This window comes from Pleurodeles waltl, chromosome 5 (assembly GCF_031143425.1).
Source record: "Pleurodeles waltl isolate 20211129_DDA chromosome 5, aPleWal1.hap1.20221129, whole genome shotgun sequence".
Taxonomy (NCBI): Eukaryota; Metazoa; Chordata; class Amphibia; order Caudata; family Salamandridae; genus Pleurodeles; species Pleurodeles waltl.
The window spans coordinates 1760795385-1761372100 of record NC_090444.1 but is presented as its reverse complement, the minus strand read 5'-3'; the positions used below and the strand labels follow the sequence as shown (position 1 = coordinate 1761372100).

Genomic DNA, 576716 nt, shown 5'->3' with positions numbered 1-576716 from the left:
CCCACATGGCTTAATTTCTACTGCGTCACACATGCCTAGGCCTTGCATCGACACTCATACAAGCCATTCAATGCATAGAGAATCGTGTACTGTGCAAGCTGTGGGAACTTACCTGTGGGTTGATTGACTCTGTGCTCGCTGTTGTCCTTCCTAGGCACCGTCCGCTGGGACTTGCGAGGAGATGGAGGAATGTTCCCGTGTACAGACCGCTGGTGGACCTGTCGACAATGGAGGAACGACATGTCATTCTGACATACAGGCTTGACCGAGCCACTATACATGAACTGTGTGCCCAGCTGGAGGCAGACCTGATGTCACCCATCCGCCAACCCACAGGGATCCCCCCTCTAGTGCAGGTGCTGTCAGTACTCCATTTCTTAGCAAGTGGGTCATTTCAAACAACAGTGGCCATTTCATCAGGGATGTCTCAGCCTATGTTTTCCAAGGTGTTGTCCAGAGTGTTGTCTGCCCTGCTCAAACACATGCGGAGATACATCGTTTTCCCTGAGGTGGGGGATTTGCCTACAGTGAAGGGTGATTTCTATGCCCTTGGACATATTCCCAACATCATTGGTGCCATTGATGGGACACATGTGGCTTTGGTACCCCCCAGTGAAAGTGAACAGGTGTACAGGAACAGAAAAAGTTATCATTCCATGAATGTCCAGGTGGTCTGTTTGGCTGACCAGTACATCTCCCATGTAAATGCCAAGATCCCTGGGTCAGTGCATGACGCGTACATCATGCGAAATACCAGCATCCCTTATGTGATGGAACAACTACAGAGACACCGTGTGTGGCTAATTGGTGACTCAGGTTACCCCAACCTGTCGTGGTTACTGACCCCAGTGAGGAATCCCAGGACAAGGGCAGAGGAACGCTACAATGAGGCCCATGGGCGAACTAGGAGGATTATAGAAAGAACCTTCGGCCTCCTGAAGGCCAGGTTTAGGTGCCTGCATATGACAGGTGGATCCCTAATGTACTCACCAAAGAAGGTGTGCCAGATCATCGTGGCCTACTGTATGCTTCACAACCTGGCATTGCGACGCCAGGTGCCTTTTCTGCAGGAGGATGGTCCAGATGGTGGTGTTGTAGCAGCTGTGGAGCCTGCGGAGAGTGAAGAGGAGGAAGACGAAGAGGACGACACAGACAACAGGGACACAGTGATACAGCAGTATTTTCAATAACACACAGGTAAGAATCAACACCGGCATTTTACATTTACTTACAGTCTCCTGCCTCTCTACTGTCTGTCCTTTTCACCCAGTGTATGCTAACAGAGTTGTGACTTTCCCTTCCAATTTCAGAGATGTGGGCCCCACTGCGTGACCTCTGCTTTGTTTGCCCATGGACTACAGCTGTATGACAGTGGTATGTTGTCATCACAATGTAACTGGTCATTTTGGCACGTTTATGTCTAATACATATTTTCAAAAAAACAGGCAGACTCCAGATTATTTGTGTGCAATAAGTGTGTTTATTACAGTGCTCAATTTTGGGACATGGTTGAAAATCGGTGATGGGTGATGGTGGAAGAATGTCCATGGCAGAGTCCAGATTCTCAGTCTCACAGGTGCATTGTCCATATGCCTGTGGAAGGTGGAGCAGGGGCAGTTTAAGGTTGGACAGGGTGACAATGTTGGACAGTGGGATGACATCAGGGGGTATCCTTTCCTGGCGGGGGTCTTGGCATCCTACTCTGTCTTCTTCCTAGATCTCAGGCCGCGCTTGCGGGGTGGTTCTTCTTCTGCAGGAGGTGGGGTTCTGGTGGCCGGTTGTTTCTGTGTCGGGGCCTCCTGTCCACTAGCGCCGGCGGAGGTGGTAGCCTGTTCCTGGTCCATGCTAGTGACAGGGGCCCTTTGTGGTGCCACATGGTCCCGCAATGTGGTGACAATCTGGTTGAGAGCCACAACGATGGTACCCATTGCGGAACTAATGTTTCTCAGTTCTTCCCTGAACCCCATAAACTGTTCCTCCTGCAGTACCTGGATCTCCTGGAACCTGGCCAGGACCGTCGCCATCGTCTCCTGGGAGTGGTGGTATGCTCCCATGATGGAGGAGAGGGCCTCGTGGAGAGTGGGTTCCCTGGGCCTGTCCCCCCCCTGTCGCACAGCAGCCCTCCCAGTTGCCCTGTTTCCCTGGGCCTCTGTCCCCTGGACCGTGTGCCCACTACCACTGCCCCCAGGTCCCTGTTGTTGTTGGGGTGGTGGGTCAACCTGGGTGCCCTGTAGTGGTGGACACACCGCTGATTGACGTGTCCTGGAGACAGAGGCATGGGCCCGCTGGGTGGGTGCTGTGCTGGTGTTCCCAGAGGGGGGTAGGTCTGCTGTAGCCTGTGGCTGTCTGAGGGGAACCGACTGTCCCGAGGTCCCCGATGGGCCGGGCTGGTCATCTGGGTCCAGGGAGACAGAGCTGCTGTCATCACTGGGGGCCTCTTCTGGGAGTGGGATGGACGTTTCTAGACCCTCCTGGGCGGTGTGGTGGCGTTCGGGTCCTGTAGGGGTATAAGAGTATGGTTATTGCTTCTGTGTGTGCCATAGCGTGCAATGGGGTGGTGCCCGTGTACCCCAGTGCTGGCATTCCTTTGTGGGGGCTGTTGTGACGGCGGTTTGTGGGGGAGATGGGTATGTGCAGTGGGCATGCTTAGGTGATGGCTGTCGATGGTTTGTGGTGGCATGCAGGGTTTGGTGTTGGGATGGGTGGGTTGTGATGGTGAGACATTAGCAATGAGGATGTGTGATGGTGGTGGGGGGGAGGGTGGGGGTATGAGTTGGCATGCTGGTGGGGTGGGGGGGATGAAGTAGTGAAGATGAGACTTACCAGAGTCCATTTCTCCAGATACTCCTGCGAGGCCCTCAGGATGCAGGATGTTCAAGACCTGTTCCTCCCATGTTGTAAATTCTGGGGGTTGAGGTGGGGGTCCGCCGCCAGTCCGCTGCACCGCGATGTTGTGCCTGGATACCATGGAACGCACCTTCCCCCGTAGGTCGTTCCACCGCTTCCTGATGTCGTCCCGATTTCGTGGATGCTGTCCCACAGCGTTGACCCTGTCCACTATTCTGCTCCATAGCTCCATCTTCCTGGCAATGGTGGTGTGCTGCACCTGTGTCCCGAAGAGCTGGGGCTCTACCCGAACTATTTCCTCCACCATGACCCTGAGTTCTGCGTCTGAGAACCTGGGGTGTCTTTGGGGTGCCATGGGGTGGTGTGGATGAGGTGTGGGGTGGTGTTTGCGGTGATGAGTGTAGTGGTGTGTGGTGTTTTGTGCGTGGTTGTTGTGTGGGTGATGGTGTAGTGTGCCTCTGTGTGATGGTGTTCTCTATTCTGTGCTGTCTCTCTCTGGGCTTCTTCTCTGATTTGTGGTCGTAGGGGTTTGTGGGTGATGTGGGTGTGTGTTTTATAGTTAATTGGGTGTGTGGGAGTGTTGTGTGTATGTGTCTCAGGTGTGTGTATTTCAAATTGTCCAATGTGGCTGTGTTTTGGAGCTGTATGTGTATTTTGAGCGTGGCGGTGTGTACCGCCAATGGAATACCGCAGTTGAAAGACCGCCACGTGGATTCGTGTGTCGTAATGGCATGGGTGTTTTTCTGTTGGCGTGACGGTGGAGGTTTGGTCTTCGCCAGTTTAACGCTGGCCGTTGGTGTGGCGGACTTTTGTTGATGTCGGGTTTTTGGCGGTTTGCCTCTTGAGGGTCAGAATGACCGTGGCGGTTTACTGCGACCGCGGCGGTGTTGTGGCGGCCTTCTGACCGGCGGTAAGCGCCTTTTACCGCGGAGGTCAGAATGACCCCCTATATCCTTTATGTATTGTACCACTCACAGTCACATATACACCATGCACGCACTGCACAGTACTGCATTATCCCTGGCACACATACATCCAGTGTATGTACTCCACACGTGCACTACGCAGTACTGCACACCAAATAGATGTTGGCCAAGAGTGAAGTAAGCACACAGCAGTGGAACATCAAATGAGTGAGCCTGTAGACGTCAGTGACACAGGTAAGAAGGACCTGTTCACTCCTACTGATCACTACAAAAGTATGCTGCCACACCGCACGTGTGCTGCTAAAGTCCTGGTAAGAAAAGTAGCCTTTCAACACTATGAGGGTAGCGCTTTGAGTGCCCCTTTCAGTCCAAAAAGACCGAAATCCATTAGACTGGCCTATGTAATGTCGCCTTTTCATAATCAGTGTTTGCATATGACTACAAAAATCAGCATTAGGAAACCAGACATCCATACAATTGGGGCACTCAGGGCAGAGGTCCTAGAAGGGGGGCTATGGAGTGGTGGAGCAACCAGAGCATACATCTATTATTCCCAACAGCACAAAATCATCTGAAGTCACCTCCCCTTTGCAGAGTCATGAGTGCAATTTTCCATTCAGAGATCTCACAAGTTTAAGATGATGTTCTGCTTTTGTTTAGTGCTCAGAAGTGACCTCTTGATTGTGTTAACAATGCAAAAACAACAAAGAAATTAAATTACACATGGTAATGTGAAAAAACAAATGCCTATTGTAAAATCACTTGTATCATTCTACGTATTAAGGGGTAGTTCAGATTTTAAGTTATGTTTTGTTTTTGGTGTTTTTATTGTGTGCTAATCACCCATGAGGGTAGCCAGGTGCTCTGTAGCAGGTGTGTGAGGCCAGCCCTAGGGGCTTACTTGAAAAGCCAGGTCATCAGCCTCTTGCAAACGTATAGAAGAGAGGAGGAGGCTCTGATGTTTTGTAAGAGGTTGTTCCAGGCCAAAGGCCAGGTAAGAGAAGGTGTGGCCCCCTGCTCTGCTTTTGTGTAGGCGTGGGGTGTGTGCTAGTGAGACACCCGCAGAGCAGAGGTGTCTGGAAGGTTGATGGAAGTGAATGCAGCTGTTCAGAAGGCAGGGCCTGTGTTTTGGAAAGTTTTGTAGGTGTGGGAGAGGCGTTTAAAGTTAACATACTTGTGTATCAGAAGCCAGTGGAGTTCCCTAAGGTGTGGTGTGCATGTGGGCTCGGTATGGGAGGTTGAAAAACTAGTGTGGCTGCTGTGTTTTGGACGGTTTGCAGTCTTCTTGGGAGCTGCTTGGTAAGCCCAGTGTACAGGGTGTTTTAATAGCCTAATTTGTTGGTGATGAGGGCTTGGTTGATGGGCTTCCTGGTTTTGTCTAGTAGCTACTTTAAAGATACTGAAGAAAATCTTCGTGTGTTGAAGTAGTTTTAGACCACTGTGTTGAATGGGGCAGTCTTGCCCAGTTTGTTGTCTATGATGTTTCTGAGGTTTCTCGCTTGAGAGCAGGTCATGGGTCCAAAGTGCTGTGGGCCACCAGGTGGAGTCCCTATGGCGAGGCATTCTTACCGAATACTACCCCTTGGTCTTCTCCAAGTTCAGTTTGATATAACCGGATTTGATCCAGGTGGCTACTTCTATCATGCATGTGGTGAACTTGTTTGTGGTGTTGAGTGTTTTGTCAGAGAGGGACAGTATCAGTTGTGTGTCATCAGCATGAGTGAGTATGCTTATGTTGTGAGCTTGTATAATGTTGGCCAGAGCAGTCGTGTAGATGTTGAAGAGCGTTGGGCTGAGTGTGGAGCCTCGTGGGACTCTGCAAATAAGATCACATGTTTCAGAGGCATAAGGGGGCATGTTGACAGTTCGGGTTCTTTCAGTGAGGAAGGATTAGATTCATTCGAGGTCAAGTCCCTGGATGCCTACTTCATAGTGTGGTTGCATTGCACAGGAGCGGGGCGGGAGACAGCATCGAAGGCTGGTGATAGATCTCATTCAGATGTTATTGTTGCTGCTATAAGAGCAGTTTCCATGCCCTGATTGGATCTGAATCCTGATTGTGTGGTGTTGAGACGCTGGTGACTGGCAAGATGGATGGAGAGGTATTTGTTGTTTTTTTCAGTGCTTTGGCTGGTTAGGGAAAGAAGGAAATTGATTGGCAATTGCCAAGTTTAGTTGGGTCAGATGAGTGTTTCTTTAGGAGGGCGTTGACAGCTGCATGCTTCCGTGATTCCAGGAAGGTGGCTCTACTGATGGAGGTGTTGAGGCTAGGGGAGAGGGCCTCGCTGATAGGGGTAGCTTCTTTGTCAAAAGTGTGGTGGAGGCAGGAGTCCACCAGGGTCGCAGAGTGAATGGTCTTCATGATTCTTGTGGTTTCCTCTGTGCTAATGGCTCTCGCTCTATGCAAGGGGGATATCTGAATTTCCAGTGAATGGGGTCTGCGGAAAGATCACAGTGGATAGCCCTTTTCTCACTTTACCTCTATCCCAGGCCCGTAATATTGCTCGCAAGATAGGGGAGATATAAACACTTGGTGTACAGTGTTTCTTTGGCAGCCATGGGATCTTCCAAATATGTACTCCGGCCACAGCTTGGTCAATAAAACACCAATGCTTCTCAGTGTATGCCCTGACCATTCTAACATGTAGCGCAGTTGGGCTGCTTGGTAGTAGCTCAACAAGTGTGGGATTCCCAACCCACCCCCCCGGCCTGTGGCAGATATGCTTGGGCCTTTCCCATTCAGGCTTTCTTGTCAACCCATATATAGTCCCAGATGTGTGTTTGTAGTTTGTCCAGTAGGTTAGGGGGCAGTTGCAGGGGTAGAGTTTGCAAAATACAGATCAGTTTAGGCAAGAGCATCATCTTGACTGCAGCCAAGCGTCCCAGCCAAGAGAGGCCATATGCTTTCCACCCAGTTAAGGCTATGTGAGCAGTCTGCAGAATTGCATTATAATTATACTCTATTGTAGCGTCTAATGTGCGGAGGATCTGCAGACCTATATTTTTAATCCCATGTGTTGCTCAGGAGAAAGTTAGGAAGGCCTCCAAAAAAGCCCTATCTGCCTCTGGTATGGTAAGATTCAGAATGGATGATTTGTGTAGGTTAGTTTTGAAACTGGAGACTTCACCAAAGGCTGCCAACTCCTCCATGACAGCCAGGAGGGAAGTCCGTGGCTGGGATAGATGAAACAGCACATCATCTGCATATAAGGCCAGCTTATGTGTTCTACCACCCATAGGAATGCATGTTATGTTCGGATGTTGTCGTATGCGTTCAGCAAGGGGTTCTATATATAAGGCAAACAGTAAGGGCGAGAGGGGGCAGCCCTGTTGCGTGCCCCTAGAGACAGGGAATTGTCGAGAAAGGGTTCCATTCATGATCACCATGTACGCCGGCGGTGACGGTACGCACTGCCGCGGACGTCACCGCCATTTTCTCTCTGTTCACTCACTTGCTACCTAACCTTCAACAGGAGAGGACCTGCACTGCAAGTGCTGCTGTGACCTGTGCCTGGAAGCGACAATGGCTCATGTGTCTGGGGAAAGGGCCCCTGCCTTCACTGCCGAGGAGTTGGAGAAACTGGTGAATGGGGTCCTACCCCAGTACCCTTTACTCTATGGTCCTACAGACAAACAGGTGAGTACACTGTGAGCATGATGTGTGGGCCATGAATGTATGGATTGCTGTGTGTATGTAAGCCACATGTTGGGGGGGGCAGAGGCATCCTGGCCAGAGTGCAGCATGTAAGGTGGTCAATGTATGTGCATCAGGGCATGGGAGGGATCTGGTGGGCCATGAGTCTGACGATCCAGACGGTTGACTAATTCCCTTTTCTGCTGTCTTTTCCATGCAGGTCAGTGCCCATCCGAAAAAGGGTATTTGGCATACCATCGCCAAGGAGGTGCGTACCCTTGGGGTCTTTGACAGGTTGAGCACCCACAGTCGCAAAAGGTAGGAGGACCTGCGTCGCTGGGCAAAGAAGACGGCAGAGGCCCAGCTGGGGCTGGCCTCCCAATGAGGAAGGGGTGCCCATCGCACCATGACCCCCCTGATGTTCCGCATCCTGGCGGTTACCTATCCGGAGTTGGATGGGCACTTGAGGGCATCACAGCAGCCGCAAGGGGGTGAGTACAGATTCTGAATCCAGACTTTGCACACGTTAAGAGTTACCTGGGTGGGGGATGTGGGCTATGGGTGCCCCTAGGCCAGGGCGAAGATGGCAGGGTAGGTCCCTTGTTGGGCAAGCTCTGAAGCACTCCTACCCCAATAGTGTTAGTGGGCATCTACTACTGGGCAGGGTCCTGTGGGTTTCAGGTGTGCAGCTAATGGCATTAGGCATTGTACCCCGTGGGCTGGTGACTATCTTAGTAACTGGTAGTGCATGGCCTAGTGCATAGGGCTGCTCCCTGTGTGTTGTGTACGCCAACAGTGGTGTTGTTGCTGGCATTGACCATGTGTATTTTCTGTCCCTCCCCCCCTTTTTGTTTTGTCACCCTGTCCTTGTGTGCATTAGCATCATCTGGTGGAGGAGCAGAGGCACCGGCGACGGAGGGAGCTGCATCCCACATGGGCCTAGAGGCCAAATCCACCGAGGGTGAGGGCACCAGTCGGACGGTGGGCGAGGGGAGCACCACAACGGGGACAGGAGGGGAGACCACAGACAGCGACTCCTCCTCCGATGGAAACTCCCTGGCGGACACTTCTGTGGCCACCCCAACAATAGGTACAGCTGCCACCCCCTGAACCAGCACTGCCCTCCCAGCAGCCCCTCAGCATGTTTCCCGTGCCAGCTCACCCAGGAGGGTGGGCATCTCCTTCGCCCCAGGCACCTCAGGCCCTGCCCTAGTCAGCCCTGCTGCCCTCAGTGAGGAGGCTATTGACCTCCTGAGATCCCTCACTGTTGGGCAGTCAACCATACTGAATGCCATCCAGGGTGTCGAGGGGCATTTGCAATAAACAAATGCATACCCGGAGGGTATTCACCCTGGCGTGGCGGCCCAACAGAGAGCATTTCAGGCTCTGGCCTCCTCCCTGATGGCAGCCCTTGTCCCTGTATCTAGCCTCCCTCTCCAACTTCCTCTACCCAGACCCAATCCCCTCAACCCCAGCCTATCCCAAGCACACATTCAGACCAGCATTCACCAAAATCACCACCCAAAAGTGGCTCAGGCAAACATAAGCACCACACTTCATCTCACAGACACTCACACAAGCACCATACCCATGCAGACACACCAACATCCACTGCCTCCACTGTGTACCCCCCTTCTCTTCGTCCACCTCCCTTCCAGTAGCGTCTCCACTCACACCTGCATGCACTACATCCTCATCCACTACCTCCATCACCAGCACCCCATCAGAACACACCCCTCACGAGCAGTCACCACCCCCACAACCATGCACACGTCCCCTGTGTCCTCTCCCAGTGTGTCTGTGACCCCTTCCCCAAAGAACACAAACGCAAGCACCCACCCAACAGCCATCCACCTCCCAACAGCATCCAGCCCATGCACCTGCACCCAAACTCAGCAGACAGACACCTCCTACAACCACTAACTCTTCCTCCACTCCCCAACCCTCTCCCTCTTCCCACCCCAGTGTGTCTAAAAAGCTTTTCCTGGCAAACATTGACCTCTTCCCTACCCCCCGCCCCCTGTCCTTCCCCTCGGGCCAGGGTGTCCAGAACTCAGGCCAGCACCTCAGCCACCAAGTCGCCCTCTGCTGTGGTACCTGCAACTCACAGAGGCTCAAAGTGGGCACCCATCAGCCTAGCCAGTGTGCCATCAACCCCTGCAAAGGACAAAAGCATTCCACCACCTGCCAAGGTGAAGAAGGGGCCAGCATGCAGAAAGAGCAAGGAGCACGAACCACCCAGCAAGTTCTCCTCAAAAACACCAGCTGCCAGAGCCAAGGTCACACCACCATCTGCCAAGGTGAAGAAGTGGCAGAAACACCAGGCAAGGCACTTCAGCCGTCGGAGGCCACTGGTGAAGGCCTGGTGGCTACCAGCACAACCGCCAGCCCTCCCACCTGCACCGCGGCCAGCACTGCCAGCAGCCCCACTGCAAGCTCAGCCACAAGCCCCGCTGCATGCACCGACGCAAGCACCGCCACCTGCCCTGCCGCTAGCACTACGACTGTCAGCAGCAACAGCCCCAGTGGACAACCGTCTGAGGCTCCAGGAGAAAGGCTGAAGCCTCCCTCCACCACTGGCAGCACCGGCACCTGCACCTCGGCAAGCACCACCATAGGCACTGCCGCAGGCCCCTCTGCAAGCACCGCCACCTGCCCGCTGACAGTAGGGCCACTACCAGCAGCAGCAGCCCCAGTGGGCAGCCATCCGAGGCTGCAGGAGAAGGGCTGGAGCCTCCCACCACCACTGGCAGCACCCCCACCAGCACCAGCACTACCACAAGTTTGCAGCCTTTGCAGCCGCAGGATGTAATCTAGCCCTGCCTCCAAGGACTCTCATGCCACCTGTTCCATGCAAATCTCGTGCCTCAGACACCCAGGTGAGGGAATGTGAACAGCCACACCCCAAGTGTTTCTTCACTGGGCACAATGCCCCCTCCAGAACCAGCGGAGATATGCATCCACTTACCCTATCCTTGGCAGGATGAAGCAGACTGGGCACAAAGCCCCCTCCAGAACCAATGGAGAAAGGCAGCCACTCACCCCCTCCTTGGCAGGATGAAGCAGACTGGGTACAAAGCCCCCTCCAGAACCAGTGGAGAAAGGCATCCACTCACCCCCTCCTTGGCAGGATGAAGCAGACTGGGCACAAAGCCCCCTCCAGAACCAGTGGACAAAGGCATCCACTCACCCAATCCTTGGCAGGATGAAGCAGACTAGGCACAAAGTCCCCTTCAGAACCAGTGGAGGTATGCATCCACTCACCCTATCCTTGGCAGGATGAAGCAGACTGGGCACAAAGCCCCCTCCAGAACCAGTGGAGAAAGGCATCCACTCACCCAATCCTTGGCAGGATGAAGCAGACTGGGCACAAAGCCCCCTCCAGAACCAGTGGAGAAAGGCATCCACTTACCCCTTCCTTGGCAGGATGAAGCGGACTGGGCACAAAGCCCCCTCCAGAACCAGTGGAGTAGACATCCACTAGAGAGACTGTGCCTTTGCACTCCCCAGGACCAAGCAGTGGGCAAACCAGCCACTTGAGAGACTGTGGCCTTGCACTCCCCAGGACCAAGTAGTGGGAAAATCACCCACTTGAGAGACTGTGGCTTTGCACTCCCAGGACCAAGCAGTGGGCAAATCACCCACTTGAGAGACTGTGGCTTTGCACTTCCCAGGACCAAGCAGTGGCTAAACCAGCCACTTGAGAGGCTGTGGCCTTGCACTCCCCAGGACCAAGCAGTGGGCAGACCACCCACTTGAGAGACTGTGGCTTTGCACTCCTCAGGACCAGGCAGTGGGCAAACCACTCACTTGAGAGACTGTGGCTTTGGTCTCCCCAGGGCCAGGCAGTGGGCAAACTACCCACTTGAGAGACTGTGGCTTTGCACTCCTGAGGACCTCGCAGTGGGCATGGAGCCTCCTCAAAGAGCAGTGGCGTTCTATCATCTTCCAGCTGAGGTGCCCCCCCTTCCCCGTCCCCCTGAGGTGCCTCTGTGTTTACGACCTGATGCCCCTGCAGTGTTCTCTCCGTATTGAGGCAGGAGTCAAGTGTGGGTTTGGCCCATGATTTGTGGCCCTGTGGCCCACAGACATTTTGCATGGACAATGTACAGCCTTATGTACATATTGTATATTTTTGTAAATACTGTTTCTCAAATTGTCACGTATATCTGCCTATTTCTAATATATCAATGATTTAACTCTATTCCTTTTGTCCTTGCGTACTGCCAGGGGGTTACGTGGTGTGTAAGTGTAATGTTGCTGCATGTGTTTGCGTGTGTGGTGTTGGGGGTGTGGGTGGGGGTGTTGCGTGTTGTGTGTGTCACTCTTCCCCCCTTTCTCCCCTATGTAGTAGGTGCAGCACTCACCGTGGTCGTCGCCGCCGCCTTTCGTATTCCTGGTATGAGGAGGTAGACCAGCATGGGCAGGACCTGTAGCTCAGGCTCCATGGCGTCCTGGTTCTTCGTTGAGTGCCGAGAGGTGAGTGTTTTCCCTTACAATTCCTGTTTCGCTGTGCTTTTGATGGCGTTGGTACCACCCCGGAAAAGCTGGCGTATAGGTGGGTTGTGATGTGGTGGGCGATACATTGTCTTCCGCCTGGCTGTTGTCGGTGACCGCTGTGGTGTTTGTTGCTACCGCCGTGGCGGTCAGAGTGGTAAAGTGGCTGGCTGTGTTGGCAGTTTCCGCCGTGGTCGTGATCCCATTTTGTTTACTGCTGCTTTAACACCGACCGCCAGGGTTGTAATGAGGGCCATAGTGTGAGAAAGAAGGCACGAAGAAAGAATAAAAAATGCACAGAAAGTCTCAGTAAGAGAGGGAAAAGGCATAAAGAGTGTGATGAGTGGCACAAAAGTCCCAGAAAGTGAGAGACCGGGATATGATCTACAGCAGGAGGGTGAGAGGTGAGGCGGGTACCTCAAGGCGCTGGAGCTGGGTCCACAAGGGCCTTGACTGGTCAGAAGACTAGTCGAAGGCAAGTCCGGGGAGGCTGGGCCTATGCACATGCTTTTAAGTGGCATAAAGTGATAAGATTTTATAGTGTAAATGTCTTATTAGGTTATTTAAAGAACACCTACAACCGACTACAGCCATACAGGGTGGCAGCAAACTTCTCAGACTAATCATAACATTTTCATTCCAAACAGGGTTATATTAGAAATCCAATCAGTAACTTCCAAATGTTGATAACACATGAACCACTGAACCAAAGTCATGTAAACCGCTGCTAGAGGGACAAGGACATAGAAAGAAACTGACACCAGGGTTTTCCCAAAAAATAATTGAACACCACAATTTCTCCATCTCCTTTGCACTGAGCAAAAAACAGGGCTGGTTATCCTCGACAATCTGACATACTTAGGAAGGTACCACAATCTGGAAACAGATCCCAAAATCTTTGGATTGCTGTTTCCTCCACCATTTACCATCTTGAGAAACTCCAAAGATTTTGCCGCTTCTGGTTGAAATAATAGGAATACCTTGTTTCCATGCATTATTTTCTATCTCTGGTGCATTTTTTTCTGTCACGCCAGAGACAGAAGAAGCCTGAGCACCAAACCAAAGTAATCCTCTATGGTCGATTAGAATTTCGCTTTCTTGGGCAAAAATTCGGGACTGTGGTGTCAAAACATCCAATAAACTAGGTAGAGGACTTCCTTTTTCATTTCTTCCACTTTCAAGACTGTTTCCTTCAGCCCATCGATGTGTAGCGCTGCCAAAGCCATTTCATATGATGTGCAACACGCCTTACATTTCCTAAAGTTGCTCTCTCACCTTGATGGTAGCGCCACTAATGTCCAAACACAATTCCTTGCTTGGGAAAACCTATACCTCTTCCCCAGAGTTTTGCTGTGCTAACATTCTCAAATTTCAACAACATCTAGGCATTCCAGTATTTTGTTTACTTCTCGCTGACGTCAGTACTGCACAGTACTTAAGTTCTGTTATTTGGGAGACAACTTATTATAGTTTTTGCATCCCAACCTTCAATGTAGTAATCTTGTCTTCTCAGAAGCCCAGCTAGTGTTTAGCCTCTCTCACTGGAGATTTCACTCGCGTTTTCTTTTCACAGACTTTTGGTCTCCTATCCATTTTGCAGAACCTATTTTTTAGCCTCTTCGTAGATACCAACAATGCTTTTCATCATTTAGTTAAGTCCTCTGGATCCTTTTGCAACACTACAACCATATCTGCTTGTATCGTGGGCCTTCTATTAAAGAAGCGTTTTAGGCCAGGGGCTTCACCTGTATGTTGACTAGCCACTGCTTGAAGCCTTTTCTGTGTCTTCTCCATCCCAGTGCACACTATCCCTTAATCACCTCAAGAGCAAGGAAAAGTCGTACCTCGTCCACGTCGGTATCTTTCTACTAGGCCTTTCCTGAGTAACAAGCCAAAATGCCTCTCCACACTGTCTCAGCTGGGGACTGGTGAGAGACCCCTGCAAGACTAGGCCCTTCCCTTGGTCCCAACCAAATGGAACTTATTTTGTTTCCCACTTGTGGCCCACTTTTTACTATTTCACGGTCTCTGTCCTCTTTCACACAGGGCGTCGAGTTTCGTTCCATCAGTAACTGGGCCGCCATGTTGGATCACCGTTCAAGCAGGTGTGGGTAGTCCTTTCGCAGCACTTGCTGAACCCCATGCAGGGAACATGCTCGAAGGCCTCTCTGGTTCCACTTCACCTGGGCTCGCCAGCGGCCGGGACCTCACTCACAGCCGATGCGAGCCAGATATCTGCAGCCCACTTTGTTTGCCCCACTGTAAGGAAATGCCTCCTTGGCATGGTTACCCCTGACTTTTTGCCTTTGCTGATGCCAAGTTTTGATTGAAAGTGTGCTGGGACCCTGCTAGCCAGGCCCCAGCACCACTGTTCTTTCCCTAAACTGTACCTTTGCTTCCACAATTGGCACAGCCCTGTCACTCAGATAAGTCCCTTGTAACTGGTACCCCTGGTACCAAGGGCCCTGATGCCAGGGAAGGTCTCTAAGGGATGCAGCATGTCTTATGCCACCCTGGTGACCCCTCACTCAGCACATGCACACTGCCTCACAGCTTGTGGGTGCCGGTGGGGAGAAAATGACTAAGTCGACATGGCACTTCCCTCAGAGTGCCATGCCAACCTCACACTGCCTGTGGCATAAGTAAGTCACCCCTCTAGCAGGCCTTACAGCCCTAATGCAGGGTGCACTATACCACAGGTGAGGGCATATGTGCCTGAGCACTATGCCCCTGCAGTGTCTAAGCAAAACCTTAGACGTTGTAAGTGCAGGATAGCCATAAGAGTATATGGTCTGGGAGTTTCTCAAACATGAACTCCACAGTTCCATAATGGCTCCACTGAAATCTGGGAAGTTTGGTATCAAACCTCTCAGCACAATAAATGCACACTGATGCCAGTGTGGAATTTATTGTAACATGCACCCAGAGGGCATCTCAGAGATGCCCCCGAATACCAACCTGACTTCTAGTGTGGGGCTGACCAGTTTCTGCCAGCCTGCCACAACCAGACGAGTTGCTGGCCACATGGGGAGAGTGCCTTTGTCATTCTGTGGCCAGGAACAAAGCCTGCACTGGGTGGAGGTGCTTCACACCCCCCCCCCTGCAGGAACTGTAACACCTGGCGGTGAGCCTCAAAGGCTCACCCCCTTTGTTACAGCGCCCCAGGGCATCCCAGCTAGTGGAGATGCCCGCCCCTCCGGCCACTGCCCCCACTTTTGGCAGCAAGGCTGGAGGAGATAACTAGAAAAACAAGGAGGAGTCACCAACCAGTCAGGACAGCCCCTAAGGTGCCCTGAGCTGAGGTGACCCCTGCCTTTAGAAATCCTCCATCTTAGTTTTGGAGGATTCCCCCAATAGGATTAGGGATGTGTCCCCCTCCCCGCAGGGAGGAGGCACAAAGAGGGTGTAGCCACCCTCCAGGACAGTAGCCATTGGCTACTGCCCTCCCAGACCTAAACACCCCCCTAAATTGAGTATTTAGGGGCACCCAAGAACCCAGGAAATCAGATTTGTGCAACCTGAACTAAAGAAGAAGGACTGCTGACCTACCGACCTATCTCCTGAGTCGAAAACCTGCAACCGGCGACGCATCCAACAGGGACCAGCGACCTCTGAAGCCTCAGAGGACTGCCCTGACCCCCAGGATCAAGAAACTCCCATGAGCAGCGGCTCTGCTCAAACAACCTGCAACAAACTTGCAACTTTTCTTTAACTTCAAAGACCTCACTCTTCCCGCCGGAAGCGTGAGACTTCACACTCTGCACCCGACGCCCCGAGCTCGAGATCGAGAGAACCAACACCACAGGGAGGACACCCCGGCGATTGCGACCCAGTGAGTAGCCCGAGACGACCCCCTTGGACCTCCACAGCGACGCCTGCAGAGAGAATCCAGTGGCTCCCCCTGACCGCTACTGCCTGTAACAAGGGACCCGATGCCTGGACCAAGCACTGCACCCTCAGCCCCCACGACCTGAAGGAACCGAATCTCAGTGCAGGAGTGACCCCCAGGCGACCCTCTGCCTAGCCCAGGTGGTGGCTGGCCCAAGAAGCCCCCCTGTGCCTGCCTGCACCGATAGAGTGACCCCTGGGTCCCTCCATTGAAACCTATTCAAAACCCGACGCCTGCTTTGCACACTGCACCCAGCCCCCCCATGCCACTGAGGGTGTGTTTTGTGTGCCTACTTGTGTCCCCCCCAGTGCTCTACAACCCCCCCCCTCTTCTGCCCCCCGAGGACGCGGGTACTTACCTGATGGCAGACTGGAACTGGAGCGCCCCTGTTCTCCATAGGCGCCTATTTGTTTTGAGCACCATTTGACCTCTGCACCTGACCGGCCCTGAGCTGCTGGTGTGGTAACTTTGGGGTTGCCTTGAACCCCCAACGGTGGGCTGCCTATGCCCAGGAACTGAGACTTGTAAGTGTCTTACTTACCTCACAATCTAACCAATACTTACCTATCCCAGGAACTGTTGATTTTCGCACTGTGTACTTTTAAAATAGCTTATTGCCATTTTAACAAAAACTGTATATGTTATTGCTCTAATTCAAAGTTCCTAACTTACCTGTGTGGAGTACCTTGCATTTTATGTATTTACTTCAAATCTTGAACTTGTGGTTCTAAAAATAAATTAAGAAAATAGATTTTTCTATATTAAAACTATTGGTCTGGAGTTAAGTCTTTGAGTGTGTGTTCCTTATTTATTGCCTGTGTGTGTACAACAAATGCTTAACACTACCCTCTGATAAGCCGACCACACTACCATAAAATAGAGCATTAGACGTATCTAATTTTGCCACTATCTTACCTCTAAGGGGAACCCTTGGACTCTGTGCACACTATTTCTTACTTTGAAATAGTATATACAGAGCCAACTTCCTACACCCGCCACCGTGACAAGAGCGTAAAAATCGTCTTTTTCAATTAGTGAAGCAAACAATTTGCGGCTTTTTGTTTAAAATGCTAATAATGCGCAGCCGGAATTGGCTTTGAGTTGCAGCTGTGCACGACTCTCCTGCAGCTTATTAACATGCAAATCTACTCTACTCCTTTCCAGGTTCTTTTTGAAAGCAGGTTGCACCTGGCGGTTGTGACCTGAGCTGAAAGATAAAAGTGTTTCCTTTGTCTAATTCTTGCTCTCTCATGGTCGTTTTTTCCTGTGGTACACATTGGAAAGGGACAAATCATCACTCAAGCCCCCGCCCCAGCTTCTGGTTATTTTAACTGTAATGCTGCACCATTAGCTTGTTTATGGTTTTCATCTGCACGCAAGGTATTTTTATGACAAATATCTAGTAAATATGTAATTTTAAGTCGGAGTTAAGCAGTTACACTTTTTATAAATATGAGGTTTTTAGATGTGACCTGTGCTCTTGGGAGATTTTTATGTGCCATGCAGGAAGACTCATTGAACGATGATTAGTGTTTTAATGTCAGGTTCATCATGGAGGTGGATTACTACCTCTTTTAATATTTCGTCCTTTTACATTTAGTTCTGTTTTAAAAGCACTTTTAATCGTATTTTGTATGTAATTCCAATCTGTTTAAAAGACCAAGAACTAAATGAACATACTTTTGACTGGCTCACTGACTGACTGGTATGTCACTCCAGATTTAACAGGCTCAATTCATGACATACTGGAAGATCCCAGGCTCCAGGGCCCCTACAACTTGGCACGTGTGCTGATATCACTTGACACAGGGCTGCACCATTTGCAATGTTTCTTTTGTGTAATTGGTTGCAGGTGTTTGGCACTGGCACTTATTTATAGGGAGCAAGACTTCTTTTACATCATCAGACTTTGACCCAGAACAGGAAAGAAAGGCAACAAACAATAACAAAGACCAATAGCATATTTTGAAGTGGGTGGCTTGGTGACAGATGAGGACCGTGTCCGTGCTCCATTTGTCATAGCCCCTCTGACCCAATGTAGTGATCAGAATATCCGTCACTTAAACTATATCCTAAATGGCTATGGAGCGAGTGTTAGATAGAGATGGCCCTTCTTAGCGGATTTCCCTGAAATGTTTTGCTTTTTCCTCCCGGTCTTTTGCTGACTACATTTGCGTGGTCTTAGGAGTCTGGGCACTTTCCCACTGTACTGCAGTGGGAAACCGACATGCACTGCCTACACATGCTAGGAGGGGGCACTTACGAGACTGATTCAGGGCCTGTACCCTGGAGGGCCCTGTAAAAAAGGGACACCGCATACTCGGGGCGGGTACAGCCCTGGCTAATAGTGGGATGTTTCACTGAATGTGCCACCTACTAGAATAGCCTTTGAAGCATGTAGCAGACCTGCAAATGCACGCCTGTGGAGGTGCAGTTGCATTTGGGCTTAGGCTGGCACTGCTAACGTCATAGCCAATCCTAAGCGGACCCTCCGCTACCCGTAGAGCACCCCCTGAATGAAAGTGCATGTGGTAGGCAGAGACTGGGTAAGTAAAAATAGGTGTCCCATGCTTGGTAGGGAAGAACCACAACGTGGTTCTCCCTTCCTAAGAGGGTCAGCTCTTTCCATAGGTTTTTGCTGATTCCCTTCCCGGTGGCCTTAGGGCCCTGAGGCCCTTCCCCCTGTCAATACAGTGTGGAAGTGGACGCACCTTTCTACATATCCGAAAAAGTGGCACTGGCTAGGGTGTGCGCCAAACATGTGCTGGGACTGTCATGGCAGACCTAGGTGTGCACTTGCCGCGATGGCGTGTTTAAATATGTATCCAGCCTATCATAACAGGCTTGGGTGTGTGCACTAGCAACTATGGTGCTTTAAACCTGTATCCAGCCTGTAGTAGCAGGCCTGTGCGTGAACACTAGCACCTAGTGGGTCTTAACTATGTATTCAGCCTGTCATATCAGGCCTAGGTGTGTGCACTAGCCCCTATGGTGCTTTAAACATGTAACTTGCATGACTTAGCAGGCCTGGGTGTGCACTTGCACCTTTGGGCTTTTAAACATGTGGCCAGCCGGCCAATGCAGGCTTGTACGTGGGCAAGGGTACATATGCCTAGAGAATAAAGATTACCCATATGTGTTTTCACTGCGTAGGAGAGCTGCTCTGCCCATAGGTTAACATGGGAGATGTGGATTGCAGCAGAGCAGCCTCATGTTGTTTACTATCATTGGATTTGTCTTGACAAACCCCATGTTATGGTAAAGTTGGTTTTGTCTATAATGATGGAAAAATGCCACTTCTGGAAATTGGACATTTCTCTGCTCTAAAACGCTTCGTGTGATTTTTAATTTAACTGAAGTCCACGCTAGGGAGTGGAGGAGCACATCTGTATATAAAAAAAGCTATAAAACTTGTGCACACAACTGGGAGCACGACCTTTGCCATTTTTGGGCCTGGCTGGATAGATTTGAGGGAGAGGATCTGACACTTGGCTTCTCAGAGTCATATCACGGCCCCACTAAAGATTAAGATCTGCATTCATCAGCCCCAATGGCAGACAGGACTGAAATTTAGGGGACACAGCTGTGGTTAAAAGGGAACCCTCTGAACCTCCCCCAACTTCAAAGGCACTCTACAGTATACTGGTACCCCACTGCAGCAAAGTAGAGCTACATTTGCAGGAACATGGTGCAAACTGCCAGAAGAACCTTGTGTGCAAAAGGAGTAATTACTGCCCTAGGAACAGACCACACACTCTTCCTGCATCTTGGCTGGCCTGGGCAAACTGGTTGCTGCTGTATGGCACTCTGAAGTCTGCTGTCCAAGGGCTTGTTGGCTTGCCCCCTGTCCTCTGGTAGAGGTCTCAGGGACATCAAATGCCTCCGTGAGAGATCTACACCTTCTACCTGTACCATCTAGAGATCAGCTCCCTCTTATGTACCTACATCGCCTGCTGGACGTCACCTGGCAGCAGTGGTGTGGAACCAATTATTGAACCTGGAGACTGGATTTGACTGGTGCGGAGCCTTCAAAGTACTGCCCACATGCATGGAGTGTGGACCTTCATTGCGAGGGGACAACATGCATAAGTGCCTGGTCGGGAGTGAGCAGATTCACTGGTTGCGGGACCCTGCGTGGCCCGCCTTTGTCAAGTGTGCTGCATTGCTCTTGTGCAAAACCTGACTGCATGCTCATCATGTGCGGTGTCCAATTTACTGGCTGCTACCCTCGAATATGGGGGCATACGTGGAGCAGTGTCACATTCTACCTCATGAGGCACCGCTGAACTTGCATCTTCGTGTGTGTGCCCGGAATTGTCTGGTTCAACTCAAGTCATTGCACACCAGACATTGTGGCACATTCCAGGGAGGTACAGCATTGGTAACTTTTCACATGTGATCATATTTGTCTGGTGCAATTCAAGTCATCATGCACCAGATGTTGTGCCTCCTTCCAGGGAGGCATGGATTTGGTAACTCTTTGTGTGCAACCAGGACTGTCCAGGGCAACTCAAGTCATTGCACTCCAGACGTTGTGCCTTCTACCAGGTAGGCGTGGATTTGGTAACTATCTATATATTGGACTGCCTGTCTAGGCTCAGCACCACTGTGAACAACGTGTGTCCCAAATTGACACTCCCCCCGTGTTTCACAGACCTGGGTCCACTTCAGAAGGCATGGTGCGGAGATCTCTGAGTGAACTCCCTGAGTTGTGGCCAGATCTCTATTTGTCGAATATTGTCTGATCAGCGATTTTCCCTTTGCTTCCCCCTCACCTTTCCCTCGGGATCCTGAAAAACTGTAATTGTGGCCACAAGGGACCTAGTATCCTGGGAAAGGGCGCTATCATCTCCAGCCTCTGAGGGGGCGGGTATTAGGAGGAAGGTATGGACTCCAGGGGGGTCTGCAAGTGCAGTGATCACTAGCGTGTCAGATATCAGTGCACCTCTTTAGGGTGTTTGGAGCGAGTGTGAATGAGTGTGTGTTATAGGAGCCTGCCTGATATCCGTGGCACCACATAGCCGCCTGTGATTGACTACACCGTACAGCGGTATGGCGTACACATTGTTTTTTGGTCTGAAGACCATCACAGTTGACATTGGGTTTTACCTGAGTGGCCTAAGCCGCAGAACTATCTAAAAGTGCTGCTGTTTGCTGTATGTACACATTGCTACTACCGTTGTGAACCACAGTGCATCCTCGGATCGTGTGACATTGAATCGGGGAAATCGCTAGGGTGGGTCTTGTGCTGACAAGGTGTTGGCAATGGATGAGTATGCTGGGAAGGAAAGTATTATTTTTCTCACGTGTACATACTGCTACTGTCATTTTAACACAGTTGGGCCTAGTACTGCTAGTGATATTTCTAAATGTGATTTATGCACAGATTTACATGATGTTCATGTTGTGTTATTTTTTTTCTTTTGGGGAAATGTATTTATTCACCTTTTAAACAGAGCAGCGCAACAGCGTTGTGTAATACAACATGGCAGGTTAGGAGCGCATAATCACAACCACATTTGCAGAGAGATATCCGGAATTCCTTAATGACCAAAGTAGCTGACACAAAAAAGGAAAAACAGGGTAAAGATGGGTGGGGGGGGGGATTGTGGCACCAGGGCATCTAGAGGGAAGTCCCAGAAGCCCCTCACAGCTAGTACATCAGTCCATATAGGGGGGGGAGACCAACGGTTCAGTTAACACCAGCCGCAGCACACACCTCACTCCTATATGTCTCTAGTCCGTGCCCATCTATGCGCCTCGGGATCTCGCCAGAGTAGCCACAGTTATTTGTACAGCTTTTTCCAACCCTCCCCTCGCATTCCACTCACACAGATCCCTGAGCTGTAGCACCTGGTGGGCCTTCATCATCATCAGAGTTACGCAAGATCCCAGTAGCCTGGTCATCAGTGTCTCCCTTCATGGCCTCACATTCCAGACGCTCAATCATACTGTTCCAAGCCTCCAAATCCCGCTCAGCATGCTCATCTATCCGGACCCTGCGGAGTCTATACTCCTCTACGCCATTGCCCATTCCACTAGATCCGTCATCCATTTATTGCAGTTCGGGGGGATGGGCAGGCCCAATGAATAGCAATGCGCCGATTCACCAGTATCAACCCCAGTTGTGCAAACTGGCATGCCATTTTGCAACCTTTTTGGGGGCGAGGCAACATTCCTAGCAAACAGTGCTGCATCGTAATCTCCACTTTAACTGCTGTGATAGCTCTTAGCACTCACACTGTATCATACCAAAATGGCTGCAAGGACCTGCACGTCCATGTGACAAGTCCAAACGTGGCTGGGAAGGCACCACAGTTGTCGCAATGCCCCGGAAATATTCTATGTAGACGCTGCGGTGTCAGACACGCCCTATGTAAATAATAGAATTGCTCCAGTTTAAATCTGGCATTACTGGACCCTTCCTGCACCATCGCACATGCCCTGTTCCATTTACCATCCACCAGCTCAAGGTCTGTAAGCCACTTCGCACACGCCGCCAACACGTCTATCTCTTTTTAGGGCTGCATACGCTCGGGAAACGAGACCTCGAGCAGAGCCCAGATCCAGCAACATCCTCATCAGATGGGTCTCGGGGAAGGGGGATTCCTCCAGGAAGGAGGTCCAAATCTCCCAAGCTGTATTCGATATATTGGCATAGTGTAAGAACTGTCCCTGTCCAACTCTGAAGTGAGTCCCTGCCTTCTCCAAGGTGACAAAGGAGCCATTCTGGTAAATATCCTCTGCACTGTTACAGCCATCTGTTCACTATCTCATGAAGTCCAGTGCATCCACGACACACCCAAAAGGGAGTAGACATCAAATTGGAAGAAGGTGTGCATAAGGTGCTCATTGGATCACTCGGGTGACCGCCCGCTCCCATATCCAATCTACCTGCGAGACCACAAAAGAAGTGTCCTCTGGGAGCCTGAAGCCACTTATAAGTAGTGTTGGGAGCTCAGATATATGCACCGAGCAGTCCAGTCGTTTTTTCCAGCTAGGATTATCATCGCACCATAGGGCCGCGTATTGTAACAAATCTGCCATATAATATAAATGGAGATCTGGCACCCCCAGCCCACTGTCCGCCAGATCTAGTTTTAGTACCTCAAGATGGTTTCTGCACCTCTCACCCACCCAGATCAGGGATGACAGCAGCCAATCAATCTAGCAAAACAGTGCCAGTGGCAGTTCACAGAAGGAATTCTGCATAACGTACAGGCAGCAAGGTAACTGTACTATTTTACTGACTGCTACCCTGCCCATGACTGACAGTGGGAGCGTGGTCCAGAATTGGACAGGGACTCGGAGTCCATCCATCACTCTGCCCATGTTCAAACTATATTGCAAATGGTTGGAGTGAGTCACTCGCATACCTAGATATTGAAACGCCTCGATCTCCCATGTCAGGCCCACGTGCGGGAGTTCCGGCACTGCTAGGTCATCCAGTGATGCCATGTGATAGAGCACCGTCTTAAGCTGGTTGACCCAGAAGTCCAGAAACCGCTCCAAAGTCGCCCATAAGGCCCAATAGCAGAGGGACCGACCACTCCGGATCAGTTACATACACCAAAGCATTGTCTGCATATAAAGATATAGCATGCACTCCAGCCCCCACCTTCATACCCCACGCTCGGAGTCTAGCCCTAAGCTGCACTGCCAATGGCTCCATGGCTAACGCAAATAGGAGTGGAGACAATGGGCAACACTGTCTTGTACCCCTCTCTATATTGAGGGGGTCAGACACCGTACAGCAGGTGTACCCATAACAGGAAGCTCGGCCCAATCCCCATTTGGCGCATCACTTCCCATAAATAATCCCACAACAGGGTTTCAAATGCCTTTTCAATGTCAAAGGCTACTAAAGCAGCCCGCATCGCTGAGCCTCAAGTTTCCTACATTACATGAGAGAGTCTCCATAGGTTTATATGCGTACCCCTCCCAGGTACAAATCCACACTGATCTTCATGCACCAGGTGCATAATCACTCAGCGCAATCACATTGCCAGTACTTTAGCAAGTAATTTTACATTGACATTTAACATAGACAACAGTCAATAGGAACCGGGGTCAGCCAGATCCTTCCCCTGCTTTGGTATCATGACTATTGATGCCTCTCTCATGTGCACCAGCAATGCACCCTCCAGATCCTTCCCCTGCTTTGGTATCATGACTATTGATGCCTCTCTCATGTGCACCAGCAATGCACCCTCCCTATGTTCCTAACAAAGTGTCTCCAGTAGGCTAGGGAGAAGAGAGGTCCGGTACACCTGGAAAAACTCAGCCAAGAGACTGTCTGGTCCCAGTGACTTTCCGCGGGGCATCGCCCGCAGCGCATGCTGTAGCTCTTCTCCAGGTCACCAGCCTGTGCCTGTGCAACCTTGGGAGCTGTAGGCTAGCCAAGTACTCACCCACCAGGGAACCATCTGCACGCATTGGTGAGGCATATATGTCCCTTAAGTGATCTCATAAACAATGAATTGACCCGTGCCTGCCCCAGTATCATATCTCCAGCAGGCCCACAAAGCAACAGAATCAATGGCAGGGGTCTCTCATGTTTGAGCAGCCACGCTAACATGCGCCCGAGCGTTTGCCCTCCAGATGTAGCCGCTGTCTATGATCCTTGCGTACCAGGTTATCTACTCTATTCCACGTGACCTCTATCCGCCTGTGCACCTCTAGGAGTCCCGCTTCATCCACAGCACCGTCTTCCTCCCGACTCTGCAACAGAGCAACAGCCCCCTCCTGCTGCGTAAGCATGCTCACTCCCAGCATAACTACCTTCAAGGCCTCCCATTACATTTTGCACATCTGAGCCGTGTTCCAGTTCTCCCTAATATATCCCTGTAGCACTGCCCTTGCATCTAACCTAAAATCAGGATCCCCATGCGTCTCAGGTCGCAGATGCCACAGGGGAACAGCCAGTCTAGAACCGCAGTTCTCACACTCCAGCATTAGTGGGGAATGATCCGATAGCAATCGCACTGGATACGCTGCCCGCCGGACAGTCAAGGTGCCATCATTTGCTAGCAGAATGAGGTCCACCCTGCTATATGCTCCATGGGCAGGCGTGTAACACATGTTGTGTTAATGTGTGTGTTGAATACAAAACTTTATTTACATACAGCTCGTGTGAAGTCTCTTTTGTGATGCTCAGTGTACTTGTTGTATGGTAGTGCTGTGCTTGTGCTTCACACATTGCCCATGTAATAAGGCTGACTGCTCGGTGCCAAGCTACTCCAGGGTGAGCGCAGGTTATACAGTGAGTGTATTCACCCACCCCTGACAGCAGTGGTAGGTTCTGCCTGGCTAGTGCCTTGCATAAGCCAACCAGAATGTGCCACCTCCAACAACGAGAGAGGTAAGCGAGCCCAGCACTCATTTGTCTGCTTTACCAGATGGGACATTTTACCCCTCAACTCTCAATTCATTTGGTCATCTGTCCCTTTCCCACCCACCTCTCTCTTCTCTCCATCCCTTCTTTCCTTTCAAGCTCCCTTGTTTTACCTGTTCCATCACCCACAGCTTCACCACACTTTTCTTGTAGAGCACTCGCTGTTTATGACTTGTTTGGAGGCCAGTGTCTTGATCCTAGTCACATGAGCCCTAAACAACTTGTTAAAGATTTTAGGTATACACACTGCCCAGTGGCAGCCACCCCTGCCTACGCTGCTAAAGTCAGAAGGGGGGGATGGGTGGGGGAGGGCAGATTCATGATGCTCCTGCCCTAGTTCCTTTGCCCCCACCATTACAGCTGTAGAATGCAGCCCAGTGCAAGGCTGCAACACATTAACAAAAGCACAGACAACAGACCTTGCCACACACAATAATATATCTAAATAGCCTGCATGTTTGCTTAAAATTTGACCTATGACTTTCCTTTTGACATTTGTTCCAACTTGCGTCTTTGAGGAATGTATGATATTATCAAACATGCCTTACCCACACATATGTCTTTACCAAGCATGATAAGTATATTTCTGATGGATACAACTACCTGTGGATTCCTCACCTTATGAATTCTCCCATGTGCCAACATCCGACGGAAAATCTTCTTCCCAGCTCTCCACGTCGATGAGGACGTCACAATTGGTTGAGGTCCTCTGGTTTTTCTTCTGATGTGCAGACTGCTTTATTGGATTTGCCCGTTGATGGAGAAAAACTTTTTGGTGATAAAGCTTACTCTGCCCTTGAGCGCTTCAAAGATAGTCGGGCCATGGAGAAGTCTTTGGGTCTGCAAACCTCCTCTGCTACCCCTTTCAGGTCCTTTTGCAGGTTCAGGGGGTTTGGGCGTGGAGCCATTTACCGTGGGAGACCCCAGTCCACAGTCCAACAGCCTACCAGCCTCCCCTATCGATCCTTTAGAGGGAGGGGGAGGGTTCGGACAAGAGGGGCCACCCAGCACCACCCTGCATCATCCTCTTCCTCTGGAGGACAACAACAAGGGAAGCAGCCCTAGTTTTCTCCCCATTTTCCACCACACTTCTCCTGTAGGGGGAAGATTACGTCTTTTTCTCCACGAGTGGGAGTTAATTACATCAGACTCCTGGGTTCTGAACATTGTGAGAAAAGGATATGCTCTACCTTTTCAGGAGTTTCCCCATCCTGTCCCTCCCCGTCCCTCATTTTGTTCAGAAGACCATCTCCTGTTGTTGCAGCAGGAGGTTCAGATCCTGTTGTCAAAAGGTGCGGTGGAGTTGGTTCCGGAGCAGGAAAGGGGTCAGGGTTGTTATAAAAGATACTTCCTGATCCCCAAGAAGGACGGTTGTTTGAGACCAATCTTAGACCTAAGGACTTTGAATTGGTTCCTCAAACAGGAAAAATTCAAGATGCTGACTCTGGCACAGGTACTTCTGGCATTGAAAAAAGCAGACTGGATGGTGTCTGTCGACTTGCAGGATGCTTACTTTCATATCCCTACACTCAAATCACGCAGGAAGTATCTCTGTTTTGTGGTGGGGTCGCAACACTACCAGTTTGCCACTCCTTCCGTTTGGTCTTACTTCAGAACCTCGAGTCTTCACGAAGGTGATGGCAGTGGTGGCAGCAAGTCTCAGAAGGAAGGGGATTTCGGTATTCCCTTACCTGGACAATTGGTTGATCAAAGCCAAGTCTCCAGAGCTTGTGTTGTGTCACTTGCAGATGACAACTCAGTTGTTGTTCAGTCTGGGTTTTACGATAAATGTACCCAAGTCTCACCTGGAGCCCTCTCAACGCCTCCTGTTCATAGGGGCAGTACTGGATACTACATTGAATCGTGCCTATCCTCCGCCTCAGCAGATTCAGGACATCCAGGCATTGATTCCAACAGAGTGGTTGTTCCAATCCTCAAGGTCTTACGTCTGCTCTGTCTGTTCGCTCCTTGCATTCTGTTGGTCACTCATGCACATTGGCACATGAGGGCTCTCCAATGGTGCCTTGCAGGCACTGGTTTCAACACAAAGGGGATCTTGAGGAGTCGATAACGATCTCCAGAGATGCTGCAGCAGATCTACGATGGTGGGCTGTGGATGGCAAACTTTCTCAACGAAAGCTGTTTTCTCAGCCAACTCCAGTGGCCATAGTCATGACGGATGCTTCCACTCTAGGGTGGGGAGCTCATCTGGGGGACCTGGAGATCAAGGGTCGTTGGTCTCCAGTGGATCAGACTTTTCATATCAATCTGTTAGAATTGCAGGAGATATGTCTGGCTCTCAAGGCCTTCCTCCCGTCCCTTCGCGGTCAGTCAGTTCAGGTCCTGACGGACAACACTACTGCGATGTGGTATATAAACAAACAGGGAGGAGTAGCGTCGTATCTTCTCTGCAGAGAAGCTCTCCGACTCTGGTCTTGGCTTCGGGACCATTGGATTTGCTTGGTAGCGAATCATCTGGCCGGGGTGCTCAACGTACGTGCGGACACTCTCAGTCGACATTTTTCGGCCGATCATGAGAGGCGTCCCCATCCGGATCTGGTCCTATACATCTTTCAGATGTGGGGTTTTCCAAGGATACATCTGTTTGCCATTAGGGAGAACACGCACGGCCCGTCATTCTGGAGCCTCCAGTATCCGGTGCAAGGAGCTTTGGTGGATGCGTTTCAGATTTCTTGGTGCAACAGTTGCTTTACTCATTTCCCCCCATACCCTTGATTCACCGGGTTCTGAGGAAGATTCGCCAAGACTGGGCTCAGGTCATTTTAATAGCCCCGGATTGTCCAAGAAGGGTGTGGTACACATGCCTTCTCCAACTCTTGCTGTGCCCTCTGCTCCATCTCCCTCTCAGGGCAGACCTCCTCTCACAGTCGCTGGGGCAGGTTCTACACCCCCACCTCCAGAGCCTGCACCTGCATGCCTGGAGATTGAACGGGGCAACCTGAGTTCTTTTTCTCTCCCACTAGATGTAGTGGGTGTTATTTTATTGGTCAGGCGACACTCCAGTCAAAGCTAGAGTAATTACTCTGCGTATTGACAAGAAATACAAACCTGCTCCTATGGACCCTGATTATATCACACACCAAGTTCCTCCAGACTCAATGGTAGTGAGTGCGGATAGAAAGAGGGCTAATAGCCAATCATCAGGGGATGTTCTTCCCCCTGATAAGGAGAGTAGGAAATATGATGCTGCTGGCAAGAGAGTGGCCACACAGGCGGCCAACCAATGGGGAATTGCAAACTCGCAAGCCCTGCTAGTGAGATACGATAGAGCCCACTGGGACGAGATGCAAGAACTCCTACAGCACCTCCCAAAGGAACATCAGAAAAGGGCACAGCAGACTGTAGAGGAGGGTCAGGCTATTAGCAATAATCAGATACGGTCTGCCCTTGATGCTGCAGATACAGCAGCCAGAAGTGTCAATACTGCCATTACTGTAAGACGACATGCATGGCTACGTTCTTCTGGTTTTAAACCAGAAATCCAGAAGGCAGTACTCAACATGCCTTTTGATAAAATGCATTTGTTTGGCCCTGAAGTTGATACAGCCATAGAAAAACTGAGGAAAGACTCAGACACTGCCAAAGCAATGGGCGCATTACACACAACACCGTATAGAGGCTCCTTCCGCAGGCAAGATTTTAGAGGACGATTCAAGCCACAATCCACAGAGGGTTCTACCTCCCAGGCAAAGCAAGGACAACAGCAGCAACAATACCAGAGAGGGGGATTTAGAGGGTCTTACAGAGGCTAATATTTTAGAAACAGAGGAAAATTCCAAACCTCAAAACAAGCCACTACATCATCTAAACAGCGACTTATTTATCACCCCTCAACCCCACACCTCTCCTGTGGGGGGAAGTCTGCAGCAATTCCACTCTCATTGGCAAAACATCACCACAGACCATTGGGTGTTATCAATTATCCGTAAGTGCTATTGCCTAGAATTGATTTCTACCCCTCCAAACATTCTTCCATGTTACCACAGGCTGTCCCCAGAACACAATGTTCTATTACAACAAGAAGTGCAATCGCTACTACTAAAACAAGCAATATAATTGGTCCCACATTCTCAATAAGGAACAGGAGTATACTCACTATATTTCCTTATTCCCAAAAAGGATAGCACTCTCAGGCCCATCCTAGACCTCAGATCTCTAAATCTATATATCCTGTCAGAACACTTTCACATGGTAACTCTGGAGGATGTCATTCCTCTACTACAAAAACAAGATTACATGACTGCATTAGACCTCAAAGGTGCACATTTCCATATACCCATCTATCCAGCTCATAGAAAATACCTCAGGTTTGTCATAGGAGGAAAACATTATCAGTGCAAAGTTCTACCATTTGGCATAACAACAGCTCCAAGGGTATTCACAAAATGTCTAGCAGTAGTAGCAGCCTACCTAAGAAGACAACACATACATGTCTTTCAATATCTAGACGATTGACTAATAAAATCAAGCAATTTTATACAATGCCAACAACACACTCAATATGTAATAGAGACCTTACATGCACTAGGGTTCACTCTCAACTACCAAAAATCTCATCTTCAGCCAGCATAGGTACAACCTTACCTAGGTGCTGTTTTAAATACGCAAAGAGCCCTAGCAGATCCAAATGCACAAAGGATACAAGCTTTCCAAAATCTCATACCACAAATACAGCCAAATCAACAATACACTGTAATATTTTACATGAGAATCCTAGGAATGATGGCATCCTGCATAGCAATAGTACCACATACAAGACTCAACACAAGGATACTACAACAGTGCCTCTCACAACAATGGTCTCAAGCACAGGGTCAATTGCAAGATCTAGTGTTGGTGGACCGCCAAACCCACAAGTCCCTTCAATGGTGGAATCTCAGCAATTTAATGAAGGGGCGGTCATTTCAAGACCCTGTGCCTCAGACCACAATAACAACAGATGCATCAATGATAGGTTGGGGAGCTCATCTCAACAGCCTTACCATTCAAGGGGAATGGGATTCGAAACAGAGACATTTTCACATAAACCATTTAAAATTATTAGCTGTGTTTCAAACCCTTCTCAAACACAACATTGTTCTGATAAAAACAGACAATATGATGACCATGTTGTACCTCAAAAAACAAGGTGGTACACATTCATCTCAACAGTCCCTTTTAGCCCAGACAATATGGAAAAGGGCAATCCACAATCACATTAATTTATTAGCACAATACATTCCAGGAATACACAATCAGCTGGCTGATCTCTTAAGCAGGACCCACCAACAGACACACGAATGGGAAATTCACTTTCAAGTATTTCAAAAGTACTTTCAAAAGTGGGGAACACCAGAAAAAGACTTATTTGCAACAAGCGAAAACGCAAAATGCCAAACTTTGCATCCAGACACCCACATCCTCTACCCAAGGGCAATGCTCTATGGATCAACTGGTCAGGGATATTTGCTTTTCCCCCTCTCCCACTACTTCCCTTTCTGGTCAACAAACTACATCAGACATCTCTCACCATGATACTCATAGCCCCAACGTAGGCACGACAACATTGGTACACCACACTTCTAGACCTGTCGGTAGTACCTCACTCCAAACTTCCAAACAGACCGGATTTGTTACCACAACAAAAAAGGTCAAATCAGGCATCCAAACCCCAGTGCTCTCAACTTAGCGATTTGGCTCCTGAAGTCATAGAATTTGGATACCTAAAACTTCCATTAGAATGCATGGAAGTGCTCAAGCAGGCACATAAACCTACCACTAGACATTGTTATGCTAACAAATAGAAAGGATTTGTTTATTTCTGTCAATCTAAAAATACTGATCCACTTACAGCATCAATACATGCTATCTACTTCATCTGCAGAAATCAAATCTAGCTTTCTCATCCATTAAAATCCATCTTACTGCAATATCCGCATACTTGCAGACTATTCAACACACCTCTCTATTCAGAGTTCCAGTTATAAAAGCCTTCATGGAAGGATTAAAATGTATTATTCCACCTAAAACTCCACCTGTTCCTACTTGGAATCTAAATATCGTACTCACCAGACTCATGGGCCCACCTTTTGAACCCATGCATTCTTGTGAAATTCAATTTTTGACATGGAAGGTTGCCTTCCTAGTAGCTATTACTTCATTACAAATTTCTGCCAAAAGTGGTATCACCTTTTCACATAAATAACAGCGGAATTGCCAGTCTTCTTTCCACAGCCAGACTCCGTTGCAGAAAAAGCCCTTCATACTCTTGATCTCAAAAGAGCTCTAATGTACTATATAGATAGAACTAAAGAATTTAGGAAACAAATCAACTTTTTGTTGCTTTTCAACAACCACATAAAGGCAATCCTATCTCTAAACAAGGATTAGCAAGATGGATTGTTAAATGCATACAAACATGTTACATGAAGGCAAAAAGACAACTTTTGATCACACCTAGAGCACATTCCACTAGAAAGAAAGGTGTGTCTATGGAATTCTTAGGAAACATACCAATGGCAGACATATGTAAAGCTGCCCCATGGTCTACTCCTCATACATTCACGAAACATTATTGTGTAGATGTATTTTCAAAGCAACAGGCCAATGTTAGACAAGCTGTCTTGAGAACATTATTTCAAACAACTTCAACTCCTACAGGCTAGCCACCGCAATTTTTGGGGAGAGTAACTGCTTTGTAGTCTATGCATAGCATGTGTATCTGCAGATAATGTCACTTATCCAGTGTACATCTGTTCGTGGCATGTAGTGCTGCAGATTCACATGCACCCTCCCCTCCTCCCTGGAAGCCTGTAGTCATTGCAGTTTTATTATTTGTACATATGTAGATACATTTATATTTACTTTCTAATTTTTTGAACATTTATATTCTTACACTCTATCACTCCTTCCTACACCCTTTTGCAGGAAAACAATCTAACAATGGAGTCGATGCCCATGCTCAGTATCACCGAGAGGCGGAGTCACTCAATCCTGTCACTCAAAAAAAGACTTCTTTGAAGAAAAACAACTTGTAACACTCCGAGCCCAACACCGGATGGCGGAATAATGCATAGCATGTGAATCTGCAGCACTACATGCCAAGAACAGATATACACTGGTTTAGTGGCATTTTCCATTATATATATATATATATATATATATCTATATATATATATATATATAGATATATATATATATATATATATATTTGTACAACGTGCTCCAAACAAACCCCCTGCCTGGTGGAGGTGGAGCGTGAAACTGGTGGGAGCAAGCTGGTCTAACAGTATCTTACAAACCAAACAAATAACGATTACTCAGGAACAGGTATACCAAACGCCAAGTGATTTATAGAGGCAACTGATGATGCGTTTCCCCCACCAGGGCTTCGATCAGTTCATTTGTTTTCAGTAATATTATCAATAATGTCACAGAACATGTCATGAGTGTTGTAATATGCAAGGTCATAAGAAGTGCATGGTGATGGTGTGCGTTATAGTTACTTGAAATAACTATTATTGTTGAAGTTCAGTGTTTTTTGTAGTTTAAAACATTAACGCTTAAACTGACATTTTCACCTAACTATAATATCACTTTAACCTTTAACCTTCAGTGAATTTCTATTGTTTTTCAATTAAATGTAAAGTAATATTTTATTACCATACGTAAGGTGTGCGCCCAACCCCCCCACCACACATGGCCTTTGCCTGTTTGCTGCCGCCCTCTTTTTGTAATAAAGATTTTTGGGGACATGCTAGAGTCTGCTGAAATAATGCACACCACATGAGCTTGCGTGATACTTGCTTGGGAAACACCCCAATTTTTTTTTTTAATTTGGACCCAGGGAGGGCCCTTCTGGGACCTCACCCACAAGGAGATCAGGATACCTACCCTGCAACCTATTCCTTTTTTATTATTTTTTATTTTCAGGCCACGGGACAGTGTCCCTGTGTCCTGTAATGGCAGCTGCAACGTTTCTCTTCATGTTGTGGTCAGTCAGTCAGAGCGCGAGCTCCCACTGGAGTTCACAGGAGCCTTTTGCTCCTGTGGGAGCAAGGAGGCCAAGGAGAAACAAAAAAAAAAAAAACCTCTGTCAATCAGATTGCTTTATCATTTGTGATCATTGGACTCTTGCGAGCCTCCCACAAACCCAACTGTCCAGATATACAAAGTTTTTGAAGCTTTATTTCTCAAAAATTATTGAATGGATTTACAACAAATTACAAAAAGCATGCTTTGTGGACCAAGATTTAGTTTTCTGTCAAATTTGGTATAATTCTGTTCAGCTGATTTTGATGTATCACTGTTTAATTTTCCTATGGAAAATTGCCTGGGGAAATTGCGTTTTGGGAGCCCCTTTTTTTCTCTGCCACCGCTTGACTAATCACCCTGAAATTTTCCGGGAAGACACTGAGGTGGATGAAGTTTTTTTTAAAAAAGTTTTGTGAAGATTCGTCAAGTATCATCAACATTATTAGTAAACCAAAAAATACTCTTCCTGTGGTAACTAGGACCACCATTGTGTCAAGGAAAAAAATACATATGTGACCCAATGGCAGTCGCTACAGGGTAGTTATAGTTAGGCCAGCATTTCCATAGGAATGCCTTTTTAACTTGGGCCCTCTTTGATGAATCGCCCCAAAACACAAAATCCCCATGCATTTTCCACATACTTCTGTAGGCAGGGCTACATCAAGTTTGGCAGGAAGCTAGATCTTGATCTGCAGATTGTGTTGATTGTGATTTGGTGTAAATCTATTCAGTCATTTTGAAGTTCAAAAATATTTGTTTAAATAGATGGTTGGGTTTTAGAGACTCTTACAAGAGTCCTTCAAACCCAGTTAAAAAAAGTAGAGTGTTCTGATTGTCCAAGGGTGATTTTTTTTTTTTCGTTTGGGCCATCTGGCTCCCACGGAGTGAAACTGCTGCTGTTGCAAGTGCTATAATGGATTGCCAGCAACATGAGAAAAATGTTGCTTGCAGCCATTGCACGGCTCCGGGATTTAGTCCCCTGTCCTGAGCTTGTATTAGAAATAGATGATATAAGAGGGCAGGATGGGGGTCGTGGCCAAGCCGTTGTTAATGGCGGATGCGAGCTGAAGAAGCTCCGCTTCCCGCCCGGGTTATCCGGTGCCATCAGGGGGGTCCGGCATCGGTGGGGCCCCGGGCTGAGTTGGGGATGAGTGCCGACTCTTCAGAGCGACGTGCGGAGGATCTGTTCCGGGTCCTCGTGGATCTGCGGCCTGCGGCCTGGGACCTGCGGCGCTCGGCCGGGCCGTGGGAGCGGACGCACCGCGCGGCGCTGGGCGCGCTAAGGCTGCACCCGGCCACAGGAGCAGGCTTGGGGCGAGATCCCCACAGCATTGGTGCCCCATCGGGGGCAAAGAAAAGCCCGTAAACGTGACGGCCGCGTGGTTTGGGGTGCGGGCCTGCGGTATTGGGCGCCTAGGCGCTGCAGGGGGGGGCCGGCCCTGCTGATCTCGCGCCCTGTATTGCAGGCCTGTCTCCGCCTTTGGAGTTTGTCTGGGGCCCCTGGGGGCTGGCATTGGGGCCCGGTGACCTGGTGGCCGGCGGAAGAAAACAGGCACTGGTGGTTGCTGGGCTGCTCGTGCTGCTGCGCGGTGCTGGCCTGGACGCGCAGGCAAGCGGGCCCAGCTTGCTTCAAGGACTGGCGCAGTGCCGAACGGATCGGCTTTGGAGGACACCGGGTGGCGGAGTGGTCGCTGGCTGCGAAGGTAACGGCAGGGAGTTGTCCCCCTCTGGTGCCTGGTGCTGAGGAGCCTGGTTCATGCGGTAACTTATGGTGTGGTGCTGGGGGTGGACCCGGAGTGTCCATTTTGCTGCGGGACTGTTGTATCGGTCGCAGTGGACCCTTGGCCTGATATCTCTGCGCCAGCTGCATACATCAAAGCATCTGAGCTGCTGAAGCCGGTGGCGTGACGACTGGTGAGAGATCGGGAATTGGTTGGAACCCTCAGCGGCCTTGATCATGGCGGGGACGGGCCGTCTTCGCTCTGGCACTGGAACTGGGAGGTCGCAGGACACTGCGGCGCAAGATAGCCAGAAGTTGGATGCTGTGCTGGCTTCGGTGGAGCGCATTGGAGACTCGTTGGAGCGGGCTCGCACATCATTGGAAGCCAAGATAGACAAGGTGGCCAGCGACCTTGTCCTCCTACGCGCTGACCACCGCAAGCTGGCGGACAAAACAGGTACGATAGAGGCACGAGTGGATGAGCTGGCGCCGGTAGAGTCCTGTTTGGAGTCTGCGGTGGGGGATGCTTTGACATGTGTGGCGGAGCTGGAGCGTTGTGTGGAAGATGCGGAGGGGCGCACCAGGAGAAACAACATATGGGTGGTTGGATTGGTGGAAGGTGCAGAGGGCCAAGATGCAGTGGCATACTCTGAGAACTGGCTTCGGGGGCTGGTGCCGGTGGACACGCTAACACCTTTTTTTTTGGTGGAGCGGGCGCATCGGATCCCCACGCAGCTAAGGCCTCCGGGAAGTGGCCCTCGTCCTTTTATAATTCGCCTACTCCACTATGCGGACAGAGATATCATACTTAAAACTGTGAGATCCTCCCCGCCGCCTCAAGTGGACGATGCGCAAATACTGCTGTTCCCGGACTACACTCTGGCAGTACAAAAGGATCGGGCCTCCTACATGCCCTTGAAGCGTAAACTCAGAGCTCTGGGCCTGGATTACTCTGTATTATTCACCACCAAACTCCGCATTGTGGCTGAGAATAAGTCGCACTTCCTCACCACGCCAGAGGCGGCATGGGAGTGGTTGGAGTCAACGGGCCGCGCCTTGGGTTGTGCAGTGGAGCGGAATGTGCCCGCATCGAGGAGCAGGCGCAGTAGGGCCAGGTGTGGCCGCAGGGGCGGTGATGCGCCCACGGAGGCCGCGACCCATGCTACTGACCCAGAACAGCTCATGCAGGAGTGGCGGGAGGTGATACACTCTGCTGCGGCCATTAGTGCCTCCCCTGCGGCATCAGAATCGGAAACTGAAATTTCGCAGCCTCCCAGTGACCGACCTGCCACGCCGAATAGACTCTCGGAGTTGGGCTTTGCAAAGTGCCCGCCTGTAACGCCTGCCACTGCAGACAAACTTTTTTAAGCGCTGCAGGAGTTGAGCTAGCTGACGGGGCACTGATGTGGCCATCTATTTGGAGTATGGGACTGCCTGAACTATAATGAGAATGTATTGCTTATTATGTGCTGATGGCAGGCCCGGTTGCCGGGCGTGGGTCGCTGTCCCGGGCGGGCCGGGCAAGCCGTTACTGGTATTGTAACTGTCTCCGATTGTTGTTAATAACTGTGGCCAGACGCTGGCTCCCCCCCCCTTTGTTATGCACTACAGCCGGGTTGTCTGGTTTGAGAAGGGTTTGTTACCTTGTCTAACGGAGAGTTAGAATGTGTGATTGCGATGTTTAATGTTTAAGTTGTTGGGTTTGGGCGGAGACCAGTTGTTTATCTGCTCTGATGGTATTGGTTTTGTTTTGGTTATGCTGGAAGCTACATACAGAGCGCCTGCTCGGGTGTTGGGAATCTGCTACTACTAGCGCCGTGCTGTGCGTGAAGGTGGGATGGGCGAGGGGTGGGTGTGCTAGGCTCTTAGGACCATATTTATACTTTTCTTAGCGCCGCATTTGCGTCATTTTTTTTACAGAAAAGTAGCACAAACTTGCAAAATACAATTGTATTTTGTAAGTTTGCGCCGTTTTTGCGTCAAAAAGCGGCGCAAAAAAAGTATAAATATGGGCCTTAGTGTCATGAATCCATACACCGCCATCACTTGGAATGTGCGGGGCATACATACCCCTAAGCGTAGGTACTCTATATATTCATATCTTAAAAGGCACTCAGTGTATCTAGCTTTTCTGCTGGAGACCCATTTGGCACACTCGGAGAGCTCCCACGCCTGCAGATGCGCTGGAGAGGGCAACTATACGCAACAGGTCACTCCACTCACGCCAGGGGTGCCCTGGTCTGGATTAGGGCGGGTGTCCCCTTTGTAGCGGAGGAGCAGATCATAGACTCGCAGGGGAGATTCGCCCTGGTTCGTGGGAGGCTAGCGGGCCGGGCCATAGTGCTAGGCTCCATCTATGCCCCGAATGTAGATCAGGCTTCCTTTTTGCATAATCTGTCTCAGCACCTGGCAGGTTGGAGTGACTTCCCTTGGTTGCTGGCGGGGGATTTTAACAGTGTGCTAGACATTAACTTAGACCGTTCCTTCCCCCCACTGCCTACGTCTCCGGTTGTGGCAGCCGCACGTGGTTTAGTGACTTGGACGCAGCACTGACAATTGATAGATATATGGCGGCAGCGGCATGCTGCAGACAGAGTTTACTCGTATTATTCTGCCCTGCACTCCCTGCATGTGCGCCTGGACAGGATGCTTTGCACGCTGAATCTGACCCCTGTGATCGTAGACATAGATTACCTGGGGCGTACGCATTCGGATCACAACCCGCAGCTTATGCGTCTGAGTTGGAACTCTTCTCCCTCAGCTGTCCCCACCTGGAAACTTAGGCCGGAGCTTTTAGAGGACGCTGCCTTTAGGGCGTCACTGGACACGGCAATCCCAGAATTCTTTTTAGCATAATGATGGTACTGCCTCGACTGGCTTGCTGGAGTGGGATGCCTTTAAGGTCTTCATTCGAGGGCATTGTCTGGGGACTCAATGGAGTTTGCGCCGCTCAATTGAACGTGACCTGATTCGGATAGAACGGGACTCGCTGCGACCAGAGAGAGAGAAAGCTAGAAGCCCCGCAGAGGAGGCACTGTTGTCCGAGGCCCATGCCAAGCGTCTGTCACTACTTGAACGGCTGCACTGTCTGAATTACACTGCACACTCAGCGAGAACGCATGCCTCGGCAGACAAGTCAGGCAGGCTCTTGGCCTGGCTGGTCCGACGCGATTGCGAGAATGGCCCGGTTATGGAGGTTCGCTCGCAGGCTGGGGGTCTGTTGCATACACCTGGGGAAATACATTCTGAGTTTATGCGGCATTACCGGGTGCTGTATGCCTCAAGAGTGCTTCCGGCTGAGTGGTCTTGTAGCGAGTTTCTTGCTGGAGTGGAACTCCCACGTCTGAAGGAGGACTAGGTGAGGGCGCTGGAGGAGCCTCTTGATTTTGATGAGATAAAGACCAGTATTCGTGAGCTGGCATCAGGTAAAACGCCGGGCCCAGATGGACTACCGGCTGACTTTTACAATGTTTTTACTTCAATTCTGGCACCTAGGTTACTCCGCGTGTATGAGGAGGCAGTTCAGAGAGGATGTTTGGCGACATCTCAGAGAGAGGCGTTGCTGGTGTCCCTTCCCAAGCCTGGTAAGGACCCGGTGGAGTTGGGCTCGTACCGGCCACTGGCGATGCTTAATACTGACTATAAAATTCTGGCCAAAGCACTAGCAATGCGTCTTGCGCCGATAACGCTGGACCTGGTACACCCGGATCAGAACGGGTTTGTGCCGGCAAGGGATACGTCACACAATATCAAACGGCTGTTTCGCGTCATGCAATATGAGAGACGGGATTGGCCGTGGGTGGGATGTCTTGTCCTGGATTTGGAGAAGGCCTTTGATTCCCTAGAATGGTCCTATCTGTTCAAGGTCTTGCAGCGGTTTGGAGTTGGGCCCCACTTCACTCGGATGATTAAGCTGTTATATACTAAACCACGGGTCCAGGTTAAGATGGGAGGCATAGTATCAGAACCGGTTAGTGTGTGCAGAGGTACGAGGCAGGGTTGCCCCCTTTCCCCATTGCTGTTTTCCCTCGCCATGGAGCCCCTGGCAGCGGGCCTGCGTGATAAGGGAGCTGAATGGGGTATTACCCTGGGGGATGGCCTACATGTGGCATCGTTGTATGCTGATGATCTTCTGTTGTATTTTAGGGATGTTGCGCGGATCCCCCACAGAGGTTGGGACACTATTGCAGCGATTTGCTTCGTTGTCTGGCCTCAGGGTCAATTGGTCCAAATCATGCCTCTTCCCTTTTGACTCTATGCTTCCGAACCCAGAGCTTTGTCTTGCTGGGAGTATTGTCCTATGGCAGCCGTACACATTCCGGTATCTGGGTGTCCGTATTTATCACCGGGAGGGAGACCTAGTTGATAGCAACCTTAAGAGAACGGTGTCTTCGATCAAATCCCAAATGGCTTTCTGGCAGACGCTGCCGCTGTCGGTGGCAGGTAGGATAGCGCTCCTAAAAATGATAGTCTTACTGCGCCTATTATATTACTTTTCTAACCTTCCGCACTACATCCCCCCCAGCTTTTTTAGGAGTCAGGAATCAACGTTAAGGGAATTTAGCTGTACTTGCCGTTGGAGAGAGGTGGCCTGGCGGTTCCTAATTTAGAGCATTACTACCTGGCCTCCCAGCTCCAATGGGTGTCCAAATGGCTGGCAGGCCTTCATCTTGCGGATACGGCGTCCACGCAAGGCTCTTGGTCCCTAATGCAGGTATCGCACTTATTTCATCCACTTGCATGCGTGAAACTGCCGGAACAATTATTATCGCAGGTCCCTCCGCCTCACTGGGGGGAGGTAGTCCCATTCGCTCCAGCCTTGGCGTTGTTGGGTACTCCGCATGGCCCTAAGATCACGTCGGGCTCCGAGTTGCGTGCGTGGCATGAGGCGGAGTTGTATACACTAGGTGATCTCTACGAGGATGGCAGGCTACTTTCGTTTTCTAGGCTTCAGGAGTCGGGGCTGCCTGCAGGGCAGTTTTTGCTATATAACTTGTTGTTGAGGGCCTTGATGTCCAGGTGGGGTGATGTGTCGGTGGCCCCTCCCACGCACTTGCTGATACAGTACATACAGGTGATGGGGCAGGGGCGGCACCTGATTAGATGGTTTACTGACGTGCTGCGGGTGCATACAGTCCTAGAATGCAATACACTGCGTGCGGCTTGGGAAGGGGAGGCGGGCATCTCGGTTACGGATGCGCAGTGGAAGTTAGCCCTCTCTGGCCACACCAACATACCCCACAACTCTAGATTTAGTTTGATCCAATTCTATATCATTCACAGGGCCTACCTCACTCCGGCCCGAGTGAACAGATATTTTGCTCGTCAAGATGCAGCTTGCCCCTGTTGCTCTTATATAAATGCAGACATGATACATATGCTATGGTCCAGCCCATCCTTGGGCTGCTCCTGGAGGGCAGTGGTGGGTCGCCTCTCAGAGTGTACGTCGCGGTTGGTTCCGTTCACCTGGGAGGCGTGTGTGCTGGGCCTTTTTCCCAGAGGCGAGCGGCATAGAGCTGCGGTGCGATTCACAGACCTCGGCCTGGTAACGGCCAAGCGTCTGATAACTCGTAGGTGGAAATCGTCTGACCCACCGGCTGAACAGGCCTGAAATATTCATTTGAGGTATGGGCAGGAGTGGAGGGAGTGGCGTTGAAAAGAGAAGACGTGCTGGGGCTGCGCAAATATCCGCTGTTGGATAGCTGGGAAGAGATGTTACTATGCTTGCGGAGTATGAGTGGGGGCCCGGCTGCGGAGGTACCAGTCTAACTGTTGAGGTGGATGTGCGCCTGCTGAGGGAGAGGGGCGATGTGATGGGGGGGTTGATGCCTGATTGCTTGGTTTAGTGCCTAGCTTGTAGTCGGAGTTAGAGATTAAAAGGGCGTTATGGATCTGTGGCCTGTGAGCTCCCGTCCTCCACTGATATGATCGGATGATGCAGAGAGGTTCCCATGCCAATTGTAGCTCGTTTGAATTGCAATCAACTGACTGTATAAATAGTACTCCAGCAGTTGTTACTGTTTGCACTGTTATTTGCGATCTGTTTACGCTATATGCCTACCGGCAAGAAACAAACACATTCAAATGTAGGTAGGAATGAGCTGATCTTCTGGAATGGTTTGCAGAGTTATGGAACTGCCTGTCTTCCTTTCAAGGACTTGAAAGCTTCCAGCTTCTAACATATGACCCCTCTTTCTGTGACTTAACCCCTTTGCTGCCAGGTTTTTTCCCCCTCCTGTGCTGAGCCTTTTTTTGGCCATTTGGGGCAGTTTGCGCTTAGGCCCTCATAACGTTTTGTTCACATAAGCATAAGGGCTGCAGAAGGCAGCGCGTGGTTTTTTCCCTGAAAATGGCATCAACAAATGGTTTGCGGTGGCAAGATCACCATCTTCCCAGCTTTCAGGAACAGGCAGACTTGAATTGGAAAACCCCATTTTTCAATACAATTTTGACATTTTACTGGGACATACCCCATTTTTACTATTTTTGTGCTTTAAGCCTCCTTCCAGTTAGTGACCAAAATGAGTAAGAAACCAATGCTGGATCCCAGAAAGCTAAACATTTCTGAAACGTAGACCAAATTCTGTATTCAGCAAGGGGTCATTTGTGTAGATCCTACAAGTGTTTCTTACAGAAAATAACAGCTGAAATAAAGAAATATTGAAATTGAGGTGAAAAAAACAGCATTTTTCTCCACGTTTTACTCTCTAACTTTTTCCTGCGATGTCAGATTTTTGAAAGCAATATACTGTTACGTCAGCTGGACTCTTCTGGTTGCGGGGATATATAGGGCTTGTAGGTTCAAGAACTCTAGGTACCCAGAGCCAATAAATGAGCTACACCTTGCAATGGGTTTTTATTCTATACCGGGTATACAGCAATTCATTTGCTGAAATATAAAAAGTGAAAAATAGGTATCAAGAAAACCTTTGTATTTCCAAAATGGCCACAAGATAAGGTGTTGAGAAGCAGTGGTTATTTTCACATCTCTGAATTCTGGGGTGCCTATACTAGCATGTGAATTACAGGGCATTTCTCAAATAGACGTTTTTTGTACACACTGCCTTACATTTGGAAGGAAAAAATGTAGAGAAAGACAAGGGGCAATAACACTTGTTTTGCTATTCTGTGTTTCCCCAAGTCTCCCGATAAAAATTGTACCTCACTTGTGTGGGTAGGCCTACCGCCCACAAAAGGAAATGGCTCAAAACACAACGTGGACACATCACATTTTTTCACAGAAAACAGAGGTGTTTTTTGCAAAGTGCCTAGCTGTGGATTTTGGCCTCTAGCTCAGCCGGCACCTGGGGAAACCTAGCAAACCAGCGCATTTTTTAAAACTAGACACCTAGGGGAATCCAAGATGGGGTGACTTGTGGGGCTCTGACCAGGTTCTGTTACCCAGAATCTTTTGCAAACCTCAACATTTGACCAAAAAAACACCTTTTCCTCTCATTTCGGTGACAGAAAGTTCTGGCATCAGAGAGAAGCCACAAATACACTTTCCACCCAGCGTTCCCCCAAGTCTCCCGATAAAAATGGTACCTCACTTGTGTGGGTGGGCCTAGCGCCCACGAAAGGAAATGCCCTGAAACACTATCTGGACAAATCAAAATTATCAAATACAAAACTACCTGTTTTTTACAGGGGGGCACCTGCGTTTTTGGTCCTGTGCTCAGCAGCCTTCTAGGGAAACCTACCAAACCCAGACATTTATGAAAACTAGACACCCGAGGGTTTCCAGTGAGGTGTGACTTGCGTGGATCCCCCAATGTTTTCTTACCCAGAATCCTCAGCAAACCTCAAATTTAGCTAACAAAATCTCATTTTTACCACATTTCTGTGTGGGATTGCTGCACTGGGACACATTTCATACCACCCAATGTTCCCCTCAGTCTCCCGGTAAAAATGATACCTCATTTGTGTAGGTGGGCCAAGTGCTTGTTAAAGGGAAGAGCCAAAAACATGTCGGTATTGAGGGGGAACAAAGGGGGTCCAAAAGGGCAGTTTGCAAAAAAACATTTTTAGGCTGACAAGTGCAGCAGAATTTTTATCAGTATAGATGAGACAATGCTGGGTGGTGGAATTTTGTGGGTTCCTGCAGATTCCGGAAGGTTCCATCACAAAAACGTGGGAAAAATGTGTGATTTCCAGCAAAGTTCGAGGTTTGCAGGGGATTGTGGGTACAAAAATGGTGCGGGGTGCATGTGAAACACACCACCCTGGAATCACCCAGATGTTTAGTTTGTAGATGTGTCTAGGTCTTGTGGATTTTTCTACATGGCAGCGTCCCAAATCCATAAAGTACAGCCCTCACCATTCCAAGTGGGACGATTTTGAGAGTAAGCCAAGTTCTCATGGCCTAAATGTGAAACTAAAACCCAAAATCATCAAATGTCTTCTTGCTTGCTGTGGGATAAGATGTTTTTGAGTGCAGGGGAGAGCTGAAAGACTGTTACCCCCTTCAGTTGAGGTGGGGGGCGTAACCAGGCCCATACTGGTTGGTAGCCACCACCCCAATATTTTTTTTTTTTTTTTAATTCCCTGGCATCTAGTAGACTTTCTGCCTCCCCGGGGAGTGGATCAGGGGTAATTGCCCAATCTGTCCACTAGTGGGCAGAACAACTTTGGCCCCATTTATTTGGGGTGGGAGTATGGCCATAGCCCCACCCTCTTATTTTTGGAAAAAAAACTTCCCTGGCCTCTGGAGGGCTTTCTGCCCCCCTTGGGGCAGATGGGCCTTCCAAAAATAGGCCCATCTGCCCCCAATGGGGAGCAGATATGGCCAATAGTAATGTGCCCCCATGGGGAGCGACCCTTACCCAAGGGGATTTCTCCCTAAAGAAAACACATGCATGCACACACACCAATCCCTGGTGCCTAAGTGGTTTCTGCCCCCATGGGGACAGATTGACTTAACAAAAATTGGCCGATCTGCCCCCAAGGGGGGTAGAAATGGTCTAAATACAATTATCCCCCCAGGGGAGCGACCCTTGACTAATGGGTCGCTCCCCATCTCTAAAAAACAAACAAACAAAAAAAAAAAACACACAAAAAAAATTTGCCCTGGCGCCTAGAGGTTTCTGCCCCCCCTGGGGGCAGATCGGCCTAATAACAATAGGCCGATCTGCCCCCAGGGAGGGCAGAAATGGCCTAAAATAAATTTGCCCCCCGTCTCCCCCATCCCGCCCCGGGTAGCGACCCTTGCCTACGGGGGCGCTCCCCGTGCGTGACATTGGCGCAAAAAAAAAAATCCCCGGGTGCCTAGTTGTTTCTGCCCCCCTTCGGGGCAGATTGACCTAAAATCGTCCGATCTGCCCATACAATTTGCCCCCCAGGGGAGCGACCCTTGCCTAATGGGTCGCTCCCCATCTCTAAAAAAACAAACAAACAAAAAGAAAAACACAAAAAGAAATTAGCCCTGGCGCCTAGAGGTTTCTGCCCCCCCCCGGGGGCAGATCGGCCTAATACCAATAGGCCGATCTGCCCCCGGGGGGGCAGAAATGGCCTAAAATAAATTTGCCCTCCTGAGGGGAGCGACCCTTGTCTACGGGGTCGCTCCCCTTGCGTGACATTGATGCAAAAAAAAAGATCCCCGGTGCTTAGTGGTTTCTGCCCCCCTTGGGGACAGATTGACCTAAAATCAGCCGATCTGCCCCCAAAAGGGGCAGAAATGGCCTAAATACAATTTGCCCCTCCATGGGAACGACTGTTGCCTAAGGGGTCGCTCACCATCTGTAAAACAACAACAAAAATCCCCGGTGCCTAGTGGTTTCTGCTCCCCCTTGGGGGCAGATCGGCCTAATTAAAATAGGCTGATCTGCCCCCCAGGGGGGCAGAAATGGCCTAAAATAAATTTGCCCCCCAGCGGAACGACCCTTGCCTAAGGGGTAGCTCCCCTTGCGTGAAAATCACAAAGAAAAAAAAACCTCCCTGGTGTCTAGTGGTTTGTGTCCCCCTTGGGGGCAGATTGGCCTCATAAAAATAGGCCAATCTGCCCCCAAGGGGGGCAGAAATGGCCTAAATATACTTTGCCCCCTAGGGGAGCGACCCTTGCCTAAGGGGTCGCTCCCCACCTCTAAAAAAAAAAAAAAAAAAAAAATGATCCCTGGTGCCCAGAGGTTTCTGCCCCCGGGGGGGCAGAAAAGGCCTTAAATAAAATTGCCCCCCCTGGGAGCAACCCTTGCCCAAGGGGTCACTCCCTCATGCCAATTTCCTTAAAAAAAGTAAATCCTGGTGTCTAGTGGGTGTTTTAGCAGCCGGATTGCTTGCAATCTGGCTGCTAAGACTCTTTTTTGAGACTTCAAAGTTGGCTGGAGGTCTGGTTATAACTTGATCTGACACCTACCTTTTTTCGAATGTGCGTATACAAGTGAGTTGTAATTGCACAAAGCTGTTATCCAGGCGCTGTTGAGAGTTCAATGTTATGATATGACAAAATGCTAATAAACAGATTTGTGAAAAAAAAAAAAAAGAGGGCAGGATAGGGATGCCCCATGGGAGGGACCCACATACCCCTCGCCTAATTTTTGCTGCAATCCCGTGGGACTCCTATGGGATCACAGCAAAAAGAAAACCAAAATGGTGGCTTGGGCCCGCATTGTTTACTTAAGAGGAGGGGCATGCATGCCCTCTTTTGAGCCAATTTTGGCCCCGGGATCTCCATCTCCTGGGGCCCAATTTAATTAATTTGGGGAGAGAGGCCCATGGCCCTCCTCCCTGAACCATATTTAGCTCCAGGGACCCATACCCCAGCCCAATCTATTAATATGGGAAATGGGCATGTGACCTCCCCACCCCCTCCCAAGCTGTATTCGGCCCCAGAAACCCCATCCCCGCTGCCCAGTGTATTAATATGGAGAGGAGGGTGCATGCCCCCCCTCCCCAACCATTGGAGAACCCATCCTCTGGGGTCGGCTCACTTGCTGTGTCCCGAGGAGTCCTCCCCCAGGACACCCCAGTTTCCCTCCCCGCACCAGTGCAGGGAAATTTGTGTTTTCTCCCACCTGGCGGGAGCAGTTTTAAAACTTCCACACAAAGTCTACTACCAATGTGCAGGAACTTTAAAAATGCTCCTGCCAGCTAAGAGCAGACTTGAAATATGTTTCCCTGCATACATTGATGCAGGCAGGGAAAAAAATAAGCAGATTGCTCCCACCTGGAGGGAGCAACATAACTAGCTGCTCCCTGCGGGTGGGAGCAATGATGGCTCCCGCTGCATGCAGGGAGTCAGCTAGGGCTGTGGAGGCCCTGGGGCTCCCCCTGCGGCTCCCAACATGTGCATGGTGGTTGTCCTGGTTGGGCACCAGGGCACTCGCCTTATCAAAAAGGAGGCCCTGGTGGATGGGGTATGCGGGGCCAAAATAGGCTTGGATAGGTGAGAGTTGCACAACCCCTGTCCCCTTTTAAAAAAGAATGCCCCTCGGGATGGGATCCCCCAGGCCTGAGAAAGATCAAGGAGGGGAACTACACGGCTCCCCTTCTCTTTAAAATAAAAATTAAAAAAATACAGCCTTGGGGTATTGGGTCCGCAGAGCCTAATGAGGCTCAGGGATGTAGGCCACGTGGCCCCCTCCCCTTTAAAATACATAAATAAAATAAAAGATGTAATAGAACATGTCATGAGTGATGTAATATGTGAGGTCATATACAATGCATGGCAGGGTGCAAGTTGTAGTTAGCTCGGCTAAGTATAGCTGGTGATGTTCTGTGTTTTTTGGAGTTCAGAACATTAATGTTGTCACTGACATATTCATCTAACTATAAGATTGCTTTAACCTTTTTTTCCAGTGAATTTCAAAAACATTTTTCTAAAACAAAAAAAAAACGTATCTTTTTATCACTCCTAACTATAACTTTACTTTAACCTTTGTTTTTTTCAGCGAATTATATATATATATATATATATATGTATATATATATAGATATATATATTGATATTGATATATATATATCCAGCACACAACCTCTGTCGATGGGGGCCCCCAACCCTGCAGGGTGGCTTCTGGATGGGGACAGAGCATCCCACTGAATTAAATTAAAAAACACAGCACCAAAGCCCGATTCCTGGAACCATCCAAGTGTTTATTCAATAGTGGAAAAGGCAGCATGCTCATTACTCCTAACACATTTTGGCTTCCGTATTCAGCCTTGTTCATAGGTGAGCAGGGTTGCGCTCTACCATACTCAATGACTTTTTATATCCATATTAACATGTGGCTTACTGATGAAAGTCATACAATTACCATAATGCACCAGAAATATCACCAAATGTCTCCTTTTACCGTGGTGCAATATTCATAAAGCTTAATAGCATCAAAAGGCCTCCACAGTCATATTATACATTTTCTGATGGATACAACTACCTGTGGATTCCTCACCTATTGAATACTCCCCTTGCGCCAGCATCCGACGGAAATCTTCTTCCTAGCTTCTGCATGTCGACGAGGACGTCACAATTGCCCACACGACGCCGTCTGACGTCATACAGGCAATAAGAGGTCCTCGCCGACGTGCCGACGTCAGTTCCCTTTTTTCTGTGCCATTCGAACGACGGTTATTCTTCGAGGGAGCTACTGTTACTACTCAACGTAGTTACAGTTATTTTTGCTGTTTTCTCTTTGAGACAAGATAAAATGTTGCAAAGAAAATCTGGATTCAAACCCTGCAAAGAGTGCGGTGGCAAAATGTCGGTTACGGACCCACATTTTGACTGTTTGTGGTGTCTTAGCTCCGACCACGACGTTGACAAATGTGACTCTTGTCAACGAATGAATCCAAAGGCCTTAAAAGAGCGTGAGGCAAAGCTCTTTTTGTCAAAATCGAAGAAAAAAGAGAAAAGACATCATCGCAAGTCATCTTCTCTGAAGTCACATCGGCGTCATCGTGACTCCCGGCGCCGTCGAGAATCTAGACGCTGGTCGAGTAGGGAGAGATTGCGTTCGAGGTCGCCTTCAACTCGACACCAGAAGACATGGGAAGTGAGTCCCACCATCTCGCCCCAACCGCAGACTCCATTGGCATCTCCGACATCTCCGACTACGCCGACGTCGCCTGTGAATCCTCCTTCTGTATTCAAGGTTCCTCAGCGTCAGGAGTTTTCTCCAGCTTTACAGACGTCGGGACCGGCGTTGATATCGCCTCCAACCCAGGCTCCTCAGTACCCGGCTTTCCCGGCCCCTGGAGCCGACAGTTCTGCATTATTGAATGCGATGTTCTAGATTTTTCAGCAGATGGCTCCAGGTGGTGGACCGGCTGGTCCTTCGAGCCCTTTGGCCTTCAATATGGGTGCTCCGGCTCCCTTACGACCGGCACCTTTTATGCCCTTCCTTCCCATGGGAAATGCGGGCTCGGCGTCGGCGCCTATGGCGTCAGCATCTCAGCCGGTGACACAGAGTAGACCTGTGGCTCCGGCACCGGAACAGTCTCCTGTCCGCCGGTCTCCTCGTTCGGCACCGAAGAAATACATGGCGCCAATGGATCCGGCGTCTGATGGATCCGAGGATCGGCGTCAAGCTTCGACGTCTGCTGAAGCCATGTCGACGCCGAGGATTGAGGAAAGATTACACTCGAGTAGGCTTGCTCTTCGCCTCCTTGAGGAGCAAGAATATCGGAGACAGGCGTTAGAGGAAGGAGAGATTGAGGAATCTCGAGGAGACCTCCATGGGTTAGACACAGCCAGTGGTCTGGACACCTCTCCAGAATGGGACTTGTCATCACCTGGAGAGTATAAGGAGGAGGCTGCAACATTTCATTCAGTCATCAAGAAAGCAGTTGATTTTTAGACCTCCCTTTGCCGGTGTCTGAGCCTAAGCCTAATATTTTAATGGAAGTGTTGCATCCTGCTTCAACTACTGCAGAGCCACTTCTGCCTTTTAATGAGGCTCTATTGGATCCAATCCTGGAAATTTGGAAGAAGCCGGTGTCATCTTCGGCAGTGAACAGATCTGTGGCTCGAAGATATCGAGTGGCTCCTGCTGACCCAGGCTTCCTCTCGAGGCACCCAACTCCTGAAAGCCTGGTGGTTCAAGCTTCATGTTCAGCCCGGTCTGCCCCAAGATCATTTCCAGCTGTGCCCTCGGACAGAGACTCAAAGAAGATGGACCTTTCATCAAAAAAGGCTTTTTCGTCATGTAGCATGGCTTTAAAATCCACTAATGCTACCTGTATTTTAGGGAGATACATTTACGCCCTGATGGAAGAAATAAAGTCGTCTCATACTGAGGTGCCCCAAGAGGTTATGAGCCTAGTTTCTGATGCTCAAGCAGCGGCAACCCAAGTTATTCAATCTGGACTAGATACGACTGACTCTGTAGCCAGGGCTTTGGGTACTGCTGTTGCTACAAGAAGGCAAGCCTGGCTTTGTAGCTCTGGTTTCTCGTCCGATGTACAGTCAACCCTCTTGGACCTTCCCTTCGATGGCGATAAACTTTTTGGCTCCAAAGCGGACTCTGCACTAGAGAGGTTTAAGGAGAGTAGGGCCACGGCGAAGTCTTTAGGCTTGCAGGCCTCCTCTTCTGTTTCCTCCAGACTTTTTAGGAGGTTTCTAGGGTTTGGTCGTGGTTCCTCTTCCTCCTTTCGAGGGAGATTTCAGCAACAACCCGCCTCTGCTCTCTCCTATAGATCTTACAGGGGGAGGGGTAGGGTCCGAACCAGGGGAGCCACCCAGCAGCACTCTGCCTCTTCCTCTTCCTCTGGAGGGGTGCAGCATGGGAAGCAGCCTTAGCCTTCCAGCAATTGCTTCTCACACCACTCCTGTAGGGGGAAGGTTATTGAACTTTCTCCGCAATTGGGAGGTTATAACATCAGACTCCTGGGTCATCAGCATTGTGGGGAAAGGCTATGCCCTTCCATTTCAGGAGTTTCCTCCCCCCCCATCCCGCCCCGCCCATCCTACTGTTCAGAAGAGCATCTCCTGTTACTAGAACAGGAGGTTCAAGTCCTCCTTTCAAAAGGTGCAGTGGAGTTGGTTCCAGAGCAGGAGAGGGGCCAGGGTTGTTACTCAAGATACTTCCTGATCCCCAAGAAGAATGGTCGGTTGAGGCCAATCCTGGACCTGAGGATCTTGAATTGGTTCCTCAAACAGGAGAAGTTCAAGATGCTGACCCTAGCTCAGGTGCTTTTGGCGATGAACGATGGAGATTGGATGGTGTCTGTCGACTTACAGGATGCTTACTTTCATATCCCGATACTCAAGTCGCACAGGAAGTATCTCCGGTTTGTAGTGGGGTCGCAGCATTATCAGTTTGCGGTCCTTCCATTTGGTCTTACTTCAGCACCCCGAGTCTTCACAAAGATGATGTCGGTGGTTGCGGCAGAGCTCAGAAGGAAGGGGATAGCAGTATTCCCTTACCTGGACGACTGGTTGATCAAAGCCAAGTCTCCGGAGCTCGTGTTGCATCACCTTCAGTCGACAACCCAGTTGTTGTTCGACCTGGGTTTTTCAGTGAATGTGCCCAAATCTCACCTAGAGCCCTCTCAGCGCCTCCTGTTCATAGGGGCAGTACTGGATACAACATTGAGTCGCGCCTTTCCTCCGCCTCAGCGGATTCAGGACATTCAGCCATTGGTTCCAATGTTTCAAAGTGGAGCGGTCATTCCGGTCCTCAAGGTCCTACGCCTGCTCGGTCTTTTTGCTTCTTGCATTCTGCTGGTCACTCACGCTCGCTGGCACATGAGGGCTCTTCAGTGGTGCATCCGGAAGCAGTGGTCTCAACACAAAGGGGATCTCGAGGGTTCGGTGAAGATCTCCAGAGATGCTGCCACGGATTTAAAATGGTGGATTGCGGACGGCAATCTTTCCCGAGGAAGGCCGTTCTCGCAAACTCCGCCGGTGGCCACAGTAATAACAGATGCTTCCACTCTAGGGTGGGGAGCTCATCTGGGGGACCTGGAGATCAAAGGTCTTTGGTCTCCAGTAGAACAGATGTTTCATATAAATCTGTTGGAGTTGCGGGCTATACGTCTTGCACTCAAGGCCTTCCTCCCATCCCTTCGCGGTCAGTCGGTTCAGGTCCTGACGGACAATACTACCGCGATGTGGTATATAAACAAACAGGGAGGAGTAGGGTCGTATCTTCTCTGCAGAGAAGCTCTACGGCTTTGGTCCTGGGCAAAGGACCATCAGATTTGCTTGGTAGCAAATCATCTGGCCGGAGTCTTGAACGTGCGTGCAGACAGTCTCAGTCGTAATTTCTCGACCGATCACGAGTGGCGTCTCCATCCGAATCAAGTCCGTCTAATCTTCCAGATGTGGGGGTTCCCTCGGATAGATCTGTTTGCCACTCGGGAGAACTCGCACTGCCCGTTACTCTGCAGCCTCCAGTATCCGGTGCAAGGAACGTTGGGGGACGCGTTCCAGATGACCTGGTGTGACCAGTTGCTTTACGCGTTTCCCCCCATGCCCTTGATTCCTCAGGTTTTGAGGAAAATTCGCCAGGAACGGGCCCAAGTCATCTTATTAGCTCCGGATTGGCCCAGGAGGGTATGGTATTCGGACCTTCTCCAGCTCTCTCTGTGCCCTCCGCTCCGTCTCCCTGTCAGGGCAGACCACCTCTCACAGTCGCAGGGGCAGGTTCTACACCCCCACCTCTAGAGCCTGCACTTTCATGCCTAGAGACTGAACGGGGCAACCTGAGTTCCTTTTCTGTCCCACCTGACGTAGTGAATGTTATTTTATCGGCCAGGCGACACTCCACTAAATCTATCTACGCTAATAGGTGGGCTAAATTTGTGAATTGGTGTGGAGAGAAGCAAATTGACCCTTTACGTGCCCATTTATCGGATATCTTGTCTTTTGCGTTGTCCCTGGCACAGAGGGGTTGTGCAGTGGCTACAGTCAAGGGATATTTATCTGCCCTGTCAGCCTTTCTATGTCTTCCGGACCAGCCTTCTCTATTTAAATCCCCTATAGTACTAAGATTTTTAAAAGGTCTTGTTAACAAATTTCCTCCCACTCCTTTCATTATGCCTCAGAGGGATCTAAACCTAGTCTTGACTTTTCTTATGGGTTCTCCGTTTGAGCCTATGCATTCTTGCCCTTTAAGGTTATTGGTTCTAAAGACTGTTTTCCTTGTTGCAATTACTTCCGCAAGAAGAGTGAGTGAGCTGCAGGCTCTATCCGTTAAACCCCCTTACACTTCTTTTTATGGGGATAAGGTGGTGTTGAGGACCAAGGCTGCTTTCCTACCGAAGGTTGTTTCACCCTTCATATGGCCCAAACAATTACTCTTTCCTCGTTTTATCCTCCGCCTCATCCTTCGAAAGAAGAAGAAAGACTACACCGCTTAGACCCGAGGAGAGCGTTGAGCTTCTATGTGAACAGAACGAAGGATTTCAGGTTGGAGGATCAACTCTTCATCGGGTACGTGGGAAAGAGGAGAGGAAGGGCAGTCCACAAGAGAACACTCTCCACGTGGGTCATTCTTTGCATTAAACCGTGTTACTCTCTAGCAAAGAAGGAACCCCCTGATGGAATAAGAGCTCATTCCACCAGAGCTAAGTCGGCCTCTTCGGCCTTGGCTAGGGGTGTTCCTGTGGTCGACATCTGCAAGGCCGCAACTTGGTCATCCCTCCATACTTTTGCGAAGCATTACTGCTTGGATTCTGAGGTTAGGAGGGATGGCCATTTTGCACGGTCAGTGCTGCAGGATTTTTTGGTTTGACCATTCAGGCACCCTCCACCGAGTGCGGTACTGCTTTGGGACTCTATTCAATAGGTGAGGAATCCACAGGTAGTTGTATCCATCAGAAGAACGAGTTACTTACCTTCGGTAACAACTTTTCTGGTGGATACATTAGCTACCTGTGGATTCCTCACAGTCCCACCCGCCTCCCCGTTGCCTGTCTGGTCTAACCAAGTTGTTCTTGGGTGTGCTCCTCTTGGTACTTGAGGGCTTGTACATATACTGTATATATTTATTTATGTATTTAAAAAAAAAAAAAATCTTGAGTTTTTGGAATGATGTGTTTATCTTGAATATTATTAAATATTGTTATTTGATTGATTGTCTCAATGGCCTATTAGTCTCAGGCTCGTAAAAAATGTTGGTACTGACGTCGGCACGTCGGCGAGGACCTCTTATTGCCTGTATGACGTCAGACGGCGTCGCGTGGGCAATCGTGACGTCCTCGTCGACGTGCAGAAGCTAGGAAGAAGATTTCCGTCGGATGCTGGCGCAAGGGGAGTATTCAATAGGTGAGGAATCCACAGGTAGCTAATGTATCCACCAGAAAAGTCGTTACCAAAGGTAAGCAACTCGTTCATCTAGCCCAGTGCATTAATTCCTGAAAATTACCCTTACCACCCTACAGCACCACCCCCTAAATCTTAAAATTACCCTTACCATCATTTACCACCACCTACCCGAACCCTAAAAGGACTGTTTCCCCTCTTTGGGGCACAGTTGTACCATCCCCCAAAGAAGATAATAGAAGATCTGTTCTAAAGCTTTTACTCCACCTGGAACCTACTGTTCGGTTCCTTCACGTGCGCTTCTCACACATTCAAAACACTGTTGCAGTTTCGGACGTCAGCATCAATAGTTCTCACTTCGTCTGTGTTTGGGGTCCGAGTATGTCATCAGAACCCCTGCCTGCCTTGACGCCGAATATAAGAACTCATGAAACGACATGGAATCCCTCGGGGCCAACTACATGAATTTATTGTTCCACAAGTCTCTGAAGATCCATACGAGCTGGACGCAGGCCTTTCTTCTTCCCTTCTTGGCACACACCTTCCTGTAGACCCGAGTCTATTCACAATTTTTATTTCAATTTCCTCCCTCAGGGGATAGGCAACAATACTGCACTGCGTCCAGCGTCGGGGACTCGAGACCTATCGGGACTGCCTCACGACTCTAACAAAATGTATTCACAGGCACAGGAAATCTTGTTTACACTCTGGAATCATAAATTATACTTGTATTTTGCACATTAAAGATTTATAGGTAGCGTAGCTGCTGAGTGTTGAAACGTAGCACGGAACGGTATTGTATTTGGCTTTCCTTGATGATGTTAAGTGATTCGTTTTTAGAAGGCAGGTCACTTTGACCTTGATAGAGTGTTCCAGGAAAACGTTTAGAATTCTTTCATTGTGTATTTGTCGTACCTGGTACTTCCACAAACACAGACGAAGGACCATTCCCTAGTCTGTGTCTGTGTCCCTTGATGCTGGCTCCCTCTAAAGTAAGAGTTTCAAAATGTGTTCTAGAACTGCCTTAATGACCCCTGACTGATACCTAAAGTAAATAAAGACAGAGGTACCATATTAAAAATGAAAACAGACAATTTCATTTAAAGTACTATGTTAGTATCATGCCCGAGTCTCTGCAGAAAGTTAAAAAGTGAACAAATGGATGGTATTAAAAAAATATACATATATTGTTTATTTCAGGTATAAAAATCCATAAAACGCAATACACCATAGAATACAAGATTTAAGAATAAAAACAATATAATCATTAATATGTACGTTATTGACGATATATACCAGCCATAGCATACAGAGTGAACATACATTGGCACATGGTAAACAGGACACAAGGCAGCACGAAGTACAAATGAATAAGACTAAGGTTTAAATAAAAACACGAACATAAAATTGGCAGCCAATTAGACAGGGGAGAGCCCATGGAAATAATAAAACAGTGAAAGAAAAGTGCACCAGTAGTAAAAACACAAGACAATAAAAATGCCCTGTTGGGTCACACCAATACTTCATTACTGGACGCCACGGATACAGACAAGCCAAGCTGGGTGGAAAAACGTGGTCACTGCAACCACAATCACCTCTCCGGTGTCAAATCGTAAAGTGCGCAGTGCAGGCACATACTGCCAGAAGCCCAAAGATTTGCACAACGGTATTAACCATTGCTCGTATGGCAGGCATAAGTGGGGAAAAAAAGGCAAAATGATACAGAGTTTCTTCTGCTAAGTTACATGAGGGGCACTTCACACAAAAGCTGTTCACCGGGAGAACCCAATACCTCCATTTTAAATAGAGTTGTAGTGGGGTAGAGCCAAATAGAGTGTCAAACAACAATTAATAAGCAGGTTTAATCTTTATATCCAGGAACATGTCTGTCAGGCTCCCTGCTTTGACACATGTCAGCTCCCTGAACCATAAGGTCTCCTTTAAACGATCTTTGATCATGCAGCTAGAAATTAAATTAGGTGTACCAGGCGAGTCCCAAAGAAAGGACAGACCCCTTACCTAAAGGAAAGACTTGACATAGGCAACCCAGGTGATCTTCTCACACTCCCGAGATTTTACAAGTGCCCTAATCAAAACTCTATAGGTTTCCAGTTCATCTATGGTCAAAGTCTATGCCAGTACATAATGGGTCTGGACATGGTAGTATGGTTAATTGGATAAAGACCCATATTTAGGAGCTGGGGACGGTGATGGGAACTCTGCAGAAGATTAAGAATGTTCCTCACAAACCTATTTTTTAATTTGCAAAGATCATCAGACCCAGTGTGTCCTGAAAACAAATAGATGGTATTTTACTTTGGGAAAGGTGGCAATCCTAGTGAGCTATCAAATACCTGGGCATGCTGCCTTGTTGCGCAACTCTGGCGTACTTCAATCTTCTGCTGCTCCCCCGGAGAAAGGAACAGACATGATCTTAAAGACATTGAATGTATTTCTACTATCCTCTTTAAGGTCGAAATGCTATGGCATCCTTTCCACATTGTGTCAGCACAACCTCAGAGAAACGCAACATGCTCAAAACAAATGCAGCGCAGGCTGCAGGTGTTGCCCCTCGAGGGCCATGAGTGGTGGCAGCTACCAATGTCACATTCTCTTATCAGTGTAGCGTTCATTCCTTTGAGCTTCTCTACTACAGACGCCAGCTCTAAAGACTCGCAGGATCATTTAAACCTAAGCAAGTAGCTTGGCTGCCTGCTGTGTTACAAGATCTCAGCCTTTCTGGCTGGAATCTCATTCCCTTGCCTGGATCCGCCAGTATGGTAGTTATAAAAAGGCAAAGAAGTGGGGGTTGTTTCTGAAAAACAAATGGCCCTGACACTCTGGGAGTTTTTTCCACAGGATGCGTGGGGATTAATTTGTGTTTTTTTCTTTGTTTTTAACTAGCAGTGCTTTTTATGGAGGCCCTGAAGAGGAAACATGTATGTCAGATTGATTAACAGCCCTGTGGCAGATGGGCTTAATCACTTTACTAATGGCATTCAGGAAAGGTCTCAGCATGGACAGCCAGAATAGAAAATAAAACGGCTCCAATTTTGTTTAACAAACTTGCTGCTTGAACATACGTTTTACTTCCAGATGAGTCTCCATCACCTGAAGCCTTTTGCTTCACCCATCTCTAACTGAGGTAGGCAGACCGTGAGTTTAGCGAGGTAGCACTAGGCTAATTTATGGCAGGGTTCCTGCTCATCAGAACTCTAGTCCAAAGATGCCTTCCATACCATTAAATCTGGACTCCAGTTACAGGATGGTTGTGCTAAGTATATCTCATTCTGCATGCATTACAGCACTGGTTTTACCAATCTTTTGCAACATCTCCATCATTGTGTTGAGAGGGTGTTATGGGTTGAGGGAGTCATCTGTACTTGAGCATACCCCTTGATGTCCTTTCTGGAAAATATCTAACTTCTTTGACTCTAATCTCTTTTCTAGACCCAGACAACATTTGGTATACAAAGTGATTTTTGTAAGCTGTATAAACACCGATCGTCACCAGTCTGCCATCTGCGTGTCTCCTTTAGTCTCCTCATGAACCCTTCTACCACCAGGAAGCCCACAGTGTCAGCCATACTGCCTATCTGATTTCAAAACGGAAGCAACTGCATACAATACTGCTCACTTCTCTGGCTGCTTGTGTCCAAGATTGTGACCCCCACCAAATCAGCCTGCTGAAACACCAGCGACTGCAGAGTTCTGCCATGGGCCTTTGGTATCCACCAACGCAACTGGCTACCTCTGCACAGTTGCAAGCCACATAGAGAAAGATCTGGCAAACACTGGGCACGGGAGAGATCCTATTACTATGATAAGAATGTTGGGAAAGTCCTAAAACCAGCACTCGTCATTCCTTTCCTCCAAACAGAATTCAGTGGTGCAGTCCATAAACAGTCAGTGATCGCACCAGTAATTTCTGCGGCACTCCCTTCACGGCTACATCAGCATCTTCCTGTCCCCTTCCCCCACAGCATCTGTCTTGCTCAATTCAAAGTCACCTTGCCCCATCAAGATATTATTCATGGTCTGCTTATAATATTCTACCAAAACAACCATCAGAGGATGATACATAAAAGCTGTTGTATGTTTCACAAAGCCATTCCTGGTTTGAGCCCGAATTGTTTTCTTCAGAAGCTTGTTTTCATACATTTATTCAGATCTTAGTCTCCTGTAAATACATACAAATCTCAATAAGTGGCACTATAGAATTTTAAAATACTTTGTTCAAAATTACAGCTTTTCTTTATCCATATTAAACTTTGAGGCAGTGCACACCCAAGGTCTAAAAAAAAATATGTCTGTTAAAAAGCTTTTTGAAGCTTTACACATCTATTATCATATTTTAAACACATAGGTTTAAGAAAACAACACCTTCAATTCAGTGCATGAGGAAAAACTAAAAAGGATGTGAGCACTTGAACGTTTACCTCTAATAACGCACCAAAAACACCTATTATTTTGTTGTGAACTCTTTGTTGCAGCTGGAATTGAACAGCAAGGATTCAAATTTATGGTGCATTTGAAAACTTCCTGCCTAATATGATATAGAAGATATTTGACCTCCCCCTCGCCCAACGAGAGAAAATGTTATTTGGTCCCATGATCTAAATATATCTTTTTTCTTTTGTTGTTTTAAGGTTGACTAACAACTATCAGTTCCGCTTTAGATTTAATAGGGTTGCTAGATAATCGAATCTTAAGAAGAGTACCTCCTTACAACAGTGATCTGCTTCCTTATGTCCACAGCCCAGTTTAACTCCCTAGTGACCATTTTCTTTAAACAATACATCAGTACTTTAGTTTGGAATGACAAAGCTAGTTTCTGCCAGAACTTTAGCAACTCAGTCTCATATCGGGACTCATACTAGGCACCCTGCGGTGCAGGGATACTCAATCCATGATCTGTTACTTGCTGAAAAGCCTTCTGCTATTTCTCTGTGCGGCCATACATTTAACTTGGGCGTTGATTTTAAAAGGGTTTTACAACTAAATGTCCGGCCTGCGGATACTTTTTCATTCCTCCGGACGGCACCTAACTGGGAACACCAGTGAATCCCTTATCTGTGAATGGGAGTCAGCACACTGCTCTGCGGGGCATCACTATCTCAGCATGCTTGAGTAATAGTAGACCTTTATTGAAGCATGCTTTTGATATTTATAACTGACTTTCAGAGGGCTAGTTGGATCTATCGTTTCTTACTGAAACATAGCTTTCCCACCCAGGTTCCTAATTCAGTACATTAAAGGGACAGATAAAAAGGACTGCGGTGTGGCTGTAGTGCACCGGGATACTTTTCTGTGAACAATAACTAAATTGTCGAATATTGGGATCATAGAAGGACTTTCCTATTACTCTAGATCCCTCTTTTACGGTGTTGGGTGCCCTGATTTACAGACCACCTAATTGTCTTAATTGTTCCAATGATTCCCTTGGTTTACTTGTGGACATAGTAGGTCAACTCTTCATACCTCACTAGAATTTTTTGTTTGATGGTGGGAGATGTTAGGTTAAACATAGATGATTCAAGCTGTTCAGTGGGCAAATATTTTTGACTACTTTAGAGGGATTTAATTTTGAACAACGTGGGCATGGCCCCACTGATATGTCCGGACATACTATGGATCTTATTTTCTCTCACTCCCTTAATGTTTATATCAGCCCTGCCCTCAAGCTAATGTGGTCCCACCATTTCCTGCTACCTTTTAAGATTGTCACCAACCTACCTAAGAAGCATCAGATGTTATTTCAGAAAGCCATAACCATGGCGTTATATTGCACAACCACTGCTACATGAGGCTTTCAAACCTATCTCGCTCAAACTATTGGGCTCCTTTGACTCCAATTTAGAAAATGTGAATAACTGGTTATCCACAGCCTTAGATCTCACTGTCCTAATAAAAATAGAATGAGACCGAGACCGTCAGCCCCTTGGGTTTCTGCTGCTTTAAAAGAAGAAAGGTTGCAATGTAAACTTTGTGCGTAAATGGAGGAAATCCTATTATGGGGAAGTTAAATATGTGTTTATGAGAGCCTTGATGAACTTTCCTGCAAGGCATGCAAGGATTTTATCTCCTCAATTGCCTCTGCCTTGAATAAACCGCAGGAACTCTTCAAGATTGTTACCTCCTATCTGTCTCCCAATGCAATTCAAACCCATCTTACTCTTTCAGCTAACTTATGTGAGGGGGTCTCTGACTTTTTAATAAAATCAAAATTTAGGATCATTTTCCCCACTCAGGTGGCACTGCCATCTACCCTGGATGTGAGTTTTTCTTCTATCCACTTTTGAACTTCCTTCCTTGGAAGACTCATCCTCTGTACTGGCCAACTGTAAACCTTGCTCGCCTCTTGACCAATGTCCTTCTGACATCCCCGAATTGGCCACTATGCTTGTTAATCCCATTCTGAAGAAGCTGATGAATTCCTCCTTGGAGTCCGTTGAAGTGCTGAGAAGCTGGAAGCAGGCCCTCTTGCTCCCCTTGCTAAAGAAACCCAATGCCGACCCCAGGGTGCTCAGTACCTTCAGACCACTTTCTCTCTTACTGCCAGTAGCAAACATGCTGGAGAAGTTAGTCAACAGACAACTCTCACATTTTCTGGAGTTAAAGCACCTTCTACATGATACTCAATCTCGCTTCAGTTCAGTGTATAGCACAGAGTCCACCCTCTTGGAGGTTTCAGAATTCATAAAGGACAATCTTGATGAGAATGTTGTGGCAATGGTAGTCCTACGGGATCTATCATCAACATCTCACTCCATTTTTTTAAACAGGCTGAGGGTTATTGGAGTCAAGGCGTTGGCCTGGCTTAAGTCATATCTTGAAGGCAGGACACAAGTAGTATTTCTTTCCTCTTTTACCTCAGACAGTAAACCACGACTGTGGGGTGCCTCAAGACTCTTCTTTTAGCCCTAACCTTTTTGATGTTCACTTGGCAGTTCCTGCCAATCTTGTGGAATCCTGGGGCTTGCAGGTGATTTCTTATCTTGATTGTAGTCAGTTTCCCCTGTCCTTTCAGGATAATGATGTTAAGGCTTTTAATTATTTTAAGCTTTGTCTGAAATATCTCTGTGAGTGGATGAGTGACAACTGCCATCAACTGAACTCCAGTTAAAAATAAGTCCTCTTCTTTGGCGCCAGATATTATCCAGACTCCCATAACTGGTGGTCTTTGGAGCTCAGTGCCCCCTCTCCTCGTACCATCTTCGAGTGTGAGAAATTTAGGCTTTAAATTTCACTGCCACCTGTCTTCTCAACCGTAGGTAAAAGGTATATCTGCAAGTTGTTTTGCTGTTCTGAAATCACTCAGGAGGATGCTCCATCTGGCACACGAGGTCCCCTTAAGTCTAGTTGTCCACTCTCTGGTTACTTCCAAGTTAGACTATGCAAACAGCCTATATCTGGGCCTGCCATCTTACTTGTTGCATCAACTGCAAATTATTCAAAATGCTGCAGTTCGTCTTATCTTGAAGGTTTCAGTGTGTCTATCAGTGTCTGCCTACTTGTGCCAGCTGCATTGGTTGCCCATTGCTAAACGAATTAAATTGTTGCCTATCAAGCCTCTGAGCAGAAAGGCCCTTGGTACCCAAGAAGAAGGCTTAAAGCCTATAGCCAATGCAGATGGGATTGCTTTTCGATTCGACCCCTCTGAACCTACTTTTTGTAAAACTTGAAAACATTTCTTTTTAACACTTAGACTCTGTGTTTTGTGCTATGTTCCAGGTCCTTCTCGGAACCATACTGCTAGCGCTGGGATGCCTTCTCTGAAGCAACTGCGCGCTTTACTAATCCTATTGTATTATATAATTGTGGAAAGGGACAACATGTAACTGAGTTCATCACTGCCCACTGTGTGGTCATCTGTTGAGCTGCACATACCCAAAATGCACAGATGCAATTTATAACACACCAATACATCTGTGAAGTGTGCAATGACCCATAAGGGCATCCGTGTCCTAGGTTGTGATGGCAAGACAACGAGTCGGAAAGCTAGACAAACATGAACAGATAAAGGTTGATTAATTAGAAAATAGCCTGTTTTTAATGACTACCGTAACTGAAAATTATTGTTTTGGAAGAAAATTTTGTTGTTTAACAGCCAGTTAAAAGAACACCCTCCGGAACTTAGCACTTCCCAAAAGGTAATATTAGTGTCCTGTGGAAAATGGTGCTACACACTCTTGCACTGTGGGTGAAAACAGCTTTAGTATCGGAGTTCAATGAATTGTGAATCTTGTCTACAGTGCATAATGACTTGGATGGCCACATCATCGAGCAAGATGAAAACACCCTTTGAAGGATTTATTTTAAATTGAGGCTGTTTATACCTCAGCAATTTTCATACTAGTCTTTCTCTGGCTGATATTAATTTTCATTTCATACCTCTCCGTTTAAATGAGCTGGGCATTCTAATATCCATATAATAGGCAGCAATGTTTTGAAACATTAATATATATATACATATATATATATATATATATATATATATATATATATATACACACACATACATATACACACACAACAGGTAAATAGGACTATTGCCTGGCGCAAATGCTCCCAAAAGCACAGGTTACCTTCCAGTTTACATAGAGGTAAATTAACCAACTCATCAGTAGTTTGTCAGGAGGTACGAATTTCAAAGTTTTATTCTTCCTTTCTTGAAAAAAAAAAACATTGTGTTCGCCTGCTAGCTGTATTTATTTTTTTACATCTTATCTTTTTTATAATCACTTAACCATTTTTTATTGATATCCACAGACAATACTTAAATAGGTAACGTGTCTTGTGACTATGTCGCTTTTTCAGGGCTTAAAAATATATACATAAGCACAATTATATAATACTTAACATAGATAAAATTCCATACAACTTGCACACAAGTTATACTAGTCCATTCAAAACATATACAACATTAAAAATATAAATACTATGTATATTGTGTGATTCCTTTTTGTCATAACCCTCATCCAAGTCAAAATTTAAATCTTGATCACATATTTTCAGTGATTAATGTTCTCCGGGCAATAGTGGTCCCACACGTAACTTATGATCAATCTTCTAAACCTATCATGACTCAATATGAAACACATACCTTCATATTTCTACAGGCCTTGACCTGACAATTAAACATGTTTATTTTGTGCTTCTTGAATGATTTTCAAAAAAATCCCTATTCATTAAAACTATACAGGTTACTCCATAGTTCATTTAAGTTCCGATATCGTGGTGTCTAATTTATTATATGGCCGCCAATGATCTGTGCACAACTAGCAGCTATAACCGGAATATGGATTCTTGATAATTATCCCATATCATACTCCTTAGCACAACTTCTCTGCCCAAGTGCTCTGTCGAGTTAGCCGTTCCACATTGATTAGTTTATTTGACACTGACTGGACAAAATAGATGAAGATACAAATAGGTTTCTTGGATCTTTTCTGTCCATGGAAATTAAATCACTGAACCCCCAATTCAGGGCATCTGGGAAAAAAAATACAATTACTTCATTATCTGATCAGTTTCGATTGGTTTAAATCATCTGATTAATTTGTTAGTCAAATTCATCAAAAATAATGTGAGCCATTCTGGAATGCAAACTTTTATTACCTGACAGTTTTTTTTGCTACACATTTCACTCTCCATGCTAAGGATATACACATATTGCATAAAGTATATAAGGAAAAACATTTTAGTTTATTTCAATTTATTTAAAAGATTGCTATTTAGTTATTGCTGTCTATTTCAATTTGACCATTATCTAGTTAGGAATAAATGATTGCTCCATAGTTTGAACTTACCACAGCAAAAAATAGTCATGGCCTGTGCTCGATTGCAAAGTTCCATAAATACGAGCCGCCATCTAGTTAATCCTTTTTATAGTCTCTCTTGGCCAGTTAAATCAGCGACCATGGGGTCAGACACAGCAGTTAACGGAATATTCTTCTGTTTGTCTCAATATCCCCATGTTAGAAAGAGGCTGGATTCCTTTCTTTTTTAGCCCAAAACAAGATAATGGGATTATACTTCAAACTTTCTCTAATACATTTCCAAGCACAATGTGTGCCACATGGCAGGCAAGAACCCTGGTAAGCACATGAAGCTTGACAAAGTTTGAGGAGGGCACTTGAAGTGTATAAGAGCACTGGTTGAAGGTATTCCACATATGCTATGGTGCTTAGGGGTCAGTGACCAGAGGAGATGGTGCAGCTTCTTCAAGCACTGTGGTCAAGGCAATGGGCAGAGGTCTTGTGACACTGCACAGCACTCGCTAAATTAAATGGAGACTTTCCTTTCCAGTGAGAGTCAGACAGTGCTAGAAGATGGTGTGGTTTTTGGGTGCATAGCATTGCAACTTGCTCATGAGAGAGCTTTACCAATGTCTTGGATTCCAAACCTAAATGTCAGGGTGGAGATGGAATGGTGTCTTACCTATAATCCCAATTCTCTCTCAAGGGAATCTCCATTGGAATCATAAGCTTTAAATAGTCCTGCACATGTGCGGGGATCCCAGAACACTTCTTTTAAATGTGTGTTAATTGTAGATGCTCGCTCACCTTTCTTCAGTAAGGCCTGGAAAAATACTTAAGACATGAATAGTTTGCAGCCTAGAATAAAAGGCTACAATTGCCAATTTCTTTAAATTGTATTTAAAAAAAAGGTAAACCTGTGTGTGTGTGTGTGTGTGTGTGTGTGATGTACAAGTCAAATTGGCTAGAAAAAGTAATTTGACTAGTTTAATCTTTTTCACAAACCTTTCTTAAAACAAAGCTGAAGAACAGTGTAGCCTCATGAGCTGCTTTTATGTAACTGTGAAAACAGCGCCTGCGCCTTTAAGGGCCGAGAGACAGACCACCAGTCTCCCATCATGCCCAGCAGGTGTCAGTTGCTTCAGTTCTTTTTGCTGAGATGTGACAGGGTCAGATAGATCTTATCATCTCTGTCATTTCCACTGGGGAGTAGTGGGGTGCTTTTGACTTCAGAGGAGATTCCCCCAAGAGAGAACTGGCATTACATGTACAAAATCATCCCTTCTCTCTCAGGGGATCTCCATTGATTGTCATAAACTTTGAATAAATTAGCAACCTCGTCCCCACCAAACAGCAGTGGAAAAGACAGAGAAACCAATCAACTGACCAGTCTAAGCAAACACATTTATCAGGGAGGCCAGTCCTACTTGAGCATATGCTCTAGCATCAGAATCCAAATAATAGTGTTTGGTAAAAGTGTGACCAGATCACCATGTAGCTGCTTTACAGATGTCAGCAGTAGGAATATTTCTCATTACAGCTGCTGCAGCAGCTTTCCCTCTAATGGACTGAACTTTAGGTCTACCAGAGAGAACCTTATTTGCCTTCTGACAGCATATCAGAATGCAAGAGACTATCCATCGGGATCTGGACTGTTTGGACATGGCTAAACTTGGCCCATAGTTTACAAACAATTCATCAGACTTACGGATATCCTTTGTTTTATCCAGACAAAACTAAGACTCACCTAGATCTCTAGATATCTAGAGAATGAAGAGACCTTTCAGCTGGTGTAGAAAGGTGCTGTAAGAAGGTAGCTAAAGAAATGGTCTGATTAATGTGAAAATCTGAAAAAAAAAATGTTTGTGAGAACATAACACCTGAAGATCGCTAACCCTAGGTGCTGATATGATCGCTATGAGGAAGCAGCTTTTCAAGAGAGATGCTGCAAAGAGGCTTTATGAATAGGCTAAAAAAGGGCCTGTATGAGTCATGAATTGACTATATTCTGTTCCCATGGAGGAGATAGACTCCTTATGGGAGGAAGAACACTTTTCAAACCCTCTAAAAATCCTTGATAACAGAATTTGTGAAAAAAAGAGGTCTGTGAAGGACAATTTCTGTAGGCAGTAATGGTCACCAAATGAACTTTTATGGAAGAGAATTGTAAGCCTGATTAGACCAGATAAAACAAGTATGAACACCACATACAAAACCTCATCCATTTCAATGTATATGAAGAATGTGTTGATGGACGTTTTCCCTCCTTGACAATTTTCATACAGTCTTGTGGCAGATTCAAATGCCCATATTTCAATAGCTCAGGAGCCATGCTGCCAAACTCAAAGAGGAGAGATTGGGGTTAACAGTTTGGCCTCCAAATCTTTCACGAAGGTCCGATCTGCACCGCAGCCTCGTGCATGGATGATCTGACATGCGGAGAAGTCTTTAGAACCACCATTGTCGGGGCCACTCTGGAGCCATCAAGATCATTCTGGCCCTTGAGTAAGACAGTTTGATGAGAACTGCTGGAATTAGGAGGATCAGAGGAAAGGTGTAGAGAAATGTGCCAGACCAGTCAATCCATAGGGCATTCCCCAGTGTGCCTGACTGGAAGTACCTTGAGGCAAAGCCTGGAAATTTTTTGTTTTCTGCGTTGGCGAATAGGTCTTTGTGGAGTGCCCCACATGCTGAAAATGCTTCGCATGATGTTGTTGTGAAGGGCCCATTCATGGTTTTCCTGAAGGACTCTGCTTAGAGAGTCTGCTTGAACATTTTGAACACCTGGGAGATGGGTTGCAGTGATTCGCAGGTCTCTGGCTATCAGCCAGTTCCAAATTGTCTGGGCTTTGTGAGACAGTGGTCTGGACCTTATTCCCCCTTGCTTGTTGAGTTAGTACTTGGGTGCTATGTTGTCTGTCTGAACAAGCAGGAATTGCACCTTGAAGGATGGGAGAAAAGCACTTAACACTAAGTGAGCTGCTGGCAGCTTGAAGAAATTGATGTGATAAGCCATCTGCCTCGAAGACCATTTTCCCTGGATTTGTAGGTGATCCATATGCACTCCTCAACCTGACAGAGAGGCATCTCCTACTATTGTCTGAGATGGAACATCCTGATGAAACAGCATCCCTTGAAGTAGGTTTGTTGGAGAACACTACCATTTCAGGGACTGTTTTGGCTTGGGAGAAGTGTGATCTTGTCCTCCCCACTGCTTGAATATTGATCCCACTGTTCCTCCACTCTTGAAGGGGACTCATGTGAGGACAGGCATTCGGCGTCAGAAAAATGCACAAAGCCATTGAGCCAAGGAGAGATGACACTGTTCTCACTGTGGGATGACAGACTTTCATGAGAGAGTGACACTGACGGATTGATAACAGTCTCTCCTCTGAAGGATATATTCTTGCTTGTAGTGTGTCAATGGTAGCCCCTAGGTCAGCAGTTCCCAACCTGTGGTCCGCTGCCCCCCAAGGGTCCTTGACACATTCCCATGGGATCCGCAGACCTGAGCCGTCAGGAAGCCACTGCTTCAGCTCGGGCCTGTGACATAAACATGTGCGTGTTTTTAGATTTGTTACTTCCTTTGTGCAACAGTTTTAAAAGCACTGCAAAGTTCCTTGTACATTCATCAGCTTTCAGACAAAAAAAAAAGTGTCAAGATAACTCTGGTGATTAATGTACCTGCTTGAGAGAGATGGGAGTTTTGTCTAGTGTCAGTTTTGACTCATCTAAGGTAGAGCAGATGATTAATAGGCCTGCTGCAAAGAATGTGTATCATGCAAAGAACAGTATTTTATGTGCATAGCATAGTAGGTTACTGCTTTTGTCACAGAGCTTATTTTGTTACTGTGCAGTTCATAAGTTACAATCATAACCTAGCACAGTGAGCTATGAACTGCCATCAAAGAGCTGCATGCAAACTACATGGCACGAGTCTTTCATTTTCCATATGCTGCTAAAAAAAGGTTTGCTTGCTTAGGAATACATTCTTATTATTAAAGTCAACGCTATCCACTATGTTATGTTCTGAATCCTGAGTTTGTGCTTCTCCATACCAAGCACTCTTAAAAAATGTCTACCAGGTTGGATGACATCTGAATCCTACACCTTGTAGTTTCCTGTAAAGTGCTCCAGCACCCTACACTGGTATGAGCGGTGCATTAAAACAAATGAATTACATATGATAGAGAGGCTATGGAGAAATGAGAGGCCCTTGTGGTTTTACTTCCTTTCCCTGTCACATATTTATGTGAAAAAGCTTTCTGAGATCTCATGTACCTAACAAATAAAAACAGAAATTGTATGGGAAATGTAGAATCTGACGTGGGGATTCAGCTTTCCTAAATAAAACTAAACATTGAAAAGTTAGTTGCCAAGGTGCAGCGCCAACCTTCCCATTAAAATTGTTCGATGTTTGAATATCTTTTCAATCTAAAATTATTATATCTTGAGTAATTTGAGTATTTGTTTGGTGTGTAGTAGTTTGTGTATGTTTTGCAAATTACTGTTTTAATATTTGAAATTTAAATTGTACAAATTGCTTGCGGGTCCCCGGTGTCCAGTAGTGATTCAGTGGGGGTCCTCAGGAGTCAAAAGTTTGGGAACCACTGCCCTAGGTAATGCAGAGACTGGACTGGAGAAGATGTTGACTTTCCGTGATTGACAAGTAGCCCTAGTTGATGGGGTACATTGACTGTCAGCTGATAATGGGCTTGAGCCTCTTGTCAAGTTGACGTCTTGGTAAGCCAGTTGTCTAAGTATAGATAGACAAATATTCTGAGTTTCCTGAGATGCGCTGCAACCACTGCCATATATTTGGAGAAATGTTCTGGGGCTGATTTGAGGCCAATGGGAAGTACCTTGTATTGGGCTGACTGCATTCTGGAGTGTGAGGCAGGGTGCTCCCTTTCTGTTTTTTCTGTTTAAGAAGGCTCCCTTGAGCCAACGAGCTCTGGTTAAAGCACCTGCGTGCCAGTGAGGGGTACACAAACCTGAGAGGACGTTTGGCAGCATTTCCAGCAACCCCACAGACAAAGCTGCTCTCTGCTGATGAAGGACTTACCCAGAAACATGTGTCCAGAGATTTACAGCACTTGCTGCACCTACTAAGGTGAAAAACTTTAGTTTACTTTATGGATAAAAAACGAACTTGTACTGCATTTGCCATGATGCACTGGGGCTGACTGCATGCTGGAGTGTGAGGCAGGGTGCTCCCTGTCTGGTCTTTCTAACTTGTATTGGTAGTGATCATGACCCACTACAAATCTCAGGATCTTGCAGTGTTTTTCTGGCTATCAGAACATGAAATTATGCAACCTGAATGCCTATCTAGCAAAGCCAGTCTTTTTGATAGATTTGGAGATCAATTTGATGAAGGGAAAGCATTCAAAACATTTCCTTTCGGATCTTTTTGTTGGTGAGTCTGAGATGCAATATTGTCCTGAATTCGTTCTTGGGCCCTTCTTTTTCATCAAGAAATACTGGGAACAAATTCCCAGGCTTCGTTGTTTGTGAGGAATGATCGCCACAGCTTGCTTGTGCAGTAGAATGTTGACTTGTGATCTTAACATCTGCAGATGTTGGTTAAATGGTTTTGGTGGAATATTTGGTGGAGTGCTGGTAAACCTGGGACAAAATACATTATTTACAATATTCAAAACCCAGGTGTCTGTTGTGATGGATTGCCATTGAGAAATACGTCCCCCTACCGGAGTGGGTAACGGACGGAAGAGAGGGAAGGAACGACTCATTGTTTGGAGCCTGCTGAAGTCTGTCCTTCTTGGGCAGGTGCATGGATAGCCCTTCCTTTAAGTGGACAATGCTGTTGGAAAGGTCTTTGCTGTTGTTGCTGATGTTGACCTTGCAACCAGTGAGGGGTTTGAACCCTCTGTGGGTAAAAACGTCAGTTGTATGGCAGACAAGAGTGAGTGCATTGTTTTTTACGCTTTTCAAGGCCTACTGCTTTTAGAGCCTCCATTTCTGATTTTATCCTTGCCATTTCATTGTTGGTATTGCTACAGAATAAAAGGCAGATTAAGGATTCATTGCTGGGATTCCTGTTTCAAAGCCATTAAACAAAGCCAAGAATGCCAGGGCAATATCCATGTGCTGCTAGTAATGAAGTATCTTCAAAAACACTGATGACCTAATTGGAGACCTTCATGCCCTTAATGACTACCTCAAGAAAATTTTCCCTTCGATCTCTTGGGAGATGTTCGGCAAAATGCTGCAAAGAGTCCCATAGGGCTCTGTCATACCTCCCTAGCAGAGTAGATGCACTTGCTGCCTTCATTGCAGTGGCCGCTGTATCGCACATCGTGTGACCTACGAAATCCAGTTTTTTACCTTCCTTGTATGGAGGAACTTTAGAGGATGGAGCAATAGAATGCACCTTTTTTGCAGCTAGAGTTACCACAGAGAAAGGTGGTAGTTCGCAGCAGAGAAACAATGGGTCCTACTTCAGAGGTCTATACTTTTTCTGGAGCCTGGACAGAGCAGATTTTGTTGCAGCTGGCATAAGGAATAGTTCCATTCCATTCAATTTTGACGCTCCCCTTAATAGCACCTCCTAAAAGGTGTTTATGTCATCTATCGGAGAGACCCTTAGTTGGGCAGAATCAGACAAAGTAGGGGAATATCTTCCCGCACTGAATGAGGAAGTGTGGCTGTAAGATCGTCTTGAAGAAGAGTGCAGAGTGATGATAGTGAGCACCCTCTGGATCTCTGCCGAGATCTGGAATAAGGATCTCCAGGTTTTGGAGATGGAATAACTGGTATCATGGGCAAGGGTGCTTCCACAGGTGCATGAAGAAGTGCTGGTGAAGTGGATGGCGGCAGCGATGGGAGAGCTGGCGGCTGAGCGGGAGAGTCTGGAACTACTGCAGGCGACGATGGGGAATATGCCCTGCCGTCCTCAGAGTCTGGAGTTTATGGTAGAAGTTGAGGTCTTGTTTTTTTCTTACCTTTGGAATGTCTTGACGTCTACAGACTTCTCAAAGTCGAATGTCTCGACCTCAACAAACTTCTCGACTTCATAGACCTCGACCTCCGATGCATAGGTGCTAAAAGTTGTCTCCTCTTCAACCCAGCTCTAAATGGCAAACATGTAGGAACCCTACCTTGTCTTGACATCGATGCCCTCGACATTGACCTGGAACACTGTCTTTTTAGCTGGTGCTTCTCTTTTTCGATCTCCCATGTCTGGAGTCCGCAGAGGAAGATGGAAGAGCCCTGGTAGGGGACTGACCCTCTCCTGGCTCCCTTGATGTCCACCTTCAGAGTGCGCCTGCTTCACTCCTCTGTTCCATGAAGGTGAACTTTCTCCCTTTCCCTCAGGGTGCACCTGGAAATGTTCCTGCAGTGTGAGCACTTGTCAGGATGTGACTGTCAGGATGGCAGATGATGCAGACATCATGAGTGTTTGACGTGGCCTTCTTACTTCCACAGGCAAGACACTTGTCAAATAAAGATGGCATTTTATTTGACTAAAGACACCTATTTTCTGTCAGAAAAAAATAACTAGTCAAATTACTTTTTTTCCAGCCAGTTTTTTATATATGTGTAAATATATATATATGCCATTGTAGTATTTTATTCTAGGCTGCAAACTATTCATGTCTTAAAGTATTTCTCCAGGCCTTACTAAAGAAAGGCGAACATCTACCCTTAACACAGATTTTAAAGAAGTGCTCCAGGATCCCGCAAGTGGGCAGGACTATTTTTAAAAAGCTTATGACTATCAATGGAGATCTCTTGAAAGAGAAGCTAACTATATGAACTTCAGCCTCATGAAGGAGGATAGTAGACAGATGTTTGATTGGGGCAGGTCTGAAGACATAAAACAAAGACTACAAAAGGTCTTGTGGTTTATTTAGAAAAAGAAGGGGGGGCATCCCCAGGGACTTGGCGATAGAAATGAGACTGTTCGAAAGACTTGAGGGTAACCTGCCGATTTGTCCAGCTGTGATGTTAAAATATGACATTTATTGACAGGGTTACTTGGCATTTTAGGAGTTCATATTAGTTTACATCCTTAAAAAATGTACTTTGTTTTCCACTAAATGTGCGTTTCTTTAGTTTGACCATTATTTGTTTTTTAAGTTTTGCGTATTAACCCATGCTATATACATTGATAATGCATGTATCGGGTTAGTAAGTTTCTGTGTAATTTGACTTCTGTTTGGGAATTGCAGTTTATGTTAATGGTTGTGGTGTAATGGATGCTTAGTACTCTGTGACAGGTTGAGAAGTTTAAATAATGCACTTGTAGGTTGTTGTGGGAGGGCTGTGTGAGCATATTTTTCTGATTCCGTATGGAAGCTAGTTAGCAATTGTAAAGGAGGGTGAAGTACCCATCTGTGTGTTGTTGTGTAGATACATACTGGTTGTGTGTATCCCAGTGTTGTGGAGGTGGCGAAGAATAGAGAATAGTGTAGTACACTTGTGTGTTGTCATGATTTACGAATGGAATAGTTGACCAACGCGTTCAACAGGAGGTCGAGTACATTTGTGATTTTTTTTTTGTAGTGCACTTTATTCAGTTTGGGTAATATGGAGTCAGTTAGTGGTGTGTTTGAATGGTAGTGTCATGTAGTTATAGTGTCTTGTGGGTGAGTACTTATCTACCAACATGGTCTGGTGTTAATTATGGTAGTGCTCGACTGCTCTAGTGTTTGATTGTTGTGCTGTCAATTTTTAAGAATGCATTTACAGGAGGCTTTCATCACTGTGTTTGAAAGACATCCATACTTTTTCAGGTGCAGTCTCGAGAGGATTGTGTACTGAGTGTAGATTAAGTGGTCTCCTCAGCCTGCCCTTGGTCATTTTGGTTTGGCCAGCTAGCATGACTGGGTGCTGGGCATAGTGGGGTGCTGGGCTACACTTTTATGAGTGGGTGTGCAGTTGGTAATATGTGTTGTCCTGGGTTTGTGTGTGTTGCTTGTGGAAGATGAAAGGGTGAGCGTTTGTCCGCATAGTACATAATGGGATGTGTACGAGTGTAGTTGTGATGACTGGTTTATGCTGGATTCTGGTCAAGGGAGTTTTGAGGTAAGGCGATGTAAGGTTAAACTTTCCATTTTTGTTTTGTTTTTGCCTTGAATGTAAGGACTTGGAGATGATGGAGAAATCCTTTGTCAAAGGAAGCTGGTGGGTTCCATATCCTGACTGTTGCGTGACTGTCAGTGACTACATTTCCTGCATGCATAAATATTCTATGGTGTCACTGAGTATGCAGATGTGGTAGTAGGGCCTCATGTTTGAAGAGGGTGCAAGACTTTTATGTTTTGAACACCTGTGCAGTGACAGTCATAAATTTGTTTTCTTTTTTACATGATTGATGGGAAGCCTCATGTCTTGATCCGTTGCAGAGTTTCTGTAAAAACCATTTATTTTCTTAGTGTGTCTGCATGGATATTGGAGAATTTAACGTACAAGTTACTTACCTTTGGTAACAATGTATGTGGTACAGACATATTGTAGTTGCAGATTCCTTACCTTTGAGTTTTCCCAGGCGTTAGACTGGATCTGGAGAATTTTTCTTCGAGCAGTACCTCTGCACGCCGTTAGGTGGCATCGGTCGACTCTGTGGGCATTGTGATGATGTTGCGGTTGTATATAGGTGCCACCCCGGCACGCTGACATCAGTTTCTTTTCACGACTTTCCACGCCAGTAGCACGGAGCCATGAAAAACACTGAGAATGGTACGCCAAAACTAGGGCCCTTAGAGGGAAGTACCTGTCCCTAGAAATAAGTTTGCAGTGTGGGGAGGATGGGCGGGTCGGGAAGGAATCTGCAACTAAAATATGTCTCTACCAGATATATCGTTACCGAAGGCAAGTAACTTGTACATCTGATAGAGACTTCTAGTTGCATATTCCTTAACTTTTGAATAGATACCCGAGCAATACCATCCCCGGTGGTGGGCTGCGAACTAAGATCACACCAAAAAATCCAGCCGGACCTAACAGCCAAAATAGCCGTCCCTGCTGACCTGACTGTCCAGGAAATAGTGCTTGGTGAACGTATGTAAGGACGCGCACATTGGGGCCTGACAGATATCCAGGACTGGAACTCCACATGCTAATGCTGTGGTAGCAGCAGTTGCTCTGGTAGCGTGAGCGTGCAAACTCTCAGGGGGTTGCTTTTTCGCCAAAGCGTAGCACATCGTGATGCAGAGGACTACCCATCGTGAGATGGTCCTCTTCTGCAACGCCTTCCCTTTCTTTGTATCCACATATCCCACAAAGAGTGATCATCCACCTGGAAATATTTGGTACAATCTAGATAGAACGCCAACGCTATTTTTAGGTCCAGATAGTGGAGTCTCTCCTCCTCATGAGAGGGATGAGGGTGTGTGTAAAAAGTAGGCAAGGTGATAGATTGGCCTAATTGAAAAGGCGTTACCACTTTTGGAAGAAAGGAAGCCCTGGTATGAAGCACCACTTTGTCAGGATGCACTGCTAGGAATGGTGGCTTTGAAGAAAGAGCCTGAAGCTCACTTACTCTGCGAGCAGAGGTGAAAGCTGTTTTAAGGGTTAAGAGTCGTAAATGAAAGCTGTGGAGTGGCTCGAAAGGGGCGCACATGGGGTATGTGAGGACCAAGTCCATATCCCACTGGGGCATGATGAAAGGGACGGGAGAAAACATATGAGTGAGGCCTTTAAGAAAACTCCCAACAATGGGAGATTTGAAAAGAGAAGGTTAGTCTGGTAGCCTTAAGAAGGCAGAGATGGCAGACAAATATCCCTTGAGGTTGCCCAGAGCAGAGCTCTGCTGGGCAAGTGAGAGAATAAAGAGGAGAACCTCTGAGAAAGGTGTCGAAAGTGGATCAACAGATTTGTTGATACACCATGCCACAAATTTCTTCCAACAAAGGGTGTATACCGTTTTGGTGGAGGAATGCCTGGCTGCCAAGATGACATTGCAGACTTCGGGTGGAAGGTCATAAGCCGTCAACTGTCGCCACTCAATCTCCACACAAGGAGGGGGGGACTGGACAGGTTCAGGTGGATAACCGTCCCCTGCTGCTGTGACAGAAGATGCTCCCGAAGGGGCAGTCTAATCAGAGGATCAAGAGCTTGGGATACCAGACTCTTTGTGCCCAGTCTGGAGCTACTAAGATTACTTGGGCCCAGACTTGCCTGCTCTTCTTCAGAACTCTGGGCAGAAGTGGTATTACAGGAAGGCGTACAGGAGGCCTGAGTTCCACTTGTGACGAAAAGTGTCGCTGAGCGAGTGCTGCCTTGGAAACTCCAACGCGCGAAAAAGCTGACATTGCACGATATCCAGAAGCGAAGAGCCTCTTGACAAAAGGGTCCACAAACCCATTCCGCCCTGCTTGTTGCAATACCACATGGCAGTGATGTTGTCAGTGAACACCTGCACCACTTTCCCTTTGAGAGAGGGAAGAAATACTTTCAATGCAAGTCGTATCACCCAGAGCTCCAAAAGGTTGATGTGGAACCCGGACTCCGCCGGAGACCAGAGGCCTCTGATTTCTGCCTCTCCCATGTGGCCGCCCCATCCCAGGAGTGATGCATCTATCACTACTGTGAGATCTGCTTGGGGAAGGGAGAGGGATCTGCCATCGACCCACTCTGGTCTCGACAACCACCACTTCAGGCCTTTCGCAGTTCCCTCCGAGATGGGAACCATGTCAGAGAGATTCCCCTGATGCTGTGCTCACTGGATCTTCAGGTCCCACTGCAGAGCACGCATATGCCATCTGGCATGTTGAACAAGCAGGATGCAGGAGGCCATGAGGCTCAGCAGCCTCTGAGTTATTCTCACTGAAATTCAGAATAGAGGCTGAAACATCGGTATCATAGGACTATCGAATATCCTGGACTCGCTTTTCAGGAGGATAAGCCTCAAACTGCTCTGTGTCCAGAACAGCTCAGATGAAAGGGAGCATCTGAGAGAGTCAGGTGTGACCTCGGAAAGTTGATAGTGAACCCCAGCGAATGCAGGTGGTTTGCTGTAGTCTAGAAGTGGAAGATGACTTTCTGGGGCGTGTCCGCCTTTAAAAGCCAGTCGTAGGGTAAGACTGGGACCCCTAGCCTGCGCAGATGAGCTGCAACCACTACCATCATTTTCGTGAACACGCGAGGGGCACTGTAAGGCCAAAGGGGAGCACGGTGAACTAAGAGTGCTCGTGACCTACCACAAATCGTAGGTAACGTCTGTTGGCTGGCAGGACGGGAATATGGAAATAGGCGTCCTATAAGTCTAATGCAACAATCCAGTCTCCAGGGTCAGGGCAGAAAGGACCTGAGCCAGGGTTAATATCTTGAACTTCTTCTTGAGGAAGAGATTGAGGGACCGGAGGTCTAGGATAGGGCTAAGACCCTTGTACTTTTGGGCACCAGAAAGTAGCAGGAATAGCAACCATGACCTATTTCTGGTGCAGGGACCCTCTCTATAGCTCCCTTGGCCAGGAGAGCCTTGACGTCCTCGAGGAGAAGTGCCAAATGATCCTCCGACAGATGGAATGATGGTGGCATGGCTGGAGGAGAAGTCTCAAAGGGGAGGGAGTAGCCTCTTCGGATGATCTATAGAACCTCCCTGTCCGTGGTAATGGATTCCCAGTGGGGTAGATGATGGCAAATTCTGCCGCCAACTGGTCCTGGTTTCCCAACAGACTAGGAAGGTTTGGAGGCAGAGGAGGGGGTGGACTGCGCGGCCCGCTGACTCCCTGACCCACGAGGTCAGTGGATCCCGCGTTCACACAGGGGCTGTGCAGCATGCGTGGGTTGGTGGCCCGGTGGAAACTGATGCGGTTGGGTGCCCCTTCCGTAGCCACAAACAGAGGTGGACTGAGGAGGGCGAGGAGCTGCTGCCCAGGAATCCTTAAAGCGTTTGAATACTGAGTCCACCTTGTCTCCGAAGAGACGAGTGCCATCAAAGGGCATGTCCATCAAAGATTGCTGGACATCCCCCGAAAAGCCAGATGCCCTCAATCAAGCGAGGCATCTCAGTGCCACCATTGATGCAACCAATCCCTCTAGTGAGTTGGAAGTATCCGGTCCACAACGGATCATGAACATGGCTGTGTCTCTCCAATCTGTCATGGCTTGAGAGAGAACGTTCAGGCCTCTTACGGAACTTGGGGCAGCACTTGTGCGATGGTATTCCAGAGAGTATTGGAATAGCAGCCCAAAAGTCATGCGGTGTTCACGGACCACATCGCTAGACTGGCAGAAGAAAACATCATCTTCCCTAAGCTGTCCAGTCTTTTTGATTCCCTGTGCGGGGGAGTGGTAGGGAATGCGCCAGCGGATGAAGAAGCCTGTATGACAAGGCTCTCAGGCATAAGGTGTTGGGTAAGGAAATTTAGGTCATTCAGCGCAGGTCGATGGCGGCGGCAATCATCCTATTCACAGGAGCCCCTGTGCTGGGTTGGGACCAGGTACCCAGTAGGACGTCCATGAGTGCTTCATTTTAAAGGGAAGAAAGGGTTCCAAGTTGGAGGCCCCAGGCTGAAGCACTTCGGTCAGGAGGTTAGGCCTGACCTCCACAGAAGGAAGTTCGAGGTTCAAAACCTAAGCTGCCCTTCTCACCACCACAGAATAAGACGCTCCCTCCTTCATAGCCACGGTACGGCAAGAGAATATGCCAGTGTCAGGGGAGGTGTCCAACCGACTGGCATCACCCAAATCCTGTACCCAGCCCAGTTCAGGATCAAGCTGGTCTTCTAAAGGGTCCAGAGACCCCTCTACACTATCCCTGTATCCATACCCATAGTAATAGGGTTCAGGATCAACCATGGGCACAGCATGGACCATGGAAAATGGAATCAGCATTGAGTGACATTGTTACAGCTCGTTGGGAAAGAGTATAGGGTCAACGTCGATTGTGGGCCCAATCGGCGCCAGGAGCGTTGAAGTCTGACCCGACGCCGGGGTAGGTCGCGTTGCCATGACCAGCATCAGGATGGATCGGAAAGCGGATCCTGAGGTGCCCTCCGGAGTTGGGAACAAAGTCGCCGACTTTGAACCCAAGGGGGCCCTCACCGACTCACCTGGGCCCGAAGGTGCAAAGGCTGGGATGGGCTGCCCAAATATGAGGCGCATGGCCTCATAGAACTCCTTTAGTTGGGCAGGGGTAGCCCCGGCTCACGGAAATTCGAGGGGACGCAGAGCGAACCCAGACTGAGGCTCAGAAAATGGAGGCCTAGAGCATCGATGCTCTTCCTGCGGCGCATCATGCGAGCGACGGGGCTAAGTCAAAGAACGTTTCGCTGCCTTCTTTCCCTAATGTCCAGATGACTTGGATGAAGAAAAATGGTTGTGATTTCACAACCGGTCTCCGGAACTTCCTCTTGAACGGGACTGGGAATGACGTGGAGTCGAGTGCCGGGCCACCATGAGCTTCAGGGACTGCTACCTCAAAGCTTTCAGGTTCATGGCCCGGCACTCGGAGCACTACTTCGGGTCGTGGTCGCACTCCAAACACCAGAGGCACACGAGGTGCGGATCAGTCACAGACATCATGCAGTGACAGGAGTTGCAGGGCTTAAATCCGGTCTTATGGGACTATCCCTTGATGCATCAAAACTTGTCAAAAACGAATTCGACAAAATGTTGCAGTTAGTCAAAAAATGACTGGGATAGCTCTTCTTTGGCTCTGCACATAGGCTGGCGCGGAAGGAAAAGAACTGATGTCCCAGTCATATACAGGCGCCACCCCGGTGCGCTGACATCATCACGACAACCATGACGGCCACGGAGTCGACCAACGCCACCTAATGGCGCCCAGGGGTACTGCTTGAAGAAAAATTCTCCGGATCCAGTCTGATGCCTGGGGAAGTTCAAAGGTAAGGAATCTGCAACTAGAAGTCTTTATCAGATAGGTTGTTTTCTGTGAATGTGCAAGCTAGACATGTTAGAGATTGAGTAATTGTGAAGGATTGTTCCTGTATTTTATATGCAAGGGAATGGCTGTTCTTTGTTGTGTGAGATGTCTAGTATCCTGTGTTCCAAATTCCTTTATGGCTGTCTCAGTGTCAGGAATACAGAGAGTGAGTGATGTAATAGAATGTTGGTATGTGGTGTACAGTGGAAGCTAAGGGACAGCTGGAGGTAGAAAGGAGCCTGCCAGGACCTATGTGCTGGTGCTGTAACCTAAGGGCATAACATGAAATATAGAATTTACCGGGGGCGTGGCCAAGATGGCAACCAGAGCAGCAGCATAATCTGCAGCTCCGATCCCCGACGAACAAAATCTCCTGTTAAATAAGCGATTCCCGATTTACATCGGTGGATCGCATGTCTCCCTGCTGACCTGGCGCCGCTGGAGGTGCCCCGACAGTGATTGTCTGCACGGAGGCTCCGTTGAGCCGGACGGAGGGATGCGGGGCCCGAATCAGGCCGATCGGAGGTGGGGCCTGAGGTGTGGCTGCAGGCCGTTGCGCACGGAGGCACCTATCTGTTGGAGCGGAGACAGAGTGCGGCCTTCGGTTACCCTATGCCGCTCAGGCTGCCATCAGAAGCCCTGCGCTCCGTTCTGGGGCATGGACGGAGCTGAGCGGGCCGCGGGCTGCTGAGTAGAGGTGCCACGTTGTGCGGCCAGCTAGTCGCCGGCACACATCGGGCTGTGTGGCTCTGTCGACGCCGGCCCTGGGGGCCCGCGGCTCGGTGCGCTCCCTTGCGGGGGCTGTCAACCACATGATTTAAGGTGGGAGCGTGAAATATAGAGTCGCTGTGCTACTGACACGCCCCATAAGTCGTGGAGCCTGTATGAGAGCCGGGTCTGTGACCTGAATGAGAGTGGCCCCAGGCCTCTGACCCTGCAGCTGCCCCTACTATGCACCAGGATTACATTCAGCCCCCGGAGCGCTACCCGGAGTTCTGGGCATTACCTCACACCCCTGGGAGTAGGCTGAACTCCACATCCCGAGGTCTGTGCTTGCCGCGATATGTTGAGCGGTCACTGTGTGGGAATATGTGAAGAGGTATGATCGCGGGTACCTGCTGCAACTGTGAGTAAGCAGGCACAAAACTCTGAGCACCGAACGTTCTCTTTCCTGCACCAGTGATCTACGGGGATGCAATTTGGGTGGTTTTAATCAGAAGATTGCCATTAGGGAGCCTCTTTCACTGCTGTAAAGACCAAATGGGCAAACCGAAAATGGTGAAAGCACCTTCTGGGGCTAGGGATGCCCCAGACGCGGAGCAGGATACGACTGTCCAGGTGTTGCGGCAGATGGAACTCACTTTGCGCAACCACACTTTGCAGTTTGAGAAGGTGTTGCAGGCTATTGTTGAAACCAAGACTACCCTGGAAACAAATATTGGTGAAGTGGCAGCAGATGTCGAGCTGCTCAGGGCCGACCAACACGTGCTGGCGGACTGGGTCTCGGAGACGGAGAAAGACCTGGTTGGACTAGCTCCGACGGTCCAGGCACTACAAGAAAAGGTACTACGCTTGTCATCAGAGGTGGCCGGACCGAGCCGATGATGCCGAAGGTAGATCTAGGCGGAACAATATCCGCCTGGTGGGGTTTCCAGCGAGAGCAGAGGGTCCCTGTGCTGAACTATTTACAGAAAAATGGCTAACAGAAACTGTATTGTGGGACAAAATCCCTAAATTCTTTTTGATTGAACGAGCTCACAGAGTCCCGTGCAGATCACCACCGCCGGGAGCGCATCCTCGCCCCATAATAGCCAGGTTACTTAATTATCGGGACAGAGACCTCATACTTCAGACGTTTCGTAAGATGGGCCCCGTAGCACTTTAAGAATGCATCAATCACGGCTTACCCAGACTTCACTGCGGACCTCCAGAAAAAATTGAGCTCCTTCTACCAAATAAAAGAGCGTTTTCGTGAACATAACTTTAAATATGCTCTCTTGTTCCCCACCAAACTGCATGTCCAAGACGGGCCCAAAGTGCATGTCATCACCTCCTGTAGGAAAGTACCATCTTGCCTGGCATGTTACCCCCATATTTCACTGTACAGGGAGTGCAGAATTATTAGGCAAGTTGTATTTTTGAGGATTAATTTTATTATTGAACAACAACCATGTTCTCAATGAACCCAAAAAACTCATTAATATCAAAGCTGAATATTTTTGGAAGTAGTTTTTAGTTTGTTTTTAGTTTTAGCTATGTTAGGGGGATATCTGTGTGTGCAGGTGACTATCACTGTGCATAATTATTAGGCAACTTAACAAAAAAATATATATACCCATTTCAATTATTTATCATTACCAGTGAAACCAATATAACATCTCAACATTCACAAATATACATTTCTGACATTCAAAAACAAAACAAAAACAAATCAGTGACCAATATAGCCACCTTTCTTTGCAAGGACACTCAAAAGCCTGCCATCCATGGATTCTGTCAGTGTTTTGATCTGTTCACCATCAACATTGCGTGCAGCAGCAACCACAGCCTCCCAGACACTGTTCAGAGAGGTGTACTGTTTTCCCTCCTTGTAAATCTCACATTTGATGATGGACCACAGGTTCTCAATGGGGTTCAGATCAGGTGAACAAGGAGGCCATGTCATTAGATTTCCTTCTTTTATACCCTTTCTTGCCAGCCACGCTGTGGAATACTTGGACGCTTGTGATGGAGCATTGTCCTGCATGAAAATCATGTTTTTCTTGAAGGATGCAGACTTCTTCCTGTACCACTGCTTGAAGAAGGTGTCTTCCAGGAACTGGCAGTAGGACTGGGAGTTGAGCTTGACTCCATCCTCAACCCGAAAAGGCCCCACAAGCTCATCTTTGATGATACCAGCCCAAACCAGTACTCCACCTCCACCTTGCTGGCGTCTGAGTCGGACTGGAGCTCTCTGCCCTTTACCAATCCAGCCACGGGCCCATCCATCTGGCCCATCAAGACTCACTCTCATTTCATCAGTCCATAAAACCTTAGAAAAATCAGTCTTGAGATATTTCTTGGCCCAGTCTTGACGTTTCAGCTTGTGTGTCTTGTTCAGTGGTGGTCGTCTTTCAGCCTTTCTTACCTTGGCCATGTCTCTGAGTATTGCACACCTTGTGCTTTTGGGCACTCCAGTGATGTCGCAGCTCTGAAATATGGCCAAACTGGTGGCAAGTGGCATCGTGGCAGCTGCACGCTTGACTTTTCTCAGTTCATGGGCAGTTATTTTGCGCCTTGGTTTTTCCACACGCTTCTTGCGACCCTGTTGACTATTTTGAATGAAACGCTTGATTGTTCGATGATCACGCTTCAGAAGCTTTGCAATTTTAAGAGTGCTGCATCCCTCTGCAAGATATCTCACTATTTTTGACTTTTCTGAGCCTGTCAAGTCCTTCTTTTGACCCATTTTGCCAAAGGAAAGGAAGTTGCCTAATAATTATGCACACCTGATATAGGGTGTTGATGTCATTAGACCACACCCCTTCTCATTACAGAGATGCACATCACCTAATATGCTTAATTGGTAGTAGGCTTTCGATCCTATACAGCTTGGAGTAAGACAACATGCATAAAGAGGATGATGTGGTCAAAATACTCATTTGCCTAATAATTCTGCACTCCCTGTATATATGTTGTTTTAGTTGTATGTGTCACTGGGACCCTGCCAGCCAGGGCCCCAGTGCTCATAAGTGTGCCCTGTATGTGTTACCTGTGTTATGACTAACTGTCTCACTGAGGCTCTGCTAATCAGAACCTCAGTGGTTATGCTCTCTCATTTCTTTCCAAATTGTCACTAACAGGCTAGTGACCAATTTTACCAATTTACATTGGCATACTGGAACACCCTTATAATTCCCTAGTATATGGTACTGAGGTACCCAGGGTATTGGGGTTCCAGGAGATCCCTATGGGCTGCAGCATTTCTTTTGCCACCCATAGGGAACTCTGACAATTCTTACACAGGCCTGCCACTGCAGCCTGAGTGAAATAACGTCCACGTTATTTCACAGCCATTTTACACTGCACTTAAGTAACTTATAAGTCACCTATATGTCTAACCTTTATCTGGTAAAGGTTGGGTGCTAAGTTACTTAGTGTGTGGGCACCCTGGCACTTGCCAAGGTGCCCCCACATTGTTCAGGGCCAATTCCCCGGACTTTGTGAGTGCGGGGACACCATTACACGCGTGCACTATACATAGGTCACTACCTATGTATAGCTTCACAATGGTAACTCCGAATATGGCCATGTAACATGTCTAAGATCATGGAATTGCCCCCCCAATGCCATCCTGGTATTGGGGAGACAATCCCATGATTCCCCGGGTCTCTAGCACAGACCCGGGTACTGCCAAACTACCTTTCCCGGGGTTTCACTGCAGCTGCTGCCAACCCCTCAGACAGGTTTCTTCCCTCCTGGGGTCCAGCCAGGCTTGGCCCAGGAAGGCAGAACAAAGGACTTCCTCAGAGAGAGGGTGTTACACCCTCTCCCTTTGGAATAAGGTGTCAGGGCTGGGGAGGAGTAGCCTCCCCCAGGCTCTGGAAATGCTTTGATGGGCACAGATGGTGCCCATCTCTGCATAAGCCAGTCTACACCGGTTCAGGGATCCCCCAGCCCTGCTCGGGCGCGAAACTGGACAAAGGAAAGGGGAGTGACCACTCCCCTGACCTGCACCTCCCCTGGGAGGTGCCCTGAGCTACTCCAGTGTGCTCCAGACCTCTGCCATCTTGGAAACAGAGGTGCTGCTGGCACACTGGACTGCTCTGAGTGGCCAGTGCCAGCAGGTGACGTCAGAGACCCCTTCTGATAGGCTCCTTCAGGTGTTGCTAGCCTATCCTCTCTCCTAAGTAGCCAAACCTCCTTTTCTGGCTATTTAGGGTCTCTGCTTTGGGGAATTCTTTAGATAACGAATGCAAGAGCTCATCAGAGTTCCTCTGCATCTCTCTCTTCACCTTCTGCCAAGGAATCGACTGCTGACCGCGCTGGAAGCCTGCAAAACTGCAACAAAGTAGCAAAGACGACTACTGCGACCTGGGACATCCATCCTCCAAAGGGGAAGTTTCTAGCCCTTGTCGTTCTTGCAGAATCCACAGCTTCTACCATCCGGTGGCAGCTTCTTTGCACCCACAGCTGGCATTTCCTGGGCATCTGCCCACTCCCGACTTGATCGTGACTCTTGGACTTGGTCCCCTTGTTCCACATGTACTCTCGTCAGGAAATCCATTGTTGTTGCATTGCTGGTGTTATTGTTTCTGGCAAAATTCCCCTATCACGACTTCTGTGCTCTTTGGGGAACTTAGGTGCACTTTGCACCCACTTTTCAGGGTCTTGGGGTGGGCTATTTTTCTAACCCTCGCTGTTTTCTTACAGTCCCAGTGACCCTCTACAAGGTCACATAGGTTTGGGGTCCATTCGTGGTTCGCATTCCACTTCTAGAGTATATGGTTTGTGTTGCCCCTATCCCTATGTGCCCCCATTGCATTCTATTGTGACTATACATTGTTTGCACTGTTTTCTATTGCTATTACGGCATATTTTGGTATTGTGTACATATATCTTGTGTATATTTGCTATCCCCATACTGAGGGTACTCACTGAGATACTTTGGCATATTGTCATAAAAATAAAGTACCTTTATTTTTAGTATATCTGTGTATTGTGTTTTCTTATGATATTGTGCAAGTGACACTAGTGGTACTGTAGGAGCTTCACTCGTCTCCTAGTTCAGCCTAAGCTGCTCTGCTAAGCTACCTTTTCTATCAGCCTAAGCTGCTAGACACCCCTCTACACTAATAAGGGATACCTGGGCCTGGTGCAAGGTGTAAGTACCCCTTGGTACTCACTACAAGCCAGTCGAGCCTCCTACACCTCCCCAGATGATGCATGGACCTGGCTTGACACCAAGGGTCTTGCCCGATCTGTGCACCCGGAAAACGAGGAGGCAGGATGGACATCTCCCAAGGAGAAACGCATACGCCGACTGCGCTCCAGGATCAAACCAACTGTGGAACAGGTGGCGGAGGAACGTTCTTGTCTACTGAGAGAAACAACACGATTTGTGGCGGACTGCCTAGTGGAGACATTGGAACATGGTAATACTGACCCAGAACATGAAACCCATTCTGATTCTGCAGACTCCCTCCCGGGTCTGCTTCTCACCCCGCGATCGGCGGACGACATTTAATCTGTGGGTTGCTGTGGCTGACTGTCTAGGTGCTGAGCATCTGTGGCCTCCACGCGATTGGCCAAGCTGCCATTGGAGATCATACCAAGATGCGGAGCGCGGGGAGTGGCACATGATTTGGGGCCTTCCTCGACGGTGTGCTACGAGGCAGGTTGAGCAAGTCCATCCGTTGGGCTGGGAATGGACGCCTCTAAAACTGATCTACATCACCCATGCCCCGCTCCATATGGACCGGTTCGACCCTATACCTGCTTGCAGGACCTGTTCTGTTTTTTGCACACTTAGTGCTACTGTTTATCAGTGTTGCTTTTGTCTGTTCTCCATGGGGTTCTCTCTTTGTATTTGCATGGGACTATTATATCACTGCCACACAATACACTTATTACGGAGGGTTGTGAGAACAAAGTGGGACCTTTGCACCTCCCCACCGTTCTACTTTCCTGCATTCCCATGATTATACAAGGTCAATTGCATACACCAAGATATAACGTGCTCACATGGAATGTAAGGGGGATGGCAAACCCACGCAGGCGACAGCGTATACATGCCTACTTGAAACGTCACCAGATACATTTTGCCCTGCTCCAGGAAACACACGTGTCAGACACCACCCTGGGTAAAACTTGGACGAATTGGAGGGGACAACTGTTGGGCACGGGGCCCTCATCCCTTGCCTGCGGGGTAGCGATCTGGATCGTTCCGGGGGTACCATTTGTGGTTGCCTACACGCGGATTGATCCTGATGGCAGGTATGTGGTAGTGGAGGGAAGCCTAGATGGTACACCACTGGCACTGGTTGTGCTGTATGCTCCCAACATTAATCACCCTGGGTTTCTGCACACATTATCAACAGGCCTGTTTCGTGATCCAACAGTAGATAGCATCTGGGGCGTGGACTTTAACTGTGTCATGGATGTCCATATAGATAGGTCCTTCCCGCCACTTCCGACTGCGCCGAGCGGTCACATTTCGCGCGAGCTGACATCTTGGAAATCGACAAACGGGCTGTGTGATGTCTGGTGACTGCGACATCCAACACAGCGCAAATATTCCTTTTACTCCCCCCGTCCACGCTCCAGAAACTGCAACTTTTGGAAACAAAGAAGCAACTTTTAAAGACCACACGTTTCCCGCTGGAAGCGTGAGACTTTCCACTCTGCACCCGACGCCCCCGGCTCGACCTGCAGAAAACTAACACTACAGGGAGGACTCCCCGGCGACTGCAAGCCCCCACAGCGACGCCTGCAGAGGAAATCCAGAGGCTCCCCCTGACTGCGACTGCCTGCTTCAAGGAACCCGACGCCTGGAAGCCACACTGCACCCGCAGCCCCCAGGTCCTGAAGGAACCGAACTCCAGTGCAGGAGCGACCCTCTGCCTAGCCTAGGTGGTGGCTACCCCGAGTAGCCCCACCTGTGCCTGCCTGCATCGTTGAAGAGACCCCTGGATCTCCCCATTGATTCCTATTGAAAACCCGATGCCTGTTTGCACTCTGCACCTGGCTGCCCCTGTGCCGCTGTGGGTGTACTTTCTGTGCCTGCTTGTGTCCCCCCGGTGCCCTACAAAACCCCCCTGGTCTGCCCTCCGAAGTCGCGGGTACTTACCTGTTGGCAAACTGGAACCGGGGCACCCCTATTTCCATTGAAGCCTATGTGTTTTGGGCACCACTTTGACCTCTGCACCTGACCGGCCCTGAGCTGCTGGTGTGGTAACTTTGGAGTTGCCTTGAACCCCCAACGGTGGGCTACCTTGGTCCCAACTTTGAACCCTGTAAGTGTTTTACTTACCTGTGAACTTAACAATTACTTACCTCCCCCATGAACTGTTGATGTTTGCACTGTCCACTTTTAAAATAGCTTATTGCCATTTTTGCCAAAACTGTACATGCTATTGTGATTATTCAAAGTTCCTAATATACCTGAGTGAAATACCTTTCATTTAAAGTATTGTTTGTAAATCTTGAACCTGTGGTTCTTAAAATAAACTAAGAAAATATATTTTTCTATATAAAAACCTATTGGCTTGGAATTGCCTTTGAGTGTGTGTTCCTCATTTATTGCCTGTGTGTGTACAACAAATGCTTAACACTACCCTCTGATAAGCCTACTGCTCGACCACACTACCACAAAATAGAGCATTAGAATTATCTCTTTTTGCCACTATCTTACCTCTAAGGGGAACCCTTGGACTCGGTGCACACTATTTCTTACTTTGAAATAGTATATACAGAGCCAACTTCCTAATACTCCAAACCGGTTTTCCATGTCCAGCCTGGGAAGGATATAAGCAGAACAGACACTGCCCAATTAACCACAAAGAAGCATAAGTGCTCGCATTTATGTACACACAACAACTTACAGTTGTTTGCTTAAAAAAAAAATTGAAGACACCAAAGACATCAACGTATTATCTTAGATATGAATCAATAAAAAAAAAATCTGCCATAAAATTAGTTCATCCCCTTTGGTGCTATGGACGTGCTGATCACATCCATATCACTACTTCTCAGGTGCTAAGGATACGTCTAGCGTGTTCAAGCATCTACCCGCAGTGTACCTGCTGGCACTACCCCCACCACATACCTCTACCAATGATAGTTGTGAAGGTGCTTTCGCTGCCAACCAGGATCCCACATCTGGAGAGATCACGATGTCAGCATGCACACAGCGCTCCAATGTCGTCATTACTTGCCGGCGACGCAACAGCGATCATCAAGTTTTCACACTTGAAAGCCAAAATGAGTCTCATTGCTTCGGAGTGGCCTCGACAGTGGTGGTCAAGGATCTACTTCACCTCTCAGTGTCCCCATACAGAATGCAGACTGGATATTCTTTTTGAGGCCAGATTCAACATCCCAACCTTCAGTCTCTGAATTTGGCTGCATGGCTCCTGAATTCATACAATATGGCCACCTAAACTTTCCTCAGGAATGTATAGATGTGCTGAGAGAAGCTTAGAGATCATCCACTACGACTTTTGACTCCTCCAAATGGAAGAGATTCCGCATCTGGTGTTCTCAGAACAATTTTAATCCTCTTATGTAGGAAGTTGGCTCTGTATATACTATCTCAAAGTGAGAGATAGTGTGCATAGAGTCCAAGGGCTCCCCTTGGAGGTTGATAGTGGCAAAATTAGATAATACTAATGCTCTATTTTGTGGTAGTGTGGTCGAGCAGTAGGCTTATCAGAGGGTAGTGATAAGCATTTGTTGTACACATACAGGCAATAAATGAGAACACACACAGTCTTAACTCCAGGCCAATAGGTTTTTATATAGAAAAATATTATTTTCTTAATTTATTTTAGAACCACAAGACTCAGAATTTAGGTAAGTACATAAATTGTAAGGTATTCACACAGGTAAGTATCGAACTTTGAATTAAAACAGCAATGTACACAGTTTTGGCAAAAATGGCAATAAGCTATTTTAAAAGTGGACACTACAAAAATCAACAGTTCCTGGGGGTAATAGTTTCTCAAGTAAGTAAAGCACTTACAGGTTCAGTCTCCTGGGCATAGGCAGCCCACAGTTGGGGGTTCAAGTCAACCCCAAACACCCAGAACCAGCAACACAGGGCTGGTCAGGTGCAGAGGTCAAGTAGGGCCCAATTAACATAGGTGCCTATGGAGAACAGGGGTGCTCTGGTTCCAGTGTGCTAGCAGGTAAGTACCTGCGTCCTCGTGGAGCAGACCAGGGGGGTTTTGTAGAGCACTGGGGCGGTCCCAAACAGGCACACAAAATACACCCTCAGCGGCACTGGGGCGGCCGGGTGCAGTGTGCAAAGTAGGTGTTGGGTTGTAGATAGGAACCAATGGAGAGACCCGGGGGTTCCTCTGGCGATGCAGGCAGGGCACAGGGGGGCTTCTAGGGCCAGCCACCAACTGGGCTAGGATGAGGGCTGCCTGCTGGTCAGTCCTGCACCGGTAGTTGGCTCCTCTCGGTTCTGGGGGCTGCGGGTGCAGTGCTTCTTCCAGGCATTGGCTGGGGATGCATGGATTTCGACTCAGGGTGTCCACGTCGTTGGGGTCGCCTGGGGGTCCTCTCTGCGGTGCTGGTTTCTCTGGACACAGACCGGTGGCATCGGGTGCAGAGTGTGAAGACTCACTTTTCCAGAGTGAGGCTGGAGTCTTCTTTAAAGTTGTTTTCTCTGTTGTAGTAATGGACAGAGCCACTGTCCTCTGGAGTTTCTTGGTCCTTTAGGTGCAGGTCAGTCCTCTGAGGTCGCTGGTCCAGTTGGATGCGTTGCTGTGCAGGTTCTTTGAGTCTGGAGACAGGCCGGTAGGACTAGGGCCAAGTCAGTCATCATCTCTGCGGGGCTTTCAGATCAGCAGTCCTTCTTTCTTCAGGTTGCAGGAATCTGGTTTCCTGGGTTCAGGGTCGCCCCTAAATACTCAATTTAGGGGTGTGTTTAGGTCTGGGGGCAGTAGCCAACGGCTACTGTCCTTGATGGTAGCTACACCCTCTCTGTGCCTCCTCCCTGTGGGGAGGGGGGGTACATCCCTAATCCTATTGGGGGGAATCCTCCAAAGCAAGATGGAGGATTTCCTAAGGCAGGGGTCACCTACACTCAGGACACCTTAGGGGCTGTCCTGGCTGGAGGCTGACTCCTCCTTGTTATTCTCATTATCGCCTCAGGACTTGCCACCAAACGTGGGGGCTGTGTCCGGGGGGTGGGCATCTCCACTAGCTGGAGTGCCTGGGGCATTGTAACATGAAGCCTGGGCCTTTGAGGCTCACTGCTAGGTGTTACAATTCCTGCAGGGGGAGGTGTGAAGCACCTCCACCCAGTGCAGGCTTTGTTTCTGGCCGAGAGAACACAAAGGCTCTCACCCCAAGGGGTCAGAAACTCGTCTCAGTGGCAGGCTGGCACAGACCAGTCAGTCCTGCATTGAAGGATTGGGTAAAATACAGGAGGCATCTCTGTGTGCATTTTTTTTTAATCCAATACTGGTATCAGTGTGGGTTTATTATTCTGGGAAGTTTGATACCAAACTTCCCAGTATTCAGTGGAGCCATTATGGAACTGTGGAGACCGTTCTGACAAACTCCCAGATTGTATACTTAATATGGCCACACTGTACTTACAATGTCTAAGAATAGACTTAGACACTGTAGGGACATATTGCTCATGCAGCTATGCCCTCACCTGTGGTATAGTGCACCCTGCCTTAGGGCTTTAAGGCCTGCTAGAGGGGTGACTTACCAATGCTACAGGCAGTATTTTGTGTGCATGGCATCCTGAGGGGGATGCCATGTCGACTTTGCCTTTTTCTCCCCACCAACACACACAATCTGCAATGGCAGTGTGCATGTGTTAAGTGAGAGGTCCCTTAGGGTGGCACAACACATGCTGCAGCCCTTAGGGACCTTTCCTGGTCACAGGGCCCTTGGTATCACTGGTACCTTTTACAAGGGACTTATCTGTGTGCCAGAGGTGTGCCAATTGTGAAAATAATGGTACATTTTAGTGAAAGAACACTGGTGCCTGGTTAGCAGGGTCCCAGCACACTTCTTAATCAAGTCAGCATCAATATCAGGCACAAAGTGGGGGGTAACTGCAACAGGGAGCCATTTTCCTATATCTTACTTGTCAGGAAGAGTCTGTTCCATACCTTCTCCATCTCACTAGAACAAAATTGACATTTTCCTCAATCAGAATGTATCTTGCAGCAATCACAACTTATCAAAATGTCCTTCACAAATGTCCTTTTCAGAATGTCTGTCATCCAAGATTTTAGGCATTAAGAAGACATATACTCGCTTCAGGAAATCTTCTCCTCCTTTGTCGCCTTGCGTGTCCTCCCTTCGAAACCATTCATAAGGCTTCTCTCGAACACCTATCTTGGAAGGTTTCCTTCTTGGTAGCCATTACTTCATCTCACAGAGTTAGCGAGATAGAGACTCTCTGTCCGCATGAACCTTACACAGTATAACAATGCAACAGGGTAGTGGTAAGGACCATTCTAAATTCCTAAGTAAGGTAGTCTTGGATTACCATGTCAATCTGACTATCACTTTACCTACATTCTTTCAGAACACTTCTCCTGCTGAGAGGTCTCTCCACACTAGATGTTAGGAGAGTTTAGAAGTTTTATCTAGATAGGACAAAATCCTTAAGAAAATCAAAGCAACTCTTTGTCAATTATGGTCCTCTACAGACAGGACATGAAACTTCCAATCAATACTTATCTAGATGGATTGTCTCCTGCATAATCCTTTGTTATCAAAAAGCATGCAAAACCGTATCTGGAAGACCTAGGACCCACTCCACCAAATGTATATAAGCTACTGCTGATTTGCTTAGGAACATCCCAATTGAAGAGATTTGCAAAGCTGCAACTTTGTGATCAGTTCACAAATTTATGAGACACTATTGTCTCCATTCAGACACTAAATCTGATGCCCAAGTGGGGCAAGCAACTATAAAGAATTTATTTACCTAATTATACTTTTCTCATTTTTTACGTCTTCCTTTGCGGGAATTTTGGAGGATAAGCTAGCAAACCTATTCAGGTCTTATGATTATTAATGAAGACCCCTTAAGAGAGAATAAATGGTTTCTCACCTGTAATCGTAGAACTCTCTCAGGGGAATTTCTATTGAAATCATAAGCAACCCTCCCTCCTCCCTGACGGAAGAAATATTATATGTATAACCCTATACTGGTAATGTGCTTGTCAAAAAGAACCAAGTAAACTGCCACCTACAAGGCCTGATGGAAGTCAGGAGGCCCTTAAAAGCGCAGTGTCCTATTTGTATTGTTTCAGTGCTGCAGCCTATACAGGCTACTTTGCTATGTATTTACTCCTTATCTTAATTTAAAGAGTAAAAATTGTCAAGGACATTTTTAAAAAGTCACTTTTCCTTTGCTTAAGTTATTTTGAGGGGTATGACCCTTTTTTCCTTAAAAATTTTAAATTAACTCAATAATGACTGGCAATGTGGCCTGAAAGCATGTCTGTCACATGTGTTTCTTAGCCTTTCTGAAGGCAAAGTAGATGTGACATTGAAAGAACTGCTATGGGGTCCCCACATGTGAGCAGGGCTATTCTATGCTTATGATTTCAATAAACAGAGATTCCCCTTAGAGAGAACTGGCATTACAGACGAGAAGCCATTCCTTTTTTTAGAATGTTTATTTCAAATGTATATCATTGCTCTGCTTAAATGGTTTTTGTTTTACCGTTGTAATAATTTTAGCATATTTAGTTTAAGTTTCACTGTCTTTCAAATTCATGTGTCCAAGATCCACATTGTGTTGTCTTGCGTTTTGTGTTGCTGTGTCAGTGCAGTGTAGGTGCAATTGATACACCATCTAGCTGGTTTTTATTTGACATAGTGTGTTTATAGTGGTCTGTTTTTTGTAAATGTTTTATTAGTGGAGTATTATGGCTGTTTGCAGCTGATTGCCCAGCAGACTGTTGGTTTGCTTTTTGAATCGGTCTCCGACCATGGCTCTGAGATCGACTCTGCATCAAAAGCATAGGACTAAGTGCAAGATACTGGCAGTAAATTTTCTGTGTGTCAGGAAACATCTGATGATGAATCCACGATTGACGCTGATGAAGTGCCTCATTTAAAGGAAGCCGTTGATATGCCTGTAGGGCAGCATAAGCAAGCTGGATTGCTAAGGAACCCATCATTGTCTTTATGTTGGTCCATTAGTCCGTTGAGGGCAACTGCTATTTTAACACTGAGCATGAGTCAAGATTGGTATTTGCTTCTGCAACAGATGCTGCATTTTGTGGATAATGCTACAGCTTTGCTGCAACATCGCCCTGTTTATGACCATCTCGTCAAGATTCTCTGTCCTGACCAATTAGTTGATGGTTTCTCAGATATCCATGTTCCATGGTCAGGATAGATCTGTGGCCGAGTCTCTGGTCCTGTTTAAGGGATGTTTGGTTTTCAAACAGTACACATTCAGCAAGAGAGCATTTTATGGTATTAAGCTGTGTATGTTGTGTGAAAGTGCCACTGGATTTGGGTACAATATCTGGCTGATTACTATTAGGGAATCCTGAATTCCCCCCTAACTCCTCCCTCCCAATTATCCTTCCACTTTTGGAGTAGTGAAAAAAGTGTGGGAACTTGCCTGAACATGTTTTACAATGATAACCATTTATTCATTGACACTTTCTACGAAGGATTGTAATTATTTAATGAATTGTTCCAAGTGGGCACTGTGGCACATGGCACAATCCGCCCTTACCGCAAATGTTATCCTAAAGAGCTTGTGCATAAGAAACTTCAAAGGGAACAGATAAGTGCCTTGAATATCAATGAACTTCTTGCTTTAATACATCCACATGCTCACAACTGTTCATTATGAAAGTACATCACCTGTAACTTTTCGGGGTCAGGCAGCAGGCATGCACAAACCAGTGTGCACTCTGAACTACAACAATCACATGGGAGATGCAGATAGTGTAGGCTGGAGCCTTACAATGCTGCTCGAAATTCATACATCTGGTACAAGAAGTTGTCTGTTCATTTGTTTCATTTGGCATCCTTCAATGCTTATGTTATTTTCAAAGATTGTTCTCCAGATTCCAAGATGGCTTTTGAACTGTTTCAGCAGTCTGTAATAGGCAGTCTTGTTGCAGTACGGAAAGCAAGTGTTCCTAGAACCTGAGTGGTTGATTATCAGAAGATTTGAGATGTCATCAGTGACGTCATCAATGATGTCATAGAACATAACATATCATGAGTGATGTTATATGTGAGGTCATAAACTGTGCAGAGCGAGGGCGCAAATTATAGTAAGCACTGCTAACTATACCTGGTGAATTTCTGTGTTTTATTTTTAGTTCAAAAAGTAAATGTTACCACTGAGATGTTCACCTAACTGTGACATTACTTTAACATTTGTTTTTTTCAGTGAATTCCTAAGTAGTTTTTTTAACACACTTTCATCACACCTAACTATAACACTTTAGCCTTTGGTTTTTCAGTGAATTTCTAGTTTTTTTTTTTTTAACAAAGTAATACTTCATTACCCTACGTAAACGCAACCCAATGTAGCACACAGCTGTCAACCATGGGGGTAGGCTCCTGAGGCCTCTAATGGGCTTGGGAAAGGAGCCATTCAGCTCCCTCCCCTTCATGAACACAGCCCGGCATCCATATTGTATTTTTTTATCCTGCTACAGTCTTGCAGGATTGCAGCATTTTTTGCGGTTTTTTCTTTAATTCTTTTTTGGCCCCAGGGGTGGGGTCCCTCTGTTTTCTCCACATGGGGCAAAGGGGGGCTCAGGGTATTCCTAGCCTGCCCCCATATATCTTTTTGTTTGCTTGTTTTTAAGAACTTAAGGACAGGGAACTAAGTCCCTGAGGCCTAGAATGGCTGCCAGCAATATTTTTCTCATGCTGCTGGCAGCCAATCGGGGCGCTCGCTCTCATGAGAGTCTCACCCACACAGGAGCAAGATAGTCCAAGGGATATATAACCATCCATGGACCAGTCTTGACGCTCTATTTTTAAATTGGCACTCCCAAGAGAGTCTTGGAGACTCTTGCGAGCCCAACGCCAAAATATACAATTATTTTTTACCTTTAATTTCACAAAAACGACTTAACCGATTTATACCACATCACAAAAAAGCACAATCTGCAGACCAGGATCTAGCTCCTGTCGAGTTTGGTGTAATTCCGTTCAGCTGTTTTTGCTGTAGCCCTGTCCTAAGATATATATGTATATATCATTAGTACACTACGTATAAGCCACAAGTGTTGTTTCCTTGCTGAAAAATGGCACAAAACTTGTACTCCGAGTTCTACTTGACTATATCTCTAATCAGTTTATGAGTTTAAGAGCTTGATTCTTTTTAATGCAATAACCTTCACAGTGGGGATGAAGCAATAGAAGGGACAAGGCAGGAAGAACAACAAAAGATAAATAGTTGTGCTATTCTATATCTGTCTGAAACTCCACATCATCTACCATGTACAAGGTTTTGACTGTTCAACCAAGAAAGGAAAGAAGGTTTTTCAGCCTCAACTTTATGCCCTAGACATAGTGCCAACATCCAATCAGTAAGACACAGTCACACCTGTCATACTGCTAGGAATTCTCTATAGCTTTGGGATCTGGAACTTCGAGCTTCCAATTATAAGCTTATTTAAGAGGGTGTTTTTCACAATTAGCAAATATGTATGCTAAGGCAGTTAAAGGGTCAACTTGATTTGCTCTTTGGAAGTCACTGATTTATAAGGAAGAGTTGGGAAATTAAGAGCAACTGAATGGGTACATATACACAACCATTTTAAAATGATTTGCACCATTAACATAAATGCAGAAAAACAATTTTTCATTGCTTGTGTAACTGAATGCAGAGCGAGTGGGTTGTGCTTCAATTTTTAAAAATGTTGTAGTGAACCGATACAGGAGGCAAACATTTTTGTACAGGTTCTTGTAAGCAGCAGAACATTACAGAAGCAGATGACATTGTGGAAACCAGATTTGCTGCAATTTTATGTTAGTACCACAATGCATGCAACAGTTCTCAAATAGCTTCTATGACATAATATGAGCAACAAAAATATTGCAACACAAAATTTCGATGTTAAATATTGAGTTTACATAATTACAATGTAAACTACAAAACATTGTCTACAAAATGTAGTATTAAATATCGAGACTATACAGGTAATGATGTATATATTTTAAAGTCATTTGAAATATAAAGTAGACTTTATACATACATAGTACAACTGTACTGTAAAAATAAAGGGAATGTATTTAAAAATATATATAATTTAACAAATTTAAATGAAGAAATAAATGGATAATAAATACTATAACTACAAGTAAATAAATTACATATTTAATAGCCTAATTACCCAGTCAATTTTTTTATTTTTTTTAAAAACATGAACATTTACAAACTATCTAATTAACCCACTGAAAAAAATGATAATTTTTTAATATAAAATTATATAACAAATGTACATAATTACTAACCTAATTAAGCTATTTATGTAACAAATTGAAAAAACATGTGTGTAAAAAATGAATATATTTAATTATCTTCTCACCCTGCTCTCCTACAAACCAAATAATCCGCCAGTAATTGGAAAAAAAAATAAACCCAAAACATGATGTTCGAAATATTACTAAAACAATGGAACTAGCAAAAAATGACAAACAACTAAAATAAACATATTAACCGATTCTGTTCTCATTCATCCTGTCTGGATCATCAGAGGCGAGGACCATCCCTAGCGCAAACATTTATCACATTTGTTCTGCATTTCACTTCCATCAGATTTTATGGGAAAATTAAACCATATTTATGATAATTGAAATTACCCTGAGGGTAGGGGTGATGTGTTCACGTTCTGGTGTTCTCAAGACCTACAGCAATATCACAACACATAAACAGGGTTGTTTATTTCTACAGTTTTGCATGCAATTTTATACAGCCTCCACAATATTCCAAGAGCCCAGCATGAACCTGCCAGATGTAAAATGTCCAATTGTCGATTCTCCATTCCTTTTGTGCGACTCTCATCTTCTTTTCCATCATCTGCATACCTCCTCTCTCTGAGCATGGCCTACTGTAACTCACAAGCATGTGTACCTTAATCCCTACAATCTCAGCAAATTGCTCACACTACATCTCAAAGATCACAATTTCTCCTTTTAAACTCATAACCCTACAACCTAAAAGCAACCTCATAACCTTACAACCTAAAAACAACATGAAGCTCATCTATCACTAAAGCATGAATACACAGAGCCCCCTCTCCCACTAAAGATCACACCTAAATCCTATTAAATTAAACTACCACATAGAAACAGGAGTAAGTGCATGGCATGGTTTCCTTGAGAGCGCAAGCCCAATCATAATAACCAACAATAACAAAAGAGAAAGAAAAACTACGAACTCTGGGTTCTGGAGTAGCATGCTTCCTGGCATGATGCCCTACATCATCTTGTCAGGGGTAGTAAGTGCTATGTAAATGCAATACAATGTGTAACCACACTAGAACTAACACATTAATTCTCAGTAGTTGGGCAGTCAATTTAATTTAGTTCATCACTGCAGGTCCCAACAAGCAACATACTACAACCACGTCTTGGTATCTCACAATGACAATCAAATATGGGATGATATTAATAAAGGCCATCCTAAAAGATCTCTCCACCATTTCTCCTTTTAATTTATACCTACTCAGGACCATGAACTGTAAATAAAATATCTCAGAATGGACGGGCCATTGAAATAACAAGCTAAGTGGACTATGGGCATAAGAAAATACTATGAAGTGATCTGCAGAACCGTTCAAAGCAGCCAGCTTACTGAAAATCATGAACTATATGCCAACCTTTCCACTTTTTCATCTAGCACACTGGTAAGCGCTGCATCCCATAACATGTTAACTGTGGTCATCACAAATGACATGGAACCACTTCCCACACAGGATCAAAACAAAGACAGCACATTTCCACCCTCACACCCTATATGGTGTAGCCTGCTACCCATGCAAGCAAGCACCTCAGCGCCCCACATGGGGGTAAGTAAGCACTATATAAACAATAAAGTAATTAAAACACAAAATTATAAAACATTACAAGATAATGAATATACAATATATGCAGCTGTATTTAAAAAACGGTATTAAACACCAAAACGGTATTCTTACCTACAATATTCTATACTACGAGATTATTTTCACTGTGATACTTTTTGACAATATTTGTGTCAGATGATATTTTGAGAGGATACTGATGTTGTGTAATTTCAAATGTCCCATTTAGTTCCAAAGTACCTCTGTCCTACGAAAACCTTGGCCTTTTTTTCTTTTTTTTAAACAGTCACTTGCCCATGCACTTACTGATATTAGGAAGGATTTGGATATATTATGTCTATTTCATTGTACTGCAGGCTTACCACACGTATGCCGTGGATTAACATATTTGAATAAATCGCATTTCATTTCTTCAAATTTTACCTCTGATTTTAGATTCTGTCTTGGATATTTTCATCTACAAGCCAATTTCCATTTAATTTCTGTCAAGAAACTGCTGCCTACTTCATATGTCCTTGTATCATTAGTAGCTGATACCAGCAGCGGAATAAGACCGAAAGCTCACCTACATTTTCCATTTCATTGCCTGGCCAACGCTGCACATTTTCCTAAAACTTTGCTTTCAGGTGTGTGACTGCCACCAGGATGAAGTCTATGAGAAACAAATCTAAATTCAGATCAAACTCCTTCATCTTCATTATTTTAAAACCACGCACCAAAGAGGTACCTGGAGGACAGAACACTGCAGAAATGAACTAACACTTATCCCATACTTCAGTAGATAATAATTGAACAGCAAACACTACAAAACGAAAGAGACATAACCGGTTTTATTTTTAACTGCTTTTGTATAAAACACAAGTCGTTGACAGAGAATGTACTTTACCAAATATAAAGTGAAACAGTGTAACGAAGTCAGTTTTCAAAATACAACAGGCCAATTGAAAAAGAGGTTTATGCGTTTTGCTTCCTAGACATACCTAAGACTTTGGTGCCAAGTAAAACGGTAATATAAGAGGAGAGAATGGGCTAAAACCAGTAAGCAATTTCAATGAAAAGCCAATCAAATCTTGTATGATGACCAAGCTACAGAGCACACCTGGGGCCTAGAGGTATCAGTCGCATGAGAGGTGCCAATGTGTCCGTAAAACAGACCTTTCCACCCTCCAGAAATCAAGCTTGTGCCCAATTTGTGGTATGTGCGAATATACAGGACAACAGTAGGACTGATGCTGGCCAATGAAATATTTATTTTTTAATTTAGGGTTTCACATTCACCACGACGGCGCTCTGTGGATGTTTCCGTTGACACTAATTGTTCCTTATTTATTTTTTTCAGACTTTTTTGCTTTCTTCTTCTTCTTTTGCTCCGTTTGTGTTTCTGTAAAACCACATTCTTCAACGGCCACTTCATCAGATGATACGTTTTCAGAGGTCTCCATCCCAGCATCTCTTCTCAAGTGTTTCTTTTTGTGTGTCTTTTTCTTTTTCTGTGTGTAGTCTCCATAGGTAGGCTGTTCTATATTGTTGTCATCCTCTGGTTCTTCTTTGCAGTAAGAACTCTGCTCTTTGTTTCTTTTTTGTCTCTTTTTCTTTGAGTGGCCTTCCTGACGGGGCTGTTCTACATTGTCATCTTCTGGTTCTTTGCAGTAGGAACTCTGCTCTTCATTGCCTTTTTGTTTCTTTTTCTGTGTGTGGTTTTCGTGCCTGGGCTGTTCTATATTATTGTCATCCTCTGGTTCTTTGCAGTAAGAACTCTGCTCATCATTTACTTTTCGTTTCTTTTTCTTTTTCTCTGTGGTCTCGTCATAACTGGGTTGTTCTACATTGTCATCCTCCGGCTCTGGTTTGCAGTAGGAAATCTGCTCTTTATTCTTTTTTCGTTTCTTTTTCTTTGTGTGGTCTTCACGACTGGGCTGTTCTACATTGTCATCCTCCAGTTCTTCTTTGCAGTAGGAACTATGCTCTTTATTCATTTTTCGTTTCTTTTTCTTTGTGTGGTTTTCATGACTGGGCTGTTCTAGTTTGTCAAACTCCGGTTCTTCTTTGCTGTAAGAACTCTGTTCTTCATTCTCTTTTCGTTTCTTTTTCTTTTTTTGTGTGTGGTCTTCATAAGTGAACTGTTCCACGTTGTCATCCTTTGGTTCTTCTTTGCAACAAGAACTTTGCTCTTCATTCCCTTTTCGTTTCTTTTTGGATTTTGAAGAGGGCTCTTCAGAGGACTGTGCCTCTGCGGTGTTGTCTGGTACTTCCCCTGCTGGCTTGGCCCCTTCTTTCATCTGTGACTTCTTGAGCTGTGCCATACGCTTGGCGAAGTACTCGGCCACGGACAGCGTGCTGGTCACAGTGTTCCCTATGGCTTCTGGGACTTGGTCGCTGAGCGGACTGCCATTCTGCTTTACATCATCATCATCATCATCATCATCATCATCCCGAGAGTCAGCACTTGTATCCACCTAAGGAAGAAATTGTTAAAATATTAGTCGGGCAGTGGGAAATTTCATCAAATACTTTATCCTTTAAAACACACATGGTAAGTTTAAGGATTGTAAATATTTGTGTTATATTTTTAATATTTTGATTAACTTCAGAAACTAAAGTTACACATTTTTGTATTCTATTATACGGCTGTTGCTTTTTGAAAAAGTGCTTCCCATAACCATTCTGGCATCAGAGGACCTAGCACCAATCTTTCAAACCTGAACAGGACTGATCTGTAGACTTTTTAAAATATATGTACATAATGCAGTGATTTCTCTGCAAAATGGTCCACTATCACTGGCATTCTGAAATACCATAACATAGCACTGTACCCAAGACCACTGGAATTATGCGATTTTGATGCTGTGGCGTTTTATGCATAGGTATAGATTTACTGTATTTGCCACATAATCCACCATCTGCTGCATAATTTGCAGATTTTAACAAAAAAAATGTTTCTAGCCCAAATGGATCAAAGGTTCTAAATATGCAGCAACACATGGTGCTGCACAGTGGAAGGCTGTTTGTAAAGAGCGCTCATCTTTCTGTTGCTTATTGCTGTATTCAAGCGTCAGACTGGTATAATGAGGTGAACATTTGCCTAGATAGTATTAATGAGTACAAATGACATAATAATGAGGTAATATCACAAAATGTGCTGCACTAAGCCACATACCTTGCCATTTCTTGTCACACAATTTAGTAAACTCTGCCACAAGATTTGGTCCTCCCCTGCCACATAATGCCTGAGCCCTGATTACAGCCCTCTGACAAGGACTAATGAGGTTGGCAAACACCTTCTCCTAGAGGTAAAGGACCTTTAAAGAACCAGCCTGAGGCCGCAGGGCTAGAATGCTATTAGAATTGCATTGTAGTGTGGCATTTATATAGCGCTTCATACCACAGGTGAGGGCAAAGTAGGACAAGGAAGGCAGGACGCCCCAGAGGGAAAAGGAACTGGGAAGTAAAGAGGAGGAAGCGGCGATCCATATACGGTCAGCAAAAACACAAATGCTCTCCACTGCCATGAGTGCTGCACACAAGATTCACCACAGCACTGGGCTAGAAGTGGGATGAAAAGTGTGTGCTCGGAGGGCGTGTCCAAGAGGGGCATGACCTATGTACTTAAGGCCGTGGTGTAAACACTTAACCATTTCTGTGATTGCCGGTGTTTTGGTGCCTTGCCTCTGAGCTTTCTGTAATTAGATCCAGATATATAATACAGGTGACATACACCTAAAACCAGCCAGGGCTATTGGTTTTGTCAATGGTTGTTACCTGTTTATAGATGCGTAACAATTATTTTGTTGTAAATAATAATGACAATATTTCAATTCTGAAATTGAAACTGAATTAAACATTACTGAGGACTGTGGAGGGGCAGTGGTCTACAGAATGTTTTAATCACTCCTATTATGTTCACTCAGTCTTAGACAGAAAAGCCTTTTTACTCTGCAGATCCCCACCTGCCATCTCACACTGCATCTCTTACCTCTCCAGCACCCTCTTTTCACTCTCTCCATAATGCACTTCGTAGCATCTCCTTACCTCATCACCCCCAAACACACCACCCACCCACTGGCCTGGAAGGACTGCAGTTTCTTTTACTTTGGCCTTGTCAATATTTTGACAACTACCTACAAGATTGCAGAAAATCACAACTGCAACTGGAATATGTGCCCTTTGTGCTGTGGGCTCTGCACAGAGGTCAGGGACAGGGCGGTGCCACCCCACCTGGTTCTCTTTGGGTTGGGGAGCAGTGTTTGCAAGTATATTATGATCTTAGAAGCATCTGCTGCAGTGTTCTTGACCTCCGGCCATTTTCAGGCAAGAATAAAAATGTCAAGATAACTAGTGATTAATGTTCTGCCTGGAGAGAGAGCGAAATTTCCAGAGGCACTGTTAATCCGCGCGGAGGGGCCACTGTGGGGGGCACCAACCGACATTGTCACACAGGGTGCCACCAGCGCTAAGGCCGGCCCTGGTCTGGGATCGGATGACCATGCACTCTGAACACCTTTCTTCGACCTACTGACTCCAAGGTCACCCTATGCAGTCCAGACGTACAAGAAGGGCAGCGTCCTCCAAGCAGACTAGAAGAATGTCAACTTCGAACTGAAACGTTTGTTTCTCTTTGTTGCTAACACGGAGTCCAATTTCAACGGTGGTTTCTTTGCTGCCGCGCAGAGCGTGACTCTAATTGTTTTAATACATTTACTTAAATTCTCCACACTCTGCCCAGACTTTACCTTTTTATTATTAAAACACGCACTTCCGACTCGTAGCCCGGGTACGGATCGCCTCCTGTAACCCGAAGGGAGTCAACGCTAGGGTCACAGTGACTCGGAACTTTTCTGGTGCACTCACACAGACGAACAGCCTCCCAAACAGCACAAAAATACCCCCCTCCGCACATGCCACTCGTACTCCGGGGCACCTCTGCCACCCGTGGCCTCCTGTGCCCCCTTCTTGCGTCCAAGCACCGGCTGCCTTGCGGCACCGTCTGCACACTGCTCGAAGCCACTTACTGGCATCGTCGTATCGCAAGACAGTGGCGTAACAAAGGCCCCCGCGCCGCAGGGGGCCCCCTCAGCAGAGAACCCGGCCTGAGTGAGTCCAGAAGGGGGGCCCTCCATGTCTTTTGAAGGGGGGATCTCTCCAGTTTCGTTATGCCACTATCGCAAAACGGAAACGATGAGAAGGTTTCTGCTTCACCAAGAAGCAGAGAAAGGCTGGAGAACAAGCGCAAACATTACTCACCGAGGCGAAGGCCACGGACTGCCAAGTGACACCCGCATCTACAAGATGTCCGCAGAGCACAACAGCCAATTGGAACTGCTACCGACTGTAATTAAAACACGTCTTTCTACTACACTAAAAACTATAATAATGATAATATAGATTTTTTTTAAATTAATTCTAGTAATTTTATATTCAAAGACTGATACCGCGATCTGCCGCTATTAATAACGCGGTTGTTAGTCAGTCACTTTTGGCAGCGTCCTCGAGCGGCCGTTTCGGCGCCCATAACTAATACTCTGGCGCAATCTTTAACTAGTGCCACCTTTCCGAAAGTTTATAAATATTCCAGCTGGCTTCTCCTCCTGCCTGGACTCTTCAGCATAAGCCAGGGGACTGAAATAGTGGAAGGTGGCATGAAACAATAAGGGGGATAGGGACGGAAACGTAAGGCTTGACTTCAAATGTGGTAATGGAAAGCACCTTGTGGGCAGCAGACGCTGCGTCAATAAACGCAATCAGATACGTTAAAATAGTGCTGTGCGATTTTACAGCTAGGTCAGATGTCCCATGGATGGACTGGACTTCCAAGCAGCAGTCGCGCACATGCATGAGCAAGAAGCCTGTGGACCTTCAACTGACTGGTCAATGTTTGATGACTTCACATCTGCAGAGCAGGAAGTCACAGCCACTATAGATGGGTATAGGGTTTGGTTAAGGAAATCCTGTAGCGACAGCAGTATTGGTCAGCCCTTGGTGACATATCTGTGAATTCCAGAGCACATGAGTGATCAGATCAACAAGACGACGAGAAAATACCGAAAACAGCGATTAAGATACAGCACGTGAGGTCCTGCACAACAACTGACTTCTGCTTCTCATCCACTCAAGCAGTTCGTTCTTTGAATGAAAGTGAGTTCATACAGGATACACATCTCCAGAGATTCCATGAAGTGGGGCGATTAGATTTATTTTAAGAATAGTTGAGAAATAAGTAGTGAAAAAGTCTACCTAAGATACAGCCATTTCCAATTCTTGGGACGGTTGAGGGGGTCGGCTCAGATATCTCTGGTGGACTTGTAGATCAGGGCACCATATGGAGTCAGTACTAGCTTATAGCCATTTCCTTGTTGATTTGGAAGAAGGCAAGGGAGGTACTGGAACTGAAGTCCACCTCACCCCCCTTCATAAGTTCAGAGATCCTTGAACATTGCAGTAAGTGTAAGACTTTAATAGTAAGCTGCTTGTCTGAGTGGCACAGCTTGCGAAGACACAGGAAAGAGTGGTTGTGTATTGCCACTGCCCTCTCAGCATTGATGCTGGTTCACAATTCTCCTGGCAGCCCCATACACTGCATTGGTATTTGAGAAGGTCCTTGACTGTCAGATACATTATTAGATGCAAGTCTAGTCTAGTCTAGTCCAGTGTATACACAACTGCATGACTTTGAATCACTGCACAGGTAGGTCCTACCGAAGCCTAAGTGCAGCTTGGGTGGAAATAACCTGTTAGATGCCACCAAGGTCCTCTGGATATACTACAGCAGTTCTTTGGCCTCTCTATATTATGACCTCCAGGGGGTGGGAAGGCAATCATACTGTCCCATCTAGTGCTGTTGAGGAATTCTTATGAGTTTCTCTAATCATGTCCTTTTACCAGTCTCATTTAAGAGGTAGTTCAAGATTATGGTTGTTTATTTGTCTCACCGTTATCTAATGTGCATTTTTTTTGCTTTAAGCAGAAGTATGCTACCTGAGACAAGCACACAAACTATAACCGTTTTAGGACGTCACTTTTAAAAAAGAGGATTACTACACTAAACACATCACCAAGGCTGATATGTACCGAACCGTTTAAAAGTCAAATCTTCAGATGCTCAAAGACGACCACTAAAAAGCCAAATTTGTCTTCTCTTTTTAGGCACTTTTCATATTAAACTCACATGATGAGAGTTCCTTTTATTACTAATGCTTTGCATTAGCATATGGTAAAATAATGAAATCGGTATACTTCAAGAAAAGAAACAATAGAATGAAAAAACTAAGAGGAAGAGCTAGTATTAAAAACACATACCAAAGTGAATAGACCAACATAAAGATTACATTTTCATACACAACACATAGTGTAAGAGCAAACTGTCATTCTGGGCCTAGTGAGGGTTCGAATATTCTTGTCTGGCAAAAAGATATCCCTATTCTAAACGTATCCTGGAAGCCTTTAATCACGTAATGAAGGCTGTCAGATGTTGCCAACCAATGCGTTCCTTAAACCCACTAGAATATATGAATATGTTTTACATTTCCAGTCGTGGTTAACTTGTATCCCTGGGCTCTGCAATTTGACTTTCCTATCAGTTGAAAGGGGATTTTGTTGAAAAAGGAGGATTTTTTACCTCACTACAAACCTGGTTTCCATTACCACGTTGATCTGATGACTTGCTAAGTCCCAAAAGGATTTTACAGAGGCGCATGTAGCAAAGATGTGCTATGGTTTAGCGGATACTGAATCATAAGAATTCCCAGATCAATGAGGTACCATTAAGAAATGTTGTGCAGTGGGCACAATATGTTTTGGTTGCAAGTGCTGAGCAATGCAAGCAAACCTGGACAATGTTCTAAAGATCCAGGCCATGTCACGCCTTGAATAACATGTAATGTACTCATGGTGCAAACCTTTCCCAGTAACTAATGGAAGGCACACACTGATAGAGAAATACGAGTTTGTAGCCACTATTTTGAATCATATGACCAGTTTTTTTGGTACCAGGCAAAAGCATGTATGAGTCCTACTCCAAAAATATTAATGAAAGAACCTTTTTTAGACCAGAGAGGAAAGGCCATGCTGCAACCTGGGAAATATGCTAAGAGTGAATCTGCTGTTTCACTGAGCATGTCATTTTGAATGTAGAGCAAGCAGATTTGAACTCTACTTTGTAAGTTTCCAGTTTTCTAATTTGAAGAAGCGCTTTAATATCATGGTCTAGAGCGCTACTTCAAGTACTTTCTTCGGTCACAAAATAAGTCTCTCAGTATTTTTTTCCACCCAATTGTCCATTTCTTGTTACCCACAGTGCTCAACCACTTCCATCTTTGAGTTGTGAAGCAGAACACGATTGTGTCTAGGACATAATGAATCTGATGTCATATCTAATCTTCTCTGTTACATTGTATTAGTTTCTTCTTATCAATGGAAATCAATCTGTGGTGTGCAGGCACTACTGAATTTAATAGCTTCACAAGAGATAAATAAATGCTGTATGCAAAATTATCCTTCATGACATCATACCGCATACAAATTTGAATTCTGCTTTAGCTCAGAACTTTGTGTGGAACCTGTTACATTTCAACACAGCTGTCTTCCTGTGAACCAGCAACATGATTGTCAAGGCGCCACACTGCCACCTATCAACTTACACTTTACCCAAGTCACAAAACTGCAAGTTAATACAGGAAATGCACAAAACAGAAAGGCCTGAAATACCCCACGACTTCAGAGGTCCCTGACCTCGAGATGAAAGCTCGTCTATGCACTGCAGAACCTCTGAAGCATCAAGCTCCTTGATCAAATAACAAAAGCACACCTTCTCTCCAATTAAGGGACAAGTAGAATCCAAATTCCTACCGCTTGCCTCATACAGGTTTCAGGAAAAAAAAACTTCTCTCCCTTGTAATTTGTTATATAAATTCCAGTTCTGACAGTGTAATTACTCTTAGTAACTACAAATATTCAAAACCGTTTCTAAATGCCATGTTGCTGGGCATAAACTCTTGTTTGGCTAGTTCAATGACGCCAGAAACAAGAGCCCTGGTAGCAAACTCCTATATTGATAAGAATTTTAATAAGCATGGGCCACTGCACATGGAGCCAGTAGGGCATGGAGACAGGCGAGGTGGTGCCAACCTTACAAACCTATGCAGTTCAAGGAAAGCTAATGCAAAGACATCAATCATCCAGAGGGCACACTTGGTGCCAGCGTTCTGCCTCCCGCGGGTGGAACTCCACCCCACAGAGCCTGTCGAATGGTGGTAGGAGCCAGCCAGAAGAGTGAATCACCTGATCTCGGATACACAACAGGAAGCATAGAGGGTTTCATCTCCAGAGACAAAACCCCCTTCGGTGGCAACGCCAGTAACACTGGAATGATAAGAGTGATCTCTACTGTGGCTAGTTACCACAGAGCTGGTAGCAAGTATTTGCAGAGTCACAGGAAAAGGCCACAATCTCTCTTGCCACTTTCTTCTTTTGCTTTCCAAACCTCCGCATAACTGTTGCACGAGTAACAATCTTGAGGCACGCAAAATCCAATGCAGCCACAGTTTTCATAAGGATCGCAAATGTAATGCTACTTTGGCCAGGATGTGGTTAAAAAGCTTTCTTAATCTTCTGAAATTCAGCGCCATTTAGACATCTGGACTGGAATCGCAAATCTGACAGGTAGGCCTACAAAAGATGTGCACTGGCTTGGTTTTCAAACTATTAGGTGTAAAATATTAGCGTTATCCTCAACGTATAGCACAGCAGAGTGCGAGCGTGCCCATCCACATGGTTGCCACTTTGATCCATTTTAGCAAAATGACACATCCTTGTCTCCAAATTTTTAAATCCTTTGGTGTGTATTGTCCCATTAGATCTACACATTCGACCACACTGATCATGAAAGGTCTTGATGGAGGCTGTTGCACCCTGACTCCACGGCACAAGGTACTTCAAACACAGTAATGATCACAATTAGTACATCTCTTTAGGAGATGTGAGTGTTTTTGCCACAACTGTAGAAATAAATCTAAAAAAACAAGATTTAATAATGCAGTACTTGAGGAGATGCAAACATCTCGTGAAAGAACTGTGCAACTGCACATCTACAGAGACTTTGAAAGAGTAAAATGAGACTGTTGAGACAAAGCCATGTAAAATTCTAATTAATTTGTAACAATCTGAATCTGGATGTTTAAAACCAGATAATTTGGCATAGTAGGAGAAAAAGGGGACTTGTACATCTTGTCTATTAAGTTTATAGCGGGATTATCCCTGCCTTTTTTCTTTTTCATTCATCTCCTTGAATTCTGCACAGCTTCCCTTCTACAGCCTAACACACCCTTCCCCACTCAGGTAGGCTGCTGTGTGATGTACCTTGAGAACTGGGTATATCATTGGCCAGATGCTCCCTTTTGCTTCTTCTTCATTTATGTTATTTCCAGAGCTCCGGCCTTCATTCATTCTGTAATCATTGCCAAAGTCTTCGATCTTGGAACGGGTTGGAGCCAAAAATAGCCTTATGTACCACAATGTGTGGCATAAAAGTAATCAATCATGAGAAACATATCTGACTGGATTCTAGAAAGGGTAGTGCATGCAGATAAGCATAACAAAAAAATAACTCATGTTGTCGCTCAAAAGGCCCGATTGTGGAGCCCAAGGAGAGCAGAAGTGGCTGATATAAGTTATACACCTGGCCAGTGGAATTCTGTAATTGTGCAGTCACTGCCTTTTTTTGCATAAATATAAATTTGCTGGATTTGCAAAAGAACAATGGATTAAACCCAGATTTGTGACGGGGGGGTGAGTGTATGAAAAGTTTCAGTACTCCGTCAATCATCCTTTTGTGTTGCTAAAGTTGCCCTAAGTGGAAAGGGTATGCTCAGATGTGGGTCCCGTGCTCACTGTGCCACTGGATTCAGGCTAGCCTAGCTGATGAAGGGTGATACCCTGAAACTAGTCCTATGATGCTTGTTTCCGGTCCATGGAGGACCTGGCCTGGCAGTTCGGGCTGGAATGTTCCAATGGGGAAACCGGGTCAAGACTGATTTGCATATGGTTGGGTCCAAACTGGGGTGGAATGGTGAGCAAAAAGAATAACGGATTAAAACCAAATCTGTGACGAGGGGTTTGAAAAGTTTCAGCACTCCATCCATCATCTTCTGTGTTGCTGAATTATGTAATTCTACAGTCGCCATCATATGCTGCAAAATCTGCAGATTCTTTAACAAAAAAAAGTTTCTAGCTCAGACGGATCAAAAGTGACTAGAAATCATGGATATGTGATCATGCACAATGGAAAGCCCTTTGCAAAGGTTAACTCATTGTCTCAAAGGGACTTACTTCTGTATTTGGTCTAGTCAACTGGTACTGATGAGGTGAAATATTTTCCCACAGTATTACAATGTGAAAAAATACAAAGTAATGAAATAATACTATGAAAAAAGTGGCAAATTATGCTGCATAATTTGCTTTTTCTTGCTGTATAATTTAGTAAACACTGTTGCATAATATGGTACATACCTGCCACATAAACCTGGTGATACACTGCACACAGCAACTCAAAGAACCAGTTTAGAGTCCCTTTTTAGATTTCGCCTGGACAGCGCCTGTGCTGTGCTTGCAAAGCCTTATGTTACTAAAAAAAAATACTTTAAAGGGACTTAGAACCTGCCCCTTACTTACCTGTTCATTCAAACGTTGCTTGAATTTATTTGCTTTTTATTGGCTAGCAGGTCACTTCCTGCTCTTCTGTTCTGCTTTTGCCATTGCGTGGAGCAAGTGCACCTTCCGGTTTTTGGTGATTGGTTACTTGTTAGTGTTTGTATGCGAAAAGATGAACTGAGTGAAAGTCAATTTGCGTTGAAATGTGTGCAAACATGTCGGCCATCTTGCAATGGAGTATCGAGTGCAGATGTAAAGCAAGCAGCGAGGGGGCTCATTACTTTGTGTTTTTCATTACTTAATAATTACATTTCTGGTGAATAACAGTTGTAAATATTAAAATTATTTGTGTGTTCGTTTCTTAAATTACCACTCACTCATTTTTAAAGAGAAGTTATTTGTTTAGTTGGGCGATGTTTTATTTTGAATTGTTATTCTCTCAGTGACTTATTAACATGCAGTCACAAGTGCAGTTACCTTGTAGGCAATAGGGTCATTATTTGAATGGTGCAGTGGCACTGGTGACCGAAGGTGTCAGAACCCCTCTAAACATAGATTATTGCTTCATTTTACTACAAAAAAGGCTCTTCCAAATGCAGTTTCCTTGCAGGCACTAGAGTCATGATATTAGTGGTGTAAAGGTGCAGTGACACCGGGGCCAACAGATCTAGGAACCCCTCTAAACACCAAATATTGCTATATTTTACTACTAAACCGGAAGTCACAAGTGCAGTTTCCTTGAAGGCACTAGGGTCATGATTTGAATGGTGAAGCAGGTGCAGTGGCACCGGAACCAACAGTTGTTAACTCCTCTAAGTACCAAATATTACAATATTTTACTATTGAACAAGCAGTCACAAGTTCAGTTATCTTGCAGGCACTAGGACCATGATTTGAATGGTGCAGCAGGTGCAGCGGCACCAGGGCCAAAAGTTGTTATAGCTTCTCTAAACACAAACTATTGCTATGTTTTATTACTGAACGGGCAGTCACAAGGGTAACTTGCAGTTAAAAGAGGCATGATTTGAATGGTGCAGCAGGTGCAGTGGCATTTTACTAACTACACATTACTATCCTCTAATACAACACCATATTAAATAAGGTAAAAATTATGAGTTTGGAACCCTGGATATTAATTCAACATACATCACAACATAAACAACTAGTAACAGTTTATCAAATTTAAAACAAACATTATAACCTTTTTCTAATATTTATAATCCAGTTAGTAAGGTAGAATACAAAAGAAAAAAACAAAGACGAAACCTATTGGCTTTACTAATGCTTGTTTTTATTGCTACCTGAGAAAATTTCTCCCTTCAGTGGTAATTTCTGTGCATCCAAGTTTTGGTTACTGACTTTTGCTCTCTTTTCTAGCAGTAGTAGTTTTAAATGTTTTTTAGCGCAAGGCTTTGCTTTGGAGATGGCGGCTTGGAGAACATTTGTAGGGCTACAAGGTCCAGAGAACTCCGTCAAGTTCATCTGTTTCCTCTGAGCATGAGAGGTCGCGAGCTGGCTCGGTCACTGAGGCCAAGAGCCAAGTTGTAGAGTCATTAGACCAGACTACTACAAAGTAAGGGCAACCATAATCAAATAAACAAAATCTTCAGATACAAAGAGTTCCTAATGGACTGGTCCTTTTTGAAATTTTAAGAAGACTGCTTAGCAATCATCCCCATAAAGTTACAATAAGATATTGCCTGCCCAAGATGCAGAGTACAACATGGGGTTTAAAGGATAAAGGAAGAGAGAACGAAGTTGTTTGTGGTACTGTGAGTAGAGCAAGCATTGACAAAGCCAATAGATCTTGCCAACAAGAGCTATTGGCTTTGCCAGTGCCTTTTAGCCATGTTGTACAGCAGTGCAACTGCTATGCAGCATGGCTACAAGTCATTATTATTATTATTATTTTTTTTAAGCAAATGACACGGCCAGTACTGGCCAAGTCGCCGCGTTTTTCTTTTCTTATGGCGGGTGGGCAAGATGGACAATGGGAGGGAGGGTGACGAGGATGCGGCAACACTGACAACAATAGGGAGAGTGGGACAGAAAGGGCAACAGGGCAAAAGGGCGGGCTACAAGCCCCTTGTTGTATACAATATCTCTCACATGCCAGAGCACATGCGCTTTTGCAGGCCAGACCTAAAAATGTCTTGGCCCCATTTGCAGACCACAGACTTTCTGAATTCCGGTAAACACAGGCTTTTCTGTTGAACAAATTCTGGATGAACAAACTCTTAAAATGAAGAATTCACTTTTAGCTTCCACAGTGATTTTTGTTGTGTGAATCCTAGGACGAAGGGCCTGGCTCACGTTTGCATTAGGTAGATTAAAAGAAAACTAATCTTCCCTTTGCAATTCTAAAGTATTTCTTAAATTGCTGGAAAGCCATGAGTAAATCTGCTCACTCCCAATGCTTCTTTAGATGAAACCCCCAGAATTTACACATGTAGCTTTCTGATGGATACAACTACCTGTGGATTCCTCACCTAATTAATACTCCCATGGCGCCAGCATTCGACAGAAATCTTCTTCCTAGCTTCTGCACGTCAACGAGGACGTCACATTTGCCCACGCGACGCCGTCTGTCGTCATACAGGCAATAAGAGGTCCTCGCCGACGTCAGTTCCCTTTTTTCCGTGCCATTCGAAACGGTTATCTTCGAGGGAGCTACTGTTGCTTTCGAAGTTACAGTGTGTTTTTCTGCTGCATGTTTTTTCTCTGAGGTTACTATGTCTCAGAGGAAGTCTGGTTTCAAGCCCTGTCGGGAGTGTGGGGGCAAGATGTCCGTCACTGACCCACATTCGGACTGCTTGTGGTGCTTAAGTTCCGACCACGACGTGGCCACATGTGATTCATGTCAACAATGAATCCGAAAGCCCTGAAGGAACGTGAAGCCAAACTCTTTATGGCAAAGTCGAAGAGAAAGGAGAAGAATCATCATAGAAAGTCCTCCTCGCCGAAGTCTCATCAGCGTCATCGAGACTCCCGGCGCCGTCGGGACTCACGGCGCCATTCGAGCAAGGAGAGGTCTCGATCGAGGTCGCCGTCAGCTCGGCGTCGGAAGACTTGGGAGGTCAGTGCCACAGTCACTCCACATCCATCGACGCCGTTGCCTTCTCCGGCTTCGCCTGGGCAGACGTCTTCAGTGATTGAGGTGCCACAGCCTCAGGTGTTCTCTCCGGCGTCGCAGACGTCGAGGCCGGCGTCGGGGTCGCCTTCGATCCAGGCACCCCAGTATCCGGCTTTCCCGGCCCCTGGAGCCGATAATACCGCATTTTTAAATGCAATGTTCACCATCTTCCAGCAGATGGCTCCAGGCAGTGCTCCGACTGGTCCTTCGGGCCCGTTGGCTTTCAGCTTGGGTGCTCCGGCGCCGCTACGGCCAGCACCCTTCATGCCCTTTCTCCCCTTGGAGAATGTGGGCTCGGCGCCGGTGTCAGCTCCGGTGGCTCCAAAGGTTTCGGCCCCGGAGGTTTCGGCTCCATCGACTTCGGGGTTTCAGCCAGTGACCCCGACAGGACCATCTCAGACTCCGAGACGCACCTCTCTTCATCCGGCTCCTAGCTCGGCGTCGAAGCTTCCTGTGGCGCCTGACATGGCGTCGGATGGATCCGGCAATCAGCGTCGTTCCTCGACTTCGGCAGATACCATGTCGACTCCGCGTATTGAGGAGAGGTTACATTCTAGGAGACATGCTCTCAGTCTCTTGGAGGAACAGGAATATCAATGGGTCCTGGAGGAAGGAGAAATTGAGGATTCTGGCGAAGGTCTTCATGGACTGGATACAGCTAGTGGCCTTGATTCTTCCCCTGAGTGGGACTTGTCATCTCCAGGGGAGTATACTGAGGAGGCAGCCACTTTTCATGCTGTAGTAAGGAAGGCGGCCAACTTCCTCGAACTACCTTTGCCGGTGGCTGAGGCGAAACAAAATTTACTAACTGAGGTCTTACATCCGGCCTCTACTGCGGCAGAGCCTCTTACCATTCAACGAGGCTTTGCTTGAACCGGTATTGGAGGTCTGGAAGAAGCCGGTATCTTCCTCGGCTGTTAATAGGTCTGTGGCCAGGAGGTATCGGGCTGCACCATCTGACCCTGGTTTTCTGTCCAGACACCCTACGCCAGAGAGCTTGGTGGTCCAGGCTTCCTGTTCTGCTAGATCTGCGCCTGGATCTTTTCCAACTGTGCCGGGGGACAGAGACTCCAAGAAGTTGGACTCACAGTTGAAGAAAGTATTTTAGTCTTGTAGCATGGCGCTGAAGTCCACCAACGCAACATGTATCTTGGGGAGGTACATCTATGCTCTTATGGACGAGATAACATCGCATACAGAGCTTCCTCAAGGACTCTTGAATATCGTGTCGGATGCTCAAGCTGCTGTAACCCACGTTATCCAATCTGGGTTGGATACAACTGACTCAGTGGCTAGAGCGATGGGCACGGCGGTGGTTGCGAGGAGACAGGCTTGGCTTCGCAACTCCGGGTTCTCTTTGGACGTGCAGTCGACCCTGTTGGACCTCCCGTTTGATGGGGACAAACTTTTTGGTACCAAAGCGGTTTCGGCCTTGGAGAGGTTTAAAGAGAGCAGGGCCACGGCCAAGTCATTAGGACTGCAAGCCGCTTCTTCTGCCTCCTCCAGGTTTTTTTAGGAGGTTTCGAGGATTTGGTCGTGGCTCATCCTCCTCTTCCTTTCGGGGGAGATTCCAACAACCTACCTCTTCTCTCACCTTTAGACCAATTAGAGGGAGGGGTAGAGTCCGTACCAGGGGAGCCTCTCAGCAGCACTCTGCCTCTTCCTCGTCCTCTGGAGGGGTGCAGCAGGGGAAGCAGCCTTAGGCTTCCACCAATTCCCACTCACTCCTCTCCTGTAGGGGGAAGGTTACTGCATTTTCTTCACAAGTGGGAAGTTATCACATCAGACACCTGGGTTACCAGCATTGTGGGAAAAGGCTACACCCTTCCCTTTCGGGAGTTTCCGCCCCCCATCCCGCCCGCCCATCTTATTGTTCAAAAGAACACCTCCTGTTGTTAGAACAGGAGGTTCAAGTCCTCCTTTCAAAGGGCGCGGTGGAGTTGGTTCCAGAGCAGGAAAAGGGTCAAGGTTGCTACTCAAGGTACTTCCTGATTCCCAAGAAGGATGGTCGATTGCGACCAATCCTGGACCTGAGGATTTTGAATTGGTTCCTCAAACAGGAAAAGTTCAAGATGCTGACCCTAGCTCAGGTGCTTTTGGCGTTGAACAAGGGAGATTGGATGGTGTCTGTCGACTTGCAGGATGCTTAATTTCACATCCCGATTCTCAAGTCGCACAGAAAGTATCTCCGTTTTGTGGTGGGGGTCGCAGCACTATCAGTTTGCGGTCCTCCCGTTTGGTCTTACTTCAGCACCTCGAGTCTTCACGAAGGTGATGTCGGTGGTTGCGGCAGAGCTCAGAAGGAAGGGGATAGCAGTATTCCCTTACCTAGACGACTGGTTGATCAAAGCCAAGTCCCAGGAGCTTGTGTTGCATCATCTACAGTCAACAACCCAGTTGTTGTTCGATCTGGGCTTTTCGGTGAACGTGCCCAAGTCTCACCTAGAGCACTCTCAACGCCTCCTGTTCATAGGGGCAGTATTGGATACAACATTGGATCGAGCCTTTCCTCCGCCTCAGCGGATTCAAGATATTCAGGAGTTGGTTCCAATGTTTCGAAGTGGAGCGGTCGTTCCAGTCCTCAAGGGCCTTCATCTGCTCGGTCTGTTTGCTTCCTGCATACTGTTGGTCGCGCATGCTCGCTGGCACATGAGGGCTCTTCAGTGGTGCCTTCGAAGGCAGTGGTCTCAACACAAAGGAGATCTCGAAGGTTCTGTCAAGATCTCCAGAGATGCTGCTACGGACTTGAAGTGGTGGATTGCGGGCGACAATCTTTCCCAAGGAAGGCCGTTCACGCAGTCGCCACCAGTGACCACAGTCATAACGGATGCTTCCACTCTAGGGTGGGGAGCTCATCTGGGGGATCTGGAGATCAAAGGGCTTTGGTCTACAGAGGAACAGATTTTTCATATCAATCTGTTGGAGTTGCGGGCTGTACGTCTGGCTCTCAAGGCCTTCCTCCCATCCCTTCGCGGTCAGTCGGTTCAGGTCCTGACGGACAATACTACCGCAATGTGGTATATAAACAAACAGGGAGGAGTAGGGTCGTACCTTCTCTGCAGAGAAGCTCTTCGACTATGGTCCTGGGCAAGGGACCATCAGATTTGCTTGGTAGCAAATCATCTGGCCGGAGTCTTGAATGTACGTGTGGACGGTCTCAGTCGCCATTTCTCGGCCGACCACGAGTGGCGTCTCCATCCAGATCAAGTCCGTCTAATCTTCCAGTTGTGGGGGGGTTCCTCGGATAGATCTGTTTGCCACCCGGGAGAACTTGCACTGTCCGTTATTCTGCAGCCTCCAGTATCCGGTGCAGGGGGCTTTGGGGGATGCGTTTCAGAGAACCTGGTGCGACCAGTTGCTTTACGCGTTTCCCCCCATACCCTTGATTCCTCGAGTGTTGAGGAAAATTCGCCAAGACCGGGCCCAAGTCATCTTAATAGCTCCGGATTGGCCAAGGAGGGTGTGGTATTCCGACCTTCTCCAACTCTCACTGTGCCCTCCGCTCCGTCTCCCTCTCAGGGCAGACCTCCTCTCGCAGTCGCAGGGGCAGGTTTTACACCCCAACCTCCAGAGTCTGCACCTACATGCCTGGAGATTGGACGGGGCAACCTGAGTTCCTTCTCTCTCCCACCTGATGTAGTGGATGTTATCTTAGTGGCCAGGCGACACTCCACTAAAACTATCTACGCTAATAGGTGGTCTAAATTTGTGTTATGGTGTGGAGAGAGACAGATTGATCCCTTACGTGCTCATTTGTCAGATGTTTTATCTTTTGCTTTGTCTTTAGCGCAGAAAGGTTGTGCAGTGGCTACTATTAAAGGTTACTTGTCTGCCTTGTCAGCCTTCATTTGTCTTCCAGACCAACCATCGTTATTTAAATCTCCTATAGTACTTAGATTCTTGAAGGGCCTTATGAATAAATACCCTCCAAAACCTTTCATTATGCCTCAATGGGATTTGTCCTTTGTCCTAACTTTCCTTATGGGGTCCCCTTTTGAGCCTATGCATTCTTGCCCCTTAAGGTTCTTAGTTATTAAAACAGTTTTCCTGGTGGCCATAACATCTGCAAGGAGAGTGAGTGAGTTGCAGGCTTTATCGGTAAAACACCCTTATACAACTTTTTATGGGGATAAGGTGGTGTTGAGGACCAAGGCTGCTTTCCTTCCGAAGGTTGTTTCACCCTTCCATTTGGCCCAGACAATTACTCTGTCCACGTTCTATCCTCCGCCTCATCCTTCAAAGGAAGAAGAGAGACTTCATCGCTTGGACCCAAAGAGGGCATTAAGCTTCTTCATAGACAGAACGAAGGATTTCAGGCTGGATGATCAGCTTTTCATCGGATACGTGGGCAAGAGGAGAGGAAAGGCAGTCCACAAGAGAACACTCTCCAGGTGGGTTGTTCTTTGCATTAAAATTTGTAACTCTTTAGCAAAGAAGGATCCTCCTGATGGTATTAGAGCACATTCCACCAGGGCTAAGTCTGCCACTTCGGCCTTGGCTAGGGGTGTTCCTGTGGTCGACATCTGCAAGGCCGCAACTTGGTCGTCCCTTCACACTTTTGCGAAGCATTACTGCTTGGACTCGGAGGTTAGAAGGGACGGACATTTTGCACGGTCAGTGCTGCAGGATTTCTTGGTTTGACCATACAGGCACCCACCACCGGGCACGGTACTGCTTTGGGACTCTATTCATTAGGTGAGGAATCCACAGGTAGTTGTATCCATCAGAAGAACGAGTTACTTACCTTCGGTAACGACTTTTCTGGTGGATACATTAGCTACCTGTGGATTCCTCACGGTCCCACCCGCCTCCCTGGTTGCCTTTTTGGTCTTACCAAGTAATCCTTAAGTGTGCTCCTCTTGGTCTTTAGGACTGCAATAGATTATGTATATATGGATATTTGTATATATATATTTATTTTTGTATATATATATTTAGTGTATATATGTATTTATTTAAAAAAAAAAAAAAAAGGTTATATTAAATCTATAGCCATCTTCTTGCAATGATGTGTAGTTTACAATGTTATGAGATGTTGCCTTTATCTTTCATTGCATTGGATTATTGTTCTCAGGCACATAAAAAATGTTGGTACTGACGTCGGCGAAGACCTCTTATTGCCTGTATGACGTCAGACAGCGTTGCGTGGGCAAATGTGATGTCCTCGTCGACGTGCAGAAGCTAGGAAGAAGATTTCCGTTGAATGCTGGCGCCATGGGAGTATTCATTAGGTGAGGAATCCACAGGTAGCTAATGTATCCACCAGGAAAGTCGTTACTGAAGGTAAGTAACTCGTTCATCTAGTCATTGCCAATTTTCCCTATATTGCATTACAAGAGAGCATGGTCCGCGATCGGTGTTCCGTTTAGTATTGGGCACCTTTAAAATAAAAGCTTCTAAATCCTTTTTGAGTCATATGAAACTGGATGAAAGGAAAATGCGCTTTCCATATTAGGACAGGGGGCAGCACGTGCATTTCATGGGACAGTTGTGTGAAGTACAGCGCTGTGGCTTGTAACATTCATTCAGACTTCAGTAAATAGATTCAGCAAGGGAGGGGCAAAAGAGAAATATTTAAAAGATAACACCAAATGGAGGGAACAACGTTATGAATTCATTTTGATCGTTTCCTCGGTTCCAGTTCCTGTGATCACTTTGCCGCATTCAGTCTGTCGTTGTCACAACACGTGCAATCTGTGTAGAAGTTCCCATTAGGATATGTCGTGTTCGTGGCGGGTACAAAAGTTTCTATACCTTTCTACCATAAGACACGTCACGATGCCATTTTAGGCGACTGACCCTTTCACCTGTACACACACACACGCCCTTTTCACACGTGCTGCTGCCTCTCACCCAACACGTGCCGAAACCTGCAGCATTAAGCTCAGAGGCGCTGTGTCCGGGCTGTCAGTCTGTTTTATGGCTGCCGCGGTGACAGTCAGACAAACCTGCTCTCCCACACCAGGCCTTCCTCGGTGCCAAGCAGGCAGACGCCGCGAGGAGGTCGGTAGCTGGCATAATCCCTCTCTCTGCCAAGAGTGTTTGTACAAGAATCCAATCCTTCAGGTTGGGCAGGAGGTGGAAGAGAGGAAGTCTCTGTGCCTTCCACGAGGACCACGTCACACGCCAAGCAAGCGCTGGACTCGCCATGACCTCCACCACACCTAGCATTACAGAGCCTGGCTTACCACTGGAAACCCTTAGGAACACAACCTATACTCTTGCTGCTTTACGGCCTAGAAAATCACTTTTTTGCATCACGGACCAGCAGAATGCAGACTGTCCAATCAGGGCTGCACACCTCTACTCTTTTTGTTTTAATGTGTCAGAATTCAAAGAAGGAAAATACTGGGCACTTCACTGTACCTCAACCTACAGGTGTCAGGGTGGGACCATCACTCAACCCAAAGCAGGCATCTCCTAGTTGTAAGAATTATACAGCGCTTCACAGGCTAAGTAAAGCGCACAAGTGCAAGAAACACAAACTGGGGGTCATGCCAAACAAACAAAGATTAGAACAGAAACGTCTTCAAAGTGTTTCTCAAGCAGAGGAAATCGTCTTTCAGATTCATATTTGTTGGAAACTCTTTCCACAACTTAGGCATGGGTCTTGAGAAAGCCTTCCTTCCAGATCTTATCCTATTTACAGTAGACACCTGAATCAGAGTCTGATAGCTGGGTCTTAATGATCTGATTGATCGGCCTGGTTTAGGCCAATCTGTCAGGTACCGTGGGTATTTCTATGTCTGGAAACTGAATATAACTCTGCACCAGACCTGGAACTAGTGCATATCCTGTCCACAACAAAGGGCACAAAGAAGGACTTCTATGGACATGACCTCCAAATAAACTACACTAACCTGGATGCTGGAAGAAAAGAAGACAGAAAAAGTAATAACTGTAATAAAGCCTCAAATGCCCTATGATGAAAAAGAGAGTCCCACAAGTTAGTTGAATTAGGAAAGTGTTCTTTAGGGGGCAAAATAACTCACTCACCCAGGGGCGGCATGCTTTATTATCACAAGACATCAGTATGGGTTTCTACCCTGATCAATAAGTGGATCTCTTGTGGGTGGTACAAAGTACTGGGTAATCAGTGTACTAGTGTGGGGGTGTAACTAAGTGATATGGGGTGTGGTGGGGGCTTAAACTCCTGGTGGACCAAATCGCCTTTATTAAAGACCCTGGTGGGATACAGTTAAATGGTATAGGCAAATTATTCAACCCATATTAGGAAGGTGGACATGTTTTAGCCTTATAAAATTCCCAATACAGCGCAATGGGCTTTCATCTGGACAAAACATCGATAATTATGCACTTAGTAAGGTGTCTGTTGTGATGTGAACTTAATATAGTGGAGAGGATGTGGTGTTACGAACAGAGTTGCTGACTTTGGAACTGGGAAACTAGGTTAGTCTCAGTGTTGGCTCAACACCCCTTGATTCTGGGCAAATGACTTAACTTCCTGTGCCTAAAAAACATGAGCGTGTCCTGGTGTAATGTAACTGGTGCTCATGTAAGGCATTCCAATACTTTTGGTTTGACTACTCACAATAAGAAAAATATATGCATATATAACCAAGTACTCCAGTTTTCCTTGATTGCTTGAAGTAGTGTAGACCTTAAGATATAAAAACAGTTAGAGTAAGAGGCCGTTGCATACTTCCCTCAGGAAACCATTAGAAGGAAGTGTATTGTCCAAAACCAAGGCACTTGCTGTTTTGGTTTGTATACACCTATACACAAAATTAGCCGGTGTGCTGATGTTAGTTACCATCCATTGTTCCCCAGCTCTTCAGATGCAAGCAGGGATGAGACCAAAAAGATAAAAATTATAGGGGTTTTCCACAAAAACGTTTTTTTAAAAGCTATGACCAGACACGACCCATTCTCCTCAGCACAGGAAGGAGGGCAGACAGTGAGAATCTCTGGGAAGATAGAACATCCACTAGAAATAAACATACAAAGGACAGGCATGGCAAATTGGCCTTCATCGTGAGATCAGGATTCAGATAGTCAACAGATGTGAAAATATAGCCCGATTTTAGAGTTGTAGTATGTCAGATGTCCAACAAAAAACTACTCCCCCACCACCTGAACATGGCTGTGGAGGTCCTCTGCACCCTCACTGAGTGTTCCTTACTGTCCACTGGGAAATCTTTTAGTCAGGGCAAAGCAGTTGTTAATGCAAAAGATGATCCAATGGAAAATGACCTGTTTCTGGGTGGCTTGGCTGGCAAAGCTGTTAAATAGCTCATCATCAGCACATAATTGTCTGCCAAGCCGCCCCCAGAGGATCTAATATCTCTTCATCTTTCGATTCCCATAAGATAAAAGTAGGCTTTAGTATCTCTGTAAAAGGCTAAGTGTGTTGCCCTTGACCAAAAGCAGGTACTCCAGCATGTCCAGCACTCTCTGGAAAAACAGCTGAAAAGCCCCCCTCTCCCCCAGAAGAAGCAGCCGTGGGCAGACAATGTCCAGTTTTGGAGAATTGTTCAAAAGCTGGTGTTTTGCAAGTAAAGACTATTATTTCTATAATGATGTGGCAGCAGATTATCTCCATAACTGTCCTCAGGTATGACATCCGAATGGTGTAACAGAGTCTGAACCAATTATTGTCTCATCTTGGCAAATTTCTGAGCTGTGGACAGTTTCTCAGCCAGAGGGGAATCCACAAAAGAAGTCTGAACTCACTTTTGTGTCTTAGACAGGATCTTCCCTGGGGAAGGCGTGGAGCTAGCAGTTCATCATGAGGTCTTGAGGGCACCATGGAGGCCAGGGTCGCCTCAGAGGGCGAAAGAGGGGCTCTGAAGATTTGTAGCATGGCAGTACCAGAAACCCTGGTCACATCTTCTCAAGGACTGACAATTGAACAAAAGACAACACAGAGTCCGAGAATAGCACTACCAATTGCAGAAGCAGTCCCAGGAATAGGAGCACCACCTTTTTAAAAATGTTTTTGTACTTCTTTAGAGGAAATCAATAAGGGGATCTTACCTGGGAGAGGTATCCAAGAGCAAGGTTTTATTTTGCAGCTCTCAGCCATACAAAGCCTTACTTCTTTCTTTGATATCCTTGTATTGAAAAAAGGGTATATTGTCATACTTAAAAAATGTGTTGTGGGTCCAGAAACTAGAAGCAAAAGTTACTTACCTTCGGTAAGGATGTTACTGGTGGATACATAATCTTTCTGGCTATTCTTCACTGTACGAAATTGGGATACTGGTCGAGGGGGTGAAACCCTACTCAAGCAGCAACCACAATTCTTCTCAGAGTGAAACACAGGCAACACCCCAAATTAACCTGTACTTAACCTTTTGGTAGCCTGGCACAAAGCAGTCTGGTTTAACTTAGAAGCAATGAATAAAGTACGTATACAGCACTTCAAAAAGCAATGAAGTGAAAACACAACACAAGAAAAATCCCAAACCAATTTAGAAAATAAAGTAAAATTAAATACATTATTTGAGACCGAACGAACAAAGATCCAATCAGTAGAACCAGAAATATGTAATTTTAAAGGTTTCGGTGAAAACAGTGCTTCAAAGCACAACGCACCAACTGTGTTTATCTGGTCGCACCAGACCAGGACAAAGTTACAAGTTCAGGCAGACTGCAACAGGCAATGGACTAGATACATGGACCAAGGTAGGCCAACTGAACAAAGGTTCTTGGTTACAGAGTGCTCAGATCCTAGGTCAAGGATGCCTTGTGCAGCGGTGGTTCTGAGGGGGTTGCGGGAAGCGATGCAAGGACCTGTGTTGGAGATGCATTGCGCAGCAGCAGTTCCGATGAAGTTGTTAATGAGGATTGCAGTGTGAGGTTCTGCGTCATCATCGAGGACGCTGTAGATGACGTCTTGCGATGCAAAGTGCTGCATTGGAGATTCTTTGTGTATCGGTGGTTCAGAGAAGTTGTGGGCTGCAATGCGAGGTCCTGAGTCAGGGGATGCGCTGCGCAGCGGCAGTTCAGATGCAGAGGTGCAAGGACCTGCATTGTGCTTCACTGGTCCTGTCCAAGAGACCACAGCTGGGCTGGCAGAGCACCTTCAGTCCCAATTCCAAGGGTAAAGAACTGGAGTAGCACCACTTGGAGGGCAAGACTCACAGCAGGCAGTGTCAAGGTACTGGGTTCAGGGTGGTTGGAGCCTTTTCTCTCCCTGAGGCTCTGATCAGGAGGCCAGTCAGTTAGCCCTTGAAGTCACTCTGGTGATCCTAGGTTCATGATGTAGGTCCAGTCCTCCTTACTCAGGCAGCAGAGTAGCAGTCCTTCTCTTGCAGAGTAGCACATCAGTCTATTCAGAGTCTTCCACAGCTACAGAGGTGTACTGAAGAGTTGGATTTGAGGGTCCAACAGTTATACTTGGCGCCAACTTTGAAGTAGAAGGTTTTGAAGGCTTCTACTCGCAGGGGTGTTTGGAATTTCCTGCCTCCTTGTCCTGACCCCAGCTTGTCTGGGGCACAAAAGACTAGTGTCAAACTCTTTGTGAGTGTGTTAGGGCAAAGGCCTCGTGATGTGCAAATGTGGTAGGCGACAGCCCCTCCCCTCTATCAAGTAAGAGATGGCCTATCCTGCCAACACCTATTTCCCCTCTATATCACTATCAGGAAGCAATACATAAGACCAACTGCCAACTACACCGAGCCATGTGACTCAAGTTCAGGCTGAAGGCAACAAATGGTTGGGACAAGAAAATGCCAGCTTTCTAAAAGTGGCAATTCTAGAATGGTGACTTAAAATTTTACTTTACCATAAAAGAGGATTTTAAATTACAATTCCCTGGACAACAAACGTGATATTTAGCCCTGATCCCAAACAAATGTTGCATGGGCTGTCTAGGGCCTACTTTAAGAGTGACTCACATGTACAAAAAATAAATAAAAAGGGAGTTTGGGGGGGGGTTAGTCTTTTCAGAGAGATTATTTGCCCTGGCAGTTTATAACTGCATACAAGTTGCTAGGGCAGGCTTGAGCCATGTTTTGAGGGGTTACTTAAGTGGGTGGCACAATGAGTGCTGTGGGCTAACAGGATGATCGTCTCCACATGGATACTGGGATTCACTTGGTGTGTTTTATGTGCAAAAAACATTGAGTATTTATGTATTTGTATGCATTTGGTGTTCCTTATAGTAATTATTGACTGGGCTTTGGCTGTAGCCACTTGGCCTTTCCGAGGGAGCCAGGAAATGCAGCATAGATTTGGGTCAGTGGTCATACGATGTGATGATACCAACAACATATGCTTTGGTGAGGAAGAACTGTCCACCCCCTGGAGGACCAATGCGCCTATGCACTATGTTGGACTGCTTATTGCTGGCAAGTACCACTGGAATGGGAAACATTGCAGCCACTGCACTACACAGTCAGATACTCACTGATGGCAGGAAAATTGTGTGGTCTACTAATTTGCCAATTCTCTGCTGTTCCACTTGGTTAAGCTCTGTCTACGACTCCACCTTCAGGTGTTTCTGAAGTTCCTGCTGTGCTGCTGGCCGGAGAAGTCCATTTCCCCCAGCCAGTGGGACCGTCTTCACTACAAGACTTCCACTTGCCTTTGTGTCACCCATTGGTTCACTCACAGCTAACAGCAGAGGTGACCATCACCTGTTACTACTTGGGCATGAGCATATCCACCACCACCTCCAACTGCCTTAGTCCAGTGAGGAAACATCCACCCTCTAACGCAGAGTACAGAAAAAGAAAGACTCCCCAGCAGGCTGCTCCAGTTTGTGAAATGCTCTTATCAGTGCCTAGCTTTAGTGCCAATGAACCTGAGTCCACGAAAGCACTGACAGGAACATGTTTGAACACTGATGAGCAGGCACAACAAACTGTGCACTATGTAGTATATTTTTACTCAAGTATGTGCACAGCAGGTATTTTGCAAAAAAATAATGTAATCATTTTGGTAATTATGTGAGGTGGGAGACTTTCCACCTCAAGGAATAATCACATCTCTTGTCAGAGTGAACCCTCATAGCCACTAAATTAACATGAATTCAACCGCCTGGTAGCTATGCAACAGAGCAGACGCGCGTAAGTTAGGGCAATGTGTAAAGTAATTACGCAGTACCAAAACAGTAATAAAGTCAAAACACCAAGCATTAACAATTCCAAACCAAACAAGAAAAATAGAGAAAAATGTAATAAACAAACTGACACAAAAACTACTAAATTCATTAAGTGGACAATAGATATGAATTCTGAACATTTTAAGCAGAAATAGCTCCAACAAAAAGTAAAGCCAATCAATGGTTGTGATGAACCAAAACCAATGTGCAATTTCAGGCTAACTGCAAAGGAAGCTGGGATGGGTCCACCAAATGGATTGGTCCTGGTGAAAGTCTGGAAGACCAAAAGTTTGAAACTGGGCCCGGGGGACACATTTTCAAGAATTCCCAACTTTCTTCCGGTGCCCCAACTTACCACAGGAGCACACTTCTGTACCCCTCAGGATCTCATGGGAGACACTTGGAGATTCACAGGGTGTCAGACAGAAGTCATCAGCAGGTCAAGTTGCCACTGGTTTGATGAGTACTTCTGCGCAAATGTCTCCTGCAGGTTGCTGTGTCGCTGTAGCCATACAGGGGGTCAGTCAACTTTTTTTGTCCTGGGTACAAAGTGAAGCAGGTCCAGTCCTTCAGGACTCCTCTCAGGTCACAGATGACAGTCTTCTTCTGTACTACCGCAGGTCCATAACATGTTCTGTCCAGGAGTTTTGAGATGGCACATTTATGCCTGGCACCAGCCTTGTGAATTACAAAGAATACATAAGGCCGTTATGCAAGAGTTATTTTTAAGTCAAAGAGTTATTTTGACAGGGGGCACTGCAGGTTTTACACTGCAGTAGTCAAGCTACAGAGAGTGGGACTTTAACTATGTTTGCACTGGGTGGGTGGCACAATAGATGTTATGTTATATTGATTTGCATAGTGCACTAATCACCAGACATGGTTACTAAGCGCTTGTGCATGTGTGTAGTTTGTTGTCCCCAAAGTGCTTATAGGAAGAGCCAAGTCTTCAGCTTCTTGCGGAATGTAGGAATTGAAGAGGAGGCTCTGCTGTATAGAGGGAGGTTGTTCCATGTCTTGAGAGCGATAAAATAGAATGAGCAGTTTTTATTTTGTGGATGTGGGGAATGTATGAGAGTTAGAGTGATGTAGAGCAAAGGTGGGTTTCTAAAAGTGTATACGGCTGTTCAGGTATTCTGGTCCTGTGTTGGGTTGGACTTTGCCTTTATGCGTGAGAAGTTTGAATTGGCTGCACTTGTGAATGGGAAGCAATTGAAGCTTCCTGAGGTACATTGTGATGTGGGTTTAGTATGGGAGGTCAAGTACGGGTCTTCCAGCTGTGTTCTGGATGGTCTGGAGTCTGTGTAGGAGTTGTTTGGAGATTCCGGCATACAGCGTGTAGCCGTAGTTCAGCCTGCTGGTGATGAGTGTTTGCATGACGGTCCATCTGGTGTTCTGAGGCAACCATTTGAAAAATTTTTGCAGCATGCATAGGATGTGGAAGCAGGGGGGTTACCTTCCGTTTACATGAGCCATCATGTTGAGCTTTACGTCTAGGATGATTCCTAGATTTTTTGCATGACTCGTGGGTATGAGTGTTGCACCTAGTTCCAACAGCCACCAGGTGGAGTCCCATGGGGAGATCTTGTTGCTGAAGACCAGTACTTCCATCTGGTCAGAGTTCAGCTGCAGGCAGCTGATTCGTATCCAGTCTGCTATCGTGGTCATGCAGTTGAATATATATTTAAAAAGTAAGTAGGACATGTGTTTTTAAGTTCTACATGTTCTAGTAGTGAAAAACTCCTATAAGGTCTATCTCCATGATGGGATACCATTGGATTACCTTATTACATTTAATAAGTGCTAACTTTTGATTGGGAACAGATGGGGGGTATCAAGTTTTGACTAAAATGACTACAATTACTGGTAAAGTCGGATTTTAAGTCACAATTCTGGAAATACTTTTAGAAAGCTGGTATTTTCTTGTGCTAACGATTTGGTGCCTATTGCCGGTATCCCATGACTATAAACAGCTTAGCTGTTGGACATTGTGTATTCCTCCCAGACAGTGAGACAAAGGAGGGGCTAGATGCTGGCAGGATGGGTGGTGCAGAGTTATTCCCTGCCCCACTTACATTGAAAAGGGCTGCCTCCACCAAACACACAAATGGCCCTGATACTTGTCCTTTGTAACACCAGACTACTTGGAGCCTTGGCAGGGAAAGGGATGGACTTTCTAGAACCAGATGTGGGGTTAAGCCAATATTTCACCCCTACTTCAAAGGCTGGCACTAACTGTAAATATTGGACCTCCTAAACCTCCTCTTCAGTACAGTCCTGGACCTGTGGACTACAGAAGGACGACTGCCCAGCAGCTTGAGGACTGTCTTGTTCTTCAAAAGGTCTGCCTTGCTGCTTGAGGCCTGCTTTGTTATCTAGAGGACAGTCCTGGTGCTTTGCTTCTATGTTAAGCCTGACTGTTTCAAGCTACCAGAGGGTTAAGCACAGGTTAATTTAGTGACTTTTGTACTTCACGGCAGCAAGAACTGTTCTTGTTGCTTGCGTAGGGTTTTCACCTCTCTCAACCAATAACCTGATTTCTTACACTTCTCTATCTCCATTTTTTGGAGGCCTCTGCCTGCTGTCTGGGAAGAAAGTCTGGGCCTAATCCCAGGCTTACCTGTGGGACTCCAAGGATCAGTTGATTGATCTCCTGTTCTGAGCTACAGGAACACAACAAGCTCCAGAGACCTCTCTGCAACTTATCAGCTGACCTGCTACAACTGGTCCTGCCTGGATCTGCATTAGCACCTGCCTGACCCCTGCTGGGCTCTGCTGGAGTAAGCCCCTTATCCCCTAGAGGTGCCTCTTCCAGGTCTTGGCTGGCATCAGAGTGCACTCCTCTGAAGAAAGGAGAAATAAAGACATTTTGGGGTCTTCGCAATCGCACATAAGCCTGTCCACGCTGAGACTCGGCTGCCCGTGATGACCACTAATGCAAAGCTACGGTAAGTCCAACTTTTCCCGCTACAGTGACTGCCAGAAATGACCGGCAATGTGGGATCTGCACATTGTGCTTCAGCAATAATATCTAGTGGTGACCGCCAATGTGAAGCTCCAGCAACAACCATCTGCAATGCCTGACTGGATCTTTGCACTACAGTGATAACTATCCATGATGTCAGGCCTGCACTTCACACTACAATGACAACCATCTGCAATGCATTCCCTGCTCCTCGAGTCCTCCTCCACCACGAACTGGACACTTTGCTCCGGACTTTTAGAAGGTAACTTTTTCAGTGTGACTTACCCAGTTCCCATATGCGGTCTGCACACCACCATGGTTGACCTGAACTTGGAAATTTTGTCCGGTTTAGCAAGATTAGATGACCGTGAATGGCGCTTTGTACTTTAAAGCACTATACTTACCTAAAAAATTGTAATTGAATACCTCCGGTGCTACTGATTGGATTTTTGTCGTTCTGGTATTCTTTTATGTATTAAAATTTAATCTATTTTTCTAAATTGGTTTGGGATTTTCCTTGAATTTTGTTTTCACTTTATTACTGTTTCTGTCCAATAAAAATACCTTACACATTGCCTCAACTTTTAGACTGATTGCTTGTGTTAGGGTGCACTGCTTGTGTTTGTTAAGCCTGGCTGATTTGTCAAGAATAGTAGATCACACATTTACCATCCATGAATCCCTAAAGATACTTAAAACAAGTCAGCTACCAGAGGGATAAGCACAGGTTAATTTAGTGGGTTTTGTGGTTCACCCGGCAAGGATTGTGTTTGTTGCTTCAGTAGGGTTTTCACCTTCCTCAACCAATAACCCAATTTCTTACACTGCTCTATCTCCATTTATTGTATGTTCTTTCGATGTATTCCGGGTATAAGGCTGTAAATAGAATGACTAAAAGCACATTGTTTTGCTACAATTTATTACTTTAGTTGCAATCCATCCACAGATGTACTGAATCAAATACCAAACATTATTCCACTGGGTGTGTACAAGACCGTCACAACTAGCTATAGGCCAAGTATCAGTAATGCCAGTCCTAAGGAGAAATTGAGACTAAGCACCTGATTTAGATATTGATGGACAAATAACTCTGTCACAACAGTGACAGATATCCCATTCGCAGAAATCTAAATCCCATAGGTTACAATGGGATTTAGATTTCGGTGGATGGGAAATCCATCACTGTTGTGATGGAGTAACTTGTCCGTCAATATCTAAATCAGGCCCTAAACGTTTATTGAATTCATTGTAGTACAAGCACCCTTTACCTTAGTATTCGTTTTATATTCAAGTAGATTCATGAAAGATTTGCTCACGTTCCCAAATTCACCACATAGTGAGCTTGACCTTTTCCATATTCAGCCATTATAGAATTACATAACATGGCCAAAGTGTCAATTTCTGTAAACGTCCTTTTTTTCTCTGACATGGACTCTTACTCGTGAGCCCAAGCAGCTGTCACACATGTTTATTTTACACTCGCAGAGATAGAGCAGTTTGTTAGCACAGACAGATGCTGGTAAAAATATTTAGAATAAACATATCTTTCTCAAAGGCCATCATACAACCAATACATTTAGGGTGGAGGTATTAGGGCTGGGATCTGGTAGGCAGCCACTGATCTGCCTGAGCACTGGAGGTTGTTTTGTGACGGAAGATGCTAGTGGGGGTTAATTTGAGACATTTCATGAGGACAAAGCATTTGCCAATGTACAGAGTTTCTTGTCCTTAGTTTGGAGGGTGGGGGTGTATATGATGTTCAGATAACCAGTAGGCTATCCTAAATTCTGGGTATTCTTTTTCTAAACTGCAAAACTGGGGCAGCTGGTTCTGGAATACTTGTGAGCAAGAGAAAAATGTGTATTTCGGGCAGGCAGTGATGCTACAGAAATGGGTGATTTTAGAACTCACACTGAAATTTAAGTAGACAACTACAGCATCCATTAGGCAAGCGTGACTTCAAAATTAGAGGAGTCAAAGAGATGATCACGAAGGTGAGGCACAAACTGTAAAACTGGTGGGATAAGAAATATATTCAGGGTCAAAAGCACTCTTTCTTGGGCAGAAAATCAGACACCCTATCCTGTCGCATTTGTTAAACGTATTTGACCAATTATTCCAATTTTCTGCCAGCAAATCTCAGTAGATTTAAGGTTGCAAAGATAAGATATTTGGAACACAACCATTCTAATCCCTCCACAAAACGATCTATGGAAGATCAGGATAAAACTGCTTCGTGTCAAGAATCCTACAGTACACATTAAAAGGCTCTTTCATCATAGTAGAGGGGAAACCGCTACCAATAGACTGGAATGAAAATGACTGCACAGGAAATGTAGCTGAAATGTTTGGGATAAAGGTAGAATGAATTTATTAGCTCTGGGGAATAATTATGGTAAATGCGTTTCCTGTTTTTCATGCTATAAGAACTATAGTTGCAGGGACAGGCCAACAAGTGAAATACAAGTTATTTTACAAGGAAACATGAACAATGAATAAAGTTTAAGACCAGAGAATAAACAGTCTGCCCTCACAGGATGTGTGGAAGGGGTGGCAACGCACTGTCTGTCAAACAACTTACCTAAATAATTTTTTGTGTTACAAAGCTGCGCCAGGGTTTCCAAACTTGAGTTTAGGTTTATACTATATGCCCACTTTTTTTCCAAACACTTTTAGCAGACTTGCAATAAACACTATAATACTTGGAAGAAACAACTGAAGAAATCTGCAGTGACACGGAGTTCATAGGTTTCAGTCCTAGCATTGTCATCTTGGGTGAAGTGAAAAACAAAAAAGTACATACATTAAGATTCTATGGTTTTAGACATGACTAACGTTCATCTAGTCCTCACTATGCCTAACAGCAGATAATTCTAGACTCATGTGACAACTCGCACAAATGTCCCTTTACATCATTTATAACACAAAATATCAGCCAACATTCAGTAGTCTTGTTTGAAAAAGTATATGTACTTTCTTTGCTTCCATATCAGCTAGATCCAGGTGCTGCCCATATTAGAGGGTGCATCTGTTGAGGTTGTAAACCCTCAGTCTCCTAACATTTGTTTGTAGCCTCAGACTTTATTTTGTATCCTGGTTTTGACATTGTTTTCTTATAATGCCTTCTTGCTCCTTCTGTACCACGCTTGCTGGTAAGTTGTGTGTTTTTCCACTCCGTTTGTGCTTCCAATCTGCTTTATGTATAACTTCTGGTGGAGTATTCTCACCATAGGATTTATGGGCAGGACGTTTGCATTCCTTTCTTCTACCAGCCCCTGCTTAGAAGTCAAGAGTGATAGCTTAATTTCTCCAAGAAACAAACATTAGATCAGGAGTCTCCAACCTTTTTTTATTACAAGAGCTATTTAAGTTCAATTAAAATCTTTAGGAGCTACTAACAATATTAGTATTTAAATAGCAACCACAGACAAGATTTCATCAGTAGCCACCATATTCAACATTATTAGCTAGGATCACCCCAGTCCATAAGGAATGGTTGCTGGAAGTAATGTTAAAAAAAGGCTTTGTCAATATGGAGTGCCTCTACATGGGTAAAACGTAAGTCGTTGCTGCAGTACCCCTTGCACAACAACAATAATAATAATAGTAACTCTCCCTAGTATTGGAGAAGCCTGATGTAGGTGAACTGCAAACGGATTTGTTCTTGCAAATAGTCACCAAACTAATCAGTTGTGCTGACAGGAGATGTGTGTTGTGCTAGTGAAGTGACATTGTTAAAGGAGGGGTGGTGTGAGGGTGCATGTGTGTGTCTCTGTAGCTTACATTTCTGTGGAGAACTCTCACTCCTTACTTAAAGCTAGAATTGATTTTGTGTGTGTGATTTTCCTCTCAGTGTGGAAGTCTCTCTCCAGATCCCACAGTCATTGGCAGGGGAGGAGGAGACACTGCATCTTATACCCAAAATATGAACTTAGAATAACAAGAAAACACAACTGCTTAACTTGCACTCCAAGCCTTGAAATAAAGAAGATAGTGATATTTAAAAAAAAAAAAAAAACACTGGGTCAGGCTTCTCAAACGAGTAGCTTGTGAGCTACTGGTAGCTCTCAAGCTACCTGTGAGTAGCTCTCCTGTGTGTAGACCAGCCTTCCAAATTAGAAGCTTTTGCTTGGTGGAAGTAATATATGTATACCAAAATGAAAAAGGGTATTTACATGACGAAAATATGTTTATTTCCAATATATAAAGATGGTATTTGAATGAAATCATGCAGCATTGGGTGACTTATTCACTAATATTATTTCCTTGGTATTGTTAACCTAGTGCCAGGGGCAGTGGAGCAGTGGCTGTTCCGTTTCACTAATGTAGAGATATTCTAAATTGATAAAAACCTTTTTGCATTACTGCTGGTAATCCTGCACTGAGATGCTCATGCCAGGTAATGTTGCATTAAGTGCCACTAATGTAATCAGTGTTGTGTACAACACTGTTAATATTAGTAGCTTAGGGTGATATTCTTAGAACATAAGTCGCTCTTATGCCTGAAAAGGTTGTAGACCCCTGGGTACAAGATAGAATAAGCTCACAGTATTTACTGGATAAGGGAGATCGGAATTGTAGGCTATGCGACAAAGTAACAGGCATATTTTAATGGGCATGACTGCAGAGTGTTGGCGAGGAGTATGCTTAAGTTATGAAATAGGCAAAATCTAAATATATGAATACGTGGTCAATTCAACATCAAATGAGGTCTGTGTCGGGATGGAAAAGTTGCTTGAGGGAAGTAAAACATCTGATGCACATTTAGTGAGGGGCAGTCGTAAGGTGTGAAATAACAGGTGATTGTTTTTAAAGCAGTATATTTTTCTGCACGGGATTTGAATGTTTCCTGTTGTATTTTAAACTGAGATTTCGGTATTCTTTAAACCATTAAGTAAAAATAAATATAAAATTACATCACGGCCAGTCACTTCTAAATCTACATTCCAGAAAGCAGGAAACCGTATTCTCGAGGCAGTGTGATAGAAAGATATGGCGTGCCATGAGGAAACGAAGGGCATCAGTGCTGAACTCAGACAGCCTGCTAGCAAGTCACCTTTCCTGTCCTAAAAGTCGTGTCCAGCAGAAGCGCGACGCGAACACCATGAAACGCACGATTCGTCTTGTTTAATAAAAACGCAAATTATCTAGGAGGACCGACATTCTTACAACAGTCACTGGTGAGAGTTTTACCGAAAAATATTTATCAAAACATAAAACATCACATCTGGAAAAAAAACGTGAACACAAGGTGTAGAAGAGCGCGGGTGAAGCTCTCGGCCTCAGGTAAATGTTTGCCGCCCAACACTGAGAGAAAGTAATCTCTTGCAGGGAGCACTTGAGTGTCTTTGAAGAAGCACTCCAGCGCGCCTGCTTTCTGCCCCGTCAGCGCTCACAGTGCAAACATGCCGAAAGGTGCCGTTTCTATGGCAACGGCTTCGAGGGTAACCAAGAATTAGCGGCCGAAGTCACGCAGGCTGGCTCCGCTTCCCGCCTTAGCCCGAGGCACCGCCCCCTGCAGCCGGCCGCCCTTGCACACCAGCAGCCTCTCAGCGGGGTGAATGACGGCTCACCGGGGCGGGCAGGGTGCAGCGGAAATCGGTTAGAACCGCTCACGTTATGTGGCACGTGCTTACCCCCAAATGATGTCACGTAAACGCGGAAAGCATACATAACACTTAGGGGCACACTCAGACTGTAGTGAATATTGCTTAATTTATTTATTTGAGGCCTAGAGAGTGTTTGGAACTGAAGGAACACTCAAGAACTAGTAATAGTAATGCTTGCTGCTATCCCTTATACTAAGTAGGATCATGTTGCCTACGACACTTCTGTCTATCCTTTTATATTACAAAATGGGCTTATTTCACTTCATTTACGTGGCCCAAAGGGACTTCCTTCTATTCATTTATGTGGTCCAAATAGACTTTGTATCCCTTATATTGCCCAAATGGGTCATTCTATCCACTTATAGGACATAACGGAATTTATTTCCATCACCAATGTGCTCAAGGTGACTTCCTTCATTCCACTTATAAGGCCTAAAAGTCTTCTTTCTTTCCACTATGTGGCCACAAAGGGGCTACCTTCTGTACATTTAGAGATGGACTGTTGAAACGACTGTACTATCATTAAAACGTTCCTCAATCTCCAGGAAAGCTTTACGTGGCTGATGAACAGACCGATATAGCCAGGAGGGGTTCCACAGCGGTATGCGTACAGCGCCTTGAGACCCTAACGGGTGAGTAGTGCGCTATACAAGTACGAAGTTTACAATATACTGTGGAAACGTAATGTGCTGATGTGTCTTCAGCTCTTCTGCTGGAATCAGTCTATTGTGGTTTATGAGGAAAATCCTGCTTATTTAAACCTGCAACACCATATGTACTGGTTAACATAAACTAGGAACTTGCATTCTAAATGTGGTGTTCTGGCCTCTGAGATAGGTCGTACATTTATTTATGTGTAGTATTTTGTGGCAAATTAGTAATAGTTTGAAGACAATTGGGGAAATCTGAAGGCATATTAAGAAAGATATTTTGATGGTTTATTTTTTGTTGCCAGTTAAAGTAGCAGTACCAACAAATCAAAGATAGCCTTTTGAGGCAATTTCTATGTTGCACTAGCTCCTTACATTACTGACAGGAAGCTCTTCAGGACAAACCTAATAAGCGGGCGGGGGGCTTGGAGGGAATGATTGCTTTAAGGTAACAAACATTTAATTTAGTTGCAGTACCCAGAAAGTATCTCTCCTCTGAAAAAGCTGCATCACAGCCCAAAACTGATTTATACAGTAAGAAAATTAGTTAACATCACCTTCAGTGATTGCTCCTTCTGTGCGGAACAGATGTTAAGGCAGGAGTGGTGCAAACAGAGTGACTAACAGGCCAACAACATTTCTCGCAGCAACATAATTAATGCTTTTTCCCGAAATCCCCAGAAAATATCATGTAGACAGGAAGATGACAAGATCCGGATAAAGGAAGGAATGGGGGATATAATGCTTTCTGGAAGACCTTTGGACCTGAAGTTGAGCATGCAGAATCCTGCCTGCAAGATTGGCAGACTTCATGAGTTACGAAGCAGGCATGGATCAAAGGAAAATGTTTGAAACAAGCCTCTAGGACACCGCCAAGGAGCAGAGAGTGAAATCCAAATATAGCGGTGTGCAAAGGCATTGTAGCAAAACAAACGATAAGCAGAAAAGCAAGACAATTTTGCAAAATGGCCAGAACATCTGAAGAAAGCACAAGCCAAATCAAGCTTTAAGTTCTACAAAAGGCGAAAAAACAGCTTCACTGTGCCTAGGGTGAGTTAGACCATAAGTTATTATGCTATTTTCTGTGTTACTCTTTTGAACTACCACTACAACCTTAGACATGCATACCTGAAGTTTTAGCATCAACTTGGGGCATAAACTGGTGGGTAACTTCGGGGAGGGGCACTTGGGATGGAATATCCCCAAACTAAATACATTCTTGGCTTGGTAGGAGGGGCTTGGAGCCCTGCTATCTCTGTGGGGCTGCTATCTCTGTGTGGTTGCTCCTGTCAGGACCCAGGAATGAAAGACAAAACAGTGACCTCTGATGTAAATGGGAGAGAGTGGGAGAGCTAGATACCCCTCTAGTGGCTGATTTTCAAAATGTGAACCAAGATAACCAATAACCCACACCAGCTTCCCTGCTTGTCCAAATTGTGTCATCATAGGCACATATTTCATTTCATTTCACAGAGCCTCTTTTTTCTTTATTAGTTCATGATGTGCACTGTAAAAGCGCTTTTTATACTTCATTTAACAGACTGTAAGGTTGTGCCGTCTGTAATAAGAATCTAAGCCACGTGTTGGGCTTGTGTGACTATTGACTTGCCTCTTAGTTCTCTAATGGCATTGTCGTTTGGGGAGAGGGGTGAGCCATGAATGTTTCTAAAAACTATCACTGTTAATGGAAGTCTGGCTACGCAGTGTTATAATCTGATGTACTAAGGTGAAACTCTTCAGCATGTTGACTGAGGCTTAGTACATGGGGCCATCAGACACTTGATAAAGTGATTTGTAAAAGGCAAGGACTGGAAGCATGGTTCCCTATCCACATGCACTAATTTGATAACTCTACCATCAAAGGCTTCTTGTAGGAGAGACAAAGAATAATTTGTGCAGTAAAAATACATATAAAAATAATAAGTGATCCTGCAGCAGGGCCTCCAGGCTGTTGTGCTGAACGTGTCTATAGTCATGAGTTCTCAGGGAGAACTACTGAGGCCAGGTGAAGTGGGGGTGGGCACAGTTTCAGGTGGATGTTTATGGTGTGGGTCTGTGGGGCCTGAGTTGGGCCAGCTATGTCTGTGTTTTTTTCCTTCTCAGCATTCTCATTTCGCTAAGAGATTTTAACTTGTTCACTTTTTGGATCATGCGTTTAAATATATATAGTGACTGGTTTAGCAAAACAATCAGTAAATCTGTAACCCACAAAAGTAATCCATCAATGGGTGCACATTTAGTAATTTTTGGAATACACAAACATTGGCAGTAGAAAGGTTGGCAAGCTGCACCAGTCTCAAGTTTCCAGGTGTACTCAAACACCCAAAAGGTGATGGGATGAAGGCTCGCTAATAGTCAAGTGACAACTGCTCGGGTAGCATTCCAACCCATCGTATGTTGCCCAGTGTGCCACTCTAGACATAAGCACACCTAATGCAAATCAGTGCTGGCCCTGTTCCTCATGGAAAGAGTCCACCTCGAACCAGGGTCATCTCACCCCTCCACACTGTAGGACACTGCTTTTTTTAGTTGGGAAATTTGAGATTCATACCACTCGAATCTCACTGACTAAGCTACACCCCTGAGCATAAGCCCCTAAATCACACCGATTGGTAGCCCTTCCGTTTCCGTGAGATGTGAATCCCATCTCTGTAGCCTAATCAATTCAGTCCTATGTTACTCAACTAGTGCACGTTAAAAAGACACCTTCTGCACAATGACCCGAAAACAAACACACATTTCAGAACACTATTGAACATAGAAAATACAAAACATCTCAAGTTGTAAAACCAAGACAGACTTGTTGTGGGCTGGCCAAGGAACTTTAGGGTGTGAAGCTCTTAGAAGAGGTCACCTGGCCACGTCCTCCTCAAGAGGCTGAACTCATCACTGTCAATCTTCTGCCTCCCGTCTTCTCTCAGGTTTCTTCACAATCCCAGCATCCTTATCACACTCGGGTCTCAGCACTATACCATTCGTTCTTAATTTCTCTATTTTGCAAACAGTTGTATCCTCTTGTTTCGTTTGTTGAACAGGGTGTTGCAATGTGATGACGCTTTCATTCACAGCCTTGCGCCTCATGCTCTGCGCTAAATAAATCATACGGATTCCAGAGCCTTGAAGACATATGCATTACATGTGACCACTCTGTTCTACAACAAAATTTAATTAAGATAACACCGTGTACAAAAAAATAGGCCTGGACTCAAAAAACTCCACTGCGCTACGCCAAGTTCCACAAGTGGTAGAATGCGTTAGGTCGCGATGTTTGCACTGATTTTTAGCGCCAGCTGTTTGTCCTGCCCTGTAAAATCAGCATGAACAGCACCCCGCACAGCGTAAAAAGGTGCTTCTTTATTTTCGAGTAGATTTTCTACTCGAGTGGCAGCTTCTTTAACGTGAACTGATGGTTTCTCAATGCAAGTGGTAGCGACCATTTGCAACCACCCGCGTTGAGAAATCTCGCCTGGCGGTGGTCTGTAGTAAGATTTTCCTCGATCGCGATCATCAGCTATAGTTGGCGAGGAATGCATTTCTGCTCTGCTAAGTTTTTTGCAACTCACCGCTCTAAACGGCGCGCAGAATTGAAAAACTCTGCCAACTCCACAAGTGGAGCAGAGTTCACCGCCCACCCCTACAAAAACGGTGGGTTCAGACCTGGTGTGGACGTTCACTGAATCACCCAGACTATCCAACTCAAAAACATTTTATCCAATGAGGGTTCGTAGCTTTGTAGCTCTGAAACTCGTACCTCTGGAAGAGGCATTTCTCGGAAACCAAAAACGTTAACCTGGCCGCGTGAAGGACCGCGATTGTGTTGTATATTCTGCTGCTGTTAATGCTCCTCTCTGTTCAAACCTGCTGATGTACTAGTGCTTTATTTCGCTTCTTGGAAAGCGCTCTGACGCTGCTTGGTCGGCGCTATATAAGAAGTACAATCAAGTTAATGAGGGCACGGTCCTTAAGCGACCAGGAGCCCTCTGTAAGCCGGCCGCAGTGCCCGGGCTCCCCCGACGCGGACAGGGAGCTCTGGGCCCGCAGAGAGCGGGGCGGTGCCCGGGCTCCCCCGGCTGTCGGGAGACGGCCCGTTTACGTCTCCTGTCCCAGCACAGGAAGAGGATGCACTCTCGGAGCCATGTGCGCCCTGAGATAAGAACACGGATTTCAGTACTCGAGCCTTATCAGCCCTTCCTGCCTCTGCGCTGGGCAGACCTGGCCTCGGCGGGCAGTCAGTGACCGGTGCCTCCTCCGAGCACCCCGGGAGCTCCCAGGACCCTTCTTCCGAGTGCACACCTCGATACATCCACCGCGCTCCAGACCCTGGTTCTAGATGTGTTTTTGCCACCAGGTGACGTGTGGTATGTTCTCTCCGAACAGCACGAACTGTTTTTGTGTGTTATTCACACACTGTGATATGCAGACGGGAGTAACTGCCCTCCTTCGACGTTTCAAGATATGCCCCGGGCCACCAATATATATAACGGGATCATACGTGCCAACATTTCACAAGCGGAAAGAGGGAGATTAAAAAAAATAATAATCAGGAGGCTGTATTTCCCCCACTGATTTCTAGAAGCACAGAGAGCAAAAATTAAGCCATTTTTTGGGTACAAAAATCGAGGCTCCCGTCTGACTCGGGTCTACTGAAATGTCTTGAATGGGATGCACCCGGAGAAAATTTAGAACCGGATTAAGCGTGAAGTCTGCAGCAACTAAAGTACTTGACCCTGGGCGAAAAAAAAACCCAGAAGCATTTTTTCCCCGAAAATAAAGGCAGTACAATGTTTCTAGCAGCACAAAATGCTAAGATTTAGTATATGGAAATGTTTTTTTCATATTTCGCCTACAGAGAGCTTCGTCGAATGCCTATTAAGTACAATGCCAATGTTAAAAGTGTCGGCACATTATCATTGGTTGGCTTTCTTGTCGATTGTATTTGCTTGCGTCTTATTCCATAGCTTCTCTTCCTCCACTCGAGTTTCTCCCTCCCTGGGAGCACTGCTTCCGTACCACCCTTTTCATGCGATGGCTTACATTCGGGGAACTATTTTTTTCTTCTCCTTTTCCTTGCTCTCTCCCTTCTTCCCCCCTCCTCCCTGCACTCTTCCCGCTGCTCTCTCCTGCCCAGCTCATACGCTGCTCCCCCCACCACTCGGTGAAGCTACACTTTTTCACTCCTACCGCCTCTGTTACCCCATCCCTCTATTCATCTTTCGCCTAGGATGAGCAACAAAAATTCCCTTGCACCTCCACACTCCCTGTTTTACTACTACTATTTTTTTTTCGGAGGTTCAAGCATCAGCATTTTGAGGCCAGGCATCTCCTTTCAGCAGCTTTTCATTTTTTCTTTTATTGTACTTTAGCGGTCCAAGATCACCATATCCCATCTTGATACGGTATATTAAAAAAAAAAGTTTAAAATGGCAGCAGTAGCACATATGCACATTCCTGGCAAGCCATGAGTGAGTATACGTCATCACGCGCGGGTCAGTGGTACATTATGAGACATACATGCACTCGTGCACATATACATCTTCATTCTGGTGCTTTGTTGCAGATACTGTTCAGCAACACAATAACCATTAATTTTCTTTTAGCTGATCCTTGAAAGCATTGGCAAAAAAGGTCAAGCCAAAAGGTGAGACCTGTTGATTTTGTCCAATGCTTGACATAAGCTAACCATTCAAAAACTCAACATTTGTATATTTTTTTACCAACCAAAAGGACAACACGCATTTGTAACTGTCAGCAAGGTGCTAATAGATATCCTTTCGTATAGAGGCTGCCCCAAACTATGCAATAACGTTAAAGAATGCACTGTCTAGGTGTGTTAAATTAGCCTTGCCTGATTAGGAGTGGAGTCCAAAATTATATGAAATATACAAGTGGTGTTCTGCAAGTGGATGGTCAGGGTGTCTGGTGCGCATGACCCAGAGAAGCATGGAGCATACATGTAGACACATTACATTTGTCAAACCTTGGTACAATTAGAAGACTAATATACTTATGACTGTGCCTTGCCTTCAAAACTCTGCTAGTTGACCGCCCACCTGATTAATCTATAAACCAGTCTGCTTACAAAGAGGTTTGGGGAAGCCCCAAATTGGCTATCAGTCACTTCTAGAGTCCTTAAAGCTAACCACCATTAGCCATGGGTCCTACTGGGAACACAGCTAGACTCTGCTGTGCAAGAGCAATTGCGAGATGTTTGAAGTCAACTTTTAAAGGTTTTGATGCTTTCCAACTCATCACGCCTGTCAACATAAATAGCCCAATGGCCCATGTAGATGGATTTGAGCTTTCTGGTCACCAAAATGACATCCACTACTTAATCAGGCAAGAACAAAGATTTTTGCTGGTACCGCTTAAATTCCACATGTGCAGCCATAGGGATTAAGGACACTGGGATTGAGGTCCTGGCAATGTTGCTCAGGCAGCAGGTCTAGTCTGCAAACAAAAGGAAGGGGTTGCAGAGTGATGAGTTCAAACCAATTGTGTAGCAGATGCTCAGCTCAATCTTCCCACACCTTCTGCAGCATTTGTAAGAGAAGCATAATGGCGAAAAATACATACAGGTCTCCTGGGACCTGCATGGGAGCCGGCAGGGAAGCAGATGAAAACTCTGCTTCCAGCCAGCGGGAGTAGTTTGACAGCTCCCACTTGCTAGAAGCAGAGTTAGTGTTTGTTCTCACTTGGCGGGAGAGATAGCAGGAGCCGGCGGTCCCAGGGCCATTAATGGCTCCAGGAGAGGGGCCACATGCCCCCCCTTCTTTTTTGTGCATGGGCTGGCCCCAGAGAGGTAGTGGCCCCCAGGGCTTTATGTGGTCTGGAGGTGGGGGGGGAGGGTAGGGGATAAGGAGGGTTGCGAGCATAGTCCCCCCCCTCCCACTTTAAATAATGCACACTGCTCTGGGAAGGTGGTGGTCCCAAGAGCTGGTGGGATCTGCGTCCCCTGCATCAATATTTAGTTAGCCCCGGGGACATGGTGGTTTCCGGGCCATGTTTAAGCCCCAGGAGGGGAGTCACTGAGGCCCATCTCCTTTTGTTAATTAAAGCCCTGGGGAGGTGTTGGTCTCTGGGGCTCAAGGAGCTCAATGGAGAGGGGTCTGGACTCCCGACCCCCCATCCTTACTAACAATAAAGCCCCGGAGAGGTGGTGGCCCCAGGGGCTCATAAGAGCCTCAGAAGGGGGGCACAATGCACCCCTCCTTTATTTTTTAAAAATATATGGACATGCCCACGGGACCTAGCCCACCGGGTGGCTGTGTTGAAAACAAGCGCAGGAGTCCGCACTGTAAATATATATATTGCAGCAGATTCACAAATCTGCTGTGATTTTGAGGCAAACATTTAATTTAAAAAAATGCTTTTTTGTCTTGACAGGTTCACAGGGGACCTCAACATCAGGGATAGCAGGGGCAGGGTATTGCTACCCTGCCCCTTTTCTTTATTTTTATCCTTTTGTTTGAGGCTCAGCTGAGTTGGAGTCTCAAAATGGCTGCCAACACTTCCTGGTTGAAGTGTTGACAGTCAATCAGATCTCTGTATGAGATCGGGAGAATTCACAGTGTTTGTGTTTCTAAATTAACAAATTTGTTTTTCTTTTAAATTCTCAAAAACTACTGAACGGATTTACACCAAATAACAAAAAGGGAGCTTTCTGGACCAAAAGCTACCTTCCTGCCAAATTTGGTGTAATTCCATCCAGTGGTTCGGTCTGTAGCCGGGTTCAAAATCCCTATGGCAAACTGCATGGGGAAAGTGTTTTACCCTGCCTCAACTTTTTCTCAGCCACCGCTTGACATATCACCCCAAAACTTTCAAGAAAGCAGCTGAACTGACTTTTGTAGTAGTTTTACAAATTTTGTGAAGATTTGTGCAACAGCGCCAAAGGTAATGACAGAACAAAAAAATGCTTTTCCTGTGGAAACTAGGGGAGAGAGAGATGTGCAGTATTATGTAAGTAGAATGTGTTATCTACTCTGGGTCTTCAGGTAAAGAAGTTGGAATGTTGGAGGGCAGTTCAAGAGCTGATGTGTCCAGAAGCAGATCAGGAGATCTACTGTGAACAGAAGCTGGTATGAATAAAGGAGCAATTTACCCAATACTGTATGCAATAATTACTACAGTTGGCCAAAGGCCCTATGTAGTCATGCACCCCTATGGGCATCCCAGCCAAGCGTGGAGACATCTGCAAGCACACAAGACTGAAAAGAGAGCCCACCAAAAGGTTGGAGAGGTCTATCAGTCAGTACAGATCCAGATGAACAGAATGGAAGATCTGCATTTGAGACACAAGACGCACCGGACGCTGGAACTATTGAAGAACCTTCATCTGTTATTTTGTGTGTGACTCCAAAATGACCCAAGAGGTCATGATGCAAAGCAGATGCAAGACCTGCAGCTCTGGGAAATATGTCTGAATCAGAAATCACAAATTAATCTCCAGATTATCCAGCATCTTTTGAAGCAGAAAAGGCTTTCATCCGTGCTGTGCCCACTACCAGTGCATGAATGTTGTCCTGTGCATGGAAGAGAGATTGGACTTGGCGGTACTGATGATAAAGCACAAGACAAGGTTGGGAGTCATCGTCTGCTGAAGGTGATCCCTGACCAGCACCAGGGACTCCATTTTTGCTGGACTGTTGTTCAAGTGCAAAAAGACATGGACTTTTGACTGTAGTAAGTGAAAACATCATAACTGCCATTACGTTGGTAAAGGCGCATTGAAACACTTGTCAATCCAAACAGTAGAACTGTGAACTGATAGAGCTGGGATCCCACCATGAACCCTATGTAACACCTGAGGGCAGAAAAAAACAAAAGATGGACATAGGCAAGTGGAAAATCCTGGTACTCTAACTAGTCACCAGCATTCAGAAAAAATAGGACTTGGTTCAGAACAAATCCAGAAACGGAAGGCCCAGAATTTGTCTCAGACACCCATCCTTCTTAGGGATGAAAACTTAAAGAGACCATAATCTAGTGTCCCTTTCTTCTAGAAGCACCTCTTGCATGGCACCCTATTTTTTTTTTTAGCAAGGCAAGGACTTTAGCGAGGTAGAACATAGCACTCCACCACCCCAGAAAGCGCCATCAGCAACATTAAATACGATCTTTAAACTCTTTACCGCCAACTACACCAAATTCAGCAGCACCACCACAGACTGTCACCCCCCCCATCCTATACTCTATCGTCTTCATCCTCCTTGATCACCTCAACTGCCATCTGGAGGACCTCACCAGTCCCAACACAACGAACCCCCTAGAGGACCTGTCCTTCTCCAGACTTACCCAGCAAGTGGCAGGCCCGCAAGCACCACTGGACACTATTTGGGCCCCATCTACATCACAATAGACAGTTCACAAAAGAACACCAATCACCTGGTCCAGCTACACTCTTGTCAACTTAAGCCTTCTCATTCCACATCACTGCAGAAGCTCCACTACTACATTTTCTATACCTCGCTGTCCCTATTCTTCAGCAGCGATCACCAACATCTATGACAACTTTGCGCCTCAACCTGACCCTTCCATCCTCACAGCCCTCCTGCACACCTAGAGGACCATACTGGCCAACTGGCATAGCCCTCACCGCAATCCTGAATAACTCAGTCACAGCAACCTAGCAGGATGTCCGGAAGCAAGCCACAGTACTCCCACCTACTCAAAAAATCAACAGCAGAATCCAAGACCCTAGCCAATTACTGTCCTATCTCGCTGCTATGTTACCTGGCAAAAGTCATGGAGAAGGTGATAAACAAATGCCTAGCCACCCACCTCAATAACAACCACCTCCACAATACCATTTGAAGCTGATTCAGGCTCAACCGCCACAGACTACAACTGGACTATCATGGATACAGGTGACACCATGGCCCTCTCCCGGCCTCATTCTTATCCAACGACTGTACAAAGCCAGCATCAAAGGACTCACTCTTCAGTGGATATGCTCCAGCTTTACAGGCCGCACCCAGTTGGTAAGCCTTGCCCCTTTTCCTTGGATGCCGTCAACCTAATCTGCAAAGTTCGACAAGGATCATTAGTCTGTCACACCTTGTTCAAGGCCTTCATAACCCTACTCAACAATGTCATCTGTGCCCTTGGAATCACATGCTACGCTGACAACACCCAGCTCATACAAGACACCAAATACCTGGACCAGGTTCTTTGCATGGCTGAAGTTGCTAGATGGATTAAAACCAACTGTCTCAAGCTCAACACAGACAAGACTCAAGTGATAATCTTCAGCAAAAACACCTTGCTGTAGGCCAAACTCAGACCCACACCATTGCCCAGTATTCCATGCAAAGTACCTAAGAATTGTAACCAATAAGCTCACCATGAACAGCCAAGTGAATGCTGTATCCATCGCTTGCTTCCACACACTCAAGATGTTCAAGAAGATCTTTAAATGGCTCTCCACTAACACTTGCAGAACCATTAAGCCCGCATCATCAGCAAGCTGGAGTACGGCAACAGGCTATATGCCAGAACCAACTCTCAGACCAGAAAACATTAGACCATACAAAACTCAGTGGCCAGGCACACCTTTAACCTCCCATTCTGTGCTCACAATGCCTGGCTCCTCAAAAAACTCTACTGGCTCCCAGTCCACAAAAGAGCACAAACATCACTCTTTAAATTTCTCTCACGCACATACCATATTGGCCCCACGTACCTTAATATCTGCATAAACGTCAACAAATCTAGCAGACACCTCTGCTCAGCTGGACTCCTACTTGCACCCCCCCCTTCCTGAATAGACAGAACCAGATCCGGTGGTCGTGCCTTCTCCAACCTCACTCCTAGAGCCTGGAATGATCTGTCCCTGCACATCAGAGCAGACTCCTCAGGACTTGAATTCTGCAAGGAACTGAAGGCCTGGCTTTTCACCTAGCCCCGACCTTGGCTCGGTGCAGATAGCTCCTGCTTTTGCTCCAGAATACCATTTCGGGTGAGTTGTGTGATATACAGCTACACACAACATAACATTAGCATAGAGTCCCAACAATATATCTTGATCATCTTTCAATTGGTGAAAATAATAAATAAAAAAAATCATTTCCACCAGATGATGATGATTATGATGATCTGAGGGGGTAGTCGGAGAGGTTTTGAAAAAGTAGAGCTGGCTGACGATGCTGCTGCTGTTGGTGGTGGTGGTTTCTTCCCCTAGATCCACCTCTACCCCGAAATACAGTCATAGCTGCTGGGATTTCTGGACATGCTCAAAAGAAGTACAATGTGAGAGCTTTCGCTTATCAGTTTTTAAAGTACACAGAAGAGTCTGTTTTCTCTTCAAGTAACACCTCACCCTGGAAGGGCATGTCCATGACTGTGACTTGGATATCTCTGGAAAATCTAGTGGAATTTGTCAGGTGTGGCTAACGAGTCCAGACTGCACTTCAAGATCTGTCAAAACCAATAGTGACAAAGTACGTAAAGGGCTTTTGCATATGGTCTAGCAAGCTGATCACTATCTGAATCACCAATTTCCACAAGGCATTCACATATTGACACAAGAGGCAGGTGCCATTAGGAGTGTAGAAGTTTAAGTTACCAGAAGCAAATACTTTTCGCCCGAAGAGTCAGGTTTCTTTGACATCCTATCAGAAGGTCCTGTAGGGAAGGCATTTGATCTATATTTCAACAACGACTTTGGTCTATCAGACTTTGATGACAGGCGAGAGAACAAAGTGGGCATTATAAAGCAGGCCTTTGACATCGGGTAATCTGTCTGAATTTATAGGCTGAAAAAGGGTTCTCTCATGCAGGCATGACAAAATCCAAGAGAACTTAATTGAAACAAAGGTTCCACCAATGCAGAAGAGTCATAATGCTAGACTTCAGCTCTGAAGATGGCAAGGTCTTTTACAAGGCTTCAGCTGCGTTTTGTGCTGCATTTGCAAATGAGTAGACTTGCTCTGAAATCGGGACAGAAGCGATAAAGATGTCACTTTCTGGTAAGGTAAATGCCCACCTGCATTTTTAAAGTTCAGATATAAGCTAACATCATGATTTTATCTGGGAAGAATGTTGTCAGCTTCCAATTCATCATCCTCTGTTCAGCAATAATCTTTATCAGGCATTGTGAGGGTGACTGATTTGAAAATATCCTCAGTCTTAGCACATCTAAGAGCCAGAGAGAGGTGCTCTACTAAGGGAACATCCTTTAGTTCACCTTAAAATTTTCCCTTGCCAAATGGATAATTACTCCGACACTGGCAGCTTCGAGAGCGGTGTCATGGTAAGCTTCCCAGGAAACATCTGCATTGGCTCCGAGGGATGCTCGGACAAAATGGTGGTCTGCGCGCCTTGGCAGGCTTTGACTTCTTTTCAGGTACCAGAACCCCTGGAGGTGCGGCACCGAGATCAGAGTCGTTGGCGATGCCATGTTTGTTAGAAAATGCTCCCCCTTGAGTAAGGCCAAGAGGATAGAAGGTATAAGTGCCAAGCTGAACAAATTTAGCATAGGACGCCAGAAGGCCTCGACCTGTGCAGGGTCAGAAGATAAACAGAGAAACTCCAGTCACATTTGTTTCAACATCGTCTTCTTGTTTGACGAAAAGGACAAGTCTGGCATCAGGGGAACAGTGTTGCGACTCAGAGAGAGAAGATGATTTCTCTTTCTTCTTCCCATGGTGCTTTTTTTTGTGGGAAGATCTTTTGGGAGATCATTTCCTGACAGGCGATGTACCTGAGGTGAAGGAGTTCGCTTAGGAGTCTTCCTTGGGGCTTTAGCCTTAAAGGGCTTGGTCTTTAACTTTCTGACTTCAAGCACACAGAGGCACAAGAGTCAGAGGGTGCTGCATCATGCTGAGATCCGAGACACCACTTGCAGTCATCATATGGACTCAAAAAGGACATCATCTTTTGGCTTTTAAGACAAGGCATCAAACATCAAAGTTTTTGAGCCATCTGACCTCGTTGCAATTTAATGCTGAGGAATTTCGCTGATGAGACAGAGAGAGCTTGAGACCTGCATCTATCAGTTACAAAAAACAGGAATTGACAGAAATTGCACCAGCTAAGCACCAGTGATGTTGTGGTGAATCCAATTTAGTTTTTATTGGGTCTCAGGAGGTGAGCTTAGCCTTTTGGCTTGCAGGCCTGTGCCCCTGTCACCTAATGACTTTTAACCTACTTAGCCTGCTCTGTTTTAGCCCATTTATTGCATTATTTCTTTCAAGATGGCTGCCATTGTTTATTATTGTAGAAATGTTTTGATTTGTATTATCAGTGCCACACTGTTAAGGTGTCATTATTAGTGACATAATCAAGTGGTGTACGTAGGTGTTAACATCATGTCCCTTTCTCACTTATGTGTGATAGGAAAATAATGTACACTTGTTGGAGTTTGTTTATATAATTGCCACCACAAGTCTGCCTCCTTATCAGTTGTCTGGGAATATACCTGCGTCAGGGGTACTACATGACCTCATAAATACATCTCACACAGACAATGTTATCAGATGGATTCGTTCCAGAGGCCATATACACTGCACGCCACCTTGTTGCAGAACTCAGCCTTGTGTCACCTCATTCCAAGGTAACGAGGGTTAGAGGGCGCTTCTCTTGGACATGGTACTGGCAGATTAGATTTATCATATCTAGCTCTCATTAGGTTAGAGATTAGGTGCTCTTTGCTAGGAATTTTACATTTCATGTTAATTGTAAGATGGTGGGGGTTATTGTATTCAAAACTCACAATTATGCTTCTTCTGTTCATTATCTTAATCATTGCAGCTCATGCTTTTTACCATAGATTGCAGTCTTTTCAATAAACCTATTGAAAACGTTCCTGTATCTCCTTCATTGCCTGTGTGTGACTGAGACTTGTTGTTAACATGAGAAAAGTATAACGTCTGTTCCACCACGACTCCCCTGAGATGTCGCAATCTAGAGTCCATGCGTAAGGCTGCCAGAAATCACCTTTTCCTGTTTGGGTTTTTGGTGAGGTACTGCTTGTGAGCCGGGAGGGTTAGGCCGACAGTTGAGACTTGTTGCAGGAGTGACTCAGTCGCCTACAAATAAAAGTGCTGTCTTCCCTAAACCAGCAGTCTTGCCTAGGAGTGAAAGTCCAACTACGCCATTGTCATGTCCAGACCCAGAGTTGCGGGTGGAGCCACATGTTGCCTCCTAGCAGCACTGGAGAGCTATTGCTTGGGAAAAGCTTTTCAAACCAGTCTAAAGCCCGAGGGGATAATTCAGACAGTGAGGAATCTGCAAGAAGGAGTAACCATGAGAAACATTTCAGTGGTGTATTAAATATATGGCACACAGTTTAATCCAGGATAAATTTATACTTTTCGGAGAATGATTCTACAAACAAAATAGATTATACTTTATGACACACGTTAAACATCTTAAAGGCCTTGCTCTGGTAAACATCTGTTTAATCAAATTCAAATACCTGCTTCTCACAGACCACTTCAAAATCTCTAGGCTTTTCCTCTGCACTACTATTGTACCTAGGGTTTTATAGGATTGTGCACTCTGGTGCGTAAAAATTGTTGCTGGACAGAAGCAACGTAAGCACATGGTCCCAGGCTTGCCAGATGCTACCTTTTTATTAAATACTGGATTAAGTTCAAACATCTCTGGATCACCCTTTTCAGAACACCCCACTTACAAAACTTTGCTTACCTACTGTTCAAGCTAAGATCCTCAACAAACTGCACTAAAACAGAGCTGCCACAGTCATGGCACTAGAATTAAAAAACACATTGTAGGAAGCTGGGGCTGTATATACCATATCAAAATTAAATATGCTATGCCAGGGGTTCCACAGAGGCTAAAGTACATAATACTAATGCTCTCTTTTGTGGTAGTGTGGTCGAGCAGTTAGGCTTATCAGTGGGTAGTGCAAAGCATTTGGTGTATGCACACAGGCAATAAAGAAAGCACACACTCAATGACTAACTCCAGGCCAATGGTTTTTACATAGCAAAAATATATTTTGTTACTTTATTTCTAGAACAACAAGATTCAGTTTGCAGGTACGTACAATTATAAGTATCAAACATATGTATCAATAAAACTTTGTTTCAATTTGGCAAGATATACGTTTTTCGAATAAATAGCAATAATCTGTTTCAAAAGTCGACACACTGCAAGTTTCAAAGACCATTCTAGGGGGGAAGAAAAGTTAGCACAGTTTCGGTGGTAAGTACAAGTCTTACAGTTCCAATCTCCGGGGGTTAGGATGTCCACAGGTTGTGGTTCAAGTTAACCCCAAACATCCAGCAACACAGGGCCGGCTTGCAGGTAAGTACCACGTCTTCGGGGGCAGACCTGGGGGGGTTTGGAGGAGCACCGGAAGGGGTGGGGGGCCGGGCACAGGTCAGCACCAAACACACACCCTCAGCAGCCAAGTGCAGGGTGCAAACACAGCTTTGTGCTCCCAATGCTCTACTGTAGGGGGGGCCCCCAGGGGTCACAAAAGAGGATGCAGGCTGAGTCCAGGGGGTCGGTTCCAGAAAACGAAGGCTTGGCAAGGAGGGTCGTCTGCTGCACGTCTCTGGACCAGTGGTCAGTTTCCCCAAGGCCAGGGGGCTGCAGGTGCAGTGGTACCTTTGGGCATCGGGTATCTTCGTCTGGTCCTCTCGCGGTCAGGGGGGTCCTCCGGATTTAGGCTGCAGGCATCATAGTGTTGGACAGGAGGGGGTCAACCCAGGGTGGACACTAGGTCAGAATCGCCTGAAGACCAGCTCTAGTCAGTTGGGAAACCTGGACACAGGCCGTGGGCGTTGGGTGCAGAGTGGGCAGGATTCACAGATCCGGGGCGCTTCTGGAGTCCTTTGTTGGTGTTTCTTTCTGGACAGGGCCGCTGTCCACAGGAGATCTTGGTCCTCTGGGGTGCAGGCAGTCCTCTTGAGGCTTTTAAGAAGTGACTGGTCCTGCAGGATGCATGCCTGTTGGCTGCAGGGCTTCAGAAGCTGGAAACAGGCTTGTAGGGCTGGGGCCAAGTCAGTTGGTGTCTTCAGTCTTCTCTGCTGGGGGTCGGCTTAGCAGTGCTTCTTCTTTTCTTCTTCTTCTTGAGGTCGCCAGGAAACTGATGAGCTAGGTTCAAGGAAGCCCTTAAATCCTAGATTTAGGGGCGTTACAGGGGTCAGAGGGCAGTAGCCAGTGGCTACTGTCCCAGAGGGTGACTACACCCTTCCGGTATCCACTCCCTTTGTGGAGGGGGACACAGATCTAACCCTATTGGTCCCTGTCCTCCAAAACAAGATGGAGGATTTTGCAAGGAGGGGGTCACCTCAGCTCTGGACACCTTAGGGGTGGTCCCAGCTGAAGTGATCACTTCTCCTTGTTGTCCCTTGTTTCCTTGACAGACTTGCCGCCAAAAGTGAGACTTTCGCCGCGGGGGCGCGCATCTCTACTAGCGGGAGTGCCCTGGCACTTTTTAACACGAGGCCTGAGCCTTTGAGGCTCACCGCCAGGTGCTACAGTTCCTGCAGGGGGGAGGTGTGAAGTGATAGGCTGGTACAGATTGATCAGTCCTGCACTAGACGTTTGGCTCAATTACAGGGGGCATTTTTCAATAAATCCAACACTGGCATCAGTGTGGGTTTATTGTGCTGGGAAGTTTGAAACCAAACGTCCCAGACTTCAGTGAAGCCATTATGAAGCTGTGGAGTTCGTAATGACAAACTCCCAGCCCATACACTTTATATGCCCACACTGCATATATCATTTCTGAGAATGGACTTAGACATTGTAGGGGCATATTGCTCAAGCAGCTTTGCCCTCACCTGTGGTACAGTGTACCCTGCCTTAGGCCTGCTAGAAGGGTGACTTACCTATGCCACAGGCAGTGGTTTGTAGGTATGGCACCCTGACATGGGTGCCATGTCGACTTTGTCTTTGTCTCCCCACCAGCACATACAAGCTGCAAAGGCAGTGTTCATGTGCTTGGTGAGGGTCTCCCGAGGGTGGCATAATACATGCTGCAGCCCTTGGGACCTTCCTTGGCCACAGGGCCTTTGACACCATAGGTACCTTTTACAAGGGACTTTACTGGGTGACAGGGGTGTGCTAATTGTGGAAGCAATGGTACAGATTCTGGGAAAGAACACTGGTGCTGGGGCCTGGTTAGGAAAGATCCCAGCACACTCTCAATCAAGTCAGCATCAACATCAGGCAAAAAGTGTGTGTGGTGGGGGGGTGGCCATGCCGAAAGAGACACTTTCCTACACACATACTTACCCAGATGGTGCCTCCTTGAAAATGGTAATACCTAGCTCTCTACCTTTCACCACCATCCCGAGCTCTGGCGCAGTCAGCCATTTTTCTTGTTATGTATTTGGGGTATCATATTGTACTACACAGTTAGAAGCTCTTTCAGAACTTGTGGCAGACAGGATGAGGGTGGCAAATGTCCAAGAAAGTTTGGGTGATGCAGTTTCCAGCGATCTCTGGCACATCATTAATCATGGAAAAGTTAGCAAAGTTTTGCAGAGCAAGGTTAACCAGTGGATCTGATTGCTGGTTTTATACTTGTTGCAATGGGAGAGGAATCAGAGGACTGGAGGGATTGTGAAAAGCCTTGAGAAATGAAAGTCAGCTAAAGGGTAAACTGGATGGTCTTTTGCATTTCGCCATATGGAGATGGGATGAGGGTAGAGATGAGCACATGGGGTGTGAAGAACAAGTTACGTACCTCTCTTATCTGGTAGAGACATATACAAGCCGCAGATTCCTGATCTTAGCATTCTCCCCCAGGCGTCAGACTGGAACCAGAAACATTTTCTTCAGCAGTACCTCTGCGTATTGCTAGTGGATGTCGTGCGACTATCAACGTTGTCCTCTGGATAGGACGTTGGAGTCCATATAGTCCTTCCCCCGACGCGCTGACGTCAGTTTCTTCTGTGACTTGAATCCACACAATAACGCAGAGCCACGAGAGAAACTGGCAATGGAACAGTGTATACACCAAAGAGGTGGATGTAAATTTGATGTTACAACCACCAAATTGAAAAGCATACCAAAAGAATGCCCTGAAGCGAGAATGAAGTCAGATAACACAGTTCGCAGGTTGGGCGGATGTGTGGGTCGATAAGGAAAGTGCAGCTAGTCTGTGTCTTTACCAGATAAGGTGTTACCGAAGCTAAGTAACTTGTTCATCTCATAGAGACAATCAGCTGCAGTTTCCTTATCTTAGAATTAGATACCAAAGCAATATCAATCCAGAAGGGAGGGCTGCAAACACATCCCACCCAAGTCTCGCAATAAACAACTGGTCAACTCAAGGAGTAGTAGACCAGATATGAGATAGACAAGGGTGAGAAGAAGTATGCAGCTCACTCAAAAAGAGTGGATGACCCACAGAATATTTCAAGAAGATATCATAAGTCAAGAGGGCCCAAAACAGACAATGAAAATGAAGCCATTGGTAGAGAAACACAACAGGTAAGAACAAGAAGTGCCCCAAACAAGTAATGAGGTGCAATTGCATCCCAATAGTGATTGCAATAGAAGGAACGGAACACCCATCAAGGGGTAACCGCAAAGGGTAAGAAAAAAGGGAAGCTACGCATACATGCTTCTTGCACCAACATGCACAGTGAAAACCTGCAAGAAGCAGGAAGCTTAATGCTGGAAGGGAGATAAACTGAACAAACAGAGTGTAAGTGTCAAGGAACACCAAAGGGGAAATATGCGCAGACACGAAACAGAACTGTGGGGCACACAGAGGCAGAAGACACAAACGTTTTGCCAATGGCATGCTATAAATGGGGACTGGAAAAAACCTGCAGAGGTACCCATGTAGAGGGATGGATATGTAAAGATTTGGATGTGTCCATACAAAAAGTTTCCAGAGACATGCATAGGACCAGGACAACACAGATGGTGTAACCTAAGGACACCACAGGAGGGATCGGAACCCTTGATCTGTAGGTGGAAATTACACCAAAGGCTCAAGACCTGAACCTTGAGCTACTGCTCCTGGTCCAAGATAAACAGAAAGAAAAGAGGTGAGCAAGAGCAACAACAAAAGAGGAAAAGAAAGAGGGGAGAGAGACTACACCCTGAAGAAAGAAAAAAACAGCCAAAGATGAAAATCAATGCCAGCACAACAAAGTAAGTAGAGGGTGGTAGAACCACCTGTTAATAGGAACTGACAGAAATCTTGGGATACATGAAAACAGCAACACATGGTAGAGAAAAACCTCTTGAGGAGATGCCAATCACAGATATTGCATAAGCAAGAACAATGATAATCCAACAAACAGAAGAAATCCATTGAAGAAGAATGGAAGGAAAAGCGGCAACATCCCAGAGGGACAACCAGCGTAGAAGAAAGCGATCCAAATGTGGACCAACAATGAAATATTGTAAAAAAGAAAGTATATGAAACTTCGTCCCCCAGAATGGGTTCTGGACAGCAGACTCTTAGAAGCCTACAAGGCCAAAAGGGAATAATCAGATCCGTAAATAACAGACCGAACACCAAAAAAAATGTGAGAAGTTAGGAAAATCTTCACCCGGCTGAAATAGCAAGGATTAAACAATGCAAAGATTGGAACCCTGCATGTAAAATGCCTGCATTAGGCGATCATAAACACACACACAAAGGGAAAGAACCCCCCCCCCCAACCAATGAGACGTGGACCAAAGGACAGAAATCCACACACAAGTAGATTAAGCCCAACTTACCAGAGTATTTTTTTTGGGGGGGGGGGGTACAATAACAGGCACAATAACCGTATGAAAAGAATAGGATTGAAGAACACCCCATGGGCGTGCTAAACACATCCCTCATGCAATGAATGGAGCGAAAGGGCAAGATCCAATTGTCAAACCAATGGTAGGATACAACCGTTCCCCTGCCCATAGTGGACTCCCCGAAAAGTGGAAGTAAATACTCAAATGGAATATATATATGTATATATACATACATACATAGAGACACAGCAAGAAAGGGACTATCCTCATGACCATCCCAAAAGATCAGAAGGAGAATGAAAGGAGGGCCCTATATGGGCAACAGATTATGCTCCTGACTTGGATCAAATAACAACCCAAAGAGAGGTATCTGGAGTATAAGCGGTACCCACAAGTCCAACAAAAGCAGACCATGGAAAATGGGCAAAAAAAAACATCTCCAATAGTACCAAGGAAAAAGGACACGTGCAAAAAAACAGCAGAAGAATCCTTAGTGACACAAGAAACCATACTGCTCCCATAGGAGCACTGAGCAAGTTCCCAGTAGGGAACAAATAAGCAGGAGTGTGTAGCTAAAAGCCTACACCAATTGCTCCAAAGAGCTGGGGCTGAACACGACTCACCATAGACAGCACAAATGAAAAGAGAGGCATGAGACCCAGACTTGGTCCGCAATAATAATAAAACCTGTCCACCTTAGGGGGAAGCAGCACAAAATGAACTTAAAGGGCATCGGCTGAATTGAAACACCTGTAGAGGAGTGGCCTGCTCCACCAGAAGCACTTAACCGTACTACTAAACAATAGCTCCGTGATGTATTAGAACATGAGGAGAACAAAGGAACTTGCAAGGAGCAGGAACCCCATACTGGGTGTCACATGACAACAACACCGCCACAAGGCAGTATAAAAAAGTGTAACAGAGGAAACAAGTGCAACTGCCCCTGAACAAGGAAACCAAGAAAAAGACTCTAGAGCAGTGGTTCCCAACCTGTGGTCCGGGGACCCCTGGAGGTCCGCAAAGCCTTCTCGGGGGGCCGCCACTGCTTACAAAATTAACAAATATTAACTAATATTGACATATTAGGTCTCATACTTCCAGTAATGACTCAGTGGGGGTCCCCGGATTCCAATGATGATTCAGTGGGGGTCCCCAAGTTCCATTAATGAGAAAGTGGGGGTCCACAAAAGTAAAAAGGTTGGGAACCACTGCTCTAGAGTATGAAGAGGACCTAACACTAAGTCCCACCATGAGCATCTCTAAAGTGGCTCAAGTCCAACTCGACATGCGCGCTAAAGAAGATGTGCCAACAAAGAGCATATCAAGCAACAAAGCTTGTACAGCTTCTGAGAAATTAGAAAACGTAACCATGCCCTTCTCTGCAGCGCTACTGAAGAAGCCATGATCCTTCCAACCACATCTGTGGTATCCGTACCACATTTAACACTAAGCTTGGCAGCCTGCTGACAATCCCTTACAAAGGACGTGAGAGCATTTCTAGCCTGGTCAGGCAGAGAAGGCAAAATATGCACCACTGAATCCCACAAAACGTGGGAGAAGCGATCAAGGACACATCAGTATTGGTGGAACGCAAAACCGAACTAGATGAGGCAAAAATCCTCCTACCAGAAGCGTCCAGCTACCTGGATTCTCGCTATGCTGTAACAGGAGGAATCTGAATAAAAATGTGTGCAGCCAAATCAGTTTGTACCACTGGAGTAGGTGGATGCAGCCGAAGGCATGACTGATCCTTCAGTGCTGGCGTGTGTCTATGTGAGATAGAGTGCTCCATAGGGGGACTAGGAACTGGTTTGGCCCAAACTCCCAAGAGGATATCATAAGGAGCCTCACAATAAGGAAGGACCGGCTCCAAAGAAGACTGGTCAGGATGTAAGACATCAAGCAAAGGATCCGTGGATAATTGCACAGTAGGAAGCTGTAAATGCAGCACTTCTTATCCATGCTTTAACATGTCTGCAAGAGAAGAACTAGCCTCTGAAGCCAACCCAGGAGATGATAGGAGGCTGGAAGCCGCGAGGAATCAAGACAGCTCGCATTGAACAAGTCAAGCAACCAATCAAATTGGTGAAGTGGAATGGTGCCAAATTTGGAGGCTGAGAATGAAAGCCAGGCCCCTCCAATTGAAGAACCATAAGTGAGGCTCAGAAAACATCACTGGAGGAACATCCGACTCCAACGGCGCCGGTTCCGGCGTTGGAGTCGATGTTGATTGACACCGGGAGGGAGAGACCTGGACCTCGGAAGGGGCGTCATCTGACTCTGGGGATACAACAATGGGGGCGCTGAGCGAAACTGCAGGCGCCACCACCGCCTAAGTCGGCGTCGGAAATGAGGAACCAAGCGCAGACAATGGGAGCCTGTGCATCAGCGCCGATCCGACTCCAGAGTCGAGTCGAGGGGCCCAACGTGTACCGAGGATGAAGTCGTCAGTAAGGACCCCGTCGGGGCACCCGCCACCTCCTTAGGACCCGAAAGCGCTCCAGAGGGAGGAATAGACCTAAAAATTGCATGCAAGGACAAATAATAATCCTGCATCTGGGCCAGAATCGCCCCGGTGCTGGGATAAGGCAGAAGGGACAGGGTCGACTCCTGTGCAGACTCGTCCTCAGAAGATCTGGGGGAGCCTCACAGGGGTGGTGAAGCCAGAGGAGGGCACGACTTCAAGTGAGGGCAACGATTACCTTGAGAAGTCGCCGGAACTGGAGACATCAAAGGAGAGGTTCGCGATTGACTCCTAAAGCGGTCTCCAGGGTGAGAAGTGGAAGATGAAGTACTACGACACCTACAAGAGTCCTGCGAAGACTGCGACACCTGCGCCGCCAGCAGCTTTATCCGCCGCTCTTGCAACGTTTTAGGCCTCAGCTGTTGAGAGGGTCGACACGCAGAGGTACTGCTGAAGAATTTTTTTTCGGATCAAGTCCGACGCCTGTGGGAGAATTCTAAGATAAGGAATCTTTGGCTTGTCTGTGTGTCTACCAGATAAGATGTTACCGAAGGTAAGTGACTTGTTCTTCACGCCCCCATGTGCTTATCTCTACCCCCATCCCATCTCCACAGGGTGAAATGCAAAATAACATCCAGTTTACACTTTAGCTGACTTTCTTGTCTCTATCAGATCAACAAGCATTCCGAGGTGTGGCGAGTAAAAGTTAGATGTACAGCTAATTAGCTGGTCATAGGCTCCTGGCTACCCATTTGGGGTGAGGTATGGGTGGCCAGTTCAGGAGACGTGGCAAGGGCCAAATGGCAAAACATCTTAATGCTTTGCACTGGCACTGCACTACTCGGGTGTGCACAGCCTCAAAATCAAGGCAGGGCTTGCCTCAAGTCTGCTTTTACTAGGAAGGGCACTTGGTCTTCACAAGCCCATTTCAGGTAAAGCTAACTGCCTTCATTTGGGCTAACAGTTACAGTGGCAACCAGCAGCTTTAGGGGGAGGGGGTTGGGCGGGAAGCACACGCACATCCATTAACAAAACTCCTAACATTCAGATATGCAAGCACGCACCAAACATTCATTTTAAAACATCACACACACACACACTTACCTTCAGTTTCGGAGGTCCCAGGAGGGTTGGGCCTCGTCACAGAGTAAGGTGGGATCAGTGAGACTACTGACCCCACCCCACTCTGTGATGAAGTGTCACTGATTGACACTTGCCCTGGGTGCTTTGTGGCTTAAACTTGAAGCGCCCAGGTCGAGGTCAATGGGTGACGCTTTCCTCGTCACCTAGGAGAGGGCCTCGAGGCACCTTTGCTGAGACGAGGTCACGCCCATAGGAGCTGTGACCTCCTCAGCCCAACAAAGTTCAGCTCAGGCAGCCAGGAGTCTCCGCAAATCGCGCATGTCTGCTCCTGGCTGCCTGACCTGAACATGAAGAGTGTCTGTCAGGCTGACCTTTGTTCAGCCTGACAGACACTCTTCAGGAGGGGCAAGAGGTGGGGGGGTGGCCCCTCCGCCCTAAAGGACGGGCCGCGCCTGAACAGTTATCTGGCTATTATTGGGAGGAGGGGGGACAGTGGGCATGATGTGGACAAAACAGCAGAGGAATGTTGGCAGGAGAGCAAAAATGGTGAGAGACTACTTAATTTCCTCTCCCACATTGCTGGTTTCAAAGTTTACGCGATACCCTGGGTCCCCAAGGCAGGACCAGTATGCAGAGCTTCTTTCTGGCATACCTTGAGTAGGCCAGTGCAAAACTACTCATGTTCCTCATACTCAAACAAGGATTCTACAACCAAACAAAAACAATCTTGGTTCACAATACCAAAAATGTCCCCTTCCATTTCTGGCCAGCCAGTTGATTTCATAGCATCTTTGCTTCTCCCAATGTGACTATACACTGATTCCACCATCCCACTGTTCAGGCGCTGATTAACAATGTTCTGAACTTTATTGCTGAATAATATTGTCTTCGTCAGCAGGCAGAGCAGAGATGAAAATATGTGACATAAATATAACAGATTTTTGTTTTAATAATTTTGGGCCTGTTAGAAAAACCTGCATGAAACTTTACAAAAATAAGGAGCCGTCAAGTGGAGTCAAGCAAATGGGGGTTCCAAAAGTTCAATTTCACATTTTATGTCCACATGGTTATTTACTGTTTGACGCAGAAAAAATGGCTGTACAGATTACACTAAACTTACCACAAAGTTCGACCTCAAAGATTGTGCTTTTGTTGGTTTGGGGTAAATCTGTTCAGCAGTTTTAGAAATTAGTGTTTCCTTAATGTGCTAGGGTTGAGCACGAAGAGTTTGGATTTCAGAGATATCTTGACAATTGGAAAGCCCTATTTTTGATTTGTCCTTAACTTTAGCATTGTTTGCCAAATTTGGTTGAAATTTGGCAAATGCTTAGCATTTTTATCTTACTCTTAATGTTATAATTTGTGCAGATTTGGTCAAATGTACTCACTTGCAAATAACTAAGGCATCATTTGAAAAATCCACATGAAATTCAACATATATTCAGCATGTTTAATCTTCTGTGTAAATGGCAAGTTTTGTGTGGCTCCTTCATAGCAATGGGGGGAGAGTTGAAAGGGAACACACATGATTTTGAGTGTGCTAACAACTTTGATAGTCTGCCAAATTTCATGCAGATTTATTATAGTCACTAAGCATGTTGGGCCAACTGCAAGAATCACAGGTTTCATGCAAATCCAAGAACAGGATAGCAAAGTTTAATGGCGAGGGGGCTCAAAATCATTTATTTTCTAATACCTTTTTGCACAGTTTTAAAAACATGCACAACACTTGGCAAATACCATGTTTAGCTTTCTAATGGGAGCAGAGGGGCACTTAAGGGCAGGTCAAAAAGTAACTGTTCCCATTATTTCTATAGCGGAGAAGTTTCCTATAGAATTACAAACACTGAAGGCAATTTTAGCAAACCTGTAATTCAACTAAAAACTTATACAAAGAATAGCAGTTGTGTGGTTTGTAGTAAATCTATCAGTAGTTTTCAAGAAGATCAGTGGCTTAACAGGGGCCCCTGCAGGGCAAGGGGACCCCGAGCTCCAGGAGGCCACCTCAGCACAGTACCTTGGCCTGAGGACTCCTGAGTGAGCCTGGAGAGGGCCCCCTTCATGTACTTTACGCAGGTGAAGAAAATAGCTTTACAAAATTGTCATCAGGCATTTCAAGTCTGTGATACTAAAAATAGTTTGCAAACCCGTTCAAACAGGGTCCACAAATAAAATGCCAGGCTAGGCTCTATGGCCTACTTATGCTATGCATGTCTGAAGACCATGCACAGCAGGGGCTGGCAGTCTGCAGCAGGGTCGCAAATTATTAGCAATTGGACACTTTTTTGCCCCTTCCTGGAAATGTGTCAACGGTTGATGGACTAATTTGAAATTCCACATATGGGCTAAAAATGTTAAGGCTCTCAAAATTTCTCCAAAGAAATTAGCAAATAAAATATTTTTTAACCCCAGCTTTAACCTTACCCTCTTTGTCAGATCTGCCTGAAACTTGAGATTCCTACTCTGAACTCCGCTTACTAACAGCCTATCAAATTTAAATGCCGATTAATAAACCAGTGCCAGGGTTATTTGCAAATAGACAGGTTCTTTTCAATCCACACTCCCCCATATTTAACTATGCCCCTCCTTGATAAATTTGCGTGAAACATGACTTATCAATAGTAAGCTAAACATGCCAAGGGCCTGCAAAATGTCATGCAAATCTGTGAAAAGGTACCGAAGTTTTTAGCATATCAAAGATACTGTAAAGGCCCTTACATCCGCTCCCCGTCCCTACCCGCCCCTGATGTGCATAAGACTTGGCATACCATTAGAAAAATAAGCATGCTAAAGTTTTGCCAAATTTCATGCTGCGTGTAAAACTGTATCACAGTTATTGGTGAATGAACACTTTTTTTCTCCCATTTTGTAAATGTGCCCCTACTTGATGAATCGGCACAAATTTGAAAAAGTAATAGTAAGCTAATCATGCTAACTGTCTAACAGATTTGTCAAACAGTACATATATAAGTATATAAGCAAATCATTGTTCATTACACTGGCAGTGATGGTGCCAGTGCAGTGATGTTCGAGTCAGAGGTTCCATAGGAAAGGCATTTTTTGTTTTCTTAAATAAATTAGGCTGCATTCTATGAATCTATCTGAACCTTTACAAAAAGGAAAGTTCATCCACTCTGGGTCTTGCAAGGCAGGTTTGTGCAGATCCGTCAAGTGCAGCCAAAAGAGGAGGGTCCCAAAAGCGCGATTTTCCATTTTTATTTCCATAGGCTCTTCAATATAGAAAAAAAGGCTGAACAGAATTGCCTCAAACTTTACACAAGATTAAAGTAAAAACTTCACTTAAGGATAATTCTTTTTTTCGTTTCTGTAAATCAGTTCAGTAGTTTTTGAGCAATCAGAGTTTAAAGAGGTGCTAGTGCTAGACATAAAGAGGTTACATTTTATTTTATGTATAGCTAGACAATTTGTGGATATTTGTGGCTCTGCTGATATACTCGAATCCAGAAATTGCATTCTTACTTGTAGGTCATGTTCTATTAGGTTTCAGTAGCACACTAAACTTGTACCATAAATGATTAACATTCGGCAGGTTCTTATAAATGTGATAATTATTTAAGTACAATTAAACGCAGAAAATTACTTTGTTAACACCACTGTGTTTTTTAAAAACATCTTTATTAAGATTTTCGTTTCCACATTCCATAACATAAAATAAAATGAACTTGTTTATGCCTGTAGGGGAAAAAGATAATGTATACATCTAGACGTACATGCTTTCCATATCAATATTATTGTAATTTTTGTAATTGTATTGATATTGCGCTTACTACCTCTGACGAGGCGTCGAAGTGCTTTTCGGCGAGTAGCACGCTACTCTGGAACCCAAGAGGAATTAGTGGTGGATTAGTATAGGGAACTATGAGAACAGTATTAGTATGAGTTAATTTGAGCGGAGGATATGTGAGTTTGTTAGTTGGATAGAATATATAATGGAGGGATAGAGGAGGGAAGAATCCAGAAGTGTTAATTTGGAGTTTATAGTAATAGGATGAGGCTTGGGAAGAGTAAAGGAGAGATGGAGGAGGGAAGAGTCTTTGGAAAGGGGTCAGGGAGATCACAGCAGTAGAAGGAGTTTTGGATGAGTCAAAGGTGAGATAAACAAGGGAGAAATTAGTAGGGTTTTTTGGGAGATCATAGAAGTAAACTGAGGTTTGGGGTGAGCTTGATGCGGTAGAAGAGTGAAGAGCTTAGGCAGGGTTATTTTGGAGATCAAAGTAGTAGAATGGGTTTGGGATGAGTCAGAGTGGGGGTGGAGGATAGATTGATAGAGACATAGGGTGATGGGGAAACAGTAAAGCTTACAAGAGTAAACTGTATTTTTTTTTTTTTCTCTTATTTACTTATTTTGATTTAATGTATTTATTCTTTCTCTAGTACAGTAGGACTAGAGTGATAAACATATGTATATACTTAGTAAGGGAATGTATGTGTAAGGAATATAATAATGGTTATAATAATATGAGATGTAAAGGTGTATTGTTTAAATACAGACTTTCAAGATTTGCAATATTTTATGTTAATTTATAAGTGTACTTTTCTAACATTCATTTATGTTTTTCAATGTTTCCATAACAAAATGATTGCTGATAAAATTGTTAAGATAACATTTGCTCATTGTGACAGAAAAAAAGAAAGCAGGGATTCATAAGTATGTAATATAACAACTTATCTAGGAGCTATGCAATGACCTATGAGCATGTTAAGCATAGAATAATATACACATAATTATGTATATACACACATATACACGTACACACATGCATACACACACATATGCACATATATACATTTAACCCTGAGTACATATACATTTGTTAAACAGGCTTAAAGAGTATGTGTATATTTAATATTATGAAATAGTAGCTATACATATTTCTTAAAGAACTATACATATCTAGAATAGACTATACATGTAATCAGATTATAAATATTTAACACTTACCTGTGTATGCAGTCCATTGCTGTTTGGATATGGTGGTAATGAGGGAAAGAGTAGTCGCCTGAAGACAAGATAGTTATCCGTGGATCTTATATTTGGGGGTAATGAATTTCATAGTTTGGCTGCTTGAAGAGAGAAGGATGTACCACCTATTGTATTTTTCTTGTATGGTGGTGTTTTAAGGCGGGGTGTCAATCTTGAGCGGGGGTTTCTTTGTTAAACGTATTTGGTTATTTTGTTTCTGATGAAAACCGGTCCTGTTCCATGTATTGCTTTGTGGGTGCTACAAAGCAGCTTGAAGGTGGATCTTCAGGTAACTGGTAACCAAAGTAGTGCTCTCAAGGCAGGGGTGATGTGGGCTTGTGGCTTTACATGTAATAGTAGGCTGGAAGATGAGTTCTGAATACACTGTAGTTTTTTCATAGTAGATAGAGATGATCCTTGGTAGAGGTTATTGGCGTAATCCAGTTTAGATAGTACAAGAGAGAGAGTAGCCTACACTTTGTGTGGAAATCTGAGGTGGGGAAAGATGCGTTGCAGAGTTTTCAAGGTCATGATTTGTCCATTGGGCATTCATTGTTAACTTGGAGTCCATGGTAATTCCAAGGTTTGTAATTTCCTTAGAAACTCGAGGAGCTGGTTCCCGATAGTCAGGCCAGGCCGACAGTGGGTCATAAGTTTTCCAGTTCCCACATGTGAGCATTTCAGTTTTTAAAGCATTCAGTTTGAGAGGGCTCCAAGTCATCCACTGATCAATGGATCTGAGGCAACTTAAGATTTGTGAGTTTTCAGTGTCTTTGGGGCATTCCAATTCAAGGAGTGTTTGTGTATCATCTGCATAGTTGTAGCATGTGAGTTGAAAATCATTGATCATTTCTGGTAATGACCGTGTAAATTTTGAACAGCATAGGTGAGAGGATTCATCCTTAGGGGCCCCTGCTTTTGTGAGGTAGGGTTTGGATGAGAAGGGAGGAGAATAGATATTAGTTCTGTTTTGAAGGTAGGATGTAAACCAGTTTAGAGCAGTCCCTTCTATGCCAGCTTCGTGGAGTCTTTGAATTAGGGTGTCATGGCCGACAGTATCAAAAGGCAGCTGAGAGGTCCAAGAGAAGTAGTGCAGCAACTCCATTGCGGTCAACAGTGTTTTTAAGATCATCCCAGATTGCTATGAGTGCTGATTCATTGCCTCTTCCTGGGCGAAATCCAGTTTGGTAATCTGAAAGTATGGATTTGTCGTCAGTGAATTGTGACATCTGGGCAAATGCTGTTCTTTATATCAGTTTGCCCAGGTAAGGTCCATTTGTAATTGGTCTGTAGTTGTTGGGGTCCTGCGGATCCAGGTTTGTTTTCTTTAATAATGGGTGTATGTGTGCCTTTTTCACGTCTTCAAGAAACGTTCCCAGAGGTAAAGAGTTATTGATGAATCTTCTTGCTGGTGTAGGGGCAGAAGCAGATAAAAGAATATTCTTGAAGATGTGTGGTGGACAAGGGTCAGAAGGGCAGCCGGAAGGCCTGCTTGCTTTGACCAAATCCACCGCTTTGGCCATCGCCAAGACCAACCTCCACAACGGACTTCATGCCATCACCAACTGGATGGAGATAAGCTGGCTCAAACTGAACTCTGATAAGACTGAGATCCTCCTCCTCGGCTCCAACCGATCAGCATGGGACGACTCCTGGTGGCCTGCCACACTAGGAGCTGCTCCAATTACCACCACCCACGCACGCAACCTCAGCTTCATACTGGACTCATCACTCACCATGACACAGCAAGTCAATGCCATCTCATCCTCATGTTTCAACACCTCTGCATGCTTCGCAAGACCTTCAGATGGATCCCCATCGAAACTAGAAGAACGGTCACCCACGCCCTCGTCAGCAGCAGACTGGACTACAGCAACGCACTCTACGCGGGAACAACGGCCAAGCTCCAGAGGAAACTTCAGCGCATTCAGAACGCCCCTGCACGCCTCATCCTCAACCTCCCACGCCACAAACACATCTCAGCCCACCTCAGAGACCTTCACTAGCTCCCCGTCAACAAGAGGATCATCTTCAAACTCCTGATCCACGCTCACAAGGCTCTCCACGACGCAGGCCCTTCCAACCTCAACAAGCGTCTCAGCTTCCACGTTCCCACTGGCCTGCTCCGCTCCGCCAACCTCGCCACCGTCTCCCCGCATCCACGGTAGCAGATCCTTCTCCCACCTCGCCCCCAAAACCTGGAACTCCCTCCCCGTCAACCTACGTCTGACCCAGGACCTCCTGACCTTCAGGAAACGTCTCAAAACCTAGCTATTAGAGCAGTAGCAACCCCCACCCCCAGCGAGTTGGGACCATAACGGGTGAGTAGCGTGCTTAACAAGTGATTGATTAATTTACTTTGTGATAGTTGCTTGAAGGAGTGCAGAGGCTGGGTTGGTTTACTCTTGGAGGGGATTTTAGGAACCGGCTTGGTGCTGATGGTTTTCTTTTGTTTTAAATACAAGTCCAATCCAATCCAATGTGTCTGCCTTGGTTGTGTAATAAATTGCCAGTTTGTTTGTGAAATCTTGAGTAATGAGATAACTTCCTTTCATGCATTTAGGTTTTCAAAATTCATTGAGAATTTTATAAAATTCTTTAGTTGCAGACTTAGCATTTCGAATTCTGTCTGAGTAGTACCTTTTTTTAGCTTTTTTGATTGATGATCTGTACATTCTGTTAACTTTGTGTAGCTGAAGTTTGTCTTGAATGTTGTTTGTTTTGTGCCAGGTTCGTTGTAGCCTTCTGATTTGTTGCGTTATCTTTTTTAGCCCTGTGTTTCTCCAAGGTGTTGATTTTCTTTTGTCCGGTTTTGTTTTTCTGAGTAGTATTAGGATATCAAAAGCTTCCTGTAGCCTCTCAAAGTTTCTGAACAGCATTTATTGTGTCCATATCTGTGTAGGCTGTTAGTTGTGTTTCTAAGTCTATTAAATTGAGTTTGTTGCATGGTCGATAGACGGATGTATGTAAGGTGCTATTGGGTGTGTTGATTTGGTGTTGTTTTATATTGTAGAGTTACTAAATGATGGTCTGACCATGTGATTGTTGTGATGCTTTGAATGGTAACTAGTTCAAGGTTTGCAAAAATAACATCTAGGATGTGTCTAGCGATGTGTGTAGGATTGTGTACAATCTGATGTAGGTTCAATGTGACTAGTCCAGTGGTGATAGCTTTTGGATGGGGCATACTGGGTTGGTCAAACCAAATGTTTAGGTCCCTAATAATGCATACATTGGCGTATAATGTTATAAGGTTTTCGACTGTCTAGAAAAGTGTCTGGGAATGATGAATTGTTAGGCAGAGGTCGTAAAGGAGGAGAAAGTTACAGGAGGAGGTTAGTGTAGGGTTGCATCTGGTGAGGAGGGCCTCACAACCTTGTATGGACATGTTGTCTGTTTTTGCTGAGATTTATTGCTTGTTTGAATTTAATAGCTAGTCTACCTCCTCTTTTCCTATAACGTTTTGTGTGATGGTTTGATAGCCTAGAGGAATGGCTTCATGCAACACTGGGGCCATGTCATCTCCCTACCATAATTCGGTTATGACTAGTAAGTCAGGTTGTGTGTCAGTGAGCAGGCTGTAGATGTGGTGCTTGTTTTTTTAGAGTGATCAAGCATTTATTGGCAGGCAGTTTAGAAAATGTGTTTGTGGTGGTGTCATTTTATTTTGAGAAAGTGGGCAGTATATTTTGAACTTGTAGCAGGTGTTGTTAGTTGTGATAACTGTGTGGGGGGCACAATAGTCTTGTTTTTCTATATAGTGTTCCTCATCCAGCAGGCTTAGAAGGCATTTTGTTGGGTCTGTGTGTGTTGGTGGTGGACTTGGTGGATGAGAGTGACATGATGAGTGTAGTTCTTTTTGTAGAGTAGCCTTGTTGTGTAATTGACAAGGGGGGCAAAGTTGTTAAGAGTGTCAAGTTGTTTATTTTGTTTTAGTGTGGAAGGAGTATGGGTTAGGGGTGGTGGAGGAGCATGTGGATAATAATGTAATGCTCTAAATTTTGCAATGGATGAGAGGTGGGTGAATCAATGTTGCTATGCTGGAGTGCTTGTTCTAGATGTTTGTGAAGAGTGAGAATTTAGGAGTAAAGATTGATCAGAATTCGTATTATTTGTGTAGTCATGAGGGTGGGATCGAAAGAATTATGAAAGTTTGTGTTATTCTGATGTGCTGATGTGTGTAGTTTGTTTTGTTTTTGTGGAGCAGTGAGAGGAGATATTGATGTAGTGGTTTTCTGTGAAGTATTTGTCTATGCATTAGTGCAGGTGAGTTGTATTAGAAAATTACAGGGGGTTGTTGATGTGTTTTGAAGAAGAGTTTATGAGGTGTGTAAGAGGGGATGCACGAGAATTAGGGCTGTTTGTGTTAGATTTGATCACTGGAAGAGGCCATATGTGTGGTGATATATTACATCCTGCCAGACTTGTTACAGTTATTTAGCACATACCTACATTACGTTGGTTATCGAGTGTCCCAGACCTTATAGCTATTGAGATTCCTTTAGCTCTAATTCTGTTTTCCATTCAAGGTGGACGTTCATCTGGTGTTAATTATAGATTTTTAGTGGGTAACTGCCAGAAGTCCAGATTTTCTACCTGTTTCTCATGTTGTCAGTTTCATGGGGATTGCTGCAAAGCAGGTGCCATTCTTAACAAAATGGCTGTAACTCTTTTGCATCTACCTTGCAGAGATGAAGAGGTGAAAAAGCTTTGTCAGGATTGTAATCTGTGACATTCTCGTTCTGTCAAGACTTCTGCAGTGGGTGCATTAACCAACTGACTTGAGTAGAGCTTAACACTAGGCGATAGCATGTGCTCTTGATAAACTCCACAGGGTCTTCCAACCAAGCACAAAGGTTAGTTCTGCGAAAGAAGATAGGGAAGGGTGTGGGCTCCAAAATTGTGGAAAAGGAGTCATGACTCCAGACCCAAGCATTCACGGCCTCAAGTTTGATAGCAAAAAACATCTAGCCTTTGGATGTAAATTGGGCCTCTTCAAATAGAGCTCAGTCAATGTGAACTCAATACAATGGTATTACAGCACTTTACATGAGCACCAGTTACATTACACAGGCACATATTCATTTTTGGTAGCAAGGGGAGATTAAGTGAATTGCCCAGAATCACGGGATGTTGAGCTGGTGTTGAGACTTGAACTGTGTTCCCCAACTCCAAGGTCACCAGCTCTTGCCTTTATGCCACATCCTGTCCCCTAGGGTTCTTAGTCAGGTGCGTGTTGGGCAGTCTGGGAATAACCTTTTTTTTTTTTAATATATAGCACTTGTTAATACAGGTTCTACCACTTCATAGTGCTGCAAAGCAGGTGCCATTCTTAACAAAATTGCAATAATTCATTTGTAGTTAAGCTGCCTCTTCTGTTATTCTCTTTGCAGACACAAATATATGGCTGCCCCCTTTTCTTTGTTTCTAACTCTTTTGATCCCCTCATTCTCTGGAATAAAGGCCACAAAGGTGCCTCTTTGTGGCTTGTTTGGTGCTATAAATGTTTATGTAAACACACTGAAAGAGTTGCATCTCTAGAGTTTCACAGCCAGTCTGTAGAAATGAGGCAAAAGCACTTCCAAGATGGCAGCCTTGTTGTGTCCTCTTTCCTGCTGCGACAGGCCTGGGACGGTTGCTGTGGCAAACATCCACTACACTCCAAACCAAAACACATAGGTAAAAGACATTGTCATTTACAACACCAATAGCTCTAACTCTTACAAATGTGAGACCTATTGCATTGCAATTGCTTGTTTGGGTCTGGTATTAACCAAGACATTTTGATAAAATGATATAAGCAATACACTTAGTTATAGGGACTAAGTATAGCCAGCATTTTTCCTCCACTGTTTTACTGTTTGATCACGTTTACATTCCATCCACTAGAACATACAGCATGACTCAGCTGGTAAGCCCACTTCAGCTATTGGCTAACTTCACAGAGGCTGATAGCATTCTGGTCTTTCACAAGGAGCACATCCAAAAACAACGTAGTTCCCTTAATGCTAGAGGCTGCTATGCAAATGAGTGTTTAAGAGCAAAACAGTTTTTTTTCTTTTATGTATTTTCTAATGTTGGCAAGGATCCAACAGCTTCACTAACAATGATGTTTTACAAAAGCAATGCCGAAACAAAACAAGCACTGACAAAGCCGAAAAAAACGCCCGACCTATTGGTTTTGCCATTGCCTGTTTTAAACGGGATTCCAACTGACAAAAACATTCTTATCGATGTAATACTTCAAGGTGACTATACACATGTAAGTCATCTTTCAATCCCTTTCAAATGAATTATCTTCCAAACTCAATTTCATACCATGACGTAACACTAAGGGCCAAGAAGAAAGACAGATTAAAACTTCCCTCAATAACTCACTTGACAGTCTAGTCATCAAACCAGTGGTCCTGAAAAATAGCGAAGCATTTTTAATTTCTGGAAATAAAGAACATTAACAGTGCAAGAATGACTGAAAACTGTTTGGAAAAAAGATGTGTAATGGAAGACAGATTTAATTAAGTTTTGAATAAAGTGCTCTTAGGAGAGACATTTTTAGACCTCTATAGACAGACAGGTTCTCACGGATCAAGCTTGACAATGTAGTTTCTTAAGGTTTTGCAAAGAGGCTTATGAAAATCTCTCATGCTCAAAATAGCCTGTCTGATGGGTTGCATTACTGTCGCCGAGCCCGTGATAAACAAGCTTGAACAAGACACGGAAAGAATATTTCGTTAATCTGTAATGATGGAATGTGACTGGTTTTTCCAGGGAAGACCTTAAGTGCCTATATCTGTCCTATACAAGTGTAAAAACATTTGTATAACTACGATGCATAACATTTAAACTTCGCCAATAGACCTATTAGACAGTAAGTATCTTTAACGAGGCGCCGCTCAAAACATTGCCATTAGCAAACAGTAGGAAAATATGGCATACTACATAGATCATTTAAAGATTTTAGCACGGCTATGTCTTCTTATTAACAACCATCTAAAAACTACGAACAAATAAGATCCCATGAAAAAGCTAGAAACAAATGCGTCTACTACAGAACAGACACCGTACTTATTTGCTATTACCGTGTTGCTTCGTTTAGCACAAGTGCATTCATTCATTCGGCATTGTAGGTTAAACCGGTTCGGTTTAGAGGAAAGACAGACATGAAACTAATTTCTGGGTGGAAAAAGCAATGGCACCAAGCAGTGCTAGTGGAGAGACTGGCATAGTGCGGAACCATAATCAATCAACCACTTACATGCATTACATCTATTCAACTGTGTGCCAAGGAAGAGTTTTACTATACTTTTCAGCTATGGCCAAATCCGCTTCACATGCTCACTGGTGTCAGAAGAGGTCTATCTTTTATGGTGAAGTATACATTTAGTTTTAGACTGGGTCATTAAATAGCCACACATAAGCAGGATCTAGATATGCTGCAGTAAGTATACAAAAAACGTCTTTCATAGTCAGGTGCAAACTACTTTAAATACAATTATGGCGGATACATTAACAACCCGAGGATACAATTTAAGGGATCAATAGCTGCACACAATCTTTAGTTTTTATGATATACAAAGTTTTTAATGTTATGAATGCTCCCTGCCACACGACCTTCTTTCGTCATAGAAACAAAAAGGGGACAATGCTGAATGCAATGTAGACCAGCTTTCCTTTGGAAAAAATGAAGAAAAAAACAGAAAAAAATCTCAGTCCTTTCAGCCCATGTGAGAATCTGCTGCAAGGGGTGATGGGCAGGGGAACAAGATGGGGTGGTGGGAGAGGGCCGCATGGAGCACAACGGGGAGGAAGGAAGGGCGCTAAAGGAAGGAATAAGTGTGGCAGGCAGGGGAGAACGAGGAGGGACCAGGAAGTGAAATGGAAGGGGGAGGGGGGGAAGAGGGAGTGGTTTAAGGAGGAGAACAAATAGCACAAAAAGGAGCACACAAGAGAAACAAGCATTTACAATGCAACGGGTCTCGCGTTTGCTCATGTTAAAGCTGATCGCGTTGTAAACTCTTAACCCGACTTTTCACCTATCGCCAAAAGTGCATTTATATACATAACCCGAAAAAGTGAAATCAAGTATGTAAAGCGCTCGACTTCTGCCAAGCGAGAACGTGCTCGTAAATTAGAGAAAAAGAAGTCCACGAGCCCGATGGAAAATAGTGAGCCTCGCATGTTTTCTGTACTTGGTCGCTGCACTCGAGGAGGGCTAGCCACCGGAAAAGGCATGACGTATGCGTGCCTTCGACTAATGAAAGCAAGCAGATTTTATTAGAGAAGCCCACAAACCAATAAAAAACACTGACGTGAAGTTGACAGGGCTCCGAGCCCTTTTCTAAATACAAAAGAGTCTCGCTGCGATACACATGCGCGAGCGCATGCAACGCAGGCTTGACCCTAAAAAGTGCGAGACACACGCAAGCGGGTGAAATAAGCCAGCAGGAGTGGAAAAAGGCCTGAAAATAGTTCCTCAAGCAATTCAATACAAGCGCTGCATTGAGGGCAGAAAGATACACTCTGACAAACGAGCATTAGGAGAGAGAGAAAAAGTAACCAGTTTGTGCCAAGAGCGGATTGACAAAGTGTGATGCCGAAAGCTAAAATAAAGCCAATGTGTGAAAGGAGCAGATTTAAGGCCCACGTTAGGAATATTGTAATCAAAGTGTTCGTTTGACACCTAAGCTGTCAACCCAGACCTGAAAACAGCTTTGTGAGTAGAGGCCTATCCTTAAACCAAGTCAACCCCGGCAGCACACTAGTTGAGTCAATACGCAGTGGCTTTCTACAGAGTGAAGGAGATGATGTATATTACTAAAAATCTCAAAAAAACCATAGAAAAAACATTATTAAAGGAGGGTTATGGCTAAGAACTCAGAAAACAAAATGTTAAGAAAACTGATAAAAATACTTAACAATGCTTTAGTTAAATGGATGTTGTGGTTAAAAGAAAACATTAAAATTCACCAGTTTTGGTAAACAATGCATAACTCTCCCAATGCCATGACTCATGACTATACAAGAAGTCATAGATTAGCCTCTGGTAAGGCTGCTTGTGAGCATAGGCAAGTCTTCATTTAGAGTAGTACACAAAGAGTTGGTATTAGCACAACATCTTCAAGGACATATTGTATGTATCTAGGTGGTAAGCCAATTAGCTTCTGAATGAACAAACCCGCTTTGTGTAAGATGCACTCCACAGCTGTGACTTCACCAGTGTTACTTTCGAAAACACCCTATGTATCACACGAACATTTAGGATATATTCAAAATTATCTGCCGGCCATGAACTTTAAAAAATAAAATAACTTTAAAAACATCTTTCACTGGGTGGGAGAAATAGGACAAAACTCTACACTGTGCACGAGAGAGGGGAACAGGGCATTGATACGCATTGTGCAAATTATGCATTAGCTCCTATAAGAATGTATTCAAGAAGGTGATAATCTTAGCACCTCTTTGACTACGGCACTGCCCTTTGGTTACATTTAATACGTTGTAACAGGAACTTGTTTTCTGGTATGCTGAGCAAATATATTCGGAGGCTTCAAAGCAGCCACTGTGAATTTTTATAATCACCAATGACATCACTACTATTTAAACATAGTTAGAAAACTATAACGAGCTTTTAAGTGGGAAGATCACCATACTATACTAAAAATAAAAATCACAATACCATGTAAGGGGGCATTTAATGGCAAGGAATGCAAATGGTCCCTTACAAACAAACCTATGAATTGACTTTTTTAAAAATATTTTGTTCAACTTTTTTGTCATCTACTTAACTACAGTTCTCTTTTGACAGTTACTTTAAATGAATTACAGCAAAGATGTGTGTTTGTGTGTATATAGTGCTGCATGCCTTTTACAAATCTTGATTGTTATACGTGCAGAAAATCCACCCTGGAAGCGAGTGCGTCCTGAGTCATCCAGTTTAGTCACAACTCCCCTGGAAGGGAAGCTGAGGCATGGCAGTCCCAGACAGGAGAGCCTGAGTGCCAGCCGAAGGAAAAGGGGAAACAGAGCCCTTAACAGAAGTGGCGATTCCTTCATGCACTGATCCTATCAATGGCAAGACTTGTCAGACACACGACTACACACAACGGGGGCGCAGTGAATCCAAATGTTGTGCAACTGGGACACTACTGAAAACCACTGTGGGTGAAACTGCCTCTGCGTTTAACCTTTTCCCGTGGAAAGAATCTTAAGCTTTGGCCGAGTTCCCTGCACAGCACACTTACTGGCTGCGCAGAGCGTGACAACTTCCTGTTTATCAGCGGGGACAGGAGCGACGGGGACTCGTTCAGGAAAGCCCTACCGTCAGTATTCCAACGCACGCGGGACAAAACATTACCTCACCGAGGAAATGAGCCATTTAAGGAGTTTCGTCCCTAGTTTGACTCATCATTTCCATGTTGTTGCAAGCAAGCGCCCCCCTTCAATCAGATGCTTATATCAATACACAATCACGATCTTTACTCCACAACTCAACAAGTGTACTAACGTGAGCACTGCACGAGACCTACTGTGACTAACGCGGTGAAGCGGGAAGACCTTCACAGCCGATAAGAGGCAAGAAATTCCCCGACAATCTGAAGCCGTAAACGAGTCATAGGGAACTTTCACAACCTGTGCTAGGGGAATAGGGGTAGTGGCAGACCTTCCAACTTTAACAATATTTTTTATAGTATGAGAGGGGCTAGATCTGGAGGGGAAGAAAGAGTTTTTAAGTCCATCACAACCTAGCCAACAATGGACGGGCAGGGCTTGGAGCACAGCACTGCCCGAGCCTACTTTTCCCCAACACCAAAGGCTGCTGCCGATGTCTCAGAAAAGTTGTAAGTCTCCCTTTGGACGTCAGCTCGCTGCAGGAGTTTCTAGCTCACGTTTTGCACACCATGTGATAAGGGCCCTTCACCAGAACACTATGAAGAGAGTTGGTCTGTAAGGGATTTACAGCCCGCTCTTGCAATCTGAGCAGTGCAGGAGCCTAGGAAAGACTCCCAATCTCTGGGTGGTATTAGAGGAATTGGAAACACTCGCAATCTGAGCGGTACAGGAGCCATAGGAAAGACTCTCAGTCTCTGGGTGGTATTAGAGGAATTGGAAACACTCGCAATCTGAGCGGTACAGGAGCCATAGGAAAGACTCTCAGTCTCTGGGTGGTATTAGAGGAATTGGAAACACTCGCAATCTGAGCGGTACAAGAGCCATAGGAAAGACTCTCAGTCTCTGGGTGGTATTGGAGGAATTGGAAACACTCGCAATCTGAGCGGTACAGGAGCCATAGGAAAGACTCTCAGTCTCTGGGTGGTATTAGAGGAATTGGAAACACTCGCAATCTGAGCGGTACAAGAGCCATAGGAAAGACTCTCAGTCTCTGGGTGGTATTGGAGGAATTGGAAACACTTGCAATCTGAGAGGTAAAGGAGCAATGGCCAGCACTCTTAATTTGAGGGTTGTAATGGATCTGTGGGCAACCCTCACAATCTGTGGGTGTTAATGTGGTCTAGGCAGACTCTCACAGTGTTTCAGTGGTAAAAGAGCCATAGGTAATACTTGCAATCTGTGGGAGTTAAAGGAGCAGTGGACAACACCTACAATGTGATAAAAGTGCTCATTGGAGAGTAGGTCACGTGGTAATGCGCATACACTAAAGTGCTATAGATTGCATGCAATATGTTGGGTCCATCAAACCATGGGCAACAGTTTCGATCAAAGGGAGGTAATGGACTTCAGTGCAACTCTTAATTTTTGTAGGGTAAAATGAGAATCCTGGGAATGAATATGTGAGCAGTCAGGGCCTTTGACAGCTTTTAGTGTCTTTGTCCTGCACTGAACCACTGGTAACAGTCACAATAACACAGCCTAGGACAACACTCACAACCTATGGGATACAAAGCCCTAGAAAACACATTTTGTGAGGGCTAAAAAGAAGACCTGTGGCCAGCACTTGCATTTAGTTGAGAACAATAGAGTTAAGGGGGAGTCTGAGATGGATTCATAATTGAGAGATCACTGATCTCTCATAAAAGGGGGACCATGGAGAGGGGATGCAGAATGCACTATAACCTCAGCTCACTAAAAGCATCCGGGAAGTGAATAAAAGAGGGAGACCAAGACAAAAAGTACTGAGAATGGAATATACTTAGGAAATATTCACTTAATTTGAGCTGATAAGGCAGGAACCTTTGAGATTGTTTTGGTCACAGCTGTTTACTTCATTTACTTACTGTTATATGACGCCTGACAGTGAGAGTTTTTAGAAACAGTTATGATAAACTATATGGCAAATTACTTCCACGTCATTATACTCCAGCAGCTTAAATGTGAATTAGGATGATTAAAGGATGTTAAAACACACCCATAAAATCATTCACTCCCATCCCAGTAAGTACGGCGGACTGTAGCCAGATGCATCACTTTGAGCACACAAAGGGTCAAGATGGAAGTAGTATTAGGTAGTATTCAGCTCACAGAGTACAGAATCCCATCAGAGACAGAATTCACAGTCCACCGAGTGGAGAGTCCAGTTAGAGGCAGCACAGCCAGGAGACTCCGATCAGAGGCAGCGTTCACAACCTATAGCCAAGCGCTACTGCGCATCAGCCTAAATAGGACAGACATCAGTAAACGCGAATTGGAAAACATGATGCCGAGGATGTACCCAAATAAATAGGATGCACTTAATATGCCAGAGATGGTCACTATTATTCCAGGGATACCAACCATTACGTAAAGGATGGCCATCATTATGACAGGGATTGGGGGGGGACTCTAATGCCAAGGATTTCTACAATATTACTAAGAAAGGACACCAAAACACCAAGGATGGCCACTGTATGCCAACAGCACCATCATGTCAGGGGTGGAGATCAAAGCACCAAGGAGGGACATATTTGGCTAAAGCACAATTATGCTAAGCATTGCCCCTCATCCCGCCAAGCCAGGCATATACATACCAAGGCTCTCAAACCTCTTCAAACCCCCAATTACCAACCTGCAAAATGGGGGTGCTTCCACAATATATGAAAGCACTGCTGCATACATTGTGGTCCTGGAAGACGGTGGGGAGCTTTGTGTGGTTGTAGGAAGTTGGCTCTGTATGCACTATTTCAAAGTAAGGAATAGTATGCACAGAGTCCAAGGGTTCCCCTTAGAGGTAAGATAGTGGCAAAAAGAGATAATACTAATGCTCTATTTTGTGGTAGTGTGGTCGAGCAGTAGGCTTATCAAAGGAGTAGTGTTAAGCATTTGTTGTACACACACCAGCAATAAATGAGGAACACACACTCAAAGACAATTCCAGGCCAATAGGTTTTTGTATAGAAAAATATATTTTCTTAGTTTATTTTAAGAATCACAGGTTCAAATTTTACAAGTAATACTTCAAATGAAAGGTATTGCAGGTAAGTACTTTAGGAACTTTGAATAATCACAATAGCATATATACTTTTCAAATAAATCACATATAGCTATTTTAAAACTAGACAGTGCAATTTTCAACAGTTCCTGGGGGAGGTAAGTATTTGTTAGTTTTCGTAGGTAAGTAAACCACCTACGGGGTTCAAGTTTGGGTCCAAGGTAGCCCACCGTTGGGGGTTCAGAGCAACCCCAAAGTTACCACACCAGCAGCTCAAGGCCGGTCAGGTGCAGAGGTCAAAGAGGTGCCCAAAACGCATAGGCTTCAATGGAGAAGGGGGTGCCCCGGTTCCAGTCTGCCAGCAGGTAAGTACCCGCGTCTTCGGAGGGCAGACCAGGGGGGTTTTGTAGGGCACCGGGGGGGACACAAGTTAGCACAGAAAGTACACCCTCAGCAGCACGGGGGCGGCCGGGTGCAGTGTGCAAACACGCGTCAGGTTTACAATGTAAATCAATGGGAGACCAAGGGGTCTCTTCAGCGATGCAGGCAGGCAAGGGGGTGGGGCTCCTCGGGGTAGCCACCACCTGGGCAAGGGAGAGGGCCTCCTGGGGGTCACTCCTGCACTGAAGTTCCGATCTTTCAGGTCCTGGGGGCTGCGGGTACAGAGTCTTTTCTAGGCGTTGGGATCTGGGAGTCAGGCAGTCGAGGTCAGGGGGAGCCTCGGGATTCCCTCTGCAGGCGTCGCTGTGGGGGGTCAGGGGGGGCAACTCTGGCTACTCACAGTCTCGTAGTCGCCGGGGAGTCCTCCCTGAAGTGTTGTTTCTCCACAAGTCGAGCCGGGGGCGTCGGGTGCAGAGTAGCAAGTCTCACGCTTCCGGCGGGAAACGCAGTTGTCTTGAAGTTGCTTCTTTGGAAACAAAGTTGCAGTCTTTGGTGAACAGGGCCGCTGTTCTCTGGAGTTTCTTGGTCCTTCTAGAGCAAGGCAGTCCTCTGAGGATTCAGAGGTCGCTGGTCCTGGGGAAAGCGTCGCTGGAGCAGTGTCTTTAGAAGGGAGGGAGACGGGCCGGTAGAGCTGGGGCCAAAGCAGTTGGTGTCTCCGTCTTCTCTGCAGGGTTTTTCAGCTCAGCAGTCCTCTTCTTCTTAGGTTGCAGGAATCTGAGTTCCTAGGTTCAGGGGAGCCCCTAAATACAGAATTTAGGGGTGTGTTTAGGTCTGGGAGGGCAGTAGCCAATGGCTACTGTCCTTGAGGGTGGCTACACCCTCTTTGTGCCTCTTCCCTGAGGGGAGGGGGGCACATCCCTAATCCTATTGGGGGAATCCTCCATCTGCAAGATGGAGGATTTCTAAAAGTCAGAGTCACCTCAGCTCAGGACACCTTAGGAGCTGTCCTGACTGGCCAGTGACTCCTCCTTGTTTTTCTCATTATCTCTCCTGGACTTGCCGCCAAAAGTGGGGGCTGTGTCCAGGAAGCGGGCATCTCCACTAGCTGGAGTGCCCTGGGGCATTGTAACACGAAGCGTGAGCCTTTGAAGCTCACTGCTAGGTGTTACAGTTCCTGCAGGGGGGAGGTGTGAAGCACCTTTACCCAGAGCAGGCTTTGTTTCTGTCTTCAGAGAGCACAAAGGCTCTCACTGCATGGGGTCAGAAACTCGTCTCTCAGCAGCAGGCTGGCAAAGACGAGTCAGTCCTGCACTGAACAATTGGGTAAAATACAGGGGGCATCTCTAAGATGCCATCTGTGTGCATTTTTTTTAATAAATCCAACACTGGCATCAGTGTGGGTTTATTATTCTGAGAAGTTTGGTACCAAACTTCCCAGTATTCAGTGTAGCCATTATGGAGCTGTGGAGTTCATTTTTGACAGACTCCCAGACCATATATTCTTATGGCTACCCTGCACTTACAATGTCTAAGGTGTTGCTTAGACGCTGTAGGGGCATAGTGCTCATGCACCTATGCCCTCACCCTGTGGTATAGTGCACCCTGCCTTAGGGCTGTAAGGCCTGCTAGAGGGGTGACTTACCTATGCCACAGGCAGTGTGAGGTTGGCATGGCACCCTGAGGGGAGTGCCATGTCGACTTAGTCATTTTCTCATCACCAGCACACACAAGCTGGCAAGCAGTGTGTCTGTGCTGAGTGAGGGGTCCCTAGGGTGGCATAAGACATGCTGCAGCCCTTAGGGACCTTCCCTGGCATCAGGGCCCTTGGTACCAGGGGTACCAGTTACAAGGGACTTACCTGGGTGCCAGGGATGTGCCAATTGTGGAGACAATGGTACATTTTAGGTGAAAGAACACTGGTGCTGGAGCCTGGTTAGCAGGGTCCCAGCACACTTCTCAGTCAAGTCAGCATCAGTATCAGGCAAAAAGTGGGGGGTAACTACAACAGGGAGCCATTTCTTTACAGTGGTCCATAAACTAATCACATAAAATTGTGATATATCTCATTAGGGTTCAGGAGTTAGAGTGCTGCAGCTTTCCCTTTTCTACCTCCTAAGCCCATAGAAGGCTTGGTTGACAATTCAAGAAAACTAGGGTACAGACGGGTTGCTGCAGGGGAGGGAGCACATACACATGCAGATAGTAATGGTTGCCATGCGTGCACTATGTCCCACATGGGTCCTAGCCTACCCCTATCATTGACAGGAAGAAGTAGTTACTTAACTTCTGCACCACTTTTTCTGTTAGAGACTAACTGCAGATTCCCGAGGCGTCAGACTAGATTCCGAAAATCGTGAGCGGAACCTCTGCGCACCAAATGGTGGTGTCGAGGGACACCACATTGAGCACGTCAGAAGCGACGTCATGGTGCCCCTATATGCCCCACACTAGTGCACTGACAGTTTCTCTCGTGACTATTTCCACTCCAAAAATCAGAACCATGTAAGAGCCAATGTTGAAAAAGTGTGCAGTGAGTAATGGGATCTTTTAGGTGAAAAGTGTAGTTTGCAGAGTAGGGAAGATGGGAGAGTTGGTGAGGAATCTGCAGTTAGATAAGAGTCTCTACAAATCAATCAATCAAGGCATTTATAGAGCGCGCTACTCACCCGTGAGGGCCTCAAGGCGCTGGGGGTGGGGGGTACTGCTGCTCGAAGAGCCAGGTCTTGAGGCGCTTCCTGAAGGCGAGGTGGTCCTGGGTAGTCCTGAGGTGGACAGGAAGGGAGTTCCATGTCTTGGCTGCCAGGTAGGAGAAGGATTTACCTCCGGCGGTGGCTCTGCGGATGCGAGGGACGGCAGCAAGAGCGAGGTTGGTAGAGCGAAGTTGACGGGTGGGCGTGTAGAAGGCGAGGCGACTGTTGAGGTATTCAGGGCCCTTGTTGTGGAGGGCTTTGTGTGCATGGGTGAGGAGCCTGAAGGTGGTCCTCTTGTTGACGGGGAGCCAGTGCAGGTGTCTCAGGTGGGCGGATATGTGGCTGTGGCGGGGTACGTCAAGGATGAGGCGTGCAGAGGTGTTTTGTATGCGCTGAAGATGTTTCTGAAGTTTTGCGGTGGTTCCTGCGTATAGGGTGTTCCCGTAGTCCAGGCAGCTTGTGACGAGGGCGTGGGTGACAGTCTTTCTGGTATCGGCGGGGATCCAGCGGAAGATCTTCTGGAGCATGTGAAGGGTGTGGAAGCAAGAGGATGAGACGGCGTTGACTTGCTTGGTCATGGTGAGAAGGGGGTCCAGGATGAATCCGAGGTTGCGTGCGTGGTCTGAGGGGGTAGGTGAGGTGCCCAGGGCCGCGGGCCACCAAGAGTCGTTCCAAGCGGACGGGGAGTTTCCGAGGATGCGGACCTCTGTTTTGTCTGAGTTCAGTTTCAGGCGGCTGAGCTTCATCCATTGTGCGACGTCTTTCATTCCATCCTGCAGGTTGGCTTTGGCGGTGGCTGGGTCTTTGGTGAGGGAGAGTATCAGCTGGGTGTCGTCGGCGTAGGAGATGATGTTGATGTTGTGTTTGCGAGCGATGTTGGCGAGGGGGCTCATGTAGATGTTGAAGAGAGTGGGGCTGAGTGAGGAGCCCTGTGGGACGCCGCAGATTATCTTGGTGGGTTCTGAGCGGAAGGGCGGGAGGTAGACTCTCTGTGTACGGTCCGAGAGGAACGAGATGATCCAGTTCAGGGCCTGCTCTTGGATACCAGTGGAGTGGAGGCGGGTTATTAGGGTGCGGTGGCAGACGGTGTCGAAGGCGGCCGAGAGGTCAAGGAGGATGAGGGCGGTTGTTTCTCCGTTGTCCATCAGGGTTCTGATGTCATCTGTGACTGCGATGAGGGCGGTTTCTGTGCTGTGGTTGGCCCTAAAGCCAGACTGGGAGGGGTCGAGCAAGTTGTAGTCTTTGAGGAAGTTGGTTAGTTGCTTGTTGACGGCCTTCTCGATGACCTTGGCCAGGAAGGGGAGGAGCGAGATGGGGTGGAAGTTCTTCAGGTCGTTGGGGTCCGCTGTAGGTTTCTTCAGGAGCACGTTGACTTCTGCGTGTTTCCAACTTTCGGGGAAGGTGGCCGTGGCAAGCGAGCTGTTGATGATGCTCTGGAGATAGGGGGCGATGATGGCGTCTGCTTTGTTGAAGATGTGGTGGGGGCATGGGTCCGATGGTGCGCCGGAGTGGATGGAGTTCATGGTGGTTCTTGTCTCTTGTTCTTGGTTCTTGTCAATCAGTTGACTTGTAGAATGCGACTTTTCACCCGAGAGGGTATGCAGGCCCTGGCAGCGTCCAGGGTCTCAGTCGAAGAGCCATGTTTTTAGGGTTCTAGGGAACTCCAATAGAGTAGGGGAGGTACTGAGGTGCAGGGGGAGGCTGTTTCAGGCATTGGCTGTGAGGTAGGAGCAGGAGCGTTGTCCTGCTCTAATGAGTTGCATGTGGGGGGGGGGGTATGGGCCAGCATGAGGGAGGCAGAGCTCAGTTGTCTGGAGGGCTTGTGGAATCTCCAGAGGTGATTGATGTAGGCGGGTCTGGAGTCGTGCAGGGCCTTGAACTTATGGGTAAGGAGCTTGAATTGGCATCTCTTGTGACCCAGGAGCTAATGGAGTTTTTTTGCGGTGGGGTGATGTGGGTGCGACGAGGGAGATCCAGGATGAGTCGCTGCAGTGCTGTGGATGGTCTGTATTCTTTGAACTAGATGTGCATTGATTCACACGTAGAGGGTGTTTATGTAGTCCAGTCGACTGTGTGACGAGGGCCTGGATGATGGTGCAGTGTTATGGAGAAGCAACTTGAAAATCTTACGTAACATGCACAGGATGAAGAACCAGAAGGATGACACTGCGTTGACTGGGAACCTCATGTTGAGTTTGCTTTCCAGGATGGTACCAAGATTCCTGGTAGGCTCAGCTGGTGTTGAAGTGGGCCCAAGTTCTGCGGCCCACTGGAAGGCATTCCAGGGGGAGTTGTTGCTGCCATAAATCAAGACTTCTGATTTGTGTTGAACTTGAGGCAGTTATTCCTCATCCAATTGGCGACACTGGTCATGAATTGGTGGAAGTTAGTTCTGGTAGTTATCAGAAAAGGCATTACAGAAAGAGGGTCTGCAAACTGTCTTAAACCAAAAAGTCCAGAAGGACCAAGCAGGTGAAATTCCCATCTCGACACACCTGACTGTCCAAGTAGCAGTGCTTCCTGAACATGTGGAGTGATGCCCACATAGAGCCTTGGCAGCTGTTGAGGACAGGTATCCCATGTGCCAACACAGTACTATAGGCCTTAGCCCTGGTTGAAAGGACCACCAAGTCCTCAGGAGGCTGCTTCTAAGCTAATGCGTAGCAGGTCTTAATGCAGAGCACAGTCCATCAAGAAATGGTCCGTTTCTGCACAGCCTTGCCTTCCAGCCTGCACAGCCTTCTTCACTCCAGTGAACCCGTTGAACAGCTGATTGTCCACCTGATGGTCTTTAGAGCAATCAGTGTAGAAAGAGAGAGGTCTCTTTAAGTCCAGGCGATGGAGTCTCTCTTCCTCTTTAGGAGGATGAGGTGGAGTGAAAAATGTAGGAACCGTGATGCTCTGACCAACCTGAAAGAGGATGACCACCTTCAGCAGGAAAAAGGCACGCGTCTGAAGGACAGTTTATCAGGGGAAAAACTGGTGTATGGAAGGTGAATAGACAGAGTTTGAAGCTTGCCGGCCATCCTAGCTGATGTAATGGCTACTAGAAAAACCACCTTGATGATCAAGAGCTGCGGAGAACGCTGTGTAGGGGCCCAAAAGGAGAATGAGAAATGTTAGGACTAGACTGAGGTCCATTGGGGCATCACGTAAGGGGTAGGAGGCAACAGATGTTGCACACCTTTCAGAAAACAAGTCACAACTGCTGATTTGTACAAGGAGGGATCCAGCAACCGCAGAAAAACCCAAATAGATTACACGTAACCTTTAACAGTGACCAGGGCAAGGCCATGCCGGGCTGAGGATAAAACAAACAGCAACACCTCCAACAGAGATGCAGAAAGGGGACCCACATGGCATAGGAAACACCAAGCCACAAACTTGTCCCAATGTTCAGACATGCAGTCTTAGTAGGGATGCCTGGCAGCCAAGACGAAATCACAGACCTTGAAAGTAAGGTCAAAAGCCCTCAACTGTCGGCACTCAATCTCCACGCATGAAGATGGAGATTGCACAGGTTCAGGTGCAGGACCCTTTGCTGTTGCTGTGACTGGAGAGCCTACTGAAGGGACAGCCTGACCGGAGGACTGATGCTTATGCTCAGGAGTTCGGGATACCATACTCTCCAAGCCCAATCTGGAGCCACCAGGATGACTTGGGCCAGGTTGGTCCTCATCTATGAGAACTCGGGGCAGGAGTTGTATTGGTGGAAAAACATACAGTACTCCCGAATTCCACAAGAAGCAAGAGCTACTTTCAAATCTCCAGTGTGCAGAAGTGCCGACATTGCACATTCTTGGCAGTGGCTAACAAATCAAGCCAATGTGCTCCCCACCTTTGGAAGAGATCTTCAGCCACCTCTGGATGTAGTCGCCGTTCATGATCCCAAAGGCATCGACAGCTGAGTTCTTCAGCCAGAGCGTTCAGGGAGCCTACCAGGTGCAGTACAGCCAGGAAGATGTCCTGGCGCTCCAGCCAAGTTACAAAGGCACAGAGGCCCCTGGCACAGGTATCACGACCCTCTGCAGCTGCCTGCTGCAAAATACCACATGGAGGTGGTGTTGTTCATGAACACGTGAACCAGGCTTCACTTGATAGATGGAAGGAAGGCTTTCAATGCCAAGCGGATAGACTCAACTCAAGCAGATTGATGTGGAGCTGAGCCTCCGCCGGAGACCAGAGTCCACTGATTTCCACCTCTTCCAGGTGGCCGTCCAAACCCAGAAGTGATACATTGGTCACCACTGTCAGCTATGGGTAGTGAAAGGAGAGGGTCATGCCACTGGAAGTCCATTAGCCACCACTGCAGATCTCTTGCACTGTCCTTCAAAATCTGGACCAGGTCAGAGAGATTCTCCTAATGTTATGCCCACTGGGATTTCAGATCCCACTGCAGAGCCTGCATATGTCAACTGATGTGCTTTACCAGCAGGGTGCAGGAGGCAATCAGACCCAGAAGCTTCAGGGTCAGTTTCACCCAAATCCAGTATTGAGGCTAAAACATCGGGATCATAGCCCGAATACCCTGGACTCTCTGCTCCAGGGGATAGGCACAGAATTGCACTGTATCCAGAATGGCGCTGATGAAAGAGAGAGTATGAGAAGGAGTCAGAAACGGGTATGGGTACAGCAGCGCCAGTGGTGTCAAGGGGATTGGGACATGGGTGGGCTTGTAGTGAGTACCTAGGGGTACTTGCACCTTGCACCAGGCCCAGTTATCCCTTATTAGTGTATAGGGTGTCTAGCAGCATGGGCTGATAGATAATGGTAGCTTAGCAGAGCAGCTTAGGCTGAACTAGGAGACGAGTGAAGCTCCTACAGTACCACTAGTGTCATATGCACAATATCATAAGGAAACACAATACACAGATATACTAAAAATAAAGGTACTTTATTTTTATGGCAATATGCCAAAAGTATCTCAGTGAGTAGCCTCAGTATGAGGATAGCAAATATACACAAGATATATGTACACAATACCAAAATATGCAGTAATAGTATTAGAAAACAGTGCAAACAATGTATAGTTACAATAGGATGCAATGGAGACACATAGGGATAGGGGCAACACAAACCATATACTCCAAAAGTGGAATGCGAACCACGAATGGACCCCAAACCTATGTGACCTTGTAGAGGGTCGCTGGGACTATTAGAAAATAGTAAGGGTTAGAAAAATAGCCCACCCCAAGACCCTGAAAAGTGAGTGCAAAGTGCACTAAAGTTCCCCAAAGGACATAGAAGTCGTGATAGGGGAATTCTGCAGGAAAGACACAAACCAACAATGCAACAACAATGGATTTCCAGTCGAAGGTACCTGTGGAACAAGGGGACCAAGTCCAAAAGTCACAAGCAAGTCGGAGATGGGCAGATGCCCAGGAAATGCCAGCTATGGGTGCAAAGAAGCTGCTACTGGACAGTAGAAGCTTAGGTTTCTGCAGGAACGACAAGGGCTAGAGACTTCCCCTTTGGAGGACGGATCCCTCACGCCGTGGAGAGTCGTGCAGAAGTGTTTTCCCGCCTAAAGACCGCCAACAAGCCTTGCTAGCTGCAAATCGTGCGGATAGTGTTTTTGGATGCTGCTGTGGCCCAGGAGGGACCAGGATGTCGCCAATTGCGTCAGGGGACAGAGGGGGCGTCAAGCAAGACAAGGAGCCCTCTCAGCAGCAGGCAGCACCCGCAGAAGTGCCAGAAACAGGCACTACGAGGATTCGTGAAACGGTGCTCACCCGAAGTCGCACAAAGGAGTCCCACGTCGCCGGAGAACAACTTAGAAGGTCGTGCAATGCAGGTTAGAGTGCCGTGGACCCAGGCTGGATTGTGCACAAAGGATTTCCGCCGGAAGTGCACGGAGGCCGGAGTAGCAGCAAAAGTTGCGGTTCCCAGCAATGCAGTCTGGCGTGGGGAGGCAAGGACTTACCTCCACCAAACTTGGACTGAAGAGTCACTGGACTGTGGGAGTCACTTGGACAGAGTTGCTGGATTCAAGGGACCTCGCTCGTCATGCTGAGAGGAGACCCAAGGTACCGGTGATGCAGTTCTTTGGTGCCTGCGGTTGCAGGGGGACGATTCCGTCGACCCACAGGAGATTTCTTCGGAGCTTCTAGTGCAGAGAGGAGGCAGACTACCCCCACAGCATGCACCACCAGGAAAACAGTCGAGAAGGCGGCAGGATCAGCGTTACAGAGTTGCAGTAGTCGTCTTTGCTACTATGTTGCAGTTTTGCAGGCTTCCAGCGCGGTCAGCAGTCGATTCCTTGGCAGAAGGTGAAGAGAGAGATGCAGAGGAACTCGGATGAGCTCTTGCATTCGTTATCTAAGGAATCCCAAGAGACAGAGACCCTAAATAGCCAGAAAAGAGGGTTTGGCTACCTAGGAGAGGGGATAGGCTAGCAACACCTGAAGGAGCCTATCAGAAGGAGTCTCTGACGTCACCTGATGGCACTGGCCACTCAGAGCAGTCCAGTGTGCCAGCAGCACCTCTGTTTCCAAGATGGCAGAGGTCTGGAGCACACTGGAGGAGCTCAGGGCACCTCCCAGGGGAGGTACAGGTCAGGGGAGTGGTCACTCCCCTTCCCTTTGTCCAGTTTCGCACCAGAGCAGGGCTAAGGGGTCCCTGAACCGGTGTAGACTGGCTTATGCAGAAATGGGCACCATGTGTGCCCATGAAAGCATTTCCAGAGGCTGGGGGAGGCTACTCCTCCCCTGCCTTCACTTTTCCAAAGGGAGAGGGTGTAACACCCTCTCTCAGAGGAAGTCCTTTGTTCTGCCATCCTGGGCCAGGCCTGGCTGGACCCCAGGAGGGCAGAAGCCTGTCTGAGGGGTTGGCAGCAGCAGCAGCTGCAGTGAAACCCCGGGAAAGGCAGTTTGGCAGTACCAGGGTCTGTGCTACAGACCACTGGGATCATGAGATTGTGTCAACTATGCCAGGATGGCATAGAGGGGGCAATTCCATGATCATAGACATATTACATGGCCATATTCGGAGTTACCATTGTGAAGCTACATATAGGTAGTGACCTATATGGAGTGCACACGTGTAATGGTGTCCCCGCACTCACAAAGTCCGGGGAATTGGCCCTGAACAATGTGGGGGCACCTTGGCTAGTGCCAGGGTGCCCTCACACTAAGTAACTTAGCACCCAACCTTTACCAGGTAAAGGTTAGACATATAGGTGACTAATAAGTTACTTAAGTGCAGTGTAAAATGGCTGTGAAATAACGTGGACGTTATTTCACTCAGGCTGCAGTGGCAGGCCTGTGTAAGAATTGTCAGAGCTCCCTATGGGTGGCAAAAGAAATGCTGCAGCCCATAGGGATATCTCCTGGAACCCCAATACCCTGGGTACCTCAGTACCATATACTAGGGAATTATAAGGGTGTTCCAGTAAGCCAATGTAAATTGGTAAAATTGGTCACTAGCCTGTTAGTGACAATTTGAAAGAAATGAGAGAGCATAACCACTGAGGTTCTGATTAGCAGAGCCTCAGTGAGACAGTTAGTCATAACACAGGTAACACATTCAGGCACACTTATGAGCACTGGGGCCCTGACTAGCAGGGTCCCAGTGACACATACAACTAAAACAACATATATACAGTGAAAAATGGGGGTAACATGCCAGGCAAGATGGTACTTTCCTACAGAAGTCATAGAACACTTCGACAATTTGTTCTTGTACTTCTTGAGCTTACCAGACCTGGAGAAAAAAGACTTAGTGGGAAGACAATCATCCGTGGGAGAGGTTTGGAGAATGGCCCCGAGATCTACTTCAGGAAAAGGACCAGGAACGGCACTGGGCCTTCTTCTGCCACACTGTTAGAAGCATTATCACTCACTAACAAATCACTTTGGGGGTGCATCGAGTTGAACTGGGCACAGGCCTTTGGGTCGTGACTGTCCCCAGGTAACAGAGACAAACCAAGTGGGGCTCAGACACGGACATCTGTTTGTGACATTCCTCCCAAGGTTTAAACCCTGAAGGTTTTGCATGGGACATATCACTAACACATTGGAGCAACTGCTGGAAAATAGCCCACAACAAAAGCCGAAAACTTTGGTTAAAAAATGACCGAGGTAGCTCTCCGGATTCAATGTCAGCGTGCCAGGGTGTCACATATATAGGCACCCCGACGATGTTGACACGGATCCAATCAATGCCACCTATCAGCTCACTGAGGTACTGCTCAAGATATTCCAGACTGAGTCTGATACCTAGGGAATATTCTAAGGTGAAGAATCTGTAATTAGGAGTCTCTATCAGAAACCAAATATTACAAGAGTCCATTTATATATGCCCAATATGCCCAAGCTGTCCCCAATGAGTCTCTGAAGTCACCCTCAACAGAATGTAGCTGGTGGCATGAGCATAAAATCTTGAACTGCAGAAGGGCTTGTACTCATTACAGAGCCACTGAGTAAAGACTTAGAGGACCGAGTTCAGGCCAAATGGCAGGATTTTGTACTGATAATGCTGGTTCCCTAAGGTAATCCTGAGAAACCATGTCAGCCTGCTAGATGGAGACATGAATGTATGTGTCCAGCAGTTTCACAGAGAACAGGTTATTTGACTGGGCAGCTACCAGCACAAGGGTCTGTGTCAGCATTTCTAACTTCTGGAGATCAAGGAACTGGTTGAAATTGTCTAAGGCCGGGGTTAAGTAAAGACCTACTTCTTTTTTCCTGAAAGATGAAATAGTAGCAGGAAGCATTTGTTATGTCCCTATTTTGATGGTGAGATGGACTGTCTAAGAGGAGGAGCCTCTTCCCTTCCTCCAGATCTATTTAGTAACCAACTGAGGCTGAGGTGGCCTTGGTGATGGCTGCTGATTAAACCGTAGAGCTTTGTAGAGCACAGCCATCTTGAACCATAAACAAGATCCTTGAGTTGGTAGTGATGTGGGTCCAGTAGTGGTAGTGAAACACCTTCATCCACGCTTTTCTTCAGCGTTACAGTCGTAAGGAAGTCTGTGGACATTACTGGTCACATCTGTGAGCTGATAAGTGTAAACGGTTTGCCCTCTGATGTAGTGATAACACTAGTCAGAATTTTGGGGTCTGGTCTAGGAGGTGGTTTGGAGTCTAGCTTTTACTAATAGCATAGAATTTTATTTGGTCATTACCACGCCTGTTCTGCATTGCAGCAGCACTTCATCACCTGAGAAAATAAGCAAGTTTTCCACTGAATGACAAACCAATGGCATCTGCTGCAGCTGTTGCCAGTCAGATAATGTAACTGTACATGCATTTACTCATTTGCTTTCATTCATTATCCAAGAGAAACAGAATAAAATAAAAAGTTGCACAAAGAAATGAGCACATGGCATGCGGCATATGGATTCAGTAATGGATAATTATATTATGTTGGACCAACAAACTGTGCAGAACTAGTTAATAGTTACATGCTGGCAACAGGTTGTCAGTAAGGTGCCCGCCCTCTGCTGACATTTTGTCATGAAAATACAGTAGACAGTTAACAAAAATTCCACAATCGGCTAAACTCCCTCCAGAATTTCATCCCTCTTGGGTTCCTTCATGGCCGTGGTCTCAACCTCCGACCATGACGTCATATAACAGTACATCCTCCCTTGTTGCGACATGCAACTAGTTACGTGGCGTTTCACAAGAGCCAAGACACTGCGATTACGTTTTCTTAATCATGCTCCTTTGACACCAGAAATAAACAGGATTTGCACTGAGGGAGATTATGAGCCGACAATGAATTAATCGTTCTATTTAGGACCAAAAACTCAATTGTCTCGGGTACTCCCAGAGTGAGTGAAGAAACGGGTCTCATCAGCCCCAATAGTGGGGTAATCACGACTGCTAGTGGGCTGTATTATGTGTAACACCTCAGGGGTCACGTAAGTAAAGTGTAGTATGTTTACTTTTTAAAGTCTAAATCTGGCATTGCTCATACCTTTTTGACATAGACGGCCACCTCTCCTGCTGTCAGTGTAATTTCGCCAATATCTGTACAAAACAACCCATACAGAGTGGGGGTAGGTCAACCACCCGGTCGACTACACTAGTTAAAGTGCTGGTTTCTTGAAGAATATTTGGGAAATATTCGTATGCTGCCTTCGCCGACCTCCTAGATCTAAAAAAAAAAAAAAGCCATGGGACTCTTTGAGAGTTAAGAATTCACCATTAGTAAATAAGTCTCCGAAATAAGTGCAGAACCCCTGCAGCCATTTAGGGAGGTTCATGTCTTTAAGCTGCTATCCTGACCAGCAAGTCACCAGAATGGTGCCAGCAGACCCAACGAAGCATCAGTAAGACCTTTTGAGGGCTACGGCTAGTGTACATATCTATAAACATCCATGAGTTTTACCCACAAAGAAACCAAGCACTGGCCTTCTGTCAACCTGCACGTCAAATGACCTTCTTTCAAACAGGCACAATCTCAAACACAAAATAAATAGGATCAGGTTTTCCACACTGGGCTTTCCATTCTTGCTGGTAAATAATGAAAACTTGCAATACTCATTATGCCTCCACTCATCCATGTTACTAGCGAGCTACTGGTGGTAACGTGGAAAGACAGCCACCAAAGAGTATTTGAAAACCACATTCCTATTGGGAATAGCGGGGTATAGTGACAAACATAGTCCTAAAATAATCGACAGACGAGGATCAATGTAAGACTATAAGCCTTACGGGCTGGAGTTCTGGTCCCACAGCACACAGCACAGACATGCAGAAGAGCCTAAATGCAGCAGGTATGCAAGGAAGGCAGTGGCAGTAAACAACTAACACCAGTCCTGGACGGTGTAAGCGGACTGCTCCAACAAGCAAGCACGTGTTAGAAAACCCTTTCCCGCTGCCCACTGTGTGCTACAGAGGGAGGATCCATATCGGTTATCTTTCTTGGTCAATCAACCCCGGCAAATTCAACAGCAGCAGTAGGTCTAGCCTCAGCAGAGATCACTCCCGGGTTATCGTTAAGGAACACATTGCTAGCATGACCGGGCTACCGTGAGCCTCTTGGAGGCTCCTGGGTGTAGGGAGCTTTTAACCGAGGCGTGCCACTCTTCTAAAGCTGCACAAAAGCTTGAGAAATGGTCCAAATTCCTTTGAGGAACAGAAAGACCATTTATCTAATGTAGTTATTCAGGGCAAATCCACCCCCTTTCAGCCCACGAGGGGAATGCAGCGCTACCAAGGAACATGAGTGACAATGATAAAGCAGTTACTGCAGATCTTCAAATGAATTCACCACTTGCCTCTCATAGCAGCTTGACGCGGGCCGAGTAACATGCCCTTCTAATTGGGAACTGGGCACAGATTCTGAGAAACACACTGGGGTTATAATTGTTCCTCGTCAGTTACTCCATCATACCCCCGCAGTCGCTTGCCTTTCCTGTTCAAAGGTTTCCAAAGCCACTTTTCTCAAATAACCTTCCGAGCGTTAATCTACAGGTTTGAACTGCCTGGAAAATTCAGGCGGATGAAAAACATGTACATTACATTTTTTGTTACCTGCTTAGAATCTGTCTAATGCAACATAGCACATACCAATTAATGCAATACCGATTAAAAACACATTTCATAAACCAGCCTGATGCTGTGCTTGACTAAAGGCAAATCTGAGAAGAGTAAAACATACAAAGGGCATGAGAATTCAGTCATGTAGCTAGCAGGAAATGAAGAAACCACAATGTTAAGTCCTGACACCTCATAGCCTGACATAATCCATCGGAGCACGTCAGACATTTGCTCCAAACTGTCACTAATTTCAGTACAATTTTACTTTCATCCTTCGAGTCCAGAAACACACTGTGTCTGATGGGACATAGTCTGGAAAATGAATTATCTGTTTTGCTCAACAAAAAAGCACATAGCTTGAAAAAAACAAAACATATGTGCAGCAAAGTTTGGTCGGTCTAAAGACTTTGCACCCCAGTACGTCTGCTCAGCTGTCAGTACATATCAATGAAGCGTATCCTAGGTGGAAATGGATCGTTTACAGGGAGTAGGTGTATTTGTCACTCTGGCAACTGGTACTTGCCTATACATCCCAGTCCTCCTCCCTCCAGATGTCAGAATCCAGCCAAAAGAGTTAGTGAGATTACAAGTAATCAAGACGAGAGTACACCGAGGAGGGTGTTGTCAGCTCACATATACAAGCTTAATCTAAGAGGGTCTGAGGAGTTGGGGGTGGGCCTTCTGGGTATATTCTGACTCAAAGTCAACCAGAAGGGCAGAATAGAGAGTGATACTTTACAGGTGGCATAATAAGCACTAGAGATAGAACCGCGTTGCCTCGCAACTTTCTTAGTGGGATGGTTCCCACTGGCATTGAAGTTTATTCGCCGATCCGGTTTCTCCACTTTTGTTGTGTTCCTCCACTTCCATGTGTGTCTTTTACCTTCTTCTTTAGTTACTGACCCGATTCCGAAAATAACGTAATCTTCCAGCTGTGATTTTGTGTGAGCTTTGCTACTATACAAGTTATTTCTAAACATCCTACATCCTCTTGTCTTCTAGCTGGTCCTCTCCTGGCGTTCCCGGTCCACCCTGTGGTCCTTAATAGCTTTTTCCCCCAGAGTAGTGGTTTTTAAACTTTCGGCTTCAGTAGACCCTAATGAACAACAAATGGAAGCCACTAACAAGACATTTCTACCATTTGAACCTCAGCAGTAACCCACAAAAAATACACAAACCAGTATGCACTACATAAACTCCACACGTCCACTTTCCTTTACAACTTCATATTTGAATATGAGTGCGCCTACTCAAAGGTATAATACCCAGTTATATTCACAAAACAATTGGTAACCATGTGAAACCAGAGCTCTACGCAGAAAAAGTGGGACAGAAGTAGTAACTGGATTGACACTGGCCTTGGACAGACTCAATAGACCTTGGTGTGGACAAAGCTGGAGATCATGCAGGATCTGATTGTCAGAAAGTGACAAAGACAGAGATTGCACAAAAACTGTAAGAACAGACATGCATTACGCCAGAGTACATGCTGCTTACTTGGAAGTGGTGCTCTGCCTGGGGAAGTATTTCGGCTTTGATGAGACTACTGGCTGGTCCCCTTTCCAGAACAATAACTGTAGGTGCTTGGAGTCTGTAGGTGCCTGACCACGTAAAGTCATGGAGGGGATTGGAAAGGCCTTTTGGGCAGTATACCAATGTATACATGCATAGATGACTGGAACGTAAAACACTGGCCCTTTAAGTGTGTGAAAGCATATGATTTCTATATATAAAGTCACACGGAACTCAAAATTGTTTTTAGTCAGGAGCTGATGACTAGCTCAGGTAGACTCCCGTTTGAGTGAGGACCCTGACTGTGCACATTCACATTTGCTCCGTCCTAAACTAGCAATCGGATTCTGACTAACATGTTTTTAAAATGATTAACACATATCTTTATTGATTTTATTCATACATATATTAAATACATTGGGGAGGCAATACAGTAGACTTCTATTAAGTATCATTGTTATTCAAAGAAGTCTACCCTTGAAGGAGGATCCATCTTTATATAGTTATTTATCTCAAAATGCCTACTTTTAATAACAGAAAATTATGGTAACTAGTCATTTGGGGCCACAGACCCCTGAATGGGCCCAAGCATACCCCCAGGAATCTACGGACCACAGGGCGAGAACCGCTGCCCTAGCGCATCAAGTAAGAACATTCAGAGCAAATACAGCTGTGGAGAGGGGTCCTTACTGTGTTGCAGAGACAGTATGATGCAATTTAACTTAATTCCTGTGTGTGTTGTCAGACCTTCTAATTCATGAAGAACTAGAGCGAGGGAGTTTCACCCTGATCCAACCATGAGTCCAGTGTGTACAGAAAGATATCCGCTATAATGCTCTCTCTCTCTGTCTCTCTCTCTTCCTAAATCCCATTAACCCCTAAGGACAGAGTGTTTGCTGCTGCTTGTAGTTCTAATGTGCCAGCACATTAGAACTCCTAAGAGAGGAGGATTATGATTTGAGATTCGGTCACAACTTTTCCCCACTGTTTCAGGGTTGTGACGCTACACTGTGAAGGTTTCTGAAAACAAATGAACCAATTAGGGGAGTCAGCTTCTGGAAGCCACCAGCCTCTAATAAATGAACACTGCTCCTTAATTTTCATAAGAGAAATATATAAAATGGTTATCCACAAGGATCATTTATACGTCTTTAGTTCTTTAGATCTTTTAGATCTTTAGTTGGTTATAGGTTCACAGTCTCTGCAAACCCTTCTGGAGCATTCTGAATGGACATTCCATTCAACTTGCCTTTGTCGCCACAATAGTAAAATACCCAGGAGAAAATGTGTCAACATATACAACCTGCAAGGTAATAAAGAGTTAAATGCCCTGGTGAATGCCTGACAATAATTGGTGGTGATGAGGATGCTGACTCCTACTTGTATGAAGGATGATGAATTGATGACTTAACACTACAGCAAGGATATAACATTTCATAAAGAAGAAGCCAGTTGAACTCTTATACATTTTAATCTATTTTTTAGTTGTTGGGCTCACGCAAACTGAGGGGCATTTAAGCTCGTAGCCAGCAACTCCACTGCTATCAAATATAAAATAAAATAAGGTGCACGGAGAGCAGTTAAACAAAAGGTTCTAAAAACACCTTCATGCACTTTGGGGTGGATTCAATGATGACATTTAAATCAAGTTTGTAGTCCATGCCAATGGTGTAGGCTGGTCTACTTCATTGTTGATGGTGCCTCAAACCAATGAAAATGTAATACTTTCTTTAAGTAAAGAAACTAATTCGAGCAGCTACAAACCACAAACTAACTCTTACAGGCAGTGCTTGGCTGAAACCGGGTCTGTTAAATATAATGTCTAAAAGATCTACATTCAGGCAAAAAGTCTATGTGATCACCAGTCGCCGGCCTGATGACATTGGTAATGAAAATAAAGAGGACAGATATGGGTGTCTGCTATTCTTAAAAAGCAGACTCAACGTACTCTTGAGCTGTAGGTCATTATAGTGTCTTTGACATTAGTGCTCACACTTTGATCCCCTTCCAAAATAATAAACCAACACAAACCAATTTCATGTACTGCCCAGAGTCGGAATCCCTTTCCTCAAATAAGAAAAATAAGATTTGTTCTTGTGTTGCACAGAAATTAGCACAATAGGTGTGAGCACTGATCATTCTCTACATTAGTTAAATTGTTGAAATCTCATTATTTTAAAACTTAATCTGTATGTCTTTACTACACACTCATGCTGAGAGCCGCTTTAGATAGTTTTAGACTGGGGAAAAGGCAATACGCGGGGGAGAGGCAAAGGTATTGTAAAAAGGCTATATTGTACAAGCTAAGCTCTTATTTCTATTCTCTAAAACTGTATATGAAGAAAAGAATTTACAAAACATTTCAATAGTTTGGGACATCGGAATAGTGGAGTAAAAAATGGACAAACGTGAAATTTTGTTTGCTTTGCATGTTAACCGAAAAAGAAAAAAATATTTTTCAAGTGAAAGACTCAAATCAGTGGGAAAATTAAATGAGGGGCTAGATGATCAGGGCCAAAAATGTACAGATCAAATTAGCTTTTGACATAGATAATGACAAAAAACAACAATTAAATTCTCTACAGGGAGGATGGGACAGCAAACCTCCTTTGATAATAAGTGTTGGAAACAGCCCTTTTTGCTGGGTTATACCCAAACTTTTTGTCTTTTTCCTCCTATTTTTTCGTGTCTGTTTTTGATGGTTTATTGTCTCTGCGCACTTTACCACTACTTATCAGTGCTAAAGTGCAAGTGCTTCCTTGGTAAACTGTACTGTTGATTGGTTTATCCATGATTGGCATATTTGATTTACTGGCAAGTCCCTAGTAAAGTGCACCAGAGGTGCCTAGGGCCTGTAAATCAAATGCTACTAGTGGGCCTGCAGCATTGATTGTGCCACCCACATAAGTAACCCAGTAAACATGGTTCAGACATGCCACTGCAGTGTGTGTGTGTGTGTGTGTGTGTGTGTGTGTGTGTGTGTGCAGTTTTAAACTGCCAATTCGACATGGCAAGTGTACTCACTTGCTAGGCCCAAACCTTCCCTTATGGTACATGTAAGGCACCCCTAAGATATGCCCTAGGTAGCCCCATGGGCAGGGTGCAGTGTATTGCAAAGAAAGAAAGGACATGTACTGGTGTGTTTTACATGTTCTAACAGTGAAATACTGCCAAATTCGGGTTTCACTGTTGCCAGGATTATCTCCCTCATAGGTTAACATGGGGGCTGCCTTTAAATAACTTTAAAGTGCAGATTCCCTTTGAGGGCAGATAGACATATGGAGTTTGGGTTCTCTGAACTCACAATTTAAAAATATTTTAGTGAAGTTGGTTTTTAGATTGTGAGTTTGAAAATGCCACTTTTAGAAGGTAGGCATTTTCCTGCTTAAACCATTCTGTGACTGCCTGTTTGTGGATTCCCCGTCTGGGTCAGTTTGACAGTTGGGCTGTTCACACCTCTCCTCTAGAAAGTGACACAAAGGGAGCTGGGGTGTAGCCTGCTTATCTTTATGAGCCCTTTATCTAAGCTAGAGTAGAGGGAGGAGTGGCCGCTTGCACCTGAAAGGACTGTGCCTACCCTCACACAATGCAGTCTCCAACCCTCTGGTGTGTGTATGGGGCCTGGCCTGGCCAAGGAAGGATCTTGCAAACACTTGAGACTTTGCTTGAACCTATGCCAATGAGAAGAGCTGAAGATCTGGAGGAGGAGTACTGTCCCTTTGCTGTGTTGCTTTGCTGGACTGGCCTGCAGTTGCTGCTTCTGCCTGAAAAGAGGGCACAGGGTGAACTTTGCTGTGTGCCCTGCTTGAGAAAGTTCTCCAAGGGCTTGCAGTAGAGCTTGCCTCCTGTTGGAAGTCTCAGGGACACCAAAGACTTCAGTTTCTCTACCTGCAGCACTGGGAACTGTGTGTTTTGTGCTGTTCAAGAGGAGAAACTACTGCGCCACCGCCAGCGAAGCCGCTGGCCTGCACCATGACCTGCCAACGCCGCAAGAAGCCGCACTGCCCGCTTCACACCGCGACCCTTGTCTTACCGACGCCATCATCGGATGACTTCACTGAGCCGTAGCACACACCACGACCTGTGGGCCCCCGCACTCCAGCATCGCCCGCTCACACCGCAGCGTAGGTATCCCCAATGCCGCCGCTCCTGCTTACACTTCTGCCGCTTCCTGCACCGTGGCCTGTGGACACCACTTGTGAGGAGTACAAAGCACAGTCCTGTCCCGCACCGCAGCCCCGGTCCACCGGCAACAGTACCATCGACTCCAGTGTCGTCACCAGGCATCTCTGCCTGCACCGTGGCCTGTGGACACCGCTCGTGAGGGTCACAAAGCACCATCTCGTCCACCACCACTGGCTTGGGCCTACTGACGACAGCGCTTCAGCAACAACGACACCACTGCCTGCACCGTGACCTGTGGACACCGCACGTCACACCACCCTGCTTTACACCGCAGCCCTGGTCTCACCGACGCCGCTGGACGACCATCACCGATCCGCTGCCTGCACTGTGACCTCTGGGCACTGCACGTCGCACCGTCCCGCTTCGCACTGCAACCCCGACACCATCCACACCAGCGCTCCTGACTTCATCAGCCTGGAGTTCAATCCACAACGCGTGTGATTTCGAGGGCTTGACGACCCAGGCACTGACTCCGGAACAGACACCTCAATGCCGCTCTCCGGAGCTCACTGCAAGGATCACGAGGCCCTGCAAATCCAAGGTACTGTTTGCGGGTCTTCCAGACACCGTAGCTTGCCTGTGACTCCGTGGCCGGCCTGAACTGTTGGTTTTGTTGATCACGACGCAGTGATATCCCCAGGTGGAGCTATTGACTTCAAGGAACTGTATTTTTGAGTAAATCTTGCAGAATTGATAATCTATTATTGTATGGTAGATTTTTATCGTATTTGGTTTCATCTAATATAGATAAATATTGGTTTTTTTCTCCAAAACTTGTGTGGTGTCCTTTTGTAGTGTTTTCATTTATTACTGTGTGTAATGTGCAAATGCTTTACACATTGCTCCGGAGATAAGCCTGACTGCTCATGCCAAGCTACCAAGGGGGTGAGCAGGGGTTATCTGAGCATGTATCTCCCTTATCCTGACTAGAGTGAGGGCCCCTACTTGGACAGAGTTCAAACTGACTGCCAACTAGAAACCCAATTTCTAACAACAAGGTATGGGGATTTAAGATGACCCAAATTCACCACTTTTAGAACACTTACCAGAGACAGTCACAGAACAAAGCTTGCTTGGCCTTCTTTGTCTAAGAGCTAAAACGTGGAATCAATTAGTTCCCACATTTTAACAACTTATTAACCACCAACTCTCGTGTTCCTGGAACGGTGACAGGTGCTTACTTCAACGCAGTGGCTACAGGAAGCATTGTAAACATTTTAGCATGATGTATCAAAACCTTAAAATCTACAGAAAACAGTTAAAAGCCTAAGATGTTATTGGCTTTGGTGCAATTTGGTTACCTTTTTTGGTGTCAGACAAAATGTCATATATATCTCCATAACATACCATAAGTCTATAACAAAATGGAACATATCAGAATTTGATTGGCAGCCAAACTGGACAAAAAGTCAACAGGACATGGGGTACCACATTTAGGTTTGGGGGGCGGGTCCCCTGTGTGTCATATGAGATGGTATTTTGCAGAAGAGCTTATTACTCTTTAGAAGAGTCCGGTAGTGACAGTCATTAGAAATAATGCTAGACTAACCTTTCAAATGCATGAAATTCTACATGTCTACAATTATGCTATAAAAGATTCAGAGTACTTAAGGAACTGCTCTGCCTTTTTTGTGATTTAAATTTTTATTGAATTCTAATACTGATGAATAAACCCTTCAATAGATCATTATGATCACTTTGAAGAATAATCAAGTAAATTAAAATAAGAGAAACAAACTTAATTGACAGACTATCTAGATTTGCTGCAATTACAAAACTGATATCTAGAAAAAGTATTCTTAAACTGAGAAAAAATGGAGATGAAATACACACTCAAGGAAGAAAATCAAACTACAAACAGCACAAGGAAAAACATTAAATCAAAGTACACTCCATTAAACATGGCCCAAGTATCTTCACACTTCTGTCTCTTCATTCATATCAAATACTGACTTATCCTGGACTGAAAACGCTGTCCTGCCAGAGTTCCAGTCCTGGGCAGCTGTGTTGATCCCAAATTCCTTGGGCACAAGAATGGTCCTTAATGCTGTGTTTGAGAAAGACTGTAAGCCTCGGGTACGAAGTACAGGCTCGGGTGATCTTGTCGGAGTGTTTCACAGAAGAATGCCAAATCATTTGAATGCCTCAGTCCTAAATTGCATCAAAATAATTTATACCCACACATGACTCACTCTTCATCAACTCCATGGCTGAGGGCAACTTTTGCCTATCAAGTGGTGCACCCTCATAGAAACCCACTTAGTTCACCGTAAGATTAGTAGAACTCATTCACCCTACTATTACTAATATTATTGCATTCTATTTACCATCTTCAATACGACAAATAATTCATGAGGCCAAAAATCTGGCAAAGGAGATATTAAGGACCACAAAACAAAAACGACCTCCGCTGCTCGTTTAGGCCCCCTTGACATACCACACAACTGGTGTCTAATCATTCAGAAATATTTATCAGATAAATCTGAAAACATCAAGCACTCAGCAGCAGCTTCCAGAAATATCAATCTTGTTAGTGGACCATCAGATAGGGTAGAGACTTTGAAAGAGGATACTCTACCCCTGATGCTCTGTCCTATCCTTTTATGAGATTGCTGAGGAGGAGGAAAAGGGATTATAAATAATGCAATTCTTACTGTGTGTCCCAAAGGTGTAGGCTCTTTAAGTGTAACTAAAGGGTGCAGCGAAGATCTGGCACATATCTTCATGAATTTTATAAATAAACCATTTGGAACAGGAGTGACTCTGAACTTTCTAAAATGGGCATGGTATTTCCACGTGGAGACATCATGTAAGAGATACTGGGGGGGGGGGGGGGGGGGGGGGGGGAGGGGTTGTGCTGCATGGATATTCATTTGTGCATGGAGGAGTCTTTGGGTATTTTATCATGGACTTCTATCAGTTTGGACTGTTAAGGTTTAAGGCTTATGGCCAGTTAAGCTTGGTTCCCCATGTGGTAACTATTGCCCTGGTTTCCAATAAACTGCCCCCTGTATTCTGTGAACTCTGTGTACCGTTGCTGAATGCTTCACAGTCGGTAAACCATCTTAAACAGCCCCTTACAGTTGAAAATTCTCAAACAATGTAGCAAGAATATCCTAAAACTAATATAATCGTAGCAAAATAACAGACATGGTGGTGTCCAAGAAGTCAATGGGAAAAGCAGCCCTGGATGTATGCATCCATTTTAACACACTCAAAGATGGCAATTTCTCTTAATGCTCCTGGATTTGACAGCTGCATCGTCACTCCTGACCACTCTACCCAATTAAATAGGATTTGTAATGTGGTGATGTGCAAACAGGATAGTGGTTCAGTTAATATCTGAGCAATGGGAGGCTAGAATACATGTAGTCCCCACAGTTCCTGTGAATTATGGCTTCCACAGGGCTCACATGTCAGAAGTTCTGTTTACATTTATTTCCAGCACATCCATCAGTTGTTGCTACCTTTGGGAGTCTGTTTCCATAATCATGCTGATGAAAGTCAGATACCTTTCCACCTGCAGACAGACTCAAAGCAGAACCTTATAATAGTAGGTGAATTCTTCTAGAAGATTCAGCCTTGGATTAACAATCATTGCCTCAGCGGGAATGAAATGAAAACAAAACTTTTGTTATGTCTATAAGCAATACTAAAGAAAGTACTACCCCCTACCAGAATATGAAAATAGTAAGCATAGTCAATACCCCTAAATATAGATTAAACACTTTTGGGGTAATTTTTGATTATAGTATGACCATCTAAAACGTTGGTCAATGCAAATATTGAATCATCTAATTCAGGCGTTTCCAACCTTTTCTGTAATAAGCGCTACTTAGGTTTCCAAGCAAATCACATGAGCCTATAATATTAGTGTTGTTATAGTAACCACATCAGACAAGATTACATGGCTACCCCATGCAAGATTACAAACAGTTATCACATTGGGCATTAGGTAGGGTTTCCAGCAGTGATATAAAACAAACTATCAATTTGGAATGCCTCTACATGGCTAATATGTGACCGCCATAACTGCAATGCTCCTGGCACCAAGGAAATGTTAGTAGTAAGTCACCCCAATGCCTGGGCACCAAGGTAATGATACTAATAATTCACCCCAATGCTGCATGACTAATCACTCACACATCAGCTTTAAGAAAAATGTTACTTACCCAGGAAGCATCTGTTCGTGGCATGCAGTGCTGTAGATTCACATGCTCTGCATACTCCTGTCATCTAGTGTTGGATACGGAGTGTTGCAAGTTGTTTTTCTTCAAAGAAGCATTTTCGAGCCACGGGATCAAGTGGGGACTCCTTCCCGGTGATACAACGCATGGGCATCAACTCCTTTGTTTGATTGTTTTCCCATAGGCGGATGAGAAAAGGAGTATAGAGGAAGTATAAAAAAGATGTGCATGCAAATGTAAATAAATATATGTACAACTATATACAAGTAAAAAGTAACAAAAACGGCCAGAGGCATGTGGGGAGGAGGACGGGTGCTTGTGAATCTACAGCACTACATGCCACAAACAGATGCTTACTGGGCAAGTAACATTTTCCGCTCGATAACAGATGTGGCTATAGATACACGTGCTCTGCATAGACTGTAAAGCAGTCCCTCCATGAAAGCGGTGGCTAGCCTCTGGGAGTTTCAGTTGACTGGAAAAGGTTTTCTTGGTACTGCTTGTCCTACATTGGCTTGCTGGCATGCAAGTATATCTACATAATAGTGTTTTGTAAATGAATGTGGTGGAGACCATGTAGCTTCCTTACAAATATCAGCTATGGATATATTGCCAAGGAAAGCCTTAGTGCTTCCTTTCTTCCTGGTAAAGTGTGCTCGGGGAGTGACAGTAAGTTGTTTTTTTATGTTAGCATAACAAGTCAATACATTTTACTATCCACCTAGCTATGCTACTTTTGGATGTTTGATTGCCTTTAGGAGGCAGTGAGAAAGCTACAAAGAGCTGTTTAGTCTTTCTAAACTCTTTAGTTTATCAATGTAGATCATTAATGCACGTTTAACGTCTAGATTGTGAAGGGCTCTTTCGCCAACTGAGTGAGGCTGCGGAAAGAAGACTGGTAACTAAATGGATTGATTAATGTGGAATTGAGAGATGATGTTAGGGAGGAACTTCGGATTAGTGTGAAGAACTACCTTGTCCCTATGAATTTGGAAGAATGGTTCTTCCAATGTTAGAGCCTGGAGCACACTAACACATCAGAGATGTCATAGCAACTAAAAAGGCCACTTTCAATGATAGATACTGAAGGGGATATGAGTCAAGTAGCTCAAAAGGAGTTTCCATGAGCCTGGTAAGGACTATATCAAGGTTCCATGATGGTGCAGGAGGCACTCTTGGAATGACCTGTTTTAAGGCCTTTCATGAATGCTTTTATCACTGGAATTCTAAACAGGGATGTATGTTGTCTGTTTTGTAAATATGCATTTATAGCTGCTGGATGTAAGCAATGGAGGTATAAGCTAAATTTGCTTTTTGTAGATGAAGCAAGTAGCAGACAATGTCTTTGACAGTAGCTTTAATGGGATTAATGTATTTGGTTTGACTGTTAAAACAGAACATTTCTACTATGCAGCATACCATGTTCTGGTACTAGGTATACAAGCTTCTCTGAGAATATCCATACATTTTGTAGGCAAATCTAAGTAACCCAACCCCTTGACCTCTGGAGCCATTTCGCATGGTTGAGAGATTTGGGGTCTGGATGCCTGACCTGACCTTGGTTTTGAGTGAGAAGGTCCGGCCTGTTGGAAAGCTTCTTCTGGGGGACTACTGAGGGGTCCAGTAGTGTGGTGAACCAGCGCTGCCACACCCATGTGGGAGCTTCATGGACCTTGTTGAGATATGTCTGCCTGATCCGTCTAACTAGAAATTGAATGAGAGGGAGAGGCGGAAAGGCGTAGGCAAATATCCCTGACCAGTTCATGCATAGAGCATTGCCCTTGCAATGTTTGATACAAAATCCAATATACAAAAGCTATAAATACTGTAAATCATGATTGCAGTCTTTAATTTGCAAACTAAACAACTGCTGGTGCCCAAATGTTTCTTAACAGGTCACTACCCTCTTCCACCACTGGCAAGTCCCACTGACTTCATGGAGAAAACAAGAGTGACCCTGCAAAATTAGACTAAACATGACATTTGAATGTCCACAAAATTATGCTCACAAGTAGAATTAGTTGCAGACTTTTTTGATGAGCATATCAAACGTTGGGCCACAACACTCTTTGGGCAGAACAACTCCATGCACATAAGTCTTTACAAGATAAAACTATTTATGATTCAGTCACACCAATACTGTTTGGTAGACGTGCGCAGACAGATTCCCTGCTACAAACTTAGGTATACTTTTTACTCCATTTTTAGTAACTGTTAAAAGTTGAGGGATGCCATTGGGAAAAAAACATCTTGCACGAGTTCTCTTTGTTCATAGAATGATGGGAGACATGTCACTGTCTCAACAAGCAATACAAGCTGCTAAACATTGTTCTACATGTCTCTCTCTACAAGGCACCAAGAGAAGGCTATGCAGACAGGCAGGCATGCATCTTACAAAGAATACAGATCAGTACGGCCTGTGGGACCAGCCAGCAGAAGTCCTGGTCGCCAGATTAAAACTTCACTGGCTTCCTAGACAGGCGAGAGTTACAGATAAACTGTTAATTTTGGTCCAAGTATGCAACAGCTTCTAGGTACTCTGTAAACAGACTTAGGATTTACCCGCGCTTCCTCCTAAGACTGTTACGTTCTAGAAGCAACTTCCTTTTCAGCTCATCCTCAAACCAAAAAAGTTTCTGCAAGCAGTTTCTGCTCAGACGTATGTTTTATGGAGTGGAGTGCTATAGCTCCTGGGAGATTTTCTTACACAAGCATCAGATGATGATGACCAATACAATATTTTATTTAAATTAACAACATTCATATTATAATACTTAGCGTACAGGCATACTCTGATTTTGATGTGCAATTTTTTTCTTGGTTGGATCACAGTTGTTTGCTTCAGAACACTTTGAAGTAGAATGGTGTGTCGCCTCATGCTCATGAACAGAGGATCCATTTCACACAGCAGCATACCTACCATGCCTGAGCTCAACAAACTAATGGAAACATTCAAAACCAATTTCATGGCAAAACAATTGGTCCTAGCAAAGCGTCACTTCCTGAACACATAGTGAATGGCACAGAAGCTGGATTTATCCGAACACAACTGCTAGCAGACTTGTGTGTTACTGTGGGTCCAGACAGCTGACCAGAGAACCTACAAAATCCTCTGAGCCCAGCCCTTCATCGGGACTGAGCTCACCCATGGACAGCAAATAGATCTGGGAGTGGTAGTGGGAAAGGAGTGCCAATGGGTAACTCACAAGTACTAACATTTCCAAAGAAATTTAACATGTTTGACTAAGGTGACTGATGCTGCTGGACTCAACGTTAGGCAAAATATGTCAAAAAACTGTCAAGTGAGACAGCACGCACAGGAGAAGCTACGGGAAACGAAAATCAGCATATTAGACATCAACAGAGATTTGATAAAAGCAGACTGCTTTCAACATGTAAGTGCATAAGCGCCTCAAGGAGATTATGTGCAAGTAAGATGGCTATTGGAGAAGGCCTCCTATTGTGTGGGTTTTGAAGGACTTTAACCCATGTTAAGATTCCACCCGGACAGTTTTGCACAGAACGCGTAGTCTTGCACTCAGCAGGATGGCTCTCCGTAATGCTGAGGAGTTTCTCTCACGCCATGCAGAAGATGAAGGAAATGGAAGGTGAGATTGTCTCAACCCCAGCAGGGAGTGTTCCATCACATGCAAATTCCCTGTCTGACCATCCTTGCATTCTTCCATTCCACACCCACCAAACCAGACTGAAAAAGTTTGAAACCAGATTTTGGTCTTTCAAACAAAGTGATTTTGATGGACTTTGTGCCTGTTTCTAACAATACTGGCAAATGCCGGAAACAGGACAACATTCGTACACATTGGACAGGCACTGGCAGTTGTATTTACTACATAACGTTCATCTAAATTGCTGACCAAAATAAAAAGGTAGTCCACCATATGGAAGGAGGTTGCATGCAGGGTGCACATGAATATGAACATACATCAGAATTTGCCTGGCTGAGCCACCAAACCTGAAATCTATCCAAGAGCCAGCAGGCAATGTGTAATGATGATCTCTTCATGAAGGGGAGAAAACACAGGTGCCCATGAAGAAAGCTTACAAATCTCTAGCGCTCTGGTGGATCTAATAACGGCATCAAAAACGACTGTTTGTATTGAATGGGGCCTGATCCCATTAAATATACAGATAAGTGTTAGTTCGTAGCCAAAAAATTAAGCACAATGCATCTACAGACCATATACATTTATTTGGCATTCTCTCACCATTGAAAAAAATATTGTGTGTAGGTAGTGCATCTATTTAAAGATGCAGAGATTAAATAAATAATAAGCTTTTCACTATTTTGCACAAACAAAAGTGGATGGATTCCTATCTCAGCTAATATAGCAAATAAACTTTATCCAACTGTGGACTTCTTAAAAACTTAAGGGTGTACAAGCCTTCTGAAAGGGTTTTCAGATCCATAATATATGTATAACAAGCTTACTAAGCAAAACATGATGGATTGCGAATGCAGGATTTTGCATCTGAAACGCATTACACAGTCTATGTAGACTGGAATCTTAATTGATGCAGTTAAAGTTATCAATCAATCAATCAAATGTTTTTAGAGCGCGCTAACCTCACCCATAGGGTCTCAAGGCGCTGTGGCGTATGCCTTCAGGGGTCAGTCAAAAAGCCAGGTCTTGGGGTCCTTACTGAATTGAGGTAGCGATGGCGACTGTCTGAGGTGGAAAGTTAAGGGGTGCCAACCTTTTGCTGCCAGGTAGGTGAAAGATCTTCCTCCAGCCAAGGACCTCTTAATGCGGGATATGTTGGCGAGCGACTGCTGGGAGGAGCAGAGAGGTCTTAAAGGGGAGTACCAGGTGAGGCAGTGGTTGAGGTAGTTGGGTCCGATGTTGTGGAGGGCTCTGTAGGCATGTATGAGGAGTTTTAAGTGGATCCTCTTCTCAATGTCATGTGTTCTTGGCAGGGGATATTCAGGACGAGTCTGGCAGAGGCGTTTTGGATTTGTTACAGCTTGCTCACGTTCTTCTTGGAGGCTCTGGCATAAAAGGGCATTGCCGAAGTCAAGTCTGCTTGTGATAAGAGCTTGTGTCACAGTTTTTCAGCAGTTTGTTGGTATCCATCTAAAGATGTTCCGTAGGAGTCGGAGGGTGTGGAAGCTGGTGGATGCGACGGAGTTGACCTGTCTGGCCATGGTGATCGCTGAGTCAAGGATGACACCGAGGTTTTGTGCGTGGTCTGTGGCGGTGGGTGGGCTGCCGAGTGTTGAGGGCCACCAGGAGTCACCCCAGGCTGAGGAGGAAGGTCCCAGGATGAGGATCTCGGTCTTGTTGAAGTTCAGCATGAGGCAGCTCTCCTTTATCCAGGAGGCAACTGCTTCCATCCCATCTTTGAAATCCTTCTTGGCTGTTGAGGTGGTTTCGGTCAGGGAGATGATCAGCTGGGTGTTGTCAGCATAGGAGACAATGTTCATACCGTGGTTCATGACGATTGGGCCGAATGGGGTCCTGTAGATGTTGAACAACTCAACGAGGATCCATGGGGTAATCGACAGCTGATTCTGTATGTTCTGACAGGTGTGGCGGGAGCCTAACTTTCTGTGTTCTGCCTGTCAGGAAAGAGTGTATCCATTAAAAGGCCTTGCCGCGTATGCCTGCTGTGTGGAGTCTGGTGCATAGGTTGCGGTGGGACACTATCAAAAGCGGTAGAAAGATCTAGTAGGATAAGGGCTGCGGTTTGGCCGCGGTCGAGAAGGGAGCAGATGTCAAGCAGAGCGGTCTCGGTGCTGTGGTTAGTTCTGAATCCTGATTGTGAGATGTCCAGGGTATTGTCCCCGATGAGTTGACGGGGCTAAATGTTGATTGCTTTTGTCTGCAACCTTGGCTGGGAAGGGCAACAGCGAGATGGGGCGGTGGTTCTTGAGATCTGTTGGGTCGGCTGGGGGTTTCTTCAAAAGTGGACGGATCTCTGCGTGCTTCCAGTCCTCGGGGAAGGTTGCTGACTCTAGGGAGCAGTTGGTCTTGCGGAGCTCGGGAGCGATAAAAGCACTGGCCTTGTTGAAGATGTGGTGGGGGCAGTGGTTGGTAGGGGATCCTAGGTGGATGATGCTCATGATGGAATGAGTTGCGTCCGTCGTGAGGGGGGTCCAGGCATGAAGGAGCTGTGGGGGTTCGGTGGATTCTGGTTGGGGCATTGTTGGGGAGTTCGGAGAGTCTTGGGGTCCAAAGCAGTCGTAGATGTCCTTGATTTCCTGATAGAAGAAGGTGGCTAGTCTGTCACAGAGGTCCTGAGAGGGGGGGATGTTGGTGGTTTCGGCTTGTGGTTTGGCGAATTCCTTGACAACATTGAAGAGTTCTTTTGTGTTGTGTGTGGTGGTGGTGTTGATGCAGTCCTGCAGGGCTGTTTTCCTGGTGGATCTGATGAGGTTATGGTGGGCTCTTGTGGTGGATTTGAGGGCTGCAAGGTCTTCGGGGATTTGCTGTTCCTCCATTTCTTCTCCAGTCTCCTGCAGGTACGCTTTGATTCCCGCAGTGCAGGGATGAACCAGCTGGCTTTCTTGGTGGTGTGTTTTCCTGTGGTCGTTCGGAGAGGAGCCAGGGTTTTGGCGCAGTCGGTGATCCATTTGTAGAGGCTGCATGCTGAGGTGTTGGCATCTGTTTGTCAGGGGTGGCGAGTTGCTGAGGTTGCTGACGTGTTGCTCCTCTGCGGTCTGGTTCCATCTCCTGTGGGGTGGGGGGAGGTGGAGGGAGTTGTGTAAGTGTGCACAGTCTGTGTGGAGATGGAGAAGTGGATGCAGTAGTGGTCGGTCCAGTGTAGCGGGGTTGAATTGTCGATGTTGACGGAGAAGACTCGGTTGAGTGTGTGTCCGGCGGTGTTCGTGGGGTGAGGTAACCAGTTGCTTGAGCCCGATTGTGTCTAGGTTCTCGAATAACGATGAGGTGTAGTGGTGACTGCGATATTTGCGGCCTCCAAGAAGTCTGTAGTTGCTGGAGGTCAGCTGAACCTCCGAAAACCAGCTCAGACATACCCAAGAAATAGCAAATAGTATTACACTAGCTTGCAGTCTTACCATGATCACACAATAATGAGTGGTCTGAATAGGTGTTTGCCATCTTGAAGCAGACTGGCACCGGAATGTTTGCATCTATCAGTCTTAGAATAGAGCTAAAACAAGGTGCTCAGTTCTACCTTTGAAGCAGTGGCATTTTGTGGTAGCCATTGTTTGACTGTCTGAGCATAAGAGATGTGTAGAACCCATACTTCTGCATCAAGGGGTGAAAGGATACAATGACAAACTGCATTCTAGACAACCCTCCGGGAAATAAGCTGCATCTCCTCTTGATTATCTTGTTTCAGACAGTATTCTGAAGCAGCACTACATATACACCACAATTGGATCACTTATCTCCTTAGTGATTGATGCCTGGCACAAATGCAGTACAAACCATTGTCAAGTAATGTAAAATGTGCACTCCTCTTCGTTTAGCTGCCCACATCACTCCTGTCCCCACGACTGGTGGAATGCCTCAAAGCTTCCACAAAATGATGTCCCAAAAGGGTTTCACCTCTATGGTCACATTACCTTTCGTTGCTTGCAAAAAAAAAAAAAAAAAAAACTGGAGAGAACACCTAGCAAGGGAAAACTGTGTGATGAAATGAATAAGCAGTTTTAATCATCTTTTATATTAGGTTAGGAAATGATAGTTCATTCTACGTTCACTTTACAACCTTTTTTTTAATCTCAGATCCATTTTTGATAGGAGGTAGAACACAAAGCTCTTTCAAAGTGATTAGTTGTCAGGTTAAGTAAAATAACACAATTAGAGTGTTATTCTGTGTTCACTACATAGTTGACTGTGGAATGAGAATTTACTGATGAGTTGAAAGCTATGCAATGAAAATGTAAAATAGGATGCAAGTAACAAAATAGCAACATCTATGTCGGCTCATAGTATGGCTTAATCGGGGATGTCTGTCACCATAGGGAAAAAAAGTAATTATCTAGTGGCTAAATCCTTCCACACTAGAGCTACCTCAAGTTATAGAGGAAAAAGGAAGACGTGTATATGTAATCTCTTGTGCTCAGCTTCTCGTGGCCATAGGAGATACAAATATAGGTCACAAACATGGTTTGGTGGCTTTATCAAAGCATCTTCCAACACAGTGATGTATAACAAGGCAATCCCATGTGTGTCCGACAATAGCACGTCCCCACTGCTCTCCAAGTTGGATGACCTATACATGGAGGTAGGAGCTGTTCTTTGGCATCTAAAGATGGTTTAAGTGGTCATGGACAGCCCACTAGGGTCGATTAGGTAAAAGTCCTTCTTTGCTTTTCTGTAGTCTTCTGATTCAGTTTCGCTTTTTGGAACCACTATTTCACAGATAAATAGCTTATTTATGTACCAAAGATGGATTCATCTATGATCAGAGTGAAACTTTGGGTGGACAGTACTAGATAGTCATTACACACTCGTCACCGCACAGTTACCTGGGGGAGTGGGAGCTCAATTGATGGAACTCAAAATTTTGCAGATCAAATAAAAAATATTAATAAAAGACACCTGCAATTGGTTCCCCGTTAACACGGAAAAACCTTTCAGCAACACCACTGTATTTTGGGGGGCAGGAGGGACTCCTCTTTTGGGAAAATCCTCATGAGAGAGGAACGCAGAACTAATCTGGTAATTCTTAATGATGCTTTAACGAGTCCTTTAATTCAGCCAAATACAGCGTGCTACAGAAGACTTCTTGATCTGATCCTCGATAAGTGCTGGTAAGCTTGTTTTCTACATTAGATAAAACATGCACCTATAGTTCTGCGGAGGGCTGCATCCATGATGTGTAGTTTGTAAACATACTGGTGGCTGCAAAAAATGGTAGAAACCGGATAAGGATGAAATGGTCACTACATGCTTGAGGTGGCAGACGGATTCTTCATTCTGGTATTGCCGAATTGGCCGTGGTTGAATGTATCATCTGATGTATCACCACTAAAGTTGTGATCACTGACCAAAACACCTTGGCAACTTCGGCACGGGAAAGGCCTCTGCTGAGCTGCATCCTTCACTATGGATCAGGAGGCATTATCATCAGTCAGCAAACCAGTTATTTGCTTCTCCTAGTCTATTGTTCCGCCATCAAATATGTCTTTAATTGATAATATTGGCCCTTGACCGTACTCTTCTGACAGGAAAATGAATTTAACAGCGGGAAGAGGTTCCATAACCACAACATCACAGACAATAGTCCCTCACAGACCCAATTAACACTGCGTTCTAAATTGAAGTCACGTGGGGCAAGCTGAACAAAGGAAGTGCCCACTGGCTCCACTACTGTCTTGATTAAATCAATCATGAGCCTCTGGGCTAGAGGATACAGGAGCTGACGTCGATGCGCTTTGTGACACAGCAGACTCCGGGGGCTTGCAGAAGACCATCAGTGAGGGATGACAGATGGGGTGTCTTCTCGGTGCGTGGTCAACGCTACCAAGAACTCATGCACAAATACCTTCATACACAATAGTACAAAAGCACAAGAATGCAAACGTCGGCAGCTTAATGGCATCGTACAGTCACAAACATCAATAAAGCCAAAAGCTTGTGCTTCCATTAAGCGTTTATACCCATCTTCAGCAGCGGCCACAGTCGGATGCAGCCCACACAGTATCACTGAGGCATCTCTTCACAGCCACACTAAAGTATCGGAACGGTGATAAAAGCAATCCTCCCTCCATGGGCGGCCATAGTGGCACATTCCCTTCCAAACAACAGGCAGAACACGAGCAGCAGCACTGCTAGCTTCCCTCGCATTCACAGCAGTATACCACAAGTAGAAGGGTGCAAACTGTCCCCCTTGATCCCTTGAAGCTCTCACAGAAGGAGACCTCACAGAGCGCGAAAGAAAAGTCAGGCCGTAGAACAAAGGCTGTCAATAGCATAACATCCAGGTTTCGGTACTACGGTGCAGCGCACACCCCTGTTAATATCGCATCTGAAAAGGTGAAGCACTCCGTGGGAGTTTGTGTGGTTTCCAGATCTCTCCCTCGTGTGCTCTTCGCCTACCAAATACCCGCCTGTGTGAATAAAAAAAAGAAATGAATAAAGCGGTCTCCTGATCATTCGGTAGGCACCTTGTAGGGTTGCGGCTAACCGGTCATTTCCGGGTCCTCGGCCGCTGGGGTTACGCCAGCCCCTATGCCCCCTTCGGGGCGGCCGCTGCCATTCCGGGTTTGATGCTGCAATGAGGGCTTGCCGGCAAGTGCGGACCATGGCTTGATTGAATAATTTTCGCATGGCCCCATGTGTGGTTGACATGACCGGCAGATACAGAGTATGTGCATCATAGTCCCATTTGTGGAACCACACATCTGCACGCTGCGGGTTCTGAGGATGTTGGCCAAACAGGCATTTTTTCCAGCATTTGTTTGAACACCAAAACGATAATGCAAAAACGTGTGTTTCATGTGGTTTGAATAACATATATAAAAGTAAGGTTGAGCCTGTGTAGTTGTTCATAACTTGGCTGGTGTGGGCGCGCTTGACAAAAATCAATTTATCTTCCAGCACGAACAGACTTCCAACCGCTTTATTTACAAGCCTTTTAAAATTGTTAGCGACGCTGAAGTTTTTGAGAAGTCACTAACTGGCAGGCTGCAAGGGTTAGTCCAAAAACATCTGAAGGGTGGCTCAGTGCATAGCATGCTCATTTCTAGCCAGATGCGATTGGCCAGAGAATTGGGTTCGGCCGATCTGAGTCTGTGGCACTTCTTTGGAAAGGAGCATCATGTGGCCCAGGGTTATTTTGTTGAACCTACACTCAAGTCACATTTGGGCCCGAGTGATGTAGTTTGGTCTTTGAATACTGTTCAGTAGGCCTTAACCGTTAATGTGTCCAAGAGTTTAGCTACCTTTCCCCTTGTTCTCCTGCAGCTGGTCTGGAGTAGCTACACCTTCACTGCTTCTATAGGGGCAAGTATTGTGCCCTGTCAAGTTCAGGGCAGACTATAAAATCCAGGGGTCAAGGAGGCTGCCTTCAATTTCATCACCTTTATGTGGGGTGTGTAAGTGCCCCTGGAGCCAATTATCATACCAAGATGTTTATACTAACTTTCAGTTACAAGGCAACATCTTTTCATGTACCATACACCATGACTTTTTATTTTCTTGATGATTTTTATTGCTTTCGTTTTTGTCAAATCGATCTCCAGTTTGTTCCATAATGTAAAGATGTAGAGAACAATACGTAGTCTATGGAGTCCCACACTTGTCTTTTTCATTAAGAGCAAATCATCAGTGTATTGTCAGGGTCACTGGAATTATGCAGCAGGGGAGCACCAAATTATGCAGCAAGAAAAGGCAAATATGTGGCATAATATGGCAGTGTTTATAGTAATAGTTCATTTTTTTAAATAATTTGTACATATAGTAATGCTGTCTAAAGAAAGACTTCTCCTAATTAGTGCTGGTTGAACGACCAAATACAGAAACAAGTAACTGAAAGATGACCAGTTAACTTTTGCAAAGGGCCTTCCACTACACGTGAACATGCTGCCATGGTTTTAGTAACTTTCGATCCGTTTGCGCTAGAATTTTTTTTTTTGTTAAAATCTGCATATTATGCAGCAGATGATGGATTTTCTGGCAGATGTAGCAGATCCATAATTATGCAAAAAGAAGCCACAACCGCAGAATTGCAATATTCGAATACCCCTGCGTATATATAGTACGTTTGATAGCAAAAAGCTCCCTGATCTGAGGATGTATGCATTTTTCCAGAGAGCTTACTACCATCTCCTATTTTTGACTCTTAACCATATGTCAGCATATAAGGATTGGATGGCTCTTAGTGATTTGGTCGGTATACTATAAGCGGTTAGTTACTGCCACAGCAGTTCCCAAGGTACACAATTAAACATCTCCTAAAAACTGAGAAAGCAGGTAAAGTGTCATTTTTGCGCGAAAGGCATTTTCTTTATATGGACCTAGGGTGGCAAGATTGGAAATGGTGCCTAAGCCTGGACGAAACCCTGTTTGATTCCAGGGAGTTCATTCCAGATTAACTGCAGAAGCTTGAAGGTCCTGCAGGATGAGGCTAGCCTAGTACTTGGCTTCTATATCCGGGAGGGCGATAAGTCTGTAATTGGTGGGTTTGTTTAGCTCACCACCTTTTAAAGATGGGGTGTATAACTGATCCCCTCCATGAATCAGGGATATCTTCTAGTGACCATATGGACTTGTACAGCTTAGTTAGAGTTCCTGACCAAAAATTCTGGGCTGGATTTAAATAGTTTGTGTGGCAAACCATTTGACACTGGTGCCCCTTCAGCTCTACTTTTCTTTATAATTCTAATTTGTTTTCCCTTTGGCCAACATTGCCTATTAGAGGCCCATTATGGGCTGAAGCCACAGACTTGACTTTCTGCTGCACTATTCGTGGCCTATTTCATTGGCCTTTTGTGACTAAAATTGTAGCTGGGGTCCTTCTTTGGTGTCGACTGCTGACAAACGCTTTTAACCCTCTGATAGACGGCTGGAGGGTCAAGAACCGCACACATTTCCGTTGTTTAATGTACAATGATCCTCTGGTGGTGAGCTGATGGTATTATGTTTTCTCCAATAGTTTGCCTCAGTTTCTTTGTTTGTGTTTGCATGAAGCATTTTAGTAAGGAGGGCGGGGAGAGGAAGATGGTGAGCTGATGTCACGACCTGAGAGCACCTTCTCCTCTGTGCTCCTCTGATCGCTCCCGACTGCAGCCTCAATGCTTCACCTGGCAGTCTGAGTCAGAGTGAGCCGATGAATTCCTTTCCCTTCCGGATATCGATGTGGCAGCTCTGTGGCTGGGGGCATTGCGGTCTCCCGGTACACCTTTGTGTGTACCCAGCAGGTTTTGTTTCTGCCTTGTGTCCCAGGTAGTTCGTGGCCTGCCTTTTGCCGCATGGCGCCGTAATGGGCTCTCCGAGGTGGATGGGGACCCGCTATACTGTGAAGGTGAGTGCGTCTGACACCGATCAGGCCTAGGGGGATGGGGGTGGCTCTCAGGCAATTTCCACAGACCACTCTGCTTTCCAGGTCGGCCGCCCCATATTGAAGCTGCTTAAGTCCGGTGCGGCGACCGGTTTCATCCAGGCAGCCAGTAAAGAGCAGCCCCCCTCTGGTGAAGATTGCTCCCTGGCAGAAGTACTAATGACTACAGCTACGGCCAGTGGAGGCAGCTTGCAATGGGTATCACTCCTGCATGGCTGATGATGGAAGGCAATTTTGTTGCAGAGAGAGGCATTGTTGCAGAGTCTCCCGCTACTTATGAGCAACATAGTTTCAACTCTCAGGTTTCTGCTACATCTGATGCCCCTGCTCAGCCTGCCCTTGAAAACAGCATAGAACTGCATAATGCAACAACGTTACTTCTCATATTATTTTACCCATTATGATATTCCTTGCACAAATATCCCCTTACTATGTATTTACATATCTATTTATTACTCTAGTCTTACTGTACTAGAGGAAAAAAATACAAAAAATTAAATCTATAAATAAAATTAAAAAAAAAATAATTGAATAAAAAAAAAAAAAGAATATACATTTTACTCTCTTAAGCTTTACTCTGTCTCCCCATCACCCTATGTCTCTACCAATCTATCCTTCATCTCCAATCTGACTGATCCCATTCTACTACATTGATCTCCAAAATAACCCTGCCTAAGCTCTTCCCTCCTCTACCCCATCTAGCTCACCCCAAACCTCAGTTTACTACTAGGATCTCCCAAACAACCCTACTAAATTCTCCCTCATTTACCTTACCTTTGACTCATCCCAAACCCCTCCTGCTACTATGATCTCCCTAGCCCCTTTCCAGAGACTCTTCCCTCCTCCATCTCTCCTTTACTCATCCCAAGCCCCATCCTATTACTATAAACTCCCAATTAACACTTCCGGATTCTTCCTTCCTCTATCCCTCCTTTACTCTAGTCAATCCAACTAACAAACTCACATATGTGCTCAAATGAACTAATACTGTACTCATATTTCCCAATACTAATCCACCACTAATTCCTCTTGGTTTCTCGAGTAGCATGCTAGTTACTGAAAAGCGTTTTGATGCCTCGTCAAGGGTAGTAAGCGCTATATAAATACAATTACAGATAGAGCATGCGTATAGATGATGATGATAATGATGCAGATGCCAGTAGCGTATGATGCATACATGCTGTGCATGCATTGAGTCATGACACATTATTTCCTTTTTGTGTTTGTTTTTGCTGATGCTGCATGACTGCATCCGCAAAAAGCATTGCCAAAGTCAGTAGGTCCCAAAGGTGGCACCTATTGGCTTTGCCAATGCTCGTTCTCTGTTCCTTTCACCCTGAAGTTTGTGAATAACAAAAATGTAAGCATAACTATACAATCCATAGTTTTTTTATTTTATAAGCAATTATAGGTTTCTCTGAAGAGACAAGAAGCCAAAGTGTAACAAATAAATAGGCAGGACAGCTTTCTGACTGATTGAAAGAAAAATAAATATATGTTATGTGGGCACATAATCTCAATGCATGCCTGGAAAAACCTTACTTGCTATTTTATCCCCAGCCCGACAATATTTGGGTAACGTCTGTTGAGTGCCTGTGGAGGGCACTCACAAAGTCATTGGTAGTTTGGGTGGTGTGGTTTTGATGAGCTTCAACACATTTTTAGGTTGATCATGCAAGCGCTTTAACCTGTTGTAAGTATTGTGGGCTTTTAACCACGCCCATCACTCTCACTCTTTCGTGGGCTTGCCTTTCAAAAATTTCTTGATGTCATTTGTTAAATGCTTTACGTTTGTCCCGCCTTGGGGCAGTTTTGTTACCACCTTGCAGACTGACAGCGTGGGTGAACTATTTATTTCCTTTGTCTCTCCTCTTCGTGCTCCATGACAGGCATGGCCCTTGCAGCACGAACAGCTCCAACAACGCCACGGTATTGGATCGCTCGTCATATTGTTCACACGGTTACCTAATCAGTGTCATTTCTTTTGACTCTCCCCTTAACGCTCCATAGCTTTCCCCAAAACACTTTTAATCAAGCATTTATCAATTATAAAACACAGAAGTCCACAATGTGGCTCTCCTGGCACAGCGGGGAAGCCGATACTACAATATTCACTGCACTCAGTAAAAGTTGCCCCATAATGCTTTTCAAGCATTCTTTTTCTTAACATTTTTGCCAATAACTCATCTGTGGTAGTCCTAGGACAATGGGACCACCACCACCAAAATGTTCAGCATGACGCACTCTCGGTTTAGGTCATCTCTGGGTCCCCACACCAGGTTAGTGGGGCCCCCAAAATAATAACCCTCCCACCATTCAGTCCCTTCTTAACCTCTTTATGGCCGGAACCCTTTTTTTTTTTTTTTTTTTTTTACAGCTTGGAGTAGTTTGTTATCTAAGGGCCTTAGTACTAGTAGGCCTGCTAAGCCTGAAAATGTGCAAGGTGCTACACTCTCTAGGGACTAAATATATGGTTACACTACATTACTTTGTATCATTCTACTTTCATGTGGTTATGCTCTCTAGGGGCTAATTATATGGTTACCCGACCATGTTTCTTACAAATGTTTTTTTTTTGTGGTGTCCTCTAGGGGCTGGTCTGAGCATTACAGTCAACATATTACAATATTTGTTGCACTCAGTCGTCCCATACCGCTTTGCAGGGCATCCTTTTACAAAACATTTTTGCCCATAACTCAGCCTGTGGTGGCCCTAGGATAATGGGGCCAACTTCAAAACGTTCCCCACAACCTGCTCTTTCTGTCTAGACCATCTCTGTGTCCCCACACTAGGTTAGTGGGGACCCCAACTTAATGACCCCCTCCCTCCATTCAGTGTCTTTTTAACTTCTCATGGCCTGAAATTTTGTTTCATAGTTGAGAGTAGTTTGTGTTTTAAGGGTCTTGTGTGTAATATTGTTGCAGTAGGCCGGCTAGTCCTGAAAACCTGTAATTCAGTACACCCTCCAGGGGGTAAATATATGGTTACACTGCAATACTTTCAGTCATTTTCTTTTCATGTGGTTATGCCTTCTAGGGGCTACCTATATGGTAACATGACCATGTTTCTTACAAATGCTATTTTCATTGTAGTGCCCTCTAGGGGCTGTTCTGGGCATTACAGTCTAATGCCAAACATTTATTTCTGCTAAAGGTTTCTATTGGGTTTATATGTTAATTCTATATATATTTTATTAATCTCTCCTTATTGCAATTATGACCATGATTGAGGCCAACTTAACAACATCCTTATTACACTATTACAGTTTGAACACTCTTGATATGTTTGGGTGACCCTTCTAGTTTATTGCTCGTGTTACTCTTCCGTGGCTGTCTTGTTATGGGAATTGTGTGAGCCAGCCAGTGACTCTGATGGTGGGGTGGTGAAAGTGGTATTCTACTGGAATTAGCATGACAGATTCAAATCAGGATGCTAAATGGCAACATTTTCAATTTCGCTGCAGATAGAGGAAAAGGGTAAATGGAAGTGCTTTAGTTATATGCAGGGCGACTGGAATTATGTGGCAGAAAAAGACCAAATTATGAGGCATGGCTGACCAATTTATGTGGCAAGAAAAGTCCAGTTATGAATTTACAACGCCAATAGCTCTAACTCAAGCAAATGCGAGACCCAAGGTATTGCAAATGCTTGTTTATACTTATAATCAGTAGCCAATACTGTCAAATGTGATAGGCTTTACCAAAATGGACACCAGTTACTTGGATTATTATATTTCAACGGCAGTCAGCTGGAGACTTCAATTCAAAGTTCAGAACAGTAATTTAACATTAAAATGCTTCCTAAAGGGCCAATGTAGCACAAAGCCCAAAACATAATAAATATCATTGGATAACATGACCATAAAGAAGACAGCTCTACAACAATACCATCACAAACCAGTAACAAAAAATAACCTTCTCATCGATCAACAAGGACGACAAGTTAGAGTACACATATTGCAAACTTCAAAGCTGTTGCCTGGCATATTTTCTTTACCTGATTCAATCATTTTTTGTGGCTACAGATACACATGTTTATGAAGTTGGAGGCTATTTCTAATGCCAATCAAATTATCAGGCCAGATCAATGCCATGCTCAGTAATTATCTACTCAACTAGACCGACGACATCCTTAAATCTACAGGATTTATAGTGATCTAGAGTGCAAAAGGCATCATGTTAGGGCACTATAAAATGTAGAAATAAAAAATGTCCTACAACACAAACTCTTTCAAGACAAATAGCTCCTTATTAGCTTGTAGCAAGGAACAACAAGCCTATCTGCATTCAGAGTATGACATATGCCCTTATTTGCTGTTAGGTTCTGAGTTTTTATAACAGAGGGCAATAAGACAACTAAGTAACCGAGGGTAAATTTAGACACTACACATGAACTGTAAGTAAAGAGTAAATGAGCAATGGGGGCAGGGCTCTAAAGGTGGGGCGATCTTACCTGCCCTCAAATTCTATTCTGCAACACTCAGTTTGGACAGTTTAGCTTTTCCGGAGGTTGTAATTTGAGTAAATGAAATACATGTCAGAAGAGGGATATATGTCCTCTCCTAATAAGAACTAGATACCAGAGCAGAATTATGAACCAACTAAGGTGGGCGTTGTGTTACAACCACTACTATGGTTGAGGTAACAGTACATAACACAAATCATAGTGACAGCAGGAAATAACATTTCAGCTGACAAACATGTATCATACAAAACTAAAAGTTTTTCTAAAGATCAGTTCTGGAGAGCTTGAGTGGCTTGTTCTTTCCGAACTTCTCAGAGGAATTGAGGGCTTGTCCTCAGCTTGCATACCTTTATAAAACATCCGAGAAGCATGTTTCTAACAGTAATTGTGATGAGTACCTGCACTGTAACCTATCTATAAAAAGAAGTATTCCACATGAGATCAGAAAGGACTCAGAGAACTGTATCCAGTTCCAGAGGTAGCACATCTGGCAAGATCATGACTAAGTGGAGGTGTGATTTTACAATTGTGTAGTCAGGGTTAAGTCTAGGGTTCTACAAAAAGAGGCTCAACAATTTTATACATATGTAGTATACAGAGAGTTATTCAAATTCACGAATGTATGTATACAAACATTTTTTCTATGGCACAAGCTTAAATGCAGCGGGACACTGTACATTGTCAAAAGCAAGCAAATAACAGGAAAGGGAGCTGAGTTGTGGATGGTTAAAGTGTTGTAAGGTAGTGTTCTTTAAAGACGTAAATCTTCAACTCTTTCCGAAATTGGAGCTTAATTAGGGAAGTCCTGATGGATATAGGGATGTTGTTCCAGACCCTCGGTAAAAATAGAAAAGGCCGGTCATCTTCTTTTTTATGTCAAAGCCTACAAGACCGCGCAGCGGTCTGGTTTGCTAATGACAGTGTGGGGACATTCAGAAAGCTTCCCCGGAAATTAATTCCACCCATTACTTACCATTGGCTATGTGGTTTGTAACTCACATTTGCTTGCTTTCTATTTGGAGACTATTTGTTTTAGGCTGTCCAGGTTGAGTTTCTCCCTTTCGTTGCCCAAATCCTATTTACTGTATTCTTTCACCAGTACTGGATTTCTGTAAACAGGGCTTTAAATACTGTTCTTATCTTGTCACATTTCTTGTGCATTCAAAGACCGCGGTCAAATGTAAGGCTCTGTGTTCCAGGGTTGGTGTTTACTTTTCTGTTTCTGACTCAAAGTGGGAGGATTTATGTGACAATCATGCTGGCTACTGGGGGAGTGCTTGAGGAAGGCTGTTCAATGTTATTTTGTTTTTAGCACACAACAAAAATTAAATGCCTGTAAATGAAATGTGCAGATATCTCAGAACATATCAGATTTGAAAAGCACAAATGAAGCACAATTTTTGGTAATTCTGAAGTGTGGTGGAAACAAAAATTGTAATACTATCAGAACAAATCAATACACTTGGTAATGACATTTCCACACATTATCATTTGTGTGCTGTATACTTTTAGCAGTAAAACTGGATGTCTGTGCAAATTTAAAGATATGGTGCCTGGAATGGCAGTGTGCAACCACACTATGGATATTCCACTCTACACTGCACCACTCCACAACACGTCCCAACACTCTACTCTCCACCACTCTACTCTATGCTTCTACTATGTGCAAATGCATTCTACCCCATACTACTCTACTATTCACCACTGCACTCTACATCAATCCACTCTATGCCACTCTACTCTGAAACACTGCTTTCTACGCCACTCTAATCCATCCTGCATTCTATGCCACTGTATTCTACAGTGCACCACTCCACTCAAACAATTACTCTACGCCACTGCACTCAACAACACTCCACTCTGTGCCACTCGGCACTACACCACTTTACTTAAAACCAATGCACTCTACGCCAATCTACTCTGCACCACTGTACTCGACGCCATTATGCACTACTCTGCTGCACTTTACGCCGCTGTATTCTATGCCACCCTATTCTACTCTGCACCACTGTACTCTATGCCACTGCTCTGCACCACTCTACACCAATGCACTCTGCGCCACTCCACTATACACCACTGTACTCTACGATAAGCTACTCTGTAAAACACTGCACTCGTTCACTGAACTCTATGCCACTGCACTCAACGGCACGCCACTCTGTGCCACTCGGCAGTACACCACTTTACGTAACACCAATGCACTTTATGCCACTCTACTATACACCACTGCACTCTATGATAATCTACTCTGCAACACTACACTCTTTCACTGAACTTTATGCAACTGCACTCTACATGGCGCTACTCTATTCTGCACCACTCTACGTCACTGCCCTCTACGCCAATGCATTGAAAACCACTTTACTCAGAACCAATGCACTCTACGCCAACTAATTTGCACCACTGCACTCTACACCACTATACACTACTCTGCAACACTCTACGCTGCTCTATTCTACTTTGCGCCACTGCACTCTGCAAGACTGCACTTTTCGCCACTAAGTTCAGTTCCACTCTACTCTGTACCACTGCACACTACGTCACTCTACACCATTGCGGTCTATGTTACTGCACTCTACGCCACTTTATTCTACTCTTTACCACTGTACTCTGTGCACTTCTCTCTGCATCACTTTATGCCACTGCACTGTATTCTCAACTCTACGCCAATGCAATCTATGCCAAAACCAGTGCACTCCAAGCCACTGCACTCTACACCACTCCAGTCAACACCACTGCACTCTATGCCACTCTACTCTACTTCACTGCGCTCTTTGCCAATACACTGAATTCCACTGCACTCCACGCTAATCTACTCTGCACCACTGTACTTTACGCTGCTGCACTCTAGTCCACTCCACAACACTACACTTTAAGATACTCCTCTGACACTCTATTTTAAACTCTACTCTGACACTCTAGTCCACTTCACTCCACAACATTCTACTCCACTCTACAATGCTCTACACAACTCCCTCTATGTCACTTCCTGCCACTTTACTCCACTCTATTCTACGACACCGCACTCCATGCTACTCCACTTTATGCCACTACATGTTGCCCGACTGCACTGTTCCATTCCACTTTACTACATTACTCCACTTCACTCCACTCAACATCGTCTACACCACACCACTATGCTTTACACCACTCCATGATACACACTGCCACTCCACAGCTCACTACTTCCTCCACTCTATTCAACTCTACGCCACTGCCTAACACTCCACTTTACAACACTCCATTCTCCTTCCCCAACTAACTTTTAGCCATGCTGAACGTCAGCCACTTTAGTGTACAATATGGCTAAAACATTGGCAAAGCCAATAGCTCTTGTATAGGCGATACCTACTGGCTTTGCTAATGTTAGTTCTTTTTTTTCACTTCTTACTCTGCAGTCTGATGGCGCCCTGGCTGTGGGTATGCCTAGTTCCACCAGAGATGGTGAGCTTATCAGCAAGATCTGAAGGGGTGCTGGTTGTGATGGCTTTGGAAATGATGCAGCTGGTTTTGAAGATGGTGCAGGCTAGCAAAGGAAACCAGTGGGGTTCTTTCAGAATGGGGGTGATGAGAGCATATTTTTTCAGGCCCTGGGTGAGATGGAGTAGCTGTGAGTAAAATGTCCAAATGAGGTGCCTGTGTGGAGTCTGTAAGGCCGTGGAGTAGGGTGTTACCACCATCCAGAAGCAAGAGTACAAGGGCTTGAACAGCAAATCTGAAGCAGCTTTCTGGGAGGAATGGTTTGACTTTCTTAAGAGGGAGAAGCTGATACCAGGCAATCTTTATTTTGTGGCAATGAGTTCCTTGAGGGAGAGGTTGGAGTTCAAGGTAAATCCAAGTTATTTGGCATTTGGTGAGAGTTTGGGTTTGAAGTTGTGAAAGTTTATGTCATTGAGCCAGGTGTGTAATGCATCTGGTTTATTGTTCTAGGTAAATAATAGGAATTCTGTATTGGTTGGGTTGAGCTTTATGTAAGCACTGAAAATCTAAGTCAGGATGATGTGCAAACAGTTTTTGTGGCGTTGGATGTCTGAACCAGAGGGGATCATCACCATATTTGTCAATCTTGATGCTTTTGTCTGTGAGTAGAACATCAATTGACTCCACAAAGTTTGAAGATGACAGAAGGCAGTTCCGAATGCTGGGGGTCTGCATATGTGATAGAGATCTTTTGAGGCATAGTGGTGCCCATGTGGACAAACTGGTGTTGATTGGAAAGGTAGGAGGAGAACCAGTGAAGGACATTGCCATTCGTGCCTCAAGAGTGTGCTTGAGGGCCGAAAGGCCATTAGTCGAAGGTAGCTGAGAGGTCCAGCAAAATCGGGAGGCAGAAAATATAAAGTGTAAATTAGAAACATTTTCAGCTTAAGAACCTCGAATAGAGGTAGTAATAGAAGACTGAAGAAATAGGAAAATTGGGAGTAACATTATATGGTAATTTTCAAGCTAAAGAAAGTGAATGCAGTGCCGTTCTCAGTAGGAAAACAGTGAAATAATCCATACAGGCCTGGTACAGAAACCTCTGACAGCTACTGTGTTATGCTCTTATTGACTATCTACTGAGTCGCACAATGTGAAAATGTAAAAATGGGTGTCAAAGTCTATTAGTTATACCTCCATACGGACACTGATGATATTCAAACACCTCTACAACTACATCACAACAACAAAACCCTTCCTCAGGTGCTGACTCAACCTCATCAGAACTACTGGTCGTGTCTTAATGGTTCGAGACCCGAGACCCTACGTCTCCAGCAAACATTCATTTTTGCCTGGCAAGCATTTTAGCGCAATCTTCTTCCATAGCTTGGCATCCATCCCTTGGGTACCCAACGCCAGAAACATTGTGCACCACTTTCAACAATAGCTTCTCCTAATCCTCTCAAGTCTTGGGCACCGCTTTGGATAACTGAAAGCAGTGCAAAACATTTTCTTCATCCTTCCCAGAGCACAGAAAATATCATCATCCTGTGTACCGCCCATGCAGGCGCGGACAGCGACCTTTGATGCACAGATTCCGGGCTGTGCAGAAGCAAGATTCATTCTGAACTGACACTGCCAAGAACACAGCCAGCTGGCCTCAATAAATCACAGCCTCCCTACGATGGCAGCAGATTTATATTTATCGGTCTTGTCCAAACAAATATATTCACTGTCTAACAAATCTTGCAAACGAAATGGCAACCCGACGAGATCCTCTCCTGTTTAAGGTTTTTAAACAGTCTTATACCCAAAAGTAAAGTGCAGCGCACTGAAGGTCTCTTTGCATAGTGTGATGCCTTGGTGGGCCTCCATCTGCAAGTGTATGAGTGAACAGTGCGGGTGCTAGAGCAGAGGAGCTCAGTCTACCACAAGCCCGCGACGGCACCCGGCTGTCCTTGTTCAGGAGCATCAATCCCCTCACAATGAAGGTGGCCACGTCCTGCTCCGAGACCTGGATCCCATCCACATCGATTACAGACTCCTGCATTCCTTTCAAATTTGGTAACCAAGAAACAGCAAGCGAAAGAAAGTCACTCCGCCCTGCCAACGCAGTCAGAGGAGGTCTGTGGTAATGAATAGATGTCAGAAGAGCAGCGGCCCGAGTGATGCTTTAAGTACTAACTGTCAGAGGCGAACCGGGGCAGCTACCTGCATCTGACCAGCAGCCACAGATCAAACAAACATTCCTGCAGGCAGGCAGCCTCTCTGCCTTCAAGAGGTACAACCACCCAGCAGGTGTAACGGCCTGCCCCGGAGATGACTTTTACACAAACATCTTCTTCTGCTGTGCGAGGTGGAGGACTTCTGCGAAGCTGCAGCAGTCTTGCTGAACCAGTCACACGCCAGGGTTTGCGGAAAGTTCAATTATAATTGAGCAACCTGGTGCTTGGCTTACAGGAGCCAAACCGGCAGCTCAAAAAGTAGAAACATGGGTACAGAAATGCACTTTAATACCTAGCTTCGGTTTCTAAGGAGCCATTGCTCATTTTCGCCCCTCCCACTAATATTCGTACACTATTGCACACTGTCATACATCCTGCATGAACAACTGAATACAGCAATTAGTTTGTATATATAGGGCCCAAAATATATCTTAGTAAAGAATGGCAGGTTTGCCAAATACCAAGGCTGCCCAGTCTTGATCCGTCTCATGCCTCTTTCTTACAACAACCTTCACTTCCTGCCTCTTCATCTTGTTTAGGTGCCTTTTCATATTTCTCCTTTTGTCGCTGTTTTCCTAGCCCCCTCTTTTCTTCTGCCTTCTCTTCAATTTTTTATAGTGCTCTGGGTCAGTCTGATGTTGAAGATTAAGTACCGGTCTCCAAAAATGAGAGCGGGTGCCCATCACCTGCAACCACTGGTCCAGGTTAAGCACTGAGTGCATGAGGCAAAATTCATCCAAGGGCGCATAAGCAATTAAAGAAAATCCTGAAATTCCCAAACTAGCCAATTTAAAGTGGGCAGGTATCGCATAGGCTTTGCATTCTGCTGCAAAAAGATTCCCAAAAACAAAATATTTCTCGGTTTACACTCTATAAGGTTGACTTTAAGGGGGGCTTTAATCGTCGGAACAATGGCCCAATTCACAACAGCTTCTTTGATAAGTTAGAAATGTGACTCATTGTAGATTTACATCCAGGAAGTGGATATATTTCTGAACTGTCAGGAATTCAAAGTACCTAGTAAGAGAACACAAGGTGGTCTTTATAAATCATAGATTTCATGTGCACTCTGCAACCTCAAGAGGATTTTGCACTTGTTGGAAATTATACTTGGAATACATTTGGTGAAAATATTCATTTGTATACATTTAATTGCTTTTGTAATTAATTTTCTCCACCGTGAAATGATTTTTTTCTCTAGAGATATTTTTACCTTGCATCTGCTCGGAGTACATGGGTGTACTCTCCTTTTTCAACAATGTAAAAGCAACCACCCCAGCGTTTTGACAAAGTAAAGTTGTATGTATTCCAAAGTCGGAAGTTAACTGCAAGAGGTATGTAAATATTCAGAACTGTACAAGTGTGGGTGTATTCACCAACTTCAGCAAGGTGGGCCCACCTAAAAGGCACACGCTTGACATCTAGAAGTACAAGTATGAAGGTGAAAATCAACCATCATTTTCAATCGTAAAATTCATGTATATTTGTTTGAACTGATAACATTGATCATAAGTATAGTGTAAAAACACAGATCTCTTTGATGCACGATGTAATTTACACTTTACTCTTTTTTTTTTTTTTAATACATGTTAAACTTATTTTCTTCCGGTGGCAGGGCAAGATTGGTCACCCACCTCCAAAAGCAGCAACTGCGGAACTCTGATATGAACATGCAAATGGATGCAAGTTGGGTATCAACCCTGAAGGAAGTACTAAGGAGCTACATAAGTGTTTGGTGACTTATGATCACTAGTTGATATGAATAAATAAAAAACAATAAAATAATATAGGTAGCAAAATCACAGAAGGAATGCTTTTAGTGGAAGACCCATAACAGAGGATGAATAACAGACTGTGCATCAATTAAAATAGTGCAGCATTTCCTCCTTTGTCTCTTAGTTGAGGGTTTGCTGAAATGTAACATATGTCAAAAGGGAGTTGTATTTACTCCAACTTTACAAGAAACCCAGCATATTACGAATGTGGGCATTAGAGCTCCTGCGAAACGGCCACTTGCAAGACCAAAATATGGACAGTGAAAGGTGCTCTAACTAGTGGCTGAGAGGGACACCCCTCACTAGTTTTCAGACCTGGCGTCAACTGAGGGTGCAGACAATGCACAGCTGATTGACATTTCCAATGGGTAGAGGCTTTATAAGTGACAAATTGTGAAATTAGATAACATGGCCAGCTGTACCTGCTTTTTCCCTTCTAGAACGGGACCAAGGCGTTGATTAGTGGTTTAGCGGCCTCCTGAACCCTGGCCACTATGCACAACACAATACAGGTGGCCATGAAGTGCAAGGATATCACTTACTGTAGTTCAGAGGGAAAATCAAACAACTTTCTTCCCATTTCTTTCATTTTATCTAGGTGAGCAATTTCACATCCGCAGTGCTAAGGGCTATTTCTGAAGGTGGGAATGGGATTGGAATACCTGCAGGAAGGTGGGAATTGGTTGCTGCCCCTAAATCCCTAATGATTTGATTCTCAATTGTGGGTGTCAGTTCCTCGCTGAACAGCTTTTCCAAAGGCTTCCCCATTACTCCATTTTACACCAGAGTCAGAAACTGGTCTTCCTGGTCTCCAGGTCACTGTTTGGGTCCCCAACCATGACCACAAATGAATGAGGCATATCTACTACAGCATTTCCCATCCTTGAATCTGCAGCAGAAGTCGAGCCGGGGGTAGTATAGCCAGGGTCTGCAAGGCCCTAAGTACTGGTCCTGTCAGCAGAGGGTTTAGGATTGACTCCTTAACCTTGCGGTAAACACTCTGTTTATGCAAGGAGTAAAAGGTGAAGAATGAAGACAACTTGGAAGAGAAACCTGCATCAGCTCTGATGGTAGTTCTTCCATTTGTTCTTGTTCCATGATCAGACAAGTCTGCATCAGTCTGCCATAGAGTTCCCTTGCACTGAGGGTGTTGGGTAAGGGGCAGAGAAGGGACAGACAAGGGAAATCTAGGGGAGGCTGCATTACACAGCCCTGTGGCTGCTCCTCCTGATTTTGGAACAGAAACAGAGATATGATCACATACTCATGGGTATGACACATGTCCAGTGTCGTGGCAACTTCCCAGTAGGGCTTTTGCAGTTTCATGTCTTGAAAAGCTAGCTTGGGGAAGTGCCTGTCTGCTTTTTCTTGAGCTTTCTGCGTTTCAGAGGGACTGATGACGTGTTCAATAACTAGGTGTGGCAAATATCCTATGCTTTTTCTTTAGGCACAATTCTCCACTCTATGGCTTGGTGGTGCCATTCCTCTCAATTTCTCACCCACAGAGTGAGACCTGGGCTACAAACCAGGGTGTATGAGGGAGGAGTTGGGACTGCATTAAAGACTACCACAGTGCAGTAGAGCTCACATTTCCAAAGCAAGAGTGGCTCTTAACAGAGATTAGAGTGGTTCTTGCCAAAGAAAGGGATTACTCAAGCAGTGCAATGGGAATGCAGCACAGTGACCAGATAGTGACATTTGCTCAAACTTAAGATGGAATGATGGAGTAGAGTCCCACCCCTGAAGGGAGAGCAGGAGCTAGATTTGACACAAAAAGCATATAGTCACTCCTGAGGAGTGTCTGGTCCCCAAATGGTTTTTGGTTTCTGCTGCTTCCCTGCACCACGATGGCTTGATCTGACAGAAACAAGTTGTCTCATAAGAAGGTCTTCTGATCAGATAGTTTAATATTCTCTGGGGTTACTGATGCCATTGACTCACGTTCTGTGAAGGAGATCACATCAGAGATGTGTCTCTGGGAGGGGTTCCTCACTACTTCAAAGGCAGCTGCTGATAAAAAAATGTAATACCAAACACGCTGCTTAAAAGCAGACCTCTGTGGCATGAGATTCAAATTTAAATTTTATTTTTATTTATGGTTTGGAACTCGACTGAGGTCCACATAAAAAGGAGAACACCAAAAGAGAATTTTTTTTTTTTTTTTTTTATGTTACAACCACACAAAAATTCTAATTTACCCTTTACATCTAGCTGAAAACCAAGTAAGAGTTTATAGAACAGATAAACAAAAAATCAAAATTACTATTTATACTTTACATCCAATCAGGTACAACAAGTTTAAATTAAAAGATGTATACAATAAAATATTACATCAAAATCCTATGTCATGGGTACCGACTTTGTATATACACACTCAATGAAACTCCAATTCGAAAGAGGTAATAATACCGGACTGTCGGAAGACAGAACCACGTTAACCATAATATTGGTGGTATATGCCTGTGCAAAAAACAGCATTTTCACAATCCAATCTTGCGCTCTATCAAAAAGGGCCTGCTTTCTTCAGTCCCACATATTATTGATATTATTTTAAACAAGTTAAAAACAGTGATCCTATTAATTTATTTAACCAAGCCACCTGACTAGCCCTGCTACACAAATTTCTTAAAATAAGTTTAAAATAAATTTAAAAAAAATTAAATATTTTAAAACAGTGATCCTATTAATTTATTTAACCAAGCCACCTGACTAGCCCTGCTACACAAATTTCTTAAAATAAGTTTAAAATACATTTTTTAAAAATTTAATATTTTAAAACAGAACCTTTCATTCGGAGGATCATACAGGGCTTGGAACAGCTCAAACACTGACAACAGAGAGACCTGAAGACAAATTGGTTTTAACCATTTACGCCGAAAAAGGGCAAGAGAAGGGCAAACAAATAATACATGAAGTAAGTCTTGAGATTCTGCCAGACAAAATGGACAATCATTTGCGGTACCATACCATTTTGCTAGTAAGGTATTCAAAGGGAGCAATCCCTGTCGAAGCAGCGATCAAAAGCGCCTAACGCTATGAGGGATGTTCCAAGTGAGATACGGTTGTGATTTTTTTTATTACTAGAGTGTTAACTATGTTTGCAAAGGAGCTTCTTTTTTTACAGCTCTCTAGGTCTTGGCGGAATCTCAGGGTCCACAAAGCGTTCTTCAAAATCGCCCTCAAGTGCAATGGGGAAAATTCTAGGACTTGGCTACAATCTAGCTCCAACCTTTCCAGAGCAATGGAAAAATTCTTACAAAAGGCACATTTGGCCTTACTATTATCTAAAAAAAAGCTCTTTCTTTAAAAGTGATCTTATAGTATTTTCTTCACTCTTTAAAATTGAAATGGCCAATCGTATAACCCCCGCTAATCCTTGAGCATACGCGCTTCTAAGCCCCATTTCCAGCCTCAGAGCCGCCACTGAGGCTGCTGTGTTAACAGATAATAATTTTCCGAGAATTTTACCTTCTGCTTGATTTAGGAACCCCCATTTAGAGATGTCTACGAGTTGCACCCCATATAACAGGGATGCAGGAATTTTAACTCGATACACTGACAAAAGGTGAAGGAAATGCCTTCTCCATGTGGCTGTGTATAGAGCCCCCAAACCTCTTGCCTGACCTTCGGCCTTTGCTTTATTAGAGGCGATGTGGCAACATCGCCAAGGTTCCCGCTCACGATATCCCCTAAGAATTTCAAGATTTTGATTGCCCAATATCCAACGATAGTTGGGGAAGTCTTTTTTTTCCCAAGAGACAGAGAACCTTACTTTTAGATACATTGATCTTCAGATAATGAGAGTCAGAGTATTTTGACAAACGCTGCAAACGATTCTCGAGGCCTTTAGGGGTTAAATAAAAAATTAGGATATCGTCAGCGTATAACAGGGAGCAAATTGGGTGCCCACCCACTAGCGGGGGAAAACCATTACCCTTAAAAAAAAAGGAGGGGAGATCTGAGATGTAAAGGGAAAAAAGCAGGGGAGCCAGTAGACAGCCCTGTTTTAACCCGTTAGATGTAAAAAAAAAAAAAAAAAAAAAACTTGTGGGATAAACCTATATCACCCCCAAGGAGGATTCTACACCAGGTATTGGAGTGGAAAGCTATTTTTAACTCCAGGAGGGGTAAAGGTATCCCCAAGCTGCATAACTTAGACCATAAAAGATCTCTATCTACTTTATCGAAGGCCGTGGAGAAGTCTATGAAGGCGGCATAAACAACCCCACCTCTCAGTTTAACATATTTTTCCGTAATAGTTTGAAGCACCATTGATGTTATCTAGAGTACTATGTTTGCTCCTGAATCCAGATTGTTCCATGGGAATGATGTTGTTCTTCTCTGCCCAAGACATCAGTCTAGAGAGCAGACATTTGGTGAAAATTTTTCCCACTGCATCGAGGAGGGCAATCTGACGATAATTACTAGGACAGGATCGGTCGCCCTTTTTATATAAGGGTACAATTATGCTACGAACCCACGAGGGAGGAATACATCTAGAGAGGAAACATCTTCTAAAGACCACATATAGGATCTTAGACCAAGAGCACCTGTCTTGTTTTATAACTGATAAAGGAAGTTTGTCTGGCCCCATTGCAGCGGAAGAACACATCTCAACAGTAGCACAGTCGATCTCTTTTTATTGACGGGGGAGAAAGAGTGAGAATTCCTGGGAGTCGAAAGGGTGCAACCCCATTGGAGGCATACAGGGAGGAGATGGATTCAGACCAGCGGGCTTCAGAGATTGCAGCAGGGGAGGGACGGACTCTTGACCTGTCCCCCGCTTCTTTTGCAAGACGAATCTTCAGTCGCTTCTTTCTCCTTTTTAATATAGCAACCCTAATGTTCCTTTCCTCTGAGAAGACTAAATACTGGGCCCTGACCAAGTTATTTATTTCTCTATCTAAGTCAAGCAATACGCAGGGGATTGTTTTCTGGGCTACTTTATGCCCCCGACAAGTTGTTAGCCACCAATTGCTTCAGAGATCAGAAAAGTTTAGCAGCTCAATTCCCTCCCAACTAGCAAGATTAGCAACCACGGGTGCTAAAATTGCGGCAACACCAGCAATCCTCTTAAAATTTCACTGGGTCCTCCCAGTCTTACTAGAAAAACTCAGGGTAAACCAACAGAATTCCAAGAGTCTAATGCTGATATGGAAGTTTCTAAGGTGATAAAAAGCAAATTATGATCGCTATAAGGGATACTTATTATCCTAAGATCTTCCAATAGACCGAATGAGGAGTAACTCAGTACTAAATAGCCTAAAATGGCCATTCCCCCCGGAGAAATATGCGTAAAAGAGGCAGGGGAATCCGAAGTGGACCTGCCATTAGCAATAATACAGTCGTTTTTTTTTTAAAGAAGGCTAAGGAGAAGTTTACCCCTTTTATTTGTTTTAATTAGAGGGGGAAAAATACAGTCTGGGATACGCAGCGCTGTTTCTCTCTCTACGTAGCGCATTTGACATAGGGCAAAGTTGGAAATTTTGCAATTTAAATCTCCCATTAGTGCTATCAGAGGAGGGAACTCGGTATCTAAGGCGTCCCCTACAAAGGCAAATACCCTTTTTAACAGAGAATCGTACGCGGCCTCTGGGGGCACATATGCATTAATTAATAACAAAGCAGTTGGACCTCGCGAGGTATTATGGAATCGAATCGTAAGAACCATAAAGAGGTTCCTGAGGTCTTTATAGCAGGAATAATCCCATTTGAGGGTGTTGGACAGTAAACAAGCTACCCCCCCCCTTTAGCATGTCCCCTTCGAGACTAAGAGGCCTTACAATCGACTACAAAATAATTATCCCACAGCAAGTCTGTGTCTGACCAAGTCTCCTGAAGACAAATTAAATCTGGTTTGAGTGTGCTGAGGTAAGATAGTTTTTCCCTACTAAATTTTACCCCGGCTACATTCCTGGAAATTATTTTTAAACCTCTATTAGGAAGAAGGCTGGGGTGGGTCCCTGGGCCCCCGATCTTGTGCAAGGGCTCCCGGGAGCCAACCCCAATCTTCCAGGACAGAGGTGGCTAGAAGATTCGGAGCATGTCGTGTTTCCCCCAGTAACACCCGCCTATCCTTCCCTGTTAAGGACACTTTGAGAGCCTGTAGGTCTACTCTAGATCTATAAATCGTACAATCAGTGTCTTTAAAGGTGGCCGGGGATGGGGCCTCTCGGAGCTTTTAGTCACAAACTTTTCCCCTCCACGAGCAGTGTGGGACGAAAATGGAAACACATCAATCCCTTGGCACTGCAGAGAGTCAGCATGAGAGAGGACCAGGATCGCCGTGTGAAATGAGCAGAAGGCGACCCTAGCCCTGGGACCACCGCCGACCATCCTTAGGGAGACAAGATCAATACCATTGCTGGAGATGTGATTAAAAAAACTGGATATGGAAAAGCATCTTAACAAGGTGGACCTATTTAAAATTAAATCGGGATCAAAAATGGGGAAAAAGTCAATAGTCTGAGAATTCGAATTACAACCTGTTGAAATAGCTCCTTCCCTGGACAACGATATAGAGGATTCAATGGAAATGGTCTCCCGTGTGGGGGGAAAAAATGGGGAGGCGGTTGGATTCAAGGCTGGGATAGTAGGGAGGTCAGTTAAGTGCAAGCCTACAGGACCCCTATTAGTATAATTGGGCCTACGTGGAGAGGGCATACTAGTCTGCGTCGCATATGGCTCTATATGAATTTTAGAAGAGATTGTCCCATACGTTATTGCTTCGGGAAACAGTATTTTCCTTCTTTTTTTTCTGCTGATTCGTCGATTTGGTTTCTTCAATCTCTTAGGTTTTTTAGGTTTTTTCCCACTTTTGGCAATAGTACCCCTCTTAGAATCTTCTACCGGGGATAACAACGGGGGGAAATTATGGGCCCTTTTTTTTGGTGGACTGCTCTTTCAAAGATGGGGAACACCTTCGTAGTGGGCTGGAGGCTTTTTGCCAAGGGAATGCTCCTCAGAGTAGGGGAGTCAAAAGTAAATCGAATGAAGTCCACAGGACTACCCGGTAGTGAATTTACATCACTAGAACGTAAGCTTTGAAGGCTTCCCGCTTGAGTACCCACATCCTTGCACGATTGCACATTTTGGGGTGACCTGGGGGAAATCCTAGACACCTTCTGATCAACAAATGATTGTAAAGGGGCGACATTAAGTTGAGTAAAATCAAGAGATACGGCCTCCTTTTTATCTTTAGTCATCTCCACTAAAATTGCTGTTACGGAGTCAAGGCTACAGTCTGAGCCCCCTACAAATTTCTCCAAAAGCTTTAAAATGGAAGCAAGGAGGTTTTCCAGATTGAACAAAGAAACTGAGAGCCTGACCTCCGATTCCAAAGGTGGAATGGGCTGGATTCCACTGACATCTAAGGCCGGCGATGCAGACAAAAGAGATTGGATATATAATGAATCTTGTAAGGATGGAGTACCATTAAACAGCTCCAAACCCGATGGAGTTGAAAGGCCCTTGGACCTAGGGATCACAGACAGAGGCGAGGGGTCTTTTACTTGGGGGCCGTATCTCTGGAATAAAACTGGGTCCAAGTCTGGCAGTGTGAAGTCACAGGGTCCAATAGCAGTAGACGCTGTAGGAATAATGCCGGCACTTTCCAGAGAGTTTTTCGGATCCAGGTCAGCTTGAAGAGGAGAGCTGACTGGCCAGGCAGGCGAAGAGGAGGGACAGTACAATGGCCCAGCTTGCTCCAAGTGGGCCACATTCCAAGATCCTGGTTCCTTTTTCCTGGCTTGCTACTGCCTGGAATGGCTCACTTAAGAGCTCCCCTGGGGGCTCCATAGATGACTCTGAATCCAGGGGTGCAATGGAGATGACTTCGCTTTTTGTATCCTGTGATGAGGAGTACTCTTTACCCCAAAAGGAGAGAAGATGCTTCTGCGATTGTCCCTTCAGCAAGAGTGCAGAGTTAGCCTTATTCCGTATGGGGTTGGATTTAGTTTTAGAGCAAGACCTTCCTGAAAGGAGGAGGCAACCTGAACGGAGCTTCTTCATGGTCATAATAGAGAGTACCCACACAAGGGGCACAGAGAGGCTAATACAGCAGACTTGTGATTTAGGACACAAGAGGACAAACTTGCTCTTTACAAAGTTCCACCGCTTAATCTCCAGCTGACTCAGACGAGGCTGGCTTAATGGACTTAATGAACATCCAGCACCAACCAGCTGCCCGTTGTTCCCTGGTGCGCTTTGTACCTCAGCTTACAGCTGAATTGGCTGCGTCCACGGAGAGCAGTGCCTGCTAGAATCCGGCCCGACCCACCTCGCGGTATCTTTGGCGAGAGCAGGAGTGTCAAGAAGAAAGTTTGAGTCTTGAGAGCAAGGGCTACTTATGCGAAAGCAGAGAGACTAGATTCTCCCTCGCCCCCCCCAGCAAGCCGCACCGGGACAGGCAGCTTCGACGATGATCCGCAAGAGAGAGCGCGGGGAAAATAACTCCTCCAGAAAGCACAGACGGGGAGGATGCGCGGCTAGCTGGCTACCAAGTCCCCAGGCCCACACAATACAGACCCGGAGTGCTGTCCCAGCGGAGTCCCAGTCCGCTTCCCAATAATGCGGGCGTAAGCAGGCGTGCCGTTGTGGGAGTCTGAATCCCAAAGGAATAAGCCCTGCTACTAGAAATACAAGGGTGCAGGGCTCTCCCTCGCCCCCCGCAAGCTGCACCCAATTGGTCTTACTCAGTGGCAAGCAGACAGACAAACAAATGAGCAAAGCCGTGGGGACAGCCGCTCACCTGGGCTGGCAGACAGGCAGGCACAATACCCTACTTGCGGAGAGACTAGAGGGCCGATGTATTCCTGCAAGGGCAACTCACAATGTGCCGAACGATGCACCTCCCAGCCGGCTCACGACCTTGCTTGCACTCCTCTCCTCTCCAACCACACCCTGCTCAGCTGCGAGCCACCCGGTACACTCACGTCCGGCGTCCAAAGTCGGCAGTGCTTCCGCTCTCGAAATTATCGAAACAGGTACAGTGGCTTCAACAATCAGGATCGTAGGGGCGCAGACCACCCGCGGCCACAGCTAAGGGCCACAGTTGTACCACGGCCACCACGACCGCAAAGAACCGCTGTGAGCTGCAGCACTATGTCTGCTTTGTCCGCTGTATTCACCACAACCACAGCTGCAACCACAATGACCCACCGTCAGGAATGCTGTCAGGAATGCAGTCAGCGCTGCACAGCGGGCCGGGCGGGGGTCAGGAGGTCTGGGCAAGTGGCGGCCGGGCTAGCGGTAGCAGCGGGAAGCGGGTGAGCAGTGGCAGCAGCAGCGGCGATGACAGGCTCCTCCTCTTCCGCCTTCCTCGCGTTGCTTTGCGTTAGTGCTGGCATCTCACATAATGGTATTCATTTTATTAATCAAAAATATATAGCAATAGAAAATGTTTTCTTCCTCCGCTCAGAGCAAACCACAAATAAGCATGTGGCATGAGATGAACAGCTGAAGAAAGAAGAGCCTGGAGAGAAAAAAATGTAAAGATTGAAAGATCTAAAAGGTCGAGTCTTTATTAGTTGAAGGAGAAGATTATCATGTTCAGATTCATATGGTTGGTGCGATAAAAGAGATGAGACATGAATACATACAGGGAAAGGCAGGATATTAGGTCTGCAGCCCATGAGCACCATGCATAACACCAGCAGCTTGGCAAGCAGCTTCCAGTCCGACCACTAGTTTTCAAGTTACCCTCAAGATGTAAATGGGAAAGAGCCAGCACATAAAAGAAATTATTATGTGCGCTATCATCAGAAAACTGGTCAACTGGCACAGTCCGTTGTCTAATGGACACAACTGCCACCTTACCTGTAAATTAAGGTAGCCCTTAATTGTTTTCTAAACCACTTTTGAGTTGTTATGTAAGGGCAGCATAGGGAGAGGCATTTTTTTTTAGGACAATTCAGAAACATATTGTACAATACACTTTTCATATAATACACATGCTGACTTAAATCATCTTTAATGTTAAGGCTGTACTGCTTACGAAAATACACTCAACTTTCTAGCATTAGAAGCTCTACGAAAAAAAGCCTCAATGTGGACTTAACTTATGGTCAATAAGCGCATGTCCCACAACTCCCTATTTTAGAGGAAAGCTCACTTTTTTTTGGACAGAACATTTTTGAGAGATATTACCTGCTCTTAGTTTACTTATCCCCAGATTACAATGCAAATCACTGAACACCCCATTTTTCTGACCAATCTCTTTTAAAATGATAAATGGCGGGGGCTGTGCAACAAATTCTAGAATAGCAATCTCAAAGCAAGCACTAAAAAGGAAAAATAAGCAGTCAATGTCCCAGGAGGAGTGGGGAAACTCGCAGAACAACTGAAATCCACCGACTGAAATGTTCTCGTTTTGGAACCCGCAAGCTGGTCCTATTAAATGACTCACTGATAACATCAAAACCTGAAAACCTGGCTTGGCTACAGGACGTCAAGGAACGAAGTGTTCCTGGAATGAAGACTCCTGTTTCTGGGTCTCGAAAACATGTCACCACTTGCCCCGAGAAGGGCGAGGAACAAAACAATCTCTAAACGTTCCTAGCAGAGAAAAGGGGAAAAAAGGATAAATTGTAAAATTACCGGACGGTTCTTGCGGTGATGAAGGAGCATGACGGAACACAAGAGAGACCTGCCCTGCCCTTGTCTGAAGGCTTTACCACACTACTATCCCGCAGCCTCGTATTACTTACCACGGTGCACCGCGTGAAGGGTTGGTTTACACATGATTCTTTATGTCACAGGCACCGTCTGCATCCCCAAACCAACCCCAAAGACTTTGTCTTAGGCTCACCTGTTGCTCTCACGACCACTGGATGTAATCCTGGAATACTTTGGAGAATATTTCAGAAATGTTTACTGCAGATCCGATTTGGTCATCCAATTATGGTCTAATCACTAGTCTTGGAACCTCTTGACTTGGTGTCAAATGCCTGCTTTGGCACCGGGCTCCAACAGTCTAGATAATATGCGAAGCAGGTAATCGCTCCTGCACTGAAATTGCAAATAAGTGCAGTGCAATGCACAAATGTTTTAATATCTTTAATAATCAAACTGTAGTCTGCTGTCCTTTGCTACCCCATTTATATGTTAACTCCGCTCTCGCTATCAAACTCTGATTTCTGTAATCCACACCATAGTATTGCTTGTACAGCATAGCATGTCCGCTATATATGCACACACACATATATATATATATATATATATATATATATATATATATATATTTAAAATGAGTATGGTAGTCTGCAAAAGCAGAAATGGTTCAATCACTCAAACTGGAAGGCAATACTGATGAAGACAAGTCTCCTATAGCAATTCAATAGAACCTCCTTATTTTACTTCCACAATTAAAAATATAACGCAACAAATGGCACAAATTAAGTTGAAGTAAAAATATTAAACAATTGTAATAAAGGCCTTATTTGAGTTGTTTCGTGACACTCGTAAGCAATGTGATTAGGAAGAGGAAAAGTGAGAACATGGCCAGTGCACACACAGTGATATTTTGATTTGCACTATTTTGTAAAAAAATAAATAGTGTTTTGCCACTGGTGGGGCTGTAAGTTCAAGTGTAGCGATCTAAAGATTATCTGAAAGGATCACGTCCAGGGCTCAGAAAGTGCTATTAAACTTGTTCACACTGTTACAATCGCACTTCTTCTCCACACCAACCATAAACAAGTTAGAGCTATTAGCGTTGTAAATTCCTAACTGGACCTTTTTGCCACATAACTTGAAAATGAATAGTAAAACAGCTGACATAAGATGAGCTGATTCAAAGCGCTGCGTCCGCCATGAGCGTGAAGGAGAGACAAGAAAAGAAAAAGAAGTTTGCTCAAAGTCAAACATATCAGGAAACGTGCGATTATCCATGTAATAGGGTCAATTGCCAAGGCAGTAACAAAACCGCCCCAAGGATGGACAAACGTAAAGCATTTACCAATCATAACAAAGGATTTTTGAAAGACAAGCCTATGAATGAGTGATAGTGATGAGGGTGCAGTGGGTGTGGTTAAAAGCCTGCAGAGATTACAACACATCAGAGCGCTTGCGCACTCGACCTAAAAAAGGAGAAGGGTAAGACTAACATAGTAGAGAATCTAAGTAATGGAAGATAACATTGATGGACTGACTATGTTTTTAGATCACAATCATGGATTCCGCACTCCCGGACACACTCTAGACACTGAACATCTACTAAGCAGAGAAGGTGGCAGGTGTACGCAGATAAGTTATTTAAAAAAAAAAAAGCATCTTTAGTGATTAGCAGAAGACAAGCATGGATTGTTCAAGAAAATGACTGTCTCGAATTGCCTCCTGGTCAGAGTCTGGACTTAGAAATTTCCAACAGCCTTTGTTTCCTCCTTCTTTTAGTTGAGCTGATAGTCTGTTCCCACATATGTGAATTTAATGGGAGACACAAACATTTTTAAACTTATATCTATCTTCTTTAAGCCCAAATTAGTGTAGCCTGAAAGATGCATTTCTGGGCAGCTGAAACATTGTTGCAGGTAAAGTAAATGTTACAGTGAAGGAGTGTTGCGTTACTTTCAGCCTCACCCATCACAGGCCTCAGGTTTCAAAAGGGACTGGTGGGAGAAGAAATTACCTTACACCTACACATCAGGCTATTGATTTAACCAGGTTTCAACATGCTTATTGACTACATGGCACATTGCTATTACCTAGGTTAACAAATTAAAAACATGAATCCCTTCTATTAAGCTGATCTGACATCAACAGGCACTTTAAAACACATGCTTTTTCTATTTATGCAACAAAGAACACCATTATTCGCCCGGAAATAACTAATTAAAAAATATATAGCTTCCTAAACATTTTAGATGTCTTAATAAAATGTCTGCAAAAGGAAGAGGTGGACGATTTATAAATATTTTGTGGAGGCTTCTGGGAAGCCATGATATGTATGACCTGAACTGCTTACACTGTGCTAACTTTGCAGCTTCTTAAAAACATTGAAATTTAGGTAAAATATTACACCCATGGCAAATAGGTTTGGCACAGTTCTATGATTTTCATACAACTGAAATTTAAGAATGGATAACAAAATAACACATAGAATATAAGCACTGCACTACCACCACCTTCTGAATAGCACAACTGAGTTGGTCATTGTGTTTAAAAGTATCAATGACTGAAGAGTACAATAGATAAACAATTGTCTAAATGGAAGAGTCAGTTTTACACATTGCACTCCAACAAGAGCAAATAAGCCATGTCCTAAACTTCCATTCTTGATGGTGTGGTCACTGGTGTCTGAGGGGCCCCTGAAGCCTTGATTGGCACTCCTGCCGTACCAGCGACTATGTGTAAGTTAATAAAGGGGATAGGTGGTGGTGTAAGGTTTCTGAAGAACTATGTGCCCACACACTGGTGCAGAGACAGATGACCAGATGTACTTTTAGTTTGGCCAGATTCGCCATATAGTCATGAGGCTTTGTAAATTAAAGCAAAGCTCGACTCCAGATGACCTAAGTCAAGGCAGGCACTGAGGGCCGATAGTAACTGCAGCAGCTTCGAAGTTATCTTTATAAGAGTGTGAGTATTTGAGCATGGTGGCTAGAGTAAGCAGGAAGAAAACAGAAATGTCAAAATAAGATGGGCTCATTGTCCCCGATATTAATGACGCAAGCAAATCCACTTTACTGCAAGTGATCATCAGCCGACGGGCTTCGGCAGGAGTGGCTCAATGTCCGAGACAGCCTTCACTACTAAAAGTACAGGATCACCTTGCCAGATGGGAGAACGACTTTACAATGACCGGACCCGTCACTGGAAGGCTGGGAAGCTTGTGCAAATCGATCCCCGTAAAACAAATTATTTATTCCTGCAAACTTGCTGCTCTTCAATTCCTTTGACTCTTAAATTATTACGTGCTTTTTCCATCCCATCGACAGTTTCAAAGCACATGTTTTCCGACACCGAAATATTTTAACTAAGACTGAAAGTTAGTAACCAAGAAAAGGTGGCTAAACATCAGGTTTTTAGATTGTTTTGCATTTTTCCCTTCGCTTCTCACATTTCTCAAGCCTCTTATCCGTAACCGTCAACTTTGTATCCTCTAACTCGACAACTGAAGATTCCTTTTTAACAGTAAACTCCTCTGCTTCAGTTTACAACCAGTTCATTTACAATATGTAAGTTGCTGCTCACTCTTCGGATACCTTGCTTCCCACTGCCAGTATATCTCTATGGCAGGCCCAGCTCTGCGCCTAGGTAACTCGACTGCAGCCGTTTCTCCTCCTCCAGGCCATCCTGCCTCACATTCTTGGTCACAGCACACACTCTGTGCTGGACTCTGAGTAGCTTCCTACTCATCAAAAGAGCTCCTATTCTAGGCGAAGCTCATTTTCACCTGTTCTGGCATTTTGTAAACATTTGTGCCCACAAGAAGGCACGTGTCCATTTATTTAAAATCCTGTTTTCCAAAGTTATCTGAACAGCTTTGGTGGAAAGCATATATCATCCTCCACGTTGTCACCGAGTGATGCAACCGAGTTTTCCACTGCTGTGCTTCGCTCTCAGGCAGCCACACTTTACAGAGCAGAATCCTCTTCACTCTTGAGATGCTGTGTACAGACCTTCTGCGACAACATACACAGAACAAAAGCCAAATCTCCTGGACTTGGCAGCAAATATTATGCTTAAATGTGAGGCATGAAACGGTCCAAATAAAGTTGAAGGCCTAAACTTGTAGGAAACAGATTACTACCAACTACATACACATAGTGGGAATTTGACAAAATAATATGCCGGATGTCTTCAGCGGCGTTCAAGGACAAGAAAAGTACCCACTCTCGCTGCCATATGCATCATTTCAATCCTTTTTCCATGGCACAAGAAACCGATGACCTCCAGATACAACCAATTTCTACCTGCACTCAAGGAACAAGAGCAACCCGCCCTTGGATGGAAAGAAAATAACTTCTCTCAACCCATCCCGATCCACAGGGCTCCCACGGGGAAAATCGCTTCTATCTGTAAGTGGACCATTTATTATAGTTCTCTTTCAAACTCTCTGGTGTCTCCTGCCCTCCAGGTTCATCCAGTTATGGTGTCTGCCACACCATCAATCGCCTCTTGCTTTCAGAATAGGATAAGATGCACACCACTGAACCCCAGCTTCTCCAAAATAAAACTTAATACGTTATGGTTTGTATTCCAGGGGACATTCAAAACATGCTACATGAGAACATCTAAATTATATAAGGTATTTTTTACCGGAGGGAACATTCTTCATCTGTGTCCGAAATTATATATCGCAATAGTGCTGGCAGATAAAGCCACCTATTTAATGTGGTATGTCACAGACCTCGTGACAAGGACCCAAACATGTCTTAAGGGCAGCTTAGTAGCATTATTTTAGGGGTGCTTCAAACAACAGAGGTAATTCCAAACGGCTGATGAGTGACAGCTACTGCCTCAACAGTGCTACCTGCAACATTCGAGTAAACAACATGCTGGAACTTGTTGAAAGCAAACCTATTAATCTTCACTTCTGATTTAATTAGTTTGCACAAGCCTGAAACGCCTTTAAGCCATCAAGCTTGTTGGACATCTCAGAAAGTCATTTGACATCCGACTGATCTTATGTGATCGAGGCTCAAGGAATTGGAAGGCATTCAGAATCCAGGAGTCAGGGTCAAAATAGTGCCCTAAAGCATGCTCGCCTAGAAGAGGACCTGAGGGGAGAGAAGCTAAGCTTCAAATGAGAATGAAAAAAATGCTCGAACTGAAGCAAATCTGGGGAAGATATGCGGGCCAGGGTCCACTTTCATGCCGTGTTGATATTTCTTTAAGAACTTCCTTATTCACTGACAGGGAACTCTTTTTTTTTTTTTTTTTTTTTTTTTTTTTTTAAACAGAACTATGGGAACGGATTACTAAACCCAGTAAAAAATGTTCTTAGGCACTCTCAGACAATTCCCACTCAGATATATTTCAGGAAGCACACGTGACTCCTATTATTTTATCATGGCACACATTATTGCCATCCATCAATTTTCGCCTATCCCACACAGACAAATATGGTCATATTGATTAGATATCGGAGGATAAACATTATACCAGTGATTCTATATTGTGTGGACCTGACTCAAAAGAACTGTGGAATGATTTTTAGTTTTGGTGGCCAATAGAAAATGCAAATTACAGAAAGATCCGAATATGGTTAGTAACAACATGTGCAAGATCTACGAAGTATGAAGTATTCTGTAAGAATCAACTCAGGTAGAATCGAAAAGCATTTCCAATGAGAAACATGTTAACTACCAATGAGAATTTAGATAACTGTGGGCTACAATCATGCACACCTCAAAATAGTCCTATTCAGAAAAATCTACTGTAATGTAGTAATTTTGTAAAGCATATTTGCTAAATTTGGCAGAGCCTGTTTTGAGTGAGGTTGAAACAAAAGCTATGTGACAATTTAAAATATTAAGAAGCATAACAAATATCCAAAGTTAGAACAGAAGTGTTCCATTTTTTTCCTTTTCGTATTCTTTATCGGTTGAGTTTGGCCACACTGTCTTCTTTCTTGTATACTTTCAGGGTGACGATCACTGGTAGACATGTGAATGATAAGCTCTAAGTAAAGAACTCCGTAATATTGTTTCACCAAACAAGACCAAGCACTGTTATCAAGACAGGAAGGCCATGTTGCAGTTTTGCAACAGGTATTATACAACAGGGATAGGTATATGTACATTAGAGTGTTCAGGTATACAAAATGGACAATAGGCTACATTAGGAAACACTGTACTCAAACCTGAATCTTCACTATCATAAGTTACATACATCTGTCAGTGTTGTCTTCTGTTCTCACTCCAGTTCCAGGATACCAGCTACCAAGAGAAATGCTGTTGTCCCAGCTTAGACTGTGACCGGCTCCTTTCAGTCTCTTGCTACATTACGAGTGTGCTTGTCCAGACATACATCAAGATGCTGATGCTCATTTAGATAGGGCATTGCACTATCAAAAAGCGAATATTCCTCAAAAGGACCTAGACTAGAAGGTACTGATGAATACCGTGTATGCTGTCCCAAGAGGTGTACAAGATTACTCAATGACAGTATTGTAACTGAGGTAAAAAAATACAAACATAATTGGCATTGTGGGTTGGGGGTGTTATACTTCGGAGCTACCTTGAGTGAGCTCTAATCAGTCATTCAGGAGAGGTTACCCATGGCCCCTAATCCTGCTAGACTTTTTGTGATCACTGTGGGGGCATTGTGGACAAATGACTGAGTTAATAAAATCAAATATGAATGGAAGTTGAGACCAAGACATCGACTATTTCTTATTGCTTAAAAAGAACAGATCAAAATGTTCCAATTATTAAAACTTCACATTTCAAGTTGATAACCCGGTGAGGAATTTCCTGAAAATATTCCAGTATGAGCAATCACCTTCATTCGTTGTAGATAGTTTCTAATTCAATTTAGTATAGCACTCGTTTCCTCATTGCTATCCTCTTCCAGTTGGGGAGCTAGTATGAAAGGCAAATTCCATGCGAGTGTTAGTCATAAAGACAGAAAGCTAAGTTTGCGGTTGGCTGCCTGCACGGTGGAGTTCTGTGACCGCGCCTAGGATAAGACTTAAGATGCAGTTAAACATTGCTTATACATTTCTATAAAATGTATATATATATGACATGTTACAATACAGACCTAGCTGCAAGGGCAGTGGAGCACTTGACAGTTAACATCTGAAACAGAGAATCGTGATTTATACTATAAAGATAAGATGGGGAAAGGAATGCAGAAGAAATTGTTAATTTGGTATGTACATTCTGAGCAGGTGAGTTTTCAGTTCCATTCGGAGGGCTGAAAACCCCACAGTCAGTCTAATTTTAATCTAGAAGGGAGCTCTATGGTTCGAATGCTAGACATGAGAAAACGTATTTAGATATTTTGACTCTTGTGACTATAGGGATTTCCAGAATTAGATTTTTTCTTTTCTTTTTTTTACGGCTTTGTTTATTGAGTTTATGAAAAAGTAATATCACATGCAGCAGTTTTATCCATATGTTCTAGTTAGACCAATGGACACTATAGTTGCATTCGACTTTCATGGCACGTAGGCAATAGGCAATGTCCCTTTTACCAATCAGCATTCTTGTGCTTCTAAAACTACCAACTTCCCTCAACCCATCTTGGATCAAGCGTGACTGGGCATCCTACAATATGGGTCAGTGTGTCATGTACCCTGGATCAGTAGGTTTGTATGATGGGACAAGCCCAGTGGTATGAAAGAAGGTGCCCAATTCAGTGTTACAGCGAAGGCAATTTTGGGTCAGGATTCCTATTCATTTCGTGTAATCTGGTTGTGCTGTAGGATATTCAATGGAAATATTTAAGTTGCATGAGGTGATGCTGCATGGAGAAAGCTAGCACTCTGGGGGGGGGGGGGGCATCTTAGCTTAGTTACAGTCAGCCTCTTCCAGTAAGCAATTGAGAAAGTGAGTTTGGAGTTTTTCATTACCAGGGAACTACATATTCATGAAATACTCTTCTCCCTAACATGTGACATGGTATCCTTTGGCTCTTGGGAATTATATTCAGGTAGAACTTCCATGTCATTTTTGTGTACCTTAAACTCATGTTGGAGCTGAAAGTAACAATAAAATTGTGATTTATTTAAAGATAAATCTGCTACCAGCTATCAATATGACTTCTGTCCCAAATGTCTCCTGATTTAGAAATATCAATAAAACCCCAGGGTCTAAAACCCACTAGACCTGCCATGTGATTGCCAGAGAGGGGTCCCTGAAGTACAAGTGCCTTCTTAATGCCATCTTAATGCCCGATGCCAGCATAACAGGGAGATTTTCGTCACTGGAGGCACTGCCCATTGTCTAACAGAGCCATAAAGTAAGTTCAACTCTCCTAATTTATGAGGCTGTCTAATACCAGCAAAGAGCCAACCATTTATAGGTCGATAGTTTTTTTTCTGGTGTTCCTGTGAACGCCTGGGAGTTGCAGGTTGCCAATCTGATAGAATGGCAGGTTGGTGTGGATCGCATTAGGAGTCATACAAGCTATCTTGCAATCTCTTCTATCTTCCAGAGAGAGCCAATGGAGAGACCAAAAATGCTGTGGTACATGCTCCGATGTTTTTTTTTGTTTTACTCCTATAAGCAAATACGCAGCTACATTCAAAAGAGATTTTAGTAATGCAGAGTATATTCTGAAGGCCCTCCAGTACTCTACTTCCACTGTCAATATAGGTTAGGATCAGGTTTTGTGTTGCGTATTTGAAGTCTGAGTATGGGATGTATGATTTTATCTTTCAGAGAAGATGGTGTTGGTAGGAGGAAGATCTTATACTTTTGGTGATGTGATATGTTAGATTGAAATACTGATCAATGATAAAGCTGAGGGACTTTGCATGAGGAGCCAGAGATGGAAATATAACTAGAGGGTGTAGCATGTTAAGCCATTTTTGTATGGGAGTAGGAGAGTCACTGGAGAAGAACAGTACAGATTTTGTGTTGCTATGGATCATTCTCAGAAAGAAAGAGATTTGATTGGTTAGTGTTTAGAGGAATTATTTTAGATAACTGATGCAGCCTGGACCCTTAGGTGCACAGGAGCTTCATCTGCATGGTGACGTATGGAAATGGCTGGGTCTTTGACATTCAGAACAGTATTTGTAATAATATCAACAAAGTGTCTACTTTTGTTTCTGAACTGTATGCAAAGATGTTACAACTCTGCAGCTGGTCTCATTGTTGGCATCTGAGCTGTATTGTAAACAGAAGGATTAATAATTATCAGTCGTCAAGGGATATAGTCTCCTTCAACAGCAGAATTCCTCCCGCAAATTCTCCTTCTTGTAAGTTACAACTCTCAGGAGTCGTCTTGCTCAGAATAGCAGTCAGATTCCTAATTGGGAAATGCATGCACACATTCTCATTCTATCTAGTTCTGGTGGAATGGTTCTCCTCAGTATTGTCATTGCTGACCCCGTTTATCACCAGAGGACTTCTCATGTGTTGTTTCATGACTTAGATCCATTGTAATTCACATGTAATCATCCTCGCAGTCATCCCCTGGACAACCAGGTACTTTTACATGTATTCAAACTCATGAAAATATCTTACCTCACTGATACATTACATCAATTCCTTTTGTTGCTCTTCAGCTCTGTCGACTATCGATTTGCACTATGAAAATATCCCCGATGCACTAGAACAGATGGTTAAGTGGGATGCTCTTCAACGGTCTCTGTTCGAGGCACTGTGGTAAACTGCTCTAGCCACCTATTCCCATTGAACTAATCAACACTTTATTGTGAAAAGCTCCACTGGGAACATACTCCTGTTCGGTTAAAAGGCTTTTATATGCTGGCATCTTAAACTCCTTGTGAAGTCTCCTCTTAGTGCTAGAGTATCTTTGGGGGATTTCCAGTTTGAAGGAGGCGCAAGACGCCTGGTAGTGGAACACTGTTTTCTGGCAGGTGTCTTTGACTGTACAACATCTTCTTTTACAGTGACAACCTGAACTATCAGGAGGCCCCCTCTTTTCCGTCCAACATTTGATTTCAAAGACAACAAAGCAAATCAGACCAATATTGCCTCCGCTTCGCTTCCTTCTTTTTTCCAAAGAGTTTACATACTTGCTTCCCATTGGAACCATAGAAAGATCATCAAAACAACTGCAGACACTTGTTGTCATTGTTGACTGAAGGGATAGGACAGTGACAAAATGAAAGATGGAAGTTAGGCGACATGTGGTGTAGAAAAGTAGAAGCCTAGATAAAGACATGTTCTCTTCTGAGAAACCAAAGAAAAACTGTTAAAATTATTGTAAAAAGAAAGTCTGAGATGTCAAGAAAAATAGATCTGTGAATAAAGTATCTTTAGGATTTAAACTGAAGCCTTCATTTTATAGCAATATATTAGCTTTTTTTTAATTTATTTTTTTACTTTTTGTGATGCAACCCAATTAAGATTCATCACAAATAGCCTACAGAAAGAAGCAATGCGTGAATGTTGCGCTCCAAAAAAACAACAAATGTCTTCAATAAGGATTTAGAATATATGCAACGTTTTGGATGCCATTTTTAAGACACATACTCATACTGAAGTATTAAGGCAAATAACAATTCACGTAGTTTTAAATAAAATTAAGTTTCTTCTAGAAACTCTGCTCCCCGTTACAAAGGTCAGGAAATACAACTCATAATATAGTATGTGTTTGAGAATTCCAGACACGGTAGAGATTAAACCTCAATGCCCATCTCTATATGCCAGATCAGACTATGTACATGACAGCCTTGACTCTCTAAAGCTGCAAAAGGTAATGCGAACTTTCAAATTAGCAGGATGACCTTCACACTAACATGTACAATTCTATCAGTTGCAAATGGCCGTTTTTTAAAGAAAAAAAATGTTTACAGCCACTTGGCCAGCACACTCCAACCAACACTGCTTCTTACTGGATTTACAAGACTGTGCTGCAATGCTTCCCTGAAGCCTGAATTCATTTGACTCTAGTTATGGTGTATTAACTTGATCTGGTTCCTGGATATGCCCATGGGTACCCTGTGGTTTCTGCTCTTTGAAAATGTTGATAAATGTTGAATAAAACGTGGTGTTCATGTATTTGTTAGGGGTATTTATAGGGTGTGGCCGTTGACTCGAATGGCAGTGGAACCCTTGACATCACAATGTAATGAGTAAGCAACTAAGGTGGTGCAAGCTCCCACTACAAGGAAAGGAAGTTGGTTACAAAATGGAATATTGGGTATTAAGTTAGCTGGCCTTTCCTGAAGCATAGCGGAGAAAAGGAGTGTCAGTGTGCAAGGTTAGGCTCATGTAACAAATTCGGAGTGTATGCAGGGAAGGCCTGTTTCTGTGCATGTACTCTAACAGTCATTTAGATTTCAGGTCATCACGGATGAACTTCGGGTGTTGCAATCATCCCTTAAGATACGGAGTCTCGTTAAATTGAAATGACTTAGAGGGTAGCCTAGCAAGGCTTGTACAGGATGTGTACCACGATGGGAAGCCAGGGAGTTGTTCTGTGATGAGGTTGATGGGTTAAAGCTTCTCGTGGTTGTTGATCAGACGGATCACAGTGTGCAGGACAGGTTTTAGTTATGCTATGGTGAAGTCAGGCAGCCTGGTCAGTAGAGCATTACCCTCGTTCACTTATGAAAGTACATGAACTTAGTTGGTTGAAAGGCAGGGCATTCTCTTGGGCGGCTCCTATATCGTAGAATCTAACCAACATCCACGTTCTCTGCGCCAGTGATCCCATTTGTTCCCAGAGTAATGGTACTGCTCCTCTTGAACACTACCTCCCACCTTAAGAGAACACCTATATATCAGTAGTAAACATCACATTATTGTGTTCCTGTAATTTAGGTTTTTGAGAACAAAACTCTTAGGAGACACATGAAGCACTGGGTATTTTAACTCTGAATTTACAAGATGCTGCTTCCATATGGTATAAGAAATTCATAAACCGATTTATCAGATTTTGTTCCACAGTGAGCTTTTAGAATTACTTATGTTTGATTCTCTTTTAATCTCAGGCCTGTAGTCACATCTCAAACTGTAAATTCCCACCGAAGCCCTACATACCTCTCTCACTTTAACCTTATTAAAAACAACATCCTGCAGCCAGTAAGATTTAGTTCTAACAGTGATTGGTGGAATGTATTGCTATGCCACTGTCTGGAGCTTGGCTTATTCTTGAACCTAGCAATACTCCTGCTTACTTCTCTGCGGGGTTTCATACCCAGCAACATGTTAAATGGGCACCAGGGCCTGGTCACATTCAGCGATTTATTAGCCAACGCTTCAAAAGATTGGATTACAACACGGACGGCTCCATTTTACGTTTCTCCACGAGCGAGCCAGTCTGATTGTTATTGCCAGTAAAACAAGCATTTACAATGCAATGGGTCTCGCATTTGCTCATGTTAGAGCTGATCGCGTTGTAAACTCTTAACCCGACTTTTCACCTATTGGGCAAAAGTGCATTTGTGTACACAACCCGACAAAGTGAAATTAACTATGAAAAGCGCTCCACTTCTGCCAAGCAAGATCGCGCTCGTAAATTAGAGAAAAAGAAGTCCACGAGCCCGATGGAAAACAGCGAGTCTCGCATGTTTTCTGTACTTGGTCGCTGCGCTCGAGGAGGGCTAGCCACCGGAAAAGGCATGACGTATGCTTGCCTTCGACTAATGAAAGCAAGCAGATTTTATTAGGCAAGCCCACGAACCAATAAAAAACACTGACATGAAGTTGACAGGGCTCCGAGCCCTTTTCTAGATACAAAAGCGTCTCGCTGCGATACGCATGCGCGAGCGCATGCAACGCAGGCTCGACCCTAAAAAGAAAAGAAAAAATAGATGTGATCGGTCCCTCTTATATTTCTTGTTTTTGGGGGCTGCTGAGTTGAAGCCCGTCCATTAACGGTAGTGGCACATCACATCATCTTGTGTTTTTTTCCCCTAAAAGTCGCTCGCTGAAATCAGTATAATAACTTGTTATCCCCTATAGTGACTTCCGCGGCCGTCAGTTTCAATATATTGTTTATTTAGTGGAAATCTTAAGAGCATGTTAAAAAATATTCCTTCCAGTAGGTAATGGTTTTTCAAAGGAGGGAAGCGCTTGGTTTATAAGATGGCCTGTGTGATGACGCACAGAGGTGTCGCGTAAGGTTTCACTTCCGGTGGGGGTCAGGCCTCGGCGCACCCGTGGAATGCAGCCGCGCGCCGGTCCCGGCGTCCCTGTTTGTCAGGAGTTCGCACAGCCTTTGAGCAGGGGGCTCTGCGTGAGGCCTGCAGGGGGCTCTGCGTGAGGCCTGCAGGTCGCTCCAACCAGTAAAACAGGTTCTGAAAATCCCTCTAGTGCTAATGGCACCGAGACGAGCGGGAGATGCGCCCGTGCAGCTGCTGTCAGCACAGTGTGCGGCCGCCACTCCGCACGGGGCGATTTTATCTCCACACTCTGGGCTGTTTGGCAGGTTACCAGGTGACGAAGGTCCGCTCAGCCTCATTCTAGGCCAAACGATAAACTGAAGAAATTAACATTTTGGAGACCTTGTGGAGCATTTCTCTCGTTTGGCATGCAAGCGTGCTCAGCCACACGCGTGGAGAAGCCACCCAGGCCCCGTGACGCTGCTCAGATGGCGTGGCCTCATGTCGGATAGTAAGAGAGAGCCATAAGTTCGGTACAGGGGGCTGCGGTACCACTACATCGCCGTCTTGATGAGAGCTGCGCTGCACCCTCTTTCACTGCCTGAACTGTCTGCCTGTCCTCAGGTGAAGTGGTGGTGCTGTAGGCAACACTTCAAATCTGGAACATCAACATCTCCTTGGGACTCTTCCCCCCCCCCCCCCAACCGTTTGTTATCCTAAACTTATTGGGTTCAAGAGAGGTTTTACTTTAACTTCTGCCACGAATTATATGATCGCTCAGCTGACAAGAATATGAGAGACAAAAGAAACGTAGTTCAGCCACACGCACAATTAAAATATCCAGTAGCGCTTTGGCACCATTCAACAAAACATAGGTCACAGCAGGAGTACTTCACACACCCTTTGATCACAAAGACCTACACTCTCAACTATTTCAGATTTACAGCTGGGAGTCGAGGGAATGGCAGAGCGGAAGCAACAGCAAGTAGTGGGCTTAAGAGCTCCTGCCGTCCGGTTTAATTGTATTTATTTCACGAAGAGAACCCATTGCACGAAAACACATACATAAGCAGAATTGTATAAGCACATGTCAAAGAGAATACTCTGAAAACAGCATTGCAAGAATTCAATATACAATCTTTCCAGCAGATCAACCAAGAAAGAGTTCAGTAGGTTGTTCTAGGAGTACAGTCGAGAAGTAGGCCTGTTCAAGGACTGAAGTGGAGGAAAATTGGTAATTTAGGGCCAGATGTACGACCTTTTGTTTTGCGACTCACAATTTGCAATCTGTTTGGGAATCTCAAATTGCGAGTCACAAAACAAAATGTACAACAGTATTAAGCACACTGTTTGCAATTCCCAATGGGTCGCAAAAATGACCCACCTCATCAATATTCATGAGATGGGTCGCAAATTGCGACCCAATTAGGAATAGCCAGCACTCACAGGGATGGTGGCCTGCTGGGGACAGCAGACCACCATGTCTGTGACTGCTTTTCAGTAAAGCAGTTTTTGATATGCAGCCCGTTTTCCTTAACGAAAAACAGGATGCATTTCAAAAAAGAAAAATGAAAAGTTTTCTTTTCATTTTTGCAGAGTAGGCAGTGGTTGATAGGACGACTGCCTGCTCTGAAAAGGTATTTTGGCATGCATTCCCAAATGGGAAGGGGTCCCATGGGTAATCTGAGATAGTTTAGCGACCTTATTTTGCTCGCAAAACACTCATACATACCTTTTGGATTCGGTATTAGTAAGGGCTGCCCTGAACACGCCCCTTCCTAATACCAAATTGCAAAACCCAAATTGCAATTCGGTAACAAGTTCCCGAATACCAATTTGGGCTTTCTACATCACAAAAAGCATTTTTCTAGTTGCAAACGGGCTGATTCTGCAAATGGGTTGGTTTGCGACTAGGAAAATGCTTTGTACATGTGGCACTTAGTGTGGAAATAGTTCTTTCATTCCTCTCTTGAACACAATGTGTGAGGGGTGGGCTTTCTCAGGTCCAGAGGAATATTATTTCAAATCTTGGGTGCTTCACCAGAGAAGGACTAAAGTAACGTTTTCAGAATTCAGAATTTTTTAAATTTTAAACACCAGTTCTTCTTCCTGGAATGTCTTTATTCCCTATGATAGGCACATTTTAACTAAACTTTTGGTGTTGTGGTGTAGTCTTTAAGGTTTATACATACCGCCGTATGAATACAGCGTTTGTTCATAGGAAGCCAGTTCAGAGCTCTCACAACAGACGAGATGTGTCCAGTTTGTGATTTATCTCGCTGCAGAGTTTAGTGAAATTTTCAGGGGCACTAATCTAGATTTAGCTGCGCCAGTGAGTAAGGGTGTTCCACTGTAGTGTAAAGATACGTAGAGAATTGTCTATCATTTGTAAATCCTGTTAATTGATAATATTTGTCATGCTGGAAAGTGCACTTAACTGCCTTTGCACATATTTTGCAATGTCGTTACTCAGATCAGTCAATGAGGGTCTGTTGTAGAATCTAAAACCTTAAAGCTCAAAGACTTGATTTATTCACTGTCACTGTCTGTTCCTCAAAGTGCTAGAGTTTATTATCCATTCTAGGGAAGGTGCCAATTTGTTGTTAGGTAAAATTAGGAGAAGTTCAATTTTGAATGGATTGTGCCTTAGTACTTATTAGAAGAACTAGGTCTGAATTATTTCAAGCCCTTTCTTTATGTGCATCTTGTTCCAAGCACATTTTAAGGTATAGCTGAGTGCTGTCATTGCATGGATGTAACGTAAGCTACTTTTTCTTACTGCATCATTGAGTGGGTCATCATAAATGTTAAAGAGTAGTGGCTAGAGTAGAGCTTTGTGGTACATCCCGAGTTGGAGCATGATCGCAGAGGATCTCATCCTAAACATACCATACTATATACTTCTCTAAAACCTGGTTGTTTGTGTCACGTAGGAATAATGTGGGCTGTCTTTTATTGGTTTGCTGACCACAGTCTCCAGTGTCAAGCGAAGGGCATATTAGTAAAAAGCATTATCACTGGCTAGGCAGCCAGTGATAATGTTTTTTTCCAGAGAGCCATTTAGGAGGTGGGTGGAGTAAGGAGATTTATAGGTTTTCCAGGTTTTTTGTTTTGCAAGGCAGGTATATGGTCTTCTTGGTGAGAAGACAGTCTTGATTTTTGTTTTTGACTAGTGTGTTAAATGCACGGTTTAAAGGAATGCCATTTGTTCAGAATATTCCCTTTCAATTCAGTGTTGGGGTGTTAGGCTCTGCTATTTGGATAGTGGGCCTGACATTTTATGTCTTGGAAGGAAGCAACTGGCAGATGGCTGTCATTTGGATGTTTGAAGCATTTGGACTGGTCAAAATGGTTGGCCTTGTGATTTTGTTTACCATGTCAAAACGTTTTTTTCGGTCCAGAGCTGTGGAATTCCTATAGCCCGACACCCAGACATATTGTTTGAGGTCAAGAAGAACACATTTTCATGTTTATTTTATCTTCCGGACATGTAGACAACAATGCACACGACAGCAAAGAACTCTTCTGCATCGTGAAAGAGCTCTCCAATCCCAGCGCCAACGACATTCCTCCATCCCAAGAACTCTGCGACGCCCTTTCCACCTTTTTCTATCAGAAGATCGCCGACATCCACGACAGCCTCAACACCACGCCTCCGTCAGACCCCACCACAGAAAACTCCACCTGCACCAACCGCTTGACCGCATGGACCTACGTAGACAACACTGAAACATGCAAGATCATGAACTCCATCCACTCAGGATCCCCTTCAGACCCATGCCCCCATCACGTTTACAACAAAGCCGACTCTACCATCGCCCCCCAACTTCGAAAGGTCATCAACTTATCCTTCGAAACCGCAACTTTCCTGGAAAGCTGGAAGCACGCTGAAATCCACGCCCTCCTTAAGAAGCCCAAGGCAGACCCCAACGACCTCAAAAACTTCCGACCGATCTCCCTGCTCCCCTTCCCAGCGAAGGTCACCGAGAAGATCGTCAACGCTCAGCTTACCCACCACCTCGAGGACAACTCCATCCTGGACCCCTCCCAGTCCGGTTTCAGACGCAACCAAAGCACCGAGACAGCACTCCTCGCCGCCACAGATGACATCAGACAGCAAATGGACAGCGGCGAAACATCAGCCCTCATCCTCCTGGACCTATCCGCAGCCTTCGACACGGTCTGCCAACGCACCCTGTTAACACGCCTCCACGAAGCCGGAAGACAAGAAAAAGCCCTCAACTGGATCTCCTCATTCCTCTCCGGCAGAACCCAGAGAGTCCGCCTCCCACCCTTCCGCTCCGAAGCCACCAACATCATCTGCAGCGTACCCCAAGGCTCCTCACTGAGCCCGACGCTGTTCAACATCTACATGGCCCCACTCGCACAACTGGCCCGTCAGCGCAACCTCAACATTCTCTCTTACGCCGACGACACCCAGCTCATCCTCTCCCTCACCAAAGGCCCACACACCGCCAAAGCCAACTTCCACGAGGGAATGAAGTCCATCGCTGAGTGGATGAGATACAGCCGCCTGAAGTTGAACTCTGACAAGACGGAGGTCCTCATCCTCGGACGCACCCCCTTCCGCCTGGGACGACTCCTGGTGGCCCACCTCGCTGGGAGCCCCGCCAACGCCAGCCAACCACGCACGCAACCTGGGTTTCGTCCTCGACTCCGCCCTCACCATGTCCATCAGGTCAACGCAGTTTCCTCCTCCTGCTACAACACCCTCCGCATGCTCCGTAGAGTCTACAAATAGATCCCGATGGAAACCAGAACGGTGACCCAGGCCCTCGTCAGCAACAGACTAGACTACAGCAATGCACTCTACACAGGCATCCCAGCAAAAGACATCCGACGCCTCCAACGCATCCAAAACGCCTCCGCCCGGCTGGTCCTCGACGTACCCAGCCGCTGCCACATCTCCCACCACCTGAGAGACCTCCACTGGCTCCCCGTGGACAAGAGGATCACCTTCAAGCTCCTCACCCACGCTCACAAGGCACTCCACAACGCCGGACCAGCCTACCTGAACAACAGAATCAACTTCTACGCCCCCACCCGCCAACTCCGCTCTGCCAACCTCACCCTCGCCATCGTTCCCTGCATCCAGCGCAAGACCTCTGGTGGCAGATCCTTCTCCTACCTTGCCGCCAAGACCTGGAACACCCTCCCGACCTCCCTGCGACAGACCCAGGACCTTCTCACCTTCAGGAGACTTCTTAAGACCTGGCTCTTCGACCAGTAGCAGCACCCCACCCTTTCAGCGCCTTGAAACCCTGACGGGTATGTAGTGCGCTCTACAAATGTTTTGATTGATTGATTGATTGATTGTAGACCCAACTGCCTGCAGCACAAACCCGTTGGCTACCAGTTTACAGTACCACATTATGTAACAGGAAAGGTATTTGTCTGCAGTTGAGTCAATATTTGTGCCCATTTCCTAATGCTGATTGAGCTTGTATTTATGGTTCATTAATGCAAAGCCTTTATTATTAGGGTGAGCGCTCTAAATACATGTTGTAAGTTCGAACTGCAGTACTGACAGTGGCTCCAGTAAAAAGAATGTGTACAGACGTTTGCAAAGACAATACATGTTATGCTCTCAGAAAGCTCTCTGATTAAATGCAAAAATCTGCAGAAGCTTGAAAGCAAGATTGATGATTCTTTGTTTTCAAAATAAAATGTTCACAAAAAATACAACTAGAAAAAAAAGTTTTGCTGAATTACTGTGAAATTTCAGGTATTATTTCTATGAAGCAGCATTCTGAAAAAAGTTTTGATGCATGGCAGTATTTCTATTTTTTTTAATTAATAATGGAAAATCAGTGAAACCAGTTTCAACAAGATTATGGGAAACACGAAAATAAACAAGCATTGGCAAAGCCACTAGGTCCCACATTGGTGGTTATTATTTTGGTTTTGTCAATGTGTGTCTTATTTTGACACAGCTTTTGTAAAACTATTGTTGTGGGAGCTGCTGGGCCCTCTCCCTTGTAACAAATACTGGCAAAAATATTTTTGGTCTCAAAAAGCACACATTGCCTCAGTAGTTTCTGGCACGGAACAAAACTACTTTGTATGCCGATACGCTCCTTGTGAAAGAGCAGATTGCTATCACTCACAGTGAAGCCAGCCGATCGAGGGAGATAATTTTAATAACAAAAGGTCTTGGACCTAATTAGGGGCCCAGTTGTGAAAGAACGTCACAAAGGTGCAATCATGGTATATGTATTCGCATTAGTGCAAATTTGCATATTGCATAAATTCACAAGAGTTGACAGAAGTAGCCCAGGAAATCGTACTCCTAGAAAATTTGTGACTGTATTTTAGCATGAGCAAATATGCATGTGTAGATTTGCTCCTTTGAAAATATGTTGAGTGTTTACAAGTTCGCTTTCCTTATAATCACTTTTTCCACCCAACCCTGGAAAAGGTTTTACTCCTGCCCTTGTCAGGAGTACATTTCTAACCATTCCCAGCATGGGAAAAGATCAGCGAAGAGATGCTGAAAACCCATAAAGCATGCAGGTTAGTACGTTTGCACAGACTCAAAAGGGCATTCCAACCCTGGAACATTTGTTTACCACTGCCTTTACAACCCCAGTATGTAGATCTGCGGAAAGGTGGCAACTAAAGGAACTTGCTAGTATTCAAGCCCTATTATAGTATTAGCCCTGGCATAATCATAGAGGCTCTTATCAGAGCACTTAAATAATGAGATTGCTGCCAAAATGTGTTGACGCTGTACATGGCACCAAAGGGACAAGTATACGTTTTTTACAGGACAAGTAGATTTATGAAGGAACATGTCCTATGGACAAGTAGATATTTTATTAAATTGCGGTCTGTTTTTATCTTTACTCAGTTCTTGTTGCAGAGGCTTTTGCTTCAACAATGTATTTTTATTTGATTTCCGGGCCAATTTGAAATTGTTCAAGTTGGAGATTGATGGTCTATACCTCCAAACCCCGTCTCAACTTCCTTGCGGTTTTCTTTCTTAATGAATTTAACTGGAGAATTAGGCTGCCTTTATTTAGGGTTGAGTGCGCACTGCGCTCTGTCCCTGTTGTAATCTCTCTGTGGGCTTTTAACTACACCCATTTTCACCCATCAGTTTGGTTGGTTCGTAAGCTTGCCTTTTAAAATTTGCTTAATTTAATTAGTGAAAGGCATGCATACGTAATGCCTTTTCCAGTGTTTAGCTCTCCTCGAGTGCACTGGTCAACTAATGAAAACATGTAAGGCTCCATGTTTTCTGCATGGTTTCTGGACTACTTTTTCTCTTTATTTCGTAGACAGCACGATCTCGCTGGGCAGTAGTCGAGCACTTTGCATGACATCAACCCCGTTACACGGATAGTTGCACTTATGCCGGTTACATGGATAATTGAACTTTTGCTGATAAGTTTCACTGCAAGCGAACTTCTGTTTCCTTTTGGGTGTCTGCTTCGCGCTCATCGCAGCTGTCGGCTCGCTTATGTGGAACTGTTTTACTTTTCATTTTCATTTTATGTGGCAAGAAAAGACCTGTTAGGAGTTTACAACGCTAATAGCTTTAACTCGAGCAAACGCAAGACCCACTGCATTGCAAATGGTTGTTACATTTCTCCTGAGAACCAAATGTGCCATTTCAGTGACAAATGACAAAGTGATGTTGTTATAATTACTGGTATATGCATCTTTCTTCATGTGGGCGAGAGATCGGGTTTCTAGCTATATTCTGGCATAGAGTACCAGATTTTATTAATTTTAGGTTTCTGTATTTTATGAGGGTACAAATGGGTTGCTCTTTAATGGAAGAGGAGAAGAAAGGGACTTCAAATGAGAGATGTAAGGGGTATGACCACTCAACCCTCAATCGGTTTATAACCCGACTGCTGTACAATCGCTCCATACAATATTGTTGAATGGAAATATGGCAGATGTGCTCAAGTGTCTCTTTTGTAACATTGTCTTTCGGAGATCGTCAATCAAATATAATTACAAAAGAAATTCTGCCTGTTAGCGACAATAAGATCCAGAATGGGTCCCTTAATTGTGAGTGGGGTGGGCTTCATACTGTTTGAGATTCTAAGGTTCAGAAGACAGTAAAAATGGAGGCAAACATTCTCTGTTTTTATACCTATCCTTGGTGTTAAAGGTAAGAATGTGGTCCTTCACCCAGTAATCTGTGCATTTATGATGGATACTACCTGCTGATTATTTTAGCCATTAAAATACATTTCATGGCCATTGTCTTTATGCAGAAGGGAACGGTGCTTAGTTTGTATACAAAATCACTAAAATAACTAACATGTCCCAAGGCCCTCATCAGGAAGTCACTGCAGCTTTCACCACCCATTGCCCCTGCAAGCGCTGTAGTGACAGTACCAACACAACTACTATCCATAACATTCCTGCAAGTGTGACAGTTCAGACTATTAAGACTATTCCAGGCTCCAAAGCTATAAGAATGTCTTAGTTGACAGACTTTAATCATTTTAATGCATACTGAATCAATAAACAATTGCTGTTGCACTAATCTCTAAATTAGACAACGCCACTATTTGGCAGACTGTCATTAGAGCCGATGTTGACAGTTAAGTGACGGTGCTGATCACCAGAAACCACCAGCTCAAATTAAGCACTGGATGGTATATCAACAAAAGGACAATGGAGTACTGTGTTGTACAATAGGCTTACTGAGTAAATTACTATTACCCGCTGCAGTGTTATTTCTATGTAGAGGCTCCTTATGTCTGATCATTTCACTTAATCTGTTACATATGACATGAAATCTTTAATATCGTTGACAAATGTCTTATCAACTTAGAACACGTCCTATAGGCCTGCCAGGTGTGACTCAAGAAAGCACAATTATAAAAACATTTGTCCCAGGACAATACATAACAGAGCGAAATGTATTTTTTATTAGTCTGCAGGGCACCAACAGGCACATTTGAAGATGGAGAATGGTTGAGTTATGGTTTCAAGCATGAATATTTTTTTAATCTTGAAAAGAAAGAAGACAAGCATTGGCAAAGCCAATAGGTCTCACCTATACAAAAGCTATTGGCTTAGCAATGTGTTTTTGACATGTTGTACACCAGTGCAACTGCTTTTCAGCATGGCTAAAAGTTAGTGTTGTGTGGAGTGTCAGAGTGGAGTGGCGAAGTAGTGTTGTAGAGTGGATCTGTTGGAGTAGAGCATTGTAGAGGGGAGTAAAGTTCAGTGGCAGAGAGTATGGTAGGGTGGGTTTGAGTGGACTGAGGTAGTCTGGTGGATTGGACTGAAGTAGAGTGGAGCAGGATGGATTGGGTAGAGTGGGGTGGATTGGATGTGGTGGATTGGAGTGGGGTAGACTGGATTTTAATTTGAGTGATAGGACTGGGTTGGGGTGGATTGGACTAGAACGGGGTGGACTCACTGGAATGGGGTGGTGTGGAGTGGGGTGGACTGGACTGGAGTGAACTGGACTAGAGTAGGGTAGATTGGACTAAAGTGGAGTACAATAGAGTTGGGTGGAGTGGGGTAGGTTGGGCGGACTGGATTGGACTGGACTGGTATGGACTGAACCGGTGCAAGGTGGATTGGCTTAGGAGAGAGTGGATTGGAGTAGAGAGGATTGGAGTGGGAGAGGATTGGAGTGGGAGAGGTTTGGAGTGGAGAGGTTTGGAGTGGAGAGGTTTGGAGTGGGGTGGGTGGATTGAAATGGGGTAGGGTGGATTGAAATGAGGTACGGTGGATTGGGGTGGGGTGGACTGGAGTGGGGTGGATTGGGGGAATGGACTGGGGTAGGGGGGATTGGTTGGGGTGGCATGGATTGGCGTGGGGTGGTGCAGACTGGAGTGGGTGGGTTCGATTTGGGTGGGGTGGGTTGAATTGGAATGAGGTGAATTGGATTGAGTGGGGTGGGCTAGAGTGGGGTGGGATGGAATGCGGTGGATTGGACTGGACTAGAATGGATTGGACTGCAGTGGGGTGCATTGGATTGGAATGCAGGGGATTTAATTCAGTGGGGTGAATAGGACTTGGGTGTATTGGATTAGGTGGGGTGTACTGGGATGGATTGGAGGAGAGGGGATAGGAGCGGAGACGTTTTCAGGCATGGCCTGATACAGCCAGCTCTGTCCTGCAGAGTCTTGCCCTGATTACCCTGAATAATTACCTTAATTTATTTTTAATGTGGGCAATGTGCAAGACATTTACAGACATTTTGCAGATAAATGTGTTTAATATGTTTTATGCAGCATCCATACAATTTATTTGAGATCAGGACATGATGTATGACGAATGGGAGGGTGTAAGATTATTTTCAGTAATATCAGTGAGTTGCTGCTGTGTTACAGTATTAAAAACACACACCACTATCCCTGAATACTTTATATAAACATTTAGAATTTGGACGAAGGTGCCTACGCACTGTCAGTAACCTAGCCAAATAGGGCATGACAAAGATTAAACTTGATTAATAAATTCAATCTGTTCCAAAAAAGGGGCCCCAATATAAGTTTAGCCCAGGGCCCCCAAAATCCTTAAAATGTCCCTGGATTGGAGTGGGGTGGATTGAATTGGAGTAGGAGTAGGGTGGACTGGAGTGAGATGTATTGGATTGGGGTGGAGTGGACTGGATTTGAGTGGGTGGACTGGACTGGAGTGGAGTAAGGTGGATTGATGCGGGGTGGGGTGGATTGGAGTGCAGATAATTGGATTAGGGTGGTGTGGACTGGATTGGGGTGGTGTGGACTGGATTCGAGTGGGGTGACTAGGTTAGAGTGGGGTGACTAGGTTAGAGTGGGGTGGATTGGAGTGATGTGGTGTCGAGTGGATTTGAGTGGGGTGGATTGGATTAAAGTGGGTGTGGATTAAGGTTAACTGAATTGGATTGGGATGGACTGAGTCGGGTGGTTTGGGTTGCAGTGGATTGGCGTGGGTTGATTGGATTGGAATATGGTGGAATGGATTGGAGTGGGGTGGACTGGGGTTGAGTGGTTTGGAGTGGGGTGGATTGGACTAGTGGGAGGTGGGCTGTATTGGATTGGTGTGGGGTAGATTGCATTGGAGTGGAATGTGGTGGATTGCCGTGGGGTGTAATAGGATGGTGTGGAGTGGATTGGGGTGGGGTGAGGTGGATGGGACTGGAGAGGGGCAGATTGTTCTGGATTGGAATGGGACAGTTTGCAGTAGGGTAGATTGTTCTGGATTGAAATGGGGGAGATTCGAGTGTGGTAGATTGTTTTGGATTGGAGTGGGCCCGATTGTTTTGGATTGGAATGTGACCGAATGTTTTGGATTGGAGCAGGGCAGATTGGTGGGCGGCAGATTGTTCTGGATTTGAATGGGACAGATTGGAATGGGGCAAATTGGTTTAGGCTGGAGTGGGGCAGATTAAAGTGTGACAGATTGTTTTTAATTGGAGTGGAGCAGACTGTTTTAGATTGGAGTGGCCAGATAGTTTTGGAATTGAGTGGGGTAGTTTATTGTGGATTGGAGTGGGGCAGATTGTTTTAGCTTGGAGTGGGACAGATTGTTTAGGAGCGGGTCAGATTGTTTAACATTGGAGCCGAGCAGACTGAATTGGGGCAGACTGTTTTACATTAGAGTGGGGAAGATTGTTTTGGAATTGAGTGGGGCAGATTGTTTTGGATTGGAATGGGGTAGTTTATTGTGGGTTGGAGTGGGGCAGCTTATTTTAGGTTGGAGTGGGGCAGCTTATTTTAGGTTGGAGTGGGGCAGATTGTTTTAGATTGGAGTCGAGCAAATTTAAGTGGGGCAGACTTTTTATACTGGAATGGGAAAGATTGTTTTGGATTGGAGTGGGGCAGATTGGTTTGGATTGGAATTGGGCAGATTGGTTTAGATGGAGTTGAGCAGATTGTTTTAGATTGGAGTCGAGCAGATTGTTTTAGATTGGAGTCGAGCAGATTGTTTTAGATTGGAGTCCAAGAGATTGTTTTAGATTGGAGTCGAGCAGATTGTTTTAGATTGGAGTCAAGCAGATTGTTTTAGATTGGAGTCCAAGAGATTGTTTTAGATTGGAGTCGAGCAGACTGAAGTAGGGCAGACTGTTTTAGATTAGAGTGGGGAAGATTGTTTTGGATTGGCATGGGGCAGATTGTTTTGGAATTGAGTGGGGCAGTCTGGAGTGGGGAAAATTGTTTTGGATTGGAGTGGGGCAGATTGGACTGCAGCACATTGTTTTGGATTGGAGTGGGGCAGATAGTTTTGAATTGGAGCAGGGAAGATTATTTTGGATTGGAGTCAGGAAGATTGTTTTAGATTGGAATAGGGCATATTGGAGTGTGGCATATTGTTTTAGATTGGAGTAGAGCAGACTGGAGTGGGGCTGATTGTTTTAGAATGGAATGGGGAAAATTGTTTTGGAGTGGAGCAGATTGGAGTGCAGCAGATTGGATTGGAGTGGGGCAGATAGTTTTGAATTGGAGTAAGGAAGATTATTTTGGATTGGAGTAGGAAAGATTGTTTTAGATTGGAATAGGGCATATTGGAGTGGGGCAGATTGTTTTAGATTGGAGTGGGGCAGATTGGTGTTGGGCAGATTTTTTTTGATTGGCTTGGGGCAGACTGCTTTGGATTGGCGTGGGGCAGATTGTTTTGGGTTGGCGTGGGGCAGATTGTTTTGGGTTGGCGTGGGGCAGATTGTTTTGGAATTGAGTGGGGCAGACTAGAGTGGTGAAGATTGTTTTGGATTGGAGTGGGACAGATTGTTTGGAAATGGAGTGGGGCAGTCTGGAGTGGGGAAAATTATTTTGGATTGGAGTGCAGCAGATTGGACTGCGGCACATTGTTTTGGATTGGGGCAGGTAGTTTTGAATTGGAGTAGGGAGGATTATTTTAGATTAGAATAGGACATATTGGAGTGGGGCAGATTGTTTTGGATTGGCGAGGGGCAGACTGGAGTGGGGAAGACTGTTTTGGATTGGAGTAGGGCAGAAGAGCGGGGCAAATTATTTTGGATTGGAGTGGGGAAGGTTATTTTGGATTGTAGTGGGGCAGGGCTTTTTGGCTTAGAGGGGGGCAGATTGTTTCAGATTGGAGTGGGACAGATTGTTTTGGATTGACGTGGAGCAGACTGTTTTGGAATGGAATGGGGCAGACTGGAGTGGGGAAAATCGTTTTGAATTGGAGTGGGGCAGATTGGGGTGCAGCAGATTGTTTTGGATTGGAGTGGGACAGATAGTTTTGAATTTGAGTAGGGAAGATTATTTTGGATTGGAGTAGGAAAGATTGTTTTAGATTGGAATAGGGCATATTGGAGTGGGGCAGATTGTTTTACATTGGGGTGGGGCAGATTTGAGTGAGGGAGGTTGTTTGGGGTTGGAGTGGGGAAGATTGTTTTGGATTAGAGTGGGGCAGATTATTTTAAATTGGAGTGGGGCAGATTGATTGGAGTGGGCAGATTGTTTTGGATTGGCGTGGAGCAGATTGTTTCGGATTAGCATGGGGCAGATTTGAGTGAGGAAGGTTATTTGCGATTGCAGCAGATTATTTTGGATTTGAGTGGGGTAGATTGTTTTGGATTAGCGTCGGGCAGATTTCAGTGATGGAGGTAGTTTGGGATTTGAGTGGGGCAGATTGTTTAGGATAGGAGTGGAGCAGATTAGAGTGCAGCAGATTATTTTGGATTGGAGTGGGGTAGATTGTTTTGGATTGGCAGGGGCAAATTGGGGTGCAGCAGATTGTTTTGGACTGGAGTGGCGTAGATTGGACGGGCAGATTTTTCAAGATTGAAGTGGGGCAGATTGTGGTAGATTGGCATGTGGCAGATTGGAGTGGGGCACATTGTTTTTGATTGGGAGTGGGGCACATTGTTTTTGATTGGGAGTGGGACAAATTGTTTTGGATTGGAGTGGGACATATTGCTTTAAATAGGAGCGGGGCAAACTGGAGTGGGGCAGATTGTTTTGGATTGGAGTGGGGCAGGATGTAGTGGGGCAGATTGTTTTCGATTGTAGTGGGACAGATTTTTTGTATTGGAGTGAAGAAGATTGTTCTGGATTGGAGTGAGGCTGATTGGAGTGGGGTAAATTGTTTTAGAATGGAGATAGGCAGACTTTTGGATTGGCGTGGGGCAGATTTGAGTGAGGGAGGTTGTTTGGGATTGGAGTGGGGCAGATTGTTTCGTATTGGAGTGGGGCAAATTGTTTCGTATTGGAGTGAGGCAGATTGTTTTGGATTGGAGGGGGCAGATTGTTTTGGATTGGAGGGGGGGCAAATTGTTATGGATTTCAAGTGGGTCAGATTGGAGTCGGGAAAATTGTTTTGTATTGGAGTGGAGCAGATTGTTTTAAACTGGCGTGGGGCAGATTGTTTTCGATTGGAGTACAGCAGATTGTTTTGGACTGGAGTGGGGCAGGTTGTTTTGGATTATGTGGGGCAGGTTTGAGGGGGCAAATTGTTTTAGATGGGAAGGTGGCAGATTGCAGTGGGGCACATTGTTTTTGACTGGGAGTGTGACAGATTGTTTTGAATTGGGGTGGGGCAGATTAGGGCAGGCAGACTGTTTTGGAATGGAGTGGGGCAGATTTGAGTAGGGCAAAATGTTTTGGATTGGAGTGGGACAGATTGATTGGAGTGGGGCAGATTATTTTGGACTGGAGTGTGGCAGATTGTTTTAAAGTGGACTGGGGCATACTGTTTTAGAATGGAGTGCGGCAGACTCTTTTGGATTAGCGTGAGGCAGATTGGAGTGAGGGAGATTGTTTGGGACTGGAGTGGGGCAGATTCTTTTGGATTTTGTGGGGGAAGTTTGTTTTGGACTGGAGTACGGGCAGATTGTTTGGATTGGACTGGGGGAAGATGGGGTAGACTGTATTAGGGTGGGTTGGTAGGATTGGAGTGGATTGGGGTGAGTGGTTTGATTTGGAGTGGGGTCAACTGGATTGAGTGGGTCAGATTGGACTGAGTGGGGTGGACTGGTGTGGGGTGAATTGGGGTGCACTGCATGATTGTGTGTTGAAGCATAATTTGGGAAATTACACATAAAAAGGAAAGAATGTGGCTTTGCAATATTTAGAACAAGATAACCGTCATCTTTTGAGAACAGCGCCCAACAGCAAAAATGAAACAAAACATGAGTGCAAAGTGAGAAAAGAAGACTTGGCCAAAAAAAAAGCAAAGAGTTAACTATAGAAAATAAAACAGTGTAATTTTGTTTGTCTTGCTGGGCACGTTTTTACCAATCACACTATTTGCAGGGCCCTAGAACTTAAAAAGAAGTGCCTCAATCGCAGCGGACGGGCACTGATTAAGTTGAATCGAGCAGAGCTGGGTCCCTGCTCCGCAGACAGGAATGAAAGTAATGCTAGGCCTGCAGTGAAGAATTATGAGGCTTTGAAGAAGAGTGCCATGCAAGCCAACAAATGGTAAGCAACAGACGGGCTCCAAGCCCTTTTTAGTTAACAACCGAGTCTCGCAAGCACGAAACACGCGCTAGTGCATGCTCTCACAGGCTCCACCCTAAATAATATACCCCATCTTAGTAACTAGCTCATAAAATGAAACAGAGAGTTGACCCAGTTTTTAAGTTTCACATACATGCATTTCATAGCTGGTCATGTCAAATCTAATTCTCTGATTTACCTAACTATAATATGCTAGGAAACAGGACAGAGACAAACTTACAAAGGCTGTTTTGCTGCACATATTATCAGAAAGAGATCAACAGGAAAAGAGTTAAAATCAGACGTTTCAGCCATTGTATCGATGAAGGCAGCTGCACTCTGCTGGCAGCTGTGTCATCTTGTACTTTTTCTGTGCTGCCCAGTATTTTCTGCCTGAACATGACCATTTACCAGTACATTGAGAGCATTCCCTGTTTTCTTTAAGCATTCTCATTGGAGCACCAGGACCTGTTCACTTAGCAAAGGTGAACCCCCCCTCATGATACAAAGTGGCAACAGGTGCACAGGTAATTTTACCTCTATCCACCACTGGTGAGACGGACTGGTGTGCATGGGGCCTGGGTGTGGCAGCACTAGTGATTGCAGTATGGATATATTGGAAGCATGTTGTTTCCTTGCACACAATAAGGGCATTCTTGCTTTCCCATCCGTGAAACAGCACACAGGACAGAGCCACCACAGACCAAAAAGCAGTCTCATCACTGTTTAGTTTGACTACAACATTTGATTATTAGAGAACTCTGCGTCAAAAGACCATAAAACTGGTATTGCTACATGGCAGATATGCATGTAGATCTGTCCAAAGATAAGCCTATCTCCTGACCTTCTGCCTGCACATTCTGTTGCCGTCTCGTCTTCCTCTTTGTGCTCTGCTAAGGATGGCCACTAAGGGAAGTCTGCCTCGACTCCTTAAGACTACAGTTTTCTTGACCTGTTGCTTTCGGATCTTGGTGAAAGACCAGGAGGCAAGCTTGCTGAGGATGCAGACTTTGGTTAACGGAGGTTATGATTTTTTTTTCCTTGGCAATGCCTCATGTTTTATAAACGAAGACCCCCCCTCCCGAGCCAGTATGCTGCATTTGTCTGAACTTCTGGAGAAGCTCTACTTTATCTAAACAGGGGGGTGTCTGACCTGGAACAAGTCTCAAAGTTGCTATTTTCCCACAGTGTCAGGAACAAGCTCCAGGTACTCAGTAGAAGGCCCTACTACTCGGAACAATCCTGGAAATAGAGGAACCTGTAGCTGTACTGTGCAGTGAGTGAAAGGGAGCCGACCCATAACCTGAACAAGGACTAAGGCCATGTTAACTAACGCCCACAAGGATGCAGTTTTGAGGGTGAACCACCGAGAGGTTGCTAGCACTTTAAACCTCAAATGGGAGGGCCAAATAAAAGACATATGCTTTGTAAGCAGTGAGGAAATACATACATACATCCTGCAACTATGGTATGGGGAGCCTAAATTGGTAGGATCCACCCAGGACAGTTCTCTGAGTGACTATGTATTTTCACTTATGCACCTATAAGTTTACCCTTAATATGAGGTCTTGTTGACTGAGGTGGGTTCTGAAGATTTTATAGTTTAACGACACAACTGGACTGAAAATCTAAGCTTCGTTCCCTAGCTACTGGGAACCAGAATGTCCAGTGGGTGGGCAACGTCCAATAAGAGAATCAACAGCACTTCAAAAATTCCACAAAGCTTAGTCATTCACTATATAGGAACCCTCAATGTTTAGAACCTGGGGTGCTAGTCCAAATTCAGCATTAGCAAGAGTGACTCCTACCCTCAACCATGACCACTTGTGCGCGTCTCCCACTGATCAAGTTTTTTGTACAGTTCTCACCATCAGGCGATGGCACTTGTCCCGTAGGGATCTCTTTGCAGGCCTCCTTACTCTAAGATGTAGGCAGAGCCATTTTCTTTGAGACAGGCAGAGCGACGGAATGACGGAGATAGTGCTGGATTGTACCCTGAGCTTTTGGGCTGACTGAGCATGGGTGTTGAGCCCACGCAGTTATGGACTTTGGCTGTACAAAGATTGGGCAGCGGTCCATTGGCTGAAGTACCACTGGCAGTGGAGCGGTCCAGATCGCCTGTAATTGGAGGTCGAGAAGTGGAGTGGTTGAAGTGACACCAGAACAGCATTTGGCCAGCACAAGCCGATACCATCATCGTCCTCATGCCTGGGAAGCCAGGCACTGGAGAGGCATTGAGCGTAATGGTCTATCAGGTGTTTCACCCATTTGATGGATTCTTGCAAGGCTGTAAAGCTGTGAAGTTTTGTTTGGGTGAGTGTTAAGGCATGTTACAAGAACTTATGCATGCCCTGTTTATGTTAGTGCTCTGGGAAGTCCACCAATTAGTCCACAGTGACTGCTCACCAGAAGATCTTTAAGACTTGAGGTAATCGCACTGAACAAATAACAGACCGACAAGAAGGGTATGGTGGTGGTTTGTGGAGTGTGGCAAGTTGAACAGTTCAGGGTGATTTTTAGAGGTGTATACTATGTTTACTATTTGCTGGCTGACATTTCGATTTTATGCTGTTGAGCCCATTTAGAAACACACTACTGATACCACACTATTCAACACTGTTAGACTTCTAGATAGTAAGTGTGTTAGACTCTAAGGTTCTGAGACCATAAGGAAGTGAAATGACACACTTCTAAGTATTCCATCATCTAAGAAAAACTCAATGAGAAGGACCATACACTTGCAAGATAAATTAAAGTCAGCTGTTCAGCCCAGTAAGAGGAGGTTTTCCTCAGAGGAGGATGGATCCAATATGGCTGAAACATTTAGTAATTTAAGGGTAGGGTATTGTCTGAGGAAATAGATAATGGTGAAGAAATACCTATGACTCCTCTAGTTAAATCTACAAAATACTTGGTTGGAAAGCACTTTAAGGTTAAATAAAAGGAGCGACTATTAAAATCCTTCCCTCAAATTCTGCCTCAAACTCATCCCCTTTGATTGATAATGGAGAGAGAACTCTGCCATGAACTTACCTAATTCGATGAGTGTTGCAAATGGCCCTTTCTGCAGGATTATCCCCAAACTTTTTACCTTTCTTCTCCTATTTTTTTAACCTTTTTGTTGGCTTCAAGACTCTGGACACTTCATCACTGTTAATTGGTGCTAAAGTGCATGTGCTCTCACCCCTAAAACTTGGTATGATTGGCTTACACCTGTTTGGCTCATTTAATTTAACTGTAAATTCCTTTTAAAGTGGTATAACATACACCCAGGGCCTGTAAATTAAATACTACAAGTGGGGCTGCAGCGCAAATTGCGCCACCCACAGAAGTAGCCTCTCGAAGATGTCTCAGGCCCGCTACTGCAGAGCCTGCATGTGCAGTTTACTGGGACTGACAATCTGTCAGAAGGACTGCTGGACGACACAAAGGACTCATCTTGAGTGCTCTTCTGTTTGTTGCCCTGCTGCCTGGTGTCTGCTGGGTGGCACAAAGGACTCGGTTGGATTGCTTTTCTGCTTGTTGTCCTGCTGCCAGCTGCTCCCTGACTTAGGTTCCCCCTAGACACTGTGTGGACTGGCCACTAGATGCTGCAGTAAGGACTTGCCAGGAACCTCCATTGGAACTGCCCTGCTGATGTGCTGACCTGTGGCCTGCTAGGTCACCAAGAAGGACTGCCACTTTTGTTCCTCAGGGCATTTGTGCGGGCCTGCCTGCACCTTGGTTTGGTGCCCCCAGTGTTCTCCAGGGGCTGGATTGTGTGCCCCTTTCCCTCCCTGTGATCTACTTGTTAGCGTGAGGTGCGCGCTGCAATCTCTTTCTGGGATCATCACTATGGGTAACCCTGGGGAGGTGCTGTGATCAGGAGGAGCTGGTGTGAGAGGCGCCCCCCAGGCTACTCTGTAATGTGGATTGTGACCCTTGCCTGGTGCTGAAGACATCGGGAGCCACAGTGCCGGCGTGGACGAAGCGAGCACTCCCCTGGTGCCCCCAGGGCACAAGCAAGCACTCGCTACCGCTGTCAGAGCCTGAGGAACGTGGCACTCCAATCAGCTGTGCCCTCACCGCTGCGATCCAGGTGATCGGACCGAGGGACCATTACAGAAAAGGAAGGGAGCTGGGGGTTCAGTGCCTGTGTGGCTTACCAACTAGTAGAGGAGAAGCGGAGAAACGAAAAGGAGCCGCACCCCAGGCCCTGAAGATGAGGTCTGCTCATGGCTCACTGGCAGAGCCTGCGACGGCCAGGAAGACAGAGCAACGTCTCCCTGCGGAAGCCTACCCATCTGGGCGTTTGCTGCATGAAGTCCCTGAGCCGAAGGACTCATTCCCACTTTGCCATATGTGGCTGAGTGTTAGCAGCTGCACCGCACGGGTCTTTCTGCAAGCGGGGAAACCAAATGTGGTTTCCCTGCCAACGTGGAAAGTATGTGAGTTCTCCTACACCCATTCGTACAGCGTGCAGGCCCCGCTACCTTCCAGTAGCATTCACAGAAACACTCGCGGGAAGGGGATCCTCGACGGAGTCCCGTTTTTGCTGAGCCATTTTAGTACTGCATTACCCGTAACAGATGCACAGGAGCACTGCATTCTCAGTTGGCTGAGGTGACCATCAGTGATTTTTTGTCCCAACGATTGAGGGTGATATTACATGAAGTATGCCTTACCGGGGACACTGGGCAAGATATAGATTGTACTTCCAATTTATAAGCTGCACTCTATGCCCAGACATGATGGTGCCTATTGTGTTTGAATGACTTCCCCCCATATCAGGATATGATTAGGAATGACCTGTGCTGGGGAGGGTAATGTTTATGTGTGATATATGCATTATAGAAATGTTTCTCCTTATTTTGCATTCACAATGATGATGATCTGACAGCTGCTTGCTTAGTAGAGTATTACTGATTTATGTTGTTTTTGGTCTAATGTTTTATGTGCAATATAGGTTATTTTTACAAAACCTGTTGTGGAGTATCTTTTGTAGTGTATGTATTATGTCACTGGCTGTGTGTATTGTGCAGACGCTTTACACATTGTCTCTGGAATAAGCCTGACTGCTCTCGCCAAGCTACCAAGGGGGTGAGCAGGGGTTATCTTAGGTGCGTAGTTCCCTTAGCCTGACTAGAGTGGTGGTTACTGCCTGGCTTAGGTGCCTACCATAGCCAACCAGGAACCCCATTTCTAACAATGAATATTTCATCTACCCATATATTGGTAGGTTCTGTTGTGGATTTCATTATCCACGTTTATTGTTGTCTCCTTGATTGACTCTGGAGGTCATGGCTGATAATATGTTTGGGAGTGTCTGTGATTGGGGACTTAAATCAACCTTACTGCAATAGAGATGGGTCTCTAGGTAAGCTGGAGGAAAGGAGCTTATAGACCCAGGGACGCAAAAAATGGGAATCTTTCAACATTTTCCAAGTTTGTTCCACCAGGCTTGGCATTGTCTTCTTTGCTAGCTGTATTACTTTTAATGCAGAAACACTGCAAGGGATTTTCGAGGCGTTAGTATTAAATAATGATACCATGAAGATCAATGCAGGTTTTTTTTTTTTAATAAATGCAATTTTGTTTGAACTGAAACAAATATACTCATGTATGCCTTCGCTAGTGAAACTAGTTAAGATACCCTCATTTAGTTCAATAGTGAAATACTCTTTGGATATAGCTGCAAATCTGATTCAGTGCCTGTCTGTTTACATCTTGATTTGACCAATGTTAGTTAATATTAAACAAATATGGAGATTATGTATCATATAGATGTCATTATGCAGTATCCAACAGATTCAACAGATATCAAAGGATAAATAAAAGATGAAAGACAACAATAGCGAACCTAATAGGGATATAAAAACAGTATGCGGCTGGCCCAAAAGTAGGAGTGGGAGTAAATGGGAATTTGGGAAACAGTGTGCCTGCTTCAAAACAGGAGGTTGATCCAATTACCATAGAATAGACTGACAAGACAGACCATCCCATAAGTAAAAGGTTCCAAAAAAGATTTGAAGTAAAAAATAGTACCATGTATATGTGCTTAACTTGTTCCACTCAATTAAGATCCACACTGAGACCGAATAACCATTCAGATGAAGAAGTGTTAGAATTAGGGATTTTACAAGTACTCCTCGAGAAAAAGATGCATCAATAATCAACGGGAAGACAACTGTAGACTTACTCAAAGTGGAGAGAAAGGTAAGCGGAAATAGGCTGTGGCTAGGAAATGTAAACCACTGAATCAATCAACGGCATTGCATCATTGCCACTCCTTAAAAACAATGTTCTCAAATGATTTAAAATAAATTTGATTTGTAAAAAATAAAGAAGGAATGAAGGTCATGAACATATTTTTGTATTCCCAGCTCGGAGTAGATAATAAAATCTGATCATGAATTTAAATCACAAGAAATCAAATTAGTGCCAGAACAAGAGTTAATAATTGTGAATCCTCAAGCCAGCTAATGTTTAAACAATCATGCAGCAGACACCTTTTAAGGCACTGGGAAAGTGAGCTCTGGCCCAGGATCCTAATCTTTCAGGGGCACCCCTGAAAGAGCCAGCTCTGTTTTGCAGTCTTTCCTTGATGAGCTTGAATACTTCTTGAACAGATTGTTTTAAATACCGTTTTCCTTTCATTTATTTTTTATATGAGTGATGTGTGAGAGTCTATTACATTCATTTTGCAGAGAAATGTGTTTATGTTTAATGCAACATCCATAAAAAAGTGTCTTTTAGATCAAAACAGGACCACACATATGAGAAATGGGAGAGTGTCACGGAGATTATTTGCAGTAATATTAGTGAGCTGCAGATGTGTTACAATATTGGAAACACACTTCACTATCCCTGTTGTAGGAAAGTACCATCTTGCCTGGCATGTTACCCCCATATTTCACTGTATATATGTTGTTTTAGTTGTACGTGTCACTGGGACCCTGCCAGCCAGGGCCCCAGTGCCCATAAGTGTGCCCTGTATGTGTTACCTGAGTTATGACTAACTGTCTCACTGAGGCTCTGCTATCCAGAACCTCAGTGGTTATGCTCTATCATTTCTTTCCAAATTGTCACTAACAGGCTAGTGACCAACTTCACCAATTTACATTGGCATACTGGAACACCCTTATAATTCCCTAGTATATGGTACTGAGGTACCCAGGGTATTGGGGTTCCAGGAGATCCCTATGGGCTGCAGCATTTCTTGTGCCACCCATAGGGAGATCTGACAATTCTTACACAGGCCTGCCAGTGCAGCCTGAGCGAAATAACGTCCACGTTATTTCACAGCCATTTACCACTGCACTTAAGTAACTTATAAGTCACCTATATGTCTAACCTTTACCTGGTAAAGGTTGGGTGCTAAGTTACTTAGTGTGTGGGCACCCTGGCACTAGCCAAGGTGCTCCCACATTGTTCAGGGCAAATTCCCCGGATTTTGTGAGCGCGGGGACACCATTACACGCGTGCACTCTACATATGTCACGACATATGTATAGCGTCACAATGGTAACTCCGAACATGTCCATGTAACATGTCTAAGATCATGCAATTGTCACCCCAATGCCATTCTGGCATTGGGGAGACAATTCCATGATCCCCCGAGTCTCTAGCTCAGACCCGGGTACTGCCAAACTACCTTTCCCGGGGTTTCACTGCAGCTGCTGCTGTTGCCAACCCCTCAGACAGGTTTCTGCCCTCCTGGGGTCCAGCCAGGCTTGGCCCAGGAAGGCAGAACAAAGGACTTCCTCAGAGATAGGGTGTTACACCCTCTCCCTTTGGAAAAAGGTGTCAGGGCTGGGGAGGAGTAGCCTCCCCCAGCCTCTGGAAATGCTTTGATGGGCACAGATGGTGCCCATCTCTGCATAAGCCAGTCTGCACCGGTTCAGGGATCCCTCAGCCCTGCTCTGGCATGAAACTGGACAAAGGAAAGGGGAGTGACCACTCCCCTGACCTGCACCTCCCCTGGGAGGTGCCCAGAGCTCCTCCAGTGTGCTCCAGACCTCTGCCATCTTGGAAACAGAGGTGCTGCTGGCACACTGGACTGCTCTGAGTGGCCAGTGCCAGCAGGTGACGTCAGAGAGTCCTTCTTATAGGCTCCTTCAGGTGTTTCTAGCCTATCCTCTCTCCTAGGTAGCCAAACCTCCTTTTCTGGCTATTTAGGGTCTCTGCTTTGGGGAATTCTTTAGATAACGAATGCAAGAGCTCATCAGAGTTCCGCTGCATCTCTCTCTTCACCTTCTGCCAAGGAATCGACTGCTGACCGCGCTGGAAGCCTGCAAAACTGCAACAAAGTAGCAAAGACGACTACTGCGACCTTGTAACGCTGATCCTGCCGCCTTCTCAACTGTTTTCCTGGTGGTGCATGCTGTGGGGGTAGTCTGACTCCTCTCTGCACTAGAAGCTCCGAAGAAATCTCCAGTGGGTCGACGGAATCTTCCCCTGCAACCGCAAGCACCAAAGAACTGCATCACCGGTCCTCTGGGTCTCCTCTCAGCACGACGAGCGAGGTCCCTTGAACTCAGCAACTCTGTCAAAGTGACTCCCACAGTCTAGTGACTCTTCAGTCCAAGTTTGGTGGAGGTAAGTCCTTGCCTCCCCACGCTAGACTGCATTGCTGGGAACCCCGGGTTTTGCAGGTACTCCGGCTCCTGTGCACTCTTCCAGGATTTCCTTTGTGCACAGCCAAGCCTGGGTCCCCGGCACTCTAACCTGCAGTGCACGACTTCCTGAGTTATCCTCCGGCGTCGTGGGACCCTCTTTTGTGACTTCGGGTGAGCTCCGGTTCACTCCACTTCGTAGTGCCTGTTCCAGCACTTCTGCGGGTGCTGCTTGCTTCTGAGAGGGCTCCTTGTCTTGCTGGGCGCCCCCTCTGTCCCCTCACGCAATTGGCGACATCCTGGTCCCTCCTGGGCCACAGCAGCATCTAAAAACCCTAACCGCGACCCTTGCAGCTAGCAAGGCTTGTTTGCGGTCTTTCTGCACAGAAACACCTCTGCACGACTCTTCACGACGTGGGACATCCATCCTCCAAAGGGGAAGTTTCTAGCCCTTGTCGTTCTTGCAGAATCCACAGCTTCTACCATCCGGTGGCAGCTTCTTTGCACCCACAGCTGGCATTTCATGGGCATCTGCCCACTCCCGACTTGATCGTGACTTTTGGACTTGGTCCCCTTGTTCCACAGGTACTCTTGTCAGGAAATCCATTGTTGTTGCATTGCTGGTGTTGGTCTTCCTTGCAGAATTCCCCTATCACGACTTCTGTGCTCTTTGGGGAACTTAGGTGCACTTTGCACCCACTTTTCAGGGTCTTGGGGTGGGCTATTTTTCTAACCCTCACTGTTTTCTTACAGTCCCAGCGACCCTCTACAAGGTCACATAGGTTTGGGGTCCATTCGTGGTTCGCATTCCACTTCTAGAGTATATGGTTTGTGTTGCCCCTATGTGCCCCCATTGCATTCTATTGTGACTATACATTGTTTGCACTGTTTTCTATTGTTATTACTGCATATTTTGGTATTGTGTACATATATCTTGTGTATATTTGCTATCCTCATACTGAGGGTACTCACTGAGATACTTTGGCATATTGTCATAAAAATAAAGTACCTTTATTTTTAGTATATCTGTGTATTGTGTTTTCTTATGATATTGTACATATGACACTAGTGGTACAGTAGGAGCTTCACTCGTCTCCTAGTTCAGCCTAAGCTGCTCTGCTAAGCTACCTTTTCTATCAGCCTAAGCTGCTAGACACCCCTCTACACTAATAAGGGATACCTGGGCCTGGTGCAAGGTGTAAGTACCCCTTGGTACCGACTACAAGCCAGTCCAGCCTCCTACACCTGTATATTAGATGTAAACACATTTAGAATTTGGACAAATGTTCCTGCGCACTGTCAGTGACCTGGCCAAAGAGGGCATGAAAGAGCTGAAACTGGATCATAAATTCAAAACTGTTCAGAAGAGGCCCCCAAAATCCTTAAGATGTCCCTGTCATGCAGGTGTAAGGTTTAATCTGGTCTGCCTATCCCTTATGGGAAAAGTATCTGGGCTGCCTGCCCAAGAGAACAGTTATTAACCAGGATAGGGGCAATTTCAAAATTATGATGCCAGGGTTAGAGCTGAAGCACAAGAAAACTTCCCAAAGTTAGTAAACTGTTTTTCTTGTCTGAACTCACATTGGGAAAATGAGGGAGATGTCTTGTGGCCATGTAATGTTGATTTAGAAAAATAATATTCACACAACCTTGCTCTTCTCTCTGGAGATGTGTATGGTTTGAGTAGGTTGATAAAACAGGGTGCATGAAAAATCTGCCAGGTACTTATGATAGAATTTGTTTCCAAGGAACCTGGCTGTGCGAAGTACCAATGACAATCAGGTTTATTCAAGATATCATATAAGCATGACTGATCAATTCTGGGACGGCTTAAGGGGTTTTGATGAGCCTAATTTCTACCAAGAATGTGTAGTTAGAATGTCCGCTAAGTTATAATGAGGTGTGAATAGATGGTAATTAGTAAAATCTATCTACATTCAAACTCTCCATGTATTAATGCTCTTTTAGTACTGAATGGCATGTAGTTTTGGCAGATAAAATATACAATAAAAAACTAGTAGAGAATTTTAAAGAATATTTGAATGGTATAGTGAAAATTATCACAGTTTAATTGCAATATTTGTAGAATTCAATTGTTGACTCAGTCCAATAAAAGTGTGTCTGAACTTTGTCTACACTGGCTATGGTTTGTTGGATGGACGTTTTTGCACTGACATTCCTGCTTCCCAAACATTTTTCAATGATTTTCAGAGATGTCCAATAGACTATATTTATATACAAGCATGTTTTTTTAGTTGATTATGGACTTTTACATAACACTACTGGAAGGAAGTGACCATCGCCCAATAAGGGCCATTTTGAAATTGAAGACTTACAGCACTCATAGGTGAAGAACATTTGGAACTACTTTTGCATTTCCTAAACAATGTAGTGCTGCACTATCTGGCAACAGCAGAGATTGGTATCATCTGTTGGTATGAAACCATAATGAAGGGAGTAGTTAACTAGTTGAAAGGGAAAATGATCACTGTAGGAAATATCACAAAATGAAGGGTTCTGATTGAGGTTGAGTGGTTTGCTATTCAGTGCAAAACTGCACAGTCAATAACTAAACTTAAAACTGAGGGCTGCATCCTTAAATTGTACTTTAGATAATGACGCCTATAGGTCATTGAGATAAGCATATTATAGCCTGATTATGAGTAAAAATATGGCTGTGTAATAATAATTGTTGGGATCATATGCTATCAGCTATCTGTTCCAAAGATACAAGGCAATTTTGGAGACTAGTTTAATTTGGTCTGGGTAGAAAATCAGTATCATATGTGTGTGCAGTTCTGGAGGAGGCTTGGTTAAACTACTTAGAGAAACTTTATAGAAGTGGGTATATAGAATCTTCCTAGGGAGAATATGTTTATGATGATGATGATGTGCTATCATTATTTTTGGAAATATCAATACAAAAGGTAATTACCTTCCTTAAACTGTCAAGAGCTGACTGGACAATTTACTTGCTATAATTCGAACATAAAACTGATGTTAACTGCTGTACAGCATCTTCAAATTAGTATTTTTATCATTTAACAATAAACTGTCAGTTCCTGGTGAGTTAGAAGGGAGGGGTTATAAAGCCAATCCATAAAAAGGATAATCCTCTGCTCCAAGAAACTATTAATGTGTACAGTAAGAATACTTTTCAGGGATTAAAATACTGGATAGATAACTGATAATTAATACTAATGGAGTAAGGCCATTCCACCTTAGACAACAATTTTATGTTGAGGTGGATGGCCAGGAAGTCGACGGAGATCAGGGCCAATTAATTTTGCTGTTTCATTGACTTGCGAGGAGCATTTGCTCTTGTAGATCCGGAGTTATTATGGGTAAAATTAAGGCAAATGAATATTCCCTTAGGTCTTGTATCCATTTTGAAAAAAAACCTCAACAGGGCAAATCAGGAGAGGGCTGAGACAGATCTAAAAGCAACTCTTAGTCAAATAAAATGTTAATTAAGAACGGCCTAATGCGAGGTTGTGTTTTAGAGTCATCTATATTTGATCTTTTTTTTATTAGATTCACCGTCCAATGCATCAAAAACACCTTCCTCCTCTCCAAAGATTGGAGGTACCCACGTTTCATGTCTTTTTTATGCGGATGATGTGGTTTAATGGATGTTACACAGATGGAGTTGCAGAGGAAGTAATTTTATTATATTGTGCGCTCAATTAATGGATGGTCGATATGAGAAAACGAGCTTTGGTAGTCGGTTGGAAAGTAAAACCATTCTCATGGTATGCTGACAAGGCAAAGGTAGATGAAATATCCCATACATATTTGGGTACGATTTTTCACAGCTCTGAAATTGATTCCACATTTAGATGCTTTTAAAACATGGCCTTGCAATCCACTGAGGGGGGTCCTAAAGCATTTAGTAGAGACTTTGGGGGTCCACCATAAACATCCACTCTTGCAGAATATAACATGATGATCCAGACATAGACCTTAAAAAACGGAGATTCGTACTTACGGAACAAAAAACACCCTTAGAATTCGATAGAAGGGCAATGTTCAAAATATTTGCCAAGTATATTCAAGTCAATAATGGTGCAAATCCTAACAGTAGAAGCAAATTTAATATCATGGTGATAGAGCAATGCATAAAACCATACAAACTGTGGAATAGGTTTGACTTCTCTCCCCATTCTAAAATCACTAAACTCTGTTTGCTTGAAATCTTAGGCGGTGAATTAACGTGGGTTCAGGAAGAAAACACTTACAGCAATGCGTGTTCTTTGTTTCCAAATGTATTAAATTTAAATTCCCCACTATATTTAAGCTGAAAGGATGAAGGAAGGTCTAACTGGAATCAAGAGAAGATTATCAGAATTATTGGACTACAAAGAATTCAGCAATATTTAGGTCATCATGGCAAGAAGTTACAGCTTATCCTTATATTTTCCATCCAACGCTTCCTAAGATGAGGAAAGACATTTTAAAATGTAGGATTGCCTTAAATGCTCTCTATAAATCCGCAGGGGTTCCAAACCTACTAAAAGAAAAAGATGGGAATTGCTGCTGTGGTTTAGGAGGAAAATGCTCCAAATCAATCAATCCAAAGTTACTGTGTAAATGAAGTGTGGTATCAACACTTGTACGCAACCCCAAACATTTTTAGCAAGTGTGTACTTTGAGATGTAACGCGCTCTGAGGAGGTTTTTAAAGGGTGTAAAAAGCCTAGAAAATGTGTAATTAGATGCATTCATGAATTTAAAATATCCTATGCTAAATTAAATTTTATTAGTCTGGGTTGTATTTGTTGATTGGAAATGTTTACTGGACTATTATTTAAGTTAACCAACTTATGAAGTGAACAAACTACCCTACCAGTCCCCGCCCGTGTTTGTAGACCTGTAGGTGACCCTATCAGCCTTAGTGCCAGTGGCAGCCACTACAGCATTGACTTTATACTAGTTCTTTGGCATTAGAAACTGTGCGTGGGAAACTCAGTTCACAAGGTGGATTTTGTGTGTTGAAATAATTTTTGTACTTTGTAACTTTTTGGCAGATTCGGTGTTGCACAGGTGCAAATCCAAGAAGTTGTCTTCCCTTGCACTAAGATCTACTGACAAACTACGAGGTCGGGACTGAGGTGTTTCGGACTACAACTAAAACTCACAATCTTCCCTAATATGATGAGAATGTCTGTGGAACCAAATGTTATGAGATTTATTGTGTAAGTGCTACAAATGTTTGTATTTAGTTTCGGCCTAAGACGTTGCTAGTACCTTTTGGCTTGTTTTGATACTTATCATTTTAATCACTCAACGTATGAATTCTGTTCTTTAAAAAAAAATATATATATTGCTTTCATTGGCCATTGCGTTTATTGCACGTGATAACCTATCCTGTGACTGAGGGGCTCATTCTGAGTATGGCGGTAACTGAACCGCCACGCCGGCAGCAGTGTTTTGACTGCCGCCAGGGTGGTGGTGCAGACCGCCATGAAACAAGTGTGGCGGTGTGGCCTGTGCCAAACCGCCATTTACCCGTTCCTACCACCAGGGCAGTTGGATCCGCCAGGCCAGAGATGAGCATCTCCGACCCGGCGGGCCACTCAATACTGGCGCCGGTATTCAGAGTCCCCTTCCCGCAAGGGATTCGGTGCGAAATCCCTGGTGGAAAGGCTACCGGCGACAGGAATTTCCATTCCTGTTGCCAGTAGATGACTCCCCCCAACCTACCCTATTCCCAATAGTGACTCCCCGATCCCTATTCTTACCCCCACCTACTCGCACGCACCCACAGACATGCACACCCTGACACACACTCACTCAACACCCTTACACCTGTGCACACACAAAACACCCCCCAAATCCATACACACATGCACGCGCACCCCCCCCACCCCTGTCCATATGCATGCACACACGCACTCCGTCCCAGTATTCTCATTCACCCACACATGCATCACCACATTTACACACAGACACTAATGCACACACAAACACTCCCCTCCCACCCCCCATTCATGACACGCATACACACACACACACACACCATTCACACACCCCACCCCCATCCCCTTGCGGAGGACACTTACCTCGTCCCTGAGGGGACGGGACCCGGCTCTCCCACCACCGGCAGCTCCCCGCCATCAGGACACCGCCAGGCTGTATTACAGGTTGTAATATGGCAGGCGGTGTCCTGCTGGTGGGGCGGAGCCGGTTGTGGAACCGCCCCAGCGCCTCTGACCTCCAGCACGACTACTGAAGGATTTCCACCCAAGTTGTGGCAGAAATCCTTCAGTACTCATAATATGGCAGTCGGAGGACCGCCAGCACTGGCGGTCTAAGGAAAAGACAGCCGAAGTCAGAATGACCCCCTGAGTTCCTAACATAGAACTCAACCTTTGCTATGTCTTAAGAGTCGAGAGTATCCACCTGTAATGCGGTCCTGGGACCAAACAGTATATAGTTTATTAACTTTCCAGTAACCACCGTCAAATCCTGGAGAGAATAGGACTCAGTCGGAAGGGACAGCTGAAATGGTGAGCAAAATGTCTGAAAGTCTGAAGACAATTATGACAAAAGGCACTGACGAGCATTGTCAAAGACCTGCTGGGTTTTTATCTATGCTGTAAAACATCATGGGTGCTGTGCAGCATGGCTTAAAAATGTTTTAAAAAGTGAGATGATGTAAACATCGTGTTTTTTGTAGGTATGGGCATGTTTCAACATGTGTGGGTGCCCCTCAAAAGCATGTTGGCTTTTTTCCCCTTCTTATTTACCGATCAGCGATGGACGTGTAAATAAAATAAAAAATAAAAAAAAGAGAAAAGGGGCCTTTTTGGAGAAAAAAAATTGAAACAGATGAGCAGGTTGCAGGAGTGGTATGGGTTGGGGTGAAGCAGCAAAGTGGTAAGGAGAGAGAGAGAAAACAGAAGCAAAGGGAGAAACACATATGGAAAAGTAATGTGGAGTGGTTTTAGAAATTGGGTCTCTAGTTGGTAGAGGTATACACCCTTGTTCAAGTAGGGGCCACAGTCCTAGTCAGGGTAAGTCACAACACAATCCAAATTATCCTGTGCTCACCCTCTGGTAGCTTGGCACAGAGCAGGCAGGCTTAACTTAGAAGGCAATGTGTAAAGTATTTGTGCAATAACTCATACAGTAACAGTGAAAACACCACAAAAAATACTACACACCAGTTGAGGAAAATAGATATTTATCTGAATAAAATAAGATAAAAACAACAAAAATCCAATATGCACAAGTCGAGATATCTCTTTTTAAAGGTTCAAATGAGTCTCAATACTTATGTATCAGTGGTTGTATCCTTGTAACACACAGTACCCACAGTGCGTCAAAAATAACGACACAGGTGCCACAGAGGAGGAGATGCATTGAAAAATAAGGTGCTGTATTGGATTTTCCAGCGCAGCACAGGCGATGCATTGTTTCTTTCCACACTGCAAGGTGATGCGTCGATTTCCAGGAGCGCAGCTTTGGTTTCTCACTGCGATGAAGGGATGTTTTGACGCCCATGAATTGAAAATCCTTGACGGGCTGGAAAGGAGGAGCAGGCTTCTGCATCGGTCCAGTAGGGGTTGGGGCAAATTTTCAGCTTTGAGGCAGGCACTTTGTCGATTTTCCACACACATGGGGATTTTCTTCTTTTTAGTGAAGTCTTTGTGGACCGGAGACTTCAGAACAGGAGGCAAGCTCAATGCAAGCCTTTGGAGAGTACCTGTGAGGAAGGCAGAGTCTTCCCAGCAGAGTCAGAGGCCAGCAGGACCACAAGCAGACCTTCTTAGCAAAGCAGCCCAGATGAGTCCTTTGGGCAGCCAGGCAGTCTCTCTGACAGTGTCCAGGAGTAGATTCAGAAGTGTCTGATTTGGTGGGGTCAGAGACCCAGTATATATACACCCAAAAGTGTCTTTGAAGTGGGGGAAACTTCCAAGAGTGTTTTTGAAGTGCACAAGTTCCCCTTTCACCCCAGTCCTGCCTTCCAAGATCCCTGGGGGGAGGTATCAGTCCTTTGTGTGAGGGCAGGCCAGTGGCCTTTGAAGTGTAAAAGAGAGCCCTTCCACCCTTTCTGCCAAGGGAGACACATTCAGTATGCAGATGTGACTGAATGTCCTGTGTTTATGGCTTTGTGGGTGAAATGCACAAGGGGAGCTGTCAACCGACACAGACCAGACATGGATTGGAGACAGGCTGCAAGGCACAGATGGCAGTAAGTGCAGAGAAATATCCACTTTCTATAAGTGCCATTTCTAAAATAGTAATATTAAATCCAACTTCACCAGTAAACAGGATTATCTATTACCATTCTGACCATACTAAACATGACAGGGCTACTCCTTTCAGATCAGAATCTACCACTTAAAAGTATATAAGGGCAGTTATAATGCTGGCCTATGAGAGGAGCAGGCCTCACAGTAGTGGAAAACGAGTTTGTGAGTTTTCCCCTACTAGGACATGTAAAACACATAAGTACATGTCCTGCCTTTTACCTATAGCACCCTGCCCTATGGGTTGCCTAGGTCCTATCTTAGGGGTGACATATGTAGAATAAGGGGAGTTTAAGGCTTGGCAAGTAGTTTTAAATACCAAGTCGAAGTTGCTGTGAAACTGCACACACAGACCTTGCAATGGCAGGCCTGAGACATGGTTAAGGGGCTACTTATGAGGGTGGCACAACTAGTGCTGCAGGCCCACTAGTAGCATTTCATTTACAGGCCCTGGGCACCTCTAAAGCACTTTACTAGGGCCTTACGAGTAAATTCAATATGCCATTTGGGTAGGAATCAATGTTACCATGTTTAGGGGAGAAACCACATGCACTTTAGCACTGGTCAACAGTGGTAAAATGTGCAGAATCCTAGAACCAGGGTCAGAAAAATGGAGGGAGGCAGGCAAAAAGTTGGGGGCTGAGCACCCTAAGGCTGTCAGGTCTAACAAGTGGAGTATAGCACATGGGCAGGAGCTAGCAACACAGAAAAGCAGGAGGAAGACAGCTGGAACACAGATGCACTCTTATGGGGGAGTTTAAAGAAAAATTGTAGTTTCCTAACAGCGTGCAGAGGAAACATGCCAGACAACCTGTGAGTGGTAAAGAGTTGATGCTCCAGGGGAGGGACAAAAACAAGATGGACAGTATGAGATAAGGAAAGCAGTCAAATAAAAAAGAATTCAAATAACAGTGCCAGCAAGCCAGCCAACAGTAAACAATCGGCGGGCTGTAAGACCCTGTATTTTCTTGGTGAACCTCCAATATGTCTTTCACAACCAGACAGCTGCGCTGTCTAGGCGCGACCTAAACATGAGGCTGCAGATTGCAAGATAAATAAATACACGGTGCCACATTTCCATCCAACATCCAGATTGGAAGCAGATGAAAACAGTCCAGTCACACAAAACAACCATCTGTGTGAACAAGTTATTTTGCATAATTTGCATTTTCTTTTATGTACATATTTAATGCTAATTTGCTGCTGGGGTGCGAATCTTCTAGGATCATTCTAACACAACCATCATACTTCTACACTGCAATTCGAAGCAAAATGAACGCACGTTTTAAAACTCGGATTGATTAATTAAAATATAGAACACTGTTGATGATTACAATCCGCAGAGACGTAATTCGTAAATTAAATGAAAAATTTGAGAAGCAGAAGCTAAAACAGTTTTCAAAATCCAAAAACGTTACATAGCTTTCAGGCGCCGAGTAGTTAAAAATGACTATGTTTTCGTGATATATGAATTCCTCGGACAACCATTTATCAAGGTCTGTGTTTACCAGAGCAGTCCAGTCCCACAAGCCGAGTGCCATGTCATTCCCCTTTGACTGATTAATTAACCAATCAGAGGACATTTTTCACCGGAAGGCAGCGGGGTTTATTTCTGCTAATGTTCGGTCTCCGATGGCGATACGTTAAAGCCAAGTCGGCTCTTTTAGTCCTCTGAAGTGGCCAAAGGGAAAGGAGAAGAGATAAATCAACAGCGCTGCCCTCAGCTCCACTCCAGGCCCTAACAAAACCCCAAGGAGCAAACAGCTACAGGCAAGCGAGCCCACCGATGGGAGGGGAGGAGGACCAAACTTCCTCACATCAAGAATATATTTATACTCGCTTGATTAACAGGGTACTGTGGAACTGGTAACAAAGAGTCGATATTTACGCCTACTTTCCTTCATCAACAGCCCCGCTATGGCACAGTGCTGCATAGAGAAAAAAAAAGACCTGATAGCAATTTGTTTCACTGCAATAAAACTTCATCTGCTAGACTGTTTACTCAAGCTCACTCTAGAGTAGGATTCGAGCTACAAATGCACAAATATTGAACAAACTTTCAAGCTGAACTCCAGTAATCTCAAGCTTCTTCCCTAAAATAGCCAAAACAGTAAAAGTGTTACGTTGTATTACATAGCATTCTTGACTCTGCAACCTTTCTTGATGACATCACTAGAGGTGGGTGAGCCACTGAAAGCTGGAGCCTGGCCCTGGCTCAGCCTGGGATCCTGCTGGAACCTGGGTCCATAACGAGCCCTGCTTTCATGTTTCTTCTGCCGGGAATGTGGTGTTACGGCCAGAGCTTCCTATTATGGAACTCGGGAACCAGGTTTCATTCTCGGCACTGACTCAACATCATGTGATTCTGGGCAAATCGCTTAATCTCCCTGTGCCTACAACCAATGCACGAGACCTTGTGTAATGTAACTGCTGCTCATATAAAGTGCTCCAACACCTTTGGGTCGAGTGTGCACACTATTTTAAAAACTGTACAAGAATGCAATACAAGGTAAAAACAAAGTCTTAACATAAGGAAAGGCACACAGACGCACATTTACTGGATGATTTGTACAGAGTAAAATCAGAAAACGTGGATAAATCCCAGCTTCCCTGCTTAAATGGTGTGATCTTAGGCAAATATTTTATTTCACTAAAACTCTTTTTTCTTCATTATCACATATGAAAGCACTTTCGAATATGTGAGTTCAGACTACCAGTTGTACAAAACTATCAGTTTTAATAAGTACTTCTCAGTGCAGTGCTTTGCTGTGCACTATTGTCAAAGCTTCCACATTAAAGAAACACACTTTTTTGAACTTTGAAGAGATTTTCTCATATTTTACGTGGCTTGTTTTATAATTTACATAACACATTTTCAGGGCCTGCTTCGTGCACAGGCTCTATGATCCGAGCCAGACCCTTGCTCTCCCTGTTGATTTGTTGGCTCGCCCACCTCAAAACATCACACATAAAGGAGTGTGTGCTACAAACTGCACACTAATGGCCTAAACCAGAAACTGTGTTCTGTTCAGTTATATCTTCCTCCTCCCACAATGGGGATGAATCAAACCTGAATTTCCTGGCCTTATAATGAAGTATTTCTGTGAATAGTAAAGTCTTACTCCAAGCCGTACCCCATTGTAAAATAAAAGGATTGTCTAATTCACGAGAAACAGAGATTGGCCAGGCAGTCAGAAAGAATAGGCAACCGATAAAAAGAATCACAGTCAATATTCTAGACTTCCATAGGGAAGCTATCATGTTAAGTTTATAAAACACAAAGATTAGGATAAACTCACACATATGAAGATAGCCAAAATACCAACCTAACAAAAATGTTGATAAACGAACAGAAAACAATTTGTACTATATCAAATCCAGGATACGTCTTATTTTTGTAACCACTTATATTGCCTTAAACCACAGAGAGAAATGTACATTTTAAAATGAACGAATAAAGGAAAGGTAAGAAATCTATTACTGGTGGTCTTTTTTGAAGCATCCATGCTCAAAAAATCTGTTTACTATCTCTTTGATGGTTGTCTTTTCTTTACCCCAATTGATGAAACAAGATGGGGGGGGAGGGTACTGGGCTGGATGTAACAAGCGCAAAGTGCAGGTGTAGAATGATGACCCTAAAAGCAAAACGGGGTACGGTGAAAGAGCAGAAGAAAAATAGAGGTGGTGAGGCGGGGAAATTGGAATGGGAGCGAAAGGAAATGGTTCACATGGATAAACCCATAAAGGGAAGCAGGTAAATAATATGGAGAAGTTGCCATGAGCAAGATGGAAAGTAGAAAAGGAAGAAAATAAAGAACTTGAATGGCAAAAGGGACCAAAGAAGGCATTAAGAATGTAGCAATTGTTATATATACAGTTTTTAAAGTTACACTCAAAACAGGCCTGATTGTAGGCTAACCTGCTCATTGTAAATGAACAACATTATAGTGCCTGGTGGAAGTGCAGGGATTACAAAGCAGGCTTACTTGTTTAAATGGAACATCCAATAAACTGTGTGCTCTATTGCTAAAGGTGGGCAAGTCACTTGTAGTTAGAATCAGATGCCTGGCAAAGCCTCCGCTCAAAGTGCTCTCGGAACATTGAACCCAAAGTGAGCCAAGCTTTCTCAGGAGGACGTGTAGACTAGGGGCAATAGCTTCCTACCTTGGCACATGGGAAACCACTTTCAAATCCCAGCCTCGTCTCTACAACCACTTGAATCACACAATGTCGGTAAGCCGAAGATAATTGCCTGTGTCTGTTGTAACATGCTCTTGTGACCAGGTTTGGCCTATGAATAACTGCCAGAAATGTGACTTCTGTTTGTAACCTCATACACCGAGAATTAAAGTCAAAGAATTAACATTTGACTTGAGAAAAAGATATCCATCTAGTTCCTAATTGCACAGTATGAAACAGAAAACCTGTAATCGATTCCGGCTTCCCTGTTTGACCCAATTGTGTGATTCGGACAAATAATTTATTTTACCGAGCCTTCTTTTTCTTCATAATCACATATGAGAGTACCTTCAAATACATTAGTAAAGGATGTGGGCTCTTCAAAAACATCTCTTGTGCTTGATTTAATAAACAGTGTTGTTGCCCTGTTTATAATAAATCTCCAAGCGATATATAGGTGCACATGGAAATTGAGTCGTCTCTTCATTCACTAATAGCATTGTCATCATAGTGGGGGGCAGGAACATTTCTAAGTTCATGTTTCTCACTTTTAATAAATACTTCACAGTACAATTATATCATCTGGGACTCTAATGGCAATTTGAAAAATAACGTAACAGTCATATCATTATTATTATACTGGTTTATTATACTGGTCGACCTCAGAAATGGACAGACTGGCAACATGTGAACACATTAGACGTTATTTATTTAGATTATGCTTGCCTCCCTAAATTGGATCAAGCCCTTAGTAAGTTTAAAGACAAGGAAACAGGACTACAGAAAGTGAATGAGAATATTAAAGAACCTACAAAACATTAAGTAGCTAGCCCCAAACTATCTCCTTAGTGAAGTGTACAAAATGCCTCTGCATGAAATTGCAGCTGCTTTCTTAAAAGTAGCACTTGGAATTATAACTTCAGGCAGAACTCCTTCTAGTTACGCCAGAATCAAGAATCTGAAGCAAGGGCTACTATCTTCCTCAAAAAATGGTTAAGAACCACTTTAATTTGTGGTTCCTATGGCCCAATAATACTTCTGAATGTACTTAAAAACTACTTGCCAGCAAACACTTCTCTAGAGTAATAACTTTTTGGTAGTTCACATCAAGCATGTTAATTCCCAGTGAAGATTGCACCTTACATATAGACCTTGTAATGACTGCTACAAACTCTCAATCATGCCTACTGAAATGATCTTGCTTGATGAATATATTTTCCCCACTGGGTTTTGTGGCGGTTTGCAAGAGAGGGGATTGAACGTATGAAGATCAAACCTCTCCACTGCAATCAGATCCTTAACAGATGGTGTAATTTTCAGTTTTTCTTAGCTTACACCGTTGGCATAATGAAGATCGTTTTACAGGCTTCTGGTCCTGGATTTTCCCTTCCTATAACAATCGTAGTCTTAGGGAAAACGACATAGCTATTTCGTCATTCATCTGGAGGCCATGCGTGTTTACAGATAAACGCAGTTGTCTACCATGGGCAATGCTCAACTCCTGATTTTGTAGGTTTTGGGCACCGCCTACTGGATGTCTTATTTCTGGGCCCACCAAAGGCAAAAGATTAATGATCATGATATGTTTTTTTTGGACTTAACCCGAAGTTATAAAAGCAGTTAACTTGACAAGTGATCCAATTTTTACCATATCTGGGTTGAAACCAAGCGCCTTGATATACCCATGCTACCTCCATACCATGGGACCATTAACTATTGTCCTTGATATTCCACAAAAGCATGTGCAAAAGATGGCAGGCCACAACATTACAAAAAGGCGGAGAATTTCTTAAGGAATGGCTTTTTCAGAGGCTTTGACCAAACTAAGATACACTGTAATGCGAAAATTCAGGACTACTTTTGCATACCTCAATCCAGTTGATTTTGGATGAAACCCCAATAGATTAATATATGTCTTAGCTGTCGTCTTCCATCTATCACACATTTTATGCATATTTTCCTGAATTAAAAAAAAAGATGCCCTAAAGTCTTGATATAAAAGGTGGGCTAAATGGTTGTAGATAGCTCTGGGGGAACACAACTCCCAACTTGGAATTATGGGGCTTCATTTGGCTGATTTGCTGGGCTATAAGTCTTAATACTAGCAAAGCTATTTGATATCTACTGATGTTTATATTACTACTGGAAAGTTTGTCAGTTGTAAGAACACAGGTGATGTATTTTGGGCTGGGTGTCATTTGAGTTCTGCAGACAGGTTGCACATGTTTACATGTCAGACTATCACATTTTCTGGGATCTTTTTATGATGATGATGAGATGTGCTCTCAGGATTTTACTTCCAATCCTCTTAATTTCTGAAAAAGCTTAAATGCAGTCATAGTATCTAAAACTATTTTAGCCCTGAACTGGCAACATACACTGGCACTATCTTATCAGGAACGATGGTGGAATTTTGTTAAATACAGGGTTTTTAATATCAGGTGGCAATGGCCCACAGTAGCTTTCACCAATACCACCAAGTTTGAGGCCAACTTCCTTTCTAGGTTTCCACCCGATTAGGGTTAGCCTTTTAACAACCACTGCAGTTAATTTGCTGATGTTCTTCTCTGTTTAATTTGACATTGATCACCATGCACTCATCCTGAAATTCTGAAACGTTTCAATGTTTATCGTTCTGTATCTGTTTGATTAGGGTGCTTCTTTATTTCTCTATTTGAAAAAGACTAACAAAAAAAAATCTATAAATTACCACAATTGAAGGAGATATATTATGATAGCTGTAACAAACACAATCACCTTCCATCACTGTTAGGATACAATTTAGGAAGGTACACCGGTTTTCAGTGCAGAATATAAGGCTATTAGAACTGCGCCACAACTCTACATTTCACGATTTCATGTAAAAGGTATTTCTCAACCTGTTGTGGTAGTGCAATCTTTAAGCAACCCCAAGAAATTCCAATATGTATATTCCATTTGCTGCCATATCTATTTCAGATTTGCATTTAACTATGTATTTTTCTGCACCGATTGAACAGAATATGTGCTGGGGAGCTGTGTTGCACTTCAGGACCCTGACAGTTCTATCGCCGCATGCGTATAAATCAAAGGCCAAGATTACTAAGCGGCAGTGCTTTAAATGGGAAGGTAGTGGCCGGTACTGAGTACATATTCTTTAATTTGAAAGAGAGAGTACCTTCACTTCTCAGCACTGCAGTAATACATATAACAGGAGAGTACTGCCACTCCACAGCAACAAACAGGTACTGTAGAGACAGTATGCCTGCACTGCTGTATTTCCATTTTAAGCACTGCAGTAAGTGGAAAAAACTGACAGTGTTCACTTACACATTTGGACACACCTTGTGAAGGGGGTGGGGGGCACCAGACTCTGGTCAAGAGAAGCATTATGCTGATAACAGGGCTTTGTCTTAAGCTGAAAAAATAGCAGCAGTAAACTTCTCTGTAATGGGCCATCACCAATATGTTTTGTCATTTATATCCAAGCTGGGAGTATGTGTCAAAAGGGGAGGGGCTCCAAATGTTCTTCAAAACCCTCACCCCCACTTCTAATGATCACACTGTTTTACATGGTGGTAAGGCCTGCCTGACCAGAACAGTATGTTTGGCATCATGTATTTGACTGCATTTTTAAAACAGTAACAGAACTTAACTGAAGGGTTTTAAAAAGTATAGACATATTTAAACATTGCCAATGTTATAGAATAATTATGAAAGGGGGGGCGAGGCTTTTCCCCCCCACTGGGGGGCGCGGCATTAAAACGTTTGAAGACCAGTGCTCTAGACAGTCGCAACACTGTGCCTTGGCGTGTGTGCAAAATGCCGTCTTCTAGTTTGTGTAACTGGGATTCCGTAGGCGTTTTTGTGTGGCATTTATTTATTTTGTTTTACTGAGCGGTGCCAGAGGCGTGTGGTTCAGCAGGGATGCCTGCCAGGCAGCTTCTGCCCGAGTCGTCAGGCTGATGAAGGGCATTTTCTCCAGTGATAAGGGCTGCTTCAGGAAACACAGCTGGATGGAGGAAGGAAATTCCGAGGAAGGGGGAAAAAAGGAAAAAATGAGGCGGCGTTCCAGGAAGTTCAACTAGATAGGAACTAGAGGAATGTGTTTTTCTCTCCCTCCAGCATACAGCCCAGCCATGCAAAAAAGCAAGTTAGAATAGAATATAGGACCAAAAAAAAGAAGAAAAGTAGCTAGACGGCTTTGGCCACAGCCCCCGGGAAAGTGGCGTAATATTGAGATCAATATTCTTGATCGCCTTATTGTTTCCGTGAAAAACTGCAGAGGTTTCCAATCGAGGCGCAGTCCAGCCATTGTTCGCAAACTAAAGCACATGGGAGGGAGCGCGGATGAAGGCGGCGCCGGGGGAAGAGTACGACATACAGATATATGCATAAGCGAGAGGGACCTACGCAGCCTCTAAGGCGAGCTGGCATCTAGAAAGATTATGCAGAAATGTTTCCCACCTCAGTTTAGAAACGGGCATCATCGGTCCGAACAGAATGTGAAACACAAAACAGTAGAAGGTGGCTGAGGAGCAGATGGGGGCAGGATAAGGTACACGAGGAATGGCGTGCACATGCATGTGTTGGCCTCTTTACTGGAGGGTTGGGTATGGCTGAACACACAGTGCCATTGTAGGCGGCTTGAGGCAAGCCGGGAGCACTAGAAAGCTGCCTCACAACCACGTCCCCAATGCTACCATCCATTTCCTGTTAAGGGTGATGGTACAGCAGTAGACAGAGCGCCCCATTTGCCTGAAGGCAGGAGCCTGGCACAGCAGAAAGAAGGTCCAGCTCTTGATGTGACATGGTGTCATCAGCCAGGATGGCCAGGAAGCATAAGGAAGAGGAACACTTGAGATGTGGACCAATAAAAGCCTGTTGTGCTCCATCCAGTCAGTGTTAATGAGGCCTTCTCCCCAACTCATCACCAAGAACCCGGCAGGCAGCTGCCTAGGATCTGGAATCACCATCCTGAATAACAACCGTCACTCCCTTCAAAAGTATCCTGAGAGTGTAAGGAGAAGGGAAAAAACAGAAACCCGTGAAAACTACCCTTAGTACTTTCAGAACAAGCTTCAACACAACATAATCTACACAATGATCTAGCAGGGGATGCTCCTCAGTAGGGGGGTGGGGGGGTAGTGACGGCTGCTCTGAGCAGAGTCAGGATTGGCCGCAGGGCAGGCTGGAAGCCTGTGCCTGCTGAGGAGAAGCGGATGGAGTGGTGTGGCTGCGAGCAAAGTAAGTTTAAAAAAAAAAAAAAATTTCATTTTTAATCCTCTAAACCCCACCCTCATGCGCCACTCCGCCCATTCTGCACCACAACTGTAATCTACTGAAATAAGTAAGAGCCTAGTGTGGAGCAGCATTTAAGAAACTTGAATACTACAGTTCACCATCATATTCTGCATTTACTTGTACCCCTAATTTTGAAAGTTACAACCATTGAATGTTTATTAAGGAGTCTCATCACTTTTATAAATTCTGTGCTGGCAGTTATGATTGACAGCATTGAGAGACCTTTCGGTTTCCTTAAGAATCATTAAGTAAGGAAAACTGGGACAGTCCCATTCATCGCCTCCGCCACTGATAAACGAATCCATTTTGTTAGCTATGACCAAAGCCACTAAAATTATGCAATTATGCAGTTATGGCATTTTCCACATAATTGTAGATTTGCCACATAACGTACCATCTGCTGCATGATTTGCAGATTTCAATCACAGCAATTTTCATCCAGATAAAAATGTGGATCTGGTCAATGATCACTTTTCATTTGGAGACTGCTGTTAATACTGTCACAGATAGTACTGCATAATACCACATTGTTAGAAATCGGGTCTCTAGCTGGCAGAAGTTTGCACTCTTTACAAGGAGGGACCACAATTCTAGTCAGGGCAAGTAAGGTACACACTAAACTTTTACCAGTGCTCACCCTGTGGTAGCTTGGCACAGAGCAGTCAGGCTAAACTAAAGAGGCAATGTGTAAAGTACTTGCGCGCAAAAAACCAACATACACAAGTCAAGTTATGAATTTTAAAAGATTAGATCAAACTGCAGTGCTTAGAAGACTATAGCTCTGACTGGAACTATCTGGTCGCACTGGACTGGGGCAAATCCAAAAGTGCAGTTCAACCGCGATGGAGCGCAGGCCGGTTGCAGGAGTCACGCAGACCCGCTGACAGTACCTTTGTTGCATTGATGCGTTGATCCAAAGAGGGAATGTGTGATGCTTGCAGGCGATCTGTTGTTTCCTGATTGGGCAATGTCATTGATGCATCAATGTCCAGAAGTGATGAGTACCGGTCCTGATGCATGGGTCAAGCCGGGGCTGCGCTGTAAGTCGGGGTCGTTGCATTGCGCAGTCGGCGAGCGGTGCCTGTGGCTTCGGTGCAGGCAGCAGCAAAGAGGCATTTCTGCAGTGGGTTGGATCGGTTCCAAGAGACGTGCCGTTGTCGCTGCAACAGTTCTTGTTTTGCAGCACCACACTCACTTCCAAGGGCCCAGGTCTGGATTTGGCACCACTTGGTAGAGCAGGACTTTGAGCAGAAGAGTCCAGGTGCTGGTAGCAGGATGCAGGTGAAATCTTTGATGTCCATGAGACTTCAGAAACAGGAGGCAAGCTCAGGCAGGACCTTGGAGAAACTTTAGATTGCAGGATGTAGAGAGTTAAATCCAGTCCTCTCATGCCTAGGCAAGAAGTAGCAGGCAGCAGGCCTACACAGCAGAACAAACAGCACAGAGACCCTTCTTCCTGGTAGAATGTCCTCAGTCCAGAACTGTTTCAAGTGTACAGTGTCTGAGTCCCAGTACTTATACCCAAATGTGCCAATTAAGTGGGGGAGACTTCAACGAGTGGTTTTGAAGTGCCTCAGTTCCCTTTCAGCCCAGCCATGTCTGCCAGGAGGTCTGTGGACGGGAAGGGGGGGGGGCACAGGGAAGGGGAATCAGTCTTGTGTGGGGTCAGGTCACTACCCTTTGAAGTGTGAGAGCCTCTCCACCCTTCGTGCCCAGGAAGACCCATCAGTATGCAAATGGAATGCAGGGGCAGTGGAGTGTCCTGTGTTTTCTGGCGGTCTGGATGGAATGCACAGATGTAGCTGTCACCTAATCCTTTCACAGTCTGGATGAGGATTGGAGGTAGGCTAAGGCACAGAATGGTTAAAGTAATAAAATGCCAACTTTCTGACAGTGGCATTTTCAGACCTGCTATTTAAAAAGCACCTTTGCCAAAAGATGTGTTTTTTAAATTGTGAGTTCAGACACACCAAACTCAATTTTTCTATATCTTCCCAATTGGAAATTACACTTAAAAGATGGTATAAGGCAATCCCCGTACTAGCCTACTGGAGAGATACTCCTTTCCATAGTGAAAAACAAAATTAAGAGTTTTTCACTATCTGAATATGTTAAACGTAAAAGTACACGTCCAAAGTTTTACATATACTACACCATGCCGTTGGGCTTAACCAGGGCCTATCTTAGGGGTGTCTTACATGTAATAAAAAAGAAGGTTTGGGCCTGGCAAGTGGGTACACTTGCCAAGTAGAACTCGCAGTTTAAACTGCGCACACAGGCTCTGCAATGGCAGGCCTGAAGCATGTCTGAAAGGCTATCATAGTGGTGGCACAACCAGTGCTGCAGGCCCACTAGTAGCATCTGACTGACAGGTCCTGGACACACAGTGCATTTTACTGGGGACTTATTAACAAATCAGATATGCCAGTCATGGAGAAGCCACTGTTACCATGTTGTAGACACAGGGCACATTCCCTTTAGCACCAAATAGTAGTGGTAAAGTGTGCAGAGCCATAAAGCCAGCAAAAACGATGTTCAGAACACAATCAAAACAACAGGTCACAAAACAAAAAGTTAGGGTAAAAAACACAAAAGATGCCAGGTCCGACACATAATTTGCATTTTTCTGACTGCATAATTTTGGCATGCTACACTATTTGGCTGGCGATTGCAGGAGAATTCCCCTGGATCTGCCTACGATCTCCTATTCCGCTTTATTACTAAGTACTGCACTTCTGGTTGAACCACGTGCTTCACAGCAAATAATTATTTGGAATCAAAGCACTTTGAAGAACACATTATAATTCAGTTTAGAGATTCGAAACCCACACTCTATGGCCTACAGTTGGTGCAGTCTTACTGGGTGCTTTTCATCTGCAGAGGAAACAACAAGAAAACAGGAGCCTGACCTATCAGCAGGTAAGACACACCACGATGCTGTCAAAAGTATCCGTGTCAGGAAATTACATCTGTTGTCAAACGGGTTAAACTTTAGAACCTCTCTCCTGCAAGGAGGAAGTCTTTGAAGCGCCCCAGAGCTTTTCCTATTATTATTTTTGCTTTAGGTAGATATTTTGAAAGGCTCTGATAAATTGGGAAAAACAGCCGAAGCGTTTTGACCTTACAAAACAAAAATGCAAAAAGTCCAAACAGTAACTACAACAGTGCATGGTGACTACTGATGCTGGTCTCCTCCTCTACACCACACACAAAAGCAGAAACCAACTCAAAAACCCAACGGGTGAATTCGCTCTACAGTTTAACAATGCCTCTAGAGGTCTAAGAACACGGGCATGACCTCAGAGACGTTTTAAGGCATGGGCAAAGTGGCCTCTGGCCCCCGGGTCCCAGTCTTTCAGGGGGCCCCCTAAAAGAGCACGCTTTGTTCAGCAGAGTCTTGTCCTGATTACCTCGAATAATTTTTAAACAAATTGTTTTAAATATAGTTTTCCTTTAATTTATTTTTAATATGGGTGATGTTTGAGAGACTATTACAGAAATTTTGCAGAGAAATGTTTTTATGTTTCATGCAGCATCCTTAAAAATAATTTTATATCAAAACAGGACCTCACAAATGAAAAATTGGGGGGTGGGCTCACAGAGTATATTTGGGCTGCTGCTGTGTTACAATATTAAAACCACACACCACTATCCCTGAATATTAGATGTGAACATATTTAGAATTCGGATCAGTGCACCTGTGCACTGTTATTGACATGGCTAAGCTGGGCATGAAAGATCTCAAATTGGACGATAAGTTCAAAGCTATTCTGAACAGGGCCTCCAAAATGTGTGTCACAGGGCCCCTAAAATCCTTAAGATGTCCCTGCTTGTCCTATTGTAAAGCAGTGCCTTTGGTCGGCTGACACTTGGCTCCTGGCAGCTCAAGCCACTTAGAGGCAGCTCTCCAGGGCTTTGGGCAGAGCCCCTGCACAGAATGCAGCTCAGGTGTGACATGCACTCACAACATATTGTTAGGACCAAGAGCAGCAGTTATTTATGCTTATTTTGTTTTCTCATTACAGTTAGAGAGCAAGTATTGCCAGCATGCAGTAGGTGGTCATCTTTGTGCAGACGTGATGGGGTCCAATGCCAACTATGTAAAATCTTAAAATAAGAGAATTTAGCCTGGACTCTCTTGAAATTAAGATTTCATTAACTACGTCCAGTTATTGTCAAAATCGGAATGTAAAAGGTGTGTTTGGTGGAGGGAGCCGTAGGTGCAGAGAAAACATGGCTAAGCAGGTGACTGTGTAAGCCAGATACCACGTGATTGTAAGCCTCCGACACATAGATCCAAATCGGTAAAGATGGTAAGTCACTGGGCCATTCCAAAATATTTTTCCCTTCCTTGGGCATCAGTGTGATGATAGTTCTATTATAGATAGGTTGTGAAGTACTAGTATGCTGTGCTTCTTTAAAAGCAGCACGAAGCACGGTCTAGCAGGTGTTACACAACTCCCAGAAAAGCAGTCTTCTCTCAGGGATCTGCATGCGGGCAAGCTGGCATTGTTTTCTTATCTCCTCAGTAGAGACCTAATTGCCCAATAAAGCACGACCCTCATCTCGCAGTGACGCTCGAGTTAGTGTTTCTTTGAATCTGTCCATAACTACACTAGTGGCCAACTGAGTCGAGTCATAGGGTGTCTCATACAAAGATGCAAAGGCTTCTGGTACCCTTCTGGATACGTTAGCACATTTCTGCCGGTAGTCACGAATTGCCAAAAGACCACTTGCAATTCACTGTGCTCGAGCTACAAAGCAAGTAACCTCCCAGCCTTCTCTCTTCGGTCAGTGCTGTGCCAGTTTTATCAAAGCTTTCAGCTGCTGAGGTAAACAGGGCATTCAAGGCACGTTTTCTTGCCTCGAGCTTTCGTCTAAGCTGTGGTAAGGGTTTTATCTTTTTTCCTTTGTTTGCGATTTTATCATGAGTTCCAGTTGTGTTTCTCCTCTACTTTTGTTGTTGTTAAGCTAGAGTCCCTAATAATCAAGACCCTCCAAGTTGCTTCCTTTGCGGCCCAAGGCTCTATGATGAGGAGACGAAAACCACATTTTCTTTATATGCGCTAATGTGGGCATTCAGTGCCCTTTTGTTGTCTGGCACAATATATCAAGACATCAGCATACGCCTATATTGTCTGGGGACTGGGACATGTTCATGTGATAGATCCAGGAGAATCAGAGAATGGCCTGCAGTACTCTCCAGGAGAATCTCTGTATATACCATCTGACAATGTAGGTGTCCCTGTGTCAGATACTAGTCTGCATGTGACATTGTGCCATGAACTGTTGAGATGAACATATAATCCGTCAGAACCGTATTTGAGACATCAGATATCCAGGAAATTATGAACTCCAATAATATCTTAAAGCAGTGGTTCCCAACCTGTGGTCCGGGGACCCCTGGGGGTCCGCAAAGCCTTCTCAGGGGGTCCGCGACTGCTTAGAACATTAAAAAATATTAGCAAATATTGACAAATTAGGTCCCCAGCTTCCAGTAATGACTCAGGCAGGGGTCCCCGGATTCCAATGATGATTTAGTGGGGTCCCTGGGTTCCATTAATGTTAAAGTGGGGGTCCACAGAAATCAAAAGGTTGGGAACCATTGTCTTAAAGCATACCCCTATCCTGTTCATTGTTTCTAACTACCATGCCAATCCTATCCAGAATGGAGGCAAATGCTAGATTCTAGTCTCCTAAAGCCAACATTTGTATTCTGCTGAAAACCATGAAGACTAGCTAACTTAGCCAGGAAACCAACAATAACCAGGTTACCAACATAGATAAAACCCCATACCAGATTTTGGCCGCTTGTCTTAATTTTCACAAAAACATATCTACCACCTGGGCCAATCCAAGGACAAAGTAAGTCATATGTCAATATTTTCCTGATCCACATTTCCAAAGTAAAAAGAGGTGTTGAGCAAGCACACCATCCTCAATTTAAGTGCAACAACTTTCAATCACTGTGCTAACACAATCTCTTAATGTATCCATGTCAGAGGGAAGGTGCATTTTATAAAGCAGAGCAACAGCTGCTTTCTTACTACTGTGGCAATGAAGGTTTTTTTTTTTACGTTTTATGTAGTTCGTAAGGCCATTATCACTCAGGAAATGGGTGTCTGGGAAACATTTCCAGAGGACAAAACCAGAAAAGAGTTGAGGACTCATACAACATATGTGCGGGAAGCAAACATACACAGGAAGCAAACATAAACATACAAAGGATAAGTGGAAGCTGTGAGAGTTATTCCCAAAAGCAAGGACTCATAAGCACTGTGGTCTGATGTATGTGTCAGACACCAACGGTCCTCATTGGGAGAGGAGCGGAGGGAATAGATAACTGAACAGTGGTACTAAGAACTACTAGTAGTACCACTGGTACTAGTTAGTCCTAGCTCTAAATATAACTTTAGACACAGCCTACACTCTCTCTGTAGCTAGCAAGAAGAGCCTCATAGCGATATTACATAACATTTTAAGTTAGGAGAAGGCAGGAGGGGCAACCCTTAGGAGGTGAAAAGCAAGCAATTGCAATGCAGTGGGTCTCACATTTGCTTGAGTTAGAGCTATTGACGTAGAAAATTCATAACCTGACTTTTTTTGCCACATAAATTGTTCAACCCCGCCTCATAATTTGGTCTTTTCCTGCCACATAATTCCAGCGGCACTGCATATAACCAAAGCACTTACATTTACCTTCTATTTACAGCCAAAAATGAAAATCTTGGCATTTAGAATCCTAATTTAAATTTGCTGTGCTAATTCCAGTAGAATACCACTTATACCACCCCACCATCAGAGTTGCTGACTAGCTAACACAATTCCCCCCCAAAACAGCCACGGAGGAGTAAAGAGAAAAATAAACCAGAAGGGTTACCCAAATATATTGAGTGTTCAAACAGTCAGTGTAATAAGGATGTTAAGCTGTCCTGAATCATGGTCATAACTGCAATAAGGAGAGGTTAACCTGTTCGGTGTAGGCGTCTGGCACTGGCCGACGCCCACACTACTGCCCTGGTGTGGGTCACGACCAGTGGTCGCCACCAGGGAGGGGGTTAAAAAAGTCCTCGGGTGAGTTACATCTGAGGTTTTTATTTTTTTTAAATACCCGGGAGACACAGAAGATCTTCCATGTCTCCCCCGCCCCTTTGTGACCTCAGCTCCCAGTGAGGAAAACAGCCCCAAACGGCCTTCCCGACGTTCGGGAAAGCCTAGTTTGAAAGGGGAGACTCTCCCCTTGCAAACGAGGCCTTCCCGAACGGGTTTCCTGGCCCTCGATCGCTGTGCTTTAAAGTGTGTTTGGCTGCAGCAACCTTCCAAGGCAGAAATTATTGTCTGCTAAAGATGTAATATAAATGTGTACAGGACTACCACTACCAGGATGCATTGTGTAACTCACCAGAGCATTTAATCAAGTATTCAGGTGCCTGAAATCATTTGCTCAACCCAAGCATTTGGCTTGTGACCAAGGACGAGATGTCTGAAACGTGGAAGGCCTGGAAAATGTGTAAAGAATTCTTTGAATGTTACTGGCTTTGCTGCTTTCCAAAATAAACTGCAACCTGTTGAGAGTGCGCTTTTGTCCGGAGGACAAATATATATATATATTTTTCCTGGGGGCTGCGACCAGCCCCCAGGAATACCACACTCAAATATAAAAGTGATCTCTTTACATATGTATGTGTGTGTATGTGTAAATATGTATGTGTGTGTGTATATAAATATATATATATACACACATATATATATATGGAAAATGTCACTTACCCAGTGTACATCTGTTCGTGGCATGAGACGCTGCAGATTCACATGCTGTGCACATCCCGCCATCTAGTGTTGGGCTCGGAGTGTTACAAGTTGTTTTTCTTCGAAGTCTTTTCGAGTCAGGAGATCGAGGGACTCCTCCCCTTTCGGCTCCATTGCGCATGGGCGTCGACTCCATCTTAGATTGTTTTCCCCGCAGAGGGTGAGGTAGGAGTTGTGTATTATAGTAATAGTGCCCATGCAATGGAGTAAATATGTATGTACATAATGTGGTTTAAAGTGATATATTTACAAATTTACAAATGTTCAAGATCAACTTCGAAACGGCTACAGGCTCCCAGGGAGGCGGGTGGGCGCATGTGAATCTGCAGCGTCTCATGCCACGAACAGATGTACACTGGGTAAGTGACATTTTCCGTTCGATGGCATGTGTAGCTGCAGATACACATGCTGTGCATAGACTAGTAAGCAGTTATCTCCCCAAAAGCGGTGGTTCAGCCTGTAGGAGTTGAAGTTGTTTGAAATAAAGTTCGTAGTACTGCTTGTCCTACTGTGGCTTGTTGTGTTGTTAACATCTACGCAGTAATGTTTGGTAAACGTATGAGGCGTAGACCATGTGGCTGCCTTACAGATTTCAGTCATTGGAATGTTTCCTAGAAAGGCCATAGTAGCACCTTTCTTCCTAGTTGAATGTGCCTTTGGTGTTATAGGCAGTTCTCTTTTTGCTTTGAGATAACAGGTTTGAATACATTTAACTATCCATTTGGCAATGCCTTGTTTGGATATTGGATTCCCTGTATGAGGTTTTTGAAAAGCAACGAACAGTTGTTTTGTTTTCCGTATTTGTTTTGTTCTATCAATGTAGTACATTAAAGCTCTTTTGATGTCTAATGTATGTAGTGCTCTCTCAGCTACAGAATCTGGTTCTGGAAAGAACACTGGTAGTTCTACAGTTTGATTTAAGTGAAACGGTGATATGACTTTTGGTAAGAACTTTGGATTAGTTTGTAAAACTACTTTATGCTTGTGTATTTGAATAAAGGGTTCTTGTATGGTAAATGCCTGTATTTCACTTACTCTTCTTAGAGACGTGATGGCAGTGAGAAACGCAACTTTCCACGTTAAATATTGTATCTCACATGAGTGCATGGGTTCAAACGGTGGACCCATGAGTCGTGTTAAGACAATGTTGAGGTTCCACGAAGGAACTGGTGGTGTTCTTGGTGGTATAATTCTTTTTAGGCCCTCCATAAAAGCCTTTATGACTGGGATCCTAAAGAGTGAAGTCGAATGCGTAATTTGCAGATAAGCTGAAATTGCGGTGAGATGTATTTTAATGGATGAAAAAGCTAGCTTTGACTTTTGTAAGTGCTGTAAGTAGCTTACGATGTCTTTTGCAGATGCGTGTAAGGGTTGAATTTGATTATTATGGCAGTAATAAACAAATTGTTTCCATTTATTTGCATAGCAATGTCTTGTTGTAGGTTTTCTAGCTTGTTTTATGACCTCCATACATTCATGTGAAAGGTCTAGATGTCCGAATTCTAAGATTTCAGGAGCCAAATTGCTAGATTCATTGATGCAGGATTTGGGTGTCTGATCTGTTGTTTGCGTTGAGTTAACAGATCTGGTCTGTTTGGCAGTTTGACATGAGGCACTACTGAAAGGTCTAATAGTGTTGTGTACCAGGGTTGTCTTGCCCAAGTTGGTGCTATTAGTATGAGTTTGAGTTTGTTTTGACTCAATTTGTTTACTAGATATGGAAGGAGTGGGAGAGGGGGAAAAGCGTATGCAAATATCCCTGACCAACTCATCCATAACGCATTGCCCTGAGACTGATCCTGTGGGTACCTGGATGCGAAGTTTTGGCATTTTGTGTTTTCTTTTGTTGCAAATAGATCTATTTGTGGTGTTCCCCATCTTTGGAAGTAAGTGTTTAGTATTTGGGGTTGAATCTCCCATTCGTGGATCTGTTGGTGATCCCGAGAGAGATTGTCTGCTAACTGGTTCTGAATTCCTGGAATGAACTGCGCTATTAGGCGAATGTGGTTGTGAATCGCCCAATGCCAAATTTTCTGTGCTAGAAGACACAACTGTGTTGAGTGTGTTCCTCCCTGTTTGTTCAGATAATATATCGTTGTCATGTTGTCTGTTTTGCCAAGAATGTGTTTGTGTGTTATTATCGGTTGAAAAGCTTTCAACGGGAGAAATACTGCCAGTAATTCTAAGTGATTTATGTGAAACTGTCTCTGTTGAGGGTCCCATTGTCCTTGTATGCTGTGTTGGTTGAGGTGTGCTCCCCACCCTATCATGGAGGCATCCGTTGTTATTACGTGTTGAGGCACTGGGTCTTGGAAAGGCTGCCCTTTGTTTAAATTTATAGTGTTCCACCATTGAAGCGAGGTGTATGTTTGGCGATCTATCAACACTAGATCTTGAAGTTGACCCTGTGCCTGTGACCACTGTGATGCTAGGCATTGTTGTAAGGGCCGCATGTGCAATCTTGCGTTTGGGACAATGGCTATGCATGAGGACATCATGCCTAGTAGTTTCATCACTATTTTGACCTGTACCTTTTGTTTTGGGTGCATGGCCTGTATTACATTGCGAAATGCTTGTACCCTTTGTGGCCTTGGAGTGGCAATCCCTTTTGTTGTGTTGATTGTTGCTCCTAAGTATTGTTGTACTTGACACGGTTGAAGGTGTGACTTGTTGTAGTTGAGTGAGAAACCTAGTTTGTGAAGGGTTTCTATGACATACTTTGTGTGTTGTGAGCACCGTTCCTGCGTGTTGGTTTTTATTAACCAATCGTCTAGGTACGGGAACACATGTATTTGCTGTCTTCTGATATGAGCAGGCACTACTTCCAGGCATTTTGTAAAAACTCTTGGCGCAGTTGTTATCCCGAATGGCAACACTTTGAATTGGTAATGTACCCCTTGGAATACAAACCTTAAGTACTTTCTGTGTGAAGGATGTATTGGTATATGGAAGTACGCATCCTTTAGGTCTAATGTTGTCATGTAATCTTGTTGTTTGAGCAAAGGTATTACTTCCTGCAGTGTCACCATGTGAAAGTGATCTGATTTGATGTAGATATTTAATGTTCTGAGATCTAATATAGGTCTTAGAGTTTTGTCTTTTTGGGGTATGAGAAAGTACAGTGAGTAGACTCCTCTTCCTCTCTGATGAATTGGTACTAACTCTATTGCATCTTTTTGCAACAACGCCTGAACTTCTATTTGTAGAAGATCTATGTGTTGTTTTGACATGTTGTGTGTTTTCGGTGGGACATTTGGAGGGAATTCTAGAAATTCTATGCAATAACCATGCTGAATAATGGCTAGGACCCACGAGTCTGTTGTTATTTCCTCCCAGTTTTTGTAGAACTTGGTTAGTGTCCCCCCCCACTGGTGTTGTGTGTTGGGGATTTGTGACATGTAAGTCACTGTTTGTTTTGTGGAGTTTTGGGACTTTGAAACTTCCCTTTAGTCTTTTGGAATTGTCCCCCTCTATATTGCCCCCGAAAACTTCCCCGCTGATATTGGCTTTGATAAGTGGGCCTTGCTTGTGATGTTGTGGCTTCTGTAGGTTGACCTCGAAACCCCCCTCTAAATTGTGTCTTGCGAAATGTGCCTCTGCTCTGTGGGGAGTAGAGTGCGCCCATGGCTTTTGCCGTATCAGTGTCTTTTTGAAGTTTCTCAATAGCAGTGTCCACCTCCGGCCCAAACAACTGCTGTTCATTAAAAGGCATATTCAGCACGGCTTGTTGTATTTCCGGCTTGAATCCTGACGTACGCAACCATGCGTGTCTCCTTATTGTTACTGCAGTATTTACTGTCCTTGCAGCTGTATCTGCTGCATCTATTGCTGACCGTATCTGATTATTTGAGATACTTCGTCCTTCCTCCACCACTTGTTGTGCCCTTTTCTGGAACTCTTTGGGTAAGTGTTCTATGAAATGCTGCATTTCGTCCCAATGAGCTCTATCGTATCTTGCCAGAAGTGCTTGTGAGTTGGCAATGCGCCATTGGTTTGCTGCTTGTGCTGCAACCCTTTTCCCCGCAGCGTCGAATTTGCGACTCTCCTTGTCTGGAGGTGGAGCGTCTCCAGAGGTGTGAGTCTGCTCTCTTGCGAGCTGCCCCAACAACCACAGAGTCTGGTGTTAATTGCTGCGTAATATAAACAGGGTCTGTTGGCGGTGGCTTGTACTTTTTCTCCACCCTTGGAGTTATTGCCCTGCCTTTCACAGGATCCTGAAATACTTGTTTGGAGTGTTTCAGGGAGCATAGGTAAGCTTTGGTATTGGCTATGAGTGGAGGATAGTGTATAGTGTATTAAACAAAAAGCCATCCTCAATCGGTTCTGCATGCAAGGTGACGTTATGAAAAGCAGCTGCTCTTGAGACCACCTGCGTGTAGGATGTACTGTCTTCAGGTGGTGACGGTCTCGCAGGGTAACAGTCTGGGCTGTTATCTGATACCGGAGCATCATAAAGGTCCCATACGTCGGGATCATCTTGACTCATAGCAGTATGAGTCAGGGATTGCATCAGTGGTGGAGTGGCTACCGGTGATGTGTGCATTGATGGTGGTGGAGATGGTGGCGGAGTTGTTTGTCTTGCCACCTTTGCCTGTGGCTGCTTGTCCTTTTCTTGAAAGGCAAGTCTTCTTTTCATTTTAATTGGGGGAAGAGTGCTTATCTTCCCTGTGTCCTTTTGAATGTGGAGCCTCCTTGGAGTGTAGTCTGGCTCCATTGATTCAAGTTCTTGTCCGAACTTATGTCCTTGCATTTGGGAGGACAACCCCTGTTCCTCTGTGTAGGAACCTGTTTTCGGTTCCGAGGCTGGATGTTTCGGAATCGAAACCTTTTCGGTCGCCTTTTTGGGCTCCGACGAAACATTCTTTATTTTCGGCGTCTCGGTGCCGACCCATTTCAGTGCCACTGTCTCGGTGCCGAACTTGCTTGGAGCTGCTGTCTCGGGCCCGAGATTGCTGTGTGCCGGTATCTCGACCGGAGTCGGATGACTTCGACACAAGCGTGCCCTTTTTCGGTGCCGATGATCGGTCACCTAATTTTCGGGTTAAGCCATGGCCTGTTGGCGGTGGCGTCCCCTGGGCTTTTGTGGTCTTCTCGTGAGTTTTATGTTTCGACGTCTTACTCACGGTTTTCGGCGTTTCTTCGGGATCAAGCTCATCTGAGTCCGACTCCTGAATGGAGAAGGTTTCTTCTTCCTCCTCGAAACGCCCTTGTCCTGTCGGCACCGACGCCATCTGCAGTCTTCTAGCTCTTCGGTCTCTTAATGTCTTCCTCGACCGAAACGCTTGACAGTATCTTCCTTGTGCTCTGGAGACAAACACAAGTTACAGACCAGGTGCTGATCAGTATACGGATACTTGTTGTGACATTTTGGGCAGAAGCGGAATGGGGTCCGTTCCATCAGCCTTGAAGAGACACGTGGCCGGGCCGACCAGGCCCAGACGGGGGATCGAAAAAAAAACGAAGGGCCACCGGAGCTCTTCAAAAGTCGGTGTCGATCTGTTGTAACTAACCCGATACCGAACGCAAACAATACCGACGATTTTTCTGAGATTCTAACTAATTTTCCGACCCAAAACACGGAGCGAAAAGGAACACGTCCGAACCCGATGGCGGAAAAAAAACAATCTAAGATGGAGTCGACGCCCATGCGCAATGGAGCCGAAAGGGGAGGAGTCCCTCGATCTTGTGACTCAAAAAGACTTCTTCGAAGAAAAACAACTTGTAACACTCCGAGCCCAACACTAGATGGCGGGATGTGCACAGCATGTGTATCTGCAGCTACACATGCCATCGAACATATATATATATATATTCGCATCCAGTTCTCTGGCAGTTGCAGCTTGCGTCTTCCAAGCAATTCACATACTTCAACCGACGCGTTTCAACCGTAGCCTTTAGACAGCAATAAAAAACAAGCATTTGCAATGCAACGGGTCTCGCGTTTGCTCAAGTTAGAGCTGATAGCGTTGTAAACTCCTAACCCGACTTTTCACCTATCGGGCAAAAGTGCATTTATATACGTAACCCGAAAAAGTGCAATTAACTATGTAAAGCAGTCGACTTCTGGCAAGCGAGATCGCGCTCGTAAATTAGAGAAAAAGAAGTCCACGAGCCCGATGGAAAACAGCGAGCCTCGCATGTTTTCTGTACTTGGTCGCTGCGTTCGAGGAGGGCTGTCACCGGAAAAGGCATGACGTATGCGTGCCTTCGACTAATGAAAGCAAGCAGATTTTATTAGGCAAGCCCACGAACCAATAAAAAACACTGGCGTGACGTTGACAGGGCTCCGAGCCCTTTTCTAAACACTAAAGAGTCTCGCTGCAATACGCATGCGCGAGCACACGCAACGCAGGCTTGACCCTAAAAAGTCAAGTAAGTCTTGTGATTATGTTTCTGCTATAAAAGGATCTGACTTTTGTCTAGTGGCAGTTTTGATGCCATAATGTAGAGCAGAAGGTTTATATGCCTATTGAAATGATCAAAACTGTATTATATATGAATAGCGGAGTGGATTAATAAAGCCATCCATTACCTGCGCTATAATACAAATGAAATGTATGTGCAAGGGGGGCTATGAAGAGATGAAGGGCACCTTTGCTAGGTGGTAGTGAGGGAATCTGTTGAGGAGGTCATGGGAGTGAGAGCACCATTAATGATTGTTCGACTGGCCGCTAGAGGCGCTAAAGACTGTGACAATTGGTATGTGACAAAGTGAAGTTATAGTGTGTTTTTTAGTTTTTTTTTGCGTCTTGAGAAAACATGCGGATTGAGGGAAGAAGCGAAGGTAAGGTGACCTCTACTGTTACAGGTATCACCCACCAGCAATTTTGTGACTGTCTACGTAGGCTAGTGTTTTAGAGCGACAGTTTAGCTAGTAGCAGAGATGGCATCTCGTTGGATGACTGCTGCTCAAACCCTAACTCAGGTTATAGAGGATAGCTCTGACTTAGGATCACAGACCGAGACAGCAGATACTGAGTCAGCATCTGAGGCATAGGGCAACAGCGCAGACTCTTGGAGTGATTTTTCAGTCAGAGTTCCATTCGATAACTCCTTTTCCAGTGATTATGAGGGAGGTAATAAGGACAGTCCTGCTGTACCTTCGCAAGCTTAGTCTGTACAGCGGGACGATAGCAGGTTAGCCCAACCCAGAAAGCAGGTGCATGCGGCAGCAAGCACAGAGAGAGTGCTCTCTTGGGAGGTCCCCAATTTAATTCAGCTCCAAATTCCACCGCCCAAATCGTATTGTGGAGACATCAAAATTATCTATCACAAAAAACTGGTTTTGTAAGGCAGGCACCTGCGTTTTTGGTCCTGGGCTCTGCGGCTATATAGGGAAAAATACCAAACCCAGACATTTCTGGAAACTAGACATCCGAGGGAGTCCACAGAGGTGTGACTTGTGTGGATTCACCAAAGTTTTCTTACCTAGAATACCCTGCAAAGCTGAAATGTTAGCTAAAAACTCTATTTTTTCTTGCATTTCTGTTACACAAACTACAGGAATATGCTGGGATCCACAAAATTCCTACCACCCAGTGTTTCCCCACCTGTCCTGATAAAAACGGTACCCCACTTGAGTGCCTGTACCTAGTGCCTGTGTCGGGAATGGATCACCCCAGGATTAACAGTTGCCCTTATGTAAGGACCAGCACTGACTGTTCTGTAATCTATTCCTGTCGCTGGCACTAGGCCTACCCACACAAGTGAGGTACCATTTTTAATCGGGAGACTTGGGGGAATGCTGGGTAGAAGGAAATTTGTGGCTCCTCTCAGATTCCAGAACTTTCTGTTCACCGAAATGTGAGGAAAAAGTGTTTTTTTGCCAAATATTGAGGTTTGCAAAGGATTCTGGGTAACAGAACCACCTGGTGAGAGCCCCACAAGTCACCCCATCCTGGATTCCCCTAGGTGTCCGTTTTTAAAAAATGCACAGGTTTGGTAGGTTTCCCTAGGTGCCGGCTGAGCTAGAGGCCAAAATCCACAGCTAGGCACTTTGCAAAAAGCAGCTCTGTTTTCTTTGGGAAAATGTGATGTGTCCACGTTGTGTTTTGGAGCATTTCCTGTAGCGGGCATTAGGCCTACCCACACAAGTGAGGTACAATTTTTACCAGGAGACTTGGGGGGAGGCTGGGTGAAAGGAAATTTGTGGCTCCTCTCAGATTTCAGATCTTTCCGTCACCGAAATGAGAGGAAAAAGTGTTTTTTTAGCCAAATTTTGAGGTTTGCAAAGGATTCTGAGTAACAGAACTTGGCGAGAGCACCACAAGTCACACCATCTTGAATTCCCCTAGGCGTCTAGTTTTAAAAAATGCACAGGTTTGTTAGGTTTCCTTAGGTGCCGGCCGAGCTAGAGGCCAACATTCACAGCTAGGCACTTTCCAAAATACATGTCAGATTTCAATGTAAAAATGGGATGTGTCCATGTTGCGTTTCCTGTCGCTAGCATTAGGCCTACCCACGCAAGTGAGATACCATTTTTATCATGATACTTGGGGGAACATAGAATAGCAGAAAAGTGTTATTGCCCCTTGTCTTTCTCTACATTTTTTCCTTCTAAATGTAAGACAGTGTGTAAAAAAAGAAATCTATTTAAGAAATGCCCTGTAATTCACATGCTACTATGGGCACCCCGGAATTCAGAGATGTGCAAATAACCACTGCTTCTCAACACATTATCTTGTGCCCATTTTGGAAATACAAAGGTTTTCTTGATATCTATTTTTCACTCTTTATATTTCAACAAATGAATTGCTGTATACCCGGTATAGACTGAAAACCCAATGCGAGGTGCAGCTCATTCATTGGCTCTGGGTACCTAGGGTTCTTAATGAACCTACAAGCCTTATATATCCCCTTGACATAATTAGTTGGGGTCATTTTTCGTAACCCCATTAGGGTAAAATAAATCTAGGGCAACACACAGCATGCATGGTTTAATAAGATACCACAGGTGATTTTTAAAGTTTTAGTGCATGATATGGCATGCTTGACTGATATAAGCCTATAATTCTTCTTTTTCTTCTTATTGTTTTTTTGGTGTACATCACATTAATGGGTTTCTCTAATATGAGGATTTGCACTCTGAAATTGTTAATTTCCATGCTGTAGTTGGTTATGGTTGCTATTCAGTGTATATGTAATTTGTGTATAGTACATATCTAACATTTTGGATTTTGGATTCTGCGATTTCAAGGTGGCTTGTTATGTGTTTTATATATTAGATATCCTCATCTAAAGTGGCATATATCAAAGCATCAGCATTCCGTTCAACATATAGGTCCTCCTTATGGCGTTGGCATCCACTTTTGAATATAAATTTGGGAACGCCCCTGATGAAGGTGGCCTCCCTATGAGAGGTTCCCCGAAACACACGTATCCCCGAAACGCGCGTAGGCCTTTGGTTCCTACTCTGTCCTTGGAGTATTATATAAGGATACTATGATATTGGATTTTATAGTTCTTTGCATATGTATATATATATTGGCTCTATATTACATCTATTATATTGTATACATTTAATATTTGATTACATTCTTGTATATTGTTGTATATATTATTGCTGAGTGAATGTGGTATGAATGTTTTAGGTATTGTCTGTTTTGTCATGTATTTGATATTGATTAATAAAATATTTATATAATTCTATGTCTCTATGTAATGAAATTTGTTAAAGTGAAGGCTATGACTGTGATGTAGCCCTTGATTGGACATATATCTGACACACATTATAAGATGAATATTGTTATATTATGATCTTTTGATATGCATCTATGTATAAAATGTAATACTAGAGTAGCTCACTACTCCCTTTGCAGCTTTAGGTTCTATTTCCCTGGTTGAGCTACAATATTAACTGCAGGGACCCTCTTTTGTTTCGGTCCTATATATCCCCGCAACCAGAAGAGTCCAGCAGACGTAACAGTATATTGCTTTAAAAAAATCCGACATTGCAAGAAAAAGTTAGAGTAAAACATGGAGAAAAATGGCTGGGTTTTTTCACCTCAATTCCAATATTTGTTTTTCCAGCTGTTATTTTCTGCAGGAAAACCTTGTAGGATGTACACAAATAACTCCTTGCTGAATTCAGAATTCTGTCTAGTTTTGAAAAATGTTTAGCTTTCCGTGATCCAGCATTGGTTTCACACCCATTTCTGTCACTAACTGGAAGGAGGCTGAAAGCACAAAAAAATTAGTAAAAATGGGGTATGTCCCATTAAAATGCCGAAACTATGTTGAAAAATCTGGTTTTCTGATTCAAGTCTGCCTGTTCCTGAAAGCTGGGAAGATGGTGATTTTAGCACCACAAACCCTTTGTTGATGCCATTTTCAGAGAAAAAATCACAAGCCTTCTACGGCAGCCCATTTTTCCCATTAAAAAAAAAACAACAACAAAAAACTTTTCGCTGTATTTTGGCTACTTTTGTGGTCTCCTCCAGGGGAACCTACAGACTCTGGGTACCTTTAGAATCCCTAGGATGCTGGAAAAAAGGATGCAAATTTGGCTTGGATAGCTTATGTGGACAAAACTTTATGAAGGCCTAAGTGCGAACTACCCCAAATAGCCAAAAAAGTTCTCAGTACAAGAGGGGTGTGGGGTGGAGGGTGGTGTGGGGGGTGAGGGGAGGGGCTGGGAAGGGAGGCCCAGCAGCTAAGGGGTTAATAAGACATATACAATTATCATATAAACCCAATAAAAACATTTACCAGAAACAAAACGTTTTGCATTAGACTGTAATGCTCAGAACAGCCCCTAGAGGAAACCTGGTCATATTACCATATAGTTAGCCCCTAGCGGGCATAACCACATGAAAAGAAAATGACTGAAAGTATTGCAGTGTAACCATATATTTAGCCCTCAGAGAACATAGTGCATCACACATTGTTAAGGCTAGCAGGTCTAGTGCAACCAAATTACAAACAAGACCCTTAAAATAAACTACTCTCAGCTGAAAAACAAAGTTCTAGCCATGAGAGAGGTTAAAAAAAAGACACTGAATGGAGGGAGGGGTTACTATTTTGGGGTCCCCCACTAACCTAGTGTGGGGACCCAGAGATGACCTAAACCCCAGTCACCGCCCTGGGCCTAAATCTAGACAGAAAGAGCAGGTTGTGGCAAACGTTTTGAAGGTGGTCCCATTGTTCTAGGACCACCACAGGCTAAGTTACAAGCAAAAATGTTTTGTAAAAGAAATGCCCTGCAAAGCATTATGTAAAACAATGCCCTGCAAAGCATTATGGGACGACCAACCGCTGTAAACATTGTAGTATGTTGACTGTAATACTCAGAACAGCCCCTAGAGAACACCTCAATAAAAATATCATTTGTAAGAAACATGGTCAGGTAACCATATAATTAGCCCCTGGAGGACATAACCACATGAAAACAGAATGGCACAAAGTAATGTAATGCAACCATATATTTAGCCCCTAGAGGACGTAATGCCTTATACATTTTCAGGCCTAGCAGGCGTACTGCAATACTAAGGCCCTTAGCACACAAACTACTCCAAGCTGTAAAACAAAAGTTCCAACAATAAGAGAGCTGAAAAAGGGACTAATTGGTGGGATGGTGGGAGGGGTTGTTATTTTTGGGTCCCCACTAACCTAGTGTGGGGACCCAGAGATGATCTAAACCCCGGTCAGCTCTGGGTCTAAATCTATAGTTTTTTTGTTTGCCATGTCATTCCAGTTTGGACGTAGCTATATAGACATCAGTCTTGACCCTGTTTCCCATGGGAACAGTCCAGCCCAAATTGCCAGGCCAAGTCCTTCCTGGACTGGAAAACAAGCATCCTGGGACTGGTTTCAGGTTATCACTCCTCATCAGCAGGCTAGCTTGAATCCGGTGGCATAGTAGTCCATGGACACTGGTGCCACATTAACCAAAAAGCTCAGCTGATTATTTGGCTCAGAAGTTTTGCCCCCTATAGTAATGATTCTCATTACTGGGTCGAGGAGTCTATACTTAATTTCCCTAGTCTTAGTTGAAGTCTAATGGCCAGAAATGTCTTTCTCCTACTAGATGTCCCATACAGACAATTTGCCTTCTTATGAATGTATAATTCTCTGTGTATAAAGGGGTCCTGTCTTTTTCACAGCTTGGAAAACAGTAAGCATTTGCTGCTGACAGAAACAGCAAGCAGTCACCGACATCAGTCTGTCTGGCATCGGTGTGCACCTGGCATGGAGTCTATGCCTCCATTGAAATTCCAAGGGCTCTATAAAGTTAGTGTTCAACAGCTAGGGGAAAACATCACATAGGATTGCAATCATGTCTCGCTTCTAAAGGTTTTCTTGAATTCCACATAAGCAAAAGTTCTCCCTACGAAATCGATCTTCCAGCTCGGTAACTTTGTTTGCACTCATAATAATAGTTTGTACCCTCCATCAAGTCGCTTATTAAACTGTTTCTCAACATCCTGTACCCTCCTACCTGCAGAGTACTGCCACTTGTGAAGAGAAGCAAAATAAAAGAGCATGCAGCTGAGTTCAGAAGACACTTTCGATATTTTCGCACCTGCATGAAGTGCCAATGGAAGTGATTTTTTCATTATGGTTTCTAATGCGATCTCTGGCAAGTGGCATAGCCACCTGGCTACTGGCTGTTCAAAAAGGTCTTTAGTAAAGAGCAGCTGTCTTGGGGACTTGAGGGGGGCCTGTCAAGGAATACAGGAAGCACGTAAATTGTGATTCTGGTAGGGTCAGACTGGCCTACAGAGCAATCAGGCTGTGTCTGAAGGGCTGGCCTATCATGTCAGTATGTGGGCCATTTCACTGGTGTTTGTGGGCCCGTTTTATTGTCTGGTATAGTGGGTTTTACTGGTAATTTCCTGGCTATTACCATGAACATTGCCTGCAGCAAGCACAAATGCATAAAGTCTTCCATATCTTGCAAAACTTACATAGTGTGCCTTTACAAGTTAAAAACTGCCCCAATTTACAAACACGGGTCACTTGTTTAGAAAAAGGACCTCCTTTAGGTCAGCAGCACGTGTACCTTCAGTATAAACATAACCAGGGGCGCAACTGGCTCTTTATTTTTCTGGCACCCGGCGGTACTGCACCTGCTGCACTACTGGTACTTAGGCTCCTGCATGAGAAGCATATCTCTTGGCAATCCAACCAAGGGAATAGCAGCAAGGTGATTTCCTGCTGCATCAGCTCATCACATTATCAGGAAAGACAACAATAGCATTTACTAACTAACTAATGTGGACCACTTTCATTTTAGTGTCTAGGCCTTTTTCTGTCCCAGTCTGAACTTGGATTCTGGAGGCTCGCAGTATGGGAGATATTGTTAAAAGTAAGTGTACACTCGAGTCATACATTAGCAATGCAAGAGCTAGAAAGATAATATTGCGTGCCAGATTAAAATACTTGGAGGCTCAGGGACCTTGGAGGCTCAGGTTCCGTGGCAAACAAAATAACTACACTCCTTTTAGTTTTTGCACAACTTGCACCAGTGGGCCATCTAGTAGTACCAGAGTAAAAATATATTCAAGTTGGAATCGCTGGAACTGTGGTCGGCGGTGGGGGCAGGACCGGAGCCCCTTTAAATTTGTGAACGCGCTCCCGCCCCGCGGGAAGCGCTGGAACTGTGCTCGGCGGTGGGGGCAGGACCGGAGCCCCTTTAAATTTGTGAATGCACTCCCGCCTCACGGGAAGCGCTGGAACTGTGCTCGGTGGTGGGGGCAGGACCGGAGCCCCTTTAAATTTGCGACCGCGCTCCCGCCTCGCGGGACGCGCGCAGGCGGTGCCCGGGCCCGTCTTTCGCCCGTCATCGATAGGAAGAGGCTAGGCTGCCCCCCCCCCCCGACATCTCCACTGCTACATTGGGACCAGAGAAGGTGTGTTCACCAGGAAATTTGTTTAAAGGCACCTGTACTCTGCTAGGGGGGCTCCCTGTCCCAGGATTCATCGTGCCTGTCTGGGGGCGGAATTTAATATCGCGCGGGCGCTTATTAGCGCGCCGCGGTGCCACGCAGTGCGGGACAAGGGCGGGCCCGTCTGTGCCGGTCTGAGCCCGTTTGAGGCTGGGCTGGGCCACCCCTTTTGGTTGTAACAAACCATTAAAGAGAGTTCAGATCTGAGGTGAATACGTTGAGGACAGAAGGTACTGTTGTTGTCCTTCCTTTTCTAGGAGGTGTGTGTGAATATTATATAAAGTGGGGAAAAGAAAGAACAGTCTTCAAAAGGGGGAAGGTGGGCTGGCCTCTTCAGTCCAACCTTCTGTTACCAGCTATTTATCCTCTGTAATTGGGGCTACTGAATCTGAACTGGAGCAAGTTGAAGAAAGGATTGGGGCTGTTCAAAAATCTGCCCAGCAGCCTCCACTGGAGCCTTCTGTTCATATAATTACTAATCCAAAGGTTGGGTCATTTCCGTTGGTTTGGACTACCAATATTACGCGGTCTGCTCACTGTGATATGCCTCCACAAGATTTAATTAAAACCCCTGTTTTGAGTGTTAATTCATCCTTGGAATGCTCCCAGGCAGATTCCCCCCCACTGAAGAAGAGAAGAGCGGGTAAAAGGTCCAAGAATATAAAAAAGGCCTCGGGCCCTAAAAAGAGAACCCATACTCCACCGGCAATAAGTGCCAATGAATCAGTTGTTTTGGTTTCAACCAATGAATACCCTACGAACAAGGATACTCTTAGTGATTCCACCTGTACAATAGATTCCATACTTAAATCTTTTTGTGTAACTCTAGAGGAGAAACTTATTACTATGATAACCAAAAGACTTTATTGTTTTTGTAACAACATGATTAGCACTCTTTCCCAGTCATTTAATTTAGGACTATCAAGTGTGGGAAAAGTACATAGTCATGAAGTGGTAAAAAAAGATAATCTATCACTTATATCGTCATCTCAGAGATCTGGTATACCTTTGGCCAATTCCTTGGTCACCCTTGGTCAAGTTAATATTGCGAATGATTTGCCTCAAGAAAAGTCTAAGGAAGTCTATTCCTTTGGGCCAAACCTTCCCCTATTCAACAAATCTATAAATCACGCAGAATTATTGCATTTACCTCCTGATTGTATTCCGTATGGTCTGGTGTTAACAAATGTGCCTCCTATGGATAGTAACAAAAAAGAAGATACACAAGCCCTAATTAGGAAGTCCGCTCACTGGCTGAAATCTAAATTCAAATCTAATTATCAACCAAATAACAAGATCCTTATGGCGCGTAGAGTGAAGCGGGTTGGCTATCTAAGAAAAGCGGATGATGGAGAATGTGTCGTAATTAATTTTGCTAATCCCTGTTCAGTTGACTATCTACTGGCTAACTCAGATTATTGTAATAGGTCAGAAAATGGAATTCAAATACACTCACTGTGCCATTTTTATGATCATTCTCTTTTACCACAATGTTCTACTGTTGACCCTAGTAATCATAGTTTGGACCCAGTTAGGCCATATTTTCAAGTAAATGTTCCTACTAGTAATCGCTTCCTGGCTTTTAATTCTCTTGACGAGAATGATTGACTCACGGTTACCGTAAGCCCGGGATCCAAAAACTTGGCGAGATTAACGGCTGATGATGACCATGACAAATTTATACAGGAAGAAAGTGAGATATTATTTGATACTTCCCCTTCTAAAAATATCGATAAATCGGTATTATGTTTAGGACCCAAACCCATAACATTGATCAGTTGGAACTTTGCGGGACTTCGGTCTAAAATAAATAACTTGGATTGGACGAGTTTTATATCATCTTTTGACATAATCTGTTTACAGGAGACTTAGTCAAAAGATACGTTTCTCTTGGATGGGTACACATCTTTTTATTAACCAGCATTAACTTCCTCAATGGGAAGGGCAAGAGGAGGTCTTTTAGTTCTTGTTTCCTTACAACTACCACTATTGGAGGTGTCTTTAATTTGGTCCTCACCTTATTTTATGATTGTTTTATTATCTATTAGGGGAAGTAAAGGTATTTTGATTTAAAATGTTTATAGTAATGTTCCGCGTAGTCACCTCAAGGGAAACCTAGAGGATGTAGCAGATTTTATTGACTCATCTACCGAATTGCAGGATGAAGATTTAGTAGTTTTATGGGTTGGTGATTTTAATACTCCCCTATTCTGTCAGGAACCCTCAGAACTGTGTGCCATCCCAATTGAGGGCAGAGAGTCGCTAACCCATTTTATTCATTCAATTGGAGGAGAAGCTCTGTATTTTTTCCTATGCAAGTTTGATCTGGTTCATGTAATGGAGAAAGCGGCATTAGATACCTTAAATATCCCTACTTTTACAGGGAATTCAAAGGGGAGTATTATTGATTTCATTATTATTGGTTCTCCAGATTATCATTTAATTTGTGATTTTAAGATTATTCCTCACTGTACTAGTGACCACAATCCCTTATGTATTAAATTAGACTTAAATATTAATCAGGCCTTTAAGGATAAGGGATCAAGAAGAAATACTACTTTCCATACAAATTCTGGCCTACGTCTGAAATGGGACAAAATAAATCCAACGATATTTAATCAGGAAATTATAAGATCTAGGTTAGATTATATTAATATTTGTCTGTCCCAGCAGCTAGACCATGATCATATAGTCCAAGAATTTGAACTTTTAAGTAATGTTATTTCGCATGCTTTGGTGGCCGATAGGCCTCCCCTGGGTTCGGTCGCCCACAGATGGTTTGATTCTGCGTGTTCAACTGCCCATGAAAAATTAAAAGAAGTCCTTAAAATAGTTCCTCCTTCTCGTTATTTAATTAAATTAGCTAGGGCCGAGTATAAGGCCACTTTGGAAAAAAGGAAATTAGAAATAAGGACTAAGGCATGGGAAGAGCTATTGGCTGCCACTGACTTGAAGGACACTTCAAAATTTTGGAAGGTGGTAAATCACTCATATTTCTCGGATAGTAACACCAAGGCTGATGATTGTCTTATTGCAGAGGATGTATGGTTGAACCATTTTAGGAAAGTATTTTACCCAGATAATGATATTTTGACTAAGGAGGATAATATTATTAAACAGATTAATATAGATTCTAATACAAATGCCCTAGATATTTCATTTGATCTTCATGAGGTCCTTGGAGCCATTAATCGATCAAGGCAAGGGAAGGCTCCTGGCTGTGATGGAGTCCCTGTTGACATCTTTAAATGTATGCCTAATCTTTGGGGCCCCCTAGTCACAAATGTGCTAAGAAGCGTTGTTAAAAGTAATATACCTTCCTCATGGAAATTGGCAACTATTATTCCTATATTCAAAAAGGGCAAGAGACAAGATCCTTATTGTTATAGACTAATATCTCTTATTGATTCTATGGCCAAGATTCTGGGCAGTGTGATTTTATCTCACCTGGAGGACTTTGTGACAGAGGCACAGATTTTATACCAAATTCAATTTGGTTTTAGACCTGGTTTAGGCACAGCTGAGCAAGTATTAAAGTTGCACCTTATTCTTAGTAAATACGTAACTCCCAAAAAGGAATCCATTCATATGGCATTTACTGATTTAACTAGCGCTTTCGATCTCGTAAATAGAGAGAAGTTATGACAAATTATGGGAACCCTGGGGTGTGATGCGACCCTACTGGAGCTCATAAAGCGCCTACACATGGATTTAAAGGTGTCAGTTCAGTTTGGCCCATCTGGTCAGAGAACCTCCCCCATTTCCTAAACTAGGGGAGTAAGACAGGAATGTATTTTAGCCCCTTTTCTTTTTTTTTTATATATAAATGGGCTTTACGATTTTTTGATAACACGCGGGAAGGATGTACCAAATATGGGCCATATATTGCTGCCAGTTTTATTATATGCAGATGATGCCGTACTAATTGCTCACACTGCAAATGGCTTACAAGGCTTGTTGGACCTTTTTTTAAATTTTATGCTGGATCTTGATCTGAAAGTTAACTATTCTAAGACATTTGTTATGACATGTGGCCCTCGAAATACTAAGTCTAAACAATTTACTATGGGGGGGCAATATTATTAATAAGGTGAAGAATTTTGCTATTTAGGTATGCATGTGAGCTCTTCCATGTTAAGGAACACTCACCTTAATTTTAAGACCCAGCAAATGGCAAAGAATATCGAAGCGATTTTCCGTTTTGCCCGTAAACTGGGCCATAGACCTTCTTCTCAGATTGTAACGCTCCATAACTCCAAGTGTGTTTCAGCAGCCCTATATGGGGCAGGTGTCTGGGGCTACATCAATGTACCCACTCTCCAACGTGTCGAGAATAAATGTATGTGTAGGTTATTGATGGTACCCAAGTGTATAGCAAACATCATTAGCCACGAGGAGGTGGGCCAATGCTTTTTAGAGGACACGGTCTCTATTGCCCCTCTATTGTTGTGGATTAGATGTTGGACGAATCCAGCGGCAAGTCTTGTGCAGGAATGCATTACTGAATGTTTACAGTTGGCCAATTCAAATAGGATTCCCTGGCTTTCGTATTTGCAAACATCTTTTGAAAAGCTGGGGCTTAGGTATATGTTTGAAGAACCACAATCGCTAACCACAAATGCAAGGTCTCTGCTGAAATTACGTCACTCTGAGCATATTTTAGACGTAAGACTCCATAGTTCTCTGAAACTGAAAACTTTTGATTCTTATGCTCAGATTGTTACGGCCACATACATGGAACCCTATTTGACTTGGTTCTCATGTCCAAAAATATATTCTCTTTCAACTTTATTTAGATTGAATTTGATTCATTTTAAGGTGGCCTTTCCTAATCAGAATATTTGGCAAAAAGATCTACCACCTTGTCCTTGTGATGCTAGATCAAAGCAGAGTACTTCTCATTTTCTTCTTTTTTGTTCTCTTTATGCTACCCCTAGAAATGTTTTTATTTGACCTCTTTTACGTAAATTAAGACCCATTCACTATAAGGAAGCTCTGACATATTTTCAGAAACTGTCAGAAACTAAATTTTTTTATTATGTATTAAATGTTATTAGATCTTCTATTGCTATCAGGAACCAGTATTAACATTTTTATTTTGTAAATCATTTACGCTATCTCCTATATTTTTTAAAATTTTAAATGTTGTTTATGACAGTTTTTGCGATTTTATATGGAGTGAGGATTTTTATTATATTCTAGGTTATTCAAAATTTTGGTATTACATTTTATTGTTTTATGATATTAGCAAATGTCTTGATAAGAATTATTGTAAATTTGTACATCTCTAAGTGGCATCAAAATCATACTTAGTATTTCTCTCTCCTATTTGTGAAAGGGGAATTTGGATTAGATGAATTTTGGCTGTTTAGGTAATTTATTTATGTTATGGTATTTAAGTTATGTTTTTAAATTGTTTCTCATCTTGTTGTCCTGCTTTTAAGATATGTGATTTTGTCTGTACTTTTATGGCAATTGCCGAATAAAGATCTTTGACTGATTGACTATTCAAGTTGGAACACAGAGATTAAAGCTATGGAGCAGTGCGGCTGAGAACAGTCCCCCTCCTGCACTCACCGATCGGAAATCTCAGTACAAAAGAACAGGAGGACTGGACTAGGCTTTATTTTGTAGATCAGGCTGAAACAGATCAGTCTAGGATATTCAAACAGCCCAGCTAATGAAATCCCAGAGGCACCCCTGAGGCACACGCTCAGCTGAAGTGCAGAAAGGACTGATCCATGGATTAGTCTTTGCCTTTTTCTCCCATGAAAGTCCACTACCAAGCATCTATCCCAATGTCAAAAATAGAGCTTATCGTGCCCTACACATGGGAAAGGCAAATCTGTCACACGACAGTCTTCTGAACAGGCCCAGCCACTTACAATTACGCAGGCTCTGCACTTCAGTGTTTCAGTTGGTGCCAATTATACAGATACACCAGATCATTAGTAGATATTGTTGTAGTGCAGTACTTCCCAAACTTTCGGCCACAAACCGATTTTTGGTGAGTCTTAAAAGTCCAAGCAATAAATAAAGATGCCTTTAAATTCTATTTTAATCTTGTCACATTCGTGTGCTTCAACAGAGGTCAAATGCCAGGCTCTGTCTTCTGACAAATTGCTGCTTATGTTTTTTTAACATGGGGATTGATGTTTAAAAACTACTCTCACTTTGCAGTCAGTGAAATAGTAAAGAGAATGATTTGACAATCTTGCTGGGTACAAACAGTGTGAGAGGAGAGGCAGTAGGATATCATGTTTTGTAACACAATACAATGTAATTGCTTGTAAATGAACTGTACACATTCCGCAGTTAGGAAAGCAAAAATGAAGAACATTGTTTTGTAATTCTGAAGTGTGAATGAAGCAAAGATTTTAAAAGGATCAAAACAAACCAAGACATACTACTTAGTGATGTACAAATGATAAATATACTCTAAAAGCTATTTCCACACATTATCATTTGTATGCAATATAGTTTTATCAGTAAAACTGTACCTCTGAGCCAATTTAGTGGCAATTTCAATAGAAAGCGTGCTGTCTGTAAATGACAGTGTGCTGCCACATGATGCTAGAGTAACATTAAAAAGAATGGCCTGCCTGATGTCCATTAAAGCTAGGTGGGCTCTGAAAGTTTGTTGTTCTTTGAACTGGGTTGTAGTTCTAAAATGTTTGGAAAGCACTGCTGCAGAGGAAGATGTGCAAGGCTGCAGGGTCTGCAGTTTGGCTCTGAGCCAGTATGCTCTGCACAGTATGGATTACAGCATGAGGGTAGGGGTTGGTACTGGCTCTCATCGGACGTACTCATCTCAACATTGATGTGCAGAAATTGCACTACTGATGCCACCAGGATTGCTTCCTCCTCACTTGTGCACTGCCCTGTACCACTCACCTCTAGTGGCTCTGCCAGGGGCTTGGAGAGCTACCTCCAGTCAGTAGAGATGTTTGGAGAACATCCATCTTGTTTTATGGTTAGCTCCGCCCACCAGAAAGCTTCTTGATGGTACGCAAATGCATGCATTCAAAATAAAATGTACCAAAACAATAACTGCAACTTGCAAGAAACGGATGATGGCTGCAGACACTTTGACTAAACTATCGTGCAATTTGATCATTTTCAAAATAAAATCTTCCCCAAACATCTGCAAAAGAAATCTAATGTGCAGTTTAAAGGACGACTGTATATGGCATTCTCTAAGGTATCGTTTATAAATGTTTTATGTATGGCAATACAGTAATCAATAAAAATTAACAAGGGAGAAATAGCGTAAAAAAGAAAGGGGGGGCAAGAGTCCTTAGGAAAGTCAGTCAAAAAAGTGATATGGGCCCTTGTACTACTGTAGATAAAAGACTGTCCCTGAGAGTTTGTAAGAGTTGGCCTGGGGTTATGCATATTTCTACACCTTGCAAACATTCGTGAATTTTATTTTGGTTTCAACAAATACACAAACCTATATTTGCTTATGTGATAATCTTTCAGTAAGTGTGAATTCCCTTGTTAACATGTTATTTTTTTCCAGGGTAAAGTATTTTACCCCATGGAGAAAGTCCTTCCGGTCTGGGGGCGGAATCCATTCCCTGTCTTACCATGGAAAAAAGTATTAGACCTGCCTTTGTCAAGAGTACATTATTGACCTTTACTAGGGCAGAAAGGGATTGGAGAGGAGTTTGTGAATACCTTTTACCATGCAAATCTGACAGTGTGCAAAAACTCACAGGGCATTCCAGTCTTGACATTACAATCTCCCAACATGCGTCCTCCCACGTAAGTAGATTTGCTTACAAAAAACTCTCCATGGCTTGTAAATCCTTTAATTAGCACAAAGCCATCTTCTGCATGTATGCCAAGTAAACAAACAAATAGCATTGAAATTAGGCCCACAGCATTTTGAGTTGTGACTTTGTACAGTTAATCTAGTTGTAATAGTGTTGTAAAATATAAATGGCCAGTCACTGGTATTACACTAAGTATATGTTCACAAATGTGCAACGACAGGAACCGACTCTTTCTGCAAAGGGGTAGTCCCTTTATGCACATCTATTTAAAGAAAAAGGGGCCTGCCTGAATAGTTATTTTTTTGAAAATATTTTTTAATACAATCAGAGACCCTCAACTTTTCATTTTAACAAGGAGTGTTGTAGTCTATAAACTGCATTTATCGACAGATGAAAGCTACGTATGCATGCTTGTTAATACCAATACATTGAAATATCTGTGTCCTTGTTCAATGCCAGTCAGAGTGGTCTCTTGGACACTCATTTACTAACTAGGCAATCAACCGCAAATATAATTAGGAACAGTTTGTGAAATCCAGTTAAAAGTTGAAAGTTAATTTGTCACAGCAATTCATAGGGCACTTCCTCAGAAGAACACGTCACTTACTTTTGGTAATGATCTTTCCGGTGGATACTATATCTAAAAGCAGAATCCTCAACTTAGAGTACTCCTCAGGCACAAGATGGTATCCAGAAATCTATTTTTTCTAGCAATACTTACTCATGAAACTAGGTGGCAGCGTGCAGCTCGGTGATACAGCAGATTGGCATATAAGCACCACCTCTGCGTCCTTATGCCAGCTTCTTACTTGTCTCTTTCTCAAGCCTTAGATGCTGAGCATGTACTACCAGTAAGCAGGATACCTAACTTGATATGTTTTTAGATGTTAAAAAGAGGCTACTTCACAGAAGGGAGGTGGTAGGGCAGGAATGAATCTGCATTTAGATAGGGCATCCACTTATGGTGGTGGTAGACTTGTAATTCAAAGCCAAACTCTTACAGACTTATGGGAATTAGGCACAGGTAATTTCCTTACACCTAAGACCCTGCTAGCTGCTATCGGACACCCTGGGGGAGAGGTGGGTGTCGAACCAACTCCAAATGATGCCTCGAGAACGCTTCTGACACACAGGTGGGGAGAAAGGCTATTATATCACTCTTTAATATCATCTGTCCTATATATTTTGCAAATGTACTCACAACCCAGTGGCCGGGGATAATCAACAGATTAAGAATGGGAAATGGTTATAAAATACTTTAAGACCTTTATGAGAAACCCATGGCTTAAATGTTCCCAGTTTAATTACCTACGCTTAACATACCTCACTCCCTAAAGGATAGCACAAATGCTTCCAGATAGTTGCCCCCAGCGTCATGCATCCATGGCAGATTTTCCACACATAGTTTGGAAGAGTGGACTAATCAGCCAATTCTAGATTAAGGTAGTGGCAACCCTAACCGAGCTGCTGACTACAACGGTCCACCAGGGCTTAACATAGTGCATATTAGGGATGATGCCCAGGACAAAGCACGCCAAATGCATATTTACATTTTTATATTTAGCACTGACAGTTGCCAAACGCAACACCACCATGGCGTGGAAGGCAAGACAGGTACCTACTGTGAAACTGTTGCTACTGGATGCCCAGAAATGGACTAGGGCTGAAATTGCGGTGGTGAGAGGAGGGGTGCTGGATCAGCTGTTACAGGGTCAGACACCGTTCTGTTGGTATTGCAAGCCAACACAGATGAGACAGCCTCATAGAGAGTTAGTGACATGTCTCCATATACAGTGGCCTTGTATCAATATGGCTCACTTGATGTTTAAATATGAATTCTGGGGAGGGAGTGAGGGCAATATACCCTGACCTAGACCTTGGTCTTTTCAATGGTCCCCAACACTGAGAAGAGTAGTGTCACACCATGTGTGCGTTTACAGTAAATACGGTATATGTCAATAACATCCTGTATTGACAACTATCACTTCCTTTGGGCCTGGAATTGGTTATATGTTATTTAAGTTTAAAATTTAATGGATATGTAACATGAAGGTAAGGAGTAACGTGTTCAATGAATAATAAGATTGCTTACCATAGTGTATGCTAGAGCTCTGTACATCACAATGACTTAGTGTATATGAGAGAAATAGGTTCCTGAATTCAGATGTCTAATAAAAATAGCAATAAAAACTTTCATTAAAAACGGAAAAAAGATCTACCAGAAAGTCCATTACCGAAGGCAAGTAACTTATTACTCTGAGTGATACTTCTAACTGCAAATTCCTCTCCTTAGAATAGATATCCAAGCAGCACCTCCCCAAGTGGAGGGCCTGTGACGTAGTGGCTGTCAAGGCAGTAATGGTTTGTGAACATATGCACGGACACGCATATCCGAGCCGGGCGGATGTTTAAGACTGCCACTCTGTGCGCCAACACATTAGTCGCAGCCTTAGCCCTGGTGGAATGGGCTTTTAGACCTTCCTGTAGGTGTTTCTTGACTATCGCAAAGCCGATCTTAATGCATAGGACTATCCAATACAACAGGGTCCTCTTCTGCACAGGGTTCCCCATTTTCACCCTGGAGAACACCACAAAAATCTGATCACCCATACTGTGCTACTAGGTACAATCAATTAGCTTAAAGCCCTTTTGGGTTCAACCCATTGAAGCCTCTCCTCTTCCAAGCAGTGAAGAGGGGCAAAGAATGCAGGCAGGGTGATAGATTGCCCAAGGTAGAAAGGAGTCACAACTTTATGCAAGAAGGCTGTATGAGGTCTCAATACCAGTTTGTCTTGAAATCGACAGTGAAGCTCACTCATGCGATAAGTTGAATCACAATGAGGAAGACAGTCTTCAAAGTGGGGAGATGCAGCAAGCAGCTATGAACGGTTCATAGGGCATGTACATGAGAAATGTAAAGACCACATTAAGGTCCCACTGTGGCACCATAAACGGTTTAGAAGAAAATGTGCTCAACTTTTTATAAACTCTATTAAAGCAGGTGATTTAAACAAGGACGGATGGTCCAGCAAAAGTAAAAGGGCTGTCAAATAACCTTTATTAGTACCCACTGCAAGGCCTTGCGCCAAAGGCAAAAGAACAAGAACATCCAAAAACTCAGATTGTAAAGGGTCAATGTTGTGGTTACCAATTAAGCACAAAACTGTCCCATCACTTGGCATAAAAGGCCTTCACTGAACATTGCCTAGCAGCGAATAGGACATCCACCACTTCCGGTGGCAGATCAAATGCAGTTAACTACCACTGATCGAACTCCACACGTGGAGCCATAGATTGTGTAGATTTGGGTGGAGGAACCTGCTCTGTTGATGAGACAGACGATCCTCCTGAAGTAACCTGACCAGAGAACAGACCAGACGCTCTGGGAACCACACTTACCTGGCGCAAATCTGAGCCACTAGAAGGACTTGTGCCTGGCCGTTCCTGACCTGTTTCAGAATTCTGCAAAATAAGCAAAGGTATGAAGGCATACAGGAGTCCTAAGTTTAATTCCAGGGCATCTAACGGTGAATTCTACAGCACACAAAACGTTTGACACCGTGCGTTCGTGATGTTGCCACAAAGATCTAGCCGAGGTTTTCCCCATTGCCGAAGATGCCCTGTGCCACATCCGGATGTAGTTGACATTCGTGGTCTGACAGAGGTGGTCTGCTGAACTTGTCTGCTCAAGCATTCAAAGGTCCCTGCCAGGCGGTTCATGGTCAGGAAGATGCCCTGACTTGCCAACTACACCCAGAGGGATAAAGTCTCCTGGTTCAGGGCCCAGGACCCCACCCTACCTGTTGGAAGGGAGAAGGCTGAGTAAAGCTTCTCTCTCCAATACTAAAAGGATAGCCAATCAAATCACACCTAAGCACTTTGTGTGGCTGCCTAGAGGAATACACAAAGCCCAGTTGTCACCCAACCCAAACGTGATCAGAGACAAGCAGCAGACACCAAGTGGCTAAAGTTATAAAAAAAAATCAAAAAAATAAAAAAAATCTAATAAGTGCCATTTTCAAAATTGCTATTTAAAATCCAACTTTACCATACATTTGGATTTTAAATTGTGATTCAAAGACACTAAACTTGAAAGTTTATCTCTTCACAATTGGGAATTAAACGTATAAAATGTAATAAAGTAATGCCTATGTTATCCTATGGGTGTAATAAGCCTTGTAGTTGTGAAAAACTTTAGAAATTTTAGACTACCAGGACATGCAAAACTTAAAAGCACATGCCCTGCTTTTTAAATACATTCCACCCTGCTCTATGGGGTGTCCAGGGCCTACTTTAGGGGTGACCTATATGCATTAAAAAGGAAGGTGTGGGCCTGGCAAAAAAGTTATTATGCCAGGCTGAAATGGCAGTTCAAAACTGCACATACAGGCTCTGCAACGGCAGGCCTGAGATGTAGTTAAAGGGCTGTGGTTTAGGTGGGTGGCACAATAAGTGCTGCAGGCCCACAAGAAGCATTTAATTTACAGGCCCTGGGCACATGCAGTGCAATTTCCTAGGGCCTTACAAGTAAATTAAATATGCCTACTGGGGATAAGCTAGTACTACCATGTTGAGAGCAGAGAGCACAAGCACTTTAGCACTGGGTAGCAGCAGTAAGTGCACAGAGTCCTAAGGGCAACAAAAACAAATTCAGCAAAAATAGGAGGAGGAAGCCAAACAGTTTGGGGATGACCCTGCAGAAAGGGCCAGATCCAACACATATATATAAGAAAGGCCACCAGAAAATTCTGTTCAGCACATCCATGCATGGCGGCGGAGGACCACACTGTTGACAACCACTGTTTCCAGACAATCATTAGTATCAAGAAAACACAAATCACAGATTTGAACACCTTGAATTGTTTGAGCCAGTGAGGCTCTAACATCTTTCGGAACTGCCGGCAAGATCTCGCTGGCCAAGTCTCAGAGGGCATGCGTTTATGGGCCAACTAAACAGATTGTATTGATCGATCTCAATGCTAGGCTAGCCTAGGAAAACATCTGATTTCCAAACACCTCAATCCTTTCGGACTTCCTATCTAGATAAGTGTGAGAATGAATTGGGATACACCTTGCTGGGCAGAGCCTGACCACCTAGACTCTCTGGAGTGTGATGTATAATGAGAAAATCTGGATCAGCTAATGGCGGGCTGTGGCATATGCGCACCTCCCTATTCACCAGTGGGTAAAAGCAGGGTTTTGACCAACCCAGGTGCCCTTTGAGGATAGATTCACTGGCAGTAATGTTACTGGAGGCCCCCAGAGCTCATTTGGCACGAAGCTGCACTTTAGGGAGCCAAAAGAACAGCAAATATCTCTAGCATAACCTCCTTAAAGGAGTCAATTTGCTGCTCAGTCTCTGATGGTCTGGGAAATTTTGAGTGCACAGGAATCAGTGGTAGAATTGGCACAGTAACTGGTGATCCGGAGAAAGACCAACAAACATCACAACGCCCTCGTGTCTTTTCTTTGGATACAGTGTGACAAGATAGGGCCAATTCCTGATTTGCTTTCTTTTGTTTGCCTACCAGAGGACCTCAACTGTGAAGTTGATGTTTCGCAGGAGTAGCAATACGAGTGAAGCCAGTCTGCACACTTGACTTGGAGTGGGAGAGGGACACACACGAGGCCTGCACCTACATTTTGTTTTCAGCAACATACAGCATTGCCTCTTGGTTGTGGATCACATTTGGGTGCAAGAGGGTACACTTCTTGCACACCTGAGTCATGTCCTTAGCGCAAGCAGCGGAGTCTGTGACCAACATCTGTTTTCTACAGTTGAGGAATGGTTTGAAACTTGTAGCGTTAGGATGGAAGCTTGTGCCCTAGCATACCACATTTTGCTTGCTTCTCAGGACCTGTGAGAAAGACCCACAAAATTGGGAGCAGAGCTCTGGATCCGCATTGTTGGGCGAAGAAAGAAAGTAACTGATTTCAGCATAGAGGGGTGGCGCTTATGTGCTACTCTGGCCTGTCACTTTCAGGGTGATTCAGAGTCAACGTAGAGCTGCACAGCATCACTTTGAGATTGGCCAGAGGAAAGTTTTAGGATTCCTTTCTGGTGCCTGTGGAGTATTCTAAAGAGAGGAATGTGGGTTTAGCAGTATCCATCAGAAACTAAAGAAAAAGGCAACTATGGCATAATTCGAAAATTCAATATGGACATGCGCTATAATCAGAATTCTGGTATAATGAAAGTGCTGGAATATTTAGAGCCGTGCTGTTATCAGAAAGCTGGCCTAAATAAATACCATTCATAAACAGCCTCTGCATAACCAGATTATTTGTGTATTCTGAATATTCAAATGGAGTGCTGGCATGTTCCAAATCATGTTTAATCAGAAAGGTGATATAATCAAAGCCTTGCCAGAAACCAAACTCTGAATTAATATAAGCCTGATTAATATAAACTCTGATTCAATGAGCATACTGCCATAATCTGACACCTCACTGCATGGCACTAAATGGGACAAGTTTATATATTTTTATCTGACAAGTACATTTGTTGAACCATCTTGTCCCTTGGACAAGTAGCTATTTTATAGAATTACACACTCCTGATATTACATGGAACAGCCTGGATGAATCCAGCATAGATGTGCCATGTGGTGGACTATCACTTAGAGAACACATTAGGCAGAACTTCTTACCTACATTCAGTGAGGGACCAACATCCAATTTAGATGTCTATCACCAAGCCCACAACATTAAATCCCACAATGACACACATTTGGTTCCCTTGACAGCTCACCTCACCTGTTGCGAACCTCACACATCTCAAATTGATTTACCACCCCATCTCATTCAACTCGTACCTTAGATTTTGTTCCCTCCTTCTAGTCATCCACATTCACTTCTAACTTTACCTTTATATTCAATTCAGTCTTCACGTTCATCTTCACCATACACGTCCCACTTCACCTCATTATACATCTTACACATGTCCCACTTTATCCTTACCTCTCATCTCATCCTTCTTCTAGGCCTTCTGACCAAGACAAATCAATTACCTGACCTGATCCTTCTCTCACTCGTTTACTTTCTCAAAAGCATCTTGTACCACCACAACTCCAATTTTCAACACTACATTTTTGTAGGCTATTCACTGTTGCCCTACACTTCGTAGTAACCTTTAATCTTCCCTTACCTCCTCTGCCTAACACCTCATCTCATAGCTCTTCTCTTCCAACCTTCCTCATATTGGCTACCAGCACTATACTTTCTTCTCTCCTCATTCCCTTTCAACTCAGGGTTGCTCTCCAAGTCATCTCATTCCTATCATTCTCCCCTCGTGCTTCAACTATCCTCACAGATGCACCCACACCTGCTGAGCTGTCACTCAACCCACAACACCATAAAACAACTAACAATATCTATTCTACAATGTCTGTATGACAGAAAATCACTCTAAACTACCATCACAGAGTTGACATCACTACACATTCCCACCATTCATTAGACATCAGCACTCTTAATTTAGTTGCTCATAAAACTCACCTTCAATAATAGAGCCCAGCACTCCTCACCGTAGCTGACAGTTTATCACTAACAAAATACACCATATTATACAACAGACCATAGTACAACTTTTAACACTTGCATCATCAAATTACCTAGGGGAAAAAAAGACATAATAATAACCTACTCAACCCAGTCTTCTTTTACACAAGTCCATATCGCAATATATTAGACCATATTGCACATCTCTATCTATTAAACTACGCTTCACGATCCTTGTCTCATCTACTTCTCATATCCGAAGATAAAACACCACGCATGAATACATGAAGTAACAAATGCCATTACTTCATAGCACATCACACCATACTAATGATTTTGGAGGAAAACCAATATAATCTGTTTAGGCAGACAAAAAACATTATAAAATAAACAATAAGTCAAAAACTGTAAATCCCACCAAACAAGACAAGGCTGTGTCAATCTACATTTGCATGGGTAGGATTACACTTTAGAAGTACACTCTCCCCTGTACTGCCACATCCCACAAACTGCAGACACAGGACCCCATCACACAACAAAATCTAAACCCATCTAGTACAGACCACCGTGCTTAATCCAGTCCATATAGCACAAATCCCCCAGCCATACACAATTCAACTCTAGTTCCAAAAATACAGTCCCACACAAACAACCTTGCAACAGCTGGACAACATTTCAATCCAAGGATATAGCAGATAGCATGCCAAAAGCCTACACACTGTACTACACATATAAAATAAAAAAAACACAACATCTCTAGAAGAATGTAGATAGACTGAAGGCAGTTCATTCAGTCTGCAAATCCTGCACGGTGTGAGCTACAAATTCTAGGCAAGGTCTACTGATTGAATGAATATAGATTAAAGTTACTGTGGGTCACAAGACTTGGTGGGTTTTGTCATTGAAAAGGAGCCTGGTCTTGCTAAATGCTGCTGTTTTATGGGAATCACCTGTACATGTTGTTCACCTGTTGTGTTCAGCATGCCACGTTCTGAGTAACGAGTTGCAAAGACGTTTACACTCCCCTTCAAATGCACACAGCTTTTAGGGTCACAAATGAATCAATGGCTTAAAAGGAATATGGGTCAGATGATGGACTAAATGGATGATTAACAAACAGAAGATATCTGCTATGGACTGAAACAAACTCCTTCTCGTTGAAGACATCATTGACTAATTGTTCTGGAAAGTATATTCCTCTTACTCTTGCACTATGAGAGGGATAATAATAAAGTATGAGACACCAACTCTCAAAGACAACCAGGGATCGTTTGACAGACAAAATGTCACACTTGACATTCATGACAATAGTGTACACATTTCAGATAAGGGAACAGGCTTAGAGGAGATTTAAAAGGCTCATCAGTCCATTATGAGGGCTTTAGCATATAAAGCCTACTGAGGAATAAGAAATAGGAAGCAGCAACACTTCTTGTGCAATATATTCATACTATGGTCTATTCCTCAAGAAACTTCTCTGGAACATGCTTGAGGAAAGTGGACATTTCATAAAGCACAAATATTACACCATGTAGACGGGTCATCTTAGGAATAGCGTAAAGTCTGCTGGATAAAAGCAGCAGTGAGAAAACAGATGATAAAATATGAGGCAATCCAAGATATGAATGGAGACCCAATCTCGATTCCCTTTCCTGAAAAGTCAACATATGTAAGCAACAGCACACTTCCACCTAAAGTGTGATACAGGTTAAGCCATGAACTACTTAAACTGTACAGGCAGCATCACATTTGTGCACTCCGGAAATGACTTGCAGAATAAAAAGGTTTATAGCTACGGGGTAGAAGTTAAAACCCATTGCAAGGAATATTCATATTAAAAGGCGACAGATAATACAGGAGTTTTCCGCTTACGTTGTCTCTTCTTCCTGGTTCCTACAGCAGTTTTTAGCTCCTTATGTACTGGGTATTTACACTGCAGGTGAAACTACAAAATGTATTTGTAAAAAGATAACCTTGTGCAAGTACTTCTTTTCACCAAGACTACTTAATAACAATTCGTGATTTCTGCGATGAGGCGCCCCTGCGGAATACAATGAGGGCCCCCTCAGTCTCCCATATCTCACAGATATTCCTTAGCCTTGGGTTCAGTGGAGGCCCCTTGAAGAGGAAGGTGCCCCCCTGCAAACAAGGGTTTACTGGAGAATAGAACGGAGGAGTGAAACAAAAAAATAAAAATTCACACGAAAACGCCAAAAATTAGAGCAAAAAAATCCAGTGGAAACTGTGCTAGCAAAAATGAAGCAGATAACCAAGCAGTAGAAGAAACAAAAAATGAAGCTCTCAGAAATGCACCCCACCACAAACAATTCCCTAGCAGTATCTACTGAGGACAGAGGAATACTGCTGGCATTCATATGTGAGATGTGGCCACCCACCATGCAGATTTCAATCAAGCGGAATAATGCTGAAAGAGTTAGAAGGGCATCCACGCACGCATTATAAAGTTACAAAATATTAATTTTGCTGCTGATAAACACTTTACACAATTATGACAAAACAACACTGAAATATGATATGATGCTTCCTTCAACCTCTAACAGCTTATTACATGTGGAGGATTACAAACGTATTACGGATTTGTTTTTAAACTTTTTTTTTTTTTTTTTTTTTTTTTTTTAAACACAGGACTCACCTCGGCCGGCCGTCTACTCTTGGGGCGTTTTCCAAATATGCAAGCCAAATCGGTATCGCTGCGACACGACAAATCCTTCCCTGAAATCACATAATTAATACACTGTTGGTAGGAAACCTTTTTTTTTTTTTTAATTTGCAAGAGACTACAGGTGTGACATTTACGTTTGCATAGTTTACACGTTTATATCGCAAACAAGGCACTTGGTTTTCATGGTGGTTTAAAACAGGTCTACACAAAATATAAATACAGTGGCGCCTATAGGAGTCTGACACATTTTTAGGTGCTATCTTGCAACACTCTACTGCTTAGGTCATATACAGCGAGAGCTCATGATAAAATTAAAGATAGCAGCAATCATTCACCCATGCTATAGATTTTTCTAAAATAGAAACGGTCTTATTAATTTGGTTCACATGGTATTCTTTCTAGCTATTGAAACCAAAACAAAGGACACTTGCAGAATGCAGAAACCAGTCATGTTTATCAAGTAGTGATAGGCAGTCTCCCAGACTCCGATGGTTAGTTAACCCCAGACAGCATGCCTTGCCCTTTTTATGGCCATCGTTAGATTGATGCAGGCTCCTCGGTTTCCCAATTTCTTGCTATTGTTCTCTGTTAACGGTGGACATTTTTCCTACATGTCTTTAACAAGAATCGATATTTATCATTCCTGTAATTAACTAGGTTCTTGACATGTTTAAGTTCCATTGTTTTGCAGTGATTAGTGTACCTCCAGTCATGTAGCTTTCCAAACAACCCGTGAAGGTGGCGCAATATTTTACAAATTATTCGAATTTTGATTCTGAATTACAGTTCACTTCTTTACAGAATCAACAAAAATAGGTAATCATTGCCATAAAACGAGCCCTTATTACTTGCATGAAATAACAATTGATGTATTTCATCACAATGCGTTAAAGGAAGGGGCCACTGCATTTCTGAAATATCCTTCATCAGGTTCCGAAACTTATAAAAAAGGATGACATGTCTATGAAACACGGAGAAAATCTTTGAAGAACTGCAGTATAAAGTAAAAATCATGCAGTATAATTGTGATAGAGTAATCGTAACAAACATATCTCCATAATCAATAATAGTGAGCAAACTAAGCTAGAATATCAAAGGTTCAAAACTTCCTTTGCAAAAAGATGGATATGATATTAGGAAGGAATAATCCCCCAAAATCTTAAAACACTGTTGGCTCTAATTAAATATATATATAAAAAGAGACCGGTGGACCAAAGATCCAAAGAAATGTAAGTACACTTTTGAAGGATCTGGATTACGAACAATGAACCAAAACGTGCCGAAGAGAAACCCATGTATGCTTCAAAAGCCATAATACGCAAGCGGAGTAAATGAGACATCCAGACCAAAGAAAACCAGACCAGATTGAGTGGGTGACTGTACCTGCAGGCGCCCAACCCAGTCGTCCAGTTTTATTTCTTTGTAATATTCAGTTCGCTTTCTGAGGGAACATTTTAATCTTAAATATTCCAATCAGTTTCACTCACTGTTATTGATAATCAAGATATGTTTGCTATGATCACTATATATCACAATCATTGCAACATTTTACATTTACAAAAGTTCTATAAGGGTTATTCTGAGGCTGTGTTTCAGGGATATGCTGGCCCTTTTGATAAGTTGTGTCCCCTGATGAATGGCATTCTCTGAATGCATTGGGAACTTTAATAATACACACCAAGTGAAGCACTAATTCAAGAAATGAATAATTGTTGTGCACTGGTTACCCACCTTTGTTGAATCTCTTTAGAAGTAAAACTATGATGAAAATTTTAATAATTTTTCAAATATTGAGTTTTGCAACAGGAGATTCACTTTTAAGATAAGAGTGCAGACACCAAGATTTTTTTTTTTTTTTTTTAAATCAAAATATATATGTGGGTTAGCGCTACAAAACCAAGTTTGTTTTTAGACTGAAGAGAAGTTTTCTGTATGCATGCAAGAGAATCATCTACTTTTATTATACTACAATTTTATACACTGATGATTGAAAAGTGCTAAATCTTTACTTTGCGAGTGAGGCCTGTTCCACGATCAAAATATTTTAGGTGTTGATAAAAAGGAACCAAGCCTGTGCTCCATTCCACCAAATGTACATTCTTGTGTCACAAATATCTTGTTTAACTTGTATGGTGGTAAGAGCTCTACACACAATGTTCATGTCGACTAAACAGTCTTCTGGACTGTCCTGCCAAATCTATTGCAACAATACCACTGGGGGAAGTAACAAGTGGGTTTGAAGGCAATAACCACTTCCGATGGCCCAAGCATGGTTTTTGTAAGGGCTTTCTGGCACAAACAACTTAAGACAGTGAGGTAAAGGGGTGTTCTATGGTTTTTATGGATTATACATCTGCACTGTACAAGGGAAACCTCCAAACAATGGAAAATGATGTCAACATAGGATAATAAGGAAACTTTTCTGCAGTTATCACACTTCATGTTGAAACTTGGAATGAGTGTGAATGTTAGGCATTTCCCTTAAAGTTAATAATAAAAAGTGCCTTAGACACAAGTGGGACCCTGATCCTATTCCTGTTTCTTGTTTTTTTAATTTCCTATTTTCCTATTTTAATCACAGAATGTACAAAAATATATCAAACCTGACAATTCCTCTCTCTGCCCTTCATTCCCCATCCCCAGTACCAGCTTTCAAGTATTCAATCATTAAAAGTCCACCCTTTCCAAATTTTATCAAATTTCATGAAACATTCTCTACTCTTATAAAATGCTTTCTCCTGTCTATAACACAAATCCATTTACCTTTCCCAGTCTGCGAGTGTCGGTGTCCCAGCACACACCAATTTACAAGCTATCTCCCTCTTAGCCAATAGGAATCCCAAATTAATTCATATTTGTTGATACGAAGTGGCCTCAGAATCAATCTAAATTCCTAACAGGGTTAATGCCGCAGTCATCTCAATCCCAACACCCATGATTGCCTCCAGCCTACCAGGTACCTTCTCCCAAAAGTGGTTCAGTGCCAGACAATCCCAAAGAGTGTGGAATAAAGACCCCAGTTGCCCGCATTGTCTTAAACTGGTATAGTCAGTTATTTACCCCGTGATATGTGGATGCATTCAAGTGTAATGAACTCTATACAGTATTACTAACTGAATTAATTTGTGACAGCCTTTAATCACCACCAACTGCGGTTTAAACCTTCACAATGCTTAACATCCCTACCCAAATTCCGAAAACAAGGGTGCAATATTGTCAGCCTACTGCATTTTCTCAGACTTAGATTTCCAGAGACCCGGGTATTTACAGTGAGTCCTTTCAATCCGTATTAGCAGCGGAAGAGTCTGTCTCGCTTCCCACATGCCCATCGGGAAAATTAGGGATTTATCTCAGTTAATATACAGGCATGAGTACTCCCCAAAGATAGAGTATTTCCCTAACTCTGTCTAGAGTTCTGTCAGATATAATAACACATCATCAGTGTACAATGAAATACGCTTTTCCCACGATTAATCCCATCTTCAACCTTCAATTTGTACATCCTGCCTCAGCCATTCTGCTAAGGGTTCAACTGTTAACACAAACAATAAAGGTGATAATAGAAATTCCTGGCATGTTCCCCTCTACTGGGAATATACCAGAAAGGGCGTCATTTACTTTCACTCTCGCTTGGGGAGCAGTATATAACAGATGGATCCAGTTTAGAAATTTGGGTCCGAATCCCATTGTTACTAACACTGCAAACTTATACGGCCACTCTAATGAATCACATACTTTGTGGGCGTCTAGGAAGACCACTGCTAAAGGTCCCTGTGAACCAGCCACAGCTGCCATCTTATAAATTCTCCTAAGATTAAAACGGGTAGAACACCTGATGTACCAGATCCAGTATTACACTCCCAAGTCTATTAGACATAGCTTTTGCCAGTACCCTACCCTCCACATTAAGCAAAGAGATAGGTCTGTGCAACTCACACTTATACGCAGGCTTCTGTGAATTCAAAACAGGAACCACCATCACTGTTCTTAAATCTTCCAGAAATCTTTTCATAAGCCTTAGTGTACATCTTATGTGACAGAGATACAATCTTTGCAACCATATGATGAAAGATTTCCACAAGTAGCCCACTATGGCCTGAGATTGTCCCCACTTGTAATTACGCAATTGCTGATCGTAATTCTTCTTCAGTCAAGTCTGCCTTATGTTCTAAAGCTTGGAACGTGTTCAATGTTCTACACGGGGAGTCCTTTACAAAGTCCTATAACTCAGTTTCTATATGTTATAGGAGTACTCCCAAAAATTCCTGTAAGGGATCAGCTTTTGCCTCTACTATGAGCTCACTGGTTTGCACCTTATGTCCTTGGGGGTGCACCATTGGCACAATATGTGATCCCACTTTCCCCCTAGTTGTTAACCATGCAAGTCATTTCCCTGCTTTATCTCCCCCCTTCATATACCCGTCGCTGTTGAACTTGATATAATAATCAGGGATGTGGAATTCCTATCGCCCGACGCCCGGGACATCTTGTTTGGGGTCAAGGGCAACAAGTTTTTATGTTTACTTTGTCCTTGGGACAAGTAGGCCCAACCCCCTGCAGCACAAACCCTTTGGCTGCCTGTTTAAAGAGAGTGGCACTCTCTGCAGTTGAGGTAATGTGTTTCCAAAAGATAATGCTGTTCGAACTTGTATTTATGGTTCATTATTTGAAAGCTTTCATTATTAGGGTGCGTGCTGTAAATAAATGTTTTAAGGTCACACTTCACTACTGACGTTGGTTCCAGTACAACAAAAAAAAAACGTGTTTGAAAAGTTTAGGCTAAGAGGCTAAGTATAATGCTCCCAGAATGCTCTCTGATTATATGCAAATGAAGTGTCATTTAGTAAAATGTGTTGATGCATGCTAGTATTTCCCAAAAATATTTCTAATGGAAAATCAGTGTAACCATTTTCAACACGATTATGGGAAGCATGAAAATTAACAAACACTGACAAAGCCAACTGATCTGACATATTTTTATAAGTCTTTTAGTTTCATCAATGCGTGTCTTGTTTTGACATGGCTTTTGTAACACTTTATTGTTGTAGGAGCTACCAGGCCCTCAACATTGTAACAAACATTGGCAAAAAAAAACCAAAAAGTTTTTGAACTCTTAAAGCACACGTTGCCACCAGCGGCATAACAAAGGCCCCGCAGCCGCCCTCCAGGGGGCCCCTTCAGCACAGCACCTGCCCTGAGTGAGTCTGGAGAGGGGGCTCCTCCATGTTCTTTGCAAAGGGGCACCCACCAGTTTCGTTACGTCACTGATTGCCACTGTAGTTCCTGACACTGAACAAAACTACTTTGTGTGGCAATATGCTCCTTGTGCAAGAGCAGAATGTGATCACTCACAGTAAAGCCAGCCGAAAGAGAGAGAAATAGAAGTTTAATAAAAACAAAATGCCTTTGTTAACACCAGACCTAATTAGGGACCAAGACCCACATGTAGGTAGCTTTTTGCATGTCGCAAACAGCGACTTTCGCTGTTTGCGACGTGCAAAAAGCACATTGCGATGCACAAACCCAGTTTTGCGATTCAGTAACCTGGTTACCGAATCACAAAACGGGTTTGCGACTTGCAATTAGTAAGGGGTGTTCCCTTCCTAATTGCAACTCGCAGTGCAATGTAGGATTGTTTTGTGACCGCGAACGCGGGCGCAAACCAATCGCAGTTTGCACCCATTTCAAATGGGTGCTAACACTTTCGCAAAAGGGAAGGGATCCCCATGGGACCCCTTCCCCATTGTGAATGTCACTGTAAACATTTTTTCAGAGCAGGCAGTGGTCCTGCGGACCACTGCCTGCTCTGAAAAAATGAAACGAAAACGTTTCATTTTTCGTTTTTGTTATGCATCTCGTTTTCCTTTAAGGAAAACGGGCTGCATTACAAAAAAAAACAAAAAAAACTGCTTTATTGAAAAGCAGTCACAGACATGGTGGTCTGCTGTCTCCAGCAGGCCACCATTCGCGAGGGGGTCGCAAATTGCGACCCACCTCATGATTATTCATGATGTGGGCATTTGCAAAGCCCTTGCGAATCATAGATGGTGTCAAGGACACCATCCTACATTCGGATTTGCGACTCGCAATTTGCAGGTCACAAATTTGAACCTACCTACATGTGGCCCCAAATTCTTAAAAGAAAGTCACAAAAGTGCACCCATGGTATATGTCGTACCCCTATAAAATATTTGTGAACTGTATTTTAGCATGGGTAAATACGATGTGTAGATTTGCTCATGTGAAAATCTATTGAGCATTTGCAAGTTCATTTTCCCTCCAGCCACTTTCTTCCCAACCCTGGAAGAAGTTCTAATTCTGCCATTGTCAGGAGTAAATGTCCAACCTTTCTTATTATGGGAAAATATTAGAGAGAAGCTGGTAAAAATCTTTAAAACATGCAGGTTAGTAGGTTTGCAGACTCAAAGGCATTCCAGCCCTGGAACTATTGCTTACTGCTTCCTCCAGCCCCATTATGCAGATCTGCAGAAAGGTGGCAAAATAAGGAAATTGCTACAGTAGGGATTGAAACTCCAAGTATTCAAGCCCTACTATGGTAGTAGCCCTGGCATAATCAGAGAGGCTATTAATTGCTGCCATAATTTGTCGCCACACTACATGGCACCAAAGGGACAAGTAGATCTTTTTACAGGACAAGTAGATTTGAGAAGCAACCTGTCCCCTGGACAAGTAGATATTTTAATAAATTCCACACCCCTGAATAATTTAACCTTGTTTGTTACAGCCGATTTATTCTCTGCTCTTTTCATTTCCAATTGTTGAGTTGTGTGAGCCCCTTGGGAATTACCCTAGCTCTCCTCCAGTCATTTTATCTCCCTTTCCAGATCCTTACAGTCCTTGTCCCTTTTTCTCTTATCTGGAACTTCTCCTGATGTCATCTCCCCTCGTAATGTCACTTTATATGCCTCCCCTATTACTGTTGCATCCGTAACTGTCCCACCATTTTCTTTAAAATAATTATCTATAACTTTATGCCAGACTCTCCGCTTCCTCCGGCGATGTTAGTCACCACTTGCCAGGAGAATTATCCAAAATACCCTGTGCTTTAAATTGTGCATCTATAACTCATCGGAACCAGTGTAAACAGATAATCTATACAGGAAGCACTATGACCACTTCATGTCCTGCAGCTGAAGCCATTGGTTGTGCGGCTGTTCCATGGCAGTGAAAGCTTTGCCACCAGAGATTTCTGTGATGTAAGCATCTTCCTATTCACTGCTTGGGAGAGCACACCACTTAAATACAGTGCTTCTCACATGAGCCACCCTTGCCCATTTGTGACGACCTGCATCTCACAGAATAGCCCTGTAGTATGCAGTTTGCCTGGCCTTCTTATTGGCCATGGCGGCTTTTAAGTGAAGAGGTGGCAGACTCCAAAAAGCACCTGCCAAGTCACTGTAACTGCTGCTTCCCAATACGCCTCTCAACACTGTGACCCAAAATATTAGGAAAAATGGACAGGAACAAAAGCTAGACTCTTATCTTCCATTGGCTTTCAGTCTTCATGTTGAGGGTATGTCCTTGCTATAGGGAGGTAAGCCTTGAGCTTGCACAGTAGAAGTAGACCAAGGTATCTCATGCAAGCAGTAGCTGAGAACATGAAATGTAGGACAAATTTAACAGCACAGCAGAAGGTACGGCAACACAGGCTTAGGTCTGTATTTACAAAACAAGAACCCCATTATTAAAACCCCAGTAAAGCATGAAGCAGACATGTTACACAAACATGACTCAGTCACAAGCTGTGAGGTACACACCTTCCTGGTGCGTGACCAGGCTGACCGAGGGGTTCATCAGGTTCACACACGTTAACTTTCATCAGCACATTCAGGAATGCTCAACATTATGCAATGATCTCACCTATGATTTTTGTGGGATGTAATTAACAGAGTTAATTATGAACCCAATAACCTGTGTTACCGTCAGCAGCACTGAAGAGCAGAAAGAAAAGAGCATGGCGAAATAGGGATGTTTGTCATTAATGAGCGTACGCAGATCGTCCTTAAATAAAATACAGATCTTAAACACCACTCGTGGCTTACATTGAAAAACATAACTAGTGGGACAGTGGAAGTGTGAGGTTACGGACTGTTCAGAGGAGTGGCTCACTGCAAAGAAATAAAAGCTTATATTTTGACTCAAGGCGTGGAGGTTTTAAGAGAGGGTAACACTAGTAAGGGATAGGTAAAAGAGGCACTGGCAAAGTCAACAGACATGGCTTTTTGTTAGGAAAGTGTATTATTTGGGCAACTTTCTTTGTGTCGCTTCCACCTGTCCTATAAAGGAAATCCCATAATGCAGCATTAGCGTGGCTTACAACAATATGGAGTCTAGGAGTAGTGCCCCTTTTGTGAACATTAAGTTAAAGCAGTACCCTTTAATAACAGTGTTATGAAAGGGAATCAAAACTATGAAATTTGCATTCTAAGTGGTAAACGTAAAAGGCATAAACAGAAAAATATTGCGCAGTAGATAATTTGGATAAAGGGCCAGTATTTTTATGACATCTTCAAACCCTTAGCTGCTGATTCTTTCTCCCCAACAAGTCCCCCCGCAACCCCCATGCAGGAGCTTTTTTTTTTTATTTTTCTTTATTTTAATGTCGGGAGCATTTCGCGCAGAGGCCTTCGGTCCAAAAAAGGTATCCAGTATCAGAGCAAAATTTATCCCACCTCTTGGGGATTTCAAAGGAACATGTGAATTGTAGATTCCTCTAGAGGAACGGAAGAAATAGTCAAAAGATAGCAACATGTTTTTTATTGGTAAAAATGGGACTAAACTGCCATACAAAAAAAGGCTGATGTGCTACAACCACCATCTTCACAGTTTTCAGGAAAAGAAGAGTTGTAAAAGAAAAACATTTACCACAGTTACTGCATTTTTGTAACTGGTAGTCCATTTTCCCAATTTGTTGTGATTTAAATCTGCATGCAGTTTGTGGTGGAAAAAGTTGTGAAACCCATGGGTGAATATTGACAGTTGTATATTTCTGAAAATGAGAGAAAATCCTGAATTGAGCAAGGGGTAATTTGCGTGGGTTGCCCATGGTTTTCTCAAAGAAACTAATCTTTGAAATAAATAAAATTAGCAATTGTGGCATTTTCATCTGTAATTTCTTTGCCCCGATAACAATTTACAAAAGTAACATTGTTATGTCCATTCCACCTTTCTGGTCAAAGGGACATATACCCAGAGCCTGAGCTGCAGCTTGGAATGATTTTTCAGTCTATACCATTTGTGTTTTTTTTTTTTAATGTGCACAAGGTACTGAGCAAAGTGGGTATTTGTACACCTCTGAATTGGGGGTTTCCAATACTATCGTGTAATTCAGATGGCACACTGGTTTCCACTTGAAACCCAGAATTGGAGAGTGATCCAATTAGTAATAACAAGTATTCTAGTATTATGTATTTCCACGCTTCTCTTAAAAAAAAAAAAAACGGGACACCACTGGTGTGTTTGGTTCTATTACCCTGACAGGAAAGAACCCCTGAACAAACGTGGAGCCATCACATTTTTCTCAGGAAAAGCAACAGTTTTTGGTGATGCCGACAGTTGTAAAGTTTGAGCCTGGGCTCAGCCAGCACCCTGGGAAACCTACTATACCTTAACATTTCTGAAATAGAGACGCCTAGAGGAGTCCAGGGTGGATCCCAGTATGTTTTCTTACCCACATTGCCCTGCAAACCTCAAACATTGGCTAAAATCGCACACTTTACTCACATGTCTGAGAGGAAACATGGAATCTGCAGGAATTAATAAAATTCCTACCACCAACATTACAACACTTCTGATAAAAACGGTACCTCAGATGTGTGGCTGAGCCTATCTGAGAAAGGAATGGATCAAACCAGGGATCGAGTGAAAACCCTATTTACTTTGCTTAGTCCCTGATTTGAGATCAAACCAGGCACCATGTGTAGTCCATAAACTGATTTTTATAGGGAATTCTTCAGGTGAGTTTAGCAATGTGCCATTGAGTGACAGCGCCACGTGCTAACCATTTTCCGGTATCATTATTCAGTCTTGAGAAACAGATAACCAAACTAATCTCACTACAGCACTGCTGGATATTACACATCATTATGAACCCTCACACCTCCCACTCCCAGGCATTAATCAAAATGGCATCTGACAGAGCATGATGGGAATTCAGACAGTAGGTAAGGCAAGCATTCAACATTTCTCTGTGCCAATAGCAATGTCTAAAAGCTTTTCTAACTGGGGGGACTCACAAGGGTTGCCCGAGTTACCCACTATAACCTCTGAACCAGTTATGCAAAGGTTGAAATGGACTTGTTTTTTGCGACAAATGAGGCTGAGTACGTGGAATTTCATGTAACAACCTTTGAAAATGAAATCAATCAGGATTTAGAAAGCTCGGCAAATGACCCGTGAGGGTCTCAAGGCGCTGGGATTGCTAGCTGCTGCGCAGGGGTTTGTTAATTCTAACCGCAATATCTTGAGTCCTTTCCTGAATTCCTGGAGCGATGCAGCGACCATCAGGTGCAGGGCAGGATTGTTCCAAATACCCCGTATTTACATCAAATCCACTATTACATCTGTGAAACTGATTATCCACCGAGCACGGGAAACATACTGGAAGTTGACTGAATACAGACGAGACTCCAATGAAAGCATTTCATTTGCAGTAACTGCATTCTGAATGTAACTGATCAGAGCTGTACAATTAGTTAACTTGCAACCTAAGCTAGCCCTTGCATCAGAGACTAACTCCTGCCCATTAATGAAAACGTGTACATAACTTAAAAATGGACAAGCCTCTTCCTGGACTTATTGGGCAAAGTGCGGGCCTTATTACAAGTACTCTGTTAAAGTGCGATGCATGCGCACACAAGTTTACGCAAGTGTCAAGTTGCAAATTATTCCACATTTATTGCACCCAGTAATTACTAGGTGCGATGAAGATCACACCCTTTATTAATTCCCGGCAGGTCAAACCAGCTGATAATTAAAGGGAAAAGACCTGCTATTTACCTGGACATGAGGATTTTGGTACAGTAAGCAATAAAATCCTTACGTTATTCTTCAAAAAGTCATAATAGGCGATACTTATCATAACCGATACATTTTGAACTCTGAGTCGGATTCATATGGCATGCAATGGTGATCAGAATACACATAATCCGGCCCTATGACATTAAAATAGTTATGCTTTTAAATTTCCAGTTCTTGTGCAAGGCACATCATACTACCACCTAGTGCATTTCTTTAAATGGCTAAAATCTGCTTTTGTTACGTCCATTTTTTACGGCTAAGAAACTGAGAAAATCTGGTTAAATATCTGCAACTATCACCCGCGCCCCCAGTGATTTTTAAGGGTTACTACTTGTAAACTATGGGCACTAGGATTATGCCCTAGCCTGAGACTTTTCACTCAGATGCAGTGTCAGAGTCTGTAGTATCCCTAAACAAGGGGTCTCCAACCTGATCAGTAGTGAGAGCTACTTCTGATCAGTGGATATCGTAGTGAGATACTGAAGGCTAAACAACTTGCAAATTATTATCTGACACCCCCACGGGCAGCTTCACTGACTAAGTCTAATGCCCATAGAGCCAGATACTAAGGTTCAAACAAAATACTTTGACTAGCAGCACTATGACATGGCCGCCATATGCATCAGTGAGAGCGTGGTCTTTTGGGGAAGTATGAACATGTGTGCGTATGAATAGAATATATGTGTATTGGTGACTGAGAGCATGTGTAGTATGAACTTGTGGCACAGGATATACCTTTCACCACATGTGGCACAGTTACACGTGTAACACAAACATACAACCATTTACAAAGGGGAGAAAGTTAGAAGTGCAGACAAATGATCTGCAAAAATGTTATTAATATGGAACTTTTTTCTGCACTTTAAATTTCTCCCATTCAAAAGAAATAATGTATTTTTCAGGTATCAATATGGCACAGTGTCTATTGGCCACTGGGAGAAAGAGGCCTGCTGTTTGTAAGTGTGACACTTTGAAATGGCAGAAAATTAAAATGAAGAGTTGACTTACTCATTTAAGGTAACTTTTCATTTTACTTTTCTCCCATTTAATAGCATTCATAAAACATAATTTTGTTCTCACTCTCCAATACTGAGTTGACAAGTTCTTTAATTTAATACTTCAATACCTCACTGCTTCAGTTTTTCAACTTTGTGTCCTAGTTGCAGCCTGGGTTGTAAATCTGACAGAGCGTCCCTCATGATCAGGTCCTGCTATCTACAATCTAATGATAATAATGCAAAATAAACACAGCCTTTCCTCAACTTTAAAAGGAAAATGTGACCCCGTGCTTATTTAAAAAGGAACTCAGGGCCACGAGCTACTACAGAGGTATCCGGGAGCTACTGGTAGCTCAGAATCGACTGGTTGGAGAGACAATTACCCTCAAGTCTTTTAAAGTGTCCTGCAGTGCTGTCACACATCTGCATCTCTGCTAGTTGTGTACGTGTTCTCTAGTGCTCCATGTTTCATCTCTAGAACTCTCGAACCAGTTCATGTTGATGTAAGGATTCATAGCTCCTTGGAGAGGCATATTCCACATATAGAGGCTTGAAAGCCTCCCACAGAATCTCCACATCAGATACGGAGCCCTGATTTTTTTAATTGGAAACATTAGATAATACCAGCCCTTATCTCAGAAAAGAGACACAACATCATATAAACCAGTTCACTTTAATCTCCAGTCTATACATTTTGGAGGGGGCTCTTCCCGAGTCAACATCACAGGGTAATGATCGAACAGTGGTTTGCATGGAAAGATCGAGTCTCTGAGACTGCAAGTCCAGCCACAGGACAGGGGAGCTCATATCATCGTACATCATTGAGCACTGCATATATTGCTAGGATGTGTGGTGCAACATTATCTTACAACTGCATAACATGAGCCAAGTTTTTAAGGACTGCCTATGAGTTTCAGGTTCAATCTTGCTGTGGAGCCAGTACAACATTAAAGTCTCCACTGCAAAACATTGGTATATCGGCATATTTACAGCATCTAGGCATAACATTGTCAAAACATTCAGGTGTATCTACATCAGGACCATATGCATTCACCAGTACGATTGGCATTGAAATCAAGATGTGCTGTCACTATCACCACTCACCCCTGTGAGTTTCCAGCCCACGCCTGCAGCTTAAAATGTACAGTTTTCTGCCCCCCCCCCCCAAAAAAGTACAAAGAGTATAAGGAGAAATACTTGTGTCAGCCACATGGGGAGGCGAATGTAGACTGTGCACATGGTAGTATGTAAGTCTACTGAAGCACAACCACATCTATTTTATGAGGATGAAGATAGACCAGTAGTTAAAAAGTTTTTACAAGGGTTATTAATCCCACGTATATTCGAGCTAATCAGCCTCAACTTGATGATCAAAAACAGAGCTGTGTGCCTAAATGAGTGCTGTAAGGTAATGTAAGTATGTGCATTAGTCCCTCCATAGTCTGTACTCCTGGTGTCATTCAAGTGAACTGAATTGATCTAGAAGGACCCCCGCCCCTTCTGCCCACCTCTCAGCTGCTTCCCTCACTCATACCAACACCATTAGACAGCAAACATACCTCCCATAACTACCCAAAGAAAGTTAAGTGCAGCAACACATCACTGCGGTCGCTCTCTATGCATGGATGTGTCCAGGGCATGCCTATGGTGATCATATTCGCCACTCTAATGCAAATGATTACAATCATATGCTTGCTTAACAGATTAACAGTTAAATATACGTATCAAAGCATTTGGTATATGCAGGCCAACAATTAGAATAATCATTCAAACAACCATGCCCATAAAGTCACTATCAAAGTATCTTCCTCTCAAAAGTTTTAAACCGTAGAACACCTCTATCTAGCTGAAAGTATTATGTATTTGACTGATACCAATACATAATACTATATATTATCCTGTCATAGTATGCCTTCAGTCACTGTCACACAGATCAGACAGGGTTTCTCTTCATTCTCCTTTGTTGGAGCCCAAGCTGCCGGGCCCGACCTCGGCCATTCCCTGAGCATCATATCACCGAAAAGCGCTTCGACGCCTCGTCAGGGGTAGTAAGCGCTATATAAATACTATTACAATACAATACAATATAGAAGTCTATGGATTCCTGTGCTGCGTGTGGCTAGGTCGATAAATGCACCTGTCTATTGTGCTCAACTCTGAATTTTGCCAGATACATCGCAAATTATTTAATGGACTTTTTCAGCAATAGTCATTTCATTTCCAGAATCAAGCATCTGGCCTGCTGCACCATTGGGATGAAGTTAAGATAGAAGGCAGTAGATAAGCCGTTACACTGAAGATGAGAGTTGGTCCTATTTAAGCATACGATGGTGTCTATGGCTCTATAATTGAGCAATCATGCTATTAATGGTCTTGGATTTAGACTTGGCCTGGATTTAGGTGATAGTGATCTGCGGGCCCTCTACACTATGAAAACCTGTGAGTAAGGGTCTCATCCAAAAGGAGTCCAATTTACCTTCCACAAACCTCTCCAAGTTGGTCAAAGGCTTGGACTCTGCCAAATCCAAAAGACAAATATTCCTGTGAGATTGTCCCTCTTGATCTTCTTTTTTCAACTTCACCAGTTTGAGTTCCAGCGACACCTTAGACAGTGTGCCCACTGACTCTCGCTGGAGTCATTCACATTGGAGAGTTGTCTCTGGTGGGGTCAGGTAATTGTTGTGTTTGCCACTACGTTCCTTCAACTAATATATATGAATAGTGAACCAGTCTATTTTTCCATCAATGGTCCGCAATTTTGCTTTCAAGTCTCTAAGCAGCCCAGCCACCTCATGGTCCAGCAATTCCACTGGCACATGCTGTTGATCTCCCTGTTGGCTCAGCTCCTGTCTTTCGTAGCGTTTTACCCATTGCTTAAGCTCTGAACGATTACCTTGCAAGCAGCCGGGATCAATCTTAGGAGCAATCAGGTATTTCCATTGAGGGGTATTCCCTGTGCTCACACAATCTGGTGAGCCAACCACCTGCTCGCATCCCTAAAGTACCTCACACTCGAGGGTCTACTGCCAGGATATGAATCCAGCTGTATGGGATAGCTGCATAGAGGCCTCAACGCAATTTGTAAAAAAAAAATAGATTGCAGAGGATCAGAAACTCAAACCAACTGTCGATACATGATCACTGCTGCCTTCCAACACTCTCAAATGTCATTCATTCACTCTCAATTCCAAGTCCCAATACCCATCTAAAAATCCAGCGTCAGTGCACACTTAGGGTAAAAACAAGGGCTCACTGTGAAGCAGTACACTTGGACTCAGTAGCAGACAGCACAAAATATTCCAATTCATTGCTGTGTATCTCTTGGCTAATAGTAGTAATAGATTAATGAACATGCTGCCTGGTGTCCTTTCATGGATCACAGCATTCAGTCTAAAAGACAACACTCTGGTTTTAGAATTCTGTCCCTGACCCAGACCGTCATTGCAATTCTGAACTTCGTTACTAATTATCATTGGCCCGCTATCACTGGACAGGAAACTAAGGGTGTGTAAAATTCGCAGAATTTGCGTAACTATGCAAAATTTTACCCGAATTACACAAAATTACGTGTGATTACATGAAAAGCAAATCCATCATTCAGCGTTCAACTTTAGTGTGAAATGCATCCCTGAGTCAGTTTTTGGCAGGAGGACACAAACTGCTGCTTGTGTTCTGTAGTTCACTGTAAATGTTTTATCACAAATTACGCGAAGTGGCATACTGGCATAAATTCAGGAATTTTGCATAACAAGCGTAACACAAAACCCCCCAAATTATGCAGATTAAGTAAGCATAATTTAAATTTTGCTATGGACTAAAGGAAACACAATTGTCTTTACAGCACCTAGGGTAGTGTCAAAGATATGTCTCGGGTTACTTATCTTCCTCGGTGTCAATTATGATTCATGTTGAAAAATAACAGAAGGACTTTAAATCGTGTATTCCTGTAAACTTTAGGTGGCTGTCTCAGTGTGAAATACCACTCTTCCAACCTTAGTTCCACCACTTCTCCTGCTGTTTCGAAAGCAGGCATTGTGGTTACTTCATTAGGGCCTCATAAGGTACTGTCACAGCTTTCCTCCCTAACCAAGTCAGAACACCACGTCCAGTGCAGTGTGTGTGATTGGCTCTTGCTCCCAAGGTCTCCAGATGTTCTTCAACACATTTAGTAGCTTTCCATATGTGAGAAAGTGGCATGGAGGTCAAGCAGAATCCCGTACTAAATCCAGAAAAGGCATGACTATTCCTGCCTCGTACATATCACTCATCTCAGTTTTATCCCAGACCTTCAACCTTTGCTTCCATCCCGTGTCCGGCAACTTGAACAACCCTCTAATTGTGATGTCAGGAGTATATGCGAGTTTAATCAAAGCCCGTTTCTGACATCCATTCCAGCTGTTTTACTACGCTCAACAGACTAGGCCGGTCTCCTGTTTTAATATCTGGGCTCAACAGCAGAGTAATCATTTCCATTCTTCCACAAATTGGCAGAAGATATGTTTCTGGCATTCAATTTTCAGATAGCAAGTGAAATTATACCTGTGCTGCTGCATAATACAATCTAAAATTCTGGTCTGCCAGTCCACCCTCATCAATCGGGACTTTGAATTTTCAGTGTTTGTCTATGTAGAAAATGAGAGCAACCAGTGCAGAGCCTAAATCCTTAAAGAACGCCTTGGTCAAGAGCACAGGCAAATTACTCTAACAATACACAGTTGTGGCAGGTCCAACATTATGGTTAATGACATTCTGCCCATAACCGACAGATGAAGAGACTTCCAAAAGGAGATGCAATACTTTAGAGCCATCATTTCTCTACCTTTAATGCCCTCAAAAATGTGACAGCACAGGGGCTAGGGGAGGCACGGTATGGTGAGGTTGATGTCGAGCAGAGGTGGCGCTCAGATAAAGATCTCCTTTGAGTTTCCCCTGTTGCACCCATATACAAGGTTTCCACAATAATATAGATCAACAGTCTCAGCAGGAAAGCATGGTGGAAATCCTGTGGTGACGAAGGAGATGGGCAAGGGAGGCTGCAGACAAAATGGTGTCATACTGATAGCCTGCTGGACAAAGTTGCAGCAGAGAAACTGAGCCTACACTGAGAATGAAATTCCAGAATGAGGCCAGACTTGCTGTTATGGTAATGAAGCACCACAATCAGGGCAGTTTACCTTCAAGTTAATGGGCAAAGTAAAATCCTGTGCCTGGCAAGTTAGACACCAACAGCTTCCTTCTTCCACCAACCGCCTTAGAACCCTGTAAAGTCATACCCCTTACATAGAAAACATTTTAGGATGACATCATAGGGCAGGATAAATGGCACAACCCAGAGTAGGATAACATAAAATCAAATTATAAGCCCGTTGTAACACTTGTGTGATTCTGTGCACCACTGAAACGTCAGTGTGTGACTGGATCAACGCCACAGACCATGTCCGAGACGCGTAGAACAAGCAATGATGCTGGAGAGGTGCTAAGAGGATTTTGTAAGGAGACACCATGACCTGTGATGAGTCCAAAGAGTTACCCGTCCATAAGGCACGAGCAGAGCACTGAGTGTGCTATGATGCATCTGATCTACGCAGTAGCATGCTGGAGACGGTAAGAGGACTGTAGAGGTTCAGTGTCAGCTGGCCGTGTATTTGTTACAAGAAATTCAAACAAAGAGTATTCTCATCATTAACTCAATACTTTGTTCACAGATTGCGACCCATTCTGTATCTCATAGGTCCATCCACCTGTTGATTTTCAAGAGCCACAGATGAGAAGAATGGAGGCACCAAGTGATTTACGATTCTGCGTGGAAGCAGTGAGAAGGAGCTTGTCTGACAACTTCACTGAGGCTCCACAAACTGATACGGAACCAAGAAACAACAAATGATAGGCATTATTGCCCAAAACGACCTTCTGTTCTGCCTATCGGACCTCAAACAGAAACTGAGAGTAACGTTCATGTCACACCTACAAGCAGTGAATTCAGAAGTGACAGCTGCCATCACTGACCTACCCAAAGGTGTGCAGATTGTGGGAGATTATGTGGCAGCAAATGGGGAGAGGAAGAGAGAGAGGAAGAGAGAGAGGAAGAGAGAGAGAGAGAGAGAGAGGAAGAGAGAGAGAGAGGAAGAGAGAGAGAGAGAGAGAGAGAGAGAGGGAGAGAGAGAGAGAGAGAGAGAGGAAGAGAGAGAGAGAGAGAGAGAGAGAGAGAGAGAGAGAGAGAGAGAGAGAGAGAGAGAGAGAGAGAGAGAATATCTTACGTGGAATATGAGAGACTTTAATTCCATGGTTAAGAGGCACAAGATACAATGGGCAGTTATTGCAGATCCACGGATATTTGTTTCATACAAGAAACTCACCTACTTTAAAGTGATAACTAGGCTGACAAAGCGTAAGCACTAACAGAATCAATACTTCAGCGTATCAGATGGAAGGGTATTGACTCATGACAGCATTCAACAAAGACCTGACATTTGTAGTACAGGAGTAATGTGTAATTTGCATGATGATAGGTCCATACTGCTCATATAAAGTATAGATGAAAAATTACAAACTTTTTGCTAACAATTTATCTGGTGGATACTCTACCTCCAGATTCCTCACATTTTGATTTCCCGAGATGGATGCAAAATGTTTAGTCTGCTAGTAGGCGGTGGGGGCTCCGTCTCAGCATTGGTTGCTGTCTAGATATGAAGTCACTGGAGCCATAAAGTCCCATTAGATGTAGAAAGAAGACCAGCTTAATTCGACAGTGGACATGGACTGCAACAATTTTAACTTGGAACCTTATTATTCAGAATATTATGACTATTCGTCAGGACAGGGATATGGGGGTGACTGGTGAGGGATACGCAGGTATATAACACATCCACCATGACCATTACTAAAGGTAACATTGCTTCTATTGGATACTTCAATCTGCAAATTCCTGCCCCTCTCCAGATGCGTCCCTGTGTCAGTTTTTGGCGTGAGGACGCATATAAACAGCTACTTGTGTTCTGTTGTTCACTGTAAATGTTTATCACAAATTACGCAAAGTGGCATACTGGCATAATTTCAGGAATTTTGCATTTTAAGCGGAACAGAAAATTCCCACAATTATAAGGATAAAGTCGTCACCCAAGCTAAATGGGCATCCATTCTCACTTCCAAATCCAAGCAATATTATTTAACAAATTTGTGAAGTGAAGCCCATGTTGCTCAACGGAAAATTTATGATATGAGCCCACCCCTGTCCACTGCTGAAGAAGATAACTTTGCTCTGAGTCTGTGGTGGTCCGTCCTTGGCAAGCCCATAACACTTTTTAATATAAAGCACACTTAACAGGGAAGGGCCCTATTTAACACTGCTTTGCCCTCCTTGTTGCCTGTGTGTCTGACAAAATGACTGTTCTTGGACCTGAAATACTTAGTTCTGTCGATCTAGTAGTTGACCACCCTAGTATGGTCCAACCTATTTAGCTCTCCTCCTCCTTGGTGGGATGGATCAAAGAAAAAAAAAAAAAAACTTGACACATAATGAAGTGCGCATTGTGGAATTGAGTGACCAACTTTGGAAGGAAAGCTACATTTGTTTTTAGTCAGCTTGCTTACATAGAAACATGTGAAGGGGGGTAGAACACAGCCCATGAAATCCACTGAGGCGCTCAATCGAAGTGATGGCCACAAAAAACATTGTCTTAAATGTTAAAAGCCACAACAAGCAAACAACCATAGGCTTAAAAAGAGCTCCGTAATAAGAACGTTAAAACCAAATTAAGACTCCACTGAGGCATAACGAAAAGGGAAGAACTCTTTATAAAAAAAAAAAATCTCAGTACTAATTGGGACTCGAAAAGAGAAAGTTAGTGGCAAACAAATGAAAGCTGATAAGGGTGCAATATAGCCCTTAACTGTGTCCACTGCACAATCTTGTTGGGACAAGCCGAACAAACCGTAAAGATGAGCTCGGAGGAAAGGTCAAACTTCTCATTTGCACACCAATTAACATAATGGCTCCACCGTCCAAGATAAACCAATACTACAGAGGGGCAGTGCACCAACATGGTAAACACTGATCAGGTTTGGCTGGAGGACCTTCCATTTCAGTTGTGACAGGAGGTATGTTCTGAGTAGAAGCTGGTGTGGGGGGGATACAGGAAGAGTCTCAGAAGTTCTGCATACCACACCATTCCTAGCCAATCCCAGGCAAACAGAAAAACGTGTTGGCACAGCTTCCTCAACACTTGAGGGATGGAGAGTATGGGGGCAAGTGCACTGTGGACTGTAAAACTCCACGTCAATCAAAATGCATCTCACAGAACTGCAATGGAAACTGGAGGGCACAGAACAGCAGGCAATGTGCATTCTTGCGAGTGGAGAACAGATCCACCACACACGGCTAAGATGTTCTGCCTCACCTCCAAGTGGAGACACCATTTGTGGTCAGCAAGATGACACAGGCTCAGTCTGTCAGTTTTAGTTTTAGCAGCCTGTCAGAGGGTGGATTACCAGCAAGATCATGTGCACCTGATCTCAGATTTACAGTCTGAGATATTTAGCAGAAAAGATGAGACCCCCCAAGTTTTCATCTTGTTCTCATACAATATCGTAGTCATGTTGTCTGTCAGGATCTGGACATATCAACTGCAAAGTGATGGCAACACGGCAGGTACATCACTGGCAAGTCAAGCATGTTGATGTGTAGCCCTTGCTCCTATGTTCACCAGAGGCCTCTGATCTCCTGTCTCTACAGATGGGCACCCCCCACGAAAATGGAGACATTCACCATCACCTTGGCTACTGCTAGGCAAATTTACTTTGTGTGTTACTTGTTCTCTTGTGCCGACCACCACCGAGGATCCATTGTGGTGTTCAAGGGGGTCCTGGTGTTTCTGGTTGATCGTCCCATGCTGTAGCCATTGTTGATTGAGGCGCCACTGGCAAGCCTTCATCTGTTAGCATGTGTGCATGCATGACCAGCAGCACACAAGAGGGCAGCAGACAGAGCACGCGGAGGACCTTCAGGACTGGAATCCATGACCCCTCCCAAAAGATCAGATCATATACTGAATGTCCCAGATCCTCTAGGAGTGGGGAAAGGCTTTACCAAGAGTAACGTCCCTGCCAATTCCACCACCCTTGTTTCTCCAACAGTGCTGCTACCTACAGCTGGAGAATGTGAGTGTGTTCATCGCACTGGAAGGAGCAGCAGAGGGTGCTGTAGAAAAGGAAGGGCATATACCCTTTCAACAGTCTGAAAGACTCATTGGCGCGTCTAATGGCCCGTCAGGCCTTTACATGGAAAAACACCTTTTTACCCCATATATCACATGTGCTCCCTTGGGGAAAAACTAAAAAGATTACCACCAATACGGGAATGCATCACGAGGAATATCAGGGAAGTTACGAAGGGCAATGCATGACCTTGAAATGATGGATGTGTGGAGGGAGATGAGAGATACACCCTAAAAATAAGGAGTTTACATTATTCTGGCAAGTGTATCACTCCTGCTCTTGAACAGATTTTTTATGGGGATCGGAAGCTTTATTGAGGCCTACTACGAATGCAGAAATATATGGACAGTAGGAATATAAGAATACTCAAAAGTAGTAGTATGCCCATAAGGAAAAGTATGTGGGGATTTGATGCATACCTACTAAATGCTAGCATATGCATGCACGTTCTGAGTGATATGACCTGGAAATACTCCGTCTTTACAGTAGTGTCAAAGGGAGGGGCACTAAGTACACTTTGAGATGCTTTCAAGGCAGTAGTCAGAGGCAGATGCACATTTGCAAGAATAGAACAGAGGCACAACAGGGGCCTAACAAAAAGAAAAACTAGAAACAGGCCCCAGAATGGATACAATGAATCACAGGAAGAGGGAATCCCTCGGCACATTGAGAGAGGTGACTTACGGGACAAATAACCTTTCTTTTCATGGAAGGGTCAAATAGTGCATGGCTACGTTGAAAGTAGAGATTGTACGAGAAAGCTAATAAATATGACAATATGTTATCCACATGATGGAGTATGGTTACGGCCAAAGCAAGAGTACTCAATGTCGTAGATTCCAAGGGTACTCTGAAGCAGGGAGACCTGGGGAAAAGGAAAGCCTTTCACAACTTCTACAGAAATCAGTATGGAAGAAAACAAATAGATAACCGCAAACTTGTTGATTTTGTAGGCATAGTCTCTGCACCTACACTGGGAAATGCTTCGAGATAGGTCTTGGAAGTGTAAATCTTAGAAGAAGAGGTGTCCAAAGTGAGAAAACTCACAGCCCAGATGAGCTGACAAACTAATTGTACAAGCACTTTCACACTATACTGGCTCCATAATTTACCACACTGTTTAATTCTTTTACGGAGATGAACTGTCACGCACCCTCTATGGCAGAAGCCAATATAATTTTAATACATAAGCAAAGTTGCTTCCTGAGCTTTGTGCCTGTTACAAGCTGAACTCACTGCTAGATACAGACTTGAAAATATTCATGAAAAGTCTGACCAATTATTTTAGCGCCCTTTAAATTGCTTTTTTTAATTTGTCACCAGTCGGGATTTAGACAGCAGATACAGAAATTTAACAATATCAAGTTCTGCATTTGGTAGATAAAGTGAATAGGAGAAAACTCCCTATTCGTTATTCCATCCTTGAACACTGATACAGAGCCTTACAGAGTAGATTGGGCTTTCTTGGACTAACTTTGATAGGTAAGGACAAGACTGATGCCAGTGATGCAAATGCTTATGGATGTGAATTATGTCACTCTCACTGCCCGAGTAGTGGTGAGTGCTGTGAGATCTGAAGTGATTCCATTGGGAAGGGGCACGACGTAGGGCTGATTCTTGTCCCCACCTCTTTTTGCTTTGGTAGTGGCACCCCTTGCATCAAATTTTCGAAATGAGATGCAGAAAGACGATATGCAAATTTAAGGGAAACAGCATACGATTCCTCTCTTTGCAGATAATATTATGTGACCCTTAAACCACATGAAACCTCCCTTCCAAAGGTGGATTCAGAAACAATATAGAACGATTACAGTGTTTAAAGTCAACTTAAACCAATCTGTAATATTGGGTGTAGGATTAGGCAGAGAGACGTGTAGAAATGATACCACATTTCAATAGGCTAATGAGAAAATCAAGTCCCTAGTCATCCATAGTACTCCCAGGCTCAAGGTACTCTACAGACATAATTACCCCAAACTCCAAATGGAGAATAAGAGTGATACGGCGGTATTTGTATTTTGTATTTGTATAGCGCATTCCGGCCGAAGCATCGAAGTGCTAGGAATACAGAGAAAGAGTGCAGAAGGTAAAGCAGAGAAGAAGAAAGCATATCTACTGTGGAAACAGCCAAGTTTTTAGCTTCTTTCTAAAAGCCAGGAGATCATATTCACTCCTCAAACTATGGGGAAGCGTGTTCCAAAATTTCGCTGCAGACACCGCGAAGGCCTTATCGCCCTATCTGGTCTTCTTGGTCTGAGATATATGGACCAGATTTAGGTTTGCAGATCTAAGCAGGCGATTAGGAGTATACCAGTGGAGCCCTAAGGGCAGATAATCTGTCCCACTGGAATGTAATGCCTTATGTGTTAGGCACATAGGCGGTCATTCTGACCGCGGCGGGCGGCAGTCGCCGCCCGCCATGCGGTTACCGCCGAATGACCGCACTGCGGTCAAAAGACCGCAGCGGTCATTCCAACTTTCCCGCTGGGCCGGCGGGCGACCACCAAAAGGCCGTCCGCCGGCCCAGCGGAAAAGCCCCTGCAACGAGGAAGCCGGCTCCGAATGGAGCCGGCGGAGTTGCAGGGGTGCGACGGGTGCAGTGGCACCCGTCGCGATTTTCACTGTCTGCAAAGCAGACAGTGAAAATCTTTGTGGGGCCCTGTTAGGGGGCCCCACGGCACCCGTTCCCGCCATCCTGGTTCTGGCGGTGGACACCGCCAGAAACAGGCTGGCGGGAAGGGGGTCGGAATCCCCATGGCAGTGCTGCAAGCAGCGCCGCCATGGCGGATTCCCTGGGCCAGGGGAAAACCGGCAGAAAACCGCCGGTTCCCCTTTTCTGACCGCGGCGGTACAGAATAGCCCAGGAAGCACCGCCAGCCTGTTGGCGGTGCTTCTGCCGCCCTCCGCCATGGCGGTCATGGACGCCAGGGTCGGAATGACCCCCATAGTCTTAAAAACAATACGTTTCTTCACCGGTAACCAGTGCAACTGTTTCAACATAGCACTGGCCGAAAAGGAGCCGGGAAGATTAAGTATCAGGCGAGCAGCAGTATTTTGGATTAGTTGCAGATTGCCAAGTGACAACTTATCAATGTTAAGTAATAATGCATTACAATAGTCAATTTTTGATATCACCAGGGCAAGCAGCACCATGGTTCTAAGTCTTTCCTGTAAAAAGGGAAGAATTTTCCTCAACATTTTCAATATCCAAAAACAAGATTTGGTAATTAAATTAATATGGGGCTTGAAGGATAAGGCCGTATCAAAGATAACTCCCAAATTCTTAGTGGCATCAGTTGGTATGGATAGTTCTCCACAAACCTATGGCCACCACCGGGTGCACCATACTTTTTTACTGGAGCCAAATAAAAGAATTTCGGTTTTATCTCCATTCATTTTAAGCCAATTCTTGCCCATCCATTTATTGATCTCCCTCATGCAATGATGAAAATGGTCAGCAACTTCTTCCCAATCCCCATCGATAGGAATAATTAATTGAGTGTCATCTGCATATGATGTGGTTTGAAAGCCGAAAGAACGAATCAATTTGGCTAAAGGGGCCATATACAAGTTAAACAAAGTAAGACTAAGAGAGAAGCCCTGTGGTACACCACAGGGTAGATGATAAGTGGGGGCTTTAACGTCTCCACAAATTACTGTAGTGGATCTATCTTCTAGGAAGGATCGTAAAATGTCGAGAGAAACACCCCTAATGCCTGCTTCATGCAGCCGATGTAAAATAATTTGGGGGGAAATTGTATCAAATGCTGCAGATAAATCAAGGAGCACCAAAATAGTACTCACTCCCTTATCCACCAATTTACTAATTGTATCTGAAGTTGTGATGAGATCTTATTCCGTGCTATGGGTAGGATCTAGGCAACCTGAGTCTTGAAAAAATTTAACTAGTTCTTTATTAATATGTTTTTCCAGAATCTTTGATAAAAAAAGGCAGTAGTGCAATTGGTCTTAAATTCTTAACATCATTTAACTTGCCATCTGTCTTCTTTTTTAAAGGAATTACCATTGCTTCCTTCCAAGAAGATGGAAACACACCCGACGTCAGGATCTCCTGAAATATGGGAACAAGGGTGGTTGATACTAGATTCGGAACAAGCTGTAGAACATGAGGCGGGCAAGGATCATTAGGGGAACCAGTTTTAATAGATGTCATTAGCTTACTTATCTTTTCTGTACAGAGAGGTTGAAAGTTAAATAATGTCGGGCTGTCCTCTCTAATAGAGAGATTGCCCGTATCAGATAGTTCACCGGTAACCGAGGGTGTTGGGAACTCAGCCTGAATATATAAGATTTTACTTTCAAAATGGGTAGCTACTTTATTACAGAATTCTTGAGAGTTCTCAAAATCTGCAGGCTTGTCAGCAGTGGAGAGAGAGCGTACTGCCCTACAGAGTTCTCTAGGGGTATTAATTGCTTCCTTAATTCTACAGGAATAGTATTCTGATTTTGCTATATTAATAGCATTGTTATATAACTTGAGGGTAGCTCTAAGTTTATCCCTTTCTGTGGCACCCGCAATTTATCTCATGGCTGCGAGACAGTGGTGCCACTAAAGAATTTGTGTTACCATGCTTATTTTCATTCAAGTACTTACCAGTGCCAGCAGTGGCAAACCTCTTAGAAATGACAATAGAGATACCAGAGGCACAGAATGAGGTGATGAACAAACACCATCTTATTACCTTTGCTTGCCTTACCCCCAATGTTTCGCGACTTATGTTTAAGTCCGGGGTTGGAGGGAAATCAGTTTTGTAACTGCACGAATGGGGACTGTAGGATGTTGAGGGACCTCTTTCAGAAGGGAATGGTTAAGTTTTGACACTGGGTACTATACCATAAGAATACGGTTGCACCTCAAGGGATCTACCACTTTTCGAAAACCTTTTTTTCCCATACTCCTCTATAAAGTGCCTTATATTCAACATAAACTCCCTTTTGTCACACACATGAGTAAATGATGTGTGGCGTATATGAAAAGCTGAGAACACTTTTAAGTGGTTAATTGCCCAACAGGCAGAGATTGTGAGAAGATATTGCTAAAATGATCCACAGACTTTAGAATAGGGAAATTATGTACAAGTTACTGTTCCACTGGCACTTTCCCCATACAAACCAAAACACATGTATAGTAGCAACAAATGTGAATGCTGTCGAGACCAAAGGATTGCGGGGGTGAAATGCACATTTAGTGGACGTGCCCAGTGTTGACACTTTTCTGGTAGGTGGTCTTAAGCCATGTAAAAGTAACCTTGTTCCTTCTGATCCAAAGTAAGTGATCAATGCTTTGAAGCCAGCATCCCAGAAAGGGGAGGAGGGGGAGGAAGACAAACAAATGTTGGATAGTACTGTGGAATATGAACATGCCTGCTGAAAAATAAACTGCTTTCCCCTAGAAAAATCCCCCCTCCCACCACACATAAGCTTACGAGTGGACGTAGGCAAGGAGGCTGTAGTCGGGAAAGGCCATGGAAAAGTTGACATGGAATTTGCAGGGGGATGGGACGTATTTCTAAAAACTGGGAAACTGCTCCTGGACTATTTCAATGAAGGATCACAAACTCTTATACGAGGTGTAAATTAGAGGTGACTTCAACCTGGAGGCTGATAATCTCACACCGCATAGTGTTTGCTGCCTCCTGTTTTAGAATCCTGTTTTCGGGGGCTGAGTTTGCGCCACTGAGAGTCGAAGAATTACACTGTCGGAGCAATTTGTTTTAAGCTTCTTTAAAAATTAATAAAATATTTTTGGAAAACAACTGTCCTGGTTGAAGAATTCTGATTAACCTGCATAAGTTAATCAGCAGTTCCAGTACAAAAAGAGTTGCATGGCCCAGGTCCCATTCTACGAGGGCTTAGAATACAGCAATTCTTCTATCAACAAGCATTTGCAAAGCTAATAGGTCTAGCCTATGTGTGAGCTATTGGGTTTAGCAATGGGGTGGAGAACATGAGGCAAAGGGAAAGTTTAAAAAAAAGCAGTATGAAGCGGCTAGCGCTGGTTACGTCATAGCTTTTATTTTATTTTTTCTTAACCTTATGGCACAGTGGGTGGGGGGGGGGAGATAAGCAAGAGGAATCGGGGGTGGGAAGATAATAAGCATTACTTTTACTAAAGTGGAAAACAAGGGAAATCGAGTCTCACTTTTAGCAGTCAATGCTGCTGAACAGCTCAGCAGTGAATGGCCGTGCAAGCAAGCACCGCTGTACAGAAAACAATATGCATTTCAGAAGCCAGGAAGGTGTCACAAGAAAACGGGAGTTGGACTGACTTTGTATGACATTATCGACAGGCACTAGGAATTATATGTCTGCAACTGCTGCATGTCAACGCCATTTCAAGACCGTCAGGATTCAGAGAGCCAATTATACAAACGCCATTGATCTAGTTATTGCGCCAGTCATCATTCGCAGCTCGCAGAAATAAATCCAACCTGACAAAGGTAATTTTATTAATGGAATATGCATAATGCAACAGGAACAACAACTTCACAGGCAACTGAGCGGTTTAAAAGAGCGATATGATGCCGCCAGAACTGGCCTTGTCACAACACTTTGCTTTTTTTGGTCTTCTTGGGGAGGCGAGAGGGGCAAGCAAGCAACAAGAATAATAAATTAAAAATAGTACTTTGATCAACGTAAGGGCAAAAATCCAGCAGGAGCATTATGTACTTAGTCGTTGCTCCAGCCGAAGAAGAAGTTGTGACGTCGGCACGCTGCCCAATTACGAGGCAGCAAATTAGAGTGACAAAGCAGGCGATGAATTGTAACCAATGGCCGGGCTCCAAGCCCCTTGTTGTACATAATATGGCTCTCAAACAAGAGTGCATGCAGCGCATGTGCTGTTGCAGGTGAGACTGAAAAATTAAGGTGAGTAAAATGGTTTACAGGATTCAGAGGTGCATGCTGCAGCACACAGTGAGAATCGGGGACAGAAGACAACAAAAGAGCTGAATCAAACAGAAAAACAGAGTTATTCAATTAACCAATTAAAAAATGTCAAGGTCACATTTCTTCCCTTTTTGCCAGCGACCTGATGTCTACTCACAGAAGGGAACTAGGCACGACAAACTGCATTGCTAACTTGCTTCAGCTACCTCCCAGTTTAAAGAGATTGTGTGTGGTGTTAGCATACAGCCAGAAATTATGATAGAAGATCAGTGTGACCAAACGCCACATCTAGTTATTAAGTAAGCAAATGGCAAAAAAGTCTGTCCAGTTACTGGGCACATACTTCGACTGAGGAAGGTGTTCTTAAACAGCTGAGTAACCGCTGCTCATTTAATCTGATCATGAACTATACCATTTGCAAGCAGCTGTTGACTAGATGTCAATGTAGGTAAAACAGCTGGACAAACTTTTATTACGACTCCTTCTTGAGTGGAATCACTATATGAGCCAGATTTCATGAACCTGAGCTTGACTGGCCTGGGTACTAGGAGGCACGTTTGCCAGTTGCTAGCTTGGTAAGCCAAACCTTTTTTTCAACGGTGGGGATATCGGACTCATAATTGTCTCTATTTTCAAATGAAACAAGCTCGCAAGAACATCACGAGAACTATGAAGGAATACTTTACTAATTGCAGCTGAACAGGAGAGAAGTTTGTTCGTAGTCTTAAAGATTATTTCGGTTATCAAATGAGTTGGTAATTTTGCTGATAGCGAGTGCAATCTAGACTCTTCTACCTACTTCACTGCATCAGCATTTCCCTGAACCTACCCAGGGAAACCCTGACTGTGGCTGACCTGAGAGGTAGAAATATTGATGAGCAGCATTCAATAAAGCTGTTATTTTGCAAATGAAAATATAGACAGCAAGCCCGTGGAACGAGAGCCATATGCAACAGAACACAGAAAAGACAGAGTCTGGAAGCTCTGGATGGATGCCAAGGTCAGAGGTTCAAAAGGCCGGACCAGAACGAAAGACAAAGCGCATCACACTGGCTGACCTAAACTCCCACTGTGACGTGTCAAAGCCACAGATCCAGACTGAAAGCAAACAGTGACCGAGGAAAACGGTATATTGCCCCAAAGAAAGGAGAGGGCGGGTCTTAGCATCTCTCATGATTGATGCTGGGGCCACTGCTCTGGGCCATCAATGGTATCCTATTGACTATCTAAAGGGCAACTGCACTGATAAGAGTGTTCATCATGATATGCAGGTGCCAACAGAAGACTGAAGCAATATAGGTGTTGACAATGGAGCAATGCAAAGTGTTGAGCGGGAGACAGAGGCTGCAATAAGATCAGCACACGTAGCACCACCAGACATCTTCAAGAATGAGACTAGTTGTTTCAGTGGTGTTGGATCCATAAACTTAATGGCCACGCAGAACGAAACTGACATAGCCCTCACCTGGGCATCTTAGATCCTCAGGCTCAAGATGGAGCCTCGCTGATGTTAGTCCAGATCTGCAGGGGTGATAACCGGTCAGGTAGTGTGAGATCAACACTGCAGAAGCCTTCGTGCTAATACTTAACATGAAGAAATCTGCTGACCAATTATGCCAGACAGTTGCAGCAGTGCAAAGACCGATCCTTGAGTATCACTAACTACCTGAATGGAGGGGTGGCCCCGAAGGACTCAGCTTGTACCATAGCAACTGCATTATAATAAAAGGACACAACTGAATCACGTTGCTGACTATGGCCTGCGACAGAGACAGGAAGGCATCGTCAGTCAAGGACATGGTAATCACCAAATAATCAAACAAGGATAGAGAATCCTGGTAAATGCCACAGAAACATTTACCTGTGCGATTTGTCAGACTGGGAGTATGATGAAATAATGCTTTCTACAAAAAGAAAAAAAGATAAAGACTGGCATAATAAGGTCAGATTTTAAAAGTGGTTTTAAAGGACTGAAAACTGACAACGCCTCACTAGGGGCCAAAGAAGACATCCTTGAGGACAGTTGATGAGAGGCTGGAAGAACAATACACAAAAGGGATCTTTACTGGTTTGAAGGACAGCTTCTAAAATAAAAAGATTTAGAGAATAAGTCACAGAGGAATAATTTTTCATAAGAGGGATCCTATGTAGGTGAGCAGAGGGTCAAGATATCCAAAACTATGCACAAGAGCTACTCTGCGGCATCAGAATTAGGCCAGAGGACATCCTGGTGGAATTAGATCACACAATTTGAAATTTTGTGTGTGATTTTACGTATTCAGATTTGCCTAACCAAGTTTTTGTTTTGCTAGTAGGCATTACTTATCATTTTAAGGGTTTGAATGGGTCTTATACATTGTATTACAAATGTCCAGGACTCAGACTATCAGTAAGTTTGTTTTCTGCTAGGATAGAAGCCAAAGATTTTCCATTGGAGGGAAAGTAAGGGGGGGGGGTGTACGGTTTCAGATCAGACCAACTTGAGGAGGAAACGACACCGCAGAGTCCAAATTAATCATGGCATTGTGAACTGGGGTGGGATTTTTGCCTGGGGTAGTGTGCAAAGCATGCCAGTGAAAAGTATTCTTAATGTTCAAAGTACCTAAATCAGAACAATTAAAATCTTAGATCAATTAACATACGTAAAAATGTCCATGGATCTTTGGATATAGGTCACATATTCACACAGTTTCAACAGGACGATGCAGAAGGCACATCTAAACTGCCAGGTGATTTGGAATTTCATAGGATGTATCTGCTAATTACCTTTCAAGAAAAGGTTCACTCTGCTTTCATAGGTAAGTCACAGGATGTGTCTATTTGACCAGATTACAACTCGGTTAAAATCAAGTCATATAGATACATCTTGTGACTTACCTACGAATGGATTAACCAAGGTGGTCTTAAAAGAAGGATTAGACTAATGTTTGAGCAGCATCAGCTATGGGAGGAGGGTGTTATTATTGACTGTATCATATGGTGCTAGCAAGAGCAATGAAGGCTATCACCTAGAAATAACCTACAAGTGACAATCGTTAGAATGTATTTTCCAGAGGCCCACCAGTGTTGACACTGTTCCCTCTGTGACCCGAAGCATTTGCGGCAGTCATGCAAAGAGTCATTAAGCTTGATATGTTGCTAAACTTGGTATGCTATAAGTAGTTCAGTAACTTTGCAAAAGAAGGTGCGGTCCATTACTGGGTGGTAGTTAGTGAGTTAACTAGTGTAAATTGTCACTTCAGTTTTCTCAGTAGCGGAATGTCACGTCCTCAATTAAGGTTCCCTGGAATCCTCACAGTGGGTGATAGAAATGGAAATTCTGGTTCAGTGGAAGGTCGACGTTTCTTACTTGCGTGTTGTAGGCTGAAGAGGATGTAGTCTAAACAAGAAAACAGGGTTGTTGAGAATTGATTAAGAGCCTGACCCGCAATGACAGGCTAAACAAATGTGTTGTGAAGACTGTTTGAGGCTGGTACTGGGTTAAAATCTTCTACAGTCAAAATTTCATTGAGCATGTTAAGTATAAAGAGGACCATATTAGTGTAAGCAGGAGGCATTAGATTGGGCATAGAACACCTTTCATCAACAGACCATGCTGTTATAAAGAAAATAACCTTCATCCATGGCTCAGCATGTGATGAGATATGTGAAAGAGATTCTGCTGGAAACTCTATTGGGCACACTTAAAAGCAGTGATGTTATCAATGCCATGGCTCTGCCAATTTTTAAATAATTTGAGTACGTGGTTATATAGTCCAGTAGTCTGAGTTTGCAGAACATCATAACCGTCATCTTGGCATCGAGTTCCCATGAGGCATTGGGTCTGCATGGCCTGTGGGACAGTGGATTGCTGTTCTGCATCTGTGTAAAAATGATTCCTATGTTAAGGTGATTGATTTGGTATAGTTTCCAAGTTATTTCTTTTTTAATACGTCTTCTTTTTTCTTTCCTGTTTGGCCAATTAATGGTGGGGCAGGGTTCACTATGTAGTTTTTGGTTAGTTGACTTTGATTTTTTATTTTATTTTAGAGTTGTTTGGTGTATTCCATGGGCCGTTAATCTGGTCCACAACACTTGTTAATTTACACTGCTATGAAAACACAAGCATCCTTATTTCAAATGTATTATTATGATCAAGGTGCTGAATTAACCGATACTTTCTAGGCTAACTGAATAAGCACTTTTGTTTTGGGTTTGCTACTCTTTCAATTTAATAAAAAGGAAACGTAGGATTGAAACTCCTCTGTGCAGAGACTACATGACACCCTGATCCTTGTGTTCTCAATCTGAACAACCGAGTACATTTTCTGGTGTAACGGCATCCTATTAAGTCTCTCGGCAAGTATGCTACATGCTTTTCTGTGTTGCTCGCTGAGAGTTTGCGAAACTCATTCGGGTGATAAGCCTCCGTCCGCAATAATACTCTTTTCACCAAGGATATTTATTGTCCTCCTGACTAGCTCAGGACAAGGCTGACAGCTGGTGTCATTTCCCTCAGATCTCTTCTGGGCTGCCAAATTACCCTGGGGAAGATATCACCATCATGGAGCTAAATTAGGATCTGCCATTTCTGAGCCGGCATGTCCAAATCCCCTCTAACCCCCCACCCCTCTCTGCCTAGATCTTTCGAACAGGCGTGCTGCCCATCTCATGTTTTTGTTGAACTCACACAAGTATACCATTGAGTGGTTGAGTTGAATGTCCAGAATTTGAACTGCAAATGTACAGTTCGCATCTAGATAGCTCCACTAGGGTATAGTGGTTTCTGTGGTGAATTATGCGTTTTTGTTTTTTAATCAGCCAAAAATGTTCAATTGCAGAGCACTAACCAGGAGACTACGCAGCTGCATAACCTGAACTCATCCTCATCAAGGTAGAAAAGAAGAATTGAGACATAACAGCAGTCATGAAAATGGCAACCAGCAGTTGAGGAGTGCAGTGCAACAGGAAAGAAATATGGCCACTATTAAAAAAATGAATAAGTACATTGATGAGCTGAAACAGAATATTACTTTGAAAAGCACGTATTTTCTACTCCGAATCAACACATTCTGCAGATATTTCGAAGTGATTACTTCTTGTGCGGGACTACTGAAAGCTCGACTGGAGTGGAGAACAAGGGCTGTCTGGCTCAAGTGGGAGCCACGAGAATGAGGGAGGTTTGCAGGCTGGAAGGAAGGGGAGAGGTGGAAAACCACAGGAAAATATGCCTGACCAGTCAATCCATAATGCACTGCCCAAGGACAGGTGGTGCGAGAATCTAGAGGCAAAGTTTGGGCATTTGGTGTTTCTTTGCTGTGGCGAAGAGGTCCACATCTGGAAATGCCATGCACAAGAAGTACTGAAGGAGGGCTGTTGGGTCAAGTTCTCACTCGTAGACTTGTTGCCACATCCCGCTGAGGAAGTCGGCAAACTTGTTGTCCACTACGTGTTTCACCAGCAGGTGGAGACACAATCGTCAGAGAGACTGAGCTAGATGAGAAAGCTTGGAAGAGCAGGTGCTTTTCTGCTTCTGTATGTAATACAAAGCAGTCATATTGTCCGTCCTGATGAGAACAGTTGTATGACGGAACCACGAATGCAATTATCACTATTGCCTTTACAATGTGGTAATTACAACGCATCCGTCATTACAATGAATGCACTTACAACTAAAGATTTTTTTTACCACAAAAATGTTGTAAAGGCACGGTTGGTAAAGACATATGAGTGGTAGAAAATAAAATAAGTATAACCCCTACATACATATACACACACACACACATATATGTGTGTGTATGTGTGTGAGAGTGAGTGTGTGTATATTTAAACATACATATTATGTGTGTGTATATATATATATATATATATATATATGTACATATACACACACACGTTGCCACCCACAAACCCATGCCCACCCTAAACCCTAATATTTCCCTTACCACCCTAAATCCCATACCAACCTAAAACTTCCCTACCACCCCAAAACCCATGCCCATCCTAAAACCTAAAAGCACCCTTACCACCCCAAAACCTAAAAATGCCCTTACCACCCAAAGCCCATACCCACCTAAAACCTAAAAATGCCCTTACCACCCCAAATCCTAAAAAACACCCTTACCAACCCAAAACCCACACCCAACCTAAACCCTAAAAATACCCTTACTACCCCAAAACCCATACCCACCCTAAAACCTAAAAATGCCCTTACCACACCAAAACCCATACCCACCCTAAAACCTACAAATGCCCTTACCACCCCAAAACCCATACCCACCCTAAAGCCTAAAAATGCACTTACCACCCCAAAACCAATATCCACCCTAAATCCCATACCCACCCTAAACGCTAAAAATGCCCTTACCATCTCAAAACCCATAACCAAGCTAAACCCTAAAAATGCCCTTACCACCGCAAAACACATACCCACCCTAAAACCTAAAAATCACACATATATGTATATAAAAAACACTTAAAGCACTTAATACTTACCTGTACTTACCGGCAAAACCTTTACCATGCGTAAACCTTTACCATTCATGCCTTTAGAACAAAATTTGTTGCAAAGGCATGCATGCTAAAGGTATATTCGTAGTAAAGCAATGCGTGGTAAAGGCATATTCATGGTAATGGCATTGTTGTAAGTATATTTCGTAGTATAAGCATCGTTGTAAACAATGTTTCCCAATGAGAACTACCTTGCCCACTATGTGGGAAAGAAAGGCCTTGAGTGCTAGATGGACAGCTAGCAGCTCCAGACAGTTGAAATGACTGGGATCCCAATGATCATGGGCAGTCAGATTTCATAGATGCGTCCCCCCCTCCCCCCCTCCCTCCCCCCCCCCAAAAAAAAAACCAGTGAGGGATACCTCAGTTGTGATGGTAATGTGTGGAAATGGGTCGAGAAAAGGCTGTCCTTGCAGCAAATCGCTTGTGTTCCACCACCACAGACAGCAATGAGTGCAGCAGCTGATCAACATTAGATCCTTCCCAATGACCCTCTGCCTGAGACCACTGATGTGATAAACATTACAGCAGCAAGCACGTGTAATTTTGTGTGGGGAACTATGGTGATGCAGGGGAAATTCATGCCAAGGACGCGCATGACTGGCCGGACTGTGACCTGTTGATCTGGCGGAAAAAGAGGTAGCAACGCATAAAAGGATTTGTCTTCGGCACACTGGGATAGGCTTTGCCAACCACTCCATTAAGGAGGGCTCTCAAATAGGGTTGAATTTGAAGGGGTTGGAGACCGGACTTTACAGCGCTAATGGTAAAGCCCAGTTTGTAAAGCAGGTTTATAGTGCCTTGGGTATGAATACAACACTGCTGTTGTGTTGCACTCTTTATCAGCCAATCATCTAGGTATGGGAAGCACACAGATGCCGTCTTTGCAGGTGCGCGACTACTACTGCAAGGCATTTTGTAAAAACTCAAGGTGAGGAGGTGAGCCCAAAGGGCAGGACTTTGAACTGGTAGTATTAGCCACTTACCATAAACCGGAGGAAGCGCTGTTGCAATGGATGAATCAGGATGTAGAAGTAGGCAGCTTTAAGGTCGAGTGCAGCCATGAAATCGTATTTGCTGTAGCAGTGGAATGACATCCTGAAGTGTGACCAGGTGGAAGTATCCTAAGAGCATGTTCTCAATCAGAGGACGGAGGTACAAAATGGGCCTGGGGACCCATCCTTCTTGGGAGTGAGGAAGTAGAGGGAACATGCCTCTGAGCCCTGTAGGGGTTGTGGCACAAGCTCCATTACCCGTTAGAGAAAGAGAGCTTAAATTTCTTCTCCAGCAGGCGTTTAGAGGATATGTCTGTGTAGTGGTATGCCGGGTGGAACGGAAGCGAGCTCTAGGTAGTAATTGTGCTGGCTGATATCTAATACCCACTGGTCTGAGGTGGCATATTTCCAGCTGGAAGGAACATCCGAGGTTGTCCTCAATAGGTGTTGTGTGATAAGAGATGGGGCAGTGGCAAGTCTTTGCTTGGCTCTGGCAGATCCTTTGGGGAAGTTAACTTTGCTTCTACCTTTGGCGCTATTACCACTGTAGTCATCCCTAAAATAGCCTATCATGGAGGTTTGTTGAGCTGGCTGATGCTAGAAAAACGTGGAGGCCTCGGGGAAGGAGGTCTTGGGGCCTCCACAATATGCAGAGCGGCAAAAGAAGCCACAAGGGGTAGATGTTTGAAAGGCATCCATGGCATTTGCCATCACCGTGTCTTTTTAAATCTTCTCCAACATCTCATAAACCTGGGGCTCAAAGAGATGTTACCCGCCAAACGCCATGTTGGGGAAATGTTGAATGTCAGGCTTGAAGCTGGAGACATGGAGTCAGGCATGTCTGTGAAGAAGCATGCTGGAGTTAATATCCCAAGTCAAGTGAGCAGCATCTAAGGCACATCTAATGCTGGTGTTTGACAAGAGATCGCCCTCTGATACCAGCTCATGCCCTCTCTTATGGTGCTCCTCTGAGAGATGTTGGAGGACCTCCTTCATCTCATCCCATTGGGCCCATTCATCCCTGGAAAGTAGGCCAATGTAGATGGCGATGCACCAATGATTCTTTTTCTACTGGGACCGGCTCAGATTTTGCCACTCTCTCTTCATGCCTATCCAATGTTGCTAAATGGATGGCAAACAGCAAACAAGTTAAATGAGGAAAAAACGGAGGTTATGTTGGTAGGAAATTTTTCATGTTTGAAGCCCCTTGCCTTAGTCTCAACTGGAATAAATTAGCTTCCCTTGCCCAAAGATAATATAAGGAGCCTAGGTTTTTCGGCTAGACTCTCGCCTCACAATGGAATGCCACTTGAAGAAATTGGCGACTACTTGCTTTTACTTACTGAGGACCTGTATGAAGATTTCACATTTCTTCCCTTTGTAGCTAAAAGGCTCATTGTCCAGGCCCTGATACTGTCTTGCCTAGACTACGGGAATGTTTTGTTCTTCAGTTCTCCTTCCTATGTGCTAAAGAGACTACAGGTGATGCAAAATGCTGCTGCCCGCCTTCTAATGGGTACCCGAGATACCACTCGGCTAAATCTGCTCTGTGTTCCCTTCACTGGCTCCCCATTGAACAGCACATTATCTTTAAAGCTGCCTGATACGTGCATTCAACAACAGGGGCCCGGCCTTTCTCAGGCATATTATAACTCCTTACAACCCCCAGAGATCACTCACATCTTCCTCCGCTTCTTTGATCAATGCACTTCGTTTAATAAAGTAAGATGGGGAGGCAGGTCGTTTGCCTACAAGGTGGGCCCACTATGGAATGCTTTACCACTGGAGCTTCAATAAGAAAACTTAGAACTTCAGTTTCGTAAAAAGCTCAAAACGTTTATTTTTCCTTTATAGCCTGTCAGCTTTATCTGTTCAATGGTCCTGGTATTCGCGCTGGGAGGTCTCCGGGTAGCCATGTGCTCTACAAATATCTAATAATTAGTATCTAATAGTAAACTGCACTGCAATGTGCTTGCTAGCTGCGTGTTTGCCTTCACTGTCCGGTGGAGGGGTGACACCGGTGCCTTGTGCATTTGTTTGTGGGTGGAATGTACCTCCAAGGAATCAGGAGGGATTTGTCCTCTAACATAGATGGGGTCTGAAGGGGAAACCTTGTACTTTTTATTGACTTGGGGTACGATAACTTGAGCCTTAAGCAACGCCTTGGGCATGTCAAGATCGGGTTTGAACATCAAGTTCAATATGGGCACGTATTGCGTGGAACAGAGAAAAGAGTTTTGGAGAGGAAATCCTCTTCAATAGACTACCTATGCATTTCCACTCTATGATATGCTGCAGCCCTACACAAGACCTCATGGTAGGAAGAAGTATCATCTGGAGGAGAGGGCTGAGCAATATAAAGATCAGGATGTGTGTTCCCTGTGGATCCCCATTGTAAGAATCCCATGGGTCTCCTTGTAGCGGCCTGTTGTATGGTTCCCCCTGCTGTGTTCACCCCGATTAGAATGTGGTAACTCCTGTGGAGTGCATGAGAATGGATCAGGAAGAACAATAGGTGGTGTAGGGGAGGCGACTGGCAGCGGAGGCTCGGAATGAGACCAGGTGGCCTTGTCATGCTTCTACTGTTGCTATGGTGGTAGTAGGAGCTCCAGGACTTCCACAAAGTTGAGCTGCCTTTTTGAAAGTTAAGTGCATGGCATGGAAGGCTGTGTGAGAGTTCGGCCTGTCTGGGCGTGGATGACAATCCACCTGTGGTGAGTGTCGAGGTCAACTGGTTCAACGGCTGATTTTCTCACTGGCACCACAGGCTTCGGTGCCAATCTGGGTTTCAACCATGACCGTTTCGGATCTGAAGATTGGGTCGGCGCTGACCCAGGAGTGGGTGGCACCAAGTGGGTCGGCTTGAAGATTTTGATTTTCTTCGGCAGCAAGCTGAAGGCTTGGGTAGGATTAAAATCAGGCAGTAGGTGTCAACCATGGCGTCGTCGGTGGCTGGGGACTCCGGATGATGTTCCCCCTTGAGGTCTTGGATCTCAAAGAGGTAGGGAATATCTTCCCCACTCGTGCGCCATGTCTCAAGTTAACCGGAAGGATCGGCACACTATTGCATGAGGCCCTGTCGTGCTCAGGTGAGAGGCAAAGATTATGACCTGGTGGTGGTTGGCTCAGGAGTATTTTGTGTGACAGAGGGGAATATCGAAAAGGTGTTGTTCCATCACATGAGAGGCAAGGTAGAAGTGGATAGAGTAGCAAGAAAAGATTCCCTGAAGGGCGGGGCTCCACCATGGCCCAAAATCGACTGGAGATCCAAGCATCAACCCGATAAAAGAGATGGTGAACGGTGAGGGAGAAGAATCATGGAGGTCGAAAAGAACAGTGATGACATTGATTCGGAGCACAGGACCATGAACCAGATGGCGAAAAGAAAACATTCTAACAATGGAGCCGATGACCATGCACATTAGAACAAAGAGGTGGAGTGGCATTATCCTGTAACTCAGGAAGAGTTGTTCAAATAAAAAACAACTTTCACACATCTGGGCCTAACACAAGATGACAGTAGTATGCACTGCATGTGTATTTATAGCCACACATGACTTGAACAACTTACTTTACATCAGTAAGGTTTTTTAGGATTAACATAATCTGACAAATACTCTTTGATATTTCCCACTGTATCAGGGTGCGCTTGGAAGTTCTTATCTTATCAGTGGGTGCAAGAGCAGCTCCAGTCGCAGAAATATCAAAGAACCACTAGACCTGACGACACAGCATCATAAAGCTTACACTAGACATCAATGCAAATGTCCACCATGATTTCCTGTGCTAAAGCAGCTGGGACGAGGCAGCTCTAGAAAGAGAATTACCTTGTTTTTCCAATGGATATTTTACCTAGCAGAATCCCACGATTTGAGAGACTTATTCATCACCTAAAGTCAACAAGGTGGATTCAACTGTAAAGTCGCAAAAGCAGTAGCATCCAAACACGTCCTTACTTCTTGCTTCCACATTCAGCAAATTTAGTCACTTTAACTACGTAATCAAAGTTTTGAATAAAAAACCTGTGTGGATGTAGTCCCAAGCTTGACTATGGCTTCCGTCAAGTCAAATATCCATATTTTGGTGTTATCACCCATCAATGTTTTAATAAATATCCCTTTAATGCATTATTTCCCTCCATTCACTCGTCCCTGAACCACTTTCATCCTACCCATTTCCATTAGCAGGTCCTTCATTCCTTCTAAACTTTAGTTCCCCAGATCTTCTCCAGCCACATCCTGTTTCAGTCTTCTTGATCCTGCAGTGTTATTTGTGTTGTTCTGCATTTCACACCATTCGCTGTTCTGCTTCAGGCTTGACTTCTTACCATTCTACTCCACCTCATTCCACACTTCCTCCTAAATAGGTTTTGCTGGAAGCAAATCAGGCACTGAATCTGGAGGTCTCCAGCTTTATCATCGATCCATCAAAAGACTTCCTAGGTTGCTACAGCTCATAACCCGAAAATTGGGTAATTAAGTTATTCATTTTCAATGGGAGTGTTTTCCTTCCTATAAACAAGATTATATCCTGGGGTTTACAGTTGATGAGGTGGGCTCTAACTGCTGTCGACAGTGATTGGGATACCAGCTTCTGTGCTAAAGTTCCACACAAAGCAGATTAACAGTTTTGATCAGTGTAAACATATTTTTTAATACAGTTAAAAGGTCTTTCCTTTCTTTTTGGAACACCCTTCACCCTGAGGTCGTATTGCAAGACTGCCTTGCATTTCGGCCTATACATCCACGCACTTAATTTTGGCTGGAATGATTTAACCTATGCTTGTAAAGTCAATAATACATCTTAATCTCCCATCTAGTTTGGTGACCCTCTCTGCAATGTCCTCGTTACTCGTAGTGGAGTAACAACTTTTTGCACCAACCCAATATTGTTTTCCAGGATTCTTTCTAAGTCATTTGTGCACTATATTCAGTTGCTGCAAAGATGCTCAACATTACACTTTCCTCTTCACTCGATTTAGTTTCCGCCTCCTTTTATACATTTTTCCCTTGCAGGGGTTGTGATTTTTCTTTGTCTCTTCAAATTTCCTTTCACATGTACTTTCTTGCCCAGCTCTGTTCCACTGAACCTCTATCAAACTATATCCCTTTCGAGACGACTAACAGAGCACCTCACTGCAATTGTGATGCGCTTATACTGCCCCCCACTTTATTCTTTCAACATCTTTCAGATTTTCGCAACTCTTACCTTCATGTGTCACTTTGGAGAACGTCTCTATCCTCTTCTGATGGTATCTGAGTCTGGCCTTGTTTTCTATGTGCCTGGGCTCCTTTTGTATCACTCAGCTGGAATGGTCTTGACTAGACGGGGTCTTACCTATCTTACGACTACCATGTTCTCAGGTAGGTGGGAGAGGAAGTTGAGCACTTCACCCTTGTTGCTGCCAATATCCTTATTTTGGGCTACAATTGTTTCCTCATCTTTAGAGACAGGATCCATATTTAACCATGACCAGCACCTCTGCATTCCATTGAGGCTCCAGTGATCCAATCCCTATGTTCTTCTAACAGCTCTTATCTGGTTTGCAGATGTTAATGTCCTGTTGCTGTTGGCAACTGTAACCCTTCATCCAAGGCCTTGGTGCCCCTGCTAATTGCTGCTCTCTTTATGCTTCCTATCACTTGTTAGCTTTCATCGCTGCTGTCCTATGACAGACAAATCCTGGTGGGTCACAATCTATGAGCACCAATGCACTTGTGGCTCTGCCCCTGCTTGCCGCCCTAGGGGGGCACACTGCTACCACAAGGGCTGAGCTTGCATCCTAATGAAGGGAAGTGAGAGGATAGCCGGGGAGATTCTGAAAGGACCAGGCTTAGGTCACTCTTCCATTCCACTCCAGAACATATTTTTTTAAATAAAATAAAAAAGTACTTTATCAAGTCATTCATAAATTAGAACCAACTTGGAACTGAAACAGAACTAAGACACTCCCTCCTGTTAGACGGACACTGAAAAGACTGACTTAATCAGTGGTACTAGGCTGGATTCAATAACTGCAGCCAGGACAAGTAGATTTACAGGGCTATTTTAGACTATCATTTTGGAAGTTGCCTACTAGAGGACATGACGCCTTAGAAGCCAGGCGTGCTCTGGAACCAGAAAATGAATTAATTACATATAACTCAATTTCTCTAACATGGACTCATTACAGTCATCAGGCTGGGAATTCCAGGTAACTTTAAATAGCAGTAAACAGTGTTATAAATGCTATATGGCCCAAAAACAGAGTTTGTTTAGTAGCATATGCACCTCACTTGAAACAACCCGATCATCAGCCATTAAGGTGGAAGTGGTGAGCTCTTCTAAGATTCCAAAGCACAAATGTGAAAGAAATGAAATAGATGTGAATGCTGACCGGGATGTGGGAGGGTAGCATGCAAACACACGAAAGATTCTAACACTGGAGAACTGGCTAAAGTCTTCTCCAGCATTTAATCTTTCAAGTACTTGCGTGCTTTAATCAGAATAGCAAGCACCACATAACACATGAACAAAGCAGGAAGCAGGCTCAGCTTGAATGAAACAGGTTGACAATCCCTGCCTAGCCCACTGATGAGTCAGGTGCTGTGTTCACATCCCAGCCGTAGTGCTTGCCGAACATGCATCTTCCCTTTCATGGGTCTACAGGGCAAATGTCTTGGTACTTCAGCATAAAATGCAGCAGTTGTTGCCACGCCGCTAGTGGAATGTGCCATAACTTTCCCCAGGAGTTGGAGCTTCACTTTGTCGTGGTAGAAGTGGATGCAGGCTGACAGCCACCATGTTATGCCATGTTTGGAGAATAGGTAGCATCTCCTTAAATAGCCAAAAGACACAAACAGTTGTTCCAATGATCTAAAGTCTAACGTTTTGTCCATGTAAAAATCGAACACACCTGCAGACATGCAGGAAGTGTGAAGAGTTCTCTCCTGATATTGTGGGATTAGGGAAAAAGAGTGAAGCATTTCAGGCTTATTAAAATGAAAGTCTGCAGGAACCCTGGGTATAAACTTTGGGTTTTTCTAGTAAGATGGATTTGACCCAAGCAGAGAAAAGATTCAATCCATTAACTTTATTCGACCAATACAAAATGGTCATAAAAGCACATAAATATAAATACATACTCGACATACTCTTATCCTAATTCATAATACAGATACTAACTAACCATAATAAATAATATTTAATGTAAAACTACATTAATACTGATACCCCCCCAAATTCACAATAACAATTATCATAAAAAGAATAAAAAAAAGCTAATTTATTGCACTTATCCAGTTTCACCGGAAATAAAGACAAGACTTTTCCTGACTTGTATGGTGTTTAAAATATATAATGCCACCCTATAACATACATATGTATTTTTAGGTGTTAACAAAAATTCCAGTGCAGCCAGGTGGGTTCTTATGCGTTTTTTTTTTTTTTTTTTTTAAAAAGAGGGTTAAGATAAAAAAAATTCTAACATGTTCATTACACTTGCAAAATAACAAAGTGCAGAGTGATTTGTTTACTTATCCCATTACAGCGGCAACTGAATGTCTCAAGAGGACAAGACCTCATACTAGGAAATGCTACTAAATGATGCACTAATCCCAGTCAGTCTTGTCAGAATGAACCGATGCTGCATATTAGTAACATTAAGTTGGTATCGTTCTCTACTTGCCTCCAATGAGAGGGAAATATAGATGCCGTGCAGTGGATTTCATGGATTCATTTCTTTTCCTACAATCAGCCCTGTTTTGCAAAAATGTGTCCTTTATATATTTCTTTGATAATGCCAACACTTTCTCTGGGTCTAGTTTTATATTTATATTGAATACAGACTTGAAAGAGGAATCAATAAAGGTGAGCCATGGAATACGCATAGCATTATCCAATTTTAAACAATCTAGTATAATTTTCTTAGTGAAAACAGTTTCCTCCTTAGACCAAATACTACGCCATAGGAGCAAAGGGCTCACCCATAGCACGTCTTCCAAGAATTGAAGGCCCACCCCTTGATGTACAATCCAATTAGATGCTGATGTAGGTAAACATAACATTTTAGAAAACTATTTTCCTCTAATTGTAAAGGGGTGCTTTTTGTGTACCCCTATACACCAGCTCCATTTACTACCTTGGATAATGCTCTAGACCTATAGATGTTTATCATAGTAGGGATGGGGAGACCCCCTAAATTGCTAGCAAATAAAAAAATTGGCACCGGAATTCCTTCTTAACTTATCCTTTCCCAAGTGAATATGTTGTTTTCATTGCCCATTGCACGAGAACAATACACCCAAGACTTTACAGTAGTAATCTCTGTATTATGAATATAAAAACTCTCGCATTTCTTTATCCTTTGGCCACAGGTCATAGTGAAAGTTTTAGATTTGTTAATCACCATACCCTTTGAGGTCATGGACTGTTCTAGACCATCCATTAGTTTTTGAAGCCCCACTGGGGTCCTAAAAATCAGGACAGCATCATCAGCATAGAGTAATGTGGGTACGGGACACCCTGCCACATAAGGGGGGTCCGCCTGAATTTCCTGCAGGAACTTATCCACCCCATTAATATATAAAGTAAACAATAACGGGGCCAATACACAGCCATGACGAATACCTCTACCAATATTAAAAGGGGGAGTGCATTCTCCCAATTGGCCAAAGCGGACTGTACATGTTACATCTGCATAAAGGTGGGCAATAAAATAAATAATGTATCTTGGGGCTTCCATATCCAGTAGTGTGGTCCAAAGAAGGGCATGCTCAACTAAATCGAAGGCACTACTAAGATCTGCAAAACAGAGGCAGAGAGCCCATGTTTTGGCCTTTGTATACTTCCCTATGATTAGATCTAAATTAAGACATTGCTCTATAGTGCCCATACCTGTCCTAAATCCAAACTAGGTAGGTGAAAGATTATTATTATCCAATGCCCAGTCATTAAGTCTTGCCGAGATTACCCTACTAAAAATCTTCATGGATGAATCCAGCAATGAAATTGGGCGATAGTTTTTGGGATCAGCTTTGTCACCTTTCTTGTATATAGGGATAATGATGGACGTAGTCAGGAGATTGGGATTTCCCTGGTCATGGCTATATTAAACAGCCTTGTCAGAATAGGTACTCAAAAGTCACTTTGATATGTAAAAGCATCCACTGGTAGGTCATCCGAGCCTGGAGTCTTATCCCCTGCACTAACTGAGATAGCTGGTAAAACCTCATCTATGGTGATATGTAAATAGTTGGGGTGCCCTAACTCCAATTGCCTGGGTATATCTACTATCCCACTCCTTTTCTGGAAGACCTCTGAGAAGTAGTCCACCCATGCTGCACAGGATGCGCTATAAACCAGTTCAGGAGGCGCCCATTTGGTCAGGAAAGGGGCATTTACTATTTCCTAGGACAATTTAGTATTATTTGTTTCCATTGCCTGCGCCAGATTTGTCCATGCCTCTTCCCTCAACTCTTTCTTTCTTCGCTCCAGGACTTCCCTGTATTTTACCCGTAATGACCTGATTGCTACTGGGTCTCTGGGAGATATATGAAGGGCTAGTTTAAGATTTCCCCCCCCCCTCCCCCAGCTTTAGTGCATGCATGATCAAATCACTCTTTATTCTTCTTAGTCTGCCTATATTGGGGGCAATATGTCAGAAGGTCCTTGGTATGTGACATGCTTTTACTAAAACTACTGAGCAACTGTGAGGGTGCTATTTCTTCTTGTAAGAAGTAATTAATTTCAGACTAACATCCTCGTACAATATTCTGTAAAAGACCTGCTGGATCCACGTCTTTCCATTTCAGTCTCACCCCATTTGATCTACCAGTCTCTACCTGGTTTAAAGTAGTAAGGAATTCTTTTTAGGGCCCCCAAAATACTGTAGGGAGAATAATCGGATCATGATCGCTCAGTAATGACTGGGCAATGTAGGGGGTATTGCATACGTTATTGGCACATTTATGACAATTACAGATGAAGAGTTAGTACCTCTAAATGATGGTATCACCTCCCCATTAGCACCTCGTTTACATTCCATTAACATCAGGTCATATTTTGACAAAATCATATTGAGTGCCTCTCCATAATCATTATGATAAAAATGGTCATACTCTACCCGCTCATGACTGGTTAGCCCACGTGTTCGGGATATTGGTAGGGGACATGACTGGATGTTAAAATCACCAACCCACAAAATTAAAAAGTTAGACTGAATGCAGCGTAGAAATTTGTGTAGGTTCTGATCTAGTGCATGAGCTACTCCGCTTCGGGTAGAATCGAAAACATTATTATAATAGGTAATTAATCATTATCTGAAAGTGTACTCAAGGCCTGATATCTATAGCTTAATGGGACTGGGAGGCTATAGAAAAAAATGTAATTGGCTCAGAATAGTGATGTACCGGGGGTGCCCTGATTGTGCAGGTTGCAAATGTCGGTAGAATGCACCCAACGGGAGCAATGATGGGGTATTAGCATGGTGTGGGGAGAAGATAGCCTTAAATAAAGTGTCCCTCACAATTCTAAAGCTCCTAAAGTTAATAATTATACAATCTCCCCCACACTCTCTCTCAAAAGGACCCACCCGGGTTACTCTTCGAGTTAGGATGATCTGGTGGGAATTATCTATTGTAAATAAATTGTTTTGGACAAACCAATGCAATACTTTGCTCTTCAGGGTCCCTTGGGATTCACTCTGGCCTGGCCATAAAGGAGGGACATTGGCCATGATAATTACATAGAGGCAGCACTCTGGTGGCAGATTAATAGTTGGAGGATCCTCCCTCACTTGCAACAGAGCTGGTGCACTGCATGTTGGGTTCAGAATGTTACCTGGCTGTGGCACAATAGGTGCTTTAGAATTTGTAGTGAGTCTTGAGGTGTCCGATGGCAAGCTGTGCGGCTTTTTGCTAATAATTCTACACTGTCCACTAGGTTGGCCTTCGCCAATAGCCACCCTTCGTTCTTCTATAGTATTATGCCTCCGCCTAGGGCTCAAGACTAAACCAACTTCATCTATAGGCTGTATGCCCTGCGATATAACTATGGGACCTGGCTCGTTTTGTACAACATTCTGTACAACTGTTGTTTGAGGAATAGGAGCCACCAAGGGCATAGAAAGTTTCTGACACATAGCAATTATTTTCCCCACCTCCCCTTCGATTTTATCCAATTTGTCTCCAAGTGGTTTAAGCAGATCATTAAAGGCGGATATAAAATTATTCCAATAAATGGGTTCCAGATTAGCCGACATTATAGGGCCCAATTCCCTATCAGCCCCCTTTCTGCATTGTTTCCTCCTTTTAACAGAGGGTGAGTGATTAACTGATATAGGAGTAGCAGTAACTGTGTCCATACACCCTGTTTGGTCAACACCATTCCTTATATCCTCCAATTCTAGGGTGTGATTAGTATCAGTTACTAGGTCTATTAGTCTGGGGGGGGGTCCCTCTGTACCTTCACTCAGTCCAACTGCCCCTAGAGACAGATACCTTTCAGCAAGATCAATTTCCTTTGAAATAACTCCCACCGCCCGTACCAAAAAGGAATCGATTGTTGAATGGCATGGTTCAGTATCTACCTTCTGAACTACAGTTTTCCGTTTACCCATAGTTTTGAAATAGATATTAACACCCACTTCAATAAATCAGTTTGCAGCTGCAAAGGGGCAGGCATCCAATAGGGAAACAATATTAGCACACTTAAATGTCTCCTATACTTGCCCGGCAAACCTTGTGGACATACACCATTTTATAAACAGCCTAATCAAACATTAATCAATCATAAAGGCAAGAAAGTAGGACCAGCCCAGCCTCATTCAGACGCGGACGAGCACAGACTGGTCTGGTCTTCGCCCGGGCACGTTCCGCGGCAGAAAGCACTTGCCAAGTTTATGTGCCTTCGAGCGCTGCAGAACGTCGTAGGCGGCCTCCTCCCACCGGTATGCCTGGGAGGTGTGGTTTGTTCAAGCCCTTCTCCCCATGTGGCCAAGAGCAGAATGTTGCGCGCAGCGGAAAGCACATGTCAAGATTCCTTTATGGTGACTGCCTGCAACTCTCCGACCCTCCTTGGTGACATAATGGTCAGCAACAGCACTGTCTTCCAGTAGAGAAATTTCAGATAAGCCATGTGGGCTGGTTCGAAAGGAGACTGCATGAGTTGACTCGGCACTGGCGAGCATTGCACAGGTGGTAACACTCTAAAAGGCCCTTTCATAAATTGCTTTGTGGTCATTTGTGAGAAGAGTGAGGAGGCAGTGTTTTGGGTCCTTTTTAATCTTTATGTTGCTGCAAGATGGATTCACATAAGAGTATTTGAGATCACCAGTGGCCAGTTCCAATAATTATCTGAGCATCTGGTGGGGCTGTATAGCGATTGGATTCAAGCCCCTACTTTTACACCAGGACAGCAGCATCTATATTAGGTATTGTAAGTTTGTATAGTCAGTGGCATGTGTTCCAGCATCAGAATGTCCATACAGTCTGAAGGTATGTCCAAATGGTCAAACTCTAGAGCTTCACATATCTGGCTGTCAGGCTGAGTGGCCCAGTTGTCAGGCAAGGCTGTCAGGCTTGTGTCTTGAGAAGTATGGGGTGCACCTTCAGTCATACTGGGGGACAGGCAGACAGCATCAGTAGTGCACTGTACTAGTACTAGCATGGCCATGCCATAGCAATAAGGACTGTGAAACAGTGATCTGCCTTCACCTTCCTCAGTACTCTGGGGATTAAGAGAAACAGAGACAAGGCATATGCAAAGATGTCAGACAAAGTAATTGAAAAGACATTGCCCTCTGTCCCAGGTTGTCAGTACTTGGTAATGCTGTTCTGCATGGTGTGGAACAGATCTAGTATGTTCCAACACCATCTGGATAAAATATCATTCACAGCATCTGTGCCTTGGGACTTGCTCCTCCTTGCTTTAAAATGTAATAAAGCAAGGTTATGCTGGTTATACGTCTTGATGAGGACTACTTGTCCTACTAGCCTCACAAGGAAAGACTGTAGCCCTTGCCTGATGGTCTGTAGCTCAGATTTTAATGGGGAGTGTTTATTTTTCTGTCTGAGCAGCAACCGCTTATTGTTAACTCCTGCATGTGGGCTCCCTACAGATTCATCTGTAATCTGCTCTATTCTGGCAGAGGAAGATTAGAATGGGATGCCCACGTTGAGGTTTGATGGAAACTATCATAAGAGTGCTTGCCTGAGACTTCTTGTCACCAGGACCATCATACCAGGAGCCATTTACCTGTTTCCATGGATGGTCTCATTCTGGGCCTGCAAAAAGGTATGAGGCCTATGCAGGATGACATCAGGCCAAGAAGGGATGTGAACACCGACTGTTAACTTGGAGCAAAACGTTTTTGTTATTGTTTGGAGTTGTAATTTTCTTTCTGGTGCAGAGGAGGCTTTCACTACTTGTGTGTCTAGGATTGCTCCCAAGAAAAGAGAGTATTTGTAGTAAGACAGCTGAAGATTTTTCTATGTTTAATGTCACACCATCTTTTTAACAGGTCAATGAAGATAACTGTAGAGGTTCTTTGTTCTTCTGTTGATGGAGTTTCGACAAGCCAGTCATCCAATAATGTGTGTGCATGGTGACTGTGTGATTTTAGTAAAGCAGCAACAGGTGCTAGGCACTTTTGGTATATTCAAGGTGACATTTTGAAGCCTTAAGAATGAAGGGCAGCACTGTGAATTAGTATTGCTGTTAACTCACTGTAAAGCAGAGGTACCTTCTATAGATATGATGTATGGGAATCTAGATTTGATGTATGGGAATGTGAAAATATGTATTCTGGAGATCCCATGAGGCAAGATCGTGTCCTTTGGGAAGCATCAGAAAAACTTCCTGGAGGATTGCCCCCTGAAAGAAATATTTCTTGAGAAACGTGTTTAATTCTCTGAGCTCCAGAATAGATATCCATAATCAAGTTTTCTTTTTTTATTATAAAGAAGCCCAAGTAAAATTCCCGATTCCGTTCAGATTTCAGGATGGCCTCTATTGCTCCTGGGTGGATTGTTTGGTGGCTTTTAAAAAGCATTTTAGGGTGTGACCTGAATGTAATATCTGCAGAACCCTGATGTTATGGACTTCCATATGGGGGCACAAAGGAAATGCCACACAACCTTATAGGTTTGGGATGGTAGGAGTAGCAGCTCTGAAGAGCCAGACTCTTTTTCGGTTGCCCTGGTTGCACGATAAGGAGTACCTCAACTTTCTGACAGAAGATGTGAATAGCCTAGCATTTGCTTCTTGCTAGGTGTATAACCTTGGCCATATCCAGTTTGTCTGGTAAGATGAGATTGTCCTAGACACCATACTTGGTGAAACGTCTTCTATATGCTTGTGATCGTCTTGAACATGAAAAATGGTTGAACCAGGGTGTCCATATTGCAAAGCCCCAAGTGACCATGCAGTGCCCATGTTGTTCTTTTCTTCTATTCTGTAGGGTTTCCTCTATGTGCTTTCAGAACAGCGGCAGGCAGTCAAAAGGCATGCCAAAGCTCTTGCATTAGACCTCTGGACAGAAGGCCTTGGAATGGAGCCATCCTTGCCTTTTTAGAAAGTAGATCCTACTATTGGAGGACGACTGCATTTGATATGCCCATTGCTACATCAATGATGGAAACTCTGATGCACTGACCACTTCCTTGACTAATGCCCTGGCTTTTGCAGCTTTGATTAAGGTCTATGCCATTGATAGAACTCTACAGACTACACCGTCTGTTCACTAGCTGTCTCTGTCAGTAAGTGCTGAAGCTTGTTTCTGACCATATGAAGTCAAATTTGGGTGTGGCCTTTGTAGTAGGGCATGGCTGGTCTTCAGAACTGTAGAAGTGACATTAATATTCCACTGACACCATGGAAGATTGAATTTCATAGCCACTCTTTATCTCTGTATGAAAGTGGGCAATATAATCCGGAGGGGAGTCGGACTGCATAGGCAATGTGTCTCTCTTCAAAGAGAATATGTAATCTTCTCAGCCTAGACCGTAGCCTTCTTGTCGATGTCTTTAGGTGTTAGGGGGCATGCGTAGAAGTAAGACATGGAGGTGTGTCCAACATTGCTGGAGGTAGTGAAGGTGGCTTAGGTGCTTGTGGCAACAGCATGGACAGTGCAGGAGGAGGGACAGCTAGCCGTGGTCCAACAGGTTGACAGTTGCATGACCTTGCGCTCCTTATACTATATGCAAGGAGCATAAGATGGTGAAGGATTTGCAGTTGGCTGGTACTCAAACTTGATATTCTACCTCTTTCACAAAATGTCAATCCCGAAACTCAGTCGCATAACGCACATTTAATTGTGTCGAACTCTATGCAACATCTGAGGCATTATCTTGATCACCAACATCAGCCTCAATTTCAAACTATGAGTTGGAAGGTGGGTTTCACTAAATCTATAATTTTAGATTGCATGGCTCTTGATACGGTGGCCTGTGTTCCGTGGCTTCCCTATGTTAAGAGTACCTTTTTAAGCCTGGGGGTTCCAGAGTTGTACATAAATTTTGCATTATAATGCCCTGTGGCGAAAGCTCGGATAAGGACTCTCTTTTATGTACAACGCCACTAACTTATGCCGAGCTAATGCTTTTTGGATAGCCTCCCTGGAAAGATATTTTAACTAATCTCATCGATAAGAGCTGGAGTTCTACTTGCTGTTTATACAGAACTCCTAAATCAGATTATATTTAACCAGATTATGGTTGGGCGCTTTTAAAAAATTTCTTGATTTCCCACAACAAGGTACTTGGTTCAACAACCTCCCTAAATGCCCCTGTGACAACTGTTCAGATCAACCTACTGTTCGTCTTATCCTTTTTTTTTTTTTTGCTTTCTCTATAAAACGATTCAATCCAGGTTCTTAGTACCAGTTTTACAGCCCATGAATTTTAAATCCTTTAAATTGGGGATCTAGTATCTTCAACCGCTAGATTTTGTAAAAATGCGCTGAGCCGCCCTTAACTTTATTGGATTTGCACTTACTACTAGGAAAAGATACTCTTAAATGGACTTTTTATGTGTTATAAAACACACAAATGGCTCTGTATCTTTGCCATTTTTAATGAATACTTTTTGTGGTGTTTCAAATTTGTGTTTTTTATCCTGAAATTTATTATCAGTTGTTTGTTCTTATGTGCCTTTTATATTCGTTGTAATTTACTGTTAATTTGTATATAATGGGCCGGAGGGGGAATGAATATGGCAGGCTGATCCCACAGATGTGAGCACACTCTCTTCCACACTCCCGGACCACTGCTGCCTGCTCTTCACTTGGCAGTGTGCCCAGCTCATTGCTGGCAGCCGCTGTTGGTTTACTTCCAGTCCGACACCGTTGGAGCTGTCTATGCGGCAGCTCTGCAGGTGGGGGCTCCCAGTGTTGCTTTGACAAATCCAGCAGCAAATGTTCTCCTGTTTCGCCAGCAGCCACTCAGAATGATTTTTTAAAGCATCGCGTCTCAGAGTTCGGCTGCTCCCTGAGGTGGGCGTGTGGCTTGCGCTCTAGCCAAAGCCTGCTAATGGTACGGAGGGCTCTGCCGGTTCTCCCTTGACTTCAGCAGACAGGCAAACTTCCTTGGTTGGTCACCTGATCCTGAAACTGCTCAGGTCAGGCACAGTGACTGGCCTGCTTCAGGTGTATAACTAGGAGCAACCTGCCTCCGGTGAGGTTTAGTTGGATAGTGGTTTGCTTGCAGCAGTCGAAACTGGGCAGGCTAACATCTCCACGAAGGCATCATCGCAAGGAGGCAACAAAGTTTGTGAGCTTTTGGAGCTTTCAAAGTCTGTTGAATCTGCACACCCGCAACAATGTATAGAGCCTGACCCAGCTGGTGTGTGGCTAAGGATGTTCCCTCAGCAGCAGAAAGTTCCCTGCAGCAAGTCGCACTCGACAGCCCTGGCTCAAGAGACCTTGGCCAGCATAGTGAGTCAATCTGACGGGGCTTTCGGTGATTCAAGGGCTGGTACTGGGGAGACACTACGGGGGCGTATCTCCCACCTCTCTGACTTCAGCACTAACTTGACCTCAGCAATGGGGCGGGGTTATCTTTGCTACCTCTAGTCATACTACTTATAACACCCCATCTCTACTCCTGACTCTTAACCATAATACCGAAGGGATTACAAATGGCCCTGCTGGTTGAGACTCATAGTACCCAACAGACCCTGCATATACCTGCTCAGGACATTCGGGGGAACAGCAAGAAATATAAAGAGGCTATTAACATCAAGCATCCTAGTAAGCATCTTACTCCTAGTAAGCATCTGCTCCAAGTCAGCAACCCCCTCCGTCTGAAGCACAGGACACTGAACTGTGAAACTAAAGGCTGTGCTAAAGGGAGTCCATTATGGGACAGGGTTACCTCAAAGAGTAAAGTTACAACTTTATTCTCCTGACTGTCCTCTGCTTGTGTGACTGATCATTTAGTGACAAGTGCTGATAGCCAGCACCGGGCTGTTCTGTGCTCTACTGCTTCCCCTGGCTCTGAAGATAATCAGGCTGAGGCCGCTTCTTTTTCTGTGAACAGCTTTGATTCTCCCGGTGCCGCCTCCGCAGGACATTCGCCACCAGCTGTACTCATAGAAGCCCCTAATAATGATCAGGTACAGGAGCCCTTTCTTCTGCTGATATTTCAGTTGACTCAAGAACAACGAGCAGAAGCACAGCAGCATTATGCACAAGTCAGAGCAGATGCTGCCTCAATTTAGCAATAGTTAACCGAAGTATCTAGTAAAGTTGCTGCTCTCACTACAGATATGACGGAGCTACAGCAGTGAGTTGCAGATGCTCCCGAAGTGGGAGCAGTTGCTGTGAAATCCACTGGGATTCATGACCATCAGTTGATATTTGGTCAGTCTAAACTCTGAGACCTGGAGAACCGTCAGCGGAGAAACAACCTTAGAGTTTTTGGTATACCGGAAGAAAAGGAGGGTGATGATACCCAGCAGTTTATTGTACAACTCTTCAGGAAAGCATTTCCTGATCTCAGAGGCTCGGACATGGATTTGCAAATTCAGTGGACACACTGTATCTCTATCAACCAGAACAGTTCTTCCTCCCCTGGCAGTGCTAAAATGTCACCTCTGAGTCCAATACTAATTTACATCAGTAATTGTTTGCTTTGGCAAGCTATTGTTTTAAAGCCCGGCCAAGCTACACAGGTGACAGTTGATTCAATGTCCATTCTAGTTCTCTCAGATCTGTCCAGATCTACGATGGAAAGGCTTTGGAAGCTCCACCAAATGATTGACCCTGTGAAGGGTGTTGGGCCCATGTGTTTCTACAGGAACTAGTAAGGTCAGGGATTGTCAAAGATAAACTGACACACATTTGTTTTACAGAGCAAGAGGCTGGGCATACTCTCTAAACTCTGCAAGGGACTGTACTGCACAAGCTCATTGGGTTTGGCCATTTGGTTGATACTGTACTGGCGTGGACCCTTTAAGCTTGGCGCTCTTTTGGAGTTTGGCCTCTCCAGGTTCCTGTTTTCATGTGTACTCATTTTTTTCTTCACATTCTACCATAATATTTTCTTTGCAATATATTTTTTTCTTTTTCTGTCTACATTTATGGAGCAGCTTTGGTTCTTTACTCTTTTCTATATCTTTCTCTTATTTCTTTGTACTAGCAGCGGTGTGTGTGGTTGGCCTGGTGGTAGTCAGGAGGATGGGGGGGGGGAGCCTCTCAGAGCTGTCTTGGTCACGGATAGCCATTGGGGTGGGGAGGATTTCTTTCGCCAGGTACAGGGGGGTCCTGTACGGTGGGTACGGCGTGTTGGAATATCACAAGAAACCTTGGGAAGGGTGGGATGGGTGAGGGTGGGGTCAAAAAAGTCAGGATGGTCAGCAGTTACTTTATGATCTGACATCGCTTGTTGTATTGCCTGAAATGGGGTATTGGTATGGGATGGCTTAAATTCAGATGATGGGAAGTGTTTTATGTAATTGCCAAGTTAAAATGTATCCAGTCTCAATCAGTTCTCCAAGCATGAATGTGTTTGGAAAGAAGTTAAAATGTATAAACCACACTCATTATCTCTTACTGAGACCCATCTTGCTCATAAGGATCGCTACTTCTTAAAGCAATTAGGTTATGACATCGTCATATGTATTTTTCAATCTGTTTCCATTCGTGAGATAACCAGTTTATCTGCTAAAAACATGGCACTTAAGATTTTGAAAACCGCCTCGGATTCTAGGGGTAGGTGGATGATAGCGCAGGTTTTCATGCTCAGTCACAAATTTGGGGTCTGTACTGTCTTTGGGCCAAATGTTGATGAGAATGGGATCCTGGATATGCTCTGATGGGAGCTATTGGATTGGTGTGGGAACTACTCTTAATGGATGACCTCAGTTGTGCCATGAACTACAGTATTGATTCCACAAATCATTCTGCATCTCCCCACATAGGGAAAACAGGGCATCAATCCTTGAACTAGCTCGCCTTCATGGATCGAACGATGTATGGAGGACACTCTATCCAACTGAGCCCAGCTATACTTTGTACTCATCCCCTCAAACACTATTCTAGGATAGATATCCAAACAGGGGTTTGACCCAAGGTGCAGAGATGGAAATCTGCCCTAAGATTACTCTGATCTAACTGTGAAGCACTCTCTGCTTGGGCGGGCCGTAAATGAGAAAGCGCCTGCCAGCTATCTTAAAAATTGGGCCCTTCAGTAGGAGTATGGGGTGAGGGTGGGGAGAGTGTTGGCTCATCCAATTTCTGACAAGAATGCTAGGGGTATATTCCAATCTATCAAAGCGACGATGCAGTGTATACTTACCCTCAGGCCATAGCAGAACAATATTCCATCTTTTATCAGGATCTACATAGCCAGTCCCAAGCGTTTAATTCGTCTGGGTTTCGGGATTAAGTTCAGAGGTCTGGATTGTCATCTCTTGGGGACCCTCATGTCAACTCTCTCGCTCTCTCTCTCGAGATGCCACTGGAACCAAAGACACCCTGCCAGGAAGAAGGACTGATGTGCTACCAGGATGGACTGCATTGCTATGTTGGCCTACTGCTGCTGCTGTAGGAGGGACTGCCACTTTGCTGTTTGCTCTGCTATTTCTGTCCTGCAGTGAAAAGAACTAGACTTGTCTCTACTGTCTTGCAACCAAAAATCTCCAAGGGCTTGCTGGCTTGCCCCCTGTTCTTCTGCAGTCTCAATGCCGCGCAGACAGCACATCAAGATTTAAGGTACTGTGTTCAGCAGACCCAAGTGGGTCCCTGTAGCCAGCCAGCGCTCCTCCATCACGGTTGGCCTTAACTTGCGACTTTGTCCCAGTCTAGCGTAAATAGATAACCATCTTTGGCGCTTTGTGCTTCTATGTGCTATTTTCACCTAAATCTTTAAAAATTGCATACCTCAGGATCTACCTATTGGATTTTTGTTGTTTTGGTCTTGTTTTAATCAGATAAATATTATCTACATTTTGAAACTGGTGTGGAGTCTTTTACTGTGTTACTGTAATTTAAGTTGTTGCACAAATTCTTTACACATTGCCGCTTAAGTTAAGCCCGACTGCTCTGTGCCAAGCTAAGCACAGGTTAATTTAGGGAGTGTAATTGACTTGCCCCGGCTAGGATTGTGGTCCCTACTTGGGCAGGGTGCAAACATCTGCCAACTAGAGACCCAATTTCTAACAGATACACTTTTTACGATGTAATTTTATGGCACTATTTTGCAGAATAAAATTTTGATCGACTTGGAAGGTGACTGGAAGTGATGGTGTTGACGTTGTTGCTGGTTTGACCATCAACAGTGAATAGAGGTTTCCTGTCATCAGGTTCGCATATGGTGGAATGACAGACATTCTTGGTACAATCATCAACAATGGCCTTGGAGTTCAAGGTGCCACTGCAAAGGCCAACATCAGGAGATGATGTTGACTGAATGGTTGTCGGTGAAGACACCAATCTTTTCGGGCCTCAAGGGAGATGGTTATTCGCACAATCTTTTGTCCAGGTTGATTTTCACGCTCTGAAATGTTTCTCTGAAGAAAATTCTATTTCCCCCCCTTAAGGAAGGGCCTGGAGAAGCTTTGTGTAATAAATACAGCTCTGGAAAAGAGTCACTTAATTGGAGAGATCTTTAACAGAAATAGGGGTTGTGACCGACATTCAGTTGAGCACAATTAAACCCCACTAATAAAATACTGTGTTAGCTATTCCTGTGGTTTGATTTGATTTTTATACTGACACTTTCAGCAGACTAGGCATACACATATCCACTATGGAGTATGAAACGTTAAATGTAATTTCAACAAACTAGCATTACACCACTTTGTAACCCTTTGCACTACATTATGCCTGTATGATGTATGCAAAAGGGGCATCCCCCTTTAGGGGGGGACAAAAAAAATTACGCAAAGAAATCTGTCAGATTTCTTTGCATCATTTTTTTCCGGCACTCTTAATGCCTGCTCAGAGCAGCCATTAAAAGGAGGCTTCCATTGGTTACAATGGGCCTCTGGGTGCTTTGCAAGATTAGCGTCAACATTTTTGATGCTAGTCCTGCAAAGCACCGGACTAGTGTAATTCTGAGGCTAGTCCCTTAACTGCCACCATGGTGCGCCGTATTTTAAATATGAAGCACACATGGTGGTGTTAGGGGGCCGCTAAGGGATGGAAGAAAAGTGGCGCTTCACTGTGTGCAGCGCCACTTTTCTTCAATATGCCCCACAGTTCTGTTTTTGCAGCAGGCATAATCACCCTGTATGCTACTTTATGTTGAGTCAAAGTTGCCATTAGGCAAAACTCCCATCACTCTCTCTAGCAGGAACATTAATCACAAGAGGTATCCTGACATTTTAATTGTTTCGAAGGCTAAATGGACAAGGAACTTTTCAGCAGATGCTTTTAAATCGCAAGTTTCGGAAGTTATTGCTAAACACAGCGCCCCCCTGAGGTCAGTGCCCGGTGCAGTCGCACCGGTCGCACCGCCCTAAAGCCGGCCCTGGACACAATGATGCCCTGTATGAGTCTGCAGAAGTAAGGTTCCAGAAAGCATCTGAACTGCAGGTGAACTTTACAAACGCCATGTGAACAAGGAGCTAAGACTGCTGGTAATGAGCAGGTTGAATGCAAGAATTTATTGTCATGAAGATATTATTTGCTTCCGGAATTTTCTCACCTGTCACCACGTTGGTTCGACCCAGGTGGCGTCACTGCCTCTAACTATATAATTACAGCTCCTAATCAAATGTTGTCGTCTCCGGGAAGTATCCTCCCTATGAGCAGACTTACGCTATACTGAGAATATGATGTGAAATGTTACTTTATAAAGTAAAGATCTAGTCCGAGCTGAGCTGGAGAACTCGGTGATCCTTAGAAAGTGACGACATTTACTTTTAGTAACGTCAATCAAATGCCAATTTACAATGAAGGGCCCTTCATTAGCACCTCTTCCGGATTAAGTTTATATTTTGCTGTAATAATTGTGCAAACAAAACCAAGGAACGCGAACACCGATAGAGGGAGACATAAAGCACACGAAGGCTCGGACTCGAATAAAGTGACGGCAGAGACACTGGGGCAAACAATGAACAACGGCCGAGGTATCAGCAAGCGATGGGGGGAGGAAATCAGAAAACTCACTTGAAGCAGGAAGCCACAGACATGCAAAGTAAAACAGCTAAATGCCAGATTTCGAGAAAGATACAAAAAATAAAGTCCATGAACGAGAGTAGTCCTATTTACTTGTATTAATGATCTAAAACCTCAAATAACCAGCGATACTAACATGAAAGAAATTGACGAAATGAGCTTTTATTCCAGAGGAGCATTGCTTCCCCCCTGCAAGATGCTCTCCCTTTACAAGAATGGCCCATGGATGTTATCTCAACGCTCCACAAGGTGCTGCCTCCAACTGGTGTAACATTCATGCACACCGACATTTTTTGGAATAAGGCGAAAGTTTGTGCTTCTATTATTGCAGTCGATCCGGTACTTAGTGAAAGATCTCGGATTAAAAAAATGCGTTCACTTTAAATAGCTTTCTGCTGAATCTTTTTTTTTATTCATAATCTGTGGTGAGTTGAACCTTACAGACACTGTAAAGGCAAATCTGAGAAATAAACCCAACAGTTTACTCATTTTTAATTAAACTGTTCTTTATGGGCAAGGCACACCTGTGGTGCACCTGGCGGCTCAACAGGTAGCAAGAAGCAGGTGAGCACACAAACATGGAGGGCCTAATGAGGTGCAGTGCTTGTCACCCCCGCCACTGTGGCATTTCTGCCCACTGCCACTAGCCGCATCTCCAGTGCCAGAGATGGATGACAAATCCTTCCGGATGCAGGCAAACCTGACCCCGCCCCCTTTGCAACAAGCCAACCAGGGATGAGCTTTGGAGGTCACCCTTTGGCTCTGAAATGGAAGACACATGAAATCATAAGAGTTTCAAGCAGGAAGCAACTCTGCTTCACAGGAGATATACGGGCTAGGAAGTAACTTTTTGATTCCATGGACCACTGGAAAAAAAGATTGCCAAAAATAACCAAAATGAGTGGTTGGGTCTTGTGCTTACATTAGATTTGAATGTATTCTTACCGTATACAAAAATTTATAGAGGGTGACACTTTTGCTCATCAGCACTCCCACTATACTCCCAATCAAACTAATCAAACATGGAAGGCAAAAAAAGCAATACCAAGAACTGTAAACTGTGTGGAGACAGTAAGGCAATTATGTGAAAGGCAAGAGGTGTAACTGGAGCACTTTGCTGTGCTAATGTCTTCGCCTCGCAGGTAGGCTGTGGCTTCCTCCCTGAGCCCCACGCCCTCTCCGATTGCCCAACGCAAATGTAAGCGGGTGGGGACAAGTTGTTTCAAATGAAGTCATTACAGGTGCGCGCTGTTCTTCTTCCTGTCGGGTCAGAAGTTCACCCCTGTGAAATGGAGCACCTAGGTGGCAGGGCTTCTTTACGCTCCAGTTAGATTTCACCAGGCTGATTTCCTTCACACACAACAAGGCCTGCAGCACAAGACTATTCTGCACTGCTCCCGACAGAATACATTAGTACAACTTTCCATGGCTGCTTTGGGATCCACAATGTAGCCATAGGGACCGAGGTCCGAGCAAATCCAGATGTAAACCAGGCGCAGGAGGAGGGGCGGCGGGGTTACTGCATTTACTTGGGGAGCAAGATGCACACCATTCTCACCTCGAAACGGGGGATAACTTGCTAGCTGAGCATTTTTCCTCCTGCTACCGGGTGTGCAACTTGTATTTCAGCAAGGATGGCTGCATGATTTGCACTAGGTAAAAATGCACCTTGTGGTGAGCAATTAGTTCCAGAGTTCCATCTTTAATTCAGACGCTGAAGTTCGAGCCACAATCAGGGGGTACCTTAAAAGAAAAAAAAAAAAAAAAAAAAAAAAAAAAAAAAACACAAATTCCACTCGTACAGCAACCTTAATTTAGCACCCCTGGCTCAGCCTATTTACATAGCCTGCAGTCTGAGTGCTGACTATGAACTAACACGTACATACGCAACGGGAGTCGTGAGTAGTACCCAGGACCGTGTGCATAAGTAACAGGAGTCGTGAGTAGTACCCAGGACCATATGCATATGCTACAGGAGTCGTGGGTAGTACCCAGGACCGTATGCATACGCACCAGCAGTTGTCAGCAGTACCCAGGACCGTATGCTCCAGGAGTCATGAGTAGTACCGAGGACCATATGCATAAACAGGCGTCGTGGGTAGTACCCAGAACCGTATGCATACTCAACAGGATGCAACAGGAGTCATGAGTAGTACCCAGGACTGTATGCATATACAACAGGAGTTGTGAGTAGAACCCAGGACCATATGTATATGCAACAGAAGTCATGGGTAGTACCCAGGACTGTATGCATAAGCAACACGATTTGTGAGTAGTACCCAGGACCGTATGCATAAGCAACAGGACTGGTGAGTAGTACCCAGGACCGTATGCATATGCAACAGGACTGGTGAGTAGTACCCAGGACCGTATGCATATGCAACAGGACTCGTGAGTAGTAACCAGGACTGTATGCATATGTAACAGGGCTCATGAGTAGTAACCAGGACTGTATGCATATGTAACAGGAGTTGTGAATGGTACCCAGGACTGTATGCATATACAAAAGGAGTTTTGAGAAGTACCCAGGACTGTATGCATATACAAAAGGAGTTTTGAGAAGTACCCAGGACTGTATGTATAAGCAACAGGAGTAGAGAGTAGTACCCAGGACCGTATGTATATGCAACAAGAGTCATGAGTAGTACCCAGGACTGTATGCATATACAACAGGAGTCATGAGTAGTACCCACGACCGCATGCATATGCAACAGGATTTGTGAGTAGTACCCAGGACCGTATGCAACAGGAGTCGTGAGTAGTACCCAGGACCGTATGCATACGCAACAGGACTCGTGAGTAGTAACCAGGACCACGTGCATACGCAACAGGAGTCGTGAGTAGTACCCAGGACCATATGCATATGCAACAGGAGTCGTGAGTAGTACCCAGGACCACATGCATATGCAACAGGAGTCGTGAGAAGTGCCCAGGACCATATGTATATGCAACAGGAGTCGTGGGTAGTACCCAGGACTGTATGCATAAGTAACACGATTTGCGAGTAGTACCCAGGACCGTATGCATAAGCGACAGGACTGGTGAGTAGTACCCAGGACCGTATGCATATGCAACAGGACTCATGAGTAGTAACCAGGACTGTATGCATATGTAACAGGAGTCGTGAATGGTACCCAGGACTGTATGCATATACAACAGGAGTCGTGAATGGTACCCAGGACTGTATGCATATACAACAGGAGTTGTGAGTAGTACCCAGGACCATATGCATAAGCAACAGGAGTAGTGAGTAGTACCCAGGACCAAATGCACATGCAACATGAGTCGTGAGCAGTACCCAGGACCACATGCATACGCAATAGGAGTCGCAAGTAGTACACAGGACCGTAAGCACAGGCAACAGGAGCCACAAGTAATACCCAGGATGTATACATATGCAACAGGAGTCGTGAGCAGTACCCAGGGCCACATGCATATGCAACAGGAGTCGTGAGTAGTAACCAGGACCACATACATATGCAACAGGAGTCATGAGTAGTACCCAGGACCATATGCATACGCAACAGGAGTCGTGAGCAGTACCCAGGACCACATGCATATGCAACAGGAGTCGTGAGTAATACCCAGGACCATATGCATACGCAACAGGAGTCGTGAGTAGTACCCAGGACCATATGCATATGCAACAGGAGTTGTGAGTAGTACCCAGGACCATATGCATATGCAACAGGAGTTGTGAGTAGTACCCAGGACCACATGCATATGCAACAGGAGTCGTGAGTAGTACCCAGGACCACATGCATATGCAACAGGAGTCGTGAGTAGTACCCAGGACCACATGCATACGCAACAGGACTCGTGAGTAGTAACCAGGACCATATGCATATGCAACAGGAGTTGTGAGTAGTACCCAGGACCACATGCATATGCAACAGGAGTCGTGAGTAGTACCCAGGACCACATGCATACGCAACAGGAGTCATGAGTAGTACCCAGGACCACATGCATACGCAACAGGAGTCGTGAGCAGTACCCAGGACCATATGCATACGCAACAGGAGTCATGAGTAGTACCCAGGACCACATGCATACGCAACAGGAGTCGTGAGTAGTACCCAGGACCACATGCATACGCAACAGGAGTCGTGAGTAGTACCCAGGACCACATGCATATGCAACAGGAGTCGTGAGTAGTACCCAGGACCACATGCATACGCAACAGGAGTCGTGAGCAGTACCCAGGACCACATGCATACGCAACAGGAGTCGTGAGTAGTACCCAGGACCACATGCATACGCAACAGGAGTTGTGAGTAGTACCCAGGACCACATGCATACGCAACAGGAGTTGTGAGTAGTACCCAGGACTTTCAAACAATCTAAGGGATTGACCTTGTGCAATACATTAACAGTACGCTTAGTCCTGTAGAGTATCAGTAAAAACAGGAGGGCAGGGTGAAGTGCCGATGCTCCCGTTGTAGCAATGTCTAAATGTAATCCCCAAACGATACTGGCTAAAGGTGTAATACACATAACGTCCTTTCTGATGAAACTTGCTTTGAATGCGTTAGGTTTTCATTTTCCAAATACCCACTACAGCAGCAGGGGAAACAGCAGAATGTCTCATGGTTGGAAGACCCAGTTAAACATCAACGACTGGAGCACTCACCACTGATTTTCCATAAACTGCAAAGTGCATACTGTTGCTTTTTGTAATGAAGTGTAGAAGATGTTACAGGTACGAATATTCCACACGTAATCAATTTCTGAAATAAACTTTAGATCCTGTCAAGTGGCATCTCTTTTCTGAGTCATCTGTGGATCACACTGAAGACTGCATCTGGAAGGACGGTACTGAAGGCCGCTGAAGACAGCCTCTGGGACATCCACGCACACTGCAAGGTCCCTTTTCGTAATCAGCGTGTCACAGGTACTCAAGCCCACTCAGATTTTAAACACCATCTTTTTTGTACATAGGATGAATAAGAAGAGCGTCCCCTTCAGCATCTGTACAAGCTTGATGCTTCTCAAACAACGAACTGCGGAAAGCCAGGAGAGTTCCAGGTCACGGAGACACCACTCTTCCTTGTGTTGCTTCCTTCCACACATCCTCACCAGTAGCAGTAATTCATCTGATCTGATGGGAATGAACCAAGCTCATGCCTTTCAAGACGCAGTGATTTGTAAGTTAAAGCCCAGGCCCGGGGACAAAGTGTTATGGTCATTTGGAGCCATCTAGTCGCCACTTAAGGCAACAGTTTTTCATGCTGGTAACTAGTTCGTTGCCCTTGGGTGACAATGCAAGTAAAGGTGATCTCAACATTTAGTCAAATCATATTTATTAACACGTATTTTTCGCCGATGAAATTGTACAGATTGAGAGAAATAATTTGAAGCAGGGTAAGGGGGGACTGAAAAGGGGGAGGGAATTTTACAGGTTATTTCACATACAATAAAGAATTGTATGTGCTCAGACACAAGCATTGCTATTAGCTAGCAATCCTTTTCAAAAGTGACGGGTGCAGTCACCCACAAAAAGATGCAATGCTAATTTTCGGAGGTGGTAGTTAATAAGCATGTCTTTTTTTCTAAAGAAAAAACAAATAATCATACGTGGAGGAATAAATCAATCCTTAGAAGGCATCACCTGATCCCTTGACAGGTTCGAGGGTTAATGTACACCTCATTTTAAAAAATTGCCATTACCATTTCAGAGCGTATACTTCTGTTTCTAAGACTGTCATAAGGCACTGCAGAGATCGTAGATCACTGCCAAACTTTCACTGCAATGATTTCCTGTAGCATGAAACGTGTCCCGCAGTGCCACTTTAATGGACTAACTCATGTACACCGAGTCTGAGGATATATAGGGGAAAGGTAGCATGTGTGGGAAGGGTGAGCAAAGTCCTCTAAGGTCCGAGTATGGAGTCTAAAAGGAGACCACACCTTGCAGGTCCAGGGGCTGATGAGGTAGCAGTGGAATTCCAATCCACCCCTCCTCCATGGAGTACACCAGTTGACATGCGTTTTCTCCAGGGACGCCCACTTTGTCTGTGCTCTCAAGAAAGGATTGAAAGCGCTGCTGCTCTACCAGAAGGTCAGGGCTCTGTGCGGTTACTTCTTAATTAGCAATAAGCTGATTACCCTGTTTTACTCAATTTGCGGATCTTGGATGGCGCATAATGGCCAATGGAAGACACTGCAAGTACCCAGTGCCCTGGGCAGAGGACTTCGCATTGAATGCTAGAGTTCAGCGGAAAACCAGAGTGCTTTTAAGGCACATTTTGTGGCCTGTTACTTTTCATGTTGGTTTCGCCCTCTGATTTTATACATTTTGCAGCCCGACTATAATCTGCATGGGTCGCCCTGAGTAGAATTACAGCGTAGAAACCCAAAAACCCCAAGACATGGGATCTTTTCAGCTGTTGGTGGTGTCTGTATGGGAACAGTAGGATTTCCCAAGCGCTGGCTGCTGGGGTAGACAAATGTTTAACATTAACAGCAAAATGAAATGTCACTCCATCATCTTAGCCTGACTGGGTTGCATGACAACTGTGATCAATTGCCGGTGGTTTGTTAATAAAGAGGCGGCAGTATAGGACTTGTTCAGCCACCCTGGCAGTCATTTCAGGAGCACGTCACAGTGTACAACACTCTAAGCTCCAGAATGGTCTGGTGCTAACAAACCTGCCTCACCTCTCTGGTATCTGCTAAAGCAGTTTTGGCTCCTCCCACAGGTCGGTCTGGAACCTGAATGGCAGCCATGAAGTAAGTAATTATGTTATTGGGCATTTGAAGACCATGCAACTGACACAAGTCTGAGGTTACCCTACTTGCAGACTGCATCTGACATTACAACGCTTAAACGGTTCAGAGTCATTGTAGATTACCTTTAATGTTTGGTCTTGCGCCGAGCACCATTTACGCAGGACTTTGAGTTTTGGGATCTTCCAGCGTTTTGACACTTGGCCTCCACGGTTGATGCTCGATTCTGGCAAGAGGGTGGGTGCTTAACGCTTGCAGACCTCTACCCCAGTGAGACCTTTATAGCCTTTGAGGCAGCATGGGAGATGTTCGGGTTGAACCAGGGATAGTTCTTAACATATGCCAGTATACTCAATATAGCCCGAGAGATATGATCCACTTACCCGGAGACCCCACCCTCCTCAGTACTGTTTAGGGTACTCCTGGAATACGGGGGTGAATCTTATATAAGGCCATGGTGGCAGATACGCCTAGGCCTGTTCTGCGGGCTCGAGAGGCATGGGACATCAAACTGCCCGCCCCGTTGGAAGAGCCACAGTGGAAGGCAATATGTGCCTTGCTCCGCCAGGTGACCTGTAATGCTAGATTCAAACTAATACATTTTAATTACATACATCGCACATATGTCACACCTGCCTTCCTCCATAGAATTGATCCTAGCAGGGATGACGGTTGCCAACGCTCTAGTGCGCGACCCGCAACCTTCCTACACTTAGCATGGGATTATTCCACAGTACAAAGCTTTTGTGAGATCCTGGTCCAAACATTAAGAGGAGCGAGGGGGGGGGAGAGGGTTGAGACTCAAGCGGATCCCCGTTCAATGCCTTCTGGGGGGATGTTAAGAGAAAAAAAGGTTAAAAAAAAATAGAATGGAAATTTATGCAGCAGGCCTTGGTGTTAGCCAGGCGTAGGGTGGCGACTGCCTGAATGAATACGCGGGGACCCAGCCTACAGGGATGGTGGAAGTACATCAAGGAATGGGCAGTAGCAGAAGAAATACAGTTACGGCAGGTTAGAAGGGATGAACACCTTGAGGAGGATATACAGACATGGCTGGAGATACTTACACGAATTGATGAGGTGGAAGAAACTGGAAGGATGGCTCCCTGGGTACTCAGGAATAGAGGTTGTGCAGGCAATGTTACTAGGAACAGTACTTACACAGTTACAGGGAATGCAATGACTATGTATGGTGCACACCTCTTGTACCTAATTAATCTGGGCTAGGGGCCACTTCTGAGATGTAATGTCATGAAGGAGTATGGAAGGGACTGGCCTATATGTGCAAACATGTTCATGGTGCAATGTTTAGAATGTACCGAGAGTTGAAAAAAATGAAAAATAAAGTTAAAAAAAAAAACTTCGATATTTGGTTGTAAGGTTGCATGGTTATAGAATATCGTATGTGGGAAGGGTTAGGTATGCGGCGTGAGGTCTTGATTCACAGTATATTTTATACTATTTATTTATAACATGCATTTAATGCCCTGCAAATTGAGCTTCAAGGGGCACACAAAGGAACAAATATATAATTTAAACACAATAAAACAAATCATATTACAGTAAAAATGTCACTTGAACGTATACAATAAAAATCAGTTTACCACATGCCAACAATTTTCTTTCATCTTCAATCTAAAGGTAATGAGGCTCAAGTTTGTAGGCAGAGTATTCTTAAACCTGAAGCCAGAAATGCTGAGCAAGTTGCCACCATATCTAAAGCACTTCCAATTTGAGGCAATCAATTGGAAGTCACCAGAGAAGCGACATACATTTCTTAAGTGGAAAAAAAAGCATTCATTTAGATGGGGCTGATTACCTGAAAGCCTTACAAATTAAATTCAAAACTTTAAATAGGCTGTCTTGCTTAATGGGAAGCCAATCAAGATATTTACAAGAAACTGACAAGTGGTCAAATTGTTTCGAAACTACCACAATCCTAACTGCAGGATTCTGAATTGCTTGCAAACTATGTAAAGTATAATGTGTCATGTTCAGATAAACAGCAGAGCAGTAGACTAGTCTTGAGAAGACAACTGACCGAATGTTTACAAGATGAGATGTCTTCAAGAAAACATACACTCTAGGCCATACTGCAGTGGTAGAAGTGAGCTGCTCCAGTAACCACAGCAATCTACATGCAGCTCAAGTACATTTTCGGTGTGTCAGACAGAACTCCATGGTTCCTTACTATCTGTAAAGGCAGAGGTGGCTAACAGAGCACATTTAGCTGGGATGACTGAAGTTTCCCTGATAACCAAATCTTGCTTTTGTGGCATTAATGCATAGTTAATGGATCCCCAACCTCTGATATCTTGAAGAAACACAGTCACATTGGTAGCAGCGAATAGGTCTGCATGCAGATGCTATAAAATGTGTGTGGCATCTGCGTTTAGCTGGCACGGCAGACCTGGGCCACAATCAGATGAGTTATATGTGTCGGTATTGAAGAAGAGGGGTGAGCGAGTGAAGCCCTGGGAAAAGGTGCAGAACAAAGCTCGAGCAACAGCTCTAAACTGTACAAGTTGAAAAACACTGCACCCCAATCACTAAACAATAAAGAAATCCAGGCCAGAGCTGTGCCTACCACTCACACCTCAGACTCTAATCTCTGACACAACAGCAGAGCCTGCAGTGTCAAATGCTGCAGAGAGATCCAGTAGGACCAATGCTGCCGAGTGACCCAAACCATGCAACTTCAGCATCTGTTCCCGAAATTCTACGGTACCAGACTCTGTACCCCCTTTAAGCCAGAAACCTGTCGACAACTGCCAAACATTAAGTTCTGCAGCTGCCTGCTCACAACCATTTGTTATTTTTGCTAAAAATGGAAGATTTGAAATAGGCCTTTGATTTAATGGAAAATTTGGTTTGCGTGTAGGCTTCTTTTTTTTAAAAAAGAAAAAGAGGTGCCACTACAGCTTTATCATGAAGCAGCATAGACACTTCATGGAAAACACGCATTCAACAAGTCGGAAATATCATCTAAAAACAGCCTGATATTTATCTTGATGAAAGCAGCCATAAGAGCAATCTCACTTAAACCTGTTGCCCTGTACCTGGCCACCAAATGTTCCACTTCTCCTACAGCAACTAAGCCAACATTTTTAAAAACTGTACACGCCGGTTTATACTTATTTAAGCTTGAATCCTTGTTCATTAAATGTAGTCTTTCTAATGCATTGACCATATTTAAATCATTAATTGTTCAAAAAAGAAATGTAATTCATGGCAGAAAAGTTGATCGTTCAGAAGACATATTGGGTGTAGAGGGGTTTCTAAGGTCTTTGTAAACATTAAAAAGCTATTGAGAAGAGTTGCCAGCAGCTCCACATAAAACCATGTCTGACAGTAGCTTCGTTTTGCTAGAGTAACACTTCTGTTATTCTTCTGGTAACACACTTTACAATTAACTTATCAGTGTCAAAAGTAGTTTTATGAGACTTGCCTTTTTAACTAGCTCTGTTATTTTTATTTTATAGGCTGAAGTGTCTCTTGGGTTCGATTACTATTTTGCCTTGCAGATAGCAGAGCATTCGATGTGTGCTTATATTTAATGAAACCACCCTAAAATAAAAGACGACTCAATCTGAATATTAAGGAAAATATCCGAGAAGTTATAAATATGCTCCAAACGTTCCTTGGTAATTGCTTTAGTATTATGTATATACCTGTTTGCAATTTTGATTGAGGTAACCTATTTTGATCAAATCAAAAGTGTTAAAATAGAGAAGTGAAAACGTGCATCGTTTATTCAAGATGGGCATTTAACTACGTTTTAAAAGGAAAGCAGTTAAAATCCAATAGTAGGTCTGACAAGCACTGGCAAAGCCAATGTCTGGCGTTTTAAAACAGATTGTGCTTCGTAAGTGATGGCCAAATCTGTATGTGTACCTGGGTATGGATGGGTGAGCCAATGAATCCAGGGAAGAGGAGTATGTGACTTCGAGTTATTAAATCGATGAATCGGTAACTGAATACATGAGGGATGGATGGAGGAACGGGTAAGTGCATGGATTATGGATCAAAGGCAGAGAGGGTGAAGAACAGCCTCCTGCCACCAATATGAATGCCATCCATGCATTAACTCACCATCGTATCCCACTTACCCTGGATGGCAGGGTAATAAATTGACCTTGCCTTGTCAGGGTGGGAAGTAAACATTGTCACTGGCCACTCAATCTTGAACAGGAAGAAATACAGCTATTCATTTTTCTTACCAAGTTTATAGAAACAAATAACCCTCAAGAGGCACTGAAATACAACTAATAGAGAAACTGAAAGCAGGAAACTGTAAATAACACAATACACTCCACTAAAGGTTGAGAGTAATTATGCTACTCTAGTAGCAATTGTAAATGCAGGCTTGGAAGTCAGGAGTCAAGTGTAAAGCATTCAGTTCTTTAGGCGAAACCCACAGTATCCAAGAGATGTGCAAACTCCTTGGCTAAAGGGTATTGCTCATCAATTCTCATATTAAAGTCGGATCATTTTTCTCTATTCCGTAGTGAAGTGCAAAGGTAATGCAATTCATTGAAAGTGCAGATTTTATCGATGTGGTCGATACAATATACACAAGAAATAACACCCGTGTCTGGGTTTATAAGTTCGATATTTAACAAAAAAGGAAGGTATCATGGTGCAGCGGACTGCATTAAAGACTATTCCATTAGAAAAGTAGTTATTTTGCTTTCCGTCTCACTCCGACGAATGTTACAAATGGTTGATATGATGTAAGAAGCACATCCTTTAATACTACCCAATAACCCTTAGTCTCAGCTACTGCCATTAATTCACTATTGGTGTCGCCTCATGAATATGCATTTTTGATTGCCGATCCAGTGTTTAAAAAAAACTTTCATGCTATCTTTATCTTGGTTTAAGCTAAGAACTTCCTTTCTACATGCATTTTCATTAAGTAAAACAAAATAAAAAGGAAATGGCTAAGTCAGCTCAGACAAGCTCTCATAAAATCAAATAATGAGTTTTTCCTTTGATGAATGGCCTTGAAGTACACAACAGTAACGAAACCTCACAAAATCTTCTGGGTGTGCTGACCAATCAGCACCCAATCCCTGCTGCCAGGTGCTGCTAGGACACCGTGACGAGGTGTCAGGAATGGCACACTGTCCGAGCTGTGCAGCATCACAGGGATCCCCTGCTACTCGAGTCTACAGAAGGGGCACACAAAACAGTCATGCACACAAGCAATCTTAATGCCCCCAGATCAAAGTCTTCCGGGTGTGATGACCAATCAGTACCATCAATACTGAAACCAGAGCTGGGAGGCGGGGCTAAGCTGCCAGGTGTCAGGACGCAGGAACACCATGCTGCCTGGAGCTGTGCTGCACCTCCGAGCCTGCCTGCACCTGGCCTAGACATAGTGCCGTGAGCTTTTGGGAAGTTCAACATACTCCACGAGTTGTAAGATCACTTCCATTCCTCTTACTTCTGAGGCATACAGAGGTTTGAAAGAGAATGCTAGTTGGCTAGGGCCATGAGAGCAGCAGGTGCTTTTCAAAACAAAACAGAGCACTGCTTGTTTCAGGTCGACAGGTACTGCTCACTAGGGAAGAGTGAGATGGATCAAATTCACAAACTCTTCTTCTGTGTGACCCCCACCCCCCAAAAAGGCATGGGTGGACAACATGGGCCAAGGAGGGCTCCTCATGTGGCCGATTTCAGGATGACAACTGACCATGTAAATGAGCAGTTTTCAATAGTTATCTAATTGTATAGGGTGGAGACCTTAGTGTGGTATTTACCGCCCTCACTCTTGTATCCACACTCCCACCTCCTACACAGTACATTCTTTTCATCCGGTTTCCAGAGCGCTCTTGCTCCAGCGCGGTAGCCTTCTTCCATGACGCCTGGATCAGTCTCCCGGCTTTAAAGGGGGGTCACCCGATGCCCTCGAATTTTCTCAGAAATGGTCCGGTAGAGATCAAGCAGCAGGTTTACATGTGGAAAGCCTGCAAATAGCTTCTCTACAGTCAGGAGGAAGCAAACGTTGAATTAATGTTACCTGGAAGCAGTTTTTCCACGACAGAGAGATTTATTGCTTAACAGGATTAGCAATCTGCGCGTGATGAAACATCTCTTTAATAAGCATGCTTACAATTTCCAACTTTTCGTTTTGCCAGTTTTTCACTGGGGCCCCTTTGCCTGTTTGTGCGTGACGCACAATAAAGTGGGTGCAGACTGCGGCCCTGCGCCCTGTCACAATTAGGGCGCTGTCCCCCAACACAGCCGTGAAGATGTGCCGGCCCTGCGGGCAGTGCACCAGTGAAGCAACCCGGACACACAGGGGGAAGCGACCCCTCCCTTGCAGGCTGGGGTAGTGAGTGACTGCGCCGGCCTGGAATAGGATGTCGGCGGTGTGGGGTCTATAGGGTCCCTCTCACAGCCTCCCAAGGGACACCCAGACTGTAATGTAACTGCATGGCGCAGTCAGTACACCCCCTGACCGCTCTGTGGCTCCTGAAGCCACGCCTATGCAGAGGCAAAAACTATTCTCATTTGTTTGTGGGCCATCTGTGCTGCAGAAGAAGCTGCACAGAGGCCCTTTCTGTAAACCAAAAATACCGTAGGGACACAAACAAAGAGGAAACACGCCCATTCCGCCCCCAAAGAACTGTTGACAATACGGCTCCAAGAACCTTGAGAGTTTAATTTACCTTTTACACAGGTGTGTAACCTTAGGTCACAAAGTAGAGTTTAACCTACAACGTAAGGGATTTTAATTAAATATAATGTTCAACTGCATGTTAACTATACATATCTGGCAGCCACATGTTATCCGCTGGAAAAATACAAAACTATATTTTCCCTGTCCTGCTGTTATACATAAAATGATCAATGTGTCCTTCATGCAGTTTCTCACTGTAAGTTAGAGGGATGGACGTTTTCCGAATTCCAAAAGCTGACCGAGCTGCATACTTTTTGTTGAGTGTATGGAGAAATTCTTCTACCACTTTTTTTTGTGCCTAAATCAACCTTTTTATTGGCATTTCTTTAAGTACTAGCAGACCACGTATTACACACAGATAGTGCTTTAAGAACCCTCTCCTCGAAATAACACATCGAATTATAGCTCAGTTAGCATGTACAGGCCAGAGATTCAACATATACATGAATGAACAACTCTGCCGGTGTGTGCTTCTAAAGACTACTTAAGAGACCCAGAAATATGCCACCAAGGGGCCCCTTAGCTACTGCTGTTCATCCACATACAATCCTAAACTGTTAATAGTTCAATGCTGCCAGCATATGATTGCAACAACAATCTTAACGATTTTGTAAAATATCACTTGTGATTTGTATTGTGTAATGAAAAGATGTAAAAGTGCTCAAAATGAAGTGGTCAGAAAATAAATAATCACGGATTTATTTCCAATGATTCAACATAGAGGGTGTAAAGATATTCGACAAAAATAGATTTTTGCTGAGGCTTCTATAGACCCAAAGCTTTTAAACAAGAACCACCAAATATGGGGCCTGCTGCTCACCCTCTGGAAGAGAAACTAAATCTATAGTGTACCAAAACATCAGTCAGTGCTGTCAAGTCCAATTCTAAGGGACATAAGCTAAAAATACTGGGGCTAACCATTTATTATAACTAACCAGCATTTTAAAAACAATATTCCTAAGGGTAAATCTTAAAGCACATGTGAACCTTACGTTAGAACTCCATACGCATTATGTAGAGTTAATTAATTTTAAATTATCGCGTCTTTAATGTCTATTTATGATGGAATATCTCAGGGACGTCTCATGACCAGGTAGTGAAGACACACACTATTGAGAATAAGATGGGAAAAGCTCAACCTTCACAAAAGTTCTACCGTAAACTACTTTCGGACAATTGGAAGTCTCTAATGACTGCAGTATTTTACCAGCTTGCTTGGAAGTTCATTGCCATATGGGCCGTGTTTACCACACGAGTATCCCATCACAGAAGAACTGCACTAGTCATCAGAATGTCAGGCTTGCTTGTATTATCTTACACATTTCCTTGGTCATTGCATACAAATCATATTTTTAAGGCTCATCCAGATTTTGACAACATAGGGCCCATAGACTGTAAACCAAAGATGAAAGAGAAGGGTGAAATGGCAGACCCAGAGGCACACCTCCCTTGACAGGTCTAGGAAAGGATTTTAATGAAACTAAAGCTGTCCACTGCTAGTACTTTGCAAGAAAGGGGTCCATCAGTTTCACTGCTACACCTTGGATCCCCACCTCTGTTGCTCTCCATACCCTTGCCGTGTTGAAAGGCAAACTGAATGTGTTTAGGATGCAATACTGTTTAGGATAATGCTGGAGGTGCGCTGTAACACATGTTCTGTGGGTTTACACTTAGGGTATAATACAGAATGATCCCAGTAGCTAGCTAATAGTTGATTATAAGCTTGCCAACAAGGCCAATGGTATTGCGCGTGGTTTTTACCCATCTAGCAGGGCATAGATCGTCAGATGTCAAGCATCTTGTGGAAGACAAAATAATCTGAAAAAAAAATAAACTTTGAGAGAGGAGCCAATTGTTAAAGAGATACCAAGAGAAAGACGCAGCGAAATGGAATGGGACATTCTGATGGAGACGTCTTATCATATCTCTCCGTGATTTCCCTCTACAGAATCTCACCTGGGGGTGCTTTCTTATATCTTCCCCTATCACTGAGTTACTTCTCAAAAGATGCCAATGCTTTTGTAGGACTGCTCTAAATCTAGAGTGTGCACTAATTTAAGTAGTTATAAATCTTTGTTCTGGTTTTTTGTGGATCTCCTATTCTGTTCATTGAACAGTCTACTCTGTCATTCTCATATCCACTTTCCTGCATGCTTCCTTCAATGTGGTCTCCTTGTACCCTCTCTCGCTCAAACGTTGTAACATATCCTTCTTAACCTCCTCAAAATTCTTCTATGTACTACAAATCCGTTTTGCTCGTAGATACTCCCCATATGGGATACTGTCAATGAGTGGTCTAGGATGAAAGCTAGCGGCATGAAGGATGCTTTTCCCTGCACTGGGTTTTCTATAAACTGTTGTCTCCAATCTATTGATCTCTACCCTGATCTTCAAATCAAGGAATTCAATCTATTTTCCACTGATATTGCTAGAAAAGCTTACATTTAGATCGTTTTTATTAATACTACTTCAAATTTCTCAGCAGTCTCCCTGCTTCCTTGCCAAATGGCAAAAATGTAATCTATGAATTGTAGCCACAACATAATGTTTGTATTCCATGTGTCTAGCAGGGAATTGTAGAGAACCTGCTCCTCCCACCAGACCATATGCAAATAGCACAGCTGGGGGTGAAGCAGGTTCCCATCGCTGTTCCCCGTTGTTGCTCATAAATCTCATTGCAGAAGAAGAAAATATTATGATGCAGTCACCACTCAATCATATTCACAAGCATCTTACTATATCTCTAAAATCTTACTGGCCTAGCTCTTAAAAAGTACTCTGTGGCTCCAAGTCCATCTGAATGGTGAATACTTGCATAAAGGAAAGCTACATCTAATGTCAAGAGTAACATCCCTTCCTCCCAGCCAACGTCAAAGATCCTTTTGAGGAAATCTGTGCTGTCTTCCAAGTAAGAAGGTACAGTTTGTACCAATGGTTTTAGGAAGTGATCAATGTACCTAGAAACATTCTGAAAGAGCCCTTCCTGCGCAGCTATAATAGGTCTGCTTGGCGGTTTCATGCGTGTTTGAGAATCTTAGGAATTAGATAAACTGGTAATTTTGGGCAGTCTATTCTCAAGCAGCTATACTCTTCAACACTTCTCAAACCTTGTTTTATACATTCTGTCAAAGCTCTCTCAAAGTCTGTTTTTACACCATCACAATATGCAAGATCAACCTTCTTAGAGCACATCTTATCATTAACCTGCTTATATGCTTCTTTCATGTAGTCTTCAAGGGACCAAATAACTTAATTGTTCCCCCCCCCCTCCCCCCACAACCTTATCTGAGATGCATACCACCACTTCGGGATTGGTCATTAATTTTTCGATGGTCTTTCTGTATTCACTGTTTCTAATTTGTTTCTCATTTGTTCGTATCATTTTTAGACAGTTTAGTTCTTTAATAGCCACCCCCACAAATTGATCTATAATGTCATCACAACTTACGGTATTGTTTTAGACTTGGATTTAAACATAGAACTTCCTTCTTCTGCAATCCTTATACCCTCACTTTCTAATCCCTCAACTACTAACTCATCAACTGTCTCAGTAGTATTCCTTTTCAATTACCCACAATCCTTTAAGTAAATGGACATCTTCAATCAATAAATTACTGTGCTCCATTTCTACATCCGGTAACTTGAGAGGTTTCTTATTGCTGAAATAATGAATCTTTATCAATGTAAATTTTCTAGCAAGCAAGAAGAGATTTACCCTACTTTGTACTGCTACTAGTATGGCATTTTGTTGGGTACATGCATTTACATATGAAACTGACTGCCGTTACAATGAAATGGTACATATTGTGGTAGTCTTCCACTATTTGAACTTTTGTACCGGTCCCTATCATTATGTAAAGTTTGGGATAAAAACTAATACCTAAATGTATACACAAACATTTTGAGATTTGGTTCACACAGGTTGAAATACGTCATATGATAGAAAAATCCCCAGCCAGAAAAGCAAAATTTGCTTTTAAACGGAGTGTTGTGTAATTGTAGAGGGAGTCTCATGTGGGGTTAAAAGTCTGGCAATATGTTGACGAACAGGTTAAGAAACGCAGTGAGTGCCGAAATGCGTTCCTGTTCCCTTTTATTCTGCCAAGCGAATTAAAGTTTTTAACCCGCTGCTTTTTTGTTTTGTAACAAGGATTGGGGGGAATATATAGAAGACTTAGTATGTTTCTACATTAGTTTTTTTGTCGTGATGGGGTACAGGGATGCAAAAAAACAAAAACAAAAACATGTTTTTCCACCAAAGCATGTTCCATTAGACTTTTTAGACATAGAAGCAAAATAGCAAAACAGCGTTTTAGGAAATTTGGCAGAAATATAGATTGAAGTGTGGAAATGGTCCTTTTTTCTTATTTAATGAAAATTGGTTCAGTAGTTTATTTTTTAGTTATAAGGGACAAAAACTTTGTGATGTACTGGGCCACAGTATACCATGGTACAGAGTGATGACAAAAATTACAAAACACAATATTATTGTTAAATGAAAGCCCTTGCAAAATAAAAGGGCAGCCATATTCTTTAGACCCCACTTTGGCTATGTTCCTTATTTCCAAGTGAGATATAGCTTATTACATTGTTTTAAACCTATAGAAAAAAGTGAGATACTTTCCCAAGGTCTACTTAGGGAAAAATATTGTTTTATGTTGTATATGTTTTTTTTTTTTTTATTTTTTTTTTATAGTTTACGGAGCACATGGTGCTCCCTCGAAACTATCAATAAGTACTACAGTACCTATTTAACTTTTTTTTACTGACAAAAGACACTCAATCATATACCACTCCAGGACACACCAGTCTACTCCACGGCATACCAGTCCACTCTACAACACACCACTACAGCACTAAGACAGTCTATGACACACCACCCCACTGTACTCTACCACACGCCACACTGCACTCTATGCAATCCACCGTACTGTATGAAATGCCACAACACTGTGAGCCACTCCACTCTACTATCCGCCCCCTCCACTCTAGGACACTCTGCTCCACTCTACGCAACTGCAAGTACACCACGCCACTTTACTCCAGTCTACTCTACTCTACTCTATTTAGTCTGGTAAGCAATTTGACAACAGTACAGAGGTGCGCAAGACACAGTAAGTTTTGGGCAGGATGAAAATTACAATTATGTTATAACTATAACTTTTTAATTTTTAATGTTTGTGTAGTCCAAGTTTATCTTGTAAAGAAATAAATTAAGTTTTCCTAACTTTAACTAAGCTTTAATCTTTATTTTTCATTGAGTAGTTATATATATATATATATACACATCAGTATAAATATATGCTGATATATATGTGTATATATATATATCCATATATACACAAATTATACTTTATAACCAATGTACATCGAATTTGACTTGACTAAAACACTGTTTATTGCCTCACAGATTACAGTTTACAATTAATGTACATAGGAAAACAGCTCTTTTCAATGTGATTTTATCTTACTGCACAAATGTAACCCCCTGGTTAAGTACTGTCTTACTAAAACAAATACACAAGAAAGAATGCCACGACACAAACCATGTGAAGAGTGTAATATGCTATTTAGTACTATTGTTGAGGGAGAAGTAGGGTTATCACAACCCAATTGAGGCTTCGCCTTCTGCGAGTCATTCCTACACTCAACAATGGTAACAGGCAGCACACTACACTTCACATCTGCAAACAGAGAAAAGGAGAAGGAGAGAAAAGACTAGTTATCAATGCAGGACTACTTCTCAAAATTTGTTAAATGAGCTAGCAACGATGGATACTGGAAGCTACATGCCCACTGATAAAGGTTAAAACGAAAATAGAAGGGAACCCACGAGCCTTCAATGTTGCACTCAATTCAATACCCCTGTTTTAGTCTATCTGAGTTAGATCCTTAGAACGACTAAAAACAGTAAAAAAGTATTCTGCCTCCTTGGGTGCAAGTTTGCCAACATTATGCTCATGATACAAATCGTTCAACATCTGCAGCCGATCTATTCGCGAGGCTGCACCAAGCATAAAGCACAAGATCGTTCCCCTTGTCCTACGGTGCCACCAGGAATCCTTCTGGGTGTCATTCTGATGGACTCTTCTAATCAATTCCATGTTCGCACCCATTGTCCTCTACACTCTAATAATGACCCCCTCAGTGAGATTTATTTACCTCACCACAAAATATATGCCCTGCAATGGAGGGCCCCCTCATGATAAAAGAACACCATTTAATGTGTGCTGAATGACCCTAACAAACGTGCTAACATTGATGATCAAGAGCTTCACTAATTATAGCTTCCTCTTAAACAGCAATCTGATTGTCACGAGATGCCATTCAGATAACTAACAATTAGGTAAATGCTTCCATCATGAACGTTTCAGAACACTCAGGTCACCTGATTCTGAGATCACGGGCCCTTGCAAGCGGAGGACACCATATTGCATTCCTAAAACTAAACGCAACCTCTAAAGCATAGTTCTCCAACCCTTTATGTAAGAAGAGCTGTTCGTGTTCAATGAAAATCCCGATTTACCAATATTATTAGTGTTCCAATAGTATCCACATCAGACAAGATTACATTAGAAGCCAACAACACAAGATCACTTCAGCGAATGAGGCAAGGTTGCTAGCAGTATTGTAAAAAAATATTATTTAAGTTTGGGGTGCCTCTACATGGGGAATGCATGACCGCCGTAGCTGAAATACCTCTAGCACCAAAGTAATAATAATGTTGCATCATTTTTCACTCCACTGTCAGCTTGAAATATGTTTGGAAATTCGTTTTCCCCCAAATACCAGCTCATAAGTTATAAAAATACACATAAATTCGTCTTGAATACAGACTTTTCAATTTTTAGATACATATATTATTTCAACCCAACAAAAGCTTCTAATTTTATAGGCAGGGCTGCAGAAGAAAGCTACTTCCAAGTAGCTGGAGAGCGACTAGTCGCTCCCGAGCTACTCGTTGGAGAAGTCTGCTCTATGTAATGATCAACATGTAGAAATAAAGGTGTGCTTCCCAACTGCGTAGGAACTAAACGTTTGACTAGTTAGTCCAAGTATTAACAAGTCAGAGAACAAGGGAGTAGATGTTAAAAACAAGCATTTGCAATGCAATGAATCTCGCGTTTGCTCAAGTTAAAGCTATTAGCGTTGGAAACTCCTAATCTGACTTTTCTTGCCACATAAACTGAAAAGTAAAACAGTTTCACATAAGCGAGCCAACGGCACCATGAGCACAAACCATACACACAACAGGAAAAAGAACTTTGCTTGCAGTGAAACCTACCGGCAAAAGTGCAATTATCCATATAACCGGCAAAAATGCAAATATCCATGTAACAGGGTCAATGTCATGCAAAGCGCTCTACTACTGCCCAGAAAGATCGCGCTGCCAACGAAATAAAGAGAAAAGGTAGTGCAGAAACCATACGGAAAACATGGAGCCTCGTATGTTTTCAGTTGTCTGCAGGTGCGCTCGAAGAGGTCTAAACACCGGAAAAGGCATGACGTATGCATGCCTTTCACTAACGAAATCAAACGAATTTTAAAAGGCAAGCCCACGAACCAACCAAACTGATGAGAATGACACAGGCATGGTTAAGAGCCCAAAGAGAGATTACACCAGGGACAGAGCGTTTTGTGCTCGACCCTAAAAACGGACCAGAATACATTTTGGTGCCAGATCTCTGAGAATTTGTTTGTAGATTTCTGTTGTCCCTTTAATATTTTTTGGGTTGTAAAGTAGAAATACAATACTTTTAACATCACCGGATCCATGAAAGATAAACACAAGCAAAGTTTAAAACAACAAAAATGTTCTATTAGAAGAAATCAGAGGAATCAACAAATAATACAAGTACAAAATAAACAAGAAAAACATTGACACATGTACAAGATGGAAATAAAACAAAGTGTACTTGGTTATAACATCATGAGCATAGTAGGTTTATTTTTTCAATGCTTATTTCATTTTGGCTCCATGAATGCTCTTTAGTGAATTTGATCTCAATAAAGAGTTTTGGATTGCTGAAATGTATGGAAAATACGGGCCAGGTGTGACCTCTAGCTTTGCCATTGTTAGCACAACTTCTTCTTGCAAAGCAGTGATGAAAGTTGGAGCTCTTTCACAGACAGTGCAATCCAAACAATGTACCATCTGCGGTTCAATTATGTTCTCCAACCCAGCCTCCAGGGATAGACAGTACGCATGGAAGTGGGGATGGGTAGGTTCATTTTTGCATCAGTTTGGACCACAAATATTGCCTTTCGCTTCAGTAACGTATTCCCAAGTGTGTCAACTTTGAGACAAAAGATAAGAAAATAGATTTTGTGTGAAACTGTACAAGATTGCCATGTACACTATGGGAAGACTACACTACTCATAACTTCAGTATTTTCTACAGCACCTCTTGCCACAAGATCGCAACTTACATGTGAATAAATGAAGATTTAAAGAGCGCAGTGTGTCCCGGCGCTTGAGGTAGACGGCCATCGGAGGTGGTCAACGAAACAGTCTAAGCTTTAAACAAGTGAGTTTTTAGTTGCTGGCGGAACTGATTTTTGTCCTGTGTGCATCTAAGGGGAGGGGAAGTTTGTTCCAATGTTTGTCAGTGAGCACCGAGCAGGCTGAGCCTCCTTCACCTTCTTTTTGGTAAAAGAAATGGACAGTAGACAAGCCTATTGTGAATGAGGGCAGTAGCTGGTCAGTCTTTCAAGCAGATATGACAGGCCAGTTTTATAAGAGGTCGAGTGAGCCATGGTTATGGCTTTAAAATCACTCTCTTTTTTACTGGTAACCAGTGCAAGTGGTTATGGTATTGAGTGACTCCGGTGTATTTGGGAAGATTGATGTCAGGGGGACTGACATGTTCTGGACTTTTTGCAGTCTGTGGGTGAGATAATCTGGGAGGCCTATGTATACAACTTTGGTGTTGTCCAACCTCAATAGAATCAGGGCCTGTACCACCGATTTCTGAGCTTCCCAAGGCAGAATAAGGAATTTTCCTAGCATCCTTAATATCTAGTATGTAGTTTTAACCACAGCAGCGATCTGGAGTTTGAAGGATAGGTGTGTGTCAACTAGGACCCCTAAATCTCTGGCCAAGTAAGGGGGAGAGGGGATTGCGGGACAGTTGGAAAAACACACCCCTGACCAGCCAGGGAGGGGGGTCAGTTCCAAAAAGTAGGACCTCCACTGTATAGGCAATGGAATGATGGAAGGCTTTGATGTAATCTGGAAGATTGTAGACTTCTCTCACAAGCAGGTGACTAACACAGAGGTTAATTTACTGCTTTTTTTTTTAGCCTTGGATTGTACAGTACAGCCATCAAACAAATTGTTTTGCTCTTTGTGGCACTACCTTGCAACCTCTCCGATCACTTTCACTGGCTCCGTCCTTAGGACTCACTCTGTGTACTTGACTTTGTTGCTTCCTGCCCCCACAACACCCTAGTCCAGCAACCCCCTCATATTCCTCACTCCCTTCCTTCTTTCTCTTGTGTGCACCTTTTCCCTGCTCCCTGCCCGCCACCCTCTTGCACCTCCTATTCACTGCTCACTTGTTGGTCTTTGCTTTACACCTTTGCCTAACATTTTCTGATAGGCAAGTTCAGTCAAACAGACATTGAACTTGATCTAGATACTAGGCATCTTGTCCACGGGGGAGAGAATGAGTTGTGTTTCATTGGCGTAGGAGAGCAATTTTATGTTGTGCGAGCAGATGATGCTGGTGAGAGGTACCATATATGCATTGAAGAGGGTAGGTTCAGGGAGGATCCTTTCGGAACTCTGCAGATGAGGTCACTGGTGTACGGTGTCAGGCTGACTGATTGGGTCCTTCCAGTCAGGAAGGAGCACTATCACTGCGGTGCATGTCTTTGGATTCCCTATGTCATATAGGCTTTGGATGAGGCGGGAGACTGTGTCAAATGCTGTGGACAGGTCCAGGAGGAAGAGGGCCAATGTGCCTCTTCAGTCCAGAGTCATGCAGATGTCATCTGTTGAGATGATGAGGGTAGTTTCCATGCTGTGGTTGAGTCTCATACCAGCCTGAGTGGTGTCAAAAAGTTGGTGGTCATTGAGGTAGTCAGTGAGGAGTCTGCTAATGATTTTCTCTAAGACCTTGGCTCTGTATGGGAGATATGTCTGTAGTCGGTGAGCGTAGAAGGGTCTGCCGAGGGTTTCTTCAGCAATGAGAGGACAGATGTGTGTTGCCAAACATCTGTGAAGGTCGCAGAAGAGGTGGAGGCATTCACAATGGGTGTGAGCATGGCACTAAAGGGTTGCAGTCCTCTGGAAAAGGTGTGGTGGGGCTGGGGTCCGATGGTGCCCCTGAGTGGATAGACTTCATGGTGGTAGTGGTTTATTCTGGGGTAATGACTGGTCATGTGGTTAGCACTGGTTCTTTCGATAAGTTCAAGAAGTGTTTGGAGGGGTCTATCAGGTCCGGTTGTGGGCTTAGTTTGCTGCAAATGGCGGTGATTTTGTTGCTAAAGAATTGAGAGGGATTATTGCAGAGGTCCTGCGGGGGATGATCGAGTTGGAGGCAGACTATGGTGAGGGAAAATATTTCACAACGGCAAATATTTATTTGCTTCTGATGGTGCTGGCATCTACACATTCCACCAGAGTAGTTTGTTTGGTGGTCCGGATCATTCAGTGGTAGCATCTTAGGGCGGAACTGAACATGCTTCTGTATGCATTGCTCCGGCTCATGCACTCCAGTTGTCTTCAGAGGCGTTTCATCAGTCTTAGTTCCACCATGCACCAACTAGCTTATGTTTGTTTGATCTCCTGCCAAGTTTATAGATTGGAGTGTGTCTATAGCTGACCGGCTGAATTTAAAGTTCATATATCTTTCTTTAATGCGCCAATACAGTGTTTGCATGCATTATATTAAACCAATACCTATTGGCTTTGCCAATGCTTGTTTGTTGTTGGTATATAATGGCGGCGCTTCTAAGGGAGAGAGGAACTCACGAGTCCTGCAATGAACAGTGTGTGATACCGTCTGTACCGTAGTCTGAGCATCTTCTAATCTGAGGTTTTAAACAGTCCACTTGCCTGCAATGGGACTCAAATTAAGCTGCGGAAAATGGGTCAGCGTGACGAGAGCCCCACCTAGTGCATGCAGATGGAACAAATGGAGCTATACCCACAAACACGTCCCATTCGTCAATGAAAGGCCTCGCTGCCGCCAGAGATTAGCAATGTTGAGAAACAGCGATGTCCATGTCACCAGCGACAGCGTGAGTCACTCATCTATCACCTCGAGCCACTTAATCCATTAGTAAAACAGACATCGCTGCCAAAAATCACCGAGAAAGAGTCTATCTGCTAATGGAGGCGAAACAGCATGCAGTAACATCAGCCGATCTACCAGCACTAGGCCAATAAAAGACGCGCGTGGCCGCAGGGACCCTTTTCCAACTTTGAATAAAATCTATTGCTTTGTCGAAGAGGAATTGGGAGGGGTAAATTCAAATTAATGTTAAAGGATTTTTACTGAATGTATGCTTTATTTTGGGTGGTTGGGCATGCTACTTAAAAAAAAACCTATTTTTTGAATAAACCGAATTGACAATCGTGCCTCTTTTTCCACTAGCAGGAGGAGATCTACCCTATGACAGCGCTATCACGTGAAAAAAGGCACCACGGTCTTCAAGGTGAGGCATGAAAATAGTGAGGAACGCCAGACCATATACAGGCGAGGGGGGCACCCCACAAGCACCCGCACCACTCTTTCCCACAGCGGATTAGTTTTGTAAATCCCACCAGCCAACCTGTCCCCATCCATATGTTTTATGTGGAGAACAGTTTCACGGGCTTAACGTCACCTCAAGACGCGTCACTAGCGGGTCTGCCCACTTCTGCCCCAAACTCTCCCCCACCCGCTTTAAACCGTGCGACACGGTGCGGCCCGTCTCCTCCCTTGCACTAACGCCACACCTAATCTCCGGCTCCTGTCTGATTACTGACGCCCCGTAGAGGACAGGTAGGGGACAAGACAACATAAAGTAACACAGCTAACAGCCCCTCGGAATGCACGGACTTAAAACGGCCGCAACACTCGCGCCGCAAGGCCCCTCCCAGCTGCCTCAAAAGAAACTTCAAAATAAAGGAGGAGAAAAAAAAACGGTGCCGCACAGAACATCCAAAAACAAAAGCCAGCCTGACAACTGAACCCGTTCTCGTCATGTTCCAAAACCACGGAATCTACTGTCAGGGGGCAACAATTCTGGGGGGCGCCAGGCTCTCGCCAAAAGAAGCATTATGCAAATAATAGTTCTTTGTTTTAAGCAGAAAAAGATGATTACATTTTTAAAAAAGGTAACAGAACTTAACTGCAATGTTTAAGTAAGTGTAGACATGTTTAAACATAGCCAATTTAGTAGAATAATTATGTGCGGCTTTACGTCTGCTTCCTCTGCGACGTCACTGTTAGTGAGTATCTGAAGCGCTGTGCAGACTTCCTGGCTACAAACCCCTTCAGGAAACACATATATAGATAATTAGAAAGACGTGCATCCCCCGTGCGCCACGTTCACTCTTCACATTTCTCCTGTGTTACCTTTCAGCCGTGCCCTGAATGAGCGTGGAAGGCGGTCTTGTTTTATTGATATTAAACTATTTATCGTTTTAAAAGAGATTCCTTTACTGCAAACCCCAACGATGCCAGACTTCCTGCCTGGTTTGCGAACACATTTTGGCTAAGACATGAGTCAAAATTTATTAACGCTCCTGCCCGCCTCTCCAGACAGTAATACAGGCTCCATCCGCCGCCTTAACCCGGCCATGAACCAGAAGGACGTTTCGTCCCACACCTGTTTACTTCAGCCTCGGCAATCATAGCCTTCGTTTGTGAACCCACCCATTCTTCTACACGTTTCTGGTCCTTCCCTTCTCACCGACACACGGAAAACAATGCTGAGAAAACAGACATGCTTAAAAAGGTCAATGTGACAAACCCGCTCAACCTTTTTTTTTTTACAGCGTGTAGTCTTAGAGCGCCACCTACTGAACAAAGTAAGAAAGTAAAGCAGCTAAATACTGCAGTCGTGCACACACGGACTCCCGAAGACCAGACCTTCCCAACAAACACAATTGGGAGTTGTAAGTTTCTTACTTGAAACCATACCTATCGATTTATAGGACACACACCATAAAACAAATAGCTTCTGGGCACCCGATCAGAACGTAATACAATATGTTGCTAAAAAAAAATGAGAAAAAAAAATCAGAGCAAAAAGAATCCACTGGAGAAAAACATGCTTTGAGGAACAAGTTTAACCGTAGGCAACGCTCTTTCTGGTGGATACTCCAACACCTGCGAATACCCCCAGGAGCCACACTGGAACCTGAGAATTTTTTCAGCAATTCCCTTGTGAGCTTGAACGTCAATTAACGAAAATGCCAGGGGTAGCGGAAGTGACATCACACACCCTTTCACTATCAGTTATATTCACAAACACACATTTACATATACACACATTCAGACTTGCACTCGCTCACGTAAACACACACCCTCAAAACCACGCGCATAACATCATTTTTTTTTTTTAAACTTACTTCAGGTACCAGGGAGGGCCATAGTCCAGCTAACTGTACTCCATTTTAATTAAACATTTTTCAGGAAGGATCTCGTTTGATGAGGCTGTCTGCACGAGTCCCTGTCCGGATTGCACCAGGGGCCAGGACCCGTGCTGGGAAGAAGCCAGATCGTAAGTACTACTCTCCTACGGAAATCCTGTCACTGGCCCCCAGTGAGCTGAAGGATGATTGCCTACACTCTATGAATAGGGTTAGGGCCCTAGTGGCGATTTAATATGCGGCAAATACGGCTATAGCCTTGATTGCTCAGGTAGTGTCACACCTAGGAGCAGCGAGGGAGACTCGCCTAGACACACGACGCATTGTTTTGCAATTACTTGCCGCTCTCTCCCAAGACCACAGCAGAGATTTTTTATTTTTTTTATAGAGTATGGCCTGAGCGCACTTTTTATTTCAGAAACCTGGCTAACGGCCACCTCACTCCCCGATATTCTCAATGCAATCCCCCCTGGATATGCCACATCGAGGCTGGACAGACAATCCGAGAGAGGGGGAGGGGGAGGAACCGCATTGATCTAATTGCTACTCTGTGTTTTACCGAGATGAAGATCGAGGGCGCCGAGGCGCTTTATTTACTTTAAGCCTCTACAGCAGCTACACCTTGGCAGGTTTACTCATTTACTGCCCACCCGGCCATGCTGCTCAGTCTATTACTGCTTTGTCCGACATTGTTCCCCCTCCTACCCTACAGTATTCTCACTTTATCATTCTGGGGTTTCTCAATCTATACTTTGAAGATTCTTTGTGTCATAACACCATGTCTCTAGCGAATGATCTAGCAGTCGGTCACATGACCCAACTGGTCCACACCCCAACCTATAGGGTGGGTCAAACCCTAGATCGCATTTTCACCAACTCTCCTAGGGTGAGCGCCACCTCCCCGATACCAGTGGTCTGGTCAGATCATTATGTCCTTCCATTTCAGATCAAGGTGCCCCCTCCCCACCCCTCCTTTCTCCAAAGGACATCAATACTCAGCACAAAAGTGGTCAAAGTCACTGCAGAATGTTTTATGTTGGCATTAAAGGCCTCGTGTCCCACCCTTAGGGATTGTGGGAGTTCATCCAGTTCACGATTTGCAAACTGGATTAGTAAAGCCTTGAATGGCCTGGCACCAATTTCGCTGCTCTCTAATGCTCGTTCTAAACCCTCGGCGAAGTGGTTTAATGAAGAACTTTGAATTCAGGAAAAAAATTGCAAGAGTCTATAGTGTCAGTGGTGTAGGAATTATAGTGCCACAGATAGAGTGATCTATTTAAGGGCCCTGAAAGACTACCATAAACAGATCAAAACCACTCGTAGTCAATTCTATGCCCAGAAAATTGACCTGGCTCAGAACTCTGCACGTGAAATCTTCACTATAGTGAAATCCTTAGCATCCTTAGAGCGCCTCTCTGCACTGTCGGTGCCCTTGACCGAGAACTGTAATCGGATTGCACAATTCTTTTCCAACATGGTAGACAAGATTTATAGCACCTTTAGAAACTCCAGAATTTAGGGAGGCAAGATGGCACAAATCATGGTTTACTCCTAATGAGCCTTGAGATGATCAGATTACGAAGTTTGAAGCCGCGTCGCTGACTGGCCAGTGGCGGGTTCTAACAAAGGTTAAAATGTGTGTCTCCACTTGATCTGGCCCCGCCTACGATCTTGGAACGTGGCATGGAGGTTATCGCTCAGGTCCTTTGTGACCTACTAAACCTATCCTTCAACTCCGATCAGGAGCCCCCAGAATGTAAACATACAACTGTGGTTCCCCTTCTGAAAAAACCTTAGCTAGATCCTAGCAAACCGGAAAGCCTCAGACCCATCTTGCTGCAGCTGTGAATCAGCAGCTGCTGCAGTTCATGGAATCTAATGATCTGCTGCACAAGACCCAACCAGGCTTTCGCCCTCACTACAGTACTGAGTCTGCTCTATTGCTTGCCTCCGAGTCTCCTAGACACATTGCAGATGCTTTGATAATGCGGCTTTTGATACCATGTCTCATGGCATACTGTTTGAGCGTCTGTGGTCCTATGGCATTGGTGGATCTGCCCAAAAAAGGATACCTTCCTTTCTTCAGAACCGCACCTTTCAGGTAGTTCAACAGTCTTGCTCATCAGAGATTCTTGCGCTGAAACAAGGTGTGCCCCAGGGCTCCATCCTTATTCCTACGTGGTTTAAGCTTTATTTGCATCCTTTAGCGAGGTATTTGAAAGTTAGGGAGTTTCAAAATCGTATCTTATGCAGATGACACCCAACTGACCGTTTACCCTCACCAAGGACCAGGATTCTTCCTGTCGAATGCCTCAGATTGTGCCTGGCCGGTTTAGCCAGATGGATGGAACAGAGCTGACTCAAATTGAATGCCGAGAAAACTGAAGTTATGGTGGTTGGGAGACAGCCCTCAATCTGATCTTCGGCCTGGTGGCCTGATACTCTGGGATCAGTGCCGTCTCCTAAGCAAGTTGTGAAAAATCTTGGCATCTGGTTTGATGCCAATCCTAGTTCTGAAAAAACATATCTTTAGCCTGGCAGGCACCTGTTTTGGCATCTTAAAAATGATACAGAAAATCATAGGTTTCCTGCTGGTAGCTCCTAAGAAAACTGCGGTACAGGCTCTAATCACTTTAAGGCTGGATTACTGCAATGTACTACACCTCTGTGCCACCAGGAGTAGACTTTTAAAGCTCCAGAGGGTGCAGAACGTTGCTGCTCGTCTGTTACTAAACTCCCCAAAATGCTCCTCAATGGGACAGGCCCTCGCCACCCTTCATTGGCTTCTGTTAAGGAACAGAGTGGTTTTCAAGGCTCTGTGCTTCTGCCATAAAATTCTGCTGGGAAAAAGCTCCCGTATTTGCAATCTCTACTTACTAACTGAATAGAAGTCTTAGATCTTCAACTGCGGTTTTCACATCAATCCCAAAACTTAAGATAGCACGGCTGGGAGGCTGTTATTTCAGGTACTTGGCCCCTAAACTATGGAATTCGCTTCCAATGTGTCTTGGGCAGGTAAACCTAGAATCAGTATTCTGTGCAAAAAATAAAATAAAAAAATAAATAAAGGCCTGGCTCTTTCAGACCACTTTAGTTTAGAGCTGGATTCTCGGTCTACTGGTAAATGTACCTTAGCGCGGGGACACCCCGGTCTGGAGTAACCAGGCGCTTTATAAATTCCCATAACATAAAACATAACATTTTCTTTTAGTGTAATAAAAAAAATGAGAGAAAACAATGAGAGAGGAGCCCCCAACCGACGACCATAAGGACTTGCAGCTACTGTGTTCCTGGCACTGATTTTGCCACCTCTGTGGCCAGGGGTCGCAAGGGGAAAGCCAGGAGTTGCAGCTGCGACCCCTAAATTACTTCCATGCGCGTGAGCTCGTAGGTGGCATTGAGCAGCTTTGTGCTAACTTCATCTCGCCCGGGAAGGGATGCCAGAGCCACATCTTACCGACCATGCGCGCTGTTGTCACTTTGTTTCTGAGCACAGGACGCGCAGTTGGACATGTAGCCATTGGCTCATCAGCTTAGACAGTGTGCAGAACTTTAAACTGGGACCTTTTCCATTTGGAGAAAAGAGTCCATTCCACAGAACAGGGAGGTGGAAAGGTCGGTGAGGTATCCGCAGGTAGAGTATCCACCGGAAACAGCATTACCAAAGATAAGTAACTTGTTCTTCTTATGGATACTTCTAACCGCAGATTCATCACCTTATAAACAGACAGCAAAGCAACACCTCCCAAGGTGAAGGGCCCATGGACCGGCTCAGACCAAAAACCCCTGGTGGAGCAAACAGATAAAGAGTCTCTCCCGACGGACCTGGCTATTAAAGAAGTAGTGCTCTGGGAATGTACAAACTGATGCTCATGCTGCAGCCTGACTGATGCCCAAGACAAGCACTCTGTTTGCCGATGCAGTGGCATCAGTCTTGGTAGAATAGTCCCTCTGGCCTTCCTAGTAGTGCGTAGCAGATTGTAATGCAGAGGACTATCCACCTTGAAACAGTTGTTTTCTGCACTGTTTTACCTTTTGCTCCCGCAAACCCCACAAAGACCTCATCATCCAGGTGAATCAACACTTATTAACATCTGCCTCTCCAAACTGCAATACATGTATTCAATTCAGCACCTTAACCCAGTCAGGAACCAAGAGGACGCCTACGCTCTGCAGCTGTTTGCCTAGGCTTCGGCAATCATAGCTTTCATTTGTGAAAGTGCACATTCTTCCTGACACTTCTAATCCTTCTCTTCTTCTTTAGTCTCACTCCTGCATATCAGTTAATCGAAGACATACAGAAAAGTATGCTGAAAAATACTGCAATACTTAAAGGTCAAGCCAACAAACTAGATCAACCTTTTTACACATTTTATAGTTTGAAGTATTATGGCACCACCTAGTGCACAAATGAAATTAAGTGTTAAAATACTTAATACACACAGCAGTCACGGTGGCACATAGCAAAAAGACTTCCTGTGCTACCCTGGCAAACACAATTTGCAGCCACGACATTTCCTGCTTGAAACCACATTTATCTATGTATATGGTGCACCCCAAGGGCCAAACAAGCGCAAGTAGGGGGAGTGATTTAGAGGGTTGGGGAATTGGTACACTGGCTGCGGAGGAGCATGGGGGGAGAGGTACGTGGGGGAGGGCCTACAAAGGAGCCAAATAGGATTCTTCACCAATCACAGGAAAACCAACCTCATAGCATGCCCTAATAAATTAACACACCCACAAAAATCAGAAAGGATACTTTTCTTACGCTGTACAGTTCCTAAAGGATATTTCAGTCAGCTGAAAAGGCAGTAGAAGGTATGCAATATAATTAAAGCAATTTACTCAAACATAATGCAAGTTGCAACTCAAAGCTTGAAACAAGAACAATGAGCAAGACAGCACTCCTACCTTAGTGCAGCTCTATTTAACACATATATGAACAACCAAAGATACATTGCCTATCCCAGAATTACTATTAAAAGATAAAAACAACCAATCAATCAGTCAAACATTTATAAAGCGCAGCAAATCACCAGTGAGGATATCGGGGTGCTGGGGAAGTTGGCTGCTGCATGGTGGTCTTCAATTGAACATCCAGGTCTTGAGGTTTGTTTCCTGAACTGCTGGAGTGATGGGGCGGTCCTGAGGTGCAGGGGAAGTTGTTCCAAATCCTGGCTGCCAAGTGTGAAAAAAAGTGTCCTCTGCTGTTGGTTAGGTATGTTCGGTGGGGTCTGCAAGTAAGAGGCATGCAGATCGGAGGTGTCTAGTCGGTTGGTGGATAGTCAGGCATTTGTTGAAGTATGCTGGTCCTTTGTTGAGTAGCGCTTTGTAAGCATGTGTCAGCATCTTGAACTGGCATCTCTTCTGTATCAGGAGCCAGTGTCGTTTCCTGAGATGGGGTGTGAGGTAGGTCCTTCTGGGGAGGTAGAGGATGAGCCTAGCTGCTGTGTTTTTTATTGTCTAAGTCTTTTCAGGTGGCGTGAAGTGATTCCTACATATAATGTGTTTCCGTAGTCCAGTCTCCTGGAGAAGAGGGCCAGCGTGACGGTTCTTCTGGTGTTGACTGTGAGCTATTTAAAGATCTTGCGGAGCCTGCAGAGAGTGTGGAAGGAGGCAGATGAGACTGCGTTGACCTGCTTTTTCATCGAAAGTTTGCTGTCGAGGATGATACCGAGGTTGCGGGCATCGTCTGTTGGGGCTGGGAGGGCCGAGTTCCATGGGCCACCATGTGTTGTTACAGGGCGAGGTGTTGTTCCTAAAGACGAGGCCTTCAGTTTTATCTGTGTTGCGTTAGAGACAGTTGTCTTTCATCCACCGGCGACATTCAGCATGCAAGTGTAGAAGTTGTCTCTGGTGGTGGTGGACTCTTCTGTTAACAAGATGATGAGTTGGGAGTTGTTGGCAGAGGAGATGGTGTTGAGTCCGTGTGATCTGATGGTGTGCGCCAGGAGAGTCATGTAGGTGTTGAAAAGGGTGGTGCTGAGGGACAATCCTTGTGGAACTCTGCAGATGGTGTTCTTGGGCTCGGATGTGAATGGTGGGAGACGGATCCTCTGGGTTCTTCCCGAGTGGAATGATGTGATCCGTTTGAGGGCCTGTCCTTGGATTTCAATGTGGTGGAGTCTCTTGACCAGGGATGTGAGACAGTGTCAAACACAACTGACAGGTTCAGGAAGATGAGGGCTGCTGTTTTGCCGTGGTCCAGGAGGACCTGGATGTCTTCGGTGGCTGCAATCAGGGCTGTCTCTGTACTGTGGTCGGTATCCTGATTGGGAGGAGTCCAGGAGGTTGTGGTGTTCCAGGTGGTTGAGTTGCCGGTTGATCGCTTCCTCAAGGATATTTGCTGAGTAGGGAACAGGGATGGGCTGGTAGTTCTTCTGCTCAGCGGATTTTGTTTTAGGAGGGGTTAACTTCTGCGTTTTTCCAGTCCTAGGGGAAGGAGGCTGATGTGACAGAGGTGTTCAGAACTTTCCTGATTTCGCCACCGATTGTCTTGCTTCTCAGGTTGAAGATGTGGTGGGGGCAGGGGTCTGTGGGTGCTCCTAAGTGCCCAGAGTTTATGATGGAGATGGTTTATTGCATGGTGAGTAGGTCGCATTGGGTGCTGAGGTGTTCAGGGTTCACGCCTGTGGGTGTGAGCGGGTTAATACTGTCAGTAGCGGAGGGCTGGGGTTTGAAGTTTTTGTAGATGGCCGAGACCTTGTCATGGAAGAAGTCTACAAGGTTGTTGCATAGTTCTTGGGAGGGTGTAATGTACTTCTCAGCAGCAGTGGGATTAGAAAATTCCTACACAATGGCAAAGAGTACCTTGCTGTTGTTTGTGCCGGCTTGAAATACGGTCTGCTAGGGCATTATTCTTAGTTTCTTTCAGGAGGTGGTAGTACTGTGTGAGTGTTGTATTGAAGGCTGTGCAGTCTTCTGTTCTTTTGCTGATGTGCCACTTCTTTTTTTAGTTGCCGGCTCACACTCTTGGTGGATTTTAGCTTATTGGTGAACCAGCTTGCTCCTTTGGTTAGTCCTTTGGTGTTGGCTCTTTTGGTTAGTTCCTTTGGTGTTGGATGTCTTGTGAGGGAAATTGAGTCGGCATAATCTGTGATCCACCGGAAAAAGGTTTTTCCTGCTTGTTGTGGGTCGGCTATTGTGCCTGGGAGGTGGGAGCATAGCATGTTGTTCCACTGATCTTCTGATATCTTTCTGCAGTCTCTGCACATGGATCTTGGAGGCACAATGCTGGCGTTGGTGGGTCTTGAGATGGTGAAGTGGATGCTGTAGTAGTCGGTCTAGGTGAGCTGTGCAGCGTGGCTGTACTTGACTATCGCTGGAGAAGACGACGGTGCCGAGTATGTCCTGCGATGTGGGTGGGGTCAGTGACCAGTTGTTTGAGGCCGATTTTATTCATGCCATCCAGTAGGTAGGTTGTGTTGGGGTCACTAGAATCGTCGAGGTGCGCGGTGAGATCCCCAAGGAAGATGTAGTGCTCGGACTCAATGGCATTAGGGGCAATGAGTTCCAGGACAGTGCAGCAGAAGCTGGGGCGTGGTCAGGGTGGTCTGGAGATAAGGGTACCTCTAATGGGGCTTTTTTTGTCTGTGTGGAGTTGAAAGTTGAGATGGTCCATGATTGGGGTTGTGTCGTCTAGGGATGTCATGCATTGGATGGTGTCCTTGTGGATGATGGCAATTCCACCACTGTGTTTGTTGGTTTGGACTCAGTGTGTTATTTTCTATCCTTCGGGGATGGCGATATCTGAATCGGAGGTGGGGTTAAGACAGGTCTCTGTGAGAAAGATGATGTCTGGAGAGAGGGATAAGACGGCGTCCCAAATCTCATGTTGCAGTGTCTGGGATCAAGGGTTCAGAGGTCGGCAGCAGGGTAGCTGCGTGGGGTGAAAGGGCCTTGACCTCCTACGTCAAGCACGCTGCTCCCCGCTGTTGCTTCTGTCGGCTTAAAGGCACAGTGACGCGAACACAGTCCCAAAGCCCTTCACCATGCTGTTCTCATACAATCAGAACGGCCTGTGTTATACAACTGATCTGTTCAACACCCCACTGTCCACTACAGAACTAGGCTTAAACTAAAAGAAAGCCTGACGATGCTGTAAAAGTGCTGCAACCTGGTGAATTAAAATAATGTGTAAAAGCAGTCATAATATTTCAGCAACATTAGTTTATAATAAACAGGGAGCCCATGGAAGAGAAAACCAGTTAAGTTTACTTGGAATATCATTCAGTAGATCTGCAAACCTCAAAGAAGCAAGAAAATGGCCCAATGGCCCAAGAGAAAGCATGGCAAGAGTTCTATGCTGTGAAGCTAAGACCCCAAAAATTCCATGCAAAAACTCTGATTTAAACTATATGAAGGGGTTCCCGAAACAGTACTCATGTAGGGAAATGATATATGTGATCTCCTTGCCCCAATGACTACACCAAGGTAGCCTAGTCTGGGACCTTCATACACCAACAATTAGATCAAGTATGAATCTGGCAAACAGCAAGTCCATCAGCTTCCAAAACCATCAGAAATCCAAAGACTCACGTGTAGAACTGAACCTACAAAGCTGTATATACTGGTTTGCAAGTATCCACAATGTCAGTAATGCATTATTGAATTGAGAGGGCCAGAGGACAGAGAGGAAAGAAAATGTGTGCTATCCACCTAAATTGGTTCAGAGTGGAGCATTGCATTACAGAATGAAGACAGTATTATGAATCCTATCTTTATTGTTTCCTGGTAAGGCTGTTAAACAGAAACGCCATGTCATTGTATTCCTGGTCAGACTGCCCACTTTATCTCACATATAGCCAATAGATACTCAAAGGACAAGGAACCTTAATTGCTCCTACAGGTGCATGCTCTTGTTAAACAAAGTCCCCCAATCACTCAGCTTCAGATTATGCATTCTCAAGAGGAGCTCCTAATTATAAAGCTCCTATAAATATCGGGGTGAAGAATAATCCCAGTGTAATCACAGAGATGAGGGCACTGAAGGCCAAATGAATAACTGGTGGTAATGAAGCACTCGTGTTAGACCTGTCAGCTCTTGGCGTTGTTTCCCCTATCTTTTTTGGCTTCTAACCCCCTGTTTTAATCTTGTGTTGAATTTAGTGTTTGCTGGCTTTTAGGATTCTGGGCACATGTGCCCCCAACTTGCCAGGCCCAAACCTTCCCCTTTACTACATGTAAGGCACCCCTAAGGTAGGCACAAGGCACTCCCATGGGCAGGGTGCCAGTGTTTTTAAAAGGTAGGACATGTACTGATAGTGAAATACTGCTAAATTTGTTTTTCGCTATTGCAAGGCCTATCTCCCCAATAGGTTAACATGGGTATTGACTTGAAATATTATTTAAGTATCATTTCCCATTGGGAGCAGATAGATAAATGGAGTTTGGGGTCTCTGAACTCACAATTTAAAAATATATCTTTTGGTGAAGTTGGTTTTTAAATTGTAAGTTTGAAAATACCACTTTTAGAAAGTGGGCATTTTCTTGCTAAACCATTCTGTGCCTCTGTATGGCTTTGGAATATACACCTGGGTCAGGATGACAGATGGGCTGTATGTGAATTCACTCTAGACAGTCACACAAAGGGGGATGACGTGTGCCCTGCATATCCTGATGGGTCTTTCTGGGCTAGAGTGGTGGGGTGCCTGTTCTTACACAAAGCAGTATCCAACCCCGTGGAGTGTGTCTGGGGCCAGGGTAGTAAAGGCAAGGTCTTGTGCACTACAAAGGCTTTCCTTTGAAGTTTGCCTATTTCAAAGGCAGAAATGAGTATAAGTATTGGGCCTCTGAGACCACAACTTCAGAACACTTCTGGACTGAGGCCATTCTGCAAAGAAGAAGCGCTCAATGCTGTAGGAGGAACTCCCTCTCTGCCTGTTGCTTTGTTGTGCTGGCCTGCTGCTTCTGTCCTGGGAGTGAAAGGACTGGACTTTGCTTTCTACATCCTTCTTTCCAAAGTTCCACAAGGGCTTGAACTGAGATGGTCTCCTGTTAGAAGTCTCAGGGACTTCAAAGGCTTCACCTGCCAGTGCCTGGACTCTTCTGCTCAGAGTCCTGACTTGCCAAGTAGTGCCAAATCCAGTCCTTGGGCCCTTGGAAGTGGAAACTGGTATCCTGAGGAAGAAAATCAATCCATCGTCTGGCTTGATACAGACGAAACTACACAGTGTCTACCTCACGGTGGAAGGACCAACGCAGTGCCTGTTCCATCGCAGCTCTATAATCACAGTGCATCTGGATTTTCCCATGAATCGTCTCTGGTTGTCGTTTTCGCATCAACCCTGCACTGTAGCAAGGAACCCAGGCTGCATGACTGGAAACCGATGCATTACCTCTCCTGCGGGGAAAGTACTGACACATCACCTCCCCTGCCAGTAAGGAATCAAAGCATCACCTGCCCTGCCAATAAGGAATTGACATCACCACTCCTGTGAGGAGAGAATCGATGCATCACCTCCCCTGTCAGTAGGGAACCAACACATCACGTCCCCTGTGCAGTAAGGAACCAACGCCTCACCTTCTCTGCACCTTGGGCCACAGTGAATGCAATCGCTCTCTCCGGTGAGTTGGTCGTGTCCAGCCCACATCTGATTTTGAACTTTGCTGTGTCTCTCCCATCAGCAACAGCTTGGGAGAGAGTAGCCCAGGCCTTCTCTGGAATCTGTAGCAGCACTTGGGCAACTGTGTTCCATAGAGTATGGGTATAATCACCCAAAAAAGGCATGTGGTGTTCACAGACCACAATGCCAGGCTGGAGAAAGAGAACATTTTCTTCCCAAGTTGGTCCAGCCTCTTGGATTCCCTATCCGTGGGTGCGGAAGGGAATGTGCTCCAGGCCATAGATGCTTGGATAACCAAGCTCTAAGGGTGGGGTGTTGCATCAGGAACAATGGGCCATTTGGAGCAAGACTATGGTGGCAGGCAACTGCCCTGTTCACAGGAGCCCCTGTGCTGAGTTTAAACCAAGTACCCAGCAGGAAATCTGTGAGGGCTTCATTGAAGGGGAAAAGAGGTTCAGAGGATGAAGCCCCAGGCTCAAGCACCTCTGTCACGAGAGAAGTCCTGACTGCCACGAAAGGTAGCTTGAGGTCGAGGACCTTGGCTGCTCCTCGCACTTCCACTGAATAGGATATTCCCTCCTCTGTAGCCACGGTATGGAAAGAAAGCATGCCAGTGTCAGGAGAAGTATCTAGACCACTGGCCTCACCCTGGTCCATCCACCAGTCCATAGGGTCTTGGAACTGGGATTCTGAAGGGTCCAACGATCCCTCCCATCCCTCACTGTGCACCAACCCATAAGAATAAAGGTCAGGATCTGACATAGGGGGAAAGGCTGTTGCCAAAGTCAGTGTTGTGTGGCTCTGTGTTGGAGCTGGCAATAAGGATGGGGCTGAAGCCACCCGGGGGCACGGGTGCCATCAGGAGCATTGACGTCAGAACCGGCATCGGGGAAGGTCAAGGTGGAATGACTGACGCAGGCATGGAACACAAGGAGGCCCCTGCCAACCCTGTGGGCCCGAAGGACCTTCAATGGAGTTGGACTACCCAAAGTTGAAGTGCATGTCTTCCTAAAACTCTTGGAGTTGGGCAGGGGTCACAGCTGGTCCCAGAAACTTGGGGAGGCACTTAACCGACCCAGACGCAGGCGCCAAGGACAGAGGCCTTGAACAACGATGCTCCCTTTCTTTCGTCCCAATGGGGACTTCTTGTGCCTCCTACCCGACCGTCCCAAGGACTTGGAGTAAGACGACAAAGAATGGGGGCTCTGCAGCTGATCTTGCCGGGCCGCAAGGAGCTTTAGGGACCACTCCCTCAAAGCTTTCGGATTCATGGCCCAACACTCGAGCACAACTTTGGGTAATGGTCGTACTGCAAACACCACAGGCACACAAGGTGTGGATCCGTCACTAACATCGCCTGATGACAGGATCCACAGGGCTTGAACCTGGTCTTACATGATAACATACTTGATGCACCAGGAGTGTAGACACTCAAAAATCTGTAACAAAAAGTAAAAAAAGACCAGTCGAAAAGTGACTGAGGGATAGTTCTTTTTCAGATAAGCGCTGGCTGGTGCAGAAAGAAAAGAACTGATATCAGCGCGCCCGGGTGGCATCTATATAGGACCTGAGACATCATGTCTGGCGCGCACGACACAGACAACAGACATGGAGCTGGCCAATGCCACCTGACAGCGCACAGGGGTACTGCTCGAGAAAAATCTCCAGATCCAGACTGATGCTTTGGGGAAATTCTGTGGTAAGGAATCTGCAACTAGAGGTCTCTATCAGATGTATTAATATGGGACCCCAAACCCCATCAAATCAGATTCTACTGGAAGCAAGGACACTGCCAAGCAGATCTGCTGTGTTGCCAGGAGGGATTGACACACTGCAACTGCACTGCTGTGTTGGTCTACTGCTACTGCAGTAGGGGGACTGCCACTTTACTGTTTGCTCTGCTGTGTTGGCCTGATACATCTGTCCTGCAGTGAGAAAAACTGGACTTGTCTTTAAATCGTTGCAACCAAGAATTTCCAATAGCTTGCCCTCTGATTTTATGCAGTTTCCGGGACATCAAAGACTGCCCGCAACTCACTTGCTACAGCACCTGGACACTGCCATCTGTGAGTCTACCCTGCCAAGTGATGCTACCCTAAAATTCTCTGATGTCTATGATTGTCATCAGAATCAACACAAAGCAAAGCAAAGCTTAGCAAAGCAACACTGCGCAGACCGTGCACCAGGACTTAAGGTACTGAGTTTAGAGGGCCCTGTGGCCAGCCTGTGCTCCATCGTAGTCAGCCTGAACTTCTGACTTTGCCCCGGTCCAGCGTGACCAAATAAATACAGTTGCAGCTTTGGACTTCTATGCATTTTTTCACATAAATCTTTAGCATATCTCAGGATCTACCTATAGGATTATTGTTGTTTTGGTCTTATTGTAATCAAATAAATATTATTTATTTTCTAATTTGGTGTTGCATCTTTTTTGTGGAGTCTTTCACTGTGTTACTATAATTAAGTGCTGCAAAAATACTTTACTCGTAGCCTTCTATGTTAAGCCTGCCTGCTCTGTGCCAAGCTACCAGAGGGTGAGCACCGGTTAATTTAGGTTGTGTATCTGACTTACCCTGACTAGGTCTGTGGTCCCTGCTTGGATTGGGTGCAAACCTCTGCCATCTACAGACCCAATTTCTAACACATCTATTTCTCACAAGCAGGAGAAATACAGGCTCTCTTGAGTAGTAACTGGGACTTTACCTGAACTCAAATGTTGTGCTCTAGTCCAGAAACATGTTTGCCAGGGACAGAACTTTCCTTGTCAGAGCTAGGACTCGTAAAAGCTCAGCTTTTGTGCCATGCCCTGGATAATATAAGGCAGTTTTCTGTGGGTGTAAAGCAGGACAGACCCTTATCCAGAAGGTCAAATGGCAAGACCCCAGATGAGTGGAATAAACGGAAAGCTCACCTTCAATAGGTGATGCATCTAGAAGCTGAAGGCCCTTTCAGCACAGCTGGCAAAAACAAATTAATGGACATTCCATGAGGCCAGATGGTTGAAAACCTGTAGACAGAGTACCAGGACTGCGTGTGTAATAAGCTTCTTCGTCCACTGACGCAATTTGTGCCTTCCTTGAATTTGTAGGTGTAAGCACCTGCCACTTTCAAAGCTAGAAGGTAATCTGAAAGTGTACCACTGACTAAAGCCAGCTGCCACTAATTCAGAACCAGTATATTTTTCTTTCTAGTCATTAAGCTCCCAAAGTCATTAAGTTCTCCAGTTTAAGTTGGAGCAAGTGTCCCTTGAATGCCTCTGCACCAAACCTTTTAATTGAAAACGGTTTTATGACGTCCCGAGTTTGTACTTTGCGATGACAGCCCCATCTGAGCACCAGTATCCCCATTGACTTAAAAGACAAGTTTAGCTTGTAATAGTCCACCCTACACTGTGTTCCATGCCTAAACACAGAATGTTGTCATCTCACACCCCTAATCAAAACACCATTAACTGGTCTATGAATATTTGGGCCACCAGACTTTGCACCTAAAACTATTGCCCTTCGATTAAATGGGGCTCACATTGCTTTTTATAGTTGATTTTTGGTCCAATGTCCGCTATTCGTGCTCAATGCTGCTTTTACTTTGGCATTTTTAAGTCCTGCACCACACACTTCAGTGTTTTTCTCTTCCAGGCTACTGCTCAGAGTCACAATTTTGTTAGGGCTGTGCTCTAGCTGTTCCACTAGGAAGCAGGTGCAAATGCTCAAGCTAATGAGCTCCGCCATTGTTAGAAATGGGGTCTCTGGTTGACAGTCAGATTGCACTCAGTCCAAGCACGGACCCTCACTCTAGTCAGGGTAAGGGCGATAGACAGCTCAGGTAACACCTGCTCATCCCCTTGGCAGCGTGGTACAAGCAGTCAGGCTTATCTCAGAGGCAATGTGTAAATAATTTGTACACACACATTAACATACTGCAAACACCACAAAAGTACTCAACACCAGTTTAGAAAAATATCCAATATTAATCTGAGAAAAACAAGACCAAAACAAGAACAATCCAACATACCCAAGCAAAGATACGAATTTTCAAAAATTAAACTTCAATATACCACTTAGAAACACAATAGCTTCAACTTGGGCTATTATTAAATTTCAATATAACCCTTAGAAACACAATAGCTTCAACTTGGGCTATTATTAAATTTCAATTTAACCCTTAGAAAAACAATAGCTTCAACTTGGGCTATTATTAAATTTATAATATACCCCTTTGAAACACAATAGCTTCAATTTGGGCTATTGTGACTTCGTTGACGGAGTTGTTCCGAACAATCAAACGTCACTTGCGAGGAGGGCTGCGCCAGTCACGGAGTCGCACCTACCCCAGGTACAGTACATTAGGTAAACGAGGAAACAAGCCGGTGCTAGATTCAGGAAGATGATGCGTCGCTGGATCTGGTGTGGCATTGGTTCCTTACTGCAGAGCAGGGGAGGTGATAGTGTTGGTGCGAGGCATCGGTCCCCGATGGACAACCTCATAGGGTCGTGGTGATGCAATGGGGCTCCAGGTGCCACAGCGGAGTCGGGTGCCACGGACGTCAGTGACACAGCACTTCAGGAACCATGGAGTCACGGGACTTCAGCGAGGCTGCGGCATTGTCGGGCCTGCGGTGTCGGTCGGTGTCGTCACACTCCAGAGGGGACCACAGCTTTGTGTTGCAGGCAGCGGCGTTGAGTCATACAGCGGCACCAGTTCTGGAATCGTCCAGAGTTGGTGTGCCTGGATCTTCTTGTTTCTCACCAGAACTCACTTCCAGGGGCCCAGAAACTGGATTGGTACCACTTGGAAAGTCAGGGTCCTCAGCAGGAGTACCCAGGTGCTGACAGGTGAAGTCTTTGATGTCCCTGAGAATTCTTAATAGGAGGCAAGCTCAGTCCAAGCCCTTGGAGAAACTTCACAAGAAGGATTTCAGAAAGTAAAGTCCAGTCCTTTCCCTCTTAAGGCAGAGGAAGCAGCAGCAGGCCAGCACAGCAAAGCAACAGGCACTGTGGCAGGTCCTCCTCAAGCACCAAGCTCTTCTCCTTGGCAGAGGTTCCTGTAATCTAAAAATCTGGGATTTTGGGTCCACTAATAATACTCATTTCTGCCTCTGACGTAGGCAAACTTAAAAGGAAAGTTTCTGTTGTTCACAAGATCCTGCCTTGCTCAGGTCCGGCCCCAGACACACACCAGGTGGTTGGAGACTGCACTGCGTGAGGACATGCACAGCCCTTTCAGGTGCAAGTGTCAGCTCCTCCCTCCCCACTCTAGCCCAGGACACTCATCAGGATATGCAGGATACATCTTGGCTCCCTTTGTGTCACTGTTTAGAAAGAATTCACAAACAGCCCAACTGTCAGTCTGACCCAGATGTGGATTCCACAGGCAAGCAGAGGCACAGAATGGTTAAGCAAAAAAATGCCACCTTTTTAAAAGTAGCATTTTCAGACAGGCAATCTAAAAACCAACTATACCGAAAGAAGTATTTTTAAATTGTGAGTTCAGAGACCCAAAATTCCAAATCTCTATCTGCTCCCAATGGGAAACTGCACTTAAAAAGATATTGAAAGGCAGCCCCCATGGTAACCTATAGGAGAAATAGGGCTTGCAGTAGTGAAAAACAAATTTAGCAGTATTTCACTATCAGGCCTACCTTTTAAGTACACTTCACCCTGCCCATGGGGCTACCTAGGGCCTACCTTAGGGGTGACTTACATGTAGTAAAATATAAGGTTTGGGCCAAGCACATGCCATGTCGAATTGGCCATGCAAAACTTCACACACAGACAATGCAGTGGCAGGTCTGAGACATGTTTATAGGGCGACTCATGTGGCACAATCAATGCTGCAAGCTCACTAGTAGCATTTGATTTACAGGCCCTGGGCACACATAGTGCAGTTTACTAGGAACTTACCAGTAAATCAAACGTAACAATTATGGAAACCCAATTACCAATATCTTTTTGACAGAGATCACTTGCACTTTACCAGTGGTTTGCAGCGCTAAAGTACCCAGAGTATCAAAACTAGGAAAAACTAATCACAGCACATGATCCAAAAACAGGGGGTCAGAAGCAAAACATTACAGGGAAACCACGCCAAGAGCTGCCAGGTCTAACAGCCACTGTATACACGGCCGTGGTGCAGACATGCGAAACTACTGAACTCATGAGGGGGGCAATTTGGTGGATTAATTTATAATGTAAAGTTGATTTTTTATTTGTACCGAGAGGGGAATTCAGTTGCTTTTTGCACTGCTTTTATCAATGTGAATCTGAAATAGTAAAATTTGCTCCTTTTAAAATCATTTTCATTTTTTAAAAATTGTGTCCTCTGTTCCTGCATGATGCTGCTTTTACTCTGGTGTTTTCAGGCTTTTTAAGTTCTGTACCACACACATTAGTGTTTTCCTCTTCCTGGTTGCAGCTTAGAGTCACCATTGTTTCTAGTGTTGTGCTCCAGCAGACCCACTAGGAAGCAGGTGCAGACGCTCAAGCTAATGAGCTAATCCATTACATACATGGGCGTACAAAGGTGCAACAAAGAAAAGCCTGTCAGGCCCAAGGATGCTGCCAGTTTCCATCCAGAAAAAAACTTGTTCTGGCAGAATTACTTACTCCAAAACTCAACTAGTCAAGTTATGCCCTGTAGGTAAGCTCACTAAATGTTCTGTGGTCTCCTGTGATAATATGTTACATCCTACCTGCTCTGACTGCAGTACCTTTAATCTAAATGATGATTACTGCAAAGCGTTTAGTTGTGGTGGGGGTTCGGGAGAGGGAGGAAGTTAAGGCAATGTCTGCTTATTGATTAAAGATAAAAATGAAATTATGGATTATGAATTGCCTCTTTGTTACAGACACCTGGGGTAAAGAAGACTATGGCCCGGACCTAGTGGAAGCAGCACTGATAGGGTACACAATTTCCCACCTAGATCCACATGACCAGATAGATAGAGGCTTAGTCATAACCAGCAAGGAACACTCAAATTGTTCGCTTGAACAAATATCTAATCTTCTGTGTGAGGTTCGTGAAGCTGCTCTCTTCAGATTAAAACTGTATGCTCAAGCCACCCTCTCTGGCCTCCTAATTTACCGTGCACCGGGTCCACGGATGAAATTATTTAATATGTGGGGCCAGGCTCTGAAACCATTTAGCACTTATCTTAATTTTGCTACCTTGGATGATTTTATTTGCCTTTGGAAGATTCCACCAATAAAGACTCCACCCAGCTGTTGGAGCTTATGGTCAATTTTGGCTTTAAGCAGTTAGTTCTCACCCCCACCCATAGCACAGGACACACTGGACGGCATTTTTACCAAATTACTGACTCTCGTATTAAAGATACTCTCCCCCTTAGCTGGTCAGACGACCAGGTGGTACATTTTACTCTATACTCCCTGGTAAGCAATTTGAAACAACCGCGTAATGGGCCTCAAGTCTACAGAAATTGGAACAAGATTACTTCTGAAGAGCTCAAATCAACTCTTATGACCTCAACAGCTGATATAGACTGTGACTCTGACCATCCTGCGGAAGAGGTCACCGTCTGGATTAAGGCAGCAGGGTTAAACACCAACTAGGAGAAATAGATCTGCGCTTTGGTACTCTGAAAAACTCAGCGCAGAGGCAGCAATGTTGTAGGCAGGCGCACAAGTGGTGTGCTAGCTTAGATCCTTATGAGAAGGACAAGCACAAAGCCTTATTAGCTACATATAAATCTGCGATCATTAAGGCTATGTCTGTTCACTAGACAATAAAAATTAGGTCATCCAGCAATTCCTTTAACAATTAAAGCTAATTGAACTTGAAAGTTGGCAAAAGCTTCTCTACCATACTTCCCCCCCCCCCCCGTTGCGAAAGCAATATATTATTGCCTCCCAAACCTTTTCTCATAACTTGGCAACCTTCTTTAGGGACAAAATCATGAACATATATTCTGAATTTAATACAGTTGAGACCCTTGAGGAGCTGAATAAATCTCCAGAGGCACCTGCCTCAGCTCCCCTGTTGCAGACTTTCGCACCGATTACAACACCTTCCATCAAGGAGATGCAGATATATATATATACACAGTTCCTTAAGAAATCATTAAGGCTCCAGCACGCCACAATAGTTTAAACCAGTAGGTTTATTTTAACAAAACAGGAACGCGTTTTTGTTTTGTTAAAATAAACCTACTTGTTTAAACTATCTTGGAGTGCTGGAGCATTAATGATTTCTTAAGGAACTGTGTTTATAGTAAAGACGAGGTGGCGTGCGTCCCATTCCAGCACCATTGGCAATTAGGTGCAGAGAGAAACGCCAAACGAAGTGTTTATATATCTCCCTCTCTCCCTATTATTTCATTGCCTAAAAAGCCCAACACAGATCCAAAGTGTTGAAAAACTACTGTACGATAGCGTTGCTCCCTATCCCAGCAAAAATTATTGAAAACTCCTGAATCGAGAGCTAGTAAAGTTTATTACTAACCATGATCTTTTAGTACCGATCTCAAAATGGCTACAGTAGCGGCCATAGCACTTATTGCGGCCACTGACTATCAAAATGCAGGTCAATCAAAGCGGGAAGGCTTTCTTGGTCCTATTGGACCTATTGGCAGTCTTCAACACAGTCTCACCTGTGTGTATGGTTAAACAAGCACAACAACCAGGGATTGGGGCCAAGGCACTGAAACTGCTTTGCTCTTTTCTTATTGAGAGGCAGCAGATAGTTAGCGGTGGTCAGTTTAGGGCTAAGGCATTCTGCTTACCCTGGGGGTGCCACAGTCCCACTCTTTTTAATTTGTACGCCTCTCCATTGGCAACCTTAGTGAGATTCTTTGGATTCCAGATTTTGTCATATGTTGATGACAAATTGTTTCACTTGCCAACAATCTATCTGAGATGACAGCAAATTATGCATGGCTGGTGGGTGTAGCTGGATGAAGGATAACTTCCTTAAAGTTAACCCTGAAAAGACCGAAGTTATGGTCTTTGGAGCCCAGCACTCTATGTGGTCAGAGCTGTGGTGGCAGGAATCCTGTGGGCCTCTCCCCAAACCTGTAGAGTCGGTAAAGAACCTAGGGATTTGGTTTGACAGTTCACTGAACTTCAACCTGCAGGTAAACCGTACTAACAGTTTCTGCTTCTTCATTATTAAATCCATAAAGAAGGTATTTCTGTTTATTCCAGAGGAACTGCACAAGTCAGTGGCACACACTGATCACCTTGCAAATAGATTACCTCAATCTAAAAAGTATCTTCTTGAACGAACTCCAGATGGTGCAAAATGCAGAGGCACACCTAATATTGAACATCCCAAAATTTCTCTCAGTGAAAGAAGGCCTACATATTTTCTATTGGCTTCCTGTCAGGAAACAGATGATGCTGAAAGCACTGAGCACAGTCCATTTAGCCTTACACTGAAAGGGCTCTCTAGCGATTAGGTCATCCTTTCGCTGGAACAGACCAATTAAATCTTTAAGATCAGCTTCGAGTAGGAAAAGCACTGTTCGGAAATTTCAAAAGTCTAGATTGGGGCATGCGCCTTCTCTTTTGCTGCCACCAGACTATGGAACACAATGCCAACCCACATTGCAGAGAACAACTCCTTGGCTTCTTTTAGAAAAAAACTCAAAGACCTGGCTTTTTACCTTGTAATTGAGTTTTTCTCCCCTGGCCGTCTGATTAGGTTCCTTAGGTATTCCCATCTCTTGACGGTGATTCCGCCATTAGTCTCCAATGTTCTTGGGGTAGGCTTTCCTCCTGATGGGGTTCTGGGGTTTGTCTGACTTGGCGCCTTGATATCTGAGTTTTGAGCACTATTATAAATCTTTTTTTTCCATTACATTTCATATTTTACTCTGAGATCCGGAACCTCAGAGCTACTAAACAGTTCAGCCTTGCTCCCTAAGGAATGAGAAAGTACAGGAATCACAGTAAATGTGGAACATGAAAGCATGCTGACACATTAATTGGAATGCGGTAAACAGCCCAAAGAACAGTCTAAAACCTAAAGATCCGAGTATGCCAGAAGACAGCGGAGGACATACTTATGGTTACCCACAGTACAGGATTTCAGATATCAGTGGTCAGAAAGTCTCCATGGAACTTTTTGTTGCAGCTTGCTACATAAGCAATGTAACTGCACTTGTGCTGTGTGTCCGAAGGTTCTATAAACATCTGTTTTTTAAGTTGCCTCACTTTCCTACCTGCAAATAAAAAAAATATAGGTTTTAGGTCTCGTTTTTGACAGAAAAGCAGTCAAACAGACCTACTATCTCTAGGTCCGCCCCTTTAGTCATTGGCATTTATTTGACCTTCTTTTAGTCACTGGTTTGAGGCGTTGTCAATCACATCTTAGCTCAGACCACAGAACTATTTCTAGCTCGCATGATGCTCTAGGCTGTAGAGGTTATCTTTCTGTCTCCAATGGAGTGCTTGGCTTGAGCGACTATTTAACAACAAGAGTCCTCCCTAGAGGCTCCTCAGGATTAGTTCCTAATACTCCACTATCACCATTTGTGTCTGTTCCTGCTGCCTCCCTCACTCTTTCAGCGTGTCTCGTTCTTCATTGCTCCTGCATGCCACCCTCGCTTATTCTTCAGTTCTGCCCATCCTCTTTGCCATAAGTGCTTTTTGCCCCCTATGACTGCACCTCTCCTTCATGCCTCACATGCCTCTCTCATTCCCATGAACTGGTTTACTTTTGCCTTCCATCCACTCTTGTTCCTTCCTCTCACTTTTCAGTAAGTACCCCTTTACCTGAATTGTCCTCCTTGTTACTGCAGTTGCAAGTAGCCATTTTTATTAGGGAAAAAAAAACAATGAAATCACTTAATTTTCCCCTTTTGAAAATAAATAAACTTAGAGTGATAATGATGATGACTATTAGGGGGGGCGGCAAATTATTATTAGGCCATTTCCCGGGGGGGGGGGTTGGCAGAAACCACTAGACATCAGTTTTTTTTTTGGGGGGGCTATTTCAAATAAGGGGAGCGGCCCCTTGGGCAAGGGCCGCTTCTCGGGGGCAAATTATTTCTAGTCCAATTCTGCCCCCCCCTGGATTAAGCCGATCCACTAGACACCAGGGATAGTTTTATTTCTTGTTTTTTTTATGTTTGGGGAGCGACCCCTTGGGCAAGAGTCACTCAGGGGTGGGGGCAAATTATTATTAGGCAATTTGTTTCCCCCCCCCCGGGGGGCAGATCGGCCTTGCGATCTGCCCCCAGGTGGGGCAGAAACCACTAGACACCAGCGATTTTTATTTATTTTTTGGAGCTATTTCAAATAAGGGGAGCGGCCCCTTGGGCAAGGGCCGCTCCTCGGGGGGCAAATTATTTTTAGGCCATTTCTGCCCCCGGGGGGGTAAAAATCCACTAGACACCAGCGATAATTTTTTTATTTTTTATTTTTTTATGTTTGGGGAGCGAACCCTTGGGCAAGGGTGGGGAAGGGGCGGGCAAATTATTATTAGGCCATTTGTACCCCCCAGAAACCACTAGACACCAGGGATTTTTTTTTTCCATACTTGCGCATAAGGGGAGCGGCCCCTTGGGCAAGGGCCGCTCCCCAGGGGGGCAAAACCACTAGACACTAGGGCTAATTTTTTTTTGTTTACTGTTATTTTTTTATGTTTGGGGAGCGACCCTTTAGGCGCAAGGGCCACTCCCCAGGGGGGGCAGGCAAAATATTTTTAGGCCTTTTCAGCCCCACCCCCGGAAGCAGGTCGGCCTAATATAATTAGGGGGCTCTGCCCCTGCGGGGGGCAGAAACCTCTAGACACCAGGGATATATATATTTTTGTATTTACTTTATGTTTTTATGTATGGGTAGCGACCTCTTAGACAAGGGTCGCTCCCCTGGGGGGCAAATTGTATTTAGGCCATTTCTGCCCCCCCCCCCGGGGGCATATTGGCCTATTTTTGTTAGGCCAATCTTCCCCCAAAGAGGACAGAAACCTCTAGACACCATGGAATAGTGTGTGTGTTTTGTTTCGGGAGAGCAGCCCCTTGGGCAAGGGCCGTTCCCCATGGGGGCACATTACTGTTGGCCATAACTGCCCCGCTTGGGGGGCAGATTGGCCTATTTTTGGAAGGCCCATCTGCCCCCAAGGGGGGCAGAAAGCCCACCAGAGACCAGGGAAGATTTTCTTTTTCAAAATAAGAGGTTGCGGGTATGGCCATACCTCCCCACCCCCCCACCCCCAATTAAATGGGGCCAAAGTTGTTCTGCCCACTTGTGGGCAGATTGGGCAATTACCCCCGATCCACACCCCGGGGGACAGAAAGTCTACTGGATGCCAGGGAATAAAAAAAATAAAAAATAAAAAAATAGTGGGGTGGTATCTACCAACCAGTATGGGCCTGGTTATGCCCCCACCCGAACTGAAGGGGCTAACAGTCTTTCAGCGCTCCCCAGCACACTAAAACATCTTATCCCATGGCAAGCAAGAGGACATTTGATTATTTTTGTTTTTTGTTTTACATTTGGGCCATGAGAGCTTGGTAACTCTAAAAATCATCCCACTTGGAATGGTGAGGGCTGCACTTTTTTTTTTTTTTTTTTTACTTTGGGACACTGCCATGCAGAAAAATTCACAAGACCTAGACACATCTGAAAACTAAACATCTAGTTGATTCCAGGGTGGTGTGCTTCACATGCACCCGCACCATTTCCTTACCCACAATGCACTGCAAATGTGCAACTTTACTGGAAAGCACACATTTTTCCCACATTTTTGTGATGGAACCTTCCGGAATCTGCAGGAATCCACAAAATTCCTACCACCTTGCATTGTCTCATCTACACCAATAAAACTTCTGCTGCACTTGTCAGCCTAAAAATGTTTTTTTTTCAAACTGCCCTTTTGGACCCACTTTGGTCCCCCCTCAATTCCAACGTGTTTTTGGCTCTTCCCAGTCAAACACTTGGCCCACCTACAAGTGAGGTATCATTTTTACAGGGAGACTGAGGGGAACGTTGGGTGGTTTGTCCGAGTGCGGTGATCTGACACAAATGTGGGAAAAATGTCATTTTTTAACTAAATTTGAGGATTCTGGGTGAGAAAACACTAGGGGATCCATGAAAGTCACACGTCCCTTGACTCCCTCGGGTGTCTAGTTTTCAGAAATGTCTGGGTTTGGTAGGTTTCCCAAGATGGCTGCTGAGCCCAGGACCAAAAACGCAGGTGCCCCCCGCAAAAAGAGATAGTTTTCTATTTGATAATTTTGATGTGTCCAGGTAGAGTTTTGGGGCATTTCCTGTCACGGGCACTAGGCCTACCCACACAAGTGAGGTACCATTTTTATCAGGAGACTTGGGAGAACGCTGGGAGGAAGGAAAGTTGTGGCTCCTCTCAGATTCCAGAACTGTCACCGAAATGTGAGGAAAAAAGTGTTTTTTAGCCGCATTTTGAGGTTTGCAAAGGATTCTGGGTAACAGAACCTGGTGAGAGCCCCACAAGTCACCCCGTCTTGGATTCCCCTAGATCTCTAGTTTAAAAAAATGCACAGGTTTGGTAGGTTTCCCTAGGTGCCGGCTGAGCTAGAGGCCAAAATCCACAGGTAGGCACTTTGCAAAAAAACACCTCTGTTTTCTTTGGGAAAATGTGATGTGTCCACGTTGTGTTTTGGGGCATTTCCTGTCGCAGGCGCTAGGCCTACCCACACAAGTGAGGTACCATTTTTAGCGGGAGACTTGGGGGAACATAGAATAGCAAAACAAGTGTTATTGCCCCTTGTCTTTCTCTACATTTTGTCCTTCCAAATATAAGAGTGTGTGTAAAAAAAGACGTCTATTTGAGAAATGCCCTGTAATTCACATGCTAGTATGGGCACCCCAGAATTCAGAAATGTGCAAATAACCACTGCTCCTCAACACCTTATCTTGTGCCCATTTTGGAAATACAAAGGTTTTCTTGATACCTATTTTTCACTCTTTATATTTCAACAAATGAATTGCTGTATACCCGGTGTAGAATGAAAACCCACTGCAAGGTGCAGCTCATTTATTGGCTCTGGGTACCTAGGGTTCTTGATGAACCTACAAGCCCTATATACCCCTGCAACCAGAAGAGTCCAGCAGACGTAATGGTATATTGCTTTAAAAAAAAAAAAAAATCGGACATTGCAGGCAAAAGTTACAGAGTAAAACGTAGAGAAAAATGGCAGTTTTCTTCACCTCAATTTAGAAATATTTTTATTTCATTTGTTATTTTCTGTAGGAAACCTTTGTAGGATCTACACAAATTACCCATTGCTGAATTCAGAATTATGTCTACTTTTCAGAAATGTTTAGGTTTCTGGGATCCACCATTGGTTTCACGCCCATTTCTGTCACTGACTGGAAGGAGGCTGAAAGCACAAAAAAGCGTAAAAATGGGGTATGTCCCAGTAAAATGCCAAATTTGTGTTGAAAAATTGGGTTTTCTGATTCAAGTCTGCCTGTTCCTGAAAGCTGGGAAGCTGGTGATTTTAGCACCGCAAACCCTTTGTTGATGCCATTTTCAGGGGAAAACCACAAGCCTTCTTCTGCAGCCACTTTTTCACATTGTTTTTGAAACAAACGAATTTTTCACTGTATTTTGGCAAATTTCTTGGCCTCCTTCAGGGGAACCCACAAAGTCTGGGTACCTCTAGAATCCCTAGGATGTTGGAAAAAAAAGGATGCAAATTTGGCTTGGCTAGCTTATGTGGACATAAAGTTATGAGGGCCTAAGCGCGAACTGCCCCGGTCTTTATTGAAGGGTTCCTATAGTCATCTGACAAATGACGGAGGCTTCATTACTGCCCTTTTCTTTCTATGTCAGACACAAAAGAAGCACCGTAGAGACCTTTCTTGCAACCTGACCCTGATTTCACACAGGAAGTAAACCAGGGATGCTTTCAGTACAGTTCTACTTTCGTTTTCTTTACTTTCTCTGCCTTTAATGTGCGTATTCTGCATGTTCCAACCTGCAGGTGTCAGCCAGGACAGCTCACGCACAAGAAACCTAGGTGAGTACTCAAGTGCAATACTCACCTACAGTTGTGGGACATACGTGGTACACAACACTACCACACATGCTGACCTGTAATCGCTGATTGCACAAAAACCATGAAAACAGTTTTTCATATGAAGCAAAACAAAAGGGTCACTGTGGAGTATTCTTGCTGGAACAAGTATACACAGTCTGCAGACAGAGCATACGTCTCGCTATTTAATGGTGTACCGTTTTCATTCTTATTGTGAGTCATAACACCGGCATGCCAAGCTGTGCCAACAATTCCATCACCACCTTACTGTGTAGGTTTGTCCCCTGAAGATGGATGGATACTACTGACCGCAGACCTCTTCACTGAAAACTAATCATATTTAAGTGCACAGCTAAAAGTTGCATTTTTGAAGTTTTATGACCTAATTAATGACAAATGCGCTGGCAGATGGTGCAGGAGCTAAACTATGTTCACAGGATTTAAACGTGAGCCACATAACTCTTTCCAAGGTTAGAGTTTGTCGGAAACAAAGTTTATTTTAGAACACTGAAGAGCAATCCACAACATACCCAGGACGTTAATTTGCAACTATTATGCGCCTCTGCTGCCACAGTAAATCAATATTGACCCCTAGAAGGCTCATTTGTGTGGCAGCCGAAGGAACACATGATGTCATTCTAGATCTTTCAAGTCACGCTTTGTCAGCTGAATAGTAAAAACAACCTGCTAGCCAATTAAAGACAGCCTCGCGCACATCAACAAAGATGCTTCCCATCTGCTTTAAGCAAGCACGAGAAGAGGACTCATAGCAGACCTTCAGGATGGTGTCTCATGACTGCTGAGGCATAGCCTGACTCACAGATTGGAGTTGTGCCTTGAAATACTTGTTCAAAATACTTGCTTTTTCCTGCCTACGAGCTTCTAGGGACTCAAGATAAGTAACTTTTACTTTATAAGCTCAAACCCTGTACGACAAAGACAGTGCTTGGAGTTTCACACAGTGAAAGACAAGAACAGGTACTACTCGCCGGAAGGGCGGTACTTACAAGAAGGCTGCAGGTCTCTAGCAGAGACGGCGACGCTACCTGGCATTAGTGCTGGTACGATGGGAGAGAAAAAATGAACATTAGATGGAAGAGGAAGCAGCAGTTAATCTGGATCAATATGAGAAGGAATCAGGTACTTGCACAGGGAAGAAGGAACCGACCTAAAGAGAAGAACATCTCACCAGTGGGACAGGAATCAAAGCGTGTAAGGATAATATAGTAATCGGAACGTGAGGATGGAAAAGAAAATCTTGAGGGGTTGGATTAATCAAAATGGAATCGAGACCTAGAAGAATAAAAACCACTCTGCCAATGGGCGGGAAAGAAGAAACAGGAAAACTGTTTTATGATCAACTTGTGGCATAAATTAACAAATAATAGTGTCGTTTAGTAACAAATAATAATTGTTGGTAGCTTACACGTTCACACCTGAATGCTTCTGACCTGCAGTCCAAGTTCTGTTCTGGAATACCTGGTGTGTGTTTGTGTTTAAACCTACTGGCTGCAGAAAGTGGGACATCTCTGTTGCCAGTTGTTTCTGGGGTGGCAATAAAAGAGTGAATATACATTGTTGTGCTGCATAATGCGCTTATCATTGGGACAGAGGATAGAGCTGTCTCGACAGAGATAGGATATTTCAACATTTCTTGGGGCCACATCCCGATCCATCATTATTTTGCAGACCATGCCACCTCAGTTTGGACCTATGAATATGCAAATCAGTCTTGACCCTGCTCTAGTGGGAACAGTCCAGCCCGAACTGATGGACTGGGCTGAGGCCAGAGTAATTACCAGTGGCTGAAATGAATTAAAGCATCCCATTCATCACTTATTTGTCCTAAGTGGGGCGGGTATGCTCAGACGTGGGTCCCGTGCACTCTCTCACTGGTACCAAGCTGTACCCGGCGGTGAGCCCATAAGTAGGGCGAAACCAGTCCTGGGTTGCTTGTGTTCCAGTTCAGGGAAGACCTGGCTTGGCCGTTCGGGCTGGACTGTTCCAACTGGAGCAGGGTCTAGAGTGATTTGTATATAGCTGGGTCCAAACTGAGGTGGCATGGTGAGCAAAATAACGATGGACTGGGACGGGCCCTGAGTATTTACCAGTGGCTGAGATTAACTTAAGCATTCTATCCATCACTTTTTTGGTTACTGCAGTATTGCAAATATAGGTATCAATGTGATGCACAACAAGGACACCTTTGTGCCACAGAACAAGGCTGCCACTTTGCCAGGGAACAAAGCCGTTGCTGGGCAGAATAAAATAATTTGTAAAGCAGTACAAGGTGCTAATACAATGCAGAAGATGGCCATCATAATGTCAAAAAATACTGCTTCGCGGATGCCACTGAACACAACCACCACTGTGCCACAGAAAAAGCAAATCATAGTACCGCAAACGACAGCAATCACTGGAATAAGTGTTTTTGTAATACTTTTTTTTAATAACATTTACAAAGCAACAAATGGATGAGTCAACAGCTGATTTCCACCTTCAGGTTTTGAAAAAAGCTGTCCTTTCTACCCACGATGAGGCCTAGATTCACCCGGATTTAAATTGGACTCCTGTCTCGCCTTTTAGACTGATTGATTAATAGGATGTAGATTGTAGTTGGCCTATGGAAGATGCTGGGTGAAATGCGTGAGGTTCAGAGCCAAGATGTAGACATAGTGCAGCAAATTAGTAACAGCATGTTAGTGTGAGGTGTTGTAGCAGAGTGTAGAAATAGACAATCATGTATGCAAATACCTACGCCTCTACTATACTATTACTTATCTCTTAGAAGAGGTGTATTTCACAACAGTTATGTGCCAGGAGAGAGCCAGGATTTAATGTTCTCTGGAATTCAGAGTGGTTGCAATGATTCTTATTCTAGTGCAAATCTAGTTCTGTATCTTAGCCATCTTAATGGAGAAGAAACTTCCACCAGTGCAAGACCATATGAAAGAATGTTTTGTCCTAGAGTTAAGACAACCTAAAGAAGAGAGATCTAGCCTGGAGGTAGGTACGGAGATTTGTTGGAAGGACCAGAGCAATGGATGACTCGATAATTTCAGTCGCAGGCTCTCCTCATCAAGTACCATAACCTAAACATGAGAATAGGGGATTAGTCAGGCAAAAGAGATTGTCTTCCTCAACTATCTTATTAGTACAGAAAAATCTAAAGAAGGAGGTTGAAATCTCAACTAAGCAGAGCAACATCTTGCAAACTCATGTAGAGGAAAATACTACACCAAATAGGCTACTTATCTTATGACCAATTATGGAGGCCACTATTTGTTAGTGCATATCTAGAGTGCAAAGTCAAAACAGGCAAGCACACAAGAACCTTCAAGAGTTTAACTACCCTGAACTGGTCACAGGCCACTGAGCTTGGGTTCACACGTCTATGTTTTGCAAAGATGTTTTTGTGGCCTATATTTTCGCTTGGAGCCACTCAAGTTGAGACCTACAAATTAAAGGTAAAAGACTGTTAAAAATGTAAAAACGAGATTGATGACTGATTGATTGAGAAAAGGATGCAAAAGCAGATGAATCCAATGAAAGAATAAATATGTATACATATGTGTATATATATGGAAAATGTCACTTACCCAGTGTACATCTGTTCGTGGCATGTAGTGCTGCAGATTCACATGCTATGCATTATTCCTCCGTCTAGTGTTGGGCTCAGAGTGTTATAAGTTGTTTTTCTTCGTATAAGTCCTTTCGGAGTCACGGTATCGAGTGACTCCTCTTCTCGGTCATACGGCGCTTGGGCATCGACTCTTTTGTTAGATTGTTTTCCCGCAAAAGGGTGTAGGAAGGAGTGATAGTGTAGTAATAAATATTAAGTAAACATAGACGTCCATGCAAATGTAAATCTATATACATATGTACAAAATATATAAACTGCAATGGCTACAGGCTTCCGGGGAGGAGGGAGGGGGCATGAGAATCTGCAGCACTACATGCCACGAACAGATGTACACCGGGTAAGTGACATTTTCCATTCGATGGCATGTGTAGCTGCAGATACACATGCTATGCATAGACTACAAAGCAGTTACACTCCCCAAGAAATGCAGTGGCTAGCCTGCAGGAGTTGGAGTTGTTTGAAACAATGTTCTTAAGACAGCTCGACCAACATTGGCCTGTTGCTTTGAAAATACATCTATACAGTAATGCTTTTTAAATGTAGGTGGTGTAGACCATGTGGCAGCTTTACATATGTCTGCCATTAGTAGGTTTCCTAAAAATGCCATAGATGCACCTTTTTTCCTAGTTGAATGTGCTTTACGTGCGATTAAAAGTTGTCTTTTTGCCTTAATGTACCATGTTTGTTTACATTTACCAATCCATCTTGCTAATCCTTGTTTAGAAATAGAATTCCCTTTATGTGGTTGTTGAAAAGCAACGAAAAGCTGCTTTGTTTTTCTGAATTATTTTGTTCTATCCACGTAGTAAATAAGAGCTCTTTTAAGGTCAAGAGTGTGAAGGGCTCTTCCTGCAATTGAATCTGGCTGTGGGAAGAAGACTGGCAATTCCACTGTTTGGTTTATGTGAAAAGGTGATACCACCTTTGGCAGACATTTTGGATTAGTTCTAAGTATAGGTTTATGTTTGTGTACTTTCCAGGTTAAGAATTTAATCTCACAGGAATGCATGGGTTCAAAAGGTGGGCCGATTAATCTCATGAGTACAATATAGAGATTCCAAGCAGGAACAGGTGGGGTTCTGGGTGGAATAATACATTTTAGTCCGTCCATGAAAGCTTTTATAACTGGGACTCTAAAGAGTGAGGTATGTTGTACAGTCTGCAAATATGCTGATATGGCAGTAAGATGAATTTTAATAGATGAGAAAGCTAAATTTGACTTCCGTAAATGAAGTAGGTAGCATATAATATCTAGTATTGATGTGGTAAGTGGGTCAGTATTTTTTTTTTTTTTTTAGATTGACAGTAATAAACATATTGTTTCCATTTGTTAGCATAGCATTGCCTAGTTGTAGGCTTGCATGCTTGTTTGAGAACTTCCATGCATTCTAATGGAAGTTGTAAGTATCCAAATTCTATGACTTCAGGAGCCAAATCGCTAAGTTGAGAGCACTGGTATTTGGATGTCTGATTTGTCCTTAGTTTTGTGTTAACAAATCCGGTCTGTTTGGAAGTTTGTAGTGAGGTACTACTGACAGGTCTAGGAGTGTTGTGTACCAATGTTGTCGTGCCTACGTTGGGGCTATGAGTATCATGGTGAGAGAAGTCTGATGAAGTTTGTTGGCCAGAAATAGAATTAGTGGGAGAGGAGGAAAAGCGTAAGCAAATATCCCCGACCAGTTGATCCATAGAGCATTTCCCTTGGACAGAGGGTGTGGGTGTCTGGATGCAAAGTTTTGGCATTTTGCGTTTTCGCTTGTTGCGAATAGGTCTATTGCTGGTGTCCCCCACTTTTGAAGAACTGATTAAGAACTTGAGAGTGAATTTCCCATTCGTGTATCTGTTGGTGTATTCTGCTTAGGAGATCCGCTAGCTGATTGTGTATTCCAGGGATGTATTCTGCTAGTAGATGAATTTGATTGTGAATTGCCCATTTTCATATTGTTTGGGCTAGAAGGGACAGTTGAGATGAATGTGTCCCGCCTTGTTTCTTTACGTAATACATGGTCGTCATATTGTCTTTATTTATCAAGACATTCTTATGTTTGAGAGGTGGCTGAAAACTTTTAGGGCAAGGAACACAGCTAATAATTCCAAATGGTTTATGTGATAATTTTTCTGTTTTGAATCCCATTCCCCTTAGATGGTAAGGTTGTTGAGATGAACTCCCCAACCGGTCATTGATGCATCTGTTGTTATTGTAGTCTGAGGAACAGGGTCTGGAAAGGACCGCCCCTTCATTAAATTGCTGAGATTCCACCGTTGAAGGGACTTGTGCGTTTGGCGGTCTAACAACACTAGATCTTGCAATTGACCCTGTGCTTGAGACCATTGCTGTGAGAGGCACTGTTGTAGTGTCCTCATGGTTAGTCTTGCATGCTGTACTATTGCTATGCAGGATGCCATCATTCCTTATAGTTTAATGATAAATCTTACAGTATATTGTTGATTGGCTGCATTTGAGGTATGAGATTTTGAAAAGCTTGTATCCTTTGTGTATTTGGATAAGCTAAGGCTTTTTACGTATTGAGAATAGTACCTAGGTAAGGCTGCACCTGTGCTGGTTGAAGATGGGATTTTTGGTAGTTGAGAGTGAACCCTAGTGTATGTAGGGTCTCTATTGTGTATTGAGTGTGTTGTTGACATTGTATAAAATTGCTTGATTTTATTAGCCAATCGTCTGTGTTGTCTTCTTAGGTAGGCTGCTACTACCACTAGACATTTTGTGAATACCCTTGGAGTTGATGTTTTGCTGAATGGTAGAGCTTTGAATTGATAATGGTTTCCTGCTATCTCAAACCTTAGGTATTTTCTGTGAGCTGGATGGAAGGGTATATGGAAATACACATCTTTGAGGTCTAATGCAGTCATGTAATCTTGTTTTTATAGTAGTGGAATGACGTCCTGCAGAGTTACCATGTGAAAGTGTTCTGACAGGATATACAGATTTAGTGATCTGAGATTTAGGATGGGCCTGAGAGTGCCATTCTTTTTGGGAATGAGGAAGTATAGTGAGTATACTCCTGTTCCTTGTTGAGAATGTGGGACCAATTCTATTGCCTGTTTTAGTAGTAGCGACTGTACGTCTTGTTGTAACAGAACATTGTGTTCTGGGGACAGTTTGTGATAACGTGGAGGAATGTTTGAGGGGTAAAAATCAATTCTAGGCAATAGCCATTGAGGATAATTGACAATACCCTTTGATCTGTGGTGATATTTTGCCATTGGGAGTGGAGTCTGCAGTCTGCCCCTCACAGGAGATGTGTGGGGTTGAGGGATAGCAAATAAGTCACTGTTTAGATGGGGTAGTGGCTTGTTTTGAGGCCTGGAACTTCCCTCTGGTTCTAAAGTATTGGCCTCTATAAGAATCTCTAAATCCCCATCTCTGCTGTTGCCCTTGTTTTGCCTGGGAGATAGAAGCCTCTGTGGATTGTGGTTGAATCCTCCTCTAAATTGTTTCCTACGAAAGGAGTTTCTGTAGGGTGTTGTATATAAGGTTTCCATTGCTTTGGCCGTGTCCGAGTCATTTCTGAGTTTTTCTATGGCAGTGTCAACCTCAGGGCCAAACAGGTGTTTATTAAAAGGCATATTTAGCACTGCCTGTTGTATTTCTGGTTTGAAACCAGCGGAAAATAGCCATGTATGTCTGTATATAGTGATGGCAGTATTCATGCTTGTAGCTGCTGTATCTGCAGCATCAAGGGCAGACCATATTTGGTTGTTACTTATGGCCTGACCCTCTTCTACAACATATTATCCTCTCTTTTGGTGCTCTTTTGGCATCTCGTCCCAGTGGGCTCTATTATACCTTGCTAGCAAGACTTGCGAGTTTGCAATTAGCCACTGGTTAGCAGCTTGTGTTGCTACCTTCTTGCCAGCAGCATCACATTTTCTACTTTCTTTGTCAGGGGGAGGAGCATCCCCTGACAACTGGCTATTAGCCCTCTTTCTGGCGGCACTCAATACCACGGAGTCTGGAGAAACTTGGTGAGTAATATAATCAGGGTCTCTAGGTGCAGGTTTATATTTTTGTTGATGCATGGTGTAAGGAAATGCCTCCTTGGCATGGTTACCCCCTGACTTTTTGCCTTTGCTGATGCTATATTTTGAATTGAAAGTGTGCTGAGGCCTGCTAACCAGGCCCCAGCACCAGTGTTCTTTCCCTAACCTGTACTTTTGTATCCACAATTGGCACACCCTGGCATCCAGGTAAGTCCCTTGTAACTGGTACCTCTGGTACCAAGGGCCCTGATGCCAGGGAAGGTCTCTAAGGGCTGCAGCATGGCTTATGCCACCCTGGAGACCCCTCACTCAGCACAGACACACTGCTTGCCAGCTTGTGTGTGCTGGTGAGAACAAAATGAGTAAGTCGACATGGCACTCCCCTCAGGGTGCCATGCCAGCCTCTCACTGCCTATGCAAGTATAGATAAGTCACCCCTCTAGCAGGCCTTACAGCCCTAAGGCAGGGTGCACTATACCATAGGTGAGGGCACCAGTGCATGAGCACTGTGCCCCTACAGTGTCTAAGCCAAACCTTAGACATTGTAAGTGCAGGGTAGCCATAAGAGTATATGGTCTGGGAGTTTGTCAAACACGAACTCCACAGCACCATAATGGCTACACTGAAAACTGAGAAGTTTGGTATCAAACTTCTCAGCACAATAAATGCACACTGATGCCAGTGTACATTTTATTGTGAAACACACCCCAGAGGGCACCTTAGAGGTGCCCCCTGAAACTGTATCCAACTATCTGTGTAGGCTGACTGGTTCCAGCAGCCTGCCACACTAGAGACATGTTGCTGGCCCCATGGGGAGAGTGCCTTTGTCACTCTGAGGCCAGTAACAAAGCCTGCACTGGGTGGAGATGCTAACACCTCCCCCAGGCAGGAGCTGTAACACCTGGCGGTGAGCCTCAAAGGCTCACCCCTTTGTTCCAGCACCGCAGGACACTCCAGCTAGTGGAGTTGCCCGCCCCCTCCGGCCACCGCCCCCACTTTTGGCGGCAAGGCCGGAGGAAATAATGAGAATAACAAGGAGGAGTCACTGGCCAGTCAGGACAGCCCCTAAGGTGTCCTGAGCTGAAGTGACTAACTTTTAGAAATCCTCCATCTTGCAGATGGAGGATTCCCCAATAGGATTAGGGATGTGACCCCCTCCCCTTGGGAGGAGGCACAAAGAGGGTGTACCCACCCTCAGGGCTAGTAGCCATTGGCTACTAACCCCCCAGACCTAAACACACCCTTAAATTTAGTATTTAAGGGCTTCCCTGAACCTAAAGATTTAGATTCCTGCAACTTACAAGAAGAAGAGGACTGCTGAGCTGAAAGACCCCTGCAGAGGAAGAAAAGAAGACACCAACTGCTTTGGCCCCAGATCTACCGGCCTGTCTCCTGCCTTCCAAAGAAACCTGCTCCAGCGACGCTTTCCCAAGGACCAGCGACCTCTGAATCCTCAGAGGACTGCCCTGCTTCAAGAAAGACAAGAAACTCCCGAGGACAGCAGCACTGCTCCAAAAGAACTGCAACTTTGTTACAGAGGAGCAGATTTAAAGACCCCTGCAAATCCCCGCAAGAAGCGTGAGACTTGCAACACTGCACCCGGCGACCCCGACTCGACTGGTGGAGAACCAACACCTCAGGGAGGACCCTCCGGCGACTCAGAGACCGTGAGTAACCAAAGTTGTCCCCCCTGAACCCCCAGAGCGACGCCTGCAGAGGGAATCCCGAGGCTCCCCCTGACCGCGACTGCCTGAACCTAAAGTCCCGACGGCTGGAAAAGACCCTGCACCCGCAGCCCCCAGCACCAGAAGGAACGGAACTTCTGTGCAGGAGTGACCCCCAGGAGGCCCTCTCCCTTGCCCAGGTGGTGGCTACCCCGAGGAGCCCCCCCCTTGCCTGCCTGCACCGCTGAAGAGACCCCTTGGTCTCCCATTGAAACCAACAGAGAACCCGACGCTTGTTTACACACTGCACCCGGCCGCCCCCACGCTGCTGAGGGTGTACTTTTTGTGCTGACTTGTGTCCCCCCCCCGGTGCCCTACAAAACCCCCCTGGTCTGCCCTCCGAAGACGCGGGTACTTACCTGCTGGCAGACTGGAACCGGGGCACCCCCTTCTCTCCATTGAAGCCTATGTGTTTTGGGCACCTCTTTGACCTCTGCACCTGACCGGCCCTGAGCTGCTGGTGTGGTAACTTTGGGGTTGCTCTGAACCCCCAACGGTGGGCTACCTTGGACCCAAACCTGAGACTTGTAAGTGATTTACTTACCTGCTAAAACTAACAATAACTTACCTCCCCCAGGAACTGTGAAAATTGCACTTAGTGTCCACTTTTAAAACAGGTATTTGTGTTTTATGTGAAAAGTATATATGCTACTGTAATTATTCAAAGTTCCTAAAGTACTTACCTGCAATACCTTTCAAATGAGATATTACATGTAGAATTTGAACCTGTGGTTCTTAAAATAAACTAAGAAAATATATTTTTCTATAACAAAACCTATTGGCTGGATTTGTCTCTGAGTGTGTGTTCCTCATTTATTGCCTGTGTGTATGTACAACAAATGCTTAACACTACTCCTTTGATAAGCCTACTGCTCGACCACACTACCACAAAATAGAGCATTAGTATTATCTCTTTTTGCCACTATCTTACCTCTAAGGGGAACCCTTGGACTCTGTGCATGCTATTCCTTACTTTGAAACAGCACATACAGAGCCAACTTCCTACACATGGTGTCATAACCCTAGCTTTGACTGGCTCATTGAATATTTGATCTGCATTCTTAACCATGCCAGGTAGCAGTGGGAGGCACTGATTTCTTGAATGAGTGGAGGATAATGTGTTAAAAAGAAAATCCTCTTCTAAGGGTTCACTGTGCATTAGCACCCCATGGTACAGCCCTAGAAAAAACCTGCGTGTAACCAGTAGTGTCTTCTGGTGGAGAAGGTTTGGAAGGCTATAAGTCCGGGTCATTGCTAGGAATGGGATCCGGATCATAGCGATCCCAAGGATCAACCGTATCACCATGAGAATATTGTGAATGAGTTAGTGAAGGCAAAGGTGGTGGGCTAGTGGGTGGTGGTGAAAAAGAAAGCTGTGGTGAATGAGGGGGAGAAGTATGGATAGGTAATGGCTTCTTCTGCTTATAAATGTTTGCTGGTGGTGGAGCAGTGTCTAAAAGTTCTTGAAAGGCCAACTTTTTCTTGGTCTGTAGAGGGGGTGCAGTCATTATTCTGCCAGTCTCTTTACGGATGTGAAGTCTTGATTGTCTTTCACCCATGATCTCAAGGATAGGTTGCATGTCTGGGTCCTCAGAAACATGATCCGAAGGTCTATATGACTTTTCATCCAGTGATTTTAAGCTCTGTTTAAGATGGCTCAAAAGTCCTTGCTCTTCGGAATAAGAAGACTTTTTCAGCTCCAAAGATGGTAATTTTTCGGGCCCAAAAATACAATGGGTTGTTTTGGCTCGGAAGCAGGGCATCGAGGCTTCGACTCCAAGGAGTGAGGTCGCTTGCTCAAGTCGGAAGCTGAATTATTGATGGACTTACTCGACTCCGATATTGACAGAGGAGTGGTCTTTTTCAACACCGAATCCGAAGGTCTGTCGACAAGAGTCTTTTTTTCGGGTCGAACCATGAATCTCTGGCAGTGGTGTACCCAAAGGCCTTCAAGGACTTTTTATAAAAGGGCGTAGGGGCAGGGGTACTCACGTGCTGACCAGCAGTGATAGGCCTATCTTCTTCTGATTCTTCTTCGGAGTCGGTGTCGCTAATGGAAACCGCCGTCTGCGCCTGTTCTTCCTCCATGGTGTTGAGATGTTCTGTACTTTTCGACACTATTTCCAGTCTTCTGGCTTTCCGGTCACGCAGGGTCTTTTTGGATCAAAACGATCGACAGGCCTCGCAATCTTCTTCTCTGTGATCGGGGAGTAAGACACAGATTACAGACAAGGTGTTGGTCTGTGTATGGAAATTTCACATGGCATCGGGGATAAAATCGAAATGGAGTCTGATCCATCAGGCTTCAACGCAGTAGGTCTGAACAGGCCCAAGTCTGGCCCACGCACCCAGAATGGCAAAATTTAATTTTCAACTGTACTATCAGTTCGAGGTTAGGTGGAAACGCAATTGAAACAATATCAACGATCAAGGACGTTTTCTAACATTTCCCATTCGAAATCTCAGAGCGAGAGGAAACACGTCCGAACCCGACAGCGGAAAGAAAACAATCTAACGATGGAGTCGATGCCCATGCGCAGTATGACCGAGCGGAGTCACTCGATCCCGTGACTCCGAAAAGACTTCTTCGAAGAAAAACAACTTGTAACACTCCAAGCCCAACACTAGATGGTGGAATAATGCATAGCATGTGTATCTGCAGCTACACATGCCATCAAACATATATAGATAGATATATATAGAAAATGTCACTTACCCAGTGTACATCTGTTCCTGGCATGTTCCGCTGCAGATTCACATGCTGTGCATAAGTCTGCCATCTAGTGTTGGGCTTGGAGTGTTACAAGTTGTTTTTCTTCGAAGAAGTGTTTTCTATTCACAGGATTGAGTGACTCCTCCTCTTCGGCTCCATTGGCATCGCATGGGCATCGACTCCATGTTAGATTGTTTTCCCGCAGAAGGTAAGGTAGGAGTGATGGAGTATAAAGAAAAGAGATGTTCATGCTAATGGAATGGCAAATATATATATATACACATATGTACAAATGTGGTTAACTTAAACGACTACAAGCTTCCGGGGAGGTGGGACGGTGCATGTGAATCTGCAGCGGAACATGCCACGAACAGATGTACACTGGGTAAGTGACATTTTCCGTTCAATGGCATGTGTAGCTGCAGATACACATGCTGTGCATAGACTACAAAGCAGTTAGTCCTCCCATAAAAGCGGTGGTTAGCCTGTAGGAGTTGAAGTTGTTTGAAATAATGTACTGAGTACAGATTGACCAACTGTGACTTGCTGTGTTGCTAAAACATCTACACAATAGTGTTTAGTAAATGTATGTGGTGTTGACCAAGTAGCTGCTTTACATATTTCAGACATTGGTATATTTCCTAAGAAGGCCATTGTAGCACCTTTCTTCCTTGTGGAATGTGCTTTAGGAACAACTAGGAGTTGTCTTTTAGCTTTAAGGTAGCATGTTTGGATGCATTTTACTATCCATCTTGCTAAACCTTGTTTTGAAATGGTGTTACCAGTATGAGGTTTTTAAAAAGCTTCAAATAGCTGTTTAGTTTTCCTGAATGTTTTTGTTCTATCTATGTAGTACATTAGAGCTCTTTTAATGTCTAATGTATGTAGAGCTCTTTCTGCTACAAAATTTGGTTGTGGGAAGAAGACTGGTAGTTCCACTGTTTGATATGAAAAGGTGATACTACTTTAGGAAGAAATGTAGGGTTAGTTCGTAGTACAACTTAATGTTTGTGTACCTGTATGAATGGTTCTTCAATAGTGAAAGCTTGAATTTCACTAACTCTTCGCAATGATGTAATTGCGACTAGGAAGGCAACTTTCCATGTTAAAAATTGCATTTGACATGAGTGCATAGGTTCAAATGGTGGGCCCATAAGTCGCGTAAGCACTATGTTTAAATTCCAAGAAGGAACTGGAGGTGTTCTGGGTGGAATGATGCGTTTTAAGCCTTCCATGAAGGCTTTGATAACAGGTACTCTAAATAAAGACGTGCACTGTATATTTTGCAAATAAGCAGAAATTGCAGTGAGATGTATTTTTATGGAAGAGAATGCTAGATTTGATTTTTGCAAATGAAGCAAATAACATACAATATCTTGTATTGATGCTGAAAGAGGGGCAATTTGTTTATACTGACAGTAATATAGAAATCTTTTCCATTTGTTGGCACAGCACTGTCTGGTAGTGGGTTTTCTTGCTTGCTTAATTACTTCCATACATTCAGTTAGTAGTTTTAGATACCCAAATTCTATGATCTCAAGAGCCAAATCGCTAGATTGTGTGTGTTGCGATTTGGGTGCCTGATGTGCCCTTTGTTTTGTGTCAACAGATCTGGTCTGTTTGGAGTTTGGAGTGTGGTACTACTGACAGGTCTAGTAGTGTTGTGTACCACGGTTGACGTGCCCATGTTGGCGCTACGAGTATCAGATTGAGAGTGTTTTGACGCAATTTGTTGACTAGAAAAGGAATAAGCGGGAGAGGGGGGAAAAGCGTAAGCAAATATCCCTGACCAATTCATCCACAGAGCATTGCCCTTGGATAGGGGATGTGGGTATCGGGATGCAAAGTTTGGCATTTTGCGTTTTCACTGGTGGTGAACAGATCTATGTCTGGTGTTCCCCATTATTGAAAGTATTTAAAGTACTTGAGGGTGAATCTCCCACTCGTGTCTCTGTTGATGATTTCTGCTGAGAACATTCGATAGCTGGTTGTGTATCCCTGGAATGTATTGTGCTACCAGGTGAATTTGATTGTGTATTGCCGATTTCCAAATTTTTTGAGTTAGGAGGAAGAGTTGGGACGAATGTGTCCCTCCTTGTTTGTTTAGGTAATACATGGTGGTTATGTTGTCTGTTTTGATCAGGACATTCTTGTGAATAAGGAGAGGCTAAAAAGCTTTGAGTGCTAGGAAGACAGCTAACAGCTCTAAGTGATTTATGCGTAGCCGTTTGTGTTGTGAATCCCATTGACCTTGAATGTTGTGATTGTTGAGGCGAGCTCCCCATCCAATCATTGATGCATCTGTTGTAATTATGGTCTGAGGCACAGGGTCTTGAAACGGCCGCCCTTTGTTTAGATTTGTGAAATTCAACCACTGAAGGGACATGTATGTTTGGCGGTGTATCAACACTAGATCTTGAAGTTGACCCTGTGCTTGTGACCATTGTTGTGCAAGGCACTGTTGCAAGGGCTGCATGTTTAGTCTTGCATATGGAACAATTGCAATACAGGATGCCATCATACCTAATAGTCTCATGACAAATTTGACAGTGTATTGTTGACCTGTCTGTATTTGTGCTAATATATTGTGGAATGCTTGTATTCTCAGCGTATTTGGAATTGCAAGCGCTTTTTGAGTATTTAGTATTGCCCCTAAATACTGTTGTATTTGCGCAGGCTGCAGTTGTGACCCTTGGTAGTTTATTGAGAACCGTAGCGTGTGCAGGGTTTGTATTACATAATGCTCATGGTTTTGACACTGCGTATGACTGATTTTATTAGCCAATCGTCTAGATATGGAAAGACACGTATTTGTTGTCTTCTTAGGTAGGCTGCGACTACCGCTAGGCACTTTGTGAATACCCTTGGAGCTGTTGTTATCCCAAAGGGTAACACTTTGAAATGATAGTGCTTTCCTTGAATGACAAACCTGAGATATTTTCTGTGCGAAGGATGGATGTGTATGTGAAAATACGCATCTTTGAGGTCTAATGTTGCCATGAAATCGTGTTGCTGAAGTAGTGGGATAACATTCTGTAGTGTTACCATATTAAATTGTTCTGACAGAATGTAAAGATTGAGGGTTCTGAGATCTAATATTGGCCTTAAAGTGCCATCCTTTTTGGGAATGAGGAAATACAATGAGTAAACTCCTGTTCCTACTTGATTTTGTGGCACAGGTTCTATTGCTTTTTGAGTAATAGAGATTTGACCTCTTCCTGTAACAGAGTGATATGGTCTGTGGATAGCCTGTGTGGTTTTGGTGGAATGTTTTTTTTTTATAATTGATAATATCCAGTTGTCTGTGGTAATGTTTAGCCAATTGTTGTGGAACTTTTGCAGTCTTCCCCCCACAGGGGAGGTGTGAATTGGAAAGGAATGGTACAAGTCACTGTTTACCTTGTGAGGCTTGTTTTGGTGTCTGATATTTTCCTCTGCCTCTGGGGTACTGGTCTCTATAACCTCTGAAACTACCTCTTTGATATTGAGGTTGGTAGGGTGATTTTGGCTGTGATGTGGATGGCTCTGTACTCTGGGGCCTAAATCCACCTCTAAACTGGTTTCCGAAAGGATCCCCTGTATTGTGTTGTGTATAGCGCACCCATGGCCTTTGCGGTGCCTGAGTCTTTATGCAATTTTTCAATTGCAGTGTCCACCTCTGGGCCGAAAAGTTGTTTTTTATTGAACAGCATATTCAACACCGCTTGTTGAATTTCAGGTTTGAACCCGGAGGACCTGAGCCATGTGTGCCTCCTGATTGTTACAGCAGTGTTGATGCTCCTGGCAGCTGTGTCTGCTGAATCCAAGGCAGACCTAATTTGGTTATTGGAGATGGCTTGCCCTTCCTCTACTATCTGCTGTGCCCTCTTTTGATGTTCCTTGGGGAGATGCTGAATTATATCTTTCATCTCATCCCAATGTGCCCTACCGTATCTAGCCAACAACGCCTGAGAGTTGGCTGTTCTCCATTGGTTGGCTGCCTGGGATGCCACTCTCTTCCCTGCAGCATCAAATGTTCTGCTCTCTTTGTCGGTGAGGGTGCATCAAGTGACGACTGAGTTTGCCCTCTTCCTAGCAGCGCTTACTACTACTGAGTCTGGAGGGAGTTGCTGAGTTATATACACAGGACCAGAGGGAGGTGGCTTGTATTTCTTCTCTACCCTGGGAGTTATTATTCTCGCTTTGACAGGCTCGCTAAAAATTTGATCAGCATGTTTTAGCATGCCTGGGAGCATAGCGAGCGACTGGTATGTTGTGTGCGTGGAGGAGAGTGTATTAAATAAAAAAACCGTCCTCCAACTAGTCAGTGTGCATGGTGACACTATGGCATCCTGCAGCCCTGGCTAGTACTTGAATGTACCCTGTACTATCTTCAGGTGGTGAAGGCTTTGAGGGATAGCAGTCTGGGTCGTTATCGGGAATGGAATCTGGATCATAAAGATCCCATGGATCTATATTGTCATGCTATGAATCAAATGAATGTGATGGTGACTGCATAGGTGTAGGGCTGGTAGGAGGAGAGATATGTGGAGAGTGAGGAGGAGACTGAGAAGGATAAAATTGAGGAGGTGGAGGTTTCTTCTATGTTCTTGGCACTTTAGCTGGAGGCTGTGCAGTGTCCAATTCCTCCTGAAAGACCAATTTTCTCTTTGGTTTTGGAGGAGGTGCAGTAAAAATTCTGCCAGTTTCTTTGTGGATATGAATCCTTGCTTGCCTTTCACCCATTTGTTCTATGATATGCTGCATTTGTGAGTCCTCCTCAGTAGATTTTTGTCTTTCTCTAAGTACTTTTGAAAGTCCATGCTCCTCAGTGTACGCCAGTTTTTTCAGCTCTGAAACTGGCTTTTTCGGGATCGAAAAAGATGGAGTCGAAGATGGTCTCGGTTCCGAAAAAGATTTTCGAGATTTCGACTCAGAAGAGCGGTGTTTGCTCAGTTCGGAAACGGCGCTTCAAATCGAGTCCAGTGGCTTCGGAGGAGTGGCCTTTTTCGGTGCCGAACTTGTGGGTTGGTCACCAAAGATCTTTTTTCGGGTCGAGCCATGGCCTTCAGGCAGTGGCGTCCCCAAGGCCTTATGTTTCAGCTTGGATGGGACAGGGGCAGGCGTACTCATGTGCTGTTCTGCCGTGACCAGTCTGTCCTGCTCGGAGTCGGATCCTCGAACGGAGACAGCGATCTGCAGGATCTCTTCCTCTTCGATGTTGAGATGTTCGGTGCTTTTGGATGCCACCTTGAGTGTCCGTGCTCTTCTGTCTCGGAGCGTCTTCTTGGATCGGAAGGATCTGCAGGCCTCTCAATTTTCTTCCTGATGGTCTGGGGAAAGGCAGAGATTACAGACGAGATGTTGGTCCGTATAAGGGAATTTAGCATGGCACAGAGGACAGAATCGGAATGGAGCCCGGTCCATGAGGCTTCCATGCGGTCGGCCCGACGAGGCCAGAGTTGGGCGCGGGCACCCCGAAGGGCGAGTAAAGATGTTTGATCCGACGGTACCAAAGCGTCGATAGAAGGTGTAACGCGATCAAAACAATACAGACGAGAAATAAAGAGTTTTCAAGCTTTTCCGAATCGAGCTATCGGAGTGAAAGGAAACACGTCCGAACCCGATGGGGGAAACAAAACAATCTAACATGGAGTCGATGCCCATGCGCAATGGAGTCGAAGAGGAGGAGTCACTCGATCCTGTGACTCGAAAACACATCTTAGAAGGAAAAACAACTTGTAACACTCAGAGCCCAACACTAGATGGCAGACGTATGCACAGCATGTGTATCTGCAGCTACACATGCCATGGAACATACACACACACACACACCACAAATGGATCCTTCAAGGCCCCCACATCCCTCTTCTCCAGGCCGGGGGCCAGGGTCCACAAGAAGAACACAAGCAGCAGGGCTCCAGTCAGGTAGCGAACTTTATTTCTCCAATTTAATTAAATTCAATACAGAGTAACATCTGACTGACGTGTTTCGGCCATAGCCTCCATCAGGGTTATAGAGTGCGTGTGCACAAACAGGCCCTTTTAAAAGGGACCCACCACCAATTTCCCATGGTAATTAAAAACACTTGGCTAACGGGCGTTTTTAAGCATACATTGATGTCCATTAACCATCTTATATTTACAGTTGTGCATGTTCATATATCTTCATCAACATCACACATTATGGGATATCAGAACTGTAAGAAAATGCCTCCTTGGCATGACTACCCCCTAACTTTTTGCCTTTGCTGATGCTAAGTTATGATTTGAAGGTGTGCTGGGACCCTGCTAACCAGGCCCCAGCACCAGTGTTCTTTCCCTAAACTGTACCTTTGTCTCCACAATTGGCACAACCCTGGCACTTAGGTAAGTCTCTTGTAACTGGTACCCCTGGTACCAAGGGCCCAATGCCAGGGAAGGTCTCTAAGGGCTGCAGCATGTCTTATGCCACCCTGAGGACCCCTCACACAGCACATGCACACTGCCTCACAGCTTGTGTGTGCTGGTGGGGAGAAAATGACTAAGTCGACATGGCACTCCCCTCAGCGTGCCATGCCAACCTCACACTGCCTGTGGCATAGGTAAGTCACCCCTCTAGCAGGCCTTACAGCCATAAGGCAGGGTGCACTATACCACATGTGAGGGCATATGTGCATGAGCACAATGCCCCTACAGTGCCTAAGCAAAACCTTAGACATTGTAAGTGCAGGGTAACCATAAGAGTATATGGTCTGGGAGTTTGTCAAACACGAACTCCACAGTGCCATAATGGCTACACTGAAGACTGAGAAGTTTGGTATCAAACTTCTCAGCACAATAAATGCACACGGATGCCAGTGTGCAATCTATTGCAACATACACCCAGAGGGCATCTTAGAGTTGCCCCCGAATACCAATCCGACTTCTAGTGTAGGCTGACCAGTTTCTGCCAGCCTGCCACACACCAGAAGTGTTGCTGGCCACATGGGGAGAGTGCCTTCGTCACTCTGTTGCCAGGAACAAAGCCTGTACTGGGTGGAGGTGCTTCTCACTTCCCGCTGCAGTAATTATAACACCTGGCGGCGAGCCTCAAAGGCTCACCCCTTTTGTTACAGTGCCCCAGGGCATCCCAGCTAGTGGAGATGCCCGCCCCTCTGGCCACTGCCCCCACTTTTGGCGACAAGGCTGGAGGAGATTATGAGAAAAACAAGGAGAAGTCACCCACCAGTCAGGACAGCCCCTAAGGTGTCCTGAGCTGAGGTGACCGCTGCCTTTAGAAATCTTGAGTTTGGAGGATTCCACCAATAGGATTAGGGATGTGACCCCCCCCCTCCCCTCAGGGAGGAGGCACAAAGAGGGTGTAGCCACCCTCAAGTACAGTAGCCATTGGCTACTGCCCTCCCAGACCTAAACACACCCCTAAATTCTGTATTTAGGGGCTCCCCTGAACCCAGGAAATCAGATTCCTGCAACCTGAAGAAACAAGAAGGACTGCTGACCTACAAGCCTTCAGAGAAGGAGGCAGACGACAACTGCTTTGGCCCCAGCCCTACCAGCCTGTCTCCAACTTCGAAAACCTGCAACCAGCAACACATCTGACAGGGACCAGTGACCTCTGAAGCCTCAGAGGACTGCCCTGGACTAAAGGACCAAGAAACTCCTGTGAACAGCGGCCCTGTTCAAAACCAGCTACTTCTTTACAACAAAGAAGCAACTTCCAAAGACTTCACGTTTCCCGCCGGAAGCGTGAGACTTCACACTCTGCACCCGACGCCCCAGCTCGAGTTCCAGAGAAAAAACACCACAGGGAGGACTCCATGGCAACTGAGAGCCTGTGAGTAGCCAGAGACGACCCCCCCCGCCCCAAGCCCCCACAGCAACGCCTACAGAGAGAATCCAGAGGCTCCCCCTGACCGCGACTGCCTGTAACAAGGGACCCAATGCCAGGGACCAACACTGCACCCGCAGCCCCCAGGACCTGAAGGAACCGAACCTCAGTGCAGGAGTGAGCCCAAGGCGACCCTCTGCCTAGCCCAGGTGGTGGCTGTCCCGAGAAGCCCCCCCTGTGCCTGCCTGCACCGCTAGAGTGACCCCCGGGTCCCTCCATTGTTTCCTACCTGAAACCCAACATTTGCTTTGCACACTGCACCGGGCCGCCCCTGTGCCGCTGAGGGTGTTTTGTGTGGCTACTTGCCCCCCAGTGCCCTACAAAAACCCCCCTGGTCTGCCCCCCGAGGACGCGGGTACTTACCTGCTGGCAGACTGGAACCGGGGCACCCCTGTTCTCCATTGAAGCCTATGTGTTTTGGGCACCTCTTTGACCTCTGCACCTAACCGGTCCTGAGCTGCTGGTGTGGTAACTTTGGGGTTGCCTTGAACCCCCCGCTACGGTGGGCTACCTTGGACCCAACTTTGAGACTTGTATGTGTTTTACTTACCTGCAAAACTAACCTTTACTTACCTCCCCCAGGAACTGTTGATTTTTGCACTGTGCCCACTTTTAAAATAGCTTATTGCCTTTTTTTACAAAGGCTGTACATGAAATTGTGATTATTCAAAGTTCCTAGAGTACCTGAGTGAAATACCTTTCATTTGAAGTATTACTTGTAAATCTTGAACCTGTGTTTCTTAAAATAAACTAAGAAAATATATTTTTCTATATAAAAACTTATTGGCCTGGAGTAAGTCTTTGAGTGTGTGTTCCTCATTTATTGCCTCTGTGTGTACAGGTGCTTACCACTACCCTCTGATAAGCCTACTGCTCGACCACACTACCACAAAATAGAGCATTAGAATTCTCTCTTTTTGCCACTATCTTACCTCTAAAGGGAACCCTTGGACTCCGTACACACAATTTCCTACTTTGAAATAGTATATACAGAGCCAACTTCCTACAAGTACTCTTTTTCATTTCCTAATAGGACATGCAATTTCCTGGGAAACCCCAAACTAGTGAGTGGCTTAATCAAAGTGAGGCGAACGCTCCTATTACTCATCATTCTCCTAAACTGCATAAGCCATACAGTACTTATAATTATTAATTTGTAAAACATGCAATACCACGAAGGTCCTTAAGCTGATTCTGGTGCAACAAACACCATCATATCGAGAGCTCCTAAAGTGCATGTCCATACGGTACTGTCTCACAATGATGTAAATGCAGCACCTCCAACTTGTCAACAAGCAGTACCATAAAAAATAAAACTAAAAAGATACTGCAACCTCCATATATAAAAAAAAAAAAGAGTTCATCAGATTAATACTACTAAAATACTCCTTATATCTCAAAGCTGACTGAGATGCAGCACACAAATAAGTTGCTCTACACCAGTTCATAAAGTGCATGCACATATAGTATTGAAATATATGTAGTATTGCACCTTCATCGTTTCAAAAATACTACTGTATGACAGAGACATGATTTATAAGAAGAAAAAAAACATCCATGCAGTTAAAAGATCACCAAGTCCCAGTAACTGTTTCTGTGGATGGCATTGCATTGTACAGGCAAAGACCAAAACCGATATAAATGAGGCAAGTCACCTGGTCATTTTTATCATTTATCAGCAGTCGCTGAAGTGCATGTGCATAAAGTGCTCTAGTGCAGTAATATCTCAAAGATGCACATGCAATTCCGCATCTAAGTTCCAACCCCATGGCTGCTCTGTTTCTAATAACATTATCCATCTGAATTCCATTCTCCGTAGATCCATAGATCTTGCTCCCTATTTCCACCATGGGGTTTCCTTCTTATATTCTGAATGCAGAAAAAAGTGCAAGTGCTTCCAATCCCTATCATGCGCTCCCCCACAAATGTTTAGCCATTGAGTATGTAAAATCTTTATTCCTGCCTGCTCTAATATGTTGGAGGATTTGTAATTTTAGCTTATTCGCTGTGTTCCCAACATATCTCAGTCCGCAGGAGCACTCCAACACGAATTACAAATGAGGCATTGCATGTTATCCATTCTTTGATTTTCCACACTTTGCCATTTTGTGTCTCAAATGGCATCTTATTGTGAGCAAAGGGACAGGCCTTGCATTTTTGACACTTCTAAAATCCCTTTTTTTATTTGGTAAGCCAATCAGCAGTGCTTATACCCTCCCTCCTCTCTTCTGGTTGCATGTAACTGCTTGTTAATCTGTCACCTAAGGAGGATTTTTCTTTTCATACGTAATGCTAGGGTGTTTCGAAATTGCACCTCTCACAGTCTCATACAACTTAAGGATCCGCCAATTCTCTCTCAGAAGGTCCCTTATTTCTTTATGGGATGTGTTAAATTCCATTATATATCCCGCAGGTCTTTTCCTTAACATCGAGATTTCTTTGATTTTTTTGTTTCACTGCCAATAGTTCCTCTCTTTTCCTATTTCTGGTTCTCAGAAGTGCTTTATCCAAAACGTTCTTGGGATACTCCCTCACTTGGAAGCGTTGATACATTTCCCCTGCTTGTACCTCAAAATCATCTAATTTCGAGCAGTTTCTCCTTTCTCGGAGGAATTCCCCATACGGTATACTCCACGTTAGGGCATGAGGTTGTCCACGATTGGCATGCAGGATACTGTTGGTACTGGTGGCTTTTCTGAGGATCTTTGTACATGTATACATTGATGTCTGAGTGATTTATTGTCGTATTGCTAACCTCAAAAGGTGAATTTTGTTTTTTAGGGACTTGATAAATTCTTCAAAGTCCACTCTTTCACCTTCCCATAGCAAAAAAGACATCAGCGATGTAGCAAACCCACATGATAACTTGAGCCACGTTCTCAGCATTCCACACCATCTCTGCTTCCCACCAACCCATTGTGAGGTTCGCGCAGGCTGGTGCGAAAGACGTCCCCATGGCTGTACCCTGTTTCAGGAGATAGCACTTTCTGTTAAATAGCAACACATTATGCTGAAGGCAGAAATCCATCATCTCCATTATCATTCTGGAATGTTTCAGTAAAGACACCCGCTGGGACTTTAAGAAATATTCACAAGCTCTCATCCCATACGAATGTCTGAAATGTACAATGATACTACATCCACCATCGCCATCCAATAGCAAGATTTCCAGGGTACCCCTTCTATTGTATTGAGGAAGTCCTGTGAGTCCCCGAGGTAGGATGGCAATGGGGTCACATTCAGGAAGAGAAAGAGGTCAAAGAACCGTGAAGTGTTTTCCAAGAGGGCTCACTATTGGCCTCCCTGGTGGATTAGTTTTACCTTTGTGTACTTTCGAAAGAAAGTATATAGTCGAAGTAACAAGGTGATTGATTTTCAAATAATGACATCTCCTCGTCTTATATACAACATAGTGGCATTATAGGAACAGCGTTTTTTGTTTTGCTGATAACTGGCGCTGTTTGACGAATCATCACAAAACTTTGCAAGAAGAAATTTGGGAGAAAGCTAGATCTTTCCTCAGAAAGCAGGCTTTTTGTGATTTGATGTAAATCTCTACCGCAGTACTCCCAGGGTGGGATAAATAGTAAAAAAATAAAAAAAATAGCACAATCTGATTGATCAAGAGGTCTTTTTTCCCCCCTGAAGGCAGTTTCGATACCACCGGATCAACTGGTACTGAGGAATCTGATTGGTTGGCTGCAACATCAACAGAAATGTTGCAGTTGTCATTACAGGACTCGGGGACTTGGTTTGGGTGTCTTGAAGTTAAAAAAAATTAAGCCCTCAAGGGGCAGGATAGAGGTAGCCTGACCCGTTGGGCCTTAAGGAGGGCTCACAGACGGAAAAACCTAGAAATTCATCGAAAACCTAAAGGTTAAAGTGACATTATAGTTAGGCCTTGCAATAATATAAAAAAATATTGTTTTAACACGAAAAATTAATTACCTTGTATGCTTGGTTTTCAATAAACAAAAATATGCAAATATATAACTATAAAAAGTGAACAAATTAAATGGAATCCAAAAGGGGCTTGATTGTATGTCAGCGTGCATCAATAAAGGTGTTCTAAAATTCCTAATGCTCGTTCTTTAGTAAGATTTTTACTGCTCACCTCATGCCAAACACCTCCCATTTAGGTGCAACAAGGAAGCAACTAACCAGAATAAATACAGCATCGACCAAGCCTTAAGAGTTAAAAAAAAAAAACACATTTTAAAAAGTACTGCCCATTATGCTATTTCTCCACATAGTTTCTTCCGTTCTCGCACCTAAATGTGGTTTACCATGAGAAGCTTCGTTAAAATGTTTAAATAAAAGAAAAATTGAAATAGATTAACAAACACTAGCCTGAACAGAAGCGGTCAGGAAAGCAGTCAAAGGAATGGAAAAATTTACAGTCAGTGATTTGTGGGCCGAGTGTCCTCAGGTCTTGGACAAAGGAGGAGTCAACAATACTGGTTTTAGATAAGTTCCGATACAAATCACCATTTCCATCCTGTTTAAAGTATCTAATAGCAATTAGAAAGCGCATTGGTGAATAGCGGGAAACATTCCAAGAAATACATTGGAAGGAACTCGTTCTTCATTAAACCTAGGACGACAAGTACTAAACAAGCTCCAAAGATCCATTCAGTTACCACATGACTAATGAAAATAACAGCAGTCTTATCCCTGTGCTAATACCGGATATTCACTGAATATGATAAAATCTTTCTGAGCACCATCCAAGCATACAAGTTCTAATTTCCTCTTGTGATCTATGTCATTTAATGGGCATGCCACTTCCAATATGACTGACAGACAGATGACAGGTATTGCCTCTCCCGAGGACATGAACCAGTACCATAAGAACTTCAGAAACCTCATGACAATGACTCAACCACGGCCTCCTTCATCCAGTGACAAATCAGTAAAATGTTGAGTAAGATGCAGATTCTGCCTGCCATACAGCTAGCAAGTTTCCACACCTAGTACCGCTTTTAAACAAGATTGTCATAAGTCTTACCTTTAGCAAACTTCATATAATGGACTCGTTTTTTTGAGGTTTTAGATTTCTCTTCAAGGCTGAAACATTTCTTCTCCTCCGTGGCTGGTAGATCTTGAAACAGATCAGAAATGATAAAGGTTAGAAAACAGACGGGTCTGGTGGTTTAGTGGACTAATGTGTCAACTTTAGGGGCCTGTGTTCGACCTAGTGGTCAGAGGTTCCAATCGCAGCGGGTGCACCCAGCCTTTCATCCTTCTGAGGTCGATAAAAGGAGTACACTTGAGTTGGATAACAATAAATATCGGTTTTCAGCGCCTAGATACCCTCGGATGATACATGCGCTGTACAAATACACATGTAATGTTATGTTATGGTATTAAGCTTTTTCTCATCTGCTCTGTTTGTGAATGCAAGAAGGACCAGAGGTGCATTGTGAACTACGAATTCAGGACGTGAGTGGGTAAATTATCGTGCACAGGTTCCACATAGAGAGACGAGTCACACAATTAGCATTTAGAATACCATCTTCTCCAAGTAAAAAAAAAAATAATGTTTTAAAATACATTTTTAAAATCAATCAACATTTGTAGCATTCATTTCCCAGCATAAAATCACTGCAGGTCATGTTCTAGCACTTAAAGGTCAATGCTGAACTCTGATAAACCTGAATGTTCATTCAGTCTAGGAAGTGTGTCAAACCTGAATGTTCATTCAATCTAGGAAGTGTGTTACACCTGAATGTTTATTCAATCTAGGACACATCCAGTTCCGATGCTTTCTCTGCAGATTGCCGTTTGCTGAGACAGGTTTCAACATGGTTCATTAAACATGTGATACATTGTAGTTTCAGGCAGCACAAACTCTCGGGCTCAGATGCCCCTCATTCAGATAAGTCAATGATTGGACAGGATCATGCATACTGTGTCTTGGACTGAACTTGCTAAAACATGCTTGTTTTCATAAGCATCCATGAGTGCAGGACAGAACAGTTTCAAAGTAAAATGCCTTTGGCTTCAGACGAGGAAGTTTCATTACTGGACAGAGAAGTTAGAAGTGAAGCTACAGTGGAACTAAAGCAAAAGGCAATCCTCGATACAGGCTGCAAAAACAAAACAGAGATCAGAGAGGAACAACATCCCCCGTGGTCACCTTGAACCATACCTGGACTACGAGAAACCAACACAATATTCAGTCCAAGCACATTTTACATGCATTTAGTACTCGGCCTCCAATCATGTGGGTAGAGAGTTTGTCTTCCCATGTGTCACACATATATTTAAACTTACTTGCAAAACGTGGTGGTTCCTTCCGTACAAAAGGAGCCACACAGTTGTGCTTATAGTTGCAAAAAAAGACCATCATAGCCAGTTTGGAAGTGATAGCAGTTACTATAAATATTTAAACTGTCCTCAACTATCTAGACTGCAGTGTGCAGTGGTAGTCTTGGTTTGCCTGGAGTACTTCAATTAAGCATGCATTGCACTTCCAAAGCAGTGCTTTTCTCACCTGTTAACTTACACAGAATGTGGCAGCTCATTTTCTGTTAGTTCTTCGGATTGGTCCTTTGGCTGACATGGCCCATATGGTTGCCCTATGGCAGGCAGAGAGTGGTGTAACATAGGCCCCTGCAAACCCCACAGTGCAAGGGGATGGGGCTGAGCTCCAAGGGGCCCCATCAGCACAGTACCCTGGCCTGACAGCTCCTGACTGAGCCCGGAGGGAGGCCTCCTCCATGTACCTTGCAGGGGGGGCACTTCAAGTTTCGTTACGCAAGTGATGGCAGGGCAAGAAAGCTGAAGACACACCAGAAACAATATTCTGCTCGCTCTGACTACTTTCAAAGCCCACAAGTTCCCCACCTTTGAGAGATGCAAGACATAGGGCTTAATAAATACCAACACTCCACTGGCGTTGTACAATTTTCACTTACTAACCTTCTTGCGTTGCCTCCCTCGATGCATACCTTATTTTTGGCCCAGCACTAGAAACAGCATTCCTGCTCTATGACACCCCGAGGGGCCCACTTTTGAAGTGTCTTTGGAGACAAACGTCAATATTCTGCATTGTCCCCAACTTCATCCATTGAACCCTCAGAACATGCCTTGCGTTGGACCACCTGGCTACATAAAATATCTCATGTCCAAATACTTCACATTCCCTTTTTCCGCAACCAATGCAAATATCAACACTGCCAATCCTGGGGGCTTCAGCTCTGGGACCCTTATATGCTGAAATGTCATTTCAACATACAAGAGTCCAAATCAGTCAATTTGAGAATGAATAAACACACCAATCTGATGAATAACAAACTATTAATAGAACTAAACGGAATGAGTCTTTTCTTTTACAGTTATACGTATGTAACCTGAGAGGTTCGGTACTGTACCAGCTTCATTCTGTCCATGGCAGTTGTTCAACTGTGCCAAAATCTGGTTGAAGTCATCTTGATGAGCGAGCCAGCTGTCCTTTTAACATACAAAGAGAACAACAAGGGAAGAGTCAACTACTGCAAACAGAAATGGATTAAAGAATACTTTAGCATTCTCAACTGCAAGCAGTTGAAATGGTACAGCTGTAATAAAAACACAATCATCTCCTTAAAACTGTTGAAAAAAGCGAAAATAAAGTAACGTAGTTTCTTGGATTACTGGCTGCATTTTAAACAACTAAGTATTCTTGGTACAATTGAACATATGATATGCAATTCTAATACACATTCATATCCATCAATGGATGCCACATTCAACACTAGTTGGTTCACTACACGTTGACAGGATATGCACATGGACATAAGAAGACATAACCAGTGAGAATGGGGAGAGCAAACATTGGCAGTTAAAATGAATCTTGCCATAGGAAAATAAATAAAGTCCTGTTGTTCTAGCATGTTCCAAATAGTTCCAGAATGATCCCATATTTTAATCAGACTTGCTCATTGTGTAATGTTGCTATGAGCATTTTAATTGTATGCATGTTCTAAACTTAGCATCAAAGCAACAGAGTGGAAATGGGTGAAACTGAGATTAGCAACGTGCACCATGAGTCAGGATGAATATGGATGTCTGTAAGGAAAATGTTACTTATCTGAAACAATAGGTTTGCAGTACTGTAGATTCACATGCTTTGCACACTTCACTTGGAAAGGTTGGGAATGACCTTGTGAATCTACAGCACTACAAACTGAAAACAGTTAAGTAACATATCTGTTTGTAACATGTCCTGCTGGAGAGCACATACTTAGCACAGACTGAAAAAACAGTGCCCTTCTGAAAGTGGTATCTTGTGAGCTGTTGCGAAAGACATTTGAAACAAAGTTTTAAGAAGGGTTTGCTCGACTTCTGCTTTTTGGCAGGAATAAATGTCCACTAAATAGTGCTTGGTAAAAGTGTAAACACTCGACTATGTGTGGACAAATGTCAACAATAGGGATGCTGGCAGGGAAAGCCATAGATGCTCCCTTTTTGTGAGTGGGAAGTGCTTTGGATGGCAAACTTGGACACACCTAACTATCCATCTAGGAATGCCTGACTTGGAAATCGGGTTGCCTAAGTATGGCTTAATAGCAGCTATAAAAAAAAAAATTGTTTTTCTTTTTAAAAGCACTGGTTCTATCAATGTAATACATGAGGGCTCGTTGTCAAATGTGTGTAAAGTCTTTTAAGCAGTCAGTCAAAATCTTTATTCGGTCATAATAGGACCATAGAAGCACAGAATAAAAATTCATCATTGATCATAAAACATAATCAATAAGTCATAATACATGCTTTCATTGTGAGTATGTCAAACAATCAAGCTATTATTACAGCATAAATACATGAAAACATGCCCATTAATAAGACAAGTTAAAACTTGATTATAAACCGTTCCAACAATGACCACAGAACAGAGCTTTAGATCTGGAACCATTAAGTTGGAGTGGCAAAGTACAAAAATCTTTCAGTACAAACAGATAATCATAGTGCTTAGAAACAGAATTTTAAGATAACGCTATATAAATGGAGAGAAAACTATAATTGAGCTAGTTATGAAGCATATTTCCTTCTCAGGTTCAAAACCAAAGAAATGCAGTTTATACCAGTGGAACAGATAGTGGCGGGGGGGGGGGGGAGGTTGGGGGGGTAGAGATAAACCTTGTACAAAATACAGCCCTTCTTGAAGTGCAAAGAAATGTATCTGACTTTAAAAAGGGAGTAAAAAACAAGATCTTAAAGTGCAATACAATGTGTAAAAAAGCATAAAGTGCACCGTGAAGTGAAAAGAGACAGCATCACAAGGACAACAATGTAATGTGGCGAGCCAGGAGCCTGTCAATGAGAATGCTACTAAGAAGTGGGCCATATCTAATCTGAGATAATACTATGCTTGGGATTTGTTATCCAGGTTAAATATGGTTCAATCCCTGAAAAGTAGAAATAGGCGCTTTTCAAAGAATTGAAACCTTATCAATTGCCTTAACTATTCTGGCCTTGTCCCTGTCGGCATGAAGCCTTTGTTTTACCAGCTCTTTAGAGTGGGAGCTAATGCATTCTGGGGAGTCAAAAATAGGACTGAAGCCCATGGCACACAAAGCATTTTTAGCATATGCTAACCGTGGAATAGCAGTCATATTACTTAATTTCAAACAATCTTCTATTACCTTTCTGGAAAAACTGTCTCAGGAGTGACCCAAAGTTTCAGCCTTAATAATAAAGGTGCCAATTTTACTTGGTCCTCCAAAATACCTAGACTGAGTTCAAGGTGTGAGAAACTTGGCGTGGTTTTGGGGACAGCCAGAAATCTGCACAAAAATCTGTTTTCAGCGGTCTGCAGATTACCCAGTCTAGGGTATCCTCATACACCTGCTCCATATGTTCCAGCTCAAAGACATTTACTCCTGTATAACAAGGACATCTCTCTAAGTGGCTTGTGGCCTTACGTTTTAGCAAATCTGCAAATCGATTAACAGGATGCCACCATCTTCTGGGGTCTCTGATTAATTAACCAATCCCAAAGTAAGCTTAGCATCAAATAAAATAGCCAAGAAGTTAAAATTAGGGACCTTAGCAATCGGGGTCTGCTCAATAAAAAAAAGCTTTTGGATCTGTGTTTTTTGGGCCACAGGTCAATATGAAAGATTTTTGATGATTGACCTTTAAGTTTACGTTCCTCATAAAATCGTTAAAAACATTTAAAAGGGCCTGTAGTGCATTGGATGTGCGGGCAATAAACATCGCATCATCTGCGCATAAAAGTAAAGGGACCACAGACAGGGGCCTATTTTGGGGATGTCCTTTATGCAGGCAACTTAAGCTGAGTGTAGGGCATTAATATTAAATAAAAATAAAAAATGTGCTAATATGCAGCCCTGCCTTACCCCTCGTGACCTTTATGGGGTGAGTTCAATCAACATCTTGGGTATAACGCACTTTCATGGTTGTTTCCCAGTGGAGGCACCTAATAAGATCCAATAAAGGAAGGTCAATACCAGCTAGATCCATCAACTCCCATAATTTCCCCCTATCAACTAAGCCACGAGAGGTCCATGAAAGCCATGTGTATGGCACCTCTCCTGGCTTTGATGTATTTCCCTTACATAAAGATTACACACCCTAAGATTTTAACAGAGGAATCTAATAGAGAAATAGGGCGGTAACAAGCTGGGAGGTTCCTATCACCTTTCTTGAAAATAGGCACTATAATTGATTCCTGCCAGAAATCAATATGGCCCTCCCTTATCACAGCTTTAAGTAAATTAGTTATTAATGGATCCCAGAAAGAGAGATTGTGCTTAAACAAATCATTAGGCCATTAGAGCCAGGTGCCTTCCCAGCCACAGCCCTCGAAATGGCTTTTGACATCTCCTACCTCAACAAACTCACTAAGCCATTGTTCATCAATTAAGGGAAGTTCTGCTCGACCTGATAGGGGAAATTGGTTTGATACAGGATTACAGGAATTAAATATTTGGGGAAAGTGCATGGCCTAATCATATTCTGGAATAACACTCGATTCCTAAAGCAAGATAATCCGACAAAAGGGGCGATTTATAATCATCCAGGAAACCCTATTAACTGTTAACTGGCCTGCTTTTCCAGATCTTCCCAGGCTTTGTGTCTAACTTCCTTCTTTTTGATATCAGTGACCCTCTTTTCTGGCTGCCTTAATTGTATTTAGATTATGCAGGATCATATTGGTAGCTGTTTTAAGGGCTTTATGGTCTGCGGTACGGTCCAAGTTAAACTATGAATGGGATGGACAGTCTTAATTTTTGGTTTTGGTTAACGTCCGGTAAAAAATGCCAAAGATCACTATAAAGCTGTCTCGAATTTTAAAGGTATCAGTGTTAACGGAGAAGCAACACATTGGGCCTCATTATGACCCTGGAGGTCACCAGAGTGGCGGTCTGACTGTGACATTACGACCGTGGCGAAAGTGCCACGGCCGGACCGCTGGCACCGCCAGTCGACAGCCTGGCGGTCTCGGCGGTTGTAATCCGCCAGGGCAGCACTGCCCTGGGGATTACGAGTCCCTGTTTCTGCCAGCTTTTGCACCTCCCATGCACTTGTAAATGTTAATGCCTTGTTCACTGCAGGGCCAGCTGAATCTATTTCCGCTCGTCGGCCCTGCGGTGAACTCCTAATAGGGCCGGCGGTGTTCTGGCCGCACAGGCAGCCTGATGGTGGTATGAGTTTGGCAGGCGGCCTCTGCCGCCCGCCAAACTCGTAATGAGGGTCATTATGTCCTCATAGGTATCAATAATCAGATCTTTGAAAAATTCATTAGGGTCGATGAGTTCTCAATTCATGCTGACCTCCTTGTTAGCAAGTAATGTAAAGAGAGCCTGATCTGACTTTTAGGTTGGGATTGCAAAGAGATGGAAACACCTATAATGATCGGATTATGATCACTGAAAGGTAGCGGGCACACCTCATAACTCGCCAATTTGTTAACCAGGTCTGCCGAGAGCAAGATCAAATCTATAACACTACTTTTACCTCTTCCAACAAATGTAGGGTGATTAGTGAGGCCTAAACTGTGTGTATCTGATGAAACATACAAGTGATGAGTAAGGACTATCCGGTTCAGAGCTCCCCCATATGCTGCATGTATAAATGGCTGCCATTTTCATCTTGTCCATCTGTAAAGCCACAGATACAGTCACTATAGACACATCTAACATTATTAAAATCACCTGCCCATGAGTGATATATGGTTTCTTTCTCTATACATTATTTCTGCTACAATTTTTCCTAGTTCTCTATAACAACTACTGGTTGTGCCATGAAAAAAATAAAATAAAAAGGTATTAATATTACATTAACCGAGTTTGACACAGACAACTTTAAGATCTGATAGCAAGTTTGAGACCCAGAACCTTGATCCTCAAGTTCCTGATACAACAGAAACAAGAACAACCAAACCATATTTCCCCCTTCTAGCAACTGACGGGATAGCAGGGGACAACAGGATTTGAAACCCTCAACATGAACAGGATAAGTAGCCCAAGTCTCTTAACAGCATGCTATATCAAAATCCTGGATAAAAGATAGCCAATCCTCATTTTACAATTTCAGTCGTATCCCTGCAATGTTCCAAGACAGGAACTGAAAATCCAATAATGTCTTAACTGATTTCTGTTTCGTACTTTTGATTCCATCTGGGAATGACTGGGGGCGGTCAAGTGGGGGTTTGGGCGGTTCGGTCAACAGTGGTATCTGGTTGACTAGTGTCTCTATTAAGACTGACCATCCTGTACCGCCAGCCACTATCTGAAAGGCTTGATAGGTAGTAACTGGGGCCAATGATGCTGATCCTTGAGAGTTTTTACAGTTAGGTCTTCACCTATTAGCGACGATGGCTTCAATAGGAGGCGGGTGGAAAAAAAAAAGAAAAAAAGCCTAATGGTAAAGCACGCATTTTAGTTTGCAGGTTTGATAAATAGTCCAAGCATGACAACAGAAAACAAACAAGATCAGGGACTTTAAAGTTGAGAGCCACGCAGGCCGCGTCCCCTCTCCCTCGAAGTTTTGGGCAAAGTGACTACCCATCCCACCCTGAGGGTTATGAGGTTCTTGCCAAATAAGTCAAATTGGTATCCTGCATTTTTCTTGCACCAGTATGCAGCTTTATTTATAAGGCTTTGGGTGTCCTCTTGAACTTCTTCCTCTAAAGTCAGAACCCCCTCCAAAATGATCACATACAGCGTGACTCAGGGGGCAAATGTACATGGACAGATAGGCTCCTTAATGCTGAGGAAATGGCTTGCCAGGAATGGGTACGAGTAGGAGTATAGATATGAGAGATTCTGGAATGGGGAGGTCAACTAGGGTCCCGAACATGTGCTCATAGAGTATTAGACCACTCGTCTGAAGCAGCCGGGTGGCCTGGGAGGGCATTGCTGACATTACATTGGGTCATCTGGGTCTGTAAAACAGCTACGCAATGTCCCCCTGTATCACCTGGTAAGGCACTACTGCGTGCCTCGGTCAGAGATTGAAAGTCATCAGTCATTGTTTTTTTATCTGGCCCAACACTTCTTGCCAGAATGATTTCAACTTGGCCTCTATGCTTGCAACAAAAGCTTGACAATTTGTTTTAAACGCTGCACAAATATTATCCATAGTGATAGGGTTATCTGCTGCTAGCTCTATAGGGCCAAGAGATGGAGAAGGCCCTTTTCTGACCATGGGGGGAAAGATCCAAGAGTACCTGATCTTTTTGAGGGGGCCTAGTTGTATCCCTTTCACCCCACTTGCTTTTAGAGGGTGGAGGTTTATTAATAAGTGAAGTAGTAATGACATCCATATTAGTGTGCGCTACACAGGGCTTTTTAGATTTGCCCCAATTCCGTCTTAGTACTTTAGAGTTAGATGGTAATACATAATTTTGGGGGATAACATCAGGGATCAAGTTAGGTTCTACGACAGACACCCCAGGTTGAGCCTCAGGAAGTAGATACAGATCAGTGATCAACTTCTGTACTGCCTCTATGAGATCTTGCACAAGCTTAAGTTCAGTAGAGATTGCACCCATTGCCGCAGTAACATAGGAGGCAACTGAGGGGGTAGAATGTGACCCCTTATTCCCTCCCTTGATCCCAGCAAGACTCTTCTTTCCCATTAGTTGAGGTAGTACACAAATGCAGGCAGATATAACTCACAATACAATGACTACTCCTGATAGAGGGGGAAATGCAGTGTAGGGAATTGAAACTCCCAAGCTTGCAGGATGAAAACAGTCATTCACAGGAAATCAACCGCTGGATCCACAGCAGAAAGCCAAAGTCAAGAGCCGTGGCCCAGGCCAGCCTTGTCCGGATGAGGACAGGGGAAGACGGGCCCGCTCTGGAACCCGTCTTAGCCCGTCCGCATCCGGACGAGGCCTGGGCGTGTCCCGCATCATGGGAGGCACCAAAGCACTTTATGCGTGAGATGGCACCGGAAAAAACTGGTTAAAGCCCCTTCTCTCCTGGGCTGCACACTGAGCACTTTGGGACAGCAAGTCCTCTCCACGGTTTGTTACCTGCTGAGACCTCTTAGGCAATGGTTTTACATGGGTGAATTTTTTTTTTATAAGTGAATGGTTTTATTAACATGGAACAGGAAAAAAAAATCTTAGGCAGGAAAAAAGAAGGGTATGTTGTAAGGACGTGCCCGTCTTTATGGACCTGAGTAAATGGATACTCAAGTGTCAAAGCTTGCAGCTCACTGACTGTACAAAGGGAAGTGATTGCAATAAAGTAAGCCACATTCCATGAAAGAAACTGTAATTTGCACGAGGGCTTAGTGGATTAAATGGTGGCCCCATGAGTGGAGTAAGAACAATATTAAGGTCCCACAAAGGACTTTTAGAGCCGTAGAAGGGATTACTCTTAAGGTCTTCCATAGATGCTCTAACCATTGGTATTTTCGACTGGTGTTCTGAATATAGGCTGCCACAGCAACTATGAGTAGCCTTATATAGTATATGCTAAGCCTGTCTTTTGTAAGTGCTGCAAATAACAGATGATGGCTTGCACAGAGGCTCGTAATGGCTGCTTCTTAAGACTGGTCAATGCAATGTACAAATGTTTTCAATTTAGACCAGGAAGGAGCCTTTGTAGAGGGCTTTCCCTTACATAGGAATGCGATCCGTACAAGGCTGAAAATACTCAAAATCTAACATCGCTGTTGCCAAATCACAAGGCTCAAACCCCTAAGGGGTTTGGATGTTGCAGCTTACCCCAATGCCACAATAGAAGACTTGCACGTAGAGATAGCTTCTTGTGGTGATGTATAGCCATCTCCAAAAGGATTGAGAACTATGGCTGTCTTGCCTAGATGGGAGCCATGAGGATGAGCCCCTTGGATACTTGCTTCAGTGTTCTTACTACATATTAAATCATCAGCAGTGGAGGGAAAGTGAATGCAAATATCCTTGACCAATTCATCCATAGTGCAAAACCTCACCTGCCCACTTGCTAAACTACTGCCATGCTTTTTAGCAGATGGAAGGCAAAAGTGGATGACAAAATGGAGACAGAAAATAGTGAGACAGACTGAGTAGGATTTCTCACCTCATGATTTACTGCTGCACCCAGACCAAGGGTGTTGTTTTTGAGCTGGACTTTAATATGTTCTGTGGATCCTTGTTCCTTTGCTCCAAGGCCCTGTAGAACAGGAAGCACGCATGATTCCAACAGAAGACAACTGAGTCCTGCAGCTTCATATCTCACGCAACATCCTTCAATTTCTGCTGTTTACAGCTTTGACCTTAAATATATACAACAACTGCACATGCCAATGATCATTTTAAGATTGAATCTTATTATAACATTTTCGTTGAGATGGTGCACAAACAAAATGCTGTGTAAGATGCATATTACAGAAAGGAGCATATGCACAAACATTAACCTTGTCTACAGTGAACGCATATTGAAATGGAAAGCCTAGACACTGGGCTTTGAGATACAGATACTGATGACCCTGGATTATAGACAAGAAAAAATGCAAAAGGTGAAATGTTGTGGTGGTTTGTAACACAAAGAAGGTCCCTGGAGAGAACAAGTGCTGACAAAGTCAGTAGGTCTTACTTTTATAATGAGAGTGCTAAGCAACTTGCTTTGCCAATACTCGTTTGTAAAGCATTGAAAGAATACATTGGCAAAGGCAATAGTTAGTCACCTTAAATATGTATATGTTTATTTTATGTTGAACTTGTTGCTGTGATTAAATGTTAGAGGATTTCAAATGGAATGATTGTTGGTACTGGTATGAGGTATGGAACGAACAGATGATTGAATATTTATTTTTTAAGTATTTTAGTCCATTTGTAATTGAAATCATTGTTGCTGCAATGTGAAGTTTAAAAGGTTTTTTTTATTGTGTCAGTAAACAAATGCAGAAATACTTTTTTTTAAATAATAATAATAATGTTGGTAGGTTTTATGTTAAACGCAACAACTTATCAGAAATTTAAATATTTTATATTTCTTTTAAAAACAAATGTATTTTTGAAGCTTATTGAAAGTAATGAACTAATGCTCTATGTACATTTGTGCACAATGTTGTATAATTTCTTTAATATATTCATTAAGGAAACATACAAAATCACCCGGAGAAGGCTGATATTTAATGAACACAGAGTCCAGTGAAAATGAAAAATAAATATGCAGGCAAAGTTTTCAGACTGAATGGAGGAGGACATGGTTAAACTAGCAGGAGGACAGAACGTGATAGGTTAAAGTAACTGCAGGACACAAGGGCAAAAGACAACGCACACCATGATGAAAACTAGAGAGCTCCACACAACAAAAGGTTTAGGATTGTATGATGGAGGAAAGATGTTAAAGCAGCCGATAAGGCCAGCAGATAAGGGGCGTGGGAGAGAACAGCAGCATAGTGCTACAAGACAAAAATAACTACGGATCAGAGATATATTGCTAACGAGCCAATACATAACATTACACAAAACTCAAAGGCCCCCACAAGCGCCATACAAAACGAGATTGTGAGACTTACTACAGCAGCTAAAGAAGAAGGGATCCTTTGCCAAAATTAATTCTTCTCTTTGGCTATAGAAAATCCCTGTACTATGATGATTTCTACATTTCTGAAAGTGCATAGAAATATAGCCAGTCGTCCTGGGAGGCCTATAACATCAAGATGGGGGTCCATAGTGGAAAACATGGGGAAGTATGTAGGTTTCTTAAGTAATCCCTTTTACTCCATTGGCATTATTAGGTTACATATGTGACACCACAGACTTCATAAATCTCACTGAGAATATGTCATACTCTCAAACTGAATGCCTACTGGCCACTATGAACAAAGAGGCTTTGTACATGAATATATCACAGCAGGAAGGGACCGCAGTCATTTGTGACCCCTCCTTTTTAGGGTCGAGCCTGCGTTGCATGCGCTCGCACATGCGTATCGCAGCGAGACGCTTTTGTAGTTAGAAAAGGGCTCGGAGCCCTGTCAACTTCACGTCAGTGTTTTTCATTGGTTCGTGGGCTTGCCTAATAAAATCTGCTTGCTTTCATTAGTCGAAGGCACGCATAAGTCATGCCTTTTCCGTTGGCTAGCCCTCCTCGAGCGCAGTGACCAAGTACAGAAAACATGCGAGGCTCTCTGTTTTCCATCGGGCTCGTGGACTTCTTTTTCTCTAATTTACGAGCGCGATCTCGCTTGGCAGAAGTCGAGCGCTTTACATAGTTAATTTCACTTTTTCGAGTTATGTACATAAATGCACTTTTAGGTGAAAAGTTGGGTTAGGAGTTTACAACGCGATCAGCTCTAACATGAGCAAACGCGAGACCCGTTGCATTGTAAATGCTCGTTTAATTTTGTTTCTCTAGCAGGCCCGCCATACTTGCCCCAAGCACACACCTCTCTCCCTTTGGTCTCCCAGATGCAGTGTCTGCCAACATGGGGGATTTTCACAGAACACCTCTGGAGTCCTGGACAAAAGAAATTTCCTGTTCTTGCCAAGCATTGCCAGGTATGTGTAATAATTATGACAATCCTTCTCCTCTATACTCAACTTACTTGACATACGTTACATTAGTGTCCCTTAATTCTCTAGATCCTTTCATGGACTTCGCTTTCTCTGGAAGACTAGTGATTTGTTTCTTTGGAAGTTTCTTTACCTTTCCATATAATCTTAATATTCTTCATACAGAATTTCTCTACAATTCTTTCCAATGATGTTCCCATCATCAAGCCCAGCAAAGTCTGCTCAGTGCCTAGTGTGCATTTTTTAGTTCACATGCTGGAATCTCACATTTTGGACACTTTCTATACTAACTTAAGAATGTTGGTGTTCTTTCAGTCCTTTGCTTTTCTGTGGCTTATTTATTGTTACAGTCCTGATGATGATCCTCACTTCTGCCTAGAGAATCGAAACGTCATCAACTACCTTAACGGACCCAACATGACTGTATATAAAAAAGAAATGAAATAAGATTTCACATGTGTGTATCACTTGTATGAAAGCACCAAGCACGTTGCTCACCCAGACCCACTGTTTTAAACAGTTATTTATTGAAAATGAAAACTGGAAGAGAACCAAGCTTTTGCCATAATGCAGGACGTGTGCGTAAGATAATTATTCTGTAGATATCTGCAGAAGGGCACATTATGGAGGACACAACAAGGGCTTAAATTTGTGGTGGAAAAGAACACACGTTTTGAAAGTGTTAAAAGTGTTAAAATAAAGTTAAGAAATTAACAATAACACTGTGTGCAAAGGGAATTCGGGAAAGTGAAATTTACCATAGGTATATGAGAAAATATATATATGTACAATAGGAAAGCAGATGTGTGATGAAAGTAGTAAGGAATTTGGGCCTGTATTGAGAAAAAGGCACATAAAAGTGGTTGGGAAGAAGCATAGCTGTAATGTACAAGGTGAAAGTGCTGAAGCAACAAACACTGCCCAATTGTGAGCATATGTTTAAATGGTAAGTAGAAGAAAAGGTATTTGGATGTGTTGACAGAAGGGTGTATCAGGAAGATCAAAAGGGGATTCCACTTTGATTAAACACAACAGACACATCACATTACATGGACTTCCTCCATTATAGGAAACTGTAATGACCAGGCGTGAGGCAATTGTTCTGGGTACTGGGCACAGTAAGTGTATTTGTTGTAACTGTTGCATTTTCCTCACCTTTCTTTACCTGCTGGCATACATAGCACTAAAGCTTAATTGTAAAAAACTATTTGCCCTTTCATCTCCACCAACTACTTTGAAACAAAACATGCAAGCATTCAGGCTTAAGAAACATATTTCTAGAATTTCTAAAAACCAAAGGGTTCAAACTGTAGGCATTTATACATTAAGCAAATTCCCCCTACAAGGTTCAGCATTACTGACAAATAACAAATCCTTCTAGAGTAAACCTAAAACTAAAGATAGTGGCAATAGTCTGGCTGAGCAGGGTATGGACTGCCCCTGGTGGGGCTGCGCTTTAGCACCTACAACCTGAGATTGAATGTCTCAAGAATCTTTACATACTTGAATATGAGAGGGCTTATGTTTGACCAGGGATGTCTCCTTTTAACATTGGCTATTATTGTTAAAGAACCTAAGTGTGCTTCAGAAGGAAGGACCATTCTAAGCACTTCACAATAATCTGTCCTACAAGCAACCCAAAGCTTCTGCTGCTGTCCAGCTGTGAAAGGGTCAACAGGAGCAAGTGAATCGGCTGCACAGTAGTTATCAGCTGTCTGTTCCGCATAGGACAAAAGCATATGAAGAGTGCGAGTTGGAACTTTGAAGGAGATGGCAGCAGTAAGGGGAGGGCTTTAACCGTTCATCATGTAAATGAAATATCAGCTTGCTGTGTTGCTCATTCTATTCATGGTGCAGGCAAAAGTATTTGATGATTCTCCTCCTTTTTTTCCTGTGAGTATTTCATTGCATGAGGCAAGTGTGGCGGTTTGTCTAGCATGGTCCAACAAAACAAATGCATGCATTATTTGGTGCAGGAACAGCTTCCTTTGTTTTGCTCAATAATAGCATACGTCGTCTCACTTGGGAGCTAGAATGGATGGGTGAAGTTAGCTTACCGACAGGATTCCATGCACTGGAAGCATACCATCTAGGTGGTGCCTGCTAGGCGTACATAGCTACTCCTTTAGGTTAATAGGGCTTTTAGGACTGTCCCTGTGCTTGGTGAAAACAATATAGGGTATATCAAGATGCATGTGCCTGACATTGTGGAATCACTGCATCCTTAGCAGGCTCTGGACCTTACCCAGTATCTATGACGAGTAGGGCTTACTCTAAACTGCGTGAAATTTATGTTTCGTATAAATGGGGTATGGTTATTAGTTGATTGCATATGGTTTCATGAGTATAGGTTCAAGGAGCAACATTGCAAATGTTTGCTTCTCTCCTCATGTTTATTTGAAATCATTGAGGGGAATATGTTGTAATGAGACAGCTTGAATGTATAATGCTAGCCCCTAATTTCTGTTGGAGCGATATTTATTGAATAGATGGACAACTCCAATTATTTTTAGCACTATCCTGCCTAGGGCTGATTTTGAAATATTTGAGAAGCTGTTACATCCAACACAATATGGAGGATGCACTACACTTTTAGTAAATGAAGGACATGGGTAGTGTTAATATTATTGCAGAGCGTTAGTTTTGGGTTTATGTACTGATTTTTATGTAATTGAATAGAATAGGAACAGTCTCTGAGTTGCCATTTCTTTCTTCAGGATTTTGTGCAAAAACAGATGCTTCACCTGCTCAGACGCCACCTGATCTATCAACTGAGCCATGCTACATCTGCTTTTTAGGTCTCGTCTACCAATAGATTTTAGCTGTCTATTGTTGAAGACCTATCGTCCAATACTTGGGTTTGGAGTCAGCATATTGCTGATCATTTGTTTGCTTTCTTATTCATCTCAATTGCTTACTTGTTATTTGTAGGAAGTTGGCTCTGTATGTACTATTTCAAAGTAGGGAATAGTATGCACAGAGTCCAAGGGTTCCCCTTAGAGGTAAGATAGTGGCAAAAAGAGATAATACTAATGCTCTATTTTGTGGTAGTGTGGTCGAGCAGTAGGCTTATCAAAGGAGTAGTGTTAAGCATTTGTTGTACATACACAAGCAATAAATGAGGAACACACACTCAAAGACAATTCCAGGCCAATAGGTTTTTGTATAGAAAAATATATTTTCTTAGTTTATTTTAAGAACCACAGGTTCACATTTTACATGTAATACTTCAAATGAAAGGTATTGCAGGTAGGTAGTTTAGGAACTTTGAATTAGCAAAATAGCATATACACTTTTCACATAAATCACATATAGCTATTTTAAAACTAGACAGTGCTATTTTCAACAGTTCCTGGGGGAGTAAGAGTCTGTTAGTTTTTGAAGGTAAGTAAACCACCTACGGGGTTCAAGTTTGGGTCCAAGGTAGCCCACCGTTGGGGGTTCAGAGCAACCCCAAAGTTACCACACCAGCAGCTCAGGGCCGGTCAGGTGCAGGGGTCAAAGTGGTGCCCAAAACGCATAGGCTTCAATGGAGAAGGGGGTGCCCCGGTTCCAGTCTGCCAGCAGGTAAGTACCCGCGTCTTCGGAGGGCAGACCAGGGGGGTTTTGTAGGGCACCGGGGGGGACACAAGTCAGCACAGAAAGTACACCCTCAGCGGCACGGGGGCGGCCGGGTGCAGTGTGCCAACAAGCGTCGGGTTTGTAATAGAAATCAATGGGAGACCAAGGGGTCTCTTCAGCGATGCAGGCAGGCAAGGGGGGGGCTCCTCGGGGTAGCCACCACCTGGGCAAGGGAGAGGGCCTCCTGGGGGTCACTCCTGCACTGGAGTTCGGATCCTTCAGGTCCTGGGGGCTGCGGGTGCAGAGTCTTTACCAGGCGCCGGGATCTGAGGAACAGGCAGTCGCGGTCAGGGGGAGCCTCAGGATTCCCTCTGCAGGCGTCGGTGTGGGGGGTCAGGGGGGGCAACTCTGGCTACTCACGGACTCGCAGTTGCCGGGGAGTCCTCCCTGAAGTGATTGTTCTCCACAAGTCGAGCCGGAGGCGTCGGGTGCAGTGTGTCAAGTCTCACGCTTCCGGCGGGAAACGCAAGTTATTTTAAAGTTGCACCTTTGTTACAAAGTTGCAGTCTTGGGTGAACAGAGCCGCTGTCCTCGGGAGTTCTTGGTCCTTCTAGATGCAGGGCAGTCCTCTGAGGCTTCAGAGGTCGCTGGTCCCTGGGGAGAGCGTCTCTGGAGCAGTGTCTTTAGAAGTGGGGAGACAGGCCGGTAGAGCTGGGGCCAAAGCAGTTGGTGTCTCCGTCTTCTCTGCAGGGTTTTTCAGCTTAGCAGTCCTCTTCTTCTTAGGTTGCAGGAATCTCAGTTCCTAGGTTCTGGGGAGCCCTTAAATACTAAATTTAAGGGTGTGTTTAGGTCTGGGGGGTTAGTAGCCAATGGCTACTAGCCCTGAGGGTGGGTACACCCTCTTTGTGCTTCCTCCCTGAGGGGAGGGGGCACATCCCTAATCCTATTGGGGGAATCCTCCAACTGCAAGATGGAGGATTTCTAAAAGTCAAGAGTCACCTCAGCTCAGGACACCTTAGGGGCTGTCCTGACTGGCCAGTGACTCCTCCTTGTTTTTCTCATTATCTCTCCTGGACTTGCCGCCAAAAGTGGGGGCTGTGTCAGGGGGCGGGCATCTCCACTAGCTGGAGTGCCCTGGGGCATTGTAACACGAAGCCTGAGCCTTTGAGGCTCAATGCTAGGTGTTACAGTTCCTGCAGGGGGGAGGTGTGAAGCACCTCCACCCAGAGCAGGCTTTTGTTTCTGTCCTCAGAGAGCACAAAGGCCCTCACCACATGGGGTCAGAAACTCGTCTCTCAGCAGCAGGCTGGCACAGACCAGTCAGTCCTGCACTGAACAATTGGGTAAAATACAGGGGGCATCTCTAAGATGCACTCTGTGTGCATTTTTTAATAAATCCAACACTGGCATCAGTGTGGGTTTATTATTCTGAGAAGTTTGATACCAAACTTCCCAGTATTCAATGTAGCCATTATGGAGCTGTGGAGTTCGTTTTTGACAGACTCCCAGACCATATACTCTTATGGCTACCCTGCACTTACAATGTCTAAGGTTTTGCTTAGACACTGTAGGGGCATAGTGCTCATGCACCTATGCCCTCACCTGTGGTATAGTGCACCCTGCCTTAGGGCTGGAAGGCCTGCTAAAAGGGTGACTTACCTATGCCACAGGCAGTGTGAGATTGGCATGTCACCCTGAGGGGAGTGCCATGTCGACTTATTCATTTTATCCCCACTAGCACACACAAGCTGGCAAGCAGTGTGTCTGTGTTGAGTGAGGGGTCCCCAGGGTGGCATAAGGTATGCTGCAGCCCTTGGAGACCTTCCCTGGCATCAGGGCCCTTGGTACCAGGGGTACCAGTTACAAGGGACTTACCTGGATGCCAGGGTATTCCAATTGTGGAAACAATGGTACATTTTAGGTGAAAGAACACTGGTGCTGGGGCCTGGTTAGCAGGGTCCCAGCACACTTCTCAGTCAAGTCAGCATCAGTATCAGGCAAAAAGTGGGGGTAACTGCAACAGGGAGCCATTTCCTTACATTATTTGATGGCTTCCCCTCCTCTGGAGCATAGCTAATGTTCCATACTTTTGATTGGTTGAATATCTGTGTGTAAACAAACATCTTTTATGGACCCCAATGTTCCCATTCGCTTAACATTAGTTAGTTTTATTGTCCCTCTCATTTGCTTGCTTCTTTTTTCGTCGATTTCCTTTATTTCATTATTCCACTGCAAACTCATTTTCTTTTTCATTCAGCACCCCAGGAGAGTGTAAGTACTTACATTGGGCTTAAAGCGTTCCCATTTGCTTAACATTGGTTAGTTTTATTGTCCCTCTCATTTGCTTGCTTCTTTTTTGATCGCTTTCCTTTATTTCATTCTTCCACTGCAAACTCCTTTTCTTTTTCACTAAGCACCCCATGAGAGTGTATGTGTTTCCTTCAAAAACCTGTCTGTCCTCTTTGTTGTACTATTGTTATGCTACTCTCTCTCTTCACTGTGTGCTACTCCTTCTGCTTAGTATCCCTGCACTCCATGTTGCTCACTTTCTTGTGTGCTGCTTTTCTCCCTGTTCTTAATCCATTCTTTGCTTATCTGGCTGTATTTTGATTTTAATTCACCCTCCATGCCTACTCCCCGTTGCTTCTCCCCACCTCTCACTGCCCTTTTAATAGTTTTTCTTTTTCACATTTCTTGTATGGGCCAGAAGCGCTCATTTAATGCTGGGCCCCTCTGCTTCCAAGAATGCCTTGTAGTGCAATTGATAATAAATTTCTTTATTTGATGCGCCAAGTGGCATCCACCATCTTGGATCATTCAATAAGAAAAATAAAATGGCAAAGTAGGTACTTGCGTGCTTGGTGATATGTGCAGGTTGCATGCTGTGCAATGTCTTCCTTATGTTCTTGCGACAGGCAGAGATTGCAGACTTTGGGCCTCATTTTGAGTTTGGCGGACAGGTAAGCCTGTCCACCAAACTCCTGACATGGTGGCTGCCGCCTTCGTGCGACCTCCCTGCCGGAGTTATTACGAGTTTCCCTCTAGGTTTGCATACAGAAACCTCTGTTTCCGTCCACCGGCCTAGCAGGAAACAGGATACAGCATTGTCTCTTGCTCGTAATCGAGCCGGCGGCAATGCTATAGCCAGAAGGGTGCACCAGCACCCTACAATTGTCACTGTCTGCAAAGATGGTGCTGGGCAGAGGTCCCTCTGCACTGTGCATGCCAAGTGAATGGGCAGTGCAGGGGTCCCCCGTGGCCTACGGCACCTGTTCTCCGAAAAGGCTGGCAGAGAACAAGGTCATAATCGGCAGGGCAACCGCCAGGCTGCCGGGATCATGGATTCTGGCAGAGCTGGCGGGCGTACTGCTGGGGTTGTAATGTGGTGGTCTGACCACTGCATTAGCTTCGGTCTTGACATCCACCACAAGTGTGGCAGTCTGTAGACCGCCACACTCGTAATGAGGCTCTTTGTTTTTGAATAAGCATACTTTGCCCCACACTGAGGACATTTACGGAAAAGTCTGTCTTTTTTTACCCTCCATATCTAGAGCCGAACATCCTCAACAGGTTCTGGAAGTGAGTTGCGTTGAGGAAGTTGACTGTCAATCCTATAGCGGCTGACAAAAAAGTAAGACTCCACTCCTCTCGTCGACTAAGACTTATTGAGGTATTTTCCGATGAGGCCGTTCCGAGCCTCTACGCGTCCGTAGGCAGCAAAGGCATTGAAGCTGCATGGTGCTCCAACACAATCCATCCTAACCAGAGGGGGGGGGCTAATTAATCTAACAAAAGAGTCATTGGACATGCACATTGCCTTGACGAGGTGGAAACTCGACTTCCTATCACCAACTAAAACACTTCTTTGAGAAAAACACCTTGTAAAGTCTGAGCCAGCACTAGATGGCAGGAGTGTGCATAGCATGTGAATCTGCAGCATTACACACCACGAATAGATGCTTACGGGGTAAGTGTCATACTCCTTTCAGCAGTCTTGTATGTGCTTTGCATGTGTCATGCCATGATGCAAAGTTAGGATGCATGGGATTTTTTTTTTTTTTTTTAAAGGAACATTTACATTTTCTCCTGCTCTGCCTTAGACAAGATGTTCACATTGCAGGGGTGGTGCATTACACTTGAATGTCCCATCCACCATACTGAAGCAGTTTAGGTAGGTGTTTGATTTTCCTCCAGTATAATGATTTTGGTTTTTTTCGAGGCTACTATTTGCAAAGACACATCATGGGCATTCGAAGTGTTTACCTGGGCTTAAAGGTTGCCCGCTGTGTACTAGAGGCTTCCTCGCATTTGCTCGCCTCTTACTTACTGGCTTTCTTTTTTGTGGCTAGTCCATCTTCTTTTTGTCACTCCCATGAGAGCCTTTTTACTATCTCCATGTTTGGCTAGCTTTTATTTCTTCGAATGCTGACTTTTCCGGAATTAACTTTTTTTTTTTCCCTTGTAGCTAAACACTCTGTGTAAGTGGATTTTTTCTTAACTCTTTACTTAGTGCTTTGTGGTTTGTCTGTTTGTTGTTTTCCCTGCGCCCCCTTTTCTTCCGTACTTTATTGTTTATAACTTTTTTCCTCATGTTAATTTAAACTTTAACACTGTAAATAATTGCCTACCCTGTTCGGTTTCACTTTGTCCACCTCTGTACAAACCAATAGCTTTGCCTGTGTTTTACTTTTTCGTCTTTACCGCGCTCTGTGCTCATTAAATGTGAGCCACCTCCATGCGTATTCTTAGATTTTCTCTTAAATTAAATTAAGGAGTAACGTAATTATTTTCTTTCCCTGTGCGGTTTCACATGTCATCTTCCATCCAATCCAAAAGTCATATGCCCATTGTTTACTGCTACAAAAATATTTAAAAAATTCATTAAAAATCACAGTCTTTGCTGTCTGGTTTCAAATATTTACTTCTCCATTCCATTCAAAAAATGTTTCAAGTTCCTTTTCCCAACGCTTTGTATTTTTTAATTTTTCTCTTCTGTTAAGTGAACATTTTACAAACCGCAGTCTTCCCTGTGCGGTTGCACAGGTTTCCTTCTCTAAACAATGCTAAGTGTTTTGTTCAGTGTCACTTTATTGTTGTCATGGAGTAATCTCTTTTTTTTTTTTTTCCTTTCTGTGCACCTGTAAATACCTATCTTCCGGCTGTGGTTTAACCGTTCCCTTATACATAGAAACCTACAACCTTTGCATCTTTCTTTCACATTTTCACCATGCTTGGTCTACTTTTTCCTGTCCACATCTTGATTTTCATCAGAAACAAAGTGCTTTAATACATTGTTTCTAAACATAGGCACATTCTGAAGAATTTACATTAATTCCAGCTGTTCTCATGCAGATTGACATATTCCCTCCTCCATACCATTGTAAAACTATGGTTACGTGTTTTTCACTTAGTTTCCACATGCTTTCTGCTTTTTATTCCCTTGCATCCTCCTACTTATATAACTTTTTTATTACTTACACTTCTGAACTCGTTACACTCCCTTTTTTGTTTACAAATAATTGTGTTCCCCTGCGGTTCACACAATTCTTCCTACATATAATCTTGTCTGCATGTTTCTTCTCATTTTCACCTTGCTCTGTTTTCATTAAATATCCACCTTATGCATGTGGTTTCTCATGTTTTCTGTTAATTAAATCTTTTACATTAGAAATATTTGCTTCCCCATTCTGTTTTTCATTTGTTCTTTTCCTTACAAGCCAAAAACATTGCCTTTTTCGTTTTCAACCGGCTGTATGTGTATTAATTAAATATCCATCCTTCATGTGTGGTGTTTCATGTTTCCTGGTAATTTAAACCCTTACTTATAAATATTCGTTTTACCCTTGAGGTTTCATAAGTCCTCAGCCATACAGTACCACAGCTTTGCCTGCGCCTTTTATTTTTCATTTTAAAGGTTTTACTGTGTCTTTTTGTATTGATTTCACAACCCTCTGTGTTCTTTATTTACTTGTGCACTCTTCTCACAGTTTATCACATCAAACGTGCCCTCACAGTTTCTTTTTACATAGAAATACCTGCTGTGCCTTATGCCCACTCTTTTCTTCTACAAAAACATTAACATTACATATTATAAGTCACATCCGTTCCTGTCTGGTTTCAAATGTTTCCTCCTCCGTACCAAACATACAGCTTTTTTCGCTCCTGTCCTTCTGCTCTGTAAATACTTCACATTACACAGCAGAGCCTTCCATTTGTGGTGTCAGTAGCCCCACAAAGGTGTGGCGGTGCACCACCTTGTTTTCAGTAGTTCTCAATGCCATCACCGCTTCATCTCTTTGCTGCCCATATTTACATTCATTCCGATGAAGTCTTCTGTTTCCTCCAAAACAGAGAGACCACATCAAGAGTTTTGCAGTTACAAAGTCATTATTTCAAATGCAAAAAATACGTTTCTTAACAATAACTACTTATCAGTATATTTAATTTATACTTGAACCAACATAGAGATGTCCTTTGTTTGCGAAAGCCTGCAGTCTTTTCTTTCTATTGTCAACACCTCACACATGGTCTTTACATTTCAATTTTAACCCCTTCTACTATCTTACATCTTCAGGACCTAGGCCATGAGTCTCTGTTAACACTAAGGCCCTCATTACGAATCTGGCGGTCCGAGGACTGCCAGACTTGCATTGGCAGTCGGACCACTGCCAATGCGGTGGTCCGGCCTCCACATTGTGACCGTCACAGTCAGACCGCCGGCACCACCACTTTTTCACCGGCTGATGGCCTGGTGGTGCTGGTGGTCTTAATCCACCTGGGCAGCACTGCAAGCAGCGCTGCTGTGGGGATTAAAGCTCCCCTCTCCGCCGGCTTTTACATGGCGGTTTTACTGCCATGTAAAAGCTAGCGGAGATGGGTTGCTAGGGGCCCCTATGGACACCTCCGTCGCGCACCTGACGCACTGCAATATTGCCGCCGGCTCGATTAGGAGCCAGCGACAAAGTTGTGGGCTGGTTCCCGCTGTGCCACTGTGGGAAACTCATAATAGGGGCCACAGAAAGGAGACCACACTGGCAGTCTCCTGAACGCTGTAGTTTGGCGGGCGCCATTTTTCTCCCGCCAAACTCATAATGAAGGCCTAAGTCTGGCTCTGTTTCTTTGGCTTCCAATCATATCCAGTACCAATTTGAACTATTTTATATGTTGTCAACGCTATTCTCATACTGTGTGCCTTGCCAGTATAAAAAAAGGTACACTTTGCCAGGTTTGTTATTGGTCAGTGAAATCCTTTTATTACCGGGGGCCGTACTATATCAGTGCCCCAGGGGCGCAATGGGCATGTGCACCCACTTTGCCCACCACCGGGGTACTTTGGCATTACAGAAGGGGCCGCAGACGCTTGTGTGGCCCCTTCTATAATAGCAATAGCACACATATAGCACCAGTGCTATCAACAGAGGATGTACACCCACGCTCTCGTGCAAATAAGGGAATCCCTTTGCCTCTGCGCTGTATTAAAGACGCAGGCGCAGAAGCAAAGAAGCTGTCAGGAGGCACAATGACAGTGCACCACCTAAAATTGTGCCTCCTGACAGTTTCTTTGCTTGCCTGATGGCGGCCCTCTGGTAAGGGTCCCATGGATCCCGTATACAACCTCTTGCAGGCGGGTGCACTCACTCACTACACCCACCTGCAAGGGGATTTCGAATCCCCTTTAAAAGTGCAGGTACGTTGCAGCCTACACAGTGAAACACAAAGCGGCTTCAAAGCAGCCACTGTGTTTCACTTGAATGTGCTACGCCCAAGGCAGCACAAGTTTGCAGCTACCCTGGGGGCAGCACATTCATGCTAATATGGTGCATTTTCCTTGTTTGCGCCTGGTGCAAACAAGGAAAATGTGCTGTATGTGTGATACGGCCCCAGGTCCTTACACAGCTCTCTCACCACTCTTCCATGTTGTTAGAAATTGGGTTTTTGGTTGGCAGTCAGGTTGCCCTCTGTCCAAGCAAAAACCCTCACTCTAGTCAGGGTAAGTCACACACAATCCAAAATCAGCCTGTGCCCACCCTCTGGTAGCTTGGCATGAGCAGTCAGGCTTAACTTAGAAGGCAATGTGTAAAACATTTGTGCAATAAATCATACAATACTATAATATAACACCACAAAAATACACCACACAGTGTTTAGAAGAATATATAATATTTATCTGGGTATTTGCAGGTCAAAACGATCAAAGATGCAATATGAATTTGTAAAGATATCACTGAAAAGTGATATAAAGTGTCTTAAGTCTTTAAAAAGCAGTCTCTTTCAAGCACAAAGTACCTGGTTTCTGGTGGAAAATCTCCGCAAAGGGTCGCAGAAGAAGAGATACGTGGAAAAATGGTGTGTGCGTCGATTTCTCCCCAGCACACACGGACTTGTGTCGTTATTTTTCACGTGGGGAAGTCGTGCGTCGTTTTCCGGCGCGCGGACAGTCTCTTTCTGTGGATCGCGGGGATTACCAGATGTCCCGGGTCTGTGCGTGGATTCTCCTGCTTGTTTTCCTGCTGCGCGTCGTTCCGCGGGGCTGTCCGTCGAAATTTCGCTCTCACAGCAGGCGTCGCGTCGATTTCTCCCTGGAAGTCGGGCGGCGTTGTCCTTGCGAGGCCGTGCGTCAAACTTTCGGTCGTCCCGAAGGCATTGCGTTGATCAGCGTCGGTGTGCGGTGTTTTTCTCGCCGCGGAACAAGCTGTGCGTCGAAAAGTTTGGCGCACGAAGCGTCCAAGTGAAAAAGAGAAGTCTTTTTGGTCCTGAGACTTCAGGGAACAGGAGGCGAGCTCTATCCAAGCCCTTGGAGAGCACTTTCACAACCAGACAAGAGTTCAGCAAGGCAGCAGGCCAACAGCAAGGCAGCAGTCCTTTGTAGAAAGCAGACAGGTGAGTCCTTTGAGCAGCCAGGCAGTTCTTCTTGGCAGAATGTAGTTTCTGGTTCAGGTTTCTTCTCCAGAAAGTGTCTGATGAGGTAGGGCAGAGGCCCCGTTTTATACTAAGTTGTGCCTTTGAAGTGGGGGTGACTTCAAAGAGAGTCTAAGAAATGCACCAAGCTCCCTTTCAGTTCAATCCTGTCTGCCAGAGTCCCAGTAGGGGGTGTGGCAGTCCTTTGTGTGAGGGCAGGCCCTCCACCCTCCCAGCCCAGGAAGACCCATTCAAAATGCAGATGTATGCAAGTGAGGCCGAGTACCCTGTATTTGGGGTGTGTCTGAGTGAATGCACAAGGAGCTGTCAACTAAACCTAGCCAGACGTGGATTGAAGGGCACAACAAAATTTTAGTGCAAAGAAATGCTCACTTTCTAAAAGTGCCATTTCTAGAATAGTAATATTAAATCCAACTTCACCAGTCAGCAGGACTTTATATTACCATTCTGGCCATACTAAATATGACCTTCCTGCTCCTTTCAGATCAGCAGCTGCCACTTCAACAGTGTATGAGGGCAGCCCCAATGTTAGCCTATGAAGGGAGCAGGCCTCACAGTAGTGTAAAAACGAATTTAGGAGTTTTACACTACCAGGACATATAACTACACAGGTACATGTCCTGCCTTTTACCCACACAGCACCCTGCTCTAGGGGTTACCTAGGGCACACATTAGGGATGACTTATATGTAGAAAAAGGGGAGTTCTAGGCTTGGCAAGTACTTTTAAATGCCAAGTCGAAGTGGCAGTGAAACTGCACACACAGGTCTTGCAATGGCAGGCCTGAGACAAGGTTAAGGGGCTACTGAAGTGGGTGGCACAACCAGTGCTGCAGGCCCACTAGCAGCATTTAATCTACAGGCCCTAGGCACATATAGTGCACTCTACTAGGGACTTATAAGTAAATTAAATAGCCAATCATGGATAAACCAATCAATAGCACAATTTACACAGAGAGCATATGCACTTTTGCACTGGTTAGCAGTGGTAAAATGCCCAGAGGTCAAAAGCCAACAACAACAGATCAGAAAAAAATAGGAGGAAGGAGGCAAAAAGTTTGGGGATGACCCTGTCAAAAAGCCATGTCCAACATGACCCCCTACCAGCCTAAAGCCAGGGGAGAACAATCACTATCCTGATGTACTTCCCTGTTTGAGGCGACAGAACAAGGACCCAGGCCCACAACAGCAGGGGCATGCTCCAGTTCTTCGCCTTCCTGACTCCAATTGGATCCCCCTGTCCATACTCTCAGGGCCCACTAAGCCAACCCATGGGGAACCTTTCTCCTTACCTGCGGATCCCATCTGTGCAGCACCTAACCTTACTTTGCTCACAGATGTATCCCAGGAGCAGGATAGTACCACCAGGACCAACACAGTGGTGTTGCCCACTCTACCCTCGGGGTGTGACACTTGTCCCCTCCCCAGGGATAACTCTGTCCACCCGGACAGCAAGCCACAGTGGTTACTGACAGCTGCCAGGGATGAGAGCCAGGCCCCAGGCCTCTCAAAGCTCTCCCAACGCTGTGGAGAGTGGGGGGCGGTAGCCCCAGGTGCTGGGCACCCTTTAACCACTCTCCCTTCCACCAGGTCAGGGATGACAGCCTGAACCTGGTCCTCCCCTCTGGGGCTCTGTACCCTCCCTCCTGGAGCGGTACCCCCAGAGTCCAACATGGTCAGGGTGCTTATAGAAGTTGCCCTGTACCATTCCTCCACCAGTGCAGGGCTGTTAACCTGCAACTGGCCCTCCAACCTGGGGTCTGTACCTTCAGGTTGGACTAGGGCTCGGGGTGAGGCTTCCCTCCCCCTGCCCTCCCTTCTGGGGTCCAGCACCCTCCAACTAGGAGTGGCCTCCTCAGAAGACAACATGGTAGGGGCACTGTTATCAGTAGCCCCTCGCTCCAGGTCCGGGGACACACCCTGAACCTGGTCTTCCAGCCCAGGGTCTGTACCCTCAGACTGGATCACTGCCTGGCAAACCAGGACTTTCTGGGAGGCACACCTACCCCCCACCAGGTCAGAGTTTAACCTCTGCACCTGACCATTCAACCCAGAGTCACCACCCTGAGGTTGAACAATTGCCTGGCATGCCAGGACTTCCTGGGGGGGCACACCTACCCCCCACCGGGTCAGAGTTTAACCTCTGAACCGGGTTCTCCAACCCAGGGTCACCACCCTGAGGTTGAACAATTGCCTGGCATGCCAGGACTTTCTGGGGGGCACACCTACCCCCCACCGGGTCAGAGTTTAACCTCTGAACCCGGTTATCCAACCCAGAGTCAACACCCTGAGGTTGGACAACTGCCTGGCACACCAGGACTTTCTGGGGGGCACACCTACCGCCCCACCGGGTCAGAGTTTAACCTCTGAACCTGGTTCTCCAACCCAGGGTCACCACCCTGAGGTTGGGCAATTGCCTGGCACCCCAGGGCTTTCTGGGGGGCACACCTACCCCCCACCAGGTCAGAGTTTAACCTCTGAACCTGGCCATCCAACCCAGAGTCACCACCCTGAGGTTGAATCTTTGCCTGGCATGCCAGGGCTTCCTGGGGGCACACTCACCCCCCACAAGGGACACACCATCCCCAAGGGCCACACAAGAGTCTGGTTGGCGCAGGTCTCCTGACCTCTGCCCATCCGGCAGAGTCTGGGTCTCCCCCAAACCAGAAACGGTTTCACCTGGGTCATTCCTGGGGGGCTCTGCTCTCAGAGCTGACCCCTGACTCTCCAGGTCCTCCACTGGGGTCCGCAACCCCCTCTCAACCCTATGTCTGGACTTCTGCACCCCCTCACTAGGAGTGGTACTGCCAGACACCAGAACTGTTGGGGGGGTGACTGTAGCCAGCATCCCAAGTTCTTCTGACACTGCGGGGATTCCCTCAACAGGTGGCCCTACGGTACAGGCTAGGCTCTGGGACCTACCTGGGACACTACAATCCTCTCCCACCTCACTTGGTTGGGAAACACCTAGACCACTCCCTTCAGGAGCACCCCTAAATGCCTCCTCAGACTCTCTGGTACTCACCCAGAAGTCGGCCTCCATTGTAAGCTCCTTGGGGTCAGAGAACTCACACTCCACCTGGTGTTGGCATAGCTCTGGAAAATAAGGACCAGACATATGCTCTCCAGCAATTACATCACTCTGCCCTTCACATGTATTAACCACAGTACCCTTCACCCAACCATCCAGTGACTCAACCTTGAAAAAGCACTCTACATCACCCTTCTGAGACTGGTGAGACAGTATCTGACTGTCCCTGACACTCAACCCACACTCTTCTGGATGTCTCTATTAGGGACTTATAAGTAAATTAAATAGCCAATCATGGATAAACCAATCAATAGTACAATTTACACAGAGAGCATATGCACTTTAGAACTGGTTAGCAGTGGTAAAGTGTCCAGAGGTCAAAAGCCAACAACAACAGGTCAGAAAAAAATAGGAGGAAGGAGGCAAAATGTTTGGGGATGACCCTGTCAAAAAGCCAGGTCCAACACATGTGGAACGTCCTAAATTATGCAAGTCAGGTGTCTCGACCATTCTCTTTCCCTATTATTAAGAGCAAAGCTGACATCTGATTCCAACAGAGTTTTGGGGTCTACAAAAGATGGCCATGATGTGGGTTTTAGAGGAGATGGATATGGTTCAATTATTGATGCAAGACATCCTCATAATCAGACTGAATAGATTCCTCTGATGCTGTAGGAAAGTACCATCTTGCCTGGCATGTTACCCTCATATTTCACTGTATATATGTTGTTTTAGTCTATGTGTCACTGGGACCCTGCCAGGCAGGGCCCCAGTGCTCATAAGTATGTGCCCTGTATATTTTCCCTGTGTGATGCCTAACTGTCTCACTGAGGCTCTGCTAACCAGAACCTCAGTGGTTATGCTCTCTCTGCTTTCCAAATTTGTCACTAACAGGCTAGTGACTAAATTTACCAATTCACATTGGCATACTGGTACACCTAGTATATGGTACTGAGGTACCCAGGGTATTGGGGTTCCAGGAGATCCCTATAGGCTGCAGCATTTCTTTTGCCACCCATAGGGAGCTCTGACAATTCTTACACAGGCCTGCCAGTGCAGCCTGAGTGAAAAAACGTCCACGTTATTTCACAGCCATTTAACACTGCACTTAAATAACTTATAAGTCACCTATATGTCTAACCTTCACCTGGTGAAGGTTGGGTGCAAAGTTACTTAGTGTGAGGGCACCCTGGCACTAGCCAAGGTGCCCCCACATTGTTCAGGGCAAATTCCCCGGACTTTGTGAGTGCGGGGACACCATTACACACGTGCACTGTACATAGGTCACTACCTATGTACAGCGTCACAATGGTAACTCCGAACATGGCCATGTAACATGTCTAAGATCATGGAATTGTCACCCCATTGGGGGGACAATTCCATGATCCCACGAGTCTCTAGCACAGAACCCGGGTACTGCCAAACTGCCTTTCCAGGGTCTCCACTGCAGCTGCTGCCAACCCCTCAGACAGGTTTCTGCCCTCCTGGGGTCCAGGCAGCCCTGGCCCAGGAAGGCAGAACAAAGGACTTCCTCTGAGAGAGGGTGTTACACCCTCTCCCTTTGGAAATAGGTGTGAAGGCTGGGGAGGAGTAGCCTCCCCCAGCCTCTGGAAATGCTTTGATGGGCACAGATGGTGCCCATCTCTGCATAAGCCAGTCTACACCGGTTCAGGGATCCCCCAGCCCTGCTCTGGCGCGAAACTGGACAAAGGAAAGGGGAGTGACCACTCCCCTGACCTGCACCTCCCAGGGGAGGTGCCCAGAGCTCCTCCAGTGTGTCCCAGACCTCTGCCATCTTGGAAACAGAGGTGTTTGTGGCACACTGGACTGCTCTGAGTGGCAAGTGCCAGCAGGTGACGTCAGACGCTCCTTCTGATTGGCTCTTACCTCTCTTGATAGCCAATCCTCCTTTCCTGGCTATTTAGGGTCTCTGCTTTGGGGATCTCACCAGATAACGAATGCAAGGGCTCATCAGAGTTCCTCTGCATCTCCCTCTTCACCTTCTGCCAAAGGATCGACCGCTGACTGCTCAGGACGCCTGCAAAACTGCAACAAAGTAGCAAGATGACTACTAGCAACCTTGTATCGCTTCATCCTGCCGGCTTTCTCTACTGTTTCCAGGTGGTGCATGCTCTGGGGGTAGCCTGCCTCCTCTCTGCACCAGGAGCTCTGAAGAAATCGCCAGTGGGTCGACAGAATCTTCCCCCTGCAACCGCAGGCAACAAAAGACTGCATCACCGGTCCTCTGGGTCCCCTCTCAGCATGACAAGCGTGGTCCCTGGAACTCAGCAACTCTGTCCAAGTGACTCCCACAGTCCAGTGACTCTTCAGTCCAAGTTTGGTGGAGGTAAGTCCTTGCCTCCCCACACTAGACTGCATTGCTGGGTACGGCGTGATTTGCAGCTGCTCCGGCTCCTGTGCACTCTTCCAGGATTTCCTTTGTGCACAGCCAAGCCTGGGTCCCCGACACTCTAACCTGCAGTGCACAACCTTCTGAGTTGTCCTCCAGCATCGTGGGACTCCCTTTTGTGACTTCGGGTGGACTCTGGTTCACTTTTCTTCTAAGTGCCTGTTCAGGTACTTCTGCGGGTGCGGTCTGCTTCTATGAGGGCTCCCTACATTGCTGGGCGCCTCCTCTGTCTCCTCACCCAAGTGGCGACATCCTGGTCCCTCCTGGGCCACAGCAGCATCCAAAATCCCTAACGACGACCCTTGCAGCTAGCAAGGCTTGTTTGCGGTCTTTCTGTGTGGGAACACCTCTGCAAGCTTCTTCACGACGTGGGACATCCATCCTCCAAAAGGGAAGTTCCTAGTCCTCTTCGTTCTTGCAGAACACCAAGCTTCTTCCAACAGGTGGCAGCTTCCTTGCACCCTCAGCTGGCATTTACTGGGCTCCTGCCCACTCTCGACACTGTCGCAACTCTTGGACTTGGTCCCCTTGTCTTACAGGTACTCAGGTCCGGAAATCCACTGTTGTTGCATTGCTGGTGTTTGTTCTTCCTGCAGAATCCCCCTATCACGACTTCTGTGCTCTCTGGGGGTTGTAGGTGCACTTTACACCTACTTTTCAGGGTCTTGGGGTGGGCTATTTTTCTAACCCTCACTGTTTTCTTACAGTCCCAGCGACCCTCTACAAGCTCACATAGGTTTGGGGTCCATTCGTGGTTCGCACTCCACTTTTGGAGTATATGGTTTGTGTTGCCCGTATACCTATGTGCTCCTATTGCAATCTACTGTAACTTTGCATTGCTTGCATTACTTCCTTTTGCTATTATCTGCATAATTTTGGTTTCTGTACATATATCTTGTGTATAGATCTTATCCTCATACTGAGGGTACTCACTGAGATACTTTTGGCATATTGTCATAAAAATAAAGTACCTTTATTTTTAGTATATCTGTGTATTGTGTTTTCTTATGATATTGTGCATATGACACCAGTGGTATAGTAGGAGCTTTACATGTCTCCTAGTTCAGCCTAAGCTGCTTTGCCATAGCTACCTTCTTTCAGCCTAAGCTGCTAGAAACACCTCTTCTACACTAATAAGGGATAACTGGACCTGGCACAAGGTGTAAGTACCTCTGGTACCCACTACAAGCCAGGCCTGCCTCCTACATTGGTGGCAGCGGTGGGATAAGTACTTGTAACTACTTACCACTTTGTCATTGTGTACTTTTCATAAGAGAATAATATACAAAACAAGTTCAGTGTATGTACACCTAACGAAAAAGTTTTGCTTTTCTCCTCTTAAACTTTTACAAAGTTCTGAAAAGTTTCTATAAACTTCTGAAAGTTTCTAAAAAGTTTGAAAACGTTTTTTCTCTGTTTTTTAGAAAGTTCTGAAACTTTTTCTCTCTTATCACTGTCTCTAAACCTTCTTCTATCATGTCTGATGTAGAGTCTGCTCTTAAAATGGTCAATACTACCTATGACAATTTAAATTACAGGAGCCTAAGGAGTCTCTGCTTAGATAGAGGTTTAGTGATAGGAAAGAACCCCACAAAAGAGTTTCTATATAACATGCTGATTGTGAATGATGAGTCCCAAGCAGGCACTTCAAATGAGAAGTTAATAGATGGCTCCCATTCTGACTCAGGGGATCACCTTGAGGGAGGTGGGGAGGGTTCTGTTCCAAATCTGCCCCTTAGCAGACCACATAGCAATGCTGGTAGTAATAGAAGCTCCCTTCGTAGTAGGGGTGTTTTTATTCCTGGAGGCCAGGTTGTTAGAGTCCAGTCAGTTAGGGACAGATCTCCCTCTGTTGTTTCCAATTTATCTTCTGTGTCCAAGCATTACCAACCCACCCACCCTGAAGACAACATGTTAGAAAGGGAAATCAAAAAGTTGAGAGTGGAAGAGACCAGACTGAAGCTTAAACAGCAACAGCTGGCTCTAGACAGGTAATCCCTAGACCTGGAGAAGGAGTGACAGGGATTGGGGTTTGGACCCCATGGTGGCAGCAATAGTAGTATTCCTGATAGTAATCCTGTTAGAGAGCATGGTTCCAGGAATCTGCACAAGATAGTCCCCCCTTACAAGGAGGGGGGTGACATCAACAAGTGGTTTGCTGCACTTGAGGGCCTGTATGGTACAGGGGGTCCCTCAAAGGCAGTGGGCTGCTATATTGTGGCTATCTTTCAATGGAAAGGGTAGGGATAGGCTCCTTACTGTTAGAGAAAGTGATGCTAACAATTTTGCAGTTTTGAAGGATGCACTCTTGGATGGGGTTGGCTTAACCACTGAACAGAACAGGATTAAGTTCAGAGACACCAGAAAAGAGTCCTCACAAGACTGGATGGACTTTGTTGACTGTTCAGTGAAGGCCTTGGAGGGGTGGTTACATGGCAGTAAAGTTTCTGACTATAAAAGCCTGTATAATCTTATTCTGAGAGAGCATATTCTGAATAACTGTGTATCTGACTTGTTACACCAATATCTAGTGGACTCAGATCTGACCTCTCCCCAAGAATTGGGAAAGAAGGCAGACACATGGGTCAGAACAAGAGTGAACAGAAAAGTTCATACAGGGGGTGACAAGGATGGTAAGTCTTCTGACAAGGGTGGGGACAAAAGTAAAACTGAGTCTTCATCAGGCCCACAAAAATCCTCTGTTGGGGGTGGTGGGTCCAAATCCTCTTCAAATCAAGTTAAAAAGCCTTGGTGTTATTTGTGTAAAGTCAAAGGCCATTGGACAACTGATGCCAGTTGTCCAAAGAAAAAACACCAAACCTCCCACTACCACAACCCCTACTGCAAACTCTAGTGCCCCTAGTAATAGCAGTGGTGGTGGGAGCAAACCCACTAATAGCCAATCCAAGGGAGTAGCTGGGCTCACTTTTGGTAATTTAGCTGGGGATGGTCTTGTTAGGGAGACCACAGAGGCTGTGTTAGTCTCTGAAGGTGCCATTGATTTGGCCACCTTGGTTGCTTGTCCCCTTAATATGGATAAGTACAAGCAACTTCCCCTAATAAATGGTGTTGAGGTTCAGGCCTACAGGGACACAGGTGCCAGTGTTACCATGGTAATAGAGAAACTGGTACACCCTGAACAACACCTACTTGGTCACCAGTACCAAGTGACAGATGCTCATAACAACACTCTTAGCCACCCCATGGCTGTTGTGAATCTCAACTTGGGGGGTGGGGGGCTTACTGGTCCAAAGAAAGTTGTGGTTGCTTCAGATTTACCTGTAGACTGTCTACTAGGAAATGATTTAGAGACATCAGCTTGGGAAGAAGTGGAGTTGGAGGCTCATGCAGCAATGCTGGGCATTCCTGGGAATATTTTTGCTTTGACAAGGGCTCAGGCCAAAAAGCAAAAAGGACAGGGTAACTTGGATCCTGGAACAATGGACCAAGTGCTCCCTAAAGCTAGGGGTAGAAAGGGTAAATCCCTACCCACTATCCCTCCCTCTACAGATGATTCTCCTTCTGAGGAAGAAGAATTTCCTCCCTATGCAGAACCTTCACCAGATGAGCTGGCAGCAGACACTGCTGAGCTTTTGGGTGGAGGGGGGCCTGCCAGGAAAGAGCTGAGTGTGGCACAGTAATCCTGTCCCACATTAAAGGGACTCAGACAGTAAGCTGTCAAGCAGCAAAATGGGGATGTCAGTGACTCACATAGAGTTTACTGGGAGGACAACCTCTTGTACACAGAGGCAAGGGACCCAAAACCTGGAGCAGCCAGGAGATTGGTCATTCCCATGCAGTACAGAGAGTTCCTCCTAACTCTGGCACATGACATTCCTTTGGCTGGGCATTTGGGCCAGATCAAAACATGGGAAAGGCTTGTCCCCCTGTTTCACTGGCCTAGGATGTCAGAGGACACAAAAGATTGTTGTAAGTCTTGTGTGACCTGCCAAGCCAGTGGCAAGACTGGTGGCACACCAAAGGCTCCCCTTATTCCACTACTTGTGGTTGGGGTCCCCTTTGAAAGGGTAGGGGTTGACATAGTTGGCCCCCTTGACCCTCCTACTGCTTCAGGCAATAGGTTTATCTTGGTGGTTGTGGACCATGCCACAAGATATCCTGAAGCAACTCCTCTAAGGACCACTACAGCTCCTGCAGTGGCAAAGGCCCTCCTGGGAATCTTTTCCAGGGTGGTTTTACCAAAAGAGGTTGTATCAGACAGGGGTAGCAACTTTATGTCTGCATACTTGAAGGCTATGTGGAAGGAATGTGGTGTAACATACAAATTCACCACTCCTTATCATCCACAGACTAATGGACTGGTAGAGAGGTTTAATAAAACTCTCAAAGGTATGATAATGGGACTCCCTAAAAAACTCAGGAGGAGATGGGATGTCCTGTTACCTTGCCTCCTTTTTGCTTACAGGGAGGTACCCCAGAAAGGAGTGGGCTTCAGCCCCTTTGAACTCCTATTTGGACACCCTGTAAGAGGTCCACTAACACTTGTAAAGGAGGATTGGGAACAACCTTTAAAAGCTCCCAAACAGGACATAGTGGACTAAGTACTTGGCCTAAGATCCAGAATGGCTGAGTACATGAAAAAAGGCCAGTAAAAACCTTCAGGCCAGCCAAGAGCTCCAAAAGCAATGAAGCAATGGCATGGCCAGAAGGCTGTTCTGATTCAGTAGCAACCAGGACAGAAGATGTGGGTATTGGAGCCTGTGGCCCCAAGAGCACTCCAAGATAAATGGAGTGGACCCCACATAATTGTTGAAAAGAAGGGTGAAGTCACCTACTTAGTTGACTTAGGCACTGCCAGGAGTCCCCTTAGGGCTGATCTCACCCTGCTCATGGCAACAGATGAAGGACAGGAAGAAGAGAGTGACCCTCTCCCTGATCTCTTCTCCTCCACTGAAGAGGATGCTTTAGTGGAGGGAGTAGTTTTAGCAGATTTTCTGACTGCAGAACAGAAAGACAACTGCATAAATCTCCTTGGACAATTTTCAGAACTCTTTTCAACTGTGCCAGGCACCACATCTTGGTGTGAACACACAATTGATACTGGAGACAGCTTGCCTGTCAAAAGTAAAATCTATAGGCAGCCTGACCATGTCAGGGACTGCATAAAACAAGAGGTTCAGAAAATGCTTGATCTAGGAGTGGTTGAACCTTCTGAAAGCCCATGGGCGAGTCTTGTGGTGCTTGTACCAAAGACTCACTCAAAAGATGGAAAAATGGAGATGAGGTTTTGTGTAGATTACAGAGGTCTCAACCAGGTAACAAAAACTGATGCTCACCCTATACCCAGGGCAGATGAGCTCATAGATACACTGGCATCTGCCAAGTATCTAAGCACCTTTGATTTGACTGCAGGGTATTGGCAGATCAAATTGGCTGAGGATGCTAAACCTAAAACTGCATTTTTAACTATAGGAGGGCACTACCAATTTACAGTGATGCCCTTTGGGTTGAAAAAATGCACCTGCCACTTTTCAGAGGTTGGTGAACACAGTCCTGCAAGGGTTGGAGGCTTTTAGTGCAGCATATCTAGATGATATAGCCGTCTTTAGCTCCACCTGGGATGAGCACCTGGTCCACCTTTGGAAAGTTTTGGAGGCCCTGCAAAAGGCAGGCCTCACTATCAAGGCCTCAAAGTGCCAGATAGGGCAGGGAAAGGTGGCTTATCTGGGACACCTGGTAGGTGGAGAACAGATTGCACCAATTCAGGTGAAAATCCAGACAATCATAGATTGGGTTCCCCCTACAACACAGACCCAGGTGAGAGCCTTCCTAGGCCTAACTGGGTATTACAGGAGATTTATTAAAAACTATGGCTCCATAGCAGCCCCACTTAATGATCTCACCAGTAAAAAGATGCCTAAAAAGGTTTTGTGGACAGCTAGCTGTCAGAAAGCTTTTGAGGAGCTCAAACAGGCCATGTGCACTGCACCGGTCCTAAAAAGCCCATGTTACTCCAAGAAATTCATTGTTCAAACTGATGCATCTGAATTGGGGGTAGGGGCAGTCTTATCACAACTGAATTCTGAGGGCCAGGATCAACCAGTTGCTTTTATCAGCAGAAGGTTGACCCCTAGGGAAAAGCGTTGGTCTGCCATATATAGAGGGAGGCCTTTGCTGTGGTCTGGGCACTGAAGAAGTTGAGGCCATACCTGTTTGGCACTCACTTCATTGTTCAGACAGACCACAAACCTCTACTTTGGCTAAAACAATTGTTGAGGTGGTCCATATCTCTACAGGGAATGGACTATACAGTGGAACATAGACCTGGGAGTACCCACTCCAATGCAGATGGATTCTCCAGATATTTCCACTTAGACAATGAAGACTCATCAGGTCATAGCTAGTCTTATTGTCCTTCGTTTGGGGGGGGGGTTGTGTAGGAAAGTACCATCTTGCCTGGCATGTTACCCCCTTATTTCACTGTGTATATGTTGTTTTAGTCTATGTGTCACTGGGACCCTGCCAGACAGGGCCCCAGTGCTCATAATTATGTGCCCTGTATGTGTTCCCTGTGTGATGCCTAACTGTCTCACTGAGGCTCTGCTAACCAGAACCTCAGTGGTTATCCTCTCTCTGCTTTCCAAATTTGTCACGAACAGGCTAGTGACTAAATTTACCAATTCACATTGGCATACCGGTACACCCATATAATTCCCTAGTATATGGTACTGAGGTACCCAGGGTATTGGGGTTCCAGGAGATCCCTATGGGCTGCAGCATTTCTTTTGCCACCCATAGGGAGCTCTGACAATTCTTACACAGGCCTGCCAGTGCAGCCTGAGTGAAATAACAGCCACGTTATTTCACAGCCATTTACCACTGCACTTAAGTAACTTATAAGCCACCTATATGTCTAACCTTCACCTGGTGAAGGTTGGGTGCAAAGTTACTTAGTGTGAGGGCACCCTGGCACTAGCCAAGGTGCCCCCACATTGTTCAGGGCAAATTGCCCGGACTTTGTGAGTGCGGGGACACCATTACACACGTGCACTGTACATAGGTCACTACCTATGTACAGCGTCACAATGGTAACTCCGAACATGGCCATGTAACATGTCTAAGATCATGGAATTGTCACCCCATTGGGGGGACAATTCCATGATCCCCTGAGTCTCTAGCAGAGAACCCGGGTACTGCCAAACTGCCTTTCCGGGGTCTCCACTGCAGCTGCTGCCAACCCCTCAGACAGGTTTCTGCCCTCCTGGGGTCCAGGCAGCCCTGGCCCAGGAAGGCAGAACAAAGGACTTCCTCTGAGAGAGGTGTAACACCCTCTCCCTTTGGAAATAGGTGTGAAGGCTGGGGAGGAGTAGCCTCCCCCAGCCTCTGGAAATACTTTGATGGGCACAGATGGTGCCCATCTCTGCATAAGCCAGTCTACACCGGTTCAGGGATTCCCCCAGCCCTGCTCTGGCGCAAAACTGGACAAAGGAAAGGGGAGTGACCACTCCCCTGACCTGCACCTCCCAGGGGAGGTGCCCAGAGCTCCTCCAGTGTGTCCCAGACCTCTGCCATCTTGGAAACAGAGGTGTTTATGGCACACTGGACTGCTCTGAGTGGCAAGTGCCAGCAGGTGACGTCAGAGCCTCCTTCTGATAGGCTCTTACCTCTCTTGGTAGCCAATCCTCCTTCCTAGGTAGCCAAACCTCCTTTTCTGGCTATTTAGGGTCTCTGCTTTGGGGATCTCACCAGATAACAATTGCAAGAGCTCATCAGAGTTCCTCTGCATCTCCCTCGTCACCTTCTGCCAAAGGATCGACCGCTGACTGCTCAGGACGCCTGCAAAACCGCAACTAAGTAGCAAGACGACTACTAGCAACCTTGTATCGCTTCACCCTGCCGGCTTTCTCAACTGTTTCCAGGTGGTGCATGCTCTGGGGGTAGCCTGCCTCCTCTCTGCACCAGGAGCTCTGAAGAAATCTCCCGTGGGTCGACAGAATCTTCCCCCTGCACCCGCAGGCAACAAAAGACTGCATCACCGGTCCTCTGGGTCCCCTCTCAGCACGACGAGCATGGTCCCTGGAACTCAGCAACTCTGTCCAAGTGACTCCCACAGTGCAGTGACTCTTCAGTCCAAGTTTGGTGGAGGTAAGTCCTTTCCTCCCCACGCTAGACTGCATTGCTGGGTACTGCGTGATTTGTAGCTGCTCCGGCTCCTGTGCACTCTTCCAGGATTTCCTTCGTGCACAGCCAAGCCTGGGTCCCCGACACTCTAACCTGCAGTGCACAACCTTCTGAGTTGTCCTCCGGAGTCGTGGGACTCTCTTTTGTGACTTCAGGTGGACTCCAGTTCACTTTTCTTCTAAGTGCCTGTTCAGGTACTTCTGCAGGTGCTGTCTGCTTCTGTGAGGGCTCCCTATGTTGCTGGGCGCCCCCTCTGGCTCCTCATCCAAGTGGCGACATCCTGGTCCCTCCTGGGCCACAGCAGCATCCAAAATCCCTAACGACGACCCTTGCAGCTAGCAAGGCTTGTTTGCGGTCTTTCTGCGTGGGAACACCACTGCAAGCTTCTTCACGACGTGGGACATCCATCCTCCAAAGGGGAAGTTCCTAGTCCTCTTCGTTCTTGCAGAACACCAAGCTTCTTCCAACAGGTGGCAGCTTCCTTGCACCCTCAGCTGGCATTTCCTGGACTCCTGCCCACTCTCGTCACTGTCACGACTCTTGGACTTGGTCCCCTTGTCTTACAGGTACTCAGGTCCGGAAATCCACTGTTGTTGCATTGCTGGTGTTTGTTCTTCCTGCAGAATCCCCCTATCACGACTTCTGTGCTCTCTGGGGGTTGTAGATGAACTTTCCACCTACTTTTCAGGGTCTTGGGGTGGGCTATTTTTCTAACCCTCACTGTTTTCTTACAGTCCCAGCGACCCTCTACAAGCTCACATAGGTTTGTGGTCCATTCGTGGTTCGCATTCCACTTTTGGAATATGGTTTTGGTTGCCCCTATACCTATGTGCTCCTATTGCAATCTACTGTAACTTTACATTGCTTGCATTACTTCCTTTTGCTATTATCTGCATAATTTTGGTTTCTGTACATATATCTTGTGTATATATCTTATCCTCATACTGAGGGTACTCACTGAGATACTTTTTGCATATGGTCATAAAAATAAAGTACGTGTATTTTTAGTATATCTGTGTATTGTGTTTTCTTATGATATTGTGAATATGACACCAGTGGTATAATAGGAGCTTTACATGTCTCCTAGTTCAGCCTAAGCTGCTTTGCCATAGCTACCTTCTATCAGCCTAAGCTGCTAGAAACACCTCTTCTACACTAATAAGGGATAACTGGACCTGGCACAAGGTGTAAGTACTCTCGTACCCATTACAAGCCAGGCCAGCCTCCTACAGATGCCACCAAGGAGGGGTTCTGGGGTACTGTGTGTCGATAAAAACCATAGCTGAAAGACTATATTTTGAAGTTAAACCTGTCTGAGGGGTTGGCAGCAGCAGCTGCAGTGAAACCCCGGGAAAGGTAGTTTGGCAGTACCCGGGTCTGTGCTAGAGACTCGGGGGATCATGGAATTGTCTCCCCAATGCCAGAATGGCATTGGGGTGACAATTCCATGATCTTAGACATGTTACATGGCCATGTTCGGAGTTACCATTGTGACGCTATACATATGTAGTGACATATGTATAGTGCACGCGTGTAATGGTGTCCCCGCACTCACAAAGTCCGGGGAATTTGCCCTGAACAATGTGGGGGCACCTTGGCTAGTGCCAGGGTGCCCACACACTAAGTAACTTAGCACCCAACCTTTACCAGGTAAAGGTTAGACATATAGGTGACTTATAAGTTACTTAAGTGCAGTGGTAAATGGCTGTGAAATAACGTGGACGTTATTTCACTCAGGCTGCACTGGCAGGCCTGTGTAAGAATTGTCAGCGCTCCCTATGGGTGGCAAAAGAAACGCTGCGGCCCATAGGGATCTCCTGGAACCCCAATACCCTGGGTACCTCAGTACCATATACTAGGGAATTATGAGGGTGTTCCAGTATGCCAATGCGAATTGGTGAAATTGGTCACTAGCCTGTTAGTGACAATTTGTACAGAGAGAGCATAACCACTGAGGTTCTGGTTAGCAGACCCCCAGTGAGACAGTTAGGCATCACACAGGGAACACATACATATAGGTCACAAACTTATGAGCACTGGGGTCCTGACTAGCAGGGTCCCAGTGACACATAACAAACATACTGAAAACATAGGGTTTTCACTATGAGCACTGGGCCCTGGCTAGCAGGATCCCAGTGAGACAGTGAAAACAGCCTGACATACACTCACAAACAGGCCAAAAGTGGGGGTAACAAGGATAGAAAGAGGCTACTTTCTCACACTGAGGAGGAGAATAAATCTGTTTGTTACATAGACGAGGCCAAGGAAGTAGTAAGCTTTGGACAGCATGCAAATGGCATTCAAGAGGAGCCTCTTGGGAGATGTGTTGTGTTATATAGATTTGTAGAGTGCACAGTCACCCAGCAGGGTAGCCTGGCGCTGAGCAGGTGTGAGTCTAGCCAAACCTATGGTCTAGTGGGACTACTCTAAAAGCCAGGTCTTCAAGCTTCTTGCGGAATTCAAGAAGTGAGGAGGCCCTTATGAGTAGCTACAGGTCGTTTCATGATTTAAGAGCGATGTAGGAGAAGGCTCTACCGCCAGATCTGGTTTTCCATATGTGTGGGATGTGTGCACAAGCAAGAGTCCGGATGAGTGAAGGTGTCTGAAAGGTTTGTGAAAGCAGATGAGACTGCTGAGGTATGCTGCCCCAGTGTTATGTAGTTCCTTGAAATTGTGGGTGAGGAGTTTGAATTGTGCTAATATGTCTATGGGGAGTAATTGGAGCTCCTTCAGGTGTAGTGTGATGCGAGTGCAGCGTGGAAGGTTGAGTGTGATTTTGGCTGCCGAGTTCTGAACGGTCTGCACCCTTTGGCAAATTTTTTGTTGATCCTGTTATAGAGGGTGTTCCCGTAGTCCAGCTTGTGTGCGACAAGGGTATGTGTAACCGTTTCCAGGGTTCTAACCATTTGAAAATCTTCCTTAGCATCCTTAGGGTATGGAAGCACAAGGCACTGACAACGTTGACTTGGGCGGTCATGTTGTGTTTGCTGTCGATGATGACCCTGAGGTTCTTGGCATGGGTGGTGTGTGTTGGTCCTAGCTATGCTGACCACCCGGTGGAGCCCTACAGTGAAGTGTTCTTCCCGAAGATCGCAATTTCAGTCTTTTTGGCGTTCAGCTTCAGACAGTTGTTTTCATCCAGTGGGAGATTTCAGTCATGCAGGTATTGAAGTTGTTCCAGGTAGTGGGCATCTTGTCCATGAGGGAGGGAATGAGCTGTATACTGTCAGCAAAGGAGATGTTGATGTTGTGAAAGTGGATGATGCTGGCTAGAGAGATCATGCATGTGGAACTTCGCAACTGAGATCACAGGCGAAGATGTATGATGCCAGGCTAACTGACTCGGTCCTGACGGGGTCCTTCCAGTCAGGAAGGAGCAGAGCCATTGGAGTGCATGTCCTTGGATTCTGAAGTCTGTAGCTGGTGAGCATTAAGGGGTCAGCGGAGGATTTCTTCAGCACTGGGAGGACAGTTGAATGTTTCCAAGGATCTGAGAAGGTTGCAGCAGAGGTGGAGACATTCAGAATGGGTGCATGGCGGAGATGGTTTGCAGTTCTCTGGCGAAGGTGTTTTAGAGGGCAGGGGTCTGATGGGGCCTGAGTGGATGGACTTCATGGTGGAGGTGGTGTGATGACCGGCCATGTGGTTAGTACTGGTTCTTTGGATAAGGTCTGTCAGGTCTAGTTGCAGTCTGAAGTTATTGTACATGGTGGTGATTTTTTTGCTGAACTGCGAGATTGTTGCAGAGATTCTGTGAAGGGGTGGTCGAGTTGGAGGTAGCGCACTGGTGATGTGAAATTTTATTCTCACTGGTATCCTAAAATTCACATAATAAAGAAGCCTCCCACAAGGCGACCTACTCTGGGAGTGGCCACTCTAATCACATCACCTCTATACTGATCTCCCAGAGTTGGATGTCTGTTGAGGGGGGATCTGTATACAAATCTGCATGTCTAATCACTACTTGGCTAGGGAATTGAAGAATTCAGGGGGACCCTGGGAAATTGCGCAGCTTCAGCAGTACTCCTCAAGATCTGCACATTCAACAAAAAAGTACTTGTAATCAGTAATTCCCGAGTTGTGTACCCAAAGTTTGCAACTCTTTATCCCCTCCACACATACTCTTCACTCCTTTAAAAAAAACGACAAAGGTGAAATAATTGTTTCTAAAGTCACCTATTTTAACCGTCACTCCAAAAACCCACTCCTGCCACCATTTTCTCTGAATGGTCTCACATAGCACCGGGATAACGCTTATGGAATTTATTACCAGCTTCTCTACTAGTCACTCTGATGTGATCAGGAGCACTTACCAGATAAGCCTGGCTGCTGCCACATCCGTATTACTGGTTTGCACATGGGGACACACCACCGACCCCTACTACAGGATTTTCTATTTTTATTTTTAGTTACATTACCTCTACCATAATGCTTAATTAATCCTTACCCTTAACTTATTTATATCAAATTACCTTTAGTGATTTAATCTCACACAATATAGATTTGGTGATGGGTTGACATATAATGTAATAGACTAGATTTAATACATCATATTTAAACCAGACACACTGAAATTCTACATGTTTTGTCTATACAATGATGTCCTCTATCTAGCCATGCCAGAAACACTATGGGCTTGATTACAACTTTGGCGGAGGGGGTTAATCTGTCCCAAACGTGACTGATATCCTGCCCGCCGTATTACGAGTCCATTATATCCTATGGAACTCGTAATACGGTGGGCGGGATATCCGTCACATCTGGGAGGAATTAACCGCCTCCGCCAAAGCTGTAATCAGGCACATAGTGTTTATGCATTTTATGTAGCACGAACATAAAATACAAGTACTCTGAAATATTTGATAGTCTGGTGTGCTTTCTTCTTCATAATATCTAACCTGAATCAAGACTACTATGGGAGGAGCCGAACCTGGGCCTGACTTTCCATGTAGGTTCTAGCAGGTATTTATATATATTGTACATTTCGTTTGGCTATTTGTATGGCCATTTGTGCATACTTATGTCAGAAATAACTATCTTCCCACAGGTGCTGTACATAAGAAGGAATGTCTAATATAACTACACAAATAATTGTTCTTGCTGAAAATGCATATGCAGCAAATATGGTGCTCTGATGATCTTATGTCCTTGCACACTATAATAAAATAAAATGAACAATGAGAAAATATACAGAAGTCAGGCTGGGGAGGGAATTGGTTTGGCCTTGACAGGTTCATATACCCTGCCCAGAAACAAACTCATTGAAGGGGCGCTACGGTTTCAGTGAAAAGTGTCACATTATTCCTATACAGACCGGATGCAAGGGAAACAGTATTGAATACTGGAAGTGGTTTGTGTAGAACTGTTAAAAACACCCTGTCCAATATAATTACCTTTCCCTTAGACCACCCCATCTTTTCCAACATCTTCTGACCAAATTTCGATTCATCTTTACTCCAGGCAGTGTTACGGGGATCCACAGACCATTTCTGTTTTCTACGGGCTGCAAAAATAAATAAATAAATAAATACATAAACATGAGGAAATATTACTCTTCATTTAGCCTTGACAGGTATGGATCGGGTGACAGAAGAGAAGAGTTCTTAAAAAGGCCAGGACGTTGCAGTTAACAACACATACCCCACCTGATTTTTAGAGGCTTTCATTTTTTGTTAATATAATGCATGAATAACTGCAGGTTTTCCATGATTTTAGCAGTTTCCATTTTTTCAAGGAAAAGTACATTAATAACACTTCACCCCTCATTTGTAAGGGATTCGTTATGATTCAGCTGCAGTGCCGGTATCCTGCATCGTGTAGCTCCTGCTTCTGGATAAGACTATACAAACAAGGGCAACTGCTTGTCAAAAAAGCCCTGGGGAAAAGAAGCTAAAATAATCATATAATAATGGTTATAAAGCTGATAATGAATCTATTTAACAAATAAATTCAAATGAAGCATAATAAATACTATTTCAGTGCTCTTAATACTTTCAATTTAATCTTGCTAAATTAACTAAACGTAATTATTGTATTTACCATGAAAACATGCTTGCAGATCTTCCAATCCTTTTGTCTATTTACATAAATAAACATACATAAATAAACATACATAAAATGACACTGGTGCTTGAATTATGCTGGATTACTCTTCTAACAAGCATTGGCATAGCCAATTGCTCTCGACTTTGGGACCTTGTAAGTGTTTAGTCATGCAGCACATCATCCTGGTTGGTTAAATTATAGCTTAATTCCAGAAAATGCTTAAGGCTATATCAAGCTCAACATGGATCCACTCATTAAAAAAAGAATACAAAACTGCACACAAAATAAAAGGTATATGCCAAATTGCAGGCACATGACGTGTGAAGCAAACTAAACAAGTGGCATTTGTGTGCTTAGAAGAGCGAAACCAGAATTTACCTTAAACTCCAGCTCCTCTAGCTCTAAACAAATTAAACATCACTTACATGTGCAGAAAAGGCAACCCACATAGATTTGTAGAGTGCACAGTCACCCAGCAGGGTAGCCTGGCGCTGAGCAGGTGTGAGTCTAGCCAAACCTATGGTCTAGTGGGACTACTCTAAAAGCCAGGTCTTCAAGCTTCTTGCGGAATTCAAGAAGTGAGGAGGCCCTTATGAGTAGCTACAGGTCGTTTCATGATTTAAGAGCGATGTAGGAGATGGCTCTACCGCCAGATCTGGTTTTCCATATGTGTGGGATGTGTGCACAAGCAAGAGTCCGGATGAGTGAAGGTGTCTGAAAGGTTTGTGAAAGCAGATGAGACTGCTGAGGTATGCTGCCCCAGTGTTATGCAGTTCCTTGAAATTGTGGGTGAGGAGTTTGAATTGTGCTAATTTGTCTATGGGGAGTAATTGGAGCTCCTTCAGCGTGGTCTGAAATGACTGCAAACTTCAAGACATGAAGCCACCAGTCACAACAAGGCAGATGTCTCGCTTGAAATGCGACATGGTTTTCAAACATTTGAACTACACACAGGCAAAACAAGCATTTGCAATGCACTAGAGTCTCGCATTTTTCCGAGTTACAGCTATTAGCAGTTGTAAACTCCCAACCGGATTTTTTTTTCCACATTGAAAGAAAAAAAAAAAAGCGATTGCGCTGCTACAGTTCACTCGCAATGAAATCTATCGGCAAAAGTCCAATTATCGCAAAAGCGCAATTAAGTATGTAACAGGGTCGATGTTATGCAAAGCGCTCGACTTCTGCCAAGCGAGATCGCACTGCAAACTAAAGATAAAAAGGAGTCCCCAAACCTGATGGGAAACAGCGAGCCTCACATGTTTTCAGTACTTGGTCGCTGCGCTCGAGGAGGGCTAACCACCGGAAAAGGCATGATGTATGCATGCCTTCAACTAATGAAAGCAAGCAGATTTCAACAGGCTAGCCCACGAACCAATGAAAGACACTGACGTGACATGGACGGGGCTCCGAGCCCTTTTCTAACTCCTATAGCGTCTCGCAAGCGAAACATGTGCAAGCGACGGAGACTCGACCCTAAAAACTGTGAAGAAGTGATAAACAAGGCATCACGTACCAATGGCATAAGAGCTTGAGATCAGTGATGTACTCACTGGTGGTTCACCACACTTCTTGTGTGGTAGTTGTTACAACATTTTAAATTTAATTAAGCGACACCTTGCCTTAAAAAAAAGCATTATGACATGGCCCCCCATTAGCGAATTCGAAAGGAAAAAAATGCCACAGGGTGCTCATTGGGGCAGTTTTGATGACATACTGTATAAGTGTTTTTCAAAGTATGGGAGGCTGCATGGATCTGAGCTTGCTGCAGGCAATATTTGTTTTAATATTAGGTTAATCAATTGGAAAAAGTATACTATACAACAGGTCCACAAACAGCCCAAAACACGGCCCACACAATGATCTATTAGATCAGCCGTTTAGACACTGCCTGATTGCCCATTAAGCAGTCTGATGTTTGCGGAGCTTGTTACACACAATGGAAAGAGGAGCTCGGAGCCCCTGGTGAGAAAGTGGTAAGAGATTCGGTAGATCGAAACCACAGTGATGGTCAACGTGAGGACTTGTGACAAATGGACAGACAAAGTTCTACTTGCGGTACAAGGATAATATGTGTGGTCACATAGACAGATAGCTTGGCTGTCATTGGAGGGCATGGATCCATTGTGTGGAGTAGTTTGTGGCGCATGGATCCATGGTGTGAGATGCTTTGGTGTCAGTGCTGTCAGTGCACAGTGCTAGGGACCCAGGGAGAGATGATAGGAAGTAGCTTTCAAATCCATTGTAGACTTCTCCCTTCAGAGTCATCTATCTGTCGTCTAAGCACCAAAACAGAGAAGCCTACAAATACCGCAGTGGCTGCCTGCAAAGCTCTTCCATTTCTTCTTCGTTGATACTCCCTCTGCCCGCCGTCTCAGCTTTCTGCCACACCATACATGACCCTCAAGCTCTTAAACACAATGACACTCTTTCAATTCCATCAGCTTAATGTCAGGATTGATGTCAGCGCCTTGAAGCAGCCCTGGCATGCATAGGCACTATTCCGACAAGTTATATAACAAATTAAAAAAATAAAAATAAAATAAAACACAGTACAACAATAAACTGACTCAGATGCAGCCCCTCTGTTTTAGAAGTGCTTGTTGTTGAGGCAGCAGTTCAAGGGGATGACCCATCCCTTCATTTTATTGGACACGATGGGGTTAACCTATGCTTAACGCGGCTGGGCCTGTACTTGAAAGCAAAAGCGTGGTCCAGCCTTTCAGAGGAGGCTTGGTTGGAAAAGAAAAAAAAAAAAAAGAAAAAAAAAAAAAACGATTCAGCAACTGAGTCTGAATAATAATGAAATGGCACCAAAGTGTCAAAAAACAGAAGTGTAGGAAGTTGGTTCTGTATATACTATCTCAAAGTGAGAGATAGTGTGCACAGAGTCCAAGGGTTCCCCTTAGAGGTTGATAGTGGCAAAATTAGATAATTCTAATGCTCTATTTTGTGGTAGTGTGGTCAAGCAGTAGGCTTATCAGAGGGTAGTGTTAAGTATTTGTTGTACACACACAGGCAATACATAAGGAACACACACTCAGCGACTTAACTCCAGGCCAATAGTTTTTATATAGAAAAATATATTGTCTTAATTTATTTTAGAACCACAAGATTCGAGGTAACTACATAAAATGCAAGGTACTCCACACAGGTAAGTAGGGAACTTTGAATTAAAGCAGTAGTACACACGGTATAGGTTAAAATGGCTATTTTAAAAGTGGACACAGTGCAAAAATCAACAGTTCCTGGGGGAGTTAAGTTTGGTTAGGTTTTGCAGGTAAGTAAAGAACTTACACAGTCAGTCTCCTGGGCACAGGCAGCCCCAAAACCACTGCACCAGCAACACAGGGCCAGTCAGGTGCAGAGGTCAAAGGAGGGCCCAAAACACACAGGCGTCTATGAAGAACAGGGGTTTGCTATAGGAAGCAATGGAGGGACCCAGGAATGACTTAGGCGATGCAGGCAGGGCACAGGGGGCTTCTCGGGCCAGCCACCAACTGGGCGAGGAAGAGGGCCGCCTGCTGGTCACTCCTGCACTGGAGGTTGGTTCCTCTTGGTCTTGGGGACTGCGGGTGCAGTGCTTGGTCCAGGCGTCGGGTTTCTTGTTACCAGGCAGTCGCGGTCAGGGGGAGCCTCTTGAACTTCTCTGCAGATGTCGCTGTGGAGGTGCAGGGGGGTTGACTCAGGTTACTCACGTCGTCGCAGTCACTTGGGAGTCCTCTCTGCAGTGTTAGTTCTCTGGAGCTCGAGCCGGGGGCGTCAGGTGCAGAGTGAGAAGTCTCACGCTTCCGGCGGGAAGGGAGAGTTCTTTCAAAAGTTGTTTTAAAGTTGCAAAGTTGTTGCAGGTTTTGAACAGTGCCGCTGTTCTCGGGAGTTTCTTGGTCCTTTAGGTTCAGGGCAGTCCTCTGCATCCTCAGAGGTTACTGGTCCCTGTCGGATACGTCTCTGTGCAGGTTCTTGGGAGTCTGGAGACAGGCCAGTAGGGCTGGGGCCAAGTCAGCTGTCGTCTCCATCATCTCTGCGGGGCTTTCAGGTCAGCAGTCTTTCTTTCTTCAGGTTGCAGGAATCTGATTTCCTGGGTTCAGAGTCGCCCCTAATTACTGAATTTAGGAGTGTGTTTAGGTCTGGAGGGCCGTAGTCAATGGCTACTGTCCTTGAGGGTGGCTACACCCTCCTTGTACCTCCTCCCTGAGGGGGGGAGGTGGGGCACATCCCTATTCCTATTTGGGAATCCTCCAAAACCAAGATGGAGGATTTCTAAAGGCAGGGGTCACCTAAGCTCATGGCACCTTAGGGGCTGTCCTGACTGGTGGGTGACTCCTTGTTTTTCTCATTATATCCTCTGGACTTGTGGCCAAAAGTGGGGCCTGTGTTCAGGGAGCAGGCATCTCCACTAGCTGGAGTGCTCTGGGCATTACAACATGAAGCCTGAGCCTTGAGGCTCACTGCTAGGTGTTACCGTTTCTGCAGGGGGGAGGTGTTAAGCACCTCCCCCCAGTGCAGGCTTTGTTTCTGGCCTCAGAGAGCACAAAGGCTCTCACCCCAGGGGGTCCGAAACTCATCTCAGTGGCAGGCTGGGACAGACAAGTCAGTCCTACACTGAAGGATTGGGTAAAATACAGGGGGCATCTTCTAAGATGCCCTCTGTGTGCATTTTGTAATAAATCCAACACTGGCATCAGTGTGGGATTATTATTCTGAGAAGTTGATACCAAACTTCCCAGTATTCAGTGTAGCCATTATGGAGCTGTGGAGTTCGTTTTGACCAACTCCCAGAAGATATACTTAATATGCCCACACTGTACTTACAATATCTAAGATTAGACTTGGACACTGTATGGGCATATTGCTCATGCAGCTATGCCCTCACCTGTGGTACAGTGCACAATGCCTTAGGGCTGTAAGGCCTGCTAGAGGGGTGACTTACCTATGCCACAGGCAGTATTTTGTGTGCATGGCATCCTAAGGGGGATGCCATGTCCACTTTGCCTTTTTCTCCTCACCAACACACACAATCTGCAATGGCAGTGTGCATGTGTTAGGTAAGGGGTCCCTTAGGGTGGCACAACACATGCTGCTTCCCTTGCGGACCTTCCCTGGTCAGAGGGCCCTTGGTACCACTAGTACCTTTTACAAGGGACTTATCTCTGTGCCAGGGGTGTGCCAATTGTGGAAACAATGGTACATTTTTAGTGAAAGAACAGTGGTGCTGGGGCCTGGTTAGCAGGGTCCCAGCACACTTCTTAGTCAAGTCAGCATCAATATCGGGCAAAAAGTGGGGGGTAACTCCAACAGGGAGCCATTTTCCTACAACAAGTGCTTGTGTATTTTCCAAATAAATATTTTTAATGGGAAAAATTAAACAGCAATGGAGTGTCAACAAGCACACGTGTTTGGAAGTAAGATATTTGTGACTGTTGAATTAAGTTCAGTTTAAATATAATCACTTTGCTGATTACGCATTGTAACAAACTGAGTCAGAGGCTCGGGGGGAAAAAATGCATCAACGAAGAATGTACAGAGCCAGAGGTGTGTGTGGAGTGGGGGGGGGGAGAAGGTCAATAACAGAGTGAAGAAAAACAAAACAGCAACAACCTGTAATAAAAACACTCTAAGGGGTGTTTGTTTTTAGGACGGAAAGCAGGCAAAGGCAACGATTACCACTACAAAGGCAAAATTGGACATTTCAAAAACACAGACAGAAAGTAACAAACAAATAGTGTGTGCACACAAACAAATATACAAAAAAGAGGAAGGCTACAAGACACACAAAGGAGGGACCAACAACATAGATTAGTGAAACAGAAGCAAGCATTCCTAAAAGACACAGAAAGGAACAAATGAGAAGCAATGAGTGTGCTGAAAGCCCCCCCCGAGTAGATACGGCATGTCTTGAAGGAACAGCACATGCGCTGCCTTGAAGGAACAGCACATGCGCTGCCTTGAAGGAACAGCACATGCGCTGCCTAGGCAAGACCTCAAAATAAATATATATATATATATATATATATATATATATATATATATATATATATATATATATATATGGAGAGAGAGAGAGAGATCATATAATTTTCTCCACATGTCCTATTGATTTATTGGTTTAGCATTCTGCCTCCAATAGAGTGCTTCTATTGCAATACATGAGGAACTCACACATTAGAAAAGTACAATCAATCATCACTTTTGGTCACATTCAACTTGTGATCTTATATGTGTACACAATGCTTTTTTTTCACAGCAGAAGGCATATGTTTTATTAAAGTATGTGTCAGGTTTAACCGTGAGCCTAACACTAGCAAAGCATCCTAATATATTTTTGTTACACATTGTGACTGTCTGACCCCAGGATTGCCATCCCATAGCAATCCAGAATGGGCTTGGTAATTTATTTCACTCTTCTGATGGTTTTGTTGCAGTGCCGCAAGGTCCATTTACTTATTTTATTATTTTCATCTGCAGGGTAATCAAGCATTTATTATAGTCCTGCTTTTGTTTCTATTTCATATAGACATGAAGGCAGAACATAAATGAAGGTTACCTTTCTATCCAATATTCAATTCACAGAAACAAACATAAGAATAGAATAAAGGCTCAACTGGTATCTAACGTTCAGTTCATTGAGTCAGAGAGTAAGGCATCATTCATTATAGCTGTGTTTTCACATCTCTCTAAATTATTCACGGTAAGGGGAGGGTCTTATTCAGAAACCGTTTCAGCCACTACACATCCTTATGCACCTCTCTTGCCACCTTCCACAGACTTTGGGTTCAGCTGCAAAGCTCTGGCACTGAACAATAGGGCTCCCTATCTTGTAAGAGGGAATTGTTAATTAAGAACAATATACATCTATTTTCGTTGTATAAAATATTTTTTCTTCAAAAATACTACAAAGTGTCTATTTCATCAAGTGCACAAAAATCTTGCTATCAACTACAATATATATGCCAGAGGCCCAGTAATAAAGAGTAAAATCTTTTGTAAATGACAGATTGATTAGTGTCAAGCTTAATAGACAAAACATTAGAGTTAATGTGGATAACATCTAAAGCAAGTTTTTCTCCTTATCTCAAATATGGCAAAACGTTTTTTTTTCAGAATTGATGGAAAAAGTCTAATTAGTGGAGTAACTGCCTCAATGGTGCATCTGACATCTACAGATTGCATTCACATCAAGTAAGCACCATGGGGCTACATTGGTTCATTTATTATTTTAAACATCCATCTGGTCATTGGTGAGCAGCATAGTTCAACTACTCATACCCAACACAGGAAAGAAACATTCATATCCCCTTCGCTGCCAGGCCTTTTCCCCCTCCTGTGCCGAGCCCTAGGCCCTCATAACTTTTTGTTCACATAAGCTACCCACGCCAAATTTGTGTCCTTTTTCCAACATCCTAGGGATTCTAGAGGTACCCAGACTTTGTGGGTTCCCCAGAAGGAGGCCATGAAATTAGCCAAAATACAGTGAAAATTTCGTTTTTTTTAAAAACAAATGGGAGAAAGGGGCTGCAAAAGAAGGCTTGTGTTTTTTTTCCCTGAAAATGGCATCAACAAAGGGTTTGCAGTGCTAAAATCACCAGCTTCCCAGCTTTCAGGAACAGACTTGACTCTGAAAACCCAATTTTTCAACACAATTTTGTCATTTTACTGGGACATACCCCATTTTTACGATTTTTTGTGCTTTCAGCCTCCTTCCAGTCAGTGACAGAAATGGGCGTGAAACCAATGCTGGATCCCAGAAACCGAAACATTTCTGAAAAGTAGACAAAATTCTGAATTCAGCAAGGAGTCATTTGTGTAGATCCTACAAGGGTTTCCTACAGAAAATAACAACTGAAAAAAAAAAATATTGAAATTGAGGTGAAAAAAACTGCAATTTTTCTATACGTTTTACTCTGTAACTTTTTCCTGCAATGTCAGATTTTTTAAAGCAATATACCGTTACGTCTGCTGGACTCTTCTGGTTGCAGGGATATATAGGGCTTGTAGGTTCATCAAGAACTCTAGGTACCCACAGCCAATAAATGACCTGCACCCTACAGTGGGTTTTCATTCTATACTAGGTATACAGCAATTCATTTGCTGAAATATAAAGAGTAAAAAATAGCTATCAAGTAAACCTTTGTATTTCCAAAATGGGCACAAGATAAGGTGTTGAGGAGCAGTGGTTATTTGCACATCTCTGAATTCCGGGGTGCCCATACTAGCATGTGAATTACAGGGCATTTCTCAAATAGACGTCTTTTTTACACACTCTCTTATATTTGGAAGGAAAAAATGTAGAAAAAGACAAGGGGCAATAACACTTGTTTTGCTATTCTATGTTCCCCCAAGTCTCCTGATAAAAATGATACATCACTTGTGTGGGTAGGCCTAGCGCCCGCAACAGGAAATGCCCCAAAACACAACGTGGACACATCCCATTTTTTGACAGAAAACAGAGGTGTTTTTTGCAAAGTGCCTACCTGTAGATTTTGACCTCTAGCTTAGCCGGCACCTAGGGAAACCTACCAAACCTGTGCATTTTTTAAAACTAGAGACCTAGGGGAATCCAAGATGGGGTGACTTGTGGGGCTCTGACCAGGTTCTGTTACCCAGAATCCTTTGCAAACCTCAGAATTTGGCTAAAAAAACAAAAAACACATTTTCCTCACATTTCGGTGACAGAAACTTCTGGAATCAGAGAGGAGCCACAAATGTCCTTCCACCCAGGGTTCCCCCAAGTCTTCTGATAAAAATGGTACCTCACTTGTGTGGGTAGGTTTAGCGCCCACGAAAGGAAATGGCCCAAAACACAACGTGGACACATCACATTTTTTCACAGAAAACAGAGGTGTTTTTTGCAAAGTGCCTACCTGTGGATTTTGGCCTCTAGCTCAGCCGGCCCCAGGGGGGCCAGAAATGGCCTAAAATAAATTTTCCCCATCCACCCAACTCCCCCCACCCTCCCCGGGGAGCGACCCTTTCCTACGGGGTCACTCCCCTTGCGTGACGGCGCAAAAAAAAAAAGATCCCTGGTGCCTAGTGGTTTCTGCCGACCTAAAATCGGCCGATCTGCCCCCAAAGTGGGCGGAAATGGCCTAAATACAATTTGCCCCTCCAGGGGAACGACCCTTGCCTAAGGGGTCGCTCCCCATCTCTTTAAAAAAAAAAAAAAAAAAAAAAATACCCCTGTCGCCTAGAGGTGCATAATAACAATAAGCCGATCAGCCCCCAGGGGGGGCAGAAATGGCCTAAAATAAATTCCCCCCCCCACCTCCCCCGGGGAGCGACCCTTGCCTACGGGGTTGCTCCCCTTGCGTGACGGCGCAACAAAAAAAAAAAAGATCCCTGGTGCCTAGTGTTTTCTGCCCCGCTTGGGGGCAGATTGACCTAAAATCGTCCGATCTGCCCCCAAAGTGGGCAGAAATGGCCTAAATACAATTTGACCCTCCAGGGGAGCGACCCTTGCCTAAGGGGTTGCTCCCCATCTGTAAAACCAAAACAACAAAAATCCCCGGTGCCTAGTGGTTTCTGCCCCCCTTGGGGGCAGATCGGCCTAATTAAAATAGGCTGATCTGCCCCCATGGGGGGCAGAAATGGCCTAAAATAAATTTGCCCCGCAGGGGAACGACCCTTGCCTAAGGGGTCGCTCCCCTTACGTGAAATTCACGAACAAAAAAAAAACACTCCCTGGTGTCTAGTGGTTTCTGTCCCCCTTGGGGGCAGATTGGCCTAAGTATAATTTGCCCCCTATGGGTGCGACCCTTGCCTAAGGGGTCGCTCCCAACCTCCAAAACAAAAAACAAAACAAAAAAAATTAAAATTATCCCTGGTGCCTAGAGGTTTCTGCCCCTCCCCCCCCCGGGGGGCAGATTGGCCTAATAATAGGCCAATCTGCCCCCCGGGGGGGGGGGGGGGGGGGGGAGGCAGAAAAGGCCTTAAAAAAAATGCCCCCCCCCCGGTCGCTCCCTCATGCCAATTTCCTTTTTAAAATTAAATCCCTGGTGTCTAGTGGGCGTTTCAAAAGCCGGATTTCTTTGCAATCCGGCTTTTGAAACGCAGAGAGAGACTTCAAAGGGAAGGAAATAACTTTCCTTCCCTTCGAAGCCTCTCTCGGCCTCACCCACGTGATCGGGATTGCGCTGGAAGCTGAGGACATTTTGTTTATCGGCAGATCGGCCTATTATTTATAGGAGGCCTTTCTGCCCAGAGGGGCGAAGACACATTGACACCAGGGATTTTTTCCTTTTTTTTTTTTTTTAGTGTGATGGAGGGGGGGGGAGCATTTAGCAAGGGTCGCCACCCTAAAGGGGACACACAACTGTTAGCCGTTTCAGTCCCCCTTGGGGGCAGATCAGCCTATTGTGTTTTAGAAACCACTGGATACCAGGGAACATTTCTAAATGTTTGGTGGCAGGGTGTTTGTCAACTGGCAAAGTATTTGCATTTGTCATTATAACAGTTTCTTTCTCCTTTTTGTTCTAGTTTAAAACTTTTGATTCCTTTACTGTGACTCCCTGTGGTTTTGGCAGTGCAGTTTGCATAGTTGCATGTTTTGAGTAAGAAAAAACTATTTACTCCCAATGAGTATTGTTGGCATGCATGAATTACATATTTGTTAATGGTGTACTAAACGCAGGATTGTGTGTGAAATTGTCCTTAGATTTGTGCACAATTATATTTGTGTTGTATTATATGTAATTTTCTTTTCTTTTTCCTTTTTAGTGGGATATCACTGGTGATTGCTGTATCTGTGCAGAGTGGTTGCTGGTGAGTCTAGCTTTTTCAGGCAAGTGAGTGGTATAGTTTTTGAGAACATAACTGTTTGTGATAAAGCCACACTATGCTTATTACTTATCTTACACAGTGCTGGTTGTTGGTGCCGCATTTGTCTAGTTACTTTTCTTAGAAAGGATCATGGCTAGCCGCAGAGTGACCGCTCAGCAGGTTGTTGGCATGCTTTTTGAATCGTCTTCTGACCATGATTATGAGACTGACTCTGCATCTGAGGCAGAGGATGAAGTGCAAGATTCTGGCAGTGAATTTTCTGTCCGAGAGGAATCGTCTGATGAGGAAGACACTCTCAGTGCGGATGAAGAACCTGTTTTAGAGGGCACTAATGTGACAATAGTGCAGCAGCCTGGGGCTGAAAGACTTCCCATTGGGAGACCTGAACTTTGGGTTGCACCAAACATGGAGCAGCCGGAGTTGCATGTGTGATTACGAAAACTTTTTGCCTATCAATTTCTTTTGGTTGTTTATGGATGAAGTATTTCTAGAATAGATTGTTGAGCAGACTAATTTGTATGCTGAGCAGTATTTGAGGGACAACAGTGCCAGACTTAGGCCTCACTCTAGAGCTACCCAGTGGATTCCCACAAATCTGGAAGAGTTGACATTTTTTGATGGGGTTGATAAGGAAGCCGCCCCTGTCTTCATATTGGTCTACTAGTCCCGTGATGGCAACGGCTATATTTCCTGCAACCATGAGTCGTAATCGGTATTTGCTCTTCTTCGGATGCTGCATTTTGTTGATAATGCTTTAACCTTGCCAAAAGATCACCCCGATTCGGACCGTCTTTTTAAGATTAGGCCTGTCCTTGATAATTCTGTAGATCGTTTTTCAGAGGTCTGTCTTCCAGGGAAGGAAATAGCTGTGGACAAGTCTTTGGTCCTGTTCAAGGGCCGTTTGGTTTTTAGGCAGTACATTCCTAGCAAGAGGGCACGGTGTGGAATTAAGATGTATATGCTGTCTGAAAGTAGTACAGGATATGTTTATAATTTCTGGGTTTATACTGGTAGGGATTACAGTATTGACCCCCACCCTGGTTGCCCACCCACCTTTGGAGTTAGTGACAAAATTGTGTGGGAACTTGGTAGACGACTGTAGGAAGTTGGCTCTGTATGTGCTATTTCAAAGTAAGGAATAGCATGCACAGAGTCCAAGGGTTCCCCTTAGAGGTAAAATAGTGGTAAAAATAGATAATACCAATGCTCTATTTTGTGGTAGTGTGGTCGAGCAGTAGGCTTATCCAAGGAGTAGTGTTAAGCATTTGTTGTACATACACCTAGACAATAAATGAGGTACACACACTCAGAGACAAATCCAGCCAATAGGTTTTTGTATAGAAAAATATCTTTTCTTAGTTTATTTTAAGAACCACAGGTTCAAATTCTACATGTAATATCTCATTCGAAAGGTATTGCAGGTAAGTACTTTAGGAACTTCAAATCATCAAAATTGCATGTATACTTTTCAAGTTATTCACAAATAGCTGTTTTAAAAGTGGACACTTAGTGCAATTTTCACAGTTCCTAGGGGAGGTAAGTATTTGTTAGGTTAACCAGGTAAGTAAGACACTTACAGGGCTTAGTTCTTGGTCCAAGGTAGCCCACCGTTGGGGGTTCAGAGCAACCCCAAAGTCACCACACCAGCAGCTCAGGGCCGGTCAGGTGCAGAGTTCAAAGTGGTGCCCAAAACACATAGGCTAGAATGGAGAGAAGGGGGTGCCCCGGTTCCGGTCTGCTTGCAGGTAAGTGCCCACGTCTTCGGAGGGCAGACCAGGGGGGTTTTGTAGGGCACCGGGGGGGACACAAGCCCACACAGAAATTTCACCCTCAGCAGCGCGGGGGCGGCCGGGTGCAGTGTAGAAACAAGCGTCGGGTTCGCAATGTTAGTCTATGAGAGATCTCGGGATCTCTTCAGCGCTGCAGGCAGGCAAGGGGGGGGTTCCTCGGGGAAACCTCCACTTGGGCAAGGGAGAGGGACTCCTGGGGGTTACTTCTCCAGTGAAAGTCCGGTCCTTCAGGTCCTGGGGGCTGCGGGTGCAGGGTCTCTCCCAGGCGTCGGGACTTTGGATTCAAAGAGTCGCGGTCAGGGGAAGCCTCGGGATTCCCTCTGCAGGCGGCGCTGTGGGGGCTCAGGGGGGACAGGTTTTGGTACTCACAGTATCAGAGTAGTCCTGGGGTCCCTCCTGAGGTGTCGGGTCTCCACCAGCCGAGTCGGGGTCGCCGGGTGCAGTGTTGCAAGTCTCACGCTTCTTGCGGGGAGCTTGCAGGGTTCTTTAAAGCTGCTGGAAACAAAGTTGCAGCCTTTCTTGGAGCAGGTCCGCTGTCCTCGGGAGTTTCTTGTCTTTTCGAAGCAGGGGCAGTCCTCAGAGGATGTCGAGGTCGCTGGTCCCTTCGGAAGGCGTCGCTGGAGCAGGATCTTTGGAAGGCAGGAGACAGGCCGGTGAGTTTCTGGAGCCAAGGCAGTTGTCGTCTTCTGGTCTTCCGCTGCAGGGGTTTTCAGCTGGGCAGTCCTTCTTCTTGTAGTTGCAGGAATCTGATTTTCTAGGGTTCAGGGTAGCCCTTAAATACTAAATTTAAGGGCGTGTTTAGGTCTGGGGGGTTAGTAGCCAATGGCTACTAGCCCTGAGGGTGGGTACACCCTCTTTGTGCCTCCTCCCAAGGGGAGGGGGTCACAATCCTAACCCTATTGGGGGAATCCTCCATCTGCAAGATGGAGGATTTCTAAAAGTTAGAGTCACTTCAGCTCAGGACACCTTAGGGGCTGTCCTGACTGGCCAGTGGCTCCTCCTTGTTTTTCTCATTATTTTCTCCGGCCTTGCCGCCAAAAGTGGGGCCTGGCCGGAGGGGGCGGGCAACTCCACTAGCTGGAGTGTCCTGCTGGGTTGGCACAAAGGAGGTGAGCCTTTGAGGCTCACCGCCAGGTGTGACAATTCCTGCCTGGGGGAGGGGTTAGCATCTCCACCCAGTGCAGGCTTTGTTACTGGCCTCAGAGTGACAAAGGCACTCTCCCCATGGGGCCAGCAACATGTCTCGGTTTGTGGCAGGCTGCTAAAACTAGTCAGCCTACACAGATAGTCGGTTAAGTTTCAGGGGGCACCTCTAAGGTGCCCTCTGGGGTGTATTTTATAATAAAATGTACACTGGCATCAGTGTGCATTTATTGTGCTGAGAAGTTTGATACCAAACTTCCCAGTTTTCAGTGTAGCCATTATGGTGCTGTGGAGTTCGTGTTTGACAGACTCCCAGATCATATACTCTTATGGCTACCCTGCACTTACAATGTCTAAGGTTTTGTTTAGACACTGTAGGGGTACCATGCTCATGCACTGGTACCCTCACCTATGGTATAGTGCACCCTGCCTTAGGGCTGTAAGGCCTGCTAGAGGGGTGTCTTACCTATACTGCATAGGCAGTGAGAGGCTGGCATGGCACCCTGAGGGGAGTGCCATGTCGACTTACTCGTTTTGTCCTCACTAGCACACACAAGCTGGCAAGCAGGGTGTCTGTGCTGAGTGAGAGGTCTCCAGGGTGGCATAAGACATGCTGCAGCCCTTAGAGACCTTCCTTGGCATCAGGGCCCTTGGTACTAGAAGTACCAGTTACAAGGGACTTATCTGGATGCCAGGGTCTGCCAATTGTGGATACAAAAGTACAGGTTAGGGAAAGAACACTGGTGCTGGGGCCTGGTTAGCAGGCCTCAGCACACTTTCAATTGTAAACATAGCATCAGCAAAGGCAAAAAGTCAGGGGGCAACCATGCCAAGGAGGCATTTCCTTACACAACCCCCCCCCCCAAACGAAAGAGGATGAGACTAACCTTTCCCAAGAGAGTCTTCATTTTCTAAGTGGAAGAACCTGGAAAGGCCATCTGCATTGGCATGGGCAGTCCCAGGTCTGTGTTCCACTATAAAGTCCATTCCCTGTAGGGAGATGGACCACCTCAACAGTTTAGGATTTTCACCTTTCATTTGCATCAGCCATTTGAGAGGTCTGTGGTCAGTTTGAACTAGGAAGTGAGTCCCAAAGAGGTATGGTCTCAGCTTCTTCAGGGACCAAACCACAGCAAAGGCCTCCCTCTCAATGGCACTCCAACGCTGCTCCCTGGGGAGTAACCTCCTGCTAATGAAAGCAACAGGCTGGTCAAGGCCATCATCATTTGTTTGGGACAAAACTGCCCCTATCCCATGTTCAGAGGCATCAGTCTGCACAATGAACTGCTTAGAATAATCTGGAGCTTTTAGAACTGGTGCTGAGCACATTGTTTGTTTCAGGGTGTCAAAGGCCTGTTGGCATTCCACAGTCCAGTTCACTTTCTTGGGCATTTTCTTGGAGGTGAGTTCAGTGAGGGCTGTCACAATGGATCCATATCCCTTCACAAACCTCCTGTAATACCCAGTCAAGCCAAGGAATGCCCTGACTTGAGTCTGGGTTTTTGGAGCTACCCAGTCCAGAATAGTCTGGATCTTGGGTTGGAGTGGCTGAACTTGGCCTCCACCTACAAGGTGGCCCAAGTAAACCACAGTTCCCTGCCCTATCTGGCATTTGGATGCCTTGATAGAGAGGCCTGCAGATTGCAGAGCCTTCAAAACCTTCTTCAGGTGGACCAGGTGATCCTGCCAGGTGGAGCTAAAGACAGCAATATCATCAAGATAAGCTGTGCTAAAGGACTCCAAGCCAGCAAGGACTTGATTCACCAACCTTTGGAAGGTGGCAGGGGCATTCTTTAAACCAAAGGGCATAACAGTAAACTGATAATGCCCATCAGGTGTGGAGAATGCTGTCTTTTCTTTTGCTCCAGGTGCCATTTTTATTTGCCAGTACCCTGCTGTCAAGTCAAAGGTACTTAGAAATTTGGCAGCACCTAATTTATCAATGAGCTCATCAGCTCTTGGAATTGGATGGGCATCTGTCTTGGTGACAGAATTGAGCCCTCTGTAGTCCACACAAAACCTCATCTCTTTCTTTCCATCTTTGGTGTGAGGTTTGGGGACTAAGACCACTGGGCTAGCCCAGGGGCTGTCAGAGCGCTCAATCACTCCCAATTCCAGCATCTTGTGGACTTCCACCTTGATGCTTTCCTTAACATGGTCAGACTGTCTGAAGATTTTGTTCTTGACAGGCATGCTGTCTCCTGTGTCCACATCATGGGTACACAGGTGTGTCTGACCAGGGGTTAGGGAGAAAAGCTCAGGAAACTGTTGTAGGACTCTCCTACAATCAGCCTGCTGTTGGCCAGAGAGGGTGTCTGAGTAGATCACTCCATCTACTGTGCCATCTTTTGGGTCTGATGACAGAAGATCAGGGAGAGGTTCACTCTCTGCCTCCTGATCCTCATCTGTTACCATCAACAGATTCACATCAGCCCTGTCATGGAAGAGCTTAAGGCGGTTCACATGGATCACCCTCTTGGGGCTCCTGCTTGTGCCCAGGTCCACCAGGTAGGTGACCTGACTCTTCCTTTCTAGTACTGGGTAAGGGCCACTCCATTTGTCCTGGAGTGCCCTGGGAGCCACAGGCTCCAGAACCCAGACTTTCTGCCCTGGTTGGAACTCAACCAGTGCAGCCTTTTGGTCATACCAAAACTTCTGGAGTTGTTGGCTGGCCTCAAGGTTTTTGGTTGCCTTTTCCATGTACTCTGCCATTCTAGAGCGAAGGCCAAGTACATAGTCCACTATGTCCTGTTTAGGCTCATGGAGAGGTCTCTCCCAGCCTTCTTTAACAAGGGCAAGTGGTCCCCTTACAGGATGACCAAACAGAAGTTCAAAGGGTGAGAACCCTACTCCCTTCTGTGGTACCTCCCTGTAAGCGAAAAGCAGACATGGCAGGAGGACATCCCATCTCCTTTTGAGTTTTTCTGGGAGCCCCATGATCATGCCCTTTAATGTCTTGTTGAATCTCTCAACTAAGCCATTAGTTTGTGGATGGTAAGGTGTAGTGAATTTATAAGTCACTCCACACTCATTCCACATGTGCTTTAGATATGCTGACATGAAGTTGGTACCTCTGTCAGACACCACCTCCTTAGGGAAACCCACTCTGGTAAAGATACCAATGAGGGCCTTGGCTACTGCAGGGGCAGTAGTCGACCTAAGGGGAATAGCTTCAGGATACCTGGTAGCATGATCCACTACTACCAGGATATACATATTTCCTGAGGCTGTGGGAGGTTCCAGTGGACCAACTATGTCCACACCCACTCTTTCAAAGGGAACCCCCACCACTGGAAGTGGAATGAGGGGGGCCTTTGGATGCCCACCTGTCTTACCACTGGCTTGACAGGTGGGGCAGGAGAGGCAAAACTCCTTAACCATGTTGGACATATTGGGCCAGTAGAAGTGGTTGACTAACCTCTCCCACGTCTTGGTTTGTCCCAAATGTCCAGCAAGGGGAATGTCATGGGCCAATGTTAGGATGAACTTCCTGAACAGCTGAGGCACTACCACTCTCCTAGTGGCACCAGGTTTGGGGTCTCTGGCCTCAGTGTACAGGAGTCTCTCTTCCCAATAGACCCTATGCGTTCCATTTTTCTTGCCTTTGGACTCTTCAGCAGCTTGCTGCCTAAGGCCTTCAAGAGAGGGACAGGTTTCTTGTCCCTTACACAGCTCCTCCCTTGAGGGCCCCCCTGGGCCTAAGAGCTCAACCTGATAAGGTTCAAGCTCCAAAGGCTCAGTTCCCTCAGAGGGCAGAACTTCTTCCTGAGAAGAGAGGTTCCCTTTCTTTTGCTGTGTTGCAGTTGGTTTCCCAACTGACTTTCCTTTCCTCTTGGTAGGCTGGGCCATTCTTCCAGACTCCAGCTCTACTTGTTCACCCTGTGCCTTGCACTGTGCTCTTGTTTTCACACACACCAGTTCAGGGATACCCAGCATTGCTGCATGGGTTTTTAGTTCTACCTCAGCCCATGCTGAGGACTCCAGGTCATTTCCAAGCAGACAGTCCACTGGGATATTTGAGGAGACCACCACCTGTTTCAGGCCATTGACCCCTCCCCATTCTAAAGTAACCATTGCCATGGGATGTACTTTTCTCTGATTGTCAGCGTTGGTGACTGTGTAAGTTTTTCCAGTCAGGTATTGGCCAGGGGAAACCAGTTTCTCTGTCACCATGGTGACACTGGCACCTGTATCCCTCAGGCCCTCTATTCTAGTCCCATTAATTAAGAGTTGCTGTCTGTATTTTTGCATGTTAGGCGGCCAGACAGCTAGTGTGGCTAAATCCACCCCACCCTCAGAAACTAGAGTAGCTTCAGTGTGGACCCTGATTTGCTCTGGGCACACTGTTGATCCCACTTGGAGACTAGCCATACCAGTGTTACCTGGATGGGAGTTTGGAGTGGAACCTTTCTTGGGACAGGCCTTGTCTCCAGTTTGGTGTCCATGCTGTTTACAGCTATGACACCAGGCCTTTTTGGGATCAAAGTTTTTACCCTTGTACCCATTGTTTTGTGAAGAGGCTCTGGGCCCACCCTCCTGTGCAGGTTTTTGGGGGCCTGTAGAAGACTCTTTACTATTTTTAGTTTTGGTTGTCTCATCACCCTTCCCCTGGGGAGTCTTTGTGACCCCTTTCTTTTGGTCACCCCCTGTTGAAGTCTTGGACACCCTTGTCTTGACCCAATGGTCCGCCTTCTTTCCCAATTCTTGGGGAGAAATTGGTCCTAGGTCTACCAGATGCTGATGCAGTTTATCATTGAAACAATTACTTAACAGGTGTTCTTTCACAAATAAATTGTACAGCCCATCATAATTACTTACACCACTGCCTTGAATCCAACCATCTAGTGTTTTCACTGAGTAGTCTACAAAGTCAACCCAGGTCTGGCTCGAGGATTTTTGAGCCCCCCTGAATCTAATCCTATACTCCTCAGTGGAGAATCCAAAGCCCTCAATCAGGGTACCCTTCATGAGGTCATAAGATTCTGCATCTTGTCCAGAGAGTGTGAGGAGTCTATCCCTACACTTTCCTGTGAACATTTCCCAAAGGAGGGCACCCCAGTGAGATCTGTTCACTTTTCTGGTTACACAAGCCCTCTCAAAAGCTGTGAACCACTTGGTGATGTCATCACCATCTTCATATTTTGTCACAATCCCTTTAGGGATTTTCAACATGTCAGGAGAATCTCTGACCCTATTTATGTTGCTGCCACCATTGATGGGTCCTAGGCCCATCTCTTGTCTTTCCCTCTCTATGGCTAGGATCTGTCTTTCCAAAGCCAATCTTTTGGCCATCCTGGCTAACTGGATGTCCTCTTCACTGGGGTTATCCTCAGTGATTTCAGAGATGTTGGTCTCTCCTGTGAGGGAACCAGCATCTCTGACTATTATTTTTGGAGTCAGGGTTTGAGGGACCCTGTTCTCCCTAGATAGGACTGGTAGGGGGGAATTGTCCTCCAAGTCACTATCCTCTTCCTCTGAGTTGCCACCCTCAGAGGGGTTGGCCTTTTCAAACTCTGCCAAAAGCTCCTGGAGCTGTATTTTGGTAGGTTTGGGGCCCATTGTTATTTTCTTTATTTTACAGAGTGACCTTAGCTCCCTCATCTTAAGATGGAGGTAAGGTGTGGTGTCGAGTTCCACCACAGTCACATCTGTGCTAGACATTTTGCTTCTAAAAGTTGGAATACTTTTTAAGAATCTACAACTGGTTCTAGAATCTAATTCAAACTTTTACAAACTTTTAAACTCTAAAAGAAATGCTAAACAGGATCTAACACAAGGCCCTAGCAGGTCTTTTAAGAATTTAGAAAACTTTTCAAATTGCAAAAATCAATTTCTAATGACAATTTTGGAATTTGTCGTGTGATCAGGTATTGGCTGAGTAGTCCAGCAAATGCAAAGTCTTGTACCCCACCGCTGATCCACCAATGTAGGAAGTTGGCTCTGTATGTGCTATTTCAAAGTAAGGAATAGCATGCACAGAGTCCAAGGGTTCCCCTTAGAGGTAAAATAGTGGTAAAAATAGATAATACCAATGCTCTATTTTGTGGTAGTGTGGTCGAGCAGTAGGCTTATCCAAGGAGTAGTGTTAAGCATTTGTTGTACATACACCTAGACAATAAATGAGGTACACACACTCAGAGACAAATCCAGCCAATAGGTTTTTGTATAGAAAAATATCTTTTCTTAGTTTATTTTAAGAACCACAGGTTCAAATTCTACATGTAATATCTCATTCGAAAGGTATTGCAGGTAAGTACTTTAGGAACTTCAAATCATCAAAATTGCATGTATACTTTTCAAGTTATTCACAAATAGCTGTTTTAAAAGTGGACACTTAGTGCAATTTTCACAGTTCCTAGGGGAGGTAAGTATTTGTTAGGTTAACCAGGTAAGTAAGACACTTACAGGGCTTAGTTCTTGGTCCAAGGTAGCCCACCGTTGGGGGTTCAGAGCAACCCCAAAGTCACCACACCAGCAGCTCAGGGCCGGTCAGGTGCAGAGTTCAAAGTGGTGCCCAAAACACATAGGCTAGAATGGAGAGAAGGGGGTGCCTCGGTTCCGGTCTGCTTGCAGGTAAGTGCCCGCGTCTTCGGAGGGCAGACCAGGGGGGTTTTGTAGGGCACCGGGGGGGACACAAGCCCACACAGAAATTTCACCCTCAGCAGCGCGGGGGCGGCCGGGTGCAGTGTAGAAACAAGCGTCGGGTTCGCAATGTTAGTCTATGAGAGATCTCGGGATCTCTTCAGCGCTGCAGGCAGGCAAGGGGGGGGTTCCTCGGGGAAACCTCCACTTGGGCAAGGGAGAGGGACTCCTGGGGGTTACTTCTCCAGTGAAAGTCCGGTCCTTCAGGTCCTGGGGGCTGCGGGTGCAGGGTCTCTCCCAGGCGTCGGGACTTTGGATTCAAAGAGTCGCGGTCAGGGGAAGCCTCGGGATTCCCTCTGCAGGCGGCGCTGTGGGGGCTCAGGGGGGACAGGTTTTGGTACTCACAGTATCAGAGTAGTCCTGGGGTCCCTCCTGAGGTGTCGGGTCTCCACCAGCCGAGTCGGGGTCGCCGGGTGCAGTGTTGCAAGTCTCACGCTTCTTGCGGGGAGCTTGCAGGGTTCTTTAAAGCTGCTGGAAACAAAGTTGCAGCCTTTCTTGGAGCAGGTCCGCTGTCCTCGGGAGTTTCTTGTCTTTTCGAAGCAGGGGCAGTCCTCAGAGGATGTCGAGGTCGCTGGTCCCTTCGGAAGGCGTCGCTGGAGCAGGATCTTTGGAAGGCAGGAGACAGGCCGGTGAGTTTCTGGAGCCAAGGCAGTTGTCGTCTTCTGGTCTTCCGCTGCAGGGGTTTTCAGCTGGGCAGTCCTTCTTCTTGTAGTTGCAGGAATCTGATTTTCTAGGGTTCAGGGTAGCCCTTAAATACTAAATTTAAGGGCGTGTTTAGGTCTGGGGGGTTAGTAGCCAATGGCTACTAGCCCTGAGGGTGGGTACACCCTCTTTGTGCCTCCTCCCAAGGGGAGGGGGTCACAATCCTAACCCTATTGGGGGAATCCTCCATCTGCAAGATGGAGGATTTCTAAAAGTTAGAGTCACTTCAGCTCAGGACACCTTAGGGGCTGTCCTGACTGGCCAGTGGCTCCTCCTTGTTTTTCTCATTATTTTCTCCGGCCTTGCCGCCAAAAGTGGGGCCTGGCCGGAGGGGGCGGGCAACTCCACTAGCTGGAGTGTCCTGCTGGGTTGGCACAAAGGAGGTGAGCCTTTGAGGCTCACCGCCAGGTGTGACAATTCCTGCCTGGGGGAGGGGTTAGCATCTCCACCCAGTGCAGGCTTTGTTACTGGCCTCAGAGTGACAAAGGCACTCTCCCCATGGGGCCAGCAACATGTCTCGGTTTGTGGCAGGCTGCTAAAACTAGTCAGCCTACACAGATAGTCGGTTAAGTTTCAGGGGGCACCTCTAAGGTGCCCTCTGGGGTGTATTTTATAATAAAATGTACACTGGCATCAGTGTGCATTTATTGTGCTGAGAAGTTTGATACCAAACTTCCCAGTTTTCAGTGTAGCCATTATGGTGCTGTGGAGTTCGTGTTTGACAGACTCCCAGATCATATACTCTTATGGCTACCCTGCACTTACAATGTCTAAGGTTTTGTTTAGACACTGTAGGGGTACCATGCTCATGCACTGGTACCCTCACCTATGGTATAGTGCACCCTGCCTTAGGGCTGTAAGGCCTGCTAGAGGGGTGTCTTACCTATACTGCATAGGCAGTGAGAGGCTGGCATGGCACCCTGAGGGGAGTGCCATGTCGACTTACTCGTTTTGTCCTCACTAGCACACACAAGCTGGCAAGCAGGGTGTCTGTGCTGAGTGAGAGGTCTCCAGGGTGGCATAAGACATGCTGCAGCCCTTAGAGACCTTCCTTGGCATCAGGGCCCTTGGTACTAGAAGTACCAGTTACAAGGGACTTATCTGGATGCCAGGGTCTGCCAATTGTGGATACAAAAGTACAGGTTAGGGAAAGAACACTGGTGCTGGGGCCTGGTTAGCAGGCCTCAGCACACTTTCAATTGTAAACATAGCATCAGCAAAGGCAAAAAGTCAGGGGGCAACCATGCCAAGGAGGCATTTCCTTACAACGACTGTATAACAAAGGTCACCATTTGTACCTAGATAACTTCTATACTGGAGTGCAATTGTTCAGGGAATTGGTCAAGGTGGACACTGTTGCTTTTGGCACAATTCGTTCTAACCGTAAAGGCTATCCAAGGGAGTTTTTGTGTAAAAATAAAAAAAAACGTGAGGAGACAGTGCAGTGCCTTGCGTAATGATGAGCTGCTAGCTGTGAAATTTGCACACAGGAGGGATGTCTACATGCTGACTACCAGCCATGATAAGCATACTTCCCCCTGTTACTGTTTGGGGTCAGGTTGCTGACGTGCACAAACCTGCATGCATTTTGGACTACAATAAGCACGAGTGGTGTAGAGTAGATCAGAGGTTGGAACCTTACATTGGTGTTTGCAAGTCTTACGTTTGGTATTAAAAAATTAGCTATTCAGCTCTTCAATTTAGCAACTTTTAATGCTTTTATTGTGTTCAAGGATTGTTAACCAGAGTCAAGGATTAAATGTGTTAAATTTCAGGAGTCTGTGATAGAGAACCTTTTTGTGGCACAACAGGCAAGAGTTCCTAGAGAATCAGTGGTGGAGGATGAGGCTAGATTGAAAGATCAACACTTTCCTGATCACACTCCTCCCACGCCCAAAAAAAAAAGACTTTCCCGCTAACAAATGTAGAGTCTGTTGCCGAAGAGCTATCCGGAGGGAGACTTGTATGTGCAGCCCCAATTGTCCTTCTAAGCCTGGGCTGTGTGTGGCTGGCTATTTCAGATGTTACCACACCCAAAAGAATTATTGTGACCTACCATGAGCATAAACTGCATGTTCTATATTGTTTTATATATTTTGTTCAGTTTCACTGTTGCCATTACTGTCATGTATTTAGTTAGAGCTTTTGTGTTTGTAGTTTTGTACTTATAATTAGTTAGTGTTTTCTTTTTTGTCAAAAAAGTGATGGCGGTGAGCATGGAGTGGCACTTGGCAGGCAGTGTGCGTGGAGTGGCGCTTGACTGGCAATGTGCGTGGAGTGGCGCTTGACTGGCAGTGTGCGTGGAGTGGCGCTTGGCTGGCAGTGTGCGTGGAGTGGCGCTTGGCTGGCAGTGTAAATAGTGACTAGGAAATTTGTGCTGGTGCAGTGTTCCCACAAAGAAGTGTGAGGAAAATGTGATTTTTTTTATTTTACCTAATTTGAGGTTTGCAAGGGATTCTGGGTACGAAAATGTTGGGAGATCCATGCAAGCCACACCTCCCTGAACTCCACTGTGTGTCTAGTTTTCAAAAATGTCTGGGTTTGGTAGGTTTCCCTAGATGATCGCTACATCAGGGACCAAAAACACATGTGCCCCCCTGTAAAAACAGGTAGTTTTGTAATAGATAATTTTGTTGTGTCCATTTTGTGTTTTGGACCCTTCCCCGTCGTGGCCCAGCTACACAAGTGACATACAATTTTTATTGGGAGACTTGGCTGGATGGAAGAAAGTTTGCAGCTCCCCTCAGATTCCAGAACTTTCCATCACCGCAATGTGAGTAAAAAGTGTTCTTTTGCAAATTTGTAGGTTTGCAAAGGATTCTGGGTAACAGAACCTGGTGAGAGCCCCACAAGTCACCCCTTTCTGGATTCCCCTAAGTGTCTAGTTTTCAAAAATATATAGATTTTCTAGGTGTCCCTCGGTGCCGGCTGAGCTAGAGGCCAAAATTCACAGCTAGGCACTTTGCAAAAAACATGTCACTTTTCTTTGGGAAAATGTGATGTGTCCACGTTGTGTTTTGGGGAATTTCCTGTTGTGGGCACTAAGCCTAACCACACAAGTGGTACAATTTTTATCGGGAGACTTTGGAGAATGCTGGGTGGAAGAAAGATTGTGGCTCTTCTCAGATTCCAGAAATTTGCAGCACCAAAATGTGAGGGAAAAGGGTTTTTTTTTTGGTGCAAATTTGAGGTTTGCAAAGGATTCTAGGTGCCAGAACCTGGTGAGAGCCCCACAAGTCGCCCCATTCTGGATCCTCCTAGATGTCTAGTTTTAAAAAATGTATAGGTTTGCTAGGTTTCCCTAGGTTCCGGCTGAGCTAAAGGCCAAAATCCACAGCTAGGCACTTTCCAAAAAACACAGCAGATTTCAATGTAAAAATGTTATGTGTTCATGTTGCGTTTTGGGTTGTTTCCTGTCGTGGGCATTAGACCTACCACAAAAGTGAGGTATCATTTTTATCAGGAGACTTGTGGGAATGCTGGGTGGAAGGACGTTTGTGGCTCCCCTCAGATTTCAGAACTTTCCATCACCGAAATGTGAGGGAAAAGTGTTCTGTTTGCCACATTGAGGTTTGCAAAGGATTCTGGGTAACAGAATCTGGTGATAGCCCCACAAGACACCCCATTCTGGATTCCTCTAGTTTGTCTAGTTTTCAAAAATGCACATGGTTGCTAGGTTTGTGTATGTGCCGGCTGAGCTAGAGGCCAAAATCCACATCTAGGCGCTTTCCTAAAAACACGCCAGAGTTCAATGTAAAAATGTGATGTGTCCATGTTGCGTTTTGGGGCGTTTCCTGTTGCGGGTACTAGGCCTATGTTGGAAAATGGGTTATTGGTAAGGGCAGGTAGGTACCTACACTTAGCAATAGGCCACTAGCCTCCACTTAGGTCCAGTGAGGTCTCAGTAAATTAAACCCAGCTCAACCCTTGGTAGCTTGGCAACAAGCGACAAGGCTTAACTTAGGAGACAGTGTAAAGCATTCAAATATCACAAAACAGTAATAAAATAAAACACAGGAAACACTTTAAAAATCCAAAATCAATTTATAAAAATAAAAATATAATCTATCTTTAAAATGACACAAAAACGAATAAAATCGGATAAGGGGAACCGGAGATATGAATTTTTGAAGAATTATTGTTTTCTGAAGATTTTCTTCAGCGGGACGAACCTGCCAATCCAATACAACCTCCTGGAACCCTTCCTCGGGTATGCGTCGCGGGAGCCCTCGGTGGAGATTTTTACCTTCGGACTTAGTCGTTTTTTCGAGGTGAAAATCCTTCGACCGGGGCAAACCTGGATCTTGATCCGACGTCCTTGGAGCCCTCTTCGGATATGCTGGCTGGGAGGTCCCGGTCAACTTCCTACATTTGGACTTAGGGGGTTATTACAACTTTGGAGGAGGTGTTAATCCGTCCAAAAAGTGACGGTAAAGTGACGGATATACCACCAGCCGTATTACGAGTTCCATAGGATATAATGGACTTGTAATACGGCTGGTGGTATATCCGTCCCTTTACCGTCACTTTTGGGACGGATTAACACCTCCTCCAAAGTTGTAATAACCCCCTTAGTCTCTTTTTTGGAGATTTTCTTCACCAGGACGAACCTGCAAGTCAGGCCGGGTCGCGGTTGAGGCAAGCCGGCTAGAGTTGCCACAGCAGGTCGGTCCCTCTATGGAGCTTTGTTTAAAAAGTTCTCCAAACTTCTGGATCTTCCTCCAGATGTTCCTTTAAGGTTCTTTTGGGGTCCACAGCTCACCCCAAGGTTCCAGAAGCTCTGAGATGATCCTTGGGGGTGTGGACTACAACTCCCAGAATGCACCTGGCGCAAACTCCTTTTTGGCCACTGGACAGTGGTCAGCTGGTTGGTTTCTTCAGGAGTTGGTGCAGGGGACTCTGGTTAGCAATTTTTCACCTGTAGCAAACAGGGAGTCCCTACTTGAACCAGTTGAAGCCAGGCAAAATCCTTCTTGTGGTGAAGCCCAAGTGTGCAGCTGGTGCAGTCCTTCAGAGTGCAGGGTCCAGGTGCAGGCCAGGGGTCCAGCAGGGCAGTCCTTCTCCTCTAGTTCTTCCTTGTTGGAATCTGATGGGGATCTGAGGTGTGGGTGGAGGTCTGCCAGTTTTATCCTTGCTCCTGGATGAAAAACAGGGGGGTCCTGGCTATCCAATCAGGTGCAGGGTCCTTTCCCCTGTGATGACCACTTCCTGGGAAGTGTGGCAAAAATCAATCCCAGGAAGCAACATTCCTCAAAAATCCATCATGGCTCAAAGTGATGTTTGGGAGGTTACATCTGGCTGAGCCCACCCACTGGTGTGGCTAAAAATCCTAAACACACCCCTCTCCTGCCCTCTCCTAATCTAATCAAGGGGGCACCTAACTTTCTGGGTTTGCAGGATGTGGGGGTGTTGCTGGGTTGATCCAAATGTCCTTCTCTGCCTTTGAAGACCAGTTTGGCAGCCCTCCCCCTTCCTGCCTCACTATCTGCGGAGGGGAGATATCCTCCCACAGGCACATCTCTTTGTGTGAAGCCATGCCACTTCACACCTCATCAAGGCAGCCTGGCCAGGCTGCCAGAGGCTGGCCAATCAGAGCACAGCAGCAAAAACACTGCAGGGCTGAAGTTGGCAACTTTTCAGGTAAAGTTTAAAACTCCTTACCTGAACAAGTTATTTTGAATCCAACAACTGGAAGTTGTGGGATTTATTATAACAATTAATTTGATACCAAACTCTTGGTATCTATTACTTAAGGAGACTTTTAACATTAAAATAAAGTCTCCCCATTCTAGCCTTTGGAGGCCATTCACTACAATGAGGGAAAAACAAATTTGGCTATTTTACCTCACCAGGGCTTATAAAACTATTTTTTTAAGGTCCCTGCTTAAAGTTACATGGCACCCAGGCCTAGGGCCACATAGGGCACACCTTAGGGGTGAATTTTATGTAAAAATAAGATAGTTTAAGACTTTGGAACTACTTTTAAGTCCAAAGTCGAATTTGCATATAACTTTAATTTTAAAAAAGCCAGCAAGACAGGCCTGCCTTTAAAATGACACTGGGCACCTCGGCAGTGCACCTACGGGTGCACAACCTATGCTGGGGTCCCTAAACCTACATGCCCTACCATATACTAGGGACTTATAGGTAGGTTGACTTAGTCAATTATAATTAGCCTAATTTGCATACTGATTTTACACAGAGCACAGGCCATGGGACTGGTTAGCAGTACCCAGGGCACCATCAGAGTCAGGAAAACACCAGTAAAAAGGGGGCAAAAAGTTAGGGGGCCTCTGCAATCAGCCCTGTTCTCTCACACAAGCCCCCCCACCCCCAGCCCACACGCCCAGGAGACTCAGCCCAACCCTGGGAGAGTCTTCCTGGCTTGTCAGGCGAGGAAGTCAGTGAAGAGAACAGGCTGTCCCTTTGCAGTGCCTACTCTGCCTTACATCCTCCTGCCATGGTCACTCCCTCTGGGTAGTGAATCCATCCCAACAGTGAAAGGACCCATCTCAAACTGAAACTTCCCTCTAGGGGGGTCATCCTACTATCTCTCTGCCAACTTGGGTAGTGAGGTGCCCACCTCCCCTACTCCTAGCTTTGCTAGGGCAAAATCTAGCTTACCCAAAGAGGTCACCCAACACTTGAGCAACCCCACCATGACCAACAGGGTCAGGGGGCCTACTTTGCTATTGGCCCTGGGGTCTGCCTCCCAGGCCAAGTACAGTGCTGCCAGGAAGGCTAGCACCCAGCAGAGCCTACTGACAGCTGTCAGTACCCAGAACCACACCCTACGCTCTCCACTGACAGGTGGCTGAGCTGCTTTAGGGGCAACTGTGGGGTCCCGACACCCCTCTTGCTGTCTAGAGTGGGGGGCTACCACCTCCTGTGGCAGACACCCTCCTTCCACTCTCCCTTCTGTCAGTGCAGGGGCAACACCCTGCATCTGGACAGCTGCCTGACTACTCAGGACTTCGTTGGGGTCAGGTGAGGCCTCACCAGTACCAACTCTGGGCTCCCCCCCTACTGGGACAGAAGGCCTTTGGCTCCCTGGAACTCTCTTTAAGAGTGGCCCACCCTTCTTTTTCTTCTTTCTTTTTCTTGGAGACCCCTGTCTCCTAACTGTAGGGACTGACTCCCCAGGACTTTGGGTTGGGTGGGCGCCCTGGGCAACTGCCCCATCTGGGACCAGTCTCACCTCTGGGAGGTCATTACCCAGGATACAATCTAGGGGGAGGTCAGCACTGACTACCACCCTAAACCAGCCAAGGATATCCTCCCTCCTCCCTCTTTAGGGGCACTATGGCTACACATTTGGAGGGTACCTCCCCTGTGGCTATCCTGACTTTCCTGGTCTCTCCTGGGACATACATGTCTGGGGTCACTAACCGGTCACTCACTATAGTGTGACTGGCACAGGTGTCTCTCAGGCCAGTGGTAGGGATCCCATTCACCTGAATGGGGTGAAAGTGCCTACTCCCACCCTCAGGGATCACCAGCTTACCATCTGGTCCTGTCTCCCAACCCAATGCTAGGAGTACTTCATCATCTGAGTCCTCCTCCTCCATGGCTACAATGGACAGCTCAGTGCTAACCACCTTCTTTGGACAGGCTGCATCTCCTCTGAAGTGACCTGTCTACTGACAGTCAAAGCAAGCCTTACTGTCCAAGAGCTTTTTTAACCCCGAGTCTCCCGGTCTCTGCTTGTGGGAGTGGAATTTACTCTCCCCCTTCTTCGGGTTCTGGGGTACAGAAGGAGTCTCTGTGGTGGGCTTACCACCTCCCTGCTTAGGCTTTTGGGTCCTGACCCACCCCTGCTTGGAGTCTCCCCCCTGGGACTTGACAACCACCCTGGTTCTCAACCACTCATCAGCTGCCTCCACTAGTTCTCTAGGGTTGGTCAGCTTACAGTTCACTAGATGCTGGCGTAACCTTTCTTGGACACAATTGGTCAGGATGTGCTCTCTCATGATCAGATTGTATAACCCCTCATAAGTATTTACTTTGTTACCATGAATACAGCCCTCTAGTGCCTTAAGTGAGGTGTCTACCAAGTCAACCCAAGACTGGGTACTGACCTTCTGGGTGTCCCTGAACTTCATCCTATACTGCTCTGGGGTCAGACCAAACTTTTTGGGTAAGCACCACTTCATACTAGGGTATGAATCTGCCTCCTTCCCACTTAAGGCCGGAAGCCTATCCCTCCCTGAGTGGGGGACCAACTCCCATAAAAGTGAACCCCAGTATTGAGGCCTAACCCTTCTCATTTGGAGGGCCGTCTCAAAGGCCTCCAACCACTTGTCTATGTCATCCCCCTCTACATAAGCAAGAACCACCCCCTTGGGTAATCTGGGGCAAAAAAAAACATCCATGGACACCTCAGCTTCTCTGTCGCTGCCACCATCTCTTTTCTCTTTCTTTGCCCACTTTTTCTTTTCTAGGGCCAGCTTCTCTGCCTCCAAAGCTATAAATGCTAGCTGGGCCTCCAGCTCTCTTTCCCTGAGGGATAGGATATCTCCTCCTGAAGGGACCCCATTCCCCCAACTAGCTTTGGGTATGCCCCTAGTGACTGTGTGTAGTGAGGAACGGTCTTCCTCCTCCTCACTTAGGCTCAGGTGCCCTCCCTCCCCTGAGTGGTTGGAGCTAGCATCCTCCCCTGCTTCTTCCTCCGCTGGAGCTTCCTCTGGGCTTACTTCTTGGGCCTCAGCCCATGCTGTCAGGGATTTGATCAGGACATGCTTCCTGAGGTCAGTGGTTGCAGGCAACCCCCTTGCAGTATACAACCCCCTAAGCTGGACTACTGTCAGTGTGGGTAGGCTAGCCAGATCAAGCTCCATGGGTCCCTAGTTTTGTGTCAACAAAAACATTTTGCAAAAATTGGGAACAAGAATTTAGAAAAATCACAAAAATTAAATTATTGAAATTAATCCAAATTAAAAATTAAAAACAATTTTTGCACTAGGAAAATTTAAAGGATTTTTAATTTGCTCTACTTAAAATTGTAATGTGATACTGAACACAAGTACAGGATCCCACCACTGCACACCAAAAATGTTGGAAAATGGGTTATTGGTAAGGGCAGGTAGGTACCTACACTTAGCAATAGGCCACTAACCTCCACTTTGGTCCAGTTAGGTCTCAGTAAATGAAACCCAGCTCAACCCTTGGTAACTTGGCAACGATCGACAAGGCTTAACTTAAGAGACGGAGTGTAATGCATTCAAATATCACAAAACAGTAATTAAATAAAACACAGGAAACGATTTAAAAATCAATTTATAAAAATAGATAATATTTTTATCTTTAAAATGACACAAAAAAAGAATAAAATCAGATAGGGGGAACCGGAGATATGAATTTTTAAAGAATTATTGTTTTCTAGCGCCTAGAAACAAAAAGCGCCAATCTGGTAATCTGGTCGCACCTCGACCAGGGCAAAGTCAAAGTTTAAGGCTGACCGCGATGGAGCCTGGCTCGGCTACAGACCGCCGGAGGCCTTGGTCAAAAGTTTACCTTCGGGCTTAGTCGTTTTTCTGAAGATTTTCTTCAGCGGGACGAACCTGCCAGTCAAATCCAACTTCCTGGAACACTTCCTCAGATACACGTCGCGGGAGCCCTCGGTGGAGATTTTTACCTTCGAACTTAGTCGTTTTTTCGAGTTGAAAATCCTTCGACCGGGGCAAACCTGGATCTTGATCCGACGTCCTTGGAGCCCTCCTCAGATACGCTGGCTAGGAGGTCCCGGTCAACTTCCTATGTTCAGACTTAGTCTCTTTTTGGGAGATTTTCTTCACCGGGATTAACCTGCAAGTCAGGCCGAGTCGCGGTTGAGGCAAGAGTTGCAGCAGCGGGTTGGTCTCTCTATGGAGCTTTTTTTCAAAAGTTCTCCAAACTTCTGGATCTTCTTCCAGATGTTCCTTTAAGGTTCTTTTGGGGTCCACAGCTCACCCCAAGATTCCAGAAGCTCTGAGATGATCCTTGGGGGGTGTGGACTACAACTCCCAGAATGCACCTGGCGCAAACTCCTTTTTGGCCACTGGACAGTGGTCAGCTGGTTGGTTTCTTCAGGAGTTGGTGCAGGGGACTCTGGTTAGCAATTTTTCACATGTAGCAAACAGGGTGTCCCTCCTTGAACCAGTTGAAGCCAGGCAAAGTCCTTCTTGCGGTGAAGCCCAAGTGTGCAGCTGGCGCAGTCCTTCAGAGTGCAGGGTCCAGGTGCAGGCCAGGGGTCCAGCAGGGCAGTCCTACTTCTCCTGTAGTTCTTCCTTATTGGAATCTGATGGGGATCTGAGGTGTGGGTGCAGGTCTGCCAGTTTTATCCTTTCTCCTGGGTGAAAAACAGGGGGGTCCTGGTTCTCCAATCAGGTGCAGGGTCCTTTCCCCTGTGCTGACCACTTCCTGGGAAGTGTGGCAAAAATCAATCCCAGGAAGCAACATTCCTCAAAAATCCATCATGGCTCAAATTGATGTTTGGAGTTTACATCTGGTTGAGCCCACCCACTGGTGTGGCTAAAAATCCTAAACACACCCCTCTCCTGATCTAATCATCAAGGGGGCACCTAATTGTCTGGGTTTGCAGGATGTGGGGGTGTTGCTGTGTTGCTCCAAATGTCCTTTCTTGCCTTTGAGGACCAATTTGGCAGCCCTCCCCTTACTGCCTCACCATCTGCTGAGGGGAGATCTCTTCCCACAGGCACATCTCTTTGTGTGAAGCCAGGCCACTTCACACCTCATCAGGTCAGCCTGGCCAGGCTGCCAGAGGCTGGCCAATCAGAGCAAAGCAGCAAAAACACTGCAGGGCTGAATTTGGCAACTTTTCAGGTAAAGTTTAAAACTCCTTACATGAACAAGTTATATTAAATCCAACAACTGGAAGTTGTGGGACTTATTATAACAATTAATTTGATACCAAACTCTTGGTATCTATTCTTAAGGGGACTTTTTAAATTAAAATAAAGTATCCCCATTCTAGACTATGGAGGCCATTCACTACAATGAGGGGGAAACTAATTTGGCTGTTTTACCTCACCAGGGCTTATAAAACTATTTTTTATAAGGTCACTGCTTATATTTACATGGCACCCAGCCCTAGGGGCACATATGTCACCCCCTAAGGTGTGCCCTATGTAAAAATAAGCTAGTTTAAGACTTTGGAACTACTTTTAATTCCAAAGTCGAATTTGCGTATAACTTTAATTTAAAAGCAGCCAGCAAGACAGGCCTGCCTTTAAAATGACACTGGGCACCTCAGCAGTGCACCTATGGGTGCACAACCTATGCTGGGGCCCCTACACCTAAATGCCCTACCATATACTAGGGACTTCTAGGTAGGTTGACTTAGCCAATTATAATTAGCCTAATTTGCATACTGATTTAACACCAGTAAAAAGTGGAAAATGGGGGAAAAAAGTTAGGGGGCCTCTGCAATCAACCCTGTTCTCTCACAGCCTACCACACAAGTGATGTACTATTTTTATCAGACTTGTGGGAATGCTGGGTGGAAAGATGTTTGTGGCTTCACTCAGATTTCAGAACTTTCCTTCACCAAAATGTGAGGAAAACATGTTTGTTTTGCCAAATTTTGAGGTTTGTAAAGGATTCTGGGCAACAGAACCTGGTGAGAGCCCCACAAGTCAGCCCATTCTGCATTCCCCTAGGTGTCTAGTTTTCAAAGATACATAGGTTTGTTAGGTTTCCTCTGGTGCCGGCTGAGCTAGATGCCAAAATCCACAGCTAGGCACTTTGCAAAAAACATGTCAGTGTTCTTTGGGAAAATGTGATGTATCCATTGTGAGTTATAAACTCACACTGTGGCATAATCCATGCCACCAACCTCACAAACCTATGTCTTCACGGTCTTAAGGTTTGAAATATGGTAATCTTTAAGCTATGTGCTTTATTTAAAACGTAGAAATGTAACGTATATTGCGTTACATTCATTTTAGTGGTCATGTGATGCTGCAGAGAACGAGATAGTGCATTTGTGTGCGAGAGTGAGAGAAAGAGTGTGTGTGTGTGTGTGTGTGTGTGTGTGTGAGAAAAGGGGAGAGAGAGAGAGAGAGAGAGACCGGCGTCCCTGCAGCCTCGAGAAAATATAGAAATACATTCTTGACTGATTCTGCATTGAGATGGGGCTTAGGAAGGCAACACACAAATGAAAATATTTCCCTGCGCAAATGAAAATCTTTCCCTGCACACCGCATGGACGTGATGGGATTCTTGGCAGACAAATCCGAGTCAAGCACCAATTAATAGGATTTGAATATTTTTCAAGAGAGGAGATGCTTAAGGCTTTAGTTACGAACTGACTGGGGAAGTGGGCGTCCCTGCCATAAGGTTGAACAGAATGGTAAAATCACTGACCCCACTGTTGGATGGGCGACTAAAGCTCAACACGCACTGGGAAAGCCAATAGTTCTGTTTTTTTTTTTTTAACAAGGATATTCTTTTTGGTAATAATTGGGCTGTTTTGTGTGTGATGTTTTCAGCTGGTTACACATGCAAATATTTCAGAAAAGGGACACAGGATATTTTGAAGGGAAACAACGAGTGTATTTTCCCCTTAACTTATGTGGCAGCAGAGGCAATTTTCAGGTTGAAGACTGCTAGAAAAATTCATTAAAGGGTTAAAAAAATTGTGAGTCTCCCATCAGAGTCAGGTCTGTTGAAATGTATGGCTGTCCTAAGAACAAAATACCACAACAAAGCAACCTTTTACACTAGAACAATACAGAAGCTGGGAGTACGGCCTTGTTATGAGCTTGCAGATTTTACTGTGTTCACTCGTCTGGAACTAGGTACTTATTGTGTTCCAGTCTCAGAGCTAGCATTCCAGGGATGTCAGCTGGCAGCTGAATGGCTGGTGGATAGCCATGTTCTGGTTGTAGGGCGACTTCTTCAATAAATATTAACAGTTACCTTTTTTTTGGGTGGTGTGGGAAGTGTTTTTGACGATGCAAGCTCACATATGTGTGTGCTACATTGAGGCACGTTGTGTTGTAGAATTCTCGGAATGCGTGCATGCTGAGAATTCTACATTCGGAAAAGGGGCGGTTGGAGTGGGACGACGGAAAGGACTGGATGTGGGTGAGGGATTGTTTTGGTGCTACGGTCTTATGGCAATAAATATACCTGAAGTTATACGAACAGCGTGAATTCGACATCGTTACATTGGCGACGAGCGCCTACCTCCATCTCCACATCACCGTGGCACGGAGACGTCAGGAAGTTGAACCTGCAATCCTCAGCAGACTACAGCGATTTCTCTGTCAGGTGAAAATCAGATTGTACTATACGTAAAAATCAATAATTTGTCACCGCCCATAAACCTTGAGACGCATTGAAAACTAGTATGCAGGAAAACAATTTCCAATGCAATGTACGAGATTGTTGAAGTAACCCCCACTGTCTGTAAAGAAAACTTCGTGGCGGCCATCTTGGGGGTAGAAAATACAAGTTGGAATTATATCCTTGGTACAACCCCCACCGCCTGTAAAAAAAAAAAAAAGAACCTTTAGACAATGTGGCGGCCATCTTGGGAGTAGGAAATAGGATTCCTATTTTGAAGATTGGACAGCAAAATGTAAACATCTGTACAGCTGCCATTTACAATACATACCATTGGTTGGCGATATTATATCAGCGTACTACACAGATTTGTGACTGCCTACAACTACTGTCAAATATAATCTAGGTCCGTATTCATAAGACTTGTTTGCACACACAGTGCTTTGTTTTGTCCAGTTCAGCTAAAAGTGTTTCTTTGAACTCGTATTACCCGAAAGGTTGGTTGAACACCAGTAAATGCGTTGTACATCACACGAAAACAATATACTGTCTGATATTTACATTGTAAATTACCATGGCTACCAATACGCAAGGTATAGTGCCACCTCCCCTGTTTCTTGCACAACCAAGAAATCCACCTATTCCTTGGGATGAGTGGATTGACATTTTTGAGAATTATTTGGTGGCATTGGATAGCCAGGATTTGAGACCAGCGAGAAAAAAAAGCCATTCTTTTAAGTACTATCGGACAGGAAGGTCAACGCATATTTAAGTACTTACCTCTAATATTAGGACCGGATGGGCAACCGGAAACTGATGTATATAAGGAGGCGAGGAAAAGACTGGAAAAAAGATTTTCGAAAGAAGTCAACATTGTCATGGCGAGACATACATTTTATACTCAGCCACAAAGATCAGAGGAGAGCATCGACGAATTTGTTACAAGGCTGAAAGAGTTATCCATCAAATGCAAATTTGGTGTGATGATTGAAGAATTAATACGTGATCAATTAATCGTTCAGTGTCATAGCAAAAAAATGCAGGAGAGGTTATGGGCAGCCAAAAATCCGTCTTTGAAGGATGCCATTGATATAAGCAAAAGTAGTTGAACAATCCGGATATTGTATGAGGGAGATGGAAAAGAAAGAGAGGGTGTTCAATGACAGTTCTGATACAAATGCAACTTGCGTTATGAAAGAAGGCAATGACGTTTTGGCAAGTACAAAAGGTGTGCGTATGTTCAAGGGTGGCAGTAAGAATAACAATGTAAACAAAACTTACAGTAAAATGTGTACAAGATGTGGGAGTACGTTTCACAATGCAGACTCAAAATCGTGGTTTGCTTTGGGTAAAGACTGCATGAAATGCGGCAAAAAGGGGCATTTTGCACGCATGTGTAAGAATAGTGGAAAGTCTAGGGTAGGTGTCATACATCAAGATGGTATAAAGGAAGGTGAAGAAATAGATAGAGTTTTATCCATAGAGAACACTGGTCAGGAGAAGAGCAGTATACATAGACCTCCCAGACCGATGGCAAATTTCATGGTGCGTGGGAGAAAGGTACGACTGATGATTGATTCTGGTTCTCTATATACAATTGTGCCCAAGAGTTTATTAGTTAAAGAATGGCCCAATGTGCGTCTTCTACCAAAAGATATCAATCCTGGTGGGTATCAAGATATAATTGGTTACATGTTGGCCAAGATAGGCTTTGGTGAGAGACAAATTGAGGGTAAGGTCTATGTAGCCATTAGTGGTCCACCAATTCTGGGTTGGCATCACCAGTATGATTTACACATAAGATTGGATCCTAGGACAGATGATAGGGTCATGATGTTACAAGACAATACCCTAGGTAACATATTGGAGGAATACAAAGTGGTTTTCACTGATAAAGTAGGAGAACTTAAAGGGTATACACACAAGATCATGTTAAGGAAAGATGCAGTTCCTGTGCAACATAGGTTAAGGAAGGTTTCTATCAAGGCAAGGAATGAGGTAAAAAAAATAAATGATTTGTGACATGGTACAAGAGGGCCTCATAGAACGAATTGAAACATCAAGTTGGATCTCCCCATTGGCCAGCACAAGCAAGCCTGATGGGTCTTTAAGATTCTGTGTCGACCTCAGGTCACTCAACCAAAATATAGTGGTGGATAATTACCTGTTACCCAACATTAACAAATTTATTTTACTTCTGAGAGGTGGAAAATATTTTTCTAAGTTAGATCTTAGAAGTGCATATCACCAGGTCAGATTACATGAAGAATCCAAAGCGTTAACAGCGTTCATTACTTTGGAAGGGGTTTTTCAGTTTAATAGGATGCCATTTGGGTTGGCCTCTGCGGCAGGTGTGTTTCAGTGAATAATGTGTGATGTGTTTGACAGGGTTGATAACGTGCTGTACTTTCAAGATGACATCTTGATTTTTGGGGAAACTTTGGAAAAACACAACCAAGTACTGAAGTGTGCGTTAGAAAGAGTTATGAGAGCAGGCATTACGCTGAAAAGAGAAAAATGTAAATTTTTTGTTGAAGAAATTGAGTATTTGGGATATACCCTCTCAGAACGAGGAGTAAAGCCAATGAGGAAGCTTTTGGAGGCCATTGAAAAAGTTCCATCCCCCCAGGACAAAGAACAATTAAGATCATTCATGGGACTTATTGATTACTACTCCAAATTCATAAAGAATTTTGCCGACAAAACGGAAAGTATAAGAAAACTTTTATGCAAGGGGCAAAAATTCCAATGGGAAGACGAACAAGAAATGGCCTTTCAGAACATGAAAAAAGAAATGTGTGAAGCTAAAGTATTGGTACCTTTCAATGTTGAAGCTAAAACTATTATAACAGTGGATGTGAGTGCAATTGGCCTGGGAGCTGTGCTTTCACAGAACTCTTGCAAAGGAGAAGAGACTGTGGCATTTGCATCACGATCATTGACCAAATCAGAGCGGAATTACTCAGTCATTGAAAGAGAGACATTGGCTGCCTCGTGGGGCATTGAGTATTTCAGAACTTATATTTGGGGACGTAAGTTAACACTGCGCACTGATCATAAACCACTGTTGAGGGTACTGTTACCAGGGGGGGCTAACAAGGTGTCTCCACGTCTGGCAGATTAGCTGCAAGGTTACACGAGTATCAATTCACTATTGAATACATCCCTGGATGGCGTAACTTTCAGGCAGATTGCCTATCTCGATTGCCATTGAATTGGCAGGAGGTAGATAGACAACTATACAGGAGTATGAAAACGAAGGTGCGGTTGCAAGTGTTGAAGACGTGGTGTGAGGAAACGGAGAGAGATGAGGTGATGAGGGGCGTTATTGATTTAATTGTTAGTGGAGAAAGGAGAGAGAGTACACTGAACCCTCAGGTTCGACCCTATGCGAAGATTCTGGAGGATTTGTCTCTTGTTACTAGGAACATTGTGGTGAGGGGCGACAGATTTGTTCCTCCGGTGGGTGTAAGATACAAACTGTTTAGATTGGTTCACGAAGGTCATTTAGGTCAGAGTTTAATGAAAAAAAGGCTAAAGGAACATTTTAGGTGGCCAGGGATTGATGGTGATGTTAGTAATTGGGTTGAAAGGTGTGTTGATTGCGCGGAGAGTGAGAAGAGATTGAAAGTGGGCAGACAAACTTTATTTGGATCCATACCAGATCCTGGCATAGTGTGGCATACTTTGTGCATGGATTTCATTGGACCTTTAACCGGTGTTCCATGGGATCAGAAGTATGCTTTAGTAATGATTGATGTACATTCAAAATGGTTGACAGTAAAATGTATGAAGGAGATTACTACCAGAGCAACAATTAAGATAATGCAGGAAGTATTTCATGAAGAGGGTTGTCCAATGAAACTCATTACAGATAATGGGACACAGTTGGTTTCTCATGAGATGGAACGATTCCTCAAACAGACAGGGATACACCATTCCCGCACTGCATTATACAATCCACAGGCAAATGGCATGGTAGAGAGGTGCAATCGGATGGTAAAAGGAGCTATCAACATGGCGATAAGGGGTGGCAGGAATGTACATACCATGGTGAATGACCTTGTATGGGCGTATCGCACTACTGTATACAGCGGTACGGGTAAAATACCTTTTGAGGAGATGAGAGGCAGGAAAGCATGCACAAAAGTTAACCCACCATGGTTGGTGTCCGTTTTGGAAGAAGGGGATTCGATCCAAAGGAGTGCAGGGACATCATTGTCGGTTTGGGAAAAGGATATTAAGAAGGGAGATCTGGTGAAAATTAGAATGGCGTGTACAGGAAATAGTTTTATGAAATTCCAGGGACCATATTTAGTTAGAGATGTACGTGAATTTCATGTTATTTTGGAAAATGGTGAACGGTGGAATAAAAGGAAAGCACCTCTGTATAGCAGAGGTAATGGAAGTGGGAAGAGAAAGATGGACTCAGAGATGGGTTCCAGATGAGAATAGTGTTTTTTTGCTTATGAGTGATGAGGACTTATTAAATAATGGAAGAGTGGTTGTACAGGAGGGATATGATTTGCAAAATGAACGTCAACAAGAGAGAGTTGGAACCACATATGGATATGAATGGAAAAAATGTTCATACAAAAAGAGTAGGGTTAAGGCTTCGTAAACCTCCAGGATTTTTATGAGATTACGTTGTGTAGAGTAGACTTTAATTCATACTACATATGTAGGTTATCCTGTAAAACTTTGTATATAGTTTTTAATTCATATAGGATCGTACATCCTATATTGTTTTAACTCTATGAGATTTGTTTCCGATATGTTTTTAATGTGCAACCTGTGATTTTGGTATTTATGTAGTTACTTATTTAGTATTTATTTTTGTGTTAAGAGAATCCCTTTTCCAATCCCCCATTCTGTTATCCATTGTTTGTAAAGGGTGTGGATATGTTGTGTTGTAGAATTCTCAGAATGCGTGCATGCCGAGAATTCTACATTTGGAAAAGGGGCGGTTGGAGTGGGACGACGGAAAGGACCGGAGGTGGGCGAGGGATTGTTTTCGTGCTACGGTCTTATGGCAATAAATATACCTGAAGTTATACGAACAGCGTGAATTCGACATCATTACACACGTGTCAAGACTGACACATTCCACGTCCACAGAGTGATGACGGGGACATTGTGAATGCATCCAAAAGGATTACCTATTCTCGGGGTAGATGCGTCATGCCCAGACATCCAATCAATCCAACCAATTGGTGAGGACTGATTGACATGTGTAGGCACTATCTTGAAGTGGGCCCTTAACAGTGACAGGCACACCAGCGTATCATTCCATTGTGTGGCTTCCTGCTAGTAACGGTGAACACGCAAAACACTTTTTGAACAGGTTCCAACAGCAGAGAGCTGTAGCCTCAAAGAATTGTATTAGAAGAAAAAAGTAAAAAAAGATGAAGTTTTTGTTGTAATTGGGGGGATTTAAAAAAAGCGCGAAAAGCTAAATATTGCACAGTAGATACTTTTGGCAAAGGGACATGTTCTCAGGGTATATACGGTCTTTAAGAAAGCATATATCTGTTTACTTTGTGAACAAAAAAACAGAATTGAACATGCTGTTATGTTACCAAAGCAAAGGAAACAAATGTTCCAGGGTTAACAGTCTTCGCCTGTTATGAACACAAATAGGATGCACTTACTAAAGGAAAAAAAAACACAAACCAGTAGTCAAAATTTCAACAGGTCAGTAAAATACATCTAAGAATACCCACCGATTCTGAATTACAACCTACTACAGTTGAGCCTAACACCAACCCCAATGTAACCATCCACAAAATGCATTTTCCTTCATGAATATCCATCCAAGCAATGAAAAAGCATGAACAACCGACGAAACCCATCTTAACCATCCACAAAATGCCTCTGCCTTTCTGAAAAGTTCATCCAAGCAATGGCAAAGCATGAATAACCCATAAAAGTATTGGCTTAAGTGGGAGGCCCCAAAGTTCACTCTCTCTGTACTAATTCTTAGGTTTACTTCTGTTATAAAGTCCTCCAGACAGCTAAAGAGGTCTGGTTTGCCAACTAAAAGGTAGTGTGGATCTGGGAAGGTATTAAGAATTTAGAGAATATAGGGACTAGGAAGAAAACAAATGCAAAAAGTTACACCACTAGTGGCATTGGCACAATCGGTTGATCATGAATAGTACCAAAAGCACATTAAAGGATTTTTTTTTTTGCCATCCCCGAAAGACATGGAACACAGATCAAAAGTGTCTCCAAGCAAGACTGAAAAAATGCTTCCCAACAGCATTTCAGATCAGTTTGTGGTGGAGCAAGAGCTCAGAGGGCTCTTGGATTGAAACTCCCCTTCAAAAATCCAAACGGTGAATCACTGCAAAAATCTTGAATCTTTTTAAATCTTTTGACCTCTGGTGCAATCCAGTAAATGAGAAAGGCAGCATTAAGATATGTGTTCTAAAGTGTTTTATACCAGGAGATTTGCAGTTTTTAAATACTGTAATTGTTGGCATTAACATCCAATGAAAAAGATACTTGATTTATTGACCTTCAAAATCATGAAAGGGTCAATTAGCCACAGGAAGCCGGTGTATTGGCCCGCAGCTCACATACAGATGTTAACAGGCAGCACTTAACTCATGTGCCTATCTTGCTTGCTTTGGATGATGCACATGAATGTTAAGGTGACAGCACATCCATCTGTCACCCAGGCTGTACAGACAGCATAGAAGGGGTTTCAAAAGAGTTAAGCCAGCAATGCAACCTCAGCAATGTTTGAATGGGGAATCAAGATGTGAATACTGTCCTTTGACCAATCACTATCATTACAGCCATCACAGTTAACAATAGACATGAAAGAACGCATGGGCTTTTATGGACAGACAGGTGCTTGGGATTGTCTGCACCTAGATGAGAAGCGCGCATCTAATAATACAGTCCGTGCGCATTCTCTAGCATTGCCTTGGTGTGCCCACAGTACCCAGGCATGAAAGAACAAGAGCTACAGAACCAAGATTCTGATCAGACCAAGGTGTCATCTTACTGCAACGGACGCTTACTCGATGGAGATAGCAACACTAAAATTGCTTAAGTCAGACACACTTGATATTGTCGTATTCACTGCACAACATAGTTACAAATAGCCATAAAATAGAGTAACGTCGCTAGATGAATTGCACTGGATTGAGGGAATAATTCAAGGACAATGCAAATTCAGTGCAAAGTAATTAGAGCAGGGGTCTTCAATGTGGGGGGCAGGCCCCCTTCGGTTGGGCCTCAAGTGATCCCAGGGGGGGCACCAAGCTCTAACGAAAAGAAGCATTCTGCTAATAACAAGTATTTGTTTCAAGCTGAAAACAACGAGCAACAGTAAACCACACTGTAATGGGCCACCACTAACAAGTTTTTTCATTTATATCCAAGCTGGAAGTAGGTGTCAAAAGGGAAGAAATTTCAAATCCTCTTCAAAACCCCCACTCCACCCCCATTTCTAAAAACTACGCTGTGGATACTTGACACGTTAGTAAGACCTGCCTGGCCAGAATAGTATGTTTGGCATCATGAATTTGATTACATTTTTAAAACAGTAACGTAACTGCAATTTTTAAATAAGTGTACACATATTTAAACATTGCCAATTTAATAGAATAATTGTGAAAAATTGGGGAGGGAGGGTATGACGTTTTTTTTTTTTTTCCACAGTGGGTGGGGTCAGCATTAAAAACTTTGAAGACCACTGAATTACAATAAGGGTAACTTTTGTGTGCAAAAGCGCATGTGTGTCCATGGTGAGACATACTTTTATCATTTGGATTTACCCAAACAGAGGAAAAACTGCATTTATGACACCATAGATAAAATATTATTCATAACACATCATCTTAGGCAAGACTAGAACTCATTGAGACTGACTGGAGGATGCAACCTTCAGGAAGGTTGAATGTACGGCGCAGCATAACATAGGCTACAGACAACCACCGGGTATGCACAACCTATATGAATGGATAACTACAACAGTGAAGTCAAACATGTTTGACCTTCATGAAATATGTTACGTCTTCATGGAGTGTTATGTATATTTATACACTAAAGTGGACGAATTAAACAACAAAATACCATTTGACCCGACACATGACACTGCGAGTCACTGTGGTGTATGCTTGTTTTTGAAGCCATTTAATTTTCATAAAAAAATAAAAGCTTACCAAACACTGGGCTGTTTGTGACTACATCTACCAGCACGTTATCCGGGTGACATAGATAGTCTTGTCAGCCAGTGTGCAGCCCCGACATTGTAATGTCGGAACAGTTTGGCAAGATGGCTGATCTCAAAATAAACAGAGTAAAACACAAGGTTTTCCTCCAGGCTCTGCCACATTACAAATGGGTTAAGCACACATTGTTCTGAATCCAGAGAAATGGCAGAAACAAGAAGTAACAGAGTTACTACACATTTTCAGCCTGAAAGTAGTTTACAGCTAGAGTCAAAATGAAATGACCCACTCAGTGAACACACTCAACCAAGCCAGGAAGTGCTTCGGAACATGCATTTCAGTCAACTCTCTGTGACTGAGCACAACGACACAAGTTGCCAAGAAAATGACGAGTTGTGTGAAGGTATACACACAAAGCACAACACAAGACCAACCCATGGCATGAGTGCCATACAAATAATAAGTAGTGTAACAGTTCAGTTTGCAACACTGACCTCTACATGTTTAAGCCGTAGCTCTTCAAAGAACGTGGAGGATGTGCATATGTTGCTCACAATCCTTGGAGGTTAAATGCCCTCCTGACCAATGATCCCATGCCGACACATTTTTCTCCAAACCGGTGTCCAGTGCTTTAAATGGGCCGGTACTCTCCGGTACTGAGTACCGGCACTTTTTTATTTTGAGAGGGAGAGTACCGGCATATCTCAAGAAAAACGTAATACTTTTAATTGGAGAGTACCGGCACTTCTCAGAAACCAGCACGTACTCTGGTACAGAGTACCTGCACTTCTATTTTTCCATTTAAAGCACTGCCGGTGTCACTTACTCCTGGAAGACTCCTGAATTTCCAGGGCTCCGTCACAACTACTTATGGACGACATCTTTGTCAATCTGCCTAACATGAGGGCCTCTCTCCTCCAGCCTATCCCCTGCCACTGGAAACAAGCTAGATTTGTGCAAGGATAAACAAGATTTAGGCTCGAACTTGGCTTGAACTTTCAGTGCCTCGCCCACCTTTAGTAAGCAGAAGTTGTGTTCTCATTGATATCACACGCAGAGGCTCTTTTGCTTATGGCTGCATGTCATCTCAGAGAAATTTAAACGTACAGAATACTAATACTGAGAAATAATTTCCCCTAGAATGGCTTGTATCATATGGTAGAAATGAAATAATAGATTGTCTGTTTTCCTAGCGAATGCCATCCTATATCCTATCAATGGGTGGAGTTTCACTTTTCTAAAACACAAAAATGTTCTACTTTGTGTGGTTGGCAAAACAAACTTTCTATTTTTTTCTCAAATTAAGCTATCTATTGTTGAAAAAGATGCCCTAGGCGGCGCAATTAAAGTATAGCTTGTTTCAGTACCTGCCTTCTCTGTATTGGGCAGGACAAATTCGCGAATTAGTCCTCTGTAGCAAAAAATGTTTTCAGCCAAGTTGTAAAGAGAGGGCGAGAGAGCAGGCTGGTAAAAGGGGTACAGCAGTGCTCATGATCGCACCAGTCACTTTTCTGGGATCCTGTAGTACACATTACAAACAGGACTTCTAAGTAACTCCGCTACCTCCTCCACTTACAGTAATTACACAACTTGGATCCATTTTTCCGAAGGGTGGGATAGTAATAAGGGTGCACAAAATGGGGAAGATTTTTGGCAAAACAGTTTTAATTTTCACGAACTCACACATATTGTGACAAATACATTTCGTCGGCATCTTGAGTAACTTTTATCCGCATGGTTACACCTTGCGGAGAAAATTAAAGTAAGACACAAGCATGTGTGTACTGCCAACTCACAGTACATAGTTCTATCAATTTCTCGCAAGATAGATACATCAGGGATACTCTCCACACTGATGTGGTGTAGATACAAGTTAGTACTCCCATTTGTGGATTGCACCAATGCTATGTGACCATCCTCAAACTGTGGAGACAGGCTGCACGTCCCTTCCTCAAGGACCGGCAGGGCATCTATGTGATTCACACAGTAGACGCGCTACTAATAGTTCATAGGGATCTCTGTGGTTGGAGCCCTGAACAACCCTTAAACGAACTGTAGCTAGATGCAAAAAGTCTAAGAACCCCCACATATATAAGCACTCACGCTCTGCCAGCATCGCCATCTTGGGAAGGTAAAAAGGTTTCAAAGCCGGAAATAGAATCCCTTCATACAAAAGCATGTGGCCCGACAGAGTAAGTTCAGGTCCCCCGTTAGACCTGGCTACGTCATATACTGCGCATGTGCGGTAGCGGCGGGACAAATGCAGCTCGCTAGAGTCACATCACTATGGCGCAAGCGCGTGCTTTCTAGTTAGGGACACCACGCATGCGCAGGAGGTGTTGCTAGCTGATACATCTTGAGCGGCGCGCAAGGTTATACACCTGGAAAAGTGAAGAAGGGGGTATGAATGACGTGTAAATACATTTTGAGGGAAGTAATGCAGGAAATAGGACATTTAGGAGAAAAAACGCCCAGCAAGGAAAGAGATATGGTAAAGGAGTAAATGGCCTCGGTGAAAAGTTTACACGCAAGCGGCATTAAATATGTACAGCGGACGAGAGCAGTGGCAGCGGTCCATTAAAATGAAAACGACTGCAATGCAGGGCGGGGTCAGCGGATGATATTCGGTGACTATTTTGTTAGTTTTTCACCTTTAATAGCGTCACATTATATATTTGGTCTGCACTCCAAACATAGCATCACAAACAAGCTTTAGGTTGATTTCTAAGTCATATATTGTTGGCATTTACATAGATCGGCAGAATGTGGGAAATCTGTAAACTTTATTTACCAGGTCACGTCGTAGGAGCTATCTCACGAGGAAATCTGTAAGTGGCATGATACAGACCTTTGCTGTAGATGCATTAACCCACTAATTTTCCTCATTAAAACTTGGGACCAGTGTGGTACACTCACATATCTTATGTGATGATATAAGCTCACTGCGTAACAAGAGAAGATGCCCCTACCGTTATCAGTAAAATAATTTGTGAAAAAGGTACATCGAACGGGTAATCTCTTACAAATAAATTGCACAAGTACTTTTAATCTTTTTCCATTTTTTATATTATTTTGTCAGATAATAGGTAGAAGCACATAGTAAATGAATACCGAACATCATTTGCCATGTATCAGACAATGTTCAAACACGTGCTTCCAACAAACCGTGCTACAACAAAGAGAGTGCAAAACATCAAAGTGAACATGTGTGCGTGTGTAGCTCAAACTAGAGACTATTTTTATTTTCTATACAAAGGGTGGGGGGGGGTCAGAGCATCCAGTCCATTTTTCACAAAAGGCTATGTGGGGGAATGTCCTGATTACTTACCGATAATCTTCATTACTTATAGTCCTACTCGACCCAGTCATTAACTCATGAAGTATATCAAAGCTGTGAGCTTGTTCTTTGATAAGAACAAAAGTACAGCAAAGATCAAGATGTAATGGAACACCAGAGCAATTTATTTGCCAACACCCTGATCCAAAAATGCAAAAACCACAAACTTAATCATGGTATTTCTGATTGCAATAGTCCCGAACCATAGTTCTTTTGATCGTTCAACACCACATGCAATCTGTAATGTCTTGTAAAGGTATTCTCTGAGGCCCAAGCTCCATCTCTGCAAGCCTCCTCCAGAGTAACACCTTTAAACTCTTTCTAAAAGGCAGCTAACCATCTTGTGGATCAACCTTGTAATCCCTGAGGTTGAGGGAACTCAGAACTTGAATAGGAAGACCAATAGTCTCCTTAATCCATTGACTCAGTCTGTTCTTGGACGCCTTCTTAGCCTTCCTTGAAGCCAAAAGTGACATATATAGAACCATACTTCCTGAATTCACTCGATCTGTCAAGATTACTTGATAGAGCACACGTTACATCCAATAAATGCAATTTCTGCTTTTCTTCAGAAGAAGGGAACTGATAGAAAATAGGAAGAATTAGCTCTTGAGAAGAGTGGAACTTAGAGTTAACTTTATGGAGAAAGGAAAGATCTGTCGTAGACTCTCATTGTAGTAACAAGATCGCTGGATTTTGGGCAGCAGCACTACGGACTATGGGGAGCTGACTTTGATCCCACACCGTGTGACAGCTGTCGGCCTAACCCTTCCAGCTGGCTAGCAGCATCTCACTAATACCAAAGGTAAGAGTGATTTATGGCAGCCTATCACATGACACTCAGACTCCTCAGGGAAGTCGAGGTGGAACAGATCGTACCTCTTTCAGTTATGCAAGTCTCATACATGCAAAGACAAATAGAACCAGGAACTTGGTTCAATATATATTGAATTGAGGAAACTTTGTGTAATGTAGCATGAAGTCCACAAAAGGAAGTAGTTTCTTTCAAGTTTAATGGCGGAAACAGAAGATACAATCAAGACATATAAACATCCCAATCTCCAGTCCTCAACATCTCTCTCCCTCTGAAGCTCCTTGCCTCCCGCTCCTAGCAACCCCAAGATTCCAAGCCCTAAAACCATGGCTACAGATGAAAGTTCTGAGCCATGAGAAACATGAATACAACCAATACAACATATCTCCCTCCCATTTGAATTAACAAAGGAAAAAACAGGAAAACAAACATTTATAAAGAGTAAAGTACATTTTATAACTTGATATACAAATATTTACATTTAGACCGTTCAGGTCAAAATATAGTCTTTAAGATGAGAAGGCACCTTAACAATCCTTTTAGATTTTGTTGAAACTTCATCCTCCGGAGAATGCAAGCTTCTACTTTGTCGTGTTTTGAAATTTTCCAAGTCCACGGTGTTGCCACAAAATCTGACGGCTCTATTTAAATTCCAAATTCGACCATCTTCCGTCTTCACCGCATCGGTGAAGAGTTTCAGGACTTTCATAGGAGATGATAACTTCTTCCCATAACCTTTAAGAAGAGGTCTATTGATCATGACCCAATCACCTATTTTGACCACAGTTTTTTTCACAGAGTTCTTTCTGTCAACATTTTGTTTGCTTATTAAGGATTTCTCTTGTTCCTTACCTCTCCAATTAACATCCGTAATATTCTCCCTTTTTCCACTCAAAAATTAATTGACTCAATTCGGCTCAAGAACCGTATTGCCTCTTCTTCCACGAAATAGAACAAAAGGCGTTTGACCCATGGTGGAATGAGGAGTGTGTCTATACACAGCTATCTTTTTCATCACTTCTTGTTTCCAATTCAGTTGACTGTCTTTAGCCATGGTGATTGTTTCTTTAATGACACGGTTAAACCTTTCGACTAAACCATTACATTCAGGGTGATATAAAGCACACAACTTGTGTTTGATACCACACCCCCTAAGAAAACTCTCCATTTCTTTTGAAACCAATTGAACACCATTATCGGTAAGAAGTGTGCTAGGAATGCCCTCCTTAGTTATCAAGTCTTTGAGAAAAGCAATTACTTTCTCTGTTTCAATGCCTTTGGTGAAGCAGATTTCAGGCCATCTCGAATACATGTCGACCACCACAATGATATAATCAGATGAACCTCCACTATGTATAGGACCCACAATGTCCAAAGTTATATCTTCCCATTGTCCTTTAGGCTTACTTCTTATCAACATAGGCAGTATCCTGGGTTTCATGGCTTTTTCGCTTATCGCACAGTGCACACAATCCCGAACCACCCTCTCAACTTGAATATCCATGCCGGGCCACCAATAAGATGACCACAGCCTTTCCTTGGTTTTGGACATGCCCAAGTGACTACTATGTGCATGATCAATTAACTGATTCCTCACACTGGATGGAGGTATCAACCTCATACCTCTAAGAAGTAAATCATGATCTACTGCCAAGTGATCCCTCACACACCAAAATGCTCCACATCTTTCACTACCTTGGATTTTACTTCTCCAACCTGTCTGTATTAACTTCATCACCTCCTGTAAAACCATGTCCGATTTGGTCTCATCACGCCACCTTTCTTCAGAAATAGTTTCGTAATCTACTTCACACAATCTTTCAAACTCTTCCAACTCCCCATCCAAACTAGGCTCATCAGGATTAGATGAAGCAGGTGGCACTAATCTGGATAACACATCAGCAGAATAGTTGTCTGAACCTGGAACATACTTCACCATGAAGTCATACTCCTGCAAAGCTATTATCCACCTAGTGATCCTGCTCGACACCGCTTCCTTACCTATGGAATTAAAGATTTCACATAAAGGTTTATGATCAGTTTTCACTACAAAGGACCTGCCCCACAGAAACTTCTTTAATTTTTTAATCGCCCAAAATACCGCCAGAGCTTCTCTCTCTATCACTGAATACTTAGTTTCTGCTACCTTCAAGTTCCTAGAAATAAACACAATAATGTTCTCAGGACAACACACACCTTGTTGTAATACTGCACCTAAGCCTTTACCACTAGCATCGGTTGTTAGAATAGATTGTAATGTAGGATCAAAGTTTTTTAGTTTGGGAGCATTGGACAGACTATTCTTTAGTGCGACAAATTCCTTCTCACAATCGTCATTCCACACAAATTCTTTGCCCTTTTTTAGTAAGAGTCTCATATTGAAGCAAGAACTAGCAAAATCTTTAACAAACTTATTGTAGTACTCTGCCATTCCTAGAAACCTCATAAGTTCCTCTTTGGATGCGGGTGAGGCCAAACCACGAATGGTGTCAACAAGATCTTTCTTAGGTATCAATCCACCTCCAGTAATGGTATGACCTAGGTAGTCAATTGTATCAACGCAAACTTACAATTCTCAGCCTTAATGGTTAAATCATGCTCAGAAATTCTACTTAAGACTCTCCTGAGAGTCTCATTGTGCTCACAGTTGTTTTTACCATACAACAAAATGTCATCTTGGTAAACGCAGACACCACTAATTCCTCTTATACCCGTTCCATAGCACTCTGAAAAACAGATGCAGCAGAGATCAGACCGAAAGGAAGACGAATAAATCTGTACGTTCCAAAAGGAGTAATAAATGCTGTCAGGTTCCTGCAAGATTCGTCTAGTTTTATCTGGTAATAGGCTGAGGTTAGATCGATCGTGGAGAAAACCTTGGCCCCTGCCACCATAGCCAACAATTCAGATATATTAGGAAGCGGTTATTTGTCTACAAACACATTCTTGTTAAGCCTACGTAGGTCCACACAAAGCCTAATGCTGCCATTAGAGTTTTGAGCAATAACACTAGGGGACAACCAATCAGTCCCCTCCACTTCCTCAATGACACCTTGATCTTTTAACTTCTCAAGTTCAGAACGTAATTCATCCCTCACCGCAAAAGGAACATTCCTAACCTTACTGCAGTAAGGCACAGCACCTGGAAGTAGATTGATTTTATGGGAGTACCCTTTCATGCACCCGATTTTACTACTGAAGACCTTATCAAACGCTTTGCGTAATTCCTCTGAAAGAACAGAAGCAGACATAATGCTTCCCTCTGCAGACTTCTGTAGGTGTCTTAATATAATAAGGGGAGAACTGTTAGGGTCAAGCATAACTCCCAGGTCTTTCTGGTGCCACCAGCTTATAATACTATCCCCCTTTTTAGATACATAGATCTTCCCTGAAGCGTAACGTCGTTCATATTCAATTGATCCAACAAAATATCCATGAAGATTTATTGGCTCACCACCATAAGCACATGGGGTGATATCTGGCGCAACAATTTGACTTTACCTTTTAACTCATTCTGATAAAATGTGTTAGAGACTATAGTAATCTTTGCCCCTGAGTCAAATAACACCTTAGTTTTTCTTCCTTCTACAGTGATATAATCTAGAGGCCCACCCAAACTCTTCTCTGAAACCTGTAGAACTATTTGGCCACACGCAAAGTCTGAGTCATCATTGACCTCATTAGAGTGATCATCAATGACACTCAGTGTCTGCTTAGATCTTTTTAGATTGCAAACAGCTGAAAAATTTCCTTTCTTCTTGCAAAATAGACAGGAACTATTAATAGCTGGACAAAGTTTGCTGTTTGCTAAGTGACCTTCTCTGCCGCATCTATAACATTTCTTTCTACTAGTACCAGTTGTTTCTCTGCCAGAAAATTTGTTAGGTTTAGATTTTGTACTACCAACCACATTGATATCTTTTGAATCACTACTTTTGACAACTTGGACACATTTAAGGGAGTGCTTAATTCTCTTAGCAAGTGATACCACTTGATCAATTTGAAGTTCATCAAATAACCATAATTCGCCGCGTACTTTTTCAATATTACAACCCAACATGAATTGGTCACGAATCCTTTCCTCCAAAGTTGATCCAAACTTACATGAAGACGCTAAACGCCTCAATTCTGTAACATAATTTTCAACAGTTTCACCCTCCATTTGTTGCCTCTTGCCAAAGTAGTAGATAGTACTAACCTTGGGGAGATAATGAAGGTCTAACTTTCTAATGAATATCTCATATTCATTGAGATTGATAGCTTCACTATCTGGAAGATCGGGAAGATGATCAAAGATTTCTTGACCCTCTGTTCCCAAACAGTGAAGCAACAATGCCGTTCTTCTTTCATTACGTAAGGATGTACCACAAACCCTGGCATATCTTTCAAAAACCTTTTTCCATTTTCCCCATTTGATGGGAAGTTCTCCAGGAGTGGAAAGAAAGAAAGGTGGAGATGCAACATTCTGCATTACAATTAGCTACAAGCTTCAGTATACAATACACATATGTGGCATCAACTTGATACAAGGCAGCAATTAAATGAGCAACGAGAGATGACAGTACGAGGTCTCCCTGGAAGAAAGAAAATGTAGAAACAGCAATGTTTGTCTAGTATTCCTTTTGAGCACTTCAGCATATAATGTACATATATAGCATTAACTTAGTTCAAGGCAGCAACTGAATGATCAACAAAAGATGGGAGAATGAGGTCTCTCTAGAAGAAAGAAATTGCAGCAACAGCAATGTTTGCCTTGTGATCCTTTACTGACAAAAGAGCATGGACGCTGTTGTTTTAATTTGTGAGGGAGTTACAATTGCAGCCTGCGTGTAGTAGAGACGATGTTGTCAGAGTCAGGAAAACGTCAAAACAGTTCAAACGAGGCGTGTGCCTTAGCATGAATTCCTGCTTTGAGTGGCAATCCAGCAAAGTCGCCTGTGTGCAGTAAAAGGCGAGTAGAGGCTATCCCTGTAAAGCCTCACTCTGTAGCCACCACTGCTCCAGGTGCTGCTACTGCTGTATGAGTCCCTGGAGCTGTATCCGCCCCCGTAGCCACCGCTCCTGGACTTGAGGCGGCTGATGTAACTCCGGTCCGCGGCTCCGGTCAGACTTCTTCAAACCAGGGAAGCGCTTAAGTCTAAGTACTACTGCATCATCCAGAAAAGTCAAGAAAGGAGGATAGCATAGTAAAGCAGAGAGTTACCCCAACTGTCTAGCAGAAGTAATAGCCACCAAGAATAGAACATTGAACGACAGGAACTTGAGATCCACCATGCTTAAAGGTTCAAAGGGAGGGTTCTGCAATGCCTTTAAAACCAAGGGCAAATCCAAGAAAAGAGCAGAAGAACACACACACACAACAACTCTTGAGTAGTCTAGACAGCAAAACACTGCTTCTTCAATCACACAACTATTGACATGGAATGCCCAAATGGCATACCACTGAGATCTCAGAGTTGAGGGAGAAAACTCTTTTTCAAAGCCATCCAGGAGAAATTGAAGGCTAGAGAAAACAGAACAACCCACAGAAGAAACACCTTGTGCAGAACTCTAATAATCACAAGTTTTCCAGTGCATAGAATAAGCAAAGAGAGTAAAAGATCCCCTAGAGTTCTGTACTATTTCAATAATATGAGAAGGTAAACTTTGTTTCTGTAGACACATCCTCGCAACTTCCAAACCTAAAGGGTAAGATAAAGAGGCAGACAAGGGCTCCACGACCTCAGAGGAGAAGGAGACAGAGCAAGGATCCACAGAGGTTGGCATGCCACCTGTTCTAGAACAGGGAACCAAGTCCTTATGGGCCAGAATGGAGCAACCTGAGCCTTCTGTTGGATTTTGCACGGTAGCTTTTAAATTCTATTCTATTCTCAGAACTTCTAAAGCACATGCCTACCTAACAGGCCTCCCAGCACTTGGGATCTTACCAACCTCACAATCATTGTATATTAGATGAACAGAAATGTCTTAAATTGTCTCCTAAAAGTAAGTTTGTCCTTATTCTTCCTGGGTGCTTACTCTGCACCTGGCTTTCTAGATCTTAGGAACGGTGAGTATTCTGAGACTCATAGATCATAATAGTCGACTAGGACAGTAGGGATGTCTGAGATGTCGTAAAAGTTGGAGATCCTTCAAATTCACCGTCCAATGTGCATTGCATAATGCTTTGGACTGTATCCTTTTGTGTATCAGCAGCCAGTATAAAGAGTCTAATGAGGATGAAACAGAGTGATGTTTTAGTATTCCCAAAAGAGTCTGGGCTGCTGCCTTTTAGATTGTTTGGAGGTTTTTAATCACAGTTTATGGGCTTCCCAAATTTAGAGAATTCCCATAGTGTAGGCGTGACAATATTATACCTTGTATTAAACACTCCCCATGTGGGTCATGGTAATCAGCCCTGCACTCTCCTGAGGGTTCTCAACAGGCCAATGCATCTTGAGGCTAATTTTCTAGCCTGGGCCTCCATAGTGAGTCCATATCGACATATTATCGATTAGTACATCCAGACTTTTCACTTCTGAATTAGGGGAAGGATGTTCCTCAAATAAATTAGGCAAACAGATTTCCTTCCAAATTAAAGGACTGTTGCCAAGAACGAATATTTTGGTTTTGTCAGCATTTAATTTCAGCCTGCTGGCAGACATTCAGTCTGCAATTTGGCTTAAACATGAATTGAGTTGACAGGATGCTATTTCTGCATCAGGCGTAAATGAGATAACCAGGCAGGTCGCTCCCCCCATCTGCCACGCAGCCCCCTGTGGGTTGAACCTCCGTTGCCACTTTTGCCGCCTGACTACTCGCTCCCTTTTTTCTATTCCCCTGAGCTTGTGCTTCTGTGCCACTTGTTTTTTCCATTCTGTGCCCCTGTGTTTTGCTTCTGTACCCCTGTGCTCTGTTGTCCCTCTCCCGCCGTCTTTTCCTGCCGTTTTTTCCCCGGGTTTTCCCCTGGGTTTTTCCCCGGGTTTTTCCCTTGCTGCTGAGCCCCTGCTGCCCCGCCCCCTTCACTCCCATTGGCCGCCCCGCTCCCACCTCCCAGCTGCTCCTCCCTCCCTCTGCCCTCATATGGAGGCCGCGAAGCGGTCGCGCGCAGCGGGCGCGCCTAAGGCAAGCCCGTCTGCGCCCGTCCGCGCCTGGACCGCACCCAGCACCAGCACCAGAACCCCTGGAACCCGCACCCCCCGCAACGCCAGACTGCACTACGACGCAAGCACCCTCCACGCACTCAACACCAGACGAGACCAGCCCTGCTACCGGGCCACCCCGAAACGCACCCAGGGGCCTTTCACCTGCCGGAACTGCAGATTCTCCAGCATCCAACCCTCCACACCACCAGCCAGAGAACCCAACCACCTCCGCTGCATCCTCCTCAACACCCGCTCTGCTCGCAAGCACGCCATCGAACTTTGGGACCTCCTAGACTCCACTGCCCCTGACGTTGCCTTCCTGACGGAGACCTGGCTGAACGCCACCTCAGCACCAGACATTGCCATAGCCATCCCACAGGGCTACAAGATCTCCCGCAGAGACCGCGCCAACGGAGTGGGAGGAGGAATCGCCATCATCCACAAAGACTCCATCAAAATCTCAACGAACACCGATGACACCCTCACCACCGCCGAGCACATGCACTTCCAGATCCACACCGACCCCAACACCACCCTCAGAGGAACTCTCATCTACAGACCTCCCGGACCCCGCCCACAGTTCAGTGACACCATCGCTGACCTCATCAGTACCCACGCCCTCGCTTCCACGGACTACATCCTCCTCGGGGACCTGAACTTCCACCTCGAGAACAACAACAACGCCAACTCCACCGCCCTGATCGACAACCTCGCCAACCTCGGACTCAAACAGCTAGTAACGACACCCACTCACGCCGCTGGACACACGCTTGACCCCATCTTCTCCGCAAGCCCCCACGTCTCCTTCAACCACACCACCGAACCACACTGGACCGACCACAGATGCGTCCACTTCACCTTCAGAAAACCCACCACACACCACCGCACCCAACAGCTACCACGCCGCTGCTGGGGCAAGGTCACCGGGGACCAACTGACTACCGCCCTCGCCCTGAGACCACCCACCAACCCCACCGACCCAGACACTGCCGCGACCAACCTCACACAGTGGATCAACGACTGCGCCAACACCTTCGCCCCTCTCAAGACCTTTACAACCAACCACACCAACAAGAAAGCCGCCTGGTTCACCGAGGACCTCCGTATCTCCAAGCACACCTGTCGGAAGCTGGAGAAGAAATGGCTCCACGACCGAACACCAGACAACCACACAGCCCTCAAGAGTGCCACCCGCAGACATCACCAACTCATCAGGACCGCCAAGAAGACCGCCTTCAAGGACCGTCTAGACAACAACGCACACAACACCAAAGAGCTCTTCAGCATCGTGAAAGAACTCTCCAACCCCAGCTCCATCACCAACGACATCCCGCCATCTCAAGACCTGTGCGACTCCCTGGCCACCTTCTTCCACCGCAAGATCACCCACATCCACGACAGCTTCAACCCCGACCCCCCTCACCCACCACCGAGTCCACCACCCCTGCGACTACCACTCGCACCAGTCGCCTGACCGCCTGGTCCAGCGTCAGCGACGAAGACACCATCAAAACCATGAACTCCATCCACTCCGGATCCCCATCGGACCCCTGCCCTCACCACGTCTTCAACAAAGCCAGCGCAGCCATCGCGCCCCACCTCCGGAAAACAATCAACTGTTCCTTCGAGACAGCAACCTTCCCAGAAAGCTGGAAGCACACCGAGATCAACGCCTTTCTGAAGAAGCCCAAGGCGGACCCCAAGGACCTCAAGAACTTCCGTCCCATCTCCCTGCTCTCTTTCCCGGCAAAAGTGACCGCGTAGATTGTCAACAAACAGCTGACCCGCTACCTCGAAGTCAACAACATCCTGGACCCGTCCCAATCTGGTTTTCGCAGTAACCACAGCACCGAGACCGCCCTCATCGCCGCCACTGACGACATCCAGACCCTGATGGACAAAGGAGAAACAGCTGCCCTCATCCTCCTGGACCTATCAGCAGCCTTTGACACGGTCTGCCACCGCACCCTATCAGCACGCCTCCATGACGCCCGTATCCAAGAGAAGGCCCTGGCCTGGACCACATCCTTCCTCTCCGGCAGAACCCAGAGCGTCTGCCTCCCACCCTTCCGCTCCAAAACCACTGAGATCATCTGCGGCGTCCCACAGGGATCCTCCCTCAGCCCGACACTGTTCAATATCTACATGGCCCCCCTCGCCCACGTCGCACGACAACACAACCTCAACATCATCTCCTACGCCGACGACACCCAGCTGATCATATCCCTCACCGAAGATCCCGACACCGCCAAAGCTAACCTCCACCGAGGAATGAAGGCCATAGCCGACTGGATGAAGGACAGCAGACTGAAGCTGAACTCAGACAAGACGGAGGTCCTCATTCTCGGACCCACCCCATCAGCCTGGGACGACTCTTGGTGGCCCATGTCACTAGGCACAGCCCCGGAACCCACGGACCACGCACGCAACCTGGGGGTCATCCTCGACTCCACTCTCTCCATGACCAGGCAAGTCAACGCCATCTCCGCGTCCTGCTTCAACACCCTCCGTATGCTCCGCAGGATCTTCAAATGGATCCCCCTTGACACGAGAAAAACCATTACCCAGGCCCTCATCACCAACAGACTCGACTACGGGAACGCCCTCTACTCAGGAACTACAAACAAGCTCCTGAGACGACTCCAACGCATCCAGAACGCCTCGGCCCGACTCATCCTCGATGTCCCCCGCCGCAGCCACATCACACTCCACCTAAGAGGACTGCACTGGCTCCCCATCAACAAAAGGATCACCTTCAAGCTCCTGATCCACGCACACAAAGCACTGCACAACACCGGACCCACCTACCCCAACAACCGACTCAGCTTCCACACCCCCACCCGAAGCCTCCGCTCAGCCAACCTCGCCCTCGCCACAGTCCCCCGCATCCGAAAAACCACAGCCGGCGGCAGATCCTTCTCCTACCTCGCCGCCAAGACCTGGAACACTCTCCCCACCATCCTACGACAGACCCAGGACCTGCTGGCCTTCAGAAGACTCCTCAAGACCTGGCTCTTCGACCAGTAGCACCCCCCCTCCCCAGCGCCTTGAGACCCTTGCGGGTATGTAGCGCGCTTTACAAATGCAGTGATTGATTGATTGATTGATCTGCTGCGTATCATCTGCATATGACACCAGTGAAAGTCCATGGGAACAGATGATCTCTGAAAGCAGATGGACATCAAAATTAAAAAGAGTGGTGCTCAGTGATGAGCCCATGGGACCCCACATTTTAAGAGATGAGAAGTGAAGAAGAAAGGTCACGCACAAACTTGAAAGTTTATTTTGTTCAGTAAAGAGGCAAACCAATTTAGGGCTGAGCTGGTAACTCTGGCTTCTTCCAGTCTCCGAGTTAAGGGTTGGGTGGGATACTGTGTCAAAGGCTGCACTTAGGTCTAGCAGTGTAACTGCAGATGAGCCACCTTGATCAAGGATTGTTTTAAATTTTTCTGTGAATGCTAACAATGCTGTTTCTGTGCTACTTCAGGGTCGGAAACCTGTTTGGGTGAGATTTCGTATTCCTCGATGCTCCAGAAAAGAGGAGCTATGTTTATTAAGGCAAAAAGAAGTACTTTTGGTCATTTTAAGTTCAGAGCATTCACTCTCAAAGCCTCTCACTCTGGAAATTTAGAGCAAAATCTTAGGAAAAAAACATTGTTTCTGAAAGCAAACTGGTCCAGAAATTGATATCAAAACCTCCTGCAAATGGCCTTGAAAGTTATAATGGCCAAGCCCAGGCGGTCTGCTTTTCCATTGTCCAGACCCTTGAAATGAACTGCTGATAGAACAAGTGTTGGAAAATGGCCTCTCTGAAGGGTCACCTCAACCTTTTTGCCTTCCTCCTCTTCTTTTTCTGACCTCATGTTTGCTGGTTTTAGGACTATGGAAACTTTACCACTGCTAACCAGATGCTAAATACCATGTGCTCTCTCCCTAAAACATGGCAACATTGGCTCATACACAAGTGGCATATTGAATTTACTTGTAAGTCCCCAGTAGAGTGAACTACATGTGCCCAGGGCCTGTAAATTAAATGCTACTAGTGGGCCTGCAGCACTGATTGTGACACCCACATAAGTAGCCCCTTAACCATGTCTCAGGCCTGCCACTGTGTGTGTAGTTTCACTGCCACTTCAACTTGACATTTAAAAGTACTTGCCAAGCCTTAAACACCCCTTTTTCTACATATAAGACACCCCTAAGGTAGGCCCTAGGTAACCCATAGGGTACAGTGCTATGTAGGTAAAAGGCAGGACATGTACATATGTGTTTTATATGTCCTAGTAGTGAAAACTCCTAAATTCGTTTTCCACTACTGTGAGACCTGCTCTTTTCATAGACAAGCGTTAGAACTGCCCTCATATACCTTTTGAATAGTTGATTCTGATCTGAAAGGGGTAACCAGGTCATATTTAGTATGGCAAGAATGGTAATTGGAAATCCTGCTTATTGGTGAGATTGGATTTTATATTATTACTTTAGAAATGCCACTTTTAGAAAGTGAGCATTTCTCTGCACCTAAAACCATCTGTGCCTTACAGCCTGTCTCCAATCAACATCTGGTCTGGGCTGCTTGACAGCTCCCTTGTGCATTTTACCCAGACAACCTCACACACAGGACACTCAGCCAAATCTGCATTCATCTGCATACTGAATGGGTCTTCCTGGGCTGGAAGGGTGGAGGGCCTGACACTTACATTTGAAAGATCAGTGGCCTGCCCTCACACAATTGACTGATAACCCCCACTGGGACCCTGGCAGACAGGACTGGGCTGAAAGCGGAACTGATGTACTTCAAAACCACTCTTTGAAGTCTCCCCCACATCAAAGGCCTTTTTGGGTATATAAACTGGGTCTCTCACCCCACCACCTCAGACACTTCTGGACCTACACCTGCAACCTGTCAGAGATGCTGCCTGGCTGACCAGAGGACTCATCTGGACTGCTTTGCTGAGAGGGACTGCTGCCCTGCTGTTGCCCTGCTGCCCTGATGGCCTCTAACTTTGCTTGAAGGACTCTGCTTTCCCCAAAAGTGCTCTCCCAGGGCATGGATTGAGCTTGCCTCCTGTTTCTGAAGTCTCAAGGCCATCAAAGACTTCACCTCTTCAAGAAATTCCTTGTGTGTCAAAAATTGACGCAACGCCTGCAGAAATCAACGCAAAATACACACGAAAGTACGGGGTTCTCTAAAAGCGGACGTCGCGGATATTAGCGTAGTCCTGGGTTGTATGTATTCCTATTTGGAAGGGTAAAGTCAGTGGAATGTCAGTTGGAAATTACCGAGTGGAACAGCGAGGGGTGGGAAGAAAGGGATTTCCTTTTACGGACTAGGTGGTCTCACACACTATATAGTGTCATGCTTCATCATTTGACCACCTAGACCCACCCAGGTAGGACAGTGCCACCTGGGCGGACTCAACCTCACTGTTAAAGGAACAGGAGGGAGTGCGTAAATAAACTTGTTTCTGGAAAGATCGGGATCCAGCTAATCTACTGAAAAACTAAAAACACCTAAGCAGACACCTGTGAAGAGCAACAAATTTAATGGTGGTGTCTGACTGGTGTAGTTAAAAAGGGGGGGTTGGGACACCTCTGTGAGGACAAGGACTCACAGGGTCACCTAACTAACTACTAGCCAACATGTTTCTGCCCTCAACAGTGAGCCAATGAAGGTCTCGGGCATTCGTCAGGGCCTAGGATCCCTACGTCTCACGTTGGAGGAAAATGCTCTATGGGGAAATCAAAGAGTGAGAAAATGAAAAATGAATGATCTACATTACCCAAGGAATTACCTTGAGGCGGCCTATGGGGAGAAAAACAATTAATTAGCACTCTGGTGGCATACAGCACTGCAAAACCAACCAACTACACACGTGTCAAGGGGATGCATTCATGCACGAAACACATATGTTCAAAAAAGGTAAAATACATGCGTGGAGTGACTGAGTGGGTATATCTACACAAGTGGACAGTCCTATCACTGCAGGGAATTATAGTTCTTACCCTTTTCTTAGAGGCAGCTAGCCTCTGGTATCCAGGAGGGGGAGTGTCCCCTTATAGTCACACACTAAGGGATAGAGATGAACATAAAGACGAAGTGAGGAGAGGAACAGAAGTAGGCAGAATAGATACAGAGGGAGCATTAGGGGGGGGAAAAGCAAGTTCCCATTAGGAACCCACTATTGCTGGTTGAAAAATACTGGTTAAGAGAAACCGAAGTGACTATAGACAAAAAAAGTAAGATTAAAAGCAATAAGGGCTTATCTGTGCTGCCTGTGATCCGGTATGCCACTCACTACATCAAAGGGGACGCTCGCCGTGCGCCTACTTCGTCCTCTCCTTGGACCGCTTGTGACAAGTGGCTGAGGGAGAACGGTCTATTTATGGCTGTAAGAAATTCCAGGTGCGCCCTGTTAGCGCGTAAATTGGAGTTCAATTGATGTTAATCACCGCCGTGGGGCTCTTTGCGTTACTAGCCTCGATATGATTGCCGTAATGGCGGGCGCACCGGCCAAGCCGGGGCGCCGGCATGAATGTGATCGAGTGCAAAGGCGGGCCTCTTTAGGTTGATGGCCTCGATGTGCTTTACCGCACCAGCGGGCGCCCCAGCTGTGCCGGGGCGCCGGCATGAATGCGGGCGAGTGCAAGGGTGGGGCCCGAGCCGGAAGATTCCGGCCCGAGCGCCACCAGCGGAAGGCTTGCGTTTCCAGTGGCCGCTGGGAAATGTAGTTCCCAGCGGTCCCGTAGCCCAAAGGGCCAAGAAAGAAAGAAAAAAAGAGAGGAAAACGTGGGAAAGGATAAAGAAAAGGAAGGAGGGGGGGGGGGAAAGAAGGGGGGACGAAAGAAAGGGAGGAGGGAGAAGGGGGAACAAAACGGACGGGGGGGGGGGTTTGGGTGTTGTAGAAGAAATGCAACCGGGGGGGGGGGAGGAAAAGAGAGACAGAACGGGAAGAAAAAGGAAAAGAGAGGGAGGGAGGGGGTGACAACCAGGGGGGGGGCAGTAGAAGAAAGGGGGGGGGGGAAACAAAAAAGGGGGGGGGAAAAAGGGGAGAAAAATAAAATTAAAAATAATAATGATAAATAAAAATAAAGAGGCGAGAAAAAGAGAGGAGAGCGGGAGATGAAGGATTTTCTTTTTAGGGGGAAACGAAGAAGAGGGAAAGACATGGATATTGTAGAAGAAATGCAACCGGGGGGGGGGGGAAGGGGAAGAAAAAGATAGAGCAGAAGCGGACGAAAGAGAGGACTCATAAATTAGTCAGAGAAATCATTTATTGAGTGTGAACCAGGGGATCTCATCATTAAGACCATTGGTGTCCGTGTGTAATCTCCAGACCCAACGTTGTTCGGTCTGGAGCAATCTCTGTGTCATATTGGAGGACGATGGAGATAGTTGCTCAATGACCGTCCAGTGTAAGTCATCTGCCGAATGTTTTTCCAGAAGGAAGTGGTTAGTCAATTTAGTAGCCTCTCGTTTACAACGGATCGTACTCCTATGTTCACAGATTCTTGTGGCGACCTTTCTAGATGTCATTCCCACGTATTTAAGGTTACAGGGGCATCTAATCAAATATATCACGTTTTTGCTGTTACAGTTGGTTAGGGATCTTTGAGCCCATGGAGTCTTAAGGTCTAGGTCTATTGTGGTTGACTTTTTGGTGAAACAGCAGACACTGCAGTTGCCACATGGGTAGTGTCCTCTTGGTGGTGGGAGGCCCCATAGTGTGGTTTGTGTCGTTAGGGAATTGTTTTTTTCTTCTTTGGGTCTTGTGTGGACAACCATGTCCCGTATGTTTGTGGCTCTTTTAAAAGCATGTAGTGGCTGCTGAAAAGGTAAACCACCAGATATAAGGATTTTCCACTCATCTTTGATGATTTTCTGAATCTTATTGGATAGTGGGTTAAAGGTAGTCACACACACAATTTGTTCAGTGTCAGACGTCCTAGTGCGTGGTTGTAGTAGTTGGTCCCTATTATTATTCCCCGCTCTTTTGTATGCTCTCTTCACCAGATGTGTGGGATAATCCTTGGTTTGCAGCTTACTAACCAATTTCTCAGCGTGTTTGCGGTAGTCTGTGAGGGTGGAACAATTCCGTCGTAGACGTAAAAATTGACCAACAGGGAGATTCTCCCTCAGGGACCTTGGGTGGAAGCTTTTGAATTGGAGCAGGTTATTCCGATCTGTGGGTTTATAATAGACCTCTGTGGCTAGAGCCCCATTGCTTTCATAGATTGATAGGTCAAGAAATGCTAGTTGGTTGTCACCTATGGTCATGGTGAAGTTCAGGAAAGGGTTAGCTGTGTTTAACCAATTTACAAAATTCATCGCCTCATCTCTAGTTCCTGTCCAGACCAATAGAATGTCATCTATATATCGTTTCCAGAGTTTAATCTGCTGGAAAAACGGGTTGTCATCGTGGTTGACTACCTGTCTCTCAAAGTGATCAACATAGAGACATGCCAAGCTAGGTGCGAAAGTGCTACCCATAGATGTACCCTGTATTTGCAGGAAAAAGTTATCCTCAAACTTGAAATAGTTCCTTGTGAGAGCCAAATGTGCCAAGTCAAGTATGAAGTCAGGCGGTGTACGTGACTCTCCTCTATTGGCTTCCAAAAGGTCGCTAATGACCTGCAGAGTGGCCTCCTGGGGAATGTTGGTGTATAGGGATTCTACATCCAGGGTGATCAACAGTTCTCTAGTTGTGTCAAAAGCCACAGAGTCTAATAAGACTAACACATCCGTCGTGTCTTTTAGGTAAGTAGGAATTCTTTTGACCAATGGCTGAAGGAAGAAATCCACAAATTGAGACAGGGGTTCTAGAACCGATCCGATCCCGGATACAATAGGTCTCCCTGGTGGGGGAATTTTCCCTTTATGCATTTTTGGGAGAATATAAAAATAGGGAATCCTAGGGTTAGCCTGTATCAGGAAGTCTGCCTCATGTCGAGTAATCCAGTCGTTCTCTATGCCCTTCATCACGAAAAAGGAAATTTTGTCTTGAATATCTGGTGTGGGGTCTCGAGATAAGCGTTTATAATGGTGGGTATTACCCAACAGACGTTCGCACTCATCTCTATACATTTTAAGTGGAGAAATTACCGTTGCTCCCCCTTTGTCTGCTGGTTTAATGATTATCATGGGGTCAGATGTCAGGCCTTTCAGAGCTGAAAGCTCGGCCGTACTCATATTCTGGTATGTTTTTTTGGTGGTCCCAGTAAGTGCGTTGACTTTTAGGGATACTGATTTCTCAAAAGCCAGGACCTCGGGGGGCATCTGTCCCGTGGTTGGGCAGAAAGTGGACTTTGGGCGTAGGCCAGTGTTTTTGTCTGAAGCCTCGTAATGTTTCTCCAAGAAGAACGTTTTCAAGCGTATCTTTCGAAACAAACCCGCTAGTTCTGTTCGGGTTTTAAATAAGTCAATTTTGGGCGTGGGCACAAAGTTTAAGCCCTTGTTTAGTGCCTTAGTTTCAATTTCACTCAGAACCCGGTTACTCAGATTGATAATGTTATCTGTTTGATTATCCGTCAGGCTCGTTACAGTGTTTTGCTTGTCCCTGGGAGGGGTTCCCTTTGTGCAGTATTCTCTGGGGTGTCCTCTCTTGGCCTCCAATGTACCTCTTTCCTTTTTCCTTTTCCCCTCCCGTTGCCTCTGTCTAAAAAAGGCTGCGGTGGCTCAGGAAAAGACCATTGTGCAGGGTGTTGGAAAAAGGGCGCCTGGTATTGAGGTGGGAGTCCATATTGGGAAGGCCAACCCCATTGTTGATTATGGTATGGAGGGCAGGGGGGTAACATAGGTGGGTGATTCCACCTTCCCCGGCGTTGCCCACGTCGTCCACGACGTTGCCGCAAATTATCTGATGATGAACTATCATTATCTGAACTGGTGTTACCACCAGATGAGGTGTCGGATATGTTGTTAGTTTTCGCTACATAATCCGATTTGGTATAAGGGTATATCTTCTCGTGGGAGAACCGATCGAGATCTTTTTGGAATTTAGAAATCTTTCGCTGAGTGAGATATTCCTTATGCTCGTTCATATTTTTGTTAACCTCCTCTAGTTTCTTTTTAAAGGAGAGAATGCTCATCCCTGATTTTAGGTTATTCTCACTCGTTTTTATCTGAATAAGGAGTGCCTCGGATAACCTTGTCGCTGTTTTTATGATCAGGATGAGCCAATCTCTAGTACACTTCCATGCTATCAAAGCCCAATCCTTTCTAAATTCTAGATCTTCAAGGAATATACGTGGGGCATTGGTGACCAACAGTCCATTTGGTGCTGTATTGCTCCGGAGGTATTCAGTCAGAACGGCCCCGTGGAGAATAGTTTTGACATGAGATCGTTTTAGTTCTACTAGTGTATCCCAGTCGCCCAACTGGGACAAACTCTTGGAGAGGGTGGTATCACCAAGAAGTGAGGGGGCCGACAGAATGGCTGTCAGATCCTCATCACTGAAGGAGAGTCCTTCCGCCATACTGGGGAAGAAAGAGCACCGATATGAGGCAGTAGGGGGAGAGGGGAAAAAAAAGGGAAGAGGACAAACAACCTTAGTGTTGGTGTGTGGTCCTGGACAAAGGAGCAATAATTACTCACTAGAGGGGGGACTCTCGCAGCTAGCAGCTGCTCAACTATCATTACACATGGAGAGAGGAAGAGGGAGGAGGGGGGATAAATATGGAGGAACACTCCGTACTTAGCTCCCTATAATTCAAAATACACACGAAAGTACGGGGTTCTCTAAAAGCGGACGTCGCGGATATTAGCGTAGTCCTGGGTTGTATGTATTCCTATTTGGAAGGGTAAAGTCAGTGGAATGTCAGTTGGAAATTACCGAGTGGAACAGCGAGGGGTGGGAAGAAAGGGATTTCCTTTTACGGACTAGGTGGTCTCACACACTATATAGTGTCATGCTTCATCATTTGACCACCTAGACCCACCCAGGTAGGACAGTGCCACCTGGGCGGACTCAACCTCACTGTTAAAGGAACAGGAGGGAGTGCGTAAATAAACTTGTTTCTGGAAAGATCGGGATCCAGCTAATCTACTGAAAAACTAAAAACACCTAAGCAGACACCTGTGAAGAGCAACAAATTTAATGGTGGTGTCTGACTGGTGTAGTTAAAAAGGGGGGGTTGGGACACCTCTGTGAGGACAAGGACTCACAGGGTCACCTAACTAATTACTAGCCAACATGTTTCTGCCCTCAACAGTGAGCCAATGAAGGTCTCGGGGCATTCGTCAGGGCCTAGGATCCCTACGTCTCACGTTGGAGGAAAATGCTCTATGGGGAAATCAAAGAGTGAGAAAATGAAAAATGAATGATCTACATTACCCAAGGAATTACCTTGAGGCGGCCTATGGGGAGAAAAACAATTAATTAGCACTCTGGTGGCATACAGCACTGCAAAACCAACCAACTACACACGTGTCAAGGGGATGCATTCATGCACGAAACACATATGTTCAAAAAAGGTAAAATACATGCGTGGAGTGACTGAGTGGGTATATCTACACAAGTGGACAGTCCTATCACTGCAGGGAATTATAGTTCTTACCCTTTTCTTAGAGGCAGCTAGCCTCTGGTATCCAGGAGGGGGAGTGTCCCCTTATAGTCACACACTAAGGGATAGAGATGAACATAAAGACGAAGTGAGGAGAGGAACAGAAGTAGGCAGAATAGATACAGAGGGAGCATTAGGGGGGGGGAAAGCAAGTTCCCATTAGGAACCCACTATTGCTGGTTGAAAAATACTGGTTAAGAGAAACCGAAGTGACTATAGACAAAAAAAGTAAGATTAAAAGCAATAAGGGCTTATCTGTGCTGCCTGTGATCCGGTATGCCACTCACTACATCAAAGGGGACGCTCGCCGTGCGCCTACTTCGTCCTCTCCTTGGACCGCTTGTGACAAGTGGCTGAGGGAGAACGGTCTATTTATGGCTGTAAGAAATTCCAGGTGCGCCCTGTTAGCGCGTAAATTGGAGTTCAATTGATGTTAATCACCGCCGTGGGGCTCTTTGCGTTACTAGCCTCGATATGATTGCCGTAATGGCGGGCGCACCGGCCAAGCCGGGGCGCCGGCATGAATGTGATCGAGTGCAAAGGCGGGCCTCTTTAGGTTGATGGCCTCGATGTGCTTTACCGCACCAGCGGGCGCCCCAGCTGTGCCGGGGCGCCGGCATGAATGCGGGCGAGTGCAAGGGTGGGGCCCGAGCCGGAAGATTCCGGCCCGAGCGCCACCAGCGGAAGGCTTGCGTTTCCAGTGGCCGCTGGGAAATGTAGTTCCCAGCGGTCCCGTAGCCCAAAGGGCCAAGAAAGAAAGAAAAAAAGAGAGGAAAACGTGGGAAAGGATAAAGAAAAGGAAGGAGGGGGGGGGAAAGAAGGGGGGACGAAAGAAAGGGAGGAGGGAGAAGGGGGAACAAAACGGACGGGGGGGGGGGGTTTGGGTGTTGTAGAAGAAATGCAACCGGGGGGGGGGAGGAAAAGAGAGACAGAACGGGAAGAAAAAGGAAAAGAGAGGGAGGGAGGGGGTGACAACCAGGGGGGGGGCAGTAGAAGAAAGGGGGGGGGGAAACAAAAAAGGGGGGGGGAAAAAAGGGGAGAAAAATAAAATTAAAAATAATAATGATAAATAAAAATAAAGAGGCGAGAAAAAGAGAGGAGAGCGGGAGATGAAGGATTTTCTTTTTAGGGGGAAACGAAGAAGAGGGAAAGACATGGATATTGTAGAAGAAATGCAACCGGGGGGGGGGGGGGAAAGGGGAAGAAAAAGATAGAGCAGAAGCGGACGAAAGAGAGGACTCATAAATTAGTCAGAGAAATCATTTATTGAGTGTGAACCAGGGGATCTCATCATTAAGACCATTGGTGTCCGTGTGTAATCTCCAGACCCAACGTTGTTCGGTCTGGAGCAATCTCTGTGTCATATTGGAGGACGATGGAGATAGTTGCTCAATGACCGTCCAGTGTAAGTCATCTGCCGAATGTTTTTCCAGAAGGAAGTGGTTAGTCAATTTAGTAGCCTCTCGTTTACAACGGATCGTACTCCTATGTTCACAGATTCTTGTGGCGACCTTTCTAGATGTCATTCCCACGTATTTAAGGTTACAGGGGCATCTAATCAAATATATCACGTTTTTGCTGTTACAGTTGGTTAGGGATCTTTGAGCCCATGGAGTCTTAAGGTCTAGGTCTATTGTGGTTGACTTTTTGGTGAAACAGCAGACACTGCAGTTGCCACATGGGTAGTGTCCTCTTGGTGGTGGGAGGCCGCATAGTGTGGTTTGTGTCGTTAGGGAATTGTTTTTTTCTTCTTTGGGTCTTGTGTGGACAACCATGTCCCGTATGTTTGTGGCTCTTTTAAAAGCATGTAGTGGCTGCTGAAAAGGTAAACCACCAGATATAAGGATTTTCCACTCATCTTTGATGATTTTCTGAATCTTATTGGATAGTGGGTTAAAGGTAGTCACACACACAATTTGTTCAGTGTCAGACGTCCTAGTGCGTGGTTGTAGTAGTTGGTCCCTATTATTATTCCCCGCTCTTTTGTATGCTCTCTTCACCAGATGTGTGGGATAATCCTTGGTTTGCAGCTTACTAACCAATTTCTCAGCGTGT

The 576716-nt window shown here is 44.7% G+C and overlaps 1 protein-coding gene across 1 annotated transcript; it reads right to left on the bottom strand.

The window, feature by feature from the left end:
- Positions 1-97322: 97322 nt before the first annotated feature.
- Positions 97323-554054, bottom strand: PINX1 (PIN2 (TERF1) interacting telomerase inhibitor 1). The gene is made up of 7 exons (XM_069236164.1): positions 553930-554054; positions 508652-508761; positions 474757-474849; positions 466609-466687; positions 464241-464333; positions 328484-328563; positions 97323-98966 (listed from the first exon to the last, which is right to left on the bottom strand). The coding sequence occupies exons 1-7, from the start codon at positions 554003-554005 to the stop codon at positions 97833-97835; spliced, it is 1665 nt and encodes a 554-aa protein (XP_069092265.1). The 5' UTR covers positions 554006-554054; the 3' UTR covers positions 97323-97832.
- Positions 554055-576716: the final 22662 nt, after the last annotated feature.

What these genes read in the sequence shown, in the direction of transcription:
- PINX1 (XM_069236164.1), bottom strand. Translation starts at nt 554,005, where the DNA reads ATGCTTTTGTATGAAGGGATTCTATTTCCGGCTTTGAAACCTTTTTAC. An exon ending in CCATGGACAGAATGAAGCTG is followed by an intron (nt 464,334 to 466,608) that starts GTACAGTACCGA and finishes ATCTGTTTCAAG; the next exon opens with ATCTACCAGCCACGGAGGAG. An exon ending in TTATATGAAGTTTGCTAAAG is followed by an intron (nt 328,564 to 464,240) that starts GTAAGACTTATG and finishes ATGTGATTTCAG; the next exon opens with GGAAGGATTTGTCGTGTCGC.